The following is a 576716-nucleotide window of genomic DNA, read 5'->3' as shown; positions in this document are numbered from 1 at the left end:
CAAAAAAAATGACCATGTATAGTAAGGCTTTTTTTTCCGACAAAAAAAAGGACCATGTATAGTAAGGCTTTTTTTTCCGACAAAAAAAACGACCATGTATAGTAAGGCTTTTTTTTCCGACAAAAAAATGACCATGTAGAGTAAGGCTTTTTTTTGCAACAAAAAAACGACCATGTATAGTAAGGCTTTTTTTTCATTAAAAAATGACCATGTATAGTAAGGCTTTTTTTCAATCAAAAAAATGACCATGTATAGTAAGGCTTTTTTTTTTTTTCATAAAAAAATGACCATGTATAGTAAGGCTTTTTTTTCATAAAAAAATGACCATGTATAGTAAGGCTTTTTTTTGCGACAAAAAAAAACGACCATGTATAGTAAGGCTTTTTTTTGCGACAAAAAAACGACCATGTATAGTAAGGCTTTTTTTTCCGACAAAAAAACGACCATGTATAGTAAGGCTTTTTTTTCCGACAAAAAAACGACCATGTATAGTAAGGCTTTTTTTCTGACAAAAAAACGACCATGTATAGTAAGGCTTTTTTTTCCGACAAAAAAACGACCATGTATAGTAAGGCTTTTTTTTCCGACAAAAAAACGACCATGTATAGTAAGGCTTTTTTTTCCGACAAAAAAAATGACCATGTATAGTAAGGCTTTTTTTTCGACAAAAAAACGACCATGTATAGTAAGGCTTTTTTTCTGACAAAAAAACGACCATGTATAGTAAGGCTTTTTTTTCCGACAAAAAAACGACCATGTATAGTAAGGCTTTTTTTTCCGACAAAAAAACGACCATGTATAGTAAGGCTTTTTTTTCCGACAAAAAAACGACCATGTATAGTAAGGCTTTTTTTTCCGACAAAAAAACGACCATGTATAGTAAGGCTTTTTTTTCCGACAAAAAAACGACCATGTATAGTAAGGCTTTTTTTTCCGACAAAAAAACGACCATGTATAGTAAGGCTTTTTTTTCCGACAAAAAAAACGACCATGTATAGTAAGGCTTTTTTTTCGACAAAAAAACGACCATGTATAGTAAGGCTTTTTTTCTGACAAAAAAACGACCATGTATAGTAAGGCTTTTTTTTCCGACAAAAAAACGACCATGTATAGTAAGGCTTTTTTTCCGACAAAAAAACGACCATGTATAGTAAGGCTTTTTTTCCGACAAAAAAACGACCATGTATAGTAAGGCTTTTTTTTCCGACAAAAAAACGACCATGTATAGTAAGGCTTTTTTTTCCGACAAAAAAAATGACCATGTATAGTAAGGCTTTTTTTTCGACAAAAAAACGACCATGTATAGTAAGGCTTTTTTTCTGACAAAAAAACGACCATGTATAGTAAGGCTTTTTTTTCCGACAAAAAAACGACCATGTATAGTAAGGCTTTTTTTTCCGACAAAAAAACGACCATGTATAGTAAGGCTTTTTTTTCCGACAAAAAAACGACCATGTATAGTAAGGCTTTTTTTTCCGACAAAAAAAACGACCATGTATAGTAAGGCTTTTTTTTCGACAAAAAAACGACCATGTATAGTAAGGCTTTTTTTTCCGACAAAAAAAATGACCATGTATAGTAAGGCTTTTTTTTCGACAAAAAAACGACCATGTATAGTAAGGCTTTTTTTCTGACAAAAAAACGACTATGTATAGTAAGGCTTTTTTTTTCCGACAAAAAAACGACCATGTATAGTAAGGCTTTTTTTCTGACAAAAAAACGACCATGTATAGTAAGGCTTTTTTTTCCGACAAAAAAACGACCATGTATAGTAAGGCTTTTTTTCCGACAAAAAAACGACCATGTATAGTAAGGCTTTTTTTTCCGACAAAAAAACGACCATGTATAGTAAGGCTTTTTTTTCCGACAAAAAAAACGACCATGTATAGTAAGGCTTTTTTTTCGACAAAAAAACGACCATGTATAGTAAGGCTTTTTTTTCCGACAAAAAAAATGACCATGTATAGTAAGGCTTTTTTTTCGACAAAAAAACGACCATGTATAGTAAGGCTTTTTTTCTGACAAAAAAACGACTATGTATAGTAAGGCTTTTTTTTTCCGACAAAAAAACGACCATGTATAGTAAGGCTTTTTTTCCGACAAAAAAACGACCATGTATAGTAAGGCTTTTTTTTCCGACAAAAAAACGACCATGTATAGTAAGGCTTTTTTTTCCGACAAAAAAAACGACCATGTATAGTAAGGCTTTTTTTTCGACAAAAAAACGACCATGTATAGTAAGCCTTTTTTTCTGACAAAAAAACGACCATGTATAGTAAGGCTTTTTTTTCCGACAAAAAAACGACCATGTATAGTAAGGCTTTTTTTTCCGACAAAAAAACGACCATGTATAGTAAGGCTTTTTTTTCCGACAAAAAAAATGACCATGTATAGTAAGGCTTTTTTTTCCGACAAAAAAAACGACCATGTATAGTAAGGCTTTTTTTTCCGACAAAAAAAACGACCATGTATAGTAAGGCTTTTTTTTCCGACAAAAAAATGACCATGTAGAGTAAGGCTTTTTTTTGCAACAAAAAAACGACCATGTATAGTAAGGCTTTTTTTTCATTAAAAAATGACCATGTATAGTAAGGCTTTTTTTCAATCAAAAAAATGACCATGTATAGTAAGGCTTTTTTTTTTTTTCATAAAAAAATGACCATGTATAGTAAGGCTTTTTTTTCATAAAAAAATGACCATGTATAGTAAGGCTTTTTTTTGCGACAAAAAAAAACGACCATGTATAGTAAGGCTTTTTTTTGCGACAAAAAAACGACCATGTATAGTAAGGCTTTTTTTTCCGACAAAAAAACGACCATGTATAGTAAGGCTTTTTTTTCCGACAAAAAAACGACCATGTATAGTAAGGCTTTTTTTCTGACAAAAAAACGACCATGTATAGTAAGGCTTTTTTTTCCGACAAAAAAACGACCATGTATAGTAAGGCTTTTTTTTCCGACAAAAAAACGACCATGTATAGTAAGGCTTTTTTTTCCGACAAAAAAAATGACCATGTATAGTAAGGCTTTTTTTTCGACAAAAAAACGACCATGTATAGTAAGGCTTTTTTTCTGACAAAAAAACGACCATGTATAGTAAGGCTTTTTTTTCCGACAAAAAAACGACCATGTATAGTAAGGCTTTTTTTTCCGACAAAAAAACGACCATGTATAGTAAGGCTTTTTTTTCCGACAAAAAAACGACCATGTATAGTAAGGCTTTTTTTTCCGACAAAAAAAACGACCATGTATAGTAAGGCTTTTTTTTCGACAAAAAAACGACCATGTATAGTAAGGCTTTTTTTTCCGACAAAAAAAATGACCATGTATAGTAAGGCTTTTTTTTCGACAAAAAAACGACCATGTATAGTAAGGCTTTTTTTCTGACAAAAAAACGACTATGTATAGTAAGGCTTTTTTTTTCCGACAAAAAAACGACCATGTATAGTAAGGCTTTTTTTCCGACAAAAAAACGACCATGTATAGTAAGGCTTTTTTTTCCGACAAAAAAACGACCATGTATAGTAAGGCTTTTTTTTCCGACAAAAAAAACGACCATGTATAGTAAGGCTTTTTTTTCGACAAAAAAACGACCATGTATAGTAAGGCTTTTTTTCTGACAAAAAAACGACCATGTATATAGTAAGGCTTTTTTTTCCGACAAAAAAACGACCATGTATAGTAAGGCTTTTTTTTCCGACAAAAAAACGACCATGTATAGTAAGGCTTTTTTTTCCGACAAAAAAAATGACCATGTATAGTAAGGCTTTTTTTTCCGACAAAAAAAACGACCATGTATAGTAAGGCTTTTTTTTCCGACAAAAAAAACGACCATGTATAGTAAGGCTTTTTTTTCCGACAAAAAAATGACCATGTAGAGTAAGGCTTTTTTTTGCGACAAAAAAACGACCATGTATAGTAAGGCTTTTTTTTCATTAAAAAATGACCATGTATAGTAAGGCTTTTTTTAATCAAAAAAATGACCATGTATAGTAAGGCTTTTTTTTTTTTTCATAAAAAAATGACCATGTATAGTAAGGCTTTTTTTTTCATAAAAAAATGACCATGTATAGTAAGGCTTTTTTTTGCGACAAAAAAAAACGACCATGTATAGTAAGGCTTTTTTTTGCGACAAAAAAACGACCATGTATAGTAAGGCTTTTTTTTCGGACAAAAAAACGACCATGTATAGTAAGGCTTTTTTTTCCGACAAAAAAACGACCATGTATAGTAAGGCTTTTTTTCTGACAAAAAAACGACCATGTATAGTAAGGCTTTTTTTTCCGACAAAAAAACGACCATGTATAGTAAGGCTTTTTTTCCGACAAAAAAACGACCATGTATAGTAAGGCTTTTTTTTCCGACAAAAAAACGACCATGTATAGTAAGGCTTTTTTTTCCGACAAAAAAAACGACCATGTATAGTAAGGCTTTTTTTTTCGACAAAAAAACGACCATGTATAGTAAGGCTTTTTTTCTGACAAAAAAACGACCATGTATAGTAAGGCTTTTTTTTCCGACAAAAAAAATGACCATGTATAGTAAGGCTTTTTTTTCGACAAAAAAACGACCATGTATAGTAAGGCTTTTTTTCTGACAAAAAAACGACCATGTATAGTAAGGCTTTTTTTTCCGACAAAAAAACGACCATGTATAGTAAGGCTTTTTTTCCGACAAAAAAACGACCATGTATAGTAAGGCTTTTTTTTCCGACAAAAAAACGACCATGTATAGTAAGGCTTTTTTTTCCGACAAAAAAAACGACCATGTATAGTAAGGCTTTTTTTTCGACAAAAAAACGACCATGTATAGTAAGGCTTTTTTTCTGACAAAAAAACGACCATGTATAGTAAGGCTTTTTTTTCCGACAAAAAAACGACCATGTATAGTAAGGCTTTTTTTCCGACAAAAAAACGACCATGTATAGTAAGGCTTTTTTTCTGACAAAAAAACGACCATGTATAGTAAGGCTTTTTTTTCCGACAAAAAAACGACCATGTATAGTAAGGCTTTTTTTTCCGACAAAAAAACGACCATGTATAGTAAGGCTTTTTTTTCCGACAAAAAAAATGACCATGTATAGTAAGGCTTTTTTTTCCGACAAAAAAAACGACCATGTATAGTAAGGCTTTTTTTTCCGACAAAAAAAACGACCATGTATAGTAAGGCTTTTTTTTCCGACAAAAAAATGACCATGTAGAGTAAGGCTTTTTTTTGCGACAAAAAAACGACCATGTATAGTAAGGCTTTTTTTTCATTAAAAAATGACCATGTATAGTAAGGCTTTTTTTAATCAAAAAAATGACCATGTATAGTAAGGCTTTTTTTTTTTTTCATAAAAAAATGACCATGTATAGTAAGGCTTTTTTTTTCATAAAAAAATGACCATGTATAGTAAGGCTTTTTTTTGCGACAAAAAAAAAACGACCATGTATAGTAAGGCTTTTTTTTGCGACAAAAAAACGACCATGTATAGTAAGGCTTTTTTTTCCGACAAAAAAACGACCATGTATAGTAAGGCTTTTTTTTCCGACAAAAAAACGACCATGTATAGTAAGGCTTTTTTTCTGACAAAAAAACGACCATGTATAGTAAGGCTTTTTTTTCCGACAAAAAAACGACCATGTATAGTAAGGCTTTTTTTCCGACAAAAAAACGACCATGTATAGTAAGGCTTTTTTTTCCGACAAAAAAACGACCATGTATAGTAAGGCTTTTTTTTCCGACAAAAAAAACGACCATGTATAGTAAGGCTTTTTTTTTCGACAAAAAAACGACCATGTATAGTAAGGCTTTTTTTCTGACAAAAAAACGACCATGTATAGTAAGGCTTTTTTTTCCGACAAAAAAAATGACCATGTAGAGTAAGGCTTTTTTTTCGACAAAAAAACGACCATGTATAGTAAGGCTTTTTTTCTGACAAAAAAACGACCATGTATAGTAAGGCTTTTTTTTCCGACAAAAAAACGACCATGTATAGTAAGGCTTTTTTTCCGACAAAAAAACGACCATGTATAGTAAGGCTTTTTTTTCCGACAAAAAAACGACCATGTATAGTAAGGCTTTTTTTTCCGACAAAAAAAACGACCATGTATAGTAAGGCTTTTTTTTCGAGAAAAAAACGACCATGTATAGTAAGGCTTTTTTTTCTGACAAAAAAACGACCATGTATAGTAAGGCTTTTTTTTCCGACAAAAAAACGACCATGTATAGTAAGGCTTTTTTTTCCGACAAAAAAACGACCATGTATAGTAAGGCTTTTTTTTCCGACAAAAAAAATGACCATGTATAGTAAGGCTTTTTTTTCCGACAAAAAAAATGACCATGTATAGTAAGGCTTTTTTTTCCGACAAAAAAAACGACCATGTATAGTAAGGCTTTTTTTTGCGACAAAAAAACGACCATGTATAGTAAGGCTTTTTTTTGCGACAAAAAAACGACCATGTATAGTAAGGCTTTTTTTTCATTAAAAAATGACCATGTATAGTAAGGCTTTTTTTAATCAAAAAAATGACCATGTATAGTAAGGCTTTTTTTTTTTTCATAAAAAAATGACCATGTATAGTAAGGCTTTTTTTTTCATAAAAAAATGACCATGTATAGTAAGGCTTTTTTTTCATAAAAAAATGACCATGTATAGTAAGGCTTTTTTTTTTCCATAAAAAGATGACCATGTATAGTAAGGCTTTTTTTTTCATAAAAAAATGACCATGTATAGTAAGGCTTTTTTTTCCGACAAAAAAACGACCATGTATAGTAAGGCATTTTTTCCCGACAAAAAAACGACCATGTATAGTAAGGCTTTTTTTTCCAACAAAAAAACGACCATGTATAGTAAGGCTTTTTTTTCCGACAAAAACACGACCATGTATAGTAAGGCTTTTTTTTCCGACAAAAAAACGACCATGTATAGTAAGGCTTTTTTTTCCGACAAAAAACGACCATGTATAGTAAGGCTTTTTTTCTGACAAAAAAACGACCATGTATAGTAAGGCTTTTTTTCCGACAAAAAAACGACCATGTATAGTAAGGCTTTTTTTCCGACAAAAAAACGACCATGTATAGTAAGGCTTTTTTTTCCGACAAAAAAACGACCATGTATAGTAAGGCTTTTTTTTCTGACAAAAAAAACGACCATGTATAGTAAGGCTTTTTTTTCGACAAAAAAACGACCATGTATAGTAAGGCTTTTTTTCTGACAAAAAAACGACCATGTATAGTAAGGCTTTTTTTTCCGACAAAAAAACGACCATGTATAGTAAGGCTTTTTTTTCCGACAAAAAAACGACCATGTATAGTAAGGCTTTTTTTTCCGACAAAAAAAACGACCATGTATAGTAAGGCTTTTTTTTCGACAAAAAAACGACCATGTATAGTAAGGCTTTTTTTCTGACAAAAAAACGACCATGTATAGTAAGGCTTTTTTTTCCGACAAAAAAACGACCATGTATAGTAAGGCTTTTTTTCCGACAAAAAAACGACCATGTATAGTAAGGCTTTTTTTCCGACAAAAAAACGACCATGTATAGTAAGGCTTTTTTTTCCGACAAAAAAACGACCATGTATAGTAAGGCTTTTTTTTCCGACAAAAAAAATGACCATGTATAGTAAGGCTTTTTTTTCGACAAAAAAACGACCATGTATAGTAAGGCTTTTTTTTCCGACAAAAAAACGACCATGTATAGTAAGGCTTTTTTTTCCGACAAAAAAACGACCATGTATAGTAAGGCTTTTTTTTCCGACAAAAAAACGACCATGTATAGTAAGGCTTTTTTTTGCGACAAAAAAACGACCATGTATAGTAAGGCTTTTTTTTCCGACAAAAAAAACGACCATGTATAGTAAGGCTTTTGTAAGGACTCGACAGAGTCGATAAAGAACAGATCCCAAAAAGGCAGGCTCGGAGGAGGAAAACAACCTCGATTTATTCTTTTGGAAAAACCGAAAGCACAAAGCTTGCGCGCAGGCAAGACAACGAAATTTTCAGCGGTGCCCCTGCACACAGGCGAGGGACACGGCAGTAACAAAGGACACTTGCAAAAGGCAAGGAGGAATTGGAAAACACAAAACTCCTGCAAAAGGCAGGGAACACGAATGTAACAAAAAGCGCTTGCAACTGCAAGGAAAACTGACATAACCAAAATCGCTTGCAAACGGCAAGGAGAACTAACGTAACAAAAAACACTTGCTAACAGCAAGGACTAGAAAAACTTAAATCACTTGCACCCGGCAAGGACGACACGAAATGTACACGGAATCAATCACACGAGAATAACAACAAAAGGCGACGCGGAAACACACACGTGAATACAAGTAAACTAAAGACGACGGCAGATTCAAAAAACTTTACCAACAAGGAAACGCGGAGAACACTTGGACACGAAGATGAGCAAATAATAATCCGACAGCGTGCAGTGCTGCTCGGAGTCCTTTTAAAGTCTTGATTGCCAACTTGATGCAGGTGTGGGGCTGGGAAACGCCCCCCTCGTAATTGGCACTGAAAACACACACACAAGAGCACAACAGGGCTGAGAACCGAACCATGACAGTACCCCCCCCTTAACGGACGCCCCTTGGCGGACCACCTGGTTTATTTGGGTGTGCAGTATGGAAGGTCTCGAGCAATGACGGGTCCAGGATCCAGGAGCGGGGGATCCACTGGCGCTCTTCAGGTCCATAGCCCTCCCAGTCGACCAGGTACTGGAAGCCCCGGCCCCTGCACCTTGAGTCCAAAATTTCTTTGACCGTGTAGACAGGGTCCCCATCGACCAACCTGGGAGGAGGCGGAGCAGGAGCGGGAGGATTCAGTGGGCTGGGGGTCACAGGCTTAAGGAGGGAGACGTGGAACACTGGATGCACTTTGAGGGAGGAGGGCAGTCGGAGCTTTGCAGTCACAGGGTTAATCATGGCGAGAATCTCGAACGGTCCAATGAAGCGTGGACCCAATTTCTTAGCCCCACCAGCCAGTCGCAGGTCCCGGGAGGAGAGCCAAACCTTGTCCCCAGGTCGGTAAGCCGGCTCTGGCCGCCGCCGGCGATCAGCAATCTCTTTGTTGCGGTCAGCCGTGCGGGACAACGCCGCTCTGGTCTCCCGCCACACCTTGTGAGCCCGCCGTAGATGGTGTTGGACCGATGGGAGTTCTATGGAGCCCTCCTGTGAAGGGAACAGGGGTGGTTGGTACCCGTAGGCCGCCCTGAAAGGTGAGTGTCCCGTAGCTGAAGACGGCAAGGTGTTGGTGGCGTACTCAATCCAGGGTAGATGCGTGGACCAGGATTCGGGGTTGTGCAGGCAGACACACCGGAGGGCGGCTTCCAGGTCCTGATTGGCCCTTTCTGTTTGGCCGTTAGTCTGTGGGTGATACCCCGATGACAAGCTGGCTGTGGCTCCCAACAGTTTACAAAATTTTCTCCAGACCTGGGCTATGAACTGCGGCCCACGGTCAGACACCAAGTCCACCGGCAGTCCATGTAGCCTGAACACGTGCCGGATGAGGAGTTGTGCTGTCTCCCTGGATGAAGGCAGTTTGGAGAGAGCTATGAAATGTGTAAGCTTGGAGAACCGGTCCACCACGGTCAAAACTACTGTATTCCCTCTTGACCTAGGGAGGCCAGTGACGAAGTCTAGGGAAATGTGGGACCACGGCCGCGAAGGAATGGGTAGAGGCCGCAGTAGTCCCGCCGGAGGCTGGTGGGAAGATTTCCCGCATGCACAAGCGGTGCAGGCCTTGATAAACTCGGTGATGTCCTTCCTCATTTCCGGCCACCAGAACCGTTGGCCGATTAGGGCGAGAGTCCTATGAATACCCGGATGACAGGCGACTCTCGAATTGTGACCCCATTGCAGGACCTCCGCCCGCACTGGGTCCGGGACAAACAGTCTCCCGGCTGGGCAGTCCTCCGGGATGGTGATTCCCTCCAGTGCCTCCGTGAGCCTCTTCTCCACTTCCCAGCATACCGCGCCCACAAAACAACGTTCTGGCAGAATAGGTTCCGTCCCCGTCTCGGGAGAAGCCACGTCATGCATTCGGGACAAAGCGTCCGGCTTCTGGTTCCGGGAACCCTGGCGGTAGTCCACGACAAAGTGGAATCGGGTGAAGAGTAGGGCCCAGCGTGCCTGTCTGGAGTTGAGTCTCTTAGCTGACCGGAGGTACGCCAAGTTCTTGTGGTCAGTCAGTACTTGGAAAGGTTCCTTTGCGCCCTCCAGCCAGTGTCTCCATTCTTGAAGCGCCAGGACGATCGCCAATAACTCCCGATTCCCCACGTCGTAGTTGCGCTCTGCTGGACTTAGACGCCTGGAGAAGAAGGCGCAGGGGTGGAGCTTCCCATCTTCTGGCGACCGCTGGGACAGGACCGCCCCCACTCCTGAATCCGACGCGTCAACCTCGACCACAAAGGGGAGATCAGTATTAGAGTGGATCAATACAGGTGGATTTATGAACAACTGCTTAAGTTCAGAGAAAGCCTTCTCGGCGCTAGGTGTCCACCTAAACGAAACTTTGCTCGACGTTAATCTAGTCAGTGGGGCGGCCCGTAAACTATAATTCTTAATGAACCGGCGATAAAAGTTGGCGAAGCCCAAAAACCGTTGCAACTGCTTACGAGTTGTGGGACTCGGCCACTCGACCACGGCCTGTGTCTTAATCGGATCTGCTCGCAATTGCCCCCCCTCAATAATAAAGCCCAAGAACTGTACAGACTTCGAATGAAACTCGCATTTTTCCGCTTTGACGTAGAGTCGATTCTCCAATAGGCGCTGGAGAACTAGGCGAACATGTTGTCGGTGCTCGTGCTCGTCTCGCGAGAAGATTAGAATGTCGTCTAAATAGACAAAACAAAAGACATTCAACATGTCCCGGAGGACATCGTTAATTAGGCACTGGAACACCGCGGGCGCATTCGTTAACCCGAAAGGCATGACGCAATACTCAAAATGCCCTAGGGGAGTCTTGAACGCGGTCTTCCATTCATCTCCGTCTCGGATGCGAACTAAGTGGTATGCACTACGCAAATCTAACTTGGAGAAGATTCGGGCAGACTGTAACGGAGCAAATGCCGAGTCCAACAGCGGAAGCGGGTACTTATTCTTAATGGTAATATCATTCAATCCCCGATAATCCACACAGGGACGAAGGGACTTATCTTTCTTCTCTATAAAGAAGAACCCCGCCCCCACGGGTGATTTGGACGGACGGATCTGACCATTGGCCAGCGAACTCGAGATATATTCCCGCAGGGCTTCTTGTTCCGGCTGGGATACTTGATACAGGCGCGAACTCGGAAGTGGCGCATTGGGGATCAGTTCAATCGCACAATCGTATGGTCTATGGGGCGGCAAAGCTTGGGCACGGTCCTTACTAAACACCTTTCCTAAGTCATGATATTCCTCCGGAACCTGATCGAGGCAAATAGCTTCTGGAGCCGGACTTACGGGCACCGTGGTTGTCCCTTCTGCCGACCGCAAACAGTGGGCGTGGCAGAAAGGACTCCAGTTCTCCAACGCGGGCTTATCCCAATCGATGTCGGGATTATGAGTCTTTAGCCAAGGGAGCCCCAATACTAGCGGAGCAGCGCGGGATGGCATAACGAAAAAACTCCTTTTCTCAACATGATTCCCCGACAGTCTCAAGGTAAGTGGACCGGTAACATGACGGACCTGTGCTAGTAACCGCCCATCGAGGTCAAAAACCTCCTTAACCTTTTCTAATGGTTCCACCGTGCTCCCCAGCGCCTCGACCACACACGGGTCGACGAAACAATCGTCGGCCCCCGAATCTATGAGTGCCTTAATCTTTAGATTCATACCGCCATCGGACAATTCCCCTGACAATTCTAACCGTCGAATCCCACCGCTAGTCCTACACGAAAGGCTGGGTTCGGTTCTCCCCGGTAGCTGCTTACCCTGGTTCGAGTCAATTCCGGATTCCTGGGTCTCCTTGGCACGTCCCCCCAGTCGTGTGGTCGGTTGCGTCCGACGTTGTGGTTTTGCGGGGCAGGAAGCCACCCGATGCCCTGGTTGACCACAATAGAGACAGGCTCCCGTGAGCCACCGACGGCGGCGCTCCTCGGGATGCAGGCGTCCACCTCCGACCTGCATGGGCTCCCCTGTGCCAGCTGGGGTGCCCGGAAGGGAACGTGCTTCCGCGTGGTCGACAAGGCTGAGTCCAGTCATGCGGGGGTTGGCGGATGGCCCATGCCGCTCACTGATTCGCTCTCGGTGCCGCTCTTGTAAGCGGTTGTCCAACCGAATGGTGAGCTCAATAAGTCCCTCGAGAGAGTTTGTATCGTCACGGACCGCCAGTTCATCTTTGAGTACAGAATTCAATCCCCGACGAAAGATACTTCGCAAAGCACAGTCATCAAATCCGCTCTCCGCGGCCAGAATACGAAACATGATCGAGTAGTCAGCGACGGATCTTTCTCCTTGCACTAAGTCTAACAACCGACCTCCGGCCTCCTTCCCCTTGACTGGATGGTCGAACACACGTTGAAATTCAGAAACAAAAATCGGGAAGGAGGACCGGAGGTCTGGTCGTGAGTTGCTCACCACCATCGCCCATGTAGCGGCTTGACCAGACAGGAGGCTCATAATAAAAGCAATCTTAGATGGGTCACGAGCGTAGGTATACGGTTGCTGGTCGAAAATAAGCGAACATTGATGCAAGAACTGACCGCAACCACCCGGCTGTCCGTCATAGCGCGACGGGTGGGGCAAAACGGGTTCCCTTGGAGCTGCTGGGGAAGCCAACGTGGCTGAGTCCGTTCGCGGAAGTTCCGAGTCTAGTACTCCGCGGGAACCGAGCTGCTCGAGCCTCGCGAACATCTGCTCGCACCGGTGAGCAAGCCTGCCTACCACCTCTTGGAGTCCTACCAAGGTGGTCTCGGTTTGCCCAACCCGTTGCCCCTGGCTGGCCAACGCCTGTCTCACCTTCTCCGAGTCGGCGGGATCCATGGTCGGATTATTCTGTAAGGACTCGACAGAGTCGATAAAGAACAGATCCCAAAAAGGCAGGCTCGGAGGAGGAAAACAACCTCGATTTATTCTTTTGGAAAAACCGAAAGCACAAAGCTTGCGCGCAGGCAAGACAACGAAATTTTCAGCGGTGCCCCTGCACACAGGCGAGGGACACGGCAGTAACAAAGGACACTTGCAAAAGGCAAGGAGGAATTGGAAAACACAAAACTCCTGCAAAAGGCAGGGAACACGAATGTAACAAAAAGCGCTTGCAACTGCAAGGAAAACTGACATAACCAAAATCGCTTGCAAACGGCAAGGAGAACTAACGTAACAAAAAACACTTGCTAACAGCAAGGACTAGAAAAACTTAAATCACTTGCACCCGGCAAGGACGACACGAAATGTACACGGAATCAATCACACGAGAATAACAACAAAAGGCGACGCGGAAACACACACGTGAATACAAGTAAACTAAAGACGACGGCAGATTCAAAAAACTTTACCAACAAGGAAACGCGGAGAACACTTGGACACGAAGATGAGCAAATAATAATCCGACAGCGTGCAGTGCTGCTCGGAGTCCTTTTAAAGTCTTGATTGCCAACTTGATGCAGGTGTGGGGCTGGGAAACGCCCCCCTCGTAATTGGCACTGAAAACACACACACAAGAGCACAACAGGGCTGAGAACCGAACCATGACAGCTTTTTTTTCCGACAAAAAAACGACTATGTATAGTAAGGCTTTTTTTTCCGACAAAAAAAACGACCATGTATAGTAAGGCTTTTTTTTCCGACAAAAAAACGACCATGTATAGTAAGGCTTTTTTTTGCGACAAAAAAACGACCATGTATAGTAAGGCTTTTTTTTCATTAAAAAATGACCATGTATAGTAAGGCTTTTTTTAATCAAAAAAATGACCATGTATAGTAAGGCTTTTTTTTTTTTCATAAAAAAATGACCATGTATAGTAAGGCTTTTTTTTTCATAAAAAAATGACCATGTATAGTAAGGCTTTTTTTTCATAAAAAAATGACCATTATAGTAAGGCTTTTTTTTTTTCATAAAAAGATGACCATGTATAGTAAGGGTTTTTTTTCATAAAAAAATGACCATGTATAGTAAGGCTTTTTTTTCCGACAAAAAAACGACCATGTATAGTAAGGCATTTTTTCCCGACAAAAAAACGACCATGTATAGTAAGGCTTTTTTTTCCAACAAAAAAACGACCATGTATAGTAAGGCTTTTTTTCCGACAAAAAAACGACCATGTATAGTAAGGCTTTTTTTTCCGACAAAAAAACGACCATGTATAGTAAGGCTTTTTTTTCCGACAAAAAACGACCATGTATAGTAAGGCTTTTTTTCTGACAAAAAAACGACCATGTATAGTAAGGCTTTTTTTTCCGACAAAAAAACGACCATGTATAGTAAGGCTTTTTTTTCCGACAAAAAAACGACCATGTATAGTAAGGCTTTTTTTTCCGACAAAAAAACGACCATGTATAGTAAGGCTTTTTTTTCCGACAAAAAAAACGACCATGTATAGTAAGGCTTTTTTTTCGACAAAAAAACGACCATGTATAGTAAGGCTTTTTTTCTGACAAAAAAACGACCATGTATAGTAAGGCTTTTTTTTCCGACAAAAAAACGACCATGTATAGTAAGGCTTTTTTTTTCGACAAAAAAACGACCATGTATAGTAAGGCTTTTTTTCCGACAAAAAAACGACCATGTATAGTAAGGCTTTTTTTTCCGACAAAAAAACGACCATGTATAGTAAGGCTTTTTTTTCCGACAAAAAAAATGACCATGTATAGTAAGGCTTTTTTTTCGACAAAAAAACGACCATGTATAGTAAGGCTTTTTTTCTGACAAAAAAACGACCATGTATAGTAAGGCTTTTTTTTCCGACAAAAAAACGACCATGTATAGTAAGGCTTTTTTTTCCGACAAAAAAACGACCATGTATAGTAAGGCTTTTTTTTGCGACAAAAAAACGACCATGTATAGTAAGGCTTTTTTTTGCGACAAAAAAACGACCATGTATAGTAAGGCTCTTTTTTGCGACAAAAAAACGACCATGTATAGTAAGGCTTTTTTTTCCGACAAAAAAAACGACCATGTATAGTAAGGCTTTTTTTTCCGACAAAAAAACGACTATGTATAGTAAGGCTTTTTTTTCCGACAAAAAAAACGACCATGTATAGTAAGGCTTTTTTTTCCGACAAAAAAACGACCATGTATAGTAAGGCTTTTTTTTGCGACAAAAAAACGACCATGTATAGTAAGGCTTTTTTTTCATTAAAAAATGACCATGTATAGTAAGGCTTTTTTTAATCAAAAAAATGACCATGTATAGTAAGGCTTTTTTTTTTTTCATAAAAAAATGACCATGTATAGTAAGGCTTTTTTTTCATAAAAAAATGACCATTATAGTAAGGCTTTTTTTTTCATAAAAAGATGACCATGTATAGTAAGGCTTTTTTTTCATAAAAAAATGACCATGTATAGTAAGGCTTTTTTTTCCGACAAAAAAACGACCATGTATAGTAAGGCATTTTTTCCCGACAAAAAAACGACCATGTATAGTAAGGCTTTTTTTTCCAACAAAAAAACGACCATGTATAGTAAGGCTTTTTTTTCCGACAAAAAAACGACCATGTATAGTAAGGCTTTTTTTTCCGACAAAAAAACGACCATGTATAGTAAGGCTTTTTTTTCCGACAAAAAACGACCATGTATAGTAAGGCTTTTTTTCTGACAAAAAAACGACCATGTATAGTAAGGCTTTTTTTTCCGACAAAAAAACGACCATGTATAGTAAGGCTTTTTTTTTCCGACAAAAAAACGACCATGTATAGTAAGGCTTTTTTTTCCGACAAAAAAAATGACCATGTATATATAGTAAGGCTTTTTTTTCGACAAAAAAACGACCATGTATAGTAAGGCTTTTTTTCTGACAAAAAAACGACCATGTATAGTAAGGCTTTTTTTTCCGACAAAAAAACGACCATGTATAGTAAGGCTTTTTTTTCCGACCAAAAAACGACCATGTATAGTAAGGCTTTTTTTTCCGACAAAAAAACGACCATGTATAGTAAGGCTTTTTTTTGCGACAAAAAAACGACCATGTATAGTAAGGCTCTTTTTTGCGACAAAAAAACGACCATGTATAGTAAGGCTTTTTTTTTTTTCATAAAAAAATGACCATGTATAGTAAGGCTTTTTTTTCATAAAAAAATGACCATGCATAGTAAGGCTTTTTTTTTTTTCATAAAAAGATGACCATGTATAGTAAGGCTTTTTTTTCATAAAAAAATGACCATGTATAGTAAGGCTTTTTTTTCCGACAAAAAAACGACCATGTATAGTAAGGCATTTTTTCCCGACAAAAAAACGACCATGTATAGTAAGGCTTTTTTTTCCAACAAAAAAACGACCATGTATAGTAAGGCTTTTTTTTCCGACAAAAAAACGACCATGTATAGTAAGGCTTTTTTTTCCGACAAAAAAACGACCATGTATAGTAAGGCTTTTTTTTCCGACAAAAAACGACCATGTATAGTAAGGCTTTTTTTCTGACAAAAAAACGACCATGTATAGTAAGGCTTTTTTTTCCGACAAAAAAACGACCATGTATAGTAAGGCTTTTTTTTCCGACAAAAAAAATGACCATGTATAGTAAGGCTTTTTTTTCGACAAAAAAACGACCATGTATAGTAAGGCTTTTTTTCTGACAAAAAAACGACCATGTATAGTAAGGCTTTTTTTTCCGACAAAAAAACGACCATGTATAGTAAGGCTTTTTTTTCCGACAAAAAAACGACCATGTATAGTAAGGCTTTTTTTTGCGACAAAAAAACGACCATGTATAGTAAGGCTTTTTTTTGCGACAAAAAAACGACCATGTATAGTAAGGCTCTTTTTTGCGACAAAAAAACGACCATGTATAGTAAGGCTTTTTTTTCCGACAAAAAAAACGACCATGTATAGTAAGGCTTTTTTTTCCGACAAAAAAACGACTATGTATAGTAAGGCTTTTTTTTCCGACAAAAAAAACGACCATGTATAGTAAGGCTTTTTTTTCCGACAAAAAAACGACCATGTATAGTAAGGCTTTTTTTTGCGACAAAAAAACGACCATGTATAGTAAGGCTTTTTTTTCATTAAAAAATGACCATGTATAGTAAGGCTTTTTTTAATCAAAAAAATGACCATGTATAGTAAGGCTTTTTTTTTTTTCATAAAAAAATGACCATGTATAGTAAGGCTTTTTTTTTCATAAAAAAATGACCATGTATAGTAAGGCTTTTTTTTCATAAAAAAATGACCATTATAGTAAGGCTTTTTTTTTCATAAAAAGATGACCATGTATAGTAAGGCTTTTTTTTCATAAAAAAATGACCATGTATAGTAAGGCTTTTTTTTCCGACAAAAAAACGACCATGTATAGTAAGGCATTTTTTCCCGACAAAAAAACGACCATGTATAGTAAGGCTTTTTTTTCCAACAAAAAAACGACCATGTATAGTAAGGCTTTTTTTTCCGACAAAAAAACGACCATGTATAGTAAGGCTTTTTTTTCCGACAAAAAAACGACCATGTATAGTAAGGCTTTTTTTTCCGACAAAAAACGACCATGTATAGTAAGGCTTTTTTTCTGACAAAAAAACGACCATGTATAGTAAGGCTTTTTTTTCCGACAAAAAAACGACCATGTATAGTAAGGCTTTTTTTTTCCGACAAAAAAACGACCATGTATAGTAAGGCTTTTTTTTCCGACAAAAAAAATGACCATGTATATATAGTAAGGCTTTTTTTTCGACAAAAAAACGACCATGTATAGTAAGGCTTTTTTTCTGACAAAAAAACGACCATGTATAGTAAGGCTTTTTTTTCCGACAAAAAAACGACCATGTATAGTAAGGCTTTTTTTTCCGACCAAAAAACGACCATGTATAGTAAGGCTTTTTTTTCCGACAAAACAACGACCATGTATAGTAAGGCTTTTTTTTCCGACAAAAAAACGACCATGTATAGTAAGGCTTTTTTTTCCGACAAAAAACGACCATGTATAGTAAGGCTTTTTTTCTGACAAAAAAACGACCATGTATAGTAAGGCTTTTTTTTCCGACAAAAAAACGACCATGTATAGTAAGGCTTTTTTTTTCCGACAAAAAAACGACCATGTATAGTAAGGCTTTTTTTTCCGACAAAAAAAATGACCATGTATATATAGTAAGGCTTTTTTTTCGACAAAAAAACGACCATGTATAGTAAGGCTTTTTTTCTGACAAAAAAACGACCATGTATAGTAAGGCTTTTTTTTCCGACAAAAAAACGACCATGTATAGTAAGGCTTTTTTTTCCGACCAAAAAACGACCATGTATAGTAAGGCTTTTTTTTCCGACAAAACAACGACCATGTATAGTAAGGCTTTTTTTTGCGACAAAAAAACGACCATGTATAGTAAGGCTTTTTTTTCCGACAAAAAAACGACCATGTATAGTAAGGCTTTTTTTTCCGACCAAAAAACGACCATGTATAGTAAGGCTTTTTTTTCCGACAAAACAACGACCATGTATAGTAAGGCTTTTTTTTGCGACAAAAAAACGACCATGTATAGTAAGGCTCTTTTTTGCGACAAAAAAACGACCATGTATAGTAAGGCTTTTTTTTTTTTCATAAAAAAATGACCATGTATAGTAAGGCTTTTTTTTCATAAAAAAATGACCATGTATAGTAAGGCTTTTTTTTTTTCATAAAAAGATGACCATGTATAGTAAGGCTTTTTTTTCATAAAAAAATGACCATGTATAGTAAGGCTTTTTTTTCCGACAAAAAAACGACCATGTATAGTAAGGCATTTTTTCCCGACAAAAAAACGACCATGTATAGTAAGGCTTTTTTTTCCAACAAAAAAACGACCATGTATAGTAAGGCTTTTTTTTCCGACAAAAAAACGACCATGTATAGTAAGGCTTTTTTTTCCGACAAAAAAACGACCATGTATAGTAAGGCTTTTTTTTCCGACAAAAAACGACCATGTATAGTAAGGCTTTTTTTCTGACAAAAAAACGACCATGTATAGTAAGGCTTTTTTTTCCGACAAAAAAACGACCATGTATAGTAAGGCTTTTTTTCCGACAAAAAAACGACCATGTATAGTAAGGCTTTTTTTTCCGACAAAAAAACGACCATGTATAGTAAGGCTTTTTTTTCCGACAAAAAAAATGACCATGTATAGTAAGGCTTTTCTTTCGACAAAAAAACGACCATGTATAGTAAGGCTTTTTTTCTGGCAAAAAAACGACCATGTATAGTAAGGCTTTTTTTTCCGACAAAAAAACGACCATGTATAGTAAGGCTTTTTTTTCCGACAAACAAACGACCATGTATAGTAAGGCTTTTTTTTGCGACAAAAAAACGACCATGTATAGTAAGGCTCTTTTTTGCGACAAAAAAACGACCATGTATAGTAAGGCTTTTTTTTCCGACAAAAAAAACGACCATGTATAGTAAGGCTTTTTTTTCCGACAAAAAAACGACCATGTATAGTAAGGCTTTTTTTTGCGACAAAAAAACGACCATGTATAGTAAGGCTTTTTTTTCATTAAAAAATGACCATGTATAGTAAGGCTTTTTTTAATCAAAAAAATGACCATGTATAGTAAGGCTTTTTTTTCATAAAAAAATGACCATGTATAGTAAGGCTTTTTTTTTTTTCATAAAAAGATGACCATGTATAGTAAGGCTTTTTTTTCATAAAAAAATGACCATGTATAGTAAGGCTTTTTTTTCGACAAAAAAACGACCATGTATAGTAAGGCTTTTTTTCTGACAAAAAAACGACCATGTATAGTAAGGCTTTTTTTTCCGACAAAAAAACGACCATGTATAGTAAGGCTTTTTTTTCCGACAAAAAAACGACCATGTATAGTAAGGCTTTTTTTTGCGACAAAAAAACGGCCATGTATAGTAAGGCTCTTTTTTGCGACAAAAAAACGACCATGTATAGTAAGGCTTTTTTTTCCGACAAAAAAAACGACCATGTATAGTAAGGCTTTTTTTTCCGACAAAAAAGCGACCATGTATAGTAAGGCTTTTTTTTCCGACAAAAAAAACGACCATGTATAGTAAGGCTTTTTTTTCCGACAAAAAAACGACCATGTATAGTAAGGCTTTTTTTTGCGACAAAAAAACGACCATGTATAGTAAGGCTTTTTTTTCATTAAAAAATGACCATGTATAGTAAGGCTTTTTTTAATCAAAAAAATGACCATGTATAGTAAGGCTTTTTTTTTTTTCATAAAAAAATGACCATGTATAGTAAGGCTTTTTTTTTCATAAAAAAATGACCATGTATAGTAAGGCTTTTTTTTCATAAAAAAATGACCATGTATAGTAAGGCTTTTTTTTTTTTCATAAAAAGATGACCATGTATAGTAAGGCTTTTTTTTCATAAAAAAACGACCATGTATAGTAAGGCTCTTTTTTGCGACAAAAAAACGACCATGTATAGTAAGGCTTTTTTTTTTTCGACAAAAAAACGACCATGTTTCGTAAGGCTTTTTTTTTTTTCATAAAAGAATGACCATGTATAGTAAGGCTTTTTTTTCATAAAAAATGACCATGTATAGTAAGGCTTTTTTTTCCGACATAAAAACGACCATGTATAGTAAGGTTTTTTTTTCGACAAAAAAACGACCATGTATAGTAAGGCTTTTTTTTTCCGACAAAAAAACGACCATGTATAGTAAGGCTTTTTTTTTCTGACACAAAAAACGACCATGTATAGTAAGGCTTTTTTTTCCGACAAAAAAAACGACCATGTATAGTAAGGCTTTTTTTTCCGACAAAAAAACGACCATGTATAGTAAGGCTTTTTTTTGCGACAAAAAAACGACCATGTATAGTAAGGCTCTTTTTTGCGACAAAAAAACGACCATGTATAGTAAGGCTTTTTTTTCCGACAAAAAAAACGACCATGTATAGTAAGGCTTTTTTTTCCGACAAAAAAACGACCATGTATAGTAAGGCTTTTTTTTCCGACAAAAAAAACGACCATGTATAGTAAGGCTTTTTTTTCCGACAAAAAAACGACCATGTATAGTAAGGCTTTTTTTTGCGACAAAAAAACGACCATGTATAGTAAGGCTTTTTTTTCATTAAAAAATGACCATGTATATTAAGGCTTTTTTTAATCAAAAAAATGACCATGTATAGTAAGGCTTTTTTTTTTTTCATAAAAAAATGACCATGTATAGTAAGGCTTTTTTTTTCATAAAAAAATGACCATGTATAGTAAGGCTTTTTTTTCATAAAAAAATGACCATGTATAGTAAGGCTTTTTTTTTTTTCATAAAAAGATGACCATGTATAGTAAGGCTTTTTTTTTCATAAAAAAATGACCATGTATAGTAAGGCTTTTTTTTCCGACAAAAAAACGACCATGTATAGTAAGGCATTTTTTCCCGACAAAAAAACGACCATGTATAGTAAGGCTTTTTTTTCCAACAAAAAAACGACCATGTATAGTAAGGCTTTTTTTTCCGACAAAAAAACGACCATGTATAGTAAGGCTTTTTTTTCCGACAAAAAAACGACCATGTATAGTAAGGCTTTTTTTTTCGACAAAAAACGACCATGTATAGTAAGGCTTTTTTTCTGACAAAAAAACGACCATGTATAGTAAGGCTTTTTTTTCTGACAAAAAAACGACCATGTATAGTAAGGCTTTTTTTCCGACAAAAAAACGACCATGTATTGTAAGGCTTTTTTTTCCGACAAAAAAACGACCAAAAGTCAACTTTCACAAAAGACGTCAAGCACACTCGCTTCTTGCTTCAAAACCAACGAATACAACTCCTACCTGTATAGGCTTTTTTTTCCGACAAAAAACGACCATGTATAGTAAGGCTTTTTTTTCTGACAAAAAACGACCATGTATAGTAAGGCTTTTTTTCCGACAAAAAAAACGACCATGTATAGTAAGGCTTTTTATTCCGACAAAAAAACGACCATGTATAGTAAGGCTTTTTTTTCCGACAAAAAAACGACCATGTATAGTAAGGCTTTTTTTTCCGACAAAAAAACGACCATGTATAGTAAGGCTTTTTTTTGCGACAAAAAAACGACCATGTATAGTAAGGCTTTTTTTTCATTAAAAAATGACCATGTATAGTAAGGCTTTTTTTAATCAAAAAAATGACCATGTATAGTAAGGCTTTTTTTTTTTTCATAAAAAAATGACCATGTATAGTAAGGCTTTTTTTTTCATAAAAAAATGACCATGTATAGTAAGGCTTTTTTTTCATAAAAAAATGACCATGTATAGTAAGGCTTTTTTTTTTTTCATAAAAAGATGACCATGTATAGTAAGGCTTTTTTTTCATAAAAAAACGACCATGTATAGTAAGGCTCTTTTTTGCGACAAAAAAACGACCATGTATAGTAAGGCTTTTTTTTTTTCGACAAAAAAACGACCATGTTTCGTAAGGCTTTTTTTTTTTTCATAAAAGAATGACCATGTATAGTAAGGCTTTTTTTTCATAAAAAATGACCATGTATAGTAAGGCTTTTTTTTCCGACATAAAAACGACCATGTATAGTAAGGTTTTTTTTTCGACAAAAAAACGACCATGTATAGTAAGGCTTTTTTTTTCCGACAAAAAAACGACCATGTATAGTAAGGCTTTTTTTTTTCTGACACAAAAAACGACCATGTATAGTAAGGCTTTTTTTTCCGACAAAAAAAACGACCATGTATAGTAAGGCTTTTTTTTCCGACAAAAAAACGACCATGTATAGTAAGGCTTTTTTTTGCGACAAAAAAACGACCATGTATAGTAAGGCTCTTTTTTGCGACAAAAAAACGACCATGTATAGTAAGGCTTTTTTTTCCGACAAAAAAAACGACCATGTATAGTAAGGCTTTTTTTTCCGACAAAAAAACGACCATGTATAGTAAGGCTTTTTTTTCCGACAAAAAAAACGACCATGTATAGTAAGGCTTTTTTTTCCGACAAAAAAACGACCATGTATAGTAAGGCTTTTTTTTGCGACAAAAAAACGACCATGTATAGTAAGGCTTTTTTTTCATTAAAAAATGACCATGTATATTAAGGCTTTTTTTAATCAAAAAAATGACCATGTATAGTAAGGCTTTTTTTTTTTTCATAAAAAAATGACCATGTATAGTAAGGCTTTTTTTTTCATAAAAAAATGACCATGTATAGTAAGGCTTTTTTTTCATAAAAAAATGACCATGTATAGTAAGGCTTTTTTTTTTTTCATAAAAAGATGACCATGTATAGTAAGGCTTTTTTTTCATAAAAAAATGACCATGTATAGTAAGGCTTTTTTTTCCGACAAAAAAACGACCATGTATAGTAAGGCATTTTTTCCCGACAAAAAAACGACCATGTATAGTAAGGCTTTTTTTTCCAACAAAAAAACGACCATGTATAGTAAGGCTTTTTTTTCCGACAAAAAAACGACCATGTATAGTAAGGCTTTTTTTTCCGACAAAAAAACGACCATGTATAGTAAGGCTTTTTTTTTCGACAAAAAACGACCATGTATAGTAAGGCTTTTTTTCTGACAAAAAAACGACCATGTATAGTAAGGCTTTTTTTTCTGACAAAAAAACGACCATGTATAGTAAGGCTTTTTTTCCGACAAAAAAACGACCATGTATTGTAAGGCTTTTTTTTCCGACAAAAAAACGACCAAAAGTCAACTTTCACAAAAGACGTCAAGCACACTCGCTTCTTGCTTCAAAACCAACGAATACAACTCCTACCTGTATAGGCTTTTTTTTCCGACAAAAAACGACCATGTATAGTAAGGCTTTTTTTTCTGACAAAAAACGACCATGTATAGTAAGGCTTTTTTTCCGACAAAAAAAACGACCATGTATAGTAAGGCTTTTTATTCCGACAAAAAAACGACCATGTATAGTAAGGCTTTTTTTTCCGACAAAAAAACGACCATGTATAGTAAGGCTTTTTTTTCCGACAAAAAAACGACCATGTATAGTAAGGCTTTTTTTTTCATAAAAAAATGACCATATATAGTAAGGCTTTTTTTTCATAAAAAAATGACCATGTATAGTAAGGCTTTTTTTTTTCATAAAAAAATGCCCATGTATAGTAAGGCTTTTTTTTTCCGACAAAAAAATGACCATGTATAGTAAGGCTTTTTTTTCCGACAAAAAAAACGACCATGTATAGTAAGGCTTTTTTTTCCGACAAAAAAACGACCATGTATAGTAAGGCTTTTTATTCCGACAAAAAAACGACCATGTATAGTAAGGCTTTTTTTTCCGACAAAAAAACGACCATGTATAGTAAGGCTTTTTTTTCCGACAAAAAAACGACCATGTATAGTAAGGCTTTTTTTTCATAAAAAAATGACCATGTATAGTAAGGCTTTTTTTTCATAAAAAAAACGACCATGTATAGTAAGGCTTTTTTTTCCGACAAAAAAACGACCATTTATAGTAAGGCTTTTTTTTTCATAAAAAAATGACCATGTATAGTAAGGCTTTTTTTTCATAAAAAAAATGACCATGTATAGTAAGGCTTTTTTTAATCAAAAAAATGACCATGTATAGTAAGGCTTTTTTTTCATAAAAAAATGACCATGTATAGTAAGGCTTTTTTTTTTTTCATAAAAAAATGACCATGTATAGTAAGGCTTTTTTTTTCATAAAAAAATGACCATGTATAGTAAGGCTTTTTTTTTCATAAAAAATGACCATGTATAGTAAGGCTTTTTTTTCCGACATAAAAACGACCATATATAGTAAGGCTTTTTTTTTTCCGACAAAAAAAACGACCATGTATAGTAAGGCTTTTTTTTCCGACAAAAAAACGACCATGTATAGTAAGGCTTTTTTTTTCGACAAAAAAACGACCATGTATAGTCAGGCTTTTTTTTCATAAAAAAATGACCATGTATAGTAAGGCTTTTTTTTTCATAAAAAAATGACCATGTATAGTAAGGCTTTTTTTAATCAAAAAAATGACCATGTATAGTAAGGCTTTTTTTTCATAAAAAAATGACCATGTATAGTAAGGCTTTTTTTTTTCATAAAAAAAATGACCATGTATAGTAAGGCTTTTTTTTTCATAAAAAAATGACCATGTATAGTAAGGCTTTTTTTTTCATAAAAAAAATGACCATGTATAGTAAGGCTTTTTTTTTCATAAAAAAATGACCATGTATAGTAAGGCTTTTTTTTTTTCATAAAAAAATGACCATGTATAGTAAGGCTTTTTTTTCCGACAAAAAAACGACCATGTATAGTAAGGCTTTTTTTTCATAATAAAATGACCATGTATAGTAAGGCTTTTTTTTCAGAAAAAAATGACCATGTATAGTAAGGCTTTTTTTTCATAAAAAAAATGACCCTGTATAGTAAGGCTTTTTTTAATCAAAAAAATGACCATGTATAGTAAGGCTTTTTTTTCATAAAAAAATGACCATGTATAGTAAGGCTTTTTTTTCATAAAAAAAACGACCATGTATAGTAAGGCTTTTTTTTCCGACAAAAAAACGACCATGTATAGTAAGGCTTTTTTTTCATAAAAAAATGACCATGTATAGTAAGGCTTTTTTTTTCATAAAAAAATGACCATGTATAGTAAGGCTTTTTTTTTCATAAAAAAAATGACCATGTATAGTAAGGCTTTTTTTAATAAAAAAATGACCATGTATAGTAAGGCTTTTTTTTTTCATAAAAAAATGACCATGTATAGTAAGGCTTTTTTTTCATAAAAAAAACGACCATGTATAGTAAGGCTTTTTTTTCCGACAAAAAAACGACCATGTATAGTAAGGCTTTTTTTTCATAAAAAAATGACCATGTATAGTAAGGCTTTTTTTTTCATAAAAAAATGACCATGTATAGTAAGACTTTTTTTTTTTATAAAAAAAAATGACCATGTATAGTAAGGTTTTTTTTAATCAAAAAAATGACCATGTATAGTAAGGCTTTTTTTTCATAAAAAAATGACCATGTATAGTAAGGCTTTTTTTTCATAAAAAAATGACCATGTATAGTAAGGCTTTTTTTTCATAAAAAAATGACCATGTATAGTAAGGCTTTTTTTTCCGACATAAAAACGACCATGTATAGTAAGGCTTTTTTTTTTCCGACAAAAAAAACGACCATGTATAGTAAGGCTTTTTTTTCCGACAAACCAAACGACCTTGTATAGTAAGGCTTTTTTTTCCCGACAAAAAAAACGACCATGTATAGTAAGGCTTTTTTTTCCGACAAAAAAACGACCATGTATAGTAAGGCTTTTTTTTCATAAAAAAATGACCATGTATAGTAAGGCTTTTTTTTTCATAAAAAAATGACCATGTATAGTAAGGCTTTTTTTTCATAAAAAAAATGACCATGTATAGTAAGGCTTTTTTTTCATAAAAAAATGACCATGTATAGTAAGGCTTTTTTTTCATAAAAAAAACGACCATGTATAGTAAGGCTTTTTTTTCCGACAAAAAAACGACCATGTATAGTAAGGCTTTTTTTTCATAAAAAAATGACCATGTATAGTAAGGCTTTTTTTTTCATAAAAAAATGACCATGTATAGTAAGGCTTTTTTTTTTTCATAAAAAAATGACCATGTATAGTAAGGCTTTTTTTTCCGACAAAAAAACGACCATGTATAGTAAGGCTTTTTTTTCATAAAAAAATGACCATGTATAGTAAGGCTTTTTTTTTCATAAAAAAATTACCATGTATAGTAAGGCTTTTTTTTTCATAAAAAAAATGACCATGTATAGTAAGGCTTTTTTTAATAAAAAAAATGACCATGTATAGTAAGGCTTTTTTTTCATAAAAAAATGACCATGTATAGTAAGGCTTTTTTTTCATAAAAAAAACGACCATGTATAGTAAGGCTTTTTTTTCCGACAAAAAAACGACCATGTATAGTAAGGCTTTTTTTTCATAAAAAAATGACCATGTATAGTAAGGCTTTTTTTTTCATAAAAAAATGACCATGTATAGTAAGGCTTTTTTTTTTTCATAAAAAAATGACCATGTATAGTAAGGCTTTTTTTTCCGACAAAAAAACGACCATGTATAGTAAGGCTTTTTTTTCATAAAAAAATGACCATGTATAGTAAGGCTTTTTTTTTCATAAAAAAATTACCATGTATAGTAAGGCTTTTTTTTTCATAAAAAAAATGACCATGTATAGTAAGGCTTTTTTTAATAAAAAAAATGACCATGTATAGTAAGGCTTTTTTTTCATAAAAAAATGACCATGTATAGTAAGGCTTTTTTTTCATAAAAAAAAACGACCATGTATAGTAAGGCTTTTTTTTCCGACAAAAAAACGACCATTTATAGTAAGGCTTTTTTTTCATAAAAAAATGACCATGTATAGTAAGGCTTTTTTTTCATAAAAAAAATGACCATGTATAGTAAGGCTTTTTTTAATCAAAAAAATGACCATGTATAGTAAGGCTTTTTTTTCATAAAAAAATGACCATGTATAGTAAGGCTTTTTTTTCTTTTCATAAAAAAATGACCATGTATAGTAAGGCTTTTTTTTTCATAAAAAAATGACCATGTATAGTAAGGCTTTTTTTTCATAAAAAATGACCATGTATAGTAAGGCTTTTTTTTCCGACATAAAAACGACCATATATAGTAAGGCTTTTTTTTTCAGACAAAAAAAACGACCATGTATAGTAAGGCTTTTTTTTCCGACAAAAAAAACGACCATGTATAGTAAGGCTTTTTTTTCCGACAAAAAAACGACCATGTATAGTAAGGCTTTTTTTTCATTAAAAAATGACCATGTATAGTAAGGCTTTTTTTTTTTTCATAAAAAAATGACCATGTATAGTAAGGCTTTTTTTTTCATAAAAAAATGACCATGTATAGTAAGGCTTTTTTTTCATAAAAAATGACCATGTATAGTAAGGCTTTTTTTTTCATAAAAAATGACCATGTATAGTAAGGCTTTTTTTTCCGACAAAAAAATGACCATGTATAGTAAGGCTTTTTTTTCATAAAAAAATGACCATGTATAGTAAGGCTTTTTTTTTTTCATAAAAAAATGACCATGTATAGTAAGGCTTTTTTTTTTTTCATAAAAAGATGACCATGTATAGTAAGGCTTTTTTTAATCAAAAAAATGACCATGTATAGTAAGGCTTTTTTTTCATTAAAAAATGACCATGTATAGTAAGGCTTTTTTTTCATAAAAAAATGACCATGTATAGTAAGGCTTTTTTTTTTTTCATAAAAAAATGACCATGTATAGTAAGGCTTTTTTTTTTTTTCATAAAAAAAATGACCCTGTATAGTAAGGCTTTTTTTAATCAAAAAAATGACCATGTATAGTAAGGCTTTTTTTTCATAAAAAAATGACCATGTATAGTAAGGCTTTTTTTTCATAAAAAAAACGACCATGTATAGTAAGGCTTTTTTTTCCGACAAAAAAACGACCATGTATAGTAAGGCTTTTTTTTCATAAAAAAATGACCATGTATAGTAAGGCTTTTTTTTTCATAAAAAAATGACCATGTATAGTAAGGCTTTTTTTTCATAAAAAAAAATGACCATGTATAGTCAGGCTTTTTTTAATAAAAAAAAATGACCATGTATAGTAAGGCTTTTTTTTTTCATAAAAAAATGACCATGTATAGTAAGGCTTTTTTTTTCATAAAAAAAATGACCATGTATAGTAAGGCTTTTTTTAATAAAAAAAATGACCATGTATAGTAAGGCTTTTTTTTCATAAAAAAATGACCATGTATAGTAAGGCTTTTTTTTCCGACAAAAAAACGACCATGTATAGTAAGGCTTTTTTTTCATAAAAAAATGACCATGTATAGTAAGGCTTTTTTTTTCATAAAAAAATTACCATGTATAGTAAGGCTTTTTTTTTCATAAAAAAAATGACCATGTATAGTAAGGCTTTTTTTAATAAAAAAAATGACCATGTATAGTAAGGCTTTTTTTTCATAAAAAAATGACCATGTATAGTAAGGCTTTTTTTTTCATAAAAAAAAACGACCATGTATAGTAAGGCTTTTTTTTCCGACAAAAAAACGACCATTTATAGTAAGGCTTTTTTTTCATAAAAAAATGACCATGTATAGTAAGGCTTTTTTTTTCATTAAAAAAATGACCATGTATAGTAAGGCTTTTTTTTCATAAAAAATGACCATGTATAGTAAGGCTTTTTTTTCCAACAAAAAAACGACCATGTATAGTAAGGCTTTTTTTTCCGACAAAAAAATGACCATGTATAGTAAGGCTTTTTTTTCATAAAAAAATGACCATGTATAGTAAGGCTTTTTTTTTTTTCATAAAAAAATGACCATGTATAGTAAGGCTTTTTTTTTTTTTCATAAAAAGATGACCATGTATAGTAAGGCTTTTTTTAATCAAAAAAATGACCATGTATAGTAAGGCTTTTTTTTCATAAAAAAATGACCATGTATAGTAAGGCTTTTTTTTCATAAAAAAAACGACCATGTATAGTAAGGCTTTTTTTTCATAAAAAATGACCATGTATAGTAAGGCTTTTTTTTCCAACAAAAAAACGACCATGTATAGTAAGGCTTTTTTTTTCCGACAAAAAAATGACCATGTATAGTAAGGCTTTTTTTTCATAAAAAAATGACCATGTATAGTAAGGCTTTTTTTTTTTTCATAAAAAAATGACCATGTATAGTAAGGCTTTTTTTTTTTTCATAAAAAAAATGACCCTGTATAGTAAGGCTTTTTTTAATCAAAAAAATGACCATGTATAGTAAGGCTTTTTTTTCATAAAAAAATGACCATGTATAGTAAGGCTTTTTTTTCATAAAAAAAACGACCATGTATAGTAAGGCTTTTTTTTCCGACAAAAAAACGACCATGTATAGTAAGGCTTTTTTTTCATAAAAAAATGACCATGTATAGTAAGGCTTTTTTTTTCATAAAAAAATGACCATGTATAGTAAGGCTTTTTTTTCATAAAAAAAAATGACCATGTATAGTAAGGCTTTTTTTAATAAAAAAAAATGACCATGTATAGTAAGGCTTTTTTTTTCATAAAAAAATTACCATGTATAGTAAGGCTTTTTTTTCATAAAAAAAACGACCATGTATAGTAAGGCTTTTTTTTCCGACAAAAAAACGACCATGTATAGTAAGGCTTTTTTTTCATAAAAAAAATGACCATGTATAGTAAGGCTTTTTTTTTCATAAAAAAATGACCATGTATAGTAAGGCTTTTTTTTTTATAAAAAAAAATGACCATGTATAGTAAGGTTTTTTTTAATCAAAAAAATGACCATGTATAGTAAGGCTTTTTTTTCATAAAAAAATGACCATGTATAGTAAGGCTTTTTTTTCATAAAAAAAATGACCATGTATAGTAAGGCTTTTTTTTCATAAAAAAATGACCATGTATAGTAAGGCTTTTTTTTTCATAAAAAAATGACCATGTATAGTAAGGCTTTTTTTTCATAAAAAAACGACCATGTATAGTAAGGCTTTTTTTTCCGACAAAAAAACGACCATGTATAGTAAGGCTTTTTTTTCATAAAAAAATGACCATGTATAGTAAGGCTTTTTTTTTCATAAAAAAATTACCATGTATAGTAAGGCTTTTTTTTTCATAAAAAAAATGACCATGTATAGTAAGGCTTTTTTTAATAAAAAAAATGACCATGTATAGTAAGGCTTTTTTTTCATAAAAAAATGACCATGTATAGTAAGGCTTTTTTTTCATAAAAAAAAACGACCATGTATAGTAAGGCTTTTTTTTCCGACAAAAAAACGACCATTTATAGTAAGGCTTTTTTTTCATAAAAAAATGACCATGTATAGTAAGGCTTTTTTTAATCAAAAAAATGACCATGTATAGTAAGGCTTTTTTTTCATAAAAAAATGACCATGTATAGTAAGGCTTTTTTTTCATAAAAAAAACGACCATGTATAGTAAGGCTTTTTTTTCATAAAAAATGACCATGTATAGTAAGGCTTTTTTTTCCAACAAAAAAACGACCATGTATAGTAAGGCTTTTTTTTTCCGACAAAAAAATGACCATGTATAGTAAGGCTTTTTTTTCATAAAAAAATGACCATGTATAGTAAGGCTTTTTTTTTTTTCATAAAAAAATGACCATGTATAGTAAGGCTTTTTTTTTTTTCATAAAAAAAATGACCCTGTATAGTAAGGCTTTTTTTAATCAAAAAAATGACCATGTATAGTAAGGCTTTTTTTTCATAAAAAAATGACCATGTATAGTAAGGCTTTTTTTTCATAAAAAAAACGACCATGTATAGTAAGGCTTTTTTTTCCGACAAAAAAACGACCATGTATAGTAAGGCTTTTTTTTCATAAAAAAATGACCATGTATAGTAAGGCTTTTTTTTTCATAAAAAAATGACCATGTATAGTAAGGCTTTTTTTTCATAAAAAAAAATGACCATGTATAGTAAGGCTTTTTTTAATAAAAAAAAATGACCATGTATAGTAAGGCTTTTTTTTCATAAAAAAATGACCATGTATAGTAAGGCTTTTTTTTCATAAAAAAAACGACCATGTATAGTAAGGCTTTTTTTTCATAAAAAATGACCATGTATAGTAAGGCTTTTTTTTCCAACAAAAAAACGACCATGTATAGTAAGGCTTTTTTTTTCCGACAAAAAAATGACCATGTATAGTAAGGCTTTTTTTTCATAAAAAAATGACCATGTATAGTAAGGCTTTTTTTTTTTTCATAAAAAAATGACCATGTATAGTAAGGCTTTTTTTTTTTTCATAAAAAAAATGACCCTGTATAGTAAGGCTTTTTTTAATCAAAAAAATGACCATGTATAGTAAGGCTTTTTTTTCATAAAAAAATGACCATGTATAGTAAGGCTTTTTTTTCATAAAAAAAACGACCATGTATAGTAAGGCTTTTTTTTCCGACAAAAAAACGACCATGTATAGTAAGGCTTTTTTTTCATAAAAAAATGACCATGTATAGTAAGGCTTTTTTTTTCATAAAAAAATGACCATGTATAGTAAGGCTTTTTTTTCATAAAAAAAAATGACCATGTATAGTAAGGCTTTTTTTAATAAAAAAAAATGACCATGTATAGTAAGGCTTTTTTTTTCATAAAAAAATTACCATGTATAGTAAGGCTTTTTTTTCATAAAAAAAACGACCATGTATAGTAAGGCTTTTTTTTCCGACAAAAAAACGACCATGTATAGTAAGGCTTTTTTTTCATAAAAAAAATGACCATGTATAGTAAGGCTTTTTTTTTCATAAAAAAATGACCATGTATAGTAAGGCTTTTTTTTTTATAAAAAAAAATGACCATGTATAGTAAGGTTTTTTTTAATCAAAAAAATGACCATGTATAGTAAGGCTTTTTTTTCATAAAAAAATGACCATGTATAGTAAGGCTTTTTTTTCATAAAAAAAATGACCATGTATAGTAAGGCTTTTTTTTCATAAAAAAATGACCATGTATAGTAAGGCTTTTTTTTTCATAAAAAAATGACCATGTATAGTAAGGCTTTTTTTTCATAAAAAAACGACCATGTATAGTAAGGCTTTTTTTTCCGACAAAAAAACGACCATGTATAGTAAGGCTTTTTTTTCATAAAAAAATGACCATGTATAGTAAGGCTTTTTTTTTCATAAAAAAATTACCATGTATAGTAAGGCTTTTTTTTTCATAAAAAAAATGACCATGTATAGTAAGGCTTTTTTTAATAAAAAAAATGACCATGTATAGTAAGGCTTTTTTTTCATAAAAAAATGACCATGTATAGTAAGGCTTTTTTTTCATAAAAAAAAACGACCATGTATAGTAAGGCTTTTTTTTCCGACAAAAAAACGACCATTTATAGTAAGGCTTTTTTTTCATAAAAAAATGACCATGTATAGTAAGGCTTTTTTTTCATAAAAAAAAATGACCATGTATAGTAAGGCTTTTTTTAATCAAAAAAATGACCATGTATAGTAAGGCTTTTTTTTCATAAAAAAATGACCATGTATAGTAAGGCTTTTTTTTTTTTTCATAAAAAAATGACCATGTATAGTAAGGCTTTTTTTTTCATAAAAAAATGACCATGTATAGTAAGGCTTTTTTTTTCATAAAAAATGACCATGTATAGTAAGGCTTTTTTTTCCGACATAAAAACGACCATATATAGTAAGGCTTTTTTTTTTCAGACAAAAAAAACGACCATGTATAGTAAGGCTTTTTTTTCCGAAAAAAAAACGACCATGTATAGTAAGGCTTTTTTTTCCGACAAAAAAACGACCATGTATAGTAAGGCTTTTTTTTCATTAAAAAATGACCATGTATAGTAAGGCTTTTTTTTTTTTCATAAAAAAATGACCATGTATAGTAAGGCTTTTTTTTTCATAAAAAAATGACCATGTATAGTAAGGCTTTTTTTTCATAAAAAATGACCATGTATAGTAAGGCTTTTTTTTCCAACAAAAAAACGACCATGTATAGTAAGGCTTTTTTTTCCGACAAAAAAATGACCATGTATAGTAAGGCTTTTTTTTCATAAAAAAATGACCATGTATAGTAAGGCTTTTTTTTTTTTCATAAAAAAATGACCATGTATAGTAAGGCTTTTTTTTTCATAAAAAAATGACCATGTATAGTAAGGCTTTTTTTTCATAAAAAATGACCATGTATAGTAAGGCTTTTTTTTTCATAAAAAAATTACCATGTATAGTAAGGCTTTTTTTTCATAAAAAAAATGACCATGTATAGTAAGGCTTTTTTTTCATAAAAAAATGACCATGTATAGTAAGGCTTTTTTTTCCGACATAAAACCGACCATGTATAGTAAGGCTTTTTTTTTTCCGACAAAAAAAACGACCATGTATAGTAAGGCTTTTTTTTCCGACAAAAAAACGACCATGTATAGTAAGGCTTTTTTTTCATAAAAAAATGACCATGTATAGTAAGGCTTTTTTTTTCATAAAAAAATGACCATGTATAGTAAGGCTTTTTTTTCCTAAAAAAAATGACCATGTATAGTAAGGCTTTTTTTTCATAAAAAAATGACCATGTATAGTAAGGCTTTTTTTTCATAAAAAAAACGACCATGTATAGTAAGGCTTTTTTTTCCGACAAAAAAACGACCATGTATAGTAAGGCTTTTTTTTCATAAAAAAATGACCATGTATAGTAAGGCTTTTTTTTTCATAAAAAAATGACCATGTATAGTAAGGCTTTTTTTTCATAAAAAAACGACCATGTATAGTAAGGCTTTTTTTTCCGACAAAAAAACGACCATGTATAGTAAGGCTTTTTTTTCATAAAAAAATGACCATGTATAGTAAGGCTTTTTTTTTCATAAAAAAATTACCATGTATAGTAAGGCTTTTTTTTCATAAAAAAAATGACCATGTATAGTAAGGCTTTTTTTAATAAAAAAAATGACCATGTATAGTAAGGCTTTTTTTTCATAAAAAAATGACCATGTATAGTAAGGCTTTTTTTTCATAAAAAAAAACGACCATGTATAGTAAGGCTTTTTTTTCCGACAAAAAAACGACCATTTATAGTAAGGCTTTTTTTTTCATAAAAAAATGACCATGTATAGTAAGGCTTTTTTTTTCATAAAAAAATGACCATGTATAGTAAGGCTTTTTTTTCCGACATAAAACCGACCATGTATAGTAAGGCTTTTTTTTTTCCGACAAAAAAAACGACCATGTATAGTAAGGCTTTTTTTTCCGACAAACCAAACGACCTTGTATAGTAAGGCTTTTTTTTCCCGACAAAAAAAACGACCATGTATAGTAAGGCTTTTTTTTCCGACAAAAAAACGACCATGTATAGTAAGGCTTTTTTTTCATAAAAAAATGACCATGTATAGTAAGGCTTTTTTTTTCATAAAAAAATGACCATGTATAGTAAGGCTTTTTTTTCCTAAAAAAAAATGACCATGTATAGTAAGGCTTTTTTTTCATAAAAAAATGACCATGTATAGTAAGGCTTTTTTTTCATAAAAAAAACGACCATGTATAGTAAGGCTTTTTTTTCCGACAAAAAAACGACCATGTATAGTAAGGCTTTTTTTTCATAAAAAAATGACCATGTATAGTAAGGCTTTTTTTTTCATAAAAAAATGACCATGTATAGTAAGGCTTTTTTTTCATAAAAAAACGACCATGTATAGTAAGGCTTTTTTTTCCGACAAAAAAACGACCATGTATAGTAAGGCTTTTTTTTCATAAAAAAATGACCATGTATAGTAAGGCTTTTTTTTTCATAAAAAAATTACCATGTATAGTAAGGCTTTTTTTTCATAAAAAAAATGACCATGTATAGTAAGGCTTTTTTTAATAAAAAAAATGACCATGTATAGTAAGGCTTTTTTTTCATAAAAAAATGACCATGTATAGTAAGGCTTTTTTTTCATAAAAAAAACGACCATGTATAGTAAGGCTTTTTTTTCCGACAAAAAAACGACCATTTATAGTAAGGCTTTTTTTTTCATAAAAAAATGACCATGTATAGTAAGGCTTTTTTTTTCATAAAAAAATGACCATGTATAGTAAGGCTTTTTTTTCATTAAAAAAATGACCATGTATAGTAAGGCTTTTTTTAATCAAAAAAATGACCATGTATAGTAAGGCTTTTTTTTCATAAAAAAATGACCATTATAGTAAGGCTTTTTTTTTTTTTTCATAAAAAAATGACCATGTATAGTAAGGCTTTTTTTTCATAAAAAAATGACCATGTATAGTAAGGCTTTTTTTTCATAAAAAATGACCATGTATAGTAAGGCTTTTTTTTCCGACATAAAAACGACCATATATAGTAAGGCTTTTTTTTTTCAGACAAAAAAAACGACCATGTATAGTAAGGCTTTTTTTTCCGACAAAAAAAACGACCATGTATAGTAAGGCTTTTTTTTCCGACAAAAAAACGACCATGTATAGTAAGGCTTTTTTTTCATTAAAAAATGACCATGTATAGTAAGGCTTTTTTTTTTTTCATAAAAAAATGACCATGTATAGTAAGGCTTTTTTTTTCATAAAAAAATGACCATGTATAGTAAGGCTTTTTTTTCATAAAAAATGACCATGTATAGTAAGGCTTTTTTTTCCAACAAAAAAACGACCATGTATAGTAAGGCTTTTTTTTCCGACAAAAAAATGACCATGTATAGTAAGGCTTTTTTTTCATAAAAAAATGACCATGTATAGTAAGGCTTTTTTTTTTTTCATAAAAAAATGACCATGTATAGTAAGGCTTTTTTTTTCATAAAAAAATGACCATGTATAGTAGGGCTTTTTTTTCATAAAAAATGACCATGTATAGTAAGGCTTTTTTTTCTGACATAAAAACGACCATATATAGTAAGGCTTTTTTTTTTCCGACAAAAAAAACGACCATGAATAGTAAGGCTTTTTTTTCCGACAAAAAAAACGACCATGTATAGTAAGGCTTTTTTTTCCGACAAAAAAACGACCATGTATAGTAAGGCTTTTTTTTCCCGACAAAAAAAACGACCATGTATAGTAAGGCTTTTTTTTCCGACAAAAAAACGACCATGTATAGTAAGGCTTTTTTTTCATAAAAAAATGACCATGTATAGTAAGGCTTTTTTTTTCATAAAAAAATGACCATGTATAGTAAGGCTTTTTTTTCCTAAAAAAAAATGACCATGTATAGTAAGGCTTTTTTTTCATAAAAAAATGACCATGTATAGTAAGGCTTTTTTTTCATAAAAAAAACGACCATGTATAGTAAGGCTTTTTTTTCCGACAAAAAAACGACCATGTATAGTAAGGCTTTTTTTTCATAAAAAAATGACCATGTATAGTAAGGCTTTTTTTTTCATAAAAAAATGACCATGTATAGTAAGGCTTTTTTTTCATAAAAAAACGACCATGTATAGTAAGGCTTTTTTTTCCGACAAAAAAACGACCATGTATAGTAAGGCTTTTTTTTCATAAAAAAATGACCATGTATAGTAAGGCTTTTTTTTTCATAAAAAAATTACCATGTATAGTAAGGCTTTTTTTTCATAAAAAAAATGACCATGTATAGTAAGGCTTTTTTTAATAAAAAAAATGACCATGTATAGTAAGGCTTTTTTTTCATAAAAAAATGACCATGTATAGTAAGGCTTTTTTTTCATAAAAAAAACGACCATGTATAGTAAGGCTTTTTTTTCCGACAAAAAAACGACCATTTATAGTAAGGCTTTTTTTTTCATAAAAAAATGACCATGTATAGTAAGGCTTTTTTTTTCATAAAAAAATGACCATGTATAGTAAGGCTTTTTTTTCATTAAAAAAATGACCATGTATAGTAAGGCTTTTTTTAATCAAAAAAATGACCATGTATAGTAAGGCTTTTTTTTCATAAAAAAATGACCATTATAGTAAGGCTTTTTTTTTTTTTTCATAAAAAAATGACCATGTATAGTAAGGCTTTTTTTTCATAAAAAAATGACCATGTATAGTAAGGCTTTTTTTTCATAAAAAATGACCATGTATAGTAAGGCTTTTTTTTCCGACATAAAAACGACCATATATAGTAAGGCTTTTTTTTTTCAGACAAAAAAAACGACCATGTATAGTAAGGCTTTTTTTTCCGACAAAAAAAACGACCATGTATAGTAAGGCTTTTTTTTCCGACAAAAAAACGACCATGTATAGTAAGGCTTTTTTTTCATTAAAAAATGACCATGTATAGTAAGGCTTTTTTTTTTTTCATAAAAAAATGACCATGTATAGTAAGGCTTTTTTTTTCATAAAAAAATGACCATGTATAGTAAGGCTTTTTTTTCATAAAAAATGACCATGTATAGTAAGGCTTTTTTTTCCAACAAAAAAACGACCATGTATAGTAAGGCTTTTTTTTCCGACAAAAAAATGACCATGTATAGTAAGGCTTTTTTTTCATAAAAAAATGACCATGTATAGTAAGGCTTTTTTTTTTTTCATAAAAAAATGACCATGTATAGTAAGGCTTTTTTTTTCATAAAAAAATGACCATGTATAGTAGGGCTTTTTTTTCATAAAAAATGACCATGTATAGTAAGGCTTTTTTTTCTGACATAAAAACGACCATATATAGTAAGGCTTTTTTTTTTCCGACAAAAAAAACGACCATGAATAGTAAGGCTTTTTTTTCCGACAAAAAAAACGACCATGTATAGTAAGGCTTTTTTTTCCGACAAAAAAACGACCATGAATAGTAAGGCTTTTTTTTCCGACAAAAAAAATGACCATGTATAGTAAGGCTTTTTTTTCCGACAAAAAAAACGACCATGTATAGTAAGGCTTTTTTTTCCGACAAAAAAACGACCATGTATAGTAAGGCTTTTTTTTTCGACAAAAAAACGACCATGTATAGTAAGGCTTTTTTTTCAGAAAAAAATGACCATGTATAGTAAGGCTTTTTTTTTCATAAAAAAATGACCATGTATAGTAAGGCTTTTTTTAATCAAAAAAATGACCATGTATAGTAAGGCTTTTTTTTCATAAAAAAATGACCATGTATAGTAAGGCTTTTTTTTTTTCATAAAAAAAATGACCATGTATAGTAAGGCTTTTTTTTTTCATAAAAAAATGACCATGTATAGTAAGGCTTTTTTTTTCATAAAAAAAATGACCATGTATATATAGTAAGGCTTTTTTTTTCATAAAAAAATGACCATGTATAGTAAGGCTTTTTTTTTTCATAAAAAAATGACCATGTATAGTAAGGCTTTTTTTTCCGACAAAAAACGACCATGTATAGTAAGGCATTTTTTTCATAATAAAATGACCATGTATAGTAAGGCTTTTTTTTTCATAAAAAAATGACCATGTATAGTAAGGCTTTTTTTAATCAAAAAAATGACCATGTATAGTAAGGCTTTTTTTTTCATAAAAAAATGACCATGTATAGTAAGGCTTTTTTTTCATAAAAAAAACGACCATGTATAGTAAGGCTTTTTTTTCCGACAAAAAAACGACCATGTATAGTAAGGCTTTTTTTTCATAAAAAAATGACCATGTATAGTAAGGCTTTTTTTTTCATAAAAAAATGACCATGTATAGTAAGGCTTTTTTTTCATAAAAAAAATGACCATGTATAGTAAGGCTTTTTTTAATAAAAAAAATGACCATGTATAGTAAGGCTTTTTTTTTCATAAAAAAATGACCATGTATAGTAAGGCTTTTTTTTCATAAAAAAAAACGACCATGTATAGTAAGGCTTTTTTTTCCGACAAAAAAACGACCATGTATAGTAAGGCTTTTTTTTCATAAAAAAATGACCATGTATAGTAAGGCTTTTTTTTTCATAAAAAAATGACCATGTATAGTAAGGCTTTTTTTTTAATAAAAAAAATGACCATGTATAGTAAGGTTTTTTTTAATCAAAAAAATGACCATGTATAGTAAGGCTTTTTTTTCATAAAAAAAATGACCATGTATAGTAAGGCTTTTTTTTTTTTCATAAAAAAATGACCATGTATAGTAAGGCTTTTTTTTTCATAAAAAAATGACCATGTATAGTAAGGCTTTTTTTTCATAAAAAAATGACCATGTATAGTAAGGCTTTTTTTTCCGACATAAAAACGACCATGTATAGTAAGGCTTTTTTTTTTCCGACAAAAAAACCGACCATGTATAGTAAGGCTTTTTTTTCCGACAAACCAAACGACCTTGTATAGTAAGGCTTTTTTTTCCCGACAAAAAAAACGACCATGTATAGTAAGGCTTTTTTTTCCGACAAAAAAACGACCATGTATAGTAAGGCTTTTTTTTCATAAAAAAATGACCATGTATAGTAAGGCTTTTTTTTTCATAAAAAAATGACCATGTATAGTAAGGCTTTTTTTTCATAAAAAAAATGACCATGTATAGTAAGGCTTTTTTTTCATAAAAAAATGACCATGTATAGTAAGGCTTTTTTTTCATAAAAAAAACGACCATGTATAGTAAGGCTTTTTTTTCCGACAAAAAAACGACCATGTATAGTAAGGCTTTTTTTTCATAAAAAAATGACCATGTATAGTAAGGCTTTTTTTTTCATAAAAAAATGACCATGTATAGTAAGGCTTTTTTTTCATAAAAAAAAACGACCATGTATAGTAAGGCTTTTTTTTCCGACAAAAAAACGACCATTTATAGTAAGGCTTTTTTTTCATAAAAAAATGACCATGTATAGTAAGGCTTTTTTTTTCATAAAAAAATGACCATGTATAGTAAGGCTTTTTTTTCATAAAAAAAATGACCATGTATAGTAAGGCTTTTTTTAATCAAAAAAATGACCATGTATAGTAAGGCTTTTTTTTCATAAAAAAATGACCATGTATAGTAAGGCTTTTTTTTTTTTCATAAAAAAATGACCATGTATAGTAAGGCTTTTTTTTCATAAAAAAATGACCATGTATAGTAAGGCTTTTTTTTCATAAAAAATGACCATGTATAGTAAGGCTTTTTTTTCCGACATAAAAACGACCATATATAGTAAGGCTTTTTTTTTTCAGACAAAAAAAACGACCATGTATAGTAAGGCTTTTTTTTCCGACAAAAAAAAAAACCATGTATAGTAAGGCTTTTTTTTTCATAAAAAATGACCATGTATAGTAAGGCTTTTTTTTCATAAAAAATGACCATGTATAGTAAGGCTTTTTTTTCCAACAAAAAAACGACCATGTATAGTAAGGCTTTTTTTTCCGACAAAAAAATGACCATGTATAGTAAGGCTTTTTTTTCATAAAAAATGACCATGTATAGTAAGGCGTTTTTTTCCGACATAAAAACGACCATATATAGTAAGGCTTTTTTTTCCGACAAAAAAAACGACCATGTATAGTAAGGCTTTTTTTTCCGACAAAAAAACGACCATGTATAGTAAGGCTTTTTTTTTCGACAAAAAAACGACCATGTATAGTAAGGCTTTTTTTTCATAAAAAAATGACCATGTATAGTAAGGCTTTTTTTTCATAAAAAAATGACCATGTATAGTAAGGCTTTTTTTAATCAAAAAAATGACCATGTATAGTAAGGCTTTTTTTTCATAAAAAAAATGACCATGTATAGTAAGGCTTTTTTTTTTTCATTAAAAAAATGACCATGTATAGTAAGGCTTTTTTTTTCATAAAAAAATGACCATGTATAGTAAGGCTTTTTTTTTTCATAAAAAAAATGACCATGTATAGTAAGGCTTTTTTTTTCATAAAAAAATGACCATGTATAGTAAGGCTTTTTTTTTTTTCATAAAAAAATGACCATGTATAGTAAGGCTTTTTTTTCCGACAAAAAAACGACCATGTATAGTAAGGCTTTTTTTTCATAATAAAATGACCATGTATAGTAAGGCTTTTTTTTTCATAAAAAAATGACCTTGTATAGTAAGGCTTTTTTTTCATAAAAAAAATGACCATGTATAGTAAGGCTTTTTTTAATAAAAAAAAATGACCATGTATAGTAAGGCTTTTTTTTCATAAAAAAATGACCATGTATAGTAAGGCTTTTTTTTCCGACAAAAAAACGACCATGTATAGTAAGGCTTTTTTTTCATAAAAAAATGACCATGTATAGTAAGGCTTTTTTTTTCATAAAAAAATGACCATGTATAGTAAGGCTTTTTTTTTCATAAAAAAATGACCATGTATAGTAAGGCTTTTTTTTCATAAAAAAAACGACCATGTATAGTAAGGCTTTTTTTTCCGACAAAAAAACGACCATGTATAGTAAGGCTTTTTTTTCATAAAAAAATGACCATGTATAGTAAGGCTTTTTTTTTCATAAAAAAATGACCATGTATACTAGTAAGGCTTTTTTTTATAAAAAAAAATGACCATGTATAGTAAGGCTTTTTTTAATCAAAAAAATGACCATGTATAGTAAGGCTTTTTTTTCATAAAAAAATGACCATGTATAGTAAGGCTTTTTTTTTTTCATAAAAAAATGACCATGTATAGTAAGGCTTTTTTTTTCATAAAAAAATGCCCATGTATAGTAAGGCTTTTTTTAATCAAAAAAATGACCATGTATAGTAAGGCTTTTTTTTCATAAAAAAAATGACCATGTATAGTAAGGCTTTTTTTTTTTCATAAAAAAAATGACCATGTATAGTAAGGCTTTTTTTTTCATAAAAAAAATGACCATGTATAGTAAGGCTTTTTTTTTTCATAAAAAAATGACCATGTATAGTAAGGCTTTTTTTTCATAAAAAAAACGACCATGTATAGTAAGGCTTTTTTTTCCGACAAAAAAACGACCATGTATAGTAAGGCTTTTTTTTCATTAAAAAATGACCATGTATAGTAAGGCTTTTTTTTTCATAAAAAAATGACCATGTATAGTAAGGCTTTTTCTTACGACAAAAAAACGACCATGTATAGTAAGGCTTTTTTTTTCATAAAAAAATGACCATGTATAGTAAGGCTTTTTTTTCATAAAAAAAATGACCATGTATAGTAAGGCTTTTTTTAATAAAAAAAAATGACCATGTATAGTAAGGCTTTTTTTTTCATAAAAAATTGACCATGTATAGTAAGGCTTTTTTTTTTCAGACAAAAAAAACGACCATGTATAGTAAGGCTTTTTTTTCCGACAAAAAAAAAAACCATGTATAGTAAGGCTTTTTTTTTCATAAAAAATGACCATGTATAGTAAGGCTTTTTTTTCATAAAAAATGACCATGTATAGTAAGGCTTTTTTTTCCAACAAAAAAACGACCATGTATAGTAAGGCTTTTTTTTCCGACAAAAAAATGACCATGTATAGTAAGGCTTTTTTTTCATAAAAAATGACCATGTATAGTAAGGCGTTTTTTTCCGACATAAAAACGACCATATATAGTAAGGCTTTTTTTTCCGACAAAAAAAACGACCATGTATAGTAAGGCTTTTTTTTCCGACAAAAAAACGACCATGTATAGTAAGGCTTTTTTTTTCGACAAAAAAACGACCATGTATAGTAAGGCTTTTTTTTCATAAAAAAATGACCATGTATAGTAAGGCTTTTTTTTCATAAAAAAATGACCATGTATAGTAAGGCTTTTTTTAATCAAAAAAATGACCATGTATAGTAAGGCTTTTTTTTCATAAAAAAAATGACCATGTATAGTAAGGCTTTTTTTTTTTCATAAAAAAAATGACCATGTATAGTAAGGCTTTTTTTTTCATAAAAAAATGACCATGTATAGTAAGGCTTTTTTTTTTCATAAAAAAAATGACCATGTATAGTAAGGCTTTTTTTTTCATAAAAAAATGACCATGTATAGTAAGGCTTTTTTTTTTTTTCATAAAAAAATGACCATGTATAGTAAGGCTTTTTTTTCCGACAAAAAAACGACCATGTATAGTAAGGCTTTTTTTTCATAATAAAATGACCATGTATAGTAAGGCTTTTTTTTTCATAAAAAAATGACCTTGTATAGTAAGGCTTTTTTTTCATAAAAAAAATGACCATGTATAGTAAGGCTTTTTTTAATAAAAAAAAATGACCATGTATAGTAAGGCTTTTTTTTCATAAAAAAATGACCATGTATAGTAAGGCTTTTTTTTCCGACAAAAAAACGACCATGTATAGTAAGGCTTTTTTTTCATAAAAAAATGACCATGTATAGTAAGGCTTTTTTTTTCATAAAAAAATGACCATGTATAGTAAGGCTTTTTTTTTCATAAAAAAATGACCATGTATAGTAAGGCTTTTTTTTCATAAAAAAAACGACCATGTATAGTAAGGCTTTTTTTTCCGACAAAAAAACGACCATGTATAGTAAGGCTTTTTTTTTCATAAAAAAATGACCATGTATACTAGTAAGGCTTTTTTTTTATAAAAAAAAATGACCATGTATAGTAAGGCTTTTTTTAATCAAAAAAATGACCATGTATAGTAAGGCTTTTTTTTTCATAAAAAAATGACCATGTATAGTAAGGCTTTTTTTTTTTCATAAAAAAATGACCATGTATAGTAAGGCTTTTTTTTTCATAAAAAAATGCCCATGTATAGTAAGGCTTTTTTTAATCAAAAAAATGACCATGTATAGTAAGGCTTTTTTTTCATAAAAAAAATGACCATGTATAGTAAGGCTTTTTTTTTTTCATAAAAAAAATGACCATGTATAGTAAGGCTTTTTTTTTCATAAAAAAAATGACCATGTATAGTAAGGCTTTTTTTTTTCATAAAAAAATGACCATGTATAGTAAGGCTTTTTTTTCATAAAAAAAACGACCATGTATAGTAAGGCTTTTTTTTCCGACAAAAAAACGACCATGTATAGTAAGGCTTTTTTTTCATTAAAAAATGACCATGTATAGTAAGGCTTTTTTTTTCATAAAAAAATGACCATGTATAGTAAGGCTTTTTCTTCCGACAAAAAAACGACCATGTATAGTAAGGCTTTTTTTTCATAAAAAAATGGCCATGTATAGTAAGGCTTTTTTTTTCATAAAAAAATGACCATGTATAGTAAGGCTTTTTTTTCATAAAAAAAATGACCATGTATAGTAAGGCTTTTTTTAATAAAAAAAAATGACCATGTATAGTAAGGCTTTTTTTTTCATAAAAAATTGACCATGTATAGTAAGGCTTTTTTTTCATAAAAAAAACGACCATGTATAGTAAGGCTTTTTTTTCCGACAAAAAAACGACCATGTATAGTAAGGCTTTTTTTTCATAAAAAAATGACCATGTATAGTAAGGCTTTTTTTTCATAAAAAAATGACCATGTATAGTAAGGCTTTTTTTTTTTATAAAAAAAATGACCATGTATAGTAAGGCTTTTTTTAATCAAAAAAATGACCATGTATAGTAAGGCTTTTTTTTCATAAAAAAATGACCATGTATAGTAAGGCTTTTTTTTTTTCATAAAAAAATGACCATGTATAGTGAGGCTTTTTTTTTCATAAAAAAATGACCATGTATAGTAAGGCTTTTTTTTTCATAAAAAAATGACCATGTATAGTAAGGCTTTTTTTTCCGACATAAAAACGACCATGTATAGTAAGGCTTTTTTTTTTCCGACAAAAAAAACGACCATGTATAGTAAGGCTTTTTTTTCCGACAAAAAAAACGACCATGTATAGTAAGGCTTTTTTTTCCGACAAAAAAAACGACCATGTATAGTAAGGCTTTTTTTTTTTTTTTTTTTTTTTTTTTTTTTAAATTCCTAGTCATACTTACTTAACTCATTGCTCCTCTTTCCAGTAAACAGACTAACAGCCCCGTGGTCTAGTGGTAGAGTGTCTTCACTCTGACACTGAGGTTGTGGGTTTGATCCCAGGCTCAGTCAAACCAAACAACCTTGTATAGTAAGGCTTTTTTTTCCCGACAAAAAAAACGACCATGTATAGTAAGGCTTTTTTTTTTCCGACAAAAAAACGACCATGTATAGTAAGGCTTTTTTTTTCATAAAAAAATGACCATGTATAGTAAGGCTTTTTTTAATCAAAAAAATGACCATGTATAGTAAGGCTTTTTTTTCATAAAAAAATGACCATGTATAGTAAGGCTTTTTTTTTTCATAAAAAAATGACCATGTATAGTAAGGCTTTTTTTTCATAATAAAATGACCATGTATAGTAAGGCTTTTTTTTTCATAAAAAAATGACCTTGTATAGTAAGGCTTTTTTTTCATAAAAAAAATGACCATGTATAGTAAGGCTTTTTTTAATAAAAAAAAATGACCATGTATAGTAAGGCTTTTTTTTCATAAAAAAATGACCATGTATAGTAAGGCTTTTTTTTCCGACAAAAAAACGACCATGTATAGTAAGGCTTTTTTTTCATAAAAAAATGACCATGTATAGTAAGGCTTTTTTTTTCATAAAAAAATGACCATGTATAGTAAGGCTTTTTTTTTCATAAAAAAATGACCATGTATAGTAAGGCTTTTTTTTCATAAAAAAAACGACCATGTATAGTAAGGCTTTTTTTTCCGACAAAAAAACGACCATGTATAGTAAGGCTTTTTTTTCATAAAAAAATGACCATGTATAGTAAGGCTTTTTTTTTCATAAAAAAATGACCATGTATACTAGTAAGGCTTTTTTTTATAAAAAAAAATGACCATGTATAGTAAGGCTTTTTTTAATCAAAAAAATGACCATGTATAGTAAGGCTTTTTTTTCATAAAAAAATGACCATGTATAGTAAGGCTTTTTTTTTTTCATAAAAAAATGACCATGTATAGTAAGGCTTTTTTTTTCATAAAAAAATGCCCATGTATAGTAAGGCTTTTTTTAATCAAAAAAATGACCATGTATAGTAAGGCTTTTTTTTCATAAAAAAAATGACCATGTATAGTAAGGCTTTTTTTTTTTCATAAAAAAAATGACCATGTATAGTAAGGCTTTTTTTTTCATAAAAAAAATGACCATGTATAGTAAGGCTTTTTTTTTTCATAAAAAAATGACCATGTATAGTAAGGCTTTTTTTTCATAAAAAAAACGACCATGTATAGTAAGGCTTTTTTTTCCGACAAAAAAACGACCATGTATAGTAAGGCTTTTTTTTCATTAAAAAATGACCATGTATAGTAAGGCTTTTTTTTTCATAAAAAAATGACCATGTATAGTAAGGCTTTTTCTTACGACAAAAAAACGACCATGTATAGTAAGGCTTTTTTTTCATAAAAAAATGGCCATGTATAGTAAGGCTTTTTTTTTCATAAAAAAATGACCATGTATAGTAAGGCTTTTTTTTCATAAAAAAAATGACCATGTATAGTAAGGCTTTTTTTAATAAAAAAAAATGACCATGTATAGTAAGGCTTTTTTTTTCATAAAAAATTGACCATGTATAGTAAGGCTTTTTTTTTTCAGACAAAAAAAACGACCATGTATAGTAAGGCTTTTTTTTCCGACAAAAAAAAAAACCATGTATAGTAAGGCTTTTTTTTTCATAAAAAATGACCATGTATAGTAAGGCTTTTTTTTCATAAAAAATGACCATGTATAGTAAGGCTTTTTTTTCCAACAAAAAAACGACCATGTATAGTAAGGCTTTTTTTTCCGACAAAAAAATGACCATGTATAGTAAGGCTTTTTTTTCATAAAAAATGACCATGTATAGTAAGGCGTTTTTTTCCGACATAAAAACGACCATATATAGTAAGGCTTTTTTTTCCGACAAAAAAAACGACCATGTATAGTAAGGCTTTTTTTTCCGACAAAAAAACGACCATGTATAGTAAGGCTTTTTTTTTCGACAAAAAAACGACCATGTATAGTAAGGCTTTTTTTTCATAAAAAAATGACCATGTATAGTAAGGCTTTTTTTTCATAAAAAAATGACCATGTATAGTAAGGCTTTTTTTAATCAAAAAAATGACCATGTATAGTAAGGCTTTTTTTTCATAAAAAAAATGACCATGTATAGTAAGGCTTTTTTTTTTTCATAAAAAAAATGACCATGTATAGTAAGGCTTTTTTTTTCATAAAAAAATGACCATGTATAGTAAGGCTTTTTTTTTTCATAAAAAAAATGACCATGTATAGTAAGGCTTTTTTTTTCATAAAAAAATGACCATGTATAGTAAGGCTTTTTTTTTTTTTCATAAAAAAATGACCATGTATAGTAAGGCTTTTTTTTCCGACAAAAAAACGACCATGTATAGTAAGGCTTTTTTTTCATAATAAAATGACCATGTATAGTAAGGCTTTTTTTTTCATAAAAAAATGACCTTGTATAGTAAGGCTTTTTTTTCATAAAAAAAATGACCATGTATAGTAAGGCTTTTTTTAATAAAAAAAAATGACCATGTATAGTAAGGCTTTTTTTTCATAAAAAAATGACCATGTATAGTAAGGCTTTTTTTTCCGACAAAAAAACGACCATGTATAGTAAGGCTTTTTTTTCATAAAAAAATGACCATGTATAGTAAGGCTTTTTTTTTCATAAAAAAATGACCATGTATAGTAAGGCTTTTTTTTTCATAAAAAAATGACCATGTATAGTAAGGCTTTTTTTTCATAAAAAAAACGACCATGTATAGTAAGGCTTTTTTTTCCGACAAAAAAACGACCATGTATAGTAAGGCTTTTTTTTCATAAAAAAATGACCATGTATAGTAAGGCTTTTTTTTCATAAAAAAATGACCATGTATACTAGTAAGGCTTTTTTTTTATAAAAAAAAATGACCATGTATAGTAAGGCTTTTTTTAATCAAAAAAATGACCATGTATAGTAAGGCTTTTTTTTTCATAAAAAAATGACCATGTATAGTAAGGCTTTTTTTTTTTCATAAAAAAATGACCATGTATAGTAAGGCTTTTTTTTTCATAAAAAAATGCCCATGTATAGTAAGGCTTTTTTTAATCAAAAAAATGACCATGTATAGTAAGGCTTTTTTTTCATAAAAAAAACGACCATGTATAGTAAGGCTTTTTTTTCCGACAAAAAAACGACCATGTATAGTAAGGCTTTTTTTTCATTAAAAAATGACCATGTATAGTAAGGCTTTTTTTTTCATAAAAAAATGACCATGTATAGTAAGGCTTTTTCTTCCGACAAAAAAACGACCATGTATAGTAAGGCTTTTTTTTCATAAAAAAATGGCCATGTATAGTAAGGCTTTTTTTTTCATAAAAAAATGACCATGTATAGTAAGGCTTTTTTTTCATAAAAAAAATGACCATGTATAGTAAGGCTTTTTTTAATAAAAAAAAATGACCATGTATAGTAAGGCTTTTTTTTTCATAAAAAATTGACCATGTATAGTAAGGCTTTTTTTTCATAAAAAAAACGACCATGTATAGTAAGGCTTTTTTTTCCGACAAAAAAACGACCATGTATAGTAAGGCTTTTTTTTCATAAAAAAATGACCATGTATAGTAAGGCTTTTTTTTCATAAAAAAATGACCATGTATAGTAAGGCTTTTTTTTTTTATAAAAAAAATGACCATGTATAGTAAGGCTTTTTTTAATCAAAAAAATGACCATGTATAGTAAGGCTTTTTTTTCATAAAAAAATGACCATGTATAGTAAGGCTTTTTTTTTTTCATAAAAAAATGACCATGTATAGTGAGGCTTTTTTTTTCATAAAAAAATGACCATGTATAGTAAGGCTTTTTTTTTCATAAAAAAATGACCATGTATAGTAAGGCTTTTTTTTCCGACATAAAAACGACCATGTATAGTAAGGCTTTTTTTTTTCCGACAAAAAAAACGACCATGTATAGTAAGGCTTTTTTTTCCGACAAAAAAAACGACCATGTATAGTAAGGCTTTTTTTTCCGACAAAAAAAACGACCATGTATAGTAAGGCTTTTTTTTTTTTTTTTTTTTTTTTTTTTTTTTAAATTCCTAGTCATACTTACTTAACTCATTGCTCCTCTTTCCAGTAAACAGACTAACAGCCCCGTGGTCTAGTGGTAGAGTGTCTTCACTCTGACACTGAGGTTGTGGGTTTGATCCCAGGCTCAGTCAAACCAAACAACCTTGTATAGTAAGGCTTTTTTTTCCCGACAAAAAAAACGACCATGTATAGTAAGGCTTTTTTTTTTCCGACAAAAAAACGACCATGTATAGTAAGGCTTTTTTTTTCATAAAAAAATGACCATGTATAGTAAGGCTTTTTTTAATCAAAAAAATGACCATGTATAGTAAGGCTTTTTTTTCATAAAAAAATGACCATGTATAGTAAGGCTTTTTTTTTTCATAAAAAAATGACCATGTATAGTAAGGCTTTTTTTTTTCATAAAAAAATGACCATGTATAGTAAGGCTTTTTTTTTTTCATAAAAAAATGACCATGTATAGTAAGGCTTTTTTTTCCGACAAAAAAACGACCATGTATAGTAAGGCTTTTTTTTCCGACAAAAAAACGACCATGTATAGTAAGGCTTTTTTTTCATAAAAAAATGACCATGTATAGTTAGGCTTTTTTTTCATAAAAAAATGACCATGTATAGTAAGGCTTTTTTTTTTATAAAAAAAAAATGACCATGTATAGTAAGGCTTTTTTTAATCAAAAAAATGACCATGTATAGTAAGGCTTTTTTTTCATAAAAAAATGACCATGTATAGTAAGGCTTTTTTTTTTTTCATAAAAAAATGACCATGTATAGTGAGGCTTTTTTTTCATAAAAAAATGACCATGTATAGTAAGGCTTTTTTTTTCATAAAAAAATGACCATGTATAGTAAGGCTTTTTTTTCCGACATAAAAACGACCATGTATAGTAAGGCTTTTTTTTTTCCGACAAAAAAAACGACCATGTATAGTAAGGCTTTTTTTCCGACAAAAAAAACGACCATGTATAGTAAGGCTTTTTTTTCCGACAAAAAAAACGACCATGTATAGTAAGGCTTTTTTTTTTTTTTTTTTTTAAATTCCTAGTCATACTTACTTAACTCATTGCTCCTCTTTCCAGTAAACAGACTAACAGCCCCGTGGTCTAGTGGTAGAGTGTCTTCACTCTGACACTGAGGTTGTGGGTTCGATCCCAGGCTCAGTCAAACCAAACAACCTTGTATAGTAAGGCTTTTTTTTCCCGACAAAAAAAACGACCATGTATAGTAAGGCTTTTTTTTTCCGACAAAAAAACGACCATGTATAGTAAGGCTTTTTTTTTCATAAAAAAATGACCATGTATAGTAAGGCTTTTTTTAATCAAAAAAATGACCATGTATAGTAAGGCTTTTTTTCATAAAAAAATGACCATGTATAGTAAGGCTTTTTTTTTTCATAAAAAAAATGACCATGTATAGTAAGGCTTTTTTTTTCATAAAAAAATGACCATGTATAGTAAGGCTTTTTTTTTTTCATAAAAAAATGACCATGTATAGTAAGGCTTTTTTTTCCGACAAAAAAACGACCATGTATAGTAAGGCTTTTTTTTCATAAAAAAATGACCATGTATAGTAAGGCTTTTTTTTCATTAAAAAAATGACCATGTATAGTAAGGCTTTTTTTAATCAAAAAAATGACCATGTATAGTAAGGCTTTTTTTTCCGACAAAAAAACGACCATGTATAGTAAGGCTTTTTTTTCATAAAAAAATGACCATGTATAGTAAGGCTTTTTTTTTCATAAAAAAATGACCATGTATAGTAAGGCTTTTTTTTCATAAAAAAAATGACCATGTATAGTAAGGCTTTTTTTAATCAAAAAAATGACCATGTATAGTAAGGCTTTTTTTTCATAAAAAAATGACCATGTATAGTAAGGCTTTTTTTTCATAAAAAAATGACCATGTATAGTAAGGCTTTTTTTTTTTCATAAAAAAATGACCATGTATAGTAAGGCTTTTTTTTCACAAAAAAAACGACCATGTATAGTAAGGCTTTTTTTTCCGACAAAAAAACGACCATGTATAGTAAGGCTTTTTTTTCATAAAAAAATGACCATGTATAGTAAGGCTTTTTTTTTCATAAAAAAATGACCATGTATAGTAAGGCTTTTTTTTCATAAAAAAAATGACCATGTATAGTAAGGCTTTTTTTAATAAAAAAAATGACCATGTATAGTAAGGCTTTTTTTTTCATAAAAAAATGACCATGTATAGTAAGGCTTTTTTTTCATAAAAAAAACGACCATGTATAGTAAGGCTTTTTTTTCCGACAAAAAAACGACCATGTATAGTAAGGCTTTTTTTAATAAAAAAAATGACCATGTATAGTAAGGCTTTTTTTTCATAAAAAAATGACCATGTATAGTAAGGCTTTTTTTTTTTCATAAAAAAATGACCATGTATAGTAAGGCTTTTTTTTCATAAAAAAATGACCATGTATAGTAAGGCTTTTTTTTCCGACATAAAAACGACCATGTATAGTAAGGCTTTTTTTTTTTCCGACAAAAAAAACGACCATGTATAGTAAGGCTTTTTTTTTTCATAAAAAAATGACCATGTATAGTAAGGCTTTTTTTAATCAAAAAAATGACCATGTATAGTAAGGCTTTTTTTTCATAAAAAAAAACGACCATGTATAGTAAGGCTTTTTTTTCCGACAAAAAAACGACCATGTATAGTAAGGCTTTTTTTTTTCATAAAAAGATGACCATGTATAGTAAGGCTTTTTTTTTCATAAAAAAATGACCATGTATAGTAAGGCTTTTTTTTCATAAAAAAAAATGACCATGTATAGTAAGTCTTTTTTTAATCAAAAAAAATGACCATGTATAGTAAGGCTTTTTTTTCATAAAAAAATGACCATGTATAGTAAGGCTTTTTTTTCCGACATAAAAACGACCATGTATAGTAAGGCTTTTTTTTTTCATAAAAAAATGACCATGTATAGTAAGGCTTTTTTTTCATAAAAAAAACGACCATGTATAGTAAGGCTTTTTTTTCCGACAAAAAAACGACCATGTATAGTAAGGCTTTTTTTTCATAAAAAAATGACCATGTATAGTAAGGCTTTTTTTTATAAAAAAAAATGACCATGTATAGTAAGGCTTTTTTTAATAAAAAAAAATGACCATGTATAGTGAGGCTTTTTTTTCATAAAAAAATGACCATGTATAGTAAGGCTTTTTTTTTTTCATAAAAAAATGACCATGTATAGTAAGGCTTTTTTTTCAGAAAAAAATGACCATGTATAGTAAGGCTTTTTTTTTCATAAAAAAATGACCATGTATAGTAAGGCTTTTTTTTCATAAAAAAAATGACCATGTATAGTAAGGCTTTTTTTAATCAAAAAAATGACCATGTATAGTAAGGCTTTTTTTTCATAAAAAAATGACCATGTATAGTAAGGCTTTTTTTTTTTCATAAAAAAATGACCATGTATAGTAAGGCTTTTTTTTCACAAAAAAAAACGACCATGTATAGTAAGGCTTTTTTTTCCGACAAAAAAACGACCATGTATAGTAAGGCTTTTTTTTCATAAAAAAATGACCATGTATAGTAAGGCTTTTTTTTTCATAAAAAAATGACCATGTATAGTAAGGCTTTTTTTTCATAAAAAAAATGACCATGTATAGTAAGGCTTTTTTTAATAAAAAAAATGACCATGTATAGTAAGGCTTTTTTTTTCATAAAAAAATGACCATGTATAGTAAGGCTTTTTTTTCATAAAAAAAACGACCATGTATAGTAAGGCTTTTTTTTCCGACAAAAAAACGACCATGTATAGTAAGGCTTTTTTTTCATAAAAAAATGACCATGTATAGTAAGGCTTTTTTTTTTCATAAAAAAATGACCATGTATAGTAAGGCTTTTTTTTTATAAAAAAAAAAGACCATGTATAGTAAGGCTTTTTTTAATAAAAAAAATGACCATGTATAGTAAGGCTTTTTTTTCATAAAAAAATGACCATGTATAGTAAGGCTTTTTTTTTTTCATAAAAAAATGACCATGTATAGTAAGGCTTTTTTTTCATAAAAAAATGACCATGTATAGTAAGGCTTTTTTTTCCGACATAAAAACGACCATGTATAGTAAGGCTTTTTTTTTTTCCGACAAAAAAAACGACCATGTATAGTAAGGCTTTTTTTTCATAAAAAAATGACCATGTATAGTAAGGCTTTTTTTTTCGACATAAAAACGACCATGTATAGTAAGGCTTTTTTTTTTCATAAAAAAATGACCATGTATAGTAAGGCTTTTTTTAATCAAAAAAATGACCATGTATAGTAAGGCTTTTTTTTCATAAAAAAAACGACCATGTATAGTAAGGCTTTTTTTTCCGACAAAAAAACGACCATGTATAGTAAGGCTTTTTTTTTTCATAAAAAGATGACCATGTATAGTAAGGCTTTTTTTTTCATAAAAAAATGACCATGTATAGTAAGGCTTTTTTTTCATAAAAAAAAATGACCATGTATAGTAAGTCTTTTTTTAATCAAAAAAATGACCATGTATAGTAAGGCTTTTTTTTCATAAAAAAATGACCATGTATAGTAAGGCTTTTTTTTCCGACATAAAAACGACCATGTATAGTAAGGCTTTTTTTTTTCATAAAAAAATGACCATGTATAGTAAGGCTTTTTTTTCATAAAAAAAACGACCATGTATAGTAAGGCTTTTTTTTCCGACAAAAAAACGACCATGTATAGTAAGGCTTTTTTTTCATAAAAAAATGACCATGTATAGTAAGGCTTTTTTTTATAAAAAAAAAATGACCATGTATAGTAAGGCTTTTTTTAATAAAAAAAAATGACCATGTATAGTGAGGCTTTTTTTTCATAAAAAAATGACCATGTATAGTAAGGCTTTTTTTTTTTCATAAAAAAATGACCATGTATAGTAAGGCTTTTTTTTCAGAAAAAAATGACCATGTATAGTAAGGCTTTTTTTTTCATAAAAAAATGACCATGTATAGTAAGGCTTTTTTTTCATAAAAAAAATGACCATGTATAGTAAGGCTTTTTTTAATCAAAAAAATGACCATGTATAGTAAGGCTTTTTTTTCATAAAAAAATGACCATGTATAGTAAGGCTTTTTTTTCCGACATAAAAACGACCATGTATAGTAAGGCTTTTTTTTTTCATAAAAAAATGACCATGTATAGTAAGGCTTTTTTTAATCAAAAAAATGACCATGTATAGTAAGGCTTTTTTTTCATAAAAAAAACGACCATGTATAGTAAGGCTTTTTTTTCCGACAAAAAAACGACCATGTATAGTAAGGCTTTTTTTTTTCATAAAAAGATGACCATGTATAGTAAGGCTTTTTTTTTTCATAAAAAAATGACCATGTATAGTAAGGCTTTTTTTTCATAAAAAAAATGACCATGTATAGTAAGTCTTTTTTTAATCAAAAAAATGACCATGTATAGTAAGGCTTTTTTTTCATAAAAAAATGACCATGTATAGTAAGGCTTTTTTTTCCGACATAAAAACGACCATGTATAGTAAGGCTTTTTTTTTTCATAAAAAAATGACCATGTATAGTAAGGCTTTTTTTTCATAAAAAAAACGACCATGTATAGTAAGGCTTTTTTTTCCGACAAAAAAACGACCATGTATAGTAAGGCTTTTTTTTCATAAAAAAATGACCATGTATAGTAAGGCTTTTTTTATAAAAAAAAATGACCATGTATAGTAAGGCTTTTTTTAATAAAAAAAAATGACCATGTATAGTGAGGCTTTTTTTTCATAAAAAAATGACCATGTATAGTAAGGCTTTTTTTTTTTCATAAAAAAATGACCATGTATAGTAAGGCTTTTTTTTCAGAAAAAAATGACCATGTATAGTAAGGCTTTTTTTTTCATAAAAAAATGACCATGTATAGTAAGGCTTTTTTTTCATAAAAAAAATGACCATGTATAGTAAGGCTTTTTTTAATCAAAAAAATGACCATGTATAGTAAGGCTTTTTTTTCATAAAAAAATGACAATGTATAGTAAGGCTTTTTTTTCATAAAAAAAACGACCATGTATAGTAAGGCTTTTTTTTTCATAAAAAAAACGACCATGTATAGTAAGGTTTTTTTTCATAAAAAAAATGACCATGTATAGTAAGGCTTTTTTTTCATAAAAAAATGACCATGTATAGTAAGGCTTTTTTTTCCGACAAAAAAAACGACCATGTATAGTAAGGCTTTTTTTTCCGACAAAAAAACGACCATATATAGTAAGGCTTTTTTTTTCGACAAAAAAACGACCATGTATAGTAAGGCTTTTTTTTCATAAAAAAATGACCATGTATAGTAAGGCTTTTTTTTCCGACAAAAAAAACGACCATGTATAGTAAGGCTTTTTTTTCCGACAAAAAAACGACCATGTATAGTAAGGCTTTTTTTTTCCGACAAAAAAACGACCATGTATAGTAAGGCTTTTTTTTTTCTGACACAAAAAACGACCATGTATAGTAAGGCTTTTTTTTCCGACAAAAAAAACGACCATGTATAGTAAGGCTTTTTTTTTTATAAAAAAAAATGACCATGTATAGTAAGGCTTTTTTTTCATAAAAAAAACGACCATGTATAGTAAGGCTTTTTTTTCCGACAAAAAAACGACCATGTATAGTAAGGCTTTTTTTTCATAAAAAAATGACCATGTATAGTAAGGCTTTTTTTTTCATAAAAAAATGACCATGTATAGTAAGGCTTTTTTTTCCGACAAAAAAACGACCATGTATAGTAAGGCTTTTTTTTCATAAAAAAATGACCATGTATAGTAAGGCTTTTTTTTATAAAAAAAAATGACCATGTATAGTAAGGCTTTTTTTAATAAAAAAAAATGACCATGTATAGTGAGGCTTTTTTTTCATAAAAAAATGACCATGTATAGTAAGGCTTTTTTTTTTTCATAAAAAAATGACCATGTATAGTAAGGCTTTTTTTTCAGAAAAAAATGACCATGTATAGTAAGGCTTTTTTTTTCATAAAAAAATGACCATGTATAGTAAGGCTTTTTTTTCATAAAAAAAATGACCATGTATAGTAAGGCTTTTTTTAATCAAAAAAATGACCATGTATAGTAAGGCTTTTTTTTCATAAAAAAATGACAATGTATAGTAAGGCTTTTTTTTCATAAAAAAAACGACCATGTATAGTAAGGCTTTTTTTTTCGACAAAAAAACGACCATGTATAGTAAGGTTTTTTTTCATAAAAAAAATGACCATGTATAGTAAGGCTTTTTTTTCATAAAAAAATGACCATGTATAGTAAGGCTTTTTTTTCCGACAAAAAAAACGACCATGTATAGTAAGGCTTTTTTTTCCGACAAAAAAACGACCATATATAGTAAGGCTTTTTTTTTCGACAAAAAAACGACCATGTATAGTAAGGCTTTTTTTTCATAAAAAAATGACCATGTATAGTAAGGCTTTTTTTTCCGACAAAAAAAACGACCATGTATAGTAAGGCTTTTTTTTCCGACAAAAAAACGACCATGTATAGTAAGGCTTTTTTTTTCCGACAAAAAAACGACCATGTATAGTAAGGCTTTTTTTTTTCTGACACAAAAAACGACCATGTATAGTAAGGCTTTTTTTTCCGACAAAAAAAACGACCATGTATAGTAAGGCTTTTTTTTTCATAAAAAAATGACCATGTATAGTAAGGCTTTTTTTTTTATAAAAAAAAATGACCATGTATAGTAAGGCTTTTTTTAATCAAAAAAATGACCATGTATAGTAAGGCTTTCTTTTCATAAAAAAATGACCATGTATAGTAAGGCTTTTTTTTCATAAAAAAAACGACCATGTATAGTAAGGCTTTTTTTTCCGACAAAAAAACGACCATGTATAGTAAGGCTTTTTTTTCATAAAAAAATGACCATGTATAGTAAGGCTTTTTTTTTCATAAAAAAATGACCATGTATAGTAAGGCTTTTTTTTCATAAAAAAAATGACCATGTATAGTAAGGCTTTTTTTAATAAAAAAAAATGACCATGTATAGTAAGGCTTTTTTTTCATAAAAAAAACGACCATGTAAAGTAAGGCTTTTTTTTCCGACATAAAAACGACCATGTATAGTAAGGCTTTTTTTTTTCCGACAAAAAAAACGACCATGTATAGTAAGGCTTTTTTTTCCGACAAAAAAAACGACCATGTATAGTAAGGCTTTTTTTTTTTTTTTTTTTTTTTTTTTTTTTTTTTAAATTCCTAGTCATACTTACTTAACTCATTGCTCCTCTTTCCAGTAAACAGACTAACAGCCCCGTGGTCTAGTGGTAGAGTGTCTTCACTCTGACACTGAGGTTGTGGGTTCGATCCCAGGCTCAGTCAAACCAAACGACCTTGTATAGTAAGGCTTTTTTTTCCCGACAAAAAAAACGACCATGTAGTATAGTAAGGCTTTTTTTCATAAAAAAATGACCATGTATAGTAAGGCTTTTTTTAATTAAAAAAATGACCATGTATAGTAAGGCTTTTTTTTCATAAAAAAATGACCATGTATAGTAAGGCTTTTTTTTCATTAAAAAATGACCATGTATAGTAAGGCTTTTTTTTTCATAAAAAAATGACCATGTATAGTAAGGCTTTTTTTTTTCATAAAAAAATGACCTTGTATAGTAAGGCTTTTTTATTCATAAAAAAATGACCATGTATAGTAAGGCTTTTTTTTATTCATAAAAAAATGACCATGTATAGTAAGGCTTTTTTTTCCGACAAAAAAACGACCATGTATAGTAAGGCTTTTTTTTCATAATAAAATGACCATGTATAGTAAGGCTTTTTTTTTCATAAAAAAAATGACCATGTATAGTAAGGCTTTTTTTTATTCATAAAAAAATGACCATGTATAGTAAGGCTTTTTTTTCCGACAAAAAAACGACCATGTATAGTAAGGCTTTTTTTTTCATAATAAAATGACCATGTATAGTAAGGCTTTTTTTTTCATAAAAAAATGACCATGTATAGTAAGGCTTTTTTTTCATAAAAAAAATGACCATGTATAGTAAGGCTTTTTTTAATCAAAAAAATGACCATGTATAGTAAGGCTTTTTTTTCATAAAAAAATGACCATGTATAGTAAGGCTTTTTTTTCATAAAAAAAACGACCATGTATAGTAAGGCTTTTTTTTCCGACAAAAAAACGACCATGTATAGTAAGGCTTTTTTTTCATAAAAAAATGACCATGTATAGTAAGGCTTTTTTTTCATAAAAAAATGACCATGTGTAGTAAGGCTTTTTTTTCATAAAAAAAATGACCATGTATAGTAAGGCTTTTTTTTCATAAAAAAATGACCATGTATAGTAAGGCTTTTTTTTTTCATAAAAAAAATGACCATGTATAGTAAGGCTTTTTTTTTCATAAAAAAATGACCATGTATAGTAAGGCTTTTTTTTTTCATAAAAAAATGACCATGTATAGTAAGGCTTTTTTTTTCATAAAAAAATGACCATGTATAGTAAGGCTTTTTTTTATTCATAAAAAAATGACCATGTATAGTAAGGCTTTTTTTTCCGACAAAAAAACGACCATGTATAGTAAGGCTTTTTTTTCATAATAAAATGACCATGTATAGTAAGGCTTTTTTTTTCATAAAAAAATGACCATGTATAGTAAGGCTTTTTTTTATTCATAAAAAAATGACCATGTATAGTAAGGCTTTTTTTTCCGACAAAAAAACGACCATGTATAGTAAGGCTTTTTTTTCATAATAAAATGACCATGTATAGTAAGGCTTTTTTTTTCATAAAAAAATGACCATGTATAGTAAGGCTTTTTTTTCATAAAAAAAATGACCATGTATAGTAAGGCTTTTTTTAATCAAAAAAATGACCATGTATAGTAAGGCTTTTTTTTCATAAAAAAATGACCATGTATAGTAAGGCTTTTTTTTCCGACATAAAAACGACCATGTATAGTAAGGCTTTTTTTTTTTCCGACAAAAAAAACGACCATGTATAGTAAGGCTTTTTTTTCCGACAAAAAAAACGACCATGTATAGTAAGGCTTTTTTTTCCGACAAAAAAAACGACCATGTATAGTAAGGCTTTTTTTTTTTTTTTTTTTTTTTTTTTTTTTTTAAAATTCCTAGTCATACTTACTTAACTCATTGCTCCTCTTTCCAGTAAACAGACTAACAGCCCCGTAGTCTAGTGGTAGAGTGTCTTCACTCTGACACTGAGGTTGTGGGTTCGATCCCAGGCTCAGTCAAACCAAACGACCTTGTATAGTAAGGCTTTTTTTTCCCGACAAAAAAAACGACCATGTAGTATAGTAAGGCTTTTTTTCATAAAAAAATGACCATGAATAGTAAGGCTTTTTTTAATAAAAAAAATGACCATGTATAGTAAGGCTTTTTTTTCATAAAAAAATGACCATGTATAGTAAGGCTTTTTTTTTTTCATAAAAAAAATGACCATGTATAGTAAGGCTTTTTTTTTCATAAAAAAATGACCATGTATAGTAAGGCTTTTTTTTTCATAAAAAAATGACCATGTATAGTAAGGCTTTTTTTTTCATAAAAAAATGACCATGTATAGTAAGGCTTTCTTTTTTCATAAAAAAATGACCATGTATAGTAAGGCTTTTTTTAATCAAAAAAATGACCATGTATAGTAAGGCTTTTTTTTCATTAAAAAAACGACCATGTATAGTAAGGCTTTTTTTTCCGACAAAAAAACGACCATGTATAGTAAGGCTTTTTTTTCATAAAAAAATGACCATGTATAGTAAGGCTTTTTTTTTTCATAAAAAAATGACCATGTATAGTAAGGCTTTTTTTTTCATAAAAAAATGACCATGTATAGTAAGGCTTTTTTTTATTCATAAAAAAATGACCATGTATAGTAAGGCTTTTTTTTCAGACAAAAAAACGACCATGTATAGTAAGGCTTTTTTTTCATAATAAAATGACCATGTATAGTAAGGCTTTTTTTTTCATAAAAAAATGACCATGTATAGTAAGGCTTTTTTTTATTCATAAAAAAATGACCATGTATAGTAAGGCTTTTTTTTCCGACAAAAAAACGACCATGTATAGTAAGGCTTTTTTTTCATAATAAAATGACCATGTATAGTAAGGCTTTTTTTTTCATAAAAAAATGACCATGTATAGTAAGGCTTTTTTTTCATAAAAAAAATGACCATGTATAGTAAGGCTTTTTTTAATCAAAAAAATGACCATGTATAGTAAGGCTTTTTTTTCATAAAAAAATGACCATGTATAGTAAGGCTTTTTTTTCCGACATAAAAACGACCATGTATAGTAAGGCTTTTTTTTTTTCCGACAAAAAAAACGACCATGTATAGTAAGGCTTTTTTTTCCGACAAAAAAAACGACCATGTATAGTAAGGCTTTTTTTTCCGACAAAAAAAACGACCATGTATAGTAAGGCTTTTTTTTCCGACAAAAAAAACGACCATGTATAGTAAGGCTTTTTTTTTTTTTTTTTTTTTTTTTTTTTTTTTTTAAATTCCTAGTCATACTTACTTAACTCATTGCTCCTCTTTCCAGTAAACAGACTAACAGCCCCGTAGTCTAGTGGTAGAGTGTCTTCACTCTGACACTGAGGTTGTGGGTTCGATCCCAGGCTCAGTCAAACCAAACGACCTTGTATAGTAAGGCTTTTTTTTCCCGACAAAAAAAACGACCATGTAGTATAGTAAGGCTTTTTTTCATAAAAAAATGACCATGAATAGTAAGGCTTTTTTTAATAAAAAAAATGACCATGTATAGTAAGGCTTTTTTTTCATAAAAAAATGACCATGTATAGTAAGGCTTTTTTTTTTTCATAAAAAAAATGACCATGTATAGTAAGGCTTTTTTTTTCATAAAAAAAATGACCATGTATAGTAAGGCTTTTTTTTTCATAAAAAAATGACCATGTATAGTAAGGCTTTTTTTTTCATAAAAAAATGACCATGTATAGTAAGGCTTTCTTTTTTCATAAAAAAATGACCATGTATAGTAAGGCTTTTTTTAATCAAAAAAATGACCATGTATAGTAAGGCTTTTTTTTCATTAAAAAAACGACCATGTATAGTAAGGCTTTTTTTTCCGACAAAAAAACGACCATGTATAGTAAGGCTTTTTTTTCATTAAAAAATGACCATGTATAGTAAGGCTTTTTTTTTCATAAAAAAATGACCATGTATAGTAAGGCTTTTTTTTTCATAAAAAAAATGACCATGTATAGTAAGGCTTTTTTTAATCAAAAAAATGACCATGTATAGTAAGGCTTTTTTTTTCATAAAAAAATGACCATGTATAGTAAGGCTTTTTTTTCATAAAAAAACGACCATGTATAGTAAGGCTTTTTTTTCCGACAAAAAAACGACCATGTATAGTAAGGTTTTTTTTTCATAAAAAAATGACCATGTATAGTAAGGCTTTTTTTTTCATAAAAAAATGACCATGTATAGTAAGGCTTTTTTTAATCAAAAAAATGACCATGTATAGTAAGGCTTTTTTTTCATAAAAAAATGACCATGTATAGTAAGGCTTTTTTTTCATAAAAAAAACGACCATGTATAGTAAGGCTTTTTTTTCCGACAAAAAAACGACCATGTATAGTAAGGTTTTTTTTTCATAAAAAAATGACCATGTATAGTAAGGCTTTTTTTTTTCATAAAAAAATGACCATGTATAGTAAGGCTTTTTTTTCATAAAAAAAATGACCATGTATAGTAAGGCTTTTTTTAATCAAAAAAATGACCATGTATAGTAAGGCTTTTTTTTCATAAAAAAATGACCCTGTATAGTAAGGCTTTTTTTTTTCATAAAAAAATGACCATGTATAGTAAGGCTTTTTTTTTCATAAAAAAAATGACCATGTATAGTAAGGCTTTTTTTTCATAAAAAAATGACCATGTATAGTAAGGCTTTTTTTTTTTCATAAAAAAATGACCATGTATAGTAAGGCTTTTTTTAATCAAAAAAATGACCATGTATAGTAAGGCTTTTTTTTCATAAAAAAATGACCATGTATAGTAAGGCTTTTTTTTTTTTCATAAAAAAATGACCATGTATAGTAAGGCTTTTTTTTTTCATAAAAAAATGACCATGTATAGTAAGGCTTTTTTTTCATAAAAAAATGACCATGTATAGTAAGGCTTTTTTTTTTTCATAAAAAAAATGACCATGTATAGTAAGGCTTTTTTTTTCATAAAAAAATGACCATGTATAGTAAGGCTTTTTTTTTCATAAAAAAATGACCATGTATAGTAAGGCTTTTTTTTTCATAAAAAAATGACCATGTATAGTAAGGCTTTCTTTTTTCATAAAAAAATGACCATGTATAGTAAGGCTTTTTTTAATCAAAAAAATGACCATGTATAGTAAGGCTTTTTTTTCATTAAAAAAACGACCATGTATAGTAAGGCTTTTTTTTCCGACACAAAAAACGACCATGTATAGTAAGGCTTTTTTTTCATTAAAAAATGACCATGTATAGTAAGGCTTTTTTTTTCATAAAAAAATGACCATGTATAGTAAGGCTTTTTTTTTCATAAAAAAAATGACCATGTATAGTAAGGCTTTTTTTAATCAAAAAAATGACCATGTATAGTAAGGCTTTTTTTTCATAAAAAAATGACCATGTATAGTAAGGCTTTTTTTTCATAAAAAAAACGACCATGTATAGTAAGGCTTTTTTTTCCGACAAAAAAACGACCATGTATAGTAAGGTTTTTTTTTCATAAAAAAATGACCATGTATAGTAAGGCTTTTTTTTCATAAAAAAATGACCATGTATAGTAAGGCTTTTTTTAATCAAAAAAATGACCATGTATAGTAAGGCTTTTTTTTCATAAAAAAATGACCATGTATAGTAAGGCTTTTTTTTCATAAAAAAAACGACCATGTATAGTAAGGCTTTTTTTTCCGACAAAAAAACGACCATGTATAGTAAGGTTTTTTTTTCATAAAAAAATGACCATGTATAGTAAGGCTTTTTTTTTTTCATAAAAAAATGACCATGTATAGTAAGGCTTTTTTTTCATAAAAAAATGACCATGTATAGTAAGGCTTTTTTTTCATAAAAAAATGACCATGTATAGTAAGGCTTTTTTTTCATAAAAAAATGACCCTGTATAGTAAGGCTTTTTTTTTTCATAAAAAAATGACCATGTATAGTAAGGCTTTTTTTTTCATAAAAAAATGACCATGTATAGTAAGGCTTTTTTTTCATAAAAAAATGACCATGTATAGTAAGGCTTTTTTTTTTTCATAAAAAAATGACCATGTATAGTAAGGCTTTTTTTTCATAAAAAAAATGACCATGTATAGTAAGGCTTTTTTTTCATAAAAAAATGACCATGTATAGTAAGGCTTTTTTTTTTTTTTAAAATTCCTAGTCATACTTACTTAACTCATTGCTCCTCTTTCCAGTAAACAGACTAACAGCCCCGTGGTCTAGTGGTAGAGTGTCTTCACTCTGACACTGAGGTTGTGGGTTCGATCCCAGGCTCAGTCAAACCAAACGACCTTGTATAGTAAGGCTTTTTTTGCCCGACAAAAAAAACGACCATGTAAAGTAAGGCTTTTTTTTCCGACAAAAAAACGACCATGTATAGTAAGGCTTTTTTTTTCATAAAAAAATGACTTACTATACATGGTCATTTTTTTATGAAAAAAAAAGCCTTACTATACATGGTCATTTTTTTATGAAAAAAAAGCCTTACTATACATGGTCATTTTTTTTATTAAAAAAAGCCTTACTATACATGGTCATTTTTTTTTATGAAAAAAAAGCCTTACGATACATGGTCATTTTTTTATGAAAAAAAAAGCCTTACTATACATGGTCATTTTTTTATGAAAAAAAAGCCTTACTATACATGGTCGTTTTTTGTCGGAAAAAAAAGCCTTACTATACAAGGTCGTTTGGTTTGACTGAGGCTGGGATCGAACCCACAACCTCAGTGTCAGAGTGTAGAACACTCTACCACTAGACCACGGGGCTGTTAGTCTGTTTACTGGAAAGAGGAGCAATGAGTTAAGTAAGTATGACTAGGAATTTAAAAAAAAAAAAAAAAAAAAGCCTTACTATACATGGTCGTTTTTTTGTCGAAAAAAAAAGCCTTACTATACATGGTCGTTTTTTTGTCGGAAAAAAAAGCCTTACTATACATGGTCGTTTTTTTTGTCGGAAAAAAAGCCTTACTATACATGGTCATTTTTTTTATGAAAAAAAAGCCTTACTATACATGGTCATTTTTTTATGAAAAAAAAAGCCTTACTATACATGGTCATTTTTTTATGAAAAAAAAGCCTTACTATACATGGTCGTTTTTTGTCGGAAAAAAAAGCCTTACTATACAAGGTCGTTTGGTTTGACTGAGGCTGGGATCGAACCCACAACCTCAGTGTCAGAGTGTAGAACACTCTACCACTAGACCACGGGGCTGTTAGTCTGTTTACTGGAAAGAGGAGCAATGAGTTAAGTAAGTATGACTAGGAATTTTAAAAAAAAAAAAAAAAAAAAAAAAAAAGCCTTACTATACATGGTCGTTTTTTTGTCGAAAAAAAAAGCCTTACTATACATGGTCGTTTTTTTGTCGGAAAAAAAAGCCTTACTATACATGGTCGTTTTTTTTGTCGGAAAAAAAGCCTTACTATACATGGTCGTTTTTTGTGTCAGAAAAAAAAAGCCTTACTATACATGGTCGTTCATAAAAAAAATGACCATGTATAGTAAGGCTTTTTTTAATAAAAAAAATGACCATGTATAGTAAGGCTTTTTTTTTCATAAAAAAATGACCATGTATAGTAAGGCTTTTTTTTTCATAAAAAAAAACGACCATGTATAGTAAGGCTTTTTTTTCCGACAAAAAAACGACCATGTATAGTAAGGCTTTTTTTTCATAAAAAAATGACCATGTATAGTAAGGCTTTTTTTTTCATAAAAAAATGACCATGTATAGTAAGGCTTTTTTTTTATAAAAAAAAATGACCATGTATAGTAAGGCTTTTTTTAATAAAAAAAATGACCATGTACAGTAAGGCTTTTTTTTCATAAAAAAATGACCATGTATAGTAAGGATTTTTTTTTTCATAAAAAAATGACCATGTATAGTAAGGCTTTTTTTTCATAAAAAAATGACCATGTATAGTAAGGCTTTTTTTTCCGACATAAAAACGACCATGTATAGTAAGGCTTTTTTTTTTTCCGACAAAAAAAACGACCATGTATAGTAAGGCTTTTTTTTCCGACAAAAAAAACGACCATGTATAGTAAGGCTTTTTTTTTTTTTTTTTTTTTTTTTTTTTTTTTTTTTTTTTTTAAAATTCCTAGTCATACTTACTTAACTCATTGCTCCTCTTTCCAGTAAACAGACTAACAGCCCCGTGGTCTAGTGGTAGAGTGTCTTCACTCTGACACTGAGGTTGTGGGTTCGATCCCAGGCTCAGTCAAACCAAACGACCTTGTATAGTAAGGCTTTTTTTTCCCGACAAAAAAAACGACCATGTAAAGTAAGGCTTTTTTTTCCGACAAAAAAACGACCATGTATAGTAAGGCTTTTTTTTTCATAAAAAAATGACCATGTATAGTAAGGCTTTTTTTTCATAAAAAAATGACTTACTATACATGGTAATTTTTTTATGAAAAAAAAGCCTTACTATACATGGTCGTTTTTTTGTCGGAAAAAAAAGCCTTACTTTACATGGTCGTTTTTTTTATGAAAAAAAAGCCTTACTAAAAAATTTTTTAATCAAAAAAATGACCATGTATAGTAAGGCTTTTTTTTTTTCATAAAAAAAATGACCATGTATAGTAAGGCTTTTTTTTTCATAAAAAAATGACCATGTATAGTAAGGCTTTTTTTTTCATAAAAAAATGACCATGTATAGTAAGGCTTTTTTTTTCATAAAAAAATGACCATGTATAGTAAGGCTTTCTTTTTTCATAAAAAAATGACCATGTATAGTAAGGCTTTTTTTAATAAAAAAAATGACCATGTATAGTAAGGCTTTTTTTTCATTAAAAAAACGACCATGTATAGTAAGGCTTTTTTTTCCGACAAAAAAACGACCATGTATAGTAAGGCTTTTTTTTCATTAAAAAATGACCATGTATAGTAAGGCTTTTTTTTTCATAAAAAAATGACCATGTATAGTAAGGCTTTTTTTTCATAAAAAAAATGACCATGTATAGTAAGGCTTTTTTTAATCAAAAAAATGACCATGTATAGTAAGGCTTTTTTTTTCATAAAAAAATGACCATGTATAGTAAGGCTTTTTTTTCATAAAAAAAACGACCATGTATAGTAAGGCTTTTTTTTCCGACAAAAAAACGACCATGTATAGTAAGGTTTTTTTTTCATAAAAAAATGACCATGTATAGTAAGGCTTTTTTTTTCATAAAAAAATGACCATGTATAGTAAGGCTTTTTTTAATCAAAAAAATGACCATGTATAGTAAGGCTTTTTTTTCATAAAAAAATGACCATGTATAGTAAGGCTTTTTTTTCATAAAAAAAACGACCATGTATAGTAAGGCTTTTTTTTCCGACAAAAAAACGACCATGTATAGTAAGGTTTTTTTTTCATAAAAAAATGACCATGTATAGTAAGGCTTTTTTTTTTCATAAAAAAATGACCATGTATAGTAAGGCTTTTTTTTCATAAAAAAAATGACCATGTATAGTAAGGCTTTTTTTAATCAAAAAAATGACCATGTATAGTAAGGCTTTTTTTTCATAAAAAAATGACCCTGTATAGTAAGGCTTTTTTTTTTCATAAAAAAATGACCATGTATAGTAAGGCTTTTTTTTTCATAAAAAAATGACCATGTATAGTAAGGCTTTTTTTTCATAAAAAAATGACCATGTATAGTAAGGCTTTTTTTTTTTCATAAAAAAATGACCATGTATAGTAAGGCTTTTTTTAATCAAAAAAATGACCATGTATAGTAAGGCTTTTTTTTCATAAAAAAATGACCATGTATAGTAAGGCTTTTTTTTTTTTCATAAAAAAATGACCATGTATAGTAAGGCTTTTTTTTTTCATAAAAAAATGACCATGTATAGTAAGGCTTTTTTTTCATAAAAAAATGACCATGTATAGTAAGGCTTTTTTTTTTTCATAAAAAAAATGACCATGTATAGTAAGGCTTTTTTTTTCATAAAAAAATGACCATGTATAGTAAGGCTTTTTTTTTTCATAAAAAAATGACCATGTATAGTAAGGCTTTTTTTTTCATAAAAAAATGACCATGTATAGTAAGGCTTTCTTTTTTCATAAAAAAATGACCATGTATAGTAAGGCTTTTTTTAATCAAAAAAATGACCATGTATAGTAAGGCTTTTTTTTCATTAAAAAAACGACCATGTATAGTAAGGCTTTTTTTTCCGACAAAAAAACGACCATGTATAGTAAGGCTTTTTTTTCATTAAAAAATGACCATGTATAGTAAGGCTTTTTTTTTCATAAAAAAATGACCATGTATAGTAAGGCTTTTTTTTTCATAAAAAAAATGACCATGTATAGTAAGGCTTTTTTTAATCAAAAAAATGACCATGTATAGTAAGGCTTTTTTTTCATAAAAAAATGACCATGTATAGTAAGGCTTTTTTTTCATAAAAAAAACGACCATGTATAGTAAGGCTTTTTTTTCCGACAAAAAAACGACCATGTATAGTAAGGTTTTTTTTTCATAAAAAAATGACCATGTATAGTAAGGCTTTTTTTTTCATAAAAAAATGACCATGTATAGTAAGGCTTTTTTTAATCAAAAAAATGACCATGTATAGTAAGGCTTTTTTTTCATAAAAAAATGACCATGTATAGTAAGGCTTTTTTTTCATAAAAAAAACGACCATGTATAGTAAGGCTTTTTTTTCCGACAAAAAAACGACCATGTATAGTAAGGTTTTTTTTTCATAAAAAAATGACCATGTATAGTAAGGCTTTTTTTTTTCATAAAAAAATGACCATGTATAGTAAGGCTTTTTTTTCATAAAAAAAATGACCATGTATAGTAAGGCTTTTTTTAATCAAAAAAATGACCATGTATAGTAAGGCTTTTTTTTCATAAAAAAATGACCCTGTATAGTAAGGCTTTTTTTTTTCATAAAAAAATGACCATGTATAGTAAGGCTTTTTTTTTCATAAAAAAATGACCATGTATAGTAAGGCTTTTTTTTCATAAAAAAATGACCATGTATAGTAAGGCTTTTTTTTTTTCATAAAAAAATGACCATGTATAGTAAGGCTTTTTTTTTCATAAAAAAAATGACCATGTATAGTAAGGCTTTTTTTTCATAAAAAAATGACCATGTATAGTAAGGCTTTTTTTTCCGACATAAAAACGACCATGTATAGTAAGGCTTTTTTTTCATAAAAAAATGACCATGTATAGTAAGGCTTTTTTTTTCATTAAAAAATGACCATGTATAGTAAGGCTTTTTTTAATCAAAAAAATGACCATGTATAGTAAGGCTTTTTTTTCATAAAAAAATGACCATGTATAGTAAGGCTTTTTTTTTTTCATAAAAAAAATGACCATGTATAGTAAGGCTTTTTTTTTTCATAAAAAAATGACCATGTATAGTAAGGCTTTTTTTTTCATAAAAAAATGACCATGTATAGTAAGGCTTTTTTTTTTTCATAAAAAAATGACCATGTATAGTAAGGCTTTTTTTCCGACAAAAAAACGACCATGTATAGTAAGGCTTTTTTTTCATAAAAAAATGACCATGTATATTAAGGCTTTTTTTTTTCATAAAAAAAATGACCATGTATAGTAAGGCTTTTTTTTCATTAAAAAAATGACCATGTTTGTTAGGCTTTTTTTAATCAAAAAAATGACCATGTATAGTAAGGCTTTTTTTTTCATAAAAAAATGACCATGTATAGTAAGGCTTTTTTTTTTCATAAAAAAATGACCATGTATAGTAAGGCTTTTTTTCCGACAAAAAAACGACCATGTATAGTAAGGCTTTTTTTTCATAAAAAAATGACCATGTATATTAAGGCTTTTTTTTTTCATAAAAAAAATGACCATGTATAGTAAGGCTTTTTTTTCATAAAAAAAATGACCATGTATAGTAAGGCTTTTTTTAATCAAAAAAATGACCATGTATAGTAAGGCTTTTTTTTCATAAAAAAATGACCATGTATAGTAAGGCTTTTTTTTCATTAAAAAAACGACCATGTATAGTAAGGCTTTTTTTTCCGACAAAAAAACGACCATGTATAGTAAGGCTTTTTTTTTCATAAAAAAATGACCATGTATAGTAAGGCTTTTTTTTTTCATAAAAAAATGACCATGTATAGTAAGGCTTTTTTTCCGACAAAAAAACGACCATGTATAGTAAGGCTTTTTTTTCATAAAAAAATGACCATGTATATTAAGGCTTTTTTTTTTCATAAAAAAAATGACCATGTATAGTAAGGCTTTTTTTTCATAAAAAAAATGACCATGTATAGTAAGGCTTTTTTTAATCAAAAAAATGACCATGTATAGTAAGGCTTTTTTTTTTCATAAAAAAATGACCATGTATAGTAAGGCTTTTTTTCCGACAAAAAAACGACCATGTATAGTAAGGCTTTTTTTTCATAAAAAAATGACCATGTATATTAAGGCTTTTTTTTTTCATAAAAAAAATGACCATGTATAGTAAGGCTTTTTTTTCATAAAAAAAATGACCATGTATAGTAAGGCTTTTTTTTCATAAAAAAATGACCATGTATAGTAAGGCTTTTTTTTTTCATAAAAAAATGACCATGTATAGTAAGGCTTTTTTTTCATAAAAAAAATGACCATGTATAGTAAGGCTTTTTTTAATCAAAAAAATGACCATGTATAGTAAGGCTTTTTTTTCATAAAAAAATGACCCTGTATATAGTAAGGCTTTTTTTTTCATAAAAAAATGACCATGTATAGTAAGGCTTTTTTTTTCATAAAAAAATGACCATGTATAGTAAGGCTTTTTTTTCATAAAAAAATGACCATGTATAGTAAGGCTTTTTTTTTTTCATAAAAAAATGACCATGTATAGTAAGGCTTTTTTTTCATAAAAAAAATGACCATGTATAGTAAGGCTTTTTTTTCATAAAAAAATGACCATGTATAGTAAGGCTTTTTTTTCCGACATAAAAACGACCATGTATAGTAAGGCTTTTTTTTTCATAAAAAAATGACCATGTATAGTAAGGCTTTTTTTTTCATTAAAAAATGACCATGTATAGTAAGGCTTTTTTTAATCAAAAAAATGACCATGTATAGTAAGGCTTTTTTTTCATAAAAAAAATGACCATGTATAGTAAGGCTTTTTTTTTCATAAAAAAAATGACCATGTATAGTAAGGCTTTTTTTTTCATAAAAAAATGACCATGTATAGTAAGGCTTTTTTTTTCATAAAAAAATGACCATGTATAGTAAGGCTTTTTTTTTTCATAAAAAAATGACCATGTATAGTAAGGCTTTTTTTCCGACAAAAAAACGACCATGTATAGTAAGGCTTTTTTTTCATAAAAAAATGACCATGTATATTAAGGCTTTTTTTTTTCATAAAAAAAATGACCATGTATAGTAAGGCTTTTTTTTCATTAAAAAAATGACCATGTATAGTAAGGCTTTTTTTAATCAAAAAAATGACCATGTATAGTAAGGCTTTTTTTTTCATAAAAAAATGACCATGTATAGTAAGGCTTTTTTTTTTCATAAAAAAATGACCATGTATAGTAAGGCTTTTTTTCCGACAAAAAAACGACCATGTATAGTAAGGCTTTTTTTTCATAAAAAAATGACCATGTATATTAAGGCTTTTTTTTTTCATAAAAAAAATGACCATGTATAGTAAGGCTTTTTTTTCATAAAAAAAATGACCATGTATAGTAAGGCTTTTTTTTCATAAAAAAATGACCATGTATAGTAAGGCTTTTTTTTCATTAAAAAAACGACCATGTATAGTAAGGCTTTTTTTTCCGACAAAAAAACGACCATGTATAGTAAGGCTTTTTTTTTCATAAAAAAATGACCATGTATAGTAAGGCTTTTTTTTTTCATAAAAAAATGACCATGTATAGTAAGGCTTTTTTTCCGACAAAAAAACGACCATGTATAGTAAGGCTTTTTTTTCATAAAAAAATGACCATGTATATTAAGGCTTTTTTTTTTCATAAAAAAAATGACCATGTATAGTAAGGCTTTTTTTTCATAAAAAAAATGACCATGTATAGTAAGGCTTTTTTTAATCAAAAAATGACCATGTATAGTAAGGCTTTTTTTTTTCATAAAAAAATGACCATGTATAGTAAGGCTTTTTTTCCGACAAAAAAACGACCATGTATAGTAAGGCTTTTTTTTCATAAAAAAATGACCATGTATATTAAGGCTTTTTTTTTTTCATAAAAAAAATGACCATGTATAGTAAGGCTTTTTTTTCATAAAAAAAATGACCATGTATAGTAAGGCTTTTTTTAATCAAAAAAATGACCATGTATAGTAAGGCTTTTTTTTTTCATAAAAAAATGACCATGTATAGTAAGGCTTTTTTTTTCATTAAAAAATGACCATGTATAGTAAGGCTTTTTTTCCGACAAAAAAACGACCATGTATAGTAAGGCTTTTTTTTCATAAAAAAAATGACCATGTATATTAAGGCTTTTTTTTTTCATAAAAAAAATGACCATGTATAGTAAGGCTTTTTTTTCATAAAAAAAATGACCATGTATAGTAAGGCTTTTTTTAATCAAAAAAATGACCATGTATAGTAAGGCTTTTTTTTCATAAAAAAATGACCATGTATAGTAAGGCTTTTTTTTCATTAAAAAAACGACCATGTATAGTAAGGCTTTTTTTTCATAAAAAAATGACCATGTATAGTAAGGCTTTTTTTTTCATAAAAAAATGACCATGTATAGTAAGGCTTTTTTTTTCATAAAAAAAATGACCATGTATAGTAAGGCTTTTTTTAATAAAAAAAAATGACCATGTATAGTAAGGCTTTTTTTTCATAAAAAAATGACCATGTATAGTAAGGCTTTTTTTTCATAAAAAAACCGACCATGTATAGTAAGGCTTTTTTTTCCGACAAAAAAACGACCATGTATAGTAAGGTTTTTTTTTCATAAAAAAATGACCATGTGTAGTAAGGCTTTTTTTTTTTCATAAAAAAATGACCATGTATAGTAAGGCTTTTTTTTAATTAAAAAAATGACCATGTATAGTAAGGCTTTTTTTAATCAAAAAAATGACCATGTATAGTAAGGCTTTTTTTTCATAAAAAAAATGACCATGTATAGTAAGGCTTTTTTTTCATAAAAAAATGACCATGTATAGTAAGGCTTTTTTTAATCAAAAAAATGACCATGTATAGTAAGGCTTTTTTTTCATAAAAAAATGACCATGTATAGTAAGGCTTTTTTTTTTCATAAAAAAATGACCATGTATAGAAAGGCTTTTTTTTTCATAAAAAAATGACCATGTATAGTAAGGCTTTTTTTTCATTAAAAAAAATGACCATGTATAGTAAGGCTTTTTTTAATCAAAAAAATGACCATGTATAGTAAGGCTTTTTTTTCATAAAAAAATGACCATGTATAGTAAGGCTTTTTTTTCATAAAAAAAAAACGACCATGTATAGTAAGGCTTTTTTTTCCGACAAAAAAACGACCATGTATAGTAAGGCTTTTTTTTCATAAAAAAATTACCATGTATAGTAAGGCTTTTTTTTTCATAAAAAAATTACCATGTATAGTAAGGCTTTTTTTTCATTAAAAAAATGACCATGTATAGTAAGGCTTTTTTTAATAAAAAAAATGACCATGTATAGTAAGGCTTTTTTTTCATAAAAAAATGACCATGTATAGTAAGGCTTTTTTTTCATAAAAAAAAAACGACCATGTATAGTAAGGCTTTTTTTTCCGACAAAAAAACGACCATGTATAGTAAGGCTTTTTTTTCATAAAAAAATGACCATGTATAGTAAGGCTTTTTTTTTCATAAAAAAATTACCATGTATAGTAAGGCTTTTTTTTCATTAAAAAAATGACCATGTATAGTAAGGCTTTTTTTAATCAAAAAAATGACCATGTATAGTAAGGCTTTTTTTTCATTAAAAAATGACCATGTATAGTAAGGCTTTTTTTTCATAAAAAAAACGACCATGTATAGTAAGGCTTTTTTTTTTCGACAAAAAAACGACCATGTATAGTAAGGCTTTTTTTTTCATTAAAAAAATGACCATGTATAGTAAGGCTTTTTTTTCATAAAAAAATGACCATGTATAGTAAGGCTTTTTTTTCCGACAAAAAAAACGACCATGTATAGTAAGGCTTTTTTTTTCATAAAAAAATGAACATGTATAGTAAGGCTTTTTTTTTTCATAAAAAAATGACCATGTATAGTAAGGCTTTTTTTTTTTCATAAAAAAATGACCATGTATAGTAAGGCTTTTTTTTTCATAAAAAAATGACCATGTATAGTAAGGCTTTTTTTTATTCATAAAAAAATGACCATGTATAGTAAGGCTTTTTTTTCCGACAAAAAAACGACCATGTATAGTAAGGCTTTTTTTTCATAATAAAATGACCATGTATAGTACGGCTTTTTTTTCATAAAAAAATGACCATGTATAGTAAGGCTTTTTTTTATTCATAAAAAAATGACCATGTATAGTAAGGCTTTTTTTTCCGACAAAAAAACGACCATGTATCGTAAGGCTTTTTTTTCATAATAAAATGACCATGTATAGTAAGGCTTTTTTTTTCATAAAAAAAATGACCATGTATAGTAAGGCTTTTTTTTCATAAAAAAAATGACCATGTATAGTAAGGCTTTTTTTAATCAAAAAAATGACCATGTATAGTAAGGCTTTTTTTTCATAAAAAAATGACCATGTATAGTAAGGCTTTTTTTTCATAAAAAAAACGACCATGTATAGTAAGGCTTTTTTTTCCGACAAAAAAACGACCATGTATAGTAAGGCTTTTTTTTCATAAAAAAATGACCATGTATAGTAAGGCTTTTTTTTTCATAAAAAAATGACCATGTATAGTAAGGCTTTTTTTTCATAAAAAAAATGACCATGTATAGTAAGGCTTTTTTTAATAAAAAAAATGACCATGTATAGTAAGGCTTTTTTTTTCATAAAAAAATGACCATGTATAGTAAGGCTTTTTTTTCATAAAAAAAACGACCATGTATAGTAAGGCTTTTTTTTCCGACAAAAAAACGACCATGTATAGTAAGGCTTTTTTTTCATAAAAAAATGACCATGTATAGTAAGGCTTTTTTTTTTCATAAAAAAATGACCATGTATAGTAAGGCTTTTTTTTTTATAAAAAAAAATGACCATGTATAGTAAGGCTTTTTTTAATCAAAAAAATGACCATGTATAGTAAGGCTTTTTTTTCCATAAAAAAATGACCATGTATAGTAAGGCTTTTTTTTTTTCATAAAAAAATGACCATGTATAGTAAGGCTTTTTTTTTTTCATAAAAAAATGACCATGTATAGTAAGGCTTTTTTTTTCATAAAAAAATGACCATGTATAGTAAGGCTTTTTTTTCATAAAAAAATGACCATGTATAGTAAGGCTTTTTTTTCATAAAAAAATGACCATGTATAGTAAGGCTTTTTTTTTTCATAAAAAAATGACCATGTATAGTAAGGCTTTTTTTAATCAAAAAAATGACCATGTATAGTAAGGCTTTTTTTTCATAAAAAAATGACCATGTATAGTAAGGCTTTTTTTTTTTTCCATAAAAAAATGACCATGTATAGTAAGGCTTTTTTTTTTCATAAAAAAATGACCATGTATAGTAAGGCTTTTTTTTCATAAAAAAATGACCATGTATAGTAAGGCTTTTTTTTTTCATAAAAAAAATGACCATGTATAGTAAGGCTTTTTTTTTCATAAAAAAATGACCATGTATAGTAAGGCTTTTTTTTTCATAAAAAAATGACCATGTATAGTAAGGCTTTTTTTTTCATAAAAAAATGACCATGTATAGTAAGGCTTTCTTTTTTCATAAAAAAATGACCATGTATAGTAAGGCTTTTTTTAATCAAAAAAATGACCATGTATAGTAAGGCTTTTTTTTCATTAAAAAAACGACCATGTATAGTAAGGCTTTTTTTTCCGACAAAAAAACGACCATGTATAGTAAGGCTTTTTTTTCATTAAAAAATGACCATGTATAGTAAGGCTTTTTTTTTCATAAAAAAATGACCATGTATAGTAAGGCTTTTTTTTTCATAAAAAAAATGACCATGTATAGTAAGGCTTTTTTTAATCAAAAAAATGACCATGTATAGTAAGGCTTTTTTTTCATAAAAAAATGACCATGTATAGTAAGGCTTTTTTTTCATAAAAAAAACGACCATGTATAGTAAGGCTTTTTTTTCCGACAAAAAAACGACCATGTATAGTAAGGTTTTTTTTTCATAAAAAAATGACCATGTATAGTAAGGCTTTTTTTTCATAAAAAAATGACCATGTATAGTAAGGCTTTTTTTAATCAAAAAAATGACCATGTATAGTAAGGCTTTTTTTTCATAAAAAAATGACCATGTATAGTAAGGCTTTTTTTTCATAAAAAAAACGACCATGTATAGTAAGGCTTTTTTTTCCGACAAAAAAACGACCATGTATAGTAAGGTTTTTTTTTCATAAAAAAATGACCATGTATAGTAAGGCTTTTTTTTTTTCATAAAAAAATGACCATGTATAGTAAGGCTTTTTTTTCATAAAAAAAATGACCATGTATAGTAAGGCTTTTTTTAATCAAAAAAATGACCATGTATAGTAAGGCTTTTTTTTCATAAAAAAATGACCCTGTATAGTAAGGCTTTTTTTTTTCATAAAAAAATGACCATGTATAGTAAGGCTTTTTTTTTTCATAAAAAAATGACCATGTATAGTAAGGCTTTTTTTTCATAAAAAAATGACCATGTATAGTAAGGCTTTTTTTTTTTCATAAAAAAATGACCATGTATAGTAAGGCTTTTTTTTCATAAAAAAAATGACCATGTATAGTAAGGCTTTTTTTTCATAAAAAAATGACCATGTATAGTAAGGCTTTTTTTTTTTTTTTTTTTTAAATTCCTAGTCATACTTACTTAACTCATTGCTCCTCTTTCCAGTAAACAGACTAACAGCCCCGTGGTCTAGTGGTAGAGTGTCTTCACTCTGACACTGAGGTTGTGGGTTCGATCCCAGGCTCAGTCAAACCAAACGACCTTGTATAGTAAGGCTTTTTTTGCCCGACAAAAAAAACGACCATGTAAAGTAAGGCTTTTTTTTCCGACAAAAAAACGACCATGTATAGTAAGGCTTTTTTTTTCATAAAAAAATGACTTACTATACATGGTCATTTTTTTATGAAAAAAAAAGCCTTACTATACATGGTCATTTTTTTATGAAAAAAAAGCCTTACTATACATGGTCATTTTTTTAATTAAAAAAAGCCTTACTATACATGGTCATTTTTTTTTATGAAAAAAAAGCCTTACGATACATGGTCATTTTTTTATGAAAAAAAAAGCCTTACTATACATGGTCATTTTTTTATGAAAAAAAAGCCTTACTATACATGGTCGTTTTTTGTCGGAAAAAAAAGCCTTACTATACAAGGTCGTTTGGTTTGACTGAGGCTGGGATCGAACCCACAACCTCAGTGTCAGAGTGTAGAACACTCTACCACTAGACCACGGGGCTGTTAGTCTGTTTACTGGAAAGAGGAGCAATGAGTTAAGTAAGTATGACTAGGAATTTTAAAAAAAAAAAAAAAAAAAAAGCCTTACTATACATGGTCGTTTTTTTGTCGAAAAAAAAAGCCTTACTATACATGGTCGTTTTTTTGTCGGAAAAAAAAGCCTTACTATACATGGTCGTTTTTTTTGTCGGAAAAAAAGCCTTACTATACATGGTCATTTTTTTTATGAAAAAAAAGCCTTACTATACATGGTCATTTTTTTATGAAAAAAAAAGCCTTACTATACATGGTCATTTTTTTATGAAAAAAAAGCCTTACTATACATGGTCGTTTTTTGTCGGAAAAAAAAGCCTTACTATACAAGGTCGTTTGGTTTGACTGAGGCTGGGATCGAACCCACAACCTCAGTGTCAGAGTGTAGAACACTCTACCACTAGACCACGGGGCTGTTAGTCTGTTTACTGGAAAGAGGAGCAATGAGTTAAGTAAGTATGACTAGGAATTTTAAAAAAAAAAAAAGAAAAAAAAAAGCCTTACTATACATGGTCGTTTTTTTGTCGAAAAAAAAAGCCTTACTATACATGGTCGTTTTTTTGTCGGAAAAAAAAGCCTTACTATACATGGTCGTTTTTTTTGTCGGAAAAAAAGCCTTACTATACATGGTCGTTTTTTGTGTCAGAAAAAAAAAGCCTTACTATACATGGTCGTTCATAAAAAAAATGACCATGTATAGTAAGGCTTTTTTTAATAAAAAAAATGACCATGTATAGTAAGGCTTTTTTTTTCATAAAAAAATGACCATGTATAGTAAGGCTTTTTTTTTCATAAAAAAAAACGACCATGTATAGTAAGGCTTTTTTTTCCGACAAAAAAACGACCATGTATAGTAAGGCTTTTTTTTCATAAAAAAATGACCATGTATAGTAAGGCTTTTTTTTTCATAAAAAAATGACCATGTATAGTAAGGCTTTTTTTTTATAAAAAAAAATGACCATGTATAGTAAGGCTTTTTTTAATAAAAAAAATGACCATGTACAGTAAGGCTTTTTTTTCATAAAAAAATGACCATGTATAGTAAGGATTTTTTTTTTCATAAAAAAATGACCATGTATAGTAAGGCTTTTTTTTCATAAAAAAATGACCATGTATAGTAAGGCTTTTTTTTCCGACATAAAAACGACCATGTATAGTAAGGCTTTTTTTTTTTCCGACAAAAAAAACGACCATGTATAGTAAGGCTTTTTTTTCCGACAAAAAAAACGACCATGTATAGTAAGGCTTTTTTTTTTTTTTTTTTTTTTTTTTTAAATTCCTAGTCATACTTACTTAACTCATTGCTCCTCTTTCCAGTAAACAGACTAACAGCCCCGTGGTCTAGTGGTAGAGTGTCTTCACTCTGACACTGAGGTTGTGGGTTCGATCCCAGGCTCAGTCAAACCAAACGACCTTGTATAGTAAGGCTTTTTTTTCCCGACAAAAAAAACGACCATGTAAAGTAAGGCTTTTTTTTCCGACAAAAAAACGACCATGTATAGTAAGGCTTTTTTTTTTCATAAAAAAATGACCATGTATAGTAAGGCTTTTTTTTCATAAAAAAATGACTTACTATACATGGTCATTTTTTTATGAAAAAAAAAGCCTTACTATACATGGTCATTTTTTTATGAAAAAAAAACCTGGTCGTTTTTTTGTCGGAAAAAAAAGCCTTACTATACATGGTCGTTTTTTTTATGAAAAAAAAGCCTTACTATACATGGTCATTTTTTTGATTAAAAAATTTTTTAGTAAGGCTTTTTTTTCATAAAAAAAACGACCATGTAAAGTAAGGCTTTTTTTTCCGACAAAAAAACGACCATGTATAGTAAGGCTTTTTTTTCATAAAAAAATGACTTACTATACATGGTCATTTTTTTATGAAAAAAAAGCCTTACTATACATGGTCGTTTTTTTGTCGGAAAAAAAAGCCTTACTTTACATGGTCGTTTTTTTTATGAAAAAAAAGCCTTACTAAAAAATTTTTTAATCAAAAAAATGACCATGTATAGTAAGGCTTTTTTTTTTTCATAAAAAAAATGACCATGTATAGTAAGGCTTTTTTTTTCATAAAAAAATGACCATGTATAGTAAGGCTTTTTTTTTCATAAAAAAATGACCATGTATAGTAAGGCTTTTTTTTTCATAAAAAAATGACCATGTATAGTAAGGCTTTCTTTTTTCATAAAAAAATGACCATGTATAGTAAGGCTTTTTTTAATAAAAAAAATGACCATGTATAGTAAGGCTTTTTTTTCATTAAAAAAACGACCATGTATAGTAAGGCTTTTTTTTCCGACAAAAAAACGACCATGTATAGTAAGGCTTTTTTTTCATTAAAAAATGACCATGTATAGTAAGGCTTTTTTTTTCATAAAAAAATGACCATGTATAGTAAGGCTTTTTTTTTCATAAAAAAAATGACCATGTATAGTAAGGCTTTTTTTAATCAAAAAAATGACCATGTATAGTAAGGCTTTTTTTTTCATAAAAAAATGACCATGTATAGTAAGGCTTTTTTTTCATAAAAAAAACGACCATGTATAGTAAGGCTTTTTTTTCCGACAAAAAAACGACCATGTATAGTAAGGTTTTTTTTTCATAAAAAAATGACCATGTATAGTAAGGCTTTTTTTTTCATAAAAAAATGACCATGTATAGTAAGGCTTTTTTTAATCAAAAAAATGACCATGTATAGTAAGGCTTTTTTTTCATAAAAAAATGACCATGTATAGTAAGGCTTTTTTTTCATAAAAAAAACGACCATGTATAGTAAGGCTTTTTTTTCCGACAAAAAAACGACCATGTATAGTAAGGTTTTTTTTTCATAAAAAAATGACCATGTATAGTAAGGCTTTTTTTTTTCATAAAAAAATGACCATGTATAGTAAGGCTTTTTTTTCATAAAAAAAATGACCATGTATAGTAAGGCTTTTTTTAATCAAAAAAATGACCATGTATAGTAAGGCTTTTTTTTCATAAAAAAATGACCCTGTATAGTAAGGCTTTTTTTTTTCATAAAAAAATGACCATGTATAGTAAGGCTTTTTTTTTCATAAAAAAATGACCATGTATAGTAAGGCTTTTTTTTCATAAAAAAATGACCATGTATAGTAAGGCTTTTTTTTTTTCATAAAAAAATGACCATGTATAGTAAGGCTTTTTTTAATCAAAAAAATGACCATGTATAGTAAGGCTTTTTTTTCATAAAAAAATGACCATGTATAGTAAGGCTTTTTTTTTTTTTCATAAAAAAATGACCATGTATAGTAAGGCTTTTTTTTTTCATAAAAAAATGACCATGTATAGTAAGGCTTTTTTTTCATAAAAAAATGACCATGTATAGTAAGGCTTTTTTTTTTTCATAAAAAAAATGACCATGTATAGTAAGGCTTTTTTTTTCATAAAAAAATGACCATGTATAGTAAGGCTTTTTTTTTCATAAAAAAATGACCATGTATAGTAAGGCTTTTTTTTTCATAAAAAAATGACCATGTATAGTAAGGCTTTCTTTTTTCATAAAAAAATGACCATGTATAGTAAGGCTTTTTTTAATAAAAAAAAATGACCATGTATAGTAAGGCTTTTTTTTCATTAAAAAAACGACCATGTATAGTAAGGCTTTTTTTTCCGACAAAAAAACGACCATGTATAGTAAGGCTTTTTTTTCATTAAAAAATGACCATGTATAGTAAGGCTTTTTTTTTCATAAAAAAATGACCATGTATAGTAAGGCTTTTTTTTTCATAAAAAAAATGACCATGTATAGTAAGGCTTTTTTTAATCAAAAAAATGACCATGTATAGTAAGGCTTTTTTTTCATAAAAAAATGACCATGTATAGTAAGGCTTTTTTTTCATAAAAAAAACGACCATGTATAGTAAGGCTTTTTTTTCCGACAAAAAAACGACCATGTATAGTAAGGTTTTTTTTTCATAAAAAAATGACCATGTATAGTAAGGCTTTTTTTTTCATAAAAAAATGACCATGTATAGTAAGGCTTTTTTTAATCAAAAAAATGACCATGTATAGTAAGGCTTTTTTTTCATAAAAAAATGACCATGTATAGTAAGGCTTTTTTTTCATAAAAAAAACGACCATGTATAGTAAGGCTTTTTTTTCCGACAAAAAAACGACCATGTATAGTAAGGTTTTTTTTTCATAAAAAAATGACCATGTATAGTAAGGCTTTTTTTTTTTCATAAAAAAATGACCATGTATAGTAAGGCTTTTTTTTCATAAAAAAAATGACCATGTATAGTAAGGCTTTTTTTAATCAAAAAAATGACCATGTATAGTAAGGCTTTTTTTTCATTAAAAAATGACCCTGTATAGTAAGGCTTTTTTTTTTCATAAAAAAATGACCATGTATAGTAAGGCTTTTTTTTTCATAAAAAAATGACCATGTATAGTAAGGCTTTTTTTTCATAAAAAAATGACCATGTATAGTAAGGCTTTTTTTTTTCATAAAAAAATGACCATGTATAGTAAGGCTTTTTTTTCATAAAAAAAATGACCATGTATAGTAAGGCTTTTTTTTCATAAAAAAATGACCATGTATAGTAAGGCTTTTTTTTCATAAAAAAATGACCATGTATAGTAAGGCTTTTTTTTTTTTCATAAAAAAATGACCATGTATAGTAAGGCTTTTTTTTTTCATAAAAAAATGACCATGTATAGTAAGGCTTTTTTTTCATAAAAAAATGACCATGTATAGTAAGGCTTTTTTTTTTTCATAAAAAAAATGACCATGTATAGTAAGGCTTTTTTTTTCATAAAAAAATGACCATGTATAGTAAGGCTTTTTTTTTCATAAAAAAATGACCATGTATAGTAAGGCTTTTTTTTTCATAAAAAAATGACCATGTATAGTAAGGCTTTCTTTTTTCATAAAAAAATGACCATGTATAGTAAGGCTTTTTTTAATAAAAAAAAAATGACCATGTATAGTAAGGCTTTTTTTTCATTAAAAAAACGACCATGTATAGTAAGGCTTTTTTTTCCGACAAAAAAACGACCATGTATAGTAAGGCTTTTTTTTCATTAAAAAATGACCATGTATAGTAAGGCTTTTTTTTTCATAAAAAAATGACCATGTATAGTAAGGCTTTTTTTTTCATAAAAAAAATGACCATGTATAGTAAGGCTTTTTTTAATCAAAAAAATGACCATGTATAGTAAGGCTTTTTTTTCATAAAAAAATGACCATGTATAGTAAGGCTTTTTTTTCATAAAAAAAACGACCATGTATAGTAAGGCTTTTTTTTCCGACAAAAAAACGACCATGTATAGTAAGGTTTTTTTTTCATAAAAAAATGACCATGTATAGTAAGGCTTTTTTTTTCATAAAAAAATGACCATGTATAGTAAGGCTTTTTTTAATCAAAAAAATGACCATGTATAGTAAGGCTTTTTTTTCATAAAAAAATGACCATGTATAGTAAGGCTTTTTTTTCATAAAAAAAACGACCATGTATAGTAAGGCTTTTTTTTCCGACAAAAAAACGACCATGTATAGTAAGGTTTTTTTTTCATAAAAAAATGACCATGTATAGTAAGGCTTTTTTTTTTTCATAAAAAAATGACCATGTATAGTAAGGCTTTTTTTTCATAAAAAAAATGACCATGTATAGTAAGGCTTTTTTTAATCAAAAAAATGACCATGTATAGTAAGGCTTTTTTTTCATAAAAAAATGACCCTGTATAGTAAGGCTTTTTTTTTTCATAAAAAAATGACCATGTATAGTAAGGCTTTTTTTTTCATAAAAAAATGACCATGTATAGTAAGGCTTTTTTTTCATAAAAAAATGACCATGTATAGTAAGGCTTTTTTTTTTCATAAAAAAATGACCATGTATAGTAAGGCTTTTTTTTCATAAAAAAAATGACCATGTATAGTAAGGCTTTTTTTTCATAAAAAAATGACCATGTATAGTAAGGCTTTTTTTTCCGACATAAAAACGACCATGTATAGTAAGGCTTTTTTTTCATAAAAAAATGACCATGTATAGTAAGGCTTTTTTTTTCATTAAAAAATGACCATGTATAGTAAGGCTTTTTTTAATCAAAAAAATGACCATGTATAGTAAGGCTTTTTTTTCATAAAAAAATGACCATGTATAGTAAGGCTTTTTTTTTTTCATAAAAAAAATGACCATGTATAGTAAGGCTTTTTTTTTCATAAAAAAATGACCATGTATAGTAAGGCTTTTTTTTTTCATAAAAAAATGACCATGTATAGTAAGGCTTTTTTTCCGACAAAAAAACGACCATGTATAGTAAGGCTTTTTTTTCATAAAAAAATGACCATGTATATTAAGGCTTTTTTTTTTCATAAAAAAAATGACCATGTATAGTAAGGCTTTTTTTTCATTAAAAAAATGACCATGTATAGTAAGGCTTTTTTTAATCAAAAAAATGACCATGTATAGTAAGGCTTTTTTTTTCATAAAAAAATGACCATGTATAGTAAGGCTTTTTTTTTTCATAAAAAAATGACCATGTATAGTAAGGCTTTTTTTCCGACAAAAAAACGACCATGTATAGTAAGGCTTTTTTTTCATAAAAAAATGACCATGTATATTAAGGCTTTTTTTTTTCATAAAAAAAATGACCATGTATAGTAAGGCTTTTTTTTCATAAAAAAAATGACCATGTATAGTAAGGCTTTTTTTAATCAAAAAAATGACCATGTATAGTAAGGCTTTTTTTTCATAAAAAAATGACCATGTATAGTAAGGCTTTTTTTTCATTAAAAAAACGACCATGTATAGTAAGGCTTTTTTTTCCGACAAAAAAACGACCATGTATAGTAAGGCTTTTTTTTTCATAAAAAAATGACCATGTATAGTAAGGCTTTTTTTTTTCATAAAAAAATGACCATGTATAGTAAGGCTTTTTTTCCGACAAAAAAACGACCATGTATAGTAAGGCTTTTTTTTCATAAAAAAATGACCATGTATATTAAGGCTTTTTTTTTTCATAAAAAAAATGACCATGTATAGTAAGGCTTTTTTTTCATAAAAAAAATGACCATGTATAGTAAGGCTTTTTTTAATCAAAAAAATGACCATGTATAGTAAGGCTTTTTTTTTTCATAAAAAAATGACCATGTATAGTAAGGCTTTTTTTCCGACAAAAAAACGACCATGTATAGTAAGGCTTTTTTTTCATAAAAAAATGACCATGTATATTAAGGCTTTTTTTTTTCATAAAAAAAATGACCATGTATAGTAAGGCTTTTTTTTCATAAAAAAAATGACCATGTATAGTAAGGCTTTTTTTTCATAAAAAAATGACCATGTATAGTAAGGCTTTTTTTTTTCATAAAAAAATGACCATGTATAGTAAGGCTTTTTTTTCATAAAAAAAATGACCATGTATAGTAAGGCTTTTTTTAATCAAAAAAATGACCATGTATAGTAAGGCTTTTTTTTCATAAAAAAATGACCCTGTATAGTAAGGCTTTTTTTTTTCATAAAAAAATGACCATGTATAGTAAGGCTTTTTTTTTCATAAAAAAATGACCATGTATAGTAAGGCTTTTTTTTCATAAAAAAATGACCATGTATAGTAAGGCTTTTTTTTTTTCATAAAAAAATGACCATGTATAGTAAGGCTTTTTTTTCATAAAAAAAATGACCATGTATAGTAAGGCTTTTTTTTCATAAAAAAATGACCATGTATAGTAAGGCTTTTTTTTCCGACATAAAAACGACCATGTATAGTAAGGCTTTTTTTTCATAAAAAAATGACCATGTATAGTAAGGCTTTTTTTTTCATTAAAAAATGACCATGTATAGTAAGGCTTTTTTTAATAAAAAAAATGACCATGTATAGTAAGGCTTTTTTTTTTCATAAAAAAAATGACCATGTATAGTAAGGCTTTTTTTTTCATAAAAAAATGACCATGTATAGTAAGGCTTTTTTTTTCATAAAAAAATGACCATGTATAGTAAGGCTTTTTTTTTTCATAAAAAAATGACCATGTATAGTAAGGCTTTTTTTCCGACAAAAAAACGACCATGTATAGTAAGGCTTTTTTTTCATAAAAAAATGACCATGTATATTAAGGCTTTTTTTTTTCATAAAAAAAATGACCATGTATAGTAAGGCTTTTTTTTCATTAAAAAAATGACCATGTATAGTAAGGCTTTTTTTAATCAAAAAAATGACCATGTATAGTAAGGCTTTTTTTTTCATAAAAAAATGACCATGTATAGTAAGGCTTTTTTTTTTCATAAAAAAATGACCATGTATAGTAAGGCTTTTTTTCCGACAAAAAAACGACCATGTATAGTAAGGCTTTTTTTTCATAAAAAAATGACCATGTATATTAAGGCTTTTTTTTTTCATAAAAAAAATGACCATGTATAGTAAGGCTTTTTTTTCATAAAAAAAATGACCATGTATAGTAAGGCTTTTTTTAATCAAAAAAATGACCATGTATAGTAAGGCTTTTTTTTCATAAAAAAATGACCATGTATAGTAAGGCTTTTTTTTCATTAAAAAAACGACCATGTATAGTAAGGCTTTTTTTTCCGACAAAAAAACGACCATGTATAGTAAGGCTTTTTTTTTCATAAAAAAATGACCATGTATAGTAAGGCTTTTTTTTTTCATAAAAAAATGACCATGTATAGTAAGGCTTTTTTTCCGACAAAAAAACGACCATGTATAGTAAGGCTTTTTTTTCATAAAAAAATGACCATGTATATTAAGGCTTTTTTTTTTCATAAAAAAAATGACCATGTATAGTAAGGCTTTTTTTTCATAAAAAAAATGACCATGTATAGTAAGGCTTTTTTTAATCAAAAAATGACCATGTATAGTAAGGCTTTTTTTTTTCATAAAAAAATGACCATGTATAGTAAGGCTTTTTTTCCGACAAAAAAACGACCATGTATAGTAAGGCTTTTTTTTCATAAAAAAATGACCATGTATATTAAGGCTTTTTTTTTTCATAAAAAAAATGACCATGTATAGTAAGGCTTTTTTTTCATAAAAAAAATGACCATGTATAGTAAGGCTTTTTTTAATCAAAAAAATGACCATGTATAGTAAGGCTTTTTTTTTTCATAAAAAAATGACCATGTATAGTAAGGCTTTTTTTTTTCATAAAAAAATGACCATGTATAGTAAGGCTTTTTTTCCGACAAAAAAACGACCATGTATAGTAAGGCTTTTTTTTCATAAAAAAAATGACCATGTATATTAAGGCTTTTTTTTTTTCATAAAAAAAATGACCATGTATAGTAAGGCTTTTTTTTCATAAAAAAAATGACCATGTATAGTAAGGCTTTTTTTAATCAAAAAAATGACCATGTATAGTAAGGCTTTTTTTTCATAAAAAAATGACCATGTATAGTAAGGCTTTTTTTTCATTAAAAAAACGACCATGTATAGTAAGGCTTTTTTTTCATAAAAAAATGACCATGTATAGTAAGGCTTTTTTTTTCATAAAAAAATGACCATGTATAGTAAGGCTTTTTTTTTCATAAAAAAAATGACCATGTATAGTAAGGCTTTTTTTAATAAAAAAAAATGACCATGTATAGTAAGGCTTTTTTTTCATAAAAAAATGACCATGTATAGTAAGGCTTTTTTTTCATAAAAAAACCGACCATGTATAGTAAGGCTTTTTTTTCCGACAAAAAAACGACCATGTATAGTAAGGTTTTTTTTTCATAAAAAAATGACCATGTGTAGTAAGGCTTTTTTTTTTTCATAAAAAAATGACCATGTATAGTAAGGCTTTTTTTTAATTAAAAAAATGACCATGTATAGTAAGGCTTTTTTTAATCAAAAAAATGACCATGTATAGTAAGGCTTTTTTTTTCATAAAAAAAATGACCATGTATAGTAAGGCTTTTTTTTCATAAAAAAATGACCATGTATAGTAAGGCTTTTTTTAATCAAAAAAATGACCATGTATAGTAAGGCTTTTTTTTCATAAAAAAATGACCATGTATAGTAAGGCTTTTTTTTTTTCATAAAAAAATGACCATGTATAGAAAGGCTTTTTTTTTCATAAAAAAATGACCATGTATAGTAAGGCTTTTTTTTCATAAAAAAAAATGACCATGTATAGTAAGGCTTTTTTTAATCAAAAAAATGACCATGTATAGTAAGGCTTTTTTTTCATAAAAAAATGACCATGTATAGTAAGGCTTTTTTTTCATAAAAAAAAAACGACCATGTATAGTAAGGCTTTTTTTTCCGACAAAAAAACGACCATGTATAGTAAGGCTTTTTTTTTTCCGACAAAAAAAACGACCATGTATAGTAAGGCTTTTTTTCCCGACAAAAAAAACGACCATGTATAGTAAGGCTTTTTTTTCCGACAAAAAAACGACCATGTATAGTAAGGCTTTTTTTTTTCGACAAAAAAACGACCATGTATAGTAAGGCTTTTTTTTCATAAAAAAATGACCATGTATAGTAAGGCTTTTTTTTTCATAAAAAAATGACCATGTATAGTAAGGCTTTTTTTAATCAAAAAAATGACCATGTATAGTAAGGCTTTTTTTTCCATAAAAAAATGACCATGTATAGTAAGGCTTTTTTTTTTTTCATAAAAAAAATGACCATGTATAGTAAGGCTTTTTTTTTCATAAAAAAATGACCATGTATAGTAAGGCTTTTTTTTTTCATTAAAAAATGACCATGTATAGTAAGGCTTTTTTTTTCATAAAAAAATGACCATGTATAGTAAGGCTTTTTTTTTCATAAAAAAATGACCATGTATAGTAAGGCTTTTTTTTCCGACAAAAAAACGACCATGTATAGTAAGGCTTTTTTTTTCATAAAAAAATGACCATGTATAGTAAGGCTTTTTTTTTTCATAAAAAAATGACCATGTATAGTAAGGCTTTTTTTTCATAAAAAAAATGACCATGTATAGTAAGGCTTTTTTTAATCAAAAAAATGACCATGTATAGTAAGGCTTTTTTTTCATAAAAAAATGACCATGTATAGTAAGGCTTTTTTTTCATAAAAAAATGACCATGTATAGTAAGGCTTTTTTTTCCGACAAAAAAAACGACCATGTATAGTAAGGCTTTTTTTTCATAAAAAAAATGACCATGTATAGTAAGGCTTTTTTTTCCGACAAAAAAACGACCATGTATAGTAAGGCTTTTTTTTCATAAAAAAATGACCATGTATAGTAAGGCTTTTTTTTCCGACAAAAAAAACGACCATGTATAGTAAGGCTTTTTTTTCCGACAAAAAAACGACCATGTATAGTAAGGCTTTTTTTTTCGACAAAAAAACGACCATGTATAGTAAGGCTTTTTTTTCATAAAAAAATGACCATGTATAGTAAGGCTTTTTTTTCCGACATAAAAACGACCATGTATAGTAAGGCTTTTTTTTTCGACAAAAAAACGACCATGTATAGTAAGGCTTTTTTTTTCCGACAAAAAAACGACCATGTATATAGTAAGGCTTTTTTTTCATAAAAAAATGACCATGTATAGTAAGGCTTTTTTTTCATAAAAAAAATGACCATGTATAGTAAGGCTTTTTTTAATCAAAAAAATGACCATGTATAGTAAGGCTTTTTTTTCATAAAAAAATGACCATGTATAGTAAGGCTTTTTTTTCATAAAAAAATGACCATGTATAGTAAGGCTTTTTTTTCCGACAAAAAAACGACCATGTATAGTAAGGCTTTTTTTTCATAAAAAAAATGACCATGTATAGTAAGGCTTTTTTTTCATAAAAAAATGACCATGTATAGTAAGGCTTTTTTTTCCGACAAAAAAAACGACCATGTATAGTAAGGCTTTTTTTTCCGACAAAAAAACGACCATGTATAGTAAGGCTTTTTTTTTCGACAAAAAAACGACCATGTATAGTAAGGCTTTTTTTTCATAAAAAAATGACCATGTATAGTAAGGCTTTTTTTTCCGACATAAAAACGACCATGTATAGTAAGGCTTTTTTTTTCGACAAAAAAACGACCATGTATAGTAAGGCTTTTTTTTTCCGACAAAAAAACGACCATGTATATAGTAAGGCTTTTTTTTCATAAAAAAATGACCATGTATAGTAAGGCTTTTTTTTCATAAAAAAAATGACCATGTATAGTAAGGCTTTTTTTAATCAAAAAAATGACCATGTATAGTAAGGCTTTTTTTTCATAAAAAAATGACCATGTATAGTAAGGCTTTTTTTTCATAAAAAAATGACCATGTATAGTAAGGCTTTTTTTTCCGACAAAAAAACGACCATGTATAGTAAGGCTTTTTTTTCATAAAAAAAATGACCATGTATAGTAAGGCTTTTTTTTCATAAAAAAATGACCATGTATAGTAAGGCTTTTTTTTCCGACAAAAAAAACGACCATGTATAGTAAGGCTTTTTTTTCCGACAAAAAAACGACCATGTATAGTAAGGCTTTTTTTTTCGACAAAAAAACGACCATGTATAGTAAGGCTTTTTTTTCATAAAAAAATGACCATGTATAGTAAGGCTTTTTTTTCCGACATAAAAACGACCATGTATAGTAAGGCTTTTTTTTCCGACAAAAAAACGACCATGTATAGTAAGGCTTTTTTTTTCCGACAAAAAAACGACCATGTATAGTAAGGCTTTTTTTTTCTGACACAAAAAACGACCATGTATAGTAAGGCTTTTTTTTCCGACAAAAAAACGACCATGTATAGTAAGGCTTTTTTTTTCGACAAAAAAACGACCATGTATAGTAAGGCTTTTTTTTTTTTTTTTTTTTTTTTTTTTTTAAAATTCCTAGTCATACTTACTTAACTCATTGCTCCTCTTTCCAGTAAACAGACCAACAGCCCTGTGGTCTAGTGGTAGAGTGTCTACACTCTGACACTGAGGTTGTGGGTTCGATCCCAGGCTCAGTCAAACCAAACGACCTTGTATAGTTAGGCTTTTTTTTCCGACAAAAAACGACCATGTATAGTAAGGCTTTTTTTTTCATAAAAAAATGACCATGTATAGTAAGGCTTTTTTTTTCATAAAAAAATGACCATGTATAGTAAGGCTTTTTTTTCATTAAAAAAATGACCATGTATAGTAAGGCTTTTTTTAATCAAAAAAATGACCATGTATAGTAAGGCTTTTTTTTCATAAAAAAATGACCATGTATAGTAAGGCTTTTTTTTCATAAAAAAAACGACCATGTATAGTAAGGCTTTTTTTTCCGACAAAAAAAACGACCATGTATAGTAAGGCTTTTTTTTCCGACAAAAAAAACGACCATGTATAGTAAGGCTTTTTTTTCATAAAAAAAACGACCATGTATAGTAAGGCTTTTTTTTCCGACAAAAAAACGACCATGTATAGTAAGGCTTTTTTTTCATAAAAAAATGACCATGTATAGTAAGGCTTTTTTTTTCATAAAAAAATGACCATGTATAGTAAGGCTTTTTTTTCATAAAAAAATGACCATGTATAGTAAGGCTTTTTTTAATCAAAAAAATGACCATGTATAGTAAGGCTTTTTTTTCATAAAAAAATGACCATGTATAGTAAGGCTTTTTTTTTTTTCATAAAAAAATGACCATGTATAGTAAGGCTTTTTTTTTTCATAAAAAAATGACCATGTATAGTAAGGCTTTTTTTTCATAAAAAAATGACCATGTATAGTAAGGCTTTTTTTTCATAAAAAAAACGACCATGTATAGTAAGGCTTTTTTTTCCCGAGAAAAAAAACGACCATGTATAGTTAGGCTTTTTTTTCCGACAAAAAAACGACCATGTATAGTAAGGCTTTTTTTTCATAAAAAAATGACCATGTATAGTAAGGCTTTTTTTTTTTTTCATAAAAAAATGACCATGTATAGTAAGGCTTTTTTTTTCATAAAAAAATGACCATGTATAGTAAGGCTTTTTTTTCATAAAAAAAATGACCATGTATAGTAAGGCTTTTTTTTCATAAAAAAATGACCATGTATAGTAAGGCTTTTTTTTCATAAAAAAATGACCATGTATAGTAAGGCTTTTTTTTTTTCATAAAAAAATGACCATGTATAGTAAGGCTTTTTTTTCCGACAAAAAAAATGACCATGTATAGTAAGGCTTTTTTTTCCGACAAAAAAACGACCATGTATAGTAAGGCTTTTTTTTCATAAAAAAATGACCATGTATAGTAAGGCTTTTTTTTTTTCATAAAAAAATGACCATGTATAGTAAGGCTTTTTTTTTCATAAAAAAAATGACCATGTATAGTAAGGCTTTTTTTTTTTCATAAAAAAATGACCATGTAAAGTAAGGCTTTTTTTTCCGACAAAAAAACGACCATGTATAGTAAGGCTTTTTTTTTCATAAAAAAATGACCATGTATAGTAAGGCTTTTTTTTCATAAAAAAAATGACCATGTATAGTAAGGCTTTTTTTTCATAAAAAAATGACCATGTATAGTAAGGCTTTTTTTTTCCGACAAAAAAATTGACCATGTATAGTAAGGCTTTTTTTTCCGACAAAAAAACGACCATGTATAGTAAGGCTTTTTTTTCCGACAAAAAAACGACCATGTATAGTAAGGCTTTTTTTTTTTCATAAAAAAATGACCATGTATAGTAAGGCTTTTTTTTTCATAAAAAAATGACCATGTATAGTAAGGCTTTTTTTTTCATAAAAAAAATGACCATGTATAGTAAGGCTTTTTTTTTTCATAAAAAAATGACCATGTAAAGTAAGGCTTTTTTTTCCGACAAAAAAACGACCATGTATAGTAAGGCTTTTTTTTCATAAAAAAATGACCATGTATAGTAAGGCTTTTTTTTTCATAAAAAAATGACCATGTATAGTAAGGCTTTTTTTTCATAAAAAAAAATGACCATGTATAGTAAGGCTTTTTTTAATCAAAAAAATGACCATGTATAGTAAGGCTTTTTTTTCATAAAAAAATGACCATGTATAGTAAGGCTTTTTTTTCATAAAAAAAACGACCATGTATAGTAAGGCTTTTTTTTTCGACAAAAAACGACCATGTATAGTAAGGCTTTTTTTTTCGACAAAAAAATGACCATGTATAGTAAGGCTTTTTTTTCCGACATAAAAACGACCATGTATAGTAAGGCTTTTTTTTCCGACAAAAAAACGACCATGTATAGTAAGGCTTTTTTTTTCCGACAAAAAAACGACCATGTATAGTAAGGCTTTTTTTTTTCTGACACAAAAAACGACCATGTATAGTAAGGCTTTTTTTTCCGACAAAAAAAACGACCATGTATAGTAAGGCTTTTTTTTCTGACAAAAAAACGACCATGTATAGTAAGGCTTTTTTTTTTCTGACACAAAAAACGACCATGTATAGTAAGGCTTTTTTTTTCGACAAAAAAACGATCATGTATAGTAAGGCTTTTTTTTCATAAAAAAAAAAGACCATGTATAGTAAGGCTTTTTTTTCATAAAAAAATGACCATGTATAGTAAGGCTTTTTTTTCCGACAAAAAAAACGACCATGTATAGTAAGGCTTTTTTTTCCGACAAAAAAACGACCATGTATAGTAAGGCTTTTTTTTTCGACAAAAAAACGACCATGTATAGTAAGGCTTTTTTTTCATAAAAAAATGACCATGTATAGTAAGGCTTTTTTTTCCGACATAAAAACGACCATGTATAGTAAGGCTTTTTTTTCCGACAAAAAAACGACCATGTATAGTAAGGCTTTTTTTTTCCGACAAAAAAACGACCATGTATAGTAAGGCTTTTTTTTTTCTCACACAAAAAACGACCATGTATAGTAAGGCTTTTTTTTCCGACAAAAAAAACGACCATGTATAGTAAGGCTTTTTTTTCCGACAAAAAAACGACCATGTATAGTAAGGCTTTTTTTTTCGACAAAAAAACGACCATGTATAGTAAGGCTTTTTTTTATTTTTATTTTTTTTTTTTTAAATTCCTAGTCATACTTACTTAACTCATTGCTCCTCTTTCCAGTAAACAGACTAACAGCCCTGTGGTCTAGTGGTAGAGTGTCTACACTCTGACACTGAGGTTGTGGGTTCGATCCCAGGCTCAGTCAAACCAAACGACCTTGTATAGTTAGGCTTTTTTTTCCGACAAAAAACGACCATGTATAGTAAGGCTTTTTTTTTCATAAAAAAATGACCATGTATAGTAAGGCTTTTTTTTTCATAAAAAAATGACCATGTATAGTAAGGCTTTTTTTTCATTAAAAAAATGACCATGTATAGTAAGGCTTTTTTTAATCAAAAAAATGACCATGTATAGTAAGGCTTTTTTTTCATAAAAAAATGACCATGTATAGTAAGGCTTTTTTTTCATAAAAAAAACGACCATGTATAGTAAGGCTTTTTTTTCCGACAAAAAAAACGACCATGTATAGTAAGGCTTTTTTTTCCGACAAAAAAAACGACCATGTATAGTAAGGCTTTTTTTTCATAAAAAAAACGACCATGTATAGTAAGGCTTTTTTTTCCGACAAAAAAACGACCATGTATAGTAAGGCTTTTTTTTTCATAAAAAAATGACCATGTATAGTAAGGCTTTTTTTTCATAAAAAAATGACCATGTATAGTAAGGCTTTTTTTAATCAAAAAAATGACCATGTATAGTAAGGCTTTTTTTTCATAAAAAAATGACCATGTATAGTAAGGCTTTTTTTTTTTTCATAAAAAAATGACCATGTATAGTAAGGCTTTTTTTTTTCATAAAAAAATGACCATGTATAGTAAGGCTTTTTTTTCATAAAAAAATGACCATGTATAGTAAGGCTTTTTTTTCATAAAAAAAACGACCATGTATAGTAAGGCTTTTTTTTCCCGAGAAAAAAAACGACCATGTATAGTTAGGCTTTTTTTTCCGACAAAAAAACGACCATGTATAGGAAGGCTTTTTTTTCATAAAAAAAATGACCATGTATAGTAAGGCTTTTTTTAATCAAAAAAATGACCATGTATAGTAAGGCTTTTTTTTCATAAAAAAATGACCATGTATAGTAAGGCTTTTTTTTTTTTCATAAAAAAATGACCATGTATAGTAAGGCTTTTTTTTTCATAAAAAAATGACCATGTATAGTAAGGCTTTTTTTTCATAAAAAAAATGACCATGTATAGTAAGGCTTTTTTTTCCGACAAAAAAACGACCATGTATAGTAAGGCTTTTTTTTCATAAAAAAATGACCATGTATAGTAAGGCTTTTTTTTTTTCATAAAAAAATGACCATGTATAGTAAGGCTTTTTTTTTCATAAAAAAAATGACCATGTATAGTAAGGCTTTTTTTTTTTCATAAAAAAATGACCATGTAAAGTAAGGCTTTTTTTTCCGACAAAAAAACGACCATGTATAGTAAGGCTTTTTTTTTCATAAAAAAATGACCATGTATAGTAAGGCTTTTTTTTCATAAAAAAAATGACCATGTATAGTAAGGCTTTTTTTTCATAAAAAAATGACCATGTATAGTAAGGCTTTTTTTTCATAAAAAAATGACCATGTATAGTAAGGCTTTTTTTTTTTCATAAAAAAATGACCATGTATAGTAAGGCTTTTTTTTTCCGACAAAAAAAATGACCATGTATAGTAAGGCTTTTTTTTCCGACAAAAAAACGACCATGTATAGTAAGGCTTTTTTTTCATAAAAAAATGACCATGTATAGTAAGGCTTTTTTTTTTTCATAAAAAAATGACCATGTATAGTAAGGCTTTTTTTTTCATAAAAAAAATGACCATGTATAGTAAGGCTTTTTTTTTTCATAAAAAAATGACCATGTAAAGTAAGGCTTTTTTTTCCGACAAAAAAACGACCATGTATAGTAAGGCTTTTTTTTCATTAAAAAATGACCATGTATAGTAAGGCTTTTTTTTTCATAAAAAAATGACCATGTATAGTAAGGCTTTTTTTTCATAAAAAAAAATGACCATGTATAGTAAGGCTTTTTTTAATCAAAAAAATGACCATGTATAGTAAGGCTTTTTTTTCATAAAAAAATGACCATGTATAGTAAGGCTTTTTTTTCATAAAAAAAACGACCATGTATAGTAAGGCTTTTTTTTTCGACAAAAAACGACCATGTATAGTAAGGCTTTTTTTTTCGACAAAAAAATGACCATGTATAGTAAGGCTTTTTTTTCCGACATAAAAACGACCATGTATAGTAAGGCTTTTTTTTCCGACAAAAAAACGACCATGTATAGTAAGGCTTTTTTTTTCCGACAAAAAAACGACCATGTATAGTAAGGCTTTTTTTTTTCTGACACAAAAAACGACCATGTATAGTAAGGCTTTTTTTTCCGACAAAAAAAACGACCATGTATAGTAAGGCTTTTTTTTCTGACAAAAAAACGACCATGTATAGTAAGGCTTTTTTTTTTCTGACACAAAAAACGACCATGTATAGTAAGGCTTTTTTTTTCGACAAAAAAACGACCATGTATAGTAAGGCTTTTTTTTCATAAAAAAAAAAGACCATGTATAGTAAGGCTTTTTTTTCATAAAAAAATGACCATGTATAGTAAGGCTTTTTTTTCCGACAAAAAAAACGACCATGTATAGTAAGGCTTTTTTTTCCGACAAAAAAACGACCATGTATAGTAAGGCTTTTTTTTTCGACAAAAAAACGACCATGTATAGTAAGGCTTTTTTTTCATAAAAAAATGACCATGTATAGTAAGGCTTTTTTTTCCGACATAAAAACGACCATGTATAGTAAGGCTTTTTTTTCCGACAAAAAAACGACCATGTATAGTAAGGCTTTTTTTTTCCGACAAAAAAACGACCATGTATAGTAAGGCTTTTTTTTTTCTGACACAAAAAACGACCATGTATAGTAAGGCTTTTTTTTCCGACAAAAAAAACGACCATGTATAGTAAGGCTTTTTTTTCCGACAAAAAAACGACCATGTATAGTAAGGCTTTTTTTTTCGACAAAAAAACGACCATGTATAGTAAGGCTTTTTTTTTTTTTTTTTTTTTTAAATTCCTAGTCATACTTACTTAACTCATTGCTCCTCTTTCCAGTAAACAGACTAACAGCCCCGTGGTCTAGTGGTAGAGTGTCTACACTGGTTCGATCCCAGGCTCAGTCAAACCAAACGACCTTGTATAGTAAGGCTTTTTTTTCCGACAAAAAACGACCATGTATAGTAAGGCTTTTTTTTCATAAAAAAATGACCATGTATAGTAAGGCTTTTTTTTTCATAAAAAAATGACCATGTATAGTAAGGCTTTTTTTCATAAAAAAAATGACCATGTATAGTAAGGCTTTTTTTAATCAAAAAAATGACCATGTATAGTAAGGCTTTTTTTTTCGACAAAAAAACGACCATGTATAGTAAGGCTTTTTTTTCATAAAAAAAAAAGACCATGTATAGTAAGGCTTTTTTTTCATAAAAAAATGACCATGTATAGTAAGGCTTTTTTTTCCGACAAAAAAAACGACCATGTATAGTAAGGCTTTTTTTTCCGACAAAAAAACGACCATGTATAGTAAGGCTTTTTTTTTCGACAAAAAAACGACCATGTATAGTAAGGCTTTTTTTTCATAAAAAAATGACCATGTATAGTAAGGCTTTTTTTTCCGACATAAAAACGACCATGTATAGTAAGGCTTTTTTTTCCGACAAAAAAACGACCATGTATAGTAAGGCTTTTTTTTTCCGACAAAAAAACGACCATGTATAGTAAGGCTTTTTTTTTTCTGACACAAAAAACGACCATGTATAGTAAGGCTTTTTTTTCCGACAAAAAAAACGACCATGTATAGTAAGGCTTTTTTTTCCGACAAAAAAACGACCATGTATAGTAAGGCTTTTTTTTTCGACAAAAAAACGACCATGTATAGTAAGGCTTTTTTTTTTTTTTTTTTTTTTTTTAAATTCCTAGTCATACTTACTTAACTCATTGCTCCTCTTTCCAGTAAACAGACTAACAGCCCCGTGGTCTAGTGGTAGAGTGTCTACACTGGTTCGATCCCAGGCTCAGTCAAACCAAACGACCTTGTATAGTAAGGCTTTTTTTTCCGACAAAAAACGACCATGTATAGTAAGGCTTTTTTTTCATAAAAAAATGACCATGTATAGTAAGGCTTTTTTTTTCATAAAAAAATGACCATGTATAGTAAGGCTTTTTTTCATAAAAAAAATGACCATGTATAGTAAGGCTTTTTTTAATCAAAAAAATGACCATGTATAGTAAGGCTTTTTTTTCATAAAAAAATGACCATGTATAGTAAGGCTTTTTTTTCATAAAAAAAACGACCATGTATAGTAAGGCTTTTTTTTCATAAAAAAATGACCATGTATAGTAAGGCTTTTTTTTCCGACATAAAAACGACCATGTATATAGTAAGGCTTTTTTTTCCGACAAAAAAACGACCATGTATAGTAAGGCTTTTTTTTTCCGACAAAAAAACGACCATGTATATAGTAAGGCTTTTTTTTCATAAAAAAATGACCATGTATAGTAAGGCTTTTTTTTCATAAAAAAATGACCATGTATAGTAAGGCTTTTTTTTCATAAAAAAAAACGACCATGTATAGTAAGGCTTTTTTTTTCGACAAAAAAACGACCATGTATAGTAAGGCTTTTTTTTTCGACAAAAAAACGACCATGTATAGTAAGGCTTTTTTTTCATAAAAAAATGACCATGTATAGTAAGGCTTTTTTTTCCGACAAAAAAACGACCATGTATAGTAAGGCTTTTTTTTTTCTGACACAAAAAACGACCATGTATAGTAAGGCTTTTTTTTCCGACAAAAAAACGACCATGTATAGTAAGGCTTTTTTTTTCGACAAAAAAACGACCATGTATAGTAAGGCTTTTTTTTTTTTTTTTTTTTTTTTTTTTTTTTTTTTTTTTTTTTTTTAAAATTCCTAGTCATACTTACTTAACTCATTGCTCCTCTTTCCAGTAAACAGACTAACAGCCCTGTGGTCTAGTGGTAGAGTGTCTACACTCTGACACTGAGGTTGTGGGTTCGATCCCAGGCTCAGTCAAACCAAACGACCTTGTATAGTTAGGCTTTTTTTTCCGACAAAAAACGACCATGTATAGTAAGGCTTTTTTTTTCATAAAAAAATGACCATGTATAGTAAGGCTTTTTTTTCATAAAAAAAATGACCATGTATAGTAAGGCTTTTTTTAATCAAAAAAATGACCATGTATAGTAAGGCTTTTTTTTCATAAAAAAATGACCATGTATAGTAAGGCTTTTTTTTCATAAAAAAAACGACCATGTATAGTAAGGCTTTTTTTTCCGACAAAAAAAACGACCATGTATAGTAAGGCTTTTTTTTCCGACAAAAAAAACGACCATGTATAGTAAGGCTTTTTTTTCATAAAAAAAACGACCATGTATAGTAAGGCTTTTTTTTCCGACAAAAAAACGACCATGTATAGTAAGGCTTTTTTTTCATAAAAAAATGACCATGTATAGTAAGGCTTTTTTTTCATAAAAAAATGACCATGTATAGTAAGGCTTTTTTTAATCAAAAAAATGACCATGTATAGTAAGGCTTTTTTTTCATAAAAAAATGACCATGTATAGTAAGGCTTTTTTTTTTTTCATAAAAAAATGACCATGTATAGTAAGGCTTTTTTTTTTCATAAAAAAATGACCATGTATAGTAAGGCTTTTTTTTCATAAAAAAATGACCATGTATAGTAAGGCTTTTTTTTCATAAAAAAAACGACCATGTATTGTAAGGCTTTTTTTTCCCGAGAAAAAAAACGACCATGTATAGTTAGGCTTTTTTTTCCGACAAAAAAACGACCATGTATAGTAAGGCTTTTTTTTTCATAAAAAAATGACCATGTATAGTAAGGCTTTTTTTTTCATAAAAAAATGACCATGTATAGTAAGGCTTTTTTTTCATAAAAAAAAAATGACCATGTATAGTAAGGCTTTTTTTAATCAAAAAAATGACCATGTATAGTAAGGCTTTTTTTTCATAAAAAAATGACCATGTATAGTAAGGCTTTTTTTTCCATAAAAAAAACGACCATGTATAGTAAGGCTTTTTTTTCCGACAAAAAAAACGACCATGTATAGTAAGGCTTTTTTTTCCGACAAAAAAAAACGACCATGTATAGTAAGGCTTTTTTTTCATAAAAAAAACGACCATGTATAGTAAGGCTTTTTTTTCCGACAAAAAAACGACCATGTATAGTAAGGCTTTTTTTTCATAAAAAAATGACCATGTATAGTAAGGCTTTTTTTTTCATAAAAAAATGACCATGTATAGTAAGGCTTTTTTTTCATAAAAAAATGACCATGTATAGTAAGGCTTTTTTTAATCAAAAAAATGACCATGTATAGTAAGGCTTTTTTTTCATAAAAAAATGACCATGTATAGTAAGGCTTTTTTTTTTTTCATAAAAAAATGACCATGTATAGTAAGGCTTTTTTTTTTCATAAAAAAATGACCATGTATAGTAAGGCTTTTTTTTCATAAAAAAATGACCATGTATAGTAAGGCTTTTTTTTCATAAAAAAAACGACCATGTATAGTAAGGCTTTTTTTTCCCGAGAAAAAAAAAGACCATGTATAGTTAGGCTTTTTTTTCCGACAAAAAAACGACCATGTATAGTAAGGCTTTTTTTTCATAAAAAAAATGACCATGTATAGTAAGGCTTTTTTTAATCAAAAAAATGACCATGTATAGTAAGGCTTTTTTTTCATAAAAAAATGACCATGTATAGTAAGGCTTTTTTTTTTTTCATAAAAAAATGACCATGTATAGTAAGGCTTTTTTTTTCATAAAAAAATGACCATGTATAGTAAGGCTTTTTTTTCATAAAAAAAAATGACCATGTATAGTAAGGCTTTTTTTTCATAAAAAAATGACCATGTATAGTAAGGCTTTTTTTTCATAAAAAAATGACCATGTATAGTAAGGCTTTTTTTTTTTCATAAAAAAATGACCATGTATAGTAAGGCTTTTTTTTCCGACAAAAAAAATGACCATGTATAGTAAGGCTTTTTTTTCCGACAAAAAAACGACCATGTATAGTAAGGCTTTTTTTTCATAAAAAAATGACCATGTATAGTAAGGCTTTTTTTTTCATAAAAAAATGACCATGTATAGTAAGGCTTTTTTTTCATAAAAAAAATGACCATGTATAGTAAGGCTTTTTTTTTTTCATAAAAAAATGACCATGTAAAGTAAGGCTTTTTTTTCCGACAAAAAAACGACCATGTATAGTAAGGCTTTTTTTTCATAAAAAAATGACCATGTATAGTAAGGCTTTTTTTTTCATAAAAAAATGACCATGTATAGTAAGGCTTTTTTTTCATAAAAAAAATGACCATGTATAGTAAGGCTTTTTTTAATCAAAAAAATGACCATGTATAGTAAGGCTTTTTTTTCATAAAAAAATGACCATGTATAGTAAGGCTTTTTTTTCATAAAAAAAACGACCATGTATAGTAAGGCTTTTTTTTTCGACAAAAAAACGACCATGTATAGTAAGGCTTTTTTTTTCGACAAAAAAACGACCATGTATAGTAAGGCTTTTTTTTCATAAAAAAATGACCATGTATAGTAAGGCTTTTTTTTCCGACATAAAAACGACCATGTATAGTAAGGCTTTTTTTTCCGACAAAAAAACGACCATGTATAGTAAGGCTTTTTTTTTCCGACAAAAAAACGACCATGTATAGTAAGGCTTTTTTTTCCGACAAAAAAAACGACCATGTATAGTAAGGCTTTTTTTTCCGACAAAAAAACGACCATGTATAGTAAGGCTTTTTTTTTCGACAAAAAAACGACCATGTATAGTAAGGCTTTTTTTTCATAAAAAAATGACCGTGTATAGTAAGGCTTTTTTTTCCGACATAAAAACGACCATGTATAGTAAGGCTTTTTTTTCCGACAAAAAAACGACCATGTATAGTAAGGCTTTTTTTTTCCGACAAAAAAACGACCATGTATAGTAAGGCTTTTTTTTTTCTGACACAAAAAACGACCATGTATAGTAAGGCTTTTTTTTCCGACAAAAAAAACGACCATGTATAGTAAGGCTTTTTTTTCCGACAAAAAAACGACCATGTATAGTAAGGCTTTTTTTTTCGACAAAAAAACGACCATGTATAGTAAGGCTTTTTTTTTTTTTTTTTTTTTTTTTTTTTTTTTTTTTAAATTCCTAGTCATACTTACTTAACTCATTGCTCCTCTTTCCAGTAAACAGACTAACAGCCCCGTGGTCTAGTGGTAGAGTGTCTACACTGGTTCGATCCCAGGCTCAGTCAAACCAAACGACCTTGTATAGTAAGGCTTTTTTTTCCGACAAAAAACGACCATGTATAGTAAGGCTTTTTTTTCATAAAAAAATGACCATGTATAGTAAGGCTTTTTTTTTTCATAAAAAAATGACCATGTATAGTAAGGCTTTTTTTCATAAAAAAAATGACCATGTATAGTAAGGCTTTTTTTAATCAAAAAAATGACCATGTATAGTAAGGCTTTTTTTTCATAAAAAAATGACCATGTATAGTAAGGCTTTTTTTTCATAAAAAAAACGACCATGTATAGTAAGGCTTTTTTTTCCGACAAAAAAACGACCATGTATAGTAAGGCTTTTTTTTCATAAAAAAATGACCATGTATAGTAAGGCTTTTTTTTTCATAAAAAAATGACCATGTATAGTAAGGCTTTTTTTTCATAAAAAAAATGACCATGTATAGTAAGGCTTTTTTTAATCAAAAAAATGACCATGTATAGTAAGGCTTTTTTTTCATAAAAAAAACGACCATGTAAAGTAAGGCTTTTTTTTCCGACAAAAAAACGACCATGTATAGTAAGGCTTTTTTTTCATAAAAAAATGACCATGTATAGTAAGGCTTTTTTTTTCATAAAAAAATGACCATGTATATAGTAAGGCTTTTTTTTTTTTCATAAAAAAATGACCATGTATAGTAAGGCTTTTTTTTTCATAAAAAAATGACCATGTATAGTAAGGCTTTTTTTTCATAAAAAAATGACCATGTATAGTAAGGCTTTTTTTTCCGACATAAAAACGACCATGTATAGTAAGGCTTTTTTTTTTCCGACAAAAAAAACGACCATGTATAGTAAGGCTTTTTTTTCCGACAAAAAAAACGACCATGTATAGTAAGGCTTTTTTTTCCGACAAAAAAACGACCATGTATAGTAAGGCTTTTTTTTTTCGACAAAAAAACGACCATGTATAGTAAGGCTTTTTTTTCATAAAAAAATGACCATGTATAGTAAGGCTTTTTTTTTTCATAAAAAAATGACCATGTATAGTAAGGCTTTTTTTAATCAAAAAAATGACCATGTATAGTAAGGCTTTTTTTTCATAAAAAAATGACCATGTATAGTAAGGCTTTTTTTTTTCCATAAAAAAAATGACCATGTATAGTAAGGCTTTTTTTTTTCATAAAAAAATGACCATGTATAGTAAGGCTTTTTTTTTTCATAAAAAAATAACCATGTATAGTAAGGCTTTTTTTTTTCATAAAAAAATGACCATGTATAGTAAGGCTTTTTTTTTTCATAAAAAAATGACCATGTATAGTAAGGCTTTTTTTTCATAAAAAAAACGACCATGTATAGTAAGGCTTTTTTTTTCGACAAAAAAACGACCATGTATAGTAAGGCTTTTTTTTCATAAAAAAAATGACCATGTATAGTAAGGCTTTTTTTTCATAAAAAAATAACCATGTATAGTAAGGCTTTTTTTTCTGACACAAAAAACGACCATGTATAGTAAGGCTTTTTTTTCCGACAAAAAAAACGACCATGTATAGTAAGGCTTTTTTTTTTTTTTTTTTTTTTTTTTTTTTTTTAAATTCCTAGTCATACTTACTTAACTCATTGCTCCTCTTTCCAGTAAACAGACTAACAGCCCCGTGGTCTAGTGGTAGAGTGTCTACACTGGTTCGATCCCAGGCTCAGTCAAACCAAACGACCTTGTATAGTAAGGCTTTTTTTTCCGACAAAAAACGACCATGTATAGTAAGGCTTTTTTTTCATAAAAAAATGACCATGTATAGTAAGGCTTTTTTTTTTCATAAAAAAATGACCATGTATAGTAAGGCTTTTTTTCATAAAAAAAATGACCATGTATAGTAAGGCTTTTTTTAATCAAAAAAATGACCATGTATAGTAAGGCTTTTTTTTCATAAAAAAATGACCATGTATAGTAAGGCTTTTTTTTCATAAAAAAAACGACCATGTATAGTAAGGCTTTTTTTTCCGACAAAAAAACGACCATGTATAGTAAGGCTTTTTTTTCATAAAAAAATGACCATGTATAGTAAGGCTTTTTTTTTCATAAAAAAATGACCATGTATAGTAAGGCTTTTTTTTCATAAAAAAAATGACCATGTATAGTAAGGCTTTTTTTAATCAAAAAAATGACCATGTATAGTAAGGCTTTTTTTCATAAAAAAAACGACCATGTAAAGTAAGGCTTTTTTTTCCGACAAAAAAACGACCATGTATAGTAAGGCTTTTTTTTCATAAAAAAATGACCATGTATAGTAAGGCTTTTTTTTTCATAAAAAAATGACCATGTATATAGTAAGGCTTTTTTTTTTTTTCATAAAAAAATGACCATGTATAGTAAGGCTTTTTTTTTCATAAAAAAATGACCATGTATAGTAAGGCTTTTTTTTCATAAAAAAATGACCATGTATAGTAAGGCTTTTTTTTCCGACATAAAAACGACCATGTATAGTAAGGCTTTTTTTTTTCCGACAAAAAAAACGACCATGTATAGTAAGGCTTTTTTTTCCGACAAAAAAAACGACCATGTATAGTAAGGCTTTTTTTTCCGACAAAAAAACGACCATGTATAGTAAGGCTTTTTTTTTTCGACAAAAAAACGACCATGTATAGTAAGGCTTTTTTTTCATAAAAAAATGACCATGTATAGTAAGGCTTTTTTTTTTCATAAAAAAATGACCATGTATAGTAAGGCTTTTTTTAATCAAAAAAATGACCATGTATAGTAAGGCTTTTTTTTCATAAAAAAATGACCATGTATAGTAAGGCTTTTTTTTTCCATAAAAAAAATGACCATGTATAGTAAGGCTTTTTTTTTTCATAAAAAAATGACCATGTATAGTAAGGCTTTTTTTTTTCATAAAAAAATGACCATGTATAGTAAGGCTTTTTTTTTTCATAAAAAAATGACCATGTATAGTAAGGCTTTTTTTTTTCATAAAAAAAATGACCATGTATAGTAAGGCTTTTTTTTCATAAAAAAAACGACCATGTATAGTAAGGCTTTTTTTTTCGACAAAAAAACGACCATGTATAGTAAGGCTTTTTTTTCATAAAAAAAATGACCATGTATAGTAAGGCTTTTTTTTCATAAAAAAATAACCATGTATAGTAAGGCTTTTTTTTCCGACAAAAAAAACGACCATGTATAGTAAGGCTTTTTTTTCCGACAAAAAAACGACCATGTATAGTAAGGCTTTTTTTTTCGACAAAAAAACGACCATGTATAGTAAGGCTTTTTTTTCATAAAAAAATGACCATGTATAGTAAGGCTTTTTTTTCCGACATAAAAACGACCATGTATAGTAAGGCTTTTTTTTCCGACAAAAAAACGACCATGTATAGTAAGGCTTTTTTTTTCCGACAAAAAAACGACCATGTATAGTAAGGCTTTTTTTTTTCTGACACAAAAAACGACCATGTATAGTAAGGCTTTTTTTTCCGACAAAAAAAACGACCATGTATAGTAAGGCTTTTTTTTCTGACAAAAAAACGACCATGTATAGTAAGGCTTTTTTTTTTCGACAAAAAAACGACCATGTATAGTAAGGCTTTTTTTTTTTTTTTTTTTAAATTCCTAGTCATACTTACTTAACTCATTGCTCCTCTTTCCAGTAAACAGACTAACAGCCCCGTGGTCTAGTGGTAGAGTGTTCTACACTCTGACACTGAGGTTGTGGGTTCGATCCCAAGCTCAGTCAAACCAAACGACCTTGTATAGTAAGGCTTTTTTTTCCGACAAAAAACGACCATGTATAGTAAGGCTTTTTTTTCATAAAAAAATGACCATGTATAGTAAGGCTTTTTTTTTCATAAAAAAATGACCATGTATAGTAAGGCTTTTTTTAATCAAAAAAATGACCATGTATAGTAAGGCTTTTTTTAATCAAAAAAATGACCATGTATAGTAAGGCTTTTTTTTCATAAAAAAATGACCATGTATAGTAAGGCTTTTTTTCATAAAAAAAACGACCATGTATAGTAAGGCTTTTTTTTCCGACAAAAAAACGACCATGTATAGTAAGGCTTTTTTTTTCATAAAAAAATGACCATGTATAGTAAGGCTTTTTTTTTCATAAAAAAATGACCATGTATAGTAAGGCTTTTTTTTCATTAAAAAAATGACCATGTATAGTAAGGCTTTTTTTAATCAAAAAAATGACCATGTATAGTAAGGCTTTTTTTTCATAAAAAAAAACGACCATGTAAAGTAAGGCTTTTTTTTCCGACAAAAAAACGACCATGTATAGTAAGGCTTTTTTTTCATAAAAAAATGACCATGTATAGTAAGGCTTTTTTTTTCATAAAAAAATGACCATGTATAGTAAGGCTTTTTTTTTTTTCATAAAAAAAATGACCATGTATAGTAAGGCTTTTTTTTTCATAAAAAAATGACCATGTATAGTAAGGCTTTTTTTTCCATAAAAAAATGACCATGTATAGTAAGGCTTTTTTTTCCGACATAAAAACGACCATGTATAGTAAGGCTTTTTTTTTTCCGACAAAAAAAACGACCATGTATAGTAAGGCTTTTTTTTCCGACAAAAAAAACGACCATGTATAGTAAGGCTTTTTTTTCCGACAAAAAAACGACCATGTAAAGTAAGGCTTTTTTTTTTCGACAAAAAAACGACCATGTATAGTAAGGCTTTTTTTTCATAAAAAAATGACCATGTATAGTAAGGCTTTTTTTTTTCATAAAAAAATGACCATGTATAGTAAGGCTTTTTTTAATCAAAAAAATGACCATGTATAGTAAGGCTTTTTTTTCATAAAAAAAATGACCATGTATAGTAAGGCTTTTTTTTCCGACAAAAAACGACCATGTATAGTAAGGCTTTTTTTTCATTAAAAAATGACCATGTATAGTAAGGCTTTTTTTTTCATAAAAAAATGACCATGTATAGTAAGGCTTTTTTTCATAAAAAAAATGACCATGTATAGTAAGGCTTTTTTTAATCAAAAAAATGACCATGTATAGTAAGGCTTTTTTTTCATAAAAAAATGACCATGTATAGTAAGGCTTTTTTTTCATAAAAAAAACGACCATGTATAGTAAGGCTTTTTTTTCCGACAAAAAAACGACCATGTATAGTAAGGCTTTTTTTTCATAAAAAAATGACCATGTATAGTAAGGCTTTTTTTTTTCATAAAAAAAATGACCATGTATAGTAAGGCTTTTTTTTCATAAAAAAAATGACCATGTATAGTAAGGCTTTTTTTAATCAAAAAAATGACCATGTATAGTAAGGCTTTTTTTTCATAAAAAAACGACCATGTAAAGTAAGGCTTTTTTTTCCGACAAAAAAACGACCATGTACAGTAAGGCTTTTTTTTCATAAAAAAATGACCATGTATAGTAAGGCTTTTTTTTTCATAAAAAAATGACCATGTATAGTAAGGCTTTTTTTTTTTTCATAAAAAAATGACCACGTATAGTAAGGCTTTTTTTTTCATAAAAAAATGACCATGTATAGTAAGGCTTTTTTTTCATAAAAAAATGACCATGTATAGTAAGGCTTTTTTTTCCGACATAAAAACGACCATGTATAGTAAGGCTTTTTTTTTTCCGACAAAAAAAACGACCATGTATAGTAAGGCTTTTTTTTCCGACAAAAAAAACGACCATGTATAGTAAGGCTTTTTTTTCCGACAAAAAAACGACCATGTATAGTAAGGCTTTTTTTTCATAAAAAAATGACCATGTATAGTAAGGCTTTTTTTTTCATAAAAAAATGACCATGTATAGTAAGGCTTTTTTTCATAAAAAAAATGACCATGTATAGTAAGGCTTTTTTTAATCAAAAAAATGACCATGTATAGTAAGGCTTTTTTTTCATAAAAAAATGACCATGTATAGTAAGGCTTTTTTTTTCATAAAAAAAACGACCATGTATAGTAAGGCTTTTTTTTCCGACAAAAAAACGACCATGTATAGTAAGGCTTTTTTTTTCATAAAAAAATGACCATGTATAGTAAGGCTTTTTTTTTCATAAAAAAATGACCATGTATAGTAAGGCTTTTTTTTCATAAAAAAAATGACCATGTATAGTAAGGCTTTTTTTAATCAAAAAAATGACCATGTATAGTAAGGCTTTTTTTTCATAAAAAAAACGACCATGTAAAGTAAGGCTTTTTTTTCCGACAAAAAAACGACCATGTATAGTAAGGCTTTTTTTTCATAAAAAAATGACCATGTATAGTAAGGCTTTTTTTTTCATAAAAAAATGACCATGTATAGTAAGGCTTTTTTTTTTTCATAAAAAAAATGACCATGTATAGTAAGGCTTTTTTTTTCATAAAAAAATGACCATGTATAGTAAGGCTTTTTTTTCCATAAAAAAATGACCATGTATAGTAAGGCTTTTTTTTCCGACATAAAAACGACCATGTATAGTAAGGCTTTTTTTTTTCCGACAAAAAAAACGACCATGTATAGTAAGGCTTTTTTTTCCGACAAAAAAAACGACCATGTATAGTAAGGCTTTTTTTTCATAAAAAAATGACCATGTATAGTAAGGCTTTTTTTTTTCATAAAAAAATGACCATGTATAGTAAGGCTTTTTTTAATAAAAAAAATGACCATGTATAGTAAGGCTTTTTTTTCATAAAAAAAACGACCATGTATAGTAAGGCTTTTTTTTCCGACAAAAAAACGACCATGTATAGTAAGGCTTTTTTTTCATAAAAAAATGACCATGTATAGTAAGGCTTTTTTTTCCGACAAAAAAACGACCATGTATAGTAAGGCTTTTTTTTCATAAAAAAATGACCATGTATAGCAAGGCTTTTTTTTTCATAAAAAAAATGACCATGTATAGTAAGGCTTTTTTTTCATAAAAAAAATGACCATGTATAGTAAGGCTTTTTTTAATCAAAAAAATGACCATGTATAGTAAGGCTTTTTTTTCATAAAAAAACGACCATGTAAAGTAAGGCTTTTTTTTCCGACAAAAAAACGACCATGTACAGTAAGGCTTTTTTTTCATAAAAAAATGACCATGTATAGTAAGGCTTTTTTTTTCATAAAAAAATGACCATGTATAGTAAGGCTTTTTTTTTTTTCATAAAAAAATGACCACGTATAGTAAGGCTTTTTTTTTCATAAAAAAATGACCATGTATAGTAAGGCTTTTTTTTCATAAAAAAATGACCATGTATAGTAAGGCTTTTTTTTCCGACATAAAAACGACCATGTATAGTAAGGCTTTTTTTTTTCCGACAAAAAAAACGACCATGTATAGTAAGGCTTTTTTTTCCGACAAAAAAAACGACCATGTATAGTAAGGCTTTTTTTTCCGACAAAAAAACGACCATGTATAGTAAGGCTTTTTTTTTTCGACAAAAAAACGACCATGTATAGTAAGGCTTTTTTTTCATAAAAAAATGACCATGTATAGTAAGGCTTTTTTTTTTCATAAAAAAATGACCATGTATAGTAAGGCTTTTTTTAATCAAAAAAATTACCATGTATAGTAAGGCTTTTTTTTCATAAAAAAATGACCATGTATAGTAAGGCTTTTTTTTTTTCATAAAAAAAATGACCATGTATAGTAAGGCTTTTTTTTTTCATAAAAAAATGACCATGTATAGTAAGGCTTTTTTTTTTCATAAAAAAATGACCATGTATAGTAAGGCTTTTTTTTTTCATAAAAAAATGACCATGTATAGTAAGGCTTTTTTTTTTCATAAAAAAATGACCATGTATAGTAAGGCTTTTTTTTCCGACAAAAAAACGACCATGTATAGTAAGGCTTTTTTTTCATAAAAAAATGACCATGTATAGTAAGGCTTTTTTTTTCATAAAAAAATGACCATGTATAGTAAGGCTTTTTTTTCATAAAAAAAATGACCATGTATAGTAAGGCTTTTTTTAATCAAAAAAATGACCATGTATAGTAAGGCTTTTTTTTCATAAAAAAATGACCATGTATAGTAAGGCTTTTTTTTTCATAAAAAAATGACCATGTATAGTAAGGCTTTTTTTCATAAAAAAAAAATGACCATGTATAGTAAGGCTTTTTTTAATCAAAAAAATGACCATGTATAGTAAGGCTTTTTTTTCATAAAAAAATGACCATGTATAGTAAGGCTTTTTTTTCATAAAAAAAACGACCATGTATAGTAAGGCTTTTTTTTCCGACAAAAAAACGACCATGTATAGTAAGGCTTTTTTTTTCATAAAAAAATGACCATGTATAGTAAGGCTTTTTTTTTCATAAAAAAATGACCATGTATAGTAAGGCTTTTTTTTTTTTCATAAAAAAAATGACCATGTATAGTAAGGCTTTTTTTTTTCGACAAAAAAACGACCATGTATAGTAAGGCTTTTTTTTCATAAAAAAATGACCATGTATAGTAAGGCTTTTTTTTTTCCGACAAAAAAAACGACCATGTATAGTAAGGCTTTTTTTTCCGACAAAAAAAACGACCATGTATAGTAAGGCTTTTTTTTCCGACAAAAAAACGACCATGTAAAGTAAGGCTTTTTTTTTTCGACAAAAAAACGACCATGTATAGTAAGGCTTTTTTTTCATAAAAAAATGACCATGTATAGTAAGGCTTTTTTTTTTCATAAAAAAATGACCATGTATAGTAAGGCTTTTTTTAATCAAAAAAATGACCATGTATAGTAAGGCTTTTTTTTCATAAAAAAATGACCATGTATAGTAAGGCTTTTTTTTCCGACAAAAAACGACCATGTATAGTAAGGCTTTTTTTTCATTAAAAAATGACCATGTATAGTAAGGCTTTTTTTTCATCAAAAAATGACCATGTATAGTAAGGCTTTTTTTCATAAAAAAAATGACCATGTATAGTAAGGCTTTTTTTAATCAAAAAAATGACCATGTATAGTAAGGCTTTTTTTTCATTAAAAAATGACCATGTATAGTAAGGCTTTTTTTTTCATAAAAAAAACGACCATGTATAGTAAGGCTTTTTTTTCCGACAAAAAAACGACCATGTATAGTAAGGCTTTTTTTTCATAAAAAAATGACCATGTATAGTAAGGCTTTTTTTTTCATAAAAAAAATGACCATGTATAGTAAGGCTTTTTTTTCATAAAAAAAATGACCATGTATAGTAAGGCTTTTTTTAATCAAAAAAATGACCATGTATAGTAAGGCTTTTTTTTCATAAAGAAACGACCATGTAAAGTAAGGCTTTTTTTTCCGACAAAAAAACGACCATGTACAGTAAGGCTTTTTTTTCATAAAAAAATGACCATGTATAGTAAGGCTTTTTTTTTCATAAAAAAATGACCATGTATAGTAAGGCTTTTTTTTTTTTTCATAAAAAAATGACCACGTATAGTAAGGCTTTTTTTTTCATAAAAAAATGACCATGTATAGTAAGGCTTTTTTTTCATAAAAAAATGACCATGTATAGTAAGGCTTTTTTTTCCGACATAAAAACGACCATGTATAGTAAGGCTTTTTTTTTTCCGACAAAAAAAACGACCATGTATAGTAAGGCTTTTTTTTCCGACAAAAAAAACGACCATGTATAGTAAGGCTTTTTTTTCCGACAAAAAAACGACCATGTATAGTAAGGCTTTTTTTTTCGACAAAAAAACGACCATGTATAGTAAGGCTTTTTTTTCATAAAAAAATGACCATGTATAGTAAGGCTTTTTTTTTTCATAAAAAAATGACCATGTATAGTAAGGCTTTTTTTAATCAAAAAAATGACCATGTATAGTAAGGCTTTTTTTTCATAAAAAAATGACCATGTATAGTAAGGCTTTTTTTTTTTCATAAAAAAAATGACCATGTATAGTAAGGCTTTTTTTTTTCATAAAAAAATGACCATGTATAGTAAGGCTTTTTTTTTTCATAAAAAAATGACCATGTATAGTAAGGCTTTTTTTTTCATAAAAAAATGACCATGTATAGTAAGGCTTTTTTTTTTCATAAAAAAATGACCATGTATAGTAAGGCTTTTTTTTCCGACAAAAAAACGACCATGTATAGTAAGGCTTTTTTTTCATAAAAAAATGACCATGTATAGTAAGGCTTTTTTTTTCATAAAAAAAATGACCATGTATAGTAAGGCTTTTTTTTTCCGACAAAAAAACGACCATGTATAGTAAGGCTTTTTTTTTCTCTGACACAAAAAACGACCATGTATAGTAAGGCTTTTTTTTCCGACAAAAAAAACGACCATGTAGAGTAAGGCTTTTTTTTCCGACAAAAAAACGACCATGTATAGTAAGGCTTTTTTTTCCGACAAAAAAACGACCATGTATAGTAAGGCTTTTTTTTTCGACAAAAAAACGACCATGTATAGTAAGGCTTTTTTTTCATAAAAAAAATGACCATGTATAGTAAGGCTTTTTTTTCATAAAAAAATGACCATGTATAGTAAGGCTTTTTTTTCCGACAAAAAAAACGACCATGTATAGTAAGGCTTTTTTTTCCGACAAAAAAACGACCATGTATAGTAAGGCTTTTTTTTTCGACAAAAAAACGACCATATATAGTAAGGCTTTTTTTCATAAAAAAATGACCATGTATAGTAAGGCTTTTTTTTCCGACATAAAAACGACCATGTATAGTAAGGCTTTTTTTTCCGACAAAAAAACGACCATGTATAGTAAGGCTTTTTTTTTCCGACAAAAAAAACGACCATGTATAGTAAGGCTTTTTTTTTTCTGACACAAAAAACGACCATGTATAGTAAGGCTTTTTTTTCATAAAAAAATGACCATGTATAGTAAGGCTTTTTTTTTCATAAAAAAATGACCATGTATAGTAAGGCTTTTTTTCATTAAAAAAATTACCATGTATAGTAAGGCTTTTTTTAATCAAAAAAATGACCATGTATAGTAAGGCTTTTTTTTCATAAAAAAATGACCATGTATAGTAAGGCTTTTTTTTCATAAAAAAATGACCATGTATAGTAAGGCTTTTTTTTCCGACAAAAAACGACCATGTATAGTAAGGCTTTTTTTTCATAAAAAAAATGACCATGTATAGTAAGGCTTTTTTTAATAACAAAAATGACCATGTATAGTAAGGCTTTTTTTTCATATAAAAATGACCATGTATAGTAAGGCTTTTTTTTCCGACATAAAAACGACCATGTATAGTAAGGCTTTTTTTTCCGACAAAAAAACGACCATGTATAGTAAGGCTTTTTTTTTCGACAAAAAAACGACCATGTATAGTAAGGCTTTTTTTTCATAAAAAAAATGACCATGTATAGTAAGGCTTTTTTTAATAAAAAAAATAACCATGTATAGTAAGGCTTTTTTTTCCGACATAAAAACGACCATGTATAGTAAGGCTTTTTTTTCCGACAAAAAAACGACCATGTATAGTAAGGCTTTTTTTTTCCGACAAAAAAAACGACCATGTATAGTAAGGCTTTTTTTTTTCTGACACAAAAAACGACCATGTATAGTAAGGCTTTTTTTTCCGACAAAAAAACGACCATGTATAGTAAGGCTTTTTTTTCATAAAAAAATGACCATGTATAGTAAGGCTTTTTTTTTCATAAAAAAATGACCATGTATAGTAAGGCTTTTTTTCATTAAAAAAATTACCATGTATAGTAAGGCTTTTTTTAATCAAAAAAATGACCATGTATAGTAAGGCTTTTTTTTCATAAAAAAATGACCATGTATAGTAAGGCTTTTTTTTCATAAAAAAATGACCATGTATAGTAAGGCTTTTTTTTCCGACAAAAAAACGACCATGTATAGTAAGGCTTTTTTTTCATAAAAAAAATGACCATGTATAGTAAGGCTTTTTTTAATAAAAAAAATGACCATGTATAGTAAGGCTTTTTTTTCATATAAAAATGACCATGTATAGTAAGGCTTTTTTTTCCGACATAAAAACGACCATGTATAGTAAGGCTTTTTTTTCCGACAAAAAAACGACCATGTATAGTAAGGCTTTTTTTTCCGACAAAAAAACGACCATGTATAGTAAGGCTTTTTTTTTTTCTGACACAAAAAACGACCATGTATAGTAAGGCTTTTTTTTCCGACAAAAAAACGACCATGTATAGTAAGGCTTTTTTTTTTCGACAAAAAAACGACCATGTATAGTAAGGTTTTTTTTTTTTTTTTTTTTTTTTTTTTTTTTTTTTTTTAAATTCCTAGTCATACTTACTTAACTCATTGCTCCTCTTTCCAGTAAACAGACTAACAGCCCTGTGGTCTAGTGGTAGAGTGTCTACACTCTGACACTGAGGTTGTGGGTTCGATCCCAGGCTCAGTCAAACCAAACGACCTTGTATCGTAAGGCTTTTTTTTCCGACAAAAAACGACCATGTATAGTAAGGCTTTTTTTTCATAAAAAAATGACCATGTATAGTAAGGCTTTTTTTTCATAAAAAAATGACCATGTATAGTAAGGCTTTTTTTTCATAAAAAAATGACCATGTATAGTAAGGCTTTTTTTTCCGACAAAAAACGACCATGTATAGTAAGGCTTTTTTTTTCATAAAAAAAATGACCATGTATAGTAAGGCTTTTTTTAATAACAAAAATGACCATGTATAGTAAGGCTTTTTTTTCATATAAAAATGACCATGTATAGTAAGGCTTTTTTTTCCGACATAAAAACGACCATGTATAGTAAGGCTTTTTTTTCCGACAAAAAAACGACCATGTATAGTAAGGCTTTTTTTTTCGACAAAAAAACGACCATGTATAGTAAGGCTTTTTTTTCATAAAAAAAATGACCATGTATAGTAAGGCTTTTTTTAATAAAAAAAATAACCATGTATAGTAAGGCTTTTTTTTCCGACATAAAAACGACCATGTATAGTAAGGCTTTTTTTTCCGACAAAAAAACGACCATGTATAGTAAGGCTTTTTTTTTCCGACAAAAAAAACGACCATGTATAGTAAGGCTTTTTTTTTTCTGACACAAAAAACGACCATGTATAGTAAGGCTTTTTTTTCCGACAAAAAAACGACCATGTATAGTAAGGCTTTTTTTTCATAAAAAAATGACCATGTATAGTAAGGCTTTTTTTTTCATAAAAAAATGACCATGTATAGTAAGGCTTTTTTTCATTAAAAAAATTACCATGTATAGTAAGGCTTTTTTTAATCAAAAAAATGACCATGTATAGTAAGGCTTTTTTTTCATAAAAAAATGACCATGTATAGTAAGGCTTTTTTTTCATAAAAAAATGACCATGTATAGTAAGGCTTTTTTTTCCGACAAAAAAACGACCATGTATAGTAAGGCTTTTTTTTCATAAAAAAAATGACCATGTATAGTAAGGCTTTTTTTAATAAAAAAAATGACCATGTATAGTAAGGCTTTTTTTTCATATAAAAATGACCATGTATAGTAAGGCTTTTTTTTCCGACATAAAAACGACCATGTATAGTAAGGCTTTTTTTTCCGACAAAAAAACGACCATGTATAGTAAGGCTTTTTTTTCCGACAAAAAAACGACCATGTATAGTAAGGCTTTTTTTTTTTCTGACACAAAAAACGACCATGTATAGTAAGGCTTTTTTTTCCGACATAAAAACGACCATGTATAGTAAGGCTTTTTTTTCCGACAAAAAAACGACCATGTATAGTAAGGCTTTTTTTTTCGACAAAAAAACGACCATGTATAGTAAGGCTTTTTTTTCATAAAAAAAATGACCATGTATAGTAAGGCTTTTTTTAATAAAAAAAATAACCATGTATAGTAAGGCTTTTTTTTCCGACATAAAAACGACCATGTATAGTAAGGCTTTTTTTTCCGACAAAAAAACGACCATGTATAGTAAGGCTTTTTTTTTCCGACAAAAAAAACGACCATGTATAGTAAGGCTTTTTTTTTTCTGACACAAAAAACGACCATGTATAGTAAGGCTTTTTTTTCCGACAAAAAAACGACCATGTATAGTAAGGCTTTTTTTTCATAAAAAAATGACCATGTATAGTAAGGCTTTTTTTTTCATAAAAAAATGACCATGTATAGTAAGGCTTTTTTTCATTAAAAAAATTACCATGTATAGTAAGGCTTTTTTTAATCAAAAAAATGACCATGTATAGTAAGGCTTTTTTTTCATAAAAAAATGACCATGTATAGTAAGGCTTTTTTTTCATAAAAAAATGACCATGTATAGTAAGGCTTTTTTTTCCGACAAAAAAACGACCATGTATAGTAAGGCTTTTTTTTCATAAAAAAAATGACCATGTATAGTAAGGCTTTTTTTAATAAAAAAAATGACCATGTATAGTAAGGCTTTTTTTTCATATAAAAATGACCATGTATAGTAAGGCTTTTTTTTCCGACATAAAAACGACCATGTATAGTAAGGCTTTTTTTTCCGACAAAAAAACGACCATGTATAGTAAGGCTTTTTTTTCCGACAAAAAAACGACCATGTATAGTAAGGCTTTTTTTTTTTCTGACACAAAAAACGACCATGTATAGTAAGGCTTTTTTTTCCGACAAAAAAACGACCATGTATAGTAAGGCTTTTTTTTTTCGACAAAAAAACGACCATGTATAGTAAGGTTTTTTTTTTTTTTTTTTTTTTTTTTTTTTTTTTTTTTTTTAAATTCCTAGTCATACTTACTTAACTCATTGCTCCTCTTTCCAGTAAACAGACTAACAGCCCTGTGGTCTAGTGGTAGAGTGTCTACACTCTGACACTGAGGTTGTGGGTTCGATCCCAGGCTCAGTCAAACCAAACGACCTTGTATCGTAAGGCTTTTTTTTCCGACAAAAAACGACCATGTATAGTAAGGCTTTTTTTTCATAAAAAAATGACCATGTATAGTAAGGCTTTTTTTTTCATAAAAAAATAACCATGTATAGTAAGGCTTTTTTTTCATAAAAAAAACGACCATGTATAGTAAGGCTTTTTTTTCCGACAAAAAAAACGACCATGTATAGTAAGGCTTTTTTTTCCGACAAAAAAAACGACCATGTATAGTAAGGCTTTTTTTTCCGACAAAAAAACGACCATGTATCGTAAGGCTTTTTTTGTTCGACAAAAAAACGACCATGTATAGTAAGGCTTTTTTTTCATAAAAAAATGACCATGTATAGTAAGGCTTTTTTTTTCATAAAAAAATGACCATGTATAGTAAGGCTTTTTTTAATCAAAAAAATGACCATGTATAGTAAGGCTTTTTTTTCATAAAAAAATGACCATGTATAGTAAGGCTTTTTTTTTTTTCATAAAAAAAATGACCATGTATAGTAAGGCTTTTTTTTTTCATAAAAAAATGACCATGTATAGTAAGGCTTTTTTTTCCGACAAAAAAACGACCATGTATAATAAGGCTTTTTTTTGCGATAAAAAAACGACCATGTATAGTAAGGCGTTTTTTTGCGACAAAAAAATGACCATGTATAGTAAGGCTTTTTTTTCATAAAAAAAATGACCATGTATAGTAAGGCTTTTTTTAATCAAAAAAATGACCATGTATAGTAAGGCTTTTTTTTCATAAAAAAATGACCATGTATAGTAAGGCTTTTTTTTCATAAAAAAAACGACCATGTATAGTAAGGCTTTTTTTTCCGACAAAAAAACGACCATGTATAGTAAGGCTTTTTTTTTCCGACAAAAAAATGACCATGTATAGTAAGGCTTTATTTTCCGACAAAAAAACGACCATGAATAGTAAGGCTTTTTTTTCCGACAAAAAACGACCATGTATAGTAAGGCTTTTTTTCTGACAAAAAAACGACCATGTATAGTAAGGCTTTTTTTTCCGACAAAAAAACGACCATGTATAGTAAGGCTTTTTTTTCCGACAAAAAAACGACCATGTATAGTAAGGCTTTTTTTTCATAAAAAAATGACCATGTATAGTAAGGCTTTTTTTTGCGACAAAAAAACGACCATGTATAGTAAGGCTTTTTTTTTGCGACAAAAAAAACGACCATGTATAGTAAGGCTTTTTTTTCCGACAAAAAAACGACCATGTATAGTAAGGCTTTTTTTTCCGACATAAAAACGACCATGTATAGTAAGGCTTTTTTTTGCGATAAAAAAACGACCATGTATAGTAAGGCGTTTTTTTGCGACAAAAAAATGACCATGTATAGTAAGGCTTTTTTTTCATAAAAAAAATGACCATGTATAGTAAGGCTTTTTTTAATCAAAAAAATGACCATGTATAGTAAGGCTTTTTTTTTTTTTCATAAAAAAATGACCATGTATAGTAAGGCTTTTTTTTTCATAAAAAAATGACCATGTATAGTAAGGCTTTTTTTTCATAAAAAATAGACCATGTATCGTAAGGCTTTTTTTTCCGACATAAAAACGACCATGTATAGTAAGGCTTTTTTTTTTCCGACAAAAAAAACGACCATATATAGTAAGGCTTTTTTTTCCGACAAAAAAAACGACCATGTATAGTAAGGCTTTTTTTTTTCATAAAAAAATGACCATGTATAGTAAGGCTTTTTTTTCATAAAAAAAATGACCATGTATAGTAAGGCTTTTTTTAATCAAAAAAATGACCATGTATAGTAAGGCTTTTTTTTCATAAAAAAAATGACCATGTATAGTAAGGCTTTTTTTTCATAAAAAAAACGACCATGTATAGTAAGGCTTTTTTTTCCGACAAAAAAACGACCATGTATAGTAAGGCTTTTTTTTCATAAAAAAAATGACCATGTATAGTAAGGCTTTTTTTTCATAAAAAAATGACCATGTATACTAAGGCTTTTTTTTCCGACATAAAAACGACCATGTATAGTAAGGCTTTTTTTTCTGACAAAAAAACGACCATGTATAGTAAGGCTTTTTTTTTCGACAAAAAAACGACCATGTATAGTAAGGCTTTTTTTTTCATAAAAAAATGACCATGTATAGTAAGGCTTTTTTTTTCGACAAAAAAACGACCATGTATAGTAAGGCTTTTTTTTCATAAAAAAATGACCATGTATAGTAAGGCTTTTTTTTTCATAAAAAAATGACCATGTATAGTAAGGCTTTTTTTTTTCATAAAAAAATTACCATGTATAGTAAGGCTTTTTTTTCATAAAAAAAATGACCATGTATAGTAAGGCTTTTTTTAATAAAAAAAATGACCATGTATAGTAAGGCTTTTTTTTCATTAAAAAATGACCATGTATAGTAAGGCTTTTTTTTCATAAAAAAAAACGACCATGTATAGTAAGGCTTTTTTTTCCGACAAAAAAACGACCATGTATAGTAAGGCTTTTTTTTCATTAAAAAATGACCATGTATAGTAAGGCTTTTTTTTCATAAAAAAATGACCATGTATAGTAAGGCTTTTTTTTCATAAAAAAATGACCATGTATAGTAAGGCTTTTTTTTTCATAAAAAAATGACCATGTATAGTAAGGCTTTTTTTTCATAAAAAAAATGACCATGTATAGTAAGGCTTTTGTTTTCATAAAAAAATGACCATGTATAGTAAGGCTTTTTTTTTCCGACAAAAAAACGACCATGTATAGTAAGGCTTTTTTTTTCGACAAAAAAACGACCATGTATAGTAAGGCTTTTTTTTCATAAAAAAATGACCATGTATAGTAAGGCATTTTTTCATAAAAAAATGACCATGTATAGTAAGGCATTTTTTCATAAAAAAAACGACCATGTATAGTAAGGCTTTTTTTTCCGACAAAAAAACGACCATGTATAGTAAGGCTTTTTTTTCATTAAAAAATGACCATGTATAGTAAGGCTTTTTTTTCATAAAAAAAATGACCATGTATAGTAAGGCTTTTTTTTCATAAAAAAATGACCATGTATAGTAAGGCTTTTTTTTTTCATAAAAAAATGACCATGTATAGTAAGGCTTTTTTTTTCATAAAAAAATGACCATGTATAGTAAGGCTTTTTTTTAATCAAAAAAATGACCATGTATAGTAAGGCTTTTTTTTCATAAAAAAATGACCATGTATAGTAAGGCTTTTTTTTTTCATAAAAAAAACGACCATGTATAGTAAGGCTTTTTTTTTCATAAAAAAAATGACCATGTACAGTAAGGCTTTTTTTTCCGACAAAAAAACGACCATGTATAGTAAGGCTTTTTTTTCATAAAAAAATGACCATGTATAGTAAGGCTTTTTTTTTCATAAAAAAATGACCATGTATAGTAAGGCTTTTTTTTTCCGACAAAAAAACGACCATGTATAGTAAGGCTTTTTTTTTCGACAAAAAAACGACCATGTATAGTAAGGCTTTTTTTTCATAAAAAAATGACCATGTATAGTAAGGCATTTTTTCATAAAAAAAACGACCATGTATAGTAAGGCTTTTTTTTCCGACAAAAAAACGACCATGTATAGTAAGGCTTTTTTTTCATAAAAAAATGACCATGTATAGTAAGGCTTTTTTTTTCATAAAAAAATTACCATGTATAGTAAGGCTTTTTTTTCATAAAAAAAATGACCATGTATAGTAAGGCTTTTTTTAATAAAAAAAATGACCATGTATAGTAAGGCTTTTTTTTTCATAAAAAAATGACCATGTATAGTAAGGCTTTTTTTTCATAAAAAAAACGACCATGTATAGTAAGGCTTTTTTTTCCGACAAAAAAACGACCATGTATAGTAAGGCTTTTTTTTCATTAAAAAATGACCATGTATAGTAAGGCTTTTTTTTCATAAAAAAATGACCATGTATAGTAAGGCTTTTTTTTCATAAAAAAATGACCATGTATAGTAAGGCTTTTTTTTTCATAAAAAAATGACCATGTATAGTAAGGCTTTTTTTTCATAAAAAAATGACCATGTATAGTAAGGCTTTTTTTTTCATAAAAAAATGACCATGTATAGTAAGGCTTTTTTTTTCCGACAAAAAAACGACCATGTATAGTAAGGCTTTTTTTTTCGACAAAAAAACGACCATGTATAGTAAGGCTTTTTTTTTCATAAAAAAATGACCATGTATAGTAAGGCATTTTTTCATAAAAAAATGACCATGTATAGTAAGGCATTTTTTCATAAAAAAAACGACCATGTATAGTAAGGCTTTTTTTTCCGACAAAAAAACGACCATGTATAGTAAGGCTTTTTTTTCATTAAAAAATGACCATGTATAGTAAGGCTTTTTTTTCATAAAAAAATGACCATGTATAGTAAGGCTTTTTTTTCATAAAAAAATGACCATGTATAGTAAGGCTTTTTTTTTCATAAAAAAATGACCATGTATAGTAAGGCTTTTTTTTCATAAAAAAATGACCATGTATAGTAAGGCTTTTTTTTCATTAAAAAAATGACCATGTATAGTAAGGCTTTTTTTTTCATAAAAAAATGACCATGTATAGTAAGGCTTTTTTTTTAATCAAAAAAATGACCATGTATAGTAAGGCTTTTTTTTCATTAAAAAATGACCATGTATAGTAAGGCTTTTTTTTTTTCATAAAAAAATGACCATGTATAGTAAGGCTTTTTTTTTTTCATAAAAAAATGACCATGTATAGTAAGGCTTTTTTTTTTTCATAAAAAAATGACCATGTATAGTAAGGCTTTTTTTTTTTCATAAAAAAATGACCATGTATAGTAAGGCTTTTTTTTCCGACAAAAAAACGACCATGTATAGTAAGGCTTTTTTTTTTCATAAAAAATGACCATGTATAGTAAGGCTTTTTTTTCATAAAAAAATGACCATGTATAGTAAGGCTTTTTTTAATAAAAAAAATGACCATGTATAGTAAGGCTTTTTTTTTCATAAAAAAATGACCATGTATAGTAAGGCTTTTTTTTCATAAAAAAATGACCATGTATAGTAAGGCTTTTTTTTTTTCATAAAAAAACGACCATGTATAGTAAGGCTTTTTTTTTTCATAAAAAATGACCATGTATAGTAAGGCTTTTTTTTTTCATAAAAAAATGACCATGTATAGTAAGGCTTTTTTTAATAAAAAAAATGACCATGTATAGTAAGGCTTTTTTTTTCATAAAAAAATGACCATGTATAGTAAGGCTTTTTTTTCATAAAAAAAACGACCATGTACAGTAAGGCTTTTTTTTCCGACAAAAAAACGACCATGTATAGTAAGGCTTTTTTTTCATAAAAAAATGACCATGTATAGTAAGGCTTTTTTTTTCATAAAAAAAATGACCATGTATAGTAAGGCTTTTTTTAATCAAAAAAATGACCATGTATAGTAAGGCTTTTTTTTCATAAAAAAATGACCATGTATAGTAAGGCTTTTTTTTTTTCATAAAAAAAATGACCATGTATAGTAAGGCTTTTTTTTTCATAAAAAAATGACCATGTATAGTAAGGCTTTTTTTTTCATAAAAAAATGACCATGTATAGTAAGGCTTTTTTTTTTCATAAAAAAATGACCATGTATAGTAAGGCTTTTTTTTTTCATAAAAAAATGACCATGTATAGTAAGGCTTTTTTTTCCGACAAAAAAACGACCATGTATAGTAAGGCTTTTTTTTCATAAAAAAATGACCATGTATAGTAAGGCTTTTTTTTTCATAAAAAAAATGACCATGTATAGTAAGGCTTTTTTTTCATAAAAAAATGACCATGTATAGTAAGGCTTTTTTTTTTTCATAAAAAAATGACCATGTATAGTAAGGCTTTTTTTTTCATAAAAAAATGACCATGTATAGTAAGGCTTTTTTTTTTCATAAAAAAATGACCATGTATAGTAAGGCTTTTTTTTCCGACAAAAAAACGACCATGTATATAGTAAGGCTTTTTTTTTTCATAAAAAATGACCATGTATAGTAAGGCTTTTTTTTCATAAAAAAATGACCATGTATAGTAAGGCTTTTTTTAATAAAAAAAATGACCATGTATAGTAAGGCTTTTTTTTTCATAAAAAAATGACCATGTATAGTAAGGCTTTTTTTTCATAAAAAAAAACGACCATGTACAGTAAGGCTTTTTTTTCCGACAAAAAAACGACCATGTATAGTAAGGCTTTTTTTTCATAAAAAAATGACCATGTATAGTAAGGCTTTTTTTTTTTCATAAAAAAATGACCATGTATAGTAAGGCTTTTTTTAATAAAAAAAAATGACCATGTATAGTAAGGCTTTTTTTAATAAAAAAAATGACCATGTATAGTAAGGCTTTTTTTTTCATAAAAAAATGACCATGTATAGTAAGGCTTTTTTTAAATAAAAAAAAACGACCATGTACAGTAAGGCTTTTTTTTCCGACAAAAAAACGACCATGTATAGTAAGGCTTTTTTTTCATAAAAAAATGACCATGTATAGTAAGGCTTTTTTTTTCCATAAAAAAAATGACCATGTATAGTAAGGCTTTTTTTTTCATAAAAAAATGACCATGTATAGTAAGGCTTTTTTTTTCATAAAAAAATGACCATGTATAGTAAGGCTTTTTTTTTTCATAAAAAAATGACCATGTATAGTAAGGCTTTTTTTTTTCATAAAAAAATGACCATGTATAGTAAGGCTTTTTTTTCCGACAAAAAAACGACCATGTATAGTAAGGCTTTTTTTTCATAAAAAAATGACCATGTATAGTAAGGCTTTTTTTTTCATAAAAAAAATGACCATGTATAGTAAGGCTTTTTTTTCATAAAAAAATGACCATGTATAGTAAGGCTTTTTTTTTTTCATAAAAAAATGACCATGTATAGTAAGGCTTTTTTTTTCATAAAAAAAATGACCATGTATAGTAAGGCTTTTTTTTCATAAAAAAATGACCATGTATAGTAAGGCTTTTTTTTTTTCATAAAAAAACGACCATGTATAGTAAGGCTTTTTTTTTTCATAAAAAATGACCATGTATAGTAAGGCTTTTTTTTCATAAAAAAATGACCATGTATAGTAAGGCTTTTTTTTTCCATAAAAAAATGACCATGTATAGTAAGGCTTTTTTTTCATAAAAAAATGACCATGTATAGTAAGGCTTTTTTTAATAAAAAAAAATGACCATGTATAGTAAGGCTTTTTTTTTCATAAAAAAATGACCATGTATAGTAAGGCTTTTTTTTCATAAAAAAAACGACCATGTACAGTAAGGCTTTTTTTTCCGACAAAAAAACGACCATGTATAGTAAGGCTTTTTTTTCATAAAAAAATGACCATGTATAGTAAGGCTTTTTTTTTCATAAAAAAAATGACCATGTGTTGTAAGGCTTTTTTTAATCAAAAAAATGACCATGTATAGTAAGGCTTTTTTTTCATAAAAAAATGACCATGTATAGTAAGGCTTTTTTTTTTTCATAAAAAAAATGACCATGTATAGTAAGGCTTTTTTTTTCATAAAAAAATGACCATGTATAGTAAGGCTTTTTTTTTCATAAAAAAATGACCATGTATAGTAAGGCTTTTTTTTTCATAAAAAAATGACCATGTATAGTAAGGCTTTTTTTTTTCATAAAAAAATGACCATGTATAGTAAGGCTTTTTTTTCCGACAAAAAAACGACCATGTATAGTAAGGCTTTTTTTTCATAAAAAAATGACCATGTATAGTAAGGCTTTTTTTTTCATAAAAAAAATGACCATGTATAATAAGGCTTTTTTTTCATAAAAAAATGACCATGTATAGTAAGGCTTTTTTTTTTCATAAAAAAATGACCATGTATAGTAAGGCTTTTTTTTTCATAAAAAAATGACCATGTATAGTAAGGCTTTTTTTTTTCATAAAAAAATGACCATGTATAGTAAGGCTTTTTTTTCCGACAAAAAAACGACCATGTATATAGTAAGGCTTTTTTTTTTTCATAAAAAATGACCATGTATAGTAAGGCTTTTTTTTCATAAAAAAATGACCATGTATAGTAAGGCTTTTTTTAATAAAAAAAATGACCATGTATAGTAAGGCTTTTTTTTTCATAAAAAAATGACCATGTATAGTAAGGCTTTTTTTTCATAAAAAAAACGACCATGTACAGTAAGGCTTTTTTTTTCCGACAAAAAAACGACCATGTATAGTAAGGCTTTTTTTTCATAAAAAAATGACCATGTATAGTAAGGCTTTTTTTTTTTCATAAAAAAATGACCATGTATAGTAAGGCTTTTTTTTTCATAAAAAAAATGACCATGTATAGTAAGGCTTTTTTTAATCAAAAAAATGACCATGTATAGTAAGGCTTTTTTTTCATAAAAAAATGACCATGTATAGTAAGGCTTTTTTTTTTCATAAAAAAATGACCATGTATAGTAAGGCTTTTTTTTTTCATAAAAAAATGACCATGTATAGTAAGGCTTTTTTTTTCATAAAAAAATGACCATGTATAGTAAGGCTTTTTTTTTTCATAAAAAAATGACCATGTATAGTAAGGCTTTTTTTTCCGACAAAAAAACGACCATGTATAGTAAGGCTTTTTTTTCATAAAAAAATGACCATGTATAGTAAGGCTTTTTTTTTCATAAAAAAAATGACCATGTATAGTAAGGCTTTTTTTTCATAAAAAAATGACCATGTATAGTAAGGCTTTTTTTTTTTCATAAAAAAATGACCATGTATAGTAAGGCTTTTTTTTTCATAAAAAAATGACCATGTATAGTAAGGCTTTTTTTTTTCATATAAAAATGACCATGTATAGTAAGGCTTTTTTTTCCGACAAAAAAACGACCATGTATATAGTAAGGCTTTTTTTTTTCATAAAAAATGACCATGTATAGTAAGGCTTTTTTTTCATAAAAAAATGACCATGTATAGTAAGGCTTTTTTTAATAAAAAAAATGACCATGTATAGTAAGGCTTTTTTTTTCATAAAAAAATGACCATGTATAGTAAGGCTTTTTTTTCATAAAAAAAACGACCATGTACAGTAAGGCTTTTTTTTCCGACAAAAAAACGACCATGTATAGTAAGGCTTTTTTTTTATAAAAAAATGACCATGTATAGTAAGGCTTTTTTTTTTCATAAAAAAATGACCATGTATAGTAAGGCTTTTTTTTCATAAAAAAAATGACCATGTATAGTAAGGCTTTTTTTAATCAAAAAAATGACCATGTATAGTAAGGCTTTTTTTTCATAAAAAAAATGACCATGTATAGTAAGGCTTTTTTTTTTTCATAAAAAAAATGACCATGTATAGTAAGGCTTTTTTTTTCATAAAAAAATGACCATGTATAGTAAGGCTTTTTTTTTTCATAAAAAAATGACCATGTATAGTAAGGCTTTTTTTTTCATAAAAAAATGACCATGTATAGTAAGGCTTTTTTTTTTCATAAAAAAATGACCATGTATAGTAAGGCTTTTTTTTTCCGACAAAAAAACGACCATGTATAGTAAGGCTTTTTTTTCATAAAAAAAATGACCATGTATAGTAAGGCTTTTTTTTTCATAAAAAAAATGACCATGTATAGTAAGGCTTTTTTTTCATAAAAAAAATGACCATGTATAGTAAGGCTTTTTTTAATCAAAAAAATGACCATGTATAGTAAGGCTTTTTTTTCATAAAAAAATGACCATGTATAGTAAGGCGTTTTTTTCATTAAAAAAACGACCATGTATAGTAAGGCTTTTTTTTCCGACAAAAAAACGACCATGTATAGTAAGGCTTTTTTTTCATAAAAAAATGACCATGTATAGTAAGGCTTTTTTTTTCATAAAAAAATGACCATGTATAGTAAGGCTTTTTTTTTCATAAAAAAAATGACCATGTATAGTAAGGCTTTTTTTAATCAAAAAAATGACCATGTATAGTAAGGCTTTTTTTTCATAAAAAAATGACCATGTATAGTAAGGCTTTTTTTTCATAAAAAAAACGACCATGTATAGTAAGGCTTTTTTTTCATAAAAAAAACGACCATGTATAGTAAGGCTTTTTTTCCGACAAAAAAACGACCATGTATAGTAAGGTTTTTTTTTCATAAAAAAATGACCATGTATAGTAAGGCTTTTTTTTTTTCATAAAAAAAATGACCATGTATAGTAAGGCTTTTTTTAATCAAAAAAATGACCATGTATAGTAAGGCTTTTTTTTCATAAAAAAATGACCATGTATAGTAAGGCTTTTTTTTTTCATAAAAAAATGACCATGTATAGTAAGGCTTTTTTTTCATAGAAAAATGACCATGTATAGTAAGGCTTTTTTTTCCCGACATAAAAACGACCATGTATAGTAAGGCTTTTTTTTCCGACAAAAAAACGACCATGTATAGTAAGGCTTTTTTTTCATAAAAAAATGACCATGTATAGTAAGGCTTTTTTTTTCATTAAAAAATGACCATGTATAGTAAGACTTTTTTTAATAAAAAAAATGACCATGTATAGTAAGGCTTTTTTTTCATAAAAAAATGACCATGTATAGTAAGGCTTTTTTTTTTTCATAAAAAAAATGACCATGTATAGTAAGGCTTTTTTTTTCATAAAAAAATGACCATGTATAGTAAGGCTTTTTTTTTTTCATAAAAAAATGACCATGTATAGTAAGGCTTTTTTTTTTCATAAAAAAATGACCATGTATAGTAAGGCTTTTTTTTTTTCATAAAAAAATGACCATGTATAGTAAGGCTTTTTTTCCGACAAAAAAACGACCATGTATAGTAAGGCTTTTTTTTCATAAAAAAATGACCATGTATATTAAGGCTTTTTTTTTCATAAAAAAAATGACCATGTATAGTAAGGCTTTTTTTTCATTAAAAAAATGACCATGTATAGTAAGGCTTTTTTTAATCAAAAAAATGACCATGTATAGTAAGGCTTTTTTTTCATAAAAAAATGACCATGTATAGTAAGGCTTTTTTTTCATTAAAAAAACGACCATGTATAGTAAGGCTTTTTTTTCCGACAAAAAAACGACCATGTATAGTAAGGCTTTTTTTTCATAAAAAAATGACCATGTATAGTAAGGCTTTTTTTTTCATAAAAAAATGACCATGTATAGTAAGGCTTTTTTTTTTTATAAAAAAATGACCATGTATAGTAAGGCTTTTTTTTTCATAAAAAAATGACCATGTATAGTAAGGCTTTTTTTTTCATAAAAAAATGACCATGTATAGTAAGGCTTTTTTTTTTCATAAAAAAATGACCATGTATAGTAAGGCTTTTTTTTTCCGACAAAAAAACGACCATGTATAGTAAGGCTTTTTTTTCATAAAAAAAATGACCATGTATAGTAAGGCTTTTTTTTTCATAAAAAAAATGACCATGTATAGTAAGGCTTTTTTTTCATAAAAAAAATGACCATGTATAGTAAGGCTTTTTTTAATCAAAAAAATGACCATGTATAGTAAGGCTTTTTTTTCATAAAAAAATGACCATGTATAGTAAGGCTTTTTTTTCATTAAAAAAACGACCATGTATAGTAAGGCTTTTTTTTCCGACAAAAAAACGACCATGTATAGTAAGGCTTTTTTTTCATAAAAAAATGACCATGTATAGTAAGGCTTTTTTTTTCATAAAAAAATGACCATGTATAGTAAGGCTTTTTTTTTCATAAAAAAAATGACCATGTATAGTAAGGCTTTTTTTAATCAAAAAAATGACCATGTATAGTAAGGCTTTTTTTTCATAAAAAAATGACCATGTATAGTAAGGCTTTTTTTTCATAAAAAAAACGACCATGTATAGTAAGGCTTTTTTTTCATAAAAAAAACGACCATGTATAGTAAGGCTTTTTTTCCGACAAAAAAACGACCATGTATAGTAAGGTTTTTTTTTCATAAAAAAATGACCATGTATAGTAAGGCTTTTTTTTTTTTCATAAAAAAAATGACCATGTATAGTAAGGCTTTTTTTAATCAAAAAAATGACCATGTATAGTAAGGCTTTTTTTTCATAAAAAAATGACCATGTATAGTAAGGCTTTTTTTTTTCATAAAAAAATGACCATGTATAGTAAGGCTTTTTTTTCATAGAAAAATGACCATGTATAGTAAGGCTTTTTTTTCCCGACATAAAAACGACCATGTATAGTAAGGCTTTTTTTTCCGACAAAAAAACGACCATGTATAGTAAGGCTTTTTTTTCATAAAAAAATGACCATGTATAGTAAGGCGTTTTTTTCATTAAAAAAACGACCATGTATAGTAAGGCTTTTTTTTCCGACAAAAAAACGACCATGTATAGTAAGGCTTTTTTTTCATAAAAAAATGACCATGTATAGTAAGGCTTTTTTTTTCATAAAAAAATGACCATGTATAGTAAGGCTTTTTTTTTCATAAAAAAAATGACCATGTATAGTAAGGCTTTTTTTAATCAAAAAAATGACCATGTATAGTAAGGCTTTTTTTTCATAAAAAAATGACCATGTATAGTAAGGCTTTTTTTTCATAAAAAAAACGACCATGTATAGTAAGGCTTTTTTTTCATAAAAAAAACGACCATGTATAGTAAGGCTTTTTTTCCGACAAAAAAACGACCATGTATAGTAAGGTTTTTTTTTCATAAAAAAATGACCATGTATAGTAAGGCTTTTTTTTTTCATAAAAAAAATGACCATGTATAGTAAGGCTTTTTTTAATCAAAAAAATGACCATGTATAGTAAGGCTTTTTTTTCATAAAAAAATGACCATGTATAGTAAGGCTTTTTTTTTTCATAAAAAAATGACCATGTATAGTAAGGCTTTTTTTTCATAGAAAAATGACCATGTATAGTAAGGCTTTTTTTTCCCGACATAAAAACGACCATGTATAGTAAGGCTTTTTTTTCCGACAAAAAAACGACCATGTATAGTAAGGCTTTTTTTTCATAAAAAAATGACCATGTATAGTAAGGCTTTTTTTTTCATTAAAAAATGACCATGTATAGTAAGACTTTTTTTAATAAAAAAAATGACCATGTATAGTAAGGCTTTTTTTTCATAAAAAAATGACCATGTATAGTAAGGCTTTTTTTTTTTCATAAAAAAAATGACCATGTATAGTAAGGCTTTTTTTTTCATAAAAAAATGACCATGTATAGTAAGGCTTTTTTTTTTTCATAAAAAAAATGACCATGTATAGTAAGGCTTTTTTTTTTCATAAAAAAATGACCATGTATAGTAAGGCTTTTTTTTTTTCATAAAAAAATGACCATGTATAGTAAGGCTTTTTTTCCGACAAAAAAACGACCATGTATAGTAAGGCTTTTTTTTCATAAAAAAATGACCATGTATATTAAGGCTTTTTTTTTCATAAAAAAAATGACCATGTATAGTAAGGCTTTTTTTTCATTAAAAAAATGACCATGTATAGTAAGGCTTTTTTTAATCAAAAAAATGACCATGTATAGTAAGGCTTTTTTTTCATAAAAAAATGACCATGTATAGTAAGGCTTTTTTTTCATTAAAAAAACGACCATGTATAGTAAGGCTTTTTTTTCCGACAAAAAAACGACCATGTATAGTAAGGCTTTTTTTTCATAAAAAAATGACCATGTATAGTAAGGCTTTTTTTTTCATAAAAAAATGACCATGTATAGTAAGGCTTTTTTTTTTATAAAAAAATGACCATGTATAGTAAGGCTTTTTTTTTCATAAAAAAATGACCATGTATAGTAAGGCTTTTTTTTTCATAAAAAAATGACCATGTATAGTAAGGCTTTTTTTTTTCATAAAAAAATGACCATGTATAGTAAGGCTTTTTTTTTCCGACAAAAAAACGACCATGTATAGTAAGGCTTTTTTTTCATAAAAAAAATGACCATGTATAGTAAGGCTTTTTTTTTCATAAAAAAAATGACCATGTATAGTAAGGCTTTTTTTTCATAAAAAAAATGACCATGTATAGTAAGGCTTTTTTTAATCAAAAAAATGACCATGTATAGTAAGGCTTTTTTTTCATAAAAAAATGACCATGTATAGTAAGGCTTTTTTTTCATTAAAAAAACGACCATGTATAGTAAGGCTTTTTTTTCCGACAAAAAAACGACCATGTATAGTAAGGCTTTTTTTTCATAAAAAAATGACCATGTATAGTAAGGCTTTTTTTTTCATAAAAAAATGACCATGTATAGTAAGGCTTTTTTTTTCATAAAAAAAATGACCATGTATAGTAAGGCTTTTTTTAATCAAAAAAATGACCATGTATAGTAAGGCTTTTTTTTCATAAAAAAATGACCATGTATAGTAAGGCTTTTTTTTCATAAAAAAAACGACCATGTATAGTAAGGCTTTTTTTTCATAAAAAAAACGACCATGTATAGTAAGGCTTTTTTTCCGACAAAAAAACGACCATGTATAGTAAGGTTTTTTTTTCATAAAAAAATGACCATGTATAGTAAGGCTTTTTTTTTTTCATAAAAAAAATGACCATGTATAGTAAGGCTTTTTTTAATCAAAAAAATGACCATGTATAGTAAGGCTTTTTTTTCATAAAAAAATGACCATGTATAGTAAGGCTTTTTTTTTTCATAAAAAAATGACCATGTATAGTAAGGCTTTTTTTTCATAGAAAAATGACCATGTATAGTAAGGCTTTTTTTTCCCGACATAAAAACGACCATGTATAGTAAGGCTTTTTTTTCCGACAAAAAAACGACCATGTATAGTAAGGCTTTTTTTTCATAAAAAAATGACCATGTATAGTAAGGCTTTTTTTTTCATTAAAAAATGACCATGTATAGTAAGACTTTTTTTAATAAAAAAAATGACCATGTATAGTAAGGCTTTTTTTTCATAAAAAAATGACCATGTATAGTAAGGCTTTTTTTTTTTCATAAAAAAAATGACCATGTATAGTAAGGCTTTTTTTTTCATAAAAAAATGACCATGTATAGTAAGGCTTTTTTTTTTTCATAAAAAAATGACCATGTATAGTAAGGCTTTTTTTTTCATAAAAAAATGACCATGTATAGTAAGGCTTTTTTTTTTTCATAAAAAAATGACCATGTATAGTAAGGCTTTTTTTCCGACAAAAAAACGACCATGTATAGTAAGGCTTTTTTTTCATAAAAAAATGACCATGTATATTAAGGCTTTTTTTTTCATAAAAAAAATGACCATGTATAGTAAGGCTTTTTTTTCATTAAAAAAATGACCATGTATAGTAAGGCTTTTTTTAATCAAAAAAATGACCATGTATAGTAAGGCTTTTTTTTCATAAAAAAATGACCATGTATAGTAAGGCTTTTTTTTCATTAAAAAAACGACCATGTATAGTAAGGCTTTTTTTTCCGACAAAAAAACGACCATGTATAGTAAGGCTTTTTTTTCATAAAAAAATGACCATGTATAGTAAGGCTTTTTTTTTCATAAAAAAATGACCATGTATAGTAAGGCTTTTTTTTCATAAAAAAAATGACCATGTATAGTAAGGCTTTTTTTAATCAAAAAAATGACCATGTATAGTAAGGCTTTTTTTTCATAAAAAAATGACCATGTATAGTAAGGCTTTTTTTAATAAAAAAAAATGACCATGTATAGTAAGGCTTTTTTTTTCATAAAAAAATGACCATGTATAGTAAGGCTTTTTTTAAATAAAAAAAAACGACCATGTACAGTAAGGCTTTTTTTTCCGACAAAAAAACGACCATGTATAGTAAGGCTTTTTTTTCATAAAAAAATGACCATGTATAGTAAGGCTTTTTTTTTCATAAAAAAAATGACCATGTATAGTAAGGCTTTTTTTAATCAAAAAAATGACCATGTATAGTAAGGCTTTTTTTTCATAAAAAAATGACCATGTATAGTAAGCCTTTTTTTTTTCATAAAAAAAATGACCATGTATAGTAAGGCTTTTTTTTTTCATAAAAAAATGACCATGTATAGTAAAGCTTTTTTTTTCATAAAAAAATGACCATGTATAGTAAGGCTTTTTTTTTCATAAAAAAATGACCATGTATAGTAAGGCTTTTTTTTTTCATAAAAAAATGACCATGTATAGTAAGGCTTTTTTTTCCGACAAAAAAACGACCATGTATAGTAAGGCTTTTTTTTCATAAAAAAATGACCATGTATAGTAAGGCTTTTTTTTTCATAAAAAAAATGACCATGTATAGTAAGGCTTTTTTTTCATAAAAAAATGACCATGTATAGTAAGGCTTTTTTTTTCATAAAAAAACGACCATGTATAGTAAGGCTTTTTTTTTTCATAAAAAATGACCATGTATAGTAAGGCTTTTTTTTCATAAAAAAAAATGACCATGTATATATAGTAAGGCTTTTTTTAATAAAAAAAAATGACCATGTATAGTAAGGCTTTTTTTTTCATAAAAAAATGACCATGTATAGTAAGGCTTTTTTTCATAAAAAAAACGACCATGTACAGTAAGGCTTTTTTTTCCGACAAAAAAACGACCATGTATAGTAAGGCTTTTTTTTCATAAAAAAATGACCATGTATATATAGTAAGGCTTTTTTTTTTCATAAAAAAAAATGACCATGTATAGTAAGGCTTTTTTTTCATAAAAAAATGACCATGTATAGTAAGGCTTTTTTTTTTTTCATAAAAAAAATGACCATGTATAGTAAGGCTTTTTTTTTCATTAAAAAATGACCATGTATAGTAAGGCTTTTTTTTTCATAAAAAAATGACCATATATAGTAAGGCTTTTTTTTCATAAAAAAATGACCATGTATAGTAAGGCTTTTTTTTCCGACAAAAAAACGACCATGTATAGTAAGGCTTTTTTTTCATAAAAAAAATGACCATGTATAGTAAGGCTTTTTTTTTCATAAAAAAAATGACCATGTATAGTAAGGCTTTTTTTTCATAAAAAAAATGACCATGTATAGTAAGGCTTTTTTTAATCAAAAAAATGACCATGTATAGTAAGGCTTTTTTTTCATAAAAAAATGACCATGTATAGTAAGGCTTTTTTTTCATTAAAAAAACGACCATGTATAGTAAGGCTTTTTTTTCCGACAAAAAAACGACCATGTATAGTAAGGCTTTTTTTTCATAAAAAAATGACCATGTATAGTAAGGCTTTTTTTTTCATAAAAAAATGACCATGTATAGTAAGGCTTTTTTTTTCATAAAAAAATGACCATGTATAGTAAGGCTTTTTTTAATCAAAAAAATGACCATGTATAGTAAGGCTTTTTTTTCATAAAAAAATGACCATGTATAGTAAGGCTTTTTTTTCATAAAAAAAACGACCATGTATAGTAAGGCTTTTTTTTCCGACAAAAAAACGACCATGTATAGTAAGGTTTTTTTTTCATAAAAAAATGACCATGTATAGTAAGGCTTTTTTTTTTTCATAAAAAAATGACCATGTATAGTAAGGCTTTTTTTAATCAAAAAAATGACCATGTATAGTAAGGCTTTTTTTTCATAAAAAAATGACCATGTATAGTAAGGCTTTTTTTTCATAAAAAAAACGACCATGTATAGTAAGGCTTTTTTTTTCGACAAAAAAACGACCATGTATAGTAAGGGTTTTTTTTCATAAAAAAATGACCATGTATAGTAAGGCTTTTTTTTTCATAAAAAAATGACCATGTATAGTAAGGCTTTTTTTTCATAAAAAAAATGACCATGTATAGTAAGGCTTTTTTTAATCAAAAAAATGACCATGTATAGTAAGGCTTTTTTTTCATAAAAAAATGACCATGTATAGTAAGGCTTTTTTTTTTCATAAAAAAATGACCATGTATAGTAAGGCTTTTTTTTTCATAAAAAAATGACCATGTATAGTAAGGCTTTTTTTTCATAAAAAAAATGACCATGTATAGTAAGGCTTTTTTTTTTTCATAAAAAAATGACCATGTATAGTAAGGCTTTTTTTTCATAAAAAAATGACCATGTATAGTAAGGCTTTTTTTTCATAGAAAAATGACCATGTATAGTAAGGCTTTTTTTTCCCGACATAAAAACGACCATGTATAGTAAGGCTTTTTTTTCCGACAAAAAAACGACCATGTATAGTAAGGCTTTTTTTTCATAAAAAAATGACCATGTATAGTAAGGCTTTTTTTTTCATTAAAAAATGACCATGTATAGTAAGGCTTTTTTTAATAAAAAAAAAGACCATGTATAGTAAGGCTTTTTTTTCATAAAAAAATGACCATGTATAGTAAGGCTTTTTTTTTTTTCATAAAAAAAATGACCATGTATAGTAAGGCTTTTTTTTTCATAAAAAAATGACCATGTATAGTAAGGCTTTTTTTTTTCATAAAAAAATGACCATGTATATTAAGGCTTTTTTTTTCATAAAAAAATGACCATGTATAGTAAGGCTTTTTTTTTTCATAAAAAAATGACCATGTATAGTAAGGCTTTTTTTTCATTAAAAAAACGACCATGTATAGTAAGGCTTTTTTTTCCGACAAAAAAACGACCATGTATAGTAAGGCTTTTTTTCATAAAAAAATGACCATGTATAGTAAGGCTTTTTTTTTCATAAAAAAAATGACCATGTATAGTAAGGCTTTTTTTTTCATAAAAAAAATGACCATGTATAGTAAGGCTTTTTTTAATCAAAAAAATGACCATGTATAGTAAGGCTTTTTTTTCATAAAAAAAATGACCATGTATAGTAAGGCTTTTTTTCATAAAAAAAATGACCATGTATAGTAAGGCTTTTTTTTTCATAAAAAAATGACCATGTATAGTAAGGCTTTTTTTTTCATAAAAAAATGACCATGTATAGTAAGGCTTTTTTTTTCATAAAAAAATGACCATGTATAGTAAGGCTTTTTTTTTTCATAAAAAAATGACCATGTATAGTAAGGCTTTTTTTTCCGACAAAAAAACGACCATGTATAGTAAGGCTTTTTTTTTTTCATAAAAAAACGACCATGTATAGTAAGGCTTTTTTTTTTTCATAAAAAATGACCATGTATAGTAAGGCTTTTTTTTTCATAAAAAAATGACCATGTATAGTAAGGCTTTTTTTTCATAAAAAAAAACGACCATGTATAGTAAGGCTTTTTTTTCCGACAAAAAAACGACCATGTATAGTAAGGCTTTTTTTTCATAAAAAAATGACCATGTATAGTAAGGCTTTTTTTTTTCATAAAAAAAAATGACCATGTATAGTAAGGCTTTTTTTAATCAAAAAAATGACCATGTATAGTAAGGCTTTTTTTTCATAAAAAAATGACCATGTATAGTAAGGCTTTTTTTTTTTTCATAAAAAAAATGACCATGTATAGTAAGGCTTTTTTTTTCATTAAAAAATGACCATGTATAGTAAGGCTTTTTTTTTTTCATAAAAAAATGACCATGTATAGTAAGGCTTTTTTTTCCGACAAAAAAAACGACCATGTATAGTAAGGCTTTTTTTTCATAAAAAAATGACCATGTATAGTAAGGCTTTTTTTTTCATAAAAAAAATGACCATGTATAGTAAGGCTTTTTTTTCATAAAAAAATGACCATGTATAGTAAGGCTTTTTTTTTTTCATAAAAAAATGACCATGTATAGTAAGGCTTTTTTTTTTCATAAAAAAAATGACCATGTATAGTAAGGCTTTTTTTTTTTCATAAAAAAATGACCATGTATAGTAAGGCTTTTTTTTCTGACAAAAAAACGACCATGTATATAGTAAGGCTTTTTTTTTTCATAAAAAATGACCATGTATAGTAAGGCTTTTTTTTCATAAAAAAATGACCATGTATAGTAAGGCTTTTTTTAATAAAAAAAATGACCATGTATAGTAAGGCTTTTTTTTTCATAAAAAAATGACCATGTATAGTAAGGCTTTTTTTTCATAAAAAAAACGACCATGTACAGTAAGGCTTTTTTTTCCGACAAAAAAACGACCATGTATAGTAAGGCTTTTTTTTCATAAAAAAATGACCATGTATAGTAAGGCTTTTTTTTTTCATAAAAAAATGACCATGTATATAGTAAGGCTTTTTTTTTCATAAAAAAAATGACCATGTATAGTAAGGCTTTTTTTAATCAAAAAAATGACCATGTATAGTAAGGCTTTTTTTTCATAAAAAATGACCATGTATAGTAAGGCTTTTTTTTTTTCATAAAAAAAATGACCATGTATAGTAAGGCTTTTTTTTTCATAAAAAAATGACCATGTATAGTAAGGCTTTTTTTTTCATAAAAAAATGACCATGTATAGTAAGGCTTTTTTTTTCATAAAAAAATGACCATGTATAGTAAGGCTTTTTTTTTCATAAAAAAAATGACCATGTATAGTAAGGCTTTTTTTAATCAAAAAAATGACCATGTATAGTAAGGCTTTTTTTTCATAAAAAAATGACCATGTATAGTAAGGCTTTTTTTTCATAAAAAAAACGACCATGTATAGTAAGGCTTTTTTTTCCGACAAAAAAACGACCATGTATAGTAAGGTTTTTTTTTCATAAAAAAATGACCATGTATAGTAAGGCTTTTTTTTTTCATAAAAAAATGACCATGTATAGTAAGGCTTTTTTTAATCAAAAAAATGACCATGTATAGTAAGGCTTTTTTTTCATAAAAAAATGACCATGTATAGTAAGGCTTTTTTTTCATAAAAAAAACGACCATGTATAGTAAGGCTTTTTTTTCCGACAAAAAAACGACCAAGTATAGTAAGGTTTTTTTTTCATAAAAAAATGACCATGTATAGTAAGGCTTTTTTTTTTTCATAAAAAAATGACCATGTATAGTAAGGCTTTTTTTTCATTAAAAAAATGACCATGTATAGTAAGGCTTTTTTTTTTTCATAAAAAAATGACCATGTATAGTAAGGCTTTTTTTAATCAAAAAAATGACCAAGTATAGTAAGGCTTTTTTTTCATAAAAAAATGACCATGTATAGTAAGGCTTTTTTTTCATAAAAAAAACGACCATGTATAGTAAGGCTTTTTTTTCCGACAAAAAAACGACCATGTATAGTAAGGGTTTTTTTTCATAAAAAAATGACCATGTATAGTAAGGCTTTTTTTTTTCATAAAAAAATGACCATGTATAGTAAGGCTTTTTTTTCATAAAAAAAATGACCATGTATAGTAAGGCTTTTTTTAATCAAAAAAATGACCATGTATAGTAAGGCTTTTTTTTCATAAAAAAATGACCATGTATAGTAAGGCTTTTTTTTTTTTCATAAAAAAATGACCATGTATAGTAAGGCTTTTTTTTTCATAAAAAAATGACCATGTATAGTAAGGCTTTTTTTTCATAAAAAAATGACCATGTATAGTAAGGCTTTTTTTTTTCATAAAAAAATGACCATGTATAGTAAGGCTTTTTTTTCATAAAAAAATGACCATGTATAGTAAGGCTTTTTTTTCATAGAAAAATGACCATGTATAGTAAGGCTTTTTTTTCCCGACATAAAAACGACCATGTATAGTAAGGCTTTTTTTTCCGACAAAAAAACGACCATGTATAGTAAGGCTTTTTTTTCATAAAAAAATGACCATGTATAGTAAGGCTTTTTTTTTTCATTAAAAAATGACCATGTATAGTAAGGCTTTTTTTAATAAAAAAAATGACCATGTATAGTAAGGCTTTTTTTTCATAAAAAAATGACCATGTATATTAAGGCTTTTTTTTTCATAAAAAAATGACCATGTATAGTAAGGCTTTTTTTTTTTCATAAAAAAAATGACCATGTATAGTAAGGCTTTTTTTAATAAAAAAAATGACCATGTATAGTAAGGCTTTTTTTTCATAAAAAAATGACCATGTATAGTAAGGCTTTTTTTTCATTAAAAAAACGACCATGTATAGTAAGGCTTTTTTTTCCGACAAAAAAACGACCATGTATAGTAAGGCTTTTTTTCATAAAAAAATGACCATGTATATATAGTAAGGCTTTTTTTTTCATAAAAAAATGACCATGTATAGTAAGGCTTTTTTTTTCATAAAAAAAATGACCATGTATAGTAAGGCTTTTTTTAATCAAAAAAATGACCATGTATAGTAAGGCTTTTTTTTCATAAAAAAATGACCATGTATAGTAAGGCTTTTTTTTCATAAAAAAAACGACCATGTATAGTAAGGCTTTTTTTTCCGACAAAAAAACGACCATGTATAGTAAGGTTTTTTTTTCATAAAAAAATGACCATGTATAGTAAGGCTTTTTTTTTTCATAAAAAAATGACCATGTATAGTAAGGCTTTTTTTTAATTAAAAAAATGACCATGTATAGTAAGGCTTTTTTTAATCAAAAAAATGACCATGTATAGTAAGGCTTTTTTTTCATAAAAAAATGACCATGTATAGTAAGGCTTTTTTTTTTTCATAAAAAAATGACCATGTATAGTAAGGCTTTTTTTTTCATAAAAAAATGACCATGTATAGTAAGGCTTTTTTTTCATAAAAAAATGACCATGTATAGTAAGGCTTTTTTTTTTTCATAAAAAAATGACCATGTATAGTAAGGCTTTTTTTTTTCATAAAAAAATGACCATGTATAGTAAGGCTTTTTTTTCATAAAAAAATGACCATGTATAGTAAGGCTTTTTTTTTCCGACATAAAAACGACCATGTATAGTAAGGCTTTTTTTTCCGACAAAAAAACGACCATGTATAGTAAGGCTTTTTTTTCATAAAAAAATGACCATGTATAGTAAAGCTTTTTTTTTTCATAAAAAAATGACCATGTATAGTAAGGCTTTTTTTTCATAAAAAAAATGACCATGTATAGTAAGGCTTTTTTTAATAAAAAAAATGACCATGTATAGTAAGGCTTTTTTTTTCGACAAAAAAATGACCATGTATAGTAAGGCTTTTTTTTTTTCATAAAAAAATGACCATGTATAGTAAGGCTTTTTTTTTCATAAAAAAATGACCATGTATAGTAAGGCTTTTTTTTCATAAAAAAATGACCATGTATAGTAAGGCTTTTTTTTTCGACAAAAAAACGACCATGTATAGTAAGGCTTTTTTTTCATAAAAAAATGACCATGTATAGTAAGGCTTTTTTTTTCATAAAAAAATGACCATGTATAGTAAGGCTTTTTTTTCATTAAAAAAATGACCATGTATAGTAAGGCTTTTTTTAATCAAAAAAATGACCATGCATAGTAAGGCTTTTTTTTCATAAAAAAATGACCATGTATAGTAAGGCTTTTTTTTCATAAAAAAAACGACCATGTATAGTAAGGCTTTTTTTTCCGACAAAAAAACGACCATGTATAGTAAGGCTTTTTTTTCCGACAAAAAAACGACCATGTATAGTAAGGTTTTTTTTTCATAAAAAAATGACCATGTATAGTAAGGCTTTTTTTTTTCATAAAAAAATGACCATGTATAGTAAGGCTTTTTTTTAATTAAAAAATGACCATGTATAGTAAGGCTTTTTTTAATCAAAAAAATGACCATGTATAGTAAGGCTTTTTTTTCATAAAAAAATGACCATGTATAGTAAGGCTTTTTTTTTTCATAAAAAAATGACCATGTATAGTAAGGCTTTTTTTTCATAAAAAAATGACCATGTATAGTAAGGCTTTTTTTTCATAAAAAAATGACCATGTATAGTAAGGCTTTTTTTTTCATAAAAAAATGACCATGTATAGTAGGGCTTTTTTTTTCATAAAAAAATGACCATGTATAGTAAGGCTTTTTTTTCATAAAAAAATGACCATGTATAGTAAGGCTTTTTTTTCCGACATAAAAACGACCATGTATAGTAAGGCTTTTTTTTCCGACAAAAAAACGACCATGTATAGTAAGGCTTTTTTTTCATAAAAAAATGACCATGTATAGTAAGGCTTTTTTTTTCATTAAAAAATGACCATGTATAGTAAGGCTTTTTTTTTCATTAAAAAATGACCATGGAAAGTAAGGCTTTTTTCAATCAAAAAAATGACCATGTATAGTAAGGCTTTTTTTTTCATAAAAAAATGACCATGTATAGTAAGGCTTTTTTTTTTTCATAAAAGAAATGACCATGTATAGTAAGGCTTTTTTTTCATAAAAAAATGACCATGTATAGTAAGGCTTTTTTTTTTCATAAAAAAATGACCATGTATAGTAAGGCTTTTTTTTTCATAAAAAAATGACCATGTATAGTAAGGCTTTTTTTTTTCATAAAAAAATGACCATGTATAGTAAGGCTTTTTTTTCCGACAAAAAAACGACCATGTATAGTAAGGCTTTTTTTTCATAAAAAAATGACCATGTATATTAAGGCTTTTTTTTTCATAAAAAAAATGACCATGTATAGTAAGGCTTTTTTTTCATAAAAAAAATGACCATGTATAGTAAGGCTTTTTTTTCATAAAAAAATGACCATGTATAGTAAGGCTTTTTTTTCATTAAAAAAACGACCATGTATAGTAAGGTTTTTTTTTCCGACAAAAAAACGACCATGTATAGTAAGGCTTTTTTTCATAAAAAAATGACCATGTATAGTAAGGCTTTTTTTTCATAAAAAAAATGACCATGTATAGTAAGGCTTTTTTTTTCATAAAAAAAATGACCATGTATAGTAAGGCTTTTTTTAATCAAAAAAATGACCATGTATAGTAAGGCTTTTTTTTCATAAAAAAATGACCATGTATAGTAAGGCTTTTTTTTCCGACAAAAAAACGACCATGTATAGCAAGGTTTTTTTTTCATAAAAAATGACCATGTATAGTAAGGCTTTTTTTTTTCATAAAAAAATGACCATGTATAGTAAGGCTTTTTTTTAATTAAAAAAATGACCATGTATAGTAAGGCTTTTTTTAATCAAAAAAATGACCATGTATAGTAAGGCTTTTTTTTCATAAAAAAATGACCATGTATAGTAAGGCTTTTTTTTCATAAAAAAAATGACCATGTATAGTAAGGCTTTTTTTTTTTCATAAAAAAATGACCATGTATAGTAAGGCTTTTTTTTTTTCATAAAAAAATGACCATGTATAGTAAGGCTTTTTTTTTTTCATAAAAAAATGACCATGTATAGTAAGGCTTTTTTTTCATAAAAAAATGACCATGTATAGTAAGGCTTTTTTTTTCCGACATAAAAACGACCATGTATAGTAAGGCTTTTTTTTCCGACAAAAAAACGACCATGTATAGTAAGGCTTTTTTTTCATAAAAAAATGACCATGTATAGTAAGGCTTTTTTTTTCATAAAAAAATGACCATGTATAGTAAGGCTTTTTTTTCATTAAAAAAATGACCATGTATAGTAAGGCTTTTTTTAATCAAAAAAATGACCATGCATAGTAAGGCTTTTTTTTCATAAAAAAATGACCATGTATAGTAAGGCTTTTTTTTCATAAAAAAAACGACCATGTATAGTAAGGCTTTTTTTTCCGACAAAAAAACGACCATGTATAGTAAGGCTTTTTTTTCATAAAAAAATGACCATGTATAGTAAAGCTTTTTTTTTTTCATAAAAAAATGACCATGTATAGTAAGGCTTTTTTTTCATAAAAAAAATGACCATGTATAGTAAGGCTTTTTTTAATAAAAAAAAAATGACCATGTATAGTAAGGCTTTTTTTTTCGACAAAAAAATGACCATGTATAGTAAGGCTTTTTTTTTTTCATAAAAAAATGACCATGTATAGTAAGGCTTTTTTTTTCATAAAAAAATGACCATGTATAGTAAGGCTTTTTTTTCATAAAAAAATGACCATGTATAGTAAGGCTTTTTTTTCCGACAAAAAAACGACCATGTATAGTAAGGCTTTTTTTTCATAAAAAAATGACCATGTATAGTAAGGCTTTTTTTTTCATAAAAAAATGACCATGTATAGTAAGGCTTTTTTTTCATTAAAAAAATGACCATGTATAGTAAGGCTTTTTTTAATCAAAAAAATGACCATGCATAGTAAGGCTTTTTTTTCATAAAAAAATGACCATGTATAGTAAGGCTTTTTTTTTTCATAAAAAAATGACCATGTATAGTAAGGCTTTTTTTTAATTAAAAAAATGACCATGTATAGTAAGGCTTTTTTTAATCAAAAAAATGACCATGTATAGTAAGGCTTTTTTTTCATAAAAAAATGACCATGTATAGTAAGGCTTTTTTTTTTCATAAAAAAATGACCATGTATAGTAAGGCTTTTTTTTTTCATAAAAAAATGACCATGTATAGTAAGGCTTTTTTTTCATTAAAAAAATGACCATGTATAGTAAGGCTTTTTTTAATCAAAAAAATGACCATGCATAGTAAGGCTTTTTTTTCATAAAAAAATGACCATGTATAGTAAGGCTTTTTTTTCATAAAAAAAACGACCATGTATAGTAAGGCTTTTTTTTCCGACAAAAAAACGACCATGTATAGTAAGGCTTTTTTTTCATAAAAAAATGACCATGTATAGTAAAGCTTTTTTTTTTCATAAAAAAATGACCATGTATAGTAAGGCTTTTTTTTCATAAAAAAAATGACCATGTATAGTAAGGCTTTTTTTAATAAAAAAAAATGACCATGTATAGTAAGGCTTTTTTTTTCGACAAAAAAATGACCATGTATAGTAAGGCTTTTTTTTTTCATAAAAAAATGACCATGTATAGTAAGGCTTTTTTTTTCATAAAAAAATGACCATGTATAGTAAGGCTTTTTTTTCATAAAAAAATGACCATGTATAGTAAGGCTTTTTTTTCCGACAAAAAAACGACCATGTATAGTAAGGCTTTTTTTTCATAAAAAAATGACCATGTATAGTAAGGCTTTTTTTTTCATAAAAAAATGACCATGTATAGTAAGGCTTTTTTTTCATTAAAAAAATGACCATGTATAGTAAGGCTTTTTTTAATCAAAAAAATGACCATGCATAGTAAGGCTTTTTTTTCATAAAAAAATGACCATGTATAGTAAGGCTTTTTTTTTTCATAAAAAAATGACCATGTATAGTAAGGCTTTTTTTTAATTAAAAAAATGACCATGTATAGTAAGGCTTTTTTTAATCAAAAAAATGACCATGTATAGTAAGGCTTTTTTTTCATAAAAAAATGACCATGTATAGTAAGGCTTTTTTTTTTCATAAAAAAATGACCATGTATAGTAAGGCTTTTTTTTTCATAAAAAAATGACCATGTATAGTAAGGCTTTTTTTTCATAAAAAAATGACCATGTATAGTAAGGCTTTTTTTTTTTCATAAAAAAATGACCATGTATAGTAAGGCTTTTTTTTTCATAAAAAAATGACCATGTATAGTAAGGCTTTTTTTTCATAAAAAAATGACCATGTATAGTAAGGCTTTTTTTTCCGACATAAAAACGACCATGTATAGTAAGGCTTTTTTTTCCGACAAAAAAACGACCATGTATAGTAAGGCTTTTTTTTCATAAAAAAATGACCATGTATATAGTAAGGCTTTTTTTTCATTAAAAAATGACCATGTATAGTAAGGCTTTTTTTTTCATTAAAAAATGACCATGTATAGTAAGGCTTTTTTCAATCAAAAAAATGACCATGTATAGTAAGGCTTTTTTTTTCATAAAAAAATGACCATGTATAGTAAGGCTTTTTTTTTTCATAAAAAAATGACCATGTATAGTAAGGCTTTTTTTTCCGACAAAAAAACGACCATGTATAGTAAGGCTTTTTTTTCATAAAAAAATGACCATGTATATTAAGGCTTTTTTTTTCATAAAAAAAATGACCATGTATAGTAAGGCTTTTTTTTCATAAAAAAAATGACCATGTATAGTAAGGCTTTTTTTAATCAAAAAAATGACCATGTATAGTAAGGCTTTTTTTTCATAAAAAAATGACCATGTATAGTAAGGCTTTTTTTTCATTAAAAAAACGACCATGTATAGTAAGGTTTTTTTTTCCGACAAAAAAACGACCATGTATAGTAAGGCTTTTTTTCATAAAAAAATGACCATGTATAGTAAGGCTTTTTTTCATAAAAAAATGACCATGTATAGTAAGGCTTTTTTTTCATAAAAAAAATGACCATGTATAGTAAGGCTTTTTTTTTCATAAAAAAAATGACCATGTATAGTAAGGCTTTTTTTTCATAAAAAAATGACCATGTATAGTAAGGCTTTTTTTTCCGACAAAAAAACGACCATGTATAGCAAGGTTTTTTTTTCATAAAAAATGACCATGTATAGTAAGGCTTTTTTTTTTCATAAAAAAATGACCATGTATAGTAAGGCTTTTTTTTAATTAAAAAAATGACCATGTATAGTAAGGCTTTTTTTAATCAAAAAAATGACCATGTATAGTAAGGCTTTTTTTTCATAAAAAAATGACCATGTATAGTAAGGCTTTTTTTTCCGACAAAAAAACGACCATGTATAGCAAGGTTTTTTTTTCATAAAAAATGACCATGTATAGTAAGGCTTTTTTTTTTCATAAAAAAATGACCATGTATAGTAAGGCTTTTTTTTAATTAAAAAAATGACCATGTATAGTAAGGCTTTTTTTAATCAAAAAAATGACCATGTATAGTAAGGCTTTTTTTTCATAAAAAAATGACCATGTATAGTAAGGCTTTTTTTTCATAAAAAAATGACCATGTATAGTAAGGCTTTTTTTTTTTCATAAAAAAATGACCATGTATAGTAAGGCTTTTTTTTTTCATAAAAAAATGACCATGTATAGTAAGGCTTTTTTTCATAAAAAAATGACCATGTATAGTAAGGCTTTTTTTTCATAAAAAAAATGACCATGTATAGTAAGGCTTTTTTTTTCATAAAAAAAATGACCATGTATAGTAAGGCTTTTTTTAATCAAAAAAATGACCATGTATAGTAAGGTTTTTTTTTCCGACAAAAAAACGACCATGTATAGTAAGGCTTTTTTTCATAAAAAAATGACCATGTATAGTAAGGCTTTTTTTTCATAAAAAAAATGACCATGTATAGTAAGGCTTTTTTTTTCATAAAAAAAATGACCATGTATAGTAAGGCTTTTTTTAATCAAAAAAATGACCATGTATAGTAAGGCTTTTTTTTCATAAAAAAATGACCATGTATAGTAAGGCTTTTTTTTCCGACAAAAAAACGACCATGTATAGCAAGGTTTTTTTTTCATAAAAAAATGACCATGTATAGTAAGGCTTTTTTTAATCAAAAAAATGACCATGTATAGTAAGGCTTTTTTTTTTCATAAAAAAATGACCATGTATAGTAAGGCTTTTTTTAATCAAAAAAATGACCATGTATAGTAAGGCTTTTTTTTCATAAAAAAATGACCATGTATAGTAAGGCTTTTTTTTTTCATTAAAAAAATGACCATGTATAGTAAGGCTTTTTTTTTTTTCATAAAAAAATGACCATGTATAGTAAGGCTTTTTTTTTCATAAAAAAATGACCATGTATAGTAAGGCTTTTTTTTCATAAAAAAATGACCATGTATAGTAAGGCTTTTTTTTCCGACATAAAAACGACCATGTATAGTAAGGCTTTTTTTTCCGACAAAAAAACGACCATGTATAGTAAGGCTTTTTTTTCATAAAAAAAATGACCATGTATAGTAAGGCTTTTTTTTCCATAAAAAAATGACCATGTATAGTAAGGCTTTTTTTTCATTAAAAAAATGACCATGTATAGTAAGGCTTTTTTTTCATAAAAAAATGACCATGTATAGTAAAGCTTTTTTTTTCATAAAAAAATGACCATGTATAGTAAGGCTTTTTTTAATTAAAAAAAATGACCATGTATAGTAAGGCTTTTTTTTCATAAAAAAATGACCATGTATAGTAAGGCTTTTTTTTCCGACATAAAAACGACCATGTATAGTAAGGCTTTTTTTTCCGACAAAAAAACGACCATGTATAGTAAGGCTTTTTTTTCATAAAAAAATGACCATGTATAGTAAGGCTTTTTTTTCATAAAAAAATGACCATGTATAGTAAGGCTTTTTTTTCATTAAAAAAATGACCATGTATAGTAAGGCTTTTTTTAATAAAAAAAATGACCATGCATAGTAAGGCTTTTTTTTTCATAAAAAAATGACCATGTATAGTAAGGCTTTTTTTTCATAAAAAAAAACGACCATGTATAGTAAGGCTTTTTTTTCCGACAAAAAAACGACCATGTATAGTAAGGCTTTTTTTTCCGACAAAAAAACGACCATGTATAGTAAGGCTTTTTTTTTTTCATAAAAAAATGACCATGTATAGTAAGGCTTTTTTTTTTCATTAAAAAAATGACCATGTATAGTAAGGCTTTTTTTTTTTTCATAAAAAAATGACCATGTATAGTAAGGCTTTTTTTTTCATAAAAAAATGACCATGTATAGTAAGGCTTTTTTTTCATAAAAAAATGACCATGTATAGTAAGGCTTTTTTTTCCGACATAAAAACGACCATGTATAGTAAGGCTTTTTTTTCCGACAAAAAAACGACCATGTATAGTAAGGCTTTTTTTTCATAAAAAAAATGACCATGTATAGTAAGGCTTTTTTTTCCATAAAAAAATGACCATGTATAGTAAGGCTTTTTTTTCATTAAAAAAATGACCATGTATAGTAAGGCTTTTTTTAATCAAAAAAATGACCATGCATAGTAAGGCTTTTTTTTCATAAAAAAATGACCATGTATAGTAAGGCTTTTTTTTTCATAAAAAAAACGACCATGTATAGTAAGGCTTTTTTTTTCGACAAAAAAACGACCATGTATAGTAAGGCTTTTTTTTCATAAAAAAATGACCATGTATAGTAAGGCTTTTTTTAATTAAAAAAAATGACCATGTATAGTAAGGCTTTTTTTTCATAAAAAAATGACCATGTATAGTAAGGCTTTTTTTTTTTCATAAAAAAATGACCATGTATAGTAAGGCTTTTTTTTTCATAAAAAAATGACCATGTATAGTAAGGCTTTTTTTTCATAAAAAAATGACCATGTATAGTAAGGCTTTTTTTTCCGACAAAAAAAACGACCATGTATAGTAAGGCTTTTTCTTCCGACAAAAAAACGACCATGTATAGTAAGGCTTTTTTTTTCGACAAAAAAATGACCATGTATAGTAAGGCTTTTTTTTTTTTCATAAAAAAATGACCATGTATAGTAAGGCTTTTTTTTTCATAAAAAAATGACCATGTATAGTAAGGCTTTTTTTTCATAAAAAAAAACGACCATGTATAGTAAGGCTTTTTTTTCCGACAAAAAAACGACCATGTATAGTAAGGCTTTTTTTTCCGACAAAAAAACGACCATGTATAGTAAGGCTTTTTTTTTTTCATAAAAAAATGACCATGTATAGTAAGGCTTTTTTTTTTCATTAAAAAAATTGACCATGTATAGTAAGGCTTTTTTTTTTTTCATAAAAAAATGACCATGTATAGTAAGGCTTTTTTTTTCATAAAAAAATGACCATGTATAGTAAGGCTTTTTTTTCCGACATAAAAACGACCATGTATAGTAAGGCTTTTTTTTCCGACAAAAAAACGACCATGTATAGTAAGGCTTTTTTTTCATAAAAAAAATGACCATGTATAGTAAGGCTTTTTTTTCCATAAAAAAATGACCATGTATAGTAAGGCTTTTTTTTCATTAAAAAAATGACCATGTATAGTAAGGCTTTTTTTAATCAAAAAAATGACCATGCATAGTAAGGCTTTTTTTTCATAAAAAAATGACCATGTATAGTAAGGCTTTTTTTTCATAAAAAAAACGACCATGTATAGTAAGGCTTTTTTTTTCGACAAAAAAACGACCATGTATAGTAAGGCTTTTTTTTCATAAAAAAATGACCATGTATAGTAAGGCTTTTTTTAATTAAAAAAAATGACCATGTATAGTAAGGCTTTTTTTTCATAAAAAAATGACCATGTATAGTAAGGCTTTTTTTTTTTCATAAAAAAATGACCATGTATAGTAAGGCTTTTTTTTTCATAAAAAAATGACCATGTATAGTAAGGCTTTTTTTTCATAAAAAAATGACCATGTATAGTAAGGCTTTTTTTTCCGACAAAAAAAACGACCATGTATAGTAAGGCTTTTTCTTCCGACAAAAAAACGACCATGTATAGTAAGGCTTTTTTTTTCGACAAAAAAATGACCATGTATAGTAAGGCTTTTTTTTTTTTCATAAAAAAATGACCATGTATAGTAAGGCTTTTTTTTTCATAAAAAAATGACCATGTATAGTAAGGCTTTTTTTTCATAAAAAAATGACCATGTATAGTAAGGCTTTTTTTTCCGACATAAAAACGACCATGTATAGTAAGGCTTTTTTTTCCGACAAAAAAACGACCATGTATAGTAAGGCTTTTTTTTCATAAAAAAATGACCATGTATAGTAAGGCTTTTTTTTTCATAAAAAAATGACCATGTATAGTAAGGCTTTTTTTTCATTAAAAAAATGACCATGTATAGTAAGGCTTTTTTTAATAAAAAAAATGACCATGTATAGTAAGGTTTTTTTTTCCGACAAAAAAACGACCATGTATAGTAAGGCTTTTTTTCATAAAAAAATGACCATGTATAGTAAGGCTTTTTTTTCATAAAAAAAATGACCATGTATAGTAAGGCTTTTTTTTTCATAAAAAAAATGACCATGTATAGTAAGGCTTTTTTTAATCAAAAAAATGACCATGTATAGTAAGGCTTTTTTTTCATAAAAAAATGACCATGTATAGTAAGGCTTTTTTTTCCGACAAAAAAACGACCATGTATAGCAAGGTTTTTTTTTCATAAAAAAATGACCATGTATAGTAAGGCTTTTTTTAATCAAAAAAATGACCATGTATAGTAAGGCTTTTTTTTTCATAAAAAAATGACCATGTATAGTAAGGCTTTTTTTAATCAAAAAAATGACCATGTATAGTAAGGCTTTTTTTTCATAAAAAAATGACCATGTATAGTAAGGCTTTTTTTTTTCATTAAAAAAATGACCATGTATAGTAAGGCTTTTTTTTTTTTCATAAAAAAATGACCATGTATAGTAAGGCTTTTTTTTTCATAAAAAAATGACCATGTATAGTAAGGCTTTTTTTTCATAAAAAAATGACCATGTATAGTAAGGCTTTTTTTTCCGACATAAAAACGACCATGTATAGTAAGGCTTTTTTTTCCGACAAAAAAACGACCATGTATAGTAAGGCTTTTTTTTCATAAAAAAAATGACCATGTATAGTAAGGCTTTTTTTTCCATAAAAAAATGACCATGTATAGTAAGGCTTTTTTTTCATTAAAAAAATGACCATGTATAGTAAGGCTTTTTTTTCATAAAAAAATGACCATGTATAGTAAAGCTTTTTTTTTCATAAAAAAATGACCATGTATAGTAAGGCTTTTTTTAATTAAAAAAAATGACCATGTATAGTAAGGCTTTTTTTTCATAAAAAAATGACCATGTATAGTAAGGCTTTTTTTTCCGACATAAAAACGACCATGTATAGTAAGGCTTTTTTTTCCGACAAAAAAACGACCATGTATAGTAAGGCTTTTTTTTCATAAAAAAATGACCATGTATAGTAAGGCTTTTTTTTCATAAAAAAATGACCATGTATAGTAAGGCTTTTTTTTCATTTAAAAAATGACCATGTATAGTAAGGCTTTTTTTAATAAAAAAAATGACCATGCATAGTAAGGCTTTTTTTTTCATAAAAAAATGACCATGTATAGTAAGGCTTTTTTTTCATAAAAAAAAACGACCATGTATAGTAAGGCTTTTTTTTCCGACAAAAAAACGACCATGTATAGTAAGGCTTTTTTTTCCGACAAAAAAACGACCATGTATAGTAAGGCTTTTTTTTTTTCATAAAAAAATGACCATGTATAGTAAGGCTTTTTTTTTTTTCATAAAAAAATGACCATGTATAGTAAGGCTTTTTTTTTTTTCATAAAAAAATGACCATGTATAGTAAGGCTTTTTTTTCATAAAAAAATGACCATGTATAGTAAGGCTTTTTTTTCCGACATAAAAACGACCATGTATAGTAAGGCTTTTTTTTCCGACAAAAAAACGACCATGTATAGTAAGGCTTTTTTTTCATAAAAAAAATGACCATGTATAGTAAGGCTTTTTTTTCCATAAAAAAATGACCATGTATAGTAAGGCTTTTTTTTCATTAAAAAAATGACCATGTATAGTAAGGCTTTTTTTAATCAAAAAAATGACCATGCATAGTAAGGCTTTTTTTTCATAAAAAAATGACCATGTATAGTAAGGCTTTTTTTTCATAAAAAAAACGACCATGTATAGTAAGGCTTTTTTTTTCGACAAAAAAACGACCATGTATAGTAAGGCTTTTTTTTCATAAAAAAATGACCATGTATAGTAAGGCTTTTTTTAATTAAAAAAAATGACCATGTATAGTAAGGCTTTTTTTTCATAAAAAAATGACCATGTATAGTAAGGCTTTTTTTTTTTCATAAAAAAATGACCATGTATAGTAAGGCTTTTTTTTTCATAAAAAAATGACCATGTATAGTAAGGCTTTTTTTTCATAAAAAAATGACCATGTATAGTAAGGCTTTTTTTTCCGACAAAAAAAACGACCATGTATAGTAAGGCTTTTTCTTCCGACAAAAAAACGACCATGTATAGTAAGGCTTTTTTTTTCGACAAAAAAATGACCATGTATAGTAAGGCTTTTTTTTTTTTCATAAAAAAATGACCATGTATAGTAAGGCTTTTTTTTTCATAAAAAAATGACCATGTATAGTAAGGCTTTTTTTTCATAAAAAAAAACGACCATGTATAGTAAGGCTTTTTTTTCCGACAAAAAAACGACCATGTATAGTAAGGCTTTTTTTTCCGACAAAAAAACGACCATGTATAGTAAGGCTTTTTTTTTTTCATAAAAAAATGACCATGTATAGTAAGGCTTTTTTTTTTCATTAAAAAAATGACCATGTATAGTAAGGCTTTTTTTTTTTTCATAAAAAAATGACCATGTATAGTAAGGCTTTTTTTTTCATAAAAAAATGACCATGTATAGTAAGGCTTTTTTTTCCGACATAAAAACGACCATGTATAGTAAGGCTTTTTTTTCCGACAAAAAAACGACCATGTATAGTAAGGCTTTTTTTTCATAAAAAAAATGACCATGTATAGTAAGGCTTTTTTTTCCATAAAAAAATGACCATGTATAGTAAGGCTTTTTTTTCATTAAAAAAATGACCATGTATAGTAAGGCTTTTTTTAATCAAAAAAATGACCATGCATAGTAAGGCTTTTTTTTCATAAAAAAATGACCATGTATAGTAAGGCTTTTTTTTCATAAAAAAAACGACCATGTATAGTAAGGCTTTTTTTTTCGACAAAAAAACGACCATGTATAGTAAGGCTTTTTTTTCATAAAAAAATGACCATGTATAGTAAGGCTTTTTTTAATTAAAAAAAATGACCATGTATAGTAAGGCTTTTTTTTCATAAAAAAATGACCATGTATAGTAAGGCTTTTTTTTTTCATAAAAAAATGACCATGTATAGTAAGGCTTTTTTTTTCATAAAAAAATGACCATGTATAGTAAGGCTTTTTTTTCATAAAAAAATGACCATGTATAGTAAGGCTTTTTTTTCCGACAAAAAAAACGACCATGTATAGTAAGGCTTTTTCTTCCGACAAAAAAACGACCATGTATAGTAAGGCTTTTTTTTTCGACAAAAAAATGACCATGTATAGTAAGGCTTTTTTTTTTTTCATAAAAAAATGACCATGTATAGTAAGGCTTTTTTTTTCATAAAAAAATGACCATGTATAGTAAGGCTTTTTTTTCATAAAAAAATGACCATGTATAGTAAGGCTTTTTTTTCCGACATAAAAACGACCATGTATAGTAAGGCTTTTTTTTCCGACAAAAAAACGACCATGTATAGTAAGGCTTTTTTTTCATAAAAAAATGACCATGTATAGTAAGGCTTTTTTTTTCATAAAAAAATGACCATGTATAGTAAGGCTTTTTTTTCATTAAAAAAATGACCATGTATAGTAAGGCTTTTTTTAATAAAAAAAATGACCATGCATAGTAAGGCTTTTTTTTTCATAAAAAAATGACCATGTATAGTAAGGCTTTTTTTTCATAAAAAAAAACGACCATGTATAGTAAGGCTTTTTTTTCCGACAAAAAAACGACCATGTATAGTAAGGCTTTTTTTTCCGACAAAAAAACGACCATGTATAGTAAGGCTTTTTTTTTTTCATAAAAAAATGACCATGTATAGTAAGGCTTTTTTTTTCATAAAAAAATGACCATGTATAGTAAGGCTTTTTTTTCATAAAAAAATGACCATGTATAGTAAGGCTTTTTTTTCCGACATAAAAACGACCATGTATAGTAAGGCTTTTTTTTCCGACAAAAAAACGACCATGTATAGTAAGACTTTTTTTTCATAAAAAAAATGACCATGTATAGTAAGGCTTTTTTTTTTATTAAAAAATGACCATGTATAGTAAGGCTTTTTTTCATAAAAAAATGACCATGTATAGTAAGGCTTTTTTTTTTTCATAAAAAAATGACCATGTATAGTAAGGCTTTTTTTCATAAAAAAATGACCATGTATATAGTAAGGCTTTTTTTTTTTCATAAAAAAATGACCATGTATAGTAAGGCTTTTTTTTCATAAAAAAATGACCATGTATAGTAAGGCTTTTTTTTTTCATAAAAAAATGACCATGTATAGTAAGGCTTTTTTTTGTCATAAAAAAATGACCATGTATAGTAAGGCTTTTTTTTAATCAAAAAAATAACCATGTATAGTAAGGCTTTTTTTTCCGACAAAAAAACGACCATGTATAGTAAGGCTTTTTTTTCATAAAAAAATGACCATGTATAGTAAGGCTTTTTTTTAATTAAAAAAATGACCAAGTTATAGTAAGGTTTTTTTTTTTCATAAAAAAATGACCATGTATAGTAAGGCTTTTTTTTAATTAAAAAAATGACCATGTATAGTAAGGCTTTTTTTTCATAAAAAAATGACCATGTATAGTAAGGCTTTTTTTTTTCCATAAAAAAATGACCATGTATAGTAAGGCTTTTTTTTTTTCATAAAAAAATGACCATGTATAGTAAGGCTTTTTTTTTCATAAAAAAATGACCATGTATAGTAAGGCTTTTTTTTTGTAATAAAAAAAAAAATGACCATGTATAGTAAGGCTTTCTTTTTTGTGTAATTAGGCTTCTTTTTTTGTAAGTAAAAAAAAAAAAAAAGAGCATGTATAGTAAGGCTTTTTTTTGTAATAAAAAAAAAAAAATGACCATGTATAGTAAGGCTTTCTTTTTTATGTGTAATAAAAAAAAAAAAAAAAAAGACCATGTATAGTAAGGCTTTTTTTTTTTTTTTTGTAATTAAAAAAAAAAAAAGACCATGTATAGTAAGCCCTTTTTTTTCGTAATAATAAAAAAAAAAAAGCCTTACTGTACATGGTCATTTTTTGATAAAAAAAAAAAAAGGGCTTACTATACATGCTCATTTTTTTTGTAATTAAAAAAAAAATGACCATGTATAGTAAGCCCTTTTTTTTCATAATAAAATAAAATAATAAAAAAAAAAAAAAACTTACTATACAGTATTTTTTTTTTTAATTACAAAAAAAAGCCTTACTATACATGGTCATTTTTTTTTTAATTACAAAAAAAAGCCTTACTATACAGTGTAGAGTAAGGCATTTTTTTTTGTAATAAAAAAAAAATGACCATGTATAGTAAGGCTTAAATTACAAAAGACCATGTATATACACGTGTATACCCCAGCTCTCACCCATGTAACCCGATAATTATGGTAAGTAGATTATGAGTGAATAACTTGAATAAAAACAAAGACAGCCACTAGTACAGGATACACTTTATCTAACGTCTAACTCAAAAGACAACCTGCTGAGTGAACACAATTCGTATCAAACAAGATTACCACAGTGGGAATTTATAAAGAAAACAATACATCACAGCCATTTTTTTTCCCCCACTCAATGATCAAATGTTAGCTCAAATTTGCATATCAGCGGTGTCTGCTCAGCCGCCTCACTGATTATCCGGGATCATCTGGGGACGAAAATGTAATACCGAAGTAATCAGTCTTGTAGATGTTGATATTTTACAGGTGAAATTGAATATGTGACCTGCTGATGGTGCTACAGGGGGGAGGAGGGGGGAGGGGGAGATCAGGGGACCATTGGAGCAATTACAATTAATCCAGGGAGGAGCGTGAACCGCTCTATGAAGTGACGAGATATTCCATCAAATAGATGTTAAGACTTTTGCAAAACGTAATAAAAGACAGTCGCTTAAAAATGAGTGTGCACCAAACCTGATGATATATTAGTTATTTGGATGGCTAATTGATGGTCGTACATCAATGTAAATTAGATAGAGGTCATCACATTTGCATGGTCATGTAAACATTCATCCATCAACTATCAAGTAGTTTGTCCTCATCAGGGTCACGGATGAGTAACTAGCATAGCTAGTTGATACTGTTAATATCTATTTCAAAATATGACAATAATGTTGCTACAGATGATTTCCGTCGGATCTTTTTTACAACATTGATTTTTTCTCATGATGAACGGTTTACGACAAAACTTTCCTTCAGGCCAAGTTTTAATGAATACGTTGCTCAAATCCAATTCCAGCTCTGTTGGTTGAACATAAAAAGCGCTTTGAAAGAGACCGCCGCACCTGATACGATACGGCCTTGATGAGTCCTCACTGGTCTTTGTGGACGATTCTAATGTCGACAGAGTGTTCCTGTTCTGATAGAGACGAGGCGGGGCCGAGCCAGGGCAGCTGGGCCCGATGAGAAGAATCGAGGCTTGTGAGGAACCTGGCGGAGACGCGGAGGCTAATTGGAGCGTGCCGATATCCGCCATCTTGGCTTGTCACCTAAATAGCCGCTTTGACTGCGGTGAATAGGCCCATAAAGTATTATGGGAGGGATGATAAGCTTCATTGGAGCTTTGGCTAGTGTTGCTTTTGGCTTCCTGGAACGCCGGATCAGCACCTGGGATTCCAGATGTCTCGGAGCGGAATCGGCGGTGGGAACTCCCAAGCGACATTAGGACTCACGGTGACATTCATCCTTCTTCAGCCTGGCATGGCTGAGACGGCCGTGTCGTGCCAACTTCCTATCGACCCGCATATATCAGTCCTCCTGGATGTAGGGACCAAGCAAGGGCAGATGAGATTTTGGGCAGCACAATGTAGGGCTGCACGATATTGGAAAAACATGCAATAATGGAAAAAAAAAAAAAAAAAAGGGAAAAACATGCAATATGCCATATACTTGCTAAACATAGCGATATCGATATTATTGCGATATTTAACATGTACCTAAACCTTCATTTTTATTACCTAATGAAAGAAAAATATTTTTCATGTGGCAAAATAAGCAACCTTAATGTAATCTTAGTTAATTAATTGTACTTATTTCTTGATAATTTTCAACTATTGAATGGCGATGCACATTTTAGCATCTGACTGGTCAAATTCATATAAAAAGCATAAAATTCAATGTAAAACTTATTGCATGCCTTTGCGATATGAATATTGCATCTTTTTTCGATATATTGTGCAGCCCTAGCACAATGAATAACTTACAAAGTTACAACAATAACACCAACATGCTAATATTGTTTCTTTTTCTGTATGCACTAGGGATGCACGATAATTCTATTTTCAACCGATACCGATAAACCAATAATTTAGAAGTGCTGATGTCGATAACCGATAAGTAAGCCGATAATTGTTTGCAAAATGAACTTGAATACAAATATACTTCTGAGTCCTACTACAAGTCTAACAAATACATTGAAACATTGTATAAACTTTGCACAATGTTTCAACGTTTGTAAAGCACCATAAGCTGAATTTTATTGATATGAACCACAACCACAACAGATTGACCAACGTGGCATGTCTATAATTATTGCTGGATTTCTTTGTTATCTGGTTTATCTGTATGAAATCAAATTGCCGATAATTATCGGCAGATTTCTCGATTATCTGTTTTATCTGTTTGACATCAAATTGGTCGATAATTGCATATAATTATTGGCCACCGATATTATCGTGCATCCCTAGTATGCACTCTTAGTGAAGTTGATGACTGACTAACCACTTAGTATTGTGTGGAAGATTTGGTCTAGTGCCAAGATTGTCAAAAAAAAAAAAAAATCCTCTTGATTTTAAATAGCATCTGACATAATTATCCAAGGCACTTGACACGTGGTAAGTACATCACTTTGCCTTGTTTAATCAGCCGCTGCATTCATCACTCAAAGACGATTCGACCAGACCAATTACGGAACGACCTCCATTCAAATTGTTTTCCCAAGTATTAACTTCAGCTGTTTCCTGCTCTGAATTATCACGTCGAATCAGATGTGGGCATTCCATCAATATCGACGCTGACGGAAATTTACTGTTGATGCTAACGGTGTCATTTAGCGACGACAGAAGCCCGCTCAAAATAACATCGACGATGTGCGCCTTTGACATCTTCTCGTTTGACCTTTAGGTGATCTTTACTAGTCCCAGATGTGTTTCCTTGAAGAAAGTCACGTGCTTCCTGGTCAACTAATACGTCAAAAGACGCTAAAAAGACACATTCCTTCGTGGACGGAAGTGTGAGCGAATGTTGTGGAAATACACTTCCGCATTACGGATTCATCAAAGTGTCAGTGCGCAGGTAACAGTGGAAAATGTCATTTAGCGAAGTAAGACGAATAGAAAAGACGCAACACACACCGACTGGCGCCCGTGTTGCTTTCTCGGGCGACCACAATGAAGTCAAGGTAAAGAAGAGATTGATTCTGCGGAGCCAGACGGAGATGGGTTGTACATCGGGCTGGATCAGCACCCCCCCCCCAGCCAAACGGCAGTGTGATTAATGACACCCCCTTCCATTACCCTCTGCGTATAGACGGGACGTCAGGTTGAAGGTTGATGGAAAACATCACAGTGTGTGGTATTATGCACCATCATACGCATGAGGGTTTCGACCTCACAAAGCGCCCCCCTTCCGTTTTCCGTCGGTCTCTCGCTCTCTCTTTTCTCCCCCCCCCCCCTTGATGCCTGGCGGCATTTATATCCTTCAGGTATCCTTCCACCACTATGATTTGTCACTGCAGTGCCTGCATAAGACTTCTTGGGGAAAATGTTATTGCACATTAGGGCTGCACAATATATCGAAAAAATATTGATATCGCGATATTGGCCCTTGCAATATGCATATCGCAAAGGTATGCAATAAGTTTTATATGGAATTTTAAGCTTTTTATATGAATTTGACCAGTCAGATGCTAACTAAAATGTGCATCGCCATTCAATAGTTGAAAATTATCAAGACATAATTACAATTAACTAAGATTACACTAAGGTTGCTTATTTTGCCACATGAAAAATGTTTTTCTTTCATTAGGTAATAAAAATTTCTTTCTTTAGGTACATGTTAAATATCGCAATAATATCGATATCGCTATGTTCAGCAAGTATATCGCATAATGCACATGCTTTTGGGTGATTGGACTTTGTACAGTCTCATTCCCCAAAAACATTACATACACCTGTAAATAACATGACAGATATATATTTTTAAATATTTTGGTTTTCCCCACATTTTTTATCCTGGTATTTTTGACCCTTCATTTTCTATGGAAAACATATTTAATCTTTATCAGTACAGGGAGTCCTCGACTTAAGGCGCATTCGACCTAAGGTCATGCCCGGTCCGCCATTTTGGCCCCGTCCGCCATCTTGGCTCCTCATCAGCTATTTAGCCCTTAGCTAGTGCTAGCGCTTGTGCACTTGTGGGAGTATCTTTGGCTTTTTCTCTCTCTTTTTTTTTTTCACATCATGGCCCCAAAAAAGAAAGCAACGTCTTCTATCAATGTTGATCCAGCCCAAAGAAAAGCAATTACCATGGAAACGAAGCTAAACAACATAAAAAGATGGCAGAAAGGAGCGACACCGACGATCGGCAAAGACTTGGGCTTCAGTCGGACAGCATTTTATTATTATTATTATTTTTTTTTTAATGTAATTTAGATTTGTTATGCAAATTATTTTGATGTAACTATTGACTTTAATGGGGAAATTCGACTTAAGTCTAAATTTGGGTTACGTCGCTAGCGTAGGAACGGAACTCCAATGTAACCGGAGGACTCCCTGTAATGGTTGAAGATTTTTGGGGGTTTGTTTAAAAAAAAAAAAATCAAAAAAAAAAATCAAAAATAAAAAAAATCCCCCAACTAATAAGATTCACCTCAACTACTGAGATGAATTGTTTCCCATGATATAATTACTGCAATGAAGCTGTGCAAAATAAAATAAATAGGCTGTTTTGAATGATTGACATTATGCTTTTATCATTGTAGCTGCATCATACTGATATTTAGACGTCAACCTAAAAATGTACTTACAATAATATACTTTACGCAGCCATATTAGTCTGTTTACGATGACATTCTGATCGACACTGCATTTGTTGAGTATGAATTATAAGCAGCAAAATACACCCGTTTGTATCCATCTCAGGGGTGGCCATTTTGCCCTTTGTTATTGACTGAAAATGACATTTCAATGACTCAGAGATCAGTTAACAACCAATTAGGGCGCACCTGTTTTCTGAGTTTGGTTATATGACATTCGCAAGGTGAGCCGTGATTGGTCGTTCAATGAGTCCTGAGCACTGATCTGTATATAGCCGACAGCCCATACACGCCCGTGCAAGCGACAGGGCGGCCATCTTGCTAAGCGGTCAAGAAAATGGATGGAAATCATGCTTTTATATAGTAACTGTCTCAAATGTTCCCAAATTTCGATACTGTAAATGTGTAGGATCGTACGCCGATAAACGGTTCTTGGGAGAAGCAATATGGCGGCCTTGCGGCTTCAAAAGTCTTGGCCTATCGGCGATCCGGTCATCCATTCAGATCAGTCGTCCTTGAGCAACTGCAATAGTCAGACAACAGCAAGTGGCAAAATGGATAAAACAGGTAGATTTTGCTGCTTTATTCATTAAATACAACTTTGTGTGTATATACATACATACATACATACATACATACATACATACATACATACATACATATATATATATATATATATATATATATATATATATATTAGTGCTGTCAAGTGATTAAAACATTTAATCTAATTAATCATAAGTCAACTGTGTGATTAATCATGATTAATCACATTTCCCTCAGGCTGAATAAAGTTGCTCTTCAGGAAAAAAAAAAATTAGGACAATACTACAATTGATTTAATATTTGTTTTACGATCCAATGTATGATATTTGAATGAATTAATACTTAACGATATAGTTTTAAAATTGTATTTAACAACTCAGTTCGTATAAAATAAAATAATTAAAATAAATAAAGTGTGCCGTTACTCGGAGATAATTATGGTTGCTTACCGATGTCCAGTGGTCTCCTGTCAGTGCAACAAACGTAGCATTGGCTAGTTGCTCCACCTTCGATGTCTTTTCATTTTCAAAAAGTTCGTGAATATTTGTGACAATAGTTGCCCGTGAAGTTCTGTATCTGGATGAGATTTTCAAAGCCCTCGTATTCGACTCTGGCAACTCACGTAGCGATAGCAGTAGTCAACCTCCTTGTTGTCTTTGTGTTGACAAGGCCGAGGCCGCACTCCGCCATTGTAGCTTGACGACTGCGGCTTGTTCCCGTGGTGTCGTTGTTGTTAGCGTCATTGCTAACACTAGCGAAGATGTGCTTTTTCCGAAAGTCGTACTTTAGTCTGGTTGTGCTTCGATGGAACGACAGTTCATCACAGTAGTATGTGCACACAAGTTGGGTTTTATCCATTAGGCAGCTTTTTAAAACGGAATTTGCCACGAAGCAGTCCTGGGCCATTCTCCTCACTCATCGCGACTGACTGCATTTTGACCTGCATTGCACTGCGGAGAAAGTCAACTTCCGCTTGTGGGGACTACGGGAGGCAGTTGTGGCCAAAATAATTGTAGTGGTAAATTGCGTTTTTGTTTTTTTTAAACTGCGTTAATAATTCCAGATTAATCACGGTCGTTAACGCGTTATTGTTGACAGGCCTAATATATATATATATATAAAGGTTTTATGATATAATTGTGATTAGTTTAGTTGAAAGAGGCACACTGGAACATAGTGAATTAAGTTAACTACATTACAAACACGTCTTGATTATTTCTGTGAATAGTTTTATGGTCTTATTTGCATTACTGTGTATCACTAACCTATAATAAGTCATAATTCTAATGTAAAAGGGATTTGTTAGCTCAGCGTTTAACACTGCATTCGACTTGTGTACAAAGGTGTCAACATGAATGTGTAAAACACTCATCACAAGTACATAGTGTCTGAAGCAGCTTTTAATTTATGCACAGCAACACAAGCAGACATGTAAAAAGAGTTAGTTGCAACGGAACCACGGAATAAACCTAATATTTGGTTATGAACAAATATGTCTCTTCTTGATGACAACTTTACACGGGCAGCTCTCCAGTTGGCAAGAATCGTGTTTGCTACACTGCATCTGTACAGTAAATACCATGAACAAACATCCTGCTCCCACAAATACAAAGACAAAAAAAAAAGCAAACACTTATCTTTAACATTTATTTTTTCTTACAAAAATTACAAAAAGTACTGCGACTGAATTGGTGCAGGCTGATGTGAATACTGCGTTACTTTTCAGAGTACACAAAGTGTTAATTCTATTAACACTTGAAAAAAATACAACCAAAATTATACGTAATCAATCAAATCACTTTTTGCATGAATTTTTAACGAAAAAAATGACTTAAAATATCTACATCCTGATTCTTACGAGTCATCTTAAAAAAAAATAAAAAAAAATAAAAAAATAAATTGGAACGCTGTCATGCAAACTGAGACGTCGGATGAGTCATGCAAAGCTTGATTTCGTGTGCCTCATTATAAACGCGGCACTTTCACAGAAAAGTTTCAAATCAGATTCCCCTTTGTGGCGTTTGTCCAGTTGGTCAGTGGGAGACGCAGAACGAGAAGTGAGCCTTCCGAGCGTACCGCAAGGCACCTGAGAGTGGGCCGGCCCCCTCTGTACGGCACGGCGACGCGTTCACGTCGTCGCTGCCAGAGTCTCAGAGCGGACGGAGCTGCCACCAATCTCGACAGAATACGGGACACACACAAAAATCATTGAGTCAGGATGGGAGGGCAGCAATTTGGCATCTTCTCGTTTAATAGTCGTCGTAGGTGTTGAGGTCGGTGAAGTATGCGTTGGTGTAGGTCTTGCCGGCGAGCTGTGGGTTGAAGTACTTTTGCCGTTCCTCCAGAATCAGATTGTTTTTGTTGAAGGCCTGCGTGAGGAAACATTCAAGGGAACAGTCAGTATGATGTCATTTGCTTCATACTGATGAAATCATTTTTCAGGTCATAAAATGGGAAGGCGCATCAGGGGCTGCACTGAAAAGTAGTCAATAAAATATTTTCTATTCTTGAATTCACATTTTAGGATAGGAATTTTAAAATTCATTTAGGTATACTACTACAATTTTACTCTTATGGATTTATCGTGGCGTTACTTAGCAAAAAATACCACACTAAGTGAAAGTCATACAGTAGAGGTTGATTAAAAAAAAAAAAAAAAAAAAATTAGTAATGATTTCTCATTATGTTTTTCATTTGTTTTTCATTATGTTTGTGTTTTTTTTATTATACTGTTTTTTTAATTTAATAATAATTTAACAATACTTTTATTTAATATTTTTTTATTTAATTCATGTTTTTTGGTAGTTTTTTTTCATTTGTTTTTTTATTTTATGTTTTAAAGCTGCAAAATTGATAAAATATATATCGAAGCCATAAAAGGTGAACCGCGTTATAGCAAGGGAACACTGTACATCATATTTATATATAACATCAATTTAATTTTACCCTCAAGCAGTTCTTTTGTTCCAGCTAACCAAATCCAAATACTGGCCCAAGCCAATTTTGATACAGTAAAATTATGACAGTTTTTTTTTTGGTATTTTGCTTTTGCTGCATCATGGTTGGAATATGTAAACTTTTTTTTTTTTAATTGTAATATTACAACTTTATTCGTATGTTACAATTTATGTCTATTATACAAAAAATGTAAACCAAAATCTTTTTCATTAACTTGCCAGCAATTTTCAAGTTTTAGTTTTATGACTTTACTCTAGTAAAACTATTTTTAGAAAAATAAAATTTTATCTTTTACAACTATGACTGCTTTCTCACAATATTGAGATTTTATTCTTGTAGTTCTTTTTCCTTTTTTCTCTAATAAAACCACATTTTTTATTGTTCAACTTGCTTCTTGTACATGATTTTTTTAAATGGTAAACATTTCTCTAAAAAATGTTTATCTGAATTTTAATCTAGTCTCATGACTTCAAATTATTACTTTTTTTTTTTTTTTAAATGGTCCTTATTGTCATTATTTAAATTTTGATCTTGTAAAATTCTGACGTTTAATAATTTTTTATTTTTTTTTTTATGGAAAAAATTCAATCTCATACTTTTATTCCCTTATCCTCCTCTTTTTGTCTTAATTCTTTTCAGTGTGGCCCGAAAAAAATAACATCAAGCAACTGAAAGGCATAAAATGAAACATCCATTTGGGGGTGGGGGAAGAACCAATGTCAGGTTATTGTGAACGGGGTTGAAAAGAGCGCAAGGCCACCACGTGCTTTCCTGTGCATTGGTCTCTGTCATCGCTAACAACCAGCTTCAGCCGTTTTGGTACTTTCAAAGAATATTAACAACAAGGAGAGTCACGGGGCTGTGTCCTCTTTGTGACCTTTGTCAACAGAATCGGCTTTGGAGCTTTAAGTACGACATCAGCAATTTGATGAGTTGTTCATATTGTATGTGCTGAGGGGCTGCGTAATTGAACACTTGATGATGCTGCATATAGATCGACATTGATGGGGAACAAAGGCACTGAGCGCAAAAAAAATAAAACCTCATTTATTTGGCTTCATTCCTATTATGTGATTTGTACTCAACGGAATGTAATCAACACGTTGTTGGGCCCCGGGGACACTTGTACCGCATCACCGCAACCGAGGCCCCTTGGCGGCCTCCTTCACAGCTGCGCTCGAGCGCTAATGAGCATCGTCTCACCGAGAAAGTGCTGACTGAAAGATTGTCTGATTCCGAAGAATCGAGCGTTTGCGGTAATGTGTTGGAAAACGTAGCGTGGAAATGACGCGATTGCGCGCCTAAGAGGACCGTTTGAATGCGCACGCAACATTTATTCCGCCGTCATGGTGGGGAAAAGGACTAAAAATGCAGTATTTAAGGAAACTAATTTGAATAGCTCAATAGGACTAGGATTGCAATTCTTTTTTTTTTGTGGCCACAGATTGAAAATTTTTACATTTAGCAATGCAGAGTAGACAACATCTTCACAGTCCTGTTCAAATGCCACATTTTTGTAATATTAAAAAAATAACACCAAATGAGATTTCTGAACATTTTTTCGTTTCCCAGCAGAAGCCTAAAACTTGAGCACGGTTAAAGTTTTTTGGTAAGGATGAGCAAGTAGCTACTATATATTTATCAGGTATCAAATCCGGCGGATTGTGTAGATGACATTCACATGCACTTTACTTCGAAGTTAAAATTCCGCTTCAAGCTGAACTGGCATTAGCGATGAACAGAGGAACATTTCAAAATGCGTCGTCCATACAGCAAATGAAACACATAAAAAAATCGGACAAAACACGAGACAAGCATGCAATCGCAAAGAGAAAGATCATCTCACAAGCCGTGCAGGGGAGAGGAAGGGAGCGCGAGTCCTTCGTGAGGGGTTGGGAGTGGGGGCGGGGCTTAGCATGGAGAAGATGAACTAGAGGCTGTACTCCAACCTGTCACGCACAGGAAGTGCCACAGGAAGTGGAAGGAGGCGGAACAGGAAGTTTGTTTTGGTCAGAGAATTGGTTGGGGGGGGGGGGATGACGGACGGGTGGTGGCGGGGCTTGGAGAGGTGGGATGTTGTAGCGAGGTCAGTGGTTAGTAGAATATCTCCAGGCCCCGCATAGACACGCCCATGTTAGCAGAGACAGGCTGGTGGTGCATGGCGGGCTCGTCCAAGGGCAAGAGAACCGAAACGTCAGGCTGCAAGGAGAGGAAGGAAACAACACCAAACCTTTTGCTTTCATCGTCAAACATAGCATTCGGCTTACAACTAAATCAAAAGCAGGCGTAATTCTGCCTTTGTTCATTTCATAATGGAGCCCATTTCGAAAGACGGACGCCTGAGGAAAAACTGTCTTCATTCTCTTTATTTTCGTAATATGATGTAGACCGTCTGTATTAATATCCGCCCGCGTCTGCAAATGAACAGAGCAAATTACGCTCCGGACTCTAATTGCGTGACAGACAAATGCTCCTGACACCTTCATGCCTTGATGAAATTACACTTGGAGGGGTTTCGTGCTGAGCAAAAGGATCGGTTCTGCCCAAAAGAGCCCCCGGGGTATTCGCTCACTTTTTTTTTTTTTTTTAAGTTTAGAAAATGCTGCTTATGTAATAATCCCCATTTTTTTTTCCAGGCCATCGCTGCAGATCTAAAATGCAGCAAGGTAACAGAAAAGGATAAAGGCTGGGATACGTGACTACACGAAACCGAATCGTGTTTTTGGAACAGTTTGTGGAAGGTCAAGCCTAATTAAATGACATGATTGGGTAAGTTTGCTGTGAAAAAAAAAAATAACACCATTCACAGAATAGTGGCCTCAATTGCAAGCACTTGGAAAGGAAATCTTGTTCATTTATGTAAACAAGACGTACTGTACTTCCACAAACTATAAACAGACCTGAACGCTACAATCTAAATACTGTATGACTGAGAAAAACAAAAAACATTTGTCTTGTTTCAACCAAGCAGTACAATGCAGTATGGTACGATATTTTTTCTTGCCTTAAAAATCTGTATCGGATTGTTGTTTGTACACCCACCCCAATGGGGCGGCCATCGTGGACAAAACATTAGGTACACCCCAGGTTATTGTCTGGAGACTTCCCAAATGAGGTGGCCATATTGACTAAAACATTACGTACATTGCAAATTCTTTTCTGTAGCCTTACCCAATGTGGCGGCCATGTTGGACAAAACATGTACACCTCTTGATTCTTGTCTGTGGGCCTCCTCACTAGGGTGGGCATGTTGGACAAAACATTAGTTACACCCCAGATTGTCTCCACAATGCATCACAAGGCATCCACAATGGGGCGGCCATATTGGCCAAATCATTAGGTACCCATGGATTCTCATCTGTAGACATCTCCAATAGGGTGGCCATATTGGCCAAAACATTAGGTACACCCTAGATTCCTGTCTGTAGGCTCCCCCACTAGGGCGGCCATGTTGACCAAAATGTTAGGTACACCCCAGATTCTTGTCTACAGGCATCCCCAATGCGGTGACCATACTGGCCAAAACATTAGGTACCCCTGGATTCTCATCTGTAGTCTCCCCCACTAGGTTGGCCATGTTGGACAAAACATTAGGCACACTCCAGATTCACAATGGGGCAGCCATACTGGGAAAAAAAATCATAAATACCCGCTGGATTCTCATCTATAGACATCTTCAATAGGGTGGCCATATTGGCCAAAACATTAGGTACACCCCAAATTCTTGTCTGTAGACTTCCCCACTAGGGCGACCATGTTGGCCAAAACATTAGGTACCAGCCAGATTCTCGTCTGTAGACATCTCAATGGGGCGGCCATTTTGGCTAAATCATTCGGTGCACCCCACATTCTTGCATCCCAATTGCAAGAGTCAGCAGTCCCATTCAAAGTTTCCGCAGCAATCGTCTAGTTGACATTATTATAATGAAAAGATAACAAAAATATTTGCTTCAAGCTGAATTTTTGACAGAATGGGTATTATTTAGAACAGGAGTGCCCAATTGGTAGACCATGGACTGTTCCCAAGTCGATTTTAAGGGGTGTAGCTTTTATGGTGGCTTTATATGACGATGCTCCATCCCAACGCGGCCAACCAGATCAGGGTTTATGATCCTGAAACGAATTGAACTGCTTGGTGGAAACGTGGTTTATACAAGCATGTCGAACCGAGGCCAAATCCAACCACACCAGAATGTCATAGTACGACCCAGTGATATTACTCAGAAGATGACATAAGGGGAGCTCTCCAAGACACAGTGCGAGTGTTCCCTGACGGCCCCGGGGCGCATGAATATATTATGAGAAAGCAGAAGTTTGACGCCGACACAGAACAAAGTGACACAGCGAGACGCCAGAGGAGCACATGAAAAGAAAAGCACGCAACACTTGTCAATCTGTTACAAAGGCTCGAGGGTGTCAGCACTCTGCAGGTGGCAGTGTGACAGTCAGTCATGCAGCAGGAAAAGTGTATTATTGTGTTCCAAAAAGATCAAGCACAGACCTTAATGGCCTCCACGGTGTCGTATTTGTCCAGTTTGTTGATGTGGTTGGTGATGCTGGTGTTGAGCGGCGCGGCCGAGATGGGGTGGATGACGGTGGCGTCGTGCGACTGCTGCTGGTAGTGCTGGCAGTACGAGTACACCAGGAGGGTGACCAGACATCCCAGGATGGAGCTACTGAGACCCACGGCAATCATGTGGAACAGGTTGAAGTCTGAATGGAGGTGAAGAAGAGGGGAGGGAGTTGGTAGCTGGCCAATTCATACTGTTATGATGGCTTTGTTAAGGCCCAAGGACACACCTTGGACTGGATGACAACCAATCACAGGGCACATATAGACAACCCATTCAATCAAATTAGTCTTTAATTATTAACTTAACGTGCATATTTTTGGAAAGTGGCAGGAATTTGAAGTACCTGAGGAAAATTCCACCCTGTAAGACACTGTTTCTTAGCCCCGGTCCTCGAGTACCCCTACCCGGCTTGTTTTCCATGTCTCCCCAGCCAACACAGCTGAAGATCGTTATCAGGATTCGTGCAGACCTCACTGATTAGCTGATCGTTTGAAACACTTAAGAGAGCGATGGAAAACAGGCTAGGTAGGACCAGGGTTGAGAACCACTGCTCTAAGGCTTCGAGCCCGGATTCGAACCCACTCTTACACATAATGTGCTAAACAGTCAACCCTTTGATGAATTAATCTGATTGATTGAATTAAAAGGTGTTGGAAAGTCACTAATTATTTGTATGCATGTTTTCTTCCTGATGAATATGAATGTATTTTAGGGATTCTGATGCGGAACACCCTGAAAAGAACTGTACAGGAAGTCAGACATTTTGGTCAGAAGCATTTTGTTGAAATACAGATCATCGCTACTATGTGAAAAATGTGTCCATTTTTTTTGGGACATATTTATATATTTGGGATAAAACTGAATGCAGACATCCCAAAAACGCAAAAATGTATTATTTATTTATTTTCCGAGACTGCCCCTTAGCACACTCGTTGAAAAACATTGTAAAAAACTGTGAATAAGGAAATCGTGGTTGAGTCACTGAGTCTGAATTGATTCTACAGTGACCTTCTGTCGGAATAATTTTAAATATAAGCTATCATACATTTGCTGCAATAAAGAATTGCTTCTGTTTGCAATAAAGATTGCTTTGCACATTCACATAGCCGAGCTGTACGCTATCTTAACAGAAGATGACTCAAGAAGCACAAGAACATCTAACGCAGCAGAATGGTTAGAGCAAGTCTGCTGAGGCCGCCTGTTTTCTGTTGAGAAATGATTGCAAACTTGACCACACATGTACTCAGCAATCTTCCACTCACACACACACAAATGAGTACTGTGTGTTCCAACTATGTTTTGCATTTGCATTATTAGGTTTGGAACACATATGTAACCAAAAACACTGTCAGAATTTAAGAAATAATTAAGGTTTTACTTTTGCGGTGTGAAACTAACATTCATCACAAAACATCACTATTCTGCATTATTTAGTGAGTACTTCAAAGGTTATTACTTATTACGTATGCAATATTGCATTCAAGTTTTTAAAATATACTGTAGATTTGAAAAAGTTACTAATCTTGTCAGTAACTTTGTCAAGTTTCGCTCTTTTTTTTTTTTGAATATAAATAAACATATCACATGTGACAGCAACAATTTGGGTATTTGGCTGCAAACGAACATTTTCTTGACTACCAGCTGCCAGTTGTGCACCAACGCGCGCACGCGAGCGCTTCTTATGAACTCTGAGCACTTTCATCAGCACTCCTGCAGCTGTTGCTGAAGTAAACATGGTTAAAAGAGATTTTATTGATCCCCTCAAACTGTAACTGTGTAGCTACGGTACATTTTACTCGGGATTTCTGCACCTGAATTTCAAGTGCTAGAGAAGTACGTTACTGGGGGAAATTTGTGACTGCAGCGAGATATTATCAGATCAGCATTTTCCTTTAATTTTTTTTTTTTTTTTTTTTTTACAGTGGGATTTATATTCATTTAAGCAAATTAATGCCTGCCCATGTCGGTTTCTCACACACCTCCAACTACACGCATACATTTATTACCTCCACAGCGTCTCTCCTCCTGACTGGAGCGTGCAATGGAGACTTCTGTTAAAAGGAGAAGGAAAAAAAAAAAGCAAAAGGTATCAGAATTAGGCCTGGAACCGGCACAAACACGCTCCTGCTCGCGTGACAAATTACACCTCCGTTGGCGAGCGCTGAGATGAAAGCCGCTTTCAGTATGATAAAGATTACCCGAGAAACTCCGCAAGCTATAATCGCGGCCGTGGCGGCACCTGGAGTGCTTTATGAAAAGTAGACGTCCTCATTAGAGAAAATGAAGCACGAGACGTTTCTAACGCGCCCTAATTGACAAGGCTTCCCATTTAAAAGGCGATTGATGAGCAACGAAAATGGGTAATTCTGTAAGAATTAATACAGAATGCTTAAAAGGCTTTGATTGAGGTTTATTTATGAAAATGCTAATTAGCACGGGGCTCATGAATATTGTAAAGTCATCCATTTTGTAGACCAGGGGTGTCCAAACTTTTTCATTTGAGGGCCACATACAGAAAATCAGAAGGACGCAAGGGCCACATCATGTTATGAAGAGAAATTGTGCTTAGTCCTAAAAATTGTACAAATAATTGATTTGTGCTTTTGCATATTTAGTTATATATATTTTAGTTATATATTTAGTTTTGTTTAAGTTTTTTTTTTTTTTTTTTTTTTATTTAGTTTTAATTCTTTTTCAGGGTGGTTCTGTTAGTTTTTTTTTTTTTAGTTTTAGTTCTATAATAAATGCTTAGTTTTAGTTTAGTTAGTTTCAGTATTATTATTATTATTATTATTATTATTTTTAATTTTGTGTGTATTACTCATGCGCAACATTTAAAAAACACCATGGACGCAACGTCATTATTCCAGTTTATATCAAAATAAATCTACTAAAAGTCACATTTAAAATCATCCCCCAAAGCTCATGCATTAAATTAATTACCAAAGACTAAAACGAAGGACATTTTTTGCTATTATTATAGTTTAATTTTAGTTTTGTAAAAATAAAATGTAGTTTCAGTTAATTTTTGTTTTTAAAAAAGCATCTTCGCTTTTGTTTCATTTCGTTAACGAAATTGTTTTTTGAATTTTAGTTTTTTCGTTAGTTCGAGTTAACTAAAATAACCTTTAATAGCACCTGTGTTTTTCGACACCCTCCCTTCTTACTTTGACCATCTCCAAACATTTTTGTTTTTATTTTATTTGAACTGAGTCAAATGCCATTTTTAGCATATGTTGCGGGCCACAAAAAAATGGACGGCGGGCCGCAAATGGCCCCCCGGGCCGTAGTTTGGACACCTCTGTTGTAAAGGCATCCATTTTGTAGACTTTAGTAGTTGTTTATGACTAATATGTTTAATCTTGCGCCATGATGCTGCTATGGAAAAATCAATGCAGATGTGTGTTTCACATTACTTTCTGTCAATAGCAATATGGCGGTCTAAGCAGATATCAATATTATCGACAAAGAAAAGACAGTTGCCATTTCTTCCAATTTTTTTCCACAGGAAATTGCATGCCTCGCCTTGTCTCACCTTTTACATCATACAAACTGCCCAGAGCGAGATAAATAACGTATGTTATCATTACATAATTGAAAACGACTGCGTTAGGTCTTACCTGGAATGAGATTGGAGTCGGGGGAGCACGGCCTGCTCTCGCTGCTGTTTCCTGAGCACTGATTCCCAGTCGGAAACAGCACGTCGCAATGACGGACACGCAACTGGGACCCCCGGGAGTCGCACTGGGACCACTGGGACCAGCCGGACCAGCTCTCTGCAAACAAAAAATGACAAGTCAATCCCACAGTTGTTTGTGTGGGTCCTTGGTTATGTATTAGGCATGCATGAGTGACCTCCACAAGGGAATAGAGCAGGGGTGTCCAAACTACGGCCCGGGGGCCATTTGCGGCCCGCCGTCCATTTTTTCGTGGCCCGCGACATGTGCTAAAAATGGCATTTGACTCAGTTCAAGTAAAATAAAAACAAAAATGTTTGGAGATGGTCAAAGTAAGAAGGGAGAATGTCAAAAAAAACACAGGTGCTATTAAAGGTTATTTTAGTTAACTAAAACTAACGAAAAAACAAAAATTCAAAAAAACAATTTCGTTCACGAAATAAAATAAAAACGAAGATGCTTTAAAAAAAAAGAAAACTAACTGAAACTACATTTTATGTTCACAAAACTAACTAAAATAAAACTATAATTATAGCAAAAATGTCCTTCAGTTTAGTCTTTGGTAATTCATTTAATGCATGAGCCTTTTAGTAGATTTATTTTGATATAAACCGGAATAATGACGTTGCGCCCATGGTGTTTTTTAAATATTGCTCACAATACTACACATTAAAAATAATAAAATAAAACTAAAACTAATACTGAAATTAACTAAATTAATACTAAGCATTTATTAAATAACTAAAACTAATAAAAAACTAACAGAACCACCCTCAAAACTAATTAAAACTAACTAAATTTAAAAAACAAAACTCAAATGAAAAATTCCAAAACTATAATAACCCTACTGCCATATTACAAATATATATACTGTAGCATTTTCTAAATATGCAAAAGCACAAATAAGTTATTTGTACAATTTTTATGACTAAACACAATTTCTCTTCATATCATTATGTGGCCCTTGCATCCTTGTGATTTTCTGTATGTGGCCCTCAAATGAAAAAGTTTGGACACCACCTGGCATATAGAGTGACTGAAAAGGACTTGTGATGGATCTGCGTGTGCTTTTAAGAGCGTGCGTGCGGACCTGGACAAGCTTGAGTGTTGCATAGCGCCTCCTCAGTGTGCAGACCAAGGCAGATGTCCCCTCCGTAAGCAGGCGGGGGGTTACTGCAAGTTCGAGTCCTCATGTAATGTCCACCTCCACACGTCACAGAGCACTTGGACCATGAAGACCAGCAGGACCAACTTCCATCCACTAAAGGCGGCAGGGGGACAAAGGGGGAGACACTTTCACTCAATTATGCAGCACTCTTAGACGGCAGTCCAACTTTTTTTCTTTTTCTTAATAATGAAGTGCTCCTTATGTTCTATGGATAATTTAGGATGCTAACAAACCGCTAATTAATTACGCCATCGCTGTATAATACAGCGGAAGTCGCCAATCTAAGTGGCTAGCGGCTCGCCGTTAGCATTACTGAGTGTCTGGCTGGTAGGAAGTTGTAAATGAGTTTGACTGGCTTACTTGAATTCTTTTTCAATATTCTGGACCAAGGCTACTTTGCAATTCACTCTCCATGTTTAAAGTAAAGGAATGTGAAGAAAAAAAAAAAAGATAAATAGAACTTTGTCTTCATTTATTTTATAAAACACTTTAGGCCATTAAAAAAAGAAAAACATTCCACTCAAAATGTCAAACTCAGCCGTTTAGATTACAGGAGTGCAACATTAAGCCATTAAAATACCTTGTTATTTTACAGCATGTATAAAATAAGAATGTTTCTGTCTCATATTGCACTGAAAGTTGTGTTCCTAAATCCTAAACCGTTATACAGACATTTGGAATTGATTTTTAATGAGAAAAAAGCATTTGAAAAAATAAATGAAGACACTAAATCCTAAACGGCTATATTGTACTTTTTTTTTAAATTTAATGGGAAAAAAGTATTTTACAAAATAAATCCAGACAAAGTACTATTTTTTTTCTATTATTATTATTATTATTCTTATTATTATTTTTTTTGCTGGTCCAATAAACAATCCGATCCGTGGCACAAATCCGTGATCTGATCCGAACCGTGACTTTTGTGATCTGTTACACCACTAATATATATTATATATATATATATATATATATATATATATAGTAATAAATCTAAATAAAATAAATAATAAAAAATAAATGAAATTTGACCTCAATAGTAAATGGAGAAGAAAGCATTTTACAAATTGATTTGCAAACTTATTAGAATCAGATGACACATTCTACCATTGTCCTAACTACAGAATAGTTGTTCTTTTACTAAACTACAATTCCCAAACAAGTGTTTGACCTTCCATCTTCTGCACAGCCAAACATTAATACAGAAATGTACATTTAATAGGAACCCCGAAAGCTCATTTATGGTACGAACAAAAACAACATTTTTGCTCTAATTATACGTAGTTTTATCAACATAAAATGTATTTAAAGTTATTTTCATTTTTTAAAAACACATTTTCGTCTTTATTTTATTTACAGTCATTTTTTTTTTGGGTTAGTTTTCATTACAATTCTAACCTTGGTACCTCCACCATAATTTCCCCCCAAACAAATCTTGCCCCCACAACGAATTAGGATTCAGGGCAGGTAGTGAATTTCGGTTCCATCAAACCCAAACAACAAGATAGGAGCTGTCAAGTCGGATTGTTCCGGATCACAAACTCATGTCTGATTCATGTTGCAGTTCAAAAGGAGCTGTGCTAAACTTTTTTTTTTTTTCGGAGACACAAAAAGGGTGAAAAATTGTGCTTGTCTCCCGTGTGTGCGCGTGTGTATATTTTGACATGACAGAAAGTAGGCCTCCTCCAGCTGTTCCAGATAACTCCACACAGCCCACAACTTAACACTTTCAACTTTTTTAATTGAGAGAAATCAACCATCAGCATCCATGTTGCCGTTTCCTTGCTATTCAATTTTTCTAATCTGATTTGATTCCCTTCAATTTAATCAATATTGATTAATTAAGGACAATCAATTCTTCTTAAATATCAAGGAGATGATAAAAACTCCATAAACATTAAATTTCAAATAAAATTTTACGGTGGCAGTAACTGGTTCATGGATTTAGTTTATTAATGAAAGTAACGTGTTATAAATCACTTAACAGTTACGCAAACATTGACATCAGCAAGGATGAGATTAAAATATTTTCATTATTCAATAATTGGAAATATAAAGTAAAAAATTCATAAATGGAAGAAAATACTTTTCAATTCATTTGAACATTAAATTTAAAGAAAACCCGAAGATACAAAAAAGGGCCTTTAAAATTCTCAATTTTCTTATGAATTTATGGAAAAAAGATAAAATAATTGATTCATGGTTTTATGAATCGATATCAGGCTTTAAATTATTTGATTTTTAAACCCAGCCCTACTTATTACATTAGTACTACTAAAATGTTTTATTTAATAAAAAAAAAAAAAAAAAAAGTAAATGTAAACTTAAACCTGCATACTTTAAGACTCACTACAAAAAAAATAACGAAAAAAAAACTTTAAAAGAGAAGTTGAGGAAAAAAATAAAAATAATAAAATCTTCAGTAATTGAACAATTGAGCTTGCTGGAAACAACTTTACTTGTGCCGTAAAAAAAAACAAAAAAACTTTGAAAAATCTTCCTTAATTATAAAACTGAGCTCGATCCAATCAACTTCAATTTCTGCAAGAATTAAGGTGAACAACAAACCGCCATTCAGGAAAAAATATATATATAATATATAATAATATAATATTTATATATAATAAATATATAAATATATATATATAAAAAAAAAGCTGCACGACCATTTCCCATTTATTATTTGCGATGTTGTTATGGGCCACCACTAGCCTAAACACAGTATTATGATCAATATCACATTTGTGGAATACTAATTAAGCAGAAAAATCCACCTGTTTGTATCCATCTGAGAGTGCGGCCATTTTGTATTCTTAACATATTGTTGATGTAATTACATTTTGTCAAAACTGAGCATAATTATCATCGCAAATGCATCTCATTAAAATGTGTTGGTGTAAACGGAAATTCCTACCAGACAAAAAAAAATAAAAAATTCAACAATATTATGAGGGCAGTTTGGAGAATTACGAGTTAATATCGTTTTTATCAATCATATGGAAATATTCAAGCCTCATATTGGCAGAGAGTAATTCCCTTTTCATCAGAAGCATCTGAGAATTGCTTTTAAAGACCTGCTGGTGCTTGGCAGCTCCGCGCAGGTAATTGAAGTTTCCGTTGCTTTTTTGTCATCGCTGCGTAATTTCTCTATCTCAAAGTGACGTGCCAGTCGATTCCTGGCCCTCCATGACGGATCGTCTCATCTTGGCTGAAGTTGCGAGAAAAACAACAGAATCATTTCTTTCTTTACCAGACGGACGCTCGGCGCGACACCTGTTTTCCTCCTTCAAAGCGTCGGATTAAAAAAAGAACGGGATTAGACGTCCGTCCCAGGATCACAGCTGGGACGCCGAAAATCGAAAATACACTTTCACGCGGACACTATTAGAAGACGCATTAGTATTCCTTGCTGCTGTATGCATTCTTAGCACGAGACGTAAAAAAGTTTTCCGGCACATGCAACCATCCACGGACTGAATTAACAGGCTGTAAAAATAGCGTTAATGGCTGTTCGCATCCTTGTCTCCTTTGCTTACTTCCAGCATGGCAACATTTAGCAAGATACCTAAGACCTCCTCTCAGGGGGTTTTCAGATTAATAATCATCCAGTACAACATGCGTTTGTCAGATTAGACGCCAAAACGGATTCTGTTCATTTGAATGCATCCTTTTTTTGCCATGCGTTGACAATAAATTGTTTGCGGGGCTTTTCATCGCCGGCGGCATAATTGATCTGCTACTGTATGTAATTACACAGCGGAGTGCCACAGGGATGGCCTCTTTGATTCTTTGGTGCAAAATTGTTGAGTTTTCATCACAGCTTCTCTCCGCCTCTGATTTCTTTTGTGATTCGTGAAGATTTGCAAGTCATTTGGCGCCACCATTCTTGATTCGTTACTCAAGGGAGAAAAAAAAAAAAAAAAAAGATAGTTTAGTTTGGATGTGGGGAAGTGTGTATTCATCTGTGTTGGACAGCAAATGAGGGGAAGTAATTGCTTCCCATGGAGACAGAATTTACAGCCCTATTCGAAAGTACGCTTATTTCTTCTTCCACTAATGACTTGGTTTCAAACAGAAAAACAATTAGGATGATACACTTGAGAGTTAAAACCGATTTCAGGCGCATTTTTAGTCCACACTCACTTCTGTTTCTAACCGCAGTAGGCACTGCAGTGCAAATGCACTAATTTTGTGTGTATTTGAATAGGGAAAATAACAAAAAAAATCACGAATCCATGTGTGACACCGAAACCAATTAAAAAAATTGATTTTGTCAATGATTCAGCAAGATTGTGATTGAAATCCAGTGACATCTACCACACATATTTAATCCAACTATTTTTAAATCAGGAAATAGAAAGGATATTAAGAATTATAGACCTATTAGTATACTCCCGATAGTTTCTAAAGTAATTGAAAAGATTGTTGCTGAACAGCTAATTAAGCACCTTGATAATGGAAATATGTTGCATCCTATGCAATTTGGCTTTCGACCCAAACATTCCACTGAAACAGCTTGTTGTTACCTTCTTGAGGTAATTAAACTCAGCCTGGATAAGGGAGGAGTGGTAGGTGCCATTTTTTTGGACTTACGAAAGGCATTTGATACTGTTAATCACTCAGTGTTATTGTCAAAAATGTTGAGTTTTAATCTTTCTGGAAACACCATTAGCTGGTTTAAATCATATCTTGTAGACCGATCTCAGTGTGTTAAAATTAATGATAAAATCTCACAGTCTAGACCATGCACTACAGGGGTAATCCAAGGATCTGTATTGGGGCCACTGCTCTTTAGCTTGTATATTAATGATCTTCCCTCTGTCTGTGATGACGTAAATGTCCTGATGTACGCGGATGATACTGTTTTTTTCACTCACGGTCCTAATGCAAGCTCAGTTGCTGCTAAGTTATCCTGCGTAATGACTAAAGCAACTGAGTGGCTGAACAAGTCCCACCTCACACTGAACACAGAGAAGACTATTGCTATGTACTTCTCTAACAGAACAATCCCAAACGCTCCCCCAAACATATTTGCTGATAATTTTATGATCCAAAATGTCGAAGAGGTTAAATATCTAGGTGTGTCCTTAGATCCTACACTTAAATTTAATAATCATGTTAAAGCAGTATGCCGTAAATTAAAATTTAATATTTCAAACTTTAAACATATTAGGGATGCTTTATCATTGGAAGCAGCAAAATCATACTTCAATGCAATGATTATTTCACAAATTTTGTATTGCCTGTCATCATGGTCTCAGGCTAAACAAACTGTTTTAAAACCTCTCAGAACATTATATAATCAAGCTCTAAAAATATTTGATAAAAAGCCAATGAGACACCACCATTGTAATATACTTGTAAAACATAATATGTTAAGCTTCGATAACCTTATCAGGTATTCTAATATCTGTTTGGTGCATAAAATTCTTAATGACGCAGCCCCACCCCCATTAAAAACATTTGTAAATCTGCGATCACAATCAACAAACAGGGTGTCAAGGTCTGCAGTGAGGGGTGATTGCAACATCCCAATAAGAAAGTCTGTTTTTTCTCAATCAGTCTTTTCTTATAAAGCTATTAAAGAGTGGAACGGGCTCCCCGACCACATGAAAAATAACATCAATTTTAATAACTTTTCACGCGCAGTCAAAGGCTGGCTCCTTGAATATCAGTCCTGTCCACATTTTTAGTACTTGGGTACATGTCCATCAGACGATACCCTAGTGGGTACCGTCTGATGGACACAGCCACAACTATAACTGTTGCTGCTTCAATAGCAAACATAACTACTACCTCTACGATTTATGTATTTTACGCGTGTTATAGATTTGTAAATTGATGTTGTGTATAATTCTGCCTCTTTTATCTTATAGGATATGTAATTTAACAATGCTGTATTGTGTATCTGACACTTCATATGTTAGTTGAATGTAATTTTGGTGCTCCGTATGTTGTATGTATGTAGTTTTTAACTGTTATGTAATTTTATTTTATGAGGACTACAGATGGAAATTAGCATATTGCTAAATCTGGTGCAGCCATCTTTTTAATGTTACTGTACACTGTCCTTTTAATAAACCAAACTCAAACTCAAACTCAACAAAATCGCATTACATCCGCCACCATTTAGACCTGCTTTTACCGAGTCTAAAATCGAGTCTACTTTGTTACCAACGTCTAAGCATGGCTACCAAAATTTACAAATACGCTAAACAAGACTTTCCCAGTACAAAGTGTGCTAGTTTTTAGGCTGTGGTAGATTAGGCCTTTTTGGCGTATATGATCAGATAGGTGACTTGCCTATTTGCACTCGGGCACTTATCTACACTCTAGAAAGAGAATTGTTGAATCAACTTAACTCATTTGCTCCCAAAAATGCATAAATATGTTCTATTTTAAATGTATTAAGTGCCCCAAAGATGTATTTGTTTTTTAGGCTTTGATGCAACCTCTCAACTGCAGCGAAAGGGTGGAAAAAATGGTAGTAATTACAAAAACAGCCTGCCTCCTGATGGCCATTTTTGTAATTACTACCATTGCTGCACCCATTCTCTGTAGTAAGCTTTCTTTATGCTCTAACATAAAACAAAAAACGTGTAAATACGTCTTTGGGAAACTTAATATATTTAAAATAAAACGTATTTATACGTTTTGGGGAGCAAATGAGTTAAGAGAAAAAGGCATCTAGCATCCACTGACAATATGCAGTCAAGGACCGGCAGAGGTTCACTCAGACCCTTTCAATTGGTGCCGTGACCCGGCCCAAAAATTCAAGATGTGCCCATTTTCATGCCGAGCGCATGAAAAATAGAGCTCTCATCGTGCATCTCTTACCAGGACACGGAGTGGTGTTGCACTCCTGGTACTCCTGTGCAGCCCCCATGCAAGGCTGCCCCCCGTACTTGGGCTCCGGGTTGCTGCACATCCGTTTCCTGTTGCGGATGCCGCGGCTGCAGTCCCTGCTGCACTGTGTCCATGACGACCACGAGGACCAGCCGCCATTCACGGTGCGTCCAGAGGTCTTCCCCAGATGAAGAACCTCACCTAAAGCGCGGAAAAGACGGAAGACGTGTTTATTTCTTTCAAACTATTCGTCATGTAACCGCGTCGACAGAAAACGGCCCGTGTGAGGAAGATGGATTCGCAACAGCTGCACAAATGTAGTGCATCACAGACCTCATTTCTATTTTGTGAAGATGGATTCAGTAAGTTAAGTGCGGCGTTTGGTGTTCATCAAACAACATCAGTTTTCATCATTGGTGCCCTCATGTGGAATGAATCACGGAATCCGAAAGTGAAATTTTTATTAAACTCTAATTACCGCATGCATTAATCAGCGCTGTGGAAATGTTGCAGCCAGTGAGAGGCATTGAGAATCATCTGGTCTGCGTGAATGAGAAGCCATCTGCTTGAGTGAATGATAATCACCTGCAGTGAAATTACAGCGAGTGTCCAGGCCATTGACGGATGATTCACTCCTTCAACTCGGCCAACTTTTACAGACGATAATGCAGCTCTTAAGGCTTACTTTTTATCAATCTTCCCCGTCATCATCTCTCACCTTCTTCCAGACCTTTTATTTTCCTACTTTAATTCTTTTACATTTTTTTCTATTTTTGGCATTCTTGCACTGCAAAAATTGTTGGAATCGGTAGTTCATTTAAAGTAATAAAACAGGATAAAGGTATTGATTTGATTGTGAAAACCCTTTATTTTGCATTGATAGATATCAATTTTGATTTCGACGGAACTAAAAATACGTCCAAAGGACCCAAAATAAAGTTTTTGATTTCCTTCCAGTTACAGTTTTTGTCTTCATGCCCTCCAAGTAAGATATTTAGTTTGATTTTTTTTTTCATTTATTATTATTATTATTTTTATTTAAAAAAAAAAAAAAAAAAAAAAAGATATTTAGTTTGAGTCAAACGGAAACAGCATATCCCCACCCGGGAGACCATGCTTGTATGTGTGAGAGTGTGTACTTTAAAAAACAAAAACAAAACAAAAAAACAAACGAATTTGGGGGAGAATTTGTCACCTGCATGGTGACGTCATGCGGCAACTCGACAGCACGCACGGATTTATTTTTTTTTCCCCACTCACTCACAAGTTTACATGTGTATGGGTTTAGGAAAAAAATCACCACCACAAATTAACAGAAGCCCAGAGGTGTAGATTGAGAAAGAATTCATGGGTATACATCCTATATTCATATAGTGCATTTTCCTGAGTAAAAACGGAAGACCATGCCTTTAATCAGTTGAAATCAATTAGTTTGGTTCAGTGACTAAAATGTTAAGTAAATATTTTAAGGTTTGTTCAAGTGAAGAATTATTGTTTACATCAACATGAAATAATCGGGTCATACGAAGTCGCTCAATTTAGTTTCTGTGAAGTCAAATATTTTAGATGTGATATCTGGACATCATTTTTTTGTTTTGTTTTGTTCCGGTGAGGTTATAGTTTGCTTTCCTCGCTCATTACAATTACCAGTCCCGCTGTTTTTCCACAGGGTGACGGCGTGTTTACCTTGCGCTAGCCCTCAACCTCTTCATAAATACGGCCAACCTTGGCAGCTTATACAGCCTCATCACCTCACAAGCTGGCGCGCGCGCCGACAGGGCCCGTCGAGGCGTGAGCTCTTGATCGATTCTTAAGCGGGCAGTGGCACGGACTGACCCCCCCCCGCCTGCAGCTGTGACCTGATACTCCTCATCCAGACTTCTTTAAGGACCACATATTGAACGGCTGCTCGTGACGATCAGCTTGGCGAGCTTCATCGTGTTTCGTCTCATTTGCATAACTGCAAGCTCTCACCTTGTCATAGAAAAATACGTGTAAAATGCGTGATAAGTCTACGTCATTTTTAGTCGAGTGACATGGCGGAATTGAATCAGATTCAGTGCAAGCACACAAATATAACAATGAGGGATGTTGGATACCACTTTTTTCAGACTGCTACTCAACTCTTCGGTAGTCACTGATATGAGGTTATGATACCAATAGTTGTCCCAATATGATGTCACTGATCTGTATTGGCTGACAAAAAAAAAAACAGTATTTTTGAATGTTCTTAATTTGTAAAGTAAAAAATTCAATATATTTGTTTATTGATTTGAAAGAATTACAGATAAAACGTTATCGTGTTGGGATATATTAATTTTTAAACAAAACAATTAGAACAATTTGGACTCTTTCTTTGTCTTAAGAATGCATTACTGAGACATTGGACCAAAAATACTTCAGAACAAATTATAGCAAAAATGTCCTTCGTTTTAGTCTTTGGTGTGATTTTTAGTAGTTTTATTTTGATATAAACCAGAATAATGACGTTTGAAAGTATGTCACACAGAAGTGATGTCATCTAGCAGCAGCCAATAGAAAAGCAGACATTACTCCCACTGTGTGTGTGTGTTTTTTTTTTTAAATATTGCACACAATACACATTAAAAAAAAATACTACTACTGAAACTAACTAAAACTAAACTAAAACTAAGCATTTATTAAAGGACTAAAACTAATAAAAACAGAACCACCCTAAAAACTAATAAAAAAATAAATAAAATGAAAAATTCCAAAACTATAATCACCCTACTGCCATATTACAAATAAATTGGTTTATATACTGTAGCATTTTTCTAAATGTGCAAAAGCACAAATAAATTATTTGTACAATTTTTAGGACTAAAGACAATTTCTCTTCATAACAATATGTGGCCCTTGCGTCCTTCGGATTTTCTGTATGTGGCCCTGAAATGAAAAACTTCTAGGTAGTCAAATATACTGTATATTTAGATACATATTTCCTCACTTGTGTACACTATCATGATAATGCAACATTGCCTTCCTATGCCAAATCAGATGACTCACTTTCAAACTGACAGTGACTGTATTTGTTTTTTCTTTTCTTTTTTTTTTAAATCTAATCCTTCTGCCCTTGATGAGTTGGACAGTGATGAAAAAGGATGCAGTGTTTTAAGATCTAACAGTCTCCCTTACAAAGAGACATCAGAAAAGTTCCGTCCAACTCCTGTTGCTTCCCAAGCTGCTCAAATCCTGCAGCGTGTTACAAAGAAGACGTGGACATTCTACGCGGGGGAAAAAAGAAAAAAGAAAAAAAAAAAAGACACTTTAAGGCAGTGTCACGTAAATTTGTGCACATCAAATGTGAACAAAGTTTAGTGACATCACATACGCCCACAAAAAGTTTCCTAGATTCATACTGTACGTGTGTGATATTCGATTAAATGTTGCCCACAGTGGAACCATGCAACAGAAATTTCTGGGCTGACCTGAGATCTGTCAGGCGGCAGCTTCCTCAAGGGAAACTTTTTCACGGAGGAGCCAAATAAAGAGAAAGCAATTAAAACTCCTGAAAGGGCACAGAGGCGTAATAAACTGAACAGACTCACAAATAGCCACGAAATACACAATGATGTGCACAAAAAGGTAATATGGCACACCTGGTTGTTATACAGAATATATAGTTTGTCTTGGTACAAAATATCAAGGTGGCCTCATTCCAAAAAAAAAAAGTTTGAGCCAAACAACAAGTCGTCACATTCGAATGCGCTGGAGGGTATAATGACAACAAAGATCTCCTTCTGGTCCGACTCCAACTGTTAGATTGTGTTTTTCCACCATCAGGTTCATATCACATATGGATTCCATCAAAGCCAACATCTGACATCAAGAATATTCAATCCCAATGCCAACGCAGCAATTCTTTTCACGTGTTGGCTTTATTGTTCATGTGGTCCGTTCGATTCGTCTGGTAAGAATCGCTTGATCTCAGCTTGTGACGGACGCTTGGCCCCTTGAACGCACCACCAGGTTTTTGGGTTGCATAGAACTTGCACAGTAACTCAACGCTGACAAACGTTACGGTATTTTTTATTTTTTTTTAAAGGTGGGTGGAAATCATCTTAACACAGATGCGCGGGAATAAATTAGAGCGATAAAACCAAAAAAAGGTATGCTTTTGAAAAGTCCAGGTGAAAAGGTTGTTTGAGAGTGCACTGCAGATGTGGGCCTCAATTGGGTTGTTTTCAATGTATAAAATGGCAAAAAGATGCAAAAACAAACAAAAGCTACTGAGAAGCAAGACAACAAAGTCCAATTTTCTTTTCCACCAGTGCCACACCGAGGAAGTATCCAGTTTGAAAAGGCAACAAAGGAGAAAAACAAGCCGCAAGAAGTTTATCCCTAAATTTGAAGGTCAAGATCAGATCTTTTTTCCCCCTCTCTCATTAGAAGGCACAGTCCAAACCTCCTGACTGGGAATTTTTCATTTCAAAGGAATCGTTTCAGCGCATACACTGGAGACTTGCTCGCTGTGTGGGTTCGATCCCGCCAGTTGCACCCGAACTACATGCTCCAGTTCAGTTTTATAGCTAGACTGGTCGTAAAGTAAGTTAAAATACAAGAATGTTTTTCATAATTTTTGCTCATTATTCAATAAATGTTTGATTTCAGCGATTGGCTGGCAACCAGTCCAAGGTGTGCCCCGCCTACTGCCCCAAGCCAGCTGAGATAGGCTCCAGCACCCCCCGTGACCCTTGTGAGGAATTAGCGGTCAAGAAAATGGATGGATGGATATTGATTTGGGACGTAACGATAATGGCCGTATCGTGATATCAGCACATCTGTTCAAAAAGTCGGCTTGATTTCCATTTGTGCAATTTTAGTACCCTCTGGTGGCTTAGGTCTTTAGTGCAGTTTAATTTTCACAAGGCATGTTTTGATCCTATGAGCTCATTTTTTCACAATATTGTCACCTTTTTTTTTGTATCGCCAACCTCCCCACAATATCGTGATAATATTGTATCTTGACCTTCATATCATGATAATATCGGATCGTGATGTTTGGATATCGTTACATCCCTATCATTTATACTGTATGTTTCTGTCATGATAAATACATTTTACATTAATTCAAGTTGCCTGTGTTACCAGTAAGAACTACAAACTGCTCCTAATCAAGTCATAATTTTACTATTGTGATCACAAAATGACCAGTTTTTTGTTACATGTCACCGTTTTTAAAACAGGATGCTTTTCTGGACTACTACTACTACTGTTAACTCATTCACTCGCCGCCATTTTCACATTTCGCAATCCCGTTCGCTCCCGGCTGTTTTACTGAATTTTGACTGATTTTGCAAGGCCCACAGAATATTGTGTTCTATTGCTATAAAAGCATGGAACCTATCAAAAGAAAGATTAAAGTCTCTTCTTTCATCAGGAAAAAAAAGTATCTGTTTTGCAGCAATTAGCATTCGAAGAGAGCTAAGTTTCATCAGTTTTCGCAAATCTATTTAAAATTGTAAGTAATTGAGCTTTTTTTCGACATGGCCCTGGTTGATCTCCTTTGCTCTGCTGCCACCTGCTGGCCGTTTGTGTTATAACGACCATTTCTGCAACCTTTCTTTGCAGTTGAGAGGCTGCATCAAAGCCTTCTGTATGCTCTAGCATAAAAAAAACAAAACAAAAAAACATATAAATACGTCTTTGGGACACTTAGAAAATTAAAAAACGTATTTATACGTTATTGGGAGTAAATTAGTTAAAAAAAAAAAAAGTGAAAATTTAGAGTACCGTATACCCACTTCTGCAGGGACCACGTAACTTTGTACCAACTGTACATTTGCTCGATTCATCTAAATTTTCAACACCTGAAAAAAGGTCACATTTGTGATAAAAAAAAACAAAAAAAACCCAACTTGAAATAAACTACACCAGGGGTGTCAAACTCATGTTAGCTCACGGGCCGTATGGAGGAAAATATATTACCAAGTGGGCCGCATCGGTAAAATAACGGTATACAACTTAAAAACGATTACTGTCAGTTATACGCAGATTTTCGCTATTTGTGTGCCAGCCCTAAATTACGGAGCTCAACTGTAATCATATTGTTCCAAAAAATAATACAAATGCAAATGGAACGCGGCAACACTGCGTTCTAGACGTATTAAATCTACCTGTTTTGCATAAAAATATATTGTTCCCAGAATGCATTGCGTGGAGCAGTTAAAGATGTTATAAGGACGCTAATCCTTGTCATATCTATTTGTGTTACCAGTAATAGTTTGTCAGTAATTTAATTTGTGCCGTATTTAACAAGTTTGTCGGTCTATGACTAAAAAAATAATAATTAAACAAACCGGAACTTTAAGTTGTGTGTAAAATAATGACATCCAGGACGATTATCCCGTACAAGTTGCATTGCTCATCTGAGGACTGCTTGTGAAATTACACATTTTATATATTTTGATTGTGGCCGGCTGATTAATTTTTTTATTTTTATTTTTTTAACTTTACAAAATCATCTCGTGGGCCGGATTAAACCCTTTTGCGGGCCTGATCCGGCCCGCGGGCCTTATGTTTGACATCCCTGAACTACACACTTGTAAGCTAAACCCGTTAAAAAAAGCGATTCTGCCGTATAAAACGAAGCGTGCCGGCTGAGCAGAGAGGGAAAACAAAAGCAGAGACAATAAGGATCTCGCGGCGGTAATCATCCGTCAGCACTGGCATGCGTCCGCCAAGTCTGCGCTGTGTGGAAAAGTCATCTGTTGCCCACAAGAGGGTCCTGGCCCTGATCGCGCATCAGCTCAAGTGAAACGCATCAGGCTTGCTGACATCCCACACTTTCTCCAGGGGAAACAATCAAGCCATCGCTCAACTAAAGCAAGCCGACCACAAAATAAACTCAAAAAGAGACGGCTGTGGGTTTCACCTCACATCATGTTGGTCTTTGTGAATACAATTAAGAAAATAAAATACACTCAGGTCGACTAGATCATTTTTTTTCTTCTTTCTATTGATTGAACCCGACAAGCATATTAGCTTTTATAGTCATCATTCATACTGCGGGCTGGCCTGTGGTCACACAGAAAATGATTTATGACTAAAGCTTTTATTTGTTTGAGGCCCACAAGAGACTGACATGTTGTTGGATTCAAACAGTGAAACAATAACGGCTCATCTGTTTTTTTGTGTTTTTTTTTTGTTAGGTCATGTGACATTTGGAAGCCGAGTCGTTATTGGTCGTTATCTGAGCTCTGAACGACAGCAAGAGGCAAAATGGTCGCCCCTGAGATGAATAAAAAACACGTGGATTTTGCTCCTTAACTAATATTATTATAATATTAGATTATTATAGATTTTGACTTTTGCAAGGCCCATAGAATATTGTGTTCCATTTCTATCAAAACATGGAGCTTAGCAAAAGAAAGATTAAAGTCTCTTCTTTCATCAGGAGAAGAGAAAAAAAAAAAAAAAAAAAAAAAAAAAAAAAAAAAAAAAAAAAAGCATATTTGTATGTGTTTCCGTTTTGCAGCAATTAGCATTAGAATATAGGTAAGTTTCGTCAATATTCACATTCCTGGTGAAAACACTGACAAAAAGAGCTTGTTGCAACATGGCCGTGGCTGATCTCTTATACTCTAAACATCTAAACACGTTTTTGGGAGGGAAGGACTATATATTTAAAAAAATGTTTTTACATGTTTTTGGGATGGAATGAGTTAAATATTAAATATATTCTAAATATTTTTAAAATAATTGTGTGGTTTGAATGCCATGCTAAAGTGGATAATGTCTGACAAAATATGCTCCTTATTTAACTCATTCACGTTTTTTTTCCTGTTAAAAAAAAAAAAAAAACAATTGAAGGGATTTGCCAGTCGTAGCCCTCCGGCTACATTATCCTCCAAGTGAGACATATCCTGCTCCCTTTTTTGTCACTCGCTGTGATTAATGCACGTGATCTGATGTCAGACTTGTTTCTGGTGACAATTTCTAATGAAACACATATACGTCTTGATAATGAGGATCAAGGCAGAGCAGTTTAAAGCTCTCTTGGGTGTCTGTCTGACTGTCACACATTTTTGAAGTTTCAAAACTGACGTGCCTTGGCGGTGCTTCTTTTTAACCCTGGAGGTGTATTTAACACATTCACTGCCAGCCCAGCAAAAATGCCTTATTTGACGTCTTTTTCCGTCAATGGCAGTCAATGAGTTAAGATGAGATGTAACCAAAATTGACGGATTTTTAAGCAAAATTTGCCTTAAAAAAGAAAAAAGGAAAAAAAGGATGCTGCAATATAATCACAAAATATATTGGCACATTGTGTTTAACACATTCACTGCCAGCCCAGCAAAAATGCATTATTTGACGTCTTTTTCCGTCAATGGCAGTCAATGAGTTAAAAGCACGACATCAACGATGCGTACCTGTCACAGCGTTGGACTGGATTGATAATCTGGAATAATGTAGCAGGGAGACGCATGAGACATGAGGGACCACCCCGAGTCAGCTCAAAGTAGAACAGGACATTATGATAAGCCCTTGTTTCCCCAACAACACTACAAACTTTTTTTTTTTTTTTCGTTCACACTGTTCATGTGATGTTTCACCAACCACATTAATCCTTGCACTTAACAAGATGCCAATTAGTTGCCTCTTTGTACAAATGCTTAGAAGTGCAGTTTCTGAGCGGCCTAATGGGAATAATGGCAACGACTTGTAAATAACGCGGGTCTTGACTCTTCACGCTGAATGCAAAACAGAAAAAAAACAAAACAAAAAAAAAACACACCGTGTTGATCGAAGTGTTAGATGACACCTTAAGTGAAAATAGAAATAAAACAGAAGTCTGCTGCTTTTCTATTGGCAGCGTTAGTTTAGAGAGGCACGAACTGCATGAATGAATAACTTCAAATTTTTACTTAATTTAACAATAATAAATAAAATAAAAATCTAAAAAATATAATGAAAAAATATAATAAAAATAATTTACTTTCACATCCACGTTCTCATTCTCATTCCGCATGTAATCGCTAGCAGGCGTGTTTTGGTCATCATGGAACTCCCGTGTCTAAGAATCATGGGATATGTAGGCCTGCTAGCCGGCCGGACAAAATGCAATGAAATTGTAGTTTCCAGGTTTTTAATTTTCATTTTCATTTTTTCCCTAGGTTTAGTATCTGATACACTCACAGAAATATTTCAAGCCTAACTTAAGATCCAAGTAATTTTTTTACATGACAAATTCCCATTTACTTTTTATTATTATTATTATTATTAGATAATTTTAACACAAACCTACCAAATAAACCTTTTATGATAAATATGCATTAGTCTAATAAAGCCCATTTATTTGAAATGCATAATCCTCAGCTTTATGTATTTAGTATTAATAAAGTATAATTACTCTAAATTAATAATAATGAGAGTATTTATGTAAAATACATAAAGTATATTGTTTGAATTGCATCATTATCAGGTTACTAATACAGTACACGAAATACTCCTGTTATAAACACTTACCATATATCTATGCTCTTTATTTTATTCATTTACTTATTTAATTAATTAATTAATTACTTTTCTTTTCTTTCTTTTTTTTTTTTGAATGCAGACATCCCAAAAGCGTAAAATAAATAAATAATAATTATACTTTATTAATACTAAATCCGATTCAAATAAATAGGCTTCATTAGACTAATCAATATGTATCATATAAGTTTTATTTGGTATTGGGTTAAAAATTATTTTAAAAAAATTATCTAAAAAAAAATAAATATACGGGAATGTTATGTAAAAAAAAAACAAAAACAAAAAAAAAACTACATACATCTTAAGGTAGGCTTGGAATATTTCTGGGAGTGTATGTATAAAAATTAATAGTTCTAGCCGAGCCTCTAATTGATTAATTAAGATGTTGGTCTCAATACCTTTGCCCAAATTATGTATCATGGCAGAGATTGATGTAGTTCCAACCTAAAAATTGGCTTTTGGATTGGAAGTTAATTAACACGTCTGATGCTTTGGTCTGTTGATAAACGACAGAAGCTGAACCATGAGCTGATTTTTGATGATGGCTTCTCACCATCAGTGGAGCAGCCGGTCGATCCGTCGCTGGAGCAGTAGCGCATCTCGATCCTCTGCCTGCCCACCTCCAGCAGGCTGGCGTCCGGGATGCGGGCCTTGCACGTGTAACGGAAACGCTGCTCGTAGTGCCCGCCGTTGTCGGAAATGTTCACCGGCGTCCACGGGGTCCAGGGAGTGGTCTTCTTCAAGTCGGGGCACGGCTGCGAGTTGCACGACTGGTGCTCCTGCAGATGTGAGGGCAAAAATGTCTCATTTTGAAGGCAATCACGAGTCATTTCGGCGGCAATTAAGCATGAAAGGTTTCAGACGGAAATGATCGCCGCGTTTCTCAAGCTTCGTAAAACCCCAGACAATCGCTCCTAAAATTCTCAACAGAGTGACAAATGTGATATGAAACGGCTTATTTGATGTCGTCGAAACAAAACAGCCCTTTCAAATCTTTCATTGTCGCTGGTTCTGCTTGGTTTATGTCGCCGACGTGGCAAAACATCCGCTCGGCTGGCTCGGGCCAGCTGAGGATACATTCCCTTCAGACGCCTTCACCGAACACGGCGAGACGCAAACAAAGCGGGCAGAAAAGGTCACCGATGGAGTTGAGAGGCACGCGGAACGGGAAAGCGGGAAGGCAAAGGATGCAAGGCAAGGGTGGGACCCATGGAGGTGGAAATGAGGCGCTTTCGCCCTGTCTGCGTCTGGCTATAAATATGAAAAACGCATCACTGAAGCTCATGATGTGAGTCACATTCAGGAGCATCAAGAGAATATATGGCCCGAAATTCCCTCCACCAGCTTCCATTAGGACAAGTGGTCAGAAAAATAACATTTGTGGTGCTAAATGTGATGCTAACTGTAGTGAAGAGATAATCGAGATGGAAGACCGACTGCTATTTTCTCCTTGCAGGCTTGTTTATTTATGCTGAATATGTCTTGAGTGACTGCCAGACCGGGGAGAAAAAAAATAAAAATATAAAAATAAAAAAAAGATAAGAGCCCAGCAGATAGAGCAGTGTGACAGGTCACAACATTAGGTACACCTACACAATCAAATGAGATTCAATAGTTGCATAAAAAAAAAATCTTTCAAGTCAACTATGTTTAATGTCACTGCACTCCACATCATATTCTGTTACCAGGGTGGACAACCTTAAATACTTTAAAAGTCATTTCAACCTTCTCATACAGAAAACAAAAACAAACACCGGGAGCCACAAAATCCTTTTGACAGCTGATTTTTTTTTAAACCTGTATATACAAATAAACCGTGGCAACAGGTGTCTCATAGTAAAAACACTATATTTAAATGTTACAAGTAATCGGAACCATATGACCATAATATTCAAGTTTAAAATTTGGTCAATGATTTGAACTTCAATTCAACACTAGGGCCCAATTGATTACTCAGGCAGGGAATTTAAATGGCGCGACATCAGTGCTTTCGAAATAGGCAAAAAACAGTCAATTTTAAAATGTTATCCCCCAAAAAATAGGCCAAAGAAAATCGGCTGATTTTTTTTTTTTTGACAGGGTAAGAGTACAGGGCTAAAAAATAAAATAAAATAAATAAATAAAATAAATAAATAAATAAATAAATAAATAAATAAATAAATAAATAAATAAATATTTTTTATTAATCAGCTGATTAGTTTGTTATTGATTTTTATACTGGAAAAGATCAGAATTGGCATTGGCCTTTAAAAAAAAAAAAAAAAAAAAAAGATCTAAAATAGGGTCATCCATGAATCATAATAATACTTTTTAAATTGGGATCGTTTCACCTTGGTGGAGGTCTCCTCTTATTTTTACATTTTTTTGGATAAAGTTCTGGATCTTCTTGGGCTTATGTTTGTGGCAAATACCAGAAAACACCAAGGGTGGTCTTTGTTGTTATTCTTACAATGAGGACAGGCTGCATAGGACAATAATAATCAAGAATCATAATCGTGTGATGAATAAAGGATCTACTGTAGCATTTATACTAAGCAGAAGCTGCCTCGTACTCATAAACATACACTTGTTTTAGTTACTTGGAACAAGGCGTGCAGAATAACCCCAGGCCACATTCTGCTACATTAAGCCCATCACATGTAGCAGCTTATTCTGGTAAATATCCAATAATGAAGCGGCTGGTGAGCGTGCACCACTCATCATCTTCACTTTTACCTCTCTCTTGTTCTCATTCCATCCATCCGTGTGTTAGTTCATAACTCATCCCGTTCCTCCTTTTGCCCGTCTCATCTTTCTTTGCCTCTTCCGATGGTCACACGTTCTCTCGCTTTCTTCCGGAGCCGAGGTTAAAAACACACCAGTGGGATTGAGATTCTGTTAGCGTCCATTGATGAACGAGCGCGTCGGGTCCGCCGCACTTCCTGCCTCTTTCCATCCAGCGCCGTAATCGCGCCACACATGAATATTTAACGTTATTCCGCACTAGCCGGTCTGATGATCGGACACAAACAACAGCGCACGTCTTTCTGGCCACCAAAGCAACTGCAAGAAAAAAAGCTAACGTGTGGATTTAAGCGAGATAAAAGGTAAGTGATCTGTGATCTGTGGGTGTTGCGAGGTGTTAATGGTTGCCAAACACAGTAAATATTTAATGAAACTTGGCTGGTATGCTCCCCGCAATACTCTCAAAGGATTCATGTCAATCCAGAGGCCTAAGGAGATCATTAGCCGGCTTAAAGCTAAACCTCATTCACTGACTCAAGAGACTCTGTCTTAACTACTGCTACTTGCTATATACTTTATAGCAAGATGGCCAATGTATACCCAATAAAGACCTCCCACTGACTGAACCCACATTAAAAATCTATGTGGCTTAGCAAGAGGTAAAAAGCGTATTCAAATATAAAATTTCAAGTTCTATAAATGGCTTATGAACGAGTCAAAGGTCCATTTGAGCTATATTATAATACTGTAATGTTTAAAACCACAATACAAATCTGAACAATAATATTTCCTTTTTTACATAAATGAAAAATAGTTGCGTTTGTGAATAGGCTTCACAACTTGTGTATGTTGAGCTAACATTGTGGCAGGCAAGCGTAATTACTTATCATTAAGTGTGTTTTTGTGGACGTGCTACTTTGTTGTGCTCGGCCAGTTGGAGGTGAATAATAACGAGTCTTCCTTTCTAACCTCCCACCATGATTACACTAATTACGCTCCTTATTGGCGTGCCTCTGTGTTGTTGGATGTCGCGCTTGTGTTGGTGAATATTAACGTGCACACATTGCCTCCCTGACATTTAAGACAAACATCCAGATGTGAAATATTAGTGTGACTAATCCTCTTAGGAGGCTTTTTTTTTTTTTAATCTAACCCCATCGTGTCCATGGCGACGGAGCGTTCCTCGCGTCTGCATGACACATCAGTTTAATTAGCAGTGTCCACTGCGGTGCACTTTGTCAAACACAGACTTCCCCCGCTGTGTGGGACTTCAAGATGGAGGATGCCGTTGTCCGGGAGTTGGACTTTTGTTTAATTTCCATCACTTGGTGTCAAGTTTGACTCACGTAAAAATACTAGTGCTGTCAAACGATTCAATTTTTTAAAAACTAATTAATCACGCAATATTATGTAATTAATCGCGATTAATCGCAATTTAATCGCATCTAATCGCAAACAATGCAGATGCTTTGACTCTAGAGGTTGAAGAGGTTGATGGGCAGCACCACATCACTATTCAGTGTCCTGAGGAAGTCTTTGGTCTGACCCTTCTTGGCAGCATGATGCAAGAGGAGCATGATCCTCATTTCAACTGGCAATGGAAAAAGGCTGTTTAGATCAGTTGGTTTGTTGCTACGTGCAAGGTCAGCCTTTGTTGGAATAAGGAGCTTCTACATATCCGCTGCACTCCTCTCAAGGTCCTCACTAATCAGCTGCACAGCTGTTACTTTTTGATGATCTCTGTTGAATTTCAGCCATTGGCCTCCCGTTGGGATGACATCCGACAAGGGCTTTGAGGGTTATTAATTTCTGTCCCTAACACCATAGAGAGCGTGCTCCGCAAGGATCTAGTACTTACAGGACCTCAGATGACATTGCAGTCTTCTGGTCATATTTGGTTTTGTGCGTATCAGTCACGAGGGGACTCACCCAACCTGTATGGGTTTCCAAAAAGTTTGTGCCCTATCTACCGCCATGCCAAACTTCCAAAACCTGTCACAAAGTGCACGATTCTTACAATTTCACTATCCGCTACTTGCAATGTACTGATACATACACTGCTGTACACTGTTGCTGTTATTGCACTATGTTAAGATGTCAGTTTCAGGCCTCCAGCATCTCTCGACAGCATGTCGGGCAGGCTGTTTGATTCCAGGAGCAGCGAGAAACCAATCTTGACTGCCAGTGAGTCCAAGTTGGGCGTCACCGCAGCATGAATAATTCAAATGTCAATTGACATCCCTCCCTGCTTGTTTGGCTGTTTGGATGACCTTCATTAGCCGAACCTTTTCACAATCAGCCATGCATGATTTGCAACTCAAGGTAAACGTAATTACCGGGCTGAATTACAGGAAAGATCTGACTGACATTCACGTTCTATTATGGAACCTTTCAAAGTTCATTGTAGCAGACTGCCATATGGTAAAATTGTTTGGACAAATGTTCAGTAATGTTAGCAACCATTTGTGTCTTATTCAAGGAGTGATGAGGTCTTATATATGGAAGAGGATTATAGGGACCAGTAAAGTGAAAAAAATGGGAATTCTGACTTTGTGACGTAGAGCTATGAATTGTGTGGGGAAGTCAGAAAGTCAGAATTCTAAGATTAAAGTTAAAATCAGAATTCTGAGATTAAAGTCAGAAATCTCACTTTAAAAGTCAGAATTCTGAGAATAAAGTGAGAATTCTGACTTTAACTCTTTTACTGCCACACGTTATTAAAAAAACAACAACCCCCAATGCCAGCGGATTTGGAGCATTTGAACTCATTTTTCGAAGCAAACCGAACATTGTGTTCTTTTGCTACATAAACATAGGTACCATATGAAAGATCGCATTCCATACTTTCATTAGGAAAAAAAAGTATGTTTCTACCTTATTCCGTTCTTTAGTAATCACCATTTGAAAATGGGTCATTTGAGTGACACTGAGCGAAAATTGAAAAGAAAAGATACATTTTCTCCACAACAGTGACTTTGATACTAATATTTTTTGTTTCGTGACGCTCGGTCAAATTAGGTTTAATGTTACAAAGGCTTTGATCATTCACGTCAGCCTTGAAAACTTTCTATTTCATCAGATTTCGTCATGTTTCATTGGAATTCGCAGCTCTAGTTACGGCCCGAGCAGATACCGCTGCCGTCTGCTGGCCATAGTTAGTGGGTGTTTTTGATTTCACAACTCATTGACCCGGCTGTGCTACACTTGGATGTTACACTGACCAATGATATATTCACACAAAAAAAAAAAAAAAAAAAAAAAAAAAAAGTAGTTGACGTCACTTAACGTTTATGGCGGCATATATCGTTATTTTACTAAATGTTATTACACGTTTTTGGCAGTCAAAGAGTTAAAGTCAGAGTTTTGAGATTAAAGTCCAAATTCTGAGGATAAAGTCAGAATCCTGTCAACCTTTTTTTCCCCCGTCGTGACTGGCCCTAATCCTCTTTGGTATTTAAACCAATTCTGAGAACACTGATTCACATAATGCATTGGTGACAATTTTTATTGGTCAAAAACCACCTGTCCATTTGTCAACTAAAATCAAAATTTTAATCGAAAAACAGCTTACTGTGTCAAACATTTGAACTTCATTACAATATTATTGAAGCGTTCGATCTCTTCGTTCTCACTGAAATCTCCATTCAAGACATTTTTTTATGCTTCCAGATTTGCGGGCAGTTTTGTGAAGTGCATTTGAGTCCATATCATATGATGCACGGACAGATAAGATGCCTCACTCAACTGTGGAAAATGCATCAGTCCAAATCTGTCCAGACGTTCCACTTTGAGAAACCCGAGTGTTGAACGTTGAGCTTCTCTCACAATCCATTTGTATGCTGCACTGGACTGCGAAGTCTCACTAACGTTCCCAGAATACATCAGAGCGTCATGGCTGATGCGGCTATTTTGACATGTACTGTATATCGTACAACGAGCGTGAGGGGCAAATCATGTGACTGCTTAATGGGAGTCTAAATGGGGAGGTGCCGTTTCCATTTGTGTGATGTTGTGTAGCAGCTAACATGTCATGGCCAATTATCAACACGCAAGGCTGAGAGGCTACTACTGTGTGGGAGGCTTCATGATAAAGTACTAACTTTTTTTTTTTTTTTCATCTTATCATACGGCCCATTAGATAATGCTTAGGGCGGACATTTCACAAATGTTAATTTACTCGACTTACTCTTGTTGAGGGGGCGTTGTAGATTGTTGCAAAGGAGAGCAGTTAGGTTGGAACAATCTGTCGAATGGATTGAGATCGAATTATATTTTAATGCCATTTTAATGCAAAATCAGTGATTGACTGTACGGTCATAATTTGTGCGATCGATCAACTGACGTCGTTGATCGGATCCGCGAAATAACCATTTGACTGATTTTGCAAGGCCCACAGAATATTGTGTTCTATCGCTACAAAAACATGCAATCTACCAAAAGAAAGATCAGTCTCTTCTTTCATCGGGAAATTTCTATCTGTTACTGTTTTGCAGCAATTAGCATGAGAATATAGCCAAGTTTCATCATTATTCACATATGTGGCCCTGGCTGATCTCTTATACTCTGCCACCTGCTGGCCGTTTTTTGTAATAACTATAATTTAACTTTAAGCGACCTCTTCATGTCAGAAGCTGCACCAAAGCCTTCTGCATGCTCTTGCATAAAAAAAACAAAAACAAAAACAAAAACAAAAAAAACAAAACAAAAGAAAAACCGTATAAATACGTTTTAGGGAGTGAAGGACAAAGTACACGTTATTGGATTTGAATGAGTTAATGGGCATCATTTATATGTGGAATTCTGCTATGGCAGTGGTCGACTTTAGGATAAATATACAAATTGTTTAAATTAATAAATCTCTGTCTTCTGATCAAATATTTTTTTTCCCAAACTTTCTGATCGACCCCAAAAAATCCTGATCATTTAAAGCCTAATTAAAAAAATAAATAAATACACAAGTTATTTAAATAGACATATTACTCCATCTTGTGAACTTACTGATTGGTGCCCCAAAAATCCAGATCGTGTAAAGCCTACTTCCCATTAAATTAGCAGAGAATTGGTCAAATGAAGAATTAATATTCAGGGGAAATAAACCCATCCATTATGAATTAATTAATCAATCAAGAGGGCCTTTTTGTTGACTACAGAGCAGGTTTGCTGGCATTCTCACAGAAGCGACAATGAAACAATTTGCATCCATCAGAGCTTGTTCTAAACAAAACACTCAGATAAACGCTGAAGGACGAGGAGGAAAGGACATCCGCAAATCTCAATTTCATTTCTGAGATAAAAGCAGCAGAGATTATGTGATCATCACATCACGCTGGCAACAAAAGAAAACAATTCATTGTTCAGCCTGACCTTTGCATCGTGCCTTTTGTTTTTGAACACGCAGAACCTGGTGAAATTGGGCTTATTGTATTTTGTAGTATAAAACAGCTCCCAGCATTATTATTATTAGACGGAAGCTTCCACAGTATAAAAACATGACCAGGATGTGGTTTTGTTCCATTTCCATAGCCAAGCAGACTGCTAACTGCATCAAATAGCGCAACCTGAGACCTTAACAATGAGCAGATGGGGAGCGTAGCGCATCATAGAAAAAGGTTGAGATGATTTTTTATTTTATTTTTTTTTTGCATGACGTACCTGACCACACCCAGGGCAGTCGTTGCCGTTCTCACAGGTTCTCCGGCGGGATTGGATGCCGCCGCCGCAAGGCACGTTGCACCGTTCCCATGACGACCAGGCTGACCAGTAGACGTGCGGAGGGCAGGGCAGGTGTTCATTACAGTACCTGCCCGAGAAAAACAAGTGACTGCAGGTGATGTATTTTATGCTGACATCATGATCTGGTAGTAACATAAGAACCAAAAAAAACAAAAAAACAACAACATGCAACGTGCTGAACATATTTCTTATTGAGCAGCAACAAATAGAAATGGAAAAAAAAAAAAAAAAAAAGTAAAAGTCCCTTTTTTGTTCAACAGCAGAAACACGATTTGCACAGAATGCACTTTGTGCATAAATGAAAGTCCTTGACTTAGAAAATGAACATGACAGTTTCCTTTGAGTTACAAGCAGATAATTAAAAGTGAAGGCACAAAAGATGCCTCATCCGCACTGTGTGCCTCGCCACCAGACTCGCTACATGTACTGTACATCATACCACAAGGCAGGAATGTCCATCATGTTGTCATATACATTTAACAAAATTGGAACAAAAACTAGTGCATTGATTTTGATATCACTGCAATATGGCAGACTTGGAAGACCTGGTGTAAACATGCTTCAAATATTACATGTAAATGACAACATAAACAGGAACAACTTACAGATTTAAAAAAAAAGATTGGGCAACGTATTGCTAATAGAAAAAATTTATGAGACAGGATAATGGCATTTATTGTGTGAAGGGTGAGGCCGTCCCAAAATTTCACATTTTCCACCCCAAAATTTGCCCAAAATTCAACATTTTCACCATTAAAATAGCCCAAAACATTTTTCAAAAATTAGGATTTAATTTTATTTCTCAGATTACCACATTTTTGACCTATTTAAACTGTTTAGATACAATATTTTTTTCCAAAATAAAAGCCGAAATGTACGATTTTTGTCTCTAATCTCTGATTAAATTTGACAGACTCAAACCCACCAAACTTGACTGTTCATCTGATCCCTACCAGTTTTGTTTTTTTTTAAAAAATATCAAAATAAAAGCCAAAATATATTGTTTTTGTTCTTCTACTCTAATTTCATTTTTTTTTTTTTTACCAATTCAAACCATTTCAACTTGAAAATGTTCATATCCACATACTGCAACATTTTTTTTTAAGTAAAAAAAAAGCCCCAAATTATTTTTTCCTCCTCTAATTGCTACATTTGTTGACTGATTCAAACCACTCCAACTTTAAATTTCATCTTATCCCTACTGCCATTTTTTTTTTCACGATTTTAATGAAAGCCAAAAATTCAGTTTTCCCTCCTCTAATTTTTATATTTTTTTGACTGATTTCAGATCATTGTACATCACTGTATGGCATTCAATATCATTACAAATCATACCACAATTTTTCATTCAGCCTTCGCGCACAGATTCTCCAGAAATTGCATTCTCTAGTTTTACAATACATTGCCTAACTTTACACAGTCATATAATGTACAACTTTTCTACATGCAATAAAACTACTTGAATGACTGTTTTGTTATGTTTTGGCCTGACTGCCTTTTGAGAAAAATCAAAGTGCTGAAATAGCTTTCCATATGCTTAAAAGGGATCTTGCCCAAATACTCTGCTATTCATGGGCTATCAAAAGCCATATTCTTGAATATTGTGATTGGAGGAATTAATCCTTGGAGCGGTCTTCTTTTTCATGTTTACTAATCTGCCTGCTTGAAGTGGGACAGAATGGTGGGACTTGGGAGCGGGAAGAGAAGGCTGGATCACAATCGCGTGCGCGCTACATAGATTAGCAGGTTTACAATAAGTCACATGCACACGCACGCAAACACCACTTTAGCACTAATAGAAAAAAAACAAACAAACAGCTTGAGCGGATTAGAAACTTCAAATTGCTGTTTAGTAAAAATAAATAAATTGTCCATCCGTTTGAAGGTGTTTTCTTTCCCCAAAATGCAACTAATGAGCCACTAAAGCTGCCAATGTAGGCCAAGGTAACAAAAAAAAAAAAAAAAAAAGATTCATCAACGTGGGGGCATTAAGCTGCCGGATTTAAAGATGCGTATGCTTGCTTGGATTCAGAACATTTGCTTTATATCTTTTAAAAGCTTTGGCTACTATGAACACTCAAGGCAAACCTGCAAAGCATTACAAAGAATGTGCTGAAAGACGGGTGAAGTGCTTTGCAATCTGCGCAGGTTACGGCGGACGAGATGCTGTTTGGACTCTTCATGAACAAAGGCCAGTGAGGCTTAAAGACAAAAAAAAAAAAAAAAATAGTGGGCGGCAGAACCTGCCTTTGGCATCCCACAGTCTTTGTGAGGTCACGAGTTCCCAAGCTTTTGTCAGTCAGTGTGTGTGTTTTGCTGAAGGCTACGAGTGGAGCAGAAGTGCACATTTCAACTACTGCTCTCCACCAGGAGGGGCAAAACCAAGACAAGATATTCTATAATCATCCATCTTATACATAATAATAATACATGCGGGGTGCTCAATTTTGTTTCTACTTTTCACATACATTCCCAGCAAAATAAATCAATTATTTGCAGTACCTCTCCTCGCGGTTCTGACCCACGCACACTCGGCCGCCGTGGCGAGGGGTCGGGTTGCTGCAGGAGCGCTGACGAACCTGGAAGCCGATACCGCAGCTGGTGCTGCAGGGGGACCAAGAAGTCCAGGGAGTCCAGGCTCCGTTTCTATGGAGACACAAAGGAACTTGTTGTCGATACTTCTGGTCAATTATGAAAATGTATTACATACAGATGTCGACCTTAAATATTTATTGACAATAAGTGACCTCACTGGTCTAAACATGACATTCTGATTAATATACATTGTGGAATATGAGTTATACAGCAAAATCCAGCTGTTTTTATCCATCTCAGGGGGCGGCCATTTTGTCACTTGCTGTCGACTTAAGATGACATCACGGTTGATCAGCGCTCAAGAAAACGACCAATCATAGTTGACCTGCTTCCTCAAGCTGATCTGTGATTGGTTGTTACCTGAGACCTGAGCAACATTGATGTCATCGTCAGTCGACAGCATGTGACAAAATGGCTGCCCCCTGAGATGGATAAAAACAGCTGGATTTTGGCTGCGTAACTCATATTCCACCAACACAATATTAAACAGAATAATATATTTAAATTAGTGGGGCTGCATAGAACATATTATTGTTAAAAATTTGTTTTGGGGTTGACTTCCTCTTTAATGAGAGTACAGCAGTGGTGACTATCCACATTTATAAAAATCAAAGGCTGCAAGGAGCATTTTCAATTATTATTTTTTGCTTTAATTTAGACTTTACAGGATCAGGATTTTTCAGCCGATCACCGATCAGCAATCAACGAGTTTGAAAAAAAAAATAAAAATACAAAAAAAAATTCAATTAGTAGATGTATTTTTTTTTTTTTTTTTTTTTTTTTTTTTTTTTTAACCTTAACAGCTTCCTATAAGGCAAATAGTTTCTGAGATTCTGAGGCGGTTGCGAACCTGTAACCCACCAGAAAATATCTGCCCCAGCATTGAAAAGCAGATGAAAGCCACCTCATTCAGAACTAAAACAGAAGCAATTTGTGGTAAATTGACCATTATTAAAGCAGTTATTTGGGAATTATTCATGTGATATGTTCACAATTTGGACCTTGACACAGAGCAGAAAGTAGAGGAAATCATTTTTGCTTGAAAAATGTATTATTTATTACAGTGTTATGAAGAGAAATGTTACTTGTGTAATGGTAAATATTTAATTTGCATCTTTGCATATTTAGAAAAGTATACAAATGAACGTCAGGCCACAAATGGGCCCCAAACCACAGTTTAGACACCACCGGAGTAGAGAGTTAATGGTTGCCGTCTTTGCAATTCCTATTTTCGTCGTGCAAGTGAAGTGCTTTCAGTTGTTTTCGTTTTCAGGTTTTACATACAGAATTTAATTAAAGTTGACAAATCAGGAAATTGTCGTATAAACAGACAAGCAAGCTCATTTTGTGCCAAGGAACTTAACGTAAAACAGAAAATTGCAAGTGTTAGGAAAAAAAAAAAAAAAAAAAAACTTGGAAAAGGTGCATAAGCATAACCAAATAATTAGCTTCCCTAAAAAAAGATTTAATTAGTTCTCCTTGTAACAACAACCCAACATTAACTGGCAAACTGCTTTAATAATTTCCGTCTCAATGCACAAACACTTACGATGTGGACAGTCCCCAAATGGACACAGACCGAACTGACCTGGAGCAGTTGGCCACCTCAACGCTGATCCCGTGACACTTCTGCCCACCACACTGAGGGGCGGGGCTATCGCACGCCCGTGTCCGACACAGGCAGGACCCGGCGCTGCCGCCGTCGCTGTGGCTGCAAGTGGACCATCCCGACCAAGCGCCAAAACCTCCATCGACGGTCACGTTACGCACCTGTTGGCAATAAAAAAAGGATGGAATAAAAATATATGTCCTCAAAACTGCCCTTCGGCGTGCGTAACTTGTAAAAAAAAAAAAAAATGTCCCCAAATAGATGCAAAAAATACATACAAACCATCTATGGCATCTAGAATTAGTCAGGCGCCGGCGGGCAAATATGCAGTAACCAAGAAGGTGTGCGCATTATGAAAATGGTCTGCGAAGATGTTCCAAAACGCGAGGGAATGGACACGCTTGGATGCGCGGCCATATTGAGAAAATAAAAGTAGCCGACACAATATCAAGGAGACAGAAAATTGAATGAAAATGGAAGGTTGTTTTATCAGAGGACCTCTCAATTACTATGTGCTCTGCAGGGAAGCTAATATGAGCCATGTTGACACGCTGCTCTCAGAGATACACTACGCACATAACCGCATCTATGACTGCTGTACTTGGCTTTTCCCTCGCTGGATAAGAAAAATTATACTGCGGAAACAGGCTTTGTGTGCTTTCACACAGTATATAAGAGTAATTGAAACAAATACGTGAATGAAGAGACATATTCAAAGTAATGTCAACATTCACTGATAAAAATGACTTTTTCACCTTGTAAATATTACCTTGCTTTCATAATTACATTTGCTAATTTATTTTTGTTATTCACAGTTAATTAAAAACATTACTTCGATGTGCTACTTGTTTTTTTTTTCTGTGTCATGCTTTTACAGCAAATGTTGAAATACATTTTTAATTAAATTAATAATTAAAACTCATTCACTGCCTTTGACAAGTATACTCGTCAATTGTATTTTTTTAGAGGAGGGATAAATGGGGGGCTAATCTGATTACGCTACACAGTAAATGTTAAACTTGTAAACAATTTTACTGATGCCCAACCACCGGTAGATGACATCATTGCCCCATTTTATATGAAATAAACACAGTTTCGGAGTCCATGGGAGAAATGGCTGTATTTTGGCAAACCTACATTTTTCTACTGTCAATTATAAAAGAACGGGACGGGACAAAATGTAGGGAGTCTATTCTGTTATTTGGTAGATTCGGTTTATATATAATTATTGAACGTAATATCACACGGGTATTAAAAATTTTGAAATTTTTTAAAAAGGCTGGCAGTGAATGAGTTGAATGTTTAATACAACACGATATCAAGAGGCGGGTAAAGTCCGCTTGCCACTGCACGCCAGTGCAACTTTGTTCTTAATTCGTACTCATTTTAAACCTACCTGCAAATGTAAGCAAAGCATTTTCTGCTCACGTGACAAATCTCCCTACAGTACGCCAAACGACGCTTGTAGATACATAATGGCACCGAATTGGTTTATGCAGATAAATCTGTTAGTGCACGCACAAACCTGTATGTATGCATATTAAGTCAGCTTTATCATTACCGGCATCTGTGCATGAAATACTGATCATTAAAACAACATGCACAGAATAGACGGAATTATTTTGTTGTTGAGGGATAAAAAGTGCCACAGGTTTTATGCAAAACGTCCTCATTTTCTATGCATGGGAGGCCGTGAGGAAGTGTATCAGGGGGGGCCATCCGGCTGTTGTACAACTGCTCGAGTCAGTGCAGCAGCTTCTGCTGATTACAAATAAAGGCCGCCTGCCATGACAATCGCGTCAGAATGTGTACACGCCGGATCTATTCTTGCCTTAAGACACGTTTGAGACTGAGACCGACTTGCTCAGACACGGCGCGGCGCAGCCTCCTCCGGTATTGGAAATGACATGAGGCGTAATTCTCAAAAAGCAGAGCCGCGCTGAAAAATATTGAGCTCCCCAAATGGAGCGAGTTTGAAGAAATGGAGAAGCAGCCAGAGGTGAATGATTGCCCAAGAGTTCCTGGGAGACGTGCCGCTCCCGTAAACTTTGCTTGTTGGTTCCCTCGATGCATTTCATTGGAAAGGATATCTTAGTCGACGGGATTTTTGGGGATGAATTGAGTGAATTGAGAGCAACTAGAGCTCACGTGGATGCGAATATTAGATTTATCGACCATTTTCACGGACGCAATCCCGTAAGTTCCCGGCTGTTTTACTGAATTTTGACTGATTTTGCAAGTCCCACAGAATATTGTGTTCTATTGCTATAAAAGCATGGAACCTATCAAAAGAAAGATTAAGGTCTCTATCTGTTTCCGTTTTGCAGCAATTAGCATTAGAAGAGAGCTAAGTTTCATCAGTTTTTACAAATCTATTCAAAATTCGAAGTAATTTAGCTTTTTTTCTACATGGCCCTGGTTGATCTCCTTTACTCTGCTGCCACCTGCCGGCCGTTTGTATAATAACTACCATTTCTGCAACCGTTCCTTGCAGTTGAGAGGCTGCATCAAAGCCTTCTGTATACTGTAGCAAAAACAAACAAACAAACAAACAAACAAACGTCTAAATACGTCTTTGGGACACTTACAACATTAAAAAAAAAAAGTATTTACACGTTATTGGGAGCAAATGAGTTAACATTGCAAAACAGCAGCGAATAATCAGACGCATACTCACGGGGCACTTTGTAATGCTCTGCTCCCATTGGCTCATTCTGGCGCTTTCTTCGAGCGTGGTGCACTTCTTCAGGAGGAGGTCCCAACCACAGTAAGGGTCTCTGGCCCCCACGCACGCACTGGCAAAAAAAGATTGAATATATTAAATAGAATTCTTTACCTTTTTTTCCATTCAGCAGGGGGACAAAAGTTTAACACAAATTCCTCTACATACTGGAGTCTTTATTTTTTTTCCATGTGATCCTTAAACAAGCACCGGGATTAATCACACATTGATCACACATCCCTTTCAGGGGAGTTCTTACGGATGGGTCAATTCAAACTCAAGAAAGGTCTACAAATATTGACAAAATGCACTAGATGAACAAAAGTATTGGAAACATTTTTCAGGTGGTAACAGGCAGATTTAGTAGAAGCTTTAAGCGGTTGTTAAAATTCCGGTCTGAGGCAATAATTACACCAGACTTTCTGGCTTGATTTGCAGCTTTCAATGACAAGCAGTCAAAGTGAGAGCTGATCTTTGACCTTTCATTTGGGGGGTAAAAAAAAACAATCACTTCTGTCTTGCATGGATTAAGATACAAGTTGTGAATATTCTGTAAAGTTCTGGGTGAGAACTTCCACTGGTTCTTGTATCTTAATGCTCACGATATTATACTAACAGTAATAACCAGACGGCTGCATTTTCTCAGTTGAACTGTATGCGGAAAAGGAACTGATCTATTCAGAATCGTCCCTGCACTTATACTGTCTAGGCCGCCCGCCCACATGGGCGAACGGCTCAACCTCCCCATGTGAGAATGTGTGGCCTGGTGGCCTTAACTGGTTTTTACCGGATACGCATGTCAGAATGCAGACAGATAGAAAGGTGCCAAGCAAGGACAAATAACAGCGACACAACGGCCTAGCTCAAGTCATCTATCTAGTCATCAAGAGCCCTAATCTAACAATTCAATAGAAGTGGTCCAAGAATGGACCCCCACATGTGATTTGTTACTCATTACTACCAAATGAGACAAAGTAGTCCCTGTCTTGCAAGTAAGATTTCAACCACTTTAACACAGTGCCAAGTAAGTCCCACCCAGTATGTTGTGATCGACTGTGTCAAATGCAAAAACGGAGAGAAAAGATGGTCCATATTTGACACCTTAACAGCTTTTGAGTACGTTAGACTTCCAAGCTCAAAATATTTGGTCTAGTTCATCCCCAGCATTTGATTTGATCCAATCACCGGCATGGACTTTGTGTAACTAAGTTTCAAACTCTTCAAAAAGGGGTAAAAAAAATAAAATAACCCAAAATGGGTCAGAAAGGGACCACCCCAATGTTTTGGTCTATTTATTTGAACCCAAAACCCGCATTTTGTTTTGTTTGACAACCGATACGAGGGGGTGTTTTCTGGGTTATTTATTTAACCCAACTTTTTGGTTTAAATGATTAAGTCAAGCAGATGGTTCGGGCCCTTTTTGAACCAATCTGGGTTGTTTTTGACCCAACTGTTGTTAGAGTTTTGCCTATGGGTAGCCGTGTGCATGAAAACTGCAGAGAGAAACCAAATACGACAAAGTAGATTTAGCAACTGGAAGGGAAATGTATGAAATATATCATTTTCGGATAAGGATAAAGGAGCTGAAAATAAGAGGATGAGTAAACACGTGCCAGGTGTAAAAAAAAAAAAAAAAAAAGTGGCATCAGGGTTGCAGCACATATCACAAAACCACAGCTATGACACGACGCGTTACCTTTCATTCCCATAAAAAAACAACAACAGCCTATTGTGTGCTCGACGAGGAATGCTGTTGTGATTCTTTGCGTGTGCGAGGATGGATGCGATCCCGCACACCCGGCTGGGGTCTCTGTCTCAGGTTTTACACTTGACGGACTGCCAGTCTGAAAGCGGATCTCAATACGGCCGATAACCACACGCAGCTGCAGCATGTGTGACAATTTAGGACGAAGAAGAAGGGCTCTAGTTTCTGGTTTAAATGCTGATTTTTTATTTTTTTCCCCCCTCCAAGTCTTAGCTAAAGCCCAACACTGATCTGGCCCTCTCAGATAAGCGCATCCTACACAAGATAAACCATCGGAGGTGTGCACATTTGCTTCGGATGTTTTCCCATTGAGACAAACGGTTGCTTGCTCGCACACGTACTCACTCTCTGCCCTTGTGATAGCTGCACCTCTTCAGGGGGATCTTGATGACCTGGTCCCGTACGCCCACGTACAGCTCGCTTCGGCTGTGCAGGATCAGCAGGCTGCGGATGGGCTGCCTCTTCCTGGCTGGGAACAGCTCGATCTCTTCCAATAAGCAGCTTCCCGTGGACTGATTCAGAGGGGAGAGCACTTTTCGGATGGTGCCGTAATCTAGAAGACACACGAGTGGGTTTTGGTCACAAAAAAAAAAAAAATGATTTTTGTTCCTCAGTACAGCAAGAAATGATTTATTTGCACATTGCGTAACAAATGGATGTTTTGAACATAAATGAACAATTTCAAACTAATTTCTGGCTTGCTGGGCTTCTCTAAAAAAAAGTTAATCAATGAATTCATCAAGCATAACATTTAACCACTACAAAAAAAAAATAAATTGTGTCAAGAATGCAATTAAGTTAATTTGACATCTTAATCAAGAAATAATGTGTTTACATATTTTTGCCACTTTTATTTTGTGAAAAAAAAAAACGGTCACAATATTAAAAAAAAAAAACTAGCCGATACTAAAAAAAATAAATAAAATAAAAATACAATATTATGATTTTGTACATAACAACAATACATGTAAACAACCTCCAATAACAAATAAGAATTATTGAGGCACTTACTTGCTAATGCAAGCACACATCGAGTTCCTCCACATATTGACCCGGTTCGCAAGCATATTACGTGCCCCTTCAGCTGACCATTAGCATGGATTTTAAATATAGAAGGGCCAAAACATGCCTTGTGAAAATTAAATTGCACTAAAAAAGTAGCCACCAGAGGGTGCTAGAACTGCACAAATGGAAATTAACCTGAAATTAAACTTCTTTTAATATTGTGGCATGACCACAACGATATGTTATGGCAGTTTTAAGATCGCAATATCACGATATTGCCGGTATAGTTACATTCCTAACTGATACCAGAAAGGTGAAATTAGAATAATAGCAAATTGCCATTAACTTCATGTCATTTTATGGAAAAATGCTGTATTAGGATACACAAGTAGTTTCTTTAAGTGGTATCGAGCATCTCACGTAGTTACCAGTGCTAATAATTTAGAGCAGTTATGCTACAAACCTTACAGCTCCTAGTAAAGCCCACATAAAGATTATTGAGCCAAATTTGAGTGAGATTTTCCCTTTTTGGACCAAAACTAGCTAACAAATCTGACGGCACAAAAGATGAACCTTAACAATCATCCTGTGGTGTAAGAGGATGTTAAACAGTGATTATCTCTCAAGGCTGCCACCCACAAACGCTGAACGCACTTCATCAGAATTTCTTTTTATCTGTCGTCGGCACAAAGGACGGCCCAGCCTTGAGACTGCGTGAGTGTGACAAGCAAACGGGGCCCGTAGCCAATCAGGAGTGAAGCTGGCCTGTTGCCAGACTTCCAGAAGAGGGTTTTGGACAATGTGTCCTTCAAGACATTCACCACAATGGAAATGATGGGGAGGAGAAGTAGCTACAAAACAAGATTGTTGATGGAGAGGCAAGAAAAATGGCAGCAAAAAATGAAGTTGATGGTGTGCTGTGTTGGTCATTTCCCACTTATGTGAACAAAGAAGAGCATGCGGTGTATTGTTATATAACAAGGGCAAAACTTCCCCCAAAATTATAGTTAATCGTCCAGGGAATACAGTACATATTTACTTCATCTTCATTAAAGTGGCCATGCTTACAGTAACAGCAGTAAAGTAATTGGTCTTTACAAAATAATACATCCCCTAACAGTAGTTCAGAAATAAGATCCAAAGAACAACATTTTCTATCAGAAGCTAAAAGAGTGTAGAAACAGTTATTAAAACCTAAATTCTCAATTTAAGTGAGCTTAGGCCCCCAGAGATGAAATTAGAGGTGTTTTTGTTTTGTTTTTTTTCCCCTTAGGGAGCACTAAAAAAAGCATCATCTCTAACACATGCAGTCCCTTGGGTGAAACAAGAAAGTAATGAAGTGCCAAGTATGCAAAGTGGCGACAGGGTGGACTAGAGGTTAGCGTATCTGCCTCACTTTTCTGAAGTTAGGGTTTTGGAAACTTATATACAGAAAAAAAAGTGTTGCTTTGTAGTTTAAAATGGCTTACTTTAACGAGAATACGCCAAAGTTGAATTCTGGCAATTATTGTGCCTTTTGGTGCTTAATAGTAAATCCTTGTTGTGGCAGATGCTACATGCTAAACAAGCAAGCTAGCTGGACAGATGAAACCTTTGTCACATGTTAGCTTCTTCTTCTTCTTCTTTTTTTTTTTAGTTACTCCTGGATTCACATGATTCCAGTTAAGGTAAGGCTTTTTCAATGAAAAAGAAAAACTCATTTGATTATTTTTGAAATACGGGCAGTTCGGTTGTGTTCCCACATCGATCACAGCACTGCGCAAATGTGCTGCAGCAAGCACGAGTGTGTGTCTGCCTTGTTAAAACAAACACATCGGTATGAAAGGCTCCCAACGACATAACTAATGTTGAGTTTGCTCCATTTTATCCCCTCCCATGCTACAGTACGTGGAGCAAATGATTAGTGAACAGAAAGCAGATGTCTGGTGAGTATCTGGTGTCCCGCGGATAAAACGCTTTCCACACTTTACGCAGGCTGTCGGAGCTTATTGTCACAGTAGCGGGATCAAACAGAGTGTTGATTGCTGGTGACAACACACAATACGACTGAGAATATGCGAGATGTCTTTATAATCACTGATGACTCTTCCTGTTTCTTTTTTTTTAATCTTCGAACAATGCTTTCATGGTTGTAACGATACCACGCGTATGACCGCACATTATAAAACTGTATATCATGAGTGCACTTAATCATATCATTACGTTTATTGCAATACTGTACAACAAACTGTGCCTCAAAGAGACTGTGTTTTGGTTTATTTAATTTAATGCTTATCCATTGTTTGTAGTGTGCAGGGGTGCAGAACTGCGTATTAGTTTAGCCCTTTCATCTGGAAAAGTGTGGGCGTTTCTCCATGGGTGCATCAAAAAGTGTATGTGTGGAATCATTTTTTTTTTTTTTTCAAACAGGATTTCCTAGACACCCTGCAACATTGGAAACTTGGGTCGCATTGTATTTTACTAATGGAGCACCAGTGTTATCACAGATTGCTTGAAAAAGTAATTATTGATTACTGATAACTCCTCAAAAAAAGTAATCTAATTACTTTCTGATTACTTTATTGTCAAAGTAACTAAGTTACTCAAAAAGTAACTCAGTTATTTTTTGTACCAATTTCCGCCCTTTGCTGCCTCGACATAAGAATGACAAGCGATTACCGTAATTTCCGGACTATAAGCCGCAACTTTTTTCCACACGCTTTCAACCCTGCGGCTTATTCAATGATGCGGCTAATATAAGTATTTTTGGCCGCCAGGGGCGCTCCAGCCATCTTAAACTGGTTAAAAATGCCCCAACGTGAAGTGTAGTGAACTTACCAGTGGCTAAATAGATGATATGAAAGAGCATGTCTTTGCCCTGCACCACGTCCACGGCCACGTGACTGAAGCGTACGTTATCCTCCATGAAGTAGGGCACGGGGACGACGGGTTGGACCACCTCGTGCATCAACAAGAACTTCTGGGCGTCTTGCAAGTTCCTCTCTGTCAGGTTCACGTACGAGCCGGAGTTGATGGTGCCGCACTGTGGAGACGGATACATTGGAAAATGTCAATTTGGGCGGCAAGCCAAGATTGGTGCTTTTTTTTTTTTTCGGCAGATATGCGGAAAATGGCAGCGGAATTCACATTGCTGCTATTTAGTTTGCTGCACACTTCCATTGAAATATAACTTTGAAGGACACATTTTTCAATTTGATACAAAAATATAGAGATGTTCGACATTTTCTTGTTTTTATTATTAACTCATTCACTCCCAAGCATTTTCACTAAAGCAAGCCCCTTTTCGCTCCCGGCTGGTTTACTGGATTTTGACTGATTTTACAAGGCCCACAGAATATACTGTGTTCTATTGCTATAAAACATGGAACCTGCCATAAGAACGATAAGAGTCTCTTATTTAATTAGGGAAAAAAGTATGTTTGTATCTGTTTCCGTTTAGCAGCAATTAGCATTAGAATAGAGCCAAGTTTCATTATTCACAAACCTGGTGAAAATACTGGAAAAAGAGCTTGTCGCAACATGGCCGTTGACTGACCTCAGACTCTGCTGCCACATGTTGGGCGTTTTTTTTTTGTAACTACTATTGCTTTAAGTGACCTCTTCAGATCAGAAGCTGCATCAACACCTTCTGTATGTTACAGCATTAAAAAAAACAAAAAACGTATAAATACGTTTTTGGGAGTGAAGGACAAAGTATTAAAAACGTATTTATACGTTTTTAGGGTTGAATGAGTTAAATATTTTACTCTCCATGGAAAGTTTTATTGTTTAGACTGGGTCCAAACAGTCTTTTTTTTTTTTTAAAGTAAAATTTAGTTTATTAAATTTACTGCGTACCAGTATGAGTACTCACCTCTTGATTAACCACCGATACTAATACCAAGTACCGATACCACTTGTACTTTTGATACATAAAATATCCCCCCAAAAATACATGAGCTAATTTTAAAGACCTACATATATATCCCAATAAAGCATTTTCCTTAAAATTGCATGAAATTAATGGAAATTTACTATTCTAATTTGGAATTTGTGACGTAAAATGATCATACTGGTACCAGCTGCCATCGCGTGTACTGATACCTTGAAATTAGGCCGGTATCAACCTGATACCGACATCTGGCATCGGTAGTCGCCCATACCTAACAATTTTTTCTCACCTACAATGCTTTTTTCCTACTCTGTCATTTGTATTTTCTGAATTGATTCATCTCTATATACTGTACATATTTTTCTTTTTCTTTTTTTTGCAAGCTGGATCAACAGTGGAACTACGAAAACAGTTAGTCAATCAAGCAATCAAGATAATGAATTTAAATGATACGATTTTAAATTGCATCTCATCAACATGTTATGCCCGGAGTGTTCCTAATATTGTGGTTCCAATTTTTTTGGGAATCCCATTGACGAGGCAGTCGTATATAATAAATTGTGATTTGCCTCAAGCTAACCACACTTGGACAGTTTACAGTTAAATGCCCGGACATGGTGCGACCATTAGTTCTTAGTGACTAGCTACAGTAACAACAGCACGGCCACTTGATGCGGATCAATTCCGTGGACTGACAGATGAGCATCACGGAGGCTGTTCCGGTGATGGCCAATGGATCATCGCCCTCAGCACTTCAGCAGACGGGAAATGCGCGTCGTGAGGGACAGCAGCGAGCCTTTATGCATGCCTGCGCTTATTGTTTTTCCTGCCAGCGAAAGAGACACGCCGTGTGAGCATATATCATATTATAGCATCTCCCTATAGTGCTTATAGCTCAGTGAGATTGGCCTTGTGCGCACGGGGATGTGTATGATTACATATCTGCCACCGTGACGAGGCACGCGCGACGCCGTCGAGCGGTGCCGACCGAGATGGATGTGCGCGTTTTGGCCGTTGGGTCCAGTTGAGGTGAGGGACGGAAGCGTCATTTGGCTGAGTGTGTCCGTCTCACCTTCTGTCCTCTGCGGAGATTGCAAGAGCCACTGAGCAATGATGTTGGAATTGCATGTTTTGGAAAATTGCTTAGAACACAAGGGCTCAGCTTTGCAGCCACAAGGTGACATATTTCAATCCGACTGGAAATTGGGACTGGTTGTTAGAACGATGCACTTTCTACCTCCTTTCTTAGTAAATGACTCATTAACTCATTCAATCTCACCCATTTTCACTCCTTTACTGGATTTTGACTGCTTTTGCGAGGCCCACAGAGTATTGTGTTCTATTACTATAAAACATGGAATCTACCAAAAGAAAAATTTGCATCTCTTCTTTCATCAGGAAAAAAAAAAAAGTATATTTCTATCTGTTTCCGTTTTTGGAGCAATTAGCATTAGAATATAGCTAAGTTTCATCACAAATCTGTTTAAAACAGTGGGGAAAAAGAGTTTTTAGCAACATGGCTCTGTTTGATCTCTTATACTCTGCTGCCACCTGCTGGCTATATTTGCAATAACGGCCATTGCTTCAGGCGTTTTCTTCAGTTCAGAGGCTGCATCAAAGCCTTCTGTATGCTCTAGCATAAAAAAAAAACCCAAAAAAAACATAAAAAACGTATAAATACGTCTTTGGGAGCAAATGAGTTAAAGATGGTGGAGTTTCACATGCATGCCAGATCCACCGCACCAGCATCTACTGAAACTCAAAATTTGCTTCCCACACTGAATCAGTGGAGACTGGCATCGCTCGGCTTCATCTATCCTTCCTTTAGTCCTTCCTCTGGTCTCTTGATGTCTCCCTAATCCTGTTGGAATTCACATGTATCTGGGGTTGATTTATAACTCTGTGGATGGAGGGTGATGCCTGCTTGGCGTTGGATTTCACTTTGCTTCATCTAGCCTTCCTTTGATCCTTCCTCTGGAACTCCTGTCGTCGTCACTACTGGAACGCTGAAGTATCCGGTTTCAGGTTTAAAAAAAAAAAAAGATGATGGTGAGACGGACCTTTTTTTTTTTTGACTCATTGCAACTAAAACAACGAAAATAATTGCAGAGACAAAAGTGAAAAAATTATGGAGTGCTCTCTTTATGACGTAGGATAATAGAAATCGATGGTGAGACAGCCATTTCGATTCAAATGACTCACGCAGCAAAATGAGAAAAGAAATTGTTGTCATTTTGTAAAACACAAAATAAGAATATTCATGAGTATTTGGCTCATTTTATACATGTTCAGGAGTGCTTTAACAGTAATAAACATGCCAGAAAGTCTATTCCAGCACAGACGGCATTACAATAACACACGGCCAAAATAAATCCAAAAATCAATATGCATGATTTAAAACAGACTGAGGGATTTTCTCCGCACATCGACAGGTTGTTAGGCTTTAACTTAATGATCCGGACGTGCGTGCTGAATGATGGCTTCACAAGACTTAATTAGCTCTATTTGGCAGCAGCCTATAGCCCGATATTTTCACGTAAACTAGAGCAAGCTTGGATGTCTGCTCGTGCGTACAAAAGGGATGAAGTTATAAAATGGTCTCGCCATAAATTCTGTGCTCATAAATCTAATCCCGCAGCATTGACAAATTGATGAAGATGTCACTGAAACTGAAGATAAAGTGCGCGTCGGCCCAGCGGTGAGCATCAGCCATTGTGGACAATTTTAACGAGAAACGGAGATGGCGACGCGGGGGAGAAACTTTTAAAAGCGCATCTCTGGGGCGTAGCGCCAGTATGCTGAGAAAGGGAAATAAATAAATACATGGCGAGGAAAATGGAGTTCCTGGAAGGGAAATGACTTTCATTCAAATAGCTTGTTTGCCGACATGTGAAAAAAAGTGTGACAGCGCTGAGTGGCTTTCCATGTCAACTGAGTGTTTGCCGTGTATAACGTCATCACATGAGTGCTTCTGCTTGCAGGAAATATGCGCAGAGCAAGCATGCACGCCGGAACGTGCGCGGCGGCTCACCGATTGGCGGCTAACGCCTCGGAGGGATTTCAATCCCTCACGGAGAGCGGTGAGGATTATCTGGAAAAGTCTACGCCTAAGAGCCACTTCTGCTAATAAAACATCCCCCTCCCCCCCTGTGTGTAATCAGTCGGCAGGATAAAGTGCCTCGGCGCTGCTTGTGTAGAACAAGGTTACTTCAAGTCGACAAGGTGCTGGGAGACATTTTTAATGAATGATGTTAGAGTTTATTTGAATGGGAGGATTATTAAATGTCATGTAAAACTGGATTGGACTTGAACATGACAAATTGCATATTTAATTATGAATAATAATAATTAAAAAAAAAAAAAAAAAAACAGATTGTGACTGGTCGGGCTCTATTTTCACAAACGGGCGCATGGCAATTTTCGTGCCGGGCGACCATGTTTGGGGCTGCATTGCATCTCCCTGGCCGTTCTGGCATGACATGACTGCACCCGGACTAAAAACAGGTGCACCTTATTTTTCGTGCCAGGGCAAGTGTAGTTATACTCTAAAAGAGAATTGTTGAACCAATTTAAGATTAAACAGAATTGTTGGCCAACTTAATAAAATTTCTTCAAGTGGTAACGTGAATATATTAACTCATTCACTCCCAAAGACGTATTTATACGTTTTTTAGGTTTTTGTTTGCTAGAGTTTTTGTATGAAGGCTTTGATGCAGTTTCTGACCTGAAGTGGAAGCTTAAAGCGATGGTAGTTATTACAAAAAAAAAGTTTCATTCATGAAACAGATGAAGCACACTTTTTTTTTTTTTTTGTAATAACTACTATCGCTTTAAGCGACCACTTCAGGCCAGAAACTGCATCAAAGCCTTCATACAAAAACTCTAGCAAACAAAAACCTAAAAAACGTATACGTTTTTGGGAGTGAATGAGTTAAGTTTATTGAACTCATAATTCATTAAAATTAATATATAGCACTTTGGATTAACTTAATTCAAACAAGTGTTGCCACTTGAATCAATTTCAAAAACGATTCTGTTTAATCTGAAATTGGTCCAACAAATCTCTTTTTAGAGTGTAGTTCAGTGTGACTCGGTAAAACCAGATCTAACTAGCGGCGCAGGTGGTGAAATGCAATTCGAGACGCAGGCAGACAGATTTGGTGCTCTGTGGACGTGTGTGGTGAACATCATTTGTAGCTCATTCATAAATATGACAACAGCATGGGACAATCCCTCTGAATCACTGTAGAAATGAATTAATTGAACAAATTTTTAATCATATTAATCGCCTGACTTGAATAGTAAACTCACAATTAATCCCAAATTTTATATCTGTTCTAAATGTACAATAAAATGCAATTTCTTTTCTAAGTATCATACTCTTGTTAACATAAAAGTGGGAAAAATGTTAAACTAATAGAAATATGGTAATACAGTAATTTCATAATCATTCATAAAAATAAGTTAACTGACCAAAAACGTTTAATAACGATTAGTAAAATCATGATGTATGCTGCCATAAACATGAAATGACGTCATCTACGTTTTTTTTTTTTTTTTTTTTTTCTCGTCAATGGACGGAGCAACGTTTAAATGCAGCGCTGCCCGGTCAATGGGTTGTGGAATCAAAAACACCACCTAACTATGGCCAGCAGATGGCAGCATTGTGTCTCTTTTCAATGGGCTGCAATGAAATGTGACGAAATTTGATGGAATCTGATGAATGCTTGTAATCAGCGAAATGGCACTATGTGGGTTGGGGTTTTTTTTCTTCATAACGTGTGGCAGTAAAAAGAGTTAAGATGAAAAAGATATGCTGTACTGTAAAAAAACAAATGTGATATTGATTTGTGTTGGTCATTTTTTCTGCCACTAGTTGGCATAATTGCATTTGTAAGACATTGATGACAGCCAGCTCAGTGCTTTTTTCGCGCTTTAAAAGAATTAGTGGCGTTAATGCAACTTTAAATTAACTCAAAATTAACACACTAATTTTGACACTGAGCTTTTTTTTTTTTTTTGTGCAAGGCCGTCTACGTCATCCACAAGGGTAGATGATGCAGTTTCGATGCCTGTATCATGCACGAACCTCAGCGAGTCTATTTTCTGTTTTCTCAATGTCCGCCATGCGCTCGGACCGCCCTGATTTTCATACAAATAATGGAATGCCGCTACGGTTGGCCGGTAAAAGGACACATTCCGACCTACAACTGTACCCACTCACGCACACGGTTTGACTGTAGACTCGCGCTGCGAACAAAAATAGAGCCCATAAAGTTTCATGTTTTCTTTGACATTTACCTGAAAGTCAGGGTTAGGGTTGGGGTAGGGCAGCCAGGCCGAGCGGGAGTTCTCCTGGTACTTGAACGGTCCGTTGAAGACCTGCGATATGGCACTAAGATTGAAGGCACACACAGCGGATGCAGCGATGCTGTTTCTGGAAAGTCACAAAAACGGGAACAAAGGAGGGATGAGAGGACACAGAAGACGACGGACGAGAGATACAAATAAGCCACAATAGCCACAAAGTGCATTTAGCGTTGCCGCGAGCCGGTAATACACATGAAACGGGCCCGTAAGGTCAACTCCGTTGTAAATGATGGCTCGTAAATCCAAGAAGAGGACACAATTAAACTGTTTGGCTTGTCTGATTAACTGCACGCATCTCACACTGTGAAATACAGCTTCGACTTTTTCAGCCGTCACTTTCAGCATGTCCAAATGTCGTTCCGCTAACAGCGGAGGGAAAAAGATTGAGAGTACAGTTTTCATTCTCCGCTCAAGACTCGGCCCACGTGAATTCGAATCTGACGTGGCTGTTTGTTAAAGTTAGTACCTGGAGGCGGAATGTTTCCGAGAGCGCGGAAAAGAATTTCTGACCAGCAATTGGGAGCCGTTGAACATAGATTAGTCAGCTTTTAGTCAAGTGTTTGTGTCTGTGTCTGTGTGTGTTGGAAAAATGAAAATATTGCAGTATAAATGAATCCCTTGATTATTATGTATCTCCCAATTACACCAAACAGTAACCGTGTTGTATGTTATGTTTTTGATGTATGGTTATTCAGCTGAACATTTATTTGTGTAAAACATGTCTTGTGTAAAAAAAATAATAATAATAATAAAAATAAAATGTCTTCAATTAAACAGTATAAAAGCCATGAAAGCCGTCACTTATATGATGACTATATGGGCCTGTAGGGTCCCGTTCTGAAAGGCTTAATGTCGGTGCGCTGGGTCGGCTAACAGCTAACGGCTAACGGGAATATTTTTGCTGCCTAATGCCTCGCTTGTTGGCCTCTCACGTCATCCTAGCAACAAATAAAAGGGAGTTTGCCAACGCGGATGCTAGCCGGACCGAAGAGATGAATTAGCTTAGCATTAGTCAGAACAAGATTACAGGATAGTACAAAATAATTACTTAAAAGTTACCATTTACTGTAATGTTTTAATCAAATTGTATTTATTTATTTTTTATTTATTTATTTATTTATTTTTTTTTATTTTTTTTTTAAGTTGATTGGGAGAATAGCGAGTGCTGATTTTGGTGGCGAGTCCATACACTATAGGAAATAGCAAGCAAAAAAATTCTATTTCAATTTTATTTTCAATCTCAATTCACATTTTCTTTCATTCCTTAAAAAAAAAAAAAAAAAAAAAAAGAGAGAAATGAAAAGGAACAGAAAGAAGTAAAACTTATGTTATCTGCCCGTGATCAACAACGACAACAACAAAATAACACTTTTTTTTTTTTTATATATATTTTGTTGTGGAAAAAATATCTGTTCCTCTTAATTTATACTCACTTTCCCTTTTTTTTTTTTTTTTTTTTTTAAATTTAATTTGTATATGAACTGGTAAAATTTTATGATTTAAACATTTGAGGACGTTTAACTCCATAAATTCATAGAATTTTATTTAGTTGTATAAATAATGGATTAATGTGGTCTCTGTATCCGCAAACGACACAAATTGCACGTTTCGGTAAAAGAAAGATGGAATTGGTGTCGGTTTTGGCTGCATACCCTACCCCTATACCATTTATTCAAAACCTTTTTTATTTGGTGCAAAATATGTATTTTAACAATATCCAATTCAGTCAAGCAAAAATCTGTTGCCGATCCAAAGACATGTTGGGGAAAACTCACACATTGGTAGTAAAGATGCCATAGAGCAGCTCCAGCTCAGGCAGGTAGAAGGTGCCCTGCAGCTCGTTGTAGTTAAAGGGGATTTCTCCCGGCCGGGAGCAGTTGAGCCGAGCCTTCATGAAGGTCGTCCACGTATCCTCCAAGAGGAAGCGGCCGCCGATGTCGTTCTTACAGACCCGGCCGGCGCGCGAGAAGACGGTGCGACCGCAGTCGTGCTCCACCGCGTACTCCCGAAAGAAGAAGTACGTGAAGTTGCCGATGTCGTAGGATGACACAAAGTTTGGCTCTGTGGCAGGAGAGAAAAACGCTTAGAAAACTGTTCAACAGATTCACGCACCAAAACAGCAGGTGATCGGGATTAATAACTACAGGCCGTGTTATTAACGACGTTGCATTCCAATAGGAAAACCCATTTTTCATTTTTAAAGGTTGAGATGAGAAATGGGCAGAAAAAGGGGAAACGTAATAGTTCTCACCCTGTCAGAAACGCGTAACCCCAGCGACACCGCCCCAGCAGCCGCGTTCATCTTTTATGCATGACATTATTAGATCCTAACCGCACACTTTATTCTCCTTGCCAGTGATTTAATTCATCTTTAAATGGAAGTGTAGCAGCCCCCTCCCTCCTCACTTCAACCTTCTTATCCTCTGCACCTTTAGAGGGCGGAGCTGGAGAGGAAAAAAAAATAAAAATAAATAAAAATCTACCCACCGTAAAATTAGTTATTAAGCACCCATTTTCCCCAGAGGTTGTCACGTAGTAGCACATGGTGACTTTTAATTTATTTTTCCAATTTAGCTTAGATGTTGAATGCAACAAAAACGTCAGTAGAAGGGACTGTCTGACCAAATAAACTTCTCTTCCTCTAAGCCAGACACCCTAAGCTGTGTAATATGCACCGAGGTGTCATTTTTTTTTTTTTTTTTTTTTTAAAGTGAGTTTTCACCTTCATGGAAAAACTGAGGAATTACAGTACCAAGCTTGGTGCGCCTGAATGCGATGGATATGAACACATATAATAAATAAGTTATTTTTATTTTATTATTAAAAAAAAAAAGGAGATCTTTCCAACTTAATGAATGAAGGGATGAAAGTAATTCTTCAACCATGAGGCATTCATTACTCCTGTCAGCTTTAAAAAAAATGACGTCACATTATTATTAGGTTGGAAAAAACACTTCTTATACCACTGCAATGTAAAACTTCAATTATAAATCCAAAAATCCAGGTTAGTAGATGGCTGAAATTTTTACTTTTTTTTTTTTTTTTTTTACCTCAGAGATTTCTGTAATAACTGTTCACGTTCTTCTTCAAAATCGACATCAACTTTTTTATATTATTATTATTAATATTATTCATGAGGGCCAACCTCGACACCGCGCACTCATTGTGAAACTTCTCTCTTATTATCTTCACTCAAAAAAAACACAAATGTGCACGTATTGTGATGGAAATCAGAAATCATGGTCAAGAACGACATCACAAAACTCACTCGGTATTGACCACTGCAAAGTTGGGAAAATAAAATTATTCCGTCAAATAGTATATTTATATAACATCAAATAGATGCGTGTTTGTCATTACAAAATAATCATGCAAAAGTAATTGATACCACACCTGATGGTTTGCCATTTTTTTGGGGAGGATTTTTGCACATGAAAACTTATCGTTTGTCAATGAACTAAAATGACCTCGCAAAATTGTGTCCAACTCTCATGTTTTTGCAAATATTTTAAATATAGCTTTTCATGAACAACTGAAGAAATTGTCATAGAGTTTATATAATGTTGCAAACTTATTGTCCTCTCAAAATATTTCAACAGCCATCAATGTCAAACTGTGAGCAACAAAATGACCCCTTAAGTGAAAAAATGTCCAAATTACGTCTATATATTGTGACACTGACACATTGTTGTTGTTTTTTTCAGCGTTCCTATGAGGTCTATATAGGACTGCAATGACAAGTGTCTCTCTCCATTTACTGTGACCTTGTAACACTAACGAGCCACATGACACTGGGAATGAAAACGTCTAATTGGGCCTAATTTGGACATTTTTACTTAGGCTGTGTACTCACATTTACTGCCAGCAGATTAGACGCTAATAGCTGTGTGTTGAGTTATTTTGTCGTTTGGTTAAACTATTAGACAAGCTGCACACTGAGGAAAATGTCATTTCTTCAGTGTTGTCCCAGGAAAAAGATAGAAGCATATTTATGAAAATGTAAGTGGTTTTCGTGAGATACTGAATCCAAACGGCACTTTACTCGGATATAATCTCTCAAATGATTTCATTCCATTCGCTACACGTGCCTATTTCACTTTGATGGACTGGATGTACTGGTTTCTATGGATCTCACTCTGCCTCATCGATCCTTCCCTCCTTCCTCTCTTTAGTTTTTCCTCTGGTCTATTGAGATCTCGTTAATTTGTTGGAATTTAGGGGCTTCTGCTGGGGTTGGCGTAAGACCTCGTTTTTGTAACCATGGGGAAGGCAGGAAGTGTTTGGCCGGTGCTGGATTTCACTTTGATTTATCTTTCTTTTCTTTTCTGACCTTTTCTCTGGTCTCCTGACCATTTGAACCTCACGACTCTGGCGAGACTCTGAAATACCTGGTTAAGGTGAAGGGTAATGGGATTTTTACAAGGTTTTAGGTGAATTTCTTATTTATTTATTTTTTTTTAAGAGCTCAGAATTGTTCATTCGGTAGTCTTACCGATTCAACGTCTTAGCATCATTGCTTTTTTTTTTTTTTTTTTTTTTTTGTGTGTGTGTATGTGTGCGTGCGTGCGCGTGCGTGTAAATACGTATAAATTTATACTCATTAATTCACCTAAAACCTTATAAATATCCCATTAGGCTTTAGGTGAATTAATGAGTATAAATGTATACATATTTGCACGCAAACGCACGCGCGCGCACGCACACATACACGCACAAAAAAAAAAAAGGGCAATGATGATGAGACGTTGAATCGGTAAGACTACCGAATGAACAATTCTGAGCTCTTAAAAAAAAAAAAAAGAAAAACAAAAAAAACAAAAAAAAGCTCCACCTGCCTACCATTAAGCCACTTGGAGTTGTACTGGGCAGTACGTAGCGGTGGCAGGCCGCCCAGGCTGCGGTAGATGGCGGGATCGCGCCCGGAGAAGTCCATCGCCGTGGCTGCGTAAAGCTCGCCGCTGGACGTGATGAGTGCGGTGGAGTTGTGGAGGGGATTGTAAGGACACCGAGCCATTCCGCTTATCTGATCGTGGATCTCGGTCAAATTGGTAAGCTGAAAAAACAAAAAAAAGGAGTCGAATATAGTCATTGACAGAAAAAAAGACATTCCCAAGACACCGTCGAAACATTAATATTTGTCTTTTTAGCACAAGCAATCCCGAGGGAACTCAAACAAAATAAGAGGCAATGTACTTGCAAATGAGATTCATTTCTTACTTATTTCTCAAGAATGGATCAGTGCAGAAGGGCTGGCAGGAAAATATAGGACAGCATATCAAAGGGCAACATTAAAATACAAACCAGCGAGCTCTGTTAATGTTTTTGTTTTCTGCTGCCAGTATGCAAATGGAACAAACAGAAAAGAATCATTACATTACGTTTGGCTTACACAGCGCGCGCAGAAGATGCGTGCACAAAGCTTGAAAAGGAACAAACATAATCGCAGGGCAGCTTTGGACTAATTAGCAGCATAAACCACACAAATGTAGCAGCTGCCAAGCCCAATGATATAATAAAATATGTGATAAGACGCCAGCTAATTCCAAGGCGCCTTAAAAGGTCTTAGCTTAAGTTCAGCGTTTCCTGTTTTGGTTTGTGATGCAGTGCAGCTGCTTGTCTGTTGAAAACGTCACTATCTCAATATTAAAATAATTCCAGCTTGACCATGACCCATCTTTGACAACGTACGCTCACCATGGCGTAGCTTCGAGATGTATTGTTTAATAGTTTTCATGTCAACACAATACAAAAGGATTAGCTTGGGGGGACGTTTATTTAAGTTAGCCTTGAAGCAGAGGAGCGATTCTGGATGCAATTACTTTCCTATCACTCAAAAGTTCCGCACGTGCGACTCAGTACCGGAGGCGCAAGTCCTCCAGTGTTGGCCCAACTCTGCGCCTTGACCCCGTTCACAGCTCAATTTCCTCTCTGGCCTCACGCATTTTTAGCAAAGATGGAACGAGTTTGCCCGCATGGCCCGCATTCGACAGGCGGAAAAAACGGCGACTTCTTGAGCCAATTTCCCCATTTGGATTGGAGCGGGTTTGCCTTTGCTCCGTCCGCGTCTGTTCCACCCAAACCACAACAAAACAGAGCAGTTTCTGTCTGCTCGGCTGCACTGAGATGAAAGCCTGCTATTGACCGGACTCCTCCTGTGGGCCGGACAAGTCAGTTTTGGGCCATTTAAAGGAAGAGCAATGATAGATCAGCTGTGCAACCAAGAGGAAGTGAATATAAAGGTAGTCTATAGTGCAGCCAGCAGCTGTGCAACAAGGACATTGAAGTGTCTCTAAAAGCCCAGAAGAACGGCTTATTAACTCATTCACTCCCATCCATTTTCACAGAAACAATCCCGTTCGCTCCCGAGGCCCACAGAATATTGTGTTCTATTGCTATAAAAACACAGAACCTATCAAAAGAAAGATTAAAGTCTCTTCTTTCATCAGGAAAAAAAAAAAAAAAAGTATGTTTCTGTTTCCGCTTTGCAGCAATTGACATTAGAAGAGAGCAAAGTTTCATCAGTTTTCACAAATCTATTTAAAATTGTAAGTAATTTAGCTTTTTTTCTCGATGGCCCTGGTTGATCTCCTTTGCTCTGCTGCCACCTGTTGGCCGTTTGTGTAATAACTACCATTTCTGCAACCGTTCTTTGCAGTTGAGAGACTGCATCAAAGCCTTCTGTATGCTTTAGCATTAAAAAACAAAACAAAACAAAAAACGTATAAATACGTCTTTGGGACACTTAAAATATAAAAAAACATATTTATACATTATTGGGAGCAAATGAGTTAAACATATAGAGAATGGGCTTGATGTTTGGTGCTACAGAGAATTTAAAGTGACACAACGTAACAGGAAACCTCGCCTCAAATAGAACCGCTTGAGATGCACCGACTCTGAAAAATGTTCAAGTCATGCTGGAAGAACTCTTGAATTTGTGAAGAATAATAGCTGTCATCAGTTCATAATTGAACACAGCATTTGGAGGAAATAGAGGAAAGGTTATTAATAAAAAAAAAAATAGAAAAAAGAAGTGGACTGAAGATTGATCCTTGAGGAACACCACTAGGTTGTACTAACAAATTTGACTTGCAGCCTTTCATATAAATTCAGTTTTCTACTATGTAAATCACAATTAAACCACAAAAGTGCATGTTTAGAATAGAGACGTCGCATATAGCAAGACTTTTCTACGATCAACAAAAATTGACCCACTAAGCAAAGCAAATAAATAGTAAATCCAAGCTTATGTAAAAAAAAAAAAAATAGTATTAGTATTCAAATGATAATTTAGTTGGCTAAAAATATTTTAAAATAGTATACTTTTGTAATAAAGCATAAAATTGAAATGTGTAATTATTAGGATCTCACCGCCCACATGTGCTTATTTCCAAATGGCAGCCATTTCATATATGCATAGTTAAAAGATTAAACAAATCTGATCATGGAAAGCACATGATATGCAAAGTGGCTGCAATAGTCTGAACATAATAAGCACTATGAACAGGTGGACCACAAAATGAACTTAAGTATGAGGTGATAGTAATTAGATTTGAGCAGACACGGGAGAAAACGTTGATGAAATGCAGAAGCAACGGGTCGCGGATCATTCAGGATCTCATCAGCGACTCTTAAGCTGATTAATTGAGGATTTCTCTCGTGTTCATTAGATCTTTAACTCATTGACTGCCATTGACGGAAAAAGACGTCAAATAATGCATTTTTGCTGGGCTGGCAGTGAATGTGTTAAACAAAATGTGCCAATATATTTTGTGATTATATTGCAGCATCCTTTTTTCCTTTTTTCTTTTTTAAGGCAAATTTTGCTTAAAAATCCATCAATTTTGGTTACATCTCATCTTAACTCTTTGACTGCCATTGACGGAAAAAGACGTCAAATCATGCATTTTTGCTGGGCTGGCAGTGAATGTGTTAATTGTACGCCATTATTTTTTTTTAAAGGATGTTTGAAACTATTTAGCAATCCCCTATAGTAGTCAGAATTTGCATTCCTAGCTCGAGTTTTTCGAGCCTTCCTCAATTTTTGATTCACTTCCCAACAGCAGGGCTCCCTTGTCTGATGAAATTTAGCTCAAGCTTTCTCTCTTTTAAAATGAGCTCCGTTTTCTGCAGTGACCCACGATAAGCGAGTACACCTTTGACTTTTTTGGAGCATGCTCATCAACTAGCATCATAAACCCTGCAGAAATCGCATGCATGTCGAGCATTTGGAATCAAATCAAATTTGGAAGAATATCCTAAAATAAGAGTATAAATGGTCCATTTTTTTGTATTGCCTGCTTCTAATCATTTTGGGTGGACATCGTTGTGGCCAGATAGGAACACAAATGGGCTTCCAATAAATATTTTATTTGTATTTGCTATGATGGGTGAAAAAAAAAAAAAAGATCAATAGTGACTCACCAGGTACTCAGTACTGAAGTCGTCTTTTTTTTTTTTTTTTTTTTTTTTTTCCATTGAATACTTGCTTTCACTTATTCAAGTAATTACTTGGAGGACTCCTTTTTACTTTTACTCGAGTCCGATTATATTGTTTACTAGGGGTGTGAATTGCCTCGTGCCTGACGATTCGATCCGTATCACGATTCATAGGTCACGATTCGATTCAATACCGATTAGTCCCGATATGAATTTACAAGTCGATTGTTGCGATTTTATTTTATTTTTTTTTACTCAATTTAGAAAATCCCTTACAGTAAACTTGTACATGTACCCTGTAAGATTTGTATGAAATTGTATTATTTATTGATCTGAAACTTCAGTTTTATAACTGAGCCACTGTATTTAAAAAACAGGAAGTGAAATAAAATATTCAGGCTCAATGTTCCATTAATATAACATTCTTCCATGCTTAAAGTGTGAAAGTTTGACGTTTTGTTGAATATTTTTCCATCAAAAACGGATATTAAAAAAACGATTCGGCTGCCTATTGAATCGATTCGAGAATTGCGTGCTGTAGTATCGCGATATATTGCCGAATCGATTTTTTTTAACACCCCTCCTGTTTACCATAAATAGAAAAGGGTAGAAATAGACAGTTTTAGATATCCGATCTAAAATGATGAAAAAAAAAAAAAAAAAAAATGCAAACATTTCTTTTTTAAATTCAACCAACTTTACCACTTGCACTTGCTTTCTTTGGACCCATGATGAGGGGCTAATACATGATGCAAAAAAAAAAAAAAAAAAAAAAAAAAAAAAAAAAAGATTCGCGCAAATAACAAGTCTGCTCCGAACGAACTTTGAACACGAACGTGCTACGGAGGAAGCATCCTGGGCGTTCGAGTTAAGCTCGGCTCCCGAGTGAGTCGCGTTCAGGTACGCTCAGCTTTTCCCCCCCCCCCCCAGTTTGGTCGAGAGCCGAATTTTTTTGGACGAGTTCTGAGACATAAAATTCTCAAATTTTCTGGTTGAAAACCGATTTGGTTGAGAACAGAACAGAAGCGTTGGAAAAACCGAGCTTTGACTGTATTTGATGAATTACTCTTATACAGACTTTTGGGGTCATGTTAGAGGAGGAAAATGAATAAATCATACATAATGAAGGTTAAAGGTTAATAAAATACCGTTCGGTTGGTGCAGATGGGAGTGAAGGCGTTGGTCCCGCAGGTAAACAGTCTGTTTCCATTGACAAGCAGCACCCTGATGTAGTTCTGGCACTCCTCCTGTGGGGGGGGGACAAAAAAACAACAACAACAAAAAAACACCACAGAACGATAGAAGTTAGCAGCTGGAGGCTGATCCGGTCAGTATCTGCCTATTGACGAGAAGCAGCATTAAGGCACGGGGACCAAATGACACTTTGTGCTGGCAAATGAAGACAAAAACAGCCGCAACCGGGGGAGGCTGACTCTGAAACGTGGTCGGGCTCGACATCATACCATCAAGCCTAATGCCGCTCAAGTCAACGTGAAGCACATCTGAGTCGGATAACCGACAAAACACAGGACAACTCAGGATTGGCTTCCAAAATTATCTTGATTGGTCAAAAAAAAAAAAAGTGAAATGAGCGCCGGCTTATATACTTCACTCGACCGCGTTTCTCCTCCATGAATCAATTGACTTTGCTCTCGACTACGGCTAAGTACACGCCGCCACTCTCTATTCTTGACTTTCTCTCGCGTTCACTTTGGCGTGGGCCTGCAGCAAACCACTTAGCGAGAGCCTCACGAGAAATAAAGCAGGGTGACAGTGCGATTGATTTATCCAATGATTGATTGCCGGGGTGAACTTTGCCGTCAGCTCTCAGCGAAGTTTTGCTTGAGATCTCCATGAACAAGCCCGGGACAAATGGAACAATAGCGGCCGGTACCTCATGTCAAGAATGCAGTGATTGGTTTTTTTTGTTTTTTGTTTTGTTTTGTTTGAATAGGGTTGACAAATGGGCCCTTGTAGAAATCTAAAAGCATGAAAAGCTGCTTGTGTTGGAGACAATTGTGATTTAGATAGAAAATATTTTATATTTTCAAAATAAATGTAAAATTATTATTAGTGGTTGGTTTTGGTTTTATTACACTAAACGTTGTAGACTTCTCATTTAACTCATTCGCTCGCCGCCATTTTTCACATTTCGCAATCCCGTTCGCTACCGGCTGGTTTACTGAATTTTGACTGATTTTGCAAGGCCCACAGAATATTGTGTTCTATTGCCATAAAAACATGGACCCTATCAAAAGAAAGATTAAAGTTTCTTCTTTCATCAGGAAAAAAAAAAGAAAGTACATTTCTATCAGTTTCCGTCTTGCAGCAATTAGCATTAGAATAAAGCTAAGTTTAATCATTTTTCCACAAATCCATTTAGAATTGTGAGTAATTGAGCTCTTTTTCAACATGGCCTTGCTCTCCTGCCACCTGCTGGCCATTTGTGTAATAACTACCATTTCTGCAATCGTTCTTTGCAGTTTGCTCTAGCATAAAAAAACAAACAAACAAAAAACATATAAATACGTCTTTTGGACACTAAAACATATAAAGTAAGACATATTCATACGTTTTTGTGAGCAAATGAGTTGATAATAATGGCTAAAGAATAATACATAATACACAATAATAATAAACAATACTTTTTTTTTTTTTCAAAAATGCCCACCTGATAAAAATTTGTCATATATGAGGACATAAGTATTTCTCTTGAATGCCAGTTACCCATCAAAACTAAACGTATAAAAAATGTATTTAAATGAATATAAATAATGCTGTAAAATGTACATTAAATTCACATTTTAAACAACATAAGTAGTATTATTGGGATTTTTCTTTAGTAGACAGCATATAGTTTACGAATGGTTGCATTTATTCTTTCTGTCAGTGCAGATTTTCCGTATGTAGTTATTGTGTAAAAAAAAAAAAAAAAAAAAAAAAAAAAAATCCTGACACTAAGTACAGCAAATATATTTTTATGAGTGTTCATGTATGCATGCTCGTATCGGTAGTTACTACCTCTAACTTCTATTGCTGCATTACTACAGTTTGACGGCTATAGCATTCAGCTATGTACATTATCCATGTGTAATTGCAAGTCTTTCTAACAGCTTGGCCCAATAATAAATAATGGCATAGTTAATATTTTCCCAGGCTTACGGTCTTGTTCACGTCTCAACTAATGTTCCGTGTCTCTATTGTAATACGCAAGCTGCTAATAGTTTTGTTATAGAAGACACGGCAATCAGGTCCTGTCAACTCAATTCTAGTCTAGTCTTTTAGTTTGAAATTCATAAAATGTACAACAGCAAAGCAGATATGTGCATTGGAAAGTAAACAAAACAGTAACTCGAAAGCACAGGCGCTGTGTCTTTACAATAGCTTACCGGTGGTATATTCTGCCAGATGAACCACAAACGGCTTGTCAGCAGCAGAAGGAAGACCTTTATTGCTATTCTTAGTGTAAACCGCATGAGTCTTTTCTCAAAGGGGAAGTGAGGAAAACAATTTTACTCTCAAGGACTGGAGGTAGGCTTGGACTGTAATTCAGGAAAAACGATCCCTCTGCCCTCCACGTCAAGTTAACTACAGGTTGACACACGCAATCAAGGATCAAAAGCGGTTTGCTTTTCTTTTCAGTTTTATTTAGTTGTAAACCAGCCGTTTGGTCCATCAATATGACAACACGAGCGGAATGTTCACAAAAGCTGGCGCCGGTAGCGCTTTTTATAAATGGGGGTGGGGGGCAAGGTTACTTCGGGGTATCCAAGGATCATGCCAAATAATTTGTTTCATTAAAAAAAAAAAAAAAAAAAAAAAAATACGGCCCAGGGGCCATTTGCAGCCCACCATCTATTTTTTAGCGGCCCTCAGCAAATACAAAAAAATTACTTTTGACACAGCCTGTTTTTCTAGATATGCAAAGAAACTATTTAAATCTAAAACAGAAATACCTTCTTTTTGTAATTTAATTAAGTCAGTGATTTCAATTCCAGAAGCAAAACTGTGAACTGTCTAATTTGTGAACACATCACATTAATGATTAACGAAGATCCTCAAGTGATTTCAAATGGATCATTTTATTACCAACTACTCTTCCTTTGATTCTGAATTTGGAGATTGGTTCAGAGATGGGGCCACCCCAAAAATCAAGAAAAATTCCAAACTGTCCTGTTTAAAAATAACTAGCTAAACTATAGTACAATATTAATGGACTTGTTAGTTTTAGTGTGTTTAATAAACTCAGGCAATTTCAAAATGGCCCTTGCATCCTTCGATTATACTTATAAACGTAAAATAAATAAATAAATAAATAATACATAAATAATTAAATACATAAATATATATATATATATAATGTGTTAATTATTCTTCAAACTGTTTTGTGCGAGATGTTTAAATATCTTATTTTGAAATCTATGCTTTTAATCCGAAGGCCTCCGCAGTACTTTTGTTTCCCGTTTCACGTCTCCGTCCATACACAATCTATTTGAACATAAAAGTGATTTTAAACAGTTACCCACAAGGGAAACCAACGTAACATTGCCCAAAACGTGTCATTTGATTGCACTCGGGAGATTCTTCTTCGCGAGACACCTTGTGATGTGTATTACAACGTTCTGTGGTAAATAGCGCCAGCTACTGCGCAGGAGGGGCATAACAATTAGAAAAAAAATGCTTGCAGACTGCATCGCAAGACTTGTGGCCATAATATATCAATCATTTGGCACCTGGGTGGGGGGGTGGGGGGGGGGGGGGTTAAAGCTCCTCTTTAGCTCTGCCAGTGGCTGGTAGAGGCACTATAAGACACCCTGAAATTGAGACATTTCATTCCTTGGTGGCTTCACTCTTCAAAGTTACTATAAATGAGTAGAACATGATTTTCTCTCTTAAACTTTATTGCACTCTCCCTTTTCTTTATGCAGTTATTGATCAGAGCCACTACATGTCACAATGACAACTCTATGATGTCACCGACACTTCAAAGAAAGGTCAAGCGTTTACTTTCATGCTCTCCGCGTGCGAGTTCTCAACTTGCGTCCCCCCCCATCACATTCCAAGATGGTCGACCGCATTCGTTCTTTTTTGCGCTGTCCCTCCGCGACCAATGTCACGATCAGGTTTCTACGCGTGGGTTCCAGCTCCTCGATGTCAAGGAGAAAAAGCTGGCACTGGATGGAGGTCTATTTGGGATGAGCGACAAGAAGGAACCTTCCAAAACAGATAAGAAAGCAACTCTCCCTTCCCATCCAAACGAGCCGCGGAAACAAACGTTGATCTGTAACCGCGGAGTCCTTTACAGCGTCCGAGTTCCACGTGAGGGGGCGCGCGAAGATCAACTAAGTCTGTCGACTTCCGAGTACGAGCGAATCCTCGCAAGAGCAAGGGACCCGATTATCTTGGCCAAGGAGAAGGAGCTCGGGGAAACGGCTTCTCAAAAGAAAAGAGATGACCTCAAGGCTGCAGAGGAAAAGAAGCACAAGATGATGGCGCAGGACCGTCGCGCCGTTCGGCAGGAGGAACAAGCCGACGCGCGGTCCAAACAGCGCAGCTCTGAACGTTACCGGCACATGCGGTGCAAAGCTCAAACGGAGAGCGACAATCAGATTCTCAAGCTGGACACGTACATCCGACGGTGCAAGATCCAGGCCGACGCCGACACGCAACGCGAGTGGAAGAAGCGCTGCGAGGCTGTTGCCATCTCCAGGGAGAAGGCCGACTTCGAGCGGGCGCTCGAGTGTCATCGGGAGGCGCTCGACAAGCACGAGGAGAAGGGGAGGCGGCGGAAGGAGGAGGGCCGCCTCCACTTGCAGGCGCTACAGGAGCAGATAAGGGAAAAGGAGCGCGCCGCCGCCGTCGGGCGCCGAGAGAGGCTGAGCGTCGCCAAACACGTGTCTGACGAGGTTCAGCTGAAAAATAAGTGCATCGAGGAGATCAAGGAGGAGAGGCTGAGTGATTTCAGAGCTTGTGGGATTCCGGACAAATATTATGGTTACGTCAAGAAGAGGACTGCGGAAGATGGTGCCAAATCAAAGAATTACCAGTATCACATGCAATGATGTTTGACAAATATGGCGTCAAATGGATACAATTGACGTTTGAAGGAGTCGGAGTGAGGTGCTCCGCAAAGGACGTTGGTGAACTCGGCAGCTGCAAGTATTGACGGACGTTACAAGTTTGTCGTCATGGCAGTTTGATCAGACTTGGACAAGAGTCCATTTGCAGACCAAATAACCCTATAAAAAAGCAGGGGTGTCCAAACTACGGCCCGGGGGGCCATTTGCGGCCCGCCGTCCATTTTTCAGTGGCCCGCGACATATGCTAAAAATGGCATTTGAGTCAGATCAAATAAAATAAAGACCAAAAATGTTTGGAGATGGTCAAAGTAAGAAGGGAAGGTGATGAAAAAAACAGGTACCATTAAAAGGTTATTTTAGTTAACTAAAACTAACGAAAAAACTCAAATTCAAAAAACAATTTCGTTAACGAAATAAAATAAAAACAAAGATGCTTTTTAAAAAAGAAAACTAACTATGCGTTTTATGTTTACAAAACTTACTAAAACTATAATGATAGCAAACATGTCCTTCATTTTAGTCTTTTGTAATTAATTGACTGCATGAGCCTTTGGGGATGATTTTAAACATGATTTTTAGTAGATTTATTTTGACATCAACCGGAATAATGATGGTGTTTTTTAAATATTGCGCACAAGTAATACACATAAAAAACTAAAACTAGTACTGAAACTAACTAAAGTAAAACTAAGCATTTATTAAAGAACTAAAACTAACAGAACCACCCTGAAAGCTAATTAAAACTAACGAAATTATATTACAAATAAATTGGTTTATATACTGTAGCATTTTTCTAAATATGCAAAAGCGCTAATCAATTATTTGTACAAAACACAATTTCTCTTCATAACATTATGTGGCCCTTGCGGCCTTCTGATTTTCTGTATGTGGCCCTCAAATGGAAAAAGTTTGGACACCCCTGCTATAAAGTATTATTGTTGAATTATTAATTGATTAACATTGACGTTATTTCGAAGATGCCCGCCCCCTACTTGTTTTTCATGCTGGTGCTACTGATAGTTGTACATGTGAACTTGTTCATCTGATGGATTTAGTTAACAGGACATTTGGACAAGCACATGACATTTGTGTTTATTTTAGTTGTTAAAGTTACTAAAACAATCTTTTCATTGTCTCTTCTCCATCCTCTCAGCACTTCTTTCTCTCAATTACTTAATTCTAAAAATACAACACATAACTAATAAAATAGGGTGACCAGATGTTCGATTTACCGGGAACGTCCCATTTTACACTGGAATGTCCCGTTTTTGAGACTTGTGTATCAAATCCAGTCTCGGAGTCAGCAAACCAATTGTTTGGTCCAGGGGTCTGCAACCTGCGGTTCTAGAGCATGTGGCTCTTTTTTTAATTTATCTGTTTTATTTATTTATTTTGTTTGATTTATATATTTTTTTTTAAATCTGCTCTCTGTAACTTAGGAAAATGAATAACAAGCATTTCATTTTTAACTCATTCACTCCCAACCATTTTTACAGACGCAATCCCGTTCGCTCCTGTTTTGCTGGATTTGGACTGATTTTGCTCTGCTGCCACCTGCTGGCCGTTTGTGTAATAACTACCATTTCTGCAACCGTTCTTTGCAGTTGAGAGGCTGCATCAAAGCCTTCTGTATGCTTTAGCATAAAAAACAAAACACAAAAAACGTATAAATACGTCATTGAGATACTTAAAACATTAAAAAAAAAAACGTATTTACACGTTATTGGGAGCAAATGAGTTAAAGGTGAAAGTCAACCCCCCACAAAAACTCTTGAGAATATGTTCTATGCAGCCCCCACTAGTCTAAATATGGCATTTTGGTTAATATTGCGTTAGTGGAAAAACGAGTTAAGCAGCAAAATCCATCACTTGCTGTCAAGTGGAAATTACATCACAGTTACTCAGGTCGCAGGCAACAACCAATCACACACAGCTCAGCTTCGGAAAACAGGTGAGCTGTGATTGGTCGTTGCCTGAACCCCGAGCAACTGTTAATTTCCTTACTATTCACTTTCACATTCGCGTCACATTGGAACTAGAACTACTTCCTGCTTCTGTGTCTAAGAATCATGGGAAATGTAGTCAGACTGAACAAGAACTGAGCGTTTCTGGCGTCACGTTTGTTTTCATTTAAAGTGTGTTTTTTGATTTTCAGTTTTAGAAATGTATGCACACACAAAATACGGTTAGCAAAAGTTAAAGTAACAACTAAACCACCGTTCACCAGATTGATTAGCGATTAAATACCTGGTATTGGTGTTCGCCCATCCCTAATAATAATATATAATATACAACAACATAATGAAGATGGGTCAGTGTTCTAGTCTCACCAAAAGCGGTCCATCTTCTGGGATATTTGATTCCGCTGAGTTGGCATCATCATGTAGTTTGATGAACCAAACCCATAGAAAGCCGTTTTCCACTCAGTTATTATCGCCCAGTTTGATAAAAATGACGGAAAAAGTCGTTTTGTGCTCCCCACCTGTGCATGTGGAGCCCTCGATGCATTATTGCTTCTGCTGAAGTTAGTGGGCGACAAAATCACAAAAATAGAGCATAGAAAACGATATGTAGTCTTTCGACATCGCCTGCAAGACCAACAGATCTTGTGGAAGTGATGTCATAGTTCGGCCTCTCAGTTACAAAGCCAACTGTGACGTCATGGTGATGTTGAGGGTGGCCACAAGCGGTGATATCACCAATCACCTCTATTTTAAAGTAGGACATTTTTAACATGTTGGTCTTTGTGTTGACATCATATTTGGGAGAACAGATGGGACAAGAATGCAGTTTGTTGTTCTATTCCGTCCTTCATCGACCGCCAGGTGGCGGGAAAGTGCCTCGTGCTGGAGTTCTTAAAAAAAAAAAAAAAAATTGGATTTTTTTTTTTTTTTTTTTTTGCTTGCCTAGGACAATCCTAACAGAATCATGAGCGTCGCCGCGTCGACTTTAGCGAGGCAGGGTCGCTACGGCATGAAGGACCCGACCGCTCAGATTGATGGAAGTCTGTTTGGCGTGGAGTCCAAACACCGGGTTCCTCTGAAACGAATGCACCCGAAAAAGACGATCGTGATCTGCAACCAAGGCTTCCTGTACAACGTCAGGGTCCCACGCGATGAGCTCCACGTACAAACCATCAGCCTGACGCGCGCCGACCACGACCGCATCCTTGCAAAAGCCAGAGGCCCGACCGTCATTGACCAGGAGTTGTCGGTCTTGAGAAAAACGGCGACGAAAAAGAAAGAGGACATGAAGGCCGGGGAAGAACGGAAGCGTCTGATCATCGAGAAGGACCTTTTCGCCATCAAGCACGAGGCGGAGAACGAGATCCGCTCCAGGAGGATGGCGTATGACCGCTATCAGCAGGCGAGGGAAAAAGCCGCGATCGAACAGGACAACCAAATCAAAAACCTCGACAAGTGGATCTTGAACAGCAAACTCCAGACCGAGCGCGACAAGCAGCTGGTGTGGAGGAAGCGCTGCGAGTCCATCGAGGTCGCCAAAGAGAAGGCCGAGTTCGACCGGGTGCTCAAGTGCACGCAGGAGGCCGCGCGCAAAGACGCGGAGAAGGAGAAGAAGCGGATGAGGGACGCCTTCGCGCACTTGGAGGGCATCAAGGAGCAGGTGAGGGAACGCGAGCTGGCCGCTCTCGCCAAGCGCAACGAGCGGCTCTACGAGCTCACCAACATGAAGGACAAGATCGAGGAGAAGAGTCGCTGGCTGGAAGAATGCAAGGAGGAGAGACTCAAAGAACTCAAGGCGTGCGGGATCCCGGAAAAATACTGCAGGTACGTCAAAAGAAAGACCAAAGCAAACGAAAATCTCCCCAATTTATATGAATACCGCGTCCACGATACATTTGATGAATTACCCCAATGGACGATGCCGTCAAAACAAAAGTATCCAGGACAGGAAGAGCAACTCAATCCTTTGGCGCCATTACCGCCAATCTCCATAAAGGATGCACCTGAAGGCGGAGACGTGGAATGAAAGCCACTTAACCCCAAAATCTTCCACGCACTCATCACTTTGCGTTTGCGTCGTCATCCGCCCACCATTTTTCTCCGTAACCAAAGAGAAGTGACACACACCAGTGAAGGAAGCAGAAAAAAAAGTGTGAATTATATGAATATGTTGGAATGAGGTATGCTTGTTGACGGCGGCGTGAAACTTTATCGAGCCAGCCGGCCTGACTTATTTGGGTGACCATTACTACCTCGACACGCGCATAATGTCGTGTTTTTGTTTGTGTTGGTGTGCATCTATGTTTCAAACCAGCATCATTGAAATTTTTAGAATTAAAACAAAAATGCATTGATATTTTTGGTGTGTTGTTTTGAAAACGCAAATCAAAAACAGACCTGAAAATGCAGCTCATACATAGCTCAGCTACAAATGAGCACAAAATAAAACTATGCATTACCCCAACCAAGAATATTTTGTTTTTCACGATGTGGTATAGGCTGGTGATTTATTTCTAATATGGGAAAAACATTTTTTTATTTTCTTTTTAATGACAGAAAATACAGTAAATGTTGCCAAATCTGTCAAATGCATTTAATAAATGCATATATTTGTGGAGACTGGGGCCAAGTTCTATTTTACAATTTGAAAAATTGTGTACAATTTCACAAGTACATCTTAAAAATGAGATACCGCAAGACTGTAGGAGTGGCATGGCTCAGGTGGTAGAGTGGCAGAAGGTCGTGAATTCGTTCCTCAACCGTTGGCTAACTTTTTTATTTTATTTTATTTTATTTTTTTAAATAAACTAATAAAATTAAGTCAAAATCTCTCCTTGCAATTCCCTAAACCGATGTGACACTTCAAATATTTGGACTTACTCCATCCATGCACAACTAGGGGTGGAAGAAAAGAAAAAAATCGATATTGCAATATATTGTTGATATAGATGTAATGTGTCCAGCTGTGAAGTGTTATGTTATGTTTATGCACTTTCATTTGTCTCACTTTACAATGTTTACAGTTAAAATGCTCAGAGGCAGTGAGGCACTTTGCAGAACTTTGTACATTGTACAACGTTTTGGCATTGGATAAATGCATAATTATACATTTTCCTTTTTATGGGCATTTGTTGGCTTTTTCAGTCACATATCGTGATATGTTGCTATTTTTATTTTATTTTTTTTTTATTTTTTTTTTTTACAATATATCAAAAATCGTAGATGTCGTGTATCGTGATATTATCGATATCGTGAGCCAAATATCGTTACAGTATCCAATCGTGCTTTACCCGTATCGTCCCGGCTTATGCACAACATACCTCAGACTTTCCTCGGCTGAAGCAGGCTCCCTTGGTGAACTCATCACAGTGCCACTCAGCCTCCTGCAGAGAGAGAAAAAAAAAAGTCTCAGTACAGTTACCAAGCATCAAAGGGGAAAATCTTGTCAGCGTGAAGCAATAGGGGGAAAAAAAAAAAAAAAAAAAACACTTGGGGAACACCAACAAAACAATGGCTGACCCACATAACCGACACACCAGCTACATTTGTCCATCGACTGGTCAGAAAAGAAGGCCACAACACATCATCACCGTTGGGGGTGAAAAAAATTACCGTATTTTCCGTTACTATAAGGCGCACCTAAAAGCCTTCAATTTTTTTCAAAAGCTGACCATGCGTCTTATAATCCAGTGCGCCTTATATATGGATCAATATTGAGCCGCAACAGCTCTCGCTGTCAAGACGCTATCGGTGACCCTGCACGATCGGTGACGCGCATGCCCGGAAGATCCCGCCATCTTGGATCGCTAGCTAATACTAATACTTGACCTCAGAGAAAATTAAAAAAAAACAGCTGTTTATTCATTTTGGAGTTGTCAGGAAGCTGGTTTGTAATCTATTAATAAAGTTTGACTGACCTATCTGACTGTTTTGTTGACATTCCCTTTAGCGCAGCACCATCTAATGAATGCATAACGTAACCCCAGCCTCTACTGTCGCGCCTTATATATGAAAAAGTTTTAAAATATGTCATACATTGAAGTTGCGCCTTATAATGAGGTGCGCCTTATAGTGCGGAAACTACGGTACAAACGCAGATGAGTTTGACACGCTGCGCGCATCACTGATCTCTGCATGCAGATTGGTAGACGTGATGAATTAAAGCAGAGGAGAGCAGCGAATGAAATCGTCATTACGCCCCACACGTGCGAGTAAACACAAACTGAGGCAGTTCACAAGTTTCTAAGCCACGTTAAATCCAATTAAAGCGCACGCCAAGCGCAGTCCTCAAGAAGCCAGAGTGCACACAGAAGAATGCCAATTTGGTGGGCGCTTTGAATTTCAAGCATAACAACACAAGGGAGTGGGACGTCAACGTGATTTCCACGTGAGGCCGGCAACGGCAGAAAGAGCTGGCGAGGCCGCGCGAAGATAAAACTTAAATCTGCTGCAATTTTCGTCACTTGATTACCAAGTGAACTCTTTCGCAGCCGTCGTCGATAAAAGCTCTTTTTATAAATGAAATATGCATTAGCCCCAAGATGACATCGCTGCCAAGATGGCCTGCTTGTGATAGATGGAAGTAATCCATAAAAAAAAAAAAAAACTTCGCTGACAATAAGAGTGCCACAGGAGTTGAAAAACGTTTTTTTTAAGGTCTTTGCTTACCGTCGTGTCGATGCACACACTCAGAACTTGAAGCATCAAATCTCATTAGGTAGTAGCGAACGTGATAGCCGGCGAGTGCACCTATGCACATAATACTACATACATATTGTCAGCATTAAGAAAGGAGCTTTAAATGGGAGGAGAAAGGTCCCATCTACAGACGTTATTGCATATTAATGCGCGCCGGCTTTTCTCTTCGCACTGTGACCTCGTCAATTCAAATTCCAGTCGGCAACTGGATATTCTCACCGTGGCCGCGCAGCGCCCGCAGACGTGAACCGCACGCAGCCGAGTCTCAGTGGAATTGGATTTTTTTGGGCTTCCAAAGCAAGGAGGTCACTTTTATCATTATGCTGTGATTTATCATCAAAAGTCCTTTTTTTTTTTTGACTATCTCTTGCTGTCATTATGTATTTAAGGTGGGAACCCTTTCAGGTGGATTTGCCAGCCAGCTTTCTCGTACCATCGAGATGCCATTAGGATATGACAAGCCCATTAACCTAATGTTGTATTGTATGTAATTGTGGGAATGCTTCAGCATTCCCACATATGTTATTGTGATTTTTATTCTCCACACTTTTTTTTTTTGCCGCCTAACAACCAGCGTTGCCAGGTGGGAAATATCGGATTATCGTACCATAGACTCAAAATTATCGTACACCGGTGATAACCAAAGTACACTGATTCGCGACAGTCAAATATAATCGTTCTTGTGTTTAAAAGCGCTCACCGCTCACAGGCGCTCAAGGCTTCGTTGCGGGTTAATGTCACTGATCTGTATATATTACTGGATAGGTGGTTTGAGTCCTGCGCAATTTCCTGTTTGGGAGCGTCTCCTGCGGGCGGGCACTTTACCATTCAGCCAATCAATGCATGGACGTCTCTCGTTACTTACTCATGCTCAGCAAAAGCGCGATTGGCTGGAATTATGTCACATGATAACAGATGCCTTCAGGGTTGGCAAAAAAAAAAAAACTCTGGCAGTTTCAGTTTTACCGGCAGTAATCCGAAATGGTCATATTATCGTAGATATGCCATTTTTTTAGGATTATTGATCGTACAGAGGGTCAAATTATCGTACAAATACGATAATTATCGTACACCTGGCAACACTGCTAACAACTCCCACATAATACTTCCAATTTACATAGTTCAAATTTCAACTAGCTTCAAAAATTCACGCCTCCCAGGGTATATAATATCGTCTGATTCCACATTACTTACAGTATTTGCACAATTTAACATTTAATATTAACTTTTCCCCATTCATTTTCAATGGGACAGTCATTGAACTTTTTCTAAGTATTACTTTCCACGCCCCCATGTATAAATTATCATCATTACTAGGTGTCTGATACTGCTCAGTGACTCAATCGGTAAAGCGCATAGTCCAGTAACCAGGAGGTTATAATTTCACAATTTATCACTAAATTTGCTTTCAGCATTCCCACACAATTTCTCCAGAAATTGCACTTTTTCTAGTTCTAAAAGACCACTTCCACAACTGACAAAGAAAAAGACCAAAAGAGATGACAAATCTAATTGAGTGTATAGTAACAATGAAATGGATCAGATTCTAGCCACTTGTTCTTATTCAAATTTTCAAGAATTGCACAATAAAGCTGAATGGAAATGCTAAAAATTCAAAAACAGGTCCAAAATTTGCCCTCCAAAATGTTACGCTTCGAGGGTAAAATGCAAATTTTGTTCCATGGAAACAGGTTTTGCAAATAAACGATAACAGGACCAGATACCACGTTTTGACTGGCTATTACGTCGCCCGTACAAATTGTAGACACAAAAAAACAACCAGTCACTGAAAATCAAACACGCAGCAAGGGAAAATTAAACAGTTTACAATTGAGTCGTAACAGTCATTTTGTTAGTGCGACATCGAAATGGAACATTCAGAAAAGAAGTCGCAACCTGAGGCAAATATCTTCCTGTACATAGTTGGAAGTGTGACCTCAAGGCAGACCGTTCAAATCAAAACATCCCGTTTGTCACTCAAGCTCTACGACACAGCTTGAGCGCTTCTCCGACACGATTCATCATCGCGCGAGAGCGTCTTGTCAAGTCCTTCTACCGAGTTGTGATTGCCAACAAGCCGTGAGTGATGTATGGATTCCGGCGGAGACGGCCGGCACGGGGAGATGAATCGAAACCCAAGGACGGGACATAAACAACAACAAATAGGCAGAGCCTACTTTCCAAGTCTGTCAGAATGAGGGCAAGAATGTGGGCTGAGCAAAACAGTTAGTGAACGAGTGAGGAGTTGAATTGCAAAACGGGGTTATTATGAGCGAAGGAAGCTCACGGACGACTCTCTGCTGCCAGCACGTCTTATCATCGGAAGACGCACAACTGTGAGTGAAAGCTGGACAGCTTCGACTGGATTCAGTGAATAACTAATATTACAGGAGCTTCTTGAAGCTCCGCCATCATATTTACACTCCAAACTGATCCGTTTATGCATAAAATTGGTCGACTGACATCGGTGCTGCCAATCAAAGCTACGCTTCAGGATTTTGGAGTGTGGGACTTGTTGGCAATTGCTAGTCCAGATTAGCTTTTGGAAGATCAGACTTCACTGAGGTCAGACCTGTGATACTGTTTGGCTCACAATTGCAATTCTACTCCCCCCCCCCCAGTACTTGTTAACTCTTTTACTTCCACACGTTATCAAAGAAAAACTTTGATATGGCAGAGGCTGTGATCATTGACGAAAATAGATACAATGCTTCCATCTGCTGGCCATAGTTTAGAGAGTTTTAGATTCCACAACCCATTGACCAGGCAGCGCTGCACTTAGATGTTGCACTGAGAATAAAAAATTGTAAATTTTTTGACGTTATTTAACGTTTATGGCAATATACGTCGCGATTTTACTGATCGTTATTAAACGTTTTTGGCGGTCAAAGAGTTTTAAATGGGTTTGTAGAGTTTTTCACACCAAAATCATAAAACGCATTCATGCAACTGCATTGGAGCAACATTCGCAAAAACTGTTATGACGTTAGAAGCATAAAATGGTTCAAAAGAATCGAGCATGAGGACTACACATTAATAATAGTTTTATTTTTTATTGAAATAAGCTCAGTCTGTGGCTCATTAATTGATTTTTATTTTTGCAGCTGCCCATTACACTCTTTCAGTTACGGCTCTCAGAACCATCATTACAGAAGGCGTGAACCGTGTTATTAGGCCGAGGGTGCAATTGTGACTAAAATGGTTTTTGCCTTCATTCAAAACATTTCACTGAATTTGCAATAAGGGCAGAGGGATGCGAGTGGGTGTCACGTAATTGGAAGATTGCAGGATGCAATTTTCAGCATTGACTTGCTTCTGTTGCTGTAGTGTTTCAAAAAGTGATAGTTAGCAAAATGACGATATTCATGTGATATAGACACCTTTTAGTAGGATGCAGTGTGTCGGGTTTGTAACCAGTGTCTAGCACTCAAGACTCACTGCTTACCCCCCCCCCCTTTGTGTTGAAAGCCATTATCTCTTATCCAGATGTCGGCGCGTATGTCACCACTTAACACATTCACTGCCATAGACGATTTTAGACGTCAAAGATGATTTTTTTTTTCCTGGACTGGCAGTGAATGAGTTAATATCTGAATATGTGAGACTGCCTAGAGCACAGGGGTGTCCAAACTACGGCCCGGGGGCCATTTGCGGCCCGCCATACATTTTTTTTGGCGTTCCGCGGCAAATACTAAAAATAATTTTTCAATGCTGTTTATAAAAAAAAATGTCAGAAAAATTGATAGCGAAAAGGCTGAAAAAATGTACGAAAAAATGTCCATAAAAGGAAAAAAAAAAAAAAAAAAAGGCAAAAAATTACCATAATATGCCCATAAAATTGTCAAAAATGGCAGAAATTTGACAGAAAGGCAGAAAATATAGAAATGTATGAACAATTCCAAAAAAAAATAAAAATGATTATCTACGTATTGAATGTTGCGCTCATATTTGTGTGTTGTGGTGCAGCTCTTATTAGGGCTTATTAGTACATTAGAATAACACTAACACACTGTGCACTTCATCAGTATCTTCAAGTATTTTGTGGCTCCAGACACATTTTTGGCTCTTTTGACAGGAACGTTTGCTGACCCCTTTTACGGTTAGTTAAGTAACTGTAGTTTATATGGAACAAGGGGCAATATGGAACTTTTGTGGGAGGTGGGATTTGCGTACGAGGTGTCCACTTGTGTTTAAACAGCAAATTAGTTCCAATCTAACGACATCCTCAAATTTACAGTTGCACGTACGCTTCTTCTAGTGTGGCCTGAAAGTGTTTAAAGTAGGGCAAGGGGAAAAGTACAAGCAGTTTGCTCTTGACAGTGCTTCACTGATAAGCGAGGACGAGGGTGGAGGTTGACAGGACGAGAAAAGCCACTACAGGCTGTGGGAATAAAAACATATAAAAGTAGCAGATGTCAACGCCAACCATCAAGGAAAAAGGGAGGACTAACTCACAGACCAAGGTCTAACTTGTTTTAGATGTTATCTGCACTCCATTTGAATAGACACGAAATGTCATGGGTGGTGACGATATAATATAACGTTTAGAATTCTGTGTGTCTGTTTTTCCCTTTCTATTTTCTGACCACCAAGTGGAGCTGGCACTTATTGGCAAGCTCATGGTTGCTGGTTTCAGTCGATCTCCGAGTCTGATGCTGACATGTGCAACAAGGCAGGAAAGTGTATCCCTTAATAGGGAAGTCAAGTTGTAAATTTTCTTAACAATAATATATTGTATGTGCACCCATGAGTCTAAAACACAGCATTTTGATGATTATTGTATTTGCGGAATATGAGTTAAGCAGCAAAATCAACCTGTCTTTATCCATCTTAGGAGGCGGCCATTTTGTCATTACAGGGCTCAAGTAAGGGCCAATCACGGCTTAGCTTGTGAACATCACATGAACAAACTAAAAAAAAAACAGATGAGCCGTGATTGGTCCTGACCTGAGCTCTGAGTAACTGTGATGTCATTTACAGCCGACAGCAAGGCGCAAAATGGCCGCCCCCCCCCCCCCCCCCCCCCCCGAGATGAATAAATACAGCACGGGTGGATTTTGGTGCTTAACTCAGATTCCACAAATGCAAATAGTAATCTCAATACTGTGTTTTGACAATTGAAGTCCCATACAACATATTGTGAAGATTTTTTGGGGGGTTGGTTCCCTCTTTAAATCCAATCTTAAAAGTTATCAACACACCAAGTTACATATCCTAAATTTTGTCATAGCATGACAAAAGTTTTCTTAGTTGTATTAAACATTTCATAGGTTTACAATTCATGCTATTTTTTTAAAGTGCTTAACTCATTTACTTCCAATAACGTATAAATCGTTTTTTTTAATGCTCTAAGTGTCCCAAAGGCGAATTTATACGTTGTTTTTTTTTTGTTTTTTTTTAATGCTAGAGCATACAGAAGGCTTTGATGCAGCCTCTCAACTGCAAAGAACGGTTGCAGAAATGGTAGTTATTACACAAACGGCCAGCAGGTGGCAGCAGAGTATAAGAGATCAACCAGAGCCATGTTGAAAAAAAGCTCAATTACTTCCAATTTTAAATAGATTTGTGAAAACTGATGAAACTTAGCTCTCTTCTAATGCTAATTGCTACAAAACAGAAAGAGATCGAAACATACTTTTGTTCCTGAGGAAAGAAGAGACTTTAATCTTTCTTTTGATAGGTTCCATGCTTGTATAGCAATTGAACACAATATTCTGTGGGCCTTGCAAAATCAGTCAAAATCCAGTAAAACAGCCGGGCGCGAACGGGATTGCGAAATGTGAAAATGGCGGCGAGTGAATGAGTTAACAAACAAAGTCGAAATGGATTTGAGCAGATAACGTGCTCCTTCTGCAGTAACCAGAAATGAAATATCAGAAACTCACTGGACACTTCATCTGCACATTACAAAGAGATCAAATAAAAGAACTGAATCCAAATTTCCGAGACTCATTTTTGTCTACCAAGAGTAATAAAAGTGTTTACAATCCTTTCTCACAGCACCAAACAAAAGTGACAATTATGATCTTTCGAATGGTGGAATTTGTGATACTGCATTTGGATGGTGTGTGCAAACGAGCATTTGTGCAAAACAGTTATTTGAAATGTAAGAGAAACAATGTTGCAGAACAGAAAACAGTATCTTGCGTTCACTACAAATGTGTATTACATGCGAATCTATAGCCAGTGAGGCAATCAAATTCCAATGTATTCCTGTTTTGAAGGCCAAAATAGACACCACAAAGGAAAGAAAAGACCTAAGAAGGTGTAAATGGTAAAAGAGCATCTGTGCTCTTTAAAATTCCGCACTTGCTCTCAGCCTTCTGCCCGACATGGAAAATCGTCTCCAGTCAAATGCAAAGCAGGGACACGCACGCACCTGCGTCATTTCTAAGTTTCAAGCTTCTTTTTTTTTTTTTTTTTTATTCACCTGGGAAAAAACCCCATCAACCACCGGGTGTGACCGGCATAGACAAAAAGTTTGACAAAACTCAAACTTTTGTTTGACCAGGTGAACGTCTTGTGGTCACCAAATGAGGGATTGATTGATAGGATTGGTGCTAATCTCCCCATTGAATCCCGGATTAAAAAGAACCACGGATGATTACAGAGCGCGGATCTTTCACAAAGCATGTGCGAGCATCCAAAAGAGACTGCATGAGCTTTTTCTTCTGCCTCACAGAACCCCCCCCCCCCCCCCCCCCCACCCCGCCCGCTTCTCCACCAGACTTGGCCTTGCCTTATGTCATTTCATCATTTTTCTCATTTTGCTTTCCAGGCAGCTTTGTGTTTACATGGCTGCCACTCTTCTCTCTTTGTTCTATTCAGCCATTCTCAATCCCCTGTTGCCTTTTTTTTTTTTTTTTTTTTTTTGCCTCTTCCTCAATCTCTCCACTGGTTCTCCCGGGGTGTAAATGGCAAACATCAGCGGCTGTCGACCCATCAAAGACATCTTGCTGCTACCGACAACAAACGAACCTCGGATGTATCAATGTTTGTTTGTGAATACTGCAGACCCTCAAAAGGTTTAGCTCTGCAGGCGGGATGAGGCTCAATTAAGCATGGAAAAAAAAAAAAAAAAAAAGACATTGTAACTTCCTACTCTGACCGCATTTTGGCAACGAGTGCTTTGAACGATTCCGACTCTCTGGTCACCAGCAGCACACGAAGCACTTCAAGTAATGCACCACAACGTTAATGGTGTTATCATGATTGAAAAGTAATTCCAATTAGATTATATGTCAATGAAAAAAAGTGATCATTAGTAACACTGTTTGTTTATAATTTTGTTGCTTCTGCACTGTCCAGGAGGAATATACAACAATTACATCATGAATCATTTCAAATCACCCAAGAAATCAATATTATTGCGCTGCACATTTTTCCACTTTTGTTAAAAGCGCAATCTTGGCAGAGGTCTTCATCCCGCAGAGTGTTTTTCTGGCTTATGAATGTTTGGTTCATATTTTACAAGATGCCGGAGCCAAAGTCTAAAGTGTACGTCACACGTTAACAGACTTTATTTCTAATCCCTCTCTTGTGGCTCCCTGTAGATCTCTTTATAAAAAAAATAAAAAATAATAATAATTAAAAAAAAAAAGTTTTTTTTAAAATTTTTTTTTTTACATATTCATTTAGATTTTTTTTAGGGGGGGGGTCATATATTTTTTTACATGAATTGAATAAATAACAAATGAATAGTTACATATTCAAAAAAATGTCAGTCCAAATGTTTTAAGTTGTCAGAAAGAGACGAAATGTAGATGAAAATGGAAAAAAAATAAAATAAAAAAATCCCCAAAAGTGACCATAAAATGTCCAAAAAGGAAAAGCAAACAATTTGCATAAAATGTGCATGAAATTGCCAAAAATGTCAGAGAATTGAATAAAAAGGCATAAGAGAAAATTTTAAAAAATTAACCATAAAATGTTCCAAAAAAAAAAAAAAACGGAAAACCCAAAAATTACCATAAAATGTCCACAAAATTGCCAAAAATGTCAGAAAATTGATAGCAAAAAAGGAAGAAAATCTATCAGAAAAAATATCCAGAAAGTAAGAAGAGATACAGAAAAGGACCATAATATGTTCATAAAATTGCCAAAAATGTCAGAAATTTGACAGCAAGTCAGAACAGTCGAGAAATTTATGTAAAATTAAGTATTAACAATTATGGGGGGAAAAAATGAATCTCTACGTATTGGATGCTGCTTTCATACTTTTGTGTTGTGGTGCAGCTCTTATTGGGGCCCTCAGTACGTAACCCAGACTAACCAACAATCTTCAAATGTTTTGCGGCTCCAGACACATTTTGGGTCATTTATTTGGCCTCGAATTTTGACAGAAGAGGTTGCCGACCCCTGTTTCAGGGCAAGCGCAAAAGAGTGTAATCCAAACAGCAGCACAAAAAAGTTGCACAACTCGATAATACCCACGTGAAGCCCATCTGCACAACGTAAGTCAACGTAAGGTTTAAATCGGGAGTATTACCAGTGACATGATTTTAGAGCAACTCTTTCCCTCCCTGCTGAGTGCTTACAAGCAAAACCAGCTGTCACTCTGCCACGTGTGAAACGCAAGACCATTTTTTATTTTTTATTGATTTTTTTTTTTTTTTTTTTTACTGTGACGGCTTTAAGTTGTGATCCTGCATGCAAAGTGTTCATCGGGAGGCAAAAAGCAGAAATCAGGCTCCTCCAAAGAGAACAATGACGAAAGAAAGACGGCGGAGGTGCGTTTGCACTTACTTGAATCAGCGTTAGGTCCTCAAGATTGAGCCTGAAGAGGTGATTTCTGAAAGGAAAAAAAATAATAAAAATGAGAGGATAACGTGGTGTAAGGTACACCAGATAAACACACCAATAGGGGAATATTCCACGGGGATTTCTTGTCCCAGAGGTAAACTGGAAGCTCAGAAAAAGTAAACTATTTGGAGGATGTCAACACATTTCAAAGGGCGGCTTTACTTGGAAATTCAAATCAGACTTTGCTTTGGTAGCTTTCAGTAGCTCAAACCGCTGCAGAAAAACAGACAGAATCTTTAAACTTGAGAAAATAAATAAAAAATAGCTCAGCAAGTTGGATGCTTACAACGCATACTGATAATATGATCAATTTGGCTTGCCAATAAATTTTGCAAGACATCGAAATCTGAAAATATATAAGTCTCAAACAGGGGTGTCAAACTCTTATTAGCTCAGGGGCCAGATTGAGGAAAATATATTAACAAAAGTGGTCCGGATCGGTAAAATCTAGGGATGTAACGATAATGGCAAAATCATGATATCGCGATATTAAGACATATATCATCGTCTTCATTTCACAATATTAAAAGCAGCCCACCTTTAAAAAAAAAAAAAAAAAAAAAAAACGTCTGGTTGATTTCCATTTGTGCTGTTCTAGCACCCTCTGATGGCTATTTTTTTTTTTTTTTTTTTTTTTTGTGGTGCGGCTTAATTTACATAAGGCATGTTTTGGCCCTTTAAAATCCTATTGGTCAGATGAATGGGAACGTAATATTAATACGCATTGCTGTAATGTACAAAAGCACACTATTGTGTTTTTTTTTTTTTTTTAGAATAAGCTTTTTTTTTTAAATTTTTAATTTATTTATTTTTTTTTACAACATTTGACCTTTTTTTGTCACCAACCTCCCCACAATGTCGTGATAATTATTGTATCGTGACCTTCATATCGTATCGTGATGTTTGGCTATCGTTCCATCCCTATTAAAATCATTGTATATAATTAAAAAAAAATAAAAATAGAATAATAACCACTTCACTTTATAAGTGACCTGATAGAAAGTATTGAGTGTTTGTATAACATGTCTCCCACGACAATATAAAAAAAAAAAAAAAAAAAAAAGCGAAGTCTTTCAAACTGCAATGTACTTCCAAAATAAGCTAGCAGTTAGCTAAGCTTCTATTATTTCGGCAGTGACCTGAAGTTTGCGCTGTTCCCTCACACAAATCGAGGTGGCTGTGTTGAGTGTTTGTATAACATTTCTCACACGTCTCCCACCACAATAAAAATAACAGGAAGAAGAGTTAGCAACTGCAACTTGCTTACGAGATAAGCTAACAGTTAGCCTAGCTTCTTTTATTTCTTCTCTTACTGCTCTTTTTTTTTTTTATATATATATTGTGTGTGATGTGTTTATTGGTCATCTCGATTAGACCACACACACGCACAATTAGACTTTATATTGTTATATTATAAATTTTAAAGATTTGCTACAACGTTAAAAATCGGTAAGAAGATCTGAAAATGAAAAAATACCGTCTGAGACTTTGCTCTCTTTCACCCAACCTTGCCTAAAGCCTGTCGCTTTAGCAAGCCACAAAACGATTTGTATTGACACTCGCCACTTTTCAAGCGCGATGGAATCCCTCGCAAGAAATGATCTTGTATTGACCAACAGTGTATCAGGTTGGCTGCATCACCACAAAGAGACCCTTGAGAAACCAACGTCATTTTAAATGATTTATATTTCACGCCTTCTGCCCTCCAATGACCAATCATCATCCAAGAGGAATAGGTGTAGATTCAATTTTCTTGTATCAATGAATTAATTCAATGGGAATATTCATATCTTACATTTCGGACATTAACTTCCCCCCCCCACACATGCGACACACGTGCACAGAGTATCACCGACACACATATTGTTATAAACAAATGCTCTTACAGAGACCTATCAATCTTCCTGATGAGAGGCGATCAACCATGTCCCAGTGCGGCCTCTGATTTTTACTGTATTGATATTTGCATCGATCCCTCTTCCCCTTCTTTATCCCCCTGGTGTCAAATCCAGCTTGTCGCCATCTACCCAACCCAACCCAATAAATAGGTCATTATACTTTGAAAAGTTTTACAATTTCAATTGGCAATAGTATTATGAGAAAAAGCTAAAAAAAAAAAAATTAAAATGGTTAAGATGGGGATATTATTAACTCATTTGCTCCCAAAGACGTATAAATACGTTCTATTTTAAACATTACCAGTGTCCCAACGACGTATTTATACGTTTGTTTTTTATGCTAAAGCATACAGAAGGCTTTGATGCAGCCTCTGAACTGAAGATAACGGCTGAAGCAATGGTAGTTATTACATAAACGGCCAACAGGTGGCAGCAGAGTATAAGAGATCAACCAGGGCCATGTTGCAACAAGCGGTTTTCACCACAGTTTTCAACAGATTTGTGAATAATGATGAAACTGAGCTATATTCTAATGCTAATTGTTGCAAAACGGAAACAGAGAGATAGAAATGTAGTCCCCCCCCCGATGAATCAAACTCAAAATCAGTCAAAATCGAGAAAAACAGCAGGGAGCAAAGGGGGTTTGCTTCAGTGAAAATGGCTGGGAGTGAATGAGTTAATATTTAATCACATTTCTTGATTAAATCATTTGCTCGTGTGACGCAAAACGTATAAATGCGTTTTATTTTAAATATTACCATGCTTCCAAAGATGTATTCATACGTTTATGTTTTTTATGCTAGAGCACCATCTGTGACAGAATGCTTGACGCAATGATAGTGATGACAGAAAAGGACAGCAGGTGGCAGCAGAGTATAAGAGATCAACCAGGGCCATATTGCAAAAGGTTCTTTTTTTCCACCGTTTTAAACAGATTTGTGAATAATGATGATTAGGAGTGTGCCAAGAAATCGATTCATAAATGAATCGAGATTCTCATTTATTTCATCGAATCGAATCAATATTTTGATTTTATTTAAATTAGAAATGATGAAGAAGGGGGAAAGGCAGTTGCAGTCCAAATGCTGTTTTGTGGAAAAAGGCACTTAGAATACAAAATTAATAAATGTTAAAAAAATAAAAAAAAATAAAAATAAATAAAATAAAAAAAATAATAAAAAAAAAGAGACACTTAAATGTCTTGTCTTCTTTTATTTTGAATAGCCCTAACACTTTTTTTTTTGACTATACTTTGAGGATCAACGCCATTTTTCTTGGCCTTTTGAAGACATCTGGACAAGCTGGTGTCATGCGGCGCACCAGTGAAGCGCAATAAAATACGAAACGATGACAAGGAAAAGTGAAACAGAGCAGAAAAGACATTAAAGGACAAAAAAAAACCAAAAAAAACAAAGTGTGAGTTACCTGGCACCAACAATCAGTTCGTTCTGGCTGGGATCAAAGGTCAGCTGGGAGTAATCCACCGTGCCCTCCGCCTTGAACCGGAAAATCCACGGCTCCATCCCTGCCAATGGCAACACAGGAGCAACGGGATTTAGCCAATCGGAGTTGAGATAGCATGACACATCTGGACAGATATATTAGCTGTGTTCAAAGTGTTGTTGTAACTTTTCTCCAGACGCACACAAAGGAATGAGTCCAAGGGTCTTTGTCACCCATGATACACAGTTTAATGTTCCTTTATGTTCACAGATGGTGCTTTGCAATTCTAAGCGTTTACAACAGCAGAGACACATTTATTTTGCATTACAATGGACAAGAAGTGCAGACAACTAATACAGATTATTCAAGTGCACAGCAACCACGAAGGAGGAAGGGACAGAAAAAAAAAAAAACATCTACCAATAATGATGTTTTAGAGCTGTCAAAATCGATTAATCAACAAGTAATTGATTATCAAATTAACAGCTATTTTAATAACCGAGTAATAGTTTTGAGACATTTTTAAATTTAAAATTGTCCAAAAATCCTCTGATTTCTGTATTCCTTCATGAAAGAAGACAAACTTTTTTTTTTTTGTCACTATACGTATGCAATGTACAAAATAAACACCAATCACTGGTTAATAAAGAGTAATCAGGGGGGGAAAAAATGCTTTTGTATTACACTTTAATAATCCGATTTGTCGATTAAGCGATTGAATAATCGATAGATTAATCAATTTTAAACATATTCAATAGTGACAGCCACTATTATGTTTTATTTTGGACTATTATTAAAAAATAGACAACAACATTCAACATCTAAACAGCTAAACCTGCTACACATTAGGAATGATGCATTAATTAGATTATACAGACAAGTACACCTGTACAAACGGCCAATACAACATTTGAATGACAAAAAAAACAACAACAAAAAAACAATGATAAGAGTACCCAGTTTTGATTGACAACACAAAATGTGTTATTGTCACAGGTGAGTGGGGGGTTGTGGACCCAAATGCAGGAAGACGCAGTGAGTGAGGCCAGGTGTACTCACAAAAAAATCTATCAATCAACAAAACATAACAAAACTAGGCTTACTATCAAAAAGTCCAAAACAAAACAGTCAAAGAAACAAACAGACTAAACTTACATAGACACAGACAACTACAAAAAAAAACAAACAAACAAAATGATCCAACAAGAACCGCACAGAAACCAGGAAGTAAATACAAGCCAAGCAACGAGACAAATGAGAAACACCTGGACACGACAGGTGACAAGTTTTTTAAACTACCATTATAAAATATGACCGTCTTTTGCACATGCTTCACAAATGCGTAAACACACATACACTTTCACCGCAGACGATTTTTTTTTTTTTTTTTTTTGAAAGCCTTATGTCATGGCAGCCGAGCCATTAACCTTTCACCAATTCAATCACAAGTCTGGGTTGGTTGCTCGCCACCAGGACAGTCTGTCTGTCTGTCTGCTGTCTGGTTATTTGATACGATTATCTCGAGAGCGCTCAATCATTCGTTCATCTCGCGTTCCATCTATACATCATAAGCCATCATGGCACGGTTGCATGCGCTTTTAAGATTTCGATTCAAGTCGAACAATAATGCATATTTGGTTATTATGGAAAAAAAAAAAAAAAAAAAGGAACCAAAGGCAAGCTTCATTACAGTGAAGCATCTAGAAAGCATAGACTTGCTTGTGGTTTAATGACCCACACAAATGCCTCCAAACTGCATAATTTGTAGCACAGCTCAGCAAGTTATTGTATCATCATCATCATCATCATCACTGTAGTCTCTACACTATGAAAGTCATTTGCATTTAATTTCGCTATTTTTGGGGGTAGCAAAATCTGTTGGTCCATTATTTTATTTTATTTTTTTTGTTACAAACAAAGTCAATAAAGATGCATTAAAAATGCATAAAAAAATTTTGCGACACTGGTGCAGAACATGTCATTATTTTAAAGGGATACTTGACTTATTTAGCCATTTTTGGCAGTCAAACGTTCATATTTTGCCTCTAATAAATTGGATATTTTCATTGTTTTTCATGTACAATTAGTACCTTTCAAAACACATTCCGCAACGTGCCGTCGACTGAAAATTACATCACAAGCGCTCAGGTGACCAATCACAGCTCAGCTTGTGAATGTCACATGACCAAACCTAGAAAACAGCTGAGCCGTGATTGGTTACCTGAGCCCTTTGTGATGTCATTTTAAGCCGACAGCAAGTTGCGAAATGTGTTTTGAAAAGGTACTAATTGTACGTGAAAAATAATGAATGTATCTCTGTTAACTCATTCACTCGCCGCCATTTTCACAGAAGCAGTCCCGTTCTCTCCCGGCTGTACTTTACTGGATTTTGACTGAGTTTGCAAGGCCAACAGAATATTGTGTTCTATTACTATAAAAGCACAGAACCTATCAAAAGAAAGATTAAAGTTTCTTCTTTCATCAGGAAAAAAAAAAAGTATGTTTCTATTTGTTTCCGTTTTGCAGCAATTAGCATTAGAAGAGAGCTAAGTTTCATCATTTTTCACACATCTATTTAATATTGTAAGTAATTGAGCTTTTTTCTAGATGGCCCTGGTTGATCTCCTTTGCTCTGCTGCCACCTGCTGGCTGTTTGTGTAATAACTACCATTTCTGCAACCGTTCTTTGCCGTTGAGAGGCTGCATCAAAGCCTTCTGTATGCTCTAGTATAAAAAACAAACAAACAAAAACGTATAAATACGTCTTTGGGACACTTAGAACATTAAAAAAACGTATTTATACGTTATCGGGAGCAAATGAGTTAAGGATAAAAAGTGTTTTTTTGCGACAGTGGTTACGTGACAAGATGAATAAATAACTGGAGATGTAACACTGAAAAGTAAAATGCTAATGTAGTTTCTTCCTTGGAAAAAAAAAAAAAAGAGGCAATATATTGTTTTAGAACAAAAGTCCATTGTATACGTTTTGCTACAATCTCTAAGAAAGATCTTTTTCTACAGTACAAACTGTAAACATTCAATGTCATGGGCACCGTTTGGAGGATGCCATCTAAGTCACAAGCCCATCAAACCCTAAAAAAAAAAAAAAAAAGTCATAATAATATGTTTTTTCTGTGAGTGCAGTCTTCAACAACAATTATCCTCTTAGGTGGGAGCGAGTACATCCGAAGTCGCTTTTTGGTGTACGAGCCAGAAAATCCGGCAAGCTCGGATTCCCAGCAAAGCTAAATTCATACAGAGTCAAATTTTGCAACGGAACTTTCCGTCAAGGTCGGAACAGAGCGAGATGACAGACTAAATATACGGGAAAAGGCGTCGTTCGTCTGCGACTTCGGGCGCACCTGTCAACATTTCCAATGAAAGCGCGCGTTTCCCTTGACAGCGCCCAAAGCGAGCACAAAAAGCAAGCGCGTTCCGGTGACAAATAGCGGCGTGCTGCGCGATTCCAAACAAAGACGACGAGAGCGACGGCGGCTTTCAAAAGTAACGCCGTGCGCGTGTACAAGGGAACCAAACTCCGGCTCTGGAAAGCCAAATAAGTCCCCCCCCCCAAAAATGGCCTGTTTAACACATTCACTGCCAGCCCAGCAAAAATGCATTGCGTCATTTGACGTCTTTTTCCGTCAAAGGCAGTGAATGAGTTAAAGTCAACAAAACTGGATCGTCACCAGCATCTCGACAAGCAGTCAATTTCACCCTAAACATTTAATTTATCTGAACGTCTGCCATTTGCTTTTTTTTTTTTGTCTGGAGGGAAACACGTTTTTAGAAGCGCCAATCCGAAAGCTCGCTCCGCTATCAAGAAAATCCTTGGCATACAAATGTTTTCTGTGACACCACCTGAGGGACGACAGGCTTGGCGAAGCCAACCTTGCCTCATAAATCTCCTCCGCGTCCCGCGGGGGGTGTTTGTGTGTGTGTGTGGAAGCACGAGAGAAGACGTGGTATTTGCTGAAGTATGCAAAAGGGGGCAAAGGGTCCCAATTGAACAGCACTCAGGATTTATGGCCTTTTTGTGGCGAGGCCAACTGGACCGTAAACATGAATAAACGGTGTCGATGGGCCGGTTCCGTTGACGGGAGTTCGCCCGATCACAGTTTGCTTTTACAACAGGCATGCAAATTTGTAGCATTGTGATATTTATGTGCCTCGTGCCGGGTGGAAATAGCTTTTTTGGAAGGCCACCCTGGGGAGATTTTTTATGATCTTGCACGGAGCCAAACAAATCAACCTTATCGTTAACTCGGTAGCAAAGGAAACGAGAGGACGACCCTCCAGCTAATAAATATTAGCTGTCAAAATTTAATCGACGAGTAATCGATTATCAAATTAATCGACAGCTATATTAACTCAATCGCTCCAAACCATTTTCACAGAAGCAATCCCGGCTGTTTTACTGGATTTGGACTGATTTTGCAAGGCCCACAGAATATTGTGTTCTATTGCTATAAAAAAAAATGGAATGTGTCAAAAGAAAGATTAAAGTCTCTTCTTTTATCAGGAAAAAAAAGGAAATTTCTATCTAGAAGTTAAATCAATTTTCAGAAATTAGAATTGTGAGTAAATTAGCTTTTTTTCAACATGGCCCTGGTTGATCTCCAGGTGCTCTGCTGCCACCTACGGGATGTTTGTGTAATAACTACTATTTCTGCAACCGTTTTTGCAGTTGAGAGGCTGCATCAAAGCATTAAAAAAAAAACAACAAAAAAACGTATAAATACGTCTTTGGGACACAAACCATTTTTAAAAAACGTATTTTTCCGTTTTTGGGAGCAAATGAGTTAATAATGGAGCAATTGTTTGGAACCATTTTTTTTTTTTTTTTTTTTTTTAATGATTTCAGCATAACGGTAATTGTTCACTGATTTTTTTCATGAAAAAAGACCGATTATCCTTTGTGTTTAATCAAAATAAGACATTTAAAACATCTGTTTTTACTTTGGAGAACAACCAAACTGGTAACATAGTACAACATCAATAACCCCCCCCCCCCTCCTTTTTTTTTTATTTTATTTTTTTAATTCACTATATGAATACGAAGTAGTGTCACGTCCTTGCTGTTTTACCAGATTTTTTTTTTTTAGTACAATTTTGCATGCATTTTTTTATTTTTATTTTTTTTACAGTAACGCATCTCTTCTAAAATTGATGGTTTGAACATTGAGAATGTTCAAACAGCAGAGAAAGGTGAGAAAATGTAAATCCCTCGCTGAGAAAAAGTGTATCAACTGTGTGGTGAGGCGTTTTAGAGCCGTAAAACATTTATAATAAATGAAAACATAAAGCTAACTACTTCGCGGATTTCATTTATTGGAACCTAACACCAGCAGAAAACGTGGAAACACTGTACAAAATAAACAGCAAATAAAAAAAAATAATAATAATAATCAAAAGTATGATTATATGCAGATGAGATGAAAGCGCAAATCGCTCACACACAGGCAGGATCAGACACAACCATCAGCGGGGTGAGAATTCCAAAATGGGGCACGGGGCTCACTGCCAACACGAAACCAAAGTACATGCACATCCACGCAAATCCCTTTCCTCCCCCTTTGCACGGGTTCCCATCTTATCCCCTTAACCTCTGTCTCCCTCCTCCTCAAAATAGAACACCCCATCGCTCACATCCAGTTTGTTATTCCCCGACTCTGACACGGAGCGGCTGACAAAAAAACAAAAAAACAAAAAACAAAAAAAGGCAGGAAGGGTAAATATTTGCGCTCGGCATCAGAGGCTAACGTTACAGCCCGGATGACAACAATGGCAACATGTGGAAGCAATTTTGAAGCATGGATGTGTTTTTTTTTTCTAGGAGTGGTTCAAATAGAGTGTGGCAGAAATGAAGAGTCAATTCACTCTAAATACAGCTGTGTGGTAATGGGCGTGGGGGAAGAATTATTCAGTGAAGTCCACGGGAGGAAACGGTTCAGACGTGAAGTTGAAAAAAAATAAACACCTGCTCAGCTGGACAAAAATCGAAAAAGCTGAGGGCGGTTCAGACCTTGAGCGTACCGAGTTTCCTTACTATTATTTCAAACACGAAAACACGAAGAAAAGCAAGCCAATTTCACAGCTAAAAGTCCTGACAGTGGAATTTCTGTGGCTGCGCTTTGGTCCTGGGGCACGGAGGAAATTATGCAAAACAAATGTTTGATGAAATATTACAATTTAAATGTGTATTAAGGTGATGGGGAGGGATGAGAGTACTGGACGAACACATGGTAGACGCAAGGATGAGAGTGAAAAGCACGACATGTTGGGCTTGGACTGTATTTTCAAAGCCATTGGAAAAAAAAAATAAAAAAATGTAAGATTTAAAATTATGTCAAATTTTTGACAATTTTTTTGGACATGGTATAGCTATTTTTTTCCCTATCAATTTCTGATATTTTTGGCAATTTTGTGGACATTTTATGGTAATTTTCAGGAATTCTTTGATTTTGGACATTTTATAGTTACTTTAAAATTTTTTTTTATATATATATATATATATATATTATTCTGGTACTACACCAGTCTGGTTTGGGGGAGGAGTCTCATGATAGTCGATGGAGATAGGGTTCTATTTGAGGTAAGCTGTGCTGGTTATATTGAATAAAGTATATCATACATTATAAAGTAAGTAAAAAAACAGTCATTGCTGATTTTTCCCCTTGTCATATGTGAGCTCTCTAACTAATTTAAAAACCGGGTAAGATGTGAAAAATCGGTGCGTGCTGCGCTTAAGCCAAATCGAGCAACTATGACATGTGACGACAACATTTCCTTGTTTTTGCTCACAGTTGGGGGAAGACGACGAAATCTGAACTTGAGTCAGTGGCCGTAAAACTATAAACTCTCCTCCTCAGAGACAGCATGGCCTTGTTTACGACACACTTTACAACCTTTAAAACCCTTCAAACCTACACTGAAGAACCCTTGTTAAATAAAACACTTTATTAATGTAGTGGGTCTTAAGGGCTTTGAGCTACAGTAAGACATTCAATATCATATATAGGCTACTTTTCCACTAATACACATCTTGCCTTGAACAATAAAAAAAGATTGGACACACTGTACATTTAAGCTTAACCTCAGCTGAAGCTATTTGGAGAGAAAGTACACCTTTTGGATAAACACGCCGTATGTTATGGATGGAGCACTTCTTTTCAGAACCCTATATTTGGAAAAACCACTATAAAAAAAAAAAAAAGGGGAAAATTGAGAACAGTCTTTCAGCCCATCGCATCCTTGCACCACAGTAGCAGTTGTGTCAGCCAAGTGTTGTGCCAAGTTTACAAAACCACGGTCACCAGCGGGCTACGACCCATGCGAGGCACACCCTAACACACGCAGGCCACATTCTCACAGAACGAGAAAGAAAAAAAAAAAAAAAAAAGTCCCTTGAACACATTCGGACAAATCTTCCCATGATGATTTTTATCCACTTTTTTTTTTTTTTTTTTTTTTCAGGGTTTTAGTGCTTCAGTTTCAGCGTCAACCTTGGAGTTATTTTATATATATAAACCGGAATAAAGACATGGTGTTTTTTTTAAATATTGCGCACAATACTACACATTAAAAAAAATAAAATAAAAATAAAACTAACTAAACTAAAACTAAGCATTTATTAAAGAACTAAAACTAATAAAAAACAGAACCATCCTGAGAACTAATTAAAACTAACTAAATAAAAAAAAAAACTAAACTCAAATCAAAATAAAAACTAAAATGAAAAATTCCAAAACTATAATAACCCTTCTGCCATATTACAAATAAATTGGTTTATATACTGTAGCATTTTTTCTAAATATGGAAAAGCACAAATAAATTATTTGTACAATTTTTAGGACAAAGCACAATTTCTCTTAACATGATGTGGCCGTTGCGTCCTTCTGATTTTCTGTATGTGGCCCTCAAATGAAAAAGTTTGGACACCCCTGTTTTAAACTAATGGACAACAGTTTTTTTTGTTTTTGTTTTTATACAACTATTTACCACAATTATGACTTTACTACTGTAGTGTACGTTGGTGCGTCCACCTTCGAGTATATACAGGTTACATTGCTGCCCGCGTGAACAGTACTTCATAAACCGAGGACCCTTTGTTGTAAAAAAAAAAAAAATGACTTGGGGTGTATATGCCTTATTGCTATGAATAGGACTTCGGTTACATCATCTTACTCCCAATGTAGGTTCTTCTTCCCCAAGTGTTTTTCTTATTTTATCGTCCCGTGTCTGAGACTGGCCTTCTTTCGGAGAAGTATTGCCAAAAAGAAAACAAACACAAATAAAAAAAAAAAAAGCAAATTTCCCACTAACAGATTGCGCAATCTCAAGTGATTATTTGCTGACGGATTTGTACCTACGAACAAATTGGTGCCAGCTCATTTTCGAATACTGCAAATGCAAATGAATTTAACGGGAAACTGGCTGCATGTTGCATGCTTTTAATCTCCTTATCTTGGATCCACAAAAAAGCGACTGAACCCAAACTATCAGATAGATCCTTATAATCACGACGTGCTGGCACCATCCACCATCACGGGCGCATCCAGAGGGATCAGCCTTGTTGTGGTTTATAGCGTTGCACGGTGGAATATTTAGTATCGCCTTAACGTGCAGCCTTGTCGCCCTGGTAGCGCAGTCTTTAAAAAAAAAAATGGAGGATTACATTTCGGTGTACAAGTCACTTCAAGAGACACATAATAGGTTTAACGAGCGGTTTCTCATCACCCGTGCCCATATGCGTGTCTGCATATTTCGTTATGACTCACGGCCTTTTTCTTTCAAAGGCTACAATTTGGTCCGAAAACGCTTTGTATGCTTGACAACTTGGAATGGCGACTTGTGTTTGAACCGCGCCAAACGCTATCATCAGGCCGTGACGCAGCTCAGCGACGGTAAAAGATTAATTGGCGTCTTCAACATGAGGTGCTTCTCTTTTAATGTTGACAGTGGTGGGATTAAGCAAAGTATTCATCGATGTAAGAACAAACAGGTCAGCGATGTATTTCAATCCAAACCAGCTAGTAGAACTAAAAAGGTTCAAAATACTAATTTCTGGAGAGTTTTAATGTCCCTTGATGGCCACCATCCACTCAAATTGCAAATTGTACATTATACTGTATATAAGCCACTAAAATTCCCAAAATACAAGATTGATGTACTTCCAGACTTGTATACATTGGCACTTCCCCTTGTAACCACTTTAACTACATTCTAAAGGGCCTCAGACAAAATAGTTTCCATCTCTGTTAACTCATTCACTCGCCGGCATTTTCACATTTCGCAATCCCGTTCGCTCCCGGCTGTTTTACTGGATTTTGACTGATTTTTGCAAGGCCCACAGAATATTGTGTTCTATTGCTAGAAAAACATGGAACCGATCAAAAGAAAGATTAAAGTCTCTTCTTTCATCAGGGAAAAAAAAAGTATGTTTCTATCTGTTTCCGTTTTGCAGCAATTAGCATTAGAAGAGAGCTAAGTTTCATCAGTAATAATTTAGCTTTTTTTCTACATGGCACTGGTTGATCTCCTTTGCTCTGCTGCCACCTGCTGGCCGTTTGTGTAATAACTACCATTTCTGCAACCGTTCTTTGCAGTTGAGAGGCTGCATCAAAGCCTTCTGTATGCTCTAGCATTAAAAAAACAAAACAAAACAAACAAAAACGTATAAATACGTCTTTGGGACACTTGGAGCATTTAAAAAAAACGTATTTATACGTTATTGGGAGTAAATGAGTTAACCACATGCCATACGATTCAACATCTTACACATGACCTGCTCAGACCTAAAATAAAACTTATAAGAAGGATGGGCGGGACCTATCAAAGGCTCCACCCTTCATCAGGACATGCCATTCATAGTGAATTTGGTCTCCAACATCACCCAGTGGGACCTTAAGAAGGTTCTTTCGTCGCAGACAAATGCACAGTTGCAACCTTCAGATATATTTGCAAAAAAAAAAAAGAAAAAGCTGAGGAAAGAGCGGTTATCTCATTGATTGACTTGACAGTTTACTCACTGTGTAAACACCTCTGTCAGTCTGAGAGAAAACAGTTCACGGCAAAGCTTGTTTACAAGACGGAAAGAATACCCTGAACAATGTTTCTCGGCGCATTTATCTGAAAGTGAAAGATTGATTTCAAGAAATACGCAGTGCGGAGAAAAGATGAAATGGCAGCTGGTGGATTGCTGATTTAATGTCGCTCGTATCCATAAGTGTTTGAAGAAGATGGGTTGAAATTTGCACTCTGCGACCTGATTTCAACCAAAGCTGGCTCACTTTTCTTCTGTCACATATTTATTAACTGTATACGGAATTCATATTGACATAATATGGAAATTTTACCTTTTAATTGCTTGTAGAAATAGTTACGGAGTAGCTAATATAAATTCAATCTTTTTTTTAATCTGCCGAAAAGTGAATTTTGATGAATTGTGACATCACACGTCAGGTAAATGATGTATAAATAATATTTGCCACCTTATATTGAGTTGTGACACAACAAGTAAGGTTGGGAGAAGAGCCAGAGCCCTTTTCAAGTGACTGCACTTTTGGACCCTAATTCATTACCAGAGCAAATTCTTCTCACTGTGCAGGAAATCACATTGGCGCTAACAAGAGTTGGCAATAGAGTCTTTTTTTTTTTTTTTTCAGTCTGCCGGATTGACTCAGGAAAATGCACTTTTTAAATACAGGATGTACACACATCTGGTGGGGTGGGGGTATAGGACGAAATCACCACCAAAGATTAACATAAACACAGATGTGTAGACTGAGAGAAAGTTAAAGTGTGTACATCCTGTATTTAAAAAGTGCATTTTCCTGAGTCAATGCGGCAGACAGCCCCTTTCATAATTGCTAGAATGGTCAGTTCAGTTCATCCACAAGATCGCTAAGTCGGGAAAACCGATTTTATGAAACCATGACGATGGTGAATATCAAAAACAATGCTTTGTTAGCCATGTTGTTCATTTGCTATTTTGTGACAATTCTGGATACAATTGACATGAACTGCAAAAATCAAACATTAATTTCTACCGATAGATTCTTTTAAAATTTGTATTCAGACATGATTCCTGGCTACCACGTCGTTTTGCTACTGATGCTGACTGGTTTAATTTTTGGACTGCTCGTCTTGAGGTTGTGGGCCGGTCTCCCGGGGATAAAATGGAGGAAAATTATTTATTTATTTATTTTTTAAATAAATGTAAAAAAAAATAATAATAATAAAAAAATAAAAAAAGAGAAAAATGATTTTTAAAAACCACCACATTGGCCTCAAAAACTACCAGCCCACCAGGCATCTGCCCTGTATGCCAGCTGGCCAGTCCGGCCCTGCTGTATATAGTATAATCATCATAATAATAATAATAATATTAATAATAAATTCTGGCTGATGCCTGATATGATGTCTGCAAAGTCAATCACTTCAATCAAAAATTCTACCCAAGTGATGCAAATATTCATGCCACCATAATTGACCATGAGCTGATTAACTCCTCCTTGATGCAGAAAGCGCATTTTGCTTGCTGGGCAGCCACTCAACAAAAGGCGCATCCTAGCATGCATGCAGATGTCTGCGCACATTAACTTAGCCTTCCAGTCAATTTCTCCCAGGACTAAATGCAATGTGATTATCTGACTTGGGAAGCTTACGGGACCGAAAACAGCTCAATGCCGTTGCGTGCTCTGGCAGACAGAGCTGCATTGATTGTAATGGATATGCTCAAGTTTAGTTGTTCGTAGTAATGAAAGATGAAGGGTAAAGGACAGTGAAATTGGATGCGGAATATACGCGTTACAAAAGTTGCACGGCCAAGTAATAAACAGAAGCAAAAAAAAAAAAAAAAAAAATGCATCTCCTGTGTAATAGGAGGTATGGAAGGAGGATTCAAAAGGGAATAAATTAACCAAAGAAGCCAGACAGTCGCAATTAGCTGCATGGAGACAAACATTCACAACAATATTGCGGTGTATTAAAAACATTGTATAATTGCAGTGTATGGTTGTGTGTTCAAAACACAAGATGTTCCAAAACATTTAAAACATAACTTGATTCTAGCTCAAATAATCTTGAATTCATCAAGATGTGTGTATATATATATATATATATATATATATATATATATATATATATATATATATATATATATATATATATATATATATATATATATATATATATATATATATATATATATATATATATTTAAAAAAAATAAAAATAAATAAAAAGAATACACAATAACATTTCAATCTTAGGTTAATATTTTGCGGTTTCTTTTTTTCAGGAACTGAAGAACAAGCAATGAAAATTCATTTTGTATGAATAACAAGAGTTTGCAGCCTGCATTGTTGAGTTATTTCTCTTCCCCACACACATGACAATAATAATAATAATAATAATAATAATAATAATAATAAATTAATATTAGTTAATATTATAATATTAAAATTGTAGAAGAATATATGTGACAGTTTGCCAGTGCCAATATCAGGGTAAGTAGTACAGAAAAAGAGAATACATTATTTTCTCTTTGGTGCGCCAGTATTCTTTCAAATCAAGTTAAAAAAAAAAAAATCATTACAATATGTCCATTAGTCTTAATCCAGCATTATTATTATTAAAATAGCATTGTTAGAATATGAATTAAGCAGCAAAATCCAGTCGTCGTTATTCATCTCGGGGGCGGCCATTTTGCCTCTTGCTGTTGACTGAAAATGACATCATAGTTGCTTAGGGCTCAGGTAACGACCAATCACGGCTCACTGAGTTTGTTCGTGTGATTTTCACAACTTTGAGCCATGTGCAAAACGTAATCACTTCCACTTGACAGGACGTGACAAAATTGACGCTCCCTTGACATGGATAAAAACAGCTAGATTTTGCCTCTTAATTCATATTCCACAAAAACATATACTCAATGTCAAATTGAATATATTATTGTAAAGAAAACAACTTTGTCAAGTGTTTTCTTACCCGAGTGGGGGATGACGGGGTGCTCCGTCTTGTGACACGGCGACTCGGGGAGCAGCACCGGCCCTCTCCTCCCGGCCACGCCCCCAAGCCGCGGCAGCAGCGGCAGCAGCAGCATGCACTGCAGCAGCAGCAGTGCATGCTGGCTAACGGGGCGTCCCATGGGGGCCTGGGCTAGGCTCACTTCTCCTCAGGCCTCGCGGGCCAAGAGCATCCGAGAGACGCACCTGGAGACCAAAAACCAAAACGACATATTTGGGTTAGAAAGAGGCTCGACTTTCACATTGAATCAGATCAGACTGCTGAAAAGCTTCCTCCAGTCTTGCAACGAATAATCTCGGCTATCACCTTGGATTCCGTTTGGGATATAAAACGGCTGCAAAAAAAAGATATCCTTAAAGACGAGAGAAAGAGCGGCGAGATTCTGCTGCGAAACAGACTTCGCTGATCCTTGACACTTATAAATGACGCACCGTTTGCATGACGTCAACCACCACGTGTGCGAGTCTTCCAACAAGTTATAGTGCACGTCTTATCTCGGACACGCTTATCTGATGAGGGGTAATCATTGATGCGAACACATTTGGTTTTTTTTTTTTTCTATTTAGTCCATTTCCTTATAGGTCAAAACAATTTGTAAACAGCATTAATATTTGGTTTGGTTTGAGAGGAGTTAATTGAATCATTCATAATTGGGGTTGTAGTTTGTGGGGGATTGGCGGGTTTATTCTTTTTTTTTTAAATAAGGTACAAACACTACTTGGAATCATAATGTGCAATGGCTATGATTGCTATGAGTACGACATTATATCTAATATTTCGTCACCCTCTTAACTCATTCACTCCCATCCATTTTCACAGAAGCAATCCCGTTCGCTCCCGGCTGATTTTGCAAGGCCCACAGAATTTTGTGTTCAATTGCTATAAAACTATAAAAGCATGAAACCTACCAAAAGAAAGATTAAAGTCTCTTCTTTCATCAGGGAAAAAAAAAAAAAAAAAAAAAGTATGTTTTCACAAATCTATTTAAAATTTAAGTAATTGAGCTTTTTTTTTCTACATGGCCCTAGTTGATCTCCTTTGCTCTGCTGCCACCTGCTGGCCGTTTGTGTAATAACTACCATTTCTGCAACCGTTCTTTGCAGTTGAGAGGCTGCATCAAAGCCTTCTGTATGCTCTCGCAGGGAAAAAAAAAAACAAAAAAAAAACGTATAAATACGTCTTTGGGACACTTACATCATTAAAAAAAAATGTATTTACACGTTATTGGGGGCAGATGAGTTAAAATAAAATAACTTTTTTTTTTTTCTTTTTTGCTTAAATCATCCCCTTATAATACAAATGGACTTTCCAGATTTTCTGGGACAGTCTTATTTATCCGTAATTCCGTCACAATTTAATTCTTGTGTCCCGAGTTGTGGCAGATTTCACCAGTCCCGTTGTTGTTGTTGTTGTTGTTTAAGTCCAGAAAGCAAGTCAATTGTTTGGGCCAAGTGTATGTCGTAGCAATTAATTCATTTGTTGTTGTAGCAATTAATTAATTTTGAATCATAGGAAATGGAGTCAGAGCAAATGCGAGCTGAGTATTTCTGGTGGCACAAGCAAAAAAAAAATTGGATAATGGTGAGTTTGTTTACTTTTTTCACGCTGTTGAACTGTCAACCAAGACAGTATGAAGTCAACCCCCAATTTTTTTTTTTTTCGACAATAATATGTTCTATGCAGCCCCACTGGTCTAAATAGTATTCTGGTTAATAGCAAAATCCTGCTGTTTTTAACCACGTCAATGGGCGGCCATTTTGCCACTTGCTGTCGACTGAAGATGACATCAATGTTGCTCAGGTCTCTGGCAACAATCAATCACAACTCAGCTTCAGAAAACAGGTGAGCTGTGTGATTGGTCATTGCTTGAGCGAACGACTATGATGTCATCTTCGGTTGACAGCAAGTGGCAAAATGGCCGCCCCCCCGAGATGGATAAAAATTGCTTTCTAACAATTATACCACAAATTTGAATGTCATGTTTAGACTAGTGAGGTCACATATAACATGTTATTGTCAAGAAATGTTTAAGGTTGACTTCCACTCTAAGTAATAACAAAAACTCCGGTCGCCAGATTGACTAGTGATCAAATTTGTTACAAAAGAGTTCCTGGTGGGAAATGTAATATCTGATTTTCAAAGAAGTTCGTTACTTTTGAAAATCTGCTCATCCTACTTGCAGTGGATCTCTTTTTGTCATATAGCTAAAAAAAATAAATAAATCCGATAAGTCGGTTTCCATTTGCAACTAATCCCTCAATTGCTGTATGTCATTATGATATTCAAGCAATTCTTGCATCATTAAGCCTTAGAACAACAAAGCGGTCTTGAACAATTGTTGCTCAATTGTTCATGATCTCTTTCTTTGCCGGAGCAAACTGACGAGCAGTCTAGACCGTCCACATCATTGCTTTTTAATCATTTATGTGACGCCATTACGAAGATTGATCGGCGCGGCGTGCAAAACTCGAACGAGCCTCCTGGAGAGGATTCGTTATTTCATGCGGCCTTGTGGCAGGGCGAGAAATGGAACTTGAAGATGATGCGCGCAGTTAATCAGGAGGCGGCTTTAAGCTAATGCTTTGTGTCGCTGAACTTGTGGGAGCTTTCTCATTATTTCGGTGCAGGGGAAACTGGCTTTTCATCTGAAGTCCAGTCAGTGGGGGAGGAAAAAAAAACAAAACAAAAAAACAACAGTGCTTTGTAAAGCAATAACACAAAATTCTTTCGTCTCTGAAAAAAACTGTAGGTGTGTGACTGCAACTTTTCTAATTAGCAAAAACTTTGTGTGTTTGTTGCAGAAAGGCAGTAAACTATGGTGGAACTGAAAAGATAAAAAAAATAAAAATAAAATAAAAAATAAAAAAGAAGTTTCCTTTTCTCTGAGTTGAAATCAATTCAGTTCAAGGCTAAAGCGTCTTTGCTTCTGCTTCCCAAACGTCATGCCGCGCGTTTTTGCGCTGTTGATTTGATTTTCTCCTTGAATGCAAACTTTTACGCTGCCTTTGGTGTGAATCAACAAGCGTCTTGACCTTGGGGGCGACGGTAATCAAGTCCAGAGTAAAAAAAAAAAAAAAAAAAAAAAAAAGTCACAGCATGTGCAGCAATGTGGTTTTTCATTACCCGCAGAGAAATGTTTAAGCACCTGTCACCCGCTCAAGGGAAAGTAAGTGACAGCGTGTCGCCCGTGCTCCTTTTCCCTTTCATCTCCAGCGTCACGATTGGCTGGCTTTCTTTGACAGTCTTTAACTTCTTTTTCCAGAGCAAAAAAAAAAAAAAAAAAAAAAAAGAAAAAGACAGCTGCCGCACGGGGAAGGGGAAGTGAGAGAGGCCGCTGAGGCGACTCCCGTCGAGGTTTTCGAGTTGTCGGCGATTCGAAAGTTATGGCATGAGGTGTCGGGATCTGTTTTGTGTGGCGTTAACGTGGATGTGGCCGAATGCCAGTAAGGCACTCACACTCACGCTCGCACTCCGAATGCAGAGGCAAGGCTGAGATTTCAGATGATACGGAGGTGGCAAATAGGCCAAATAAATGACCCAAAAATGTGTCTGGAGCTGCAAAACATTTGAAGATTGTGATGACGGAAACTGTGTTAGCGTTATCCTAATGGACTGAGGGCCCAACAATAAATAAGAGCTGCACCACAACACAAAAATATGTTAGCAGCATCTTTGGGTGTTAAAAAATAATAATAAAAATCGATTCGGCAATATATCGATTCAATAGGCAGCCGAATCGATTTTTTAACATCCATTTTTGATGGAAAAATATTCCACAAAACGTCTAACTAACTTTCACACCTTAAGCATGGAAGAATGTTAGATTAATGGAACATTAAGCCTTAGTACTTTATTTCAATGCTGTTCAAACATGAAAAATGTTACAACCTGTTAAATACAGTCGCTTACAGTTCTAAGACTGAAGTTTCAGATCAATAAATAATACATTTTCATACAAATCTTACAGTGTACATGTATAAGTTTACTGAATGGTATTTTCTAAATGCGAGTAAAAAAAAAAAAAAAATCGCAACAATCGACTTGTAAATTCATATCGAGATTAATCGGTATCGAATCGAATCGTGACCTATGAATCGTGATACGGATCGAATCGAGGCAATTCACACCCCGAGCAGCATCCAATATGGAGAGAATCCTTTTCTCCTACACTTTTTTTTTTCTTTTGTGATTGTTCATACTTCATTTTTTTTAATATGTATACACTAGGGATGTAACGATATCCAAACATCACGATACGATATCACGATATGAAGCCCACGATACGATAATTATCACGATATTGTGGGGAGGTTGGCGATACAAAAAAAAAGGTCGCAATATTGTAAAAAAAAAAAAAAAGAGCTCATACTAAAAAAAAAAAAAAAAAAAGCACAATATTGTGATTTTGTACATAACAGCAATGCATATAAACCACCTACAATCTCTAATAACAATATTGAGGCACTTACTTGCTAATGCAAGCACACATTGATCGCTTCACAAGCAAATTCGGTTCCCCTTCATCTGACAATTAGCATGGATTTTAAACATAGAAGGCCAAAACATCCCTCATGAAAATGAAATTGCACTAATAAACGAGCCACTAGAGGGTGCTGGAACTGTACAAATGGAAATGAACCTGACTTTTTTTTACCAGATGTGTTCCTTATTATATTATAATTATAATACTGTGAACATGACGACGACAATATTGTGGCAGTTTTTAATATCACGATATTGCCCTTATCGTGACATCCCTACTATACAACACACACACACACATTTGTATACTTTTCCAACTTTTTGTAAAATTTCTATAAATATTTTCGACCACTCTTCTTCATTTTGCTGACATTTTTTCTGCCTTTTTTGCTATCAATTTTCTGACATTTTTGTGAACGTTTTATGGTAATTTCCGGGCTTTCTTCTTTTGTTTAGTCTAAGTCTAAGATGGAAATCATATGTTGGGTTTTTCTTTAAAGGTATCTGCTATTGTTTTGTTTGTGGGGGGGGAGTGGGGGGTTAAGTATCAAAAGTACTAGTGGTATCGGTAGTTGCTATCCGTGACTTTATAGGAGTATGTGAACAGAGTTCGTACAAACTAGCGCAGCTTTCATCGTCCATCCGCCTCAACTAATCTCTGGCGGATCCCATTTTGTCTTCAGCCACGACCGGCCCTGAAGGAGAACACGGGGAGCTTTTTTTTTTTTTTACACTTTTAGCCAGCCTAAAGCCTCAAATCATCTCCAGGGCATATTAGTACAAGCCTGCAGCCTCACTCCCTGCTCGCCTCCCACCACAGCTCCACTCTGACTTTTGTTTTCTGTGATGGATCACTCGACAGCAGCAAAGGGCGTCCGAATGCGGAGGACGCCGGACGTGATGTTCTCCTTTGAAACGTATCAGGGGGCATCATAGCTCACAATATGTATTCCTGCAAGCGCAGAAGTCGTTTTGGCTACGCCAGGGGTGTCCAAACTTTTGCATTTGAGGGCCACATACAGAAAATCTGAAGGACGCAAGGGCCGCATCATGTCATCAAGAGAAATTGTGTTTAGTCCTAAATATTGTACAAATAATTGATTTGTGCATTTGCATATTTAGAAAAATGCTACAGTATATAAACCCATTTATTTGTAATATGGCAGTAGGGTTATTATAGTTTGGGAATTTTTCATTCTAGTTAGTTTTTATTAGTTTTCAGGGTGGTTCTGTTTTTATTAGTTTAGTTCATTAAAAAATGCTTAGTTTTAGTTTCAGACAGTATTTTTATTTTTAATGTGTATTACTTGTGCGCAATATTTAACTCATTCACTGCCATTTATGTGTATATCCGTCAATGGCAGTGAATGAGTTCAGTCAATTCCGTTCCCATTGACGTGTATATCCGTCAATGGTAGTGAATGAGTTAAAAAACACCATGGGAGTGACATCTTCTTTTGGTGCTTTTCTATTGGCTGCTGCTAGATGACGTCACTTCGGTGTGACATACTTTCAAACGTCATTATTCCGGTTGTTATCAAAATAAATTTACTAAAAATCACATTTAAAAATCATCCCCAAAGGCTCATGCATTCAATTAATTACCAAAGACTAAAACAAAGGACATTTTCGCTATAATTAGAATTAGCTTTGTAAACGTAAAATGTAGTTTCAGTTAGTTTGTGTTTTTTAAAAAGCATTTTCGTTTTTTATTTTATTTCGGTATCAATATTGTTTTTTTGACTAAAATAACCTTTAATGGCACCTGTTTTTCGTCACCTTCCCTTCTTACTTTGACCATCTCCAAACATTTTTGTTTTGTTTATTTCATTTGAACTGAGTCAAATGCCATTTTTAGCATATGTCGCGGGCCACTGAAAAATGGTCGGTGGGCCGCAAATGGCCCCCCGGGCCGTAGTTTGGACACCGCTGGCCTTACGCTCCCAGACGTGAAATGATATAAAGCGGCATCAACATCCAAACACACAAACGTTCAGCGCCAGCGCCATGCAAACATTATCAGTTAATGTATCCCAGACTAATAACCCAGCAACGTTTAGCTAGCTCAAACTTAATTGCAGTTCGTCTCCCCTTGAGTGCAGTTACTTTTCGAGGAAAGCCAACGCGTCACGCGGTCGACGATGTTTTGGCACCAAGCGAACCTCCGAGCGCGACGCAAAATGCGATATGACGGAAACACGATTGATAGTGCGCGAGGAAGGCAACAAAAATCATTGAACGTGAAACCCGGTATGCAAGAGTTACTTCAGCAAGTGCACACGCTCCGTCTTCACAAAGCCGAGGAGGCGTCGGCTAACCAATCAATTGAATTCTTCCTGCAGTAATGAGCCCGGAGGATCATATTAACACTGCTATTGATTTAGTCCGAGGTGGATATGAAGGTTGCTTGAATTACGCTATATATATAATGAAGAGCCTCCTGCATAAATGTTGGCTTTGTATTCATTACAGTGGCCGGCGCGCATACAAACACGTCTCGAGTCTCCAAACGCACGCACGCACGCACGCACGCACGCACGCGGGAGTGCGAGGCCGAGGTCGCACCTCGTCGGCGATTGATGCCCGGCGCCCAGACGCGACACACACTAGTAAAAATCCACCCAGACTTTAAGGCCGCGCCGCACAAAGAGGCTACTGACGAGCTTTGAGTTTGCACGTGCTTGTGGCTGCGCTTCTTCTTTGGCACCGTGTTTGTTGATGCCGCTTGTAGTTTGTTGTTGTCTGTCTGCTCCGATCGATTTATGATTTATTTATATGATTTATTTAACGACACCCCGGTTGGAGTTTACTGTAAAACTAAACACATGACAAAAAGAATTACGCACTTTGTCTATTTAGCCGCTAATGGTAACACTAATGTAATATCCCATTGAAATGCTAACGTCTGCTCGGATCAATTTATGATTTATTTATACGATTTATTTAACGACACCCCGGTTGGAGTTTACTGTAAAACTAAAACACATGACAAAAAGAATTACACACTTTGTCTATTTAGCCGCTAATGCTAAAGCCAATGTAATATCCCATTGAAATGCTAACGTCTGCTCGGATCAATTTATGATTTATTTATATGATTTATTTAACGACACCCCGGTTGGAGTTTACTGTAAAACTAAAACACATGACAAAAAGAATTACACACTTTGTGTATTTAGCCGCTAATGCTAAAGCCAATGTAATATCCCATTGAAATGCTAACCGGATTCGCTTCAAATACCGTAAATGAAAGACGAGTTATATACAGTATAATAGAGTTCAATCACAACTTTTTTCTGTTCTCGTTTTAAGCGTGTAGTCCATTTATGCTCGGCACCACACTGCCCCAAAGAGGCCAAAATGTGCAGGTACAGCACATTTGGTATTTTTTTATTTTAGGGTTTTTTTGGTTCTCTCTTTTTTCCCCAATTGCTATTATTTTAGTATATTCTTTTTACTTTCTTACTAATTTATGTTATCGTCCTTTATACAATTTTATTAAAGTTGAGTTTTCAAGGATTCAAATTAGTTTCCTTTCCTCCAAATGTAAAAATAAAAAGAATTCAAGTTGGGGTTTTTTTTTTTTTGCTTTACCAACACACATTTTCACATGACATGGTCTGCCTGGTAAGTCCCAAGACTTGTGAAAATAACATAAGATAAAATACATATGATAAAGAGATAAGGGTAAATGTATAAGAGAGAAAAAAAAATCAAGAATACAAATGCAAGAGGCGCTCAAGTTCACATATTTACAAGGTCGTTTTGTACTTTACAAAACAAAAATAGTGTTCAAGAATAAAGTGATGAATGATCAGGGCTGAATAGACATGAGACTATGATATTAATTTTAGTAGCTGAATAAATACTAGGTTGTGAAATCAATTCATAATAATTTTCTTCATGGTGATTGCTTTTTTTTTTTTTTTTCTCCTTGATATCGTCCTAAAATATTTTGTTAACAGCAGCATATTCTTTCTTCTTTGTCTCTATTTTGTCCAGAAAAAGAAATCATCATAATACTAAACAGCATTAGTGTAAACACTCAACTGCAGCAGTCACAACTGCAGGGGGGTCCTCGAGCGGGAAAAAAAAAAAAAAAAAAATAAAAAATAAAAAATAAAATTACAAAAAAAAAAAAAAAAGGACTCTTCCTGCTACTGCATGAATAATGCATTGGCAACAAACCCGTTTTGCCGCGTCACTTTCCTAAAGCAACTGTTGGCGGAGTCCGAACTTTCCGGCAAATTCAGCAAACAAACCAAACAAGCCACCGCTGTGGACGGCGACATTTCCTGCATTCGCACGCAATTTCCTGAGACCATTCCAACTTCTTGTCAGCCGTGCCACTGCAATTAAACGCCACAGATGTCGGGAAAGCATCCATTTCCAGTCTTAAGAATATAGTACAGTAGTCCGCCATTGTTCCCTCTGACTCATCCCTTGGCGGGACGCACAAAGAGACTCGGGACACCAGCGTCTATAAAGCGACCGCGTATTGCTACGTTACACTTCACGCAAGTTGCAGTTTCATGTGCATCATATACAGGCAGAGCCAAAACAGAAGTCAGAAAAAGGCACTTAAAATTAAAAATACTGACTGGCATGACAACTAATTCCGTTCTGTTGACATTTATTAACATTTTTGGACGGGCGTCGTGAAGACGAGTCCGCCCGCACTCAATGTGCCAGAAAACAACTGTGGACACATATTTTGATGACTAATGTGCAAGCGTGGCAGCCGGGTTGTTTATTCACGAGCATGACAAACGACGGGATTTGTTTGCTTGGTGTGGGGCCGCCGTTTAACTCATTCACTCGCCGCCATTTTCACATTTCGCAATCCCGTTCGCTCCCGGTTGTTTTACTGGATTTTGACTGATTTTGCAAGGCCCACAGAATATTGTGTTCTATTGCTATAAAAACATGGAACCTATCAAAAGAAAGATTAAAGTCTCGCCTTTCATCTGGAAAAAAAAAAGAAAAAAAAAGTATGTTTCTATCTGTTTCCGTTTTGCAGCAATTAGCATTAGAAGAGAACTAAGTTTCATCAGTTTTCACAAATCTATTCAAAATTGTAAGTAATTGAGCTTTTTTTTTCTACATGGCCCTGGTTGATCTCCTTTCAAGTCGAGTACTTGAAAAAAAGGCTGGTATCGGCCCGAGACTGATACCTGGTATCGGTATTCGCCCATCCCTAGTGTATTAAGTGTACCAAAGATTATACGATTTTTGTTTTTGTTTTTAAATGCTAAAGGATACAGAAGGTTTTGACGTCCTGGCGGACCCCTAGGTTTAAACCCAACCATGACATCTTCTGTCCATCTGTGTATATAGAGATCTTTTCGAGCGCAGCAGCTGCACTCGACTAACATGCAAATTGCTCCGCTCGGCGTCGTGTGTCCATGTTTACTTTATTCAATTCCATCCGGTCCACTTCAACCCTTGCGGTTTGCTGTATTTTTATTTTTTTAATCCTTAATAGTGCTATTATTTTGTTTTCCGACTCCGGATTCACTTGACATAAATCGTAATGTACGTCTCCTCGTACCTGCAGCTGTGTAAATAAACATCTCTATTTGCTGGAATACGGTGATCGTGATGGCTGACACCTCATCGGAACGTGCCAGCGAGGAGGATGGAGCGACGATGATTATCTTCATCTGCCGTTTGTGCGACCCCCCCCCAACATCAGAGGGAAAATTAATTCTGGGGAAAATGTCTGTGTCTCTCCAAGAGTGGGATTGAAGAGCTCTCTTGCATCAGATGGCCTGTTTGTTTCACAACCTTATCTGTTGTGCCCAGTGTGGCTTTGGAATCACTCATCAAACACAAGCAGTTGCTCTTTTTTTATGTACCCCCCCCCCCCCCCCCCCATTGCACAAACACAATTTTCGCCCTCCAGCCTTCGTAACGACACACATTGGAGTAAAACCCACAAACGTCAGTCGCTTCAGTCGGATGCACACGTTGGTTGCAATCCGCTTGCAAATGCAAAGTTTCACGCAAACGCACGGCGGCACTTTCCCACCCGGGGGCCCATCCAAACTTCTCAAGTGGCTTACAAATTCTGCCGTTATATTTACTTAGTACACTTTTTTCCCCATCGCTGGAGGTAAAGGTGGTTAGTAATAGCGCGACAGTGTTCCAGATAAGGCAAGGAATTTAACAACAAGCAATATGTGGCAAAAAAAAAAAAAAAAAAAAAAAAGTGACAAACATGCCTGCGAAAAGCTTTCACGCGTCACTAGGCAGCAATTACTAGCATGACGTGGCCCCGCCTTACTGCTTCACTGACTTCTTGAGGAAGTTCAATATGACTTCTGACTTAAAACATTACAGCAAGTGTGCTTTCTCAATATAAATTTTTTTAACTCATTCACTCGCCGCCATTTTCACATTTCGCAATCCCGTTCGCTCACGGCTGTTTTACTGGATTTTGACTGATTTTGCAAGGCCCACAGAATATTGTGTTCTATTGCTATAAAAGCATGGAACCTACCAAATGAAAGATTAAAGTCTCTTCTTTCATCAGGACAAAAAAGTATGTTTCTATCTGTTTCCGTTTTGCAGCAATTAGCATTAGAAGAGAGCTAAGTTTCATTAGTTTTCACAAATTATTCAAAATTGTAAGTCATAGAGCTTTTTTTTCTACATGGCCCTGGTTGATCTCCTTTGCTCTGCTGCCACCTGCTGGCCGTTTGTGTAATAACTACCATTTCTGCAACCGTTCTTTGCAGTTGAGGCTGCATCAAAGCCTTCTGTATGCTCTAGCATTAAAAAAAAAAAAAAAAAAAAAAAAAAAAAAAAAAACGTATAAATACGTCTTTGGGACACTTAGAACATTAAAAAACGTATTTACACGTTATTGGGAGCAAATGAGTTTTAAAAATGTCAGTTTTTTTCCTACTTGTCAATTTAGACTAGGTTGATAGTGTGCTCTGGATGAACTGTAGACGCTCGACATCTAACTTTTTGAAGCAATTTTTAATAGGGATGGGTGAGCGATAACCAGCATTATTTCAATGCATCGGTACTCACTCTTGTGGTCATTTTATATTCAGGAAATAGAAATTGGAAGAATAGAAAACTGCCATTAATTTCAAGGTATTTTAAGGAAAAATTGGTAGGAACATGTAATGTATCAATATGAGTGTCATTAAAAAAAATAATTTAATTGTAATGCATGACTTCAATAATTAACTCACGATTAATCACACATTTTATATCTGTTGTAAATGTGCAATAAAATATTTTTTTTCCAAGTTTTCATACTCAACATAAGAGTGGGGGAAAAAATCTTTAATTCAAATATGGCTGCATCTTTTAGTCATTGATACAGTATTTCATAATGATTCATAAAATTGAGTAAAAATCAAAAATGTACTGAACTATAAAAAAAAAAAGAAAAAAAAAAGTGTGATATTGATTTTTGTTGAGGTCAATTATCTGCCACTAGATGGCATAATTGCATTTATATGACATTGGTGACAGCTCAGTGCACTTTCCTTATTAATCTAAATTTTAACATGAAGTAACTTGTGGAATTCTGCACATTTTTTAAATTGCAAAATACAACTTGACCCCAGTCTCCACAAATATATACATTATTATTACATTTATGAATGCTGAATTTTGATGTGTCTGCTGCATTTCTGGAAAAAAAAATAGCTCAATAGCAACACACTAATTTTGACAACCCTAATCAAAAGTACTATTGGTACTTTTTACTACCATCAGTATTGGTGACGACGCAAGATTTGAGTATTTGTAGTGGTATCGAACAACTATTGATGCAAGGAAATTATGTATTTACACATTTTCAGGTTATTCGAATCAATTAGCACAAAACTTCATTTATGTCAAGAAAAAAGAAGCGTCTTGCTTCCTGCCAAATGTAATCACCGCGAGTGATTCATTGAGGTCAGTCGATTGCTTTGAACTCCAAGATAGACCTTAACCTTGGAAATGTGTGAATCGACAACAAGCTGCTCCCGCTTGCGCTGCTGAGACATGTTTGACGACACCGTGTCAAGCTGTGAAAAATCCTGCGGCTGATGGAGTGCTGAGAAGGTGGCTCCCGACCCAGACCCTCAGGCTGGAGTCGGCGCCAACGGACGGGAGGGAGTGAGGGAGTGAGGGAGGGGCGTTCCCCGGGAGCCCGTTGTCACAACAAGCCCAGAGGACACACCCCTTTGCTAACGCCGCGCCGAAGCTAACGAGGCAAATGTGTCATTGACATTTTTTTTTTTTATTTTAATTTTGTTTATTTAAAACTTTCTAGCATGTTGCTAATACACTAGATTAGGGGTGTTAAAAAAATCGATTCGGCGATATATCGCGATACTACATCGCGCGATTCTCGAATCGATTCAATAATCGGCAAAATCGATTTTTTTTTTTTTTTTTTTTTTTTTTTTTAAAGGATTCCCACCTTAAGCATGGAAGAATGTTATATGAACGGAACATTAAGCCTTAATATTTTATTTCAATGCTGTTCAAACATGAAACAAATTACAACCTCTATAAGACTGAAATTTCAGATAAATAATTAATACATTTTCATATAAATCTTACACTCTACAAGCTTACTGATTAGTATTTTCTAAATTTGAATGAAAAAAAATCGCAACAATCGACTTATAAATTCGTATCGGGATTAATCGGTATCGAATCGAATCGTGACCTGTGAATCGTGATACGAATCGAATCGTCAGGTACTAGGCAATTCACACCCCTACACTAGATACAAATTTGACATCAATACACAATGTTGTAAGTGATGGATTTTGAATTTGAGTCTATGCAAATGAGAAAATGCCATTAATAGCCTACAACAGTACCACGACTATCCCATTTCCTCCACAAGTGCTTCCTGCTAGCCAAAACAGTAAATAAATACAATTCAGTGGACTCTAAGAATGGTCGACATATCTCAGATACCATATACTAATAAATGTTTTATATATTCACTGTAGAGCTTTTCTACATATGCGAAGATGCTCATAAACCACAATTAAACAATTAACGGTAGCGATTTCTCTTTATAACACTTTGAAGAGTAAAGAATTAATTTTTACAAGCTAAAATGGTTTCCTTCTGTTCTCTGTCAAGGTCCAAATTGTAAAACTATCACATGAAATACTCTCAAATAACTGCTTTAAAGGGGCTCTCTGCCGGTTTCACTCAGGAAAATGCACTTTTTAAATACAGGATTTAAACAAATAACTTCTCAATTTATAGATATGGGATTTTCATAACGTGTGGGGGTGATTTTGTCCTAAAGCCTGTATTTCACCATTTTGTGTTTGTTTTGTAAACAGCGGGACGTTTCTGTGGAAAGACAGTGTTTACACCCCTCCAGCCAATCGCAGAGCATGGGCGGGGTCTCGCAAACATGCCGGCTGCGCGACGTCACTACCGCTGCAATTTGAAAGCACGCAGTGATCATTTAATTTTTTTTTTCCACTCACTCATTCACACATGTAAGCTCTGTGAGTGAGTGAGTGAGTGAAAAAAAATAATTTGTGCATGCTTTCAAATAAGTACGGTAAAAGTCATTGAGCAACAACAGTTTGCTTGTTACTAAAAAATGATAATGGATCCATCCCATAAAACAAGTGCAAGTAAAAATTGTGCTTTGACTCTCAACAAAACGACTCGTCATAACTGTGCTGCGCCGACTTTAACGACTTGGATGATGCAACAAATTATTTCGCAAGAACTGGACTCGGAACTTTCCGAAACTGGAAAAGTCAACAAACAAACATTAAATCAGTGCACCCCCCACATGGGGCTGCAGTGATAAGCAACATAAAGCCCACCTCTGTGCATGGTGACATTTTTAAAGCTTAATTACATGCTTGGCTAACGGGTAAGTGAACGTCTCACCGGCTGCAGAATTACACTATCACTGTCTCCAGCTGTGAGCAAGCGCACGTCTCAGACGGATTTGCCAGTCACACATGCGCACCTTCACCTGCCGGAACGCAAATAACCCCAAAAAAGTACTGAAATGCTACCTTGATAGCCAAGTAGACTTGTGGAACAGAAACTTTTAAGCCTTTTTTCGGCACGGAATGCTCAGAATTCCGAAGATCCTAATCGATCATGTGAGCTTCAAGAAGTTATGGAATATAAGAGAGCGAATGATGTATGACATTTCTTCGAGATAAATGGTTGGGCGTCTTTCATTACACGCTCTCCATGGCACCGCACGAGGACGGGTAGTTATGATGATTCAAGGGGCCCCTGCGAAGACGAGGGCCCCACTGGGCATATTAGGACGTGATATACGAGTTGGCCCCTGTATCATACATTGTCACAGCAACCAAAATTTTCCGGCCGCTCTCTCTTGAGCGTCGCTGTAAATGTGCAGAGAGATTTTCACCGCATAGCGGCGGACGCTACAATTAACACAGGTGCAATTTTATGCCTGTACTTGGCCATGCTTCAGAGAAATATAACAAGAACTAACTATCTATATAGGAGACTTTATTAAAGCAATTAAAGTAAATGGTGTGATGTAAAAAATAAAATAAAAAAAGTTGGTCCTGAGAAGCCCCTGAAGATTTACCTGCAGCAATAATGACACACTTTTTGATTTATCCTTATTAATTTTACCGCATCTAGCTACCCGGAATCACTTAATTGGCCCTTTTATAGACTGAAGTGGAAAAGGTGCCAGCTGCACAAAGATCCGGGAAGCCATGAAGAATCGAACTTTTATGTCGCTTCATGTGTGTGACTCGATAATGGCTGCTGTTTTGAGTAACTAGTAATCTAACTCATTACTATAGTTAATAGAGTAGGGATGTCACGATAAGGGCAATATCGTGATAATTAAAACTGCCACAAAACATCGTCATCGTCATGTTCACAATATTTAAAAGGAACACATCTGCAAGAAAAAAAAAAAAAAAAAAAGTCAAGTTGATTTCCATTTGTGCAGTTCTAGCACCCTCTACTGGCTAGTTTATTAGTACAATTTAATTTTCATTAGGGATGTTTTGGCCTTCTATTTTTAAAATCTATCAGATAAATACCCGTCCAACAAAGATTTATTTATGTTTTGACAGAATCAGGGTTTGTTGTCACCTCCTGGAAGAAACAAACTAACTTACCGGTATTTACTTTTAAAATCAATCTAAACGGCTGTTTTTAGGGTTTTGTTTTGTTTTTAAATAAAAATGTTATCCTTGAACATTACTGTTTAAAAATACACTTCAAATAGACTTTTTTTTTTTCTCCCAGAAGTAACTAATAAACTAACTTAAATAAACTAACTTAAACTAAATTAAATAAATTATACAGCATATAGATAATATAGTCTATAAAGTTTGGATATCATAACAAGTGTCAGTGAAGATAATTTAGTTTGTGACTCATAATAACATTAACTACTGGAACGCCAAGAGACTTTTCCCACAAAAAAAAACTATTTTCCATAACACTATGCACAAAACTCATTCACCATTTAACATAAGACTCCAAACTTTAATTGATCTGAGACTGTTTACAATTGTCAGTGCTGCTGTTTTGGTAAGCAACTGCGTTGAAATGGGCTTCACAGTTAAAACTTGATTTGGGATGGCATTTACATGATTTTTCTCAAGTATAGCTAATGCTTGTGAATAATTGGGGCATGGAATGTATTAGAGGGATGGCTACGATTTGAGAAAACCTGTCTTCTCATCATAATAAATGTTATATATGTACATATATGCTCGGTTTTTTTCTTTTCAGTCTCCATTAAAACTAGAGGTCAGAAAAGAAAAACATTGGTCACCATACTTTTTTTTTTTTTTTATTCTCTTCAACTTGCTTTTTCCCCCCGCATCCACTTCATTGGTCAAAGCTTAAGGGAGACACGAAGCAAGCACAAGTGCTCTATAATCAATCTTGCCACATGCTGTGCGCAATCAACACATCTAAGATAAACAAGCCCAACCGACTGACAGCATCTATTTGGTTAGAAAAAAAACAAGAAGCACTACCTTTTTGGAATAGATATAAATAAATGGGGGAAAAAAACAAAAAAAAAAACACACAAAAAAAGTGTTCAGGAGCCATAAGGAAGCCGTCTTGGTGAGTACACTATCTGAAGAAATGTGGCAGAGGGGCGAGTAAATTAGGTCTGAGCTCCAGTGGAACCAATTAATTAGCTGACCGTGTTCACGTGTATTGTGTCCGTGCGTCTGTTGACTTGTAAATTGTCCCATTAACAACACAGACTGGCACAATCTCCCGAAGTTGGAGCGTTAATGAGCGCGTCCGTGCTTGCGTGCGTGCGTGCGTGCGTTTGCACGCGACGCTGCTCGAGTTGTCCGTCGCCTGGCAAGCTCGTCTCCCGAAGGGGGAACATGGCACAAGAGGGGAAGCAGAGTCGGAGACAGAAGAGCCTCGACCACGTAAACAGATGGAAGGGGCATCCAGTCTGGCCTCTCTTCCTCCTCCTCGTCACCGCGGTGACTTAAGAACCGAAACCCAAATTCTTTATTGGCATGCGTTTTTGTCTCCCTCCCCACATGAGGGCAATAACATCAGCCAAACTATGGATGAACTCTTTTTATGTGTCTGGCTCCACTCAAGCAGAGAGAAAGAGAAGCATAAAAGCTTTAATTGCACTGTACTTGATTTCAGCCTTGTGATACAAATTGGAAGCACAACCAACTTTAATAAAAATACATAATAGGCTGGATTTACGCTGCAAATGCCCGTTTCTGATGTAGTAGATATATCTACAGTATCTCTATTTATCGCTATATATATTTTCAAATGTTTAGTTTCCCCGTGTTTACGTTTACACAACACCTCATACATCCCACATGTGGTGACTCGAGTCATGCAGGGGTAATGTTTGGGGTCTTGTCTCATGTCTGGGGTCACGCCTGGGTTAAGTTTGAGTAGAGTTCACGATCCGTTACGTGTCTGCTTTGGTATTGATGTAGCTGCATCCAGTTTCTACTAGTTTTAGGCTATATGATGTATGTCAAGGATCTTTTATGCTATAGGATGTTTGTTGTTGTCGGGAACTAATCTGTAATTACGGAGTCAACAGCCAATCAGAGAATTCCATGTCAGTATTAGTACTCACATGTCTAGCCACAACCAATGAGATTGATTGACTGTCTATTTAAGGGTCTGAGAATTGTGTGTCTTTTGCCAGATTATTGTCCACCTGTCCTGTGTACAGCGTCTCTGATTTTCTGCCTCTCGATGTGAATAAATAGATCAAATCTTATTTGTGTCTCCGCCTTTGGGATCCAAACATCTCAGTACACAACACCACATGGGAACACTGAACACGACATCGACAAGTCAACGTCATGGAAGTAAACAATTCATCTTTCGCAAATTCTACCCACGAGTACAAAAATGCCTTACAAGATTGTAGTCTTTTGCGTAACCGTCAGTTTTAAAATTTGACTTCACAGGTAATGAGGCTCAATTACGGCGCAATAAATGTTGTACACCAGGTGGTGTCCAAACTACGGCTCGGGGGGGCCAAACTAAAAATAGAATAGTTGAACCAACTTAAGTGCCGCCCTATACAATACATTATTTGTACAATTATTTTGGACTAAAATAATAGCACAATTGGATGCTTTGTGTCAAGGTCTGATCCTCAAATTACTGTTTTAAAAATGATCATCCTTAATATTGTTTTTTTTTTCTTTTTGTTTCTGAATGTGGGGTCATTGTGTTGTTGTTTTGGTCTCTATTTATAACTTGTGATGATGTCAGTTGGTTCTGTATTTGTTACTCTAAATCTTATTTTGACAAACATTTTTCTTTGCCATATAGAATTATGTCTTTCCCTAGCTGGATTTAATGAGTGACACTTTATTTTTTATTTTTTTTAACCCCACTCTTCCTGGTTACTTCTGTGCACCCGCAGCCTTGTTCTCCCAATCAAGGTTTCTCCAAGTTTTCTTTGAGGCCATCCGAATGCAGCCCTGCTCTCTGTTGTTACTTTGTATTTTTGGATATAAAGACTCTCTTCTTTCCTAACTTGCCCGCGTTTGGGTCCTAATTCCGCACCTCACGTGACAATAGCACAGCATCACAAAAACATCTTCAAGACATAATTGTTAAATGACAGAGTTTGTTTCCTGCTAGAAATCCCACACGACGATAAGCAGCAGCATCACAAAGCGGAAGCTTTAAGAATCTCACTTCTTGGCCCGAGCGTGCTACGGCCTAACAGCTGCATGCAAGCCTTACATCACCAAGCACGACGCCAAATATCAGATGGAGTGAGGCAAAGCATGCAAACCGCTGCCTCTAGAGCAGAGGGAACAACTTCTGAGGAGTGACTAAGTCCCGCTTCTCCATCTGCTAGTTTAATGAGCGACTGCATTGTGCCAGTTGAAACGTTTTGGTTGATGAGGGATAATGCTGGAGGCTTGTTTTCCTGAAGATGGCCTCCAGCACTTAACTCTAATTGATGCTTCATCCTACCATGACATTCTGGACAATTCTGCTTCCAACTTTGTGGGAGCACTTTTGGGAAAGTCTCTTTTCTGTTCCAGCCCGACTTCAACTTCAGAGCCTTGACCTAAACTCCCTCAAAATCCCCTTTGTGATGAACTAGAACCAAAATGGGTGAAGCGGCCTCTCGTCCACATGCATATCAGTTCGGAGTTGGACTTTGCAAGCATATGCAAGTTAGTAATTTACAGTATGTCGCTGCCTTATTATTACGTTGTACAAATAGTGCTAAATTGTCACTCTGTCAGGCGTGAGATAGTTACAAACACCCTACTGCTAACTTTGCTACAACAAGAGCTTTTATCAAGTTTCTCTATTAAATAGGTGTCCTAAAAAAAAAAACATATTTCTCATAACTCAGTTCATTTAAAAACAGTGCCTTTGGGGGCCCTGCAAGAATAAAGTCAGCAGCTTATCTTGAGGTCTACATTCGCAATGGCCAGATAATAAGCTTATTTGCATGCCACGAAAATGGAAGCCCAGTGAATTGTTGCTGTGTCTTTGAAATTCAAAACCCATTAAAAAGAACTTTTAACATCAGGGCAGAGTGATTAGGAATCTTCTGGGAGGCCGTAATTGCATTTGCTTCTGTGCAATGCCAGCATAGGCTGCTTCACATAACACTCTCTGAGGGGAAAGACGGCGAGAGTAGACGGCAACAACAACGAAATATGAACACGAAGCTGCATCAAGGTGTCTGTAAAAACTTTTCTCACATGGATTGATTGAATTATATTTCAATTTAAGTTGTGGTCACAAACAATTTGATGATTTGGACCGGAGAGACGGACCCTGCTAAGATAGCTTAGCAGTAGCTAGCTAGCTAGCTAGCTAGTAAGACAGACACTAATGGATAGGATGGGCTGGGGGGTATTGGACACACTCTGGATTCTGCCATTGACCTGTGTACAGCAAGAGGTCCGGAAGTTATTTTAATCCAAAAAAGAAAAGCTTTCCTTAGGTTGACGTGGCTATGTTAGCCTGTCAGCCGCATACAACAATTGGTACAATAGCAGTAGCTAGCTAGCTATGGTCTTCGTACAGCAGTAGCTAGCTAGCTAGCATACAGTCTTGGTAGTAGCTAGCTAGCATACGGCAGGAGCAGTAGCTAGCTAGCATACGGTCTTGGTACAATAGCAGTAGCTTGCTAGCTAGTAAGACAGACACAAATGGATTGGATGGCTCGGGTATTGGACACACTCTGGATTATGATATGTTTTTTTCAGAAGAAAGTACAATTAGTATCCCATTGAAATTGATTTGGTGGTTAAATGATAAACAAATATTCAAACGTGATTTTGAGTCCAGGCACTAGAAGTAAATCAGTACATATCCACACAATGGCACTCAAGCTTACGTCCCACTTTTAGATGACACAAATGTTTTGGCTAGAGGGTAAAATTCCTAAAACAACACTGCTTCATCATCGTAAACAGACTTTCATTTGCGTAAGACTTTTCTCCCTCCAAGGTATTCTCAGCGCTTCAACACTGTCTTCATACAATTACTGATGACACCTGGGGGCTCAGTATATAGCTTAAGGACACTTTGTCATAGTCACAAGGGCTCCGGATCGAACCCAAAACCTTCGGGTTGGGATTTGACCACTCGAATATGCCTCCCTCTAAATTGTCAGCCCCAACATCAATAGTTGCCTTTATCACATATGCTCGCGTCCGTGCAGGCTTAATGACCAGGGCGTCCTTCCACATGTGCTCATTAAACACGGCGATAAAGTTTCTTGTGCAGGTAGATGACCTCTGCCAAAAATGCAGTGGAATTGACACAAAATTGGCAGTAACGTGTGCTTAAATTGCGGTGAAACTCTTACGGCAACAGTTTGGAGGCGTTTGGTTTGGATTTGCCCCATCAAAGCAGCACGGGTGACATCTGAGAAAACTCCAAGGCTGAGGGTGTCATTGTTGCTGATCCCCGCAAACGTGTCGCGCCGCACTCTTACTAATCACGTCTCACTTTAATGTTTCCACACTGTCTCGCAGTGATCGATGACACTATGGCCTCCTTCGGAGGCATGAAGCAGAAAGCGTGAAGCGCACACTTAATCCACTCTTACTACCTCGCCCTAAATCATCAGAGTGCCACGCCGGATGAAACGGTAGTGTTCGGAATGTTAAGTAGGTTTGATTGAAAGGGGCCACACGGGTCCGGTAAACAGACGAATCGGTCAGTTTGATTATGAATTGATATGAAATAGACTAAGATTGGCATCTGACCTCACAGGGAATGAGGTGGTTGTTTGTTTATCTGACGACAATCCAGCTGTGTGCGGTTATGTATGTAGGCGACTGTATGTTAGTTGAATATATTATAAATTGAATATATATTATTTAAAAAAAAAACACGTTTCCTGTTTTGGGTCAAGTCCAATTTCTAAAATTATTTCTATTTGCTAAATGCTAGAATAAGGAGAAAATGATTTTTAAACAATTTAGGAAAAAACAGACGATTTTTGGAAGCGTCTGATAGGTTTATTGACATTAACATTTGAGTTCATTAAAGACACACCTGTGGATTTGGATGTGTGGTTGTTTTTGTAGCATCATGGGAAAGTTACAACAATCAGGAGAATTGCCGACTTTTACAGGTCTGGTTCATCCATGAAATTTCCAGATGCCTAAAAGATGTAATGATTATATGTTGTGTTTTAAGCTGTTGTGCTGAAACGGTCGCAGTATGTCCGAAAGGAAAAATTAATGAATAAAAACAAACGAGGTACGACGTTCATCTTTTCTAACAATTATACGCAAGTACACCATGGTCACGTCTAGCCATCAAATGGCTCAGGAAGTCGGAAATGGGAGCAAAATATCCTCTCAAGGTGCTCGATGAAGGTGGTACGAGTGTTGTCATTTTCCACAGTGAAACGAGTACTGTACCGACATGGGCTAAAATGTATATTACAGTTTGCAAAGTCATAAACGGCCAAAAGACCTTGAATGGAGGTATGTCCTGCGGTCTGATGAGACTGAAATGTAACTGTTTGGGTATAATCAGCATTGGGGTGGCAGCATCATGTGATGGGATCTGTCTGTCTGTCCATCTGTCTCCATTTTTTTTTTTGTTGCAATTATTTTGGGGGGGTTCTCTGATTCTTCCTTTTTCTCAGGAGCGTATTGGAGGTTAATCAATAGTTGTTGTTTTTTTATTTCTAATTTTATTTGTTGTTTCTCCCAATGCATTTGAATGGGCGTCAGCACATTTTTGCTTTCCACGGGCCGGCTCGGTCACTATCCCCCGCTGTATACGGGATATTCATCATCCCGGTTGTATTCGCTAGTTTATGATAATTACTTACTATTTCATATACAATGTCACCTTTTGCAGCACCCTCCTGGCAGATTTGAAATTAACTATGAAATTATTTATTAGCAAGTCGTGTTATGCATTCACATACACACGGGGACATGTATAACGTGAAAATGTGTCTTTCAGTTCCAATTTCGAGTCACTGTAGGAAAGTTGTGACACTTAACAGTTCTAAACAAATAAGATTAAAAGAATTGACTTAAATCATTTAGCTTCAGGACTATGAACAATATACCGAAATACATAATACTTTAATGTTATTTATTTTTGCTTTAATTTTTGTGTAATTCTACTAAAAAATATTAGTTTTCTTTTTCTACTATTCCTACTCTTAGAACATATATTAGTGTATTGTGTCCTGTCATCCAAGGACATAAGCATAAAATTGCACACAAAATCACAATGGTCCATCAGCACAAATGCAACAGTATCCAACCAACAATAGCAGCTCCAAAACATTCCCCAGAGTGACGAAGTGACACAGACGACAGTCAAGCCCCGCGTATATCGCCGGGGCAGGTCTAAATTTAAGCTCGGGGGCTAAATCTGCTGTGAACCACTGAGCTGTTTCGCGACGCCTCTGCTGGCTCCACATCAAAGCCGGATCGCATCACTTTCAGCTGCGATACATTCATTCACAGTCTATGTTTAGCTTTTACCTCCTCTTGCTGCTCCAATTAAAAATAAAGACGAGCAAAGTTTTTTTTTCCCCCCCTCTCGAACACGATGCATATTCATGCGACGTGCGCACCAGAACAATATAAACAAGACAAGGCTAATTGGATATTGGACAACTGAATTAAATTTTCTCAGAAATGAGGCAGGTATTGATTTTGCTTGCACACCCCATGCATCGTTATATTCCCCTCAAAGCATTGTGGGATATATTTACTGCGAGGTCTGCCCTCTTGTTGTTACTTATGCCCTGGGGTCCACACGGGCTCGACTGGAGGCCAAAAAAAAACAAAAACAAAAAAAACAGATGTTTGTTCACGCATGTGTGTGTTTTGGTCTGCGTGGTTGCTGAACGAGCTTAACACTTGCCTGTGTGTGTGTGTGTGTGTGTGTGTGCACAGCTGTCTACCTGACCCAAATTTATCCCTTTCGAGCTGAACAGCTTCTTTGTGCACAAAGCCCCTCTTCACTTGTATTACTTTGGGTCACAAGTTGAGCAAGTTGTATCGACACCAAACTCCAAGTTAGATTTTAAAATGCATAATCTATTTTTTCTTTGGATTATTATTTCCACCCATGTAAGTGAACTAGCTGAATAAATGGCCTACAGTCACACTGGGGGAGAAGGAAAAAAAAAAAAAAAAAAAAAAAAACAAAGGTCAAAGGGTCATCTTGGGTCATTTGAGATGGACCACTGGAGTGGAGCTGCTTCGAATGAGAGAAAAAAAAAGAAAAAAGAGAAGAGTAAAAGGATGAAGGAGACTTTGGGAAGGATGGAAAGGGAAAAGGGATGAGAGGAGACGAAAGCCGGTTAAGATTGTCAGGGCGCGGGGGGTCTTTAAAGAGGTTAGGCGGGAACAAAATGAGCCGTCAGAAAGGAAGATAATGGAGGTGATTAAAAGAAGATGAGTTGAGGTGGCAAAGAAAGAGATGGATGGAGGAACGGGAAGTGAGGATTGACTTAGAATAACACAATCTTCTCCTGGAGTAACTGAACCGGGAGAAGAAAACAGCAGAGGTGGTCAGCCACAGCTGGAAAAGCAACAATAGACTTCTTATAAGTGGAGAGGAAACAGAGTGGGGGGCTCCATAGGGGCAACACAGCCCAACTGGCCTGTATAAAATCCTCCCTCATTAACTTTGAACCACCTTAATTCCTTCACCAGCCGTTTCTTCTCAACCACACCTTCATTAGACCACTGTAGCAAGACGTGTGACCTGCCCAAAAAAAAAAAAGTGGTGAAATTGATCCTTTTGCTGCTCACGTTGTGGTAAAAGACGAATACTTTGCTAATAAGACGGAACATCTCCCGTTGAATGAACACAAGCTTGGCTCACCAACCAAGAAGGCAACACAAAGAAGCTATCGCGATGCAAAATTGTTTCACAAAATTACCGTATACGTTGCTGTTGTTCACATAAAGACAAATTGAAGTCCGTTATGGATGTATCTGTTCTATGACTCGTTTTTTTTTTAAAAATGGATGGTTCGGGAGTCACATGAGCCTTCCAACATTTGGATAGCAACTCTGCTATTTTCCTCCTTACTAGCTTAGCAGCGATTGTCGGTTGTAACATAAGAGAAATAGAACAGCTAGGTATAGAAAGCTAACTTTAGAAAGAGGTTAACAACTGCCAAACAAGCAAAGGATAGGCATCCAAGGAAGCTCGGTGATATAGCTATTAGCTGAGCACACTGTCAAGATTGGAATAGGGTGACCAGATGTCCCAATTTGCTGGAACTGTCCCGTTTTGTGCCTTTGGTCCCGCATCCGGTCGGATTTTGCCAACCTCATTGTTTTGTCCCAATATTACGCAGGTACCAGACCAGCGTCCTGTATTTTGCCATGAGTTTCGGTATATCAATCACACTGTTGTCATAGCAATACATATGATAAAGCCATTAAAAGCGATTTACTGTTCAATTCCTTCCTTGCATTCTCATTTGTATCTAAATCGGTAGCAAGTAATGAGGATTGACCAGAACTAGAACTACTTCCTGCTTTTGCATCTATGAATCATGGGAAATGTAGTCCTACCATGCACTACAGTCACCACTTGCCAGTAGCTCCTTTTTAGTCTTCCTGTTCTGGGTTTGAAGCTCCTTTAGTTTGAAGTTGTGGATATGCATTGTGAACCGTTTCTGATAATGTTCCGCATCCTTTTTGATCATCATTCCCCATACCAGACTATGATGAAGTTCATCATCCATGTCCAAAGCAGTAAATAATATTTGGATGGAGCCTGTGGGTGCGAGGTTAAAATCTGTTGGACACAAAACCTTGGGCTTTTTTTTTTTTAATCATTTAAATAATCATGAAGGTGAAATAGTCTTTAGTAGACATAAATCTCAGTTGATGAATGAGGGGAAATTGTAAAGTTTTGAATATTTTCTTTGCTTTTCAATTCCTCGTAAAAAGCAAGGTGTCTCATTACCACGGATTTCATTTGTTAAAAAAACCTTGGAGGTCCATTATGGAACAAGCACATGACCACTAACTATTTTTACAGCAGACTTTACAAGTGCCCGAGACCGTCAATGTGTTCACTTTTTCTATTAGCCCGCACCCCCTGGGTGGTTCATACAATTGTGTTATTCTTCTGAGGCCGTCCAAGTGCGCGTCCGCATGGGGCGACTATGTCTGGTGGCGATAAAAACGGCAGAAAGCACATAAATAACGACTTAACGATCCACGTCCACCCTCGCCTTTTATGATGACGATGGCGTTTTCCATGCCGGGACCGATCCACATGTGGCTCGCAGGTGTACTCGGCAGTAGCGCCGTCACACTCTCCTGCTAACTTGCCACAAGAAGGTCCACTTATACTAACGCCTAAGCCTCATTTACCGAATATATAAGATGTTTAGTCATGTGCCTAAATGCATCTTTGTCGCACGTGTTCTTTCTTGGCTCGGAGAGTCTGAGCATTAATCATCCCGTCAAGTTTCCTTTTTATCTAAAGGGTGTGAACGAATGATAAATGTGTGTTTGTGGATGTCTTACAGGTGCAATATGTCCTTTTAAGTGTCACAATGTGTAGCACCAAACAGAAGAAATAAGTTTGTCCTTTAGGTACAGTCTGCATAGGGTGACCAGATATTACGTTTTAACGGAACAGTCCCGATTTTCAACCTTGTTTCTTGCAAGTCCCGGTACTGCTGGGACCATGCAAAAAAAAAAAAAAAAAGATTGGATAATACTGAGTGCACTGACTCGTTTAATCTTTTACTGCCACACGTCATCATTCACATCATCCTTGAAAACGTTCTATTCCATCAGATTTCGTCATCTTTCATTGTAATTTGATACACGGGCAGCCCATTGAAGAGAAACAATGCTGACATCTGGTGGCCATAGTTAATGTTTTTGATTCCACAACCCATTGACCAGGCAGCGCTGCACTTAGATGTTGCAATGTCCATTAATTTAAAAATAAAAAAATAAAAAACGTAGTTGACGTCTTTTAATGTTTATGGCGGCATACATTGTGATTTTATTCATCGTGTTTAAACGTTTTTGGCAGTCAAAGAGTTAATGCTGTTGAACCATAAACCAAGATAGCATTTCGCATTAGCCAAAGCAATAACAAGTACCGGTTTGTATTTGTATTAATAGTTCCTGACGAGAATGTATTTTATATTTGATTTCCAGCAAAATTGAAGTAACTTTGAAAATCTGATCACTCTACCAATATGAGCTACAAAAATGCTTGGAAAAATAACTGATTGCGTCACAGTGAGGCAATGCCATTACACCAAGACTAGCATCACTCCTTTTCTATGGTACACGAGGCCTGAGGATGAGAATGTGAATGAAGATGGGTTACATGCAGCGTGCCTCGTGTTTTTCTTTGGCGTTGCTGAGTTTTTGGATGGTTCATAGGAAGACGGAAAATGCTTTTTGACGCTAAACCATAAAATTGCATACTTGACCCTGCACTCTAACCCATCGCTATCAAAGGAAGGGCAAGAAAAAGCATTTACAGTCCTCTTGAGATGACTTAAGCCATGTATAAACTTTTCAGTATTGAGTGATGGAGAGCGTGGGAGACAAATCATGGCCCTCTTTAGGTTTTCAGAACCTATCTAAGTGCAAAGCACAAGGTAGGGAATTGCTGTTTCTAACTGAAATGGCTTTTTTTTTTTGTCCTGTTTTGTAGTGCTGGACAAATGAAGCTTCACGAATGTTTACTGTCATGACTAGGGTCATGCAAGGGTTATGTTTACTGTCATGACTAGGGTCATGCAAGGGTTATGTTTACTGTCATGACTAGGATCATGCAAGGGTTATGCTTGGGCCATGCAAGGGTTATGTTTACTGTCATGACTAGGGTCATGCAAGGGTTATGCTTGGGCCATGCGAGGGTTATGTTTACTGTCATGACTAGGGTCATGCAAGGGTTATGCTTGGGCCATGCGAGGGTTATGTTTGGGTCATGACCGTGAGGTCAAGCGTCTGTTTGGAACTGATGTAACCAGCATCTAGTTTCAACTGGTACGACGCTATGTGATGTCAAGACTTTTTTTAAATCTCTTTAATTGGTCAACAGCCAATCAGATAATTCCATGTCAGTCCTGTTCGCCACACGTCTAGCCACAAACAGATCGATTCGCTGTCTATATAAGCCTGTCTGAGGAGGGTGTGTTTTTGTCAGATTATTACCCCTGTTCCTCCGTGCAACTCCACCGCCCAAGTTAGCTTAGCGTCTCGTGATTGATACATTCTCGTCGTTTCTCGTCTAGTCAATGTTGTTCTATGCCTCTCGATGTTAAGCGAATAAAGAGTTAAAAATCTTATTTGCGTCTGCGTTTTTGGGATCCAACCCCAGAACATAAAAATTTAGTTTCAAATTTTGCAATTTTACTTGCTAAGGTGGCAGCAATAAACATAGAAATAGACAAACGAATAGTGTTGCCATTCTAGTTCAGAACACAGCTCCAACACAAAGGAGACTAACAACAAACATTCCGTTGTTATAAGCCCTTCTAAAAGGCAACACAAAAGGAAATATACTCCTAAAAGGGATAACTTTTTCACCCCAAAATGCCTTTGGGGAAAGTAGCACAAAATAGATCGCACTGCTACAAGGTCTGGCTTCGTGATACCAGTGGTCTGATTTTAATAACAAGATCGTCGCAGCAAAGTGTGAAGGCGAGTCAGAAGCAAATAGATCTTCCGCGTAGGAGTTTCTCCCGCTTCTCTGCGTGTCAGCCAGAGACAGAAGCAACTTTGAAAGACCGCTGCAACTAAATACATTTCGTCTATATCAATTTAACTTGATCGGAGCTTTGCTTATAGGCAAAAACAAAAAAAACAAAAAAAGTCTTGCAAATGAAAATGAGCAAAGGAGTACTATTTGGTCCGAGCCCTGGTCGAGGGAAGGGTCAGATGCGGTCAAGCTCGGGTCAAAATAGCCTGAGAACGTGAAACTTGAGCCTTTGTTTGCAGCCTACAGAGACGTGATATTATGCATTTGAAAACAGGATGAACAATTAATCATTTGTTTGTATGGAGAGTGTTTTATTTCTTCCAGCATGATGGATTGATATCATGTAATATTGCTAAGAATTTAAAGTACTGTATAAATAACTTAAAAAATCTACAATGCTTCAATAGTTCTCTGTTTTTTTTAATGTGTGTTTCAATGAATGTTGATTTACTTCCTCCGCTCATATGCTCTTTGTGTGTATCCGACTGCCTCTCTATGGAATCATTATGTAACGCGACAGGCTTCAACGCTCCATTCTTGTTTTGGGGCATCACAAAGTCAACCTTCACTAGAGCGTTAACTATTTTTTTTCGAGTCAGGGCAACTTATGAGGGAGCCATCTGACTCCAGAAAAGCTTTAAACCTTGCGCATCCGTCCCAGCGGAGGCAGCGGAGACGGCGAGTCAGCACAACTCGGCGAGGGGATGGAAAGATTTCATGAGCAGGAGAATTAGAGAGCCGGGATAACCAAGTGTCAGTGTCAATGGGGAATACAATCCGCCATCTACTGTATTTTGCAGGGGAGCTTCAGTACCGGACTGGACTTTCAAAAATGTTTCATGTGAATGACAGCATTGAACTCTTGAGTCACTTGCACATACTGATAAAGTCAGTATGTTGAACTGCCAATCGTAAAGACATTGACATTTCTATTTCTTTCTTAGAAAAATATGGTAAAGTAGAAAAGAAAATCCAGTAATTAGCAGGAAGACTGGAAATATTATATGCAAAATGCACGTTTATAACAATCAAGCTCATCCATAAAATGAAATAAAAGCCAATTTAAAAAATATTAAAATATTTTTTTTTTTTGTAATGTATGTTTTGTGGAACATTTCAATAGTCAGTGCTGTCCACAGGTCATAATTCTATGTTTTTAGCTCATCAACCAAGATGCGAATGTTATACTACTGACGTGAGGCTCAGTTACTGTCCGCGGTTTTAGCCAGTTAAGCTAACGATGCTAGTTTCATGATTTTGGTTTTAACGTCGGTAGACCAGACATCCCTTTTATCAGTCACGTCAGCCAGTCACGTGTGAGTCTTCTGTCCCGAGTCTTGGCGGATTTCACTAACGCCGTTGTTTTGTCCCGCTATTTTCACCACAAGTATAAAAAAATAAATAAATTTAATAAAAAAAATCAACAAGTGGACGTATGTGTTGCTTTGAAGACCCCCTTTTTCTATGATCACTCAGTTCCTTAGACCCCATTATTAGATTTGGCAGAGGCATTTTTTTGTTGAATTACAGTTGTAATTCTTTAATACAAAAAAAATAAAATAAAAAAATACAACTTTCTTCCTGTAACGATCGTTAAGCATATAATTGAAAATGTATTTAAGGCAAGTTGTAAAAGGTCTGAAGCCTTCTCGTTTATGTTTACAAATGTAAAACATAAGTCATGCTCCTCAGTACTGTCTCAAAATGTTCTCTAATCACGATACTGTAAATGTAGAAGTTCGTATGCCGAGAAACGTTTCTTGGGAGGAGCAATATGGCGGCCTCGCGACTTCAAAAGGTCTTGGACCATCGGCGATCCAGTCATATATTATGATCAGTGGATTTATATGACCCCAACAGCCATGTTTTGATCAACTACAACTACTTCCTGCTTCCGTGTCTAAGAATCATGGGAAATGTAGTCCTATTAGCCGAACGATGCGGTCACTGGTCAGACCCAATGCAAACTGAGCTTTTCTGGCGGCATATTTACAATGTTACAATGAAGAACTGGTGGGAGGGAAAGTCAGCTTCCAATAGCTACCGGGACTGAGGAAAAAAAAAAAAAAAAAAAAAAAAGGGTTGGGTAATGGTAAGCGTATCGAGTTGTTTAGCACGGTTGAACTGTCAACCAAGATAGCATTTAGCATTAGCTAAAGCAATAACACAACCACTTGTCACCAGATTAAATAGCAATTAAAATTTGTTATACATAGTTCCTGGTGAGAATTTATTGTATATTTGATTGTAGTGTCCTGAATTTTAAATTTTGAAAAGCTTTTTCCCTTTTCACCAGATTTGAACACCGTCAAGCAGACAAGCTAATGACTAGCAGCTTTCGCTAATCGTCACATTTCTCGCACAAATTCATACTTTAACGAGAATGGTTTGTTCTTATGAATGAGTGAGTGAACTGTTGCCCATATGCAATAACAGCTGGTTTGTTGTTCGCAGCCAGCAACTTGTGTCAGACCGCACTCCACTTTTGTGGTTTCACAGCAAGAACTGTGGCGCTATTGTTTCTAAAATCAGGTCGCCCCGTGAGGTTGGCGGCTAAAAGTGGATTCAGAGTGTGGACCCGGTTTTTGGAGCACAATACACCGAGGGCCTAATTTACGCAAGTTTGTATGTGCAACAACTGGTGAAAAGTGGATTGTTCACGCAAACAGATGCGGAACCCGACACACCCAGATGTGCAGCTGCTAAGTGCCGCACGTTTCAATTAGTGTGTTCTTGGAGGAATTTATGTCGATAAGATTTGAATTTAACATGCACAACTTGATTCTTGAGAACAAATTGTGCCAGCTTGATATTTGTAAATAGCTCATAATAGCTAGATCAATTTCAGGGCATAATAATTAACTCATTCACTCGCCGCCATTTTCACATTTCGCAATCCCGTTCGCTCCCGCCTGTTTTACTGGATTTTGACTGATTTTGCAAGGCCCACAGAATATTGTGTTCGATGGCTATAAAGGCATAGAACCTATGAAAAGAAAGATTAAAGTCTCTTCTTTCATCAGGGGGGAAAAAAAAAAAAAAAAAAAAAAAGTATGTTTCTATCCGTTTCCGTTTTGCAGCAATTAGCATTAGAATAGAGCTAAGTTTCATCAGTTTTTGCAAATCTATTTCAAATTATAAGTAATTGAGCTTTTTTTCTACATGGCCCTGGTTGATCTCCTTTGCTCTGCTGCCACCTGCTGGCCGTTTGTGTAATAACTACCATTTTTGCAACCGTTCTTTGCAGTTGAGAGGCTGCATCAAAGCCTTCTGTATGCTCTCTAGCATAAAAAAAAACGTATAAATACGTCTTTGGGACACTTTGAACATTTAAAAAAAACGTATTTATACGTTAGTGGGAGCAAATGAGTTCAGACGCATCCAATTCCTATATACTTAGGGCAAGTTAAATCAAACAAAACTCGAACCAACAGCCAAAATTTTTTGTGTAATCCACATTTCAGTTTGGTTCTTAAAGTGCACGGACGCACAATTTAGCACCCACCATTAGCAAAAAAAAGATTGCAATCTTCGTAAATCACACATAACATGGCCACCAACAGTGTGCATAATCTATGAGAGTAAACATCGCAATTTAGCACCTGCAATTTGGGAGCTGGGTTAATCACGTCAATTAGTATGCAATGCCGAACCCCAATCACGCTATTTTACACTCTGCAACAAGGACTCAAATAAGGAGTCCGACTTGCACGATGAAGCCCATGAGAGGGGGGGAAACAAACAAAAAAAAAACGGCAAGTGCTTAAGAGCTTTTTTCACTTTGACTTGAGTAGAAAAATCACACTTTTATAGCAAAGAAGTTAACAAAACACCTCTAGAAAGGCAACTCGGACAATGACTCCCCAAATTGATCACTTGCAATCATCATTAATTGAAGGCCACAAAAGGAGAAGCAGTTTTGCACTTTGGTGACGTTATCGCGTGATCCGAGCTGGACTTTCTTCTTCTCGTCTTGTTTTCTTTTCGCTCTCCCCTCCTTCATTTATCACAGAGCGCTGGGTGCCATCCTGTCTATTTTTTCTGTCCCCGCACTACATCAGATTGGCTCGACTTGCTGCCCCTTGAGAGAAAATCCTGCTCGACTGTTAAACAATCCCCCCCCCCCCACCAGCCTGATCGGGACAACCTGTCAACTTGACAACTCCAGATATTATCCTCTCGATTGAGATGATTCCTCATCCCTTTTCTGCATCTTTTTGCAGGCGACTCTCTCCCCTTTTGTCTGTTTATCTGCTCAGTCACTTCTATCGCCGCTGTCCAATCTTCCTTTTCTCCAACTCTCCTTTTAATCTCCTTCTGTATCTGCCTTCCATTTTTCCCCCGACATCACAACCAGTGAGCCGCTTTATCTTTCAGATGTTATCACAAACTTGGGTATATGGGGGGTGGGATAAAAAACGAATTGCGGCACGCTCCGCAATTTCCTTCCCCCGATTCATCTGCCGAGCGACGCTTGCCCGTGCGTCTTTGATTTCTCTTCTGAGGATGTTGCTCCCATTAGCCTTTTCATAATCATTTCAAAGTCGAGTCATGTTTCCATTTGCAATTTTTTTGGTATTTACACAGGCTCACTGATCAAATTCACGCAGCTTTTTTGCGCGTCAAAGTTCTAAACGCATCACATCAAAAGCAGACGCTGTATCATGTAATGATATGTTTTATATAGATGAGACAACCCACCGAGTCAGGGGAGACGGAAAAATCTCAATCCCACGAAAGGCACACTTCTTCTAATGTTAGAAAAAAAATATATACTAGAAACACAAGAACGCAAAAGCAATCACTTGCTGCTAATTGAAGTGACTATACATAGCGCCGACATGTTTTAAGTCTCTCAGGAGGCAGTCCCGTTCTTACCTCGGTGAATCATGGAAACGGGGGTAAATCTGTTGCGTGCCGAGGGAAATAAAACTAGTCAAGTGCCGCTATCAAATGATGCCGCCGTTGTTGCTTGGGTTTTAAAGTCGTTCCTTTTCTATATAAATAGGACGAAAAGAACTTGGGAGTATTTGATTTTACAATTCAACCTGCACGGCATATCGTCCATTTTTGTCTTTGATTTTTTTACATTTTTAAGTTTATGCACACCTTTAGTTTCTTTAAGAATTATGATTTGTTTTTTTTGTTTTTTTATGCGACACTATGCAGTATTCCCTCGTTTTCCACCGGGGTTAGGTTAAAAAAAATACCCGCAATAAATGAAATCTGTGAAGTACCGTATTTTCCGCACTACAAGGCGCACCTTCAATGAATGACATATTTTACATTTTCTTCCATATATAAGGCGCTACAGTAGAGGCTGGGGTTACGTTATGCATCCATTAGATGGTGCTGCGCTAAAGGGAATGTCAACAAAACAGTCAGATAGGTCAGTCAAACTTGATTAATAGATTACAGAGCAGGTTTCTGACAACTCCATTCACTCCCAAAATGAATAAACAAACAGCTGTTTTATTATTTCCTCTGAGGTCAAGTATTTGTATTGGCTAGCGATCCAAGATGGCGGGATCTTCTGCCGATCGTGCAGGGTCACCGATAGCGTCCTGACAGCGAGACCTGTTGCGGCTCAATATTGATCCATATATAAGGCGCACTGGATTATAAGGTCAGCTTTTGAAAACATTGAAGGCTTTTAGGTGCGCCTTACAGTGCGGAAAATACGGTAATGCAATGTTGCTACAAGTTCTGATCAGTCTCTCTTGAACCTTTCCAACAGCTTCTTGGCTTTATCCTTTCCAAAAAAAAAAAAAAAAAAAGGAGGCTTTTGGGATTATTTAATGATGACCCAAATAGAGCCGTCCGCCTCTTTACAGGCATCTCGGTTAAAAAGACAGATTCCTTCTGCTATTTGAGGTTGAGCTGTGACGAGCGGAAACACAACTTCGGCGCTGGCAGGTCAACGCTGCTTAAGTGGCGCTAATTCCCCCCTGACATGCGGACACGTTTGCTACAAACCGCAGACGTTTATTCCTGGATAGACGCAGTGGTGACAGCTGAAGTTAATAGCGCGGCCGGCGTCACATTGAACTCCGACGACCTCCGAGAGGTGTCAATCAAAATAAGAAGTATGATCACAGCTTGTATTGTATCCGAGTTGAAATGAAGAGGAGTTTGCGCAATCATCTCCATGGCAACCGTCTGACCTGGACACTGGCCGCACGTGAACTCGCTGGCCGGTCAACTGACGGGCCGGTCTCCGTGGCAACATGAGAGCATCCCATTCGAAACGGCGGCCATTTTGCTTTCACCTTGACAACTTTAGCAAATATGTTGCGACAGACACCGCGAAGTTATAGTGGCGTACATATTTGGAGTAAATGTTTCAACTGGAATGAACCCATCAGCGGTAGCAGAAAAAAAAAAAAAAAAAAAGTATGTTTCTACCTGTTTCTGTTTTGCAGCAATTAGCATTAGAAGAGAGCTAAGTTTCATCAGTTTTCACAAATCTATTTAAAATTGTAAGTAATTGAGCTTTTTTTTTCCTACATGGCCCTGGTTGATCTCCTTTGCTCTGCTGCCACCTGCTGGCCGTTTATGTAATAACTACCATTTCTGCAACCGTTCTTTGCAGTCGAGAGGCTGCATCAAAGCCTTCTGTATGCTCTCGCATGAAAACAAAAAACGTATAAATAGGTCTTTGGGACACTTTGAACATTTAAAAAAAAAAAACGTATATACACGTTATTGGGAGCAAATGTAAGTCCCAGGGTAAAATGCATGCTGGGCCATTAGGCATTGGCGATGTCACTTTGGAACATTACACACATGTCGAAAGCAACTACTGGATGGCTTTTGTATTTCATATATTTAAAAGAAAAAAAAAAAAAAAAAGTCAGCTTTGAGGCAAGTTAAAACTCATCCAATGTCATAACAAAAAATGAAAACAAGCTTCCAGCACAGGGATAAAACGGCGCGAGTATGTTTGTAGGTTAAAGTAGCCCAAAGCCCCACGGTGCATATGTCAGATAAATAAAGGCAGCAAAAGAGCTTAAAAAGCGCACGGACGGGGCCAAGAGGCTAATGACTGTTTAGCTTACATGTGCATGATAATGCCTCTCCACTTTCACTCCCAGTGGGACTGGAACAACCCCCCCCCCCCCCCCCCCACACCCCGGAGGGAAGCCGTATCACAAAGGTCAGCGACAATAGGCGTCTCATTCATGTGGTTGTCATAGCGACCGCACCATTTGGGTCTACGAGGGTCATTGTCATCAAGGAATTCTCCCGGCGAAACTAATTGCTGCGTTTTTTTGTTGTGTCGTGATTAGGCACAATGCAAAGGAATGTGCAGCTGTAACAATCATTACAATCATATTTCATTCAGCGCCGTCACATTTTTAAAGCTCATTCCTGAAACAACTTATGACCATATATAAAAAAATAATAATAATAATATTGGAAGTTAATTCCACCATCTGGATGTCGGTCTCGTGCATCCTCTGAGGTTGCAATATTAGCGCAGGCTGACTGTCGCTAGCACGCCAAGGACAATAGAAAAAAAAATAAAAAATGGATGTCTTATTACCAAAATAGATTTGCAGATGTTTCTTTGAATGGATTGCACTCAAACAGTCATCATTAAATCAGGTGTTAAAAATCCAAATGTTGATTTAAAAAAAAAAAAAAAAAAAAACTGTTACTGCTCCAATATATCAATCACAATATTTTACACCAAAAAGTAACTGCAATTAAATCCTTGAAATGCCATCCAATTCATAATGCGTTGTGGACTTAATGAACCGACAGCTTCACCTTTGCATGCAGACGAGAGAGTAAAACAAGCACAGAGCAATGTTGAAAAAGCAAATTAAAATAAAATGAATGAAGCTGTTCAAACTAGAAGACATGTTCACATCCGTGACATTTTAATCAAATAATATGTCAGCCTCCCTCTCTCGTGTAAATTTCTTATAACCCTATTCTACTGTCATGAGATATTTAAAAAAAAAAAAAAAAAAAAAAAAAAAAAAGGAGCAGAAGTCAAACATTATTTGTTGAATGGGTCAAACATGTTGGAGGTGCCAGCGCCACCAAGCGGCCACAGGTGGCGAGGCATCTTTTAAAAACTTCTTAAAAAAAAGGCAATGAGACTTGCTTGGATAATACAAATTCACCCACATGCACTTTTAAAACAATTCAATTAAATTGACATTTTGCGGCGGCAATTTCGCATGGGTACCAAACAATGCAAATGATGTTGAAAAAAATGAGGGAAAATTGCTTTCCTTACCTGGTGAGGTGGTCAACTCGCATTTATTGAGTTGCGATCCACGCCGCGTGTCGTCTTGTCCGTGCGGTCGAGCGGTGAAGAAGAAGAACAACAACGATGAATATGCATATAGTCCTCGTTGCAGTGTGCGCGCCGCCGCCGCCGCCGCCGCCGCGTCTGCTCGGGACGGGAGCTCGAAGATCGTCTCTCGTCAGCGGAACCTCCTCCCGGACCTCTCGCTTTTCTATTTGTGACCCACGCAGGAGAGGGCGCCGCGCAAGCGTGGCTTGAAACCGGACACTGCGCCACAGACAGACAGACAGACAATGTGCCTCCCCCAGGAGGGGAGAAAGGAAAAGGGGAGGAGTGAGTACTCTTCCCCCCCCCCCCCCCCCCCCCCCCCAAAAAAAAAGCGAGAGAGGAGAGGAACACAACTTTGGTCCAGCTCGTGTGAGGAGGTTAGCAATGTTTGAGGCGTTCTGTGGGGGTGGAAGATGCGATGTTTCCTCCTCGGTAGCTGCAGCCGAGTTTGGAGACGTGGCAGCGGCGCACAAATGTCCTGCAGGTGGGACGACAACAAAAAAAAGAAAAAAAAAAAAAGACGATAGCTCAGCCAGCTATACGACCAAATGGAGCAACTAGTGGTCATATGGGTGGAATTTGGAATCTGATCATTTGTAATGTGGCTTAAATACATAAACAATATTGATATACAGTCTTCCCTCGCTATAACGCGGTTCACTTTTCGCGGTCTCGCATTTTTTTTTTTTTTACAGTAATATACCCATTTGATAAAATTTTATGAAGGTTTGAACATTGTCAAAGTTTGAACAAGAGAGAAATGTGAGAACATGTAAATGGCTCAATGAGAAAAGTGTCTAAATTGTGCGGTCGGGGATTTTAGAGCCTTAAAACATTTATAAGAGTTGTAAAACATAAAGCTAACTACTTCGCGGATTTCATTTATTGCGGGTATTTTTTGGAACCGAACCCCAGCGGAAAACGAGGGAACACTATCTAAATGTTTGGGGGGGGTCACACAAAATATTTGAACGTGCAAATTCGAACGCTAAGATGTGGAACTTCCAACAGAAAAGCTTGAGAACAGTCGTTTATTTGAATCATTTCATTCTCAGGGCATTGCATCGATCGCAAGCAGACCGTTTTGGGTTGAACCGCTTTCTAAACAGCGTGATGTAGCATGACATACATGTCCAAAATTGGAGTTTTGGGTCACTATCATCCAGAATTTATTTGATTAAATTATATCCATCCACCTTCTGTAGTGATTTAAACGCTTCTCTCTAAAATCAGTTGGGTCAAAAATAACACAAATTAGGTTGAAAGAGAGCTCAACTTTTTTGGGGGGTTATTCAATTAACCACAAAAAAGTTGGGTCAAATGAATAACCCACAAAACAACCCAACAAATTGGGTTGATTTGTAGGTTATTTAATTTGACCCATGTTTTTTGGATTAAATAATTTAAAAAGTTGGAAAAAAAAAAAAAAAAAAAAAAGGATGCTTTGTGCTTTAATATTGGAATAACTTGGAAAAAAAATTTGTTTTTCTGGATATTTTTGGGGGGCGCTTTGGGGTATTTTTATTTTTCTGAATATTTTTTTGTCTGTTTTACTGAATTTTTTTCTGTCATAAAAAATATTCAGAAAAACAGGAGGAAAAATTACTCAGAAAAATGGGGGAAAAACAAAAAAATAAATAAATTTTAAAAAACAGTTAAAAAAAAAAAAAAAAAAAAAGATTTTTTTCCAAAAAACAGAAAAAAAAATCAAAAAAAAAAAAAAAAAGGGAATTTTTTTTTTTTTCAAAAAACAGAAAACTATTTCTTTTTTCCTTCTGGACTCTAAATGACTTCTAGCAGACCACTGACCTGTATATATGACTGGATAGCCGATGGCCCATACACGCTAGTGCAGGCCGTTGAAGTCACAGGGCGGCCATCTTGTCACTCCCACCTCACGAGCAAACTATTGTGTAATATGGTCACTATTTTTTAACATGGAAAAAAAGAAAATGGCACAAAAGAAAATAGTTACACACGGGTTGAACCCACAAACTTGATTTAATATCTCATCTCTAGCTACTGAAAAGCGCAATGAGATGCTAGCAAGCTCCATATTGGAGGTATTAGATCACTGGAAGACAGCCTTGAACTCTTCCATGCCTTTACCTATAGACTTTTTTTTTTTTTTCACAGCCATTTCATAATCAAAACATTGATTATGAACACTTGAAGAAGAAAAATAAAAGAGTGACAGCAGCGTGTTTGCACCTCAATCATCACATCCTGGCTTCAATTACCCGTTTATCCGGCAGTGAATGGACCACCATCAGGCTCCGCACTCCGCCAGCGTCGTACGCACAAGCTTTCGGGCTGCAACACAAAAAGTGTGTGCGTGCGCGTCATGCTGTGCACAGCAGCCCGTTAATACGCTTCTTCGTTGAATAAGCTGTATGCTTCGTACGCGCATATAAATTCAAATCATTTTCAGCGCCGACGACGCGCAGCTCTCCGGCGTGGGTGAGACACCCCACTCGGCCCCCTGCCGTGGGGAGACAAGATGCCAAATTATATAGGAATGGCAACAAAGCAAGGTGGATTTTAATGTCGTAAAACCCGATTTGCATACGTTTGTATTGGAAACATGTTACTAAGGTCTCTTAGTATTTTCACAACATGCGTAATAACTGCAATCATTATGAGCTATAGCGAGGCAAAAGCTTAGCAGGGGTGAACAGATTAGTCGACTTTACCATTTGACAACATAGCTTCGAGTCAATTAAGTAGCAATCAGGTGTTTTAACGCAGACGCCTGACAGAAAGCAAACAGGTGAGGAGATTGTTGCACGGGTCTGTGCAGCAAACGAGCAGTGTTACCTCAAGCGTGCGGAAATATTTACCTGAAAAGCACCAGGGCATTATGGGAAAACAACGCAAGTTTTTAGCATTAGTGTACAAGTACTTCCAAAACGTATCTGCAAGTACGTTTACCGTATTTTTCAGATTATAAGTCGCAGTTTTTTTTTTTTTATAGTTTAGTGCGACTTGTACTCTGGTGCGACTGATGTATGAAATTAACACATTATGATATCATTTCACATGTTATTTTCACACTAAACCGCAAGATGGCGCTCTAGGCCTGTGTTGATAAGTTCAACATTGCCGGTAGCAGAGGAAGCCTCCCGAGTTGGGGGAGTTGTTTAAAAGTGACACCGAGGATGAAGATTTCATTGGATTTAGTGATTTGGAGTGAAACTGATAGTTTGGTAAACTTGTTTACATGCATGTTCTTTATGCTAAGAGTTCTATGAATAACTTGTAGTGATGGGAACATAATTCACCCACGGAACGTTGGGACGAAAGGAGAGTTCCGGGTGGGAAGGTTTTGTTATGTGGAAAAGGGGAGTTAGCCTGTTAGCTTCTAGCTGAGTGGGGAGTTGCTGTGAAGACCTCAGAAGCTGATGTCAATAAAACGCCAGCCTTTGGCTCCGCCCTTCAACACTCCGCCTCCCGTCACTGCTCGCTACAAACTCTTAATATGTTACGTCGTTACTGACATGTAACGTTAGTATACCATACACTTATTCAGCCTGTTGTTCTCTCTCTCTTATTTTTATTTTAAATTGCCTTTCAAGATATCATGTATGTTTTTGGTGTTGGATTTTACCAATTAAAATTCCCCCAAAATTGTGACTTATACTCCAGCGCGACATATGTTTTTTCCTTCTTAATTATGCATTTTTTGGCTGGTTCGACTTATAATCCGGAGCGACATATAATCCGAAAAAATACGGTAAACGTATTTGCAAGTACGTTCGAGCGTACTTGCCACTAAATTTAAAACATATTTAAATACGTACTAGTAGGGGTGTTAAAAAAAAATCGATTCGGCGATATATCGCGATACTTCATCGCGCGATTCTCGAATCGATTCAATAAAATTATTATTATTATTTTATTTTATTTTTTTTAAGAGCTCAGAATTGTTCATTCGGTAGTCTTACCGATTCAACGCCTTATCATCATTGCCTTTTTTTTTTCTTTTTTTTGTGTGTGTGTGTGAATTGATTTTTAAACGTCCATTTTTAATGGAAAACTATTCAACAAAACGTCTGACTTCGGGTTAGGATTCACACCTTGAGCATGGAAGAATGTTATATGAACGGAACATTAAGCCTTAATATTTTATTTTAATGCTGTTCAAACATGAAACAGATTACAACCTCTATAAGACTGAAATTTCAGATAAATAAATCATACATTTTCATATAAATCTTACACTCTACAAGCTTACTGATTAGTATTTTCTAAATTCGAATGAAAAAAAATCGCAACAATCGACTTATAAATTCGTATCGGGATTAATCGGTATCGAATCGAATCGTGACCTGTGAATCGTGATACGAATCGAATCGTCAGGTACTAGGCAAGTCACACCCCTACGTACTAGTCAAAAATGTTTACTCCACATTGGTAGTTCCATGCTCCAAGCATTATTATTTCTGCAGAGGCAGAATATTTGATGCAAATTTACTATTGCTCAAGTGGTGTTGTAGATGTCATAGTAAATAATACATAATTCTATTTTGCGTGCGTTGTTGTGCTGAATAAAAAAATAAATAATCTGATGTTAAAAAAAAATCATTTTGAAAATCCCACTATTTCCACTTACAGCTGCTTTGACCTCCACAACTTTTACTTCCCACTTGAGGAATTTCATCCTCTCTTTTTCTCTCCGCATGCTTGGCTCGCCGGCACGACAGACGTGTAACTCGCTCACGGCCAAAAATCGGAACCCGCGGAGCTCCGGCTACGTTTCAGAGCCAGTCTCGAGCTGTGAGAGAGCAAGTTTCATCCTTGAAACAAACCCCCACCAAAAAAAAAACCCAAAACAAAACAATGCAGTGTGTCTCAAGGAGCCGCAAGGCACAATGATGGATGATTGTTTCTCTCGAAAGGAAGCCTCATACAAATGGTATTAAATCGACGCTGTGTGTGTGTGTACTGTACAGCATGTGTGCGTGTGTTGTTGCTCAGCATTTTTGTTTTGATGTGCGGCAACCCAACTCAAGTTGCCAGGCAACCCGACAAAATCTTAAGGCCTCCTCCTATATTTCACCTGCTTCTATTTGCGCGTTTCATCATTGCGCTTTTTTTTTAAGGCGCCTTTTTGCTGGTCCACTCGGGCGCAGTGACCAAATATTTTCAAAAGTACTGCCATATGATGAAAGATGCCGAAAAGGCCGCTTTTATCTTTCGAAGGCACAATGTTAATTGGGATGCAAAAAATCTTGTGATGTTTGTAAGCAACTGTGACGGCATGTGGTTCGAGCACACCAGCATGATGCCCGCGGGCACAAAGATCATATTAATAGCCCACAGGCATGGTTTAAAAATAGCACACCAGTGATGGGACATTGTGATTTTTTTTTTTTAGGAATGTTGTAGAAGAGATAATCCGACATGGAAAATGTATGGAAATAAAATGATATATGTTTGATAATTATTGTGACGAATCATTAAGATGATCAGGGGTGCCCGAGTGGGGTCCTCAAGAGCCCCTATCCAGCCTGTTTTCCATGTTTCCCCTCACCAACACACCTGATTCATGGTCAGGATCATTATCGGGCTTCGGCAAAGCTCGCTGATGAGCTGATCAATGGATTCAGCTGTGTTGAAGGAGGGAGACGTGGAAAACAGGCTGGACAGCGGCTCTCAAGGACCAGACTTGGGCACCGCTGACATAAATGAATTGCATAACAACATAATACTGCCAAGTAGTGACAGGAAAAATGAAGCTTCATGAAGCACTCGCGATATTTATTTATTCCTCAAGCGGATGATCTTGGTTGAAAGTTAAGTCTAGCGAAATGGAATGTATTAAATCTCCACTGCATCTTGAAATGAGGAATTAAAAAAAAAAAAAAAAAAAAGTGCTTCATGAAGCTTCATTTGCCCATCACTTCTCTAATGCTAATTTGAGTAAATTTGTTATACTGTATCAGAAATGTGTATTAAATAAACTAACCTTTGCATTAATCAATACCCAAAAATGAAAATACATTAATTCTTCCGTTTTGTCAAAATAACATCTTTTCTTGAAAAATTGTGATTATTTCTGAACGCACAACTTTTCATGACAAAAATATCATTTAAAAATGTTCGCAACAAATTATGACTTTATTGCTGTAATGCTCCCGTTTTTGTCTAGACTAAAAATATGACTATTTTCACAACCTTGGTCTTTTTATTTGACAAAAAGGATGACTTGTGAATTGGATGAATTATTCTTCAAGCATTATGACTTTTCTTGACAAAATTCTACCTTTTGTAACGTCACAACTTCTTCTTGGTAAGATACATACTTTGACAAAATAAGATTATTCTTGTAAAATTGTGTATTATATACGGAGCCCCTAAGGTGACATGGTGGGGGGGGGGGGGGGGGGGGGGGGGGGTAACCTTTGCATTGCCTCGCAAGGTGACATGGTAGGTGAAAAAAACAACTTTGCGTTCTCTCTTCCCTTGCAATATTTGCGAGAGAACGCAAAGTTTTTTGCAAGGGAACGCAACGGTTTATTTTATTTTTATTTTTTTTCCTACCATGTCACCTTCGGGGCTCCGTAGTATTATACCGTGTTTGGGAATTTGGCAGAATGCGTTTGTGCCTCACTGTCATACCGAGAGCGTTTTCTCTAATATACCTTGGTGACAGAAAGTAGACGCCTTGAAAATTGAGCTTGAAGAAAACTGTGAAACTATCGTGAAAAAATTACATTATTTTCTTAACGCATAATTTAATCCACCAAAAAAAAAAAAAAAAAAAAAAGAGCTATTTTTTTTTTCCTCGACAAAAAACAACAAAAATTGAGATCTGTTGACTGAAACTCGAACCTTTCCAACAAGCCAATTCATCATGCAGCCTCTTCTCAGCACTTTCAAGCCTTGGGTCATCTCACAACTTGGAAACAACCACCGGAGGCACAAGACGCTCAGCTCTCTCTGACAGATAGCAGCGAGTAAAAAAATACACTCCCTCTCACACATACTGCTGGGAAGTGCTGAAGGTGATAAATGGCCGAAGAAAAAGGAGGAGGAGGACTGAGAATTGGGATGAATGAAGCGAGTGAAAACAAGGAAAACGACAAAGGCCATTCCAGCTGCGAACGCGCGCAGCCATCTCTCATCCTCAGCCCGGCGCTCAATGAGGCATCCGAGCCACGACGCCGCGTCGTCCCTCAAGTCTCGCCGTGGCCCCTCCTGCAGTGGCGGCGGCAGGCGGCGGCCTCGGCCTTGAGGAGTCCACAACAGTCTACTTCCACCGTCACGCTCCGTTGAAGAAGGATTGGACAATGAGGCCATAACTGTCACTGACCGGGAGAGGAAGCGCGTGCGCCACCAGCCAAATGTTAAACTCGCCGTAAAATAATTCAGCAGTTAATTCATCAGAGAAACACAAAGAATATCAAAAGGCCAGGCTGAAAGCAAAATTGAAGAGAAAGTTTCATAAGAAAAAAAAAAATTGCAATGTTACAAATAGAATGGGAAAGAAATATTCTGAACGCGTTTTGTCCTTGTAACAATTCCTATAGCTGCCATTCAAAAGTTTTGCTTAAATTTTCTAAGGAAAAAGCACTTCATTTCCCAATCAAACTAACGAGAGATATAATCTAGTTCAGCGTTGTATAATTGAGTATCTTAACTGAAAATAACTGGTAAAAGTTAAGTCACCTTGGAATTAAGTACTTGAAGTGTTGAAGTTTCTGATGCTCGCTGTGAATCATAATCAGAAGTAATTTGCTACTATTAAATGTGATTAAATCAAAAATTATTTAAATACGAGTGACTAGAATTGTGATCATGTATTTATTTTTGTATTTAGTTCACTTCTGTAATTTTCAGTAGTTGGCAATCTAGGATTGTATTCTTAAATAGTATATATATATATATATATATATATATATATATATATATATATATATATATATATATATATATATAGTGCAAAGACGACACATTTGTAGAAAATTCGAAAATATTCTTAGAATAATGTTAGCTTAGAATTTCACCTAAAAGGTGAATAATACATCCTAGCAAAAATAAATGCTATTCTTAAAGAATGCTAGCTTTTAAGAGAGCTCTTGACAATAACGGGTTATATGTGACCTCACTTGTTTAAACATTACATTCTGATTCATATTATATTTGTGGAATATGAGTTATTTTTAATCCATCTCACGGGGCGGCCATTTTGCCACTTAACTGTTGACTAATGATGACATCACAGTTGCTCAGGGCTTAGGCAATGACCAATCATCTCATCTGTTTTCTGAAGCTGAGCTGTGATTGGTTGTTACCTGAGCAACTGTGATGTCAGCTTTAGTCGACACTGGAGCTGCATACAACATTATTGTCAAGAATGTTTTTTTGTTTTTTTTTTGGTTGACTTCCTCTCTAAGAGCACAGAAGAGGACTTTTCGGAGTTCACTAAGTATAAAACAAAATGGCCAGGCATTATGTGTGTGCAAAATTTCACGTTTTCACAAACGCTAAGAGTAAAACCATCAAAATTAGCGTAATTTTTTTGGTTGATTTCCATTTGTGCAGTTCTAGCACCCTCTAGTGGCTAAATTATTAGTGCAATTTAATTTTCATGACGGATGTTTTGGCCTTCTATGTTTAAAATTATGCTAATTGTCATATGAAGGGGAACCTAATTTGCTTGTGAAGCGATCAATGTGCGCTTGCATTAGCAAGTAAGTGCCTCAATATTATTAGAGATTGTAGGTGGTTCATATGCATTGCGGTTATGTACCAAAGTACAATATTCTGGGTTGTTTTTCTTTGTTTGTTTGTTTTTTTACAATATTGTGATCTTTAAATATCGCCAACAGCCCCACAATATCGTGATAATTATCGGATCGTGACATCGTATCGTGATGTTTGGATATCGTTACATGCCTACTAATAAAAGGCCAAAAATAGAGCCAAATAAGTAAATTCAAAATGCTTTAGTTTATCGATTTGAGGTTCTAACCTTTGACCATTATTGACCCAGAGTGAATTTTTTTTTTTTATGTATAAATGAAAATGTAAACAACACATGAAAATGACAAACCTGATCTAGTCATTATAATTGTGATTAAAAAAAAAAAGTAGTAACTACTTTTAAAACTGAGGAAATTTATGTTATCGCCAAACTTATGAAAGGTAGTGTTGACAAATGCCTTAATAGAAAAAAAAATAAAAATATTTGAGTACATATTTTGTTCATTACCGCCGACTTCTCCTCAAGGTTCTGGCAACAATAGCGTTACAATGCATCATCGCTGCGTGACAAAGTGTTCAAAGGGGTTTAAGTCTTTCAAAAAGCAGTCAATGAATGGACTGAATGACATCATGAAATGGAGCAGGCTTAGTCCCAGGGGATCAACTTTTTTTTTTCATTTGTTTTTGTGTGCCTGCTAAAACTCAAGCTCGCGGTTATTTGTCTTTGTCCTCCCATTTTGCCCTGTGATGTAAAAAGGAAGAGTCCCTTCGTCTTTCCATCGCCATTGGTGAGTGGGCAGAGAGAGAGAGAGAGAGAGAGAGAGAGAGAGAGAGAGAGAGAGAGAGAGAGAGAGAGAGAGAGAGAGAGAGAGAGAGAGAGAGAGAGATGACCTCCGTGAAATTCAATCATGGGAATTGAACGTTTGGAGGCGTGAGGTCTCCGGCCCCAAGGGGCAGTTTGGAGATTTAATTCATGTCAAAATGAGGAAGCTGCAGCCTGCGCCGGACAATCACGTTACGCGGACGCCGTTCAACACAAAGAGTGCCGTTTTGTGGTTTTGTCCGTCTTAGGAAGATAGTACATTAGCGGTCAGTAGCTTTATTGGAACACACAAAAAAAAAAAAAAAATCAAAATCTGTTTCAAGTGATGATAGCTATGCAAAATCCATATTCAAATAAATCCACTTATGGAAGCTCCCAAGGAGTGTGTAACTCACAGTGGGGGGGGACAAGTGGCACCATCCTGAGCAAGGCACATGCAGTTTAAAAGGGCAGCAGCATTCAATTAAAGAATGCATACATTATTCATATCAACGATATTGCTTGTGTCAATGTTTGAGTTTTAAATGATGTTTTTGAAGTAGATTTTGTATAAAAGTATTTTTTCATGATGGGTCATCAAAACCACATTTTTCACCTCAACCTCTTTGGGGGCGCTGCAATTGATGTAACCAGGAAGGGAGACATAAAAGTAGGATATGTTGCGCAATAACTGTTCACCAGTGACTACACCTGCAACAGTGAATATTTGCAGAAAGATAATCAGCGCCATCTTGAGTTTAAGGGTATCACCAGCTTAACATAATATTTCTTTTAGTCGCATATTTGGCTCTCATTTCACGACCATGTCGTCACAAATTGACGACTCGTTCTAATCTGGGTTTACCAGATGGCAATGACGTGAATAAAATAGGAAGTGCATACTTCATACAAGGGTTGTCAAAATTAGTGTGTAATTTTGCAGTAATAAATTAAATAATAATCCGTATATTTGTGGAAACTGGGGTCAAGTAATATTTGACAATTTTAAAAATGTGCAGAATTTTACAAGTTACTTCATGTTAAAGTTTAGATAACTCTTAATATGAAAAGAAAAATGCACTGGACTTTCACCAGCAACTTACAAATGCAATAATGCCATCTAGTGGCAGAAAATGACTTCAACAGAAATCAATATCAAATTCATTTTTTGAAATACAGTGCATCTTTTTAACTCAATTTAATGAATTATGATGAAATTAATGTATCAATGACTAAAAGAAGCCATGTTTCTATTAGTTAAACATTTTTCCCCACTTTTCTTAAGAGTACGAAAACTTCACATTTAGAACAAATAAGATTTGTGTTTAATTGAAGTCATGTGATTACCAACATATTCAAATATCTATAGTTCTGGTTCTATGACATTTAAAAAATGCATATACACACACTTTGGTTGAACGTGTCTCTTTAGATACCAGAGAAACGACTCTTGTATATGTCAGGCGTTTACTGCCCCATAAAGAAAAACAATAAAAACATCAACAGGACAGAAATAGTGCACAGAACGTGCATTAAAGGACAATTATCACGATCATTACCGAGGTATTATCATTTGCTATTATTCTCAGTAATGCAGAGATCCCCTTTCGCCTAATGAGCCTGCAATATGGAAGAGGAACTCATTAGAAAGAATTGGAAATACAGGCATCCATCATCTGCGCACGCAGGGGCCAGCTGCAAAAAAAAAATAAAAAAAAATAAATAAAAAAAAAAATAAAAAAAAAAAAAAGACGGTGACACATTTGCCATTTTTCTCCTGAGAAAACGAGCCACGTTGACAAGAGAAGGGGATTGTTTTTGCACCGCGACAGATAAGTTAATTCATTTTAATTAGCACTGGTTCTCAAGGTGAGAAGCTGGTGCTGCGGTAAGCGGCATCGTCGAGGACGTCGAGTCAAAAGTAAATATAAATGTATGTACTTTGGAGTGAGATGTTGTTTAATAGTATAATTTATAGTATAATTGTGGGAATGCTGAAGCATTCCAACATATGTTATTGGGATTTTTATTCGCCACACTTCTTTGCCGCCTAAAAACTTCCACGTAATACTTCCAATTTACATTGTTCAAATTTCAACTAGCTCAAAAATTCACGCCTCCCCGAGTATATATATATATATATATATATATATCTCGTCTGATTCCACATTACTTACAATATTTGCAAAATTTAACATTGAATATTAACTTTACCCCATTCATTTTCAATGGGACAGTCAATTAACTTTTTCTAAGGATTACTTTCCACGCCCACTTCCATATATATTTATATATATATAAATTATCATCATTACCAGGTGTCTGATACTGCTCGGTGGCACGATAACCAGGAGGTTATAATTTCGTAATTTCTCTCTCAATTTGCTTTCAGCATTCCCACGCAATTTCTCTAGAAATTGCACTTAGTTTAGTGTAAGTATAAAATTGTAAGAGTCTGAGTTGATCAAAACAAAAGAGAGGTTTCATGTTTAAAAGCAAATGTAAAAATGGGGGCCGCGGAATTCTTCGGCTTTGAACATGACCTCCCGTGTGTCACAACGTCGTTTTCCAGGCTCTGTGGGCCTGTCATCGTTGAGTAGGATGAAAGCAAATAGCCGAACACTTCCATTAGGGATTGCTATACAGATAAATGGAAATAGCCCGTGTGAAGTAAAAGTGCCGATGAAAGCAAAAAAGTCAATTCTGACTGACTTTAAAATGGGTTGACTGCGTTGCGGGGGAAAACAAATAATAATCAGTACAATTTTTGTACACTAAATTAAAAGTAGGTGGAGCCTTGGAGCAATTACGGTTTTGCTGTTCTTATACTAATTATTACATATTACACAATGGACACCCAAGTAACTCCATGTGACAACCACTTTAGTATGAAAGACAACCAATCAGAATGGCCTACAATGTAGTATATTCCACAACAGGTCAACCCGGAAGACGATGACATCATACTTTTGAAAGACTTAACTCTTTTTACTGCCACACATAATCGAAAAAACTTTTTAAGACAAAGGCTTTGATCATTCACAAAAAGAGATACAATGCTGCCATCTGCTGGCCATAGTGAGTGTTTTCGATTCCACAACCCATTGACCAGGCAGCGCTGCACTTTGACGTTGCACTGAGAGGGGGTGGGGGACAAAAAACAAATAAAATGAAAAAAAAAATAAAAATAAAAAAAACTTAAGAGTTGACGCCCTTTAACGTTTATGGCGACATACATCGTGATTTTACTAATCGTTATTAAACGTTTTTGGCGGTCAAAGAGTTAAGGAGGGATGTAATGCTTATCGGATCATAACCCAAACAAAGGCTTTACTAAATATTTTTACTAAATATTTTTTCGTCTTTTGTTGACTCCAACAATGCCTTTATGGAATTTGTGAGTCATGAAATAAAAAGTCATTGTAACACCTTTAGAAGCATGCAGCTGTAAACATGTGCGAAGAATTCTTAAATATTAAATGCCTGGGGAGAAAAAAAAAAAAAAATCATTAATTCACATCTGAAGGAGATGTGATGAAAGACTCTCTGAAAACTAATTCACAGGCTGACCATGTTCACGTTTTACCTGCTTTCATACACAGCGAGCGCAACTTCGTCATAGCGTGAGGGCTGTTTCTTATTATTTTGGTTACACCACTGCAAAGTACAAGCAAAATAATAAAATATTGCTGCAGCTGTATGTACAGAATCACCAAAATGTTTCGGTGATGTTCTTTTCGACCGCGGAAAGACAGCAGAACTCGTTTCCACGCATTTCTCTCACTATTGTCCCGAGAAAAGGGGCAGCTAACAAGAGACAAATCAGCTCTTTAATTGATCTGCTAATTGCTCAGAATCCCTCAGCTGTGATCCAACGGCGCCGCCATTGAGAGGAGTTGGCATTTCTACCCGTGCCATCCCATTCATTCATCCATTCACTCTCTCTACTAACTCCTCCACGGAGCGTGAAGCATGAGATTGGATTTACAGCGTAATGAAATAAAGCACATTGTTCGTCAGTAGTGAGATTAGGGAAGGAGGAGGATTTTCCCGGCTGCGGAGTTGATCAGAAATTGTGGGCCCGTATTTATAAACGGCCTGAAAAAGAACAACTGTGTGACCCGTCACTTGTTTTGCACCTTAACGCAATGTTGTAAGCGTGCGCCACTACATTACACTATGCAAAACAGGCATGATAACGCAGTCAAACGTGATAAGAGATTACAGCAAAGCATGCTGGGAAACGCCTCCACGCCACATTATCTGTGATGTAGTTTACCTGCAATCATAGTAGATGCAGCTCAAATGCGATACGTGTATCTTTGGTATCTATGTGCGCATGCTGCTGCTCTCTGTGATGAAATAAAAATAACAAAACATCACATCGAGTTGCCTCCCGGATGAACACCTGCAATAAAATCTCGACAAGACAGAATTTTAACCCCAAACATCCACAAATGTGATGACAAGAAAAGATGCAAAGTATGAGAAAATGGCTTAGATGGGGGCGGTAGTTTAGTTTTTAGCAAAAAGCTTTTTTTTTTCCTAGCATATCCATATTTTGATTTTTTTGACATTTATGTCTATGTTTGGTCCTTTTTTTTTTTTTTTGAATAGTTTAATGTTGTATCCGGTTTCAAATCACACATGTTAAAAAAAAAAAAAAAAAAAAAAAAAAAAAAAAAAAAAAAAAAAACCTCAAAGTGGTGCATTCAGTGGACAAACAGCCACTGAGATTTGCGTTAATTATTTTTAGGCCAAATATTAAATACCACATTAAATGCCTTTTTTTTTTTTTTTTTTTTTTTTTTTTTTTTAAATCACTATACCACACCCATTTAGCCTCCTCCAGCTGTTTTTAAACAGCTTTAATTAAGTGTTTTTTTTTGTTTTTTTTAATAATATTAATTATATATATTAATATATTAATATTATTTTAAACTTCCTTATGTTAAATGTTTTAAAGTTTGTTGAAAAATGTTTTAAGATTGTTATTGTATGTTTTTTTTTTTAGTAAATTTTGTAACCTATTTTTATTTGTTTTTTGTTTTTTTTTCCCTCTCAATGTTAACTACTGTTTTTTGATGCTTATGTGTTGTCTTTCCTTGTGTAAAGCACATCGAGTTGCCTTGTGTATGAAATGTGCTATACAAATAAACTTGCCTTGCCTCCAAATTAAGTTGCTGAAACGAGCCAATATAACAACATATATTTTGTTCGGTATCATGAGATCCAAACAACCATTTTAGGCCATTTCCTGGGGACCTTCCTAGGGAGGTCCTAAGGTGACATGCTAAGGGAATAAAAAAAAAAAAAAAAAAAAAAAAAAACATTCTGCATCCCCTCGCAAAAAAACTTGCCGTTCCTCGCAAAATTGTGGGGTTTTTTTGCGAGTGGATGCCTTTGTATTTTATTTATTTATTTATGTATGTATGTATGTATTTATTTGAACGTGTTTATGTAGTTCCGGATCAGTTTCGATACTGTCGACTCGAATGCAAGGGTCACACCAAAGTTGACCCGGAAGTACATCAACTCTTAAAATAAATACAATAATAATTTGTGCTATCTTGCAATCTTTGCGAGGGAATGCAAATTAATTTTTTATACCCTAACAAATCACCTTACGGGGCTCCCTTCCAAAAAAAGAAATTTGACTTGAAATAAAATATGAAACAATAATTAACTTAACTGGAGTCGATCATAGTGTTAAAGTGTCCAAAATTAGGAGTAATAATCAATTAATCTGTAAAATATCAGCGTGAATTAGCTTTTTGTATTCAACTGAATCTTATTGATTACAACAGAGACAGACAAATGAGATTTTCGATCCACGTCTCAATTTTCCTTTTTATACAATGTAAGATTACAAGGCTGCTTTACACAAAAAGCACCCGATTGAGAAAGTAGCTCTAAATTCTGAAGCGTCCTTCACCTGAGCAAGTGGAAAGAACTGCAATGTGACGCACGCGTATGATCTGGATTTCCTCTAATGTTAGCATAAGTTAAATTCAAATCTAAATCCATATCAAACCCAGCACAAGCACAACACAGAGTATAATAATAAAACAAACGGCGGTTGTTGACTTATTATAAAAAGATGTGAAAGGTCGACCAAACATCTCTTGCGTCTATATTGGATACAATTCCTCCCATCTGCATGTTGACGAACGGTAACCGAGACGACGTAGGAGTTGACTCGTCCATTCCAATTACAGTGATGGAGAGCTGATGCGAAGCCGCACGCGCGCGCACACGCACGCGCACCTTAATCCCAAATCTAATTCCTGGCTGTCTGCTTGCAACCGTACTGAAAGTGAACCCGGGCAGCGGAAAGCAAGAATCGCAGCGCCCGTCAGGCTGATTAAGAGCCATCGACGCCGACGTGGAGATGTGCGGCTCGGCTGTACATCCGTCAAGTGAGCGTTCATTCCCGCTAACACGATCCACATGTTGTCCCGGTGATAGCTGCGATGGCGCAAGAGCTGGAATTCCGCACGGACAACGTAAACGGGTCGGGACTGGCTGTCGCCGCTCGCGAACGCGCACGCCGAGACTGTAAAAACGTCTTGTCTGAAGAAGCTCCAGAAGCTCCCTGGCAACCTGACACAAACAAAGTGTGTTCCTCATAGCAGAACTAGAAGTACTTCCTGTTTCCGTGTCTAAGAATTGGAAAGGTAGTCCTACTAGCCTAATGCTAAGGTCACTGGTCAGACCCAAAGCAAGTTGAACCTTTCAAACGGTATATTTCCAATGTTAACTCATTTTCTCCCAATAACGTATAAATACGTTTTTTATGTTCTAAGTATCCCAAAGACGTATTTATACGTTTTTGTTTTTTTTTTTAATTTATGCTAGAGCATACAAAAGGCTTTGATGCAGCCTCTCAACTGCAAAGAACTGTTGCAGAAATGGTAGTTATTACACAAACGGCCAGCAGGTGGCAGCAGAGCAAAGGAGATCAACCAGGGCCATGTCGAAAAAAAGCTCAATTACTTACAATTTTAAATAGAATTGTGAAAATTGATGACACTTAGCTCTCTTCTAATGCTAATTGTTGCAAAACGGAAACAAAAACACTTTTTTTTTTCCCTGATGAAAGAAGAGACTTTCATCTTTCTTTTGATAGGTTCCATGCTTTTTTTTTTTTTTTTTTATAGTAATAGAACACAATATTCTGTGGGCCTTGCAAAATCAGTCAAAATCCAGTAAAGCTGACAAAGAACATCCTGGTATTTCGTACATTCTTGTCTTACGCGTACTTCCAATATTGGAACAGTACTCGGGCCGCAGCTGATGACGTTTCGTGACATCACAAGGACGCAAGAACGGATGCAAATATTGCCTTGCTATTTGGGGAAAACGTGAAATGTGGTAAATTGTTCAGAGTGGCTCCTTCTAGTGAATTTTTTTGCTCGACGCTAAAACACATGTTGTTATCTTGTACTTTTATTGAGCATCCAATTTTTTTTTATTTTTAAATCCTGCTCTCTTCCTCCTCATCATTCTCGTCACACGTGTATTTCCAAACAGTTTTAGGAGCGAAATACTGACAGAGGAGTCTTGGCATAGATGGATGGTTTGTTCCACTGGCCAGTGTGGTGACAGCTGACAGGTGCTCCCAGACGAGACAATTTCTCATTTTCACCTTTCATCCTCAAGATGAAGCCACCAGAGGATAAAAAGCCACAAACCCGCAACTTTCTATTTGGAGCAAAAAAAACAAAAAACAAATTGACTCCGGGGACTGAGAAAGTGCACTTCTCTTTTAACTCATTCGCTCGCCGCCATTTTGACAGAAGCAATGTCTGTTTTACTGGATTTTGACTGATTTTGCAAGGCCCACATAATAGTGTTATATTGCTATCAAAACATGGAACATACCAAAAGAAAGATTAGAGTATCTTCTTTCATCAGAGAAAAAAAATATATACATTTCTATCTGTTCCCATTTTGTAGCAATTAGCATTAGAAAATAGTTAAGTTTCATCAATATTCACATTCCTGATGAAAGCAGTGGGGAAAAAAAAAAAAAAGAGCTTGTAGCAACATGGCCCTGGTAGATCTCCTTTACTCTGCTGCCACCTGCTGGCCGTTTGTGTAATAACTACCGTTCTTTGCAGTTCAGAGGCTGCATCAAAGCCTTCTAGTATGTTCTAGCATTAAAATAAAAACAAAAAAAACGTATAAATACGTCTTTGGGACACAACATTTAAAATATAACGTATTTATACGTTTTTGGGAGCAAATGAGTTAAAAGTATGTGGCAAGTGATGGAAGGAGAAAAACAAGCCCAGGACGACACAAATTAGAAGTCAAACTGCACATTATAACGCTCCAATAAAAGCTCATGCGCTTTTTTTCCCCCCTTACTTAAGCCATCACCACAAAACCCTCAGTCGTGAATAACAACAAATGAGCCCTCGTAATATTTTTTTGACAGCTGGACAGTCAAAGTACTTTCAAGGCAATCACAGCCACAAAAAAAAAAAAAAAAAAAAAATCATTTTGACACTTTGACAGACGGCAATTTTCAATGAATCACTGAATTAAAAAGGAAAGAAAGAAAAAAACAATTCTTTTTTGCGCCCGCACTTCTCTTCCTGATCTCTTGGATGATAGTTTATGGACAAACGGATGAAAGGAAGTTTTATCAGTTCAAGCAAGTCACCAATCAAGCCTGAAAAGTAAAAAGGCAAGCAGACACCAGCTGCCACAGAAATCGGAGCTAATCAGCTCGTTTGCAGTGCAATCACATTGCACCTCCCCGTTTATCATGCAAGCCCAAATCTCATTTTCTCTCAAATGAATCTCTTCTAACATTTATATATGTGAATGACGTAGCTGCTGATGACAAAAGGTGTGGCTTTTCCCAAAGCCATAACATGCATAACACACAGTGAGATCAGGTACACAAGCTTTATGCACAATGTTTATAATATTGCAGAGTGCTCGCTTCTCTTATGTAGCTGTTAGCAGAATCCAAAGTGAGCGATTCATTCAATAGATATGCATGCATGGTCAGGTAGCAGGGATGGGAGTCGAGCTCCAGGCATAAATGTAACAACGGCCAGTGGAGCGACACTACCCTCTAGTGGAGTATCTACGTAAATGGAACTTGAAAATATTTTGAAACTTACAAAAAAAAAAATAACACGAATGACAATAAATTTGTTGCAAACTAAACAATCAGAATCAGGCATCACTTTCGAATTGTCGTTCAACAGAATTATCATGGGGATGATTTAACAAAATGAAGTAAAAATAAAAAAAATAAATAAAATATGATGAGATTTGACCAGAGGAGCATGTTTAACTCAAGTGTGTCATAAACGGGGTTATTATAGGTTTGGAATTTTCATTATAGGTCGTTTTGAGTTGTTGTTATTGTTGTTGTTTTTAAGTTTTAATTAGCTAACTTTTCAGGCCGACTCTGTTAATGTTTATTAGTTTTCATTATTTTAAAAATGCTTAGTTTTGCTTCGTTTTAGTATGTGTTTCCGTTTAAAAAAAACAAAACAATGTTGTGTATTATGTGTGTAAGAGTTAAAAAAACAAACAAAATACAAAATGGAAAAAGTAACACTTACCTCGCGTTGTCTTTCTGCCGCAGGTGCCAAGTCACCTGAAGGTGCTTTTCTAATGGCTGCTGCTAGGTGACGTCACGTATGTGTGACACTTTCTTTAAAAAAAAAAAAAAAAAACGTTATTCAACAATTTGAATTCACAAATTCACCTTTCAATGCATGAACATTAAACAAAATGCTAGGGCAGTGGTGTCAAACTCGGGCCGCAGCCCGACAGGTTATCGAGGCCTCCCATTTCCAACACAGCTGATTCATATTTCAGCTCATCAGCAAGCTCTGCAGGAGCCTGAAAATTATCCTGATCCTTGAATCAGGTGCGTTGGCGTAGAGAAGCCTAGAAAACATGCAGTGCATCACTGTTTGTTTCTTTTGTTCCCGTACAATGTCTAATGGACAAAATATAAATCCTGAGTTCGTTCATGAAAACCAAAAAAAAAAAAAAAAGATGGCTTCATTCCCATCAATTTACATTTATCGATGTGGAATTTTGCCGACACACTTTCAAACGTCCTTATTCCGGTTAATATTGAAATAAACTAAAAATATATACTGCTCAAGTAGCTATCCTCAACATTTCCAGTTTCACCCAAAAAAGGAAAGAGGTAATCTCTCTAAAGGGTGACGTCATACGTCAAACAAGAATGGCCCTTTTCAAAACAGAGGCTTGCGTCGTTACTTATCTGCTTACATTATCTTCACACCTCATCCCCCTTGAGGAGTGTCCACTTACGGGTTGAAAGACCGGTTGGTCTCCAGGACGGCGTCACACCTGGCAGTAAAAGGTAGATACAAACTTAAAATTGGGCAAATTATGACTTCAAAATAATCTAGCTGCTTACAATCAACCATAGCAAAATGCATTCCCTTAATAGGCCAAATGTGACAGTTCAGTGTATATCACCGCTTGATAAATACTACTTGACGGGAACGTGGCATAATGGGACTGTCAACGCAGTGACAGAGGGCAGCCATCTTGCGTTGCCACTTTTAGCACCCGGAAACAGATTGCGCAAGGGAAAAATTACAAATATTTTTTCTTAGCAATTAAATGTACTAGTGCTTCTCCAAAATTATTGATACAACCATATGTCCTGCACGGGCGGAATTTCTACCGTAAAGTGAAAATGCAGTGGAGAAAGCAATGTATCCAAATTAGGCACCCTGACTAAACGGCAACGTAAGATGGCCGCTAGCGGTTTCATTTCTTCCAACGGCAAGTAAGCAGCATTGACAGCCCATAAATCGTGTTACATATTCTCTGAACAAAATAAAACAATCAGTATTATTAACAAGATTAATGCAAAAAAAAATATATACAAAAATAAAAATAAAAAGCCAGTGCATTAAAGTCACACCTGAATAGATTCAATTTAATTGTGCTTTGTTGGGAATGAGCATGAAGCTAACAAAGTAGACGTACAAAATATAAGACAGCAACACTGACGCTTGGCTATAAATCAGTCATCACAATTTCACCTCAAGTCTCCAACACCCTCAAACAAATTAAAACTGAATTTGTCAACAATGCTTTTCGAAGAAGAAGAGAAAAAAAAAAATCAACAGGCCTTCGAGCAAAGTTTACTTTGAAATGCAGTGAAATAAAAATCCAATTCACGTGGTAATGATAACAGAAATTGAGCTGACCAACCTGTGGTATACTTGTATGTAGATCATAAGAAGCTGCTAAAATAGTTTTGGTTAGTTTTCATTTTGCAGCACTGTATTTGAAAAGGAAAAAAAAAAAAAAAAAAAAGTAGCAGAAGCCCTTGAACACCCAAAATCAAAGGGTCCTCATAGACACACGTTCAAAGATGGTTTTTCATTACAGTCTTGAAAAGGGAAAAAAAAAAAAAAAAAAAAAGTAACAATATGAGTCATCAGAGTATGCTGCTGCAGGGTTTTGAATGTCGAGCCGCTCCACAGTTCCTTGTTTTACCATTGGCACAGAACCTTTACAACTATATATTGTCCACTTCAGTTCATGGAGGAGGGACAAAATATTATCGACACCCATCATCACAAATTACAGCCAGCTAATATAAAACTCAAGAAGCAGATTAATTGGCAGCACCGATGTTGGTTCAAGCGAGCTGTATTGAGTAACTTGACAAAATAACATTAAACAACACGAGAATTTATATAAAAATATTTGGACAAATACATACAGTTAGGCCCAGAGTGTTTTTTTTTTTTTTTATGATGCCAGTCAACATGTGACAGAAGTGTACACTAGCAAGTTTAAATTAAGTGGTAATGGTTTTTTTGTGAAATAAAATGCATAACGTCTCCTTGACAGGAAGGAGCCTCCACTTGAATTCAAATATATTTTGGTATTGTATTAAAGCAAAAATCATGACTGAAGCGATAATTCTGACTCCTCAATGGGTTTGTTGTTGTAGACGTGCTTTGAAAGAAACCAGTGTGAGACAAAAAGACGTCTCAGCCCAAAATGGTAAATGAAGAATGAATGGGCTTGTGTTTCGCCAATTTCCCCCAAATGCGGATCAAAGAGGCGTGAAATGCTCTCAGGCGATACTTGAAAATGTGAACAGTATTTTCTAGGGGTGTGACTTGCCTAGTACCTGACGATTCGATTCGTATCACGATTCACAGGTCACGATTCGATTCGATACCGATTAATCCCGATACGAATTTATAAGTCGATTGTTGCGATTTTTTTTCATTCAAATTTAGAAAATACTAATCAGTAAGCTTGTAGAGTGTAAGATTTATATGAAAATGTATTATTTATCTGAAATTTCAGTCTTATAGAGGTTGTAATCTGTTTCATGTTTGAACAGCATTAAAATAAAATATTAAGGCTTAATGTTCCGTTCATATAACATTCTTCCATGCTCAAGGTGTGAATCCTAACCCCGAAGTCAGACGTTTTGTTGAATATTTTTCCATTAAAAATGGAAGTTTAAAAATCGATTCACACACACACACACACACACACAAAAAAAAAAAAAAAAGGCAATGATGATAAGACGTTGAATCGGTAAGACTACCGAATGAACAATTCTGAGCTCTTTAAATAAAAAAAAATAAAAAATAAAAAAACCAAAAAAAAAATCGTTTTTTTTTTTTTTTAATTGAATCGATTCGAGAATCGCGCGATGTAGTATCGCGATATATCGCCGAATCGATTTTTTTTTAACACTCCTAGTATTTTCTCTTCAAGTGTCTGGACTCTGCTGGAGTTTTCGTCATCGGAGCTGTCACGCTCCTGGTTGCTCCGGGGCAGGTTTTGAGGCACGCGGGCTTGCTGATGTCATCGGTTATGAGCAAAATCATCAGATGTCTACAAAGTAGAAAAAAAACAAGGCAAACCAAACTGGGCTCCGAAAAACATTTTACACACACGCACACATTAAGCTTGTGTCCACTGTGGTGCAACTAAGAGCAAGGCTGAGGTTTGTCTTTTGGAAGGCAGTATTTGGGAAAAAAAAAAAAAAGGCAAACTGGCATTCAACTAGACGTTCTCAGAGTGCGACTCCGCGCGGCTCGCTCGGCCTTCTTGAGGCTGGGGAGACCGCGTATAAGGGGGCGGAGCCTCGCTGGCGCCACTGGAGTCGCCTTCCTCAGAGATGAGAGGCGTGAGATTGGGCGGCCGAGGCGCCTCGGCCTCGTCGTCGTGGGCGCACTCGCTGTACGGAGGCGGTTTCAGATCGTCCTCTGAGAAGGAAAGCAGAGCACGGAGGAAGGGAGATGAAAGAGAGAGAGGAAAAAATACATAAATAAAACAAGATTTGACGTCAACAAATATTTGGTGGACGAGTCTGCCTTGAGGACAAATTAATTCTCATTCATCTCCACAGCCAAACCATGAAATTGACTTTTGTGACTCAAATCAATTTGACTAATCGTGCCTTACGGGCTGTCACCATAAGTGAGCAGTTTTCAGTCGGAGATACTTGGAAACTTCAAACAACGTGACAGCTCAAACGTGACTGAACTGGGAACGGGCTGCTCGATTATAGAAAAAAAATAATCATGATTATTTTGGCAATAATTGAAATCACGAGTATTCAAATGATAACTTTTTGGTAGAAAACAAGAAAAATGTTTACACATTTAAAAATATTAAGCCCAATAAAAAAAAAAAAAAAAAAAATAGAAACACTAATTTTATAAGTTCCTTTTGGACCAAACAATTTATAACAATATATATTTATAATAATATATATTTATTTATGTTGGCAAAAACTTGAAGTTGGAGTGCAGCATATGCACAATCATTTTATTTTGTGGTACAAAACAAGAAAATGTCTTAAAAAAAAATAAAAATACTAAGACAAATAAAATTATTTGAAATGTTAAAAATTATGCAAGTTCCTTTTAGACAAAACAAAATTTATTAAATCAGTTATTTTATAATTTAAAAAAAGGTGCAAATGTATAAATTATAAATGAATAATTAAATTAATAATAATTAAAAAAAAACACAAAAAAAGCATTAATAAATATTTTTTATGATTATGCTTTGTAATTGTGGAGTGTAATAATTGAAATTGATTAATTGCACAGCCCTAAGTCGCAGTCTAGACAGGACTGCTTCAATATGCATATTTCTACAATCTAATCTTTCTCTAAAATGCTGCGTGTCTATTGGCCAGTTCAGTTGTTCATTTAGCCCATACAACTTCCTGTTCACATTTTTTAATCTATCCACATGAATTTTCACGATGTGTAAATATGTTTCCCCATTCCACATTATAGGATTCAGCACATTTATTACCGGTACATTTTGTTGGATGACCTACTTTTTGCTATAAAGATCTTCAAATAAAGTTTACACTTATTCTTTTTGCTATTTAGCTTTAGCTTCAAGTGTAGTTGTACATTATTATCAAGCATTATTTCGAAGCGACAGTGAGTGTGCTACCTCCAGAGACGGCATCATACGGCGGTGGCATGTCCAGGTGCGAGAAGGATACAGCAGGTGGCGGCGGCGGCGGCGGCGCCGTGGAGGGTTCTTCTTGTGACAGGTCATCAGGTACGCCGTACCAGCTTGGCCAGAGTGAGGTCTGCTGCGGAGGGCAGGGGATTGAAAACTCAATTCCAAGTACACACGCGTCAACTATACATGTGCTCAACAAGCATATATTCCACTCTTGCAGTGGAAGAAGATGGTTGACGACTCTACATTGCTGCACACTTCTGAACACAATATGAATCTGTTTTCCATTTTTCGGTCAAGTATGTCAAAACTAGGAGTGTGACGATAAATCGACATCGCAATAAATCGTGACACGTTGTCTCACGATAGATTATCGATACGCCTACACAAGTATTGCGACATTCGTAGTTAACTCAGCTCCCAAAAACGTATAAATACGTCATATTTTAAATGTTTTAAGTCCCCCAAAGACGTATTTATACGTTGTTTTTTGTTTTTTTTAATTTATGCCAGAACATAGAGAAGGCTTTGATGCAGTCTCTCTACTGCAGAAAATGGTTGAGTGGCAGCAGAGTATAAGAGATCAACCAGGCCATGTTAAAACATATATATACATACATACATATAATCGTTATCGCATCGTGAGGTACCCAAGAGTTCCCACCCCTAGTCAAAACACACGAGAAATTTGTCACCACAGTCACAATGTCCAAGAAACAACATAACAAGAACGAACAGAGTAAGACAGAACAGGAAGCCTGGCGGCTCTCTAATTAGCGCCCCATGTTACTCAAATGAAAAAAAAAGGAACACGAGGAAGGAAAACAACAAACAAAAGGTCGAGCTGACTCACATTTAATTGAGACCATATTTGATTGAGAAGATTTGCATTTCCAAGTTACGGCAGACATAATGCTGAAAATCGCGCTAACTCGAACCGTTTAGTCATAACTCACGCAATGGTGGGTGAAGATTAAGACAAACAGGAAATGCCTTAAATGAGTCACACGCATTTCGGGCGTCGATGTTGCTGCTCGCGAGCGTTCAGACACGTTGACGTGAGGAGAAAAGCGATTAGTGTTCTTAAAATATAGAAAATAAAAACGACTAAACAGACGTATGCAATCCATCATGCTGCCAGTTTAGTCCCTAAAACGAACTGAAGAGAGAGACGCTTGCGCAAAAAAGTGAAACGCGCTTCACCGGCGTCGCCAGCGGCTCATGGCTAAAGTGACCTTATTCGACTTCCTCTTCCTCCTACAGATTACATTGTGAAAGCTACGGACGTCATCCATTCCTGATAATCTACTGTTGATAAAAACATAGCCCGGAGGTGCAAAAGCAGTTGTGCAGCGAGACTTACACTCTGCCTCTCGCACATTTGATGGAGGTACGCCCTCCCTCCTACGATGACTATCTGGGCATTGCGGGGGTTGCTCAGGTACGCGGCCAGCTGCCTCTGTCTCGAGCGGTACCAGCACACGTAGAAGAAGATCTTGATGATGATGAACACTATGACCACTCTGTAATGAGGAGGACGACAAAACAGGCTCGTCATTCATGCTTAATTATCTACTGTATGCTGATATGAATAATTACACGTACATATACCAGTACAGCTCCATTTCGGCGGGACTTCAATCACTGGGCAGTGACTTTCATAGCTGATAAACAATGGAGACTGTTTCTAAATGGAAATAGAACTTATTAAAGGCAAATAAAGCGGTAACATTCCAGTTTGTTAGTTATCCAAAAACTACACACAAAAAAATATTTACCAATTTAAATGGTAAGTGCATATAACAAAAATCAAATTGAATTTTTTATTTGGCATTTGTGGAATTTTCTAACACTTATTGTGGAAGATGGCCTGTGACCATTGAAGAGTTGCTGTTTGATTTTCGTTGATGAGAATTTTTTTCTTTTTTAAACAATAGGAGTGGAGTAAGAATCCAGCATCGTAATATGCATTGTTGTTTCTCATCACAGATGTTCTGGTGGTGTTTTGTGGTAACTATTTTACATTTACACAGCTTAACTGATTAAATGATCAATTATTGTTATTGAACTATCACGAGTAGGACTTAATCAATGTCTTATTCTTTTTATGCCTCAAGTATGAGAGGTGCACCGATAACCGATTTCAATTTTTGACAATCCTGATTTTTTTATTATTTTTTTTACATAATAAGCAGCCAGTTTAACATTTCACACTTGGAATTTATTTAGATGGCAAAAAACAATCTGTCAGCGACAGCGTAGCTAAGAATGCGCGACAATTTATGAACACTATATTTATTTAGAAAGAAAATTTGCTAGGTGAAGAAAAAAAAATTCAAAGGATTTTCCAGATTTTATTTATTTATTTATTTTTACAGTTCACATTGCTCTCACTACTGTATATTTACCATCTGTACAATATGAAAAGAAATTTTGTTAATGTTTTCGATGAGAAAAAAAAAAAAGGAACTTCTCGATCCTCTTGCGTTTACCACAACGTGTTTAATCTAAGTAGTACGTTTACAGGGCAACGAGTTGGGCCGTGTCAAATAGTCAATTGTGAATTTTAGCTCATGCCTAGGATAGCTTTAAAAAAAAAAAAAAAAAAAAAAAAAAATGGACGGCGGGCCTCAAATGGCCCCTGGGTCGTAGTTAGACCACCAACAAAAACACTGATTCATAGCCAATCCTTCTAGAACACACCGCACATATGTAGAAGACCCGAGAAAAACGCCACTGTGCATCCTCAAATTTCAGAAGAAAAAACCCCCATTACTTTTAAATCAACTTAAAATGTTTTCCCCTAAGCAAACAATTTAAAACAGCTGTTGGGAACGTCAAACTAGCCGCCTAAGCTAGCTGACCACCAAACTTTACCCAAAACAAATAACGTGGACTTACTTTAAGGCAGCGCCATGTCATGAAGGTAAACACACGGTTAGTTAAGCCGCCGAGGTGGACCGTTGCCAGCGTCTCATGCGGTGTTGTGATGCCAGGGAAGCTCCAGGGAGCAACTTGAGGCTACGAAAGCAGGCCACAAACACTAAACAGTCGCTCCCGTTTACCCAACCATTCCGCCGGAAAGCACCTGAGAATGACCTAATGTGCAAGCATTTTCAACTCAGAGCTTGCTACTTACTTGTTAAACTATGTAGGATACAATAACATGGAGAACTAGCTAACTCGTCTTTGGAGTTTTGCGTAGCATTGTGTTAACCCAGCAGCACATCCTAGTGCCCACTTGAACTTCCAACAACGCCCACTCAGGTGGGCGTGGCTTCAACTGTTGCCTTCAGGGATAATCGGAAAATGCTCGATTGAATCACAGCAGGGCTCTGAAATGTCGTTTGTAAAATAATGATAAATTATTTGAATGTATATGAAGCCCCTGGGATTGTTATTTTTTTGTGGTGCTGATTTGTTTTCTTTACATTAGTATATTGCAGTTTAAGCAAACTTAGCTTCCAGCAAACGTGTGTGACGTCATGCATATCAAGATCACGTCTCTGCGTATGTAGGTTGAAGGCTGCATTGTGCAGTCCCATCGACTTCAAACCGTGTCATTTCACTTTGTACAACAATGAAGTGTTATTTGCTTTCCAGTCCTCCCATTTGACTTTCACTTCCCACAATTTCTTCCTGTGGGTCTCCAGTGAACCGATGCGTCATAACACCGCTGCCTGGGTCGTCGTGAGCAACGCCACGCTGAGCAACAAGGCATGACTGGAGCATGAAAGTGGAAAAACCGATTGCAAAACACCACGAAATCCCAACAGCATGGTAACAACATGGCGTGTATGTCATGTGACCAGCAGTTGACCAATCGCAGCGTAGTAGCTCTGAAACCGAATTGGCCAAACTCTTATCGACGGCTCTGAACCACAAGAATGTGTGTAAATAACTACGATGAAAACCAACTCATGTATTTTATTTTAAACAAATTAGTCGTTTATTTTTGTTGGTATAACCGACATGCCCACCCTGACTGACTTTGACACGCTTCATTAGAGCAGTCGAGGTTTTGTCGCCATCAAGTGGCCATTATTGGGAAAAACAATTTAATACTTCAGTGACATTGAAGAACAGATAACAATCCAACTAAAATATAAAAACACAAATTAACATAAAAGAAAAACATTAATTATCTTTAAGTTTAAACAGGGTACCTTTTCGATGCAAACACTTTTATTTTCCAACGTAATAATGTTACATTTGTAAGTCAATTCCATTGCTTGTACTTGCGCATGTGCGATGGCAAGACCGATCCATTCCATTAATATCCTCACATTTACAACACATACAAAATACACATAAACACTATCAATTATGAGCCAGTGAAATATCTTCGCTGAGTAGTCCTCTCATTTTGTTGTTTGATGTCGTTTTTATCGGTTATCTTCTACAATGATGGTCCGCTTTGGGTAGGTGTCTATGTCCACGAATATGTAGCGGAATTCATATTTTCCCGTTTCAGGATTCTGTAAAAGATTTTTTTTTTTAATTGACAAAATTGATTACAAAACTTGAATACAATCTGTGCTACAAAAGTAAATAAAATAAATAGTATAGTGTGTGTTTGATGTAATAATACACAGTAAAATATTTCAGGGTTTTAAATACAATCTAATTTTGATTATAGTCAAAAGAAATAATATGGAAATTATTATTTGGCCTACTGAAAAGTATTTAACAAGTGAATTTAAGTAAAAAAATAAATAAAAATCTTTATTATCCCGAAGGAGCAATTTGTGGCGCAGCCAGCAAGACAAAGACAGAGAAACAAGCCACAAATTCAATCATAAATACGTGCAATATATGGTTCACTTTTTGAATTGAACTTTTGCATGATAGTCAAATGTATTGCTTTTATTCTTGAAGCCCAAATGAGTAATACAAACCTCTTTTGACTCAGAGTGCACTGTGCCTTTAAGCCCCGGTTCGGATCCTTCAATGTAAAACTTCAGTCTCATGTGCTTCAGTCCGTCCTTTCGATATTCCATATGGCTAAGGGAGTAAACAGATTATGTGGCATTACTGAACATTACAAAAACGAAATGACCGTTTGACATTTTATGACACTTTATCAGAAAACCATCAACTATTGTATCCCTAATCAATAACTGACAGTAAATAAATTACTTGTATATGTTTAGTGAATACAATAAATCCTGCTTTCATAATCCCAACCTGATTTGCTGTCTTCTTCCCCGGCGAGTCGTCTCACCGTAACACTTAATCGGTTCTCCAAATGCTCCAATTACCTACAATTTGAAACATGAACACGCGATTCTATCCAACCGATCAAAAAGAAACGATGCAAACTTTCAGATCTAAATACCAAACGTAGCAATCGTCTTTCTATAGGATGACAAAGTTGGTACCTCAGGGTCTAATTTGACTATGTTGAAAGCTTTCCCGTATACTTTATTTGGGCTGGAGGAAGAAAAGAGTTCCTGGAAGACTACATACAAAAGTCCACCTGAAACACGCAAAAAAATGGCTTCATAAAATGTAACAGAATCTCTTATTTGATGAGTTTGTTCTACTAACCTGTCACTCCAAGGCCGACGAGTACAATAATCAAGTAGGTGAAATCTCGGCCAGCTTCTTTCACTTAAAAATAAATAAATAAACATTTTAAGGACGTTATAATTCTAACAACTTCAGTCAAAAGTGTGTTAAAAAAAATAAATAAATAAATAAAAATAAGTGTTTCGTTTACCTTTGCGTGTAGCTGATGGCTTTGGGCTCCCACCCTGGTATTTGTAAACCGATTTCTGCCCATCGCTTTTATTTCTTGCTCTGAAGTCAAGCGTAATCCTTCTGCGTGATTGCAGGAAACAACGCGAAGCTTCGAGTCTCCCTTGGAAGGCCAATCTCGAAACGACTGACTCGGCTTTGTGTGCGTGGATCAACAATTTGCCCCCTGTCAACCTGCTGCACGTTTGCACCGATGTTGGCTTGAAATTCCGATACAGGACTTTTAATATCTGCATATACGCCATTGTCGCAATTCAGTATCTTAATATAAACGAAATACATAAACGCTATTTTTGTCAAACGAACATATTGACAAACTATTTGGGCTAAAAGTGCGCCGTGGAAAGTGTGTCAAACCAACCTTGTCTCGGAAATTGTACGTCACACCGCACGCTAGGAATCATGGGAGGTTGAGTCCTAACGGGGAAACTTCTCGAAAAACATAAAAAAAATATATAGGATATGTATTTAAATGAATGAAAACACATTCTCCCTCTCTTTGAATTGATGACTCATCACCATAATTCAGTAAACATTTGTTTATTGAAACATTCTGTCCAGCATTTTCTTTATATTATCAAATCAATATGCAAATGACTCTTAAATAAAAAAAACACAATGTAATGATAAAGAATGTCAAACTAATGCCCGGACATATGCCAAGTAAAGAAAAGGATGTCATTAATGAAATTCATCACTTCATTAGCATACATCATTCTCAATTACATGACATGAAACAGCACCCTGCCTATAAATAAAAACATGAAACGTCGAATTGAAGCATGAAAAATGAATTTTAAAAAACCTGATTTTTTTTTTCTTTATCTTGATGAACGACTTTACATTAAAGGTATTCTCTGGCTGCAGTCATTTGTCTGTTCCATGGCTAGTTCATCCTTGCCAGATGTGGCCCACAGGTAAGGACGAATACACCTGCGTGGTCTGAGGCAAAGAAAAGACTTGATGCGTTACATGACAGACTCACGCCTGCCTCGTCATCGCATTGCTCTACATTACTCAGGCATATTAGTTCACTGAAGAGTCACAAGGGAGAGAGAGACCTCCAAATGCTTGTCAAACTTGGCCAGATGCAGAAGAATGATGCATCGGTCGGATGTATCTGTGGAGAAATGAAAACATCATTACTTCCACTCCCTTCTTTTCTTATGTTGTTTTTTTCCCCCTTTTCTTTATTTTTAATCTGTCCAGACTTACTTATTTGAACCGAGATGTCTGCTTCCATCTATTTACTGGCAGACGAGCCAGTGTTTGATTTTGTGTTTGAGGGCCAAAGAGAGAAAGAAATTGAAACAGAGTGGGGGAAAAAAAAAAGAAAAAAAAAAAAGAGTAAGAGCAGTCGCCAGCCAATCGCAGCAGTTTTTAATGAGTTTCATTTTGTATGTAATTATGGACTTTAATTTACAAAGTGTAAAATTAATGTTGGACAAATGAAGCTTCATGAAGCTCTGGTGATATTTTTTTTTGACTTCTCGAGATGTCAAGCCTTTATCTTTAAACCAACAGTACCCTCTAGAGGAGGAAATAAATATTGCAAGTGCTTCATTTTCCCGTCACTGGTAAAAAAAAAAAAAAAAAAAAAATACATATGCGTAAAAAAATGCATACACGTACATGGGAGAAAATTTTAAGTGCATGTAAATCTGCTTTGCATGTGCACAAGTCATTATGTACAATGCAGGTTTTAACACCAAAACCAAATTTTACGATAGCTCTCCATGGCTGCTGTTTTCTCACAATTCAATTTCAATTAGAACACTCCACAATTACAAAATCAGCATAATCATAAAAAAAAAGATTAATACAAATTTTTGAGCTGTTTAAAGTTTTACATTTATGCTTAAAAAAAATAATTTAATAAATTTCGTTTCATCCAAAAGGAACTTGCATAATTAATGTGTCAAAGAATTTTATTTGTCTTAATATTTTTTGTATTTTTCACATTCAAACATTTTATTGTTTTGTATAAAAAAAAAAATGTCTGACAGCACAGTGCACATGCTGCACTCCAACTTCAAGCTTTTGCCAACATAAATAAATAAATGAATGAATAAATAAATGTACAAACAAGTAAATAAATAAATTAAAATAAAATAAATATTATTATAAATTCTGTTTGGCCCAAAAGGAACTTACATAATTATAGTGTTTCTAATTGGTCTTAATATTTTTCAATGCTTAAACATTTTCTTGTTTTGTACCAAAAATAAATAAATAAGCGTTTGAATAATCCTGATTTCAATTATTGCTAAAATAATCGTGATTATTATTTTTTCCATAATCGAGCAGCCCAAACTCAGGTTCAACTTTTGATTAAAGGCAATGTGAATTTATGGTGGATAAAATAAATAAATGCATAAATAAATAGGTTTGGTGCATATTCCACAAAGCAAACAAGAAACGCACATTTAAAAGCAACATGTGGTATGGAAAGCATGAGTGACAGATTTACTAAGGAGACAAATTGAACAAAACGACAAAAAAAGAAGGTGCTTTATTTATTAATATTAATACTGTTACAAAGCATCAATAAAACAAAAGCCCTGAAGGATCGTTTGAATAACTTTAAAAAAAAAAAATTCTTATTTTGCTCGGGTAGAAAAAGTGTAGCTTGATACAAAGAGCTTCCTGTGGCCATTGTTAGACAAACAAACTTGTGTCAAAGGGAAAATAAATAAATAAATAAATAAATAAATAAATTAGTTTTGGGTTTTGATCCAATTGTTTTCATCTACTGGCATGCAATGCATTTCATTTTGGACAGTCTACTGTATTCGCATAGGTGGGGCTTGATAGTTTCATGTTCTAGTTCTATTTCAATGGATATTAAAGAAGCATGCAAAAAATTGCACTAATGAATTATCGTCCAAATAACTGCACTACATTGATGCGCGTTAGTAAAATTCCAATTTTTATTCAGAAAACTGTAAATCTACAAATCTAACTGATGTGGACAACGCATGCCTCATTTTGGGATCATCAAGTTTGTTTCAAGAAATATGCTAAATTTAGTTCGAAGAGTCACAATTGTTTTCTATGGGAACAGTAAGAAATCGAGGCTGAAAATCAAACTTGCTTGAAAGAATTTACAACATTGACGTATCTTCATCTAGTCCCTTTGTGCTCATTTTCGCACACCATCATCATCATCATCATCATCATCATCATCGTTTGGATATCTTTGCGTCAAAGCGTCCTTTGGGCCTCAGCACGGCGCTGGTGTAAATGTCCGTTCCCGCTTTGTCGCGGATGCCGCTCGCGCTCATCCCGGATTGCACTATGCTCTCAACAAGTCTACACGATGGGAGACAATGTGACACAATGTAGAAACATACACAACACACAAACACACACTTGCTTACACTTGATGTTTAAAACGTAACATTGTTTTCATGCTTAAAAAAAAAAGAAAGAAAAGAAAGCGGGCTCACATGAAGGATCGCTGCATTAAAAGCAGACATCGATAGGCACACGTGCACATTCCGACAGAAAACAATATATCGGAATAATTTTGGGGTCCATGTTTACTTGTATTTCCGCCAGTGATAAACATACGTATCTGTATGACAGGGTCAAACAAAACAAAACTATTTTTGGAAAAGTAAAATATGATATTTCATCGCGCTGGTGTACTTTTTCAAGCGAGTATAAAACATTAAATATTACACATGTAAAGTATGTTACACATGCAAAGCTACATCATAATTGTGCGCATGTATAAAAACCAAAAATATTCTGGCTGGAAATGACAAAAAAAAAAAAAAAAAAAGTTGTAAAAGATTGTTCAAAATTGTGTTAGATAGTAATAAAAATAAAAAGGTATTTGCATGGTGTTTTTACATTTTGAAAATTATTCAAATTCTGAACAATATTTTGTTTTGAGAGTAGTGATTGAGAGTAGTGAAGGGCTCCCTCTGGTGGTATGCATATACCATAACGTTACGGTGGCTTAAAATGAACTATTATTTGAGCAGGGTTTTTTTTTTTTTTTCCCTATACTTAGGTGTAATGTCAATGTTCAACTTCAAACTATGGATAATGTTACATTGGCTTACAATAATTTTTAATATACATATTGTGTGTATTTTTTAAGTCTGAGAACCACTCAACTGGACCATTCAAATGAACTATAATTTTGAGTATATTGGATGTTCTATACATGTAGTGACAAAAATCATAGAAATCTATTTGGTAAAAGAAAAAAATAAAATAAAATAAATTCTCGGAGATGGTCACATTAAGCTCAACTCGTTATACCGTAACGACGAGGAATGAGAGAATTTCATTGGAACATGTTTTATATTAAATCTCCACATCTTGTCACTTTTTACAATATGCTGCTTATTTTTTGCTGTTGGGGGAAATGAAAAGATGAACACATATTAAGCAGTAACAAATGGAACGCGAGCTTGAAAATTAAAAAGTCCATGCAGATCAAACATTCACGAGTCTACAGTTTGTCCACAAAAAAAAAAAAAAAACATGCAGTAAACTTGAGCATCTCACATTCAAACAAACACACTAAAACGGCAATATGGCTGCAAGCAAGAACACCATCTTCGTACGAATAAATTGTTAAAAAAAAAAAACAGGAAAAAAAAAACATTTATCAAAGCAAAATGTGCAAATGACGACAACGCAACAATGCAACAATATACATCATAATAAAAATGGTCAGATTAAGGGGGTCTTACCTTGAGATTGTCTCTTAGACCCTAGTTGTGTTGTACTCTGATTCATGTTTGCTCAAAGAGCCAATGAGGCAGAACCTGAAATGTCATCACGCCTCCGTACTTTAATATCACTTTTAATTGACGTGTCACAATGCAACATGTACTGATGTGGTTAAAAAAAAATAAAATAAAAAATAAAAATAAAAAATAAAATAAAATCCACATGCAATGTTGTCATCATATGAAGTGTCAGGATCAGTGAGGAAAAGTGCATGCAGGAACAAAAATATATTTTTCCTTCCGAAATGTCCAAAAAATATAGGAATCTTTATTGCTAGAAAAATAACTACCATTTGATTTAATGATTAAGGAATTTACTCCACAGAATTGACTGTACAGTGGTGAGGTGAATATGTTTGAACATATGTGCAAATACGGTTAAACGTATATAAATACATTATGTATATTTGTACTTGTGCTTATTTTTTTAAATGTCCATGTAAAGTTAACACTTTTGACTGGAAAATACATATGTGCAAATACATTTAAACATTTGCAAATATCTTTAAACATATTCATCGGTACATTTCAATGTACTTGTAGGATAAATGCTAAAAAGGTAGCATTTTTCCCCATAATGCAATGGGCATTTACTTGTACATACGCAAGATATATTTTTGTAATATTTTTTTTTAGCATTTGGCCTACACGATAGCAATAAATTAAACAATTAACTAATTTGCTCCCAAAAACATAACACGTTCTATTTTGAATATTTCCATGGTCCCTCCCAAAAATATATTTGTTTTTTATGTCTTTTTTTTTTTTTTTTTAATGCTAGACCATACAGACGGCTTTGACCTGAAGAAGTGGCTTGAAGCAATGGTAGTTATTACAAAAAAAATCGGCCAGCAGGTGGCAGCAGAGCATAAGAGATCAACCAGGGCCATGTTGCAAAAATGATGACACTTAGCTATATTCTAATGCTAAATGCTGCAAAATGGAAACAGATACATATATATACTTTTCCGACGAAAGAAGAGACTTTAATCTTTCTTTTGGTGGGTTCCATGTTTTTTTTTTTTTTTTTTTTAGATATAGCAATAGAAGACAATATTCTGTGGGCCTTGCAAACTCAGTCAAAATTCAGTTAAACAGCCAGGAGCCAAGGGGGTTGCATCAGTGAAAATGTCTGGGAGGGAATGAGTTAAGTACGGTAAGTAAACAATGCTTATTTGTAATTTTTATGATTTCTTATTAACTCATTCAAACCCCAAAACGTGTAAAAACGTTTTTAATACTTTGTTACTCACTCCCAAAAACGTGTTTACACGTTGTTGTTGTTTTTTAAATGCTAGCTAGAGAATACAGAAGGCTTTGATGCAGCAGTGTCTGACATGAAGAGGTGGCTTAAAGAAATGGTAGTGATTAAAAACACGGCCAGCAGGTGGCAGCAGAATATAACAGCTCAGCCAGGGCCATATTGCAACAAGCTCTGTTTGTCAGTGTTTTCACCAGGAATGTGAATATTGATGAAACTTAGCTATATTCTCATACTAATGGCTGAAAAATGGAAACAGATACAAATATACTTTCTTTTCCTGGTGAAAGAAGAGAATAATCTTTTTTTTGTAGGTTCCATGTTTTTCTAGCAATAGAACACAATATTCTGTGGGCCTTGCAAAATCTGTCAAAAGGGAGTTTCTTCAATGAAAATGTGCATACTCAGTGGCATTATGGGAAACGTATTTACAAATACGCTTAAACGTAGTTACAAGTATGTTTAAACATATTTTGGTTTGCATATTCAAACATACCTGCAAATATATTCGAACGCATGTATTTGAAAGTATTTGCGATATTTGAACGTATTTTCCAGTCAAAAATATTTACTCCAAATTGGCAGTTCCAAGCTTCCACCGGTTATAATGTATTTTAGGTGCATCCTGAAATCTGTGTAGGACAAACATGCAAGAGCAAGAAAACACCTCATAAAGGGGGGGTTAAAAAAAAATACTATTTTGAGGCGTAGAGGAAGAACAAAGATGAACAAAAGAGGATAATGCAAAATAAAATGAAAATATGCCATAGTTAAATTAGGTCTGGTGTGCTTCCGTCATTAAAAATCGATGGATACTGACCGCTGCACTGCCTTTTCGTGGCGCGAAAGCCGGTGGCTGGTGGTTGGAACTTCATCCAGGTCGTCATCCAGGTCGCATCCGTTGTCCGCTCCCTCTTGCGAGTAGCTGTGCTTCATGACCAAGATGCTCCTGCGGTTGGCCGCGCTGGGCAGCAGGGGCCGCACAGACACGGGAGCCTGCGGGAGGTCGGCGAGGAGGCCGGCCGCCGCCGCCGCCGCCGCGTCCCGCGCGCTCAGGTTGCCGCGGCTCCCTCGCCCGCTCAGGGACAGCTGGGATAAGTGGGCCGAGCCCGGGTTGGAGGACGAGCCACAGTGGTGGTCGTGGATGCAGCGCGAGGAGGCACGACGGAGGGCGTGGTAGTTCTCAAAGTCTTCCGCCAGGTCCACGAGGTCCGCCGAGGCGGCGGCGGTGGCGGCGCTGCGTAAAGTGCACAGCTCGTAGTGAGGCGGCTCGAAGACCTCTTGGAACATGGTGGGGTCAAAGTCCTCACGCCGAAGGATGTACTTTTTGCGAGGCTGCTTGATTTGGACGATGACGGAGATGATGAGGAGGAGGAGGACGATGCAGCAGGTGACGCCGATGATGGTCCCGTTTGTGTTGTTCAGGTTGTCCAGGATGTTGGCTTTCGTCTTCTCTGTGCACGAGCAGAGATATTTGTTTGTTTGTGTGATTCCCACCTTCAGTTTTAGGTCCGTTTTAATAATCATAACTCATTCAGCGCCATTGACGGATATAGACGTCAAAAAATCCTTTTTAACTGAGCTGGTAGTGAATGAACGTGGGCTTCCTTCTGATAATTTACATGTTTGAAGAAGACGGCATATAAATATATTTTTAAGAGAAGGGATAATATTCAGAGTAAAAATTCACAAATTTAGGAGAAAAAAACAACAACTCATATTTGCCACAATATAAAGTGGCAAATTTGCGAGGAAAAAAACTCACAAATTTATGAGAAATAAACTCACAAATTTGCGACACTAAAAAGTGGCAAATTTTTGAGAAAAGAAAAAACACAAATTTACGAGAAATAAATATAAGCTAGCATAGTTCAGGTAAATGCAAGTGACGGAGAAAAGCAGATTCAACGCATAAACTTAGCTACTTGTACAAAAAAACAAAAACAAAATGTATGAACATGTAGATAATAATTCTAGAAACATAAATGTACAAGTAAATATATTAACTATATTATATTTTTAATTAAATTAAATGCTTGATCCTCAGGGTGTGGAGTTTGTGGACCTTCTTTGTCACTTTATTTCTCGTAAATTTGTGATTTTTTTTTTTATCTTGCAAATTTGCCACTGTATAATGTCACAAATTTGCGTGATAAAAAAAAAAAAAAATCACAAATTTATGAGAAATTAAGTGACAAAGACGCCTCGCTTTGCGAAGGTCCACAAACTCAACATCCCGAGGATCAACCATTTGAGTTAATTAAATATATAATATAGTAAAAATATTTATTTGCTTGTACATTTATGTTTCTAGAATTATTATCTACACATTCATACATTTTTTTTATTTTTTTTTTTTTTTTTTGTACAAATAGCTAAGTTTATGCGTTGAATCTGCTGTTCTCCGTCACTTGCATTTACCTGAAGTATGCTACAAGTTTTTTTCTCGCAAATATGCTACTTTATAATGTTGCAAAATTGAGAGGTTTTTTTTCTGGTAAATGACGTGAGTTTTCCCCCCCCCCAGAATATTAAACCCCCTCTTATAAAAAAAAAAAAAAAAAAAAAAAAAAAAAAAAGCTTTAAACTCAATGTTTTTTTTGTGTTTTGGTGCCACCCACTGAAAAGCAAAAAGTACAATTGCTTGCGCAAAATAGGCCCACATCTAAAACATTTAATACAAAAATCCGGATAGAAATTTAAACATGTCGTATTAACACATCTCACCTTTACACTGATTCTCATCCCAGGGGTACACACAGTTCTGCTGGCCGTTGCACACCAGCGTGTTATTTATGCACATGTTACTGTGACAGAAGAAGGCATCTGGATCACATGGAGCTGTAAATTGTGATGAAACACAAACACTTTAGAAACACTTTTTTTTTTTTTTGTCATGAAAGTGAAGAGATTAAAAAGCTCCAATGAAACAATGTAATTCACTCGCTCATTCAATCCAAATATATTTTCTTTCCGCTTCAGTCCAATCGTTATTAAAAATCTGTAAGCTGCTTAAAAATGTGCAAATCATTTCAGGGGAAGTCATTTAGATTTTTTTTTTTTTTTTTTTAAGTAAATCTGTTCCCCCCCAAAACCCATCTGTTATTTGTTTTGTCACCTCCCCCTTCCAAATCACTTCCACTTGACGTTTGTGGATTGTGTCCATTACACAACTCAAATGAAACCTTTTGTCGTCGTCCAATTTTGATTTTTCCCTTTCTCATCACCGCCCATCATATTCTCAGCAAATCTGTCACCCTTGACCCCCCCCCCCCCCCCCATTTAGCATGGCCTTGCCGCAATCATTAAGACCACCATCCCACGACGGTGCCCCCGTCTATGATGTCAGCGCAAGGGCGGAGCAACCCATCAAGTGGACGTGGTCATAAAATCAGTGTGCTAATGTTACATCATGAAGCAGCCGAATATAAAGCCAAGGTGACCTCAATTTCATTTGATGCCGTCACGTTTTAAACGGGGAAAAGATCAACTTAAATGCCTCCTATGTGAGTTTTTATCCCGAGTTGAACCAACGTTTAATCGGCATAAATGCATCTCCTGTATGGAGTTTAATTCAAAATTTTTACCGACTGACGAACCAACCAACAAATAAATAGCCAACAATGCCTTTTCACTGATATATTCATTTTTTTTTTTAACAAACTATTGTATCTATGTATGTAAAGCCAAGGTAGTTCACTGTTAATAACCAGTAGAGGGGGCCCAGTCTCTTTGCTTTTCACAACTGAAGGTTCCTCTCATAAAACCAGATCAGGGTGAGACCAGTGAGTAAACCTACAAAATTATTATCAACAAGTCCAGCAATAAAAGTGCCTCAGAGGTACAAATGATGACCAAATTAGTTGGCGGAGAAAATAAGATAAATAAGAGCTTACAAGGTTTATGAAGCAAAAAGCCCATCGACGTTGCTTTGTGGCTTAAATTGGCTAAATTCTCATTTTGATGAAAAGGGGAAGTCAACCCCGAAATATTCTTGACAATAAAATGTTTTATGCTGCCCCACTAGTGTGCACATATTATGATTAATATTGTGTCGGTGGAATATGAATTACCGAGCTAAGTTTCATCAGTTTTCACAAATCAACTTAAAATTGTAAGTAATTGAGCTTTTTCTCTCGATGGCCCTGGTTGATCTCCTTTGCTCTGTTTGCTGGTTTAAAATGTGTGAAACAAGCAGAAGACTCATTTGAGTCACTTTATTGGTTGGTGATGTTGTTCTAAAGACGAGGCCTTTAGGCGGAGGTGTTGCCGTGACAACAGTGCATCTGGCTCTACTGCAAGCATCATGTACTGTAACCTCAGACGTCTGTCTGCATCTGTCATGTTTTGGTTCTGTGGGGTTGGGATTTTCTTTTCTTTTGGTATTTTTTGGCTGTGTTTGTCTGTGGTTGATGTTTTTGTCATGTATTCCTGGTTTCTTCAATTGTCTCGTTATGTCAAACCACCAGTGTGTCTTCCCTTCCCAGTGTGTGACCAATCAGTGACCTCAGCTACTTGTTTTCCCCCCAGGCGTGTCTCTTTAGGTCATTAGTGTTGGTTGGTTTATTTAGTCTGTTGTGTTTGTCCAGTGGGTGCATTGCTAGTGTTACGTGGGTCATGCCGGGTGTCAAGTCAAGTCAAGTCAAGTCAAGTCCTGAAAATTCATGTCACGTCATGTCACGTCAAGTTCTGTCAAGTCGAGTTCTGTCACGTCACATTCAGTCCAGTTCTGTCACGTCCAGTCCAGTTCTGTCACGTCAAATCAAGTTCTGTCACGTCAAGTCGAGTTCTGTCAAGTCGAGTTCTGTCACGTCACATTCAGTCCAGTTCTGTCACGTCCAGTCCAGTTCTGTCACGTCAAATCAAGTTCTGTCACGTCAAGTCGAGTTATGCCAAGTCGAGTTCTGTCACGTCACGTTCAGTCCAGTTCTGTCACACCCAGTCCAGTTCTGTCACGTCAAGTCCAGTTCTGTCATGTGAAGTCCGGTCCAGTTATGTCAAGTCAAGTCAAGTCCCGTCACGTCACGTCCAGTTCTGTCAAGTCTCGTCACGTCACGGCACGTCAAGTTCTGTCACGTCGAGTTCTGTCAAGTCGCGTTCTATCACGTCAAGTCAAATTCTGTCACGTCAAGTCAAATTCTGTCACGTCAAGTCGAGTTATGCCAAGTCGAGTTCTGTCACGTCACGTTCAGTCCAGTTCTGTCACGTCCAGTCCAGTTCTGTCACATCCAGTCCAGTTCTGTCACGTCAAGTCCAGTTCTGTCACGTCCAGACCAGTTCTGTCACGTCCAGTCCAGTTCTGTCACGTCCAGTCCAGTTCTGTGACGTCAAGTCCAGTTCTGTCACGTCAAGTCGAGTTATGCCAAGTCGAGTTCTGTCACGTCACGTTCAGTCCAGTTCTGTCACACCCAGTCCAGTTCTGTCACGTCCAGTCCAGTTCTGTCACGTCAAGTCCAGTTCTGTCACGTCAAGTCCAGTTCTGTCATGTCAAGTCCCGTCACGTCACGTCACGTCCAGTTCTGTCAAGTCGTGTCACGTCAAGCTGAATTCATAGTTTTCCTGCCCATTTATCAATAAATCACTATGTTGCTCATTTCCTGTCTGCTCAGTCTCCTCAATTTGGGTCCACATCTTTCACTCCACCCCCAAACTGGAACAACACCCACCTCACGGGAGCTCTGTTCAGTAAGCCACATTTTGGCTTTTCTTTTTTTTTTTTTTTTATTCCACTTTATGGGGACTTTAAGAATGACTGAATTATCAATTAATAAAAAACATGAATGATCATGTTCTTACGTTCTTGGTAGGTCGTGAAAAGGATGCGGAAACGGCTTTTCCGGCTGGCCTCATCCGCCCACATCCGGATGACGCCCAGGGTCGATACCAACATGAGGTCATTGGCCACCGTGGAACAGAATTTGCTCTTCAGGTCCTCCACCGAACTTGAATTAAAAAGTTCAGGATTTAAAACAAAAAGACACTCGTGTGTAAATCCCAATGACAAAATTCAGCCTTGGTGGAAGTTTGCACTGTGAGTGAGATTCTAATTTATCTCATAATCACAGCACAATATTGCAGATCTCCTGATAAAAAAAAAAACCAACTCATTATAGTTTTCAAGCCCACACTTTAATCATTCTTTATCTGATTTGAACATATTTTATCTTCAGAAGAGGTTATTGATTTGCAAGTCAAGCTGATTGAAGATTGAGGGAAATGCTTAGCTGAGGAAAAGTGTTAAAGCTGAAAATGAAGACGTTACATATTAATAGTTGATGAAGAACTTGACAACTAATTTTAATTATACTGCCTATATCCCATGAACGTTTGTACTTTTTTTTTTTTTTAGCTTGGTTAATAATATTAAATAGTGTGATAATCCCTATGTCAAATAAAGTCGGGTGGGTGCAGTGTTTTGAAGGTCTTTGAACAATACAAGTAAGTTTCATCAGTGGATGCAGTTAAAGATAAGAGCAACTAATCTTGACATCAAATAATATTACATCCTTCTCATTACTGAGCACACATACTGAGCTTTTTATCTCAAGATGAGAATGTGATTAGGCACCAAATTACAAACGCCATTTGTAACCATATTGTCAAAAAAAAAGTCCTTACCTGCCGCCGTCGTACACCGCCACAAAGTTGCGCTTGCACTCGTTGGAGTTGGCCATCTCATAGTCGAGGAAACGCAGGTAGATCTACATTCAGAAACGACAAAAAGCAAAGTGGGAAAACACAATCAGCCAAGCAAGCAAGCAAACTAGCTAAAAACCAAAATCGTTCACCTTCTCAGCAATACTGCACAGACCTAAAATATAAAAACCTGATTCAGAAAGTGAACCCCCCCTGACACCACCTCCTTACATCAGCCTCGGTGACTCGCTCATCAAGACACGGTCGCCCAATCACATCTGTGGTTCCACTTGGCTGCGCGCCGAACTCGCCGTCATTACGGTTAATGAGGAGGGCCGCTCACCAAGTGCGACGGGAGAATGTGACACTTTAAATGCCCAAAGACGAACGAACGCCGCAGATGGGGGTGGATAATGGAAGCCTGCAGTATAGTATCAGAAAAGATGGCTAGCAAACAAGAAAATATATATACCGTATTTTCCGTTATTATAAGGCGCACCTAAAAGCCTTCATTTTTTTTCAAAAGCTGACCATGCGCCTTATAATCCAGTGCGCCTTACATATGGATCACTATTGAGCCGCTGTCAAGACGCTATCGGTGACCCTGCACGATCGGTGACGCGCATGCGCAGACGATCCCGCCATCTTGGATCGCTAGCTAATACTAATACTTTACCTCAGAGAAAATAATTAAACAGCTGTTTATTCATTTTGGAGTGGTCAGAAAGCTGGTTTGTAATCTATTCATCAAGTTTGACTGACCTATCTGACTGTTTTGTTGACATTCCCTTTAGCGCAGCACCATCTAATGGATGCATAACGTAACCCCAGCCTTATACATGGAAAAAGTTTTAAAATGTGTCATTCATTGAAGGTGCGCCTTATAATGCGGTGCGCCTTATAGTGCGGAAAATACGGTAAGCAGCAAACTGCGGCCATTTGTATCCATCCCGGGAGGCGGCCATTTTGCCACTTGCTGTCGACAGCTGTTTATTCATTTTGGAGTTGTCAGAAAGCCGGTTTGTAATCTATTAATAAAGTTTGACTGACCTATCTGACTGTTTTGTTGACATTCCCTTTAGCGCAGCACCATCTAATGGATGCATAACTTAACCCCAGATTCTACTGTAGCACCTTATATATGGAAAAAGTGTCAAAATATTTCATTCATTCATATAATGAGGTGCGCCTTATAGTGCGGAAAATACGGTACTACAATCTTGACCCAATGCAAGTTGCGCTTATTCCAAATTCTGCCTACATGTTAAATTCATACATCTCTGATGGTGTCAATCAAAACTGTGCATTATAAGCTCTTATTCTGGAAACCATTCATCAGGCCAACCTAACATCAGCTCGTTTTCAATGCAAAGTTTCATTCATCCATGCGTTATATTTCTTGCCTATGGCGTGCACATCCCCAAAAAACAACGGCACCGAGTAAAGGGAATTGAATCACTATTAGTCCTTGAAGGCAGGAGTGGATGATGGAAGAGCTTCAAAAGACATTTTCTCTCCCCCCCCTTTGGGTAAGATGCGGCGTGGATATCACATTTTAATGTTGCTGAATTTTTAGCATTATGGATCTAAGAGTCTGAGCACGTTGGTTTCTCGGCAGGGTGGATAAGCCCCTCAGTCAAAAAAAAAACAAAAAAAAAACACCAGTGTTCATAGTTAAAGTTGTGATAGCATTAGAACAAAATAACAGACACACAAAAAAAAATTTTTTAGTCATGTATTAACGCAGATTAATCACACTATTTATTTTGACCGCAGATGATCCTTTAGCTTGACAGCGGATGCTTACGTTAAAGGTAGTAAACATAGCTACATGCATTTCATAAAGTTTGTGTGTCACATTCAGAGAGTATTTGTTCATGTCAAAACTACTGCGGTCATCCCCCCCCCCCATTTTAAATTATAGAAGAAATTAATTGGTTAGAAAAAAAATCAACTGTTATACCGCTACGGTAGGTGATCCAATGTCGCCATGGTAACGACAGAGATGCTTTTATTCCAAAGATTATGAGACTGTTCTCATAACAAAAGGAGATTGACAAAATCATTCTGTGTTTTTTTTATATACTATTACTTGTGAAATAAATAAATAAATAAAATAAATAAAATAAAATAAAATAAAATAAAATAAAATAAAATAAAATAAAATAAATAAATAAATAAATAAATAAATAAATTTTTCACAATTGAGCATGCCAGGGGACAAAAGGATCATGGATGAGGAAAAATTCGGTTCAGATTGCATCAGGAACCCAAAATGACGGCAATGGATCAAACGGATACGATCACCCATTTGTAAGGCGAGAGATCGGCTCCAGCAGGAAAATAGGCCGCCTGCTTATTGATTTCGCCGCGGCCAGTAATGAAGCAGAATCCGTCACTGACTGCTGGGAGAACATGTTCGCGCTTTTGTTAAAAGGGCCCCAGTAAATGGCGAGTTCCCGCTGTTGATTACAGTCGCACAGCCGACGTCTATATTTCCGATGAATGACGTGCATGTAAAGTTGTGTGAGGTGGAGGGCGAAATGAGGCGATCGTGACAGCTAAAGCTCGCTGGAGAAAAAGCAGAGTAGATATCTAGCTGGCTCACTAGCCAATATTTTCGATATTGCTTGTCTGCAGGTGAGCTGGTGTTCAGATTCACAAACGTTGATCAACCCAAGCAGATTCACAATCGTAAAGTATAATATTGCGCAATACAACAAGCATGCAACTAGGGCTGCACGATATTGGAAAAACATGCGATATGCGATATACTTGCTGAACATAGCGATATCGATATTATTGCGAAATTTAACATTTACCTCAAGAAATTACATTTTTATTACCTAATGAAAGAAAAATATTTTTCATGGGGCAAAATAAGCAACCTTCATGTAATCTTAGTTAATTAATTGTGATTATGTCTTGACAATTTTCAACTATTGAATGGCGATGCACATTTTAGTTAGTATCTGAGTGGTCAAATTCATATAAAAAGCATAAAATTCCATATAAAACTTATTGCGTGTCTTTGCGATATGCATATTGCAAGGGCCAATATCGCGATATCGATATTTTTTCGATATATTGTGCAGCCCTACATGCAAAACGAGTTTTACCTTTTAGGTTCTGGGAAGTGGCACAAACACATTTAATCGGTCCTACGGGGTAAATTTGTCTTTTTTTAATAAATGTGCAAGAATTTAAGCAGCTTGATTTATTTGACAACTGCATATTGCATGTTTTCACAGGAAGCCTCCAATAAATCGCTTTGTGTTTCTTTGAAAAAATGCTTCATTAAATCTTCTATATTTTTCCCATCCCTACTATTCCCACTTGGACTTTGGGGGTCCCCTTGCTCTCTCTGGAGCGCTTCGATGCAGTTAATTAGAGCCTCTAGTATAGGATGTCATTATCTACCGTAGCTGTTCTTTCTGGCACACTGCGGTAGTAGATCAGTGGAAAATGAGCTACATGAGAGAAGAAAATATAAACATCTCTCAGTGTAATACACTACTAAAAACTAGTGTTGTTCCGATACCGATTTTTGGCCCCCGATACCGATACCCAGCTTTGCAGTATCGGCCGATACCGATACCATACCGATACTTGAGGGTTGGTTTTTTTTCCTCAACATGAAAAAGCTGTCTTGCTATTGGTTCAGAGCATTCAAGGGTCAATAGGATATCTTAGATCGGCGTGCAGTGAACATGTCACATACCAGTGAATGTCGTGCACGAGCAAGACACAAGATTCTGCATCCAAAATCTTATATTAGCGTTGGAATTAACTCATTCACTCCCAGCCATTTTCACATTTCGCAATCCCGTTCGCTCCCGGCTGTTTTACTGGATTTGGACTGATTTTGCAAGGCCCACAGAATATTGTGTTCTATTGCTATAAAAGCATGGAACATATCAAAATAAACATTAAAGTCTCTTCTTTCATCAGGAAAAAAAAGTGTGTTTCTATCTGTTTCCGTTTTGCAGCAATTAGCATTAGAAGAGAGCTAAGTTTCATCATTTTCACAAATCTATTTAAAATTGTAAGTAATTGAGCTTTTTTTTCTACATGGCTCTGGTTGATCTCCTTTGCTCTGCTGCCACCTGCTGGCCATTTGTGTAATAACTACCATTTCTGCAACCGTTCTTTGCAGTTGAGAGGCTGCATCAAAGCCTTCTGTATGCTCTAGCATAAAAAAAAAACACGTATAAATACGTCTTTGGCACACTTAGAACATTAAAAACGTATTTATACGTTATTGGGAGTAAACAAGTTAATGGTATCGGCATGTTACTTGTGAGTACTCACCGATACCGATACCACTGTTTTAATGCAGTATCGGCACCTCTGCCGATACCAGTATCGGTATCAGAACAACACTACTAAAAACTAAAATCACAGGTTTGTTTGTTTTTTGTTCCTGTTTTCTTCTTGTATTCATTTTATTTAAGACCACTAAGCTTCACCCTTTCTGTGCCTTGATGCCACAGGCTGTATGGCATCGTATAGTATACAAAACCCCGTCAACCAAACTGTCTGACCCTCAATGAGGCAATTTATTTTCAAAAGTAATTAGTTACTTTACCGATTACTTAATTTTCAAAGTAATTAGTTAACTGATTACTTGATTTCTCTCCCTCCTGCAGCCATGAATACGCACTTTGGGATACTGCTGACAGTTGCAGACAGCCCTCATGTAATATCAAGGTTTCCTGATGCAACCCTCTGACCCTTTTTTTTTTTTTTTTGCATGCGGTGGGAGGCTGAAGGGAAATGAATGACAAAAAATTCAGTTGACCTATTTTAACTCTCAATTTCACTGAAAGACATACAGATGTTCAACATGCACTATGTCTCTTGGCTACAAATTGTGCAGGTGTACCTCAAAAAAGTGGGCAGCGAGTGCGCTGCATGTCGGTGAAGTAAAGTTAGCAAGGAGGGCAGATGACTCACCTTGGAGCGTGGCGGCGCACGGATGTACCATTTGCAGTCGACGGCCTCGTTGGCGCCAGCCTTCCCGTCTCTGGTGATCTGGTGAGACTCCACGATACCTTCCGGACCGACCAAGTCGTACTGACATGCTGAAACACACGCAAACAGCAAACACAGCCTTGTCAGGTCAAACGGAATAAAACAGCAAACAATCTTTTGGCAGGAAAATATCAGCGGTGTTGCCAGTTACCTTGAAAAAGTAACAGTTACTTTACTGATTACTTAATTTTCAAAGTAATTAGTTAACTGATTACTTGATTTTAACTCATTCACTCCCAGCCATTTTCACATTTCGCAATCCCGTTCACCCCCGGCTGTTTTACTGGATTTTGACTGATTTTGCAAGGCCCACAAAATATTGTGTTCTATGGCTATAAAAGCATGGAACATATCAAAAGAAAGATTAAAGTCTCTTCTTTCATCAGGAAAAAAAAGTATGTTTCTATCTGTTTCCATTTTGCAGCAATTAGCATTAGAAGAGTGCTAAGTTTGATTAGTTTTCACAAATTATTTAAAATTGTAAGTAATTGAGCTTTTTTTCTACATGGCCCTGGTTGATCTCCTTTGCTCTGCTGCCACCTGCTGGCCGTTTGTGTAATAACTACCATTTCTGCAACCGTTCTTTGTAGTTGAGAGGCTGCATCAAAGCCTTCTGTATGCTCGAGCATTAAAAAAACGTATAAATACGTCTTTGGGACACTTAGAACATTAAAAAAACGTATTTACACGTTATTGGGAGCAAATGAGTTAAAGGTAATTAGTTACTTAACTGATTACTTGGCTTAGCTACTACATAAGTTGCTTTATACCACCTCAATATAAAAATGGCAACCGGTTTTGCCAATGCTTTATTGGAAGTGCATTTTAACAGTATTGTTCAAGAATAACATTTTTATTAAAAATAAAATAAAGCCAGCCTTTTTCGACTTAACATAAATATGTGCTTTTATAATAAACAATATCAGAGTCTTTCGTGATTTTCACTTAACGTTTATTACTACCTACAGGGCAGAGGTGGTGGTACTCCCAAGTCTGCAAAGTCTGGATCTGAGAAGAGAGCAGAGAAGCGATTCAAATGGAATGCAAGATCAGAAAAGTAGAATTTTATGAATCACACGCAGGCGTTGAAAAAAAAAAATTGAATAAAAACATCTTAGTTACAAAAAAAGGTTAAAAAAAAAAAAAAAAACGAAAAAAGTTCCAAGTCCTTTCAATAGCATTTTAAAAATTTCCATACACACAAAATGTAAGCAATCATTGACCCCATGCGACATGCGTAGTTTTCAGAAATTGTGGTTATACCGCTAAATATTCGTTTAAATAGAAATGCTAATATGCGTTTCCGTTTATATTCTGTAAATAAGCAATTTGTAGTGATGGCTAAATGAAGCTTCATGAAGCACTTGTGGGATTTTTGGACTCCAAGAGTGAACTCTTGTCAAGTCAAGTCACGTCAAGTCACGTCAAGTCACGTCATCTTTAAGTGGAAATGTCATCAATTTCCACTGAAATCCACGATCTAGAGGTGTAAATAAATATGTCAATTGCTTCATGAAGCTTCATTTGCCAACCCATTTGATTACGTTTGTGCTCGATGTGGAATTGAATGCGCATGGAAATAAAAGCTATTATAGCCATTTTTTTTTTATCTTTATTCATTTAGTTTAATGTTTTAAACACTGCATTTATTGAATACATTTGTGTATACTTGTTAATACAAATATCGAGTTTACAAGATTATAATCCATGGGATTTTTTTCACCAACTTGTGAGGTCACTGATTTTGGACCTGAGAGAAGGTCCGGTTCACAATCTCTGTTCTAATGAAAACTGCTCCTCATTCCAAATTCATAGCATATCTCTGCTACATTCTAAGTTAACTCATTCACTGCCAATGACAACTATATACGTCAAAAATCCAAGCAAACAGCCAGTGTTAATTTTGAAAAAAAAAAAAAAATTAAATTAAAAATTTAATTTGAATTAAAAAAGAAATTTTTTTTAGTTTTAGTTATAGTCTTCTGACTAAATTTAATTAAAGTCTTAGTCATAACTCAGTCACCTGATTGTATTTTAGTTTAAATCCAATTTTAGTCAACAAAAATAAAGAGCAATTTTAGTCAACTAAAATGGACTTTTGGAGGCAGAGACCCAGTATGTGGTCTCATTAAGATCAAGACCGCCTGCGTTGTAGGGTAACAGGAATCCGTTCTACGCACGATGGTAGCACTTAGCAATGAAATTGTTGTCATCTTTGTTATTAATAAAAACAATGATTAATAACTATGAATGAAAACAATGAATAACTAAAACTAAATTCAAATTTCTTGTCAAAATTTGCACTGGCTGTTTGCTTGGATTTTTGACGTCTATAGTCGTCATTGGCAGTGAATGAGAATAAATGAAAAAAATGTAGTAAAGTGTAAGAAGTATTACAGAAAATGATAGAGGTCATTTAAAAAGGATACATTTAATCCACGATGAAGTTTCCTCACATTGGGCGTGAGCCAAAGCCAGACATTTGATCAGAGACGCATCTGGTGAAGTTTTGAAAGTCACCTTGACGTGGAAGTTTTGAAGCAACATTTTCTATAACGCAATAAATGAAATCTTGGCTGTTACCGCACCTGATTTTCCTCACAGAGTCTCAACAAAGTCTTCACCTGGCACAAACGTCAACCCGAGAGCGCCGTTGCCACTGCGCATCCTCGACGGATGCGCTATCCATCAATCCATCTCTTTTTCTATAGCTCTTATCCTCATTAGGGTTGGGATGAGTTGGAGCCAATCCCAGAATCCTCTGACGTAATCTCTATGCCTCACGTCCACTAGGGTGCACACTCGTCTGCTGTCGGGGAATTACATTTCATATCAATAAATCCCGGTTATGAATATTAAACTTGACAGCGGATGCACTTGATCACTTCTATTAGGAGAAATAAGAACAAATCCACCATATTGCTGTCCGCTGACAGAGTGGCGCTGTCAGCGATGACATCACGCGCACGGTCGCAGGCACACGGAAAGGCATCAAACGCGGCCGTTCCTCGCCAACTCGAGACGCTCGTAACGACCGACTGAGCCGACTGTGGAAGAAAGCATTGATTGCACAGCAGGAGCAAGTTGCCTCAATGTCATGGTGGGCTTTGTCTGTGTATGCTCAACTTTTTTTTTTTTTTTTTTTCCCAAGACATGAGTCACGATGTCTGGGTCTGTATGTTTGTGCGTGCGTGCGTGCGTGTGTGTGTGTGCCGGACATGACAAACAAGTTAAAAAAAAAATAAAATAGTGACACTGTGAGGCAAGCTGGCAAAAGCTGTAATCAAAGAGTCGATTTTCTTGGCCTGACTTCTGCTTTGTTCCATCCCGGTGTGCCGAAAGCTGCTCCCTCCCTCGGGATGGAGAAAAGAATTGGACAACAGCCACTGTGATGTTACTTGTTTGTAAAGGATATAACGATACCAAATTGTGCTGATAGTGATATCGGAAGATTCCTACTGTTACTCAGGAAGTATACGTTAGTTACGCTGTGGTTGCAGTTTAGAGGGTTGGACCAAGAATATAGCAAGTCTGCATCACAGTTCTGATGCTCAAGGTTTGACACCAATAGATGGGAAACGCTTCGGCTTGCCACCCCTAATGTGAACCATGGTTATAAAACGTAAAGTTTTGTTATCGATGTATTTATTTTTTTAAGTTATATTTTTTTAAATGTAGTTATTTTAAATAGTTTTCAGAGCGGTTGGTTAGTTTTTATTAGCTTTATTCGTTTATTTTTTTATTTTTTTTAAATGCTTTAAGTTTAGTTTTTATTAGTTTTAGTTTTTTTTTTTTTTTTTGTATTGTGTCAAAGAAAAAAAACAAAAACACAAACAAAAAAAACCCACTAAATTTCTTAACTTTCCATGATCAAAAACGGCCGATCACTAATCCAGTGGTTAACAAGTTTGTAAAAAAAAAAAACAAAAAACAAAAAAACAAAAAAAAAAAACAACAACAATAACCAATCACCGATTCGATCAGAATATGGACCATAATTACTCTGGAGGATAGGGACAGGTCTGGCCCACTGATAGCGAAAACCCAACGTAACTGACATCAATTAAAATGCACGGGGGGGAAAAAAATCGTAACGTAAATTTCATGGTGCAGGTCAATGATGTCATTGATCGATCTGGCAGATTCAGACATTACAGCTGATCACCGATGTTGCATAAAATGCTAAATATCGTCTGATTGAGCTAATCTGATCGATGCTGTCCAACTGTGTGTAGTAAAAATTCAACAAAAATATTTTAGAAATATGCTACACACAAATACAAGTACTGTAATACAGACCACAGACTTTGAATGACAATAAACACAATAGTGCTTCTAAAGTTAGACACATCACAACCCGAACATCTAAACGAGAATGGTCTCGATTTGCGTTCCTTGTTTGCCAAGTTGCCAATGTCGAAATGGGATTTGTTGCTTGAAAGCACAGCTGTCACTTCGAAGCGATGTCATCTGGTGGCGCTTTTTTTTATTGGCTGCCGATAGATGACGTGGCTTCTACGTGACACACAATAAAATGACAACTCCCAGACGGACTGTTCAACCTTCCTTTGTCCGGCTAACGGTCGTGCTGTGATCATGAAAATTCCCACTCAGTGACATTGTGAATGTGAATAGTTGTTAGTATGCCTTGTAATTGACCTCCTGCCCAGTCGACATGTTATAAGTTTGAGCAGTGCAAGAACGGGTTGGGAAGTGCAGCTTTCGATCTTAACTCGTTCACTCGCCGCCATTTTCATTGAAGCAACCCCATTTACTGGATTTTTGACTGCTTTTGCAAGCCCCACAGAATATACAGGAAAGATTAGCAACTCTTCTTTCATCGGAGAAACTATATTTCCATCTGTTTCAGTTTTGTAGCATTAGTATTAGAATATAGCTAAGTTTCATCACAAAGCTGTTTAAAAAAAAAGTGGGTAAATTAGTTTTTTTGCAACATGGTTGATCTCTTATACTCTGCTGCCACCTGCTGGACGTTTTTGTAATAACTACCAGTGCTTCAAGCGTTTTCTTCAGTTCAGAGGCTGCATCAAAGCCTTTTGTATGCTCTAGAATAAAAAAACAAAAAAAAACGTATAAATACGTCTTTGGGAGCAAATGAGTTAATGAAGTAACCTGCGGCGATATATACAAAATAAAGCGTTTTGATGCCCTTTCTTGCATTTGTATTTGCGATGGTGCCCTTCTCAAAGTCTATTAGCCTCCTCCAGGTTACATCATGTGGGCGTGTGCGGCAGGGAGGAAGACGCGCATGAAGGCTGAGAAAATCAAAGAGGAAGACGGTTAATGAAACAGCGACCTTCAGGTCATGCGTGCAAGCTTGCGCCGGAGATTTATGATTGGTCGCTGGCATCTCTTCACCCTCCGTCGCCGTCACAAGGCCAAGTCACCTCGCCGGTATACAAGCACGTATTCGTGACAACAGAGGGTCCCCCTAAAGAGGCTACTGTGCTTATAAATGTCTCTCATGCGACCCTTGACCTTTTAAGGCGAGGGCTGCTGAATTTCAATCAGGAGGCAACCATTTCACCATCAATCACTTTTCTGCCTCTATTCCCACTTTGATTGATTCAATGATTCCATTTTTCATACATTTCTGCCTTTCTGTCAAATTTCTGACATTCTTGGCAATTTTGTGTACATTTTCGTGGACATTTTCTGGTTCATTTTTGAACTCTTTCTTTTCTTTCCGTTCTCTGACATTTTTGTCAATTTCATGTACATTTAATGGTAATTTTCTGCTTTTACTTTTTGGACATTTTCTGCTCATTTTTTGGACATTTTTTTTTTAATTAAAAAAACTTCTACCTTTCGTCTCGTTTTCTAATAAATTTAAAAAAAATTGGACTCTTGACATTTAAAAAAATATTTAACTATTCCTTTCTTATTTTATTTATTAATTTTTTCACTGATACAAATAAATGTAACAAAAATAATTTCTACTAATTTTTTTTTTTTTTTTTTTTTTTTTTTTTTTTTAAGAGATCCACAGGAACAACAGCAATTCGTGTCGTTTGCGGCTGCAGATACAGAGACCACACTAATCCGTCATTTATACAATTAAAAACTTGAATGAAAATAATATTTAAAGCCCATCATGAAAGTTTACCAGTTAACATACAAATTACATTTAAAAAAAAAAAAAAAAAAAAAAAAGGGGGCAAAGTGAGATTTGGAACAGATATTTTCTCCAAAACAAAAAATAGAACAAAACAAAAAGAACGATGTATTTCAACTCAAGGCGTCAGTTTACGGAAGAATCTAAATTGTAAAAAAATAAAACAAAAAAATCATCTCAATGTATCTGTATTTTTCAAAACTTGACAAAAGCTCAATTACTGGAAAAATACATATAGCACAAGGACATTATATAGAATTTATATTGAAAGTGTCTTGACCACTTGCTGTCATTTAGTTTGTGTTGATTATTTTTGTGTTGTTGTTGTTGACTAGGGACAGATAACATATGTTTTACTTCTTTCAGTCCCTTTTCATTTATATTTTTTTTAAGGAATGAAATATATTGAATTGAAAAATTGAATTGAATTGAACATGTGGCTCCAGAGCTGCAAGTTGCAGATCCCTAATATATAACAATAAAACAACGGTTTTATGTTGCGTAATGATGTCGAGTCAGGTGTTTTTTGTTGTTGTTGTTGTTGTTTTTTTGTTTTTGTTTTGTTTATTTTTCCATTCGGACATGTTATTACAAGTCCAACAGACTTGACCGATCACGTCTCACTTGCAACATCAACACGTCACACATTAAACTTCAAAACGTGCATCTCGGGGAAGAACTTTCGCAGGACAAAAAGAGCAGAGTGAGTGAGATGTTTCGTACCGTATTTTCCGCACTATAAGGCGCACCTTCAACGAATGACATATTTGAACACTTTTTCCATATCTAAGGCGCTACAGTAGAGGCTGGGGTTACGTTATGCATCCATTAGATGGTGCTGCGCTAAAGGGAATGTCAACAAAACAGTCAGATAGGTCAGTCAAACTTGATTAATAGATTACAAAGCAGCTTTCTGACAACTCCAAAAATGAATAAACAGCTGTTTTATTATTTTCTCTGAGGTCAAGTATTCGTATTAGCTAGCGATCCAAGATGGCGGGATCTTCCGCGGGGTCACCGATAGCGTCTTGACGGCGAGGCCTGTTGCGGCTCAATACTGATCCATATATAAGGCGCACTGGATTATAAGGTCAGCTTTTGAAAAAATTGAAGGCTTTTAGGTGTGCCGCATAGTCGTGAAAATATTCGTGAATTCAGAGCACATCCACGAATTGCCACACCCTCTGCTCTCTTCATAAAGCTCGGCTAAGAGTGTAATCTTCGGGAGCTTACTGTATTTACTCTTTGCAACAGTGGATATGCTCTTTTTAAAGCCGGGGACACGGATTGCCATGTTGCCATACGGATATGCAGGAAAATACGGCAACTATTCAAAGGCATCGTGCAAAAAAAAAAAAAAGGCTACGGATAAAAACAAACAGCTGGCAGCTCGACGTCGTGTTTACAACGCTGGCATCCTCGCAGAGTTTGTTCACGTTAGCAGCCAGACATTCAAATTATTATTAGGCGCCGATGAACTCGCTTTGCGACGTGTTCATATTTTTAAGTAAGCAGGCGGCAAAGCAAATTCCTAATAAGCCCGCCTTTCCCCGGCGGTGTTGCGGTATCGCAGGCAAAACACAAATGTTTTATTAATGAGGCGCCCTAACTGGGAATTGAAAAGTCGGCGCCAGCCAACGCTCCACATCTGAATGAATGAAAGCAAATAAAAACAAAAATAAATGTGAATGAGTCTCCGGGTTGGCGGCGTGTTGTAATATCCCGGCAATCGCTCCCATACACGCACGCACAACTCGATTTCCCAGTGGCCCCGTTTTCTCTCAGCGGCTCCGCTGTGGCATTTAAATAAGCATCTGATTAATAATGTCTGCTTAAGTGGTTGATCAAGCTAATAAAGCGCCGTCATTAATCAGGGCAGGTAGAACTGCCAGTGAAGTTCAACAGACGTCGAGGGAACATCGAGGAAGAAGAGGCGGAAAGCTCTTCAACATTCCAAGTGCTGCACAATGGAACGACATCCAACACAAGATGAAGGTATTAAAAATAGTGATAGACCGACACGGTTTTGTTTTTTGTTTTTTTCCAGAGCCGATGCCGATACCGATTATTAGTCGTCAAGGAGGCTGATAACCAATATTTAAAGCCGATATTCATTTCCAGTAAAAGAGAAAATAATAGAGTAAAAAAAAAAAAAAAAAAAAATTACCTTTTTTAATTTTTTTTTTAAACATATAAAGAATAGCATTGTTTCATTAAAAATGTTAAGAGAAATTATTGAAATTGTAGAGAACTTTCAGGGTTATCAGCATGTGTTCAACTAAATTCAAAACTAAGTAAGTAAATAAATAAATACATAGTTTTCTACCATAAATAAAGTTTTCCAAAATTTTAACATAATTAAAAAAAAAATATATATATATATAGTATATATAAATAGTGGGTTTATACAAAATGACACAATTTTTTTTCTTTTTTTTTCTTTTTTTTTTTTTTGTTGCACAAAACAACCTAAAACGACGTGAACCACAATGATGCGCTAAAAGTGGCGGTGACGAGCAAATTATACATTGAAACACATCAAAACAAAGCAAGTGATATTATAGTTAGATTGTTTTAGGTTTTCACCAAGGGAAGCGGAAGCCATTGTTGGTCACACTTGTACGGACGCAAAGCTTGACCTCGGCTTGTATTAAAAGGATCATAACACTAACGCGCCCTTGAGCCCCAAATACAGTTCTGAGTCGTCAGAAATATCAGCTTGGAGGGGGGTGGGGGGGAGTGTCATGGAATTTGATCGCTGCCCTTGTGTGTGAACTCGTGCTTCAGGTGATGCATTATTGATCCCCGTAAGAGAAGCTGCCATATGCGTTTGTTGAGGTGAATAGTTGTTGAGCATAGCATTTTGCATGGCAGAAAACAAACCATTAAGTATTTATTCCTATTTACTTTGTGGTAGATATTTAACTCATTTGCTCCCAATAACGTGTAAATACGTCTGTTTTTTTATGTTTTGTGTACCAAAGACGTATTTATACGTTTGTTTTTTTTGTTTTTTTTAATGAAATGGTAGTTATTACACAAACGGCCAGCAGGTGGCAGCAGAGCAAAGGAGATCAACCAGGGCCATGTAGAAAAAAAAAGCTCAATTATTTGCAATTTTAAATAGATTTGTGAAAACTGATTAAACTTAGCTCTCTTCTAATGCTAATTGCTGCAAAATGGAAACAGATAAACATACTTTTTTTCCTGATGAAATAAGAGACTTTAATCTTTCTTTTGATAGGTTCCATGCTTTTATAGCAATAGATCACAATATTCTATGGGCCTTGCAAAATCAGTCAAAATTCAGTAAAACAGCCGGGAGCGGACGGAATTGCGAAATGTGAAAATGGCGGCGAGTGAATGAGTTAATTAACAGTGGAACATTGGAAAACCAACATAGATCTTCATATAAAGCGCTTTTCCCACGTTTTCACGTTCCACACTAAAAATTCCAAGCAAACAAATCAAGTCACAAACAGCAACTGAACAAACAATGTGACTTCTATTTCTTATTGGTCAATGTCAAGTGAGAGAATCGAGACAAAACAGATGGTTTTGTATTTATTTTTTTTTGTTAAAGATGCTTATGAATACATCCAAACAATGAATGGTCACCGATTTATGTGTATGTGTTTCTCCAGCTAGTCCATCACTCAAGTCATCATATGCCGACCGACCTCCTGCAATGCCTCCTTGAAATCTCCTGGGAAACAACACCAAGGGCAGGAAGCAGATCACCAACCCCCACAATGCGCAAATATGTACACATTGTTACATTGCATCGGATCATAAGTAAGGCAGAATTTTTTTGTTTTTTTTTTTCTTCAGTTGACAAGAGGAAAGTCGTCTTCGGTGCCGACCTCCTCCAGGAGCACTTAGCGGCTCGCCTGCATCACAGGTGCTTCAGTCTAAGTGACAGACGCATTCCATCCAACTTCCATTTGGGCATCCGAGCAATAAATCAACACAACATGGCCGCTGAGCCACTTATTACGGCGCACAAGCGTGTAACCGAAGGGAGACAAAGCGACGTGAAGGGACATTTCCGCAAACAATCTCCGAGGCTCTTGATTGCTTCCTTCAAGATTGCGTTTCATCTCACGGTCAAGGTGGGGGGGGGGGCAGACTCCGCTTTTCATTTTTCGAGGACCGGATCGGAGGCTCAAATATGTCTACGTCAACAATCTGGTTCAGTTTGACCAGCTGGACTGATAAAACTGGAGCCAAATCCACTTTAGTTAGCAGCCAATGCAATCATGGATAAGCCAAACGTGTTGATTGCTACTTTGATAGAAGAACACTTAAAAGGCTGAATTGATTTCAAGTTGGAAACAATTGTGATTTTAAGTTGCCGGCCTAACATAATCACGATCCTCGCTCGAGCGCATCAAGTCTAAATCCTGTATGCTGCTTATATTCCGTTACATTATTCAATTATTTTTATTAGATAGTTTTAGGGATAGCGCAATTATCGGCCGGGCCGATTATCGGTGCCGATATTTAGCATTTTGACAAATATCGGCATCGGCCTTTTTACAAATCCAAAGGGTGAATGCTTACGAACGTAGCGAAATTTAAGTGTTTTTTTTCAGGATTTGTAAGATGTTCACAGACAGTTTTTACTTGTCGCAAAGACATTTCAAACATAATTCAAACAATTTTTTATTGTCTGTGACCCTGACAAAAACCCTAAATCAGCTTACATTCACATGCATTTGTCTCAGTGACATACAGGGAAATTTCCATTTATGGATTTATTTAAATTTCCATTTCATAATAAATAAATAAATAAATAAATAAAAAATGATGGTGACACCCTGCGCTTTTTATTTTTAAAAATAAAAACAATTAAATGAAGAAATTATGTTGAAATTTTGGGAAATTTTATTTACAGTTAAAAACATTTTTAGGGAACTACAGTATTTTCTTGCTTAGTTTTTAATTTAGCTTAACACATGCTGCTGACCCTGGAAGCTCCCTGCAATTTTTAATATATATATTTTTTTTTTAAAGCTCTCTATTCTTTATATGTTTAAAATTAAAAGAAATTATTATTTTTTTTTTTTTTATTTTATTTTTTTTATATTTTGACGCTGTTTTCTCTTTTACTGCAAATGAATATCGGCTTGAAATATCGGTCTTATTGACTACTATATGCTTTGAAAAAAACCAAATCAATTTATCTATGCTACTGAAGAGAGTGTTAATCGCAAAAAAAAAAAAAGTGACATGTCAATCAATACTAGAAATTGCACAGACAGGAGACGACGTCACATTTAATCAAATTTTCTGGTTAAAAAATCCATTTTGGCCACTTATACATGGAATAAACCGAGCTGTTTCCCAGCCTGCAGTCTCTTTCCCAAACAGTAAGCCTGCTTAATTTATCCAAATTGTCTTGATTGGCAGACTGGGGAATTGCGTGCCAGTCAACAAATTATTTTTGGAGCGAGAGTGATTGCGAATGCGGTGCCAAGTGAGGCTGGAAAGTTCATCATTCATGTTGTGTCAAGCGGAAAAAAAAAAAAAAGATGATAGCATAAACTCTTGACTGAACTTGTGAGAAACGGCCAATTCACAAAGTTAAGCATGAATAGAAATGGATTCCTCCATAAATAAACCGAAACAAGACAAAATGTAATCATGGCAGAGGGATGAATAATTTTCCCTATTATATCGTAAATCACAGTCATTTAAATTTTCAAGCTGGATCATTTCCACCATCTGTATTATTAGTAGCTATATTTTAAATCGGACTCTTTTTTTTTTTAACTCATTTGCTCCCTATAACGTGTAAATACGTTTTTTTTTTTAAATGTTCTAAGTGTCCCAAAGACGTATTTATACGTTTTTTGTTTTTGTTTTTTAAGCCAATTTTAACTACGTGCTGCCATCGTAACGTTTCGATGGAAGATATCACCACGTAAAACAATATTTTGTCGTCGTTTCCCGGCACTAATGAAACCTCACTGGTTGGTTTTCACTTTTCTACACACATTCAAAGTATTTTTACATTTACCGCCAATTTTCCTGAGTTGCCATTCCGAATCTCCCGAGAACTGTAAACATTTCACTTGTCATAGTACAGTAATCATTATTCATTAGCAGAAGCCTTGAATAGCTCAACTGTACGAATAACATCAATGTCTCTCAAAAAAAGAACATAATATAACAATTACAGCTGAGCTAAAATGTCTTCTTTTGAAATGTTTGTACATGTTTCACATAATTCTAAATAAAAAAAAAAAAAAAAAAAGTGATACCATCAGAAGTTCATGCAACTTTCCACAGCTGACTGCTAATTGGTTAAAACTAAACGTAAGCGCCTACGTTGGTTTCAGCAAAGTTGCGCAATCAATTCTTTCCTCAACCGCTTCGAGGCGCAATTAATCAACAATCAATTACACGCCGGCAGAAATTATAACAGTCAGTTGAATCGATGCCAATGGCAAATTATTCCTTCGAGCTACCATGAGAAGCCAGTTTTGGTTGAGCGACCACAATCGTTTGATTGAACAGACCTAATCGGTGGAGACGCATAAACACACCTCAGCTCCGTGCGCTAACACTTGATTAAGTCCTCGCTGGCACAGCAGCAGCAAACAGCAGCAAACAGCAGCAAACAGCAGCATGCGCCACTCTGGGCATTAACAGGTCCTTCTGTCTTTCTCGCGCGCCGGCCGCTACGTCTTCATGCTAAAGGACCCCTCAGTGCTGATTGATATATGAAAACATATTCAACAAACACGTAAATTCCCGTGAATAATTCCATATAAAACAATCAAAAGGGTCGGAAAGCGACGTAAATAACACAAGATCGTCCTGAAATCAATTTTAATATTTCATCAACTCATTTGCTCCCAAAAACATATAAATACGTTCTGTTTTAAACGTTTGTGTCCCAAAGACGTATTTATACGTTCTTTTGTATGCTAGAGCATACAGAAGGCTTTGATGCAGCCTCTCAACTGAAGAAATGTTAGTTATTACATAATCGGCCAGCAGGTGGCAGCAGAGTCAAGGAGATCAACCAGGACCATGTTGGAAAAAAAGCTCAATTACAATTCGAAAGAGATTTGTGAATAATGATGAAAGTTTGCTATATTCTAATGCTAATTGCTGCAAAATGAAAACAGATTTTTTTTTTTTCCCTGATGAAAGAAGAGACTAAAAATCTTTCTTTTGGTAGGTTCCATGTTCTAATAGCAATAGAATACAATATTCTGTGGACCTTGCAAAATCAGTCAAAACGACAAATAGACATTAAAGTGTCTTTTTTTTTGTTTTTGTTTAAACATTTATTCATTTTGTATTCTAAGTGCCTTTTTCCACAAAAACAGCACGTGCGCTACAAGTGCCTTTTGCCCTTCTTCTTCATTTCTAATTGAAATAAAATCGATTTTTGGATATTAATATCGATTCGATTCGATTAATAAGTGAGAATCTCGATTCCTTTATGAATCGATTTGTTGCCTCTGCCACTGCTTAAACTTTTGTCACCTGCAACAGGACAGCGAACCACCACAATTTTATTTATTTATTTATTATTATTATTATTAACCACTTTTTAAATTATTTATTTTTTTTGGGGGGGCGCAAATACGGAAAATCACAACCATTGTTTGCATCGCTGATCCCCACTCACACCGGATAACCAAATCTAGTCAACATGGCATTATCCTCCATCGTGTGCAAACAGAATATCTAGACAGTACTGTCGTGCAAAAAAAAAAAAAAAAAAGTATCAAGTAAACGTCTTCCTAAATACAGCACAACACAAAATCGATTTATCTTTATAATCCGGATGATTACAGCAAAGATTTGGTTGCTTTAAATCCCCTCAAAACAATACAAACCTGCTCTTATCTGCCAAATCGACTGCATGATCTCATTTGAGTTGGAATGTTGTTGCACTATTTAATTAAAATAAGGAGTGCACTTTAGGGACACGCAGCAAATCTTGCATCCAGAAACAGGACTTTGTTTGTCAAGTGTTGTCATGGTGACCTTTCTCTTTTTGTCAAATAATAACAAAAAAAAAGAAAAAAGCTTGTCTTGTTTGTATTCTACTTTCGCATAGATCTGTTTTGATCATGCAACAGAGAGACTTTTCATGTTCTGTCGTCACCATTTGATGCCGAAGCGGGCGGGACCTTCCACTATTTGACTCTTCCTTCATCTCGCGGCATCAAATGGTTGGACTCGCTGTCAGCATTTTCGATCATCCAATCGAGTGTTCATGTTTCACGTCTTCACTCTGCATCTTCAAAGTTGTTGTGCATTTCAAACGTCATCAATGACTTGCTCAAAAGGGGACGACGGAAATGACCTGTCGACTAACGAGTAATTGTTTCCCGAACTGCAAACAATAGCACGAGAATAGAAGAAGTGTAAAAATACAAAAACAATTTGCAGTTTTACGCTAACAATGTGGACTGTTGTATCATGTAACGTACAAAATGTAACAAACTTGTAATCAAAGTTAAATCGTCCAAGATGCTAACATGGGAAAGCATTGAAGAAAAAATATTTTCAAAGCAGGGGCGGCGATACACGGTGGCTAGCGCTGGCCATGGCCCCCCCTTGTCACTTTCTCGCCACCCCCTATGGGAAAATTTTGATATTTATGGTTTGCCGCTATTTTCACAAGGATGCAATATTCTTAGACCTCTTGACAGTCTAACAAAAGTTCTTTATATTAACTCATTTGCTCCCAATAACGTGTAAATACAAGTGTCCCAAAGACGTATTTATACGTTTTTTTTTTTTTTTTTGTTATGCTCGAGCATACAGAAGGCTTTGATGCAGCCTCTCAACTGCAAAGAACGGTTGTGGAAATGGTAGTTATTACACAAACGGCCAGCAGGTGGCAGCAGAGCAAAGGAGATCAACTAGGGCCATGTAGAAAAAAAAAGCCCAATTACTTACATAAATTTGCGAAAACTGATGAAACTTATCTCTCTTCTAATGCTAATTGCTGCAAAACGGAAGCAGATAGAAACATACTTTTTTTTCCTGATGAAAGAAGAGACTTTAATCTTGATTTTGTTAGGTTCCATGCTTTTATAGCAATAGAACACAATATTCTGTGGGCCTTGCAAAATCAGTCAAAATCCAGTAAAACAGCCGGGAGCGAACGGGATTGCGAAATGTGAAAATGGCGGCGAGTGAATGAGTTAACTGTTTCATCTGAATGCAAACTCCAAAAGGATCAAATGCACATTTACCTCGAGCCTTTCTCAACACATTCATGAAAACAAGCAGGAACAAACCTACTTAAAAAGCATTTTGAATTGCGAAGAAGGAACAAATGTTTGTCGTTGTGCTTTTAGATACGATTTGAATGTACGAGTCAATGCTCACAGTATGCAAAACGGTGTCGGACATCTTTGCAATTGATCACTCTGCGAGTGAATCAGTGAATGAGTTTGAAGTAGACTGTGAAAGTACACAAAAGCAAAGAAGCAGCAAAGAAAAGTGACATCTTTTTTTGACTTCGACTTAATCCCACTTATGAGCGTGTTGAGCAAGATTGTCGATGTGCGCATTTTAGTTCACGACCCCCCCCTGACTGTGGACGGTATGATCAAGTACGCATGAACTACGCTCCGACTACAACGTCTTCACATCGAGACCACGTGCGAGCAAACGTGTCCTCATTTAAGTGTATCTCAAATCAAATCGGAGGAGGCCTTTTTTGCCTTTGCGGCTTTAAGAACGGATCAGACCTACTTGGCAGGACGACACTCGCCTGCCACTAACACAAAACGGATGCTCGCCAAACGCTGGCGAGCCCTTGGCATTATTCCGCAAGGGCGCCGCGACATACTTCGTTTTACACAACAAGTCTGCAAGGAGCTGAGCACATTCGATAGAGTGAAAAAACGGCGATTTATGACCTCAAAACTCCTCTCAAAAGACATCAACACTTCTCACACTCGATCCGGTTTTCCATTCGCGTTACCCTTTCGGCGCGTTCATTATTTGTCAGGGTAAAGATAGCACTTGCGTGGAAATAAGTGAAATAAATACCATTCATGCTTGACACGGAACACGGAGCCAAATGACGAGATTAAACGCTGGTTAAGCTCTCAGCGAGCACGTTACACAACATTGCACGACTCGCGAGAAAACAACTTCCAAGTCGAAACTATATCATACACTGGATTTTGTATCACTTATTTTGAGATTGTATTCCACCTTGAATGAACTTGTATTCTGCTCTTCTCGTGTCGTCTTAACTCATTCACTCGCCGGCCATTCTTCACATTGCGCAATCCCGTTCGTGTTTGACTGGATTTGGACTGATTTTGCAAGGCCCACGGAATATTGTGTTCTATTGCTATAATAACATGGAACCTACCAAAAGAAAGATTAAAGTCTCTTCTTTCATCAGAAAAAAAAATAATCTGTTTTCATTTTGCAGCAATTCGCATTAGAATATAGCAAACTTTCATCATTATTCACAAATCTCTTTAGAATTGTAATTGAGCTTTTTTTCAACATGGTCCTGGTTGATCTCCTTGACTCTGCTGCCACCTGCTGGCCGATTATGTAATAACTAACATTTCTTCAGTTGAGAGGCTGCATCAAAGCCTTCTGTATGCTCTAGCATACAAAAAAACGTATAAATACGTCTTTGGGACACAAACATTTAAAATAGAACGTATTTATAAGTTTTTGGGAGCAAATGAGTTGATGAAATATTAAAATTGATTTCAGGACGATCTTGTGTTATTTACGTGGCCGATTATGTAATAACTAACATTTCTTCAGTTGAGAGATTAAAGTCTCTTCTTTCATCAGGACGCATTATTAGCATTATTAGCACTATTAGCATTCGGCTTTCAGCATTCCCACGCAATTTCTCCAGAAATTGCTTAGTCTAGTTTCTGAAGTAATTGGCATGCACAACTGATTAGAATATCTTGAGTATTTTACACAACTATAACAATTAAATGAAAAAAAAATAAAGGCCCTGTAGTTAATCAAGAAAATGTAGATAATTTCTTTCCATTTAAAGGTCGCACTGCATTTTGTTTATGACTCTTTTACTGTCAAACATTTTTTAAAACAATTTTCTAAAACATGCTGCTCAATAAATTAAGCTACTAACACGTTGCATTTTGTCAGTAAATATCTGTAAAATTGCTACGACGTCAGTGCCGGTACTGTGTAGGTTGTACTTTTACTAGATTAGCCGCTCTTCACAATTTTATCACCTCATAAACTGTGTGTATTAAACTGTCAGCTACAAAAAAAAAAAAAAAAAAAAAAAGAGAGTCTTTATTCAGCACAAACTGTGTTACAGGATGCGGGTCATAATGATAAGGTATTAATTTTGCTTTGGCGTTTTGATGTGTGATAAAGAGGGAAGACGAGAAGAATTGCTGCATCCTGGTCATTCGTGGAACATGACGCAAACAGCATCACAAGCAGCTCATGCAGCGAGATGATCCGATTATTGACGGAGAGAGGGTGCAAAAAAAAAATAAAATAAAAAAAATGGAAAATTGGCCAAATAACAGACAGGCTCAGGTGATGGAAAGTAATTGGCGCTCCGTATCCGACATAAATCCGAGGATGCATTACGGTGTGTGTTACTACAGTGCAATAACATAAGAATGTATTTGTGTGACGACTGCATTAGAAGTCTGCAATTGTACTTTGTAGTATGGACAAAATGAAGATCACAATGGTTTTATTCAAATTGTACAAAAATAGCTTACATAATGTGTGTTGTACATTATTTTACATAATCGCATGCGATAACATTGATAACCGATTTAGAATTAGCGTCCAAACCCGCAAAGATGATCGCTCACGATCAAATTGAGACGGAGATCAACTTTATGCGAATCACTCTTGTTGACCCGTGAAAAAAATTGTAGTTCAATCCATATAATGGCTTTTTATTCTTTTACATGGTTTTACTGCTGGAAGTATTTTAGATTTCAGGACGAGAGCGTCATTTACTGCTGATAGGAAGGATCCATAAAAACTCACGGCATCCAAATGGACACATGCATAAAAACATGCTTCATCGGCTATCAAAAGCATGAATATACGACAACAAATGAATTACTTTGTTAAGACATAAATGGAATGGAAACGGGGAGGATGAATAAGATTGAAGACAAAGATAGAAACAAAACACTAAAGTGATACTTCAAGGCTCTGACAGCTAATCGTAATTATTTCAACCAACTGTTGTTAATCCAAGTTGGCGAGGTTAATATTATATTTATGCATGGCAAATGTGTCCATGCAATTCAAATAAATATGTTAGTTCAAACACAGATAAGTCCAGGTCGCTCAACTAAAATTATGGGCTGCTGAAGTCGGTGTTGCCATGGCAACGACAGGCACGCTATTCCCCGTATTATACGCACGTACGGCGATATCGTTAACAATTTCCTGGGTCAAAAGGGCACCAAATCAGACAACTGAACTAATTTCGTAAAACGCTTCAAAGGGTAGATTCGCTAAAGGTTTGCGTCGCTTTTGCACGGCGCTAACCGGTAAAAACGGAGCAATCCGGGAGCGCTTAATTCACTAAACACGCGCAGATTGGGGAAATCCGTCACTAAGTGCGCTGCCAACCAGATTGCGCCCCGGTGTTGTTGTTTTTTTATGTTGGTTTAATTAAAACACATGACGTAACCCGGGTTGATCGGCATAGGCGGTGGGGGTGTGGCATTTTACGATCATTTTTACGTGCCAGATGCATACTGTATGCCCACGTTAACCTCTGAAAATGTGTGTTTTTTTTTTTTTTAAATGATTGCACCAATAATTTGTACTTTATGAACGAATGATGTCGTTGTCGTCCTCTCTACTTCTGCACCTCTCGGTCCAACCTCACATTCTTTACAGTTCATATATATATATATATATATATTAGGGGTGTGAATTGCCTAGTACCTGACGATTCGATTCGTATCACGATTCACAGGTCACGATTCGATTCGATACCGATTAATCCCGATACGAATTTATAAGTCGATTGTTGCGATTTTTTTTCATTCAAATTTAGAAAATACTAATCAGTAAGCTTGTAGAGTGTAAGATTTATATGAAAATGTATTATTTATTTATCTGAAATTTCAGTCTTATAGAGGTTGTAATCTGTTTCATGTTTAAACAGCATTAAAATAAAATATTAAGGCTTAATGTTCCGTTCATATAACATTCTTCCATGCTTAAGGTGTGAATCCTAAAAAAAAAAAAAAAAAAAATCGATTTTGCCTATTATTGAATCGATTCGAGAATCGCGCGATGTAGTATCGCGATATATCGCCGAATCGATTTTTTTAATACCCCTAATATATATATATATATATATATGAACTGCATGTGGATGATTAAAGTGGTTCGACTTCAAACCAAACTTTGAACAACTTGCAAATGTTACGTGATTTTTACATGATAAAAAATAATAATAATAATAATCTCTTTCTCACAGGCAACTTTTCACTTGTTCACATCAGATGGATGAGTGTGACGGTATAATTAAAAGGTTGCTTTGCGCTGCCAAGCGGAGAATCGGATGGAGAAGATAACGTAAAAACACATCCAGGATTTTGCGCTCAGAGATTTACACACGTTCCGATTTTCGACACCGTTGAAATGGAGTGATGCGTATCTCGGGGCGGCAGGTGACGCTTTGAAATGTGCAGTCAGAGCTGCAGTAAGCGAGCATCCTGCTAATCAAAGGAGGGACGAATGATTCCCTGAGATGTCGCTACTGCAACACAAGGGCTCATTCAGCGATCGGCGGTATCTAAATTGAAAAGAATATTTAGACCAACTTGGGGATCGGCCCTTAATTGAAGCAGTCGTGCATCAGTTGGGCTGCATAAAGATGTCTGCTAAAAAAAAAAAAAAAAAAAAAGGAGGGAGATAAGCACATCCTTGAAAGAGATTTTTAATTTTCTCAAATTGGCTTTTGGGCTCTGGCCGACGGTGTGAATGTGCCTCGACTACATTGCTGTGAGAGTTCTAATCAGATATCAGAAGGGGTATTAGCAGGAAAAAAAAAGAAAAAAAAAAGGTCGAATTCAGTTTGAGGTAATGAAACTCTGCACTTTGCTTGGTGCTGGATAATGAAAGGAAGGGAGGGAAAAAAAAAAAAGAAAGAAAAAAAAAGCACAAAACAACCAGAAATGTGAAGAGGAAATAAAGATATCATGAACTCTGCTTTATCTTACCATATAAGGACTTCCCCCCCCCCCCCCCCCCCCCCACTCAGTCCTGAGCTCTTTTATCATCTCTTCTATCAGTTTATGGGGTGGAAATACTAGCGGTTTTGTTGTTTCAAGTCTCCGGATGGAAAACCTATAACATTAAAACCAAATCACTTTTGCTGTGCTAAAAAAATAGACTGGAATTTTTTACACCTTGTATACATTGTATATTGAAAACAAAAATGACTGATCAGCTCGGCGTAGGACTATTCCCCATAATGATGAACAGTAATACACCTCACACATGATCATTTATTCCCCATAGGATCATATCTAAGTTTCATACGTGAGCTCATGCTATGATGAAAACATTGCATTCCTTATTTTACAGCTAAATTAATAGTTTAGTTTACTCGACTGACTTGAACGTGTTGCTTCAATTAGACTCAGTCTGGCAATATATCCCATTATCATTAATTATCACGTTGCAAGCTGGTCAGCACTAGCTTTATTAAACAATAAAGCTTTATTATTAAACAATAAAGCTTTATTAAACAAAGCATCAGCGATTTGGGAGCTTTTCACCAGAACAAAATGAACGTAACTGAGGTCGGTATTTTTTTCGTTTTTTTTTTTTTTTTTTTTTTTTTGTAAATAGAAATGCAAGGTTTGATTGTAATATTCCTATCATAGTTATTAGGGGTGTTAAAAAAAAAATCGATTCGGCAATATATCGCGATATTACATCGCACAATTCTCGAATCGATTCAATAGGCGGCCGAATCGATTTTTAAACATCCATTTTTGATGGAAAAATATTCAACAAAATGTCTTACTTGCGGTTAGGGTTCACACCTCAATCACAGAAAAATGTTACATTAATTCATGGAACATTAAGGCTTAATATTTGATTTAAAAGCTGTTCAAATATGAAACAGATGACAACCTGTTAACTACAGTGACTCACAGTTATGACTGAAATTCCGGATAAATACATAAAACATGTTCATACAAATCTTACAGTGTACATGTACAAGTTTACTGGTTAGTATTTTCCAAATTTGGGTAACAAAATCGCAACAATCGATGTATAAATTTTTGTCGGGATTAATCGGTATCGAAGCGAATGGTGACCTACGAATCGCGATACGGATCGAATCGTCAGGTACGAGGCAATTCACACCCCTAATAGTTACGTAACACAACGAATGCGAGGGCGTTCGTTCCGACACTATGCGGAAGATCATCAAATTCATTGTGCAGAGAAAAGTCCTGCAAGTCAAAATGAAAATTTAAGGAGAGCATAGAACGGCCCGGAGCCAAGATTCAAACCCAGAACCGAAGAACTGTGAGGCAGACGAGTTTGCTGTGCGGCTCATTAAGGTACAAGAAGAACGGACAAAGAGGTTTTTAAGGACGGCTTCGATACATCCAACTCCCGATTCGTTTGTTCAGTCATTATTTCAGTGAATGATGACCCTGCAAGTCATTTCCCTGGTTGAGGAGATGAATTCACTTTTTTTCAGATGGTTCATGATGGATTTAAACAGCATGTTTAGTAGCTGGTTTGACGTTTCTCGACAATATTGACGGAACCTTGGCATGTCGAGTGAAGTTTATTTTGTAAAGTTATATACAGCGTGTTGAGGTTTAAATACAATATTGACCGGATTTTCCCGCACTACAAGGCGCACCTAAAAGCCTTCAATTTTTTCAAAAGCTGACCTTATCATCCAGTGCGCCTTATATATGGAAAAAGTATTCAAATATGTCATTCGTTGAAGGTGCGCCTTATAGTGCGGAAAATACGGTACTTTGTCCGATGCGATGAATAATCCGCTTTGTTAAAAGCGATTCCATCGCCACCGTCGTAGATCAGACATTTCAATACATATTTTGAAATCAACAATCAAAGCATGAAAGAAGGTAAAGCAAGCAGAGGGAGCGAAAAGCGCTTTGCAGAAACGTTTCTTTCACGCAAGGTTGTTTTGAAGTCGCCACACGGCGTTGGAGGCCGTTCGTTTGCTCAGAACTGCTGCTCCGTGTCGCATGCTTTGGTCAGAGAAGCCTATTCGACGACAGAAGCTCATCAGCCATTAGATGGTGGTGAGAAAAGCCCATGTACGCTCGATGAATATTAACTCATTCACTGCCATTGACGGAAAAAGACGTCAAATGATGCATTTTTTTTTTCTGGTCTGGCAATGAATGTGTTAATAAATAACTAAAAAAAAAATATCAAAGTGGCCCTTGCAGCTTTCTATTTTTCTGTATGTGGCCCTCAGAGGAAAAAGTTTGGACACCCCTGCTGTACAATATATCAACAATTTATAATTGCTTCATTGATTTTTACCATGTTTAACTCATTCACTGCCATTGACGGAAAAAGACGTCAAATGATGCATTTTTTTTTTCTGGTCTGGCAATGAATGTGTTAATAAATAACTAAAAAAAAAATATCAAAGTGGCCCTTGCAGCTTTCTATTTTTCTGTACGTGGCCCTCAGAGGAAAAAGTTTGGACACCCCTGCTGTACAATATTCAACAATTTATAATTGCTTCATTGATTTTTACCATGTTTAACTCATTCACTGCCATTGACGGAAAAAGACGTCAAATGATGCATTTTTTTTTTCTGGTCTGGCAATGAATGTGTTAATAAATAACTAAAAAAAAAATATCAAAGTGGCCCTTGCAGCTTTCTATTTTTCTGTACGTGGCCCTCAGAGGAAAAAGTTTGGACACCCCTGCTGTACAATATATCAACAATTTATAATTGCTTCATTGATTTTTACCATGTTTAACTCATTCACTGCCATTGACGGAAAAAGACGTCAAATGATGCATTTTTTTTTTCTGGTCTGGCAAGGAATGTGTTAACAAAAAAAAGCCTTGAGGGGGGCGGGGACACGGAGCAGCCACATCCTTTTATCAGCTATCAACACAGCAATTCTAATATTCCACTAGTCATTTCTTTCGTTCTTTTGATCTCTTATGCCAAGCAGATAATTCCATGTAGCGTGCGCACATTGTGGTACCGCGGCTGGTGTTTGTTCATTTCCTTCAACGCCGCTCCGGGTTGCACGTTCCCCAACGTGGGGGAATAATAAGAGGCAACGGCAGTCGCTGTGTGGCCACGTGCATTGTATAGCGGCGCTGTGATTAATCGTGCTCGCCAAATGGAAAATGAAAAGCCAGCGAGGCTGTGCTGCTCGGCCCAGCAGTTGGCAAGAAAAAAAAAAAAACATCTCACGTGATTGACTTTGCTGCCTTTTTTTAACGGATGCGTGCTCTGGGCAATCTGCCAGAAAAGACTTCAGTCACACTACAGAGGGAGACATTCTTAATTGACTACGCACACTCATTGGGCGACGGTTGACACATAAATGTCCTTCTGTGCCTCAATAATCACAGATGGATGAGCCTTGAAGGGAAAAGAGGACTAATTGTCGCCAGGGTTCAAGATCTCTTTCAAGGAGGGCCAAAACATAAAAAAATTGAGCAATCTGTTTGACACTTCCGGGAGAGCAAATGTGACATGCAGCTAGTGACAGTTGACAACAAACAAGCCATTTTCTATAGCATATCATTGCTACGGTCGGGGTGACCTATAAACTATCCCAGCGAGACATAGACCGATATGTTTTTTTGGGGGGGTTTCAGCGCCGATATCAATACCAATTATTAGTAGTCAAGGACACCGATAACCAATATTTGGCACTGATATTCATTTTCACTAATGGGAAAATATTGGCAGCAAAATTTAAAAAAAAATACAAACTCCAGTTCTTCCAAAAAAATAAAAAATAAAAAAATAAAAATAATAATAATAATAATAATAATAATAATAATAATAATAATAATAATAATAATAAATAATCATTATTTTTATTGAACAATGTTTAAGGAGCAGTAGATTGTCTTCAGAAGTTAAATAAAAAAACATAAGTACTTGTGAATAGCTCCCTATTGTTTTCTACAATGAATAAAGTGTTCCAAAATATCAGTATTAAAATGTACTTATCTTAATTTTAATTTCAAACAAAAACAAAAGTTGCGGAGAGTTTCCAGGGTCAGCAGCGCCTCTGAAAATTTAAAATTTGTTCCTTGAAGTTAACACTTTTTTTTTTTTTTAAATGGATCTATTATCGGCCGTCTGATTCTTCAAAATGGCCGATGCCAATAATTGTCAAAATGTTGAATATCGGTGCAGTTAATTGCCCATCGCTAATCCCAACTAAATTGAGTTAAGAGGCAGTGGCTGGACGGGTTGCCCGTAAATCACAGAGCACATTAACTCATTCACTCGCCAGCCATTTTCACATTTCGCAATCCCGTTCGCTCCCGGCTGTTTTACTGGATTTTGACTGATTTTGCAAGGCCCACAGAATATTGTGTTCAATTGCTATAAAAGCATGGAACCTATCAAAAGAAAGATTACAGTCTATTCTTTCATCAGGGGAAAAAAAAAGTATGTTTCTATCTGTTTCCGTTTTGCAGCAATTAGCATTAGAAGAGAGCTAAGTTTCATCAGTTTTCACAAATCTATTCAAAATTGTAATTAATTGAGCTTTTTTTCTATCCTTTGCTCTGCTGCCCACAGAATATTGTGTTCAATTGCTGTAAAAGCATGGAACCTACCAAATTGTAAGTAATTGAGCTTTTTTTCTACATGGCCCTGGTTGATCTCCTTTGCTCTGCTGCCACCTGCTGGCCGTTTGTGTAGTAATAACTACCATTTCTGCAACCGTTCTTTGCAGTTGCGAGGCTGCATCAAAGCCTTCTGTATGCTCTAGCATAAAAACAAACAAAAAACAAAAAAACGTATAAATACGTCTTTGGGACACTTAGAACATTAAACAAAAACGTATTTATACGTTATTGGGAGTAAATGAGTTAAGACGAGCAACATTTCACACCTCGGAACAACTTAAGAGTCTTCAGTGAACCCATCATGGATGTTTTTGGAATATGTTTACTAAGTCAATATTTATTATTTCATTCTACATGATGCGGCTTGTGAAATTTGGACCTGTATTTGTTTGGGCTTCCGCTTTTCTTATTTATCCATTTGAAATGTGGTAAATGACTGGCATTTAATATTAATCCCATCATGGTGTGCCCACAAGCACCGGCATCGTTCTCCCTGCCGCAAGACAAAAAAACGGCCATTACCTATTGGATTAGCCGGATGCCAAATGTGATTAAGGTCCCTTAGGAATCGGACATTTGCTCTTAGATGATAAGCTGGCAATGCGGCGTCAGCGTCGCTGCCAAAAAAAAAAAACTGGGATGGGGAGCAAAGTGTGGATAATGAAAACGAAACATTCGTCAACTCTGCTACTTTTTCCTGGAAGTTGTTTATCTTGGAAGGGAATCACGCCGCAGCAGAAAGTCCGACATTTGAGAGGTGACACGCGCACACAAACACGCACACGCGCACGCGTTTCAGTCTCACTGCTGACTAATCAGGCCACAACGTAAGCGAGTGAGGCATCGCAACATGAGAGCGTGAAGATGCACCATGCTGATAGGTTAATGAAAACACACAAACAACCGGGCTCAGAGCTGTTATGCCTGCTGCGGAAAAAAAAAAAAAAAAAAAAAAAAAAAAAAAACACTAAACACATCAATGAGCTAATTTCCAATGCAGTTGTGAGAGCAAAGAACAAACGTGTGGTGTGTGTGCGCTGTCGCAAACGCCGCATGAATGCATAGTAGGTGCATGGCGGCTCTATTGTGGCCGTGCGGCTTAGCAAAGGATGGCAGCCAAAATCGGTGACAGGTTGTGGAGGTGCACAAAGTCGACACAAACGCACACACAAGCCAACATACGGATTGATACGGTATGTGCATGTAGAAGATATTTTTATTTTTTTCCCCAGGACAAAACAAACCCCAGAAGCCACACTGGTTTACATTACCTGAAGCTACAAAAAAACAAAAACAAAAAAACACGAGCACACAACATCTGTGGCTGAACAGCAGGCCTGGCTAACAAACCGCCGCGGAGGACGGCGGCAGGCGAAGCCTCTTGATTGATCTGCCGGATAATTGGCGGGGAGCAAAAGAGCCGAAAGAAATAAATCGTTGGTATCCCAACGCCGGACGCTGGCTTAAGTTACAACGGGGGGGGGGTGATAAACTCTGACTGGTTGTCCCCAGAGCGAAGGCTCGTCATCTGATAAAAAGGTGGCGAACGTTCCAGGCTGCGTTTCAGAACAGCCGAGAGCGAGGGAGGCGAGGTGCGATATGGGAGCATGACGGGGAAGAAGTCGGATGAAGTAAAAGGTGGGACTGAGTGCAAAAATAAATAAATACATAAATAAAAAACTTGGTTATGGTGACTCATAGTTGTGAATTGTTGTCTCACAACTGTCTAAGGACCACATATCTTGTGGAGGCGAGCCTAAAACTGAACGCGTGTCACAGATTAGACACAAAATATTGCGTAAAAGGATGTCGCCGCGTGTTCGAGAAGCCCGTTTCAGTTAAAGCCGTTGAATGCTACTTGAAAACTCCACCACATCACAGCGAAAGCGAAAAGTGCAACACCCAGAAAAATTGCCGGCTTCTCTATATGAGATGGGCTGATTCCAGAGTGTGTCCAAAGTATGTTCGTGTCGTCCAGACCAAACAGGAAAAGGACCATCCGGATTGTAATCGCCGCCGAGTTCAAAAGCCAACACCTGTGACGGTCTGGGCTCGTGTTCGTGCCCATGACATTAATACCTTAACTTGTTTCGACACCATTAATGCAGAAAGCTTTTAACTCATTTGCTCCCAATAACGTGTAAATACGTTTTTTTTTAATGTTCTAAGTGTCCCAAAGACGTATTTATAAGTCTTTTTTTTTAATTTTTTTATACTAGAGCATACAGAAGGCTTTGATGCAGCCTCTCAACTGCAAAGAACGGTTGCAGAAATGGTAGTTATTACACAAACGGCCAGCAGGTGGCAGCAGAGCAAAGGAGGTCAACCAGGGCCATCTTGAAAAAAAAACTAAATTACTTACAATTTTGAATAGATTTTGTGAAAACTGATGAAATTTAGCTCTCTTCTAATGCTAATTGCTGCAAAATTTGCTCCCAATAACGTGTAAATACGTTTTTTTTAATGTTCTAAGTGTCCCAAAGACGTATTTATAAGTCTTTTTTTGTTTTGTTTTGTTTATACTAGAGCATACAGAAGGCTTTGATGCAGCCTCTCAACTGCAAAGAATGGTTGCAGAAATGGTAGTTATTACACAAACGGCCAGCAGGTGGCAGCAGAGCAAAGGAGATCAACCAGGGCCATCTTGAAAAAAAAAACTAAATTACTTACAATTTTGAATAGATTTTGTGAAAACTGATGAAATTTAGCTCTCTTCTAATGCTAATTGCTGCAAAATTTGCTCCCAATAACGTGTAAATACGTTTTTTTTTAATGTTCTAAGTGTCCCAAAGACGTATTTATAAGTCTTTTTTTGTTTTTTGTTTGTTTTTTTTATACTAGAGCATACAGAAGGCTTTGATGCAGCCTCTCAACTGCAAAGAACGGTTGCAGAAATGGTAGTTATTACACAAACGGCCAGCAGGTGGCAGCAGAGCAAAGGAGCTCAACCAGGGCCATGTCGAAAAAAAAGCTCAATTACTTCTGAAGAAACTTAGCGCTCTTCTAATGCTAATTACTGCAAAACGGAAACAAATAGAAACATACTTTTTTTTCCTGATAAAAGAAGAGATTTTAATCTTTCTTTTGATAGCTTCCATGCTTTTATAGCCATAGAACTCAATATTCTGTGGGCCTTGCAAAATCCGTCAAAATCCAGTAAAACAACCGGGAGCGAACGGGATTGCGAAATGTGAAAATGGCTGGCGAGTGAATGAGTTAAAAAGGTTGTGAAGCAAGATATGTTCCTGCTTTTTTTTTTTTTTTTCAGTAAGATAATGCCAAGCCACATTCCGCACGAGTTACGACACCGTGGCTTCAAAGTATACTCATTCACTGCCATTGACGGAAAAAGACGTCACATTTTTGCTGGGCTGGTAGTCAATGTGTTAAAAGAGTGCAAATGTTAGACTGGCCTGCCAGCAGTCCAGATCTGCCTCCTATTGAAAACGTATGAGAGCGGAGAGCCTGGACTATGTTGAGCAAATCAAGTTGTATATCAAGCAGTAATGTGAAAGTTGATTTGGGGGGCAAAAAGTCAGATTACATGGACTAACAATAAATAATCCAAGGCAAGCGTTCTTCTTGCGAATGTGGCGTTACAAGCCACCAAACAGGAACCAGACGGGAAGAAAAGAGGTAGTGTTTACTGACTGTTCTGGCTGCAGGCGACAGCAGCCGTCTTCCACAGCTGCATGTCGCGTGCCTGCAATGTTAACACCCCCCCCATCAGTTTCCATTGGCTAACAACAGCAACAGTGCTGAGCGAAGGGTGTCATCAGCTGAGCTATTTCGCTATTCATCAGCAACTATTCATCTTTTTTTGTGTGTGTGTGTAATATGAGGTTGATGAAGCAAGCCAGCAACATTCTCCCAGTCTGCTTTTACTTCAAAAAAGTGGAGTGAAAAATAAAAGACAGTTATTTTTTTTTCTTTGCCAAGCCACTCGCAGCCATTTTCACATTTCGCAATCCCGTTCGCTCTCGGCTGTTTTACTGGATTTTGACTGATTTTGCAAGGCCCACAATTTTACAGACATATGGTAATTTGCTGCCTCTCCTTCCTTTTTTGGATATTTTATGGCTATTTTTGACTGACACCCAACCCTTTTATTTTTATTTTTTTTGCTATCAATTTTCTGACCTTTTTGGCAATTTTTGTGTACATTATGTTATTTTTGGGGGGATTCCTTCTTATTTTTGGACATTGTGAACGTTTTCCTTTCTCACTTTTTTGAAAAATCAATTTTCTGACATTTTTAAAAATTTTGTGCACATTGTATGTTAATTTTCAGGATTTAGTCTTGTTTTTTGGACACTTTATGCTTACTTTTAGAACGTTTCATTTCCTGCCTTTTCTTAAATCAATTTCTGATTTGATTTTATTTTTTGGTAATTTTGTGGACATTTTAAGATAATTTTCGGGATTTCTTCTTTTATTTTGGGACATTTTATAGATACTTTTTAAACATTTTTTGTCTGCCTTTTTAAAAATAAATAAATAAATAAATCTACTTGGGCAATTTCATGGACATTTCATGGTAATTTTCTGCGTTTTCTTCTTTCTTTTTGGACATTCATTTACAGAATATTTTCTCTAAAAATAAAATATATACAAAAAAATAACTGATTAATACTAATTACTTTTTTCGAGGGATTAAAGGGCCAAACGTTGCTCCAGAGCTGCAGGTTGCAGACCTCCGGTGTACAGTATTGTATATTGTCATGTTTTTCAAAGCCCCGTGAAAGAAATGACCTGAATGAATGAGAACATCGACAAGCACAAGAGTTGTGATTCAATTTTATAAATGAAAGTCTGAATTCTTTTTAGCTGTCTGACTAGGGACAGTTTGTCATTCAAACAGCTTCGGACGAAAAATAGCTTATGCAAATGTTTTGTTTTTGTTTTTTTGCAGAAAAAGATTGCAAATTCTGCTTAGCAACAAAGTTGAATGACTGATTCGATGAGTCATTGCTGTTAGACACAAATTTGTCTGCTGCAGATGCTACCAAGGTTTCTGTTGGCAACCATTTTGCCCACACAGAAACACCGAGTCAAACTCCAGTGAGATCTCGTCAGAATACCCCCCCGAAAAATCATGTGGGGGAGAGTGGCTCTTCTATCTCCATTTGTACTCGTGAATTTAATCTCAGTCTTTTCTGTGAAGCTGAACTCCAACCAGCCTTGGGGCAGGGCAAATGGAATTGTGCTCCTTACACCAGACCACGCATGCTGCATCAATATAGAAGGAGAAAATCCAGTTGGCAAAGAACGATCTGTTTTCATTCGGAAAATTAATGAACTTCGTCACAAAAAAAAACGTAATTTATACTGTGCCTTGAATGACATAAATGCTAACGCACTTTGGTGTAAATATGCTTCTCCCATAAAGATAAAAGTGATGCATACATGTGGACACCATTAACTCATTTGCTCCCAATAACGTGTAAATACGTTTTTTTAAATGTTCTAAGTGTCCCAAAGACGTATTTATACGTTTTTTTGTTTGTTTTTTCTTATGCTAGAGCATACAGAAGGTTTTGAGGCAGCCCCTCAACTGCAAAGAACGGTTGCAGAAATGGTAGTTATTACACAAACGGCCAGCAGGTGGCAGCAGAGCAAAAGAGATCAACCAGGGCCATCTAGAAAAAAAGCTCAATTACTTGCAATTTTAAATAGATTTGTGAAAACTGATTAAACTTAGCTCTCTTCTAATGATAATTGCTGCAAAACGGAAACAGATAGAAACATACTTTTTTTTTTTCCCCTAATGAAAGAAGAGACTTTAATCTTTCTTTTGGTAGGTTCCATGCTTTTATAGCAATTGAACACAATATTCTGTGGGCTTGCAAAATCAGTCAAAAACCAGTAAAACAGCCGGTGAAAATGTGAAAATGGCGGCGAGTGAATGAGTTAAGATCCGCAAATTGATATACCAACTATACGATGGGAATTAAAGAAAAAGTGAGCAATAACTATACTTTGGAGCGGCGCTGCTGTGGTCAGCACCTCCACAGAGTGAAGAGTCCATTTCTGCGATACAATTTTCCAGCTTGAGCCTATCAAGTTCCAATCTTATGGTCTTCGCCTCTTTATGATCGTCTCATCCATCTGTAATTCCATTCGTTTTATGTCGCAATGATTCCAAGTCCAGATGCAGCTTGCATGGAAACAAAAAAAATCAAAAAATGAATGGCAATTACCTCACATGACTCATCCACACATCCATTTTTTCTATATGGCATTTCCTCATTTGGGACATGGATGAGCTGGAGCCAATCCCTGTTAACTATGGAGTCTGACCAGGATTGGTCGCCAGTCAACAACCATTCACACTCGCACCTATGTGCTTTTTGGAGTTCGAAAAACATATTTTTGGAATGTGACAGGATGCCAGAGAGAATTAAGTGATGAATTAATGAGTGAACCGAGTAGTCACGTGATCTTGATTCTAAACCGGACATCAGATGACCGTAGAAGACCGACCAATCGCCATCCAGACATCCATGACAGTTAGGTGAGGATCCTACACTGCTTGAATTTTTTTGGATTGACAGGCCACTTCTGAAGTGTCTGCTTCATTGTCAGTTACCCATGACATTATACCGGAAGGGTACTACAGACAATTGACGGACGTGTGAACGATCCTTCAACTCCACTCGCGATTTCCGCCATTGCTGCCTGTTGTGGTTATTGACCTCAGGCGGACGTTACTCATCGAACTGAAAAAAAAAAAAGCTCCATTCGAAAGCGGTTCCGCCCGTGACGACGATAGCGGAGTGATTTTCACACAGTAAGAGCTTTTGTTGTAATTGTACAGTAAATGGCACGGAGGGAAGCTTTAGCCACCAGTGCCAAATATGGACGCGCTTGAGCCGGGTCGCCATTGTCGCTGTCCTACTTCGCGGTGAAGGCCACAAAAAAAAAAAAACACAAATTACGTGTGAAAAGGGCTTCTTTCTATTCTATCATCAAACTATTGCAAAATAAGTACAAAAGGCTGATGAGGCTGAGCTATTAACTCATTCACTCGCCGCCATTTTCACATTTCGCAATCCCGTTGGCTCCCGGCTGTTTTACTGGGTTTTGACTGATTTTTGCAAGGCCCACAGAATATTGTGTTCAATTGCTGTAAAAGCGTGGAACCTACCAAATTGTAAGTAATTGAGCTTTTTTTCTACATGGCCCTGGTTGATCTCCTTTGCTCTGCTGCCACCTGCTGGCCGTTTGTGTAATAACGACCATTTCTGCAACCGTTCTTTGCAGTTGAGAGGCTGCATCAAAGCCTTCTGTATGCTAAAAAAAACAAAACAAAAAAAATGTATGAATACGGCTTTGGGACACTTACAACATTGAAAAAAAAAACGTATTTACACGTCATTGGGAGTAAATGAGTTAAATGAACAAGTGTAATTGAAAGGGTGAGTAATTCTAAAAAATGAGTAATTTAAAAAAAATAAAATAAAATACAAATAATAAAAAAATAATAAAAAATAAAAAATAATAAATAAATAAAATAAATAAAATAAAAAAAATAAAAAAAATAAAAAAAAATAAAAAAAATAAAAAAAATAAAAATAAAAAAATAAATAAATAAAAGAAAAAAAAAAGAAGAAAAAAAAAGAAAGGGTGAGTAATTCTACAAAATGTAGCTACTAACAGACCAGCAAATACATCCCATGTTGACTGATACAAATAAAGTTAATTTTGAAAAAAAAAAAGTCAATTTTGATTATTTCTCTACAGCTCTGTATGACTTCGGAATTTTGCAAAGTCTGATGTAAATAAGCAGTTTGGAGCAAGAGGATAATGCTTGTGTAAGTTTACTGCCAAGATGCAGAGCAGTGAACAAGGTTGTTGTTTTTTTTTTTTTATGTTTCCTTTTAATAACTAGGTAGGAGATTAAAGGCAGCTGATTCATGGCAACTCCACTGCCTTTATCCTCCTCATTCATTCGGCAGAAGCAAGCAGTGTGAATTAAGATGGCGAACAAAGCAGCTCGAGACGCCAGACACGATTCAACAGAAGGTAAGAGCATTTTTAATTACTTGAAACGCACAGCTCAGATGTTTTTTTGTTTTTTTTAATCATCTAAGATGCATAGATTGGCTTTTTGTCTTTTACCCATTTAGGTTTTGTTTTTTTTTACTTTAAGAAATAGATAGGCCTACCTTGAGGGACTGGAAATCTTAAGAGTTAATATGCTGTAAGCCCTTTTTTGATTTATCTTTATGCTAGGCTAACTGTCTAAAAAAGTGACCCTCTCAAATTGGGTCCTCCTCACCCAGTGTTGAAAATATTCAGGAACAAAATCTTTGTCCCTGTGCTGTGGAGGACGCACAATCATCTCGACGCCAAAAGCTACCAAACGAGTCCGACAAGTCTCCTAAGACTCATAAAGGCTTCGGACACTTCACTCTCACTTAGCAAATCATTATCAAAACAACATTTACGTATTCCCTACTGATGAAATGACTTTGGCGGCATGTCTGCGCCACATTAACACCCTTTTGGCTAAACTGTGTATCTAAGAGTTTGAAAGCTAATCTAACTAAAAAAAAAGCATCAGATTTATTAGATATGGGCTACTTGTTCCAAAAATATAATGTGACATCCATTAACTAACGTCACCAAAAGGGAGGAAATCACCACCGTAACCTCGCTGAGTCCTTCAAAATAAAGCTCACTACTCGTTCCACCTGGGTAGCTTAGCTTTGCTTCCGCTAGCATGTTTCTGGCATGAATACAAATTTGCAGTCACATTTATCCTATATTAGAAATAGGATATTTTTTTTTTAGGTGTAAGACCACAACTACATTTCCACATCTTGAGGCACCAACTGCAGTGCCGAGATCAATTTAGAGTAGGGACAGACATTGGCGCTGTTTTCATTTGTGAACATAAATTCAGCACTTCTCTGGAATCAGAAGAACAAAACAGCGTTTCTCAAATCCATCAGGGTCATGATAGCATATTGCCAATGGAAAGAGACAGGCAATCGATAATTCCACACCAAGCAGAGTCCCCCTTGGATGATATTTTGTTATTCCGCTTTGAGACGTGCAGTAAACGGGAACAAGTGGACTTACAGTACCTGCGGTGAAGTTGTAACTGGCTGAAAATCCCACCGCCTCCAATTCGCCGTCCGTGACAAATTTTATCCACAGGTAGCGGCCGCTGCTCCTGATATCCGGCGGGCTGTTCTGACCGCAATAGCGTCCGAGCATGGGGGAGAAGCCGAAAGGGCCATCGCGAACCTCGATGTTGTCAAATTTACATTCCCAAGAGGACTCGATGGAATAGTGCTCCTCAAAGTGGAGCTCGATGCACTGCCGCGGGGGGGCTGAAAGACATGATGGAAATAATCACCGCAAGACGTGGCGATGAAACCAAACGTGTTTCAGCGACTTTGTGCCTTAGCGATTAGTTAGTAGCGGTTGCAGTGCTTCTTAACTTGGGTTTGGCTTTACTGCGCTAAGTCGTCGACTTGTGGGTGTAGTGATGTGATATCTTTATTGTAGTAATCCATACTAACTATATTGAGCAAAAAAAAAATGAAAGTGGTCCGATGAATATGTGCAATATCAATGCACATGCATAATGGAATGTATGGTATTCCACAGGGTTCGATTGTGGGGCCTCTGCTGTTTTTTAATTGTATCTGCGGGGTTCCATCTTAGTTGTTTGTTAAGTGCTCTATAAATACAGAGTTGAGTTTAGTGATAGGAGTCAGCGTCCTAACTGCATGATTTGCAACACCAACATGAGTAATTCTATTTGAGCACAACTATAGCATATCTGGAGGAGTAATTCTTAAAGTTGCATGGGTATGGTGAATGCGGAACACAACGCTTTCTGAATTCAAGGTTTTTAAAAAAAAATAAAAATATCCCGTTCGCTCCGGGCTGTTTTACTGGATTTGGACTGATTTTGCAAGGCGCACAGAATATTGTGTTCTATTGCTATAAAAGTCTCTTCTTTCATCAGGGAAAAAAAAGTATGTTTCTATCTGTTTCCGTTTTGCAGCAATTAGCATTAGAAGAGAGCTAAGTTTCATCAGTTTCCACAAATCTATTCAAAATTGTCAGTAATTGAGCTTTTCTTCTACATGGCCCTGTTTGATCTCCTTTGCTCTGCTGCCACCTGCTGGCCGTTTGTGTAATAACTACCATTTCTGCAACCGTTCTTTGCAGTTGAGAGGCTGCATCAAAGCCTTCTGTATGCTTTAGCATTAAAAAACAAAACAAAACAAAAAACGTATAAATACGTCTTTGGGACATTTACAATATATAAAAAAAACGTATTTACATGTTATTGGGAGCAAATGAGTTAAAAAGACGACTCTCCATGTTCATTTTGTTCACCAGTAAACCATATAGAGTACTGTACCTATGTCTTAAATCTGGTGGGAAAAAAATCAATCAATTTTATTTTTCAATAAAGGTTTCAGTGAACCTCCACCAAGGTTAAGAAGCACTGAGGTAGAACATCTAAAAAGAGTCGAGAGGAGCTTTACCTTCCAGGATGTACACACACTCGGTATCTGGCGGATATTTGTTTGGGTAATTGGGAGAAGTGAAGAGACCTCCTTCTGGTTCTTTCACCCACATTCCACATTGACCAGCCGGCTTCACCCCAGAATTGTTTTTCACTGGAACATCATTGAACCACATATAATTAAGGACATTTTCTGGAATCAGTGTAACCGCAAAAAAAAATTGCTCATAATTACATATTATTGCTGTAATGCTGAAACAAAAACGTTACCTGACGTTTCTCTTTTTGTCGCACCAGACAAGCCAAGTAGGAGAAGACTTGCAACAACTAGAATGACAAATATAAAACATTTTCTTGGCTCCAGATTTGTATTTCAGGGTAAAAAACAAAAAAACAAAACTAATTTCCAGATTCACCGCTTTTTATCTGGCCGATTTCAAACAATTTAAAAGCAAACGGAGAAAGAAAAGTGTTTGGCTTACCGTGATGGAATCTGTGTCCATGTACCATGTCTGTTCCTTTCACAAACGGCTGCAGACTCAACTAATTCCATTTAGATGTGCGAGTACTTGAGGAGAGAAAACGAGAGGTGAGTTTTCGGGGGGGGAAATTCGCGCCGAGAAGCCACTCAACCCTTCCACAAAAATCTCCTCAATGCAGTCAGAAATGTGCGGCAACAACAACAACTAATCGCCCGTTTCATGCAAGACCAAAAACAGTTGAAGCAGACATTCCATCAAATTCCATCCAAACGCTTCCGAACCTCTTTGGTGCACTGAAAGGATTAATAGTTCCGTCATGAGCTCGGCTCTAATCGCTCCACCTTTGCGATCTCCTTTTTGGGAAAGAACACATGAGTCAGCCTGGTTTTTGTCCTCTTTGCTCCCCTCATCAGGAGGAAGAGAGGAGGATGAGGATGAGGAGGAGGAGGAGGAGGAGAGGCTTCAGCAGCATGGAGAACCGCGCCGGGCTCATCTCCGCATCCTCGGCATGCCGGCGCCGCTGCTGGTGGGGGGGGCAATAAGTTGTTTTTCTTGCTGGATTTTGTGCTGCTGCAGAAAATCCGGCGATGTTGAGAATGTGCATCAGTCTGCCGCTGTGCACTGTGGCAAGTGAGAGTCTCCGCAGCCAAGTCGGGCTCTCGTAGACCACCACCCCCCCCCCCCCCCCCCCGCCTCTCTCTCCCGCTTCCCACATTCAATTCCTCCTCCTCCTCCAGCGCACACGTTCATTCACGGCAGACCCAATGCGCCACAATCCTCAGATGCGCGCAGCAAAAACTGAAATCAAATCCCGCCGTAGACCTGACGCAGGATGGTGCAAGTGAAGAGTTGAGGTCGGCGGCGTGCGCGTGCGTGCGTGCGTCCGTGTAAACTGCCTGCGGAAGTCGTCTCAAGCTGGAGCAGAATAAAGAAGGTGAGCAGGAAAAAAAATGAGCCAAGGCGGTGGAAGAAAGTGTAGAAACAAGCAAAATAAAAAAGCCAACACAAATACTGAAGCTTGTCAGATGGAAACGCAGCAGGTTCGGAACAAGAAACGGCATCGGGGACCATCTCACAATTTCAAACATAACAAAAAATATGCATGGGCCACAATTATGTTCATTTTATCCCTCTATAGATATAAAAAGGTATCGCCAAACTATAACAAACAACCCTAAGCACAGTTTTAAACTGCTGAATCCATACTGTAAACATTTGTTAGATTAGCCTTAATAAAAGTTAATTGTCATTCACACTAGGGCTGCACAATATATCGAAAAAATATCGATATCGCGATATTGGCCCTCGCAATATGCATATCGCAAAGGCATGCAATAAGTTTGATATGCAATTTTATGCTTTTTTATATGAATTTGACCAGTCAGATGCTAACTAAAATGTGCATCGCCATCCAAAAGTTGAAAATTATTACGATATAATTACAATTAATTAACCCCTGGGCATAATCTTATTTTGAAATGACTTGGTCAGAACCATCAAAAAGCCCAAAACGGGTCCCAATAACGCCTCAGGGTTTTAACTAAGATTACATTAAGGCTGCTTATTTTGACGGATGAAAAATGTTTTAATTTCATTAGATAATAAAAATGTCATTTCTTTAGGTACATGTTAAATATCACAATAATATCGATATCGCTATGTTCAGCAAGTATATCACATATCGCATGTTTTTCCAATATCGTGCAGCCCTAATTCACACCTATGGACAATTCAGAGTCTTCAAATGAAGCTAATATGTACAATTTTCAAATTTTGGAGGACACATGCACTGAAAAATGAAGATGAAAAAGGACTGGACACCAGATTCGAACTGTGAGGTGGATTTGCTAACCAGTCTTCCTCGGAGTCACCAGGAGCAAAGATGCAAAAACAAAATCATTTTAACTAAATATGGCTGTGACATAATACATTATGGGTTTTTTCAACACCAGTTATGATTTTAGACTGTCACTCTTTTGAATTTGTTTTGCCCTCAGCTCACATTAACCTCATGTTGAGTTTATTAAAATACTTAAAGTGACAGTGTGTATGATTTAGTGCCATCTAGTGGTAATTGAATAGAATGCAACAATTTTGAAGCACACACACGCTACACAGTGACTCGGAGAGAAATGACCAATTATTATTTGGAGAGAGCGAGCGAGCGAACGAGCGAGCAGCCCAGAGTGGCTAGCAAGAACTCACCGGAGCGGCTAACAAGATAAGCTAGCAAGAGCAAAGCAGAGAGAGACAAGTGGTGGGAGCCGTAATTTAAGCGTCGGTCAACCGTACCCGGGTGACTGGAGCTGCAAGCACCGCCACTGGCGAGCTAACTACGTTCAGGAAGTTCTTTTGTTCGGGTATAGGGACAATTTGGAGTCTTCCATTAACCATGCATGTTTTTCGGAATGTGGGAGGAAACCGGAGAAACCCGAGGAAAACCCACACAGGCGCAGTGAGAATTAATTAACTATTAAGTAACTAACCCTATTAGTGGGTTTTAGAATGAATGAATAAACAATTCACCGCTAGATGGCACTAAATCCTACGCACTGTCACTTTAAAGTTTTTTCCGTTTTTTTTTTTGTTTTTTTAAAGATGCGGTGAAGTTGGAGCAATTCCAATGGATGTTTCCAGGCTTAGTAAATACCAAAGTATTGTATTGTAGTCAGATTGTCCTTTTGCAACTTTCACGCAGCACACAAAATAAAGCAAGATGTGGGATTTTGCAGTTATTGTGTTATTTTTTGCGAGTCGTATCCCTGCCCTGACCATCCAGAGAGCGCATTGGCTCTCCCACCAAATGACAAAGCTGATCAGAGGGGGCAGAGGGAGTCAGGGGGGGCTCCAAAAATAGTCTTGGCACCCAGCAGACAATATCCATCTTCAGATAATATATTTGCTGGGGCTGCAGACTTGCTCTCTCCAGCTCCATTTCTTTTCCTGTATGCTGATGTCACTGGTTAGCATCCGCACAACACTTTGTATCTGCTTAGAATAACACCGTTAAATAAACTAGCCTCAAGCTATGACCTCATGTATGATTTTTAAATAAATAATTCCCCTTTCTGGGATTTAAAAAAACAAAAAAAAATCTGTCCACACAACACCAGTTCTATGTCAAGTCAACAGGTGCCAATATAACTTTTTAACCAATCAAAGAAAGTTGGAACACTAAATAAATGAACTGAATGTGAAGTGGAAATACTGACAAGAGGTCTTAAAAAATGCTACAGCACCATTTGGTGCAATCCGACTTAATCGTCAGCCAATGAGAAGCTAGCATAGCGTTATGGTAAAAACACAAGAACGTTGCTGATGAAACACGGAACGGCAGAAGAACGGTGAAGTTACTGTCAAGTTTTATTAGGCCACTTGATGATATGAAGAAACTGTACGGGAAAGGCACAATAACAAAAATATTGCCAATCAACATCTCCGATTATTTCCTAAAGCCATTATGAGAATTACACGCGATCCGTGTGCTTGACCTGTTAACACTCACGCAAGCGTCTCACTTGAGGGACGCCGCACATGCGCCGCGCGGTCACTTTGTGAACACATGAGGGAGTTTGAAATCTCAGAACTATTTTCCACTAATTTATTACGCTCTTGGCTAATCTGTTGCAAAGACTGATTTAATGGATTTGGGATTTAGTACACCCTCACCAATCCCATTTTTTTTTTTTTTTTTTGCAATTAACTATCATGATGCCTAAGACACACCCGAGTTTTGAGTTTTTAAAATAGCTTCTGGCATATTTTAAAGGAGAGTCTGTGCCCCAAGTTGGTACAGTGTTGTAGAATCTGACCTTACAATGCAAAATATTATGAGTATTATTATATTATCTATCTATCTACAGTGGTACCTCTACTTAAGAAATTAATTGGTTCTGGAAGAAAGTTCTTAAGTAGAAAAATTTGTAAGTAGAGACGCGTTTTCCATGTAAATGCCCTAATCCGTTCCAAGCCTCCCAAATTTCAGGCACAAATGTTTTATAAAGCATAAAAATGCATCAAAACATGTAACAAATACATGTTACAATTAGATTATTGTACAATAAATGAGAGTTGTGCATAATGTAAATAACAAAGAATAAAGTAAAGAATAAAAATGATGGTCATTTACCTTTTTAACTGCTGTCCTCATCGTTTTTTTGCCCTCTGGTTCATGTTCTTCTCCCTCAGAAGTGTTTTTTTTTTTTTTTTTGCCTGGTGTTTTGTAAAGAACTGATCCATGGATGTGTTTTTTGTTTTTGTTTTGTTTGTTTTTTTAAAAAGAAAAAACAATCCGTTAATGTCCAATGCAAACATCATCTTAGTGAGCAAACGCCCGACTGGTGAACACTTTTTCCGGGCGATTCTTTTAAACAAATTCCGAAACTTCCGGTATGGCGAGGCATCTTTTTCAAAAAAAAAAAAAAAAGGCCCGTCTGGTCGCAATTAAAAACTTACTGTGCCTTCATCAATCACCAATTGTTTGAATTTTTGCACAAATTCGTTGGCCGTTAGTTCATACGTTTACGAAAAACTATCGGAACACCTCATGGGCCGCGGGATGAATGATGAGGACGCTGTATAGACACCGATCGAGTATCTAGGCTCATAGATACCGATGGTAAAGGTTCCTCTTAGCCAATGGGATGCCAGAAAGATGCACAAACACCGATCTAGTATTTACGCTCATAGAAACCTATGGTAGGAAATAGCCATAGCCGAAAGTATGTTGTGTTTCGTATCTAGAAATTTCTTTCGTAACAAGAGGCAATATTTTCCCGTTGAGGAATTTCTTGCTTTGTATGGACGGAAGACGTGATATGTCAACTTCACGGGTGTCCTCGGTGATCTGATCCGTGTCCTGCGCGCTTTTGGGTTCAACTGACTGTGTCATTGGTGATTTGACCTCATTAAGCTCCTTGGCAGGGGGGGTGCGCTCGCCACCGTGGGGTGACACAACACTGCCGACGGGGCATTTGGGGTGGCCGCTGAGACCCAGTTTTGTTTGGACGAGAGCTGAGAAAGTGAAGCCAGATTATGAAGTCGTGGAAATGGAGCAGCAAACGTTTTTGAAAGCGCTTGAATGGACTTTCCTTTCTATTGTAACGTGTAGAAAGGAGAAACATTTTCTGGACATTAATATGTTGAATGTGCCTCCACTAGTCTTAAGTTGTAATATCACCTTCACCACTAGATGGCAGGCCTGTATATACAATTGCCCTATACTACAACGTGGGGAGGCCAAAATGATATTTGACTCAATAACAAACATTTAGAGTGAGTGTATTTTTTATTTTTTTTGGTTGTACAAAATGAGACCTTGCAATTAATGTTGGTTTCTTGTTTATGAGTTTTGCGCCATCCTTGAATGGTAATTAATTTTTATGCGAAAGTCCTTTGCACTAGAAAAAGAAAAAATAGTGTGTAATTTATTTTTTATCGTTTCAAACCCTTTGTTGTTGGTTTAGGAAAGTGGATCTTTTATGCACACAAAAATTAAATATATAACACATAATCTATCCGTCTAAAATAGTATTTTTGTCATGTGACTGGATAGGAAGTACATAGTCGTATGTGGCCCCCCTAGTAGCATTGATGAAAAATTGTCCCCAATTGCTGATCCCTGAATTAGAGCCTATAATCGACCATAATGCTTCAATTGACCGATTAGCGTTCAATGGAACAAAATCTGTTGTGCTTTTTACATGATCAAAACAACCAAGTTAATAACTTTAATGTGACGCATGTGTCTCGTAATACTTTCAGTGTGAACAAAGAATGTAGCCGCTGACGTTTCTGTGTCATTCTTCTACGGTGGCAACTTTGGCAACTTTATGGCCATCGGGCATGTTGCTGTTATCTCCTGGTTGCAGGATCTGCCAGGAACGCTGGAACGAGCGCGGCTGCGGCGGGGAGAGCAAATGTACTGACGAGGAGGAAAATGAAGGCGAGGACGGGGGAAGGGCGGAGGAGGAGAGCCGAGAGATGATTAATGATGACTGGAGAAAAGATGGCCAAGGTGGTTAGTGGAATTAACAGAGGCTTAGCCAGCAGTGGGCCGCAGGGAGCGGACGGCTTTTCGCAGCCCCGTGCTAACTCAAATTCAACTCGCGTGTGTGCGCGCAAGCGTGCGGACTCATGCAAATGATGCGACTTGGTCATTTATTTTTTAAATTTTTTTTATTTTTTAACGTTTCTCTCTGAAAGTCAATTAACTCATTTGCTCCCAATAACATGTAAATACGTTTGTTTTTTTATGTTTTAAGTGTCCCAAAGACGTGTTTATACGTTTTTTTGTTGTATTTTTTATGCTAGAGCATACAGAAGGCTTTGATGCAGTCTCTCAACTGCAAAGAACGGTTGCAGAAATGGTAGTTATTACACAAACGGCCAGCAGGTGGCAGCAGAGCAAAAAAAAAAAAACTCAATTACTTACAATTTTCAATAGATTTGTGAAAACTGATGAAACTTAGCTCTCTTCTAATGCTAATTGCTGCAAAACAGATACTTTTTTTCCTGATGAAAGAAGAGACTTTAATCTTTCTTTTGATAGGTTCCATGCTTTTATAGCAATAGAACACAATATTCTGTGGGCCTTGCAAAATCAGTCCAAATCCAGTAAAACAGTCGGGGGTGAACGGGATTGCGAAATGTGAATGAGTTAACGTGAGCATTATTCTCTTTGTAATAGCAGGCTTCTTGAACCAGCTCTTGTTTTGGAGTATTTTTTTTATGAAGTGCCACAATTTACTACACGTTTATGCTTTGGTGATGTTTGGATGCGTCTGATATGCGCACACTCTTCGTGCTGATGGATGCCCTCTTAGATCTTCTCATCACTTCTTCAAATCAGTTTGAATAATCAACAAATTGGAAGGGACAAACGATCAATGAGGACAGGATTCTCTTCTAGCCGCCCATTTAGGAAATCAATGATTTTAATTTTGCGACAAGACATACTTCTGGTAATTGAATCAATCTCCTCAGCACTCAAGCCGAACTGATCTTAAGAGCGGCTGACGCGTGACGTGGCTCAAGATCGTGCTGTGTTGTGGATATTTGCTTCTGATGATCTCACCTTGCACCAATTTTAGACGGGTTAACTTTTCACGTTCGCATTTGTATTAAAGATAGCAGTAAGAAGGTCAATGTAACCAGTATGGAACCAGTATGGAACCAGTATCCTTGATTGGCGATGGGTACAACAGGAGACAATAAACATGCAAAGAGGATCAAGGAATTGTCAACGACTCTCCCAACGAGATCACAACATATTACTCCTATTTTAACTCATTCACTCCCAGCCATTTTTGCTCCCGGCTGTTGGATTTTGACTGATTTTGCATGTGCCACATAATATTGTGTTCTATTGCTATCAAAACATGGAACCTGCCAGAAGAAAGATTAGAGTCTCTTCTTTTATCAGGAAAAAATATATACAGTATTTCTGTTTTCTGTTTTGCAGCAATTAGCATTAGAATCTAGATAAGTTTCATCATTATTCACAGTTTAAAACTGGAGAAAACGGCTTATTGCAACATGGCCCTGGTTGGTCTCTTATACTCTGCTGCCACCTGCTGGCCGTTTTTGTAATCACTACCATTGCTTCAATCATTCGCTTCAGTTCAAAGACTGCCTCAAAGCCTTCTGTATGCTCTAGCACACAAAAACAAAAACAAAAAAACATCTGAATATGTCTTTTGATCACTGGTAGTATTTAAAATAAAAACGTATTTATACGCTTTTGGGAGCAAATGAGTTAAAAGCTTTACACTGGCTCACACTCAGTGGTCTATAAATCACTAAACGGTTCGGATCTTGAATACATTAAAATGCTAATTCAATATCAACCCAGTGGGGCTCTGAGGTCAATTAGTGGAGCACAGGTTTGAAAGCAAACATGGTGAAGCAGCTATTAGCTGTTGTGCTGCATCCAAGTAGAATAAGTTGCCAACAGAAGTGAAGTCAGCCCCAAATCCAAGTTTTGTTTTGTTTTTTTACTTTGATTAAAGTGTTTTAAGCAGTTTTTTTTTTTTAAATCACTGTATGACCTTAGTTCATTTGCTTGGAAATGCCTTTAATCGTAAAAAAAAAAAAAAAATTAAAAAAAAAATGAACTGTGCTACATAAACAAAGATGCCTTGTCTTGTATATTGTCTGTATGTTACTTTTATCTGAAAGAACAAAACTAAATAAAGTTCGATGACTTATCTGTCTTTGTTACATATAAGTAAAGGGGCATACGTTGTGTTTCAACATTATAAAAAAAAAAAAAATGCTTTGTCAAATTTGTTTTGCAATCAAGTGTTGATGCCATTTTTCGATGTCAGATCTTTGGCACAAATATTGACTGACAATTTCCTTGAGAAATCCCAGACATCCTTATTATTCCTCAGTCGGATGTCTTCAGCCACATGGACGAAATAACACTACTCTGTGGAACGCCATGGCCAGCAGCGAGGCGGTTTTTCTGCATTGTGGATGTTTTTTGGGGGTTTTTTTTTCTGAAGCTCCATCTTCCCAATGCTCTGCGGGCGCCTTTCACACCGACAGAATGGATCAATTATCGCACTGGTCCACGTCACTCACACACTTCCTAACTCAGTGGGGGCTCACTTGCACCATTCCGGAATCGCTTTCTTGGTCTGAAAATCGATCCAACTGCATCCCGACCCGGACATTTTCTTGAAAGAATGAGCCCGATTTCAATGGCAACCCTTTAACGTTTCGCAATTCATTTGACAGTAGAGAGCACGATTGGAAACGTGGGACGTTGACATATGAGGGTTACCTTGGCAACCGCCCGGCTTGAATGAACGTCCACCAGCCGCTAACTAATCGAGACGTCAATATAAAGCACGGGAGGGCAGAAGTGTGGTGTCGCTTCCCAGCATTCATTATTTGCAATAAGCAGATGTAATGTGAGCCTTTTGTGGGCCCTGACAGGATTGACCCCAAATTTGCCTCGCATGCGTTCAGTACATGAATCACAAAAATAAACGCAGATGCTCTATTAATACATTTAACGCCACTGTAAAAGGAAGTAAAGAGAAGTTGTGCAGAAATCAGACTTAACTCATTCACTGCCAATGACGACTATAGACGTCAAAAATCCAAGCAAACAGCCAGTGCAAATTTTGACAAGAAATTTGAATTTAGTTTTAGTTATTCATTGTTTTCATTCATAGTTATAAATCATTGTTTTTATTAATAACAAAGATGACAACAATTTCATTGCTAAGTGCTACCATCGTGCGTAGAACGGATTCCTGTTGCCCTACAACGCAGGCGGTCTTGATCTTAATGAGACCACATACTGGGTCTCTGCCTCCAAAAGTCCATTTTAGTTGACTAAAATTGCTCTTTATTTTTGTTGACTAAAATTGGTTTCAAACTAAAATACAATCAGGTGACTGAGTTATGACTAAGACTTTAATTAACACATTCATTGCCAGACCAGAAAAAAAAATGCATCATTTGACGTCTTTTTCCGTCAATGGCAGTGAATGAGTTAAACGTGGTAAAAATCAATGAAGCAATTATAAATTGTTGATATATTGTACAGCAGGGGTGTCCAAACTTTTTCCTCTGAGGGCCACATACAGAAAAATAGAAAGCTGCAAGGGCCACTTTGATATTTTTTTTGTAGTTATTTATTAACACATTCATTGCCAGACCAGAAAAAAAAATGCATCATTTGACGTCTTTTTCCGTCAATGGCAGTGAATGAGTTAAATTCAGTCAGAAGACTATAAAACTAAATAAAAATTTCTTTTTTAATTCAAATTAAAATTTTTATATTTTTTTTTCAAAATTAACACTGGCTGTTTGCTTGGATTTTTGACGTATATAGTCGTCATTGGCAGTGAATGAGTTAAACAGCTCATCGAGGTGACCTGATTAGACCCGGAGGGAGAATCATGACACATTCGAGAGCGCAATAACAAAACCAGCACGGCTCCATTCAATACAATCCTCACATTTCAGAAATGGCGTCGTCACACCGTCGCAGTTATTTTTGGGCAAACCTTTTTTTTTTTTTTTTCCTCTCTCTCAGCAATGCGCAAGGCCATTAGCATATGTTGGCCCAGACATTTTATTGCCTCGCCCAATGTGTTTCATTGGCCCAGCAGATGTTTCAATGGCGATCATCAAAGAGATTTATGCAAGCTGATTACAGCCCAAAGAGCTGGCGGAATGGAATATACATATTCACACAATCACGCCCAAAAACGTAACGCGCATCCTTCCCGAGCTAAAAGTCATTTCTGAAGGCTTTTGTCTTGAAGACACTTCGGATCAGATTGAATTTCGATTTTTTTTTTTTTTTGTCAACGTAAACTTGATTGCTTACTGGTGCTTGGGGACACCTGAGGTCAGCAACCTTTACTGTCAAAAGGGTCGTTTTAGGCCAAATAAAAAAAATAATAAAAAAAAATCTGTCTGGAACTGCAAAAAAAAAAAAAAAAAAAAAAAAAGCAACATTGTGATGAAGGAAAAAGTATGCTAATGTTAATAATGTTTTGAGGGCCCAAGAGCGAATTAGAGCTGCACCACAACAAAAATATGCAGCATCCAATAAATACAGATTCATTTTCTTACACCTTTCGGATTTTTATTTTTTTTTGTAATTTTTCATAAACTTTGTTTTTCATATATTTTTAGACTTTTTCTATTTTTGGAATGATTGTATGAACATATTATATGCCTCTCGCTTTCCCTTTTTGGACATTTTATGTTATTATTAATATATATATATATATATATATATATATATATATATATATATATATATATATATATATATATATATATATATATATAAAAAAAAAATTTTTTTTTTTACATTTTTCTGCCTTTTTTTTGCTATCAATTTTCTGATATTTTGGGGAATTTTGTTGGACATTTTATGGTAATTTTGTACTTTAGTTTTTTGGGTGCTTTATAGTTACTTTTTGAATGTTTTCCTTTCCGCCTTTTTAAAAATAAATTTCCCGACTTTTTCTTGGCAATTCCAAAAACAATTTTTGCCTTTCTTCATTTGTTTTTGGACGTTTTATGGTTACTTTTTGAACATTTTCTTTACAACCTTTTTTAATGATACTATTTGTCATTTCAATAAGAGCTTATTCATTTCTTTGTCTGAAAATGTCTTTCATGATGGGCAGCATATGAATGAGCAGTATTTCCTCACTACATGTTCTTCACGGGTCACAATTCTGCCTCCAATGCAAGTTTGCAGCTCGCTCGTATTTTCCCCGCCGCCCACAAAGGGCTCGTTGGATTTCACGCGGGGGGACACATTTGCGCCGCCAACCCACGCGCCGCCGTCTCCAATTTCCGCTAACGCGCTCACGGCTCCCCGAGATTCGTTGGCGCCGGGCCGGTCTGGGTCGTGACCGTTTGAGCGCCTGCGTTGGAGGCTCTTCCTCGGCATGCTCGTCTGAAGGCCGCGTCATTAGAGTAAGAAGACTGTCATTAGCGAGTGCATGCATAGTAAACAGCAACCCTGCAGCAGCTTTGAAAAGCAGCAAGCTGCCGCTGTCGCTTGCAGCCAATAATTTGCAAGTGATGTCCAGAAGGTCGCGCGAGGGTGATAATAGCAGAAGTCGTCCCTTTATCTTTTTATGAGGTTATGCGGAATATCTATCTGAGTGCTGGATGATTACAAGAGAAAAAAGTGCTTTGATAGTTCTCATTAAAAGTATTGGACAGATTTTTGTTTTTTTTTCTTGGAGGTCAAAAAGTGTTTTTGCCCTGCATTTGTAACGCTGAAAATGGACTCATAAACAAGAAAAAAAGAAAAAAAGCTTGTAACTAAATTTCAACTCGTATGTTTTCTTTATAACCTCCAGATTTCAAATTTCAGGACCATGGACAGAGGTTTTTAAATGGTGTATCCAGAAAGTATAAAAGAAAGTCTGTTTTTGAAATGATGTCACTTAGGTGCATTGCCGACACTATCTTTCATTGAAGTCACAATTTCAAATTCATATGTTCATGGAAAATCCAATCCTTGAAATATTCTAGCAGATCTTCATAACATATCTTACCCACGATACATTTAGAACATCAAATAAATTATTATGTACTGTAAGTCGGAACACATGCTTGATCAAATAAGCTCTTTGAGAAAATTTGGTTGTTTTTTTTTTTTTAAATGTTGCAAGCAGTGGTGTCCAAACTACGGCCCGGGGGCCATTTGCGGCCCGTTGTCTATTTTTCAGTGGCCCGCGACATATGCTAAAAATGGATATTTGAGTCAGTTCAAATAAAATAAACAAAACAAAAATGTTTGGAGATGGTCAAAGTAAGAAGGGAGGGTATCGAAAAACTGCTGCCATTAAAAGGTTATTTTGGTTAACTACAACTAATGAAAAAAATATATATTGTTACCGAAATAAAATAAAAACAAAAATCCTTCTTAAAAAGCAAAAACTAACTGAAACTACATTTTATGTTTACAAAACTAACTCAAACTAACAATAATGATAGCAAACATGTCCTTCGTTTTTGTCTTTGGTAATTAATTGAATGCACGAGCCTTTTGGGGATGATTTGAAATGTGATTTTTTTTAGTAGATTTATTTGGATATCAACCGGAATAATGACGTTTGAAAGTATGTCACACAGAAGTGATGTCATCTAGCAGCAGCCAATAGAAAAGCACCAAAAGATGCAGCCAGGATGTTTTTTTAAATATTGCGCACAAGTAATACACATTAATAAAAACTAATACTAATACTGAAACTAACAAAGTAAACTAAAACTAAGCATTTTTTAACAAATCAACAGAACCACCCTGAAAACTAATAAAAACTAACTAAAATGAAAAATTCCAAAACTATAATAACCCTACTGCCATATTACAAATAAATTGGTTTATATACTGTAGCATTTTTTTCTAAATATGCAAAAGCACAAATAAATTATTTGTACAATTTTTAGGACGAAACACAATTTCTCTTCATAACATTACGTCGTCCTGATTTTCTGTATGTGGCCCTCAAAATGAAAAAGTTTGGACACGCCCGCCGTCGAGCTTAATTGTAGCGAGCAGAACATTAACAGAACGCACGACTGCCTGCAACTATACCACCACAATAAACTTTTTTTTTTTTTTTTAAATGAATATGATAAGACACACAAGTACATTTTCATTCGTATCCCCAAAACGACATTTCAGACATTCACGTCACGTCTGGACAAGCTCTTCCCTTATTTATCGCTTCCGCAAGCTAATCAAAGCGAAGTTATTGAGGCCGCAAGATCGAGACCGGTGGGGGGTACTTGAAATTTATGAACGCTTGCGCGCACGCACACTCGGCTGCCGTTGAAACATTTAAAAAGGCAAAACAAATCTGTTATTTAGACGACCCGATGTATCCAATCGATTGTGGCATTGAAAGTGTGACAATTCTGCGACATACAAAGTCTTCGAATCATTTATTTAACGGTCACTTTTCGTGCTCATTGTCTTGGAATGTAACATTGCCTGACAGGATTCAAAACCAAATCGCCTTGGTTGAAGGAAGGATGGTTTGCTTTAAAAACAAAACAAAACACAAAAAAAACGGTGCGGTTTTGTTTGCAAAGCGTATTCTTGCCCTTGTTCAACTGACACAAATGTGTCATCTGTTAAAAAAAATAAAATAAAATAAAAAAATCAGGTTGATTTCCATTTGTGCAGTTCTAGCACCATCTGGTGGCTAGTTTTTTTAGTGCAATTTAATTTTCATTAGGGATGTTTTGGCCCTTCTATGTTGAAAACTACACTAATTGTAAGGGGAACGCAATACACCTGTGAAGCAAGTCAATATGTGTAGTGCATTAACAACATAACATAATAATAATAATAATAATAATAATAATAATAATATAAGATTGATGTACAAAAGTACATAATATCGTATCGTGACGTTTGGATATCGTTACATCCCTACCTTCTGATGAATATTGCTTTTGTGGATTATGAATTAAGTTGCAAAATCAACCTGTTTTTACCACTCTCAGGGATCAGCCATTTTGTCACTGACTGTGGACAGAAAACGACATCACAGTTGCACAGGGCTCAGGTAGCGACCAATCACGGCTCACATTTTTTTTCCCCTGTGTTTGGTCATGGGATGTTGACAAGCTGAGTCGTGATTGCTCGTTATCTGAGCCCTGAGCAACCGTGATGTCGTCTTCAGGTGACAGCGAGTGACAAAATGGCCGCCACTGGTGCGTGTTTAAATCAAGGAAACGGGTCAAAATGGTGGGAAGTCTTGAAACTGTGCTTGCTTTCAACGTAACAGCAACATTTTGGCATTAATTCACCTAAAACCTAATAAAAACGCCATTAGCCTTCACCTTAACTGGATACTTCAGAGTCTCGCCAGAGTCGTTTGGTTCAGACGGTCAGGAGACCAGAGGAAAAACTAAAGAGAGGAAGGAGGGAAGGATCGATGAGGCAGAGTGAGATCCACAGAAACCAGCACATCCGGTCCGTCAAAGTGAAATCCAGCACCAACCAAACAACCTCCCGCCATCCGCATGGTTACAAAAACAGAGTCTTGACGTTAGTTTTAGTCTTAAATCTCACTCTGTGAAAATGACTCAGTTGTGTATTCCATAAATGAAGTAGTCCAATCATTGATGCGTGGTGAGTCGCCGCTGCTGACATTTCTTCTACTATTGTGACAAACATATTTCAACGTATTTTGCTTCATTTGGACAAGTCAACACCTGAAAAAAAGCCCCGAGCCTAATTTGCATATGTCACAAGTTTACGCTCGTACAATGTGATGAATTAAACTGTCACAGTCTTCAATTAGTTTTCTTTCATCTGCTTTTTGAAGAAATCGCTCCACCGAGTTAAACACGTCGCTTGTTACGATTCCATTCAACTCTCGTTCTGGATAAGCGACCATATTAATTCAACACTTGACCTTGTTGCGAACCCAGGCTGCCATTTTTTTTTTTTTTTTTTTTTTAGGTTTGGGCATCTTTCATAGGTCCAATTGCTTTCTCATCTCGCTCACTATTAGGAGATGAAAAATGTTTGCACTTCCCCGCCAAAAGTATCGACGTTGCGCCGGCGAGCTCATTTTATCGTGCAAATGGGAGAAGATGGGAACGCGAGATGAAAAGAGAAAAGTTACTTTTGTGAATGGGGGAGGCACTTGCTCATCGTTTGCAACCAGAGGCTAAAAAAAAAAAAAAAAATGGCAACTAGCTGCTGGAAAGATGCTAGTTCTGATTACTGCTGAGGTGCCATTGAGCAAGGCAATCCCTCCATCATTTCCCAAACAAATAATTAGTGAGACTCAAGCTGCCCTTTTCTGAGCTATTGTTGTGCAAAATTTAAATAATAATAATAAAATTAACTCATTTGCTCCCAAAGACGTATTTGTACGTTGTTTTTTTTTTGTTTGTTTTTTTGGCTTTGATGCAGCCTCTGAACTGAAGAGAATGCTTGAAGCAATGGTAGTTATTACAAAACCGGCCAGCAGGTGGCAGCAGAGTATAAGAGATCAACCAGCTCCATGTTGCAATGAGCTCTTTTCCCCACTGTTTTAAACAGAATAATGACGAAACTCAACTATATTCGAATGCTAATTGCTGCAAAACGGAAACAGAAGTATACTATTTTTTTCCTGACTCTAATCTTTCTTTTGGTCGATTCCATGTTTTTATAGCAATAGAAGACAATAGTCTAGGAGTGAAGGGGGTTGCTTCAGCGAAAATGGCTGGGAGTGAATGAGTTAATAATAATAATTTTAAAAAATGTCGTAAATTGACTCATCTGGAGGGAAAAAAATTACTTCATAACAGTGATCCCTCTGCTCTTAACACAATGCTGGTATGTACCAATTCCTTTTATTCCTCTCCTGCAAGGCACAAAACATTTCACCGGCTGCGACGATTATCGTCTGATGTCGACGCAGAGGAATATTCCAAAGATTGTTAACGAGAATAACACGTCGCCATAACATATATGACTATTTTTTTGTGTGTGTGTTATTCAGAACATCATGTTTGAAATGTGATCAGAAATCATGTTATGCAATCCACATTGTCATTGAGAGGACACCTGTGCTTTCTTTTCCTAAATGGCTTCGCAAAATCAAAGAGCACCTCGGGCAGAGCTTATGCGCCGTCGGCCGACCAACTCAAATCCAAGTCGCGCATCCGCCGACAGCGGCCGCTAATCTCCACACTCAAACATCAGCCGGCCTTTTGTCGACTTCAAACCTTTTGATTTTTGCTCGATGCTGGATGTGAATGAAGTCCGCACTGTGACCTGATGATGCTAAGCGGGTCTGCCTTCCGGTTCGGAATTTCTCGCTTCCAATCGGTGTTGCGGCCTTCCTGTGCGGAACTCTCAGCTCATGAGATCAGATGAATGGATGAATAGAGCTGAATGTATCGTATAGTCGCCAGTAAAACTTTGAGCTCGCATGATGAATAGACAATCTTTGTAACTGTCGTTTTTTCACAAAAATACATTTAATATTCAAAATCGTGATTTTTCGGGTGTCAGAAGAAAAACTCAGCCCCCTAACTAATTTAGTTAGTTTTAATTAGTTTTCAGTATGGTTCTGTTAGTTTTTTATTAGTTTTAGTTTAGTTGGTTTCAGTATTAGTTTTAGTTTTTTGTGTTTTTTAATGTGTATTACTTGTGCGCAATATTAAAAAAAAAAAAAAAAACACCATGGGAGCAATGTCATTATTCCAGTTGATATTAAAATAAATCTACTAAAAATCACATTTCAAATCATCCCCAAAAGGCTCATGCATTAAATTAATTACCAAAGACTAAAACAAAGGACATTTTTGCTGTAATTATAGTTCTGTTATAGTTTTGTAAACATAAAATGTAGTTAGTTTAAGTTAGTTTTCGTTTTTTTTAAAAGGCATCTTCGTTTTTATTTTATTTCGTTAATGAAAATGTAGTTTTGAATTTTAGTTTTTTCGTTAGTTTTAGTTAACTAAAATAACCTTTAATGGCACCTGTGTTTTTCGACACCTTCCCTTTCTCACTTTGACCATCTCCAAACAGTTTTGTTTTTATTTTATTTGAACTGAGTCAAATGACATATTTAGCACGTCGCGGGCCACTGAAAAATGGACGGCGACATTTTCTTTTCAAATTGTACTATAGGATGTTTTAATTGAACAGCAATTTGAGTTGTATTTTATGAAAAGTGCTATTTAAAGTTCAACTGGATTTGAATTGAAGCGGGACTACAAATATCCCTCGAATACAAAACATCTGGTCCACACATTCTACACACGTCCAAGTCAAGACCTGAACCATGTGCACTGCAAGGTGTCACGCATGGCTTCCCCATGGTCCTATTTCCCATTAACTCATTTACTCCCAATAACGTATAAATACGTTTTTTTTAAATGTTCTAAGTGTCCCAAAGACGTATTTATACGTTTTGTTTTGTTTTGTTTTTTATGCTAGAGCATACAGAAGGCCTCTCAACTGCAAAGAACGGTTGCAGAAATGGTAGTTATTACACAAACGGCCAGCAGGTGGCAGCAGAGCAAAGGAGCTCAACCAGGGCCATCTAGAAAAAAAGCTAAATTACTTACAATTTTAAATAGATTTGTGAAAACTGATGAAACTTAGCACTCTTCTAATGCTAATTGCTGCAAAACGGAAACAGATAGAAACATACTTTTTTTTTTCCTGATGAAAGAAGAGACCTTAATCGTTCTTTTGATGGTTTCCATGCTTTTATAGCAATAGAACACAATATTCTGTGGGCCTTGCAAAATCCGTCAAAATCCAGTAAAACAGCCGGGAGCGAACGGGATTGCGAAATGTGAAAATGGCGGCGAGTGAACGGGTTAAAACAGTCTCGTCAGTTAACCTTCAATCACAGCTATCTGATGGCCAAAGCTGTGAAGCCGCAACTCATTTGCTTAATAACCGACACTATCTCGGAAAACAGGATGAAAGTCGACAGTCGGTGAGTAAAAAATGAGCTGTGGGAGTGAGCGTTTCCTTCCCTTATTAAGCCAAGCAATGGGGTGTTGAGAGAGGAGGCGGCACGTTGCTTTGAAAAAGTCGCACCTCGCAGTGATACGGTTTTTAGTTGCGTATCCATCTTTGAATAAAAACGTCAAACTTTTTTTTTTTTTTATTGCCCCTTTGCATCGAGCTCCCGTGCCAGACCGAGCAGCTGAAGAGTGACAGTCAGCTCGCTAATAAGCAGCAAGCTGGCTGAAGGCAGCAGATTTGGGGGATATTTGTCAGCGGCGGGCTTCGACATGAGTCATTGGTTCGATCTGGCCTGTGATATCCGATGAATTGGTGTGTCACGGTGGAGGTGGCAAGCGGGCGGCCCGCAATACAGCAACGAGCAACACGCGCAGTTGGACAGCTTTCATGTTTCATGCCACCATTGTCAAATGTGCCACCACTGATTGGCTTATTCACAAAAAAAAAAAAAAAAAAACTGGGGGTTGGTCTTTGCTTTTAACATGACATTTTTTGTTCAGTCAACACAGATACATTACACATTTTTTTTTTTTTCTCAGCTGGGGAGAAACCAAATACATACACAACACACACGATCCATATTGTTTACCGCCGATTCTCATTAGCGTTCCCAGCTGACTTTGGGCAAAATGGTGGCGTACTGTAAACCGTGGGTGGTTCCCAGCCCATCACAAGGCGCAAGCTGCATGCTTATTTTAACTCGCTTCAATTTGCAAACTACATTTCTGGCGAAATTGCATGTGAAAACTGAATGGGAAAAAAAAAATGTAATGTTGAAATATATAGAATTATGTTGAATGTTATTGAATGATTGGAAATGATATGAAATTGCGTAGGTCAGCTTTTCACGTACTTGAGCATTCAAATAAGGTGCTAATCTGTTTCGTTGGAACAGAATCGTAGCACTCTGTGCTTGCAAAGATATGTGGTCATGGTGCGAGTCCGAGCCCCAAATAAGAAATAAAAAAAATTTAAATCGCAGGGATTAGAACATTCATTATTTATTCATTCGTCAGGTAAGACTTCAAAAAAAGTTATGTTTCTTTTTCCTACCCACACAGAGGAGACATAAGTTTAAATAGGTATGATGTATGGCATCTTTGAGTAAACTTTTCATTTATGTATATCGAGACCAGGCTAAGTGTTCCTCTTGTTTTGAAAATCAAACTATGGTCACCCGAGTTAAGGTTATTTTTCGCATTTCTTTTTGTTTAACTCGCTGCATCTTCTTCAAGACTAAACAAAGCACACAATGTTTGAACTAATCACACTGATTCCATAGTATTGATTGCATCCGGAATTTATGATAGTTTTGTTGCTTAATGTTATTTATTTTACAACTAAAGCAGATCTTTCCATGCGGGTGGTGTGACTCAACAGTACTCGATGAGCTTCCCCATTAGTGGGAAATCATCCATTTAATTACAACTGACAAGATTGGAAATGATTCCAATAACGTCCCTCCAAGCAGGCAGAAAATCGGGAGCGGAGACAAAATGAGTAGAAAGGGGGCGAGGGGGTGTGTTGGAGGATGGGTTGGAAGGAGGGGGGAGGGGCTTTTTCACTGGGCCAGCCAAGCAAGCAGCAATTGCTCGGCACAGTTGAGCAGCGGAGATAAGCCACAAAGCAGATGCCTGCATATCAAGTGCTTCGCCTTCATTGCCTTATTTCCAATAGCTGACTCAGTCCTGATTTGGCCAGAGGCGGCATGTGGTTTTGTCAGTGGACTTGCGTGTGTGGCAGGCGGTGTTTGGATGCTGCCAGGATTAGGGGCTGTTTCAGAACAAAAAAATAAAAAAAAAAAAAGGGAAGTGTTTTTGAAAGGGGTCACGCTGGTTATTACCTCAGAGCGGCGCTTGTGATGGGAGAGGCGCAGGTGGCATCGATCATGTGGCCTGGCAAACACAAGAACCGTTGGAGATGCTTTGAGGCAATGGTTCGATTGCTGCTAACTATGTAAGTGAAAAAGAGCAATTGCCCCCATCGCATTTTTTTTTTTTTTTTAAATGAGTGTTCCTTGGTAGATGTCAACAATTGCTGGTGATGTTGACTCACATGAGATTTCTAATGTAAAACGGAATTATTATATAAGCAATTACTGAAAAGCCAAGCCCAAGTGTCACAAAAGTTACGCCGCCTTCTTCTCCTGAAAGTACAATTATACTAAAGTAAAGCACTTCCATTCGTAATTACTAAACACCAATACCACTCCTACTTTTGATACATAGCATTTCTTTAAAAAAATAAAAATAAAAAAAAGACCCCGAAAATTGCTTTTTCCTTAAAATTGCATCATGAAATAAATGGAAATTTTCTATTACAACTTCTAATTCCTGATCGTAAAATATGATACTGGTATCGATGGTGGCCGTTACACTGTTAAAAGTTTTACCCAGCTTAAACTAAAAAAAAAAAAAAAAAAAAATGTCCAAATATCACATCTAAAATATTAGACTTCACAGAAACTACATCGAGTGACTTTGTATGACCTTATTTCATGTTGATGTAAACAATAATTCTTCACTTGAGAACCTTATTTTTTTTTATTTTATTTTTTTTGCCTTGATCCAAAATATTTTCTAAACATTTTAGGTACTGAACCAAATTAATTCATTTTGTTTTAACTGATTTAACATATTCAATTTGACATCCCGCATTTTTAAGAATGAACCAGATTGTCAGTGAGCAGCAGCAGGTACTCAAGGGAACATTTAGTACGTTGACGCCGCAGCCATGTTGGATGAGGCAAAGTGAAACTATTCGTAAAGACGCCTCCTTCTGTTTCTCCTTGGAGATGTATCATCAAGCCACAACTCATTGGATTAATAAGGAATTATTATTACCTTTGATTATATTATCCCATTCCAAGTCAATCTTACTATTTTTGCCGAAGTTAATGGCAAATACAATTGCCACATCCAATAGGGCGGATGTGCTGACATATTGCTTCGAACGGGCCACCTGTTTGAACGTTGTCTGCAGCAGAATTAAAAAGAAAAAAAGGAAAGCAAAATCCTACCTCACTGTAGATGTCCAAATGATACGTGGGTAGTTTGTAGTATGTTCCTCCTCACTTGTCTTGTGCGCCGGCGTCCTCGGAAACTTGCAGCTTCACTTGTACAAAATGTACATGACTCTTGCATTGCACGCCAACATTGACATATTTGTCGCGCATGCGTAGAAGTCAACGTAAAAACATACCGAGCATTATTTTCAGTAAGACTGTGACGGCTGCTGCAGATATCAATCAAACAAAACCATACCACTATTTCTTCATATTGTGACATCTTGCAAGAATGTCGCCCTTTTTAGTTGTCTTGCACAAAACGGCCACCGTTGGCCGTAGCCGACGCCAAAAACAGGAACAATTGGGCGAGCATTCGAAGCAACGAACTGAAGCAGCCAACACAAACGTAACATACCTCCGACACCGCGAGACCTGTGTTGCGTTTACTGACACTCGGATATAAGAGTGCTAAACTGAATGAATGGAAAATATAAAAAGGAGAACCATTATAGAGAGCCATGCCTCAAATGGGCGGGCACAATCATCTTGGTGGGCGGGCACGGACCCCTATGGCCCGCCCATGGTGACAGACTTTGTTGCGAGTTAATTAGTATTTCATTTCCTGAAATTTTGTGTACCTTAAGAGTCAGTCCTGAAGCACATACACCATCTCAATTTCAAAACAAAGCCTTTGCAATCTTTTAATCAATTTTAAGTCTCCCATTTAAGTATTTTTAGGATTCATTCCATTGTAATCAACTGCTGTTATTTAGTAAACTGTCAAAAATGAGTGCGGGGAAAATGAAGCTTCATGAACCTTGATGAAACACTTGCGATATTTACTCCATATGGGGCAAGTGCTATGTAAATTATTACATTTCCACTGCAGCTTTACCAAGAGTGCCATCTAAAGGAGTAAAAAAAATAAATAAAAAATGTATCACAAGTGCTTCGTGAAGCTTCATTTGTTCATCACTTACAGAAAATGCTGATTAATTGAACATGTCAGCCAGCATTAAATAAACGTGTGTGGATAATATGATCCGAATGGCGTTAAATAGGCTCGATCGCAGTCATAGCTTGAAGGTGAAGAGCCACTCGACCCCGCAGGGAGACGAGTTCAAGCTTCATCTACCGTCCATAATTGCGTTCAAGACAATGTGGAAGCTAACGTTGCACATTATCTTTGACCGTAGATGTAACTTTACATTTCCAGTGTGTTGAAGACAAACGTGAAGCAGTTCCACGTTGGTGACAGTCCCTTAATTGCCTCTTGTGGGGTGACTGTCCTTATCGTAGTCCAATTTCTCTGAATAATGTACGCCAATGTCTGTCCACGGTTATTCCCCTTCAAAGAAGGTCGGAAAGCGATATTTGACCTTCCGAGGAAGAGAGTGGCGAGGGTTGGTGATTGTCCTGGTCAAATATTCACTTCTTTGTGGAAGGACAAGGTCTGCATCATCGTAGTTGTGGAAATGTGTCCTTTTTGTTGCACATTCTTGCTTGCAGACGTTACTTGGTGAGCTGCATTGGTTTTCTTCTGACAGCAATTGTGTTTCACCTTGTTGCTATTTTTTACAAGCACTTTCGCTGCTGTTCAATGCTTTTTGGCCTTGTTAAATGCACTTTCTATCCATTTGCCTCTGCTGGCTGTCTGTTATGCTGCCACGTCTCAGTTCTCCGTCTTCCGTCTCCTCTGCAGCTCATTTAGCACTCGTTAGCTTGTGGCCATGTAAATAGATAAATCATATTAATATGCATTATTAAGATCCAAGTCCTACTGTAAGTTTTCCACCCGACGTGCTTGATTGTGCGTCATGGTTTGGATCGTTATCTGTTCCTTCAACTACGTTAACTCATTCACTGCCAATGACGGATATACACGTCAATGGGAACGGAATTGACTTAACTCATTCACTGCCATTGACGGATATACACGTCAATGGGAACGGAATTGACTTCACTCATTCACTGCCATTGACGGATATACACGTCAATGGGAACGGAATTGACTTCACTCATTCACTGCCAATGACGGATATACACGTCAATGGGAACGGAATTGACTTCACTCATTCACTGCCATTGACGGATATACACGTCAATGGGAACGGAATTGACTTAACTCATTCACTGCCAATGACGGATATACACGTCAATGGCAGTGAATGAGTTAATAAGGGCTATGGTTGCCTCTTGCTTCACTTTCAGTGGAAAGCTTTGAGACTTCTGTCGTCTCATGTATTGTGACTGTGATGTCTCGTCACTCTCCGCTCGAGTATATGGCTTCTTTTCATGAGCACTCTCCAGGTATCAGATCCTCAAGAGAAAAAAAAAAAAAAAAAAAAGACTTTATGGAATGTCTCTATTCATATTCCCCAGTAGTTGTGTTCTGATTCTTTTAGTTTGTAAACATTTGCTTTCTTAATAGTCGACTCACTAATCAGTTCACACTTGCCCCTCGTATATCTCCATCTTTGCAAGTATTATCATTGGACTTTCCTCCAGTTTTTCTTCATCATCCTGTTTATCATACATCTTCACTTGAGCTGTGTGTCATTTCACGCGGCGATGCCCGTTGTCAGCCTGCGTGAGTGACAGTGGAATAAGAGAGGATTAATTCAAATGAGCATCTTGTCAGGTAGTTCACGTCCATTAAAAAAAATGAAATTAAAAAAATAAAAATCCAACAAGAGACTCGCGAGGCACATTAAGTTACTTTAAAGTGTACTTTGATGTAATGCAATACAGTTATCATGCAAAAAAGTTTCAACATGAGGCTAAAATCGACACATTTAATCATTGTGCGAATGCTCAAATTAAACGTGAGCTTTCAGCTTTATACAACAACTTTCAATATAAATACACAGTGTCGTGACTTTCAACGAGGTCAGCGAGGTCAGTGGTTAGTGCACTTGCTTACCACCGTGGAGAACCTGGTTCAAATCCACAACTTATTATTACTTATTACTTACTATTATTATAACTTAATTATTTTTTTCCCACTCACTCACAGAAGCTTACGTGTGTGAATGAGTGAGTGAAGAAAAAAAAATTGCGACCCCCCCCCCTCTAATTAACTCATTTACTCCCAATAACGTATAAATACGTTTTTTTTTCATGTCCTTAGTGTCCCAAAGTCATATTTATACTTTTTTTTTTATTTTTTTTTTTTATGCTAGAGCATACAGAAGGCTTTGATGCAGCCTCTCAACTTCAAAGAACGGTTTCAGAAATGGTAGTTATTACACAAACGGCCAGCAGGTGGCAGCAGAGCAAAGGAGATCAACCAGGGCCATCTAGAAAAAAAAAAGCTCAATTACTTACAATTTTAAATACATTTGTGAAAGCTGGTGAAACTTAGCTTTCTTCTAATGCTAATTGCTGCAAAACGGAAACAGATAGAAACATACTTTTTTTTTTCCCTGATGAAAGAAGAGACTTTCATCTTTCTTTTGATAGCTTCCATGCTTTTATAGCAATTGAACACAATATTCTGTGTGGCTGGGAGTGAATGAGTTAATTAGTTAACGCTTTAACTTTGACAGCACTAATAGAAACATTAGACTCCGCATGCAAACTTCTGATCGACATCAGGATTAAATGTAATCTTTTTGAATTGGTGAGAAGGATTCACTAGACAGCATATCAAAATGCATCATAAGATGCAAGCAAACAGGACAATTAGCCAAGAAAGGAAACATCACAGACTGACTTTCCTCTAACTGCTTATCAGTGTTGCAAGGCATGTCAACCGGCCGTCTTTATTAACCATGTCAAGGCAGCGAGGTAATATTATTAAATAAAGATCCAGCGATCAATATCGTTCATTGTAGCACCAGCAGAAGAGAATGTCTGCTGGAAAAACGCTGCAAATGTTTCAAAGAGCAGATTTTGCCCGTCTACAGACTACAAGCGGCCGTGCAGCCCCCTGAAGGTGTTCAAGGTTATCGGCGAGTCCGTCGGGGAACATTTTCCACCAACATAACCGGCAGATTTGTCTGAATGTTTATGTTTTGTTATCTGCGCTATGCTGCATTAAACATCTGTCACATCTCCTCCTCCTGAGATAGCGCAACTCTTTTGCACATCTGCACATTGTAAGGCCTCGGGGATTTTACTGACAGCCATTTTTACACCTTTTACCAGCCGCCCGCAACCAGGAAAACATTGAAATTGTATCCACAAGCCCGATATGGAGGCTGGCATTTTAAGCACTGCAAGATGGCTACTCGGGTGAAACAATACTTTTTTATTATATTAGTGTTTCTCTAAATTCGTAAAATACTTGGCACCACTCTCCAGTGTCTATGCACTTAAAATCCCTCAAAGGTCCAAATAAGCATCTTTTTATTTATTTAAAAAAAAAAGAAAAAAAAAAAGTTAATGACCTCGTTGAGTTGTACCCCTCACATTCTTCTTTCCATTTCAAGATCATTCAGATCAGCTTTGCACATGTAATTGGAGCCCGACATCACCTCCAAAATCCCAGGTGGAGGGTGCGCGCTATCTGCTCTCAAACTATTCCGCGGACATAAAAGAATCCGGTTTGAAGACGAGCAGAAGGGTAAAATATGAAAGGCTGAAGTAATATATGCAGGCCCTCTGCTTCTGTGGTGTTCAAATCCATTCCTCGGTGCCCATTATGACGCGTCTCGTGAAAGCTTTCGCTTGCAGAGTGTTCCCGCAGAGCATATATCAACGGAGGAGCTGTGGTCCGATGACAGAAAGCATCCCCCCCCCCCCCCCCCCCCCAATTGGGGCTCAGTGTATTCCTGAATAATTACCTTGAAGTGATTAAAGAAATCAATGCATTGCAGTCACTCCCAAAGGCTCGAAGTCAAGCCGTGGATTGTCACCCGATGTTCCCGCCTGTTCCAGCTCTCTTTCGCACCATAAGATTTGGATTTCCGTACATTGTTGAGAACCTGCTCTCCTCAGACACCATGTTGGAAGGACACTGCTTGGCTGTGGAGAGAGAGAGAGAGGGAGTGTACTACAATAAGAAAAATGTTTGTGCAGGTAGAAAGTGGAAACGAATGAGGACGTACGCTGCTGATGGTTTTATCAAACAAACCGTTTCTTATACTTTTACATGCACTCAAATTTCACTGCAGTATTTCACAATTTTCAACATTCCAAATTACAGTATTCATTGCAATTCCAGCATAAATGAAAATGTTTTTGTTTTTGTGTACTTCTCAAACTTTCTTTTTAATTTTCACAGTATAACACTAAAAATATTTCATGTGAGTGTAAATAATATCTTGTTAGTATGGTACTCTATACCTTTACACTTCCGTCATTAATACAGGTCGTGAAATATTTAACAGGACTAAGCGGTTTGGAAAATGGATGTTTCAACGTTATATCCTAACACTTATCACATGCTAAACAATTCACATTAAACAACAATTCGAATCAAATCACAGTTCTTATATGTTATATGTTTTTTTTATTGCTTATCACACAACTTTCCTCTCCCCAGCCACTTCTTACAACTCTTCCAGGGGGGATTCCCAAGGCAGGAATACATGGCCTCTCTAACAGGGTGGTCCACTGCTGGTGGGACATGCCCAGAACGCCTCACCAGGGAGGCGTTCAGGAGGCAGATGCCCGAGCCACTTCATCTGGCTCCTCAACTTGAAAGAGGAGCCGCTCGACTGATTGTGGCGGGAGCTGCGGGTTGCGATAAATTGAATTTGTGTACGTATGATTGCTAAAAAAAACAAAAAAAAAAACAACGATTGGTTCTTTGTACAGACAGTTAAGAGGAAATGTTGAGGCAAGCAAGCGGTTTTACATGAAATGATTAACAGCAGCTAGAACATGACTCATGGGATTTGTTTGTAAGTTTGATCTTATAAGTCTTAACAAGGGAAGGCAGCCAGTCTGGATCATGAGATCTCGTCAAAAAATGTACACACTGTATTGCCACAAAACTGTAGGCTCTTCAAAAAAAAAAAAAAAAAAAAATTAGAAACCCTGCAAAATGCACCATTATGAAAATGAAGTTATGCACAAAGGTACATGCGATGCAAAGTAAAGGAGATGCAGCGCAGCCTGCTGCTGCTGGCAGCACCTCAAGCAGCTGTTCAAGCGTTTCTCCAGCTTCAGCGGGCGTCCGACACTTCAACCTCTCGTTAATCTCCCACAGGAAGTAAAGTAGCGGGGGGGGAAAAAAAAAAAAAATACATGGGAAAATAAACTTTTTAGTGTTCACTAACAGGAAAGTTATTAGTAACAGACAGTATGAATGTCAGTGAATTAATAGCCTTGCTTTGTATTTGTCACGCAAGTGTAGGGAAAGCAGGTGGCTAAGGTGGTCAAAATAGGTATTTAATTGAACAAAAATACAAACGAGGTTCTTGCAACCAAAACCAAACTCAACTAAGTCCAATAACATCAGTGAAATTAACGGCTAAAAAAAGAGGACACGAGATGGACATGACCACAAAAATGATCATGTTTATACTTTTCCCCGGTCAATTTGACCCACAGTGATTAACATTCCAAAATCAACCCAGTAAACGTTGTCTTTTGCTTATTAATAACCATTCGATGACTATTCAAGGGTTGAGTTAAGCTATCAATCTGGAATAAAAAGTGATACAAAACATCTCGATTTCAAATAATAATATAACACGCGCTAATAACGGAGACGATGCTTTACATTCTAAGTTGTGTATCAACTGAAATAAAAATTCAAATGTTGATCTGACTTGACAAACACATTTTTCCGCCTATAGGGAAAAAAATATGTTAAAAAATCACCTTCTGGTCTAACTGTTCGAGGGACGGCTTACACTCATTCTGCTTGAGCTCTATTCTCTCGGGGGAAATGTCGCCAAATGCTCTCCTCACCTGCGACTAATGACAATAATAATAATAATAATAATAATGATGATAATGCATGTCTGCTCAGTAGGTTGTGAAATAGCATTTCAAATATAAGCGAGTTTCTCCTCGGTAACTGAAGGTGATTTTGAGATGAGGCCGCTCTACTCAAACTGTCACAAGAGGCGTGCGGCGTCACTTCACTCTGACACATCTGAAATTGGTTTCAAACGACCCGTGATGCAGGATGACATTTTGTTGCGCCGCGCGGAAGGCTCCCATCGTAAAGGACAGACGCCGAGCTGATGAGCGGGAGTGGAAAAACAACAAACTTCGTCACTCTGCATTCATGGGGACAAACGTGAATTCAAATGGGAACTCTCTCGAGTTATCGGCAAAATGTGTGGAAAGTTCAGGATTTGTAGTGACTGATCAGAATGTCAAGCGGGAACAGAGGTTATAAAAAGTCTACACACCTCTGTTCAAATGCCAAGTTTTAGACATAGATACTTCATTTTGAAAAATGTTGAATGATGTGACTTATAACCAGTGCTGGGAAAGTAACTAAAGTAGTAAGTTTTAAAGTAATAATATAATGTGGCTTTTTCCCCAGTAATGAGTAGTGTAAATAATTACAGGTGCTTTCAATTTTTGAATAATATATTTACCTTTTTCCAAAAGTAATAGTTACTATTTTCATTGTGACTGGATAACAAACTACTACTATTATTATTATTATTATTATTAGTAGTAGTAGTATTATTATTATTATTGTTGTTGTTGTTGTTATTTTGGAGTATGGTGGGAGAACGATACTTGTATTCAGATGTTTAGTAAAATGTAAACATAATTAAACATAAACATAATCCATTCATGTAGTGATTAGGGAAGAAAATGCGGATGCAAACCCTGCAAAGTGTGCTGAACAGAAAAATGTGTACCCTGAAATGTTGCAAAAGGTGATGTCTTGTGATATAAAGTGTGTGCTTGGTAGGTGGCTGAACAACCTTGACAGAGCATATTGTGCATTGCTGAGGTGGCAAAAGGCCGCACGGGGTGCTGATGGATACACAGGAATGTGTCCCGCTATATGGGTATAGGGCATACGTGGAAAGAAATGCACGAGTGGCAAAAAAAAAAAAAAGCCCGTGACGTTGATGAATGTTGTCCTCTGAGTGTTAGCTAAAATGATCAGATGAGACGCGGCGCGTGTTCCAATTCGCAAGGTTGATCTAACGACAGCAGAGGAGGACATGCATGACGATATACAATCATCACAACAAAGTTATTTGTCGTTCTGTGAAGGTCTGCCCACATGGATGAACCAATCATTGACCCATCTCAGGGCCCAATAATAATAATAATAATAATAATAATAATACAGTAATAATAATAATAATAATAATAATAACAATAATTAGGGATGGGCTAGTACCGATATCAGGTCTTATTCAAGGTATCAGCACTGGCGATGGTGGCCGATACCTCTTGTGGTCTTTTACAACCAGAAATTAGAAAAGAAAAAGAAAAAAAACACTAAAATTTGAAAAGAATAATAGAAAATTGCCATTAATTTCATGCATTTTCAAAGAAAACTGCTATATTGGGATATATTGTAGGTCTTTCTTTAAAATGATTTGACATTGTTTTTTGTTGGGGGTTTTTTTTTGGGGGGGGGGGGGTATGTATCATAAAGTACTAATATTAGTGACTACTCAAAAGTTGAGTACTCGTACTTGTGTCAGTCTGAAAGAAATTGACATAGAACACAATAATAATAATAATAATAATAATATTTATTGCTTTGACAAAACAAAAAATTCTGTCTTTCAATCTATCCATCTATCAATCACCCAATTTAGTGTTACTTTTTGCTCAACCCAAAAGTCGTGAGCCACACGGTTCTTTACTGCCCCCGTGTGGTCACTTTCCTCCCCTTTCTCCAGGACATCTATAATACCAGTGTAGATAGGATTATAAATAAATTATACAGCACTAAAAGGTTTAATGATGTAATTATTGCATATAGGTCACTTTTAAACACTTATAATAATAAAAAATAAAATAATAAACCAATAATAATAACATTTATTGTTTTGTAAAAGGTTAATAGTCCCACTGTACTTTTTTTAACATCTGTATTGGAGAAGCTGACATTTTCCTGACAAAATGAAACAATTTCAATCATCCATCCATCCATCCATCCATCCATCCATCCATCCATCCATCCATTCACACCCAATTAATGAGGTATAGGGTCAGAGAGTAGCTTTGAATCCGAAAGATATTTACGGGAAATGTTCATGTGAGTTATGTTTTAAAATTCTATTTTTTGTTTTTGGGAAGACTGAGTTAAATTGGTTGTGAAATAGGATAATATTATTTTTGACCCACACTCCAGTTCAGAAGGTGGCGGTAATGCACGAAAAGTTACTTGCCAACCGGAAGCGACCGCCACAGAAAGTAGAAGAAGAAATCGATTCCGGCAGCCACATTGCAGCGTGAGCGTCGACACAGCAATGAGCCTCCAGGTGGGACAAGTGCACTTGACTTCAACAAATTTTGCTGAATTTGGAGCCAACGGACAAAGACCTCGACTCAGGACGTCCATTATCACTTAACTGGACAAAAACGTCATTTGTTGAATTATTGTGTTGTTTAAATTCGATCTTGTTGCATGCTGAACTGGAAATAAATAAATAACAGCTCATCGTAAATGCAAAGTCAACATCTATATTAGGGCTCATATTTATTTGTTCGTCACCTTTTCCAGGTTATCCGTTGAAGTTAGGCGAAAACTTCCAAAATGTGGTCCAAACATCTAACTTTTTAATGTGGATTTATTTGTATTTTTACCCCGGAGAATAAGTACGTCTATATTGATATATAGGTGCTTAACTTGACTAAAAGTCTTGTTCCCGTTTTTCATTTTCAAATTTTAATACTTGACTCATTGAGCCATTTTCAGCAGCAAAAAGCTATTTTGTCTAATGTGATGATTTCATTATGTTTCAAGGGAAGAAAAAAAATCCTGTTTCCTCCTCTTCGTTCAGATGTACATAACTTGATACAAAGCTGCACCGCCACCTTGTGGCGAAAAGTAAAATTACGCTTAATAATAATAATAATAACTAATAATAATAATAATAATAAACAAAATCCAGTTACATCAGGACCAAAATAGAGGAGTGGATTTACTGTGCATTAAATGTGTCTATATTAATGTATGTAATTTTTTCTTTAGTACAGTTACTAGACAATTATGAATGGAATCCTTGTGAACACCTGTCCTTTCAAAACGAAATCTTTTGTCGCGGGGGAACAAACAAGGCAAGTAGAAAACGATAAAACTGCCGCCTATGTGCTCAGAACGTCAAAACGTCAAGATAATAATTGTTAAATATCCGCTTTAAATATTCTGGTTGAAAATTTGACAGCAAGTTTGGAGGTTTAAATATCAAATTAAATGATGTGACTACAAGTGGGATTATTTGTAAATTAATCACTACATTTTCACTGTTTCCGTTTGCCAACCGAGCAAAAATGAATGCGTGAAGACGTCAGGGAGTCGGTGTGCTAGTTTCCCACTAAGGGTGAGTTCACACTGAGCGTGGTATACAGCAGACCAAAATAGCAAATGATGATGACATGGTGTGTTTTGCATGACGCATCCGGTCTTGGTTAATTAGCCTTCACGCAGGCATTTTTGTCACTGGAGCAAAAATTGCCTAGTATGGAATAATTTTTGCAACGTGATGCTGAGCATACAGTAGCTGATGCGATGCCTTTAAAACGACTGGATATGTTGCCTTATGTTCTTAGGACTACTTTATAATAAACATAACAAGCTTTACATTGCACACTGTGTTCATATAAAATGTTAAATACTTCTTTATAGGCCAATATTTTCCATGGCACCATCTGCTATTCCCATGCAAAATTCAAAACAGCACGGAGGAAGAACACCGCCTCCATCTGTGTCGTGATCGGAACGTTCTACTTAAGCATCATAAAAACAGTATCGGGATTGCGACTGTTTTTGCACTGGATGGCCCGCCACCGAGTTGTGTTCATCATCCATTTTGCAAAGCCTGATTTGTAGCTGGCGAAAAAAAAAGTCATGTGATGACCTACACACAGGTGACTGCTCGGACCTTATGTCAGGCTGGTAAAGCCATGTTGGTGCGGTAGTATCGGAGCATTTTTATTTTTTATTTTTTTATTAATCTAACAAAAGATGTATATGATGGGCACTGATACCAATGTGTCTCTCTAATCGTTCTCGGAATCCATATTTTATGGTGTTTTTATTTTTTTTTTTAATCTTTTAGTATCTGTTTTTAATAATTTTTCAGTTTTATTATATTTTTTATGTTTATTTTATTATTATTTTAATATTTTAGTTTCTGTTTTTAATAAAAGTTCTCCGTTTTATTAGATTTGTTTTAATGTTTTTTTAAAATTATTTGTTTCTTGTAATATTTTTTTTCCTGTCATTAAAAAATATATCCTCAAAAGGAGAACAAAAATGTATTTAAAAAAAAAAAAATCATAAAAAAATGTTCAGAAAAAAAAAAAGACTATTATTAGTGTTATATACTATTTTCTTTTTCCCCAGCTTTTTTTTCTGTCATTAAAAAAAAGCTCAAAAGCAGGAGGGGAAAAGGCTATTTAAAAAACGGGGGGTTGAATAGCCTGCTAAAAAAAAATAAAAAATACTGTAAAATTATCCTTAAAAAAAAAAAAAAATCCCCCCCCCCCTCCTCCCCTCAAATAAATAAATACAAATTGGAATATATTACTGCCATTTTCATTTCAAAGAGGAGTTTTAGTGAAGGAATTCATGCTAGTATTAACGCGAATGTACAACGAAACGTGTGAATTTGGTGGGCGACGACAAGGGTGCGAAAAGGGGCGTGCTGGAAGCAAACATCACAGACAAGCGACCGTTGCCTCAGTCGTGCCTCGCCATTACTCGTCCCGGTCGTCCGTCTCAACCGAGCCTGTCTCGCCTTCTTTCCTCCGCACCGGGCGCCAGCCGCACTCCCGCTGGTGCTGGCGGAGCGGCCGGATGTGATCTCCGCGGATCCCCCCCCGGTCGGTTGCAGGAATGAAAGCGACGCGGCCATAAAGGAGCGTCGAGCCTCCACGTCGGCCTTTTTCGTGGAGCGGCTTGCTTTGACCCGCGGAGAGATGAGGAATCCTCGGACCGATTTAGCTCTGACATTCTGCCTATTTCTAGAGGTGAGTCAAGATCGGAGTGCTTTTTTTTTTTTTTTTTTTTTTTTTTTATCGGAGGGTGATTGTCGGCTTGAACCGGATCGTTTGTTCTCCATTTGCCGTTTCAAAATATATATTAATAAAATAAAATACGTTTATTCCACCAGGCTCCAGTGTAAACCGAATGCATGTCGGAATAACAATAATTTAACTTTCGCTTCCGTGGAATAAAAATGACACAATCCATAGAGGTCAGATTAGGACATCAGCGGGATGGATGACATGTTTTTATCGAATCGGCTTGCAAAAAAAATAGCTAAGGGCATTTGACTTCATACAACTTTTAAGGAAGGCAGTCTGCTTCTTTTCCATTGTCTTGTCAGCTGAGGTCGAGATCAGAAAAAAAAAATGGTCCTGAAAGGTGAAAGGTTACATACATGCAAAAATAAATATATCTATTGTCTGATTTTTCATTTTATATTGTGTTTATAGGCTGAAACCCCCTTACCCCCACATTGGGTTGTTGGGCCTTTGTATGGCGAAATGTTATGCAATATTTCATTATTATTATTTTTTTTAGATGTTAGCAATGTACCTCCTCACCTTAAATACAGTGAACAGGTATAAGGTTTGGCATCTATTAACAGATTTTTCGTGGAAATTATACTCACTTGCTGAAAAACTCACTTATTTTTTATTTGTTTAACTTTTATTTGTCCAAGTAAGACAATTTAGAGCAGATTCTAATTTACAATTTTGTGTCTAATATGCAAATATTGCTTTAGCGCCATCTGCTAGCATCTCGTTTCCAAGTGATTATGTTAAATTGAAGGGGAGGAGCCTGGACTGGTTGTCTGCCAACCAAGTTTTTTTGCTCAGGTCAAAGTAATGAGTGTTGCTGTGGTGCCACCTGGTGGCATCTTGGTGCCAGTGATTTGTTGAAATGAGTTGAGGAGCTCTATTTAGGGAAAAAAAAAAGTGTCCATTATGCTAACAATGCATGTTTGGTAGTAATATGGAGGTTTGAAGTTCCTCACACACACAATGAGCCATAATGTTTGTTCTGAAGCTAACGCCGCGGTCACGATCCCCATTTTCTCCTCACAGCCCATCGCTGACACTCATATACATTTATTATTAACGCGAATCATTATTATTTTATCATCACTCAGCTGACTGAGCTCATCCATTTTAAATGTACACAGGCAGTGTGGTCGGAATCAAGCCCTTCAACACTGCCATGTTCACTTTGATCGGTGTTAAAACCGGAGGCGTCTTGACTTGAGGCAGTCGCCAATTCTGGGACGAAGGCTAAAAGTTGTGAAACAATTGATTTGACTTTGACTTAGTGTATTTATCAGACTGAACTCAAAAATATCTGGTAGTATAGTTTTCAAGGAATGCATTGGACTGCTTTAAATGAATATTTGCGGACATGTAAATAAAGCACCGCTAAGTTGTAGTTGTTTATTTTTCATACAATCTTAGTACTGTATAACGTCAGCGGTGCAGTGACTAAAAAATTCACACATCATAAACACAAACCCTCTTGTACGCTGCATACACCGTTTATTGAAATCGACTAGCTAGCTAGCGAGCGCACCATCCCAGTGCTAGTTAGCTAGCTAACACGTCAGCCCTGCGCTAGCTAGCTAACTAACAAACATGTCATCCCCATGCCAATTTCCATTTTTAGCCACTGGCTTTTCACATTAAATGTTAGTTAGCGTTAAGCTATAGTGAACTTTCATTAGACTGTATGTTTGTCTGTACATGTTGACGTTTCAACTCTTTTTGTTTTTTTAGCCTATGTCAGTAAACTTTGTTACTGGGAGTGATGGACAGCTCGGAAACGTGCTTTGTTTTATTTGGAGAATCGTGAGCGAGTAAGACGTGATACTTTCAAAAGTGTTTTAATAATATTAACAGGTCTGAGTGTGTTTTAATAACAACCTCACGAGGGCGGCTCAAACTTTGTGGACAAGCCACGTAATCCTGTCTGTAATTGCTGCGCTTAAGTCAAGGGTTCGTTTGACTTCAAAGATAATCCCACACTTTTTTTCCCCCAAAGTGCTGAGTTATGAAAGCTGACGCTGTCAACATGTTTGTTGTCAAAAACCTGACTCGTTTTCGTGTTTTTAATGGAAATGTAATTCAGAGTGGCACTTTTTGGCAGACTGCTACGCGCTTATTCCTGCGATATGGAAATGTAAGGCGAGTGATGTTGCCAAAATTAGTTTCAAATATGCGCATCTATTTTTGTACAGCATAACAAGTGATATTTAAAAATGTATGGACAGGAGTTTTAATTATTATTATTTTGCTAATGAATTAGAATTGTGTTGCAAATTACATTAGTGACTTTGAAGACCTGAGACAAGGAACCCATAATTGTTTTAGACCTAAAAAACAAAACAAAACAAAAAACAGTCGCTCTCCTGTCTTCCTGTCTGTGCCTATTTTTAGAACTTGATGACATTATTATGAGACCATATGGCCAATGTTGTTTGTCGTCTATTTACACCGATCGGCTGCAACATAATCACCAAATTGCGCAACATGAGAGCTGTTACAAATACTCTGGTTTTACAAAAGCATATTCCGTTTTGTTTTACACTCGTAGAGATGAATTTAACAACGGACCACGGGCTGAACTTCATCCGGCCATCGCCAGGCGATGTCAAACCTACTTAGATTTGACACCTCTGGCGTCGTGTGGCCGCTCAAAGGTGCGCCGTGACTCATCGCTGCTGTGTACTAGATCACCGGGCTCGCCCCAGATTTTTGTTGCAACTCTGTTTCTGATTCTGATGTTGTTTCAGCGCACTCTGACAAACGTTTGCTCACTAATGGCTCAGGCATCTGTGCGGTCAGCTGGGATCAATAAGACAGCACGGATGCCGGGTGGACGTGGGGTGGATGTTCGAAGCACGCCGGATGAAGGGAATCAATCGTGAAAGATGTGCGAAAATTGAAGTTTAAGAAAACGACTTTGCGCATTGTGTATATATCTCATTCACTCACCAGCCATTTTCACATTTCGCAATCCCGTTCGCTCCCGACTGTTTTACTGGATTTTGACCGATTTTGCAAGGCCCACAGAATATTGTGATCTATTGCTATAAAAGCATGGAAGCTATCAAAAGAAAGATTAAAGTCTCTTCTTTCATCAGGGAAAAAAAAGTATGTTTCTATCTGTTTCCGTTTTGCAGCAATTAGCATTAGAAGACAGCTAAGTTTCATCAGTTTTTGAAAACCTATTTCAAATTGTAAGTAATTGAGCTTTTTTTCTACATGGCCCTGGTTGATCTCCTTTGCTCTGCTGCCACCTACTGGCCGTTTGTGTAATAACTACCACTTCTGCAAGCGTTCTTTGCAGTTGAGAGGCTGCATCAAAGCCTTCTGTATGCTCTAGCATAAAAAAACAAACAAAACAAAAAACGTATAAATACGTCTTTGGGACACTTAAAAAACAAAACGTATTTACACGTTATTGGGAGCAAATGAGTTAAAAGACAAATATTCCATAATTGAAATTTCCTCCTTGGAGAGAGCGAGGCCTCGATCGCCTTTCGCAAGCAGCAACTACAAAAGGCGAAGCGGCCGGATCGCCACACAACACTCGTGCGCTTCTAAGGGCTTAATGTTCAGCGTAGAACCATTTGAACTATTCAACCCCCCCCCCCCATCCGATGTCCTCTGGCGAAAACCTCCGAGCAGCTTTTAAAGCAGCAGAGCGCATTTGCTGGTTGTGTAAGAGTCATTTTTGTCCCACGGGAGCACAGAGAGGGGCATTTCGCTCCTCTGTCAGTTCGTTCGCGCCGCCTAATTGGAGGGAGACAATGAACAGGGCTGGATGATGGCCAGTGCCGGTAAACAATTAGGTTCAAACGTGGAAAATGGATTGCGGCAAAAGTTTGGAATGTGAAATAAAAACTTTGCAAAAAAAAATGTCAGTTTTTCTGGGTTATTTTTGCAGATTATTTGTTTTATAATATATAAAACAAATATAATCATGATGACAATAATAATAATAATACAAACATTCACCCGTCCTTCAAAAAAATCTGCAGATTTTTGCCGATGTATCTCTCTGTTGTAAAGTTAAACAAATACAATATGAGAAAGTCAACAGTTCTGCCCGTAATTCTTACCGTTGTTGTTGTATACATTAAAGAACAAAAAAAACAAACCGGTTATTTCCTGTTGTGGCTTCCTGGAGACCTTCAAAACAATCTGACATGGCTGAAAACAAAACGCTGCAGAATGTAAATGACTCTTGAGTCCTCAAGGTCGCACCATTTTTTATTTTTTATTTTTTTTTTCGTGTTATCTCATACCGGGTGGGATGAGGCTGCTACTTTTACAGAATGATAACGTGTTATTTTCCACAGGAAGCAACAACTTTCACTGTGCTACTTATAATCCCGAGAGCGCTTGAAGATTTTGTTTTCCTTTCAGGGCTGAAAATAATTCACTCTTAATATTCAGTGTTATGTCAAAACAAACCATATCCAAAACGTGCATATTTTCATTCAGTGCAGGAAATTATATTTGTTGCTAAGTACCACCTCGGTTTGATTTTGACCTCACAAGGGCCAGTCAGGGGCCGCGGATGGCGGGCCAAATGCGGCCCCCTTGGGTCGCCACTCTGCCCACGTCCGCTCCGGGTCCTCCCAGCTTCTTCTTGCAAATAATCTGATCAAGCCGGCCGTCTCATGCGCGCGCGGGGAGATCATTTCAAAGGCGGTTAATTAAGCAGACAGCCGGCAGCGGCGCTCGGCATTCTTATGACGGCAAAAGGGAGCGTTCAGCGGGGGTGCTCTGTTTGGAGGGACTCTCGGGTTAATCACAAATTAGACGGCGGCATTGTGTACAGATGGGTGTTGTGATATAAAACTATAATTATAGCAAAAATATCCTTCGTTCTAGTCTTTGGTAATTAATTTAATGCATGAGCCTTTTGAGATGATTTTTAGTAGATTTATTTTGATATAAACCGGAATAATGATGTCGTGTCCATGGTGTTTTTTAATACACATTAAATAAAAAAAAAATAAAGAAAAAAAAAATAAAGAAACTATAAAAAATTAAAAAAAACTAAAACTAATACTGAAACTAATTAAACTAAAACCAAGCGTTTATTAAAGAACTAAAACTAATAAAAACTATCAGAACCACCCTGAAAACTAGTTAAAACTAACTAAATTTTAAAAAACAAAACAAAACAAAAAAAAACAAAAAATTCCAAAACTATAATAACCCTACTGCCATATTACAAATAAATTGGTTTATATACTGTAGCATTTTTTCTAAATATGCAAAAGCACAAATAAATTATTTGTACAATTTTTAGGACAAAACCCAATTTCTCTTCATAACATTATGTGGCCCTTGCGTCCTTCGGATTTTCTGTATGTGGCCCTCAAATGAAAAAGTTTGGACACCCCTGGTCTAAAGTATTGTTACAATGTGTCATACAGTCTTCTTCTTTTTTTTTTTTTTTAACAGGCTGTAGAAGCCAAAAAGTACTGCTGGTATTTTGAAGGTGGATACCCAATATACTTCATGTAAGTACAACTTCTTGTGACTCATTTAACTTGTAATGGATGAATGCTAACTAGGACGCTAATAATATATGCAACATATATTATTAGCTTCCTAGTATTATTAGCCAGAGTGGCTAACCATGTGTGATTTGTGCTTTACCCGTGCTAATTGTCGTCGGTGTTACCGTCAAAATCCAGATGTCGCTCGTACGAGGACTGCTGCGGGACTCGCTGCTGCGTGAGAGCGCTGTCCATCCAGAGACTCTGGTACTTCTGGTGAGTATTCGGCCATCATAAAGTTAGCACAAAACGACAGATGTTGAACTCCCATTCTCCATCTTGCCATCCTCGTCGTTTCGTACCCAGGGTGCTCCTGATGATGGGCGTGCTGTTCTGCTGCGGCGCCGGCTTCTTCATCCGTCGCAGGATGTACCCCTCGTCCCTGAGAGATGAGCCTGCCTTCAACGTGTCCTTCACCAGACACCCTGTCACCACGCCGGGTAAATGGAAAAAAAAAAAGGGGTACAAATCTGGGTTAACTTAAAAAAATATATATATAGCTAAATAAACCACCAGTTTCTACCTAACAAAAGTCCACTAGCTTAATGCTAACATACAAAGCAAAACCTCTGTAGACAGGCTAACAGAAGTTAGCATAGCTAACAATAAACAAATAAATTCCTTACAAGTTGTCTATGTTTTGTGTAGTTTCCCAGCAGCCAGGAAGTATGCAGGGCTTCGGCGTGAACGGGATGACGGGCGGTGACCCGACGCTCGCCATGACGCACCCCGCGTACCCGCCGCAGCCCGGCTCCGCCCACATGATGCTGGCCCCTTACCCCCCGCCGCCATCTTACTGCAACCACCCGCCACCGTCCTATGAACAAATTTTCCACAACGGGGACAAGAAGTAACATCGGAAAGCACAATAAGAAGAAGACGGAAGGACGCCATTTATTTGAACCTTAACTGTTGCTGTGAGGACTCTGGCACCCTGTTTTTTTGTCCTGGAGACTTAAAAAAACAACAACAAAAACAACAGAAAAACAGGCACAGCAGTCCGAATTTAGATGCACACTCACACGTTCATTTGCATTAACCACTTATTTTCTCTTCATTCACAGTTGGATTAGGTGGATTCACCGTCACCAGCTTCCTTTTGCCACCCAACTGCACAATGTAAAATGTCATTGAAATATGCCGCATAATAAAAAGGCAGATATGATTTGTGTCAGGGCATATTTTTTTGTTGTTGTTTTGAAGTATTTTCAGTTGATCTGTCATAAAGATGAGAAAAAAAAGAACGTTTAATCCCAAAATGGCCGCCCTCCAATTTTGTAGTCCACTCAAGAGACTTTGTACGGGATCACTACCGTTAGGTGTGCCACAGGGCTCTAGTTTAAGTCCCTCTTTGTTGTTATTAAAAACTGTCAAACCATACATTCACATTGTGCCATTTACAAACCGCAATAAACACAATTGAGCCACAGTGGATTTTTTTTTTCTTCCATTTTTATTTTTTGTAAAATATACTGCAAAACAAGTAGTACATGTGTTTTGTTTTTGTTTTTTTCCACAATTTATACAATATCATCGGATCATTACACACATTGGTCGGACAAACAAACAGGACATATTTCAGATAAAGACACGGTGAGTGACATTCAGGACAACATCCCATTAAGAGAATTAGGCATTCATATGCTGTCGGCCTCATGAATAACTATTGTGTTAGCAGCAGAATGTAGTGTATGATAAATAACCTCCCCACATCAGATCCAATTCAGTCTAACTACTAGGAAGTGTTTTTTTTTTTTGACTGAAATTCAATGAGTGTAGCATTTTAATAGAATCATAATTTAAGTATTTTTTTTCTTCCCTATACAGTATTTAAGTTCTAAATGTTCTTGTTTTTTGATGAACACTACACTACTGTTTTGATGCTGGTCATTCTGGTCTTACGTGGAGAGTATTTTTATTAAAATTTTTTTTAGAGGTGCTTCAAATGGAACAGAACATCTTTGGATGAATCATCAATATTGTAGTTATGTGTTTTTGCCCCCATTTCAGAGGCTAGTTGTTTAATTTCTGCGTTATCGTCAAACATGCATTAATGTTTGGTTTCTTACTAAACACACAAAAACTGTAAGTTTGAGACAAAAGACAGATTTTTTTTGTTTTTTTTGTTTTGTTTGTTTTTTAGAAAACGGGAACAGGAAGGGAAAAAAGAAAAATCACATCACGGACAGGACATGAAAAACCACTTGGGCATGCATGTGAATACAAATACGATATGTTCACTACACATACAGTCCATGTAATGTGTTTCTTGGCCATGTTTTTAAAGGATACGTGACAATGGCTTTCCATCGGTGCCCAAACGGGCCCTCAAAATTCACCTTGAAGTGTAAGTTTGGTCTAAAAAATTTGCTTCTAATACTTTGGTGGTTTGAAATGACTTGAAAGAAAAGAGATTTTTTTTTTTTTAACAGGTTACTGTTCAAAGGCGGGGAAACAGGAAGCTTCGGGTGCGGCCATTTCCGACAGGTAGTGGATGGTGCCCGCCATACCTGACAGGTGAAACGGGTGACATTAAATCAGTCACTAAAATCGTGTGAAAACGTTGCTGGAAATGACAGGAGGGTTTCATTATACCTTCGAAAAGCGAGTAGGGTCTGTCAGGGATGCGGCATCCGTGAGTCCCATAATCCAAACACCATTCGGCAAACTGAACAAATGCAATATAATTCATTATTTTTACATTTTAATTTTTTTTATCAATTTAATCAATTTTAATTTAATTTAATTTTTTTTTAACCTCAACCAAAACAGTGACAAAGACATTTCTCTGTCACAAATGATGATTCGCAGTGTCATCGGTCGCAGTATAGCGCCACCTACTGCCAAGGAGGACTTTCTTTTATTTATTTTTTCCCCACTATTAGCTGTTCATTACTAGGGATGAAACGATAAGGGCAATATCGTGATATTTCTAGCACCCTCTAGAGGCTAGTTTATGAGTGCAATTTAATTTTAATTAGGGATGTTTTGGCCTTCTATGTTTAATATCTATGCTAATTGTCAGATGAAGGGGAACCTAATTTGCTTGTGAAGCGATCAATGTTGATTTGCATTAGCAAGTAGCAATATTGTGCTTTTTTAGTATGTTTTTTTTTTTTTTTTTTAACAATATTGTGATCTTTTTGAAATAACGCCAACCCCGCCCTCACAATATAGTGATAATTATCATATCGTGACCTTCATATCGTGATAATATCGTACGTTATGTTTGTTTGGATATCGTTACATCCCTATTCATTTACCTTGCAGGCACGGTACAGGTACTTCTTCTCCTGGGTGAGCTTGTACAAGGCCAGGAAGGCGTAGCCGTTGCCGGCGGTCCCGTGGCAGATGCCGTAGCCTTTCCGGAGAAGACCCCTCTGCCAGATCACCTCGCCGCATTCCACCGCTTCCTTCAGGTACTTGTCCTCTTTGAAAACCTAACAGACACAAGCGCCAGTATACGTCTCATTTATTGTGTCATCCAAAAACGACAGCGAGGCAGAACTGCTTTTTTTTTTTTTCCCAAAAAAATAGACAGTTCATAAAAAATTTACAAGCTTGTTTAATTTCACACGTCACGGGTGGCCCAACTATGTGTATACATGCAAACAAAAAAAAGGTCCCCCTTTAAGGACTTGTAACGTTGCGCCAGAAATGAGCTTCAAGATTCGTGACTGCAGTCTGAGCGCTAACGGCACTTTTGGTGCCAAGCGGCTCGCTGACAAAGAAGGGAGGGAATTCAAACAACAATTTATAGCTTCAAGTGTGCGCCAAGTCGGGCGATTAAAATGAAATATAGTGAGCGCGGGACGAGCCTTACCTACAAGCTCACCCTCGACTGTGGTTTATAAACAGATGAATATATTTGCACAACATTTCGAGTAACTTCAACTTGGAAATGTCGGAACGGCTGTCGCCTCCATGACGTCTTTCTTACCTTATAAGTCATAATGAGCATGTGGATGACGCCAGGCGCCCCGTGGCACCAGTGAACCAGTCGGTCGCTCTCGTTGCTCAGCGACGACGGGAAGTTGCCGGATCGAAATCTCTTGTGGCGGATGTAGTCGATGCTGGGCCGAACCAACTCGGACAGCATGTCGGGGGGGACCCTCGCCCCCGGCTGAACGGATAAGACGCGTTTTACTCGACCACGTCGGCTCACATGCGACGTCGCCCAATTTGTTTACCTGCATGAGCATGTAAAAGATTCCAGCCAGGCCATGAGCGGCGCCGATGTACTGCTTCTTGTGCCATTCGTACAGCAGAGGGCAGCGTTCCGTCTTCTTCAGCTCTGCTGACAGATTTTTCCCAGATTCAATAATGGCCGTCACCACCTGGGATGGAGACGGAAAAGTGTCAAGAAAAAGCTTCTAACACATTTCGATGTTTGGAAAAAATGAACTACAATGGGACCGTGACTGAATTTATTTTAATAATTAAAAATGAAGTAGTGATGTATATTTCACCAACACACAATTGTGAATTAATGTTAGGAAAATGAAGCAATATTGCTTCCAATAATAATTAATAATAATAATAATAATCAATAATAATCGTAGTAGTAATATGAGCTCCCCCCATCTTGCTTTTCCTTTTTTCCATCTCAGAAATTTGGGGAGCTAATTAGAGGACCACCAGGCTTCCCATTATGTCTCCCTCTGTTGGTCATGAATTAATGTTGTGAAAAAAATCTAATAATAATTATAATTAAAAAGAAATATTTAAACATAAATAAATACATTAATAATAATAATAATAATAATAATAATAATAATAATAATAATAATAATAATGTTCTGATTCTGTCTCCCTCTGTTGGTCATGAATTATTGTTGGGGAAAAAAAAAATCAAAGAATAATAAAAATAATAATAATAATAATCAGAATAATAATTTATAAAATAAATGATTGAATCAATAATAATTACAATAATAATAATAAGGGTAATTGAGGGCTTCCAATTCTGTCTCCCTGTTAGTCATTTTTCATGTTTCTCGGACGGGTTGCCTGTGAATACAAAATTCCATGTTATTCCATACTCGGCCAAGAAACCTGATTGTGATTCTGAATAAAACAATTTAACTAGGCCATAAAGCGAAACGCTCGCAGACAGCCTATGAAGTGATTATCAAAGATAACTGCAGACTCCCAGAACGCCGAGAACAACAAAAAGGAAACAACACTTGCTAACTGCACCCCGAGGCACAGTTTGATAAAGGCAATGAGCTGTGGTGGCCAGGCCTGATTTATGAGTGCAAAAATGGTTAACTGCACTGCAGTGCTGCAGGAAACTGCTGCTTCAAAGGAAAATGTTTATTTTTACCTCAATCACTACTGGCATCTAAAAAGATAGGTAACTTTTATCTAAAAATAGATTTTTAAAAATGTATTTAAAAGCACAAAATGAGTGCATGGCTCACTTTTGCAACGGTGGCTTCATCCACAGTGGCGCCTCCTATTTCCTTGTTAACATACAAAAGCGAGTACAGGTAACCAGCTCGTCCATACAGAAGCTCATCTGGCATCTCGGAATCTGTACTGAGAACGGATCGCTGCAGCTGGAGGAGCCTAAGGAGGGAAAAGTTGATTCAATTTGAAGAAAGTTTGGAAAACTGAATCAAAACAAAAATACATTTAAAAAATGTCAAGGCTCACCTTGAAAGACAGTCGTTGCTGTCAGCAGTGTTGCCCAGCTTGTGGTGGACCACCGCACCCACTGCCAGCGGGCCGGCGTCGCCACAAAGGAAAGTCACTTTTCGGCCATTCAGGATCCTCATTGATCTCTTCACGTAGTCCAGTGCCCTTTGCAGGTGCGCGACGTCATCGGAGCCACGATACAGCTGCACGTACAGTAAAGCAATCCCTGGATAGAAGATAGGGAATGATGCATTCAAGTTTTCATTATTAAAATTCTCACAGGTGACAGACCTGTCCAGCCAGTGTAAGTGGAGAAGTCGTGAGGGTCGGCAGTCTTCAGGCCCTCCTCCATTTGCTGAAGCAGATCTTTTATCTTACTCTGGACCTTCCGTTGAAAGGATGAGCTCACCTGAGAGAGACAGAATACTGTATATAAGTAAAAGTACATAAGGATGTGTGTGAGTCAAGAAAGAGGGCAACCTGGTTATGCTATCGAATGAGAAACCATGTCTAAACATCTAAATGGCAGTGTATATTGTTCATTTTTATTACAAGCCACTGTGACTTTTCGCAGAATTTGACAATTATTGGAATAACGAATAAAACAACCACCACACTTCATGATGCTTATTTAAGTAATTCTCTAATAATAACGACGTGTTATTTTTAACTGTGACATTTGATAAAAGCTAGTGGATATTTTTGCCGTGGCAAGCCGCGTGGGATTGTGGGATATGTTGTTATAAAGATGAGAACCCAGCAAATATTCACGTCTTCAGAAGCTATTTGAATAGGCGTATTTTGTGTAACCATTTTCGAACCTTATTCCACTACGCAGCATATTTAATTATTCTTAAATCGCATTTAAACGCGTGAAAGCAAGCACCTGTGGCAATATATCCATGTTAGCCATCTTGTTTATGCTAGCATGCGTCATACGTATATTGCGTTAATTTCCGCAAAACCACAGAGCAACTCGCCTTTCCTTCCTCGTCAAACGGTTCATGGTAATCCACTTCTGCTCCAGAATTGGACGCGAGGACTCCTTGGTCCCAGTCAGTGTAAGGGTTGGCAAAAGAACGCTCCTCCATCTCAGCTTCTGTCACCGAAATCAGCTTCAGACGCTTTGACATGTTGTCTCCCATTTCTACGGCGGCTCCGATGGGTCGAAAATCCGCCGGCACGCTGGAACCAAAAATAATAAAAAAACGCGTTTCGTAAAAGATAACTATACAGATAACAACAGTGGAAAAAAAGCGACAGAACAAAAAAGAAAAATCATCATCATTCTTCATGTTATTATAAAATTTTCTTATATTCGTCATACATTGTAGTTTATTTAATAGTTACCTTTTTCTGTTGATAAAGAGCATAGTTAATAAATTCATTGCACTGTGTAACTTAATTGTATTTGATAAACATTTTTAAACTTGACATTATAATGTAGTAGTGTTATTAAACTTTTTATGCAAAGTACCACCATCATTACTAACATTAAAACGTATACTAACGTTGTAGGCCTAAATGTCAACAAATACTGTATAGTTAAAGATTATTCCTAAAAAAAAAAAAAAAAAGTACACACAAAATATAGTTAAAATTAAATATCACATTTTATTCTGGCATCGATTCTTTCGAGTACCATTCCAGGATGACTGAAGGAATTAAACCAAACCGCTTTTCATTTGGTGCTGCCTCTTAATTGCGACTTTAAAATGTTTGAACGAACACAAACACATGTGAAAATGTCACATTGTGTGTTTACATTTTATATGACACCTTTTAATGCACAGGTGTCACCCTCAAGGTCCAGCATGTTCCTTGTTGTCTTCATTTTTAATATAGGATACAGTCACTTTTTAAAATAAATTGAAAAGCTGGAAAAACTATTTTGTTCACTTGATTGAAGCGAAGTATTTTTTGTGTACATACAATATGAAAGTGATTATAGTTCACAGCTTTGAGGTAAACCATAACAATGTGGTTGGACACCAGCATGCAATCTTCACAGGCCTACATTTTACTCTCCAAACATAAAAGCTATAAGCACATTTTAGAGGACAAAAAATGTTGTACCAGGTTGTGATGAGCAGGCTATGGTGTGGATGAGGACGATTCCACTTCACCAGCCTCCCGGTCGCGTCTCCCCCAGCCCAGCACTCTCTCTTCCTCAGGGAAACGAAAGCTGGAAGCCGCAGTCAGGCCGATCGGGCGGGACAAGAAGCCTCCATCAGCTGCAGTCCCTCAGCATCCTCAAACCCTGCTGCGGATGAGACTCGACAGAGAAGAGAAAAAAAAAAAAAAAAAAAAAAAATCTAACCCCCCCACCCCCCCCCCCCCACCCCCTCCTTCCTCCTCCACCCCCAGCGCCACTCAAGTCGTCCCTGTAACAATCAGTACCCGCCAGTACCCAGCAGCCCATGCAATTGCAAGCAGCTGACTCCGACTGTGAATGGTCGGCAGATGGTGTTGGTGTATGATGGTGTGATGTCGGGGATTAGACATCATTGCGAATAAATCCACACATGTCGCCGCCCACCGCTTGCAAGCGCGCTCCTCCCTCGCCTTTTCACCGCCATAAAACATTTTTATTCAATAGGAGTCACGTGCACCGGATGATACAGCGTTGAATCATATTTCCTTAATAACAAACAATATTGCAGTATTTAGTCACACTAATGCTAAAACGTCACTGTAAAAACGTTTTGACAGTGATTAATTAATGTTTTGGACTACAATACTGTAGTTGAAGTGAGGAATGATTTCTTGTGCTACATTGCCCTCTACTGGCGACTAACCGTAATTACAACGACGTAAGAGGGTGTTCCTTAGCGACTTCGCAGTTCGGTTATTGTAGATCGGATTTTTTTTTTTTTTTTTTTTTTAAGGTACGCCATTTTAAGACTTTAAACAAAACAGCTTTTAAAGTCGTTCCAGTGATAATTATCATTTTTCATATTAACGTATCAAAGTTATGACTCTTTAAAAATGCCCCATTTCTGGCCAAAATGTCAGACAGGCAAAAGTGGTCTCGATTTTTTGAGTGACATTGTTTGTTGAATCCTTTATTACTTTCGAATGCTTCCTGAATAAATATTTTAAAACAAAGCATTTGATTGAGTGCTGGTGTATTTTAAAAGTTACATACAGCTGAATTGCCCATATGAAATGCACTTAAAAAATAAAAAATCAAGACAATGTAATAAGCAGTTTTGCAACTTAACCACTAGAGGGAGCCGCCGTACTACTGTGAGAATCTAGAACATACATGTTGGAAGAAACTGGCTTCCTTTAGCCCGTTCCCACGAAGTTTGAAGTCATAAACTGACTGATAACTACAAACTGTTGGCAACAAAAGTGAGTACACCCCTAAGTGAAACTGTCCAAATTGTGCCCAGGGTCAATATTTTGTCAAGTCACCAGCATTATTATTATTTTTGCCTATCCAGTGCTTTCTATTCCCATTCGTTTGGCTTTCCCTTTCCTCCCTGCTTTTGTGAATAATATTAAGAGATGCCATGGGAATTGCGAGTCGATAGCGAATGAGGGAAACGGATGCAGTGGATCATTCAGGAGGCTTTTTTTTTTTTTTTTTTTTACACACTGCAGCGCTTGCTTACTGCTGCATTACCCCGCAAGAGAGGCCGTGGAGTTCCATCGCCTTCTAAAGCTCTCACAACATGTCACACATTTATTCTGATCGTCTTGTGCTGCAGTGGGCGGACAGATTTCCCCTTTTTGAGGGGGGGGGGGGGGGGGATCGAAAGGCAGCTCAACCAAGTTTCTTGACCTAACATATGCAAGAAGATGGCGTCGTGCAAGGCCAAAACATTTTGAATTCTGCCCAAGTGTTTGTGGGTGATGATGATGATGATGATGCTATCACCCGTGACGTGCACGGCAACGCTAACTGCGCCTCTGGGAGGAGATGGAGAGTGTGCGATGTTAGCTGCGAGGCAGGGAGGGGCACTGTTTGCCCCGACGTGAAGAATTGCTTGTCAAGGCCGCAGAGAGTATGCGGGTGATAGATGGCGGCGTATGGATGTTGGCCCCAATGCGGCTCTGCTTCTTTTGAGGGGCGCACAGAAGGAAGCGGAACGCACAAATGCACTTCTATCTGTATGACTTAAAAAAAAAAGGGGGACATTATATGGAAAATGGACTCCGTGTTGTAGAGAGCCCGATATAGCATAAAGTAGATTCATGTACAGTGGAACCTCGACTTACAAACGTCTCTTCATACGAAATTTTCGAGTTACGAAACGCCTCAACGGGAAAATATTGCCTCTTGTTACGAAAGAAATTTCTAGATACGAAACGCAACATACTTTCGGCTATGGCTATTTCCTACCATAGGTTTCTATGAGCGTAAATACTAGATCGGTGTTTGTGCATCTTTCTGGCATCCCATTGGCTAAGAGGAACCTTTACCATCGGTATCTATGAGCCTAGATACTCGATCGGTGTCTATACAGCGTCCTCATCATTCATCCCGCGGCCCATGAGGTGTTCCGATAGTTTTTCGTAAACGTATGAACTAACGGCCGACGAATTTGTGCAAAAAATTCAAACAATTGGTGATTGATGAAGGCACAGTAAGTCTTTAATTGCGACAAGACGGGCCTTTTTTCTTTTTTTTTTTTTGAAAAAGATGCCTCGCCATACCGGAAGTTTCTATGACGTTTCAGAATTTGTTTAAAAAAATCGCCCAGAAAAAGTGTTCACCAGTCGGGCGTTTGCTCACTAAGATGATGTTTGCCTTGGACATTTCCGAAGGATATTTAAAAAAATAAAAAATAAAACACCCATGGATCAGTTCTTTACAAAATACCAGGCAGAAAAAAAAGAAAAAAAAACACTTCTGAGAGAGAGCAACATGAACCAAAGAGGGCAAAAAACGATGACGACAGCAGTTAAAAAGGTAAATGACCATCATTTTTATTCTTTACTTTCTTTGTTTTTTTTACATTATGCACAACTCTCATTTATTGTGCAATAATCTAATTGTAACATGTATTTGTTATATGTTTTGATGCATTTTTATGCTTTATAAAACATTTGTGTCTGAATTTTGGGAGGCTTGGAACGGATTAGGGCATTTACATGGAAAATGCGTCTCTACTTACAAAATTTTCTACTTAAGAACTTTCTTCCAGAACCAATTAATTTCGTAAGTAGAGGTACCACTGTATTTAAAACCACTTAAAAAGGATACAGGAAGGTGTTTTTTCTTGCTAATTATTATGAGCAAGTAAGTATATCGTGATATAAATCGCTATTAGCGCACCCCATTTACCATTCAGATGAAAATCTGGCTACTTGTGGTCTTATTTGCAATATTAAACGCTGATTTGGTGTAACAATGTAGCCAGCAAAAAGCTGACCGAGTGGACACTTTTTTTTTTTTTTTTGCTAATGTTAGCGTTTAATTCGCACTTTGTGGGCTTTTACGAAGCTACATGATTCAGTTAGCAAATTGGTTGTGTATATTTCAAGGTATACTTGACTCATGTAACCGTTTTCAGCAGTAAGAAGATATTTTCATTTAGTCAAGTTACGTGAATAGTTAAAACCTTATTTGTGTTTATTTGCGCTTTGGAATCGAACCCTTCAGCACACAACAGTCGCAAATCCGGTTCAAAACGGAAACGCCGCTGTGTGTATACAGTATATTTCCAAAATGTTTTATGACAGGATTTTGTAAACATTCAACATATTGTGACAAATAAAAACACCAACAATGTAGTGAAACATTCTTTATTCACACCATTTTCTACTCCAGCTATGTTAAAAGTTAACATGTTTCAGTCCTCTAGTTCCTATGATCTCTCATTCATCTGTACACACTATATATATATATATATTAAAAAAAAAAAAGTCAAGATAATATGTTTAGAAATCCAAGAGGGGTGGCGTCTAACACCACTTTGACTCTTTTTTTTTTTTCTCACCCCTCCGTTTGTTTTTAAGACAAAGAGCATATTGAACAAGGCATTTTGTAGCAGAGCTCAGAATGGGGCTTGACATCTGTAAAGCACTTTTGACTGTACAAGCTCACGTAGAACAACACGACCAAAACGGGTCATACACAAGAGCGTGAATGGCAAAAGTGGAATCGATTCCGTCGACGCTCGGACTCGACACAAACACAACACGAAGCCGCGTGACGGAAAAAAAAAAAAAGAAAAAAAAAAGGTACCACAGAAGAAAGAAAACAAAAACTTCTCTTTAAATTTCTTAAGCATTTCATAGAAATAAAAGAAATCGGAGTAAACAAATAGAGAGCATATTTACAGTGAGGTAAAACACATTGGTCTTTAAAATGGAGGTATTTTCTTTTCAAAAGTGATTTTTTTTGTTTGTTTGTTTTGTTAGTTCGATTATGATGACGATGTTCGGCTTCTGGATGACTTTTACAAAGCAAATAGACAATCGTGCAGTCTTGGCATTTGAAAAAGTGAATGTGAAAAAAAATGTAATAAAGCTTTTTGCTACTTTTAATGCCACGACAGCTTCACTGCAGCTTTTCCGAGCACTTTTGGACCCAAGCCTTCTCGTTGTGTAATATTTAAATCCCTGTAGGTGAGCGGTGGGCTACAACGTGCTCGTTTCCTGAACCGTTTTCCAAGCAACCCGTCCTCTTCACAGTGTGGATCACGTAAGCATAGACACGAAACCTGTGCGGACGATGCTCTGGCGGTTTTTGCATACAAAAAAAAATAGAGAGAGAGAGAGAGAGAGAGGACGACCAGCGTTGCGGATATTTGCACGCTCGCAAGCTGCCGCCGCGACCTTTCGGGTCGTGACGCAGGTTGCGATCCGGCTGGTCGTACGTGCTCGGTTGCTGGGTCGATACATTCACAGCTGTTTGTGGTCTGAGGTGGCAGAGCTGCTGGCATAGTTTTTTTCCGGTATCCCTCTTTTTTTCTTCTTTTTTTAAGCTCTCCAAAGACAGAGCAGGAAAACGGCTACTCGACTAGAAAAGGCATACAGTACGTGTGGAGTATACCTGACAGGCTTGGGACACCAAGTAGCTCAGACAACGCAGCTCACATGTGATTGATAACTGAGAGTTGCAAACAGACCTGAATCGGTTGAATTAAAACTCAGTCAACCGCTTAGAAGTGGGTCATGCTGCAAAAAGTCACTTCTAATTTATAACAAATTGAAGTAGGGCACGGCCAATATGGATTTTGAGGGCGATGGCAATATCTGGCAGAATAAAAGTCCCAATTACTGATAAATAGGCAGTTTAATTAAAAAAATTATATTAAACAAACCAAATGACTTTTTTTTTTTTGGTCCCCTAACATTGGACTGTTTCACAAAACTTGATCCAATCTTATTTGTCTAACTTTACAACTGGAAAAAAACATGTTTGTCACTGTATTTGTACAACTTATTTGTAAATACGTTCAAACGTACTTGTGGGCTAAATGCTAAAAACATGGCATTTTTCCCATAATGCCCTGGGGTACTGACTTAAAAAAAATATTATATTTGGTCTACATCACAGTATAATAATACAATTGAAAATCCCTTAAGTAAACATTGTTTCTTAGTATTTTTTTTATGATTTGATGATAATCTGAAGTGCATAATTCCATTCGGCATTTTTTCCCCCATAACGACACGGGGAATTGACCTGCTCATGTGCATACCCAGTGGAATTATGGGAAAAATGCATAACGAACAATAAAAGAACAAAGCCACAAAACGACTAATAAACAATGGTAATTTTTGAATGCATCAGTATAATATAGGCTAACTGCTTATTTAAAAAAAAAAAAAAACTGAAAAAAAACCTTGCAAGTCAAAATACCCCGTGGCATTATGGGGAAAAAAATGCTACCTTTGTAGCATTTAGCCTAAAAGTACGTTTACTCCACATTAGCAGTACCAGACTTTGCTGAAAGTGTGTTTATCTTTTACTTATGTTGTAAGGTGTTTATAAAAAAAAAAAAAGGCATTTCCCCCCCCCATTTTAAAAGAGCTTATACCTGCTAATTCATCGGTATCCAAGTGTTTCTCAAGGTCCCTGTTTATGCATGCGGGTTTTTTGTTTTCAAGCGTACCTCAGAATTAAATACAAATGAGTAGTTTCAGTCAAGTGAAACCTGAGCTGAGCTGCAAGCTGCAGTGAAGTGTGGCCCTCGTAGCTTTGAGATTAGAGCACATGACGGCAAGACTGAAAAGGCAACAAAAGCATCAAGGACGTGAAAAGTTGCTGGATGAAGACAAGAAGCTCAAATGTAGTGTTTTTTTTTTGTACAAGATAAGTCACCTTGGGCTTTGAAAAGAACACGAAAGAAAGAGTACAAGGCTGCTGGTGACTTTTAAGACAAGAATGACAGTTATCCGAGTTGAGACATACCAGAGGTGCTGCAGTTTTTGTTTGTTGAGTAATAATAATAATAATCCCAGAGAAATTACGTCGCTAATGGAGCACACAAGCCACACAGCTACAGTCCCGCCCTAAATTTTGCTTTTATTCCACCAACATCACCAATCACTTTGTCCTCCGAGGCCTAAGACAGATCAGGCCATCATTCCAGTCAGTAACCTTGTTCAATTTGATAGCGCAACAATATCCACTTTTTTTTTTTTTGTAAAGTGAAATAACTTTTAGTTTTTTTGATATTCTTCAAAATTAACAATAAACGACTACTTGCTATTTGTGGAATATTCCATCATCATCAACTAGGACAGGTATGAACTGCACCAAGTGAACAGACTTCCAACAATAAATCGAGGTGTTGGCACAGAATTGCCAATCCATCACCTTCACCAACAAGCCATGTGATCTATCGCAGGATTAATTACGGATAGAAAGCTTTAGCTGTGTTCCTCAAAAGTCGACCCACAGCAATGTCCAATATACGGGCTTTATAAGAATCTCAAGGCTGGATCATTTGGACTAATTAGAACATTTCAAGAGATTCGATTTTTAAAGACACCATTGATCTTGAGGATGAACAACCAATCAGAGAGCGAATTGCTCAATTTGAGAGTAGATTTGCATCATCAACATGAAACAGAATTACCGGTACTCGATTTTTTTTTAAGCCGCGTGAGGATATTTACATCCAATGCAGCTCGCAAAAAAAGTAAAGTGTGTCGGACAAATACGCAACACGTCACAAAGCTATTAGAAAAAAAACAGACAAATATTGAGAGGTGTCAAAGTGAACACGAACAGATGTGGGATTTCTATTGCCCATGTAAAAAGCTGCATTGATTTCCACGTTTTGGTCTCTGTATTACAATGGCTTTTGGCACAAATAGCAAACATATCCCGTGGCTGAAATGTACAGCAGCGCAATATTGGCAAGAGCACAAACACGACGGCGAAACCAGATGCTACATGTGATTTTGGCTGTACAGTGTACCGACATCCGCTTGTAAAATTGTTTGATTCCGACATTAAAATCAAATGCCAGGCTGGCAACTTAGAAAATCTCATTGGGAAAGGATGCATTTGAGGACTGTTGTATTATACGGATTCAAATTTCTTGATATCGAGCTTAAAGTCAATGTATTAGTCTGCTCTTTAGTAGAACTAGTAAATGAGTGTGATGCATTAGTAACACTACTAGATAGATTATGTTCAGTGGGGGAAAGAAATGCTGCCCCCCCACCCCAACCCCTCGAAAATATATTTTTTTAAAAAGGTAGTTTTAGGAATATAATTTTAATGCCACAATATTATTGCTCCCAGTTAACATTTCATCAGAATTGAACATTTTTGCCTCACTAATAACATGTAGTATGCCTGCTAGTATGCCAAAGTGGCCCTATAGTGTGCACTTGAAGAATGTCCGACAGTATTGGGGGAGGGGAGGGGACTGAATTGTCTTACTCATGAGGAAAAGAGCGCACTAGTACATGGACATCGAGGATACAGAATAAATGCTTAAACAGATTTGTATAGGACTGTCATTTTTAGTTTTGCAAGTTGAAGGGGATGATTTTGATGAGATTGGTGAACATCTTTTGATCAGCTTTTTTTTTTTTTTTCTTCTAGTCAGTTTTGATGACCTCTCACATATGTACATAAAATATCTTGTCATTGGTCCCTAAAGGCTCACAAGGATGACTTCTCTTTTTTTTTAATTATTATTATTAATGTTGTACAAAGTAATCTCACCCCAAAAATATATATACACAACTTGGAAAAACCTATGGCTTATTCTACTTTAAAACGAATATGCTGTTGCACAGAGAAGACAAATGTTTCGAAAGACCACTTTGCACAAACAGAAGTTCAACATGAAAATTTGGAATCCAACAGATTATATACTCAAGGGGCAACATCAGTCATTCTTCGACGCGTTTGAAAAGTTTGATTGTCCCCTGACAAAACGATGAGCGGACGAGCTGTCCGGGTTGTTTGCTGAGGTGTTTGTGTGTTCTCGTGTTCAGAGGGCAGGTCATGAAATGGCACCAAGAGGGTCGAGGCTGGGTTGTTGTTGGCGTTGTGCGCTGTGACGTATCTTTCTGTTCCTTCGGGACATTTTGGGTGTGCATAGAACGAGCTACTGTACGCTCGGCCTCCTCTCTCTCTCTCACACATATACACTCACACACACAGAGCTGCATACACGCCAGAAACAGCAGCTGGCATGAGAATTTTTTTTTTTTTTTTTTTTTTTTTCCCAAGCACTGGCACTTTCCGGTAACAGCTGGACTGAAAGGCATGGCGGCAGCTGATTGTTGTTGTTGTTTGTGATTTTAGCAGAGTATAGAAAATACACATTTATCTACTGTTAATTGCATATGATGCAGCATGTTTGCCAAAACTGAATGAGGTCATCATGTCCAGTTTTAAGTTGTCAAAAGAACAAACAAAAAAAAGTTGCCCTGCCACTCAACGAAAAGAAAAGAAACAACAATAAATTAAACTGACCTTTCCATCTCCACGATAATACACAGGGAGATGGGGAAATAATACATCGGTAAGAAAATCAAAACCTGGTGCAAAATGGGCGCAGCGATGAGAATTTTGCACAAAATTAATACTCTGGTCCGCGAGTCAGTCCTCACTGCTACTCACATCCAACATCTCCGATGATAATAATCATGCTCTAATACTCTTCAACCCGGCTGAGCTTCAAAGAAATTTTTCAAATTGTCCAAGCAGACAATGACTTCATTTTTTGCTGCTCCAAGTACAACCAAACAGACTTCCTGCATTTCAATCTACAATTTGAACAGATTAGTTTTCTTAAACTAGGCCAATTACAAACCTGTGCTTTGTATTTCTCACTGTAGAGTCAAACTAATGATGGTTAACCCAAGACTAGAATGATTAGTGTCGCGGGAGCACTCTGTATAATCGCGTGTTTGTGTTTGTAAATTGTCTCTATGGGTCGGGCTAATGTGACATATCACATTAGAGGAAAAAGGTACTGAATGAATGTGAGTAGCTTCCAGCCTAGTGAAGTGAATCATGAAAGGCTAATATACAAATGAGGCGGCGAGGATGAATATGTAATGCAGCTCAGCGGTCTCTCAGGTGATACCAGCTGAGTGTCTGCTGTTGAATCTACCTGAGGATGTCTGAGCGATGAAGGCTCGTCTGGATGGACTCTCGTCTTGAAGAGTCTTCCTTTCATGAGTCAAGGAGCATGGAGGAAAACGGGCGATGCTTCGTACGCCCGTTCATGGATTCGGGTGTGCAACACACCGACACGTCTTCAGTTCTAAATGCAAAACTCACCATTGAGTGATTTAAGGGTGAGAAACAAGACAACACTGGGGAAATAATGTCTGAGCTTCCCTTCCGCTCCGGAGGAGAGGAACAGCGAATGAATAACGATGTCAATGAGAACGATGTAATGCTAATGATATGGATGCCAGTCAGAAATGCGTGTTTGGTAGTTTGCGGTCTACATCTTGATTCCCTCCTGTTGGCTGAGCTGCGACAGGGTCTTCTTGATCCGCAAGGCCGTGAGCCGGGCGGCGCCGTTGGCATACCAGCACTCTCTCATGATCTTAGCCATGACACGTAACGCCTGCAGAGAGGACAGACAGCAAAGTTTTGACTTCATCATAACGCTATGATGGAGCGAGTCACACATGACTAACCATTCACCTGACGTGAGTTTTTCTATATTTGAGCAGTGGCTCGGACAATTTTTTGGTCTGTGCATGCACAGATCTGACCTGAGCACTACATAAACTAAAAATAAAAGGAAAACAAACAAATTGAAAAAAAGACGAACATTGTTCAGCATTACACATTTCACTCACAGGTTATTTCACAATTTGTATTATCATTGAAACATACATGTTTTTTTTTTTTTATGTATTTAACCAGGAATGTCCCATTGTCCCAAATTATACAAAATAGGTACAAGTTATGGTGTCTGTCTGAAATGCTGTCAATCTCAATTTAAAGTCATTCAAAGAAATAAAAGAAAAGAAAGAAAGAAAGAAAGAAAGAAAGAGAAAAAGAAAGAAAGAAAGAGAAAAAGAAAGAAAGAAAGAGAAAAAGAAAGAAAGAAAGAAAGAAATATTAAAATAAAATAATAGAATAAATGTCATAAAATATCTTAAAATGCTTCCAATAATCTCATTCTCTATTAAATTTTTGTAAAATATTTAATGTAGTATAGAAATATATCATTCTTTTTACCTCGCAGCTCTGCCAGCGGTTGGGAATGTTAGGGCGAAGCTTCTGTTCACAAACCACCTTTCTCATTTCCTCCACTGATGGATCTGACTGAACCAGGTCATAATATGGTAGCTGGTAGTCCTCATGGATTCCTGGAAAAAATATAAAAAAAAATAAAAAATAGGTCAAATTACATGCTGTTCCTCCCCTGTGGTTTGCCTGCTACATTTCTTGGCCGTGTCCCTAATACTGGAGGCGTCAATAATTCTACAAATAACTGTACTCGTGTTCCATTTATCCGTCATTCACGCCATCAATTTGTCAATCGTCCAAGTCAGTTGAGTCACCCCATACCGCCATCTCACCTCCCATGGAGCAGCGGCTGGCAATCTCCCAGAAGACCAATCCCATGGCGTAGATGTCAGCTCGCTTGAAAGATTCAAAGTGTTTCATGTTTATGGAGTCATCCAGTACTTCTGGCGCCATGTACCTGGAAAGAAAAACACAGGTGTGTTATGAATGCCATGTAGGATCTATTCTTTGAAAACTGCCGCACCAATACCAAGCGGTTTTCAAGATTATACATTATTTTTTGGGACTGAAGTCAATGAAACGAATCAAGCTGCTACAAGGCCAGCAGAAACAAAGTCAACACCAACACCAACCAGTCAATACACCTACTTCAACACTGATACAGGACAAATAGGACCAGAGACTCCTTAGTCTCCAGAGCAACAACATTGCTAAATCTGCACAATGCCACAACAGATAAATCAGTATAATCAGTGCTGGAGTCTGTGGGTCGAGGTTTTTAATCTGTCAACTGTCTCAGACTTCTGTGTGGTGTACTTTTTGTTGGCTGTTTTAAAATTAATTTACTGTTTGCCTTAGAAACTCTTGTACTCTGTCTGCAAGATAAGTTTGCCATATGGACAATAAAATATACTGAGCTATGGACTTTGACTGTGTGGTACAGTTTGAGGCCCCCCCCCCCCCCAAAAAAACAAAAAACAAAAAAACGAGTAGATGTTAGCAGAAAAGTAGGCTGCTTCCTGCAGCACTTTTTCACCCGCTACCTTTCCGACATCTCTCCTCACATCTGTGTGATCTGGTTTTCCGTGTGGCACGCAATACAAAACAAATTGCAGAGTGGAAGTTGAGTTTTCCCTTGAGGGATTGTAATCAGTATAACAAATTATAAATACAATTAAAGACCCTTTCAGAGAGACTGTTTGTTGGGCTTTTCAAATAATCAGTGTCAAACAAGCTTTATTAGTTCCCAAGTGGAACACACTCATTTCTAATCACAGCGTATGAAGATGGAACATACGTGTACAAATTGGACCATACAGAGAAACACATATTATAATTTACGCAAAAATAAATAAATAAATAAATAAATAAATAAATAAATAAATACTAAATATTATCATATGAACAAGCTGTGGAAAGAATCATAGCCGTCTAGCATTGCGGAGATTATTATACATTATTGATGTAATAACAATCCATTCAACATTGGCCCAGCATGGATGTGGATGACACAAAACAGGGCCACCCTCCAAACAGGCGAATTTCAGCAAGACAAAAATATAGGGTGTGTTAAGTAGATAGTAATTATTAATTATTGTGGTATTTTGACGAAGGCATGTCAGAGACATATTATTGATCAGTTTTAAATCTAATAAAAAACAGCATTATGTGTCTTCAAATCTTAAAATGATTTTGTTGTTATTGGTTACCCAGAGGGGGGGGGGGGGGGGGGGGGGGAAACTTGCACACTACTGCGTACTATGTATAAAACTTTACAGGTAAAAAGTGCCTTCTACTGGGGAGCCAAGTCAGCACACTGCCTTAGGATATGTACCTGCAATCCCTGGGTGTTGTTTTTATTCTGTCTCTTCATGATGCATTTTTTGACTGGTGCGACTTATACTCCGGAGCGACTTATAGTCAGAAAAATAGGGAACTTGTATTTTTATTTTTTTAAATAACACTCCCATATAGCACCGGTTGAGTGTGTTCCACAGGAAAATTTGTGAACAGCAAAACACAAATAGGCAGGCACAATCTCAAATTTCGCCCGAGGGTGTCAGCTAACGATTGTTAATATGAATGAATCAGTCTAGACGAGTCATGAGCTTAATGTCTTGAGAGTCCAAGTGACCTCATCTGTCAATTAATTGTCTCCCATAGTTTTGGCTCCGACTGACACTGACGTTCCACCATCTGGATTGGGAGGACTGACAACAGTAATGGATGACTGACATGTGGCAACGTCAATTTAGTACTGAAAATGAGGAAAGATGAACCAAAGCCACAAAAATTCATGTTTTCAAAGTTTTTAGGAAGTATTAAAAGTCACTGATCCCCCACAGGTACACACGGCTCAACAAACATCTCACACATATCATCACTTCTCCGACAGCCACTTACAGTTGACCATATAAGTGATTTCCTATGCAGCGTTACCTTTTGGTTCCCACTCTGTGATTTGGAGCGATGTCAATTGTGTCAGTAGCTGAGTCATGTCGAACAGCTAGACCTAAATCTGCAATGCAGCAGGTTCCGTTCTTCTTCACCAGAATGTTCTTTGACTTCAGGTCACGGTGAGCAATCGCGGGTTTACCTGGGGAGAGTCGCAGAGCCAAGATATAGCATTCACTCGCTGAAACTCCATCCATTATGAAATACAGCTGATTAGAAATGCAGAGCATGTCCTCACTATTAAATAAAAGAAGGGAAAGCATAGGAACAACATTGTGGTGCATAACAATAGTGACACCGTTTAAATCCAGAAACCTACATTAGAATGAATGGTTATCTGCAAAAAAAAGGTGGCCAGGGGTGCTTATTTACTCAACCGGAGTATGCTTTTATTTGAATAAACCCCTTTTTGAATAATATTAAACCGCATTACCAGTAAAGTTGATTTTATGGCAAGTGACACGTGTCCCGAAAAATGCAGCAAAACTGCAAAGACAACAATTGCAGTATGTGCCCACTCATTCATGTAATGAAGGGAAAACGAGGAATTAGCAGTACAGGTAACCGTGACCTTAATCCTGGAGTAGCAGACAAAGCTCATCATTGAGCCTCAAGTTAAAATGGCTAAAGTTACTCTAATACTGTCAGCACGTGGACAAAGAATGTTATAAAACCCTGTTGTTTGTTGCGACACTTCCTTTCAACCCTGGAGTTGTTTCCACAAGCTGTTATCGCTAATGTACACGATACTCCTGGCAAACGTGTGCAGTGTTTAACATTCTGAGTCCGACATCTAGCTCTTAATTTAAGTGCTTTGCCTCGCATTGCGCAGCCTGACCTTGGAGTGAACTAAAATTGTGAGGACATCCAACTACTGGAAAGATTGGCAAGGGTTTTACTCTTGAATGTTTTCCACACGCAAATGATCCTTCTTGGTGTAGAATGATGGACTCGCAAATAGTTGGGAAATGGCCTTAAAAACCTTCAGAGTGATGAGGGAGTAACAACACAGCAGCCAAATTGCTTGTGTCGGTTCCCCTTGGCATCATTTTAAACAGATCTAATCAAATAGTAATGGTGTATACTGTATATTTTTCACAGACAGCTGCAGCATTTTTGGATAAGTGAAAAACGTAAGTAAATAATGACATGGTGCAATATGTTCATTTGCTATTTACTAGCTAATTCAAAGAGTGACAGATGCTTTTGAGTTTTGACGCATATCTTAATATTTAAAAGCCAAACCCAACCAAAAATTATGTTCTTTTTTCCTACATGATTGTTCAGTTTTCAACAGTTAACATTTGAGAATATTGTGGCGTGAACCGCTGCACCAAACATGTTTGACGTGGCAAAGTATAAAACAAGTCTTTGACAGCTGGAGAGGCTCTTCAGTTTGCAGCTTTTAGCCTTAGGCAAGTTCAAGTTTATTTCCCGATTTGTGTGTGTAGAAGCTGAGGCACTTTTTTTCGACATGGGAAATAGGTAAGAACTGCTGCTATTTTCAGTTATTTTCATTTTCTCTCTCCGGGCTTGATGCAAAATGTACAAAAGCATTCAACAGCTTTGCTTTATTGAAAAAGGTTATCATCATTGTTGTTTGTTTTCCTTCATTTTGGCATTCATTTGAATGAGGACATTTTATTTGAGGTAATTTGAATAGTCTAGTCGCGCTAGATACAAGGTATGAATATATATATTTTTTTAATATTCATGGTTACTCTTACCTTGTGTGCCGACAATTTCCATATGGAGATGGGCCAAGCCGCTAGCTGTGGACAGAGACAGCTTGATCATGCCTTCAACGGTGACGGTGTAGCGGTTAAGGTAGTCAAACAGAGAGCCGTGCTCATGATAGTCTGACACCAGCCACAGTTGAGTCCATGTTCCATTATCTGCAGAGAACATAACATAACATAACATAACATATGAGAGTTATTTCATCTAGTACAAACACACTTTAAAGAAACAATAATTGTGTATATGTTTCATTTTACAATTACATGAAAGGACTCTTGAAGGCCCTCAAAATTACATTTTAAATCCAGGAAACCCAGCGCAGGGGAGAATTTTTTTCAAAGATCCCTCATAATCATAACGCCAACTAATTGCCATATGAATTACTATTTTTTTAACGTTTCAACCTCAGCTTGAGAACCACTGACAATTTGTAATCAGAGTTAAGTTTTGGGGAAAAGATGCCTTTAAGCGTTGCACTAAGACTTCAGCATGCCTTACTTCAGCCACCATCAAAGTATTAACTCAAAGCAGTAGCAGACGTGGGTGGCGATAATGCGCACCAAAAGTTGTTTGCCGACTGCCAATAAATGTCAGAAGATGAAAGAGGAAGACGGAGACGAGCCCAGACTATACTAATGGAGCATTTCAGTGCAATGCCAGCCAAAGATTTATAATAAGGTGAGCCAGGAGTTTACTGCAGCCACAGGTTGACTAGAGTCAGCACTAAGATTTTAGAGTAATATTTACACTTGGAAGAATAAAGAATTGAAAAAAAAAAAAAGTCAGTCAGTCTGGTTGAAGAACGAACTCGCGTCCTTCAGCTTGGGAGCGTGCCAATCTACTCCCTTAGCCACTCAGGTCATGCTGTGTGTTAGTATATCGCTTGTGTCAGCTGGAATCCTCCTAACCGCATGAGACCAACAATTTTTGGTCTCTTGGAGTTTTTGGACTCATCTTGGAGATAAACAGTAGGAGAGGCATAGCTCAGGTGGTAGTGTGGCAGTCTCCCAAACTCAAGGTCATGAGTTCGTTCCTCAACCCTTGAGTGACTTTTATGTGTATTTTTTTTTCCAATTCTTTATGTATGTATGAGGGTAGCAGAACAGTAATGAGGTGTGTTATAGTGTGACAGAGGAGTTTAAGTTGTTGGTAGAACTATATCAGGGATCAACTCTGAGCCCGTTCCTCTTTGCAATTGTTATGAATAGGCTGACTGATGAAGTTAGACAGAAATCCACATGGACCATATTACTTGCAGAGGATATGATCTGCAGTGAAAGCAAGGTGGAGGAACAATTAGAAAAGTGGAGGTGTGCACTGGAAAGAAGATTAGCAGAATGTGTGTGAATGAGAGGGGTAGAGGAGGGCGAGTGAGGCTACAGGGAGTAGTGATAGTGAGGGTGGATTCCAAACATACAAATTCCGTGTAAAAAATCCAGGTTTAAAACTACTTTTCCCCCCATAACTAAGATCGCTCAAATTTAAAGCGTTTTTAAAGATTGTTTTTGAAATCCTGTTCTTGCACTGTACATTCTTTTAATTTTTGGTAAGCTTTTTTTGTTTCCTTACTTTGCTTTTTAATGTCTTTTGTTTGCAACTGTTTTAAAATGTTGTACTTTTATTTATGTGAAGCACATTGAGTTAACGTGTATGAAATGTGCAAAATAAATGAGTACTATAAATACATACAGTATTTCACATAGGTCCGGTGTACAAAAATTACTCAGCAAAGTGTTTTCTCTCTTTTCTTTCACTGGCTCACAAGGCCCATCTACATGGGCAGTCAGTAGAGGGAATAATAAGCCATCATTACATTGCACTGCACTGCACTGCGACAGTTTCTTCTAGCTGTAGACCTGTGTTTGTGTGTTTCTTCTCACCTTTGATTCGCAACTCTGTAATCGGAAAATAACACGCAGGAGAAGACGTGTAATGTTGCATTCTATGTCTATGTTTGTGCGTGTGTACCCGCATGTCTTTTTTGCTGATGTTTAACATTGTGTTAATGTCTACTTCATCTTCACTGGGGAGTTTTACTCCTCCACACTGTCTAGCAGTCTGCCCATTCCAACCAACAACCGCCTGCACGACTTCACCTTAAGCAACAGTTCCCTTTGTACAGTAAAATCTCAAGGCTCACCTGTATTCAAGCTGCCAACGCACATATTTGCAGATGAACGCATTCTTAGAAAAATCTATTTTTAAGGAACCTTGAATTGTTTGCTACGCTTTGAGGCACCCTATCAAACTTTCAACATCTTATTCCTCTCTGATACAGTAATGTCCTTGTATCCCGGATGCTGAATGTGAACTAGCATACTCTTGGAACAGCTCACCTTTGTTGTCTGCGGCGATGAAGCCCAAAATGTTCTCATGTCGCAGCATCACGGTTTGGTAGATCTCGGCCTCTCGGAACCAAGACCGCTCCTCCCGCGAGGAGAAAATCTTGACGGCCACTTCCTCACCACGCCATTTACCTCGCCACACCTCCCCAAAACGCCCTTTCCCTATGCTCTCCTGGAGGATGATGGTCCTGGCAATGGTTCTCTGGACAAGAAGTGGCAGGCCTGTAGAAAAAGCAGATGGCCATTCCAAATTTTAATTGCTGGCATCAATGACATCAAAAAAAAAAAAGAGAGACAGTGAAAAATGTCATGTATTATTTAGAGGTGGGAATCTTGGGGCACCTCACGATTCGATTGCGATTACGATTCAGAGGCTACGATTCGATTATAAAACGATTATTGATTTCCCCCCCAGGCAGCAGAAAAAAAACAATGTATTTTTGTGCTTTTAATGTTCCGTACATTAGTTACAAAAATAGTACAAAAGTCCTCTCAGGCCTACATAAACTACTATTTCAGTATCAAGTTAACAGTTCAAAACAGTAAATAAAATACTCAAGTCCTCATTCTGTAACAACAGCTTTTAAGTATATTCAGTCTTCAACAGAATAAAACATAGCATTGAGCAAAAATATATTATTTTTATCCACTCAAAAGTGCATTGAGGTATAAATGAAAGACAATGTGAACTACTACTTCAATACAAACGCCTAAAAAAAAAAAAAGAAGTGCTTTCCTGCTTTTTAAGTTGTGTAAAGATGAACATGTAAACATTAAAGTTTCTCAGAGGTACAAAAAAAAAAAAAACCCTCAAGTGCTTTTCTGCTTTTTAACTTGTGTAAACATGAACGTGTAAACATTAATGGGATCGTTCGGCTTTTTTAACATGAATCTCAATTTGATCCTCACCTCCCGTGTGTGCGATCAGCACTGACTTCTTTCTGACAGCGTTCGGTGACACCAGTTCTGGTTCGACGTTGGACGAGAAGAAAATAAAAAAGAAAATAGTCCAGCAAGCTGGCTGGGGTCTCGGAAATAAAGCGTTTTTCTTCTAAAAACTTTTTTGTTTTCAAAAGCGTGATACATTTCCACCACAATACTCTTTTCTAAATAAAGTCAGACGCCATTTCCGCCAGCCACTACTTTTCTGTTCGTTCGTTCGTATCACTGCGCGGCGCCCCGTAGAGCGCTAACCGACGCACTGCAGCCAGTTAGCTGATACTTCCGCCTGAAGTTGTTTGCCTTTTCGGAGCAGGTCTGATGTCACGAAGAGGTGGGTTGGTCAGCTCAGCCATGCTTGTTGTTGTTTTGAATCTCGAGGCGTGAGTTGTGGATGTGTACTCTCGGTCCGTCCCAAAAAGCGTCCCGAAGACCGCGCGCGCTACTGCGTTTCAGTTCCGCGTACTTTTCGCTCGTTTCGCTTCCCTTGGCATATTTATATAATCGGAATTTGGACGTTTGTGAATCGTTCTCGATTGTTCCACGGCCGAATCGTGAATAATCTAAGAATCGGAAATTTTGCACACCTCTAGTATTATTACATTTACAGGCTAGGAAATTAAACCGCTGAAAAGTTTGTCAAGCTCACATGGTTCAATCACAAATTTGGCAAATGTGAGAATTAATTTAAAATCCTCTGCTGGTACTTAAGAGACCCCACACAAACACAAACGCAAACAGTCTGACTGGGAAAAGTAATTAAAAAAAGCCCACAGAGCTATGACACACCTCACATTTACACATTGCACCAGTCACATGCACAATTGCACATTGTGCAATATGGCGTAAATAGCTAGAAGGACTGGATCCAAGCACACTCTTGGCAGCATGCAAGAGGTGCCACACTCTCCATGGAGAGATGACTGAAGCCAGAACAGATACTCTAAGCATGTGCGTGAGTCTTGTCTACTACACAGAGAGGAAGTGTAAATTAGGGATGTTTGATGCCACTTGTTTTCAGACCCATACCAGTATCAACTCCTGAGTAGTCACTGATCCCAAGTACTGATACTGATATCACTAGCACTTTTGATACCTAAATACGGGGGCTTTCGTAATTCTTGATAAACCGCAGCGTTTTTTTTTTTTTTTTGCTGTTTTCCATCCAAAATTGCAATAATATGTTTCGTCGTCCCCCCAAAAAATATATTACTTTATCGTTCGCCATTGCTTTGTGATTCTAAAACGTACGTGTGACGTAATATCCGGACAAAACGTGCGATGTGTAAACGATTTTGTCGACATTTATTCGCAAAACCTGTTTCCATAGCTAAAGTTTACATTTTCCTCTTTTCGATACGCTTCAAAATCCACCTCGTAAAAACTTTTTTTGTGAATTTTGGGCCCCCTTTCGAATTTGTAGTTCCATTCAGCTTTATTATCACATGTCTGGAAAATTTGAAAAGAAATTGGTGGATGGAAACCTGACTAATTTAGAGTCATTTAGGGATTGCATAGACAATGAAGATTTAAAATTTAAATAACTACTTCTTGCTCTTCTGCATCATTTGACAGCAATTTGTGGCTGGCGATGCAATTTATTGCCAGACATTTGCATTATTTGCAAAAAAAAAAAATAAATACATTGAAAAATGCTAAGTCAACCTCATGTGTGGCATTACCACGAGTGAGTCCATTAGATTTCCTTGATTTAATGTGATATTAAAGTGGAACTCCACTAGTCCAAATCAATCTAAAGCTCTGATTCAGGGTACATAAAGGGATAATATAAAAAGGAGTGCCACCCTCTTGACCTGCTGAGTGTTAAAAATGTGCCCTTGGTAACCGTTAAGTGATTTGGTATAAAATAAGAATTACAAGCAGACATGGAGAGAGATGCCAAGAGATGTTATTTTAACACCTTGGTCCTTGTCTTATTCACACTTGAGCTAAATTATCTGAAGTGCACCAGATTGTCTTTCCAAGCAGTCTTGGCTGTTTTTTTCCTGTTTTTGTTCTCAACAAAACAGACAGCAAGACAATGACAAACAAAATTAGAAGGTCAGTAGCAGCATACCTGATCCTGAGCCCGAGGTGGTCATATCATAGATGAGGTCCTTCAGTGTTGTCCCAACAGTGATGAAGGGGTGGTCCATGGAGGGATCCTCCTCGTTGGGCACACGGTGGTGGTGGTGATGGTGGGCCCCTGCCCCACCGGCCCCCAGCCCCCGGTGGCTATGGCAGACATAGAATGCCAAAACGAGCAGCAGGCAGAATATACACACTGGCCCGGCAATTACTGCAGCAAGAGCCACAGGTCCCAGAGATGGAGTTTTTGTAGTGGGGACTGAAGGACAAAAGAACACACAGACAGGATATTAAAAAAAAAAAAAAAAAAAAGAGACATGAATTGACACTTCTCAACAGGATCAACTAAGGATAAGGTTCTGTTGTGAGCACACAGTTGGACAGCCTGACATTTGTGGCAGAAAGGAAGACAAAAATAAGCTTCTGTCCATCAAGGACAATTTATGCAGTAAATAAAAGTGACCTCAAATATTTTCGAAAAAAAAAAAAAAATACAACAACTCAGAAAGCAATTTCAAACCATGTTAGTTCCAGGAAATTGAATAGCCTTTGATGCCTCACTGTCAGATTAGCTATTGTAAGGTGTCTACTTTTGGGATAAACAGAAAAACGCTTGTGATTTATTTTCCTGGGTGCTGAAGTTATCTGTGATCGTTCATCAAGTTTGGTTGAAAGAAATGTTAGCTGTAATTAAGACTCGCTCACAATTAAACTTAAAAACTTTATTTTTAAATTTATGTTGTCTTATTCAAATTATATAAATCAAGCCGAATATTCTACACAGTTTGTGTAGACCTGAGCTCTGTATTCTACGGTTATGAGCAAATGTCTGCTGCACCTTTTGTTTGGTAAGAGGATGACAAAAAAAGCACTCGGGTCAGCCTAATTTCAGCAAACACCGCAGGATTAACTCAGCGTGTGCTTTGTGTTTTCATTTCAGTTGTTTTTTAAGGGAAAAGGATGGTGGTGGAAAGGGAAAAACACAAGAAATAAAGTAAACAGTATCCCTGTTGAATTTTCAAGTGTTTGTGTTTGTTTCAGCGTCAGTAAACTAGTTGGAGATTATGATTATGATTATGATGAGTTGGTGCATGTAGTTCGTCATCTGTTTTCTGGAAGAAATCCTGGTTCCTCATTTTATTTTGTTAGGTTGTTTTTGGTAGGTCAACTAGAATACATCATGTGCTTTTCAGAACGGTGTCCTTCAATTGGAATTTCCCACGTACATTGTTCATTGGGCCTAAGGTCTTTACTATATACATGTTATATCATATCGCTTGAGGACAAGAAGGTCAGGGTTAAAAAATGTCTGTGAATATGGAGGTTGGATCGGGTGGAGCAATCAAGAGTACATTTGTAGCATTTTTTTTTTCTCATTTGTTAGCATCTGTTTATGCTGTTGATTTAATTTTACAGTCTCCTCATAAAATGCCATTTAATACTCAGTCCAAGCCACCTGGGGAAAAACTGACAGTGCAAGCTCCTTTTGAAAATATGCAGTATTATGTGTGGTCTCACCAGGGAAAACGGTGAGGTCAGGGTCCTTGTTGCAATAATCGGTGGTACAGCAAATCGGATAAAGGCCTGTGTCATGCTTGATCGATGGGGCACAGATGAAGGGTCGATCCCGCGGGAAGAGTTCTTTTTCGGGAACACATTGGCGCAGCTCCGTCGTCAACCGGTTGCCTGTCTTGCGGATATTGACGAAACAGACGCCATCTGTTGTACAGCTCGAGTTGGCACTGCAGCGCTCACAGTGACATTGGAGGCCTGTAGGGAAAATAAGGAAGAGGAAATGGGTGCTAAGTTACAAATGAGGTGAAACTATCCAAACAAATGTCTTTAATAGACAACACATTTTCACTTTGTCCCTTGAAAGACAAATCAATAATTTAGCACCACTTGGGGAACCATTCACAGACTGTGATGAAGGTGTAGGATCGGATGCACGCTTATTGTCAACACTTTGACCTACACAATTAAAGACTTATGGTAACATCTTCCACTAGTCTTACTACTACTACCAATATCAACACAGGCATTCTTATTAAAAGTACTGAAACAATTAAAGCAGCTGTGGGAAGGTAGGCAGTTAACACAACATATTATATTACAAAATATTTTTTCAGCAGCGAGCGCTGCACGACAAGTGTGTTTTGTGAACATTCGGGTATGGAAACTCCCTGACAGAATGAGACGGTACGTCACTAAAATTGTCATTTGGAATGTTTGCTGTTACTTGCAGTCTTCCACTGGACACACGCGCATTTGCTGTGTGTCATTTGGAGTGTACTAAATTCAAGTAGAAATCTGCAGGAAATGATATGAAACTTTTAAAGTAAAAGTTCTTTTATTAAAGACATTAATTTCAATTTTCCCATGCACACACATACCCTAGCTCTCTAGTTCTACTAATAAAAAAAAAAATGAAAAAAAAAACATTTCCCACAATGGACTTACAAAACAAAAAGACCACCGGATAAATCCACCGGCAGCTACTAAAATTAGACCTTTTCGCAGCAGTTACTTCCAAAACTTGTTTGTGAGCGCTGCACATTAACTTGGCAGGATTCAAGTCGCCTTATTTCCCCGCGGAGTTTACTCGGGACAAGGATTAACTTATGGTAACTTTGCAGCCCAAAGACCAATAGAAAGACAACATTCAAAACATCATATCGGTCTTGCATAACAGCAGCAGCCTGACAGCCTCCCTTTAAAGATTTTCTAATTTGTTGCAACATAATTAATATTTAATCAACGATTGCTGAGTTTCTGGACTCCCAGGGGTCCGCAAAATAATCTGCAATACATTAATAAATGGGCGTATCATTACAAAAATTTGAATAATAACACATACGAACGACTGCACATACAAAAGAAGCCATATGAGTAAATAACTTTTACATAACAAATTCTGATTTGATTAAAACATCATGTAAAGCAGTCGCTCGGGTTTGGGCGGATGCTCCTCTCCGCCCCTCGTTTGTAGCACACTGATTAAATGTTGAAGTTAGATAAGATTTTATCTTAAGTGTGGTCTGTCAGATTAGTCACCACTGACATGACATGTAACGTAATGTCATTAAAAAAAAATCAAATGAATTCAATCAATTCAATATGCACTTGTAAATCTGTAATCAAATCGAATCGTATCCCTCTGAATTGTAATCGAATCGCTTCATGAGGAGGCGAGAAACTCCCACCCCTAGCTACCGATGTGTGGTGGGAGTGGCTATGCAATGCCAACTCCAATCTGGGACGAAACTCGAACCTCCAGGATGTTAACACTCCTGCCCACAGAGTCGGGACCATCACAGGGCACCTCCAGAATGTGGAAGTGGAGAAGATGGAATGGTTTGATGTGAGTCCAGCCCTCAGTCCAAATGAACACTTGCGGGATCGGTTTGGACACGTTTAATGTGCTTGAGTGACCAACACAACCACACTGGTTTAAATTCAACTTTTCAGATTTGCCATCGCGGATGACTTGATGATACAATTGCATGACAGAAATAAACACAGGTTAACACTAACTCTCCCTGTAACACTGCAGAATTAAGCACCCCGACTGTGGCAAGAAGAGCTGATACTGTGCATGTGAAAGTTTTCTCTTAGGCCTTTGCACTGCACCAGTCATTTATTGTGAGTACTGAATTAATGTAGACATGTCCTCATTTATTCATTATCATTAAAGTGTCCTTCCCCCTAGCACAGAGTAGACAGGAGCTCAATGGTATATCAGTCATGGCTGACTAGGTTAAAGCAAAACAGCACCTCTACTAAGACAAGATCTTTAAATAATTAATCTGACAGACACATAGCCTGTGATATATAGTCACAAACATGAGGAGGATGACGAGTAGCATGCACCAGTGGAATTCTGGTGAAACATCTGCAGACTGGTGGTAGAATAAAATGTGTAGTTGGCAGCCAAGGAATGATTTTGTCTAGCAGCAGACTTCCTTCTCCTGGAAATGAACTTGTGTTGACGGTGAAGTCCAGACAGACAGTTTCAAAGTAGTTGTGTGCCCATGTGCTGAATTCTATGGGCGGGTCGTTGGAAAAATACTCAAGAAACCAGACAGCTAAATAAAAGCCAGATGACACTGATCTACTCTGACTCAACCTCAGGACAGAGAATCCTGTCTGTCACATCAAGAGACGCCCAGACACCAGTCTAGACAACAAAGTAACTTCCTCGTATGCCAAGTCGGAATCACCTGAGAAAGCCCACAGCTTGCATAGTTCTACCCAAAACAAACAAAGCGGCAAAACGGTGGAAGCATTTTTCTCACATTTACGCAGTGGGTCCAATTCTGAGAAGTGATACTGTCAATAAAAAAAGAACTCAAATCACACTGCAGTGGTGGTTTGATGAAATTTACATACACATGGTCATATGGTTTAATTTCTTGCATGTACTCAAGAGTGCTTGTGAATGCTAAGGTTAGGATATGCCGACTAATTTGAATAGGCTACACGGGTTATTCCAGAAACATTCTTTCAGTTTCAGTTTTGACTGTAAACAAGCCAGGTGCATTCAAGGAACTCGAGCCAGTCCCGGCTGGCTACCGATGATCAGGGTGTGCCGATCGAACGGCAGACGCCCTTGCGCTGGTCACCACTAGCATCCATTTATTTGTCAACAGCTTTTAATTTTTTTTTCTCCACAGAGTGACTTGAACGGCGACTCTCCAGTTCCAAAGTTCAGGTCCTGAGAGAAATATGAAACGGCAGACAGACAAGGCCAGTCTCGGTTGCAATACAGTTGACTTAATCTAAGACAAAGATTTGAATGACGCCAGTTAGAGAGGCAGACTAAACAAACAAAACACGGACCAAAAGTCTGCTACATTGCTCCCAAGGCTTGTTCTGTTTCTTAGAAATTGTGGATTACATTTTCTCTTCTTAAAGTCTCTTTACATTCATCCATAAATTGATGATAATAAAGCTTCGTAGTTCGTATTAACGACATAAAGTTGATAATAAAGTTTTATTGTCCAAGAGCCATGTGAAAAACTCTCTCATCCCTGTCCACACAATCGTTGCATAATGCATAGCGCAATATCAGCTATTGCTTTCAACACAGAAGCACGGGCACATCGGACAACGAGTTTTGCGTGTTGAACTGCAAAGATCTGATGTGACAGAGATGTGAGCAAGCCGACACAAACACTACAGTCACCAAGCAGAGATAGCCTGAGGGAAGATGGATGCCATGAAGCAGTTGCATAATCAAGCAGTTGCCTTCTAATGTATTACGACCTTATTTCTTCATTTTAGTTTGAAAATTGCGAGTATACTGTAGTGTACTGTATAGTGGTAGTTACATGACATCTATGTAAGTGATATTAATTTGATATTGAAGGTGACAAAAACTAGTTAAAAAAAAAAAAATCACATCACAAATGACTTCATGACTGCATTTTCAATTCACACGCATTTACCACATGAAGTACATATATCATATGAACGCTCACACTTTTCTGTTCATGGGTGCTTGTGCAGGCCCTTTACTACTATTATTTTGTATTTTCCACACGAACAATTTAACAGTGTTAACATTGTGGTAGCCAGGCAACAATGGAACCTAAAGCAGCTGAACCACATTTATCTCGACATCCTGGAGTAGTAAAAGCTAAGTGGGACTTCTCCTAAAATCTCTCCCTTCTGCCACATCAAGCTTTCATCAAAGCTTTTCTCTGCCTGTCTTAAGTGCCTCATGCTACATCGCCTTTTGCCAACATTGGAGAGGAAAAAAAAAGATGATGAACCGTGACAGTGGAGTTGCGCTGTACACCATTGACGAAAAAACAAGCGGCAGCAGATACTGGAGGTGTGAATGTTGAGAGTTGTTTCATACAGAAGAGAGAAACACAGCTCACACTTGAAAGTTGGACGTCCCTGAGGATGTTATAACTACCGCCTTTATATTAAATTAACTTTCCTCAAGTAAAACGGTATGATAGCTGATATGATTGTTGATATGATTCAGCAATGTCATTCTGCTGCTGCTGTCAATTTTTGATGTGTGAATTGATTTGTGTGCAATAAGACTGTGATCGAGCCTAATACAAGTATTTGTCACTATTGGTGGAAAATTGTGCATTCTAACGTATACAGCTCTTCCAATTTGATTTAGTAAAACAAAGCAAGTATCATTACAAATATAATATACGAATATTCTTACCGTGACTGCTAAGCAGCACAGCACAGCTGCAGCGAGACGCATCGATAATCGAATGGAATTGACGATATGCCTTGCACGTCCGTTGTACAAATTCAGCCAGCTCGATTTTTTTTCTGCTATGTCTGTCTCCAGGCAAAACGACTGCATTTTTCACAAGATCACTTCAACACATACTGAAGATTTCACTGAACATAAATTTGTATCACTGAAGCAAATTCATCCACGCCAGCTGCTAGGAAGGACAAATAATAATACTCATAACCATAAATATAAGTTTCAAATTCAAGTTTCTTATGTTAGTCAAACTTTAGCACAGTGTTGTTTAGGTTTGTTGACACTACCTTGACAGCTATGCTAACGTTATACCGATGATGGCTGACGTATGTCATGTTATTAATTTTGAGACCAGGTAAATCAAACACAGTTGCTAGTTACCAAAATAAAAACTGAGGATTTTATGGATACTGTTTTTTTTCTCATGCCAAACAAATCTTGTTTCCTCTTTAGTCACTCATTTAGTGACTCATGGGAATCATCATTTGGCAAGAAACGCTTCCGGCTCAGACGTCCTGTGGCAATTACTGCTGGCTCCACCCAGCAAAGAACAACCTTCTTTCTTGACATAACACACTGTTCCTAGACACAGATTGATTTTCCTCTAGAGTTCCAAACTCACTGTCCTATACAATACATCATATAAAAGGTTTTGAGGGCATGACATTGTTCAGCTTGCTGTACTGGTTATGGTGTGGGAAGTGGGATTTTGGGGCAGAACAGCAGTAAATGGATAACTTTCACAAGTAAATAATCACTTGGTATACTATTCGGTAATTAACTTTTACGTTTTAGGGATGAAAAGTAGTACAGTTTACCGATAAACAGCAATGACTGTGTTGGGCAAATTTGCCATTAGTCTGATATATCACTGTCTTAACTAGCCATTTTAAGGACATTTCAAGGAGTTAAACTGTCCATAATTATACTTTTCAAACTATTACATGTTGGAATGCTTTTTGTGCATTTTTTTTTTTAAGTTTGAGTGACATCTAATATTCTTGTAGTACATGACAGATATCCATGGTTAAATTTGATAACTTTCATATTGATATTAAATTGTCAGACAATTTTATCTCTAATCAACTTACAAATTAACATAAATGGTATATGTTTAGGAACTGACAATGAATGGAGTCTGTGCAACTTTGCAACTTTCACTGTTCCGGGACAACTAACTTAGCATTTAGCTTGCTGGAAGAATTGAGACTAAGGGTGAAATAAGTGTCTCGCACCAACCCTTGAATATTATTATTTTTTTTTTATTGACTAAGCGGTGTACCTCAATAATTTTGTCCACACATCAATAAACCTAATGCCCCTCTGACCAACTCCAGAATCCCTTTGAGGTTCTCGAAATTAAAAGCAAAAGCCTCGCGGTAAAAAGAGCGGGAGAGATTACAAAAAAAAAGTGGCTTAAAGTTTCATATTTCATGAATCAATATGAATTTAATTCCGCCAACCCTTTTAACAATATCGTTACACACGCAGTACGAGAGCCAACATACACACAAAGCCTTTAAGAAGCCGAGGCAGTAACTGAATTACCTCTGAATCAATGTTGTGCTCGCTCCAGTCATTGTTGAAGAAGTCACAAGAGTTTATTTTGAGGCTTGGCAAGACGAATTAGGGCGATTACGCATCAGTACGCTCACAAATACCAAATTTCTACCACAAACGAGACAAAGGTGGGGGAGGTATTGATAATGTTCTTAGTTAGACAACGGGACAATTGATAGCAGCATGACCCGTTTCAAAATTATGTATGACAGTGGCATCCCATAACAGATTTTGTTTAAAAAGTGTATTTTTTGTTTCCAAATAAGACTAGTTTGTTTTGAAGAGGAAAATAAGTTCCCGAGTGAATGGCAAGGAGAGACGTGTCAGAGGAACAAAGTCCTCTTTCAAGCCTCGAAAAACTTAAAAGCCCAATTTTGACAGGAGGCACGTAAAAAGAATTTTAAATGTTCAATGCTTTGCTTCCCTGGGATCTGCAAGAAGCGCAACGCATGACATTTCAAACACCTAATCCTAAATTTAACACCATTCCCTGCTGTACTGTCGCCCAGCTCACATCACAGCCACCTAAGTCTTTGGTGTAGAAACCAATCTACCTCATTTCCTGTGGGGCAGAAACCAAATTTTCCTGGAGCACTTGACAATGGGGATCTCAAGTTTGATCAGAATAATAGTGATTATTACTTCAGATGACAATTACTACTGTAAACGACAATGGATGTCCATCCATAGATGTTGTGCAGCACTCAGCAATGTCAATGGAGGACTCCTTGCATCCAAATTGTGTATTTTAGTAGTTCCCGTGAGCTTGTTGCCCTTCCCCCATCTCATTCCTGAGATCATTCACGGGAGGGAATGAGTTTGTGAGCAAGCATGCTAACGCATTCCCCTCTTTCTTCTAGAAAGACCTTTCACCTTTGAGAGTCATTTCCATAAGTCGAGACCCCACAAACAAGCAACCTTCCTACCCCCAGCCGCCATTATGGCCAGCTCTTTGTCTACACCAGATGTGCTCTTGCAAGAAGAGGAGACCAGTTATCTGTCGGTTGAATTGTTTGTCCTTACTTGAGCCAAAGCTGAGCAGGGTGGCGTAAACTAAATTGTGTCTCACACTATAAAAAGAGGTCAGAGGAGCAGATACTGTCCTTGACACCAGGTAACTGGAAATCAATCGCAGAGATGAATGTGTGTTTTAGTCCTATTCACTGTGTTATGTCGTTATTGCAAGCAGCTACATATTTTGCAACACGTCTTTCAGGAAACTGCGGCGAGGTGCACCTGCTATACCATTACAGATGAAACCACATCAGATTTATGTGTGTTTTTGTTCACTGAACAAAGACAAACGTAAGGACGGCCATAGAGGTCGAGAATGGGAGGGGAATCAGGCCGTACATCTGTCTGAAGGGCTCTTCTGATGAATATGTAGCAGTTTGATCAAAGGTTAAACAGCGAACACCAGGACAGCTGCAAGAATCTACGCATACAAGTCAAAAACATTTCCATAACAAATACCACAATTCCAATTATTCTTTTACTCTTCACTTCTTTTTTTTTTTAAATTAAAAGGTGATTGCACATATGAGGTTTGACATCCTCAATGCTGACCATACACACCAAAATCATGGGCAATTGAGGGTATGTTGTGTCAGTCACAGCTTGAATGTGTGCCTAATCTACAAAGAATAGATCTTAATTTATGACGCTGTTGTGACTTCATGGGGGAAATGTATGCCAGTTTCTTCTTCTTTTTTTTTAACAGTCCTCTGGTCATGTCCGACAAAATTGATGATTATTAAAAAAAACAAAAACAAAAAAAAAACCTTAAGCGGCCACTGTGCCCCAATTAGCCGCAGGGTGAAACATCCACTTAAGACAAATAAATGCTTCTCTCACCTTCCCAAGGAAAAAAAAAAAAAGTGACAGTACAGTAACTCCTAATTACAATACATTACATTATAGATTGCTCACACAACGTCCTTAAGAAGAGCTAATTAGAGGGGTGGAAGAACTAAAAATTTATGTTTTTGTGTCAATTCATGCATTTCAATGATCAATTATTAAATAAGGTGTCGATGAATTGCTATTTACATGCCTGTTTGTTTAAATCACGAACATTTGGAACGCCCACCAGGAGCTTAAAGGGACCAGCAACCGGCACCAGATATCTTTTTCAAGTGCCAGAATTGACAGCGAGACCAGCAAGGTCTCTGCAATTAATGGTTCATTAGCGAAATACCCACCCCCAGTGTTAATCACACATAATACAATTTCTACTGTTACAGACAAATCCTCATCAGATTTTTGTATCATTTTCCTATATTTGAATAATGCATTTATTCCTTATAAGTTTTTGGTTGTTGTGATTTGGTCATCTGAACTCACAATACAACGCGTAATAATTACACATGAAACAAAACTATCTGTAGTAGACATGCATGTACAGACAGAACATATTTACAAACAAGTCTGTGATGAGTGTCTGCCAATGGGATACGTTGACTCATCAGTGTAGGCAAATGTCTATTACTGACAGGCTTTGTGGAGTCTGTGAGCTTGTCTGCAAGCTGTGGACAATCGGCAAAATGACAAGCAGCAACTGTAATTTTGTCATATGGGGTAAAAAAGAAAAGTGAATTCACTCTTAACTCAGATTTCTCTAATAAGCACACAATACATTTACTCAAGGTTAGCTTATTTTACTTATATCATATTTCTGGTCATAATGATCAGAAACAGGGTTTCCAATTTCCACAATCTTGCATTCATTGAACACCACTTCAATGAAAGTTTGCTGTTAGTTAAATAGATCACTGTCATCTAATTAACTACAAGTAATATTCATAAGCTCTCACAACAACTAAAGTACAAAAGTGCATAGGGGTTCATGATTTTAATAATCATTAGTTCAGAATTTTGTTGCAAATATTTTCCATACAATGTTGGAAAGGATGTGCCTTCTGTGTTTTATGGAAATTGGAGCACACAATTGTATCTTTATTTTTATTTTTTTGCTGATTTTATGGGGGGCCTCAAAGGACTTCTGGTGACAAATCAGTCCTATTAGTGAGCCGGTAAATATTATTACTATAATATATTGCTGTAGACTTTTCTAACATCTCTTATTCTGTATCTAATCTAACAAAGAAAATTCATTTTCCCCCTTTACAATTAAGGGCTTGGGATTCCCTGTTCTCTTCATAAAAAGAGCAAAGTGAGGCTGGGCTGTTACTCATTAACGCTTTGCTGCCTCTGAATCGAATGGCTGGTGGCACAGCTACAACCTCTCAAATTAGTTGTGGTTCCTTGGGCCAGGACAACGGACATGCAGGGTCACTGAATGCTTTGCATTTCTCTGCTGCTCGTACCGACGCTGGCAGCGCACAAAGCAATATAACACAGACAGACAGGCAGGCAAGAGGAAGGACAACACATTGTGCTGATAAAGTAAACTCTAAAAATCGATTCAGGAGAATCAGCTGAATATTTGGAGGGTCTATATAAAAGACGAAAACAAAACACTCCATTTATCAACATTGGAATGGTAATATCTGTAACAATTTATACATTCCCCAATACAGTTGCACACTACAACTGTAAACTTGAGCTACAGTTAACTATAATAAAAATGTTTCATTATTACATCTAGTATTGAGTCTCCTCACCCAGAATGTATGACAGCTCCCAATGTGAAAAACTACCATTCATTTCAGTGACATCTTGTTCGCTTTGATTGGTAGATCCACAAACAGAGTAGGTAGTCGTTTCAGAAGTGGGGGGGAACAAATCGTTTAGGAGTGAACTAACTTTTAATGAGATGAATTATCATCTGCTTGCATTCAGCTGCTCCTCGTCACATAGGCCAAATAACAAAAGTGTCAATCTGGCCGAGTTAAAACAAAATGACACAAAGGCATTAGTAACCAAATAATTAAAGGCCCAATGGCAACACTGAATACAAAAATTCAGTTAAACATTATGGTTGTGTACAAGCTAATTACACAGAGAATGGAAAGGAAGTATGAATGTTCTGAATCTTTTTTTTTTTTTTTTTTTTAAGGCCACATCATCCGCTCCAACCTTTCAAATGTGAGTGTTCTAATTTCCAAAGTCCTCCATGAAAGCAAGCAAAGTATTTTTTCTACTTTAAGCACAATACGTTCAGGGACATCAGCTGAAAACGGATCAACATTTGCAGACGTTTCATATATATATATATATATATATATATATATATTAGGGGTGTGAATTGCCTAGTACCTGACGATTCGATTCGTATCACGATTCACAGGTCACGATTCGATTCGATACCGATTAATCCCGATACGAATTTATAAGGCGATTGTTGCGATTTTTTTTCATTCAAATTTAGAAAATACTAATCAGTAAGCTTGTAGAGTATAAGATTTATATGAAAATGTATTATTTATTTATCTGAAATTTCAGTCTTATAGAGGTTGTAATCTGTTTCATGTTTGAACAGCATTAAAATAAAATATTAAGGCTTAATGTTCCGTTCATATAACATTCTTCCATGCTCAAGGTGTGAATCCTAAAAAAATAAAAAATAAAAAAAAATAAAAATATAAAAAAAAAAAAAAAATCGATTCTGCCCTTTTTGAATCGATTCGAGAATCGCGCGATGTAGTATCGCGATATATCGCCGAATCGATTTTTTTTAACACCCCTAATATATATATATATATATATATATATATATATATATATATATATATATATATAAAAAAAACTAACCCAGTCATTAGCAAACAAAGAATGCCAGTTTCAATTTTGAAAAACCTCTGGAGCAGATGCAAATCTTTAATTAAAACTGCGATGAACGCATGAGACTAGGATAAGAAATTTACAAATAAACGGTGTTCATAACTATAGTCCATAAATTATTTGAAGGAACTTAAATGTACTAGTGGATGTGAAAGTTTGTGTGGCAGTCATGTAACAACAACGATACGTAACGTTTGTATCAGATGCAGTGAGGTAAAAGGCCACATAACTAAAAATTAACAAATTTACACCAGCATCTTTTACTATTTGCCAGAGGCTTTCGAGCATGTAAAACTAGGAGGCGGCCAGCATAGCCCCCAAGAAGCTCTGAAATCACGAAAACTGTCCATCATTTATAAGTGCAAATGGGGTAAAAGCCTGAGCAAATTCCACCGAACAAAATATCTCATTTGATGTACAAGTGTAACAGCACCACTGTCTGTTGTTTTCATACTGGAAGGAGAAAGCTACATTCGGATCATTAACTGGGGAACACCTGGCCGGTGGCCCAGGCATCGCTTCAGCCTGTGTCAATTTTTTGATAAAAGCAGCCAATTTTGCAAGAACAAATTCCCGAACTCGGGAAAATGGACTTGGCAGGTCCAGATCTGAGAAATGATCTTCGAGAATGGGGGAGAGAGTTGCGCTCAACATTTCGCACAGAAATGCTTAATGGGGTTGACAACACAAGGTGCTGGATCAAAAAATAATCAAGACAGTAAGCGCTAACATCGCCACAACTGTGGCACAAGAGCTTTGTTTTCCATCTGTGATGAATGCCTCTCATTACAATCACGGACGTGAGAAAAATTACGAATAACTTGCATACTGTGAAACAGCAATCCAATCAAATTGAAGTTGATTGACTTCATCGTTCGGTAAATGGACACAACACACTTCGTTTCACATCCGTCCTATCTGTTAACCTTTGCACAGAAGTTAAATGAATCTAAACCAGCCACTTACAGTCATTAGCGCATGAGATGATGAAGAAGAATCCATGGTCATAACTGCACAAAATCCTTATTTTGTTTTTGGAGGGATACTGACTATTACCCAGTGCTAGTAGACTCTAGTAGACTCCATCCTTGACCTTTTCATCACCCATCAATTTCTGAGTGATATAGAAGTGACTTCTCTACTACACTTGAGCTTCAGTTAATTTGTGTTCATTATTAGCTGTTCTTTGTGGATTCCGAGCCACTTGGTCACAACAGAAACATGACAAACAATCTCGTCATATAATTAGCTCGTTAAATAGAGTTAAAATGACCATCTGGATGTTTTTAGGTTACTCATCCGATTCATGGAATAAAGATGAACTGTAACTACCAGAGCTCAAACTACTAAAACAACATTGTAACTACATCCTTAATATCCATGCATTAATATTGGGCAGGCACTATCAAATATTTTTAGAATCACTTATTCCATTGATTAATTGTATAAACAGATAATTATTATTTGATTTGATCATTTATTTTGTATTATTTCGTGATTTAAAAAACAACAACAACAACAATTAAGCAATATCAAATCAGAGGGATCGACGTACTCAGTCACCACCCTTTTGAAACTGACTCGATCAGTTTTCCCAAGTAAAAGCAGATGTTTGCAAATGTCTTATTTTGATTAAAACAATAATCACACTGCTTTTATGATGGATGAGAGAAATCAGAGAATAATCACAGTTTCGAGGCTGACTCAGAGGATTTAGACAAGGTAAACAAGGATCTGAAGGGTTACTCGATTACTAAAATAGTTGAGTAATTTGATAATTGATTATTTGTCCTTTAATTAATCTTGATACCTGCACATGAATAGTTTCATTAATATGTATGCAAATGTTCCTCTGTATATCGCTGCTACATGACAGTGGAAATACGACTACCGTATCCGAATACTCAAATAATGGATGGGATAATTGGTCGAATAACTGCTTCTATAAATATTCAATTGCTGCAACCCTAACATCAAAAGATAACAGTATTTCTCTGCTAACACCTTCCCTCTGTCATCTTCTAAGGGCAAACAGTTTCATTTCATTTTTAGTCTTATTTAGTTTACATTACTCAGTTGTGAACTTGTATGTAGAAATCACAGTTTCATGATTTTTTTAGTTTCAACTTGAAACTCCTTTTTAAACTGTTGAAATTTAAAGTTCAACCAGCATCATAAAACAGATTCACTTCCAATTTGGAGGTTCCGCCATCCATGGACACTCACAGGCGGTAGCAACTCCGAAGGCAAGATAACCTTCCCAACAGACCTCCCAACATCCTCACTCGTCATGGACTGTTATTTATTATTCTGAAAAGGGGGCGAGGGGAGGATCATGTGATGTTGAACAGACAAATGAGCCTGGGGGGTGGGAGGCTGAGGGAGAAGTGGATGACAGGGAACAAGGACACAGCCTATTAGGTGGGAACTACTAGGATGTGATTCGCAATAGTGACACCACCTAATTTAACTCACTGCCGGTGTTTGGACGAGTGTGGCTGTGAGTGTGTGTTTTAAAAAAAAAAAAAAAAAAACACACAGAAGCGTAAAGACAAGCGTAAGCCTTTATGTTGCTGTTAACAGGCGTGTAAGCTGCAGGGGCATGTTTCTTTCTTTTCCGGATCAGTCAAAGGCATGAAATTTGCTTTAAATGTATGGTAACATATACAGCCATTAATTTCATATATATATTGGAATGTAAAAAAATTGGATTCCTGACTAATGTAAAGGATTCAGCCCCTTTATACAACCCCACGCCGCGACAATCCAATTGCTGGACAAAGAATGTGGAATTTGCTCTCTTTCCGCGTGTCCCAAAGCCAACATATCAATTCGATAACCGCCCCTAATTCTGAGGCAGCGGGGTGTTATGTGAGGACATCGCTCCGCTTTTAGCATGGGGAGGATGTGATCAGCCCCCATGGATGCTGTGCGTGAAAAGCATGCGCCCTCCACTCATGATCAGGCTCCCATGCTTCTCTACACAAAGGGAAGACACACAAAGAAAACGCTTGAGTCAATAGAAATGCTCACAATCGGATGTTCCGAAGATAGAATCTCTTTTTTTGGGGACGCACATTAACTAATGAAACTAGCCAATCAGCAAATATCCTGCAAATGGGTGTGTTACATGGCAACAATTGTGGATGCGGACAAATCAATGATGGTTGGCATTTAACTCTGTTGAGTATTATTTTGATGGTAGTTCCCTCCCCAATTAAGCACTCTCAAGCTTATTTCACACATTTTTTTTTATTATTTTTTATTAACTAGTGCACTTCAATTGCAACCGGTCTGTTTCCATCCAAACGACTGAACAGTACTGAAATGCTAAATTCCATAGCAGCAAATGGGTGGTATGAGTAATAAGCAAATTACAGAGCAGATGTATGGTCGGGCAAACTAACGTTAATAAAGAAATTATGTTATTATTTGGCCCACTCCTAATGGTCTTCCACATAATAAATCGCAATCAACTTCAACAAACAAACAAATAAATGAATATAAATAAACAAATAAATAAATAACCATTCTGTGCCGGTAATAAACTCACACATGCTTCAAATCTACCACTCAAACTTCCAAGTGTTAAAGCAAAACTGATTCATAAACCTACATTAAGAAACTAGTCAGGGATGTCAACAAGTGTATCTCCACTAAATGTGAGCTCCAACAATGTCGCATCGAACTATAAACGGGAAACTTAAGATGGGTGAGGAAGGGGGCTGCGATCACGTTCATCCCCGGGGTAATTTGTTCAAATATTTGCCCCCAGGCACTTTACAAAGAACACGTTCCTCCACAACGTAAATGAACAACCAAAGCTTGACAAATAAGCAAACAACCAGCAAGGCGATGTAGCCAACTTTGCGTTTGAGGAACTGGACGGACACACTCCGGACGTACTTCTTTGCAACAGCCCAAACCCAAAAGAGGCAGCAAGGAAAAGCTCACAAAGGAAACAGCAACTTCCACCAAGAGCTTTTCTCGTTGCCCCGTAAATCCAAGGGTGACTTTTAGCACCTCGTTTCTTTTTTTTCCCCCTCTCAAGACAATAAACATTCCACAGACAGGCAGCAGCAGGATAGCCGCCGACCCTGCGCCATCTTAGTTTGACACACTCCGCTTCTTGGGGGTTTCTTAAACAAAGAGATTTTCCGCCCAAGCTCGTTGCCGGCAACAGTGTAACAGAGTGGAAACAGGTGGAAAACAACGAGACCAAGCAGATATAGTAGGTTAAGAGAAGTTACCGTTATTTTCCTGTATCCTTGTTATAGAAAGCAGGACGAGCAAAAAGCATGGTATTGTATCCATCGTGGCTACGGACCAGACTGGCACTCGAGTGCTAACTTCTCCACGCGCTGCGAATGGTGAGCGCGGATTGGTTGATAGAGCCGCAGGTCCCGCCTACAATATCAGAAGACTCGAGCTGATTGGTAGAAAGAGGTGAACAGTGCCGCCCATTAAAATAAATAAATAAATAAATCACTCTTACAACCACTGTAAACAAATACTGGAACTATTCAACATTGTTTGTACAGTACTCTAATTTAAGAAAACAAAGTTGAAATTCTAAAACAATTGAATTACAAATAATTATTTTGTTATCACAATGAGTCCGTTTTACTTTCACTATTATAAGCAACTTTTTACAGCAAACCACAATATGGTCAGAAAGTGCTCTAGCCATCCTTTTTCAATGCCATTTTATCTGTGTATATGTTTTTACCCCTCCCACACCCATAACGCATAACATAACTTTTTTAAGTATTTCTAAACTAAGAACCTTTTCTCAATCTCTCTCTTGCACAGTTCTCCAAATAAGGGCAAAGTGTGCTTGCCTCAAGCTGTTTATTTGTCACTCCCAGTTACAGTTTACTGCAAAATAATTGACGTGGACAAAAAATTAGAAGTAAACATTAAATTTCATCTTGATGAAAGCTGCCTAGAGTAATGCAATGGTGCAAAATGCTGTAAACGAGCATGTTCCATAATCAGAATCAACTACAGTAATATAACACACTGAGCAGCAATATGTGCATATGATGTCATTATCTCCTTTCTGACTTTTGAGTTTATTAAAGTTGTGACTTTTGGACAAGACATTGGTTAAATTCTAGCAAACAAATTGCAAGATGTGTTGTCATTTTAGCTATGACCAAAAAATAAATAAATAAATAAATAAAACAAATAAAAACGTTTTTACCAAAACCAAAACCAAAACAAAGCTCTGCACGCAATCAACATAGAAGAGAGAGAAGGTGACATTCACATAATTTTGAAGACAGTGTCACAGTGGCTTTGAATGAGGGAACATATCGTAACGATAATATCAACAAACACTGATAATATTCTTCCTGCTACTCTCTTTTGATTAGATTTCGTCAATGACATGCTGTGGCTGCACCAGCTTGAGTCGTCCATATGTCAGTCTAGTCTCTAAAAATGCACGCACACACTTCATAGCTGATAGCATCCTCAAACAAAGACATCCCTGGTATTGTCCTTAAGGTTGTAACCCCTCCCTTTGTTCACTCACATATACTCCCATCCCATCTGTAGTCTGGGGCTGTCACAGAACCCGTGCCCCCATCCCCCACATCACCACCTTCGCACACTCTCTGTGGACAATGTGACAGAGATTGATGGTGGGCCATTATTTGATGTCCAGCTGAACCTTGCACAGCAAACTGCGCATGCACATACACATGTTCACAAGCTAATGGAGGCTTGTCCACGCGTTTGTGGGTTCATTACATCCAACTAGTCTCACAACAAGAAAAGACTACAATCTAAAACAAACATTTGCAATCATGACTAATCCTAACCTATTTTAATAACATAAACAAGAATTAGGATAATACTGTGTTGCACAACTATAGCTACATTTCCACAATGTATTCTGAAAAAAAAAAAAAAAAAAAAAAAAACAGACTTAAAACGAATTCTTTCTGGTTTATTTTTTAAATTCCTTGTTTTTACTCTCTAACTGTCAAGAAAAAAGAAGATTATCGTATAACATTACTTTGAAGAAACAAAATGAAGACACCCTCGACCATTCTGCTAGCTTAATGCTAACAAGAAAACAATAGCTAGGCTAACTGAAATTAGCATCGACGTTATGGTGTTTATGAACTTTCAAACAACTGTTACAGGAGCATCAATGCAAACAGAGAATAAATACTACTAACAGCAATATATTCTCTATAGCATGTGTGAAAAATGCATATTAAGAAGGCAAAATTTGTTCTGTATTAAACTAGTGGGTGTCCTATTCTTGGCTACAATGTGACGCCACTGAATGGCCAAACACAATTTACTCGAGGATAAAACTAGATAGCTTTCTTCATTCATAAATACATAAATACGACAAAACTCCACGTAACGCAACGTACGTGACAGTATTGCCGCTATCTCCCTGCATGAAATTTATACGGTCAACTACTTAACTGTATGGAATGATTATGAAATAAGATTAAAACTACAAATGAAGCAAAATTGCAAAAAGGTAAGTTTTCTAGAGGTCAAAATGAGTATTGAGGACCAAAATAAACAACAATCGATAACTATCCGCCATTTTGATTGTTTACGTTCGCCTCGAACGCTTTCAGGTCGGAACTGGGAAAAACCAACTCGGATATACCCGACATCCGAGTTCCGACCATCCTCGAATGCAGCATTACTCAACAACAAGTAGCGCCGAATAGATATTGTGCAACGGAAAAGGGACTTCCCTGGAGAAAGAACCACTATCATGCCACATTTTCGCTCCAAAAGGCAACAAGAGCAGTGATGGTAGTCTTCACAGCTTCTCAGTGTGATAAGAAGAGGAGAAAGCAGTGGGAAAATGCTTGAGGACAGAAACAACTGTTTGGCATAAGCAGTGAAGATTTGGCACGTTGCATGGCTTGTCACATGCTCAGTTGTGCTGCTCATCCCCATATGCATGTTCTTGCCATGACTAAACCAATAGTACTGTTTATTTTTGAAAGAAAAAAAAATGGAATTTGAAATAAACCGTATAGAACATTATATTCCATTTGTGACTTCCCTTTTGCACATGTCTCCTGTCTGGGTATGACCCTGCACACCATGAATCTGATTTTTCCAATGTTATTTTTTTTTTTTCTATTTCATATAGCTGGCTTCTAAAAGCAGTGCTTGCTCATAGTAGATTTATGGATCCCTTTAGGTAAGAGGAACATGCTCTGTGGACCTGAACTAGATGAAAAGTGACCTGAAATAACCCCCTGTTAGGATTTGGCGTATTATTTAAGAAATGTGTTTGGAAAATATTGATTTTTAAACAAAAGAAAATATCATAAACAAGTACAAACAGTAGTGGGGGAAAACCTAGAAAGATCTACGTACTAGTGCGCTGAATTGTCTTAAAAGTGAGGACAAAGAGTGCACGACAATCATCATCAAACTTAATGCATTATATGGCAACCACAAAACGTGTGCTATATAATGAATTTGTGAAGAAAAAAAACAAAAATACATGTGATTTATGCGTCTGGTAGCTTCCTGCATAAACATATTACTAAAGCTGAACTATTGAGTGTATACCGAACCTTCAGTGAACCACACTAGTATTGCTGCCAGCACGCTTTTAAAAAGGCATTACGTTGGAAGCATAATAATTTACCTCTAATATGAAACGTGTATAATTCTCCAGCTCTTTTACTCTGCATGCCCAGAGAAAGTGCAGGTTTAATGGTGTGGAGGATGGTGGCGAACTCAATTGACTGAACCTTGGACTGAAGAGCTCGAAGATAAACTGAAACGAAAGGCAAACAACAGATAACCTGAGCCACAGAAGTCCGAAAAATAATATTAGGATTGCATCAGGCACCAAATTTCGGAAGAATTAAGAATTAAGCTCGTGGACTTTCATTAGAAAAAATAAATGGTTTGATTGAACATATTGGTGTTTAGATATACAAATTACTACATACATACTTCCCTCAGACTCTTTTGTAGTTCACATGTTCTATTGCAGGGGTGTCCAAACTACGGCCCGGGGGCCATTTGCGGTCCGCAGTCCATTTTTTAGTGGCCCGCGACATGTGCTAAAAATGGCATTTGACTCAGTTCAAATAAAATAAAAGCAAAAATGTTTGGAAATGGTCAAAGTAAGAAGGGAAGGTGTCGAAAAACACAGGTGCTATTAAAAGTTATTTTAGTTAACTAAAACTGACGGGGAAAAAAAAGTCAAAAAACAATTTCGTTAACGAAATAAAACAAAAACGAAGATGTTTTTTTAAAAAAGAAAACGAACTGAAACTAAATTTTATGTTTACAAAACTAAAATAAAACTATAATTATAGCAAAAATGTCGTTTGTTTTAGTCTTTGGTAATTAATTTAATGAATGAGCTTTTGGGGATGATTTTAAATGGAACTTTTAGTAGATTTATTTTGATATAAACCGGAATAATGACGTCGATCCCATTGTGTTTTTTAAATGATGCGCACGAGTAATACACATTCAAAAAAAAACAAAAAAAAACTAATACTGAAACTAACTAAACTAAAACTAAGCATTTATTAAAGAACTAAAACTAATAAAAACTAACAGAACCACCCTGAAAAATAATGTAACTATTCATGACTTTTCTTCAATACTTGCTCCTTTCACTTTCAAGCTCCATTGGACTGCAAATGGTACATGTGACGTCTTAGTATTTTTTTTATTTATTGTTTTTTAATACATTTTGTACTTGCGTTTGGAATAAGACTGCACTGTGAATACTTTGCAGGATACACTGTACAAACTTTTCAGAATGTACTCGGTTCAAGGATCATTCTCCACTGTGCTATCTGCTGGTGTGGCTGGAGTGTCGCAAATGATCTTTTTTTTTCCAATGTCATTATTTTTATTGAATGTTGTGACCTTGGCTTAAAGAGAGTACGTACTTTGTATAAACATGGCGATAAAACTCGACAAATCTCTCCTTAGATAAAGTCACAGACAATGTGACTCTGTACAACTCACCATGTCACCATGTCACCATGTGACCTCATTTGCCCGCTATGAGTTTCTTCCCTTTGAACTCGAGGAAAACTGCATAACGGTTGCTCATTAATTGATCATTTATAGTAAATGTCTGCTGAACTGAAGTTGGGGGGGGGGGGGGGGGGGGGGAACAGAACCTACAAAGACCAAGCTGAGCGTTTGATTAAAAACTAGGCACAGTGTATTGGAGGTACCAGATGATGAGGGTGAACGTGGATGACAAGAAAAAACGGCCAAATTTTTCTCCCCTTGTTGAATTCATTTTCAATGTCATACTGACACTGACATCTCCTTTTGTACAATATTTTTAGCAAGCTCAATAAAATGTCTCGGCTCAGGTTGTAGAGCAACCGCATGTCTGTCAAATGGAAAATTGTGAAATGGGTGACTGACTGAGGCAATAATGTAAAAGTGCGCTTCGGGGGCTTGCAGGGACAACATCACATATTATTTGAGGAATGCTTGAAACTTGACATGTTTTTTAAAATCTCATCACAGAATAAACACGGACAAATATTGCAGGCTTCAAATTTCCTTCCTATAAATTCTTCCTAATCCAAATATTTTATATACATGACAATTGGTGTTTTAAAGCTATCAGCAGCTCATATTAAACTGTTTCCCAAATCACCTTTTTGGGACAATCTGAATAAGTTAAGGATGTAACGGTAACGGCAATATCGTGATATCGCGATGTTAAAACTGCCGCAATATCGTCGTCGTCATGTTATGATATTAAAAGCAGCGCATCTGTTAAAAACGGCCATGTTGATTTCAATTTGTGTGATTCCAGCACCCTCTGGTGGTTAGTTTATTAGTGCAGTTTAATTTTAATTAGGCATGTTTTATTTTTTACAATACCGTGAGTTTGTATACAGTACCATGACCTTTTTTTTTTTTTTAAATAGCGCTAACCTCACAATATCGCGATAATTATTGTTTTATGAGGTTCATATCGTGATGATAACGTATCATGAAATTTGGATATTGTTAGATCCCTATGAATAACCGAATTACCGCATTACCTCCGAACTTTATTGTTCCTGGTCTCGGTTTTTGTCAAATACTTTTTCCCGCCCCCAAAAAATTTAATTTGTACTCCGTAGCGACTTTTTAATGCATTTCTTGACTGGTCTGATTTACACTACAGAAGGATTTATAGACTGAAAATGTAATCCATGCAGTTTCAATCCAATCTTTTTTGTCCAGTTGCTGTCGACACAGCAGTGCTTGCATGAGTTATTTCACCACAGATCATATTCACGTAGCACATTTTGTTGTGTAAAATTGTGTAAAGCAGTGAACCCCCCCCACTCATTTCGTCACAAATAACATGCTTGAAGGCAACTGTGCTTTCTTGGCCTGAGAGAAAGAAAAAAAAAAGGAAAAAAAAAAAAGCACAATTGAATTTGTATGCTGAATTCAGAGATGAATTTTAATAGGAATGGAGGTCAAGGTGACAGAAGAATGAAGCGAACCAAAAAGCCTCCAAGATGTAATTCTCCTCTAAAGCTGAAAGTGGCTTTCGTGCAATGAGACGATGGTGGGAAAAATCAGTCCGCCTTGATTGGAAAATCTATGCTCTTAAATTATGCATGGCTTTCCGATATTGCTGCAATTTAAAAAAAAAAAAAAAGGTATATAGTGAAGACGCATGGATTGGAAATGCAGATGAGTTCTGCTTTGATTCCAACATTCTGTGAGCGACACATCAACGTGTATGCGGTTGGCTTGGCCTCAAATAAGTTTGGTGTATAATAAGAGTATATTTTTCTGTTAAAGTACTGGTTTTATCACAACAAATGGCTGCAGATATTTAGTGGAGCTGTTTTATTTACAGGGTCCACAGTTCCATCTGCACAAGATAACACGAGTGTAACTAAGTTACCATTTTTATGTATATATTTTTTTAATGCTTATCCTGTATAGTATCATTAGCTCATTCACTCGCCGCCATTTTCACATTTCGCAATCCCGTTCGCTCCCGCCTGTTTTACTGGATTTTGACTGATTTTGTAAGGCCCACAGAATATTGTGTTCTATTGCTATAAAAGCCTGGAACCTATCAAAAGAAAGATTAAAGTCTCTTCATTCATCAGGAAAAAAAAGTATGTTTCTATCTGTTTCCGTTTTGCACCAATTAGCATTAGAAGAGAGCTAAGTTTCATCAGTTTTCACAAATCTATTTAAAATTGTAAGTAATTGAGCTTTTTTTCGACATGGCCCTGGTTGATCTCCTTTGCTCTGCTGCCACCTGCTGGCCGTTTGTGTAATAACTACCATTTCCACAACCGTTCTTTGCAGTTGAGAGGCCGCATCAAAGCCTTCTGTATGCTCTAGCATATATATATATATATATATATATATATATATATATATATATATATATATATATATATATATATATATATATATATATATATATATATATATATATAAACGTATAAATACGTCTTTGGGACACTTAAAACATAAAAAACGTATTTACACGTTATTGGGAGCAAATGAGTTAGAGAAGCACAGTTTTTACAGATAAAGATTTTTGTATGCTACTGTAAATACAGCACATGTGCATATGATATTATAGTCAAAATCTATCTGCGTTATAAAAATAAGTACTGTAGTTATTAGGGGTGTGAATTGCCTAGTACCTGACGATTCGATTCGTATCACGATTCACAGGTCACGATTCGATTCGATTCGATACCGATTAATCCCGATACGAATGGTCACGATTCGATACCGATTAATCCCGATACGAATTTATAAGTCGATTGTTGCGATTTTTTTTCATTCATATTTAGAAAATACTAATCAGTAAGCTTGTAGAGTGTAAGATTTATATGAAAATGTATTATTTATTTATCTGAAATTTCAGTCTTATAGAGGTTGTAATCTGTTTCATGTTTGAACAGCATTAAAATAAAAATATTAAGGCTTAATGTGCCGTTCATATAACATTCTTCCATGCTCAAGGTGTGAATCCTAAAAAAAATAAAAAATAAAAAAAAGAAAAAATAAAAAAAAAAAATAAAATTCGATTCTGCCGATTATTGAATCGATTCGAGAATCGCGCGATGTAGTATCGCGATATATCGCCGAATCGATTTTTTTTTTTAACACCCCTAGTAGTTATTTTTGCAAAATTGCAATTGAACTTCAAAGGATATAGAATGAATGAATAAATAAATAAACTACATATGACTCTCTTGTGACTTCAACAAGACGAAAACCACAACAGTGCAATCCTGTGTGTGGCCATTATCTGAAAACAATTAACAGAGACCGTCTTTCAATCTTCTCCTCTTTTGACCCCCCCACACCCCATTTGCAGCCTCCCATAAGTGGCACATGACCAAGCCGCGTATTGTACTTAAAATCCAAATACAACCGAGCTTGACTTGGCGCCGTAACATTTAAAACCTACGAAAAATAAAATACACATCAGCACAAAGCCGAAAACGAGTGCAACTAAAAGATCCTCTCAAAGCCTCCTTCACGTAGACCCTTGCAGTTGGAATAAATTAAAACCGCTGATCACCACTTCAGACACACATTAAAAAATAACACTCACACCTACTAGCAATTTAGAGTCTGTAATGAACCCAGCACGCATGTTTTGGCCTGTGGGAGGGGACGCGCCGAAAGGAAACCAGAGCGAAGACTAATGAGGTTGCTTTTTTTTTTTTTTTGTGCGTGTGTTTATTATAGTCGGGTGGGCTCACTCCGTTTCTGGTTGTGACATCACTTGTTTTGATAGAAAGTGCTCATTTGCTCACAGGGGCGTGCAAAAGGGGGAGTGGGGTGGTCCCCAGGCATCCCCCTCAGGGGGGCATCCACAGCCACCTACCCACCCCCGATGAAAAAAATCAATAAATAAAATAATTCAATGGCCAGCCAGAGCAGTAAATCACTCGAAAAGCTCTCCAATGTGAGACAAACCTGCTCACCACTAGCAACATTACAAAAAAAGAACCCAATGCTGTTGTCGTTATTGTTTGAAATGACTCTACTGTGTATTCATAGAGCACTTTAAAACAACCACTTACTGTTGTTGTTGTTTTTGTTTTTTTTAAATGGAACCCAAGGGCAACAGATACAATGAAAACAGCAGGGGCCCCAGAATTGAACCCTGTGGAACACCATGAATTCATGTTTTTTTTTGTTTTTTTGCTCGACACAGTTACTATGAAGAGATTATAATAATAAATCACACGACGTACCATCACCAAAGTCACAAGTCGACTACTGAGCACAATTCCCTGCAGCACAGCGAAATCAAATGAGTCGGGTGTGTCTTGACCTCCGCCGAACCCCTGACAAACCCAGGCTAAGAATCGTTGGTTTCATTACTAAAAAAAAATGATCTGGATCCCAGTGTGATACTAAATAACTAAAATATAGCGAGGGTGCTCCAATGGTGTTTTTTTTTTTTTTTTTTTTTTTTTTTTAAGACACAGATAAATCACTTGGTTTTGGCTTGGGCATCTTAATGAAAGCTATTAATGATCCTCAGTGGGAATTTCTTGGATTGCTCATTTTTATTGCCTTCATCACGCTGGATCAAGCGCTTGTACTTATTTATGTTGCAAGAGTTGGAAAGTGTACCAATTTGTTCTGCTTCATAAGCTGTGAATGATTTATAAGGTGTGATTTGTCTGAGTTGGAGCCAGATTTTTATTTATTTTATTTTTTTAAATGCATCCGAAGAAAGATTTTATCAGCCATTTGAACACCTGGTGGCAGCTGGAAGAATAATGCTGTGACCCTGATGTGAATACTTCAAAAAAAAAAAAAAAAAAAAAAAAAAAAATACTGTTCATTTTCCATGCACTCGTGAAAAGTAAGTTCAGGGTCGTTTTCCTTTACTTGCTAAAGTCTAAAACCTATTTTAGAACACGGGTCAAATTCATTGCACGCGAACGTAACACTCGTACAAAAGAATGACATTTATAATATTTCAGTTTTGTGTACTTTGTGTCACTTCACACTCAATCATCACATTTCAGGGTTAAAAAAAAAAAACATCTGAGTACGTTGTCAGTCAGATAAAGCCAAAGACTCGACTATCGGCCTTTTTATTTTTCGCCATCTGAAGGCGTTTGACGATAGCAGACCTCGGTGAGGTTCTTATTGAACACATTTCCTCTTTCAATGCTCACTGCCGCACTTGTCATTGACTTTCATGCCTGCACGTCTGATGAGTCAGACTCGGTCTGAAAGAACACATCTTGCACAAAGGATGTACAGTAATAAGAAGGGAGGCATATTCTGTCCCAACAACGTGTTTTACATTGGACTGCGGCAGTCAAGAATGTTTCACTTATTAGAAACTTTGCATCTTTGCCATATGTCACTAGCGGTACATCATTTGGAGCAGTTCACAATCTATTAGGGGTGTTTAAAAAAATCGATTCGGCAATATATCGCGATACTACATCGCGCAATTCTCGAATCGATTCAATAGGCGGCTGAATCGATTTTTAAACTTCCATTTTTAATGGAAAAATATTCAACAAAACGTCTTACGTTAGGGCTCACACCTTAAGCATGGAAGAATGTTACATGAACGGAACATTAAGCCTTAATATTTTTATTTTTAATGCTGTACAAAACATGGAACAGATATCTGAAGTTTCAGATAAATAAATAATACATTTTCATACAAATCTTACACTCTACAAGTTTACTGATTAGTATTTTCTAAATTTGAATGAAAAAAACTTCGCAACAATCGACTTATAAATTCGTATCGGGATTAATCGGTATCGAATCGTGACCTGTGAATCGTGATAAAAATCGACTCGTCAGGTATAGGCAATTCAAACGCCTAGAATCTATAATTATCTGATAATATGATTTAAAAATATTAAAGTTATGTGTTGATATTTAATGTGTGCAGATCTTATGCTAGCCAATTTTAAATAGCTCTGATCGACCAATCAGAGGACAGTCAACACATAGAGACTGATTGGATCTGATTGGACGACTTCTAAAAATACAGGAAGAAATGTAGCCAAGAGAAACAACACCGTTGGGAATAAATGAATACAATTCCAGCAAGTATTCAAGTAAAGTTTGCAAATGTGCCTCAGTGTTTCTGCTATCTAAAACGCACTTTATGTTTCTGTTATCAAAGAAATTAATCACAAACGTAGACAGCTGGAACATAATCTCTCGCCTCTTAAACTGGCTGTAAAAGTCGGCATTTTCCACGTTCTTCTCAGTATGTTCTGTATAACCAGCGCTATTATCTGAGCATAAAGGGTAAATGCCATATAGTTATGGCTCTGATGTCAAATTTTAGCGGTGTCTACGTATAAAAGAGGCCACAGTGTGTTTAGAAGGCCAACTACACAAATACTGCTGTTTCTTCCCCTCGGGAAAAAGACAATAGTGGGGCCCATGGGTGGCTGCAACTAATAATGACTGACACCACGCTGTTGCAGTCGACATCTTTACATCAACACTCATAATAATCATAATACAGTGAACCCCCGTGGGGGCGCTACCGCCTTCTGATATGCGCAATATGTGCAGCTGCACAAGTTGGCATTTCTGGTGGATACTTTGTGAAATGGTTTTCTACGGGCATCATGTCATGTACAGTAGGCCGATGATAAACATTTTTAAAAGGTTATCGTCTTCAGAGAGCATTTTTCTCCGCCTCACTCAGGCAACAATATGCCAAAAGTGCTGTAATAGTGTAATTAGTGCCGCCTCACTGACGACTGCCAGGCAGTCATCACAATCATCTCCTGAGAATGTAGAGCAGGCAGAGTTGACAGTCCAAAAACATGTATGTCCACGTAATTGGACAATCGAGAGAGGCTGTAGGTGTGAAGATGAGCGCGAATGGAGGCCATCTGTCCAGGGTTTGTGGCTGTGCTCAGGAAAAAATGGCTAGATGAACGTTTTCATAAAGTTTATTCATTACGCGGATTTCAAACTGTCACAGCACTGTCAATTTTGGGGGATTCATATTTTCCGTGGCCACGCTCACACAACCAAAACACAAAATTCTCTCTCTCTCTCCATTCAAAATAATTCGAGACTTGGCCACCAGAGGGCAGCATATTACACAAAGCTTACTGTACTCCATGTTGTTATGAAACAGAAGAAGAAGCATCAATGCTAATGTTGTTAGCCTGTCTCTGACGTTTTGCAATGTGCGTTAGCATTAAGCTTTTCACAAGACAGCGTTAATATGTTTTGGTTAATACACGTTGTGTAATTCTGTAAACTAAACTAAACAACTTTGTGGAAAGTCGCATTTTATTTAATATCAAGAGTAGCAATCCATCTTAAGACCCATGTATTAGTAGTGTTTAAAAAAGAAAACAAATGAAGAGAGATTGCTTAAATCCATGCGACATTCACTATATAGTTCTAGTTTCCGTGTGTTCTGCTGACGTTCTGCAAGTGTTGGTGTCACGAGTCATTAAATCAATGCTTTCTTAAAGTGCTGTCGAGGATTAATTCATCACTCCGGCAATGAGTGCAATGACAGCTGCCACAATGCGGCAATGAGTTCTTCGACATTCATACCATAGAAAATGTAAATTCTATGTTCATGCTGTCATTTCTAAGACATGAATTCCCTTTACCATTTATAAAGATGAAGAGTGGGTGCTAAATTGCAGTGAACACAAAATGAAAATGCCACCATTGACATGAAAAAAAAAAAAAGGCATTTCTGTGCATTAAAAAAAATAATAATCTTTTAGTATCCCTTCTGCCTTAGTTTACCCTTGCCAATTAAAACAAAAGATACAATCATTAATAATTATATTTTAATTTTCACCCCCCCATCATATATTCTTCATGACATTACACCAGCACCTGCATGAAAGTGTCCATTCTCTAGGATGGAATTTATTGATTAAGAGTAAGTTATTGACTAGTTAATAGGTTTACAAATTTCTTTTCTTTTCTTTTTTTTTTTGGTGACCTTTTCTTTACAACTCTGCACCATAACATAACATTGCACAGTATTGCATGCAGGTTTGGCTTGTTGCTGCTATTGTCTGTTACTCCAGGTTTATAATTCCTGAAAAATGCAATGAATACTTTCAACGTGATTTATTTCTTGTAAGGCATTAGGGATTGACCAAACCATAGTAAACGAGCTCCAATCTAAATACATGTACACAGCGCATATGAAATAATTGAAAAAATATTGGAATAGATGGAGAGAACCAAGTGGTACTTCTCAGGCATGAAAATAGACATGTAATTATTTGTCTGTCACAAATTATTTTTACGATGACTAGAAATCGTTTAAGTGTAAAAGTGGATTCGTTTTATTTGTCAGCCCAGTTCTGATTAATTCTGCTACAGTACTTTGTCGCCATCTAGTGGCGATAACTGAGAATCGGATAAACTGTATTGCAGCAAACACAAAAAAATATATATACAGTTCTGATTATATTTATATAATTTTGCAACCAGCCATCAATTTGTTAATGTGTATTCTCTTCTGGGTAAAGGTGAGTAGGATCCTCTCCTACCGCAATCACTTCATCTTACTTCCAATAGCAAAATTCTTGTTTTTTTGATACATCAAATCCAATCATTCAAAATATATACTTCAGCCTCTTTAGTGACAACATGGGGGGGAAAAAAAGGTCCTTACAATTCCATTTTCAAGCATCCAGCAGCATCTCCCTAACATAATCAGTGGATGCTCAGTTGTCATGGTGACTGCTTCATTGTCATGTGTCCTGTGTAGAACTCAAGTCACACTGCAAGGTGAAGGCACCCAAATGTCGCCCTTGAATGACATCATAAAGAACCAATTGCTACACTGAGTTCACAGCTTTGTTCATATTAAGCCACTTATGCGATTCCGTGTCATGAGTCTTCAGATCGGACTCTCATTGGCTTGGACGTGATAAACGACATTTGAGGGAGGAAGTCATAATGAATGGAGCTGTTTATTGACTTGAAGTTTCATAAATTACGTTTATTATTTAAACAGCATTTTCATGAGAGGTTTAAACAACAAGGTAGGCTACAGTGGGTCCAGCATTGTTTCATTACCATGGCAACTGGAAGAGGAAATAAATGAATGAGTACAATTTAAAAAAATAATAATAATCAGTTTACAGATAGAAATGACAGAAACACAAAGCAGAGTCAGGTACATTTGATCTAATCGGGCTTTATAAATGGACCTAAGTTAAAGAATCGTTTTTACAATACTCCTTATGGTATATGGGCTTTTACCACCTGGGGGCAGTATAATGCATACGACCGTAAATACATGCATACATGATCACGCGCAACTTCGTTCAGTAAGCCACAGTAATATCATTAGTTCGGCGCAAATGAAGAATATTAATATAATATATAATATATATCCGAATTATTTAAATCTCAATGACTTGGTTGACTTTTGCCAGATAGAATAAATGTTAGCTGCATTAACACTATGTCACCACATGGTGTCGCTACACCAAGAGATTGGACTGTCGCGCCCTAATATTGGTCAGATGCTGAAAGCTGATATTCCGCCTTTCATCTGGAGAGGATGTGCTGCATCCTGCCACAGTAGGCAGAGGTGACAACATGGAAGAGGAGGAAGTGTGTGAGCGTGGATGAATTATCGCTGTACTACTTTAAAAACAGCTTTATGGCCGTCTTGGCGGATATTGTGGCGAGTGCAGCACATTTCTTGTTCACTGTCACTGTCTATGACATTTTATTCTATGATCACACCATACACAGAAGCAAGACTTGATATTCTTGGAATGTCAGATGTTTTTTTTTTTTCTTCAAATTATTCTTATTATTATTATTATTATTATTATTATTATTATTATTATTACTTCAGGAACCATCTTTCCAACGGTAGTGGTTGAAGAGCTAATTTTTGGTCATGTTTTTGGTGAATTAAAACAGGTAATAAACCATCACTTTTATATGTCCATCTCACCCCAACAGGAAACTTTATATGACATATGTTATTTTGCTTCGTTTGGCGCAACCCTTCTACAGGTATGCTGACTAAAAAAATATAATATGTTCTAAAAATAACTCATTTACTATTTTAGCTGTATAGTTAAAAAAAAAAAAAAAAAAAGGAATTCTGATGTGAATAAAAACAGGAAAAAAAAGAAAAGAGGACTCGACAACATCAACCACGTGCATTCGATAATATAATTTCAAATAGCAAAGAGCTCACTTTTTTTTCTCATCCTCTAAAGGTGTTCGGAACTGGGTTGCGCGCATGTCAAGAGACACAACTTTAGAGCAGAATTGCTCATTTAAGGTCATAGTGCAGCCACAAGTGGCACTAATAGTAGAAAATAGGGGTGTTAAAAAAAATCGATTCGGCGATATATCGCGATACTACATCGCGCGATTCTCGAATCGATTCAATAATCGGCAGAATCGATTTTTTTTTTTTTTCGAATTTTTTTTTTTTTTTTTTTTCGAATTTTTTTTTTTTTTTTTTTTAGGATTCACACCTTGAGCATGGAAGAATGTTATATGAACGGCACATTAAGCCTTAATATTTTTATTTTAATGCTGTTCAAATGTGAAACAGATTGCAAACTGTTTGTGTACAGTGGCTCACGGTTATAAGCCTCAAGTTTTAGATAAATATATTCATACAAATCTTACAGTGTACATGTACAAATTTACTGATAGTATTTTCTAAATTTGAATGGAAAAAAATCGCAACAATCGACTTATAAATTCGTATCGGGATTAATCGGTATCGAATCGTGACCATTCGTATCGGGATTAATCGGTATCGAATCGAATCGTGACCTGTGAATCGTGATACGAATCGAATCGTCAGGTACTAGGCAATTCACACCCCTAGTAGAAAAAACAAAACATTTTACTCATCAAAAGGCTTTCAATAGAAGAAGTTAAAATGGTATATGAAATTATCGACGTCCATTACTCAAAGAAAGGCAAGCTCTTATACAAAAAGAAAGTGATTAATAATGACGGCATAATTATGTTGTCATGGCGGCAAAGTTAATGGCTCATCCATGCGCGGGACAACGTGGGTGCGGGTTGATATCATGCTCAAGTGAGCATCAACAACTGTAGCACCAGAGCGAAGCTCAGAATGGAAAAGATGGTGATGACAGATGGAAGCATAATTGGTGAAGGAATAATTTTTTTTTTTTTTTTTTGTAAAGGATTCTGACAGGTACTTCACTGCTCAGCCACTGTTGTAAATAAAACGTTTTACAACATAACTAAATAAGCACTAACACTGATTTTTCTAGGTTGCTCTACCAATAAAATACTGGAGACTCAAAAGCACAGTTGGACAATTCAATGGGCATCGTGCCATTCCTTCTGGTGGGCCCGCCTTGGCCACCAGGGGGCAGTATAATACATACAGACCGTGTTGGAGGACAGCAGACGGCCTCAATAAAGTTGCAATATTAGTATTTTTTTTCCCCCCTTAGGAATGTGTTGCAACCACCTGTATTCAAATATTAATTGTTTAAATGTTAATAATTACTGCATCTATGGCGTGTTTGAATTGTGTGTTAGCATTAAGCTAGCAAACGTTCAAAAGACTAGGGATAGACCGATTATCGGCCGGGCCGATTATCGGTGCCGATATTTGACTTGTTGACAAATATCGGCATCGGCCGTTTTACGAATTTGAAGGGCAATAAAGCTGGAATCAAGTTATGTCATTAAATAATTTAAATTAAAAAAAAATTAGAAATGATGTTGAAATTTTGTAAAACTTTATTTACTGTAGAAAACTTAAAAAAACACATTTATTTATGTATGTATTTATTTATTTATTTATTTATTCACTGCAAACACTGGGAAGTCCCAACACTTTTTAATTCACTAAAAATAATAATTAAAAAAAAAATTGAAATTATGTTGACATTTTGGAAAACTATTTACAGTAGAAAAATTTAGAAAATTATTTATTTATTTATTCACTGCAAACACTGGGAAGTCCCAACACTTTTTAATTTATATAAAAATAATAATAATAATAATAATAATAATAAACAAATAAATTTAGAAATCATGTTGAAATTTTGGAAAACTTTATTTACAGTAGAAAACTATTTAGTTATTTATTTATTTGCTTGCTTAGTTTTGAGTTTAGCTTAACACATTGCTGATGACCCTGGAAGTTCCCTACATTTTCTACAATTTCTGTTAAAATTTTTAATTAATCAAAAACTGTCTATTATTTATATGTTTTAAAATTAAAAAGGTTCATTTTATTTTTTTTTACACAATTATTTCCTCTTTTACTGCAAATGATATCGGCTTGAAATATCGGTTATCGGCCTCCTTGACGACGAATAATCGGTATCGGCATCTGCCCTGAAAAAAACGTATCGGTCTATCACTACAAAAGACAAAATTAACATGGTTTGGTTGATGACATAACCTCAATTACTTTTGTTTTAGGTTTATATTAGCCTCAAACTGAGAGCGATAATAAACAACTTTAGGCAAATTAGCTTTAAATATGGTGGCCCAAAAGGTCCAATAATGTCCTGTTTTAACCAGGGAATTATATAGGTTATCTGTTCTCAGCAAATCCTAAATAATCCATCAAGATGAGCTTGTTGAGAAACAATTTTAAGGAGGTTCGCTATTCATAAAGAGAGGATCAACTGGGCTTCGAGAAAAGAAGCTGATATTTGATTTGTATTCAGTTCCTCGATAAGCTGACCCTCAAGATGGATCCCAACACTGTAGTGTGTTTGGTGTTAACATTATGCGTTTTGACCCTCACATCAGTAGATCAGCAGCAGCCGCTTTGAAATATTTTTATGCCTCTGATTACGCATATTACATCATTAAACTAGCGTATTAATTCACATCCTATCATCATTGATGATTAATGTTTCAAGAAAATGGAGTGTTGTAGGGAAATTAGAGTAGTCTTGATGTAGTAGAACATTGTTACAGCTAAATATTCTCACATATTCCATTGACTTCCTAGAAATAATATTTTATCGGGTGTCCATTCATTATCTTGCTACTGAATCAGTTTATTTTTCTTATTAAGTGGTGATATTAGGTGAACTAGTATGCTTTTTGTCCAAACTAATAAGACAATTCAACACAATATGACGACTGTGTCTTACTAGTAATGTTTATTCAATTTTCACAAATCAAGTTAGAACAGCACGAGAATGTACTTCAAAAGCTGTTAAAAAAAAATAAAAATAAATAAATAAATAAAAATAAAAACCTATTTATTTTCCTTACTAAATAATCTCTGAATATGATTTTTCCGTGCCCTGGATGTTAAATCTCCAAATGTCGTTGAGCTCACCAATCCTGCCATCCAATCAGAGTGCAACAAACTGCGCCGAATCACTTGTTGCTAGGCTGAGCAGCAAAGTAGAGCGCCACCAGGCAGTAAAGGGCCCCACCTGTAGAGCAGATCGTCAATCAGACCCCGCTTCAGATTAACCGGGACCCCGTCAGCCTTCTGAAAAAGACGATTTAAAATAAGGCGAGGGTTCCAGACCCACCCATGATTTTTTGTTTTAGCTTTCCTGCTGACTATATCGCTTTGTCAATTCCAAAGACCGCTAGCTTTAAGCTAATGCTAACGCTAGCTAAAATGCTAAACGCCTTAGACAGGCTAACAGAACTTGCATAAATGTTACTGTAATTAAAAACTATTGCTACTTTAAAGTAATACTTACAGGTACAACTGAACTTGCTTTTTTGGGGGGAAAACAACTATTGAATAAAACACATTTTGATCACAAGTGCAAGATGTAACGGCGAGTCCTCCAATGTAAGTTCTTGAATTCAGTGTTGTCTGCATACCTAAATGAAACCATGGCAACATGCTCAATGAAAGCGCTCAAGGACAATGTTGAGAAACACAGTTTGCCAAGGAAATAACACTTTTTAAAATTAATTAACACATTCAACAATTAAAAAAAAAAAAAACATGACCTGCCAAATCCATCTGCAGATTATTTGAAAGAAAAATAGCAAAGGTTCTCATTGCTGCAGTTGTCTTCCAAACTGACGTTAAAGATAAAATTGTCCAAGTTTGCAAACTCCCTTGCTCGTTGCTAGGGACACGTGAGAGGCCAACAGCGAGTAAACAAATGCGCTGATACACAACCTATCTGGACTTTATTGACTGACTGCTTTAAAAATTGATTTTAGTGCAGCGATTTTAACGCAGCACGCTTTCACATTCCACATGCACTGCTCACATAATACCCGTGCTGACTCCAATATGAGCATTCTGATTTGGCCAATTTGCTTCTCTATTTGAATCAACACCGATTCGCGCACAGCCCTAATGTTTTCATAAGTTGACATTGCCTACAAACTAAACAAAAGTATGCATCACGATTACAGCTTACCTGGAAGAGTTTCTGCAAGACTTTATTGGCTCCCAAATATTATTGCTTCCTGCGTCAGACACCAACTTGGTAGGAGACTGCTTTTTGCCACCCCTGATCATTAAAATGTGCCCCCTTGCACCATGTGACTAGGACATATTCTGCTCACCAGGCCAAAAGACATGTTGGATTTACTTTTGTATGACTTTTTCCTGCGGGGTGTTCGCGTTGGCAGTTGCTCCAGTGAGCCGCTGTGTCACGCCATTAAATTGATAGTACATCGTTCACACAGGTCAGCTGAAACTCACTTTGAAGTGATGGATGGCCACTGAGCGACACCAGTGACCTGCAGCTGACTGCTAACCATAGAATTACAAATACATAGATCATGCTACTCCAAGCACCGCCATACGCCATATTGAATGTGTCAAAGTTGCATAATGTTTTTTTTTTGTAGTTTTGTGTTTTTTCTTCATCCATCCATCCAGCCAGCCAGCCAGCCAGCCAGCCACCAACCCATCCATCCATCCATCCATCCATCCACCCACTCATCCATCCATCCATCCATCCATCCATCCATCCATCCATCCATCCATCCATCCATCCATCCGTCCATCCATCCATCCATCCATCCATCCATCCATCCATCCATCCATCCGTCCGTCCGTCCATCCATCCATCCATCCGTCCGTCCGTCCATCCATCCATCCATCCATCCGTCCATCCATCCATCCATCCATCCATCCATCCACCCACTCATCTGTCCGCCCGTCCGTCCGTCCGTTCGTCCATCCATCCATCCATCCATCCATCCATCCATCCATCCATCCATCCATCCATCCACCCACCCACCCATCCATCCATCCATCCATCCATCCATCCATCCATCCATCCATCCATCCATCCACCCACCCACCAATCCATCCATCCATCCATCCATCCATCCATCCATCCATCCATCCATCCATCCATCCATCCACCCACTCATCCATCCGTCCGTCCATCCATCCATCCGCCCACCCATCCATCCATCCATCCATCCATCCACCCACTCATCCATCCATCCGTCCGTCCGTCCGTCCGTCCATCCATCCATCCATCCATCCATCCATCCATCCATCAAAATCAGGCATTTTTCCCTGTCATGATAAAATATGCATTTTTCTAGAACGAAAGGCTTAGCCGTGATCGGTTGGCAACCAGTCCAGGCTGCACTCTGTTTATCTAAAGGCTCAGTTCACCTGGTGACCCAAATGAGAATTAACGGATAGGCCTATAAAAGCTAATGATATGAATGGAATGAGACAATTATGACCATCAAACTTTGAAGTGCATTTCACTGATGTACTGCATTTCTTCCGTCTTCTTCTTGTTGCGACACATTTAGAGCCTGCAGATGAACAGACACAAGGAGGAGGAGGAGTGACATGGTGAAGCTTGTGAAGCGTGTGAGTGGGTTTTCAAGGTCTTCCACATTCACAGTAAAAATAAATTAAATGCAAAGAGCTGAGGAGCAAATGTAAGTTACGTAGTTTTTCTTTTTGTTTTTTTTACTTCAGGACAAAGATGCACACTGAAATATATTGGAATACGGCTAGCATGCATGGTTAAATTATGCAAGAAATAGGATGTATCAGTCCCCATCAGAGAAGACAAATCATGTGTGACTCATACGTGAAAAGAAGCTGCGTGATCTGATCTTTCGCACCTTTGCTGTCTGTTGTCATGCCTAAGAAATATTTTGTAACGTGTGACCGTGTTGATATGAGAACTTCACACTCTCTAATGACTTACGAATAATATCACATTCTCAGTTGTTCTCATTCATCTGTCATTAACTGTGCAGGCAGTTTTAAACAATATATTGGTTCGATAATGTTAATATTAAAATGCAAAAACAGCATATTATCAGACAAAGGCAGATAAAAGATTTCGTGGTTGATTAATTTCACAATTAGTATAAAGAACCAACTATTTGTAAGCAGACAATTTAAAATTCATTTTGAAGACCAATATTCTTAAAGATGCTGATCAAATCACACTTTCCACATTAGAAAGAAATAAAATAGAGCCATTACACAACCTTTAATGACTGTAAAGGCAGTTTTAGCTATTGGTCAAGTGTAAAAATAAAATTTTTTTTCATTATTTTCAACATAGCCTTATCACGTATTGTTGTCCTCCTTTCGCATTTTGGAATAAATTTGATCGCCATTATTTTTGTTGTTGTCAAATTCTGCTAGACTTGTTTCCCCAAGCAATCTGTTCAGTTTTAGTCATCCTGCTATGGACGTGGCAGACAGAATACTTTTCTGTGATCACCTTCCAAGTTTCATGGAAAAGCACCCTTTCGCAAACCGTCTCTCGTTATTTCCCCAGATGGATATTTGGGAAGCGGACCATCTGGCGAGCCAGATTACAGTTGGTGCTGTTAACTGATGAAGCTGAGTTTCCAAAAAAATGATACACTGAATTTCTCTTGGGACTTTATTAGAAATTACTGCCTTCAGTGTAATATTAATTACAACGATAAACTACCTCCGAAAACTGAATTAACACCAGTGGCAGGCTGTCAATCCCGGTGCAATTACAGAATAAAAACAAACAAATAAATGAATTAAAAATCACAAAATAACAGCATGTGTAAGTACATCTAGAACAGGCCACATGAAAAAAGATATAAAACGTAGCTGTAACAAGTTTTGCTGGGACCGACCAATCAGACGACTAGAAAATGCTGACATCATGGCGAGGATGGATTTGAAATCGCATTTGGTTCAAGAAACAGTCACAGCACGACTGATTCTGAAGGCCTTGGGCAGATTAGCTTGACATGGCAACACATAGAAGGTGAAATCTGATTGGCCAAAAAAAAAAAAAATTAACATACTCATTTTTGGAAGCTTGGCAGCCAATAGAATAAATTAATACAATTTAATTGAAAAGTGAAGACTATTTGAAATAGACTAGATACAAGAATTATTGTAGAAAAAAATGAATTGATTTGATATTTCAGTCAATCCGTATATCAAATATAACTTTTACTTGAACACAAATGACAGTCTCAAGTTTAAAGGAACAAACTGCGTCGCCGAGATTTAAGCCCCGCGGGCGCTTTATTCGTGAAGAACTCTAAGAGTGAGATAATCACCATTCACACTCCAGCAGCTCGAGGAGCCTGACATTTCCACCACTTCATCTGCCCCTCTCTGAGTCGAGCTGTCGCCATGGAAACTGTCGATACCGTCCAAACTGTCCAACATATTCGGTTGCAGTCCGTCTGCTTAACTCCAAACACTTCCTGCTTTGAGTCACTCGTCGTCTGAATTGAAGAGACGAGATTCCAACTAAATATTCGAACTGCCTCCGTGTTCGTTGAACTCTAAAAAAGTGTGAATGTGAGTGGATGTTTTATGCTAATTAGTGTAAAAAAATGAGACGTGCGAAGCGCATGTCACCTCAACCATAAACCCTGGTGTAATAAAAACTTTTTTTTTTTTTACTTTTCTTAAAGGTTTTGAGCGTTTGAGATGACGAAATGAGTCGAATCACATCCGCAGAGGAGCAGATCGAGGTTAGCATAGTTTGGTACCTGAGAGAGCAGCAGCTCGATGTTCTGCTCTGCTCTGCTGTGCTGGAGGCAAATTTTTGAATTTGTGCAGAGTGAAGGCAAGCCAGTTCCAAGACTGCACCGTGACAGATTTGTGATTTGTTGTACAACAGCAGTGTGCTGCTTTGTGAATGTGAATTGTGAAGGTGTGTTAGCAGGGGCGCCCTTAATTACCATCAGCATCACATTTTTTTGTCATTGTTCCAAACTAGGGGTACAACATAAGATGGATATTAAGGATATTGAAAACATGCTCAAATGCCTTTGATAAACTTGATACTGAATAAATGTGCAAGCTTCCCATTAAGCTGTTTAAACATTTTTATTACATATCCTTGACATCCGTCTAACTCACTAAAACAAAAAAAATAAAAAAAAATAAAAAAAGGACCGATCCACTACTTGGGTCAATTGGGTAATTTTTTTTAAATTGTTTTGTACAAGAATGCCCAAATGTTTTGGAGGAGTTTTTTTTTTGTTTTTTTTTTTTTTTTTACAAAAGGCACTTCTTTTTTTTTTAAAGCTAGTTTTGTGCAAAAGAACCAAGATAGATGGGCCTTTTTTTTTTTTGTTCTTGTTATATATATATATATATATATTACACAAATTGTGTTATTTTCTGACCAAAATATTTGGGTAAAGTATAGCCGAATATAGGTTGAATACAGACTGGACAAAATTTTTGAGTATTGCTCTTCTTCTTATTATGTATTTATTTATTTATTTTTCTTGGGTAGGGGTGTACACAACAACCCATTTTTTTAGGGTAGTTTTGTACAAAACTTTTTTTTTAATTTATTTATTTTTTTTAGTTTTTTGGGTTATTCTATTTTTTATTTTTTTTTTGGTCAATGTGCAACCCAAAAAGTTGTGTCAGTCCCTTGTTGACCCATATTGGGTCTCCGTGCTCTAATTGCTCATACAGTACAAAATTAGTTTTTTCCAGTTGTTTTATTACAAAGTGTAGGAGGTAAAACTACTGTAAATGTTGAAATATATTATGATATATCCTAATACATGATACAAACCATACAAGTTATTTACGAAGTCACAACCAAGAATTAGAAACAGCGCAACTGCTTGCTCCTGCAACAGCGTATTTTGCTCATGTTCATTGACATGCATAGGTTTAAAATTTCGTGTAAGATGCCTGAAGTTGTAAAGTACTAACTGCACTTTTCAATGATTACATCAAAAATGATAATGCCATTTTTCAAACCCTGAACTTTGCTCAGCGTTTTTTTAAATATTTGTAGCCTTTAAAATGTGTATCAAAAAATGACACGTTTCAGTTCAATGTCATGCTAACAGTTGCGTTCAGGTCCGTTGTGTATTTCCTGCTCTCGTGTCGCTATATCGCGTCTTTCAGTCAATGAAATCGGTCGACGAACTGCGGACGCAGCGCGCCGAACGCACCTTCAGCTCATGGTAGCACTGCACGAAACTGTGGTAAATGAAGGTGATGGGCAGCGCGAGGAGGACGATTCCGCTCACCACGCAGAACCCGCCCAGTACGCGACCCGCCACCGTCACCGGGTACATGTCCCCGTAGCCCACTGTCGTCATGGAGATGATGACCCACCAGCTGGCAGCGGGGATGCTCGTATAGTCCTGGTTTCCTCCTTCTAAAAGCTGGGCCAGCGCACTGAAGATGGCCATGGCCACGAAGATGAACACCAGCAGCATGACCATTTCGCGATAACATCGCCTCAGCGTCAGGCCGAGCGTTTGCAGGCCCAGGAAGTGACGAGCCAGCTTGATCACCCAGAAGATCCTCATGATGCGCAGCACCCGCAGCGTCACGCCGGCTCGCTGGAGCTGAGAGTTCTCTCCCGTCAGCACCGTGGCGGTAACGGAGACGTAATACGGCGTGATGGCCAGCAGGTCGATGACGTTCAGAGGACGCCGCACGAACTCGCATTTGTCCCGAGACACGATGAAACGGACGATGCACTCAGCGGTGAACCAGCCGATGCACACCGCCTCAATGATCCTGGGAATAACCAATCAGAGAGACACAAATCAAGCAAAGAAACGACTGTGATCCTGGGAAATCTGTATTTACTACACGGTCCAGGATTTGAATCTGATGTTTACTGTTCTGGGCGGTTCTAAAGTGGAATCAATATGGCGAATCATGTCGATGGTGTTTTGGATTATATGTTAGCATTGAGATAGCACACTTTTGTTGTTAGGTCAAACATTTACTGTTACCTCATTTGCTCCCAATGACGTGTAAATACGTTTTTTTAAATGTTTATGTGTCCCAAAGACGTATTTATACGTTTTTTTATTTTTTTTTAATGCTAGAGCATACAGAAGGCTTTGATGCAGCCTCTCAGCTGCAAAGAACGGTAACTCATTTGCTCCCAATGACGTGTAAATACGTTTTTTCTAAATGTTTATGTGTCCCAAAGACGTATTTATACGTTTTTTTTTTGTTTTTAATGCTAGAGCATACAGAAGGCTTTGATGCAGCCTCTCAACTGCAAAGAACGGTTGCAGAAATAGTAGTTATTACACAAACGGCCAGCAGGTGGCAGCAGAGCAAAGGAGCTCATTATAAAAGACTACCTGTGCTCATCCAACGTCTCAGCAGCGCTCCACTCTGGTAAGGTGCTGGCACACAGCATCACCATAGAAATGAGAACAAACAGGACAGACACCGAGGCGAGGATTTGCGCCGCCACGGAGGATGTGGGCTCCTCAAACGTCCGCCTCATCCTCTCCAGCCAATGATCGGGCGCTTCCTCCGGGCCTTGCGGCTCCTCTTCCGGGAAGAAGTGCACAAAGCAGTCAGACAGACGCTCGTCGAGCCGTCGCTGGCAGCACAGCTGCAGGTCGGCGCTCTCGAGGCCCCAGTAGAGCATCTCGTTATAGAAGGAGAGTTCGCACATGTGCGGGACGAATCGCAACTTTCCGTGCTGCAAGTACAGCATGATGAAGCTGAAGGCCTCGGAGTGGCGGTCGAAAAAAAACTCGTTCCTGTCACGGTCGTAGTCATCGCACAGTTCTAACAGCTCGCTCTCCGACACGCAGCGGTACAGGCGGCTGAGTCTGCTCAGTGGGAGGTGCTTCATCAGCTCCACCGAGAAGGGGAACCTGCGACCGCCGACGTTCAGGGTGCAAAAACTGCTTCCAAACTTCATCTTCGGTCAGAGGCCAAATCCAAAAAAATGTCCTCTGGTCTTGTGTTCCAATGTTGCCTTATGCTCTTATAAAACTATAAAAACAAGAGCTTGTTCATCTCAAACACGAACACTTCTGTTGCGTATGTTGTGTTGGGAATGTTCTCCATCATTGCTTGATTAGCATTCTTCCTTTTTTTTTTTTTTTTTTGCTTAAACAAAAAGAAAAACTTACATCAGTCACCAGAAAATAAAGCAAATACAGCAAGTTTGTTTTCAGAATCAGGTTTATCGGGCAAGTATGTAAAAAGATGGGAAAAACCCCCCCAAAAAAACAATGAGCAACAGAGGAAGACAAATTTGAAGCCCGGCGGTCCGCTAATTAGTGTCCCAAGTTTCGTAGATCAAAACTAGATCCTCAAACAAAGAGCGAACATCAGATATGATGCCGCATAGCCAAAACACACAAATAGTTAAAAAATAGATGCAGGAAGCCAAAACTCACATCCATCTCGCCCGCATCGCTCTCTAATTTGACATCCGTTAAATTAGTGAGATTTTGTGAGGATCTGCATATTTCTTGAGAGTTAAGATTATTATCTGAATTATCTAACAAGTCAAATTAATATTTAAATTATAATTACTCTCTGAAGGTTTATCTTGCTGGGGTCAAATCGAATTCCAGGACAAAATAAGTTTTGTTATTTTTAAGGCAAACAGGAGGGAGAGATTAATTTCTAACAAAATGTGACGATGTCTGAATATTCTGAAGTGTTTTTAATGTTGTATTAAAAAAAATAAAAAATAAACAAACAGTGTGCCAGAGAATTTAGCAAGAGATGTTGCACAGAACTGATTCCATGCAAACTAGTTGAGACTAAATCAACAGTGGTTGCAGCCACTCCATTTTGCCTCCATTGTTTTGAGGGAACAACAATCACTTTCACACATTCACACACAATTCACCTATTCATGGAATATTATGCCCAGCCATACTTTGAATGCTGATGAATTCAAACAGATGAGTAACATTGAAAATCTAAAAATACAGACACCAAATTAAAAAATTATACAACCAAACATTCATGTTCTAATAATTAGGTCAGAGCGAATGAAACTTAACTCAAAAACTTCTGTTCAATCTCCAGACTGAAAATCCCAGCAAGCTTCTCCGATCCGCCTCCTCCTCCCACTGGTCGGATGAGTGTCCCATGATTATTAAAAAAAAAAAAAAAATAATAATAAAGTAGGTCTGAGCAGATGAATTGCCATAAATGCTTCTGAGTGACTGATGTGAGTGAGACACTTGCCCTCCTCCACCTCCCTCATCCACTTCCTTGTCCTTCTTGGGCTTCTGCTGCTTCGGTCCTCCCTCTCCGGATGTTCCACATTTCACCCTCGCCATCCCCCTCCTTCATCAGACCTCACGATCCCTCAAATTAAAGATTGATTGAGCATATATCATTATTTCATGACGTTACATCAAATCCTGGCAAAGATGAATCATCGACTTCATTCGAAAATGAGCACAGTTGATTCTAGCCAAATAGCGCCCCCTTTTGGATTGTTTTCTAAACTACAAATCAGACTCTCTACTGAAGTGGCAGTACAGACAGATATTCAAACACATTTTTTGCCGTGAATTATATAGCAATACCATGAGTTATTGTGCTACAATCAAAATCTTGAATGTTCAGACTTTTGTATAGTACTTTTTCGTACAATATTCTCTAAGAGTGCGAGTTATAGTTGGCCACCCTCACACGGCTTCAAAGCTTTTGCCTGCCTCCTTCACGTCTTTGTGATTTTGCATCTTCCATCCTTTTGCGGTTTCATTTCCCAATCACTGCATGTCCTTCGGTGTCCATTTACCATTTGGTTAAGTGCATGTTGAATTACGCCGGCGAAATCCAAAGTGCTTCAGTCACTGGAAGAAACCCAATAAGAGACCATTAAGAACCATCTTCAAACCTGAAAACTTGAGGCAGTCATAAACATGGACAAAAGTTACTCGGGAAGCATGAAGAAAAGGAGCTTTGTAAACAATCATGAAACGCAATGTTCACACATATGGAAAGGGAACTTTCCAAACAAGGTGAGTTGATCTTTTAGTCCTTTTCACACACTTTTTGGAAAATGAAGGCTGTAATGTTTGACAGTCATTATTTTCTATGTATGAGTGACATTTTGAACAAGATATAATGATTGAATTATCTGTTAACTATGGGGGTGGATGAAGTACAAATGTACAATTGGTATTTTATATACAACGGTTCGATTCGGTTCGATTCAATCTCGGTTCGATTCGATTTGATTCGGCTCGATTCGATTCGATTTGATCTCGATTCGATTCGATCTCGGTTCGATTCGATCTAGGTTCGATTCGGTTCGATCCAATCTCGGTTCGATTCGATTAGATCTCAGTTCGTTCGATTCGATTTGATTCGATTCGATTCAATCTCTGTTCGATTCGGTTCAATTCAATCTTAGTTCGATTCGATTCAATCTCGGTTCGATTCAATCTCGGTTCGATTCGATTCGATCTGGGTTCGATTCGATCTCAGTTCAGATCGGTTCGATTCGATCTCGGTTCGGTTCGATTCGATTTCGGTTCGATTCAGCTCGATTCGATCTCGGTTTGATTCGATCTCGATTTGATTCGATCTCGATATATATATATATATATATATATATATATATATATATATATATAAATTTATGTATTTATTTATTTATTTATTTATTTTAACCCCCAGCCTTATCGTCTGGTGCACCCTGGGACGATCCCAGGGGCAACTTACCGCCACCCTGCAGAGAATGTCCTCATCAACCTCAGCCAACCCTCAACCAGCCCCTGCACAGAACGCAGCCCTGAGAGAGCAGCTGGTTTTGCAGTACCGCCGACACGATCACGAAAGGCAGCTGCTCATGAGAGCTCTCAAGAAGCCAAACGAGCCTAATGTGGAAAACCTCATCGCCGTCGTAAATCAACAGTGGCAACAGTGGTGGGCGATCCGGCAGCAGGAATTAAAAATCCAGTGGGTGGGCATGCAGCGGTACATAGATGAGATGGTGGCTCATTTTTGCACGCAGCTGGAAAACATGCACGAGCACAATGTTTATTTTCAAAGTGAGATGGAGTACGTGAGGTGGCACATGGAACGGGCCATCACAGAGAAGGATGACCTCATCCAACACTTGAAAAACGAAAACGATTCACTCATGGCAGAGAATAGAGTGAAGTCCTCCCAGCTCCGCAAGTTCAAAGCGGAGACCCTAGAGATACAAGATACACTAAAAGTGTTATGGTATGGGTTTTGTTTTGTCATTTGTGTTTGGTTTGGTTTGGTCTTAGTTTAGTCTCCTCCTTGTCATTGCACTCATCATCCCAGTCCCCTCGTCTTCCAGTCAGCACCTTCTGCCCCTTGCGTCATGTCCAGTCTAGTATGTATTGTTTTGTTACTTTGCTGCTGAGTTTTGGTCTTTTGTTACTGACAGTTTATTCCTTGTCCCTTGCTTGCCTCTTAGTTTTTGTCTTTGGAAATAAAACCCCTTTTTGTTCCATACATCCGCAAGCCTGCCTGCAGCTCCCTGCTTCCTGCATTTGGGTCGTCAACAAAAAGCTCTGCCAAACCCGACGTTGGTGAGCTGAGCTTCTAGAACAATTGAAAAAGCGTTTCAGACCCTCACACTGCACAAAATAAGAGCTTGAGGTACACAATTTCGGCTGATTATTATTGTTGTAAGACATCAATGTGTCATATAATTAATAGTTGCTCGTGTGGAACTGGTTGACAGAAAAATAAAGAATTAATTTGTTTTGTGTGTACACGACTACAAAAGTCCACCATTAAAAAAAAAGTTCTCCAGCTGAGTCACAACTGTTGTACTATGTCAGAATAATGTCCTTATGTCAAGTATACAAAAAATAAAAAAAAAAACAACCGCCCACAATCCAGCAGATTCTGTGTTTATTCATTGCCCTCATGCCTGCAGAGAGAACAAGTTGTGAGACCACCCAGAGTCAGGATGCTAATTAGGAAGCCAAGCATTACCAAAACAAAACAGTACAATGTTATCCGAGCCAGGTTTTGTATGTTTTACTGCCTTTGATCAGTGTCCATAATTCTGACGTTCGGGAAGTGTTTAGCTCTTGCCTAATATATATCTGGGCATTATACTAACAGTATCACTGACACAAACTCAAAACATACACTTACTAACAAGTCATGCCCAATCTTTTATTGACATATTCTGGCGTCAGCCTAGTCTGATTTACAATCTGACATTTGGCAAATTTTTGCTGATGAGCTGTCCTATCTTGCTGACAGCATATTTCTGAAATTGAAGTCAGCACAACAAAAAAAATCTTTACAGTATGTTGTATGTGCCCCTACTCATGTAAACGCAGCATTCTGATATGTCTGTGGAATATGAATTAACAGCAAAATCCACCCATTTTGATCCATCCCACCCAGGGAGTGGCCATTTTGCCACTTTCTGTCGACTGCAAATGGCATCACGGTCGCTCAGGTAACGACCAATCACAGCTCCTGATTGTATTACCTGAGCCCTGATCAACTAGGATGCAATTTTAAATTGACAGAAAGTGGCAAAATGTCCGTCCCCTTTAATGGAAAAAAAACAACGGGTGGATTTTGCTGCTAACTCCACAATATTCCACAAACAGTATCCTCTATGATGTGTTGAGACTATAGGGGCTTCATAGAACATAAAGAACAGTTTTTTTGGTCGACTTCGAGTCTTTGACTTTAAAATGCATAAAGTTAATTCATGAATAATTAAAAGCATAAATGCAAAAGTCGCTCCGAATTGTCCCTAGGTGTGTTTGTACGTGTGGATGGTTGTTCGTCTCTGTGTGCCCTGCGATTGGCTGGCAACCAGTTCAGGGTGTCCCCTGCCTACTACCCATAGCCAGCTGGGATAGGCTCCGGCACCCCCTGCGACCCTTGTGAGGAGCAAGCGGTTCAGAAAATGGATGGATGGATGTAATTCAAAAGTTCCATACACCTAGAGACATAACTTTTATTTTTTTAAAACCCCCAGCCGACGAATTATTTCCGCTTCCGGGTTCTTGTTCTTCGCCACAGAGCTCTGTGGTAGCCGAGGAAAGATGGCTGAGGCAGAGCCCGACAGAAGAACCCTACTGTCCGATTTATGTTCAGAATTCTTGAATTTCTCCGCCAAAGACACCGCATCGGTAAGCGTTTTTACCGGCCGTAAACTCTTGTGACAGCCAGCCATTCTGTCATTGCTTCACTCCGAGTGGTTTGACCCGCCTAACGTGTTGTTTTCGGGATTAATCTGCCAATCACTAGGTTGCCCGAAAGCTAAAGCTAATATTAGCTTCTGTATACAACATCTGGTTGTCATCTGAAACCTGTCAAAAACAGCACGGCAGTGTGCCCACCTGAACCTTTTACGTTAACACAAATTCTTTATTAAGCATTCATGTCTAAACCGTGTAAAACCGCGCAATAGAACGCATTTCGTCTACTTTAGCTCTCAGTAAACACAATTGTTATTATTTTTTTCTAACTTTGTATAATACCGTAATTATTTGTTGCTCTACTTAGTACCATGTATTATTTTACCTTTTAAACCATATTTAACACGTCGAAACCTTACACGTTAACACTTTCCAAGTCTCAATCGCACAGAAACGAAAGAATTACACGATTAAATGACAGAAATGGGAGTAAGTATAATGGGACGGGATGTAAGTTTGACTAATTCACTTTGACATGGTGGTGTAAATTGAGTGGATGCATGTCAACAATACAATGGAATATGGGGTTTCAAAATTCAAAGCACCTGCGTTGCTGCTTCCCACCTGTAATTGTAAAAATATTCATTGGTTAGTTCAGTTGTGTGTTGCTTTTGTTTAGCGTGCTATATGAAAATAGAGATCCTGATAGACCACATTTCATCAAGACAGAAATATGAACGAGGGCAGTACCTCCATTTTTTATTTATTTTTATTAAAACACTGAGTACAAGTACATTTGCATACTCGCTGATACATCTTGCAGTTGTGTTGGAAATGTGTTTGATCAAAAACACATTTTTAAGGCACAACTCAAATACAACACGTTTTTTTTTTTTAAGAGTAGCATATTGTCATTATTGAAAATATGACAAAATGTATCCCAAACAATTCACGTGTTAATTCTAAAGAAAAAAATAAATCAAAACTTCTGAAAATAAACAGTATTTACAAGTTAAAAACAAAATCTATAAAATTATCTGACAATGTTTGAACTGAACCAGCCCAAGTCAGAGCAAAAATGTAGACGTGAGAAAACATTTCATATTCTACCATCAAGTATCTGATTATGTTGGCAGCGATTTGTGGGCCATATTGTCTGGGACTGAGCTAGTCATTATGCCACAGTCTCAGCGGGTGACACAAACGAAGACCGACAGAGCTGATTAATCTCTGCTCCGTTGACTTAGTCTCCTTTTGGAAATACTGTACATGTACTGCCAGTTTGGTGCGGCATTGTACCCTTCGTGCTCATGAAGTGACTGGGAGATGAAACTATCACACATTTCTATTTTCTCTTTTTTTTATTTTTATCCCCATAATTGCCACAGTAGAAAAGTAAATATGTATATTGAGTCATTTATGCGAAGTTTAGTGAGCAGGTTAATAGTCCTGCCAGTCTTGTTGAAATATTATCATTTTCATTTTCAGCGGTGGTTGGCCGAAGCAAATCTTCAGGTGGAAATCTATCGCCACCTGGCAGAAAATGTACCCAGAATCCTTTGCTTGGGGCCCAGCGGCTGCAGCAGCAGGGAGGAGCAGCGAGAGGAGCAGAGGGAAGAACTGGCATGTCAGCTGCTCCTCTTGGCTCCCTTGGAGTGGCTGCTACTGGGTGAAGATCCAGCTGCAGGCCTCCCCCAGCTGCAGGAAAACAATCAGCCATCACCTCTGTGCGGACACGTGTTCAAGGTTGGAGAGCCCACATATTCCTGCAGGTAAAATACATACAAGTTGTACGAGTTTTGCTCTGAGACAACAAACGCACACAACACTTTCAGGTGGCCCACACATTTGGCACGTAGCCAATAGTTGAGTCGTGTTCAAGGTAACAGCAACCTGCTATGAAGAAGTTACGGACGTACAAGCATTCTTGACAAGCCGCAATCACAGTTGACACGGTTGAGTTACAGTTTCACACAGATGTGTCAATTCTCCGTTGACCAATCAGGGGAAAGCAGTTTATACAACACCACTGTGGTTTGTACACTAATAACGTGAAGACAAAACATGTGGAGCTGTGCAGAAAAGTCTTTTTTGTTTGTTTTTGCATTCTTCACGTTTAACTTTAGGGGGAAAAAAAAGTATACACCACCAAAATGAAACAAACTGTATTCCATTAAAGCATAACTAACAGGGTAATAACAATTTGGTTTTTAATTTTTGGGTGTCCAAGTTTTGAGATTCTGCTGTAATCAGCTCAGAGGGACAATCAATCAATAATGATTTCTGATAACAATTTTATATCTGTTTGCTGTAGGGACTGTGCAGCTGACCCCACCTGTGTTTTGTGCATGCAGTGTTTCCTGGGCAGCGTTCATAAAGATCATCGATACAGAGTGAGTACACAAGACTCAGGAAATTTACATGGGAGAATAATGATATCAAATAATTGATCAAACAGCTTCCTATAAATATGCCCCGTTTATGTTGCGTCTTAAACGTATCGACAGAAAGCTGCTTTGAAGCCTTTTGCAAATTGGACAGGTGTGTCAGCCTTAGCAGCTGCTAGATGTGACACATGACGCCGAGCATCCCGCTGTGACACTCTGTCACGCCCGCTGTTCATCTGTTGTGATGATGTCATAGCCTGTAGTGTGACAGGTACGCATGTGTGGCAATCGGGAGGACATCAGGACGGTTGGGTGAAATTGTGCATCTTAAGGTAGATTTAGGAGGTCAAAGTTGAACCTGCCGCTTGCACAAAGCACAGCGTTGCCCGTGACGCTCACCCTTGTCTTCTGCAGGTGACACACCTGAGTGCAATGTGTATGTGCATTTCAGATGACCACGTCCGGTGGCGGGGGGTTCTGTGACTGCGGAGACACTGAAGCCTGGAAGAAGGGTCCTTACTGCCAGAAACATACACCGACCGCCAACAAGGACTCGGAGGAGGTGTGTAAGCTATTCATTTGCCTACTATGAAAGCATAACAAGGGTCATCCGCAAAATTTAATTTGAAATTTCATGTTTGCGGAGGTTATTGTATTTATTTATATTTTATCATGATATTTAAGAAGACTTGATGTTCCATAATTAATCTATCTCATTGAAGTGAAGTGAATCAAATCAAAATTGAACGGAACTCTTGTGAATACAACTCGAATCAATTTGAGGAAATTAGAATCCATACTAGGGCTGGGCTATATAAAAGGTATATTCAATGTAAGGCATACTTTTGCCGAAGGTAGAGATTTTGACTGTACCGTCTTGCCGCGGTAGCGCATGTTGATGATGTCATCACATAGTGCATGTTGATGGTTTTATTTGATGGCGCTGACGAGAATATCATCAAGAATTTGATGCTTGGAGGTGAAGCAGATTAGGACTGGAAAATTGGATCATTCTTTTTTTTTGTGTGTGTATGTTGGTCATTACGGACGCAGCAGCTGCTGGTTTACGACCTAGCTTGTAGCAAACTTAGCTTGTAGCGGACGTGTGTGACATCATACGAGTTGTGAGATCACGTCTCTGATCAACTGCTAAAAAAAGGAGACTGATTCTCTCCTCTTTGATCTATAACTGCTCCAAACATCAAAATGTATGTAGGAATGAAAAAGTACTGTTTTCAGTTGAATATCAGTAATAATTTTTGCATGAGAGTGTGCTGACTTTTCATTTTGATTCAAGATTTACACAATAAATGTTACTCAAAATAAATTTATTCTTTCATTGTTTTTTTTAAAATCCATTTAGCTTCTATAAAGGAATACGTAAAGCAGTAATCAAATGATTTATAAAAACAAAAAACACTGAATTCTATACCGTGAATGAGAACCGTTGCAAAATATTTAAAACGGTTGCTGTAAAAGTATACTGTGCATATTTGATATAAACTCTCAATCAGTTCTTGCTGTTCTACAATCATCGCAAGGTTTACTTAAGTATTAATATCTCTTTGTACTCACAGGACCCTGCAGCCCAGCTACCGGCTGATATGGTTGTCCGCAGTTACAACATTTTTTCCATCATCCTGAAATACGCTGTGGATATGCTTACTTGGACACAAGAGGATCAGCTTCCTGCAGGCCTTGAACCGCCGTATGTGTTTGCCTCACCGGAAACTTGCCTATTCACTTTTTTTGTGCTCAAGCCATAACCCTGTCTAATGTAAAGATGTCATCATGATGATAGCATACTTGCAAGCTTATGTAAGCAGAATTTTTTTTTTTTTTTGTAGGTTAATGAAACAGCTAGCTTTATTTTTCCTAACTCTCTTTGTTTATGCGTGCCTGTCTGTGTGCAGTGAAAGAGGAGACAACTACTACTGCATGCTGTTCAATGACGAAGTCCACACCTATGAACAGGTGATCTACACCCTGCAGAAGGCTGTCAACTGCAGCCAGAAAGCAGCCGTCAGCTTTGCCACCACTGTGGACAGAGACGTCAGTATTGCTTTTGTTTACCTGGGTGGCGTCACAAAGTAACTTAAAATAATATTATACCACACAATACAGCAATTGTGCGCTAAGGTCTATTGGGAGAATAAAGTAAAAGCGAGTTGAGCATTTGTGTATTTAAAAATGGTGCTAATAATTTAAATTAACTGTACTCTCTTTTCATTTACAGGGCAGGAAGTCTGTTCGATATGGAGACTTTCAGTTGTGTGAACAAGCCAAGACTGTTATCGTGGTAAGTAATTTCTCATTTACGCATCCTAACCTGACTTGATTGTCATGTTCACATTTAAATATTTAATCCACAGAGGAACACCAGCCGCCAGTCGAAGCCCCTCAGAGTTGAGGTGATGCACTCATCTGTTGTTGCCCATCAATGTTTTGCTCTGAAAGCTCTGAGTTGGTTGGGACAAATCATTCAGTACTCAGGTATGTCTTGATTTGAACACTGTTGGAAGTGAATATATTTGTTGGTTTGTGTGTCTTTATTTTTTTATTTTTTTTTTGTGGCTTTGTTGCAGATGGCTTGAGGAGGATACTGTGTCAGGTGGGACTTGAGGAAGGCCCGGAAGGAGAAAACTCATCACTTGTTGACCGCTTAATGCTCAACGACTCCAAGATGTGGAAAGGTGTGATTTTGATTTTCCACAGTGATATTGAACATTTTCTCACTGGGCATTTTGGGAATCAGTCATCTGGGAGCCACCTGCTGACGTCGCAGAAACTTGCTCCCAAGTCCGATTTTGATAATTTGCTTTTTATCCCCCTGTGAAGGAGCAAGGAACATCTACCACCAGCTGCTGATGAACAGCCTCCTTATGGACTTCAAGTACAAGAAGGTCTTTGCTATCCAGTTTGCCAAGGTAATACATAATAATGTAATGTGAAAATGAAAGTGAAAAACATTTGTAGTATCTCTTTGTGTTTAAAAAGAATTTATCATATTATCAAGCAAGTTCAGTGCTATCTCGATAGCTGTATAATAATAATAAAATGCCCATTTTAGAACTACAGACGCCTCCAGACAGATTTCATGGAAGATGATCACGAGAGGGTGGTGTCAGTGACCTCACTGTCTGTACAGTTGTTCACTGTGCCAACAATGGTGAGTTTTCCTTGGCGCCGACACACCCATATTGCTTCTTCAGTGTGCTGGACTTATGAATGCTGATTTTTGTGCACTGTGATGTCAAGAAAAAGTTGAGAAAAATATGTACAATAAACACCTTTGGTAGTTCAAAACTGTCGCGCGTGCTCATCTAGATATGGAATTGTAAAGCTGCTTATATATTAGAGCAGCCAAGCTGAAGTCTTCGAAGCCTTTTTTAACCTATTTAACTGATCGTCTCCTCATCAAGTGTTGTGCTTACGTGTGATGTATTTCAGGCCCGTATGTTGATGGTGAAAGAGAACCTGATGACGACCATCATCAGGACGTTTGTAGACCATCTCCGTCACAGAGATCTGCAGGGGCGCTTTCAGTTTGACCGCTACACCGCCCAGCAGGCCTTCAAATTCGGACGAGTCCAGAGCCTCATCGGAGACCTCAAGTAACAACTATATCATATCGTATCTGCACTTTGTGCTATACACCGTTATCAGACACCAGTGAAACCATTTTGCTTGTATCCAGGTATGTCTTAATAAGTCGACCCTCTGAATGGAGTGATGAGCTCAGGGAGAAGTTTCTAGAAGGTTTGGATGCTTTTCTGGAGCTCCTTAAGTGTATGCAGGTAATAAAGATACAAACTGTGCAGACACGTGCATTGAATGTAGAAACAAAATTCTCTCCGTCTTTCAGGGCATGGACCCGGTAGTTCGGCAAGTGGGGCAGCACATCGAGATGGAGCCTGAGTGGGAGGCGGCATTCACCCTGCAGATGAAATTAACGCACATCATATCCATGATCCAGGAGTGGTGCTCAACTGATGTGAGACATTTTGTACAGTATAAAAAAAATAATAATTTCATCACAAATCTGTGACTCAATGTTGGCATTAAATTTCTTTTAAATTGTGTAAAAGAAACACATTAAAAAGTATTAGATTTGTTGATACTTGAGAAACTCTGAAAAGTGAACTTTCCGAATTGTTATCACATAGCTTGGATATGCAGCATATGATTCTCTCAATGTTTTTCTGCATTAAAACCATAAATGTTTCTTCCCCCTCATCACGCAAAAGGAGCGCGTGCTGATCGAAGCCTACAGGAAGTGTTTGAGTGCAGTCAGTCAGTGTCACAGCGGCCTTCCGGATGGTGAACAGCCAATAAGCTTGAGTCTGGCTGGCCACTGTGTGGAGACATTTCTGTACCAAGTGTCTCAGGACAAAGTGTCCATCCACCTGCCCGTCTGCAGACTACTTGCAGGTAAAGTGCAGGCACACACGACACTTTTGCCACTTGATTTATATCACGGTATTTAGTTTATTTATTTATTTATTTTTTCTTAGTGGGGCACACTAAAATGCATGAAAATAAAGCTCAATGGGACAGTGGGCAATATATATATATTTTTTTCACCCAAATTTATAATCTTACCTTGCTCCATGAAACCTGCACATTGTATTTTCCTTCAATATTTTCCATAAAAATTGTCATTTTGATGCCCCGCCCTTCCAGGTCTGCATGTTCTCCTCAGCAGGACAGAAGTTGCGGCTCGCCTCCCTGAACAACTCCCGTTGGTTAGTAACAATTATTGTGACCGTTTTTGAGTTGACAAAAGAGACGGAGAGGCCAAAACGTCCGACTGTTAACTTGATCACTTTGCTACCTCCTCTTTTTGCTCACAGGGGGAACTCAGCCCCCCACTTTTGATCGAACTCCCCTTGCGATGCTTGGTGCTCTGTGCTCAAGTGCTGGCTGGGATGTGGAGAAGGAACGGCTTCTCTCTAATAAACCAGGTGAGCTGAAATTATACCTCCCAGTGCTGGTCTGAACGGCTATGCTTTTGTGTGAGAAATCACAACATTTACAATACAACTAATTGCCTTTTGGTTTCAGATTTATTATTACCACAATGTAAAGTGCAGAGTGGAGATGTTCGACAAAGATATCATCATGCTGCAGGTACAAACCATCTATTCTGAGTCAACTGACACACAGAATTCAGTTTTTTTTTATTTATTTTCTTCGTCGATGTCTGTTTTCTCAGGCTGGTGCCTCTATGATGGATCCAAACCACTTCCTGATGATCGTTCTTAGTCGTTTTGAACTTTTCCACATATTTAGGTTCGCAGACTGCCGAAAGAGATACAGACCAACCAATAAGGTTAATTTTGAATTCAGACACTGTTATTGTAATGTTTTCTACTGCTTACGTTTTTCTTTCCCGCCTGCTGTCCAGGATTTGGTCCAGCAGAACAATACCTTAATTGAAGAGATGCTACACTTAATCATCACTGTGATTGGTGCGTCTTTTTTTATTTTATTTTTAAACTATATTTATTTTATTCATGTTTGCACCTCAGAATAGTAATTGAGGATTTGATCTCGTGTTGGTCAGGTGAACGTTACGTAGCAGGTGTTGGCCAGGTGGAGCCGTTTGACGAGGTCCGAAGGGAGATCATCCACCAGTTGTCAATCAGACCTATGGCTCATAGTGAGCTGGTGAAGGCTCTGCCAGAAAATGTAAGACACCTATGTTTTTGTCTCTTTTTCTCTTTTACATAAATCAGCACCTTGTATCAATCCTGTAACAGATTGTGGCTTTTTCTGTAAGTTTGAAGATATTCTCCCTCTCTATAAACAGGGAAACAAGGAGACTGGCCTAGAGCGTGTCATTGACAGCGTTGCTTCGTTCAAGTTAGTGTTTATTTGTTTTCATTTTGAATAAACCCCAGTGATGATTACATACGCTCCAGTTTTTAAAAACAGTCTCAATTTACAGGAAGCCAGGTGTAACAGGCCGTGGTCTTTATGAGCTGCGTCCTGAGTGGAACAAGCACTTCAACCTTTACTTCTACCACTACAGCAGAGCTGATCAGTCCAAAGTACTCAATTATCTCCCGCTATCTTTCTATTCTGTTATTGGCTGCATTGTTTTGACAACACGGTGGGATGTGTGTGCAGGCTGAAGAAGCTCAGAGGAAGCAGAGGAGACAGAGTGGAGAGGACCCAGGTGAAAATTAGCAGGGAATATACCTGTTTTGTTGTCTTACAGGACATATAACAAATTTAATAGGGAAACCTAGACTGTCAACAATGGCAATAATCAGAGAAGATATGACACAATGACAGCCAATAGACTACGACTGCATCTAATGTTGTTCAGTTTGTCCTTGTAAATACATCAAAATTTTGAAGTAAACTTTTAACATGTAACTTTGCATGCCACACAGCACTCGCCCCACCAGTCCCTCCCTCCCTGTGCCCCCTGTTTGCGAGCCTGGTGAACCTTCTGCAGTGTGACGTGCTGCTGGCTGTGGAGGGTGCTGTGCTGCAGTGGGCTATGGAGCCGCGGGGAGGAGGCTGGACAGAATCCATGTTGCAGAGGGTGAGTGCGGCAGAGGGAGAGAACCGGGAAATTTTGATGCTTAGTGCGTTACGTTGAGTATGTTTTAGCTTCCTTGACATGTCTGAATGGTGTCCTTTGTGAATGCGCACTGTTGTTGTTGTCCCCGCCCCCCCACTCTCCCACCAACCAATCCACGGATTGTGGGCGATCCAAACTGTTGGGTCTGATCCGAACCAAGCACGAATCAATGATGATTCGTTGCACCACTAGTTAATCTTCTAAACCAGAGGAACTTTAAATTAAAAAAAAAAAAAAAAAAGTCTTAATGTGCTTGTCTGGCCACTGTAGGTGCTTCATTTGGTAGGCATGGCTCTCCTGGAAGAGCAGCAACAGCTGGAAAACGGCAATGGCGAGGATGACATCACCTTTATCTATACGGCCAAAATCACACGTCAGTACAGACAACCATACACACGATCAAGATGACTTCTATTTTTGCATACGTGGAATGCAATGTGTGTGTTTATTTTTAGGTCCAGGCGATGCTCCTAGTACTTCAGGAAGTGTTCTTGCTTTGCTCGAGAGTCTCCAGAATGCTCCTCACCTCGAGGTGCACAAAGACATGATCACCTGGATTCTAAAGGTGGTACAATGTTATTTATTTTATTTTATTTTTATTTATTTATTTTTTTGAGAGCTCATTTTTGTTCTTGAAAAAAACATTTTATAAAATGTTGCCATCTTATTTATTTATTTTCTTTTTTTTACATCCCGTAATTGTTTCAAAATACAGATGGTGGCAAACATTAAAACCATTCGAGAACGTTCCTCCTCAACCTCCACCGTTACCATCAGCCAAGGACATGGAGTGGAAGAGGTCAAGCTCAAGCTGCTTTAACCATTAAAACAACACTTGATAGTTAATGAGTGCGTTTGCTGTCTTCCCGTAGACGATACGGGACAAAGACAAGGCAGAGAGGAAGAGGAAAGCGGAGATGGCTCGGCTACGTCGGGAGAAAATCATGGCTCAAATGTCCGAGATGCAGAAACATTTCATCAACGAGAACAAAGAACTTTTCCAGCAAAGTTTAGAAGAGCTTGAGGCGTCCACGTCTGCCGGCGCGGAGCACAGGTACACGACAGCGGATTAGTGTGGGCGGGAACATTGTGCACTCGTTTACCATCACTTAACCTTTTGCACTCCTTCCAGTTTGGAGCCACCCTGCGTCTCCCAGGTCTGCGTTGGCCCCGCAAGGGTGGCTGCAGGATCCGAGCGGCGCCAGCTCGTCACTTGCATCCTGTGTCAGGAGGAGCAGGAGGTCAAATGTCACGGCAGGGCGATGGTGTTGGCAGCTTTTGTCCAGCGGTCCACCGTTTTGTCCAAAAAACGCTGTTGTGCTTTTCCTAACGCAGGTGCGATTGAAAATGACTTCTTTTTTTATGTTCCCCAGACACGCAAACTCAATCAGTGTTCATGATTGACAATTTATGTATTTCTTTTTAGAACGTCATGACCCTTTGTTCATTCATCCTGACCTTTCCATGGGTATTCACACCACCAGCTGTGGGCACATCATGCATGCCACCTGCTGGCAGAGGTGAGAGCGCACTTGAATGACTCTTATTAATGTAGCGACCCTCAATATTTTCTATACTTCAACTCCCCGTAACTCTCATGACCAAAATGTTAACTCGTCTTTGTGTTTAGGTACTTTGAGGCAGTGCAGTTGAAGGAGCAGAGACGACAGCAGCGTTTGCGAGGTCACACCAGCTACGATGTGGAGAACGGAGAGTTTCTTTGTCCTCTGTGCGAGTGTCTTAGCAACACCGTTATCCCTCTGCTGCCACATACACAAACACCTGACCGACGGTATGTGTTTGCACGTTACATATTACTTGCGTGGTAAACATCTTCACAGTCTGATTTTGGTAGTTTTCATGCTAGAGATAGACCAATATGTTTTTTGTTTATTTTTAAAGGGCCGCCCCTAACCCTTTTTCAACTAGTAGGGGGTGATGAATCGTGTTCTTCCATTTGTCTTACAGTGTCGACCACCCCAGTCTGGCCGTTTGGTTGAAGAAAACCAACGAGGAGATTGCAGCGCTGCACTATGCCCATAGAAAGCCCTCAAGTGGTCAGTAATGTGATGGCGTCATGTCAAAGCTATTACTGGATCTGCATTGACGTCTGTGTGGATTTCTTTCTCAGATGCAGCAGAAGAAATGGAACCTCCAATTCCTGAAGGATTTAGACTTGATTTCACTCCACTGTGAGCTACCACAATTCTGTCATTTTTTGCCCTCATTATGCATGTTAATGTGATTCCTGATGACGTTCTCTCCGTTAGCAACCCCTTTTCCACCAGCATCATCGAGATGATAACCACGTTCAGTATGTCGACCTACAAGGTGGGACTGAAAGCCAACCCTAACGAGCAGGACCACAGAGTGCCTGTGCTGAGTTGGTCCACTTGCGCCTACACCATTCAAGCAATAGGTACACACACGATAAATCATTCACGTTCTATGATCACCAGTGTCATTCCAAATCTGCATCTGCTTACAGAGCGTCTCCTGACGGATGAGGGGAAGCCTTTATTTGGAAGTTTACCCTGCAGACAGGTAATGGTAGCTCTTAAATGGTGATTTATGATCTGTGGCTTTTATATTGATCGCTCCTGAGCTGTCCTGGCAGCGACTTGTAGAGGACATAAATTCAGCCACACACAGGGGGACTTCAGCAATATTTATTTATCACTCTAAGGCAGTGCTTCTCAATTATTTTCTGTCATGCCCCTCCCAGTAAGAAGAAAACATCCCCCCCGCTCCCCGCGACTATAAATAGTATCATTTGTCTATAAAATTGTTATGAGCACACCTCTGCATAACACTGTATCCGTATTAACGTATAAGAGAATAAAAAAAAGAAAGAAATATGGACCAACTTAGAACAAAGAATAGCTTTATTAACTGTAACAGAAAAGATTTAAAGTGCATCTGAAATAAAAAAATAACATTAAATCCTTAATTAAACTATAAACATCTTTTGGCTGACCATGTCAAACCATATGATACGGAAAAATAAAATTACATAAAATCAATAAATAATAATGCATTCAAACTGATCACCAACATTAACTCAGGAGCACAATATAAAAAACAACAACTTTAACCTGCAAAAATAATAATAATAATAATTTGTGCTGATTTTTTTTTTTTTTTTCTGTGTGCAAAGTGTGCATGCTCAGTACAAACAAAACCCCGACACCACCGAGCGAATGCTCCCTGCGCACACTCTGCCAATAATTGAGAGCGCCACTGCCCCCTAATGTAGTGGAGTTGCAATTGCACTTTATTCTAGAACAGTAAAAAAAAATAAAAATAAAAATAAAATAAAAAGGCATGTTCCCGAGGTCAAACGCGCCCCCCTGTGGGGTCCCGCCCCACTATTTTAGAAGCACTGCTCTAAGGCAAGTTTAATAGACGCGACTGAACACTTTATCGAACAAAGCAGAGCGGCTAGAAAAAAAAAAAAAACAGATTCATTTGAAAGAGTCTTGATACCTCTTATCTGCTGTGCAGTTTTTATTTGGTAAAATCATATTGAAGCACGTTTTCGAGTCGATTACAAGGTGACTGTGTATTGTTACAGGACGACTGCTTGAGCTCCATCACCAGGTTCAGTTCGGCTTGCTGGACTTCAGCATCATTGCATGCGGTCCACACGCACTTCATCAGATTGTTTGCAGGTATGCACACCCTACCCATCTTGACGGGTTCTAAAAACGCATTGCATTGTCGCTCACAGAAAAAAAAAAGTATCAGAGTCATGTGTGTCTTTTGTAGCCCTGGTTCCAGATTCTGAGGTAGAAAACACCCCAAGCATCCTGGATATTGACATGTTCCACCTTTTGGTGAGTTACATCCGCTTGACATCAATATACGTCCATTTAACTCATTCAACTCAACTCAACTTTATTTATTTAGCGCTTTCAAACATTCTGATCTGTCACAAAGCGCTTTACAGAAACCCATTTTCACTGGCGCAACCCCTTTTGCTCCCGGTTATTTTACTGGATTTTGACTGATTTTTCAAGGTCCACAGAATATTGTTATATTGCTATAATAACATGGAACCTACCAAAAGAAATGTTAGTCTCTTCTTAATTCAGGAAAATGTTTATTTTTTATTTTTTATCTGATTCTGTTTTGCAACGATTTTTGTAAGAACTACCATTGCTTTAAGCGACCTCTTCATGTCAAAAGCTGTATCAACGCCTTCTGTATGCTTTAGCATTAAAAAAACAAAATAAAAAACGTATAAATACATTTTTGGGAGAGAAGGAAAAAGTATTCAAAAAACGTATTTATATGTTTTTGGGTTTGAATGAGTTAATATTAAAAAACTTTAGACTTGAAATGGTTTTGCATGTGTTTTGCAGGTTTACAGCGTCTTGTCCTACACGTCCGTTCACAGTCTGCACCAGTCAGGACGGCATGCGATCGACTCGGCTCACATCCACCTCCTCCACCTCATCACTGTCGCGCACCTGGTTCAGGTCCTGCTCACGTCAAATATGGGTACTGCACACCCTCATAAAACGAGTGTTTTCAAATCATGTATGTATTTATGTTTACCAGTTTGCTTGTGTCTTGTAGAGGAGTTGTGTATGGAGCAGGACAGCAAAGGATCAGAGGAGGAGGAGCTTGCGTGTCAGCTGTATAACATGCTGAGGAAACACCTGGGCAGGTGAGGTCGGAAATTTGGTGAATAATAATAATAATCATGCACGGTGAACTCCAGCTATATCGTGGATTTTAAAACAATCTTTTTTTTTTTATGGGTTTTTATGCAGATTTTCCAACGGGTCATTAAGAAATTGATTTTATGACAATTAAGGCCTAAAATGTCATTAAAAAGCACTATAAATTATGTCCAGCAGCTTTAATTTTATATATTTGTGGATATTGGCGACAAGTTGTAATTTTCAATGAAGAAGATGGGCTGGAGTCCACAAGTTCCCTAATCTTTCATTAATTTGCTCTTAATTTGAAAGAAAAACATACTGTTCTTGTCACCAATGTCCAACATGAAACACTAATGCCATCTAGTAGCAGAAAAAAAACCTACCTCAAAACAAGGGTGACTCACTGTTTTACACTCCTTTAACTATAGTATATGTTTGTGTTGTTACTCCAATACTTTTAAATCTGCCAGGCAGCCATTCAATTCAATATGTAAAATTTGTTTTGGCTAGCATTTGGTGCCATTTTGTTTTTGTTTGGTAAAGTGTGGCCTCTGTCCATTCAAAGCGAATAACACACAAAGCTCCCCCTGCTGGTAATGATAATATGAGGTTCACTATATTATATTATATTAATATTGTCTGTAGCTCTAAATGTTAATATCTGTGTATTTTTAGTGTTTTGCCGGAAGTGGCATCCTGGCAGCTGTGGCGTTGTGTGAAAGCTGGCGTCTCGCCGTTCCTGCGATGCAGCGCACTCTTCTTTCACTACCTAAACTCGACAGCACCACCAACTGACCTTCTGGGTAATAACACACAAATATTTCAGTCTTGTGTCACTCTTTTATGAAAATTGGACAGGTAGTGAACTGACTAGCCCGGGTGGTATTATCACAAAAAGCATTTACACTTTTATAGGTGCTCATAGTTTATTTGTATTGGCATGGATGGATGATGATGATACGGTTTGTGTTGTTGTAGGTACAGGACCTGGCCAGTGGGAGGCACTGTGTAGCTACCTCAGTCTGCCCTCCAACTTGCTGCAGCTCTATCAGAGCCAACAAACACTGCTGGAGCCACTCATACACAGGTAACACTTAATAGTCATTGTGAGATTTTATAATAATTATTCAGTGCATTTTTTTTTTTTTTTTTATGGAAACATTCAAGCTAAATCAAATTTTTTACTTAACAGCTGTTATCTTATATTTTGTTTTGCAGTTGGTGTCGCCAACCATCCGTTAGGCAAACTCTGCAAGAGGGCGGAGTCAACAAGTTCCCCAGAGAGTCAAACCGACTGATCGACCTGCCAGAGGATTACAGCGTCCTCATTAACCAGGCGTCGAGCTTCACGTCAGTACGCGAGATTGGCGTAGTCGCAACATGCGGATGAGCAACGTGCACGTTAACGTTTTTCCTCGCGCGTCCGGCTGGTTCAGGTGCCCCCGGTCAGGAGGCGACAAATCGCGCGCCCCCACTCTGTGCCTGGTGTGCGGCGCCATGCTCTGCTCGCAGAGTTACTGCTGCCAAACGGAAGTGGACGGCGAGGACGTCGGCGCGTGCACCGCCCACACCTTCACCTGCGGCGCGGGCCTCGGCCTCTTCCTCAGGTATCGGCGCTGCTCGCTTTTTTTGGCCGACGTCGACGGGATTTTTAACTGGGCGTCCGTGTGTTTAATGTCCAGGGTTCGAGAGAGTCAGGTGTTGTTTGTGGCAGGTAAAACGAAGGGCTGCTTTTATCCTCCCCCGTACCTGGACGACTATGGCGAGACGGATCAGGGCCTCAAGTAAGTTTTAACGGAGCTTTTATTTGAAATCCTTGACATCCAACTTCGTCTTGACTCGTACCCACTTTGTCCTTCCTCCATAAGGCAATGCAACACATTAGTTGAACAACCTACTAGTCTTACTAGTACCTCATGAGTTAAACTACTGTGCTACACTAGTACTACTTGTACTACACTATCTTTAGGCCAAGAAACTATGTTGAAGTAAGTGGGGGTTTATTTGATCAGGCTACAGCCTTGTCTAATATATATATATATATTTTTTTGTCACCATCTTGTGGCTTCTATTGGAAATTGCAGATCTTTTTGGGTGGGCATCAATTACTACGGAAACTAACGAAGAAACTAAAATTGAAAATGTTTTCATTAAGTAAATTAATACTAAAACGAAAAACTAAAGTAAATTAAAACATTACAAAAAAATTAAACTAATACTAAAACTAATAACTAAACAAAAGTAAAGCATTTAAAAAACCTAATACTTAGACTAATTACTAAAATAAATTTGATTTAAAAAATCAACAACAAAATATTTCATTTTTGAAAAAAAGAAATGAAAGGGGACAGAAAATAAAACTTCTATTAAAGCATTTTAATGCTTTAAATACTAAAACTAATAACTAAACCAAAGCATTAAAAACACTAAAACTAATACTAAAGGTAATAACTAAAACATACTCAGCCTAATAACTAAAATAAAGCTTTTTAAAAAATAATAATAAACTAATAACTAAAGCATTAAAAAAACAAATACTAATAGTAGAAACTAAAATAAATGAAAGCATTAGAAAAACAAAATTTTTCCGCTCAGAAATAAACACTGGCGGCAGGAAAGGAGATCGTTTTGAATGGTCTACAAACAGAAGAGGGTAAAAACTTTGGACCATGCCGTTACACGAAAACAAAAAAAAAATAAAAACAAAAACTACCATTTTTTTCTTAAAACTTCACTAATAATAAAAACTATACTGAAAAATCCAAAAGCCGTCCATTACCTTGTGCGTCCGTTGCAGGCGGGGAAACCCCCTCCATCTCTGCGTGGAGCGTTACAGGAAGATCGAACGCTTGTGGCGCCAGCACGGCATCGCTGAGGTCATAGGTCACGCTCAAGAGGCCAATCAGACGCTGGTGGCCATCGACTGGCAACACCTGTGATGTCAGGTCGAAACCTCGTGATTGGGTACCAAAGGTGGCCGCCGCCTCTTTTTTTTTTTTTTTTTTTTTTTTTCCCCCTCCTTTCCTTTCCTTCCTCCCACGGCTTCACGGCTATTCAGCTTTCTGCCGCTCAGCAATCGCATCAGAGCAGCTTTCAGGGATTTTTTATTTTTTTTGGTCTCCACTTATCAGAGGCAAAACAGTATGAGCAACAAAACAAAAAAATTATCTCAAATGCATCAGCCGATGATGATGGTAAATAGTCTGCATTAGGGCTGGGTATCAATTTTCATTTCCGCAGATTCGATTCACTCCAATTCATTCCGTTGTTGATTAACCATGGAACATAAATTCTTTTTAAATATCGACGACATGATAAAAACTCCACAAACATTAAACATTGCTATTTAAATGATCAAGTTTATTAATGAAAGTAACACATATAATCACTTCAGTGTTACACAAATGTTGACATCAGCAAGGATGAGATGAAAATATTGGCAAGATTCTAATTTAATAATTATAAATATAAATTAAAAAGATTCTTAATTATCTTAAAGTGCAATAAGTCAGGTATTTCATAAATGTAAGAAAATGCTTTTTTAAAATAATGTGAAAAGTAAATTTCAAGAAAACTGTACAAAAAAAGGTCTGTAAAAAATTTTTTTTCTTATGAATTTATGGAAAAAAAAGAGATATGAAAATGATCAAATCATGGTATTATCAATCGATATCCAGCTCGAAAAAGGAAAATGATTTTGCTTTTGATTGTTCAACTTTTTTCAAAACCCAGCCCGAGTCGAGATTGCGCAGTGAGATGACGTCTGACTTTGAAAGCTTCAACTGTCAGACTGAAAATGTAAACAAGCGAGTAGTAGCACGTTCATTTTTATTATTATTATTATTATTATTATATATTTTTTTGGTCTTATGAGACTGAATTGGGGCTATATGGGATGCTTATACAACATATCATGTCACATATCATCAGCAGAAGAATTTTTCTTTTTCCCGCCTTGTGCATTTGCTTGCCGAGTGAGCCGTGTGGTGTGACCTTGGGACTTTTGTGGTTTTTGAATTTGAGTGCATTTTTTATTTTTTTTTGAAAAGCAGAGCGTTCTTATTTCTTGTTTAAAAAAAGAAACAAAACAAAACCAGATTTTATTTCGGAACGTGATGAATTTTTCTTGGGTAGTTTATTTGCATCTGCACAGCATGTTGCCTAGCCAAGTGTTTGTCCACCGCTGGTCCTCGGGGGATAATCATCCTCACCTGTGTTGGAATCAGGAGACATGGAAAACGGGCTGGAAATAGTGTTCCCCGAGGACCAGGGTTGAAAAACTGGCCTAGTGGCTGTGGCTTCATTTATCAACTCGGGCTTGTCAATATGTGAATTATTGTACAAATTAGGATATTATGTACAAAATTGTATAAGAATAGCAAACAATAAAAACTTGAACTGTACAAGGTTTATTCGGGTCTCATCAAATCTAATTGAAGATTATAACTTGCCGGACTACTTTCCTCTCGACCAAAACTGGACCAGAATCGTGTCACGTGACGGAACGCTGTCATGGGTAAGTCAGTGTTCATCGCACACAACTAGAGGTGAGCATGCAATACAGATTGATGTCCAAAAATCCGAACTATCCGCAGTTTCTTGCCAACTGAATTCCATCAACAACAAACACGTTTTCCCATATTTTATTTTCGACAACAGTGGCAAACACTGCCTTCACGTCATACAACATAGTCAATGTCAGCAAATGAACACAGATTCATCGACAGTGGAATAGTGGTACTGTATTGGAGGGATTGCCTGAGCATTTATTGAAATAAATAATAAAAGTGTACCTTTCAACATTATCTACATATGTGAATAATCAACACAAGCACAAAAAATGTACAGACCAAATGCATGCCCCGGCTTCAGCCCGCTGCAAAAATGACCACGCCACAATTTGTCACTTTAGACGAATCTAATCCTTTCCTTGCTTATTTTAATAAATATTTCTATAGTATTTCAAACAAAATTCCATAGCCAGGGGTATAAATATCAGTGCTTAATATGAAAGTTTGTGGAAAAATAACAGTTTCTTGTTTCATGCCGCACGATAATAAATAAAATCTCGCACCTTTGCGATGTGAACGACTGACAGTTGAGCCAGACAACAGAAAAATCAACATGATTAATAACAACATAACACGTGAGCTACATTAATAATAGAAAAGCCATAAATATCAAAATGCAAAGGCTTCAAAATGAAGGCAGGCTCCCGTCGCCAATGAACAAACTCAACATTCGAGGGAAGCGTCGAGCCAACCCCTTGAATTCAAATACACCACCATAGAAATTACAGTAGAAAAAAAAGTGGATTCTGCAACATAATCGTCTTTGCCCTCCAATTTCATGATTTATGAATCACCTGGCTACTAATATATCATTTGATTGCAATCAAACTGGAGATCTACCGAGCTATTGTTGAAGAACACCGATATGGAGATAACTCACTACTTTATTCAAACTATGAATTTGTTGATATGAAGTTGTTTTTTCTGCACTAAAATGCACATCCACGTTTCTCCAGGTTGTTTTTGTTCCTTTTGCACAGTCCAAAAAGCCCACATCAGTCAGATGTCAGTACAGTGGAAGACTTTTGGAAATGTCCATCTTAAAATAAATAAAAAAATTAAAAAATCATAATAATAAATCTTCCAACAATCTAAGCAGCAGTAGAAATTGGAGCAACTGCTGAAGTTTCAACTGTTGTTCGGAACAGATTCCATTTTATATACTTGACTGTGATTTCTTGTTTGTGTTCAACAAAATCCTTTTCAGAATATTAAACTTATCAACATTGCATAAAAATAGGGGGAAATGGCTTTCGTAAATGCTTCGTAAATTTGTGGCTTTTCTTCCCAGTGGTTCACAACCACAATTGATTATTATTTTTTTTTAATTCATAAATTACCAAGCTTTCTTTCACTCTAACCCTAATGCTAAATTATCTGATTACATATTTCTTGATGCTTTTACTGTTACATTAAATGTAATATATGATTGTAAACTTGCATTGATCTCTCTTACATTAAATACCACATATGTTTCTTTGGCGTCCATTTTGCGAATCACCGCCCGCACTCTCCATTACGTGCCGTTCTGTGCACGTATATTTGTAGTTATGTCCATTAAACTACCTGAGCATGTAAACCATTCGTTGATTCAACGTAGCAATTTTGAATATAATCTTTCACCTTTTCGTTCATTGACTGAAATTGAAATATTTAAAAGATCATTTGTGCTGCAAATTTTTGAGGAACAGAACTAAGGATTCGGAAAATAACTGAAAAAAGAAAAGTGTCATTAAATAATTAACTGTTAACGGTTTTACATATAAGCTCTATTTGTTGCTGTTAGCATCTGGGTACGTGCATGTTGGCTGCATGTTTTAGGATTGATACCATTATACATCCTCCCTAACACTAATGCTGTGAAGACCCTCAAATGTGGGACTAATACACGATACCGGAACATTCATTTGACATAACCACGTCGTCATTGTTCAGTCGACACAATCACAGAATCCAGGATGCATCCGTCCGTCCGTCCGTCGCGTGACCATTCCGGGTCGACGTTTGCCCTCATCGAGTGCTTTATGAGAATCACTCCAGACCGAATGTGCTGGTTTCCTCGACGGCCGTCAGCAGTTTCTCGTACAGCATCGTGTACGAAGGGTACGGAGGCAGGTCAAGACGGTTAAAACACGTGTGGGCCCTGAAAAAGGGAAAATATGCTCTATTATATATTTTTGGGGGGGACCTTTTTTGTGTATTTTTATTTTAAAGTCTGTTCTTCTATTTTTTTCCCCCATTTTTTTTTCTATTTTACAGAATATTTTTTTCTGTCTAAAAAGTTATTCAGAGAAACAGGAAAAATATTCAGAAAATGATTTTTTTTTTTCCTGACATTCTTTTTTTGGGGGGGAGGGCTTTGTGTTCTTTTTTTGTTTTGTTTTTGTTTTCCTGAATATTTTTTGTCATTAAAAAAAAAAAATCACAAAAACAACAAAAAAAATATTCTGAGCAACAGGAGGAAATATTAACTCAGAAAAGCAGAAAAAAAATATTCAGAAAAACAGGGAAAAAAATAATTTAAAAAAAACATGAAAAAATATTCTGAAAAACGGAGCACAAGCTTGTTTTTTTTTTTAGAGTATTATTTATTTATTTATTTATTTTTAAATCTTTGAACTCCAGGTGACTTGTTGCAGACTCAGTAATAGCTGACACTTTCCCGCATGTGTCCGCTATTAATGAGTTTGCAACAAGTCATTTGGAGTTTAGAGGTTAAAATAAATATATATATATAAAAACAGAGCACCAGCTTTGGTTTTCTTTTTCTGTATTTTTTTCCCTGTTTTTTAAATAAGTTTTTTTTCCCCCCTGTTTTTCTGAATATTTTTTTTTTCTGTTTTTCTAAGTATTTTTTTTCTCCTATTTTTCTGAATATGTTTTTCTTATTTTGGTGAATTTTTTTTATGACAGAAAACATATTCAGGAATACAAAATGAATGAATAAATTAAATAAAAAAAATAATAAAAAAGACTCAGAAAAATTATCGGTTAATGACTTAATTACCTGGGTAGAGACGTAACTTTTCCCCACTTCTCAATGCAGAAACGTCGTAGGCCGTTGGATCCGCGCAGGGCGGCGAAGCCTTCGTACGGCACGCTGGACGTCCCGGTTACAAACTGGAGTAGGCGCAGGCGCTGTTCATTGTTGAACCGCTCCACAGCAGCCCAGAACCACCGCATCACTATGTGGCCGTCATGGTAACCTAGTGTATCGTATTGTTTGGAAATAATTGGCTTAATAGGAAATTATCTAGGGGGGGGAAAAAAATGGACACATACCGCCTCTATACTCTGTATTGCTCCTCCAGTCCCCGAGATCAATTTCTACAGTACCGGCGATAACCAGCTCCAACTCTCGGGCATCAAACACTGACACCAGTCTGGAGTCGACCACCTGTGATGGAAAACAACAACAACAAAACTGTTTACCACCATTATTTTTAACTCATTCACTGCCAATCCAGTAAAAATGGATCTTTGACGTCAATATTCGTCAATGGCAGCGAATGAGTTTATTTAATCTCTCTCCAGTCCAGTTAAAATGTATTCTTGACGCGTATAGCCGTGAATGAGAATTTATCATAATCATTACAAAGCTAAAACAGTGCATACCTCATAGAAGCCTCTGACCAGTGCTTCTGTCTGTTGCACCACTCCTCTTTCTACCCTCCATTTTGTCATTCGCTCGATGTAATCCTTTTTGTTCTTCTCAGTCACTTGCAGGTTGGAGCCTCCAGACTTTAACTCCCGTTCCGTTACCTAGCAACAGTGGTGAAAGTAACACGTTCCAAAAAAACACCAGTTATCATGGTTGTGTGTTGAATTACTGAACTACTGAATACAGCCACATATGTGACAACCTGGCCAAAAACCTCCTCATTAACAGTAAACGTGAGGTCCAGAATGTCTGTGATGTCATTGTCCTTCATCCACTGCAGAGACTGGTGGAACTCCTCATCCAGATACTCCAAATCGGAAAGGTCTGTCGGGCTGTGAGAGCCAAAGTTCAGCGACATTAGCCACAATAGCATGGATGCAAACTGAACCCCGGAACAGCTCTGTACTTATGACCGAATATGCTCACAGCCTGAGTAGCGCCTTGTAGAAAGGCCTGGTGAAGAAAGCGTCAAGGAGGTATTGATGAATGAGTGCCAGACCCAGAATGCGCCCACTGAATCGGAACCTGGACATACACACAAACGACATTTGTCAGAAAGTCAGGAAGGGAGTGCGCCGACATTGCTGCTGTTGTGTTTGTGTCGCGTGCATTATCTCACCATTCCAGATGGTTCTCAACAAATGCCGACATAGGGCTGATTTGAACAGTGTAGGTGTCATTGGCCGAGTATTCAAAAAGACCGTAATAGGGATTAAACAACTCCTGAGACAAAAGGAAGAAAAACTCTCTAGAGGGTCCGCTGTAATCTAACCTGAGAAGACAAAATGGAGGTAAGGAACCAATTAGTGCTCCAATTTTAAATTTAAAATCAATCTCCAGGAATAAAAGTAGAGTTTACATTGGTCTGTTTTCGAAATCAATGTTACTAATTATTACCTAGCTAATAGCATGCTAGCATTGGCGTTGTTGGGCAAGCTAGCTATCTAACCAGCTGGCTAGCTAGATATTATGTTACTTTTGTAACGTATTTCCAAATTAACATTGCTTTATTTATATGTTTTAGAATGAGAATAAAATGTGTTTAAAACTTTGGAACACACAAGTTACCTAGCTGCCTAGCTAGCTAAGGTATTGTGTTACTTTTCTATGTCCAATAAATATGTACATTATATTACTTAATTTGTCATTCCAAAATGAAATGTCTCTAAAACTTTTAAATATAAACAGAATTTTTTTTTACTTCCTTGTCACATCCATTAATGTCAAAACATTTGTACACAACAGTGGCGTGCTATTAGCAACTCAATGCTGCTTGGTTTTGGCCACTGTTTATCAGACTTTTTTTTTTTTTTTTTTTTTTTTTTTAATAATGATTCAACTAAAATGTATTGCACATAAAAGTTACATAAAAATGAAAGTTGAAGCAACATTTAAAAACAAACAGCTCGGAATGATTAAATAACTTGAAATAAAATATTTGGATTTAAAGTTAAATACCACTGCAACGTGACAAGGCTGTGATTCTTTCACATACCACTTGAGGGTGCTACCACACCTTTAGAAGTATTAAGAGTGCGTCTGTGTATGTGTGTCTCACCCCTCCTCCCCAATGAAGGTGACGTAGAGTTTGTTCCTCTGTAGCTCTTTGCGGGAATATGCCATCACCTGGTTGAAGGTGCCCTCCAGCAGGTGTTCTCGCCTTATCAGTAGTCTGCAGTAATGAGAATATCACAAGAGTAAATGCGGATTACTGTGTATCTTTGTATCTCTCATAATACATTTGCAGCCGGTCTTACTTAATCTTGCCCGGTCCCTGGCCGTAGCCCTTTGCTTCTAATTTTCTGTAGAAATTTCTGAGCTTGGCCTCAAAGTCTCTCCGGTAAGGGGCCGGTGCTCTGGCTCTCTGCAAACCTAAGCAAAGAGAGGAGAAACAGAAAAAAAAAGATGACATCATCAGTTGGAGGTTTGAAAAATGGATAGTTATTATCAGCAATACAGACATCCCTGCTTTGACCTACTTTCCTTTTATAGAACCTCCCATTACTAGCACAGGAGAACTCGCAGCACCCCCAAGGTGTACTAGACCTCAATTTAGATCACATTAGTGCTCCCGAACATTGCACAGCAAGTACTATCAGTAGTGTAATAATCGCCACTCTGGGCTCATCTTATCATTTTCAAGAAGCAAAATTCACAACAGGTGCTTGATCCATGAACCGACCTACCGGGAGAGTTCTGCGGCGAGTTGCCGGGGGAACAGCGCGGCGAGAAACTAAAGCCGGGATGAATTGGGTGAGGCGGAATATACGACATAATCTCCTCCTCAAACAAACTGCAAGAAAAAAAAAAATACAAATATAAGGCGCATCTTTCATTCTGTTTTCATGTCGTCACAATAAATTAAATCAGATGTCGGTTTATAGTACAATGGGGTTGTATACCTTAATAGGATGACCAAGTCTGCGTCACATGATAGCTTCTCAACACCCTGGGTACCTTCAGACCGGATGTAATGGATCTTTTCCCTACAATGTAAAAATAAATTTAGCAACTTCTTCCAAAATTTGCGATTAAATGAAGGTTGATAATTGCCTATAAATGCCACAAGATGGCTGAAAAAGTCCTCTTTGGTCTAAAAGAAGCTCTAAGATGGCGCCAAATCACTACTTTTGCCAAGCTGAAGCGCCTCAACTATCTTACATAGTTCCTTGGAAACATTTGCTTTGGAATGAGCATGACCTTTTCAGAAAATAATAGATGATAAAAAAAAAAAAAAACAACAGCAAATTTGCGAATAATGAGATGCAAATATATGACTACCTGAGTGCATAGTTTCTGTTGAGGTTGGGTTGCCGCTCCTGCAGCATGTCAAATATGTTTGGCTGTCGAAGGAAAGCCACAATCTTGTCATTGTACGCTAGAGAGGAAAAACGGGAGAACAGGAAAAACGGTGAACAGGTGAGCAGCTTTCCGTATATGTGCTTTTTAGTTCCACAAAAATAGTTGCTCACATGCAGCGGCGGGCTGCTGCGGGTCAGCATGGCGCTGGCTTCGTATGGCGGCAACCAGGCTGTTCGCAGGCCTGGCCATGAGAGAAGCGCCGCGACTCCTAGACACATCAGAAGCCTGCAAATAAAAAATAAACGTTCAGTCATAATCCTAATTATAACTTTAGCGAGCATCAAAGTAGGACAAATATTTATTTGGTGTGTACCTCTCCTGCACTGTAGCTACGTAGCCTCTGCAAATGCTGCCTGTGGGCGAGGTGACCTGGTAGTCGGCCATTTTGAAGAGGGATTCGAGGGTCGATGAAGGTTGTGGCTCGACTGTTGTGATCCACAAAGAAAGACTGGAAGACAGGCGGGAATCAAATCAAACGCTCAAAAATATGCACATTTAATGAAGCTAAACCTTGTTCATGTGTCACAATTTCCGTTACTCTAAAATGCAAATGTCCTACCTTGCCCTGCGGGTCAGTTTTGATCTCCCATCCCCGCGGCAACTCCAGTTGAGTGTCTGCAAACTTGTTGAGGAAGACCACCAGGTCCCGGTTATGTTGGTAGCGCTCAAAGTTTTTGGCGTCGCGGCGCACCTTCAGGATCATGTGCTTCACGCAGCTGCTGCCGGTGAACATCCGGTATGCTGACTGGGACGGACCGAGAAAGATGAGAAAAAGTTTTGACTCAAGTTTGTACATTTTTGTTTCTGATAAAACGATGAGTTAACTCTTTCACTGCCATTGACGGCTAAATACGTCAAAAGATTCATTTTTACTGGGCTAGCTGTGAATGCGTTAAGTTAATTTAAGTTGCATTGACTGGTTCTGCCGAGTTCAATGAGGTCTAGCCTCAGTCATGTTGAGTGTAGCACTCACGTAGTTGCTATGCAACATAGTGAAGAATTCCGGGTGTGTAATGAACTTGACAGCGGGTGACTGAAGAAGTTGGCTGATCTTTTGGTGACTGACAGGTGATGCTGGACCTTGTGGACAGAAAGACAAATAATTTTAGCGTTGTCCCACCACTGACCATAAACTTCAACGATACAATTCCAATCACTGTGTGTTAAATTGCGATAGATGATACTGGACGAGGAGCTGACCTGTCGCTGTTGGAGGAGCATCGGAGTCTGCCTCTACACTTGGCGTTCGCTCTAACCGCTGATTGCTGCCGCCTTCCTCTTCAGTGGCCATGGTTCTCTGGATGCTCTGGTACCTGCCAAAATAGTACATGAGGGATGACAAGGTTAGCAGCTTAGCATTAACTTTGTTTTTACTTAGTTAATCGACCTACAGTGTTTTGTGAGGAGGAATGACGGGCAACGATCTAGTTTTCATACCTTCGAGCGCGGAGCAAAGTATGGGAATTTTGTCGTTTTGTTTATATTTATCGCAAATAAGTGTTTTTAAAACAAAATGTGCCGTAACTATAAATATGAGTGGTTAGCTAGCATAGGTTAGCGATACATAGGCTACTATGTATTTGGTTGAACAATAACCCAATACTAGTAAAAAATAAATAAAAAATACAGTATTTTCAGTACGGGTAGTTTGGTAGAGAGCAAACAGATCTCCAAAAATAGCGACTGTTATTTGCGTTTGAAAAAGTTTTGCCTTTTGTGGTTTGGGAGATGCCTCGAACTTAGCGGACAAACTTGCTAGGTTTGTGCTAGCCTGGGTATAAACTGATGAACCCTGCTCGGACGAGAGGGATATGAAAGAAAACCAGAACAGTCCATGTGCAATAGATTCAATGACCTAAAGAGAACTAAATTACGAAATATTAAATAATATTCACATGCCCATTCTAAATCTCCATGAAGCTACGTCGACGCAAAATGACTCCGCGTATTTCGTCTGACCTCCTGTTGAGCTGCTCCATCTGTTGACTGGATCCTGATCGGGGAATCCCATGGCTACACTTGCCACCGTGACTGGGTCTCTGCCAGGTGGTGGTGCGGTTGACGTGGTCGACGTAGAACACTCGCCCATGGCTGTCTATGCGAGCTTCCCAGTCTGAGCCATCGGAGACCAAATTATTAGCTTGAGATGAAATCGACAACAAATACCCTGCTTGCCCTGTTTGTACTGTATTTAAAGTAGATCTTTGAAAGTTTAGAAACAATGTAGCACTAGCATCTATGCTAATTTCCAATAGTTCGTTGTTTTAATGAGTTTAAATATGTTTCAGTGGTTTTGAAAGTTTAGAAACAATGTAGCACTAGCATCTATGCTAATTTCCAATAGCCCATTGTTTTAACGAGTTTAAATATGTTTCAGTGGTTTTAAATGATAAAAGGGTAAAAACAAAATATATAGAAAAAGTCTTGGGAATCACTATACATCTAAATCCTAATGGGTGAGCATGGGAGGAGGTACGAATGGCAGCAAACACAAACGGAATGACACACATGCACACGCACAGGTGTGAACCAAGCTGACGGCATGGGACTCCATAGTAAGATGTGTTGGTGCTTACTTGGAGGTAAGGCTTGGTCAGTGGCAGCAGGAAAATGGTTTAAGTCAAGGCTGGGAAGAAGGACTGGAGGATGGCCGACGGGAGGTGAGAAGCCTGAGCCTACAGGAGACAGTTCGGAATACGTTACACCACGAGGGGGGGGGGGGGGGGGGGGGGCACAAGCTACATTAGTTTGAGTAAATAAAATGCACTGCGTGTGAAGCTAATGAAGGAGTGAATGAATCGAGGAATAACTTTATAGTTACGGCACATGCACAAGTACATGGAGGTTATTTTAAATTACACTTAACTCATTAGCTCCCAAAAACGTATAAATACGTCATATTTTAAACGTTTTAAGTGTCCCAAAGACGTATTTATACATTTTTTTTGTTTGTTTGTTTTATGCTAGAGCATAGAGAAGGCTTTGATGCAGTCTCTAATGGTTGAGTGGCAGCAGAGTATAAGAGATCAACCAGGCCATATTAAAACAAGCTGATTTCCCCACAGCAGATTTGTGAATAATGATGAAACTTAGCTATGTTCTGTTGCTAATTGCTGCACAGCGGAAACAGATAAGAATCTACTTTTTTTTCTGATAAAATAAGAGATTCTAATCTCTCTTTTGGTAGGTTCCATATTTTTATAGCTATAGAACATAATATTCCGCGGGCCTTGGAAAATCAGTTAAAATCCAGGAAAATATTTCAGTGAAAATGGCTGGGAGTGAATGAGTTAATCGGCTCAAAGCGACTAAGAAACAATGACCAAACAGAAGGAGACAGGAGTGAAGGGCCTGCTGGTATTCGTTCTGAGAGCGTTTAAGTGTATCATTGTCCTTCACAGCTGCGCTAGGCATATCGTCTCATTGCCATGGAGACAAGCTTCCTCCTCTCAGTTGTGACTTTTTGTAGGGCTACAATTAGCCGCAAAGAATAGAATGTGATGAGCTATATAGTGAGACACACCTCTTACTTATCAACCAACCAGAGATTGGGAGAGTCCAACTAAGTTCTCTCATCTCTGGAAATCCACCATTGACACAATGCAGGCCGTGTTTTAACTGTTCCTCAGGCAATCTAGCGCCTTCCAAACTTTTTACGCTAAGTAAGGGTTGTACTATAAAGTACAGGTGGAAACGGGCGATCCTATTGGAGACAATTACAAGCTGTCGACTGTATGATTATATGAAGCAGACACCAAAGCTACTGTCCCAAAAATAGTTTTAATGAAAGCCATCTGCCAATATTGCCCATGTGTAGTACAAACTCACATAATGAGAATTCAAACACACAGTTTTTGGCATGCGTGGAGGTAATTTGATGGGAACAGCAGGGGAAAGAGCCAACCTGGCGGGAAGTCTGGCAGAGTTGGTGAGTTGTACAGTACAGCGTTGTATGTATGTGACCTACTTTCCCCATCGCAGTTACCGCGACTGGCATCATTCACAAACGAATTCACAAAATCTTCGAGAAGCAAGCTTATTTTTGACCACGTGTTAAACTTGATGCTTAGTTTTGTCGTGTGCGTATCTTTAGCACACATTGGATGTCATCTTACACTTTACTTTTTTAATGATGGTATCTTTTGTGTGTTGGCATGTGGTTTATGTAGGTCAAAAATAACAAAAAAACTCAAATGCAAAAAAAAAAAAATACATTCAAAGAAAAACTCTCACGCTAGAGGTCTTTTCAACTCACACAAAACACAAACACCACCCTCAAAAAAGTCTCACTCATCAAAAAAAACAACAACACCTCACACAAAAACAAATAATCAACTCTAATTCCTCATTCTCAAGCACCTAAAAAAATAAAATAAAAATAAAAACTATAACAACAACAACAACAACAAAAAAAACCTCTCACACTCAACAATAATAAACTGTTCACTATGAAGGTTGGGAAACACTGCACTACAGTAGGCAGACTTGGGTTGTCAGGGCAACAAAATAATGAGAGCACATTTCAGAAGATGATTACACAGTGGGACGATGCAGCACGTTACCGGATAACACACTTGTGCATACACAAACGTACGCACACCATCATATCAAGGAGCCGCAGCCCGCAGGTATCTGTGCAATCGCTCTCTCCTAATTAGTAAAACTGTCCTCCATCTATCAAATGTCTTGTTCAGAAATTATGGTGACCCATTTTTACATTTTTCACAATATGCTAGTACAGCAAGTATGGTAATTCCATTTATATCAGGTGTCATTTTAACCATAAGTGACGCTCTAGATTCAGGAAGTCATGTATGGATGGAAATGGGGGGAAAAAAACAAACCCAAGGCTCAACCTAGGGCTGCTTGAGATTAGAAAAATTAATAATCATGATTATTTTGGCAATAATTGAAATCACGATTATCATTTTTCTGGTACAAAACAAGAAAATGATTAAGCATTTAAAAATATTAAAACCAATGAAAAAAATAGAAACACTATAATTATGTTCCTTTTGGACCAAACACAATTTATAATATTTATTTATGTATTTATGTATTTATTTATTTACAAAACAAGAAAAGGTTTCAATATAAAACTAGAGCTGCGAGCAGCTATAAAGGGCCCTCGCAACCCGGGCCACGTTGGGGTATTTGCACGTCGGGGTACTGGCATGTTGGGGTACTGTCAAATAGGAAACCATCTAAATTTTAAACGTTTTTGCCATGCTTTGTGTTTGTAAAGTTTCATGGAAAGGCCAAAAATGATGCACAATTAACAAAATAAAATCAAAATGGATTGGCACATGGCTATATAGGATACTTTTTGAATATATTAGGCATGCCTGCCAATATTCACACATCTAGCTGAATCATATAATCGGAAAGACTTCATAAAAATGTCTAGAGGGCGCTATTGAAGCATTTATTGCAAATTTAATAAGAAATCTCTAAAATATTCATGCTTATGACAAGCCTGATGTGTGTGTAAAGTTTCATGAGTTTTTGCACATGTTTAGACCAAAAAAAAAAAAGCAGCATTTTACTTGGCAAACAATGCATCGCCATGAAACGGCGTGCGACAAAATAAATAACTTTCGATAACTTTGTATCTTAAACATCTTAAGCACACCAAGTTTGAAGACAGTCGGATAAATTTTGTAGGAGGAGTTCGTTAAAATATGACCCCTAAAAAAGGCCACAAAAAATGGCTACAAATCCCAACGTAAATCAAAATGGCGGACTTCCTGTTTGGTTTAGCAGATGGTTCCAAGAGACTTTTTTGTACATCGTGGGCTCTTATGTATGCCTCTAAATTATCATAGCGCTAGGTGAAACGTACAACCGGGAATGCTTCGTTAAAGAGGAGTTTTTTACCTCAAAATGTGATGACCCTCCCCTACGGGACTTCCTGTTGGGTTTAGCACATGGCACCAAGAGACTTTTTTGTACATCGTGGGCTGTTAAATTTGTCTCCAAATTTTCGTAGCTCTAGCTGCTTCGTACAACTGGGAATGCTTCATTAAGAGGGAATTTTTTCCTTTGCAAACTGTGCATGCCACGACAACAGCGTGCGACGAAATAAAAAGCTTTCAATAACTTATCATCTTTAACATTTTAAGATGAATCACACCAAGTTTGGAGATGATCGGATAAACTCTGTAGGAGGAGTTCGTTAAAATAAGACCCCTATGAAATGGCCCAAAAAATGGCAACACGTTCCAAAGTAAATCAAAATGGCGGACTTCCTGTTCGGTTTAGCATATGGTTCAAAAAGAGTTTTTTGTACCTTGAGGGCTGTTACATATGTCTTCAAATGTTGGTAACTCTAGGTGAAATGTACAGCCGGGAATGCTTCATTAAATAAGAATTTTGAAACACAAAATTTGATGCCTCGCCTCTGGCGGACTTCCTGTTAGGTTTAGCATATGGCACCAACAGGCTTTTTTGTAGATCATAGTCTGTTACATATGTGTACCAATTTCCGTGGCTCTCAATTAAACGTACTACCGGCAATGCTTTGTTAAGTAAGAATTTTGAAACTGTAAATTTGATGCCCCGCCACCGTCATATAGTATGTCAAAAACTTTAGATTTTTTACTATGATGTTGTCCCAGGTGTTGAGATGGTACAGCCCAAGTTTGAAGTCAATCGGGTTAACCGTGTAGGAGAAGCGGGCAAAAGTATGACCCCTGTAAATGTGCAAAAATGGGCCAAAATTGGACATTCAAATACTCACACCTCACTTCCTGTCTATTTTAGGGTACACATATCAAAGAGGTTTTTGTTCATCTGGATGTGCTACAGGTGCCACACAATTTTCGTAGCCATAGTACAATCGTAGCGGGACGGGGATCCGTTAAACCTATGTAGGTGGCGCTACAGAGCCATTTTTCTGTTATCATGTATGGCGACTTTAAAATATCAAATTTTTCGCCAGGCCCGATCTGCGTGTAAAGTTTGGAGAGTTTTCGTTCATGTTTAGTGCCTCAAAAATGTGGTTGTTTGCGGAAAAGAATAATAACAAAGAAAAAGAAGAAGAAGAAGAACTAGAGCTGCGAGCAGCTATAAAGGGCCCTCGCAACCCGGGCCACGTTGGGGTATTTGCACGTCGGGGTACTGGCATGTTGGGGTACTGTCAAATAGGAAACCATCTAAATTGTAAACGTTTTTGCCATGCTTTGTGTTTTTAAAGTTTCATGGAAAGGCCAAAAACGATGCACAATTAACAAAATAAAATCAAAATGGATTGGCACATGGCTATATAGAATACTTTTTGAATATATTCGGCATGCCTGCCAATATTCACACATCTAGCTGAATCATATAATCGGAAAGACTTCATAAAAATGTCTAGAGGGCGCTATTGAGCCATTTATTACAAATAGCACAACAAATCTCTAAATAAAATATTCATGTTCTAGACAGGTCTGGTGCGTGTGCAAAGTTTTGTGAGTTTTCACCCATATTTAGACTCTCAAAAAAGCATTTTTCTTCACAAACAATGCATGGCTACAGCAAAGGCGTGTGACAAAATAAAAAAATTCAATAACTTTTCATCTTAAATATCTTAAGATGAAACACGCCAAAGAATGAAGACGATCTGATAAGTTCTGTTGAAAATATGACCCCTATAAAAGGCCCCAAAAAATGGCTACAAATACCAAAGTAAATCAAAATGGCAGACTTCCTTTTTGATTCAGCATATGGCTTTAGAAACCTTTTTGTAAGTCTTAGGCTGATAGGTATCCCAATTTTTACAAATCTAGCTGAATCATAAAACACAAAACATTTGCAAAAGCTTCATAAAAATGTCTAGAGGGCGCTATTGAACCATTTATTGCAAATTGAATAAGAAATCTCTAAAATATTCATGCTGATGACAAGCCTGATGTGTGTGTAAAGTTTCATGAGTTTTTGCACATGTTTAGACCAAAAAAAAAAAGTAACATTTTACTTGGCAAACAATGCATCGCCATGACAACGGCGTGCGACAAAATAAATAACTTTCGATAACTTTGCATCTTAAACATCTTAAGATGAAGCACACCAAGTTTAAAGACAGTCGGATAAATTTTGTAGGAGGAGTTCGTTAAAATATGACCCCTAAAAAAGGCCACAAAAAATGGCTACAAATCCCAACGTAAATCAAAATGGTGGACTTCCTGATTGGTTTAGCATATTGCTCCAAGAGACTTTTTTTGTACATCCTGAGCTCTTATGTTTGCCTGCAAATTATCATAGCTTTAGGTGTTTAATCAAAACGCAAAATATGGTGTGCAATTCCCATGCATTGCTATGGCAACAGCGTGTGACAAAATAAAAAACTTTCGATTACTTTGCATCTTAAACATCTTAAGATGAAACATACCAAGTTTGAAGACAGTCGGATAAATTTTGTAGGAGGGGTTCGTTAAAATATGACCCCTGAAAAAGGCCACAAAAAATGGCAACAAATCCCATCATAAATCAAAATGGCGGACTTCCTGTTTGGTTTAGCCCATGGTTCCAAGAGACTTTTTTGTACATCGTGGGCTCTTATGTATGCCTGCAAATTATCATAGCGCTAGGTGAAACGTACAACCGGGAATGCTTAGTTAAAGAGGAGTTTTTTAGCTCAAAATGTGATGCCCGGCCCCTGGGGGACTTCCTGTTGCGTTTAGCACATGGCACCAAGAGACATTTTTGTAGATCCTGGGCTGTTACATATGTCTACAATTTTTCGTCACTCTAGCTGCTTCGTACAACTGGGAATGCTTCATTAAGAAGGATTTTTTTCCTTTGCAAAAAGTGCATGCCACGATAACAGCATGTGACGAAATAAAAAACTTTCAATAACTTTTCATTTTCAACATCTTAAGATGAATCACACCAAGTTTGAAGATGATCGGATAAACTCTGTAGGAGGAGTTTGTTAAAATATGACCCCTATGAAATGGCCAAAAAAAATGGCAACACATTCCAAAGTAAATCAAAATGGCGGACGTCCTGTTAGGTTTAGCATATGGTTCAAAAAGAGTTTTTTGTAAATCGAGGGCTGTTATATACCTCTACAAATTTTGGTAACTCTAGGTGAAACGTACAGCCGGGTATGCTTTGTTAAAGAGGAGTTTTTTTTAGCTCAAAATGTGATGCCCGGCCCCTGGGGGACTTCCTGTTGGGTTTAGCACAGGGCACCAGGAGACTTTTTTTGTACATCTTGGGCTGTTACATATGTCTACAAATTTTCGTAGCTCTAGCTGCTTCGTACAACTGGCAATGCTTCTTTAAGGATATTTTTTTTCCTTTGCAAACAGTGCATGCCATGACAACAGCGTGCGACGAAATACAAAGCTTTCAATAACTTTTCATCTTCAACATCTTAAGATGAATCACACCAAGTTTGAAGATGATCGGATAAACACTGTAGGAGGAGTTCGTTAAAATAAGACTCCAATGAAATGGCCAAAAAAATGGCAACACGTTCCAAAATAAATCAAAATGGTGGACTTCCTGTTAGGTTTAGCATATGGTTCAAAAAGAGTTTTTTGTAGGTCATAGTCTGTTACATATGTGTACCAATTTTCGTAGCTCTAGATTAAACGTACAACCGGCAATGCCTCGTGAAGTAAGAATTTTTAAACTCTAAATTTGATGCGCCGCCGCCATCATATAGTATATCAAAAACTTTTCATTTTTCACAATGATGTTGTCCCAGGTGTTGAGATGGTACATCCCAAGTTTGAAGTCAATCGGGTTAACCGTGTAGGAGAAGCGGGCAAAAGTATGACCCCTGTAAATGTGCAAAAATTGGCAAAAATTGGACATTTAAATACTCATACCTCACTTTCTGTCTATTTTAGGGTACACACTTCAAAGAGGTTTTTGTTCATTGGGATGTGCTACAGGTGCCACACAATTTTCATAGCCGTCGGACAATCGTAGCGGGACAGGGATCCGTTTAACCTATGTAGGGGGCGCTAAGGAGCCATTTTTCTGTTATCATGTATGGCGACTTTAAAATATCAAATTTTTCGCCAGGCCTGATGTGCGTGTAAAGTTTGGTGAGTTTTCGGTCACGTTTAGTGTCTCAAAAATGCGATTGTTTGCGGAGAAGAATAATAACTAGAGCTGCGAGCAGCTATAAAGGGCCCTCGCAACCTGGGCCACGTTGGGGTACTTGCACGTCGGGGTACTGACATGTTGGGGTACTGTTTCATAGGAAACCGTCTAAATTGTAAACTTTTTTGCCATGCTTTGTGCTTGCAAAGTTTCATGGAAAGGCCAAAAATGATGCACAATTAACAAAATAAAATCAAAATGGTTTGGCACATGGCTATAGAATAATTTGTGTAGGTATTAGACTGATAGGTGTGCCTCCAAATATTCACACATCTAGCTGAATCATATAATCGGAAATACTTCATAAAAAATGTCTAGAGGGCGCTATTGAGCCATTTATTACAAATTGCACAACAAATCTCTAAAATATTCATGTTCTTGAGAGGTCTGATCTGCGTGCAATTTTTGAGTTTTCGCTCATGTTTAGACTTTCAAAAAAAAAAAGCATTTTTCTTTGCAAACAATGCATCGCTAGAGCAAAGGCGTGACAAACAATTTCAATAACTTTTCATCTTAAATATCTTCAGATGAAACACGCCAAAGAATGAAGACAATCTGATACGTTTTGTAGAAAATATGAGGCCTATAAAAGGCCCCAAAAAATGGCTACAAATAGCAAATTAAATCAAAATGGCAGACTTCCTGTTTGGTTTAGCATATGGCTTTAGAAACTTTTTTGTCAGTCTTAGGCTGATAGGTATCCCAATTTTTACAAATCTAGCTGAATCATACATTTCCAAAAGCTTCCTAAAAATGTCTATAGGGCGCTATTGCCATTTATTGCAAATTGCACAAGAAATCTCTAAAATATTCATGTTTATGACAAGTCTGATGTGTGTGTAAAGTTTCATGAGTTTTCGCTCGTTTAGACAAAAAAAAAAAAAAAAAAAAGCAGCATTTTACTTGGCAAATAATGCATCGCTATGGCAACGGCTTGCGACAAAATAAAAAAAACTTTCGATAACTTTGCATCTTAAACATCTTAAGATGAAACACACCAAGTTGGAAGACAGTCGGATAAATTTCGTAGGAGTTCGTTAAAATGTGACCCCTAAAAAAGGCGTAAATCAAAATGCCGGACTTCCTGTTTGGTTTAGCATATGGTTCTAAGAGACTTTTTTGTACATCGTGGGCTCTTATGTATGCCTCCAAATTATCATAGCGCTAGGTGAAACGTACAACCGGGAATGCTTCGTTAAAGAGGAGTTTTTTAGCTCAAAATGTGATGCCCGGCCCCTACGGGACTTCCTGTTGGGTTTAGCACATGGCACCAAGAGACTTTTTTGTACATCGTGGGCTGTTACATTTGTCTCCAAATTTTCGTAGCTCTAGCTGCTTCGTACAACTGGGAATGCTTCATTAAGAAGGAATTTTTTCCTTTGCAAACTGTGCATGCCACGGCAACAGCGTGCGACGAAATAAAAAGCTTTAAATAACTTTTCATCTTCAACATCTTAAGATGAATCACACCAAGTTTGGAGATGATCGGATAAACTCTGTAGGAGGAGTTCGTTAAAATAAGACCCCTATGAAATGGCCCAAAAAATGGCAACACGTTCCAAAGTAAATCAAAATGGCGGACTTCCTGTTCGGTTTAGCATATGGTTCAAAAAGAGTTTTTTGTACCTTGAGGGCTGTTACATATGTCTTCAAATTTTGGTAACTCTAGGTGAAATGTACAGCCGGGAATGCTTCATTAAGTTAGAATTTTGAAACACAAAATTTGATGCCTCGCCTCTGGCGGACTTCCTGTTAGGTTTAGCATATGGCACCAACAGGCTTTTTTGTAGATCATAGTCTGTTACATATGTGTACCAATTTTCATAGCTCTAGGTTAAACGTACCACCGGCAATGCTTCGTTAATTTGATGCCCCGCCACCGTCATATAGTATGTCAAAAACTTTAGATTTTTTACCATGGTGTTGTCCCAGGTCTTGAGATGGTACATCCCAAGTTTGAAGTCAATCGGATTAACCGTGTAGGAGAAGCAGGCAAAAGTATGACCCCTGTAAATGTGCAGAAATTGGCCAAAATTTGACATTTAAATACTCATATCTCACTTCCTGTCTATTTTAGGGTACACAGATCAAAGAGGTTTTTGTTCATCTGGATATGCTACAGGTGCCACACAATTTTCATAGCCGTAGGACAATCGTAGCGGGACAGGGATCCGTTTAAGCTATGTAGGTGGCGCTACAGAGCCATTTTTCTGTTATCATGTATGGCGACTTTAAAATATCAAATTTTTCGCCAGGCCCGATCTGCGTGTAAAGTTTGGTGAGTTTTCGTTCACGTTTAGTGTCTCAAAAATGTGATTGTTTGCGGAAAAGAATAATAACAAATAAAAAGAAGAATAATAACTAGAGCTGCGAGCAGCTATAAAGGGCCCTCGCAACCCGGGCCACGTTGGGGTACTTGCACGTCGGGGTACTGGCACGTTGGGGTACTGTCAAATAGGACAAGGACCATCTAAAATGTTTTTGACAAGCCTTGTGTGTGCAAAGTTTAATCAAAACGCAAAATATGGTGTGCAATTCCCAAAATAAATTCAAAATGGTGGACTTCCTTTTAGGTTTAGCATACGGCTACAGAATACCTTTTGTAGGTCTTAAGCTAATAGGTATGCCTCCCAGTTTTCATAAATCTTGGTCAAGTCATCTTTAGTTGTGTATCGCTTGAATCATACAATTGGAAATGCTCCATAAAAATGCATAGAGGGCGCTATTGAGCACAACGTTGGGTTACTTGCACGTCAGGGTACTGGCACGTTGGGGTACTGTTACATGGAACAAGGACCATTTAAAATGTTAGTTTTTTCTATGCCTTGTCTGTGCAAAGTTTAATGAAAAAGGCCAAAAATGATGTATAATTCCCAAAATAAAATCAAAATAGCGGACTTCCACTTTGGTTTGGCAAATGGCTACATAATACTTTTTTGTAGGTCTAGCATAATCATACAATCGGAAATGCTTCATAAAAATGTCTAGAGGGCGCTATTTAGTGCAAATTGCACAATAAATCTCTGAAAAATTCATGTTCATGACAAGTCTGATGTGTTTGCAAAGTTTCATGAGTTTTCATGTATTTAAAAAAAAAAAAAAAAAAAAAGCAGCACTTGACAACTGTTACATGGAACAAGGACCATTTAAAATGTTAGTTTTTTCCATGCCTTGTCTGTGCAAAGTTTAATGAAAAAGGCCAAAAATGATGTATAATTCCCAAAATAAAATCAAAATAGCGGACTTCCTCTTTGGTTTGGCAAAAGGCTACATAATACTTTTTTGTAGGTCTAGCATAATCATACAATCGGAAATGCTTCATAAAAATGTCTAGAGGGCGCTATTTATTGCAAATTGCACAATACATCTCTGAAAATTCATGTTCATGACAAGTCTGATGTGTTTGCAAAGTTTCATGAGTTTTCATGTGTATAAAAAAAAAAAAAAAAGCAGCACTTGACAAACAATGCATTGCTATGGCAACAGCGTGTTACAAAATAAAAAACTTTCGATTACTTTGCATCTTAAACATCTTAAGATGAAACACACCAAGTTTGAAGACAGTCGGATAAATTTTGTAGGAGGGGTTCGTTAAAATATGACCCCTGAAAAAGGCCACAAAAAATGGCAACAAATGCCATCATAAATCAAAATGGCAGACTTCCTGTTTGGTTTAGCACATGGTTCCAAGAGACTTTTTTTGTACATCATGGGCTCTTATGTATGCCTGCAAATTATCATAGCGCTAGGTGAAACGTACAACCGGGAATGCTTCGTTAAAGAGGAGTTTTTTAGCTCAAAATGTGATGCCCGGCCCCTGGGGGACTTCCTGTTAGGTTAAGCACATGGCACCAAGAGACTTTTTTGTACATCCTGGACTGTTACATATGTCTACAATTTTTCGTCGCTCTAGCTGCTTCGTACAACTGGGAATGCTTCATTAATAAGATTTCTTTTCCTTTGCAAAAAGTGCATGCCACGACAACAGCGTGTGACGAAATAAAAAACTTTCAATAACTTTTCATTTTCAACATCTTAAGATGAATCACACCAAGTTTGAAGATGATCGGATAAACTCTGTAGGAGGAGTTTGTTAAAATATGACCCCTATGAAATGGCCAAAAAAAATGGCAAAACATTCCAAAGTAAATCAAAATGGCGGACGTCCTGTTAGGTTTAGCATATGGTTCAAAAAGAGTTTTTTGTACCTCGAGGGCTGTTATATACCTCTACAAATTTTGGTAACTCTAGGTGAAACGTACAGCCGGGTATGCTTTGTTAAAGAGGAGTTTTTTAGCTCAAAATGTGATGCCCGGCCCCTGGGGGACTTCCTGTTGGGTTTAGCACAGGGCACCAAGAGACTTTTTTGTACATCTTGGGCTGTTACATATGTCTACAAATTTTCGTAGCTCTAGCTGCTTCGTACAAATGGGAATGCTTCTTTAAGGATATTTTTTTCCCTTTAAAAACAGTGCATGCCATGACAACAGCGTGCGACAAAATACAAAGCTTTCAATAACTTTTCATCTTCAACATCTTAAGATGAATCACACCAAGTTTGAAGATGATCGGATAAACACTGTAGGAGGTGTTCGTTAAAATAAGACCCCAATGAAATGGCCAAAAAAAATGGCAACACGTTCCAAAATAAATCAAAATGGTGGACTTCCTGTTAGGTTTAGCATATGGTTCAAAAAGAGTTTTTTGTAGGTCATAGCCTGTTACATATGTGTACCAATTTTCGTAGCTCTAGATTAAACTTACAACCGGCAATGCTTCGTGAAGTAAGAATTTTTAAACTCTAAATTTGATGCGCCGCCGCCGTCATATAGTATATCAAAAACTTTTCATTTTTCACAATGATGTTGTCCCAGGTGTTGAGATGGTACATCCCAAGTTCGAAGTCAATCGGGTTAACCGTGTAGGAGAAGCGGGCAAAAGTATGACCCCTGTAAATGTGCAAAAATTGGCAAAAATTGGACATTTAAATACTCATACCTCACTTTCTGTCTATTTTAGGGTACACACTTCAAAGAGGTTTTTGTTCATTGGGATGTGCTACAGGTGCCACACAATTTTCATAGCCGTCGGACAATCGTAGCGGGACAGGGATCCGTTTAACCTATGTAGGGGGCGCTAAGGAGCCATTTTTCTGTTATCATGTATGGCGACTTTAAAATATCAAATTTTTCGCCAGGCCTGATGTGCGTGTAAAGTTTGGTGAGTTTTCGGTCACGTTTAGTGTCTCAAAAATGCGATTGTTTGCGGAGAAGAATAATAAGAATAATAATAATAACTAGAGCTGCGAGCAGCTATAAAGGGCCCTCGCAACCCGTGCCACGTTGGGGTATTTGCACGTCGGGGTACTGGCACGTTAGGGTACTGTTTCATAAGAAACCGTCTAAATTGTAAATGTTTTGCCATGCTTTTTGTGTTTGTTCACATTGCTATGGAATGCTTTGTCGAGGTATTCGGCTGATAGGTATGCCTCCCAATATTCACACATCTAGCTGAATCATATAAAAAAAAAAATTCTTTGCAAACAATGCATCGCTACAGCAAAGGCGTGCCACGTTGGGGTACTTGCACGTCGGGGTACTGGCACGTTGGGGTACTGTCAAATAGGACAAGGACCATCTAAAATGTTTTTGACAAGCCTTGTGTGTGCAAAGTTTAATCAAAACGCAAAATATGGTGCGCAATTCCCAAAATAAATTCAAAATGGCGGACTTCCTTTTAGGTTTAGCATACGGCTACAGAATACTTTTTGTAGGTCTTAAGCTAATAGGTATGCCTCCCAGTTTTCACAAATCTAGGTCAAGTCATCTTTAGTTGTGTATCGCTTGAATCATACAATTGGAAATGCTCCATAAAAATGCATAGAGGGCGCTATTGAGCACAACGTTGGGTTACTTGCACGTCAGGGTACTGGCACGTTGGGGTACTGTTACATGGAACAAGGACCATTTAAAATGTTAGTTTTTTCCATGCCTTGTCTGTGCAAAGTTTAATGAAGAAGGCCAAAAATTATGTATAATTCCCAAAATAAAATCAAAATAGCGGACTTCCTCTTTGGTTTGGCAAATGGCTACATAATACTTTTTTGTAGGTCTAGCATAATCATACAATCGGAAATGCTTCATAAAAATGTCTAGAGGGCGCTATTTATTGCAAATTGCACAATAAATCTCTGAAAATTCATGTTCATGACAAGTCTGATGTGTTTGCAAAGTTTCATGAGTTTTCATGTGTATAAAAAAAAAGAAGCAGCACTTGACAAACAATGCATTGCTATGGCAACAGCGTGTTACAAAATAAAAAACTTTCGATTACTTTGCATCTTAAACATCTTAAGATGAAACACACCAAGTTTGAAGACAGTCGGATAAATTTAGTAGGAGGGGTTCGTTAAAATATGACCCCTGAAAGTTTTTCCTTGCCCGGTTGGAGGGTAAGATCAGGGGATGTCGCAACTTGTTTGTGGTTAAGTGCTACAGAAGTAAATGTGTCTTAACAACCTCATGATTGAATGTGTTTTCAATTCTCTAGGATGTGATTGGATTGTATCAATTAAATGTTCTTATAACTGATTCAGTGAGTAGTAAAAATAGTGTGTCAAGTATAATGACATGAAATATAAGGAATACAAAAAACAAAACAAGAACCCTCTAAATTACACATTTTGTTCCAGGCTTTATGTGCGTGCATAGTTTGAGTATACACCTAGGTTTAGGCCAGGAGTGTTCAAACCTTTTGCAAAGAGGGCCGGGTATGGTAAGGTGAAAATGTGTGGGGCCTAATCAACCATTTAGTTTAGCCTGACATAATTTTTTTACATGCATATGTAAATATATATATGTGGACAAATGTGTACATATGTCTACAAATTTTTGTAGCTCGAGCTGCTTCGTCCAACTGGGAACGCTGCATTAAGAAGGATTTTTTTTTCCTTTGCCAACAGTGCATGCCACGACAACAGCGTGCGACGAAATAAAAAGCTTTCAATAACTTTTCATCGTCAACATCTTAAGATGAATCACACCAAGTTTGAAGATGATCGGATAAACTCTGTAGGAGGAGTTCGTTAAAATAAGACCCCTATGAAATGGCCAAAAAAATGGCAACATGTTCCAAAGTAAATCAAAATGGCAGACTTCCTGTTAGGTTTAGCATATGGTTCAAAAAGAGTTTTTTGTAGCTCGAGGGCTGTTACATATGTCTTCAAATTTTGGTCACTCTAGGTGAAACGTACAGCCGGAAATGCTTCATTAAGTAAAAATTTTGAAATGCAAAATTTGATGCCCTGCCTCTGGCGGACTTCCTGTTAGGTTTAGCATATGGCACCAACAGGCTTTTTTTGTAGATCATAGTCTGTTACATATGTGTACCAATTTTCGTAGCTCTAGATTAAACGTATAACCGGCAATACTTCAGATGAAACATGCCAAAGAATGAAGACAATCTGATAAGTTTTGTAGAAAATATGAGGCCTATAAAAGGCCCCCAAAAAATGGCTACAAATAGCAAAGTAAATCAAAATGCCGGACTTCCTGTTTGGCTTAGCATATGGTTCTAAAAGACTTTTTTTGTACATCGTGGGCTCTTATGTATGCCTCCGAATTATCATAGCGCTAGGTGAAAGGTACAACCGGGAATGCTTCGTTAAAGAGGAGTTTTTTAGCTCAAAAAGTGATGCCCGGCCCTTGCGGGACTTCCTGTTGGGTTTAGCACAAAGCAGCAAGAGACTTTTTTGTACATCGTGGGCTGTTACATATGTCTACAAATTTTCGTAGCTCTAGCTGCTTCGTACAACTGAGAATTCTTCATTAAGAAGAATTTTTTTCCTTTGCAAACAAGTGCATGCCACGACAACAGCGTGCAGCGAAATAAAAAGCTTTCAATAACTTTTCATCTTCAACATCTTAAGATGAATCACACCAAGTTTGAAGATGATCGGATAAACTCTGTAAGAGGAGTTCGTTAAAATAGGACCCCTATGAAATGGCCAAAAAAATGGGAACACGTTCCAAAGTAAATCAAAATGGTGGACTTTCTGTTAGGTTTAGCATATGGTTCAAAAAGAGTTTTTTGTACCTTGAGGGCTGTTACATATGTCTTTAAATTTTGGTAACTCTAGGTGAAACGTACAGCCGGGAATGCTTCATTAAGTAAGAATTTTGAAACTCAAAATTTGATGCCCCGCCTCTGGCGGACTTCCTGTTGGGTTTAGCATATGGCACCAACAGACTTTTTTGTAGGTCACAGTCTGTTACATATGTGTACCAATTTTCGTAGCTCTAGGTTAAACATACAACCGGCAATACTACGTTTAGTAAGAGTTTTGAAACTCTAAATTTGATGCCCCACCGCCGTCATATAGTATGTCGAAAACTTTAGATTTTTTACCATGGTGTTGTCCCAGGTCTTGAGATGGTACATCCCAAGTTTGAAGTCAATTGGATTAACCGTGTAGGAGAAGCAGGCAAAAGTATGACCCCTGTAAATGTGCAAAAATTGGCCAAAATTGGACATTTAAATACTCATATCTCACTTCCTGTCTATTTTAGGGTACACACATCAAAGAGGTTTTTGTTCATCTGGATGTGCTACAGGTGCCACACAATTTTCATAGCCGTCGGACAATCGTAGCGGGCCAGGGATCTGTTTAACCTATGTAGGTGGCGCTATGGAGCCATTTTTCTGTTATCACCTATGGCGACTTTAAAATATCAAATTTTTCGCCAGGCCTGACGTGTGTGTAAAGTTTGGTGAGTTTTCGTTCACGTTTACTGTCTCAAAAATGTGATTGTTTGCGGAAAAGAATAATAACAAATAAAAAGAAGAACTAGAGCTGCGAGCAGCTATAAAGGGCCCTCGCAACCTGGGCCACGTTGGGGTACTTGCACGTCGGGGTACTGGCACGTTGGGGTACTGTCAAATCGGACAAGGACCATCTAAAATGTTTTTGACAAGCTTTGTGAGTGCAAAAGGCCAAAGATGGTGTGCAATTCCCAAAATAAATTCAAATTGGCGGACTTCCTTTTAGGTTTAGCATACGGCTACAGAATACTTTTTGTAGGTCTTAAGCTAATAGGTATGCCTCCCAGTTTTCAAAAATCTAGGTCAAGTCATCTTTAGTTGTGTATCGCTTGAATCATACAATTGGAAATGCTCCATAAAAATGCATAGAGGGCGCTATTGAGCACAACGTTGGGTTACTCGCACGTCAGGGTACTGGCACGTTGGGGTACTGTTACATGGAACAAGGACCATTTAAAATGTTAGTTTTTCCCATGCCTTGTCTGTGCAAAGTTCTATGAAAGAGGCCAAAAATGATGTATAATTCCCAAAATAAAATCAAAATAGCGGACTTCCTCTTTGGTTTGGCAAATGGCTACATAATACTTTTTTGTAGGTATTAGGCTGATAGGGGTCTGTCCTAATTTTCACAAATCTAGCAGAATCATACAATCGGAAATACTTCATAAAAATGTCTAGAGGGCGCTATTTATTGCAAATTGCACAATAAATCTCTAAAAATTCATGTTCATGACAAGTCTGATGTGTTTGCAAAGTTTCATGAGTTTTCAGACATGTATAGATAAAAAAACAAAGCAGCACTTTACTTGGCAAACAATGCATCGCTATAGCAGCAGCGTGCGACAAAATAAAAAACTTTCGATAACTTTGCATCTTAAACATCTTAAGATGAAACACACCAAGTTTGAAGACGGTCGGATGAACTTTGTACGAGGAGTTCGTTAAAATATGACCCCTGAAAAAGGCCACAAAAAATGGCAACAAATCCCATCGTAAATCAAAATGGCAGACTTCCTGTTTGGTTTAGCACATGGTTCCAAGAGACTTTTTTGTACATCGTGGGCTCTTATGTATGCCTGCAAATTATCATCGCGCTAGGTGAAACGTACAACCGGGAATGCTTCGTTAAAGAGGAGTTTTCTAGCTCAAAATGTGATGCCCGGCCCCTGGGGGACTTCCTGTTGGGTTTAGCACATGGCACCAAGAGACTTTTTTGTACATTGTGGGCTGTTACATATGTCTACAAATTTTTGTAGCTCTAGCTACTTCGTACAACTGGGAATGCTTCATTAAGAAGGATTTTTTTCCTTTGCAAAAAGTGCATGCCACGACAACAGCGTGCGACGAAATAAAGAGCTTTCAATAACTTTTCATCCTCAACATCTTAAGATGAGTCACACCAAGTTTGAAGATGATCGGATAAACTCTGTAGGAGGAGTTCGTTAAAATATGACCCCTATGAAATGGCCCAAAAAATGGCAACACATTCCAAAGTAAATCAAAATGGCGGACGTCCTGTTAGGTTTAGCATATGGTTCAAAAAGAGTTTTTTGTACCTCGAGGGCTGTTATATACCTCTACAAATTTTGGTAACTCTAGGTGAAACGTACAGCCGGGTATGCTTTGTTAAAGAGGAGTTTTTTAGCTCAAAATGTGATGCCCGGCCCCTGGGGGACTTCCTGTTGGGTTTAGCACAGGGCACCAAGAGACTTTTTTGTACATCTTGGGCTATTACATATGTCTACAAATTTTCGTAGCTCTCGCTGCTTCGTATAAATGGGAATGCTTCTTTAAGGATATTTTTTTTCCTTTGCAAACAGTGCATGCCATGACAACAGCGTGTGACGAACTACAAAGCTTTCAATAACTTTCCATCTTCAACATCTTAAGATGAATTCACACCAAGTTTGAAGATGATCGGATAAACACTGTAGGAGGAGTTCGTTAAAATAAGACCCCAATGAAATGGCCAAAAAAATGGCAACACGTTCCAAAATAAATCAAAATGGTGGACTTCCTGTTAGGTTTAGCATATGGTTCAAAAAGAGTTTTTTGTAGGTCATAGCCTGTTACATATGTGTACCAATTTTCGTAGCTCTAGATTAAACGTACAACCGGCAATGCTTCGTGAAGTAAGAATTTTTAAACTCTAAATTTGATGCGCCACCGCCGTCATATAGTATATCAAAAACTTTTCATTTTTCACAATGATGTTGTCCCAGGTGTTGAGATGGTACATCCCAAGTTTGAAGTCAATCGGGTTAACCGTGTAGGAGAAGCGGGCAAAAGTATGACCCCTGTAAATGTGCAAAAATTGGCAAAAATTGGACATTTAAATACTCATACCTCACTTTCTGTCTATTTTAGGGTACACACTTCAAAGAGGTTTTTGTTCATTGGGATGTGCTACAGGTGCCACACAATTTTCATAGCCGTCGGACAATCGTAGCGGGACAGGGATCCGTTTAACCTATGTAGGGGGCGCTAAGGAGCCATTTTTCTGTTATCATGTATGGCGACTTTAAAATATCAAATTTTTCGCCAGGCCTGATGTGCGTGTAAAGTTTGGTGAGTTTTCGGTCACGTTTAGTGTCTCAAAAATGCGATTGTTTGCGGAGAAGAATAATAATAAGAATAATAATAATAAGAAGAATTCCTACAAAAACAATAGGGCCTCGCAGCGGCACCGCCGCCGCCGCTGCTCGGGCCCTAACTAGAGCTGCGAGCAGCTATAAAGGGCCCTCGCAACCCGGGCCACGTTGGGGTACTTGCACGTCGGGGTACTGGCACGTTGGGGTACTGTCAAATAGGACAAGGACCATCTAAAATGTTTTTGACAAGCCTTGTGTGTGCAAAGTTTAATCAAAACGCAAAATATGGTGTGCAATTCCCAAAATAAATTCAAAATGGTGGACTTCCTTTTAGGTTTAGCATACGGCTACAGAATACCTTTTGTAGGTCTTAAGCTAATAGGTATGCCTCCCAGTTTTCATAAATCTTGGTCAAGTCATCTTTAGTTGTGTATCGCTTGAATCATACAATTGGAAATGCTCCATAAAAATGCATAGAGGGCGCTATTGAGCACAACGTTGGGTTACTTGCACGTCAGGGTACTGGCACGTTGGGGTACTGTTACATGGAACAAGGACCATTTAAAATGTTAGTTTTTTCCATGGCTTGTCTGTGCAAAGTTTAATGAGAAAGGCCAAAAATGATGTATAATTCCCAAAATAAAATCAAAATAGCGGACTTCCTCTTTGGTTTGGCAAATGGCTACATAATACTTTTTTGTAGGTCTAGCATAATCATACAATCGGAAATGCTTCATAAAAATGTCTAGAGGGCGCTATTTATTGCAAATTGCACAATAAATCTCTAAAAATTCATGTTCATGACAAGTCTGATGTGTTTGCAAAGTTTCATGAGTTTTCATGTGTATAAAAAAAAAAAAAAAGCAGCACTTGACAACTGTTACATGGAACAAGGACCATTTAAAATGTTAGTTTTTTCCATGCCTTGTCTGTGCAAAGTTTAATGAAAAAGGCCAAAAATGATGTATAATTCCCAAAATAAAATCAAAATAGCGGACTTCCTCTTTGGTTTGGCAAATGGCTACATAATACTTTTTTGTAGGTCTAGCATAATAATACAATCGGAAAGGCTTCATAAAAATGTCTAGAGGGCGCTATTTATTGCAAATTGCACAATAAATCTCTGAAAATTCATGTTCATGACGAGTCTGATGTGTTTGCAAAGTTTCATGAGTTTTCATGTGTATAAAAAAAAAAAAGCAGCACTTGACAAACAATGCATTGCTATGGCAACAGCGTGTTACAAAATAAAAAACTTTCGATTACTTTGCATCTTAAACATCTTAAGATGAAACACACCAAGTTTGAAGACAGTCGGATAAATTTTGTAGGAGGGGTTCGTTAAAATATGACCCCTGAAAAAGGCCACAAAAAATGGCAACAAATCCCATCATAAATCAAAATGGCGGACTTCCTGTTTGGTTTAGCACATGGTTCCAAGAGACTTTTTTGTACATCGTGGGCTCTTATGTATGCCTGGAAATTATCATAGCGCTAGGTGAAACGTACAACCGGGAATGCTTCGTTAAAGAGGAGTTTTTTAGCTCAAAATGTGATGCCCGGCCCCTGGGGGACTTCCTGTTAGGTTAAGCACATGGCACCAAGAGACTTTTTTGTACATCCTGGACTGTTACATATGTCTACAATTTTTCGTCGCTCTAGCTGCTTCGTACAACTGGGAATGCTTCATTAATAAGATTTTTTTTCCTTTGCAAAAAGTGCATGCCACGACAACAGCGTGTGACGAAATAAAAAACTTTCAATCACTTTTCATTTTCAACATCTTAAGATGAATCACACCAAGTTTGAAGATGATCGGATAAACTCTGTAGGAGGAGTTTGTTAAAATATGACCCCTATGAAATGGCCAAAAAAAATGGCAACACATTCCAAAGTAAATCAAAATGGCGGACGTCCTGTTAGGTTTAGCATATGGTTCAAAAAGAGTTTTTTGTACCTCGAGGGCTGTTATATACCTCTACAAATTTTGGTAACTCTAGGTGAAACGTACAGCCGGGTATGCTTTGTTAAAGAGGAGTTTTTTAGCTCAAAATGTGATGCCCGGCCCCTGGGGGACTTCCTGTTGGGTTTAGCACAGGGCACCAATAGACTTTTTTGTACATCTTGGGCTGTTACATATGTCTACAAATTTTCGTAGCTCTAGCTGCTTCGTACAAATGGGAATGCTTCTTTAAGGATATTTTTTTTTCCTTTAAAAACAGTGCATGCCATGACAACAGTGTGCGACGAAATACAAAGCTTTCAATAACTTTTCATCTTCAACATCTTAAGATGAATCACACCAAGTTTGAAGATGATCGGATAAACACTGTAGGAGGAGTTCGTTAAAATAAGGCCCCAATGAAATGGCCAAAAAAATGGCAACACGTTCCAAAATAAATCAAAATGGTGGACTTCCTGTTAGGTTTAGCATATGGTTCAAAAAGAGTTTTTTGTAGGTCATAGCCTGTTACATATGTGTACCAATTTTCGTAGCTCTAGATTAAACGTACAACCGGCAATGCTTCGTGAAGTAAGAATTTTTAAACTCTAAATTTGATGCGCCGCCACCGTCATATAGTATATCAAAAACTTTTCATTTTTCACAATGATGTTGTCCCAGGTGTTGAGATGGTACATCCCAAGTTTGAAGTCAATCGGGTTAACCGTGTAGGAGAAGCGGGCAAAAGTATGACCCCTGTAAATGTGCAAAAATTGGCAAAAATTGGACATTTAAATACTCATACCTCACTTTCTGTCTATTTTAGGGTACACACTTCAAAGAGGTTTTTGTTCATTGGGATGTGCTACAGGTGCCACACAATTTTCATAGCCGTCGGACAATCGTAGCGGGACAGGGATCCGTTTAACCTATGTAGGGGGCGCTAAGGAGCCATTTTTCTGTTATCATGTATGGCGACTTTAAAATATCAAATTTTTCGCCAGGCCTGATGTGCGTGTAAAGTTTGGTGAGTTTTCGGTCACGTTTAGTGTCTCAAAAATGCGATTGTTTGCGGAGAAGAATAATAAGAATAAGAATAATAACTAGAGCTGCGAGCAGCTATAAAGGGCCCTCGCAACCCGGGCCACGTTGGGGTATTTGCACGTCGGGGTACTGGCATGTTGGGGTACTGTCAAATAGGAAACCATCTAAATTTTAAACGTTTTTTCCATGCTTTGTGTTTGTAAAGTTTCATGGAAAGGCCAAAAATGATGCACAATTAACAAAATAAAATCAAAATGGATTGGCACATGGCTATATAGAATACTTTTTGAATATATTAGGCATGCCTGCCAATATTCACACATCTAGCTGAATCATATAATCGGAAAGACTTCATAAAAATGTCTAGAGGGCGCTATTGAAGCATTTATTGCTAATTTAATAAGAAATCTCTAAAATATTCATGCTGATGACAAGCCTGATGTGTGTGTAAAGTTTCATGAGTTTTTGCACATGTTTAGACCAAAACAAAAAAGCAGCATTTTACTTGGCAAACAATGCATCGCCATGACAACGGCGTGCGACAAAATAAATAACTTTCGATAACTTTGCATCTTAAACATCTTAAGATGAAACATACCAAGTTTGAAGACAGTCGGATAAATTTTGTAGGAGGGGTTCGTTAAAATATGACCCCTGAAAAAGGCCACAAAAAATGGCAACAAATCCCATCATAAATCAAAATGGCGGACTTCCTGTTTGGTTTAGCACATGGTTCCAAGAGACTTTTTTGTACATCGTGGGCTCTTATGTATGCCTGCAAATTATCATCGCGCTAGGTGAAACGTACAACCGGGAATGCTTCGTTAAAGAGGAGTTTTCTAGCTCAAAATGTGATGCCCGGCCCCTGGGGGACTTCCTGTTGGGTTTAGCACATGGCACCAAGAGACTTTTTTGTACACTGTGGGCTGTTACATATGTCTACAATTTTTTGTAGCTCTAGCTACTTCGTACAACTGGGAATGCTTCATTAAGAGGGATTTTTTTCCTTTGCAAAAAGTGCATGCCACGACAACAGCGTGCGACGAAATAAAGAGCTTTCAATAACTTTTCATCCTCAACATCTTAAGATGAGTCACACCAAGTTTGAAGATGATCGGATAAACTCTGTAGGAGGAGTTCGTTAAAATATGACCCCTATGAAATGGCCCAAAAAATGGCAACACATTCCAAAGTAAATAAAAATGGCGGACATCCTGTTAGGTTTAGCATATGGTTCAAAAAGAGTTTTTTGTACCTCGAGGGCTGTTATATACCTCTACAAATTTTGGTAACTCTAGGTGAAACGTACAGCCGGGTATGCTTTGTTAAAGAGGAGTTTTTTAGCTTAAAATGTGATGCCCGGCCCCTGGGGGACTTCCTGTTGGGTTTAGCACAGGGCACCAAGAGACTTTTTTGTACATCTTGGGCTGTTACATATGTCTACAAATTTTCGTAGCTCAAGCTGCTTCGTACAACTGGCAATGCTTCTTTAAGGATATTTTTTTTCCTTTGCAAACAGTGCATGCCATGACAACAGCGTGCGACGAAATACAAAGCTTTCAATAACTTTTCATCTTCAACATCTTAAGATGAATCACACCAAGTTTGAAGATGATCGGATAAACACTGTAGGAGGAGTTCGTTAAAATAAGACCCCAATGAAATGGCCAAAAAAATGGCAACACGTTCCAAAATAAATCAAAATGGCGGACTTCCTGTGAGGTTTAGCATATGGTTCAAAAAGAGTTTTTTGTAGGTCATAGCCTGTTACATATGTGTACAAATTTTCGTAGCTCTAGATTAAACGTACAACCGGCAATGCTTCATGAAGTAAGAATTTTTAAACTCTAAATTTGATGCGTCGCCGACGTCATATAGTATATCAAAAACTTTAGATTTTTTACAATGATGTTGTCCCAGGTGTTGAGATGGTCCATCCCAAGTTTGAAGTTAATCGGGTTAACCGTGTAGGAGAAGCGGGCAAAAGTATGACCCCTGTAAATGTGCAAAACTGGGCCAAAATTGGACAGTCAGATGATCATACCTCACTTTCTGTCTATTTTAGGGTACACACATCAAAGAGGTTTTTGTTCATCTGGATGTGCTACGGGTGCCACACAATTTTCGTCGCCATAGGACAATCGTAGCGGGACAGGGATCCGTTTAACCTATGTAGGTGGCGCTATGGAGCCATTTTTCTGTTATCATGTATGGCGACTTTAAAATATCAAATTTTTCGCCAGGCCTGATGTGCGTGTAAAGTTTGGTGAGTTTTCGTTCACGTTTAGCGTCTCAAAAATGCGATTGTTTGCGGAGAAGAATAATAATAAGAATAACTAGAGCTGCGAGCAGCTATAAAGGGCCCTCGCAACCCGGGCCACGTTGGGGTATTTGCACGTCGGGGTACTGGCATGTTGGGGTACTGTCAAATAGGAAACCATCTAAATTTTAAACGTTTTTGCCATGCTTTGTGTTTGTAAAGTTTCATGGAAAGGCCAAAAATGATGCACAGTTAACAAAATAAAATCAAAATGGATTGGCACATGGCTATATAGAATACTTTTTGAATATATTAGGCATGCCTGCCAATATTCACACATCTAGCTGAATCATATAATCGGAAAGACTTCATAAAAATGTCTAGAGGGCGCTATTGAAGCATTTATTGCAAATTTAATAAGAAATCTCTAAAATATTCATGCTTATGACAAGCCTGATGTGTGTGTAAAGTTTCATGAGTTTTTGCACATGTTTAGACCCCCCCCAAAAAAAGCAGCATTTTACTTGGCAAACAATGCATCGCCATGAAACGGCGTGGGACAAAATAAATAACTTTCGATAACTTTGTATCTTAAACATCTTAAGATGAAGCACACCAAGTTTGAAGACAGTCGGATAAATTTTGTAGGAGGAGTTCGTTAAAATATGACCCCTAAAAAAGGCCACAAAAAATGGCTACAAATCCCAACGTAAATCAAAATGGCGGACTTCCTGTTTGTTTTGGAAGATGGTTCCAAGAGACTATTTTGTACATCGTGGGCTCTTATGTATGCCTCTAAATTATCATAGCGCTAGGTGAAACGTACAACCGGGAATGCTTCGTTAAAGAGGAGTTTTTTACCTCAAAATGTGATGACCGGCCCTTACGGGACTTCCTGTTGGGTTTAGCACATGGCACCAAGAGACTTTTTTGTACATTGTGGGCTGTTAAATTTGTCTCCAAATTTTCGTAGCTCTCGCTGCTTCGTACAACTGTGAATGCTTCATTAAGAGGGAATTTTTTCCTTTGCAAACTGTGCATGCCACGGCAACAGCGTGCGACGAAATAAAAAGCTTTCAATAACTTTTCATCTTCAACATTTTAAGATGAATCACACCAAGTTTGGAGATGATCGGATAAACTCTGTAGGAGGAGTTCGTTAAAATAAGACCCCTATGAAATGGCCCAAAAAATGGCAACACGTTCCAAAGTAAATCAAAATGGCGGACTTCCTGTTCGGTTTAGCATATGGTTCAAAAAGAGTTTTTTGTACCTTGAGGGCTGTTACATATGTCTTCAAATGTTGGTAACTCTAGGTGAAATGTACAGCCGGGAATGCTTCATTAAATAAGAATTTTGAAACACAAAATTTGATGCCTCGCCTCTGGCGGACTTCCTGTTAGGTTTAGCATATGGTTCAAAAAGAGTTTTTTGTAGATCATAGTCTGTTACATATGTGTACCAATTTTCGTGGCTCTCAATTAAACGTACCACGGCAATGCTTTGTTAAGTAAGAATTTTGAAACTGTAAATTTGATGCCCAGCCACCGTCATATAGTATGTCAAAAACTTTAGATTTTTTACCATGATGTTGTCCCAGGTCTTGAGATGGTACAGCCCAAGTTTGAAGTCAATCGGGTTAACCGTGTAGGAGAAGCGGGCAAAAGTATGACCCCTGTAAATGTGCAAAAATGGGCCAAAATTGGACATTCAAATACTCATACCTCACTTCCTGTCTATTTTAGGGTACACATATCAAAGAGGTTTTTGTTCATCTGGATGTGCTACAGGTGCCACACAATTTTCGTAGCCGTACGACAATCGTAGCGGGACAGGGATCCGTTAAACCTATGTAGGTGGCGCTACAGAGCCATTTTTCTGTTATCACGTATGGCGACTTTAAAATATCAAATTTTTCGCCAGGCCCGATCTCCGTGTAAAGTTTGGTGAGTTTTCGTTCATGTTTAGTGCCTCAAAAATGTGGTTGTTTGCGGAAAAGAATAATAACAAAGAAAAAGAAGAAGAAGAATAATAACTAGAGCTGCGAGCAGCTATAAAGGGCCCTCGCAACCCGGGCCACGTTGGGGTACTTGCACGTCGGGGTACTGGCACGTTGGGGTACTGTCAAATCGGACAAGGACCATCTAAAATGTTTTTGACAAGCTTTGTGAGTGCAAAAGGCCAAAGATGGTGTGCAATTCCCAAAATAAATTCTAAATGGCGGACTTCCTTTTAGGTTTAGCATACGGCTACAGAATACTTTTTGTAGGTCTTAAGCTAATAGGTATGCCTCCCAGTTTTCACAAATCTAGGTCAAGTCATCTTTAGTTGTGTATCGCTTGAATCATACAATTGGAAATGCTCCATAAAAATGCATAAAGGGCGCTATTGAGCACAACGTTGGGTTACTTGCACGTCAGGGTACTGGCACGTTGGGGTACTGTTACATGGAACAAGGACCATTTAAAATGTTATTTTTTTCCATGCCTTGTCTGTGCAAAGTTTAATGAAAGAGGCCAAAAATGATGTATAATTCCCAAAATAAAATCAAAATAGCGGACTTCCTCTTTGGTTTGGCAAATGGCTACATAATACTTTTTTGTAGGTATTAGGCTGATAGGGGTCTGTCCTAATTTTCACAAATCTAGCAGAATCATACAATCGGAAATACTTCATAAAAATGTCTAGAGGGCGCTATTTATTGCAAATTGCACAATAAATCTCTAAAAATTCATGTTCATGACAAGTCTGATGTGTTTGCAAAGTTTCATGAGTTTTCACACATGTATAGATAAAAAAACAAAGCAGCACTTTACTTGGCAAACAATGCATCGCTATAGCAGCAGCGTGCGACAAAATAAAAAACTTTCGATAACTTTGCATCTTAAACATCTTAAGATGAAACACACCAAGTTTGAAGACGGTCGGATGAACTTTGTACGAGGAGTTCGTTAAAATATGACCCCTGAAAAAGGCCACAAAAAATGGCAACAAATCCCATCGTAAATCAAAATGGCAGACTTCCTGTTTTGTTTAGCACATGGTTCCAAGAGACTTTTTTGTACATCGTGGGCTCTTATGTATGCCTGCAAATTATCATCGCGCTAGGTGAAACGTACAACCGGGAATGCTTCGTTAAAGAGGAGTTTTCTAGCTCAAAATGTGATGCCCGGCCCCTGGGGGACTTCCTGTTGGGTTTAGCACATGGCACCAAGAGACTTTTTTGTACATTGTGGGCTGTTACATATGTCTACAAATTTTTGTAGCTCTAGCTACTTCGTACAACTGGGAATGCTTCATTAAGAAGGATTTTTTTCCTTTGCAAAAAGTGCATGCCACGACAACAGCGTGCGACGAAATAAAGAGCTTTCAATAACTTTTCATCCTCAACATCTTAAGATGAGTCACACCAAGTTTGAAGATGATCGGATAAACTCTGTAGGAGGAGTTCGTTAAAATATGACCGCTATGAAATGGCCCAAAAAATGGCAACACATTCCAAAGTAAATCAAAATGGCGGACGTCCTGTTAGGTTTAGCACATGGTTCAAAAAGAGTTTTTTGTACCTCGAGGGCTGTTATATACCTCTACAAATTTTGGTAACTCTAGGTGAAACGTACAGCCGGGTATGCTTTGTTAAAGAGGAGTTTTTTAGCTCAAAATGTGATGCCCGGCCCCTGGGGGACTTCCTGTTGGGTTTAGCACAGGGCACCAAGAGACTTTTTTGTACATCTTGGGCTGTTACATATGTCTACAAATTTTCGTAGCTCTAGCTGCTTCGTACAAATGGGAATGCTTCTTTAAGGATATTTTTTTTCCTTTAAAAACAGTGCATGCCATGACAACAGCGTGCGACGAAATACAAAGCTTTCAATAACTTTTCATCTTCAACATCTTAAGATGAATCACACCAAGTTTGAAGATGATCGGATAAACACTGTAGGAGGAGTTCGTTAAAATAAGACCCCAATGAAATGGGCAAAAAAATGGCAACACGTTCCAAAATAAATCAAAATAGTGGACTTCCTGTTAGGTTTAGCATATGGTTCAAAAAGAGTTTTTTGTAGGTCATAGCCTGTTACATATGTGTACCAATTTTCGTAGCTCTAGATTAAACGTACAACCGGCAATGCTTCGTGAAGTAAGAATTTTTAAACTCTAAATTTGATGCGCCGCCGCCGTCATATAGTATATCAAAAACTTTTCATTTTTCACAATGATGTTGTCCCAGGTGTTGAGATGGTACATCCCAAGTTTGAAGTCAATCGGGTTAACCGTGTAGGAGAAGCGGGCAAAAGTATGACCCCTGTAAATGTGCAAAAATTGGCAAAAATTGGACATTTAAATACTCATACCTCACTTTCTGTCTATTTTAGGGTACACACTTCAAAGAGGTTTTTGTTCATTGGGATGTGCTACAGGTGCCACACAATTTTCATAGCCGTCGGACAATCGTAGCGGGACAGGGATCCGTTTAAATCGGGTTAACCGTGTAGGAGAAGCGGGCAAAAGTATGACCCCTGTAAATGTGCAAAAATTGGCAAAAATTGGACATTTAAATACTCATACCTCACTTTCTGTCTATTTTAGGGTACACACTTCAAAGAGGTTTTTGTTCATTGGGATGTGCTACAGGTGCCACACAATTTTCATAGCCGTCGGACAATCGTAGCGGGACAGGGATCCGTTTAACCTATGTAGGGGGCGCTAAGGAGCCATTTTTCTGTTATCATGTATGGCGACTTTAAAATACAAAATTTTTCGCCAGGCCTGATGTGCGTGTAAAGTTTGGTGAGTTTTCGGTCACGTTTAGTGTCTCAAAAATGCGATTGTTTGCGTAGAAGAATAATAAGAATAAGAATAATAATAATAAGAAGAATTCCTACAAAAACAATAGGGCCTCGCAGCGGCACCGCCGCCGCCGCTGCTCGGGCCCTAATAAGAATTCCTTCAGGAACAATAGGGACCTCGCAGCGGTCGCTGCTCGGGCCCTAATAATAAGAAGAATTCCTACAAAAACAATAGGGCCTCGCAGCGGCACCGCCGCCGCCGCTGCTCGGGCCCTAATAAGAATAATAATAAGAAGAATTCCTACAAAAACAATAGGGCCTCGCAGCGGCACCGCCGCCGCCGCTGCTCGGGCCCTAATAATAATAAGAATTCCTTCAGGAACAATAGGGACCTCGCAGCGGTCGCTGCTCGGGCCCTAAAAACAAATAAAAAATATTAAGACAAACAAATTTATTTGAAACTATAATTATGCTAGTTCCTTTTGGATGAAACAAAATGTATTAAATTAGTTATTTTAAAATTTAAAAAAAAGGTGCAAATGTATAAATTTCAGCATTTAATTAAGCTGTTTTTGTAATTGTGGAGTGTAATAATTGCAATTGTAATTGAATTTTGATGAATTGCACAGCCCTCACTCAGCCTATGCTTCTATAAAGGGGGGCACAGTATGAAAGTGGAAAACAAAAACAGCACACACAGCCACATAAGGAAAAACAAACCAACAGAAGTCAGCAAGCGGGGCGATACGGGCGGGAGAGGAGCAGAAGCAGATTTGCCATCACTTACCAGTGCTGTTGGTGTCCCGCGACTCCGCCCCGACTGATTCCCCTCGTTCATCTCCCCTGGCCTCCGTCTCCGTCCACCTTCCACTCCTCTCTCCACCAGCCCCGCCCACTTCCTGGCCCTCAGGACAGTTGTTTGCGTCGGGTCCCGACTCAAAGGTGCTCTCATCCTCCTCTTCGTCCTGCGAGGAGAACACCGTGCTCCCGGAGAGCCGGTTGCTGTCCACGGAGGAGAGTCGGGTGTGGCTGCAGTATCGACCCCTGCCCTCGTGGCCCGAGTTGCTGTAGCATGACGTGCTGTAACAAGACGTGCTGTAGCAGGACGTGCTGTAGCAGGAAGTGTCACAGAACTCGCACTCATTTTCACCCCGGGCCCGATGGCTGCTCCCTGTATTTTTTTTGCCGACTCCGTGACTGGAATCCCCCTCCTCGCTTTCCAGGTAAGAGAGCGAGATCCTTCTAACTTCCGTGTGCACTCCACTTCCTCCGTCACCTTCCAGGAGTTGGTTGAGTTCCGAAAGACGTTCGATGGAGAGGCTGCGTGGGAGGGAGCGACAGCAGCATGGACCGGGACACTCTGGGACCTGAAAAGACATTTGATGGAATGGACCACTGCAAATAATAAGCAGTACATAAATAGCATAAGGCATACAATTAAACTCATGGTAACACAGTCTGACGTTAGTCATTCCTCAGACTCCAACAAATCCTACCTGAGAGGGTGACTGGGTTATCTCATCGTCATCTTCCTGGCCCGCCTCCTCTCTGTCTTTGGCGTTTTTAAGTGTTGGGGATGTGGAGGTGTTGTCCTGAGTTGTGCTTGTGTTCTCTCCCTCTTCGATATCTTCCTCCTCCTGGCTCGCCGCTCGATGCTGCGCCGAGGGGAGGCTGTGGAGGAGATGGTGAATGCGGATGTAATGCGATCGGGGCGTCTCCGGCTCGCCGCAGGCCGAGGCGATCACGTTCTCCAGCTCCGACACCGGTAAGGAGCAAGGGCGGGTTTTACGCCGGAGGGGAACTTGGTAGTTTGAGAAGAGGCAGGGACAGGGACCGTTGCTGCTTTCGCCTCCCGGTGATACTCCGGGTGTTTCTGTGAGTAAATCCGGGCACGTGTCGTTTCCCTCTGCAGTCACTGCATCGCTGTTTGGACTTACTGCAACAGTAGTTTCAGTTGGCATATCTGATTGGGCTTTCTTGTCATCTTCTTCGATTGTTATCGCCTCCTCAGCTTGTGGTATATTCTCATCAGTCTGCGCTTCCTCTTCCTCCTGCTGCCCCTCTTCTGATTCACCCTCTACTAATGTTCTTACGATGCTGTCAGCCGATTCGCCGTCCACCTGAGGCTCAATCGCAGCTGGCTCCTCCCTCATCGTGCTCTCGTCCTCCATCGCACCTTCTTCTACTTCTGGAGACACTTCAGGCCCCGCAGTCTCACTCGGTTGGGTCTCGGTTGGGGGCATTGGGGTCTCAAGGTCACGAGGGGCATCCAAAGGGAGGTCGGGCATATCGTGGCCCACGCTCAACGTGTCATCATCGGGTGCATCAGCAGCATTGTTGGCATCTGCGTTGACTCCTCCTTCAGGGCAGGCTGATTCTATCACCAGCGAAACTTCTTCATCATCTGGGCAGAGAAAACATTTAGTTGTATAAGTTTACAGTTCTGTAACGGCTGTGAAAAAAAAAAGGCGACCAAGTCGGATAAGTCGACTTTAAAAATAAGTTGTCTCAGACTGCCTCAAAACAATGTTTGGGCCGTACATGTTTTATACACGGACTTAGTGGCTGAATGGCAGTTTACAACGGCGGAGTCCAGCCCAAGACACAGTTACGACCACCCCCTCATTTGAATAACATTTTATGACGTATTTCATGCTGACAAGCGTCTGCTGCATGAAATAAATGACTATGAGAGCAGATAATTTTTATTTCTATTTATACAAACATATATTTATTTTTGTATTTATCTCCACATTTATTTTTATTTTTTGAGTCTCGTTTTTTTATTTTTTTTATTCATTTTTACATTGTTGTTTTATTTCCATTTATATTTATTTTTTGTTTTTAATTTTTAAATGATATATTTCATATCTGTTTTTATTTTCACTTATTTATTTATTTATTTATTTATTTATTTGTTTTGGCATGTTTTAGTCTTCCATATTGTACATCCTAAAAAGCACTTGGGCTGTAATTATTATTCCAACACATAACCTGGCACTTGGTTTTAGGTGTTCATCGCTTAACCAGTAGAGGGCACTCATGCACTAAACGTTCCCAGAAGAAGACAGGAACAGGAAGTTATTGAGCTCGTTGCTTGGGGCAACAGAATTGCTAACACCGATAGCTCCACTTCTTTACACATGGATTATTGTTGAAGGCAAGCACTGTCTCTGTAAATGACACTATTACATGTGTAACGTAGAGATATAATGATGTATGTGTGACCTAAATGGTGGTTAGTGTTTGTTTCCTTAAGTGGTAATCACTAGCGCGCTAATGCTAATCCGCGACTGCTAACCATTTAGCATAGGCTAATTTACTTGGCGTTTAATAATGCATACTGTATGTCAAGTCAAGTCAAGATAGAAGATAGTGACAATACTACTGTAAACATTTCATAAAATAGGGATAACACTGAAGAAATTACACTTGGCTAGCCTAGAATGTAAAGTAGTCAATGTACAGTTTGTACAGAACTTGTGAAAATTTACTGTCCTGATAAAATAACTACACACAGAGGCATTTAAGTCTAACCACTGACAACAAAAGTGAGTACTGCCCTAGTATCTAACATTACCACAAAAAAAAAAAAACCCAAACATTTAAAGATTGAGTTCATGCTAGTTCTCAACTCTTGATTTGAAATATTGTTCAACACCACCTATCAGTTTATTTATGCTTTGTTTTTATTTACTCACACAGAATGTCCTGTTTGGTGTTGCCCGAAACGGGCAAACAAAGGACAACAGATGGCAATGACGAGAGATGAGAAAACACTTGGTAAGCGTTATTACACTCTTGGAAGTTTCATGCTGTGGTGACAGTCTCTCTCTTTTTGTCAATCCGCAGTATGCAGTTTCTCATCCCTCAATAGAACCAACAGTTGAAGATAAACACACAGACCATTGACAAACACCATTCAGGGTGAGTAAAAAGAAGTTCATGCTCAAGTCATCTATCTACAGTAAAAGACATCATCTAAATGTGCAAGGAAACACCAGTTCTAACTGTATGAGGGGAATATCATCAGGTTGACTGCCAACAATGCAACACAAAATATATAAAACGCAAATCTGGGATCACAAGAATAGATCTGTCAACAAAACATTTGGCAGCTATAAGCGACTGGCAGTAAGCTTTAGCTGAGCTGAAATGCAAAAATGTACTTAACACACCGACTGCTTGTTTGTACTTCAATCAGATCCCTGTGTAAGCAATCCACAATTATACTAAGAACAAGTATTTTTTTTCTTTATGTAAAAATCACATCTTCTTGCTCCAATTGTCAAAAATAATCATCCTTGCAAGGCTTTACCTCTCCATCTCATTTGGCACAGATTGACTGTTAATGTTAGCCCAGCAAGGCACCATCTGTAATTGGTGTAGTACCTGGATGAATTGAGGGGGTGAGCTCAAAGCGGAATTGTAAGTGCCCACACACATGATCTGTTGGCAGCCTGCGACCCAGAGAGTAACTAATAACCCGGTCCCTGTCGACAATAAAGAGTGGGATTAAAAGAACAACAGCAACAACAAAAAACAGCATCATAGAGCGGATTGTGTAAAATATTGAAGACTCTACTCAAGCAGTATGAGTTTTACCCAATGGCATGTTTTTCCAGCAGCCTCTGGACAGGAACCGACAGCTTCCCCAGGAAGCGCTTGATGATGGGCCGGCTCTTTGCAAACTTGTCTTTCACCTCGATCTCCAGTACATCAGTGGGTAGCGACAAAAAGTTAAATCTCTGGAGAAACATACAAAACAAAGAAAACCGCATTGTAGCAATTAAATCGCTCGGCATGATTGGATTTGCGGGTCACTTGATATGTTTGTGCTCATCATGTTGACCATAATATTAGTTTAGCGTCTGACGTGATTGGCACGAAATGAGTTTGTGCGTGTAGCTGGATGGATGCACAAGAGCACAAGGCCAAGAAGGGGGAATTAGATGACAGAAGACACAGACTGAAGTTTAAATATGTATTTGGTTGCATTTTAAATGACATCGCCTCGCTGAAAAAGTGAAGCAATCATGGGAGGAAGTGAAGACAGGTTGTGCTGGGAGAACCACGGTGATATAGGAGGAAGATAAAAAGAAGTGAATAATTTAAAAGTATGAACCAGTGAGAGAGCGGACGGCCGCGTGTGTGTTTGTGTGAGGAGGGTGAGCGACTAACTCGATCAACGAGGATGTGGAGATGCTTGGAGGAGGCTGGTGTGTGCTTGAAAGTGCTCATGGGAAGAGTGATGCGGATGCTTGGAATAAGCGAGGATGGGGCAGAAAGGAGAACGAGACCCGATGACAGTAATAATGGAGAGATTGACTCAAAACAAACAAAACAAAAAAACAATTCTAAATTTTAAAAGTAGCTCTTTCAAAAAATGATGAAACAACTTGAACTAAATGTGAGAAAATAACTTCACAACTTGGAAATGACTTAGCTTAGTGTGATGCATTATGAGAGGCCGTTAGACACATAATTCAGGATTGCCTCTTACATAAACACTTCTGAAACACTCTTATACACACAACTGAAATGCTCTCATATTCAGTGACATTTTGTTGTTATTGCTTATATACGATATTGAACCAATCCCATTCCACACTATAGGTTTTTGGGGGGTTTATATACAGTGACAAAATGCTCATTCACTCCGGAAAGACTTATACACACCACTGATATATTTTCCACTCATGCAATCCATAAATGCTCTCATACACACTACTGAAAGCTCTCATAGAATTGCAATTTCTCCCCTGTTCAAATTTTAGATTTCTAATGAAAATGAGACAAAAATGTACATAGAAGGAACGGACTGAAAGAACATCTTCTTCGTCTTTTCACGAGAGGACGTTGGCACAAATACCACTTCTTGCATCTGTGACACAGCCTGAATGCTTCCTTCCAGCAGCACTCAGAATGTTCTCCACTTACTCAATAACAGCACTTTCACCTCTGGCGTCTGCGAGGCATGAACACGATTTTAAGTGGCGCGTGTTTGGCAGGTACGACGAGAAGCACAGATGGAAATATCAGCGCGTGTGCGTGTACCTCCGCATTCCATTGAGGGTTGACCGTGTTGCAGACGACGCCGGAGCGTTTCTCCTGACCGTGGTGTGGCAACGAAGGGAAGATGCTATGCTTGCCAGGCTGAATGGACAGCTTGAGGTACGGGTCTGGATTAAAGAACATCCCCTTCTTCAAACCGACTGCTTGGAGATCTGCAGTGTAGGTCAGTGGAGTATAAGAGAGGAATAACGTTTGTGAAGATTATGAGGGGAAAAAAAACCTCACGCGAATAGTTTCACTGATAGACTTAAAAAAATATATATATATCTCACTCCATGTTAACGGGTCAAGAGCTGAATCACAGCAACTGAATTGATGCACTTCCAACTAGAACTACTAATTAAGAGACCCTGATTGGCCTGATGAGAACAAGTGCATTGATTCGTTCAACTCTTGAGAAACTCTAAGAGAAACGACACGACAGTGGGAGATGTCGCTGAGAGAGCTAGAGGTGAAAAGATTGTGTCTGTGAGTGCCATCGATTCAAGGGCACTGGATGCGAGTGTCAAGAGGGAGAGGTTGATTTCCTACCTGACAGTGAAAAGTTAATGAGTCTCCTGTTGCCCCGTCCTTGGTTGACTTCAGGACTGACCACTGGCTTTAACACCTGCCGGAGCAAGAAAACACACGTACAAATCAGATTGAACTTTAAAGGCACCTACAAAGAAACTTTACTGCAATTGCTTGAGGCACAATGCAGCACTGAGAAATAAATACATATAAGAAGGCAGGGGCGACAAATAACTGAAGTCATTACCGATAGTAAAGAAATGAGAATACTGCATGTTCCACATACAAATCCACTAGTAATTTACATCCTTCTCAAAAAGCACTACTTTTGTCTGAATGAAGCTCCTTAACTAACTACAACATAGTTCCTTGGCAACAAATGCCACAAGATGGGCCACAACAAGCACAAAAAAATATCAAAAGGATGAGTTTTTCAGCAAATGAAGGACAATTATCCAACTTTTAATTTTAAAACTAGTAATACATCAATTTGATTAATGTTTCTTAACCTGGGTTCGATCGGACACCAGGGGTTGGGTGAGTTAGTCTCAGGTGTTCGGCGGGGGGTCAAGACTCGCACCCGACTCATTTGATTAGTGATGATGCGCCCCGCTTGGCCATCATTGGCTGCAGGTGATCACGCTACATTGGCCTATCTGTGCTGCAGGGAATTTGGTGCGCTCAGTAGTCGACTTGTGGCTGTTGTGATGGTATGTCGGGTTATTTCTTTATTATTGTAATGCCGTCATACTACCTTGAGCAAAAACAGAATACGGTCGGACGAATATGTGCAATATGAATTCACATGTACTGTATGAACATATGGTATTCCACAGGGTTCCATTGTGGGGCCTCTGCTGTTTTCATTTTATATTTTGGGTTCCATCTTAAGGAAAAAAAAAAGGAAATTGAAATTAGATACAGTACTATCTAAGTAAGTATACTAATTGAAATTATATACCAAGGATATTCTTTAAATATGTATCAATAGGTCATAAACTAATTTTAAATATTACTGTATGTTCATGTCTGTGGTCTATTCTCATAATTTCCAAGCCGTGTTCTCAGTCTGGCTGACAGCGTTCTGTGATCAATACACTGCCTTCATTATTCTGACACTATGCAGTAAGGGAGAAAAGAAAGGGTGATGGGAGAGCACGTCTGTGTAATCGATGGAGAGAGCAGGAAGTGGAGTGGACTGTAAATATTGTTGATCTACCAAATGTTTTACGATACATTTTATCATTGTTTACTCTGAACATGACTTTAAAGTGAAAAAAAAAATACTTTTGAAAGGCATAGCATGCAGTTGTTTTTACTTAATGGGAAAAAAAGGCTGTCTACATAATTGAATAGCGTGATCAGTACATCTCAAATAAAACTTTGAATAGACTTTAGTGGTTTCCATTTTGGTTGTAGAATGTAGTTCATCTACTGGTACTCTCTACATATTTGAACTAATAAATTCTTTAGAAATCAGGACGAAAGTTAATATTTTATGTGAACCAATGTGACAGTGAGTCAGGCTATGTTAGCATTAAGCTAGCTCACGTTGTGAAAAGTTTATTCCCAGAAGCCAAAATGCTGTATGAGTTTTTGTAGGCTTATACAACTGTGTGGAACTTGGAAGCAAAGACGACAACAAACAGAGACAGCAGTGAAAACAGAAGGATTAGTAAAAGACAGATGTTCAGAGCAATTTAGTCTAATGAGATGCTAATCTGCGTTGGCTACTACAGACTGAAAGAAAAGCGCCAGCACAGATGTCCTTTTTTTTTTTTTTGTATTATTATTTTTAACCGACAGATAGATGATTGATACATACAATCAACTGTCATGTAGGTGTTTAAAAATGTAAAGGTGACAGAATGTTGTAAATGATGTAAAAGCAGAAAAGATTTCAAACATAAAAGATTACTACATCCAACTATGTTGAGCCTGACAGGGTTGTGTATCTGCTCTAAATGCACCATAGCTTGGACATCAATGTCCTGGTTCTGCTATTTTTCAATTTCTTTAATGCATCCTGATGCTTTTAGGACAAAGAGGTTGACTGAGTTTAAAGGAATACACGTCGGCTCGCTGAATTGCTGTTATTTAATGTGGATCTCTTTGCGGCCAGATCATGTCTCGTGGTGTTTCTAATATGCTGCTAGGCAAAGAACCATTAACACATTCACTGCCAGCCCAGCAAAAATGCCTTATTTGACGTCTTTTTCCGTCAATGGCAGTCAATGAGTTAAGATGAGATGTAACCAAAATTGACGGATTTTTAAGCAAAATTTGCCTTAAAAAAGAAAAAAGGAAAAAAAGGATGCTGCAATATAATCACAAAATATATTGGCACATTGTGTTTAACACATTCACTGCCAGCCCAGCAAAAATGCATTATTTGACGTCTTTTTCCGTCAATGGCAGTCAATGAGTTAAGTTGACATTCAAGAACAAAAGCCATTAGTAGGAAATCAATCAGCTTACCAGAAAGTAATTACCATCACACAAGACTATTGTGTAAGAAATGTCTGGTTACGATGTTCTATGTCATCCCTGCTGACCCTGCACCAAAATTTTGTCTAAACAAAGGAAGACTACATTGTATTATTCAACATAGATTTTTCTTCCCCCAAATGTCATTATCAAATACCAGAAAAATCTTCAACCAATAATCAGGTAATTTGTTTGTCAAAGTGCATACAGTGCAGATTATAGAAATTGCTTGCTTCTCTATTGAACCAACACAAAAACACCTACAGCATTTTCTTTTGGACACTTTTTTGTTTACGATTAGCTGAGGAGAAAGCAGCAGAACGGACTCAGCTAATGCAAGCAGTGCCAGAAGGAAGTAGGTCTGAAAAACTTTACCGTTGCTCCAAGGCTCCCCATAAAGTTAAGAAGTGTAATTTACTTTTAAGCCATTCGGCTAAATACATATCGACAAGGACAAGGACTGATGCCAAGCTAATAAACATGCTGTGCATGCTAAACAATATACATAAATACAAAAATAAAGGTTCTTCGCAGCCCGGGCGGCAGGCCCCTTATTTATTTTTCATTTATTATTTTTTTTTTTTTGGAAAAGTACACTATTGTAACGTGTAAATAATATCAATTAATCTTTTTTTTTTTTTTTTTTTTTTTTTTTTTTTTAGGATTATGACAATTTTGTAATCGTGGAATATAATAATAGAAATTGTAATTGAATTTCGCTTAATTGCACAGCCCTAGAAGTGACACCAGGCACCATCGACTGAAAAAAACTGAAGCAGCAAAGTCAAATGTGAAATCACACTTCAGTTTTTTTAAATCACACAGTTGAGCAAAGAAGGAGATACGTCAAGCAAGAGTAAATGTTAAGCTTTACCCAAGCTATCCAGCAGAGCCTCATCCTTTTTGTGCTGCTCCTTCCATGCTGACTGGGAGGTAGCACTCCCAGCTGAAGACACATGCAGTCCATCACATGCGTACATTGATGCAATTCTCCGTCTGCAGCAGTTGGACCATTGGGACCGGTTGGAGTGAACCAGTCCTACACATCCGTCTCCTCCCTTGTGTGGATTGACTGGATGCGATTCACCTCATTCCAGTCTACCTAGACTGGTCTGTCCTCTGTTATCTTGACTCCACCCTCCGCTTTTCCTATCAGTGGTTATTTTTATTCCTTTGTGCTGAAGAAGCGAGCACAGATCAAGTTCTCATTCCATCAGCATTTCCAAAGTGCTCGCAGCAGCAGATTGAAAAGGCACACATGGAAATACAATCCCTTCTCGAGTCTGACCGATAAACACTTCGGAATGACAAGACCGACTTTCGTTACATATTTGCAACATATTTTAAAATGTTCCTCTAACCTTTCAGATGCTATTCTCAATTTTTGGTACAGAATGTGATAACTCCAAGAAAATGTCAGACGTGGTTCATGAATCAAAAGCCATCATGATGCGCTTTGTCATGGAGATGTCCCACATGAGACCGCTCTGACAGAACGACCTCAAAATTGAAGTGAGTAGGTCTGATCGTCGCCAGCTAAGATATGGAGTATGCCTGATGCAGATGGATGTGCTGAGGCACCAAAGTTAGATTCAACCAGAAGATAAAAAGGGATCTGAGATCAGTGTATAAAATTGACGCAACCTTTGGAGAACAACTTTGTAGATCACCCCCAAAAAAAATCATGCATTTTCGTCCACAGAGGTTCAACAATACTATTTTAAATCCACGTTTCTAAGACAAATCAAAACAATATTACAAGTGACGAGAGTAGACTTCCGTGTGAACCATTCATTTCCTATTTAACAGCCATTTCGAACGTCAGCACAGACTCAAAGAGCTCACGAAGGTTAAACACACAAGCACGCTTCCTCGGGACTCAGCAGCACACGCAGAGCAACCAACACGATTAGCTGTCCAAGCGACAAGGACGCGATCTTTTACCGGCAAATACTGCCAGCTGTGATCAAGAGGATATCCGGCAAAAGCTGAAGACAGAACTGTCACAGAGTAAACCCAGCAGATGATAAACAATGCAAATGCAGCATAAATCAGGAAATGGAGGCCTTTACATCTGAAGAAAGCAGCGTAATAGTCAAGCTATACTCACGGGAACCGGTCCCTTTTTGATGGTTAGACTGGGTGTGGTTGCCCTCAGAGCTCCAGTGACGCCATGGTAGTACTTGAAGCAGACCAGTGTCTCAGCTGTGGGTAGAACATGGAAGATATGAAAAAAAAAAAAGAAGATGTGATCAAGTAACAGAACAAAAAAAATTGTCTACTGCAGGGGTGTCCAAACTTTTTCATTTGAGGGCCACATACAGAAAATCAGAAGGATGCAAGGGCCACATAATGTTATGAAGAGAGATTGTGTTTAGTCCTAAAAATTGTACAAATAATTTATTTGTGCTTTTGCATATTTAGAAAAATGCTACTGTATATAAACAAATTTATTTGTAATATGGCAGTAGGGTTATAGTTTTGGAATTTTTCATTTTAGTTAATTTTTATTAGTTTTCAGGGTGGTTCTGTTAGTTTTTATTAGTTTAGTTCTTTAGTTTTAGTTTAGTGTTTAATGTTGTGAAAATACATACAGTACATACATGTTTTACTTTCAGATCACATTTAAAACATCAAATATCCTTGGCTAGTTAAAAAAAAAAAAAAAAAAGTTTTGTTTTTCTTAACGTACAAAAAATTGCTGGGAAAGTAACTCACAGTCACTGAAGTGAGAACTGCAGTCGATTTTCCAAACTATTTGTCCTTTGTGAGATCCATTGATGCCTCGGTTCTTATAATCCAGAAAGTTCTCAGATAAAGGCTCATCTGGAAACAACGAAAGAACTGTTACGACTTGAATCGACATTTGATTTGAACTCGCATCTTAATGTGCTATTTTTGTATCTCTCTTGTCATCCATTCACTGTACCAATCCCAGGTGATTTGGGAAAAAAAAAAAATGAGGGGATTGAACCCACACCAACTGTACATATATAATCTTTTTGAACCACTATAATAACAATGATCATGTCTTGTTCCATTATTATTTTTGGGTTCAGTTTTAGGGTGCTGGAAATCTTCAATCCTTGGTCATCTTCATGCTATGAGGTGCCAGATTGAACTCTTGTTGAACTATATGAGAACGTGTGAAGAACCAGTGAGACTTGCACTTTCCTACTTGAGCACAGCCTATAGCTGTTCTTACATAATTTGTTATGAAACAAGAAAAACGCCAGTGAATAATCGTAACATTCTCGCACTCACTCACTCACCGACGAGATACATTCCAATCCAGTCGCCAGCGTCCACTTCCTCCTTGATGTCCCATGCGATGACCAGGTCTGCGGACTGGCCTATAGTGTAGTGAGAAGAGCTTACGGTGAGGGTGGAGCGAGTGTCTGGGGAGACCAGATCCGTGTCACTGGTTGACCGTGACAACCCCAACATGAAGGCTTCCTGGTTCAGAGCGCCGACAGCGTAGGTGTCCGGCCCGTAGCTGTGACGATCCTTACAGCGCTGGCGGCTCGGGTTGCTGCGGGTGGGTGAGGCCATAGCCGCCAGGCCAAAAAGGCGATTTTGGTACAGGTTCTGGAATCCAATGCACAGCATTGCAACTTGTCAGTTATACAGATAGGATTAAAAAAAAAAAAAAAAATCTGGGCTTTTATTTTACAATTTTGAAAATCATGTTGGTAGGGATAAACTGAATAGTTTACAGTTGGAACGATTTCAATCGGTCAACAAATTTTTTAGAAATTAGCAAACAAAATCTTAAGAAAGAGGTTTAATTTTCAAATTTTAAAAAATACAGTAAAAACCTCGGTTTTCGAACGCTTCTGTTCTCAACCAAATCGGTTTTCAACCAAATTAACCAAACCAAATTAAGCAAACCAAAAACAGATTGCAGTAGGGGTAACCTAAAGAATTTAAAGTTGAAATCGTGTAAATTGGTCAATCAAATGATTCGTGATGATGTGTGCTGCAGTGAATTTATGACCGTTGAGATGGTACGTTATGCGATTTCTTTATTATTGTAATCCCTTAATCATACCGAAGCAAAAAAAAAAAAAAAGAAAGAATGCGCTTGGACAAATATCTGCAATATGAATTCACGTGTAACACAATGTATGGTGTTCCACAGGGTTCAATTCTGGGGCCTCTGCTGTTTTCATTGTGTCTGCTGCCCTTGGATTGTATCTTAAGAAAACAGCCGTGGTTGTTTTAAAGTGCTCTATAAATATTGTTATTTATTTATTTATTTTTAATAAAGAAGGGTTTGGTGAGTCCGCGTAGGAAACTGGTGGGGTTCCGTACCTCTAAATAAAGTTAAGACCCAATGGGCTATCGATGAATCCATTTTGTGAAATTAGCCATGTAGCAGTTGCATGACTTCAATGTGGACACTGTGACTGCAGTTTACTACCAAGACAGACAATTTCCCATCCTAGAATCTTGGATCATGGAATGCTCCAGTTAGAAAGGAGCTCGGAGGCATACGTGGCTCAGCCAGCCTCGACGGACGGGTCAGTTCAAACGCTGAAGCACTTTGGAGCATGCAGTTGGTCGAGGAGAGGCAGTTTGTCAGCACGCAAAGCAAAAATCATGCGTTTGCTATTGTCATAGCACAACAGGAAAGGGAAGAATGAATGTGGATCCACGTTTTCAAACTGATTTTGATATTGTCATCGAAACAAGGCGGAATAAGTAGCAAAACAGAATTTTGCAGTTACTTAATCATGACTGGATGGCGACATGCAAACGAAAGGAGAAGGTGGTGGTGGGAGCGGGGTACCAGGCGGGGGGGCACACTGACCTTGATACTACAGAGCTGCATCAGCATAATGACCAGTCAACCCAAAGCAGACCAAAACCTGAGGGAAGTGCGAGGAGGAGAGGGGTGCTCGGTTACAAACCACACAAAACACAAAAGCAGAATGAAGCAGGTGTCGATCACACACTTTTATGCGCGCTTATGAGAGAGGGCAAACCATGGGGTAACAATTCATCATTTTCAGATGAAAAACAGCAAAACAGAAATAAAGAAAACATCACACGCTTCCAAATTGGAAGAGTAAGGCTGATTTCTTTACTTTTGCTGTACTCTTAACACGGAACACATTTGGGGTTGACATCAAAATATGAAAATGAGAGACATCAACATCTCAGCATTTATTTCCAGGTCATTACATTTATTCATATTTGTTTGTAACTTTAAAGGCAGCACCAAATCATTGGTATACTAATGTTTACTAAATGGGTAGATCTTGAGAAAAAAACAACAGTTAATAGCCCTAATCCTAAATCAAAAATATTTTGAGAGCAGTATAAAAAAAAGACAAATAATGGTTAAGATAATCTCCAAGAAAATCTAAAAGACGGTACCACAATATTAACTTTTTATTGCTATAATGGGCTAAATAAGTGAAGTATTGCTTTAAGTCTTAATGTTCCATTAATGTAACATTCTTCCATGCTTAAAAATCGATTCGGCCGCCCATTGAATCGATTCGAGAATTGTGCGCTGTGATATCGCGATATATAGCCGAATCAATTATTATTATTTTTTTAACACTCCTACTTGGCACCCTTCTTGTGTTGTGATCAGTTTGGGCGTGAAAAATTGGTTCTGATATGTTTACAAAAAAAAAAAAGTGGGCGACCCAAACAAGTCACAACAAATCATTCAGTTTCCAGACCACATCATGACAACCAGTCGAATGCGTTCCAAGCTCTGACAAGCGATCATAAAAATCCACATCATGTCATATAATATTGCTATTGTGAATGAACACATGACCTAAAATTATTTTCAATGACAGATTAATATCTGTATGTAAAAAAACAAAAACAAAACATTTGGCATAATTTATCTTTCTCTTAAGTCACAAGTGTCCATCAAAGCAAAGCCGCAGATGGCGCCGCCCACTTTGTTTGGAGGAAGATGGACTTGACCGTCAAGAGCCACTTGCCATTATTCAGATTTACGACTCCTACTGCCTGCAACCTTGGATAATAATGACTGTCATGTTTTGAGCCGAGGATGGACAACACAGCTCTAATTGCTTTGAACTAAGTCAGACGGATTCACACTTAAGTCAAAATGTGGTGGCAATGTAAGCAAGCCTATTCATAAGATGTCTTTGATTTGAAAATCGTCTTTCAAGGAGCTGTTTCATTATACAAGCCCGTCTCCCTTAACTCCGTCCAATCAATTAGCAAATTGCAGCATGCACAACACACGCAAATGCTAAATAAGGACTTCCTGATCCAGTCAGGTTCAAATCCCCGCAGTCCTCATTAGTCTTTTTTTTAGTATCCCATTATAAAGGGTGACACAGCTAGTTACACTAACACACATGTAGCATTCTCCAGGGAACGATTCAGTTGTCCTTCCTTGTTCTCAAGTCCCCAAGATAAACGCGTATAATTGCCTTCAAGATGACATCGTTATTCATTGAGCACACATGCAGAGCAGGCAGTATAGGAGACAGGAAAACATGCAGGAAATGAAATTATCTCCTACTGTAGCTTCAATGGTCGCTTTTCTTCGACTCTTTGTTTACAATAAAGATGAGTAACATTGCTGTCCACGTGGACCGTGAAAGCCGATATGAAGCATAAACTGCTTCAAACACAACAATTAGAAAATTGGGTTTGTATTTGCAGTTAAGAATTTCACATTTATATTCAGCTATGAATTTTATTTAAAATGTTAAAATTATTATTATTATTATTTTTTTTTTTTTTACAATATAGTGATCTTTTGTATCGCCAACAATATCGTGATAATTATCGTATAGTGAACTTCATATCGTGATAATATCGTATCGTTATGTTTGGATATTGTTACCTCCATATCTGTCCCATTGTATAAGTTACCGAAATTGGGACCATGTCTGAAAGTCCCGACTAACGGAGGAAAGTTATCCATACTTGACTGCCACTGTGTGCCATTTGTTGTGTTCCTCGGCGCACAGCGGAAAAATGCTCTTTTCTTGGTTGAAAGCTGACTTTTGTCAAGACATAAAAGCTCGTAGCCTGCAGTCAGAAACGAAACCTCAAGACATAGCTGGATACATTTATGAAATAACTGTGGTTGCATATAAAGTGCAATCTGCCGCAGCATTTTTTCTTTCTGCTCCTTTGGTCTTATTGTTAGAGTGCTCTTGTCTTTTCACTTCTTGCAAGGAGCCTCAGAGGAGAAGTGTTCATAGCAAGCAGATTCACCAAATTTCAACACAATTGAGATATGAATACAATAATTTAACATTTTTGAGTTATTGGTGACATGCTAGTAATATATTATCAAAAACAGCAGTTGCTGTGAAATTGACAGCGAGGTGAAAGTGTTAATTTGGCGAGGCAGATGATCAGTTTGCGTGACACCTACGATGACATTTTTCACACAAAGGAATAATGAATGTTTTCAGGTCACGTGTTGCTCCAGCTTTTAAGAGGATTTTGAAAACGGGGAATCCTCAAACAAAAGAAGGGGAAATCCCAGTTTTAATAGTAGTATTATCAAAAATTACAGTCTCCATGTAAACAAATTAAAGTCCTTGAAAATAAATTGTTACTTTTCCATCATTGTCCAATATTGAATAAAAATGCCCAATAATACGGTGTTTTATTAGTCTATATTTTTTAATAACATAAATATTCCCAATTTAAGTTGTAACTTCAACATTTTAAAGATGACTTTTTAATATCTGTCCAGGGACTACAGATGCAAAATAACCTTTTGGTTAACTATGCCCCATTTACAGCAAGGCTTATTAATATGCATTGTGCCTTTGTGCCTGTTCAACAGCCAATAAATAAAATATGATAAAAGTAAAAATAGGACAGAGTGGGACTGAGCTAAAATCCTTGGAACAATGTTCATTTCAAACGTGGATTTTTATTTTTTTTTTGGCTACAGTTACTAGTTCACTCCACAAATACAATATATGTGGGTCATATCAGAATTGGAGGACATTTTCAAGTATGAGATTTTTGTTATGATTTGATACTTGACACCATAAATAACAATCAAGCTAATTGCGTTAACCATGGCTACACTGAAGTCCTCTTCTGATTTTCATATTTAAAAATATATTAAGCTATGATTGAGTGTGTCATTGAAACCAATGAAGCCACTAATAGACAAGTTTTTCTTTTGTTAATTAAACAGCTATATATTTTTTCTTGACCAGTTAGCATAGCAGCTAACACAGCTACGTAATCTTGAGCAAAAACTTTTTCCATCCCTATTATCGTCATTAAGAGTACAATTAAAAAAAAATGGCACCTTGCAAAAATGAATAAAAACAAAACAAACTTAACCAAATAGTGATTAATATTATATTTAGTAATAATTTAATTTCAAGGGTCGAATTGAATGAGCTGTAAGGATGTATACCGGGAGTTGAAGAGACATTTAAGGCAAATAATAATAATAATAATAGCAGGATTTATTCAGCAGGGTACCAAAATGTATATGACAATACATCTCATAAAATGTGACTATGCCTATTTTATTTAAAATAATAATAATAATATTACAAAAAACCCGCATGTAATAATGCTTGGTTTCTGCGGTATTAGTGTCATAGCACAACCGTGATTAGCCCTTCCTCAAAACAAAAAAAAAAATATTAATGCAATTCTTCTCATAATCAATCCGTTATCGTTACTCGTGCAGTGTTTTGAATGTTATTCGGCATGTCGTTGTTTCTCCGAATAGAAGACGATGTAACATGCAAGCTAAGGGGCGCAGTTGTGGGCCGAGCCTGCATCATCTTAACGTTACACAGCAAACAATGGTTACGATCGACCTACCTGGGATAAAATAACCTGAGAGTGGATCATTATCCAGATGCGGAACTGGTACACGCCGACTACTTTCCCTCGACCTCCATTTGGAAGAGAACAAGGGGTAACGCAGAAAGGGAAGAAAGATGAAGGGCTGATGACAAACACGAGAGGCTGGAGTCACATCCTTTCCTCTTTTCTCTGGACCAAAGTCAAGTTTGACAAAATGATTCATCCGTTTCCGGTTATAGCAGCAGCACTCATCGTCACACTTGGAGAAATCTACTCAATATTTTAATAGAAAACTTGTTTGGGTAAATATACGTCGTGTGGTAACATGTCGTCATAACGTGTATAACGAGGGGAATAAAAATGTTCGCGAGCGACTGGACCTGCGCTGACGAAGTATGATATTATTTTGAAAGTTCCGTTTTTGGCAAGACTGTAGATAAATGTGCGTCACTTGATACAATTGGGGACGAGTGCCTCACAGCCAATCAGGAAACGCCTCGCCCCCAACGCTTCCTCGCGTCATCATCGCCTCACTCGGCCTCAAAATACACAAAGCTGCTGCTGCTACTACTACTACTACTACTACTACTACTAGACTTAATATAAATAATAATAATAATAATAATAATAATAATAATAATGAAAATATATTATTGTTTTATTCAACACTATTTATTCTAGGTCTTTTGATCTGCATTGCTATACTATTACACACTTTATATTACTAATAACTATACTTTGTACATACAGTATGTCCTAAATTAATCTTAAAAAACACACACACACCACCAGTTTGTGTTAAGTTTTAAAAAAAAGTAAAATAACACAATTGTACAACATAATACAGTGAAACCCTGTATATTACTAATAACTATACTTTGTACATACAGTATGTCCTAAATTAATCTTAAAAAACACACACACACCACCAGTTTGTGTTAAGTTTTAAAAAAAAGTAAAATAACACAATTGTACAACATAATACAGTGAAACCCTGTATATTCTAGTGCTGTCAAAGTTAAACCGTTAAGTTAATGGTAAAAAATATTTGTTCAACTACTGGGGTATTTTTTTCCATTTTAAATTATGCAACTTATTAACTGTTTAGAAAAACAGGACGATGAGCATGTGCAGTGGATAAATCATTCTGAAGACGTCCTCATAACGTTAAATGCAAAAAAGAAAAAGAAAAAAAAACATAACAGATGCTCTTTAAATTTGGCAGGCAAAAAAGTTGATACAAAAAAAAAAAGCATTTTTAATTTTGCAATTAACCGTGATTAAGCAAAATTCTAAGGTGATTAATCTGATTTAAAAATGTAATCGTTTGACAGCTGTAGTATATTCACAATGCAAAATTAATGAAATATTCACTGCACATAATCTTTTGGCTGTAACCCATCATTTGTTTTTTTCATTTCCTGAACTAACAAAAAAAATGTTTTTGTGCCTAGGCTAAAAACAGAATCCAGTTTTGACACCACCTGGTTGGATCCTCATGTCAAGTATGTCGAAGTGAGCTGAGAAGTTCCATTTAGACGTGAGTAGCGCTCTTCTATATCTTGTGGTACCAACAATTACAATTAGAAACCTTTTTTATTTTTTTATTTTAATTTTATTTATCTTGAACAAAGCAATTACAATGTAAGTAAATAAAAAGTTATATAAAGTGTTTGAGAAGGGGCAGAAGGAAACTAAAGCTTATCTTGTCCTTAACCCTTCGTTACAATCAAAATCAAAACCTCTAACAAGCTGTTTCACTCAGTAACCTATAAATGTAAAAAGTAATGTCGATGTTTACTGTAAATACACATGCATTGAAAAAAAAAGAAAAAAGTATAGCATCCTATCTGACTGATAGTATGTGAGCATGTTTGACTTGGATTTCTTTTCGCGCTGCTATCAACGTTGACACATTTATTGATGCAAAGGATGTGCACCGCCTCTGATCACTCTCAGATTAGACACAGCAGGAAACCGGGTTACAACTGCAAGATACCGTATTTCCTTTGCTATCAAAGGGAGACACTAGATATGAATAAAGCACTTTCGTGTCACTACTGGAGCAGCATATTCATTTCAGAGGCAGTTCATTTGTTCCCGTGCGGATCCCGAGAGTCTCCTCTTATTAGAACATGAACAGATAGATGTGAGTTGCACTTTTTAGCAACTGACAAGTCTGGTTATTCGTTAGTTGCGGAGGCGAATCGAGTGGGGGCACCTGCTGGACAGACGTTTGCTCGAGCGACTTTTGTTCCTCCGTTAATTCCTTTATCGCCCGACAAGCAAACTGCTGTACATTGTTCTCAGCGTGACAGCTGCACAATCTTTTAATTTTTGATATCGCAGTGTCTTGTTTTTCCGTTATTATATTGTCAAGGGAATTGCAATGCAATAACTTCACTTTTTTTTTTTGTGTGGGCGGAACTTTGATTGAAGGGGAGAAGGGAAATTGCTTCCGTGAATGTAAACGAGTACCCGACATTTACATCTTCCAAGGTTGGCTGCGCATGTGGTCCCCTGATAACCACCTGCCTCGCTGTCATCCCACCCCCTCAAATGATCTCCTATTCCCTTTCAGTACTCATTTCCACTCGCTCGGCTCTGCCATCCCTCACGTCACCCGTTTCCTCCAGACATCTCCTCGTCCTTATGACTACTGGACTAATTTTCATGGCTCTCTTAAACTAGAATTGACGCACAATGAGCAACAGGCTACTTATTATTCTTTATGACCTGGTCTTTGAAAGAAGGAAGGACTTTGGTTTGTGTTTTGGTAGACAGTGTTGTGTACTGAGAGGTTTGGATCCCAAATGCAGACACAAATAAGATCTATTTATTCACATCGAGAGGCGGAAGCTCAGAGACGCTGTACACGGTACAGGTGGACAATAATCCGGCAAACCACGCACAATTCTCAGACTGCACCTACAGACAGTAAAGGACTGAAGAACAACATCACATAGGTCACGACATCACCTAAAGGATTAAAGGTTGACATCACGAACATCACGTTTTGTAAACAGACACTTGTTACATCAGTCGCTGACACTTGACCTCACGGTCATGAACCCAAACTAACAGGACATGAACTCCAACGTTAATTCAGCTGAAACTTGATGATACGACAAAAAAATCTCAAAACACAAACATCTCATGAGACGAAACGTCACCTTTTCATGACCCCATCATGACAGACAGAAGATCGTGAGACTCTGAACCAAATTGATCTACAGAAAGTTTCCTCTCAAATACTGATACAAGTGTGTCTGCAGGGTTTGGGAACTAGTCTACTTTACTAAAGCAGTAACCTCATTTAGGACTCTCACATACATTTTGAATTTGCAGTCCCACTTAAGGGAGTCTCTCACTGTATTCAACTAGGCAGTCGGTGTTATTTCCAGCCATGTGTTTTCTCAGAATCATCTAAATCTTTTAAAATCATGAATTGTAGATGGCGAAATCCCTTCAGAGTTAGACTATTATCTAATTCTATTTTTTTTCCCCACAAAGTCTGTGTAAAACAGTGATCCAAAATACACTCCATATATACAGTTATGTACAATCTGCACCCTTTTCTTCATTATCTTTGCAAATTGCCTAAATGCTGCCATCATATATGCCCTGCAGGTGGCAGCAAGGTCCAGCGTATTCATTTGATCACTTGCTACAAACACACATCATAATAAAAATTATATATATAGCTGTGATCAATAACAATAGTTAAACGTTTCCCCTTGGAAACCAGTTAAATAGCTTTTGAGTTATGCTGTACAGTGCATAAGGTCATTGATCGGCTTTCTTGCAATAAAAAAAGAAAAGAAAAAAAAGCTTTCATTACAAAGATAATAAGCTCTACTAGGAAGTGATTTACAAGACCTACTAACCACATTCAAATGATGTTATTTGAAGACTCAAAATTGTCCCTCGGTGTGAATGGTTGTCTGTCTAAATGTGACCTACACTTTACCAGTTCAGGAAAGTCTCTCATTTTTTTTGTGGGTCAAAAAAAATACCTTAGCCGTGACCTAGACTTCGGAGAGGGTCCAAAGGTCCACATTCACCTGCTGTCAGTGAGATGTATGAATCGAAGATAGCTGTTATAGGACAACTTATTATTTTATACTACCTGGCCAAGGGTCAGAGCATGTGAACACTGAACAAAATGGGTCCCGGGATGGAGCCCTGGGGGACCCCCTGCTCTTTTATCTGACCAAACGTTTTTGATTGGAACAAAGTATTTCCTTTTCCCTGTGTAATGAGATCAAATGATGTCAAACGCAGTAAACAGCTTCAACGTGTCCAGGCAGTTGTCACTGTGATGAGGCGTGAAACCTGACTGGAAGTCTTCCAAGCAGTTATTCAATAGCAGGAAAAAAAAATATATGAGCTGTCAATAACTTTCTCAAGGACTTCACCTAAAAATGTCAGGTTTCAAATGGGTTTTTCTGTAAAAGTGGAATCAAGATTTGTCTTCTTTAGGGGACAGCAGTTTCAAAAGCCCTGGAAAAGGATTTAAATTGCATAAAAAAATGTTAACTAAATGAGTAACAAACTGCAAATGTTGTCAGGTCTAAAAGGATGCAGTGTTAACTGTGTCAGGTGATTTATTGAATGTTATTTTGTCGTTAAATAATATTGCTAAGTCATTGCACTTTGATGCAAACAAGTTCTAAAAGAAATGGAGCAGGAGTTTGTTAACCTGTAGGGGGCAATGTGGTCACTCCGTCCTCACGCCTGTCATCGCACTCTGCCCCCCCCCACCCCACCCTCCCTAGTGTTGAAGTATTGAGAAGCCTTGCTGTGTGCTCTCTGTAGCATCATGTAGTTCTATCTATCTGCCTCTGTCATACCAGTGCGGAATCGTGTATTTACATAAGGGGATGTGTGTGCGTGCTTCTGTATTGCTTCGACTTGTCTTTGCTGGCCAACAGCAGCAGGGCACACAATCTGCTGCATTGTACAACGCATATTGTAACTCCAAACGCCCTCTTGCTCTCCTCATCCATCTGCTGCTCATTCCTCTATATTCATCTTGCACTTTTTCAATATATTTTGGTGGGGGATATGATCAAACAAGGCTTTCTACATCTGAAACAATTTGGTGTTATGTATTTTCGCCTTGTGGGCTCTGTGCTGAATACTTTTTGTACAAATGCGATCAAACTTCCCAAAGAAGTTTTGTTTGATTTTGTACTTTCTAACCAGCATTTCAACATATCAGTAATATACTGTCAAAATATTTTTTAATGGCTTGTTATGTACCGGATCGACTCATACAATTAGGGTAAAATGAGTTTCGCACTGGACCCAAGACTTGAGAATTTTATTTCCTATTACATCATTGATCAATTATTCGGACAAGGGAACAATTTCATGTAATATTCATGGTTCCAGAAACAGGCGCTTGAATGTCTCCTTGCTCCCCAGTGGAGAAAATGGATGATGCAATTTTGATTTTAAGAAATGGAAGCTCCCCCTGGTGGCTGCAGAAAGACTGCAGTGTTAGCAATATAAGAAGAGATAATACTAATGGTGAAACCATAACTGTTGTTTTTGAACCCCTGTCCCTTCCAGCCCCTGCGTTGCTTACTAGAACAAATGAAGCTTTAGTAAAAGTTGAGCCAGTAAGACCATCTCCTTGCGAATGCCCTCTAAGTCACAGCACGGTTTTTCCACTTTCTCTGCTACGGTCCATTAGTTTAGTCGCATGTATTCCAATCACACTCTAACGTGCTGCCCTTTCAAGCCAATTACTTTTACGCTGTCACATTTATGTGTTATCTCTCACTTTGCTGCTGTTAAACCATCACGACAGCGTTGTGAAAACTGTGACCCTCCCCCGCCCACACGCCACCTCAACAGCAGTTCCGCAGCCATTAAAGGCCTTCGGATTGGGTTGTGCTCTCATGTAAACATCGATACGCTAAGTTCCAGTAGGCCCATGGCAGTTTGGTGATGGTTAAACGGTTAGAAAACCTGGATGAGAGACTGGGCTAGCAGGTGACTGTAATTACAGTTAATTCTAATTACGTATCATCTATCCTAATTTTTTGTAGCCATTCTGTGGCATTTCACATTTTATGTTAGCATGATGCTAGGTAGACTTTTGTTATACGAAATAACGTGGTATTTTTTTGGACATTTTTGGTATTTAAACATACAATGCTTTATTCACATGTCAGGTTTACAGTAAACTTGAAGAACTGTTTCCCTCTTCCCTGAATGAAAGAGGAAAATATTTTATTTGGAAAATGTATTTTTATATGGTCTCTTCATATTTCGGCTTTTTACCTGCGGGTAGGTCCGGAACATATACCTTGTGATGAATAGTGTTCACTGTACATATATCAGCTATGGGAAGTTGAGCTCCATCCACATTATATGGCATAATGGAAACACTGCTTGGAAGAATTTCTCTGCTCAATACAACACTGGCAGTGTAGCATACCGAGAGACCCCTTGAAAAATACATATTTTTTTGGCGATTGCAAGTAGGTTGATTATTATTTTTGCTATTTGGTCAAATTCCCGTAGCTACGTCATACTACTAGCTAGCTATCCATCTATGCATGTCACATACTTTGTCTTTCCTGATTGAAAGCAGAAATAAACCTGCTACAATTGATGAATTATGTTTGGCACTCAAGCTCAAAAAAAAAAAAAAAAAAAAAAGAAAAAAAAAGACATTTTTAACCACTAAATTTACCTGACAGCAACTTCCAATTATGAAACGCTTCTTTGTCTTTGTTGCCATGCATTATATATCAGTCATGTCAAGATTTTCCGCTCAAAAGATTCTCAGCTGAGTTTATCAAAGGAGACGACACAGGTAAATACAGGCACAATTTTTCCAGAGATAATTTCTCACACTAGGAGTGAGCACTCTTGTAGGGGAAGTGATATTCATGTTCTGGTGCAACTACACACTCACAACACATGAAATGTGAAAATAGGATAGTTGCCCTTTCCATGCCCGGGCTCGAAGAACTCCAAAAAGGTGGAAAGGATGTTGAAAATGACATGACACTTGAAGCTACGAGACTGCCGGGTCAATGAGTCATTCTTGACTGGTGAGAAAGTACTACCTTTAAAAGGAAAAAAAAAAACAACTTTTGAAAGCTAGGAGCTGGAAAATTATATTATACAAAATTTTTTGACTAGACAGATATTCATTTACTGTACAATGGTACCTCAAAAGGCAAATAGTATTAGCAAAGTCTCCATATGTTCCTATAAGCAAAATCTAA

At 36.0% G+C, this 576716-nt stretch overlaps 11 protein-coding genes and 2 long non-coding RNA genes across 33 annotated transcripts; 4 read left to right on the top strand and 9 right to left on the bottom strand.

Annotated features, from left to right (window-relative positions):
* Positions 1-153399: 153399 nt before the first annotated feature.
* On the bottom strand, positions 153400-159514 carry LOC144009021 (uncharacterized). Its single transcript, XR_013280808.1, has 2 exons — positions 158989-159514; positions 153400-154716 (listed from the first exon to the last, which is right to left on the bottom strand). It is a non-coding gene; the product is annotated as an uncharacterized LOC144009021 (long non-coding RNA).
* A 407-nt stretch (positions 159515-159921) lies between these two features.
* sema5a (sema domain, seven thrombospondin repeats (type 1 and type 1-like), transmembrane domain (TM) and short cytoplasmic domain, (semaphorin) 5A) lies at positions 159922-318378 on the bottom strand. Of its 8 annotated transcripts, none has more exons than XR_013280805.1 (29): positions 318253-318378; positions 317293-317373; positions 316608-316699; positions 299747-299819; positions 299316-299431; positions 297861-297984; positions 297447-297725; positions 260969-261192; positions 247958-248057; positions 244578-244623; positions 234455-234517; positions 224239-224337; positions 219491-219704; positions 216427-216712; positions 214583-214718; positions 208228-208432; positions 204751-204958; positions 202596-202713; positions 199898-200079; positions 198217-198360; positions 195634-195781; positions 187811-188036; positions 177751-177960; positions 170839-171009; positions 169692-169847; positions 168078-168122; positions 165999-166210; positions 163344-163696; positions 159922-160908 (listed from the first exon to the last, which is right to left on the bottom strand). XR_013280805.1 is itself a non-coding variant. In XM_077508474.1 (28 exons), exons 8-28 carry the CDS (start codon positions 261126-261128, stop codon positions 160789-160791), a joined length of 3249 nt encoding a protein of 1082 aa, XP_077364600.1. In that variant the 5' UTR covers positions 261129-261192; positions 297447-297725; positions 297861-297984; positions 299316-299431; positions 299718-299819; positions 316608-316699; positions 317293-317373; positions 318253-318378; the 3' UTR covers positions 159922-160788. The 8 variants fall into 8 exon arrangements, 5 of the variants coding, with proteins under 5 accessions (XP_077364600.1, XP_077364598.1, XP_077364601.1 ...); XR_013280807.1 differs by having other exon boundaries at positions 163458-163696; XR_013280806.1 differs by having other exon boundaries at positions 160771-160908; positions 163447-163696.
* LOC144009462 (uncharacterized) lies at positions 228130-229924 on the top strand. The gene has a single exon (XM_077509206.1). It carries the CDS (start codon positions 228286-228288, stop codon positions 229150-229152), a length of 867 nt encoding a protein of 288 aa, XP_077365332.1. The 5' UTR covers positions 228130-228285; the 3' UTR covers positions 229153-229924.
* Positions 317948-324822, bottom strand: LOC144009020 (uncharacterized). 3 transcript variants are annotated; one of them, XM_077508477.1, is made up of 6 exons: positions 324647-324818; positions 324409-324528; positions 323113-323194; positions 322871-323030; positions 321493-321637; positions 319943-320282 (listed from the first exon to the last, which is right to left on the bottom strand). In XM_077508477.1, exons 3-6 carry the CDS (start codon positions 323130-323132, stop codon positions 320080-320082), a joined length of 528 nt encoding a protein of 175 aa, XP_077364603.1. In that variant the 5' UTR covers positions 323133-323194; positions 324409-324528; positions 324647-324818; the 3' UTR covers positions 319943-320079. The 3 variants fall into 3 exon arrangements, with proteins under 3 accessions (XP_077364604.1, XP_077364603.1, XP_077364605.1); XM_077508478.1 differs by having other exon boundaries at positions 317948-320282; positions 324409-324818; XM_077508479.1 differs by having other exon boundaries at positions 321493-321634; positions 324409-324822.
* Positions 324823-325428: 606 nt separating this feature from the next.
* timm21 (translocase of inner mitochondrial membrane 21) lies at positions 325429-327670 on the bottom strand. Its single transcript, XM_077509041.1, has 6 exons — positions 327230-327670; positions 327058-327120; positions 326889-326986; positions 326695-326768; positions 326406-326511; positions 325429-325985 (listed from the first exon to the last, which is right to left on the bottom strand). The coding sequence occupies exons 1-6, from the start codon at positions 327510-327512 to the stop codon at positions 325893-325895; spliced, it is 717 nt and encodes a 238-aa protein (XP_077365167.1). The 5' UTR covers positions 327513-327670; the 3' UTR covers positions 325429-325892.
* A 121-nt stretch (positions 327671-327791) lies between these two features.
* On the bottom strand, positions 327792-402318 carry neto1l (neuropilin (NRP) and tolloid (TLL)-like 1, like). Of its 9 annotated transcripts, none has more exons than XR_013280960.1 (15): positions 401918-402318; positions 400742-400793; positions 380904-380989; positions 380692-380748; positions 380441-380575; positions 379019-379267; positions 345916-345957; positions 344872-344999; positions 339898-339980; positions 339076-339221; positions 336007-336120; positions 334100-334733; positions 331980-332054; positions 328329-328387; positions 327792-328209 (listed from the first exon to the last, which is right to left on the bottom strand). XR_013280960.1 is itself a non-coding variant. In XM_077509361.1 (15 exons), exons 4-14 carry the CDS (start codon positions 380929-380931, stop codon positions 331994-331996), a joined length of 1677 nt encoding a protein of 558 aa, XP_077365487.1. In that variant the 5' UTR covers positions 380932-380989; positions 400742-400793; positions 401918-402034; positions 402162-402318; the 3' UTR covers positions 327792-328387; positions 331980-331993. The 9 variants fall into 9 exon arrangements, 7 of the variants coding, with proteins under 7 accessions (XP_077365487.1, XP_077365488.1, XP_077365484.1 ...); XM_077509361.1 differs by having other exon boundaries at positions 327792-328387; positions 401918-402034; positions 402162-402318; XM_077509362.1 differs by having other exon boundaries at positions 327792-328387; positions 401918-402012; positions 402162-402318.
* An 11330-nt stretch (positions 402319-413648) lies between these two features.
* On the top strand, positions 413649-421000 carry vopp1b (VOPP1 WW domain binding protein b). Its single transcript, XM_077509350.1, has 5 exons — positions 413649-413986; positions 419474-419532; positions 419710-419787; positions 419878-420011; positions 420220-421000. The coding sequence occupies exons 1-5, from the start codon at positions 413936-413938 to the stop codon at positions 420423-420425; spliced, it is 528 nt and encodes a 175-aa protein (XP_077365476.1). The 5' UTR covers positions 413649-413935; the 3' UTR covers positions 420426-421000.
* Position 421001: 1 nt separating this feature from the next.
* lancl2 (LanC lantibiotic synthetase component C-like 2 (bacterial)) lies at positions 421002-427508 on the bottom strand. Its single transcript, XM_077509349.1, has 10 exons — positions 427288-427508; positions 426192-426396; positions 425503-425620; positions 425230-425437; positions 424995-425142; positions 423762-423908; positions 423512-423694; positions 422835-423011; positions 422167-422239; positions 421002-422081 (listed from the first exon to the last, which is right to left on the bottom strand). Exons 2-10 carry the CDS (start codon positions 426354-426356, stop codon positions 422005-422007), a joined length of 1296 nt encoding a protein of 431 aa, XP_077365475.1. The 5' UTR covers positions 426357-426396; positions 427288-427508; the 3' UTR covers positions 421002-422004.
* Positions 427509-430952: 3444 nt separating this feature from the next.
* tgfbr1b (transforming growth factor, beta receptor 1 b) lies at positions 430953-464322 on the bottom strand. The gene is made up of 9 exons (XM_077508802.1): positions 464224-464322; positions 448945-449196; positions 447416-447685; positions 444391-444621; positions 442042-442209; positions 440300-440456; positions 438193-438317; positions 437849-437979; positions 430953-437225 (listed from the first exon to the last, which is right to left on the bottom strand). The coding sequence occupies exons 1-9, from the start codon at positions 464285-464287 to the stop codon at positions 437100-437102; spliced, it is 1524 nt and encodes a 507-aa protein (XP_077364928.1). The 5' UTR covers positions 464288-464322; the 3' UTR covers positions 430953-437099.
* Positions 464323-487503: 23181 nt separating this feature from the next.
* On the bottom strand, positions 487504-491494 carry LOC144009323 (voltage-gated potassium channel regulatory subunit KCNG3-like). The gene is made up of 2 exons (XM_077509017.1): positions 489512-491494; positions 487504-488930 (listed from the first exon to the last, which is right to left on the bottom strand). Exons 1-2 carry the CDS (start codon positions 490084-490086, stop codon positions 488303-488305), a joined length of 1203 nt encoding a protein of 400 aa, XP_077365143.1. The 5' UTR covers positions 490087-491494; the 3' UTR covers positions 487504-488302.
* Positions 491495-495146: 3652 nt separating this feature from the next.
* On the top strand, positions 495147-512077 carry ubr2 (ubiquitin protein ligase E3 component n-recognin 2). The gene is made up of 46 exons (XM_077509102.1): positions 495147-495286; positions 496784-497067; positions 497610-497688; positions 498134-498244; positions 499260-499390; positions 499596-499734; positions 499919-499981; positions 500055-500175; positions 500268-500375; positions 500521-500609; positions 500753-500851; positions 501133-501296; positions 501380-501479; positions 501548-501676; positions 501930-502113; positions 502366-502427; positions 502536-502646; positions 502747-502812; positions 502898-503014; positions 503090-503153; positions 503249-503373; positions 503495-503547; positions 503633-503735; positions 503815-503863; positions 504084-504238; positions 504548-504650; positions 504733-504842; positions 504993-505076; positions 505150-505331; positions 505410-505612; positions 505704-505797; positions 505908-506069; positions 506246-506334; positions 506409-506469; positions 506548-506696; positions 506766-506821; positions 507852-507948; positions 508046-508113; positions 508642-508780; positions 508859-508949; positions 509623-509750; positions 509926-510034; positions 510166-510297; positions 510384-510554; positions 510630-510731; positions 511745-512077. The coding sequence occupies exons 1-46, from the start codon at positions 495200-495202 to the stop codon at positions 511884-511886; spliced, it is 5265 nt and encodes a 1754-aa protein (XP_077365228.1). The 5' UTR covers positions 495147-495199; the 3' UTR covers positions 511887-512077.
* Positions 512078-513574: 1497 nt separating this feature from the next.
* On the bottom strand, positions 513575-569775 carry LOC144009388 (E3 ubiquitin-protein ligase HECW1-like). 4 transcript variants are annotated; one of them, XM_077509104.1, is made up of 30 exons: positions 569482-569774; positions 565475-565532; positions 563934-564249; positions 563380-563487; positions 562772-562866; positions 558196-558271; positions 557647-557816; positions 556195-556337; positions 555982-556082; positions 553086-553993; positions 552377-552956; positions 522618-522716; positions 522001-522154; positions 521242-521354; positions 521015-521121; positions 520601-520786; positions 520355-520489; positions 520152-520266; positions 519961-520057; positions 519582-519665; positions 519366-519472; positions 518937-519051; positions 518738-518851; positions 517799-517951; positions 517606-517704; positions 517382-517511; positions 517134-517280; positions 516801-516915; positions 516526-516724; positions 513575-515661 (listed from the first exon to the last, which is right to left on the bottom strand). In XM_077509104.1, the coding sequence occupies exons 2-30, from the start codon at positions 565499-565501 to the stop codon at positions 515550-515552; spliced, it is 4905 nt and encodes a 1634-aa protein (XP_077365230.1). In that variant the 5' UTR covers positions 565502-565532; positions 569482-569774; the 3' UTR covers positions 513575-515549. The 4 variants fall into 4 exon arrangements, with proteins under 4 accessions (XP_077365230.1, XP_077365229.1, XP_077365231.1 ...); XM_077509103.1 differs by lacking the exon at positions 565475-565532 and having other exon boundaries at positions 569482-569775; XM_077509105.1 differs by lacking the exons at positions 522618-522716; positions 565475-565532.
* Positions 554616-559867, top strand: LOC144009392 (uncharacterized). The gene is made up of 4 exons (XR_013280907.1): positions 554616-554749; positions 555295-555372; positions 555442-555516; positions 557601-559867. It is a non-coding gene; the product is annotated as an uncharacterized LOC144009392 (long non-coding RNA).
* Positions 569776-576716: the final 6941 nt, after the last annotated feature.

This window comes from Festucalex cinctus, chromosome 20 (assembly GCF_051991245.1).
Source record: "Festucalex cinctus isolate MCC-2025b chromosome 20, RoL_Fcin_1.0, whole genome shotgun sequence".
Classification (NCBI taxonomy): domain Eukaryota; kingdom Metazoa; phylum Chordata; class Actinopteri; order Syngnathiformes; family Syngnathidae; genus Festucalex; species Festucalex cinctus.
This window is presented reverse-complemented; position numbering and strand designations above follow the sequence as displayed.

What these genes read in the sequence shown, in the direction of transcription:
- LOC144009462 (XM_077509206.1), top strand. Translation starts at nt 228,286, where the DNA reads ATGAGCGACAAGAAGGAACCTTCCAAAACAGATAAGAAAGCAACTCTC.
- sema5a (XM_077508474.1), bottom strand. Translation starts at nt 261,128, where the DNA reads ATGGGACGCCCCGTTAGCCAGCATGCACTGCTGCTGCTGCAGTGCATG. An exon ending in CCCCGTCATCCCCCACTCGG is followed by an intron (nt 248,058 to 260,968) that starts GTAAGAAAACAC and finishes TGCCATTGGCAG; the next exon opens with GGATGGAGCCGTGGATTTTC. An exon ending in GGTCAGAACCGCGAGGAGAG is followed by an intron (nt 195,782 to 198,216) that starts GTACTGCAAATA and finishes TTTCTCGGGCAG; the next exon opens with GTACTGTAATGAACACCTGC.
- LOC144009020 (XM_077508478.1), bottom strand. Translation starts at nt 323,132, where the DNA reads ATGGAGCTGTACTGGTATAT. An exon ending in AAATGTGCGAGAGGCAGAGT is followed by an intron (nt 321,638 to 322,870) that starts GTAAGTCTCGCT and finishes TGCCCTCCGCAG; the next exon opens with CAGACCTCACTCTGGCCAAG. An exon ending in GTATGATGCCGTCTCTGGAG is followed by an intron (nt 320,283 to 321,492) that starts GTAGCACACTCA and finishes TTTCCTTCTCAG; the next exon opens with AGGACGATCTGAAACCGCCT.
- timm21 (XM_077509041.1), bottom strand. Translation starts at nt 327,512, where the DNA reads ATGGCGTATATGCAGATATTAAAAGTCCTGTATCGGAATTTCAAGCCA. An exon ending in GCCATCAGCTACACGCAAAG is followed by an intron (nt 327,121 to 327,229) that starts GTAAACGAAACA and finishes TTTATTTTTAAG; the next exon opens with TGAAAGAAGCTGGCCGAGAT. An exon ending in CGTCGGCCTTGGAGTGACAG is followed by an intron (nt 326,987 to 327,057) that starts GTTAGTAGAACA and finishes TGCGTGTTTCAG; the next exon opens with GTGGACTTTTGTATGTAGTC.
- neto1l (XM_077509358.1), bottom strand. Translation starts at nt 380,931, where the DNA reads ATGGTACATGGACACAGATTCCATCACG. An exon ending in GTGCGCCGCCACGCTCCAAG is followed by an intron (nt 339,981 to 344,871) that starts GTGAGTCATCTG and finishes TTCTGAATGTAG; the next exon opens with ATCTACCTGCGTTTCCTCGA. An exon ending in TTTCACGACCTACCAAGAAC is followed by an intron (nt 336,121 to 339,075) that starts GTAAGAACATGA and finishes CACAATTTACAG; the next exon opens with CTCCATGTGATCCAGATGCC.
- vopp1b (XM_077509350.1), top strand. Translation starts at nt 413,936, where the DNA reads ATGAGGAATCCTCGGACCGATTTAGCTCTGACATTCTGCCTATTTCTA. An exon ending in CATTCTGCCTATTTCTAGAG is followed by an intron (nt 413,987 to 419,473) that starts GTGAGTCAAGAT and finishes TTTTTTTAACAG; the next exon opens with GCTGTAGAAGCCAAAAAGTA. An exon ending in CAGAGACTCTGGTACTTCTG is followed by an intron (nt 419,788 to 419,877) that starts GTGAGTATTCGG and finishes TTTCGTACCCAG; the next exon opens with GGTGCTCCTGATGATGGGCG.
- lancl2 (XM_077509349.1), bottom strand. Translation starts at nt 426,356, where the DNA reads ATGGGAGACAACATGTCAAAGCGTCTGAAGCTGATTTCGGTGACAGAA. An exon ending in AGCAACGACTGTCTTTCAAG is followed by an intron (nt 425,143 to 425,229) that starts GTGAGCCTTGAC and finishes TTCCCTCCTTAG; the next exon opens with GCTCCTCCAGCTGCAGCGAT. An exon ending in TCTTTTACATGCTCATGCAG is followed by an intron (nt 423,695 to 423,761) that starts GTAAACAAATTG and finishes TTATCCGTTCAG; the next exon opens with CCGGGGGCGAGGGTCCCCCC.
- tgfbr1b (XM_077508802.1), bottom strand. Translation starts at nt 464,287, where the DNA reads ATGGATACAATACCATGCTTTTTGCTCGTCCTGCTTTCTATAACAAGG. An exon ending in CACCTCGGGCTCAGGATCAG is followed by an intron (nt 444,622 to 447,415) that starts GTATGCTGCTAC and finishes CTTTTTCTACAG; the next exon opens with GCCTGCCACTTCTTGTCCAG. An exon ending in GGAAATTGTCGGCACACAAG is followed by an intron (nt 440,457 to 442,041) that starts GTAAGAGTAACC and finishes GACTCTCCCCAG; the next exon opens with GTAAACCCGCGATTGCTCAC.
- LOC144009323 (XM_077509017.1), bottom strand. Translation starts at nt 490,086, where the DNA reads ATGAAGTTTGGAAGCAGTTTTTGCACCCTGAACGTCGGCGGTCGCAGG. An exon ending in GAGACGTTGGATGAGCACAG is followed by an intron (nt 488,931 to 489,511) that starts GTAGTCTTTTAT and finishes GGTTATTCCCAG; the next exon opens with GATCATTGAGGCGGTGTGCA.
- ubr2 (XM_077509102.1), top strand. Translation starts at nt 495,200, where the DNA reads ATGGCTGAGGCAGAGCCCGACAGAAGAACCCTACTGTCCGATTTATGT. An exon ending in ACAGAGTGGAGAGGACCCAG is followed by an intron (nt 503,864 to 504,083) that starts GTGAAAATTAGC and finishes CATGCCACACAG; the next exon opens with CACTCGCCCCACCAGTCCCT. An exon ending in ACCACCAACTGACCTTCTGG is followed by an intron (nt 509,751 to 509,925) that starts GTAATAACACAC and finishes GTGTTGTTGTAG; the next exon opens with GTACAGGACCTGGCCAGTGG.
- LOC144009388 (XM_077509103.1), bottom strand. Translation starts at nt 569,511, where the DNA reads ATGATCCACTCTCAGGTTATTTTATCCCAG. An exon ending in GATTGGAATGTATCTCGTCG is followed by an intron (nt 563,488 to 563,933) that starts GTGAGTGAGTGA and finishes CGTTGTTTCCAG; the next exon opens with ATGAGCCTTTATCTGAGAAC. An exon ending in GCGGGACACCAACAGCACTG is followed by an intron (nt 522,717 to 552,376) that starts GTAAGTGATGGC and finishes TGTCTCCTGTAG; the next exon opens with GCTCAGGCTTCTCACCTCCC.